The following is a 482,662-nucleotide window of genomic DNA, read 5'->3' on the forward strand; positions in this document are numbered from 1 at the left end:
TCTAAACCAATCTAAGCCAAAGAAAAATTATTGTGAAACTTAAATGCCAACTCAGACATGAAATTCATTTGTGTGTATATTGGTAAAAGAAAGGTTTCCTGAAATTTTTAAAATTAGTATTTGTGTGATTTCTTGTGAGCATGATTTACTTTGTAGGCTTATATGAATGTGTACCTCTGCCCTCTACTGTACAGAATCAGATGTGCTCAGTTTGGGAATGGCTTGCCCTCTAGTGGCTGGCTTGGAATGGGAATAAAAATCCTATTGGAAAGTAAAACTGTGTGAACTGTAACTAATTAACTAACTAGATCTGAATTGCTTGACTTTTCAAATTAATTTGCTTTGGTCATGTTTATGCCTCTTTTGTATTTGCTTTCCACAAATATTCAAGCAAGCTTTACCAGCAAAAATGTTTAGCCACGCATGTCTTCCCATATTTGCAGAAAGTGAATTTCAAAAGGTGGAAAGTGAGTATTCATGCCAGAAGTGCTTAGGTTCATCACACTGAAGAGAGAGAAAAAAAAAAATAACCTACCTAAGTAACATAGCTTGAATTCAGAATATTGAGGATTGAATATATGCAGCAAATTATTAAAGGTTCCAAAGGAGAAGGAGGAGAGAAGTATCACAAAAGTCGTCTAAATTCACCCGCAAATAAATTTAAGGAAATTGTGAAATTGCCATGGATATTCCATGAAAAGAAAGGATACATTCATCCAATAAATTGTTCATTACAAATCATTTGCTCAACTCTGACAACTAACAGAGATTTTGTTAGTTTATTTAGTAGAGGTTTATGATTTTTAAATCAAAGATTGTGAATTGTTTTCTCAGGATGCATGAATTGTATTTCCATCCCATATGTTTATCTGGGAAGAATGTCATCTGTATGCACGTGACTGTATAGTCAGATGGCATCCCAGTTACTGGGCTGAACTCCTTTAAATCCAAAAGCTCAGCCTTAATTTCCGGATGAGGACAGAGAACATCTAAAGCTAGCCTGTTGTAGGTGTATTATGGCACTTTGGTCTTCAACTATGAAAGAAAGAGTAGTCTTCAACCCATGTACAATGTATACTGTAATAATAATCTGATCTATGAGTGATGAAAGCAAGATCAAGGAATGGTCACCCACTCTAAACCTCTGGGTCACCTCAGAGAGAACAGAATGGAGCCAATCAAGAGAAATTCCTGCCCAAGTCTGCAGATGTTCACATCTCTCCATCTGACATCTCTCTCGAAAGCAGTTGACACTTGTTTGGGCAGGTTTTATTTTTAATGGTTTTATAACAGAGAATGTTCCCTCCACTCCATTAATAAATAGGGATGGAAGGGCCTAGGATTCTGATTTGCAAGAGTAAAAAAAAATACTGATATAAGATGCCACATTGACTTGGCATCAGTGGCCAGTATGACATTTCAAAGCAATTAATGTTAACAGACCCTCAATTTTGTTGGGTAGAGAAGCACGGCATTCACTTTTCTGCCCATAAATACCAATTTCCTGGGCAGATGGCCCCGCTTATTTGCCAACATGGATAAGGATTTTTATTGTCATATTGCAGGTTTTCCTGTTGATGAGTTTTATCTTTTTCTTGTCTCATAGCACTAAGGAAAACCAATAATTGTTCTTTCTTCAGTGTGATCCAAGCCCTTTTCAGATGTTCTTGGCCTGTTGTTCAAGTGCTCAGCAGGCAGCAACTCCCCTTCTTTCAATGGGAGAGTGAACCTTCATGGTTTTCACTGGGAGCTGCTGGTGCTAAGAACTTGATAATTGGATCCCTATTTAGTTACTGTAACAGGGTGGCTTTTCCTTCCGGGCTGAAGAGCCTAGAGCTAGCCAACACTGATTATACGAAAGCCACACCAAGGTAGGATCCGGTGGTTCCACTCTAAGAAGAGGAAGCTGCAGCGAACAGGGCTGGGCTGTGTTGGGTTGGGTCGGGTCAGGTGAAGTGAAGTGTGGTGCTGAAACCGCCAGAGGCAGGAGGCCTTGTAGTAGGCTGTGGAAGAGTTACCTTGAGGACAGAGCTCAGGACCACCATAGTAATTGCTCTGTTTTCACTTTTGGCTTGCTGTACTGGGAAAATGAAAAAGAAGAGCCTGTGAGACTGTTAGTTTGGTGTGCATGCAGTAAGGGAGCCCTGAAGAGGGAACGAATTGTCAGCAGGGCACTGAAGAGGCAACCCTTGCCATGAGGGGGTGCAGATGATCCCACTGGGGGTACTTACACTTTTTGAAAAAAATGATTCATTGGCTATTGAGGGTTTATTTATTGGGCAGACCTAGCTCAATATTTTCTGAAGTCACTTTGAGATTAGATACCTGTTTAGCTAGTAGAGCACTCACATGAGGGCCAGTTTCAGAGACCCAACAAGTCTACAACTAATCCATGTACAGATTTTAAATTCAAAACCTTTAAGATTTTATATTTTTTTTTAAATCTTCATGTAATAATGGAATGTTAGACGTACGATGTTCCATTAAACTCTTATATTTTAACAAAAAAAGTTGAGTCATTAGATTGGTTGGACGTTCGTAATTTTTTTTTATATCATCTGCTATATATTAAGTAGAGTAGATCAAGTAACATGACAGGTTCCCTATCCCTGAATCTTTTATTTGCCACTGGGTTGCACTGACTCAGTGGCAATTTGGCTGGTATTCGTGACATACTTGTTACTACAGAGTTAATGCATGTGGTCAGAATAGTGTTTAGCTTAGAGAAATGCTGCTTCTCATTGCTAAGGCTAATATAATGCCAAGATTTTAAAGCAGCCTAATATTACATCTATTATCAAATAGCAAAGTCCTGAGTCAGACATATAGTCACATTAAGCATTTTTATACTGGATAATTTTAGAATTGGCACATTTCTATTGAAATAGATATTCCAATTCCTTTTTGCTATCTATGTTAGAATGAGACTTCATGTTAGCTTGGCACTGAGCTTCAAAATGTTGTGTGCAGTGTTGTTTTAGCCACGTTGGTCCATGGATATTAGTGAGACAGGGTGGATGAGGTAATGTCTTCTATTGAGCCAACTTCTGCTGGGGAAAGAGACAAGCTTTCAACTACATACAAGATGCAACAGATTGTTTAGCATAAATAGTTAACACATATTCTAAGTGGCCAATTAGTACCTCTGTAGTCCTCGGACAAAAAAGGGGGCTAATGGGTTATAGATTGTTGTAATAAGCCATAAATCTAGTGTCTCTATTCAGTCCATGATTTTTAGAGTCTGGCAAAGTTATGAATTTAAGCCCCAGGCTTGTCTTTTGAACTCATTGTGCAGGCTTCCTTTCAGAATGAGGACTGATAATTTTGTAAAAATGGTTCACCCAGGGGTGATATAGTGTTTATGTCCTATTTTTGTGTGTGAATTCATCTGAGAGTGTACTGATTGTCTGGTTTCCCTCACATAGTTGTTACTGGGGCATTTAGTGCACTGGATGAGGAATGACACATATTGGGATGTGTACGACCCGTGGATCTTGAAAGGTGTGTTGGGCTGGGGGGGGGGGGGGGGGGGAGAGAAGAATGATTATCATAGCAGTGGAGATATGTCTGCAGTTTTTGCATCTGCTGTTGTGGCAGGGTCTGGTGCTGCTTCAAGTTGGTGTCCTGGTCTGTGAGGAGCTTGCTGCTGATAAGCTTGGTGAGATTGCGGTGTTTTTGACAGGCAGAAGAGAGGGTTTGGGAAAGATTTCTTTCAGGATGTGGTCCCCATCAAATATGGGTTGTAATTTCTTAGTTATACCCCATATGGGTTCTAGTATGGGGTGGTAGGTGACAAATAGGTGGGTGCGGTCAGAAGGGTGTGGTATTGAAACAGGTTCCCTCAGGGTATTTGGGTGGCCCTTTTCATGTGATCTACTTCTGTGCTGGAGTGTCTTTAAGTATGTTAAGGTGTGTATCCCTGACACTCTCCTCAGAGCATATTCTATGGTATTTGAGGGCCTGGTTGTAGTTAGTGTGCTTGGAGTGATTACTGGATCTTGGAGGGTAACTGTGGTGATCGGGGGTTCTTGTTTATAGTTGACTATGGGTTTTCATTGTTGAAGCTGATCATGATGTCCCAGGAAGTTGATGCTGGTTTGGGAGTGTTCTAGAGAAAGTTTAATGGATGGGTAGTGGTTGTTGAAGTTTTGGTGGAGATCTGAGGGAGTTTAGGTAGTCTGTCCAAAGGATGAAAATATCATTGATGTATCTCAGGTATATCATCGGGGGTTCTGAAGTGCATTTGTCCAGAAATTCTTCCTCAAGGTGGCCCATCAAGAGGCTTGCATATTGGGGAGCCATCCTGAGGGATGCTGGTGTATAGGGAGGAGACATCCATTGTGGCACACATGGTGTTCTGAGGGAGGCTGTTAATGCTGTGGAGTTTCTGGAGGAAGTCGACTTTGTCCTGGAAGAAGCTGGCCCCTTGTGCTGTGAGTGGTTTTAGGATGATTTCTGTGTCCAGATATTCCTTCAGTAAGAATGCCATGGCCAGATATATGTCTGACTGGTTTCCCTTGTTCGTGTATCTTGGGAAGCATACAAAAGTGTCCCTGGGGTGGGTTCATGGGAGATAAGGTTGTACAGTTTCTCTTGGAATTGTTTGGGGAAGGATTTGATATTCTTAAATTCCTGAGTGTATTGTGGTGTGGGGTCATCTTTGAGTTCTTTATAAAAGGTGGTGTCAGAGAGTAGTCAATTGGTCTCATTGACATAGTCGTCATGGTTGAGAACAATGATGGCACTCCCTTTGTATGCTGGTTTGATCACTATCTGGTGGTTGGATTACAGCGACTATATAGCTGTCCTCTCGCAGTGGAGAGATTGTGATGTTTGTTTTGCTTTTTTTTCGAAAAGCAATCAATGTAATGATCAAGTGTGTGGTTTCGTCCACTGTGCGGTGGCCATTCAGATAATTCTTTTTTCTTATGACTGTCGATAGTGAGATGATAATTGTGGGTGGTTCAATGACAGAATTCTCCTAGTTCTCCACATTAATATATCAGGTTCTGTAATGAGGCAGAAGTTCAGGCCCCTGGAGGCACATGGAGCCTACACATGAATATCCCAACATGTGGTGTACATCATCTAGTGCAATAAATGCCCCAATAACAAATACGTAGGTGAAACCAGACAATCGCTACACTCTCATATAAACTTATACAGAAGAATAAGACAAAAACACCATATTATCCCTGGGTGAACACTTTTCACAAAACAATCACTCCATATACGATCCCTGAGACCTCGTCCTCAAAGGAAACCTTCACAACACATTCAAAAAATGAACCTGGGAGCTTTGCTAAAAATCATGGTCTAAATAAAGCCACCGTTGTAAATCTAATCTGTAACTCACTAACCACCCTTTGTAACTTGCCACTTCACTTTGAATGGTTTGTTCCTCTCTGCAACAAAAGTAAACAGGACTTAGTTATTTAAATAAGATTAAGGCATAAACTTGTGAAAAACTAAACATTCATAAATTTGTATATAATGTTTGAACCAACTATTAGAGTTAGCACTATGTTTATCTCAATATAATCTGGATAGTTCATGAATAGGCTTTACAGTATTGGAAACAAGGTCTGTGGTTAGTCACTTACCTTTTGTAAATCCCTCACCCCGGCATGCAGACAACTTGCAAACTAGTCACACAATATTAATATTTCATGAAATCTTAGACAAACTCAATATAGTCATGGACCTCTGCCATGCCACATCACCTTACTAAATCCAATACAAGGAATTAGTCCTACGAGGGAACTGCCTAACTCCATCTCTGTAAAATGCTCTGCAGCTACTGTACTTAACCTGATAGATGGGGGAAATGTTACATAATACTTAAGTTATAGAACACTTGAGACTTCTCATAAGCATCTTAAAAAAATACACACTTGTCCCCTTCAATTCTTACTCTTACTGACACTTGATGTGCATCTACTTCAGTTATTCATATCTGACAACTGAAGAAAAGGGATCAAAGTGGAGAACTTTTAGGTATTTGTGCTGGTTGTTAAATTCAACTTTTTTCGTGAAAAGAATACCAGATTAATATTGCAAATATGCCCTGGATTTGAGTAAATACGTACAAACTGAAGAAACATTTTAACAGATAAAGTCAAAAAGCCATAGTTAGCTGCTGTAAAACCAGATATTCCATATCTGGAACATTATCATGAGGTGACAGGTTTAATAGCTTTGATGTCAGTTGAAACAAGACTTTTACCAAAGGACTGTAATATGGAAATTTCATGTGTATTTTACATTGTAACTATAAAAACTATAACAGTCAATATCCTACCACTGAACAATGAGCTCTTCTGTACGAACAATTTTCTAGAAAATACATACGTCAGAAAATTAAATTTCAGCTTTGCACTTCTATTGTATCTTCCAACTGAGGATATCAAATCCACACTTTCTCAATGCACAGTTGATTACTACAGTACATTCTCAAGCCCTTTATTCATTTAAATGTAATATTATTCAAATAATGGGGCTTCTACTTTAACTAGGAGATTATTCCACAATCTAATAGAACTTACTGGTGAAAATTTCCATCATATCAAACCAATTTTTCCTTTTCTTAATTTCATTCCAATACTCTCTTGCTGCACCTCTTGGACAGAATTAAAAGCTATCTAGGTATTTCAAACACATCCAAATCAGATAGCTGAATGCCAGTTCCTCTCTCTATTTGGTGATCAAACTCTACAAATACTTGTAAATTGTTCAGTAATTATTTGGTCAAGTTAAAGATTCCATCTATTTTCAAGAGCAAGTTTCTTTTCAAAATTAATTACTTTGTATTTCACACCAGATTCCTTTAAGACAGTGGATCAAATATTTATTTTTGTTCCTTTTTGTGAAGTTCAAGAGGTCATTTTGCAGAAGCAGTACAGAGTCTTGACATTTGAAGAAAAATATGACTGAGAACAAGAGCACAGAACACATCACATAAAATAGCATATTTTAATATTTTTCCATGCAGAAACCATGCCCTAAACTTGATATCTGCCTCAGAGCTTTAACAAGAATGAGTAATTAGTGCACAAAAATCTGACCAAAATTTTTCTGCTCAGTCTCAATAAGTTACAAAATTCATAGTTCCAATGCCTTATTAAAAATGAGATTGTTAGAGACTCTACAACAGATACAAAATATAGGTATTATATTTTAAAAAATACAGGCACTTTTTAAGAACAACCCCAATATTTGTTTTTAATCTAGGAAAGCACAGGTGCAACATTCCTGTTACTGAAGATGCGATTTCAGTGCAGTTGTTCAGCTGGGTTGACTGAAGACACAAGGGGGAATTCATAGGAGCACTGAAGCCACTTTACAACAACATAACAAAGCTAAAAAGCAGCTGTAAGTCCCATCCTCAGCATGGCAGACTTTCTTGAAGAGGTACAAAGGCAGCGCTGCAACCCATCAAAAGATCCCTGTTGCGGGAGACAGGAGGGCCAATCCTATGCCCAGGTTATTTTGCAGTGCTAACAGCAGAGGTGCAACTTAGGGAAGTCCTGATGGGTTGCCCTAACCCTGCACCCGGGGCCAACTCAGTTCCCTGAAGACTCAGGCAAGAAGGCACAACCCACTCAGTTGCCAAACCAGAGTCTGCACTGGTGCAGCAATGGAATCTAACTCAAGGAGATTAAATAATTTGGCCCAACATGACACTGTCCGTTTCTTGGGAGACTAGTGTTTAGGACAGTGGTATGTCATTTTTGGCCGCAGCAAAGGCTTTAATGGCATCTTGCCAGAAACTCAATAACTGCAATTAATTTGCACACAAATTTGTTTAGGTCTTTATAGATAAATACACATTTATGTAGTGTTTCTCTTGGAAAGTGCTCTGTACTTACTTATATAACTGCACACAGCACTGTAGACAAACATGTTCTGTGTCTCAGTGTTAATGGAAAGACTGGCATTAATTCTCTAAAATCAACTATCTGATGGCTAGCTGAATTTTCAAGATGACCACATGGATAACAGAATGCAGATTTGAGGCTGTTAGGCACATTGCAATATTTTGATTTTTCCAAATCACTTTAAGCGGATCTTTACCAATATGACATACTTCCAGGGAGGTCATACAAAGAGTAGCCCTCTTACACAACCCTTGATATCTGTCCCACAGCAGGTCTTAATAGAAATTCAATATTTTTCCTCACAAAATTTGGATCACGGCACTAAGGGGCTTGCCTTCACCGCAGTGTTAGCTTCAGGTACTCCTGTCAACATACAAATCTCTAGCTTAAGTTCAGTGGTGCTTTAAACTTCAACTAGCTGGCCCATCAGGGAGTGCAGGTTGAAGCTCAAACACTGCTGATGCTCAAGCTAGTAATAAAGTGGGGATGCAGCTATAGGCTATAGTTCACCATGTTAGCACAACTCATCAGTTGCTAAGCCAATCAATCTGTGTAGCTCAAGTGTTTCACAGTGTGGCTGCTCTCACTCAAGCTAGGCTAGCTGGAGTGGGGTATTTGAGCTAACTGTTGCTGTGAAGACAAGCCCTAAAATAATCAATTCTAGTTGAACTGTACCCTCAGCTTCTTTTAGTTTAGCTGGAAGTATGTCTGCAAACAATTTGAAATTTTTTCTCTTGAAAGTCACCAAGGCATTGATCAAATGAATCTTGAAACTTGTTCTCTTCAGCAAAGGGACAACTGTCACCCTAATCTAAGCATTTGTTGGAAGAGTCACTCTACTAAAGCAGTCACATTAAAACTGAAGCTTCAACCAAGGGAGGAATGGTGCAGGGTTGAAGCACAAGCGTTGCAATAATGAAGCCCCAAATTCTAATCCCTACACTGATTCCCTTGGTGGCCTTGGGCAAGTCACAATAGTGACCTACAAATAACTTTTATAAAAATGGCACTATGCTTTTCGCTTCTTTCTGATCATGCACGAGTCTGCTTGTTTTACCTCATAAATATCAAGAATGTTAAGTCTGGGGGGTGGGGGAGGGTAATAAACATGGGGAAATAGTTTTACTTTGTGTAATGACCCATCCACTCCCAGTCTCTATTCAAGCCTAAGTTAATTGTATCCAGTTTGCAAATTAATTCCAATTCAGCAGTCTCTCGTTGGAGTCTGTTTTTGATGTTTTTTTGTTGAAGAATTGCCACTTTTAGGTCTGTAATCGAGTGACCAAAGAGATTCAAGTGTTCTCCAACTGGTTTTTGAATGTTATCATTCTTGAGATCTGATTTGTGTCCATTTATTTTTTTACGTAGAGACTGTCCAGTTTGACCAATGCACCTTTCAAGATCCCCAATCCAGGGACTGCCAAGGGCCAAGCTGCCAGATATAATTTAGAATAGGCTAAGACTGCTCTAAGTAACCTCAACTGTAGCGGCCCCAAAGGAATCGCTCACCGGAGAAAGGTAGCAAGGATGGCTGAACTATCCAAGTCTACCCATTCTCACCACACCAGACGGCATATAGCTGGCTTTACACCAGCCAATGATACCTCTGCCCTGGGGGAAATCAGCTGCCCCTTCAGGTGTCTTTGTGCCCTTTTGTGCCAGTAGAGCAGGTTGAGGATTTATCTCCTGTTTCTTTGTTTACTTTTGTCGATCTGTACAGTCTGAAACAACCCAATCACTTAAATCATTGCACTGTTTTAGAAGTGTTTTAGGGATAAAATTCCACGATTAGGGTTTTTTTTTTAAAAAAACAAACACACAATTTGGAATAAATATGTAACCCTTGATTTCACCAATGAGGTATGCTGATTCTAAATTTCAGTGTGAACAGTCACAACGTCCTTGCCGTTTTCAGTATTCTTGAGCTATGCATTTTGCAATTGTATTCAGCTGGATATTTGAAGTTCCTTCATATATTGTACCTGAAACAAACCAAAGGAAATAAAACTAAACTAAGCATATTAACAGTAATTTAAATCCTTGTTCTAAAGATCCAATTAAAGCTCTAAGACAATAAAGCAAAGATTCATATTAACAACCAGAAGCAGAGCTGATATTCACATAAAATATTACAGTATTTTACTGTTGACTATAGTGAAGCAAACTTTCTTGTTGGTATATAATATCAATAGTTGACTTATTTTGGGGGGTAAGAAATTTCCATGAACAGCAATTCCCACATTTCAAGTCAAATTTTAAAGTATTTACAGCTGACATCAGCCATTAAAGCCAGAAGTCAGACTAAAACTGTCAAAACTATCAAAGTGACTTAGTACAGGACTTAGAAGCGTAAATAGCCAAGTAACTTTTGAAAGTGAGACTTGTACTCCTAAGTCACTTTGACACTTTTTAACCCAAACTCTCTCCTCCCTCTTGTGGTTTCAATTTAATTTTTAAGTACCTTTGATAGTAATTTGAACTGAAATTTGGATTGAACAGTAACATTCACACTAAAGCAATACACACACACACACACTATTTTTTTAACTCTGAATTAAATATGATAGACAGACTGACTCATATATCTAGATATTTATGACCCTTATCAGTGTCATATCTCAGCGTTTATTTGTTGAAAGGAAAATACCTCTGACAAATTGGTATCCAGGTAATTGAAACACAAGGGAGGATACGATAGAGGTATATAAAATCAGGAGTGGTGTGGAGAAAGTAAATAAGGAAAAGTTATTTACTTGTTCCCATAATATAAGAACTAGGGGCCACCAAATGAAATTAATGGGTAGCAGGTTTAAAACAAATAAAAGGAAGTTCATCTTCACTCAGCGCACAGTCACCCTGTGGAACTCCTTGCCTGAGGAGGTTGTGAAGGCTACGACTATAACAGGGTTTAAAAGAGAACTGATAAATTCATGGAGGTTAAGTCTATTAATGGCTATTAGCCAGGATCGGTAAGGAATGGTGTCCCGAGAACTCTGTTTGTCAGAGGGTGGAGATGGATGGCAGGAGAGAGATCACTTGATCATTACCTGTTAGGTTCACTCCCTCTGGGGCACCTGGCATTGGCCACTGTCAGTAGACAGGATACTGGGCTGGATGGACCTTTGGTCTGACCAAGTAAGGCCGTTCTTATGTTAACCTTGAAACAATACCAAACCCACGTCTATATTATATATTCGTAAGTAATTGCTGCTTACCAATTTTGCAGTCTCGATAGTATTTTTCAATTGGATAATCTTTTGTGAATCCAACTCCACCCATCCATTCAATACATTTACTAGTCGTCAGTGTTGCAACCTAAGGAAAATTAGATTCACAATTACCATCCCAGGACACATCTTTGCCAAGAAGTCAGTCAATGTCATTTGTTCCATCTAATTTCAGAAAAGCAAAGCAATAATTAAAGCAGCAATTGGAGGGAAAGGGAAAGAATGGAGATTTGAGTCACCTATTCTATGCAAACTTTATAAGAATGTTGTTTGTGCACCAATTTAAGGTTCATTCCCACTTCACCCACCTGATGACATGAAGAAGTCAGAATAGTTATTTGCAATAGTCCCTTCCCTACCAAGAAAGAAACTTTAATTGCTGTTTTGGCTACCATTGCAAGTGAAAAGGATTCTATGCCCATAGACATTTCTGGATTTTATATCCAGAATTATCATCATGACTGGGAGAGGCGTTCTTGACCACAGATTAATTCCCCCCTATCTTACCATAGCAGTGAATTCTGAGGTGATGGAATCTTTCAGAGCATCTCCTTGAGGGTGAATGCTAGTATTTGAGGTTTTATTGAGTGCATAAATAATACTACACTTCCTTTCTTTAATTCTGCTGTTTGAGGGTTTTTTGTCCTCTATTTACGAGGGTTATTCTGTTTATCCCTCAGTTGTCCTACTTTCATCCTGTCTGAAAACTGTATGTTGGAAATAAGAGAAAACTATGCTTAATTTACAAAGAAAACAAGAAACATATTTAGCAAAAATAAGGCTTTAAAACAAAAAGCAAGTGAACTAAGAGTACCAAATAAGGCAAATATTGGTTACCTCGGCAGCATAATACTTGGCCATGCTTGCTTCTTTTCTGAATGGCCTTCCTGCTTCTACGAGTCTGGCTGCATTATAGGTCAGCAACCGTGCAGCTTCCAGCTGGGTGGCCACTTGAGCTATCTGATGTTGCATTCCCTGTAATAAGCAGGCCTGATGTTAGACAGAACTTACAACACATCTAATATTCTTTAAAGTATTATCCAGCTGCCTAACTTCAATATGCAGCAAAATGTGTATTGCTTTTCAAAGATTTAAACCTGCATTCTGAAATAAAATATGATCGTGGATTAATAAAATGTTTTCCCCCGCTCCTTTCTGCACTTTCAGAGGTGGTAAGACTTCATCTGGGCCAGCAGGAGAAAGAAAATCTGAGCCACCTGAAAAATTGCACCTGTCTTTTTTCTTCCCTTCCTCCTGGATACTCAGCTTCATGTAATTGAGGAGGGAGAGCTCCTTGGCTGATTGGTTAGACAGAAGGTTGCACTATAAGGCTGTTGGCTTCTGAGTATTCAAGACTGGGCTGATAAGCTTTTTTCCTCATTCTGCATCCTGATCAAAACTTCCCTCCCCTCACAATTGGAGCAGAACTGGATTTTGGGGCCCTGCTGTGGGTATCACACTAACAGACTTCTGGGAGCAAGGAATGAATATTTCCCTCGCTGCCTGATTGATCTGAACATTCGCTTCCTCCCCTCTCCACCCCCAGCCAATCTTCCGCACAGCAACACAGGGACCCAATGGGCACATTAGGTTGTAAAATTTGTTACAACTTGGTAAGTTGAAGTCTAAATATTAAGATGAATGAATTTGAGTGCGTAGTATTAAATGAGGATTTGATACAATAAGCATCACAGAAACTTGGTGTACCAACGATAATCATTGTGACACAGTAATATCAGGATACAAACTAAAGAGGAATAAGAGTAGGTTACGCTGGCGGGAAAGTGGCACTATATATACAAGAAAGCATAAAGTCAAATATAATCAAACTGTACTACAGAATCTGTATGGATAAAAATTCCATGCTTGAATAGTAAGAGTATAGCAGTAAGAATATACTACTGACCATCTGATCCAGATAGTGATGGTGATTGTGAAATGCTCAGGGAGATTAGAGGGGTTACAAAAATAGAAAACCCAACAACAATAGGAGATTTCAACTATTGCCCTATTGACTGGGTACTTATCGCCTCAGGACAGGATGCAAACATAAAATTTCTAGGTACCATTAATGACTGCTTGTTGGAGCAGCTAGTCCTGGAACCCACAAGGGGAGGCAATTCTTGATTTACTCCTACGTAGAGCAAAGGATCTGGTCCAGGAGGTGAATATGGCTGAACCATTCAGTAATAGTGACTCCAACTCCATTCCCCACCTTAAGAAGATGACGTCTTCTAATGTACTTCCAATTCGGAAATAACAGTGAATCATGCCCCCGCCGAATGAGTACTTGAACTATGCACTTAAGAACATAAGAATGACTACACTGGGTCAGACCAATGGTTCATCTAGTCCAGTGTCCTGTCAGGTTTTAATTATTGTATGAAATAGATGCACAAACAGATGCACAAACACCATTAGATCTGCAGATCATATATGCCAAATTCAGGTTTATCTGAATTTCTTTTCAATTTGCCATTTACAGACATTGAGAAGGGGAGATATTAAATAACACAACAGCACTATAGTTATTCAATCAAATGACTCATTCCTGACATTTTCTATTATGTTTACGACTCTTTTAAGTAGACAGCTTTTAATATATACACTGATGAATACCTGAAAATCAAATATGCTTTTCCCAAACTGGACTCTCTCCTTTACATATGGAATTGTGTGGTCAAAACATCCCTGTGCCAATCCCAACATCTGTGAATGAACAGAGAAACAAAGATTACACTGAGTAAACAATTTGTACATTTAATGTACCCAACGGAGGTAATAATTACAGTAATTCTTTTTCTGGGCAGATGGTGTGCCTTTTTAATTTTTCAGCATTCAAGGAGATGAGCTTAGTTTTTCTCTGTAAAAAGAAATATGCTGTGTGTAGTATCAGGAATAATGAAACCAAAGATGATGTAAATACAAAATATAATAAAACAATTCTAACCAGAACCTTAGCTGAGGTTTTACTACTGTTAGAATTCTTGTCCAGGTGAGTCATGATAAAGAGTCTGCATGAAGAACAAGCCTATTCCATAACCATCTGGATACACAGTGAAGCCCTGTAAATCAAGGCAAGACATTAGCGAAGATGATGTGGTGAACTTTTCTGTAAAATTCAGAGGAATCAAAAGATGGCCCAAGCAGTCTTTTCTAATCTCAGTGTACGATCCTGTGAAAAGCCCTAATTGGTATACAGTGATTTTCCTGTCTAAAGCAAACAGTGAATAAATATAAATATATATAGTACCTATAGAAACTCAATTATAATCAAATTATTTTGCTGTTATGAAGGTGCCAGATTGACAGCATAAAAAATTAGAGTAATTTATCTACAGAACTGGTACAAAGGAGGTGGTAGTAGCACAGTTCCCCCATAATGTTCTGGAGAGACCACCTTTAGAGGACAGTTTTAAGAGACTGATGCCTATTCAACCTTTAGCAGCTCTACCGAAGCTACCAAAAGGGCAGCTAGTTGTGATCTGGACACCTGCTTATTAACAACTGGAGTAATAGTAACAATTAACTTCATATAGGCCGCCAAAGAGACATCAGACAGCAAAACTTTGAATCATCACCAATCTAGCTGAGATGGATGAAAATAAGTGATCTAGAAATTGAAAGTATTGCAATACAAATCCCCTGAGCCTTTGACTCCCTGAACATGCTGTCTCAGATATCCAACATGTTAGATGAACCCATTTAAACTCTTACTCCTACCTAATGACTCAAAACTGACGTCATAGGAAACAAGTACAAGTTTTTCTTTAACACCAGCTCGGACCACAAATTGAATATAAGCTAGCAATGTGACAAAGCTGCAAAAAAGGAGAAGGAAAAAAAAGCTAATATTCTGGGGTGTGTTAACAGGAGTGTTTTACATAAGATGTGGAAAGTAATTTTTCTGCTCTACTCAGCACTGGTGAGGCTTTAGCTGGAGTATTGTGTCCAGTTTTGGGCACCACATTTCAAGAAGGATGTGGATAAAGTCCAAAGGAGAGACATAAAAATGATAAAAGATTTAGAAAACCTGACCTATGAGGAAAGGTTAAAAAACGGCCTTTAGTCTTGAGAAAAAAAGACAACTGGGGGGGGAGGGGGGTGACCTGAGAAGTCTTCAAATATGTCAATGGCTTTTATAAACATGATGGTGATCAGTTGTTCTCCATGTCCACTGAAAGCCGGACAAGTAGTAATCAGCTTAATCTACAGCAAGGGAGATTTATGTTAGACATTAGGAAAAAAGATAGTTAAGTATTGGAATAGGTTACCAAGAGAGGTTGTGGAATCAGTCATTGGACGTTTTTAAGAACTGGTTAGACAAACACATATCAAGGATGGTCTAGGTATACCTTTGTCACGCCACAGCATGGAGGGAATTGATCTCTTGAGGTTCCTTCCAGCCCTACATTTCTGTCATTCCACAGCCTTCTATTAATGCTAACGGGAGTTAAACAAGCATCAGAAATAGAATATACTTGTAATTGGCGAATGTGACGTATTGAGCTCTGGGGCCAGTTGTGTCTGACATACCACAAGGCTGCCACATATCATGACCCCTATTTACTATTGGGGGGGGGGGGGGGAATTAAAATCTCCTATAAAAAAACCACACTTTTAAAAACAGCATTTATGCCACCTTCTGACAGACTGGTCTGAGCAAAGATGATCAAGCAAAGATTTTCAGATCTGGATAGAAGATTAATACTCATGAAGAATACTTTATTGCAAAGAAAATCATGAAGAAAAGATCCCACAAGCTCTCATAACTCTTCTTACAAGAGAGGGACTATTAGAGAATCCATTAATAATAGTGAGACAATATGGGTGAAATAATATCTTTCACTGGACCAACTTCTGTTGGTGGGAGAAACAAGCTTTTGAGCTACACAGAGCTCTTCTTCTGCTATGTGAAAGGTACTCAGAGCATCACAGTTAAATACAAGGTCAAACAGTTAGTTTAGCATAAGTAGTTAGCACATATTCTAAGGGGACATTCAAGGTGAAGTGGCCCATTAACATCACTGTAGTCATAGGACAAAAATGGAAGTTAGTGAGGTATAGATTGTTGTAAAAGCCATAAATTCAGTGTCTTTATTAGGGCCATGATTTTTAATGTCTAGCAAAGTTATGAATTTACTAGTAAGAGTCAGATGCTCAATTAAACCAATTAGGATCCTAGCTGGTTTCATTCTGTATTCAGCTACACATATAGAAGTTTCCTAACAGGAGCAAAGAAAAAGACAGAAAATGAAACAAACAAGAGGCACGTACAACAAAAAATAGAGATGGAAAGGGAGACAGACAAGGGACATGAACAGCTGGTAAGAAAGCAGAATTAACAGTGATGATCCTGAAACTGGAATCTCACAAAAATAAAACAACCCCCCCAAAAAACCAACCAAACAAAAAACAATACCTTTTCCACTGAGAATGATCTGGGCCACTAGAGTATAAAGATGGGCTACTAACATTTGGTAACCAACTATTTGATCAGTTGAACTACGTTACTTTATTTTTATATGGTGCCCCAACATGTGTTATTTTACAGATCCTTAGGAAGACAGGTCTTTGACTGAAAGCCAAGTGTCCCAATCAGAGAAGACAAGCGCCTTTCCAGTAATTAAAGTGGGGGGGAGGCGCAGAGTTTTTATTTTTCAAACATGAATTCAAGGGGGCGGGGAAAGATTGTACACATAGGCCAGAGCTACATAGGAGAAATTACAAGGGTTATGTTATCCTAGATTCCATAGATGCTTCCTCCAGAGCCACTGGAACTCAAACAGTATTTATCCTCTACTCGCTCTTAAAATTCTGGAGGAACACAGTACAAAATAAAATAAAAATAGATAAAGGGAAGAAGAAAATATAGTTGTAGTACATTCTTAATTAGCTATACTATATGCTACCCTTTTCCACTGCACTGAAGACAAACAAATGACCACATGTAACATCACAAATAACTCTTTTACATTAAAATTATTTGAAACTGTTTTCATAGAAACAATCACATTTATAAGAAATTCATTTCCTTCTAAACTATTACTGCTGCAAAACTAAACTCAATTCTACAGGGTTTTTAGAATTGCTGTTCTTCATTCAGGCACATTTCTCTTCATTTGAAGGTGCCAAAAACAAGTATTAGCTAAGATATAACAAATACCTACCTTAACTTTTAATTAGGTTACAAGGGTAACTCGCAGTAATTAGATTAAGACCTTGACAGTGTACTTTACTGCCATAAGAGCTATGTTATTTATATCTCTGAGAACAATCGGAGCCAGTGATCTAGATTTTTTTTAAGGCCATACCTGACAAAGTCTAATCACAGATAATCTTCAGAAATGATGGAAAAGCCAACCCTATTTAGTGTCATGCTACATTACCATGTGGAAAGCATGCATTTAAGCACGACCTATTACTCCTGGTCTGTCTGCCAGCAGCTGGAAAAGGAATAAGGAAGAATAACAGCCTTCAAAATGATAGGGACAGACACACCACCTCTACTGCATAACAAAAATAATATTTTTTGCATTAATTATATTTCCCTTTAAAAGCAAAGGTTGAATGATAAAAACAGCCACAAAACCAAATCAACTTTTATAGGGCTGGACTCTGTTCCCAGTTAAAACAATTAGAATTTATGGATCTGAATCTGACTCATAACTAAATAGCACATATTTTAAATAATCCAGAAACTTAATTGACATTTTGGTCTAAGGTGCCCTAATGTACATTTTTTAAAGTACAACACCACAAACTTAGCAGACTTCCATTATAACATATCAATTTTGTTCTGGGACCTTTTCATGATTAAGATAAAAAGCTAATATCAAATGTCATTTGCTAAGTATGCAACCAATTTTGTAAGCACTAAATATTATACTTTATTCTTACACCATTAATATCATCTGCAGTATCTGTCAAATAGTTGAATTTGTTTTTTGAAAAATTAACACACATGATGGAAGATATGCACTGTTGTTGTAGCCATGTCGGTCCCAGGATATTAGAAAAACAAGGCAGGTAAGGTAATATCTTTTATTGGACCAACTTCTGTTGGTGAGAGAGAGGCCTGGTCTACACTAAGAGTTAGGTCAACGCCAGGCAGCTTATGTCAACCTAACTATGTAAGTACTTACACTAAAAGGCCTAATCAACGCGGAGTGCAGCAAAAGAATTACCTCTTGTGTCTTGCTTACAACACTCCTGCTAATATACCCCAGAATGATGTTTGCTTTTTTTGCAACAGTGTTACATTGTTGACTCATATTTAGCTTGTGGTCCACAATGACCCCCAGATCCCTTTCGGCAGTACTCCTTCCTTCACAGTCATTTCACATTTTGTGTGTGTGCAACTGCTTGTTCCTTCCTAAATGGAATACTCTGCATTTTTCCTTATTGAATTTCATCCTATTTACTTCAGACCATTTCTCCAGTTTGTCCAGATCATTTTGAATTTAAATCCTATCCTCCAAAGCACTTGCAACCCCTCCCTGCTTGATATCGTCCTCAAACTTTACAAGTGTACTCTCTATGCCATTACCTAAACCAGACCCAGAACTGATCCCTGCAGTACCCCATTCATTATGCCCTTCCAGCATGACTGTGAACCACTGAAACTGCTCTCTGGGAAGGTTTTCAAACCAGTTTTGCACCCAGCTTATAGTAGCTCCATCTAGCTTGCATTTCTTTTTTTATGAGAAGGTCATGCGAGACAGTATCAAAAGCTTTACTAAAGTCAAGATATACCAGGTCTACAGCTTCTCCTCTATCCACAAGGCTTGTTACCCTGTCAAAGAAAGCTATCAGGTTGGTTTGACACAATTTGTTCTTTAAAAATCCATGCTGTTACTTATCACCTTATTATCTTCTAGATGTTTGAAACTGATTGCTTAATTATTTGCTCCATTATCTTTCCGGGTACAGAAGTTAAGCTGACTGGTCTGTAATTCCCCAGGTTGTCCTTATTTCCCTTGTTATAGATGGGCAAATATAGTGCCATTTTCCAGTCTTCTGGAATCTCTCCCGTCTTCCATGACTTTTCAAAGATAATTGCTAATGGCTCAGATATCTCTTCAGTCAGCTCCTGGAGTATTCTAGGATGCACTTCATCAGGCCCTGATGACTTGAAGACATCTAATTTGTCTAAGTAATTTTTAACTTGTTCTTTTCCTATTTTAGCCTCTGATCCTACCTTATTTTCACTGACATTCACTGTGTTAGATGTCCAATCACCACCAACCTTCTTAATGAAAATGAAACAAAGAAGTCATTAAGCACCTCTGCCATTTCTGTTATTATTTTCCCCCCTCATTGAGTAACGGGCCTACCCTGTCCTTGGCCTTCCGCTTGCTTCTAATGTATTTGTAGAATGTTTTCTTTTTACCCTTTATGTCTCTAGCTAGTTTGATCTCGTTTTGTGCCTTGGCCTTTCAAATTTTGTACCTACCTACTTATTTGTTTATATTCATCCTTTGCAATTTGACCTAATTTCCACTTTTTCTAGGACTCTTTTTTGATTTTTAGATCATTGAAGATCTCCTGGTTAAGCCAGGGTGGTCTCTTGTCATACTTCCTATCTTTCCTACGCAGTGGGGTAGTTTGCTCTTGTGCCCCTTAATAATGTCTCTTTGAAAAACGGCCAACCGTCTTCAGTTGTTTTTCACCTTAGATTTGCTTCCCATGGGATCTTACCTACCAACTCCCTAAGTTTGCTAAATTCTGTCTTCTTGAAATCTATTGTCTTTATTTTGCTGTTCTCCCTCCTACCATTCCTTAGAATCATGAACTCTACCATTTCATGATCACTTTCACCCAAGCTACCTTCCACTTTCAAATTCTCAACCAGTTCCTCCCTATTTGTGAAAATCAAATCTAGAGCAGCCTTTCCCTTAGTAGCTGTCTCCACCTTCTGAAATAAAAGATTGTCTCCAATACATTCCAAGAAATTGTTGGATAATCTGTGTCCTGCTGTACTATTTTCCCCAACAGATGTCTGAGTAGTTGAAGTCCCCGATCACCACCAAGTCCTGTGCTTTGGATGATTTTGTTAGTTGTTTAAAAAAAAAAAAGCCTTATCCACCTCTTCTTCCCAGTTAGGTGGTCTGTAGTAGACCCCCTACCATGACATCACCCTTGTTTTTTACCCCTTTTATCTTTATCCACAGACTTTCAACAAGTCAGTCTCCTATTTCCATCTCAACCTCAGTTCAAGTGCATACATTTTTAATATACAAGGCAACACCACCTTGATTTTTTTTCCCTGCCTGTGTTTCCTAAACAAGCTGTACCCTTCTATACAAATATTCCAGTCATGCGTATTATCCCACCAAGTCTCTGTGATGCCAACTATGTCATAGTTGTGTTTATTTACTAGCATTTTGAGTTCTTCCTGCTTATTCCCCATACTTCTCGTATTAGTATACAGACATCTAAGATACTGATTTGATTTCCCCCCTGGTTCTGTCTTCTCTCTCCTTTATTCCTGCTATAACAGACCATACTCTCCCCAAATTCTGACCCTTCTCCCAGGTGTCCATGTTTTTGACTTACCTGTGGGTTCCCCCTTCGAACTAGCTTAAAGCCCTCCTCACTAGATTAGCCAGTCTGTATCCAAATATGCTTTTCCCCTTCCTCGATAGGTGGGCCCCATCTCTGTTTAGCAGTCCTTCTTCCTGGAACAGCATCCCGTGGTCAAGGAAGCTGAGGCCCTCCTGGCGACACCATCTTCGCAGCCAGGTGTGCACCTCCAGGATGCATCTGTCTCTGCCTGGGCCCCTACCCTTGACCAGAAGGATCTAAGAGACTACCACATGTGCTCCCAACTCCTTCACCCTTACTCCCAGGGCCCCGTAGTCACTTCTGATCTGCTGAGGGTCACACCTCACAGTATCATTAGTGCCCACATGGATGAGTAGCATAGGGTAGCAGTCAGAGGGCCGGATGATCCTCGACAATCCCTCCATAACATCTCAGATATTGTCCCCTGGCACATAGCATACCTCCCAGGATGCCATGTCAGGGCGACAGATGGGTGCCTCCATCCCCTTCAGAAGAGAGTCATCAACCACCACTACCTTACGTTTCCTCCTGGGAGTGGTGACTGCAAACCTCCCAGCCTTGGGGGTACATGGTTTCTCCTCCTCCCCCTTTGGGGGTGATTCCTCATCAGTTATTGCCCATCGGTTTTCCATCACCGTGGTGGATGGGTTCAGAGCAGGGTTGAAGCACTGCCTGCTGCCAGAAGCAACCAGCAGCCAGTGTCCTCCCTGTGACAGAACCATATCCTCCTCCCCTGGCGTGACAGCAGTCCTCTCTAGCTGGATAGCTTCCTCGGTCTTGCATGTCTCCATATGAATACTTTCAAGGAATTCCTCATGGGCATGGATGCGCCTCAGCCTAGCCACCTCCTCCTGTAGCTCTCCCACCTGCTTCCCGAGAGTTTCCACCAGCAGGCATCTTTCACACTGGATGTGCTAACTACTTACGCTAAACTATCTGTTTGATCTTGTATTTAGCTGTGACACTCTGAGTACCTTTCCCAGACCTGAAGAAGAGCTCTGTGTAGCTTGAAAGCTTGTCTCACTCAGCAACAGAACTTGGTCCTATAAAAGATATTATCTCACCCACCTTGTCTCTCTAATGATGATGACATTTTAGATATATTTGAAAATTAATAAATTAAGCATTGGAGACTAACTGCTGTTTGTTCTCAACATAGACTATTACAATGGAAACAGAATTTTGCATTATTAAAAGCAATACTATGTACAATAATCAGTGTAATGTATAGTCCTATACCAAACATTATTTCATCTTACAAAAAAGAAGAGTGACATCTAGTGGCAACACGGATTCTTTTCATAAGGTATTTTCTTAATTTTCCCTTACCAACCTCTTTCTTATAATATTTTAAATGTTTCAATCCAAATTCAAACTACAGAATTATCACATTAAATATTAAACAATGTTACTCACCTGTGCAGCAATACCTATTCTGCCCACATTTAGCATTCCAATTGCATACTTATAGCCTTGTCCAAGCTGTCCCAGGATATTGGTCTTAGGAACCTAAAGAATAAAACCACTCAATTATTTTTTCTTTTCTGTTCTGTAACTGCTAGTACCGCTCACAGCTGAATCAGCGTGAATGTTTTATTTAACATGTCTCATAACTGAAGGCAGCAATATAAAATGGGCACCCGATTCCCATAATACTTTTGTTAACCCTCCCCAACACACACAGGATTATAAGAAGGATGACAGAGAAAATTACTCAGAATTGGACCACTAATGAAAACCTGTATCACTGAGGTGCCAAGTGAGTAATCTAAGTCCCTTAAGTCCTGATTTTCAGGGATGCCGGGCAGCCACAGCTACCCCCAAAAATTTAGCATCTGTGAAAATCAAGTGCTTACCAAATCTTCTTTCCTAATCCTGTATCATACTCAAGATGTATGCAAGTTACACTTAACAAGGTTACTAAATTTCCGCCTAAACCTCCAGAACACTTACTGTACCTTAACATTTTCAAACGTTACGGGGCACGTAGAAGTTGCTCTGATTCCCAGTTTATCTTCCTTTTTCTCTACATGTAGGCCCTCTGTGCCACGATCTACTATGAAGCATGTAATTCCCTTGTATCCCTAAGCAATGAATAAAAAACAAAGAACTGACTTTTAAGATAAAACCAAATGGGCTTTGAATATTTGATTTCTATATTGCAGTATAAACCTATTAAATACTATATTAATGTACAAAATGTGGAACCATCATCTATTTTATTTTCCCCAGCTATATCTTTTGCAATTGCAAAAATTTAACAAAGGCTAAGTCATCTCTTTCTGTAGAAAAAATAATAGAGAAAAAAGCACATTTAGAACAGTCTGAGTGGCTCTCTTGGCCATATCAACCATATGGTGAGGAGAAAGAGCTTCAAATAAAGGGGGAAGGATAGGGTCTGTAATACCTATATAGAATGCAAAGCAGTTGGAAATTCTGGCCCAATCCTGCAGGCCTCATGCAACTGAAGTTCCTGCTCTGCGCTCCTTTGAGCTCACTTTACCCGACAGCAAATCCCATTTTTGCGCTGTGCTCCCATTGGCTCTCCTACTAAAACCGCCTACTTCTACTCAGAGGTGGAAGAATTAGCATTGCTCTCTGAAGCATCACACCATCTTACCAGAGAAATCCTGAGGCCTTTCCCATGAAATCAGGATTTTCAGAGTGGCTGTGTCCTGCGCTTCACCCCATTTCCAGCAACCAGAACCCAATTTCAGCAGAGCCCCAAAGGCCTGATCCTTTGAAGTACCATCAATTTCCATTGATATTAGAGGGACCAGGGGAGTTTAGCACCTTCACAAGCCTTAATAGGAGGCATTCATGTGGTGAGGCTGCAGACAGCTATTATGTATATGACAGTTGGGGATGTACATGGTGTTAGGCACCATTCTTTTGCCCATTTTCACGTACAATTTTCTCCTTCTATGCTGTAAAATAGAGTCTTACTCCTGGGAGAATTCTGTGTCACTGCGCACATGAAGAATTCATGTCCAGCGCAGAAATTTTTTTTCCTGCCCAAGAAGTGCTGCAGTTCTGCTTTTTGCCCACCAGAGACTGCTGTGATGCCAGAACATACAGCAGCGGCTGGCCAGCAGTAACACCCTGCAGCCTGCTGCGTTAGAATCATACAGAATCATAGAATACCAGGGTTGGAAGGGACCTCAGGAGGTCATCTAGTCCAACCCCCTGCTCAAAGCAGGACCAACCCCCAATTTTCGCCCCAGATCCCAAATGGCCCCCTCAAGGATTGAACTCACAACCCTGGGTTTAGCAGGCCAATGCTCAAACCACTGAGCTATCCCTCCCCCCGTTCATCACAGCATCCGGCCTGTAGAGCCAGGTTAGGAGGCATGGGATCTGGGCAGAGGACAGACAGAGTGGGGCACACAGGGAACTTGCTGGGGGGTCATGGACTGGGGTTCAGAAGGGCTAGTTGGGGGGGGGGGGCAGACTAGGGCAGGACTCAGGAACTAGTGGGGTGACAGCATTGAGCCAGGTGCTGAATGGGAAGGGGTGCAGGGCCACACGGGCATGGGAGCAAATGTGCCTGACTGAATGGGAGAGGCTAGGGGTCAGTCAGGGCCTGCATGGTGGAGGCTCCCCAACTCCCTATCCCTCCCCCCAAACACTGTTCCATACTTCTGCCACTCACATGCAACAATCCTCCAGGTTCACTCCCAGGCTCCTTCCCTCTCCCTCAGCTTCTCCGTTAGCCAGGACTCCCCCAAGCCTTTGCATTGCTTCTGAGGGATGCGGGAAATACGTTTCTGTATTGTAGTTTAAATGAATTACTCAAAGTTCTGTATTAATTTGCCTAGTAAGGAATCAATTTGTCAAAAAAAAAAAAATTCTGAATTTTTGTCGTCTATATTATTACAGACATACTTGCTGACAGGTATTTTGAAATAAATTACCAAACTAATTGAAACTGATGTGATTATACTGTGTTATTTTGACATAAAATATGCAGAATTTTAAAATATCATGCATAGAATTTTTAATTTTTTTGTGCAGAATTCCCCTAAGACTAAATAGAGGGGAGCATCTAGTTGAATATTAACATGAAGTCTAAGTTAATAACTATATCCTTCCATAATGGTTTAATTTTTACTTCTCTATGTTAATTTTAAAATGTAAATAATTTAAAGGTTTCTTTCACAGAAACAGGATTAAAAAATAGATGTCTATTGTCACATAATGCTTATTTAATATTAATCACAATGATCAAAAATTAATATTAATCAAGACTGTAAAAGAGAAAAAAAATATGTAACTAGGTTCTTGAGTTTTTTCAGTGTTCATTTGTAAATAGCGTTCCTGCAACATCATTGAAAGATATTTCCCAATTTCTGTAATGTTATTTTCTATTTCATATTATGTAACATTGTTTAATTTATGTCATTCTCCAATCCCCGGGTCCACTGATTTGTTTACATCTTCTTCATACTGATAAAATCCACTACAAAAAGTCTGAAGTATTGAATTTGATAATTTATCAATTTATTATTACTGATAGCTCTTACTAGTATGTCTGGTATTTTATGCCATTTCTAAATCTGGTTAAACATGTATTTCCTAACACAGAAGTTACCTTAAATACTTGAACCCAACATATTCAGAGTTTTCTAGAAAACAAAAAAAAGTTAGTATGCCTTTTTTAGTATTACATCTAAAGCATCTAGGTGAGTCATGAGACTTATTATATGTGGAGATGGTAGTGGTGCTAATAATTAAGGTTTTCGGACACATCCCTTTAGAAGACCCTCTTTTCAACTGTTTATAACAGCTTTGCCAAACTTTAACTGTTCAGGCTAAAATTTTCCATGCTGGCTGTTAACCTCATGGGGGTAGAGGGAAGCAGTGGAATTTCAGCAAACATGTTTCAGCCATTTTCAAGATTAGAGAAAATACATTTCCCCCCGGTAAAATACTTCTTAGCACCACTTCATTGAGACTCCCTAAGCCTCCAGGCTTTGGTGCAGGGATTTCAAATTTAGCATGGCAGTAGCTTTTCTTGTTCCCATGAAAAACTGCCCAAATTATAAGCCTTTGAAAGATCTCAGTTCACACATGTTCAGTACAGATTTGTTAGTTTGGCACCTAAATTCTCTAAAGATTCCACCCCCACTGAGGATGCTTCATTCCCAGATTGCACTTGCTCCTCCCATCTGCCAGGTGCTGCTGTGACAGTGGACACAGGGAAGGAGAGCAGGAAAAACATCTCTTTTGTGCTCTCAGTGCTTGTCCTGCTGCAGCCCAGGCAGTGTGGAGATGGAGGAATCAGCCTGGCTGGAATGCAGTAGAATGAGGAATCAGGCCTGAAGGGCGGGGCGGAAGCGACAGAGAGGAAGACTGGGACTGAAAAATAATGGGACTGTCTAGCAAAGAGAGTGGGATCGGTGGGATACAGACTGAGATTGCATTAAGAGCCTGGGGAGACTGGAGCAGAGAGGCATTGTGGGGACTGAGATGGTAAGGAGCCTGGGAGAGAGTGTGACGGGAGAGATTGGATGGTGGAGGGAAGACTTGGCCTTAGACAAGGAGACCAGAGGGAAAGATTTAGATTTCTTTTCTCTTTATCCGCCACACATCCTCAGGTGCATAGGGCATCCACCCAGTTTCCACCATTTATTTAGGTCTTGTGCTCTGTGCAGGCTTCTGAGTCCTGTTGACGGATTTAGCTTCTTTCTTTATTGCTCTGCATTATGTTTCCTTAGGTCACCCTTTTTTTTCCTCTTCCCAGCTGGTGTCCATGTTATCTCTTGACGTGGAAGTCATGTTGGTGGCATCATTAATAGCGTGCCCTAAATATGTCCATCATTGTCTTCTTATCATGTTTGATGCTTTAGGTTGGTTTGCTCTACATAGAATTTCTGATGTTGCAAGAAACTTTTTTCCAATGGACTTTGAAGACATTCCACAGGCATTTACTTTGGAATGAGTTGATCTTCTTACAATTTCTGTTGTAGATTTCCATGACTCTGCTCCATAAAGGAGGACAGACATGATGCTGGTGTTAAAAATCCATATTTTCATATGAGCGGCAATCATACTACTATTTCAAATCTTTTCAAGCTTATGAAAGCTGTTTGCTGTTTTTTATATTTATTGCTTGACATGTAGCATGGTGTCACCATCACTGCACGTCTGACTCCTTAAACAGGTAAAATTATTTCTTCCTAGTGTTTCTGAGTCTACGCTAATGGTTGCTTTTGGGACACCAATAGCCATATATTGTCCTCCCCTTGTTTATCAACAAACCAATGTGTTTTGCTGTGTCTGCCAAAAGCTGGATTTTTTTTCTATTAAATAATGTGTCAAACTAAGCAGGAAAATGCCATCAGCAAAAACAAGGTCACCCAATTGTGCTTTATCCACTTAGACTGGCTAGGCAAAAAGACTGGAATTGGATTAGAAGCCTGGGTAAGGGAGTGGAGACTGTGATTGATTAGGCAAGGAAACAGACTGGGACAAGGAGCCAGAGAAAAGGCAGAGACTGGTATATAGAGTTGGAAGTGGCGAGAAGCAGGACTATCATAGAGACAGTCTGTCTGAGGGGACAAAGGCAGAATGGGTCAGGTCTTGTGGATGCAGAAAGAGGGACAGAAGAGTATGACCACTTAGAGCACACCCCAGGAGAACCTAGAAACGAACCTAAGATTCCTCTGCTGTCAGCGACTATTTGTGAAACCCAATGACAAAGTGTTTCTCTCATCCACCTCTAATGGCTAGTCCCCGTAAAGGATGACAAGCTACGACTGTTATCAGTTACCAAGTTAGCTCAAGCAGGTCTATGAAGAGGATCTAAAGGTTTCAACACTGTGGATGATGCACACAGAGGTCAGTATAATTCCATATGAGGGAATTCCTATTTTTCAGTTTGCAACCTTGACATTTATAATTTCCTAGTTTTTTTTAAAGAAAGCAATCAAAAGTTAGGATAAACTCAAATTAGGATTGCCCGTTAATACTATTTTTTCAACAGCACACACCTAACTTTTTCAGTATGCAGAATGGACTTGGCATGGGATAAATCAGGACTGTGCAGTGAAAGAGAGTGGTCTGTAGGATACCTGCTTCGTTTGTTGCAGAAGCTGAAAGGTGTGTACTGAATGCAGGGGGTTGGAAGAAGAGAAAGTGTGGTCTCATGGTTAAGGCAGCTGAGCACTATCCTGGAGAATTGGTTTCTGACCCTACCTCTATCACAGAGTTTCTATGTGATGCAAGGCAAATCACAAACTAAACTTTGCACAGACGTCCACTAAATTGTGTATTCCTCATTTTATGAATGTCAAAATAAGACCCCCGGAGCTGAGCACTCACATCTGCAACTGAAGTTACTAGAAACTGTGTTTTGAACATTTAAAGGGCTATATAAAATACCAAGTATTCTGAAAAAATCAGGTCCTAGGTGACTCAAATTGGGGCACCCAAAATTAGTGGACACTTTTGACCTTAGTCACTCTGTGCTTCAGTTCCCCATCTATAAAATGGGGGTAATACTACTACCTCACAGCACAGTGGAATTGGGAAAATAAATTAGTTAACATTAGTGAAGCACTCAATTGCTACAGTATCATAGAAAAGTCCAAGAGGAAATTAATTTTGTATTCAGATCACAGTTTTAATAGTGTGCAGTAAATAAGGCATGGGACAATATACATGGATTGCATAAGCAACCTTAATTCTGGAATTTGCTAATTTTTGGCTACTTCACTTTGCAACCTTAATATTCTCTTAGCATAATTACTGGCTGCAATATTTATAAGCTTTGTGTAAAATACAGGCTATATGATTTTTCAGTATATAATCCTATATTGATCTATTCTCACATAGCACATATGTAATTCCCATTTACACTAATGGCAGCTGCACACAAATGGCATTTAACTGAAATTATATTTTGTGTTCATGTGAGAGTTATCCCATTCATTAACTACTGCACTTCAATTTATAGTTTGAAATTGTCTGTTTGTTGACAAAGAAACACATTGCTTCCTTGAATTAATAACTTGCCTCTAAATTTCAGTGTTCATGGAGGAGATTAAAAATAGACTTAGTTGAACTTCAGTGTATCTAATATTGTGGAACTTTTTCTTAATTTAGGTTGTCTACCTATTTACGAATGAAGAAATAAAATAAATAAATAAACAGAATCAATCAATAAATACAGACCTGGATTGGAAATGACATGATTTTCAACTAAAAAGTCAGCTCTTCACTGATGGAACTAAAAGACCCTTTTGATCAGTTGAAACATAAACTTCAATAACTACGTTTTATAAATATTTTCAAGTTAGGTTTTTTTTTTTTTAAATGGGTCACTCCAAAACAATGCTAATAAATAAACAAAACACCTTTTCTTATAATTTAGTTTTGCAGCTCCTCAGTTTTCACCTTTCAATTGCACCATCTTTTTCAGTTAACTAGTGGAAATGTTTTTACATTTTAAACTATGCAGTTTAGGATTTTTTATCTTTACCTTACTTATACCTAAACTGATAAATGAAAAAACATGGCATGTCTCTTTTCAAACGTGCTTTGTCACATGGGCATGTTTTAATATTGTACTAACTTTTCCTTTCCACTGCATATAGGCCTAGTTCTATTGCACTTTTAATCACAGTATCCTGCCAATACCAAACCATTAAAAGATAAGACAACAGAAGTGCCATTAAGATTCAGAATGTCTATTCTTTGATGACACATGATATGTCAATATTTGCTGGTCCCTCATTTGAGCAGTTACTGTTTTGACATTTTTATTTTCCCAGGTGTGTGAAGAAATTTTTTAAAATACTCACCAGGTTCTCCATTTTTCTCATATAGATGATTCAGGGAAAATATGACTAATTTTTAAAAATCAGTTTTTAGTGGGAGCAAGATGCAAAGAATTTACACCACATTACATCAGTATCATATTATCAACAGCCACAGGAAATAGCCACAACTGTTCCTTAGCAACTTACCAAAGAAGTATTTGCATTTGCCAACACGAAAAACACTCCTGCCTGTTCTGCAAAGCTTATCCACATCTTTGAGCCATTGATAATATAGTAGTCTCCCTTCTTATCAGCATGAGTCTTCAAAGAAAATGCATCACTGCCAGATCCAACCTCAGAAAGGCAGAAACTGCCTGTCTATCAATTGAAGGGAAAACTACATTATAGGTTTTATTTAAAATATATGCATAGCATGCAACATTAATATAAGACTTGAAAGGAAAAAAAGTATAAAGTTGTTAAATATTTCAACCATCTTAACCTACATATTGCGGGTAGTATCAGTTAGGTTTATAGGTGTGAAGACATGGTTGTCTAGAGGTTAGAGCTAGGGAGAACGAAGTCATGACTTTTGCAACATCTTCCCTGCTCTCCCAGACTTACTTACTACCTTATAAGGTTTTGTGAGGATTAAGGTATAGTACTGATCCTTGGATAAAAGCATGTCCTCTGGAATGGTGGCTGAAGCATGAAGGGGCATATGAATGTCTAGCATATCTGGCACGTAAATACCTTGCAACGCTGGCGACAAAAGTGCCATGCGAATTCCCATTCTCACTTTCAGGTGACACTGTAAATAAGAAGCAGTCAGCAGTATCTCCCATAAATGTAAACAAACTTGTCTGTCTTAGCAATTGGCTGAACAAGGAATAGGACTGAGTAGACTTGTAGGCTCTAAAGTTTTAGACGGTTGTGTTTTTGAGTGCAGTTATATAACAAAAAAAAGGTTTACACTTTCACGATAAAGAGAGACTGCATTACAGCACTTGTATGAGGTGAATTGAAAAATACTATTTTTAAAATCATTCTTACAGTGCAAATATTTGTAATAAAAAATAATAATATAAAGTGAGCACTGTTTAATAAATTTCAATTGGTATTCTACTGTTTACCAAAGCTATTAATCACAATTAATTTTTTTTAATCGCAGTTAATTTTTTTGAGCTAATCGCGTGAGTTAACTGCAATTAATCAACAGCCCTAGTACTAACTAGCTAACTGTATTTCAGGGTTTGACCTACCAAGTAAGCTGTCTTAGTGGTTCTGCCGGAATGATGTGTTCTGCCAAAAAGAAAAAAAAACCCAGAGTATGGCAACTGTTCTGGGACCTCAGTTAAGGAGACAGGGCAGATTACAGACTGATACCAATTTCTGTAACTCATGCTGAGTAGTTCCTTACAATTTGTCCCACTGAAATCTATGGGTAACAGAGTAAGATACTAAATACAAGTACAGGTTATAGAATCTAGGTCCTAAGCACTAGAACATTTATGCAATACTGTAAATAACATGATTTACATACTTGAAAAAGTCTAATATTCTAAATACCTTTTTCTAACAAACAAGCGGAAAAATCTCACATTTCTGCCTGACGTCTTGATGTTAGAATACTGTCAAACTGACCTCGATGTGTTGTCACAACCCAATCTTACATGAGCTGCATTCAGATTTAATTTTGGTACTCCCGAGTTGCAAGAACAGCATGAGTATGCACCACAACTCACTACATTCACAGAGACATTTATCTGGGCTCCTACTATTCTACAGCACCACAGTATTGCTTTCTGCATATTACAGTGTATTTCTGAGTGATTACATGGATACATATCCCTCAAGTCCACTGCTTTTAAGTTCTTCTCCACAGCAAGTCAAGATTCTTATCAAACTCTATTTAGGATTCCTAATAAAAAATATATATATATTTAGGAGTATTCATAATGATTCCATATAGAACAACCTTTTTTGCTTTGCTGATGTTAATGTACACATAATAATCATTCCTTTCCCCCACCCAATTCACCAGTGATAAACACTGTGCCTCTTTTTTTTTTTAAAATAAAAACCTTGTTTATTGTTAAATTCACATCAAGGAACAGTACAAATTGCTGTAAGAAAGACAGAATAGGGTAAAAATCTCCTGGAAAAGTTTGGTTCAGGAGAAACTACTAAAAATGCAATCCTCTATTTTTTACATATATGTAACTCCAATTGAAGCCCATGGGAGTTGTGTGCAAAAGGACTGCAGAATCAGCCCCAAATTTCTGAAAAACGTGCAACAGACTTTTCGATTTTCCCCTTCACCCTCCAGATGAAGGGGATATATCTGTGTACATGGAATGACAGATTTCAGGTCTCAAATAGAATTCCAATGTTTGCATATGACGATATTGCCTTAAAATGTAATGCATCATTTAATTCTCTAAATGGACACTAACATTATGAAATCATATAAAATTTTATGTTATTTCATAAAGGACATACTTAACTCACCAAATCTTTAGCCAATCTGGGCAAATAAGTTCTCTTTTGTTCTTCTGTTCCATATGTAATAAACAATTTATTCGTAACTGTGTTCTGGAGTTCACACAGAAGAGCTACAGCTGGGTCAACCTTGGCCAATTCCTCTACCACCAGTATGGTAGAAAAAAATGAAGATCCAGTTCCTCCATACTCTGGTCCAAGCTCAATACTCATTAGCTAAAAGGGAGAGAATGAAATACAACTGTTCTGGGGAGATCATCACAGACAGTAATTTAGGCTGACAAGATTTTCAAATATTTTCACTACTGGAAAAAAAATTACTTCAGAGGTAAGAAGCAATTAAAATACTTTTGTGCAAGTCAGAGAATGTAAAATCTCTTCAGATCCCTCTGCAATGCCTGCAATAAATTAACCAGCTAATAGTCACTGCAGTGGGGTCAAGATAGGGTTATTTACTCATACAAAAAACAAAATACAGAGCTATCAACACGTATGCGATTCATCACCATGACTACTCTGATATAGTTATGTCAGAATTTAAATGTCAGAATGAAACACAACATTTTAACTTTTCTAACTGTAATTTCTCACTAAACATCGATTTAGGGTTGAAAACAGAAAAGGTAACATTCATTCAAACGACTTAATCTAAAACAAAAAAAAAGTTGCACAACTGGCAGTAACATTTAATAACAATGTAACCCTTGAATTAAAATAATAAAATATGCAGACCCCTTGTTCAAATAGTCCTTGCAGTACAGATTCATCCATTTCTGCATTTGCATCCATTGCTTTTACCAAAGGTGCAATTTGGTCTTGAGCAAATTTTTTCACTATAATGAAGAAAAAGAAAGGATGTAAGTATTCTAGCCAATTCTTTAAATAATATCTGAGTCAGCAATTTAGTATTTGTAACAAGGCATATGTACCATTCAGTGCCTAATGCAGGGAGATCCCAAAGATATGCAACACCCTAACCCAGTGGTGTCCCAGGAAGGAAGATCAAGTGCTCCAGAGAGCAATATGGGTGTTCTGGGTTAAGAGGTTTAACAGTTTCAGCTAGATGCAAGTCCCTGTGCTGATATAAGTGGGCACTACCTATTTACAGCTCAGACCCTTTTTAAATTTCTGAGAGTTCTCATATGAGAGCACTTTGCTGACCAAAAGTCAGGTCAGAAACCCTGGAGACATAAGAGCTCTCCTGTTTAGTTTGTTTGATATTTATATTAGGGGTTTTTTAAGAGGTTACAGACTTAAAAATGCTTTCAGCGAATGTGGCCAGACACCTTGCTGGAGTGTATTATTTTGGTCGAACAAGAACCCTATAAATGATAAACTGGAAAAAGGTTTTTTGTTTAATCTAGTTCTTCTATTTACTCTCTCTAGCTGATCAGGCCATGGCCCAGTTACAACTATTTTGATCCAATTCCTAGTGGATAGGTCTCCATATCACAACTTGGGGGAGGCTTTCGCTCTGCCCTCAAGCCCCCATCAACCATTGCCCCCATTTCTGTCCCTCTTTGAAAACAAGCCCCAATGACTCCATAGTGATCCCTGCACTCTTCCTGCACGCTCTGCCTAGTCCTCAGTGTGTGGCGCCACTGCTTAGCCCTGCCGTTCCACAGGAAGGAGGGCTGTCAAGAGAGACTCAGGCTGTTTTGGATAGAGAGATGGGGGATGAGATGATCACGGACAGTTAAGGGACTAACATGCATCCAGTGGCTCCATGTTAAGAGTTTGAACAGCAAGTTACCCATTTCTTTCATCATCATCTCTTCTTCTGTAAGTGTGTCAAGGGGAGCACACACTACCCGCTCATTGGCTAGGTTTGCCATAGCTTCTGATTTGGATGATTTACAGACACTAGGAGGAGCCTTCCAAGAAGCCAAGTAGATTGACATGTTTCTTCTTAGCTGTTGACAAATAATAATAAAGAAAGTTATAAAAACTGATTTTGATGCACAGAAAACATTGTTCAAGTATTTATAAACAGGAATATAAATTTTCACCCAATGTTTTTATTCTCTATTCAGTAACTGAAAAAGAAATACAATTACACATAATTAATTATTTTCAATTATACTAATTTCAAGTTTTTGAGCACTTGCAACAAAGGGGCTCGACCAATTTAATTTCCTTTCAACCTGTGTCTATCAGTCCTACAAACTATTTTCTTCCTGTCAGTTTTCTATACCTTGGTAAACATATTGTTATTTTGACAAGGATTCAAAAATATTAATGTTTTTAAAATGTGAATAGTTTTGAGAATTGCAGCTACCAGCTAGAATCTGTTTTCAGTACTGCTAATATTAGAAGCTTTCTGGAATGTTCACGTTAATAGCTGTACATTTTAACAAATTTTATCTCCAATCAAAACATAATTGTATTAAATTCTAAAAGCTTCTTTACAATAATAGTCCTATTCACTGTTTTCAGTGGGTCTGCCTTGAGACCAATCAACTAGTAATGCTAGCAACTACATGGACTGTTGTACAAATACTCTATTTTTATTAAAGCTTGAATGCGTTTTTATTTTTGTTCTTGTTCCTAACTGTTATGCAGCCCCAGCATCCAAATCATTCAGCTACAATGCATATTATTAAACATGTGGCTAAAATAATTTTACAACTTACGGCACAACTGTGATAGCATAGAGGAACTTGTCAAAATAAACTGTAATCTAACATTTTATAACTTTAAGAGTGAGTACGCACTTCAGAAAAGATGCAATTATATAAAAACATGTTTCTACTTAATTACTTTAAATCCCAGAGTTAGTGTAATGAAAATGACGATAAGCAGCAGACTGCCAACTGGTAATAAGCCTTAACGGACTGATTATTTTTAAATGTCAAAAAGCGATACAGCACAAAGAGCTGAAATTAGGAAATTCACAGTAAAGGTTCTGCAAATATTCTTATCTCTGACTCCACACTCACTTGCCAACCACCTACACTGCACTCAAGTCACATCAGAGGCCAGTGGTGATCTAACTGAAGCAAAGAATGGGTTGTGCATACAGCCTATATCATGGTTGTGAGGTAGTTTGTAGGCTTACATTTACAGTATGGTAGTTAAAGGATTGTAGTCCATATAGAAAGTGTGCATAAGATATGGTATTTTGACAGCATCATAGATGGATGCAAAATTGTTGGCGGGTAAGTAGAGCATGGGAGATAATTACAGCATAAATTAGTTAAGGCTATTTGGAGAAATATGAATTCTTCAGCATTCAAAGATTTTTTTTTTTTTTAAATAGCTGCAACATTCTAACAACATTTCTTTTGGATAACAACAGATTTCAGTTTCAAATTTTGATGGATTTATTAAAATCTGAAGAATGTTTGAGGATGCCCATAACATATAAATATTTATTTACTTATTAATGTTGCTATGGAACACTAGATTAATGATAGCATACTATGTGTGTTTCAGGCTCACTTTATTAGCAGGACTGAAAGTTAAACGCTTTAACCATTAATAAAGCTGCATGAAAAAATGAAGCAAAAAAAATAATTTAAATGTCTTCTTCAAAATATTTGTTCCAAATTGAGAAACTTAAGTTCAACACATATCAAAAAGTCCAATAATTTTATTTTATAACATTAACTAGAGAAGGGGCAGACAATAGAAGGATGGAAAGAATGGGGTGACAAGATAAGAAAATGACCTTTGCAGTCACATTCTGAATGGATATGAGCGAGGCAAGACTGCAGTTGTCAAAGCCAGTGAGAAGATTATTGAAGTAATTGAGATACAAGATGATAATAGCTTGGCTGAGAGTTTTAGGTCTGTGGATGGGTAGAAAAAGCCAAATTATAGTAATGTTATGCAGAAAGAATCAGCAAGATTTAGATGCAGCCTGGAGGTGAGGACCTACAGAGGTCTGAGTGGAAGATATTTAGTTTAACAAGTTCACAGAACAATAGGTGCTCCAAAGGTTTGCTTTTGCCTTCGAAAATGGCCATTTTTGGAATCTTTATCTTTTGAAAATGGCCTGGGTCTGGAGGCAGACAGGCTCAGAACGTGTGTGTGTGTGTGTGGGGGGGGGGGGGGGGGGGGGAAGGGGGGCCGGGAGCAGACGCGTTTGGGCAGGGGGGCATGAGGGGCTCCAGGCTAGGGTGACCAGTTGTCTGATTTTCGACTGGAACACCCGGTGGAAAAGCGACCCTGGTGGCTCCGGTCAGCACCGCCAACCGGTCATTAAAAGTCTAGTCGGCAGTGCTGCGGAGAAAAGGCAGGCTAGTCCCTACCTGTCCTGGGGCATCACGCTGTGCCCCGGAAGTGGCCAGCAGGTCCGACTCCTAGGCGGAAAGGCCACAAGGCTCCATGCACTGCCCCCGCCCCAAGCACCGGCTCTGCACTCCTATTGGCCGGTTCTCGGCAAATGGGAGCGGGGGGGGCGGTGCCTGCGGGTGAGAACAGCGTGCCTCACAGAGCCTCCTGCCCCCACCTAGGAGCTGGACCTTCTGGCCACTTCTGGGGCACAGCATGGTGCCCCAAGATAGGCAGGCAACCTGCCTTAGCCCCACTGATTGGGAGCCTCCCAAAGTAAGTCCACGCCCCAACCCCTGCCTCAACTCTGAGGCCCCCGCAAAACCTGGAGGCCCCTCTTACAGCCCAATCACCTCACCCCCAGCCCCACCCCAGAGCCTGCACCTCCTCCTGCATCCCAACCTCCAACCCTGAGCACCTCCAAACCCAGACCCCCCTCCTGCACCGCCAGCCCAGAGTCCTCACCTCCTGCCCCAGCCCAGAGCCCCCTCCCGCACCCTGAAACCCTCATCCCCAGCCCCACCCCAGAGCCCTCGCCCCCTCCTGCACCCCAACCCCCTCTCGCACTCCGAATCCCTTGATCCCATCCCCCAGCCTGGAGCCCCCTCTGACATCCCAAACCCCTCATCCCTGACCCCACCCCAGAGCCCACACCTCACCCCAGAGACAATACCACCTCCCACACCCCAACCCCCTGCCTCAACCCGCAGGCCCCTTCCGCACTCCAAATTCCTCAGCCCCACCCCCCAGTTTATAGCCCCCTCCAGCACCCTTAACCCCTCACCCCCTCCCACACCTCAACCCCGTGCCTCAAGCCACAGCCCCCTCCCGCACTGCGAATCCCTCAGCCCCACCCCCCAGTTTGGAGTCCCCTCCAGTGCCCCAAACCCCTCATCCCCAGTCCCAGCCCAGAGCCCGCACCCCCAGCCGGAGCCCTCACTCCCCTCCCCCCGCGCCCCAACCCCCTGCCCTAGCCCGGAGTCCCCTCCCACCCCCCGAACCCCTCATTTCTGGCCCCACCCCAGAGCCCGCACCCCCACTTAGAGCCCTCAGCCTCTCCTGCACCCCAGCCCCCGAGCCAGTGAAAGTGAGAGGGGCCCCCCACAGGAAGGGGCGTGGTCTCAGGGAAGGGGCGGGGCCACAGCGTTCGGGTTTTGTGCCTGTAGAAAGTTGACAACCCCGCTCCGGGCGCGGCCAGGCTCGGGGCAGAGGGGCGGGGCCTCCGCTCTCCGGGCGGACCCGGCACCCCGCAGCGCCTCCTTGGAGAAGGGGGCTCCCGGCCCGCGAGTAGAGCGGGGCAGAGGCAGCCCGACCCCTTCAGGTTCACGAGTCACCTTCGCGCAGCTCCGCCACAGCGCCGCCGCCGCCATGTTCGCTGCTGCCGACTCCCCTTCGCCGGCGGCGAACCCAGCGAGCCCCTCCGCCGCTCGGGCTCGCAGCAGCGGCCGTCCAGCGCCACGGCCACCGCGCGCGGACTGCGCCTGCGCGGGGCTCGCCAGTCTCGCGAGGTGGGAGGAACGGGGAGGGCGGGGCGACTACTACGGGAGATACTCACAACAAACATGGCGGCTGCGGTGGGTGTTGGGAGCGGTGGGGTGCAGGGGAGGTGAGTGATGCTCTCGCCCCGTAGCTCAGGAGCCGGGCTATGGGGGCGGGTGAGAGCCGCCCAGTGCCCTCATCCCCCAGGGGCCGCCGCCGTCGCCGCCTGTGACTAGCCCCCTTGTCTTCTCCACCCGGGGCCGCGGCCCTGTCCTCGGGGAGCAGGAGGCTGCAGTGGGGCTGGGGCCGAGGGCGGAAGCAGTGACAGCTCCCCGCCCTGCAGAGGCGGACCCCTGGGGGGCAGTGGGTCTTCTCTTCTCCCTCCAGGTGAGTGGGGGGGGGCTTTCCTTGCTCTCTGTCTGGCTCCCAGGTGAGTGGGTGGGATGTGTGCGTGGCCCCCGGCGGGATAGGGTGCCCCTGCTCTTTGCCACTCGCTCCCGGAGTTAGGGGAGGATGCCCACGGGGGGTTTTCCCTTCTCCAGAAATGGGGTGGCCGTTTCTTTCTCTTGCACCGCTCCGCCGGGGAGACAGATGGCGAGGGCGGATGGCCGACAGATGCACCTGGCGCGGTTCCAAAGGTGGTCTAATTTTTAACAAAACTTAAACCGACACAAACGAGGGGTATTGAATGTGGGATGGGTGTGAGAGATCCGTCTTCGGGAAGTGTTTTCTCTGGCATGGAGTTCATAGCACCCCCTTGGGAATGGATATGAATCTGCTATAAACCCTCTTTTCTTTAAATCGAGTTTGCTTAACAGAATTCTGCAGTGGTAGTGTTGTTTTCCTCCCATGTTTGGCTCCTACCAGGCAACTGGTGTGGGAAGCAGTGCTCTGAATGGGGTGTGGAGAATCTGGTTCTTGGCCTTTGTATGAAGACTTATTTGTGTCACAGACTTTGAAGAGTGCCAGGTGGGAGCTCTTTGAAAAGTTGTTAGTAACTTTTTGTGAGGAATTAATTCTCAGGTCATGAAACTGTGTTTAAAACCTTGAGCATTATGTGGGACTGCTTTAGATCCTGATTTTCCCCTCCTCCTCCTGGTACTCCTTGGGAAGAAAGTAATAGAATAAGTCACATGACAGTTACTGGGGTTCACAGGTGTTTGATTCTTCGCTTTATGAAAGAATCCCTTCATTCTGAGATACTCAGCTTGTGGTTTCATAGCAGGCTGAGATGGTATCAGAGAGACTTCCTTGAAGGAAAATGTGACACTTCATATGTATGTTTGCTTGCTGTCAAAGGTTTTCAAACTGCTTGTTTGTGTCACAGCTATTTCAGAGCCATGGTATCTGAAGTGTAGGAGCAAACCAGAAGGCTCCACAGTGCATGTGTGTGAATTTTTACTTTAAGAGACCTGTAGAAGACTTCAGTAATATTTTACGTAAGGCTTTCATATTAAAGCATTCTGTAGCATTTTCTAGAATATATGCATACAGCACTGCTGAAATGCAGCTAGCTTTAGGGTGAATGGGGGTATCCAGGCAGACAACCAGTGCCCACCCAGTACTCTATACAACAGTGAAGTATAGGATGGAAAATGTTGCCCAAGAACAATTAATTAAACAAACCCCCTATTCTTAAAGAATGTGCTATAGAAAACTCTGTGACGCTTGTAGTAGGTAGAATCTTGGATTACTATATACGGCCTGTCAAAATTATCATGAAAACTTACCAGTTAAGGTACAAAATCTATTACCTTTCCATTTTCCACGATGCTTGGTGGTGCATTAAAAAAAATTATATTCTCCACATGAGTAGAATTTCATAAGAGTAGTTTGAGATGTCATCTAAAAATTACACACTAAAATATATAGCTTAATTTATTCTGTTCAGGTACCCATAGCCATGTCATGAGCAACTTTAGTATGTAATATGACTAGTATCTGTCAGCTGTGGTTTTTTTTTCTCTCTCTCCTCTCTCTTGGGGAAAAATTGTGTGCATTTTTTTTTAAAATGCATGATATGCTATTTGTTCATTTAAGCAAGGTCACAGAAGTGTTCCTTGCATGTGAAACAGAAAATGGTGAGGTTTGAGTTAGTTCTTAAATCCTGTTGGGAATTTACGAACATCAGAAGGATGAGGGGCGTCTGAGGTTCAGTGGAGTTGAATGGAGTTAATTTAAACATGATGGTCAGACCACTAAATCATATCTTTTGTCTTTCTCCAGTTGCACTTTTCAGTATTCATTCATCTGTTAGAGTTTTTCAGACTGAAATGTTACTGTGTAAATTACCACATGAATCAGTTTTCCCCTTGAAGCAAAGAGTATCACAATAGACTCTTTGGTGAAAATATAGTTCTTTTAAATGTTGATTCCTGTTGAGCCATCCCAAAACTCAATTTTCTAATCTTCATTGTTGAATGGTTTAGTCCAGTGGTGCGCAAACTTTTCCAGTCCCAGCCCCCCACCATTAATAGAATTTGTCATACCCCTTCTCCATTACTTGTGAGCTGAAACTATTTTTCATGCCAGAAGGTGAAGGGGGAAAAACAGAGATGACTGTTCATTCATTTAGTTTAGTGTTCTAGTGTCTAACTCACTTGAAAGGTCCCAGGCTCTCAACTATTATTTTATATGTTACCAGTTTGTCTTTTAATATAAATTATTAATCATTAAATGAGTTTTAAAATTAGAGAATCAAAATTAATTTTAAAGGCATAGTAGGCCTACAGTAGTTATGAAACTTAAATTGTTGAAAATAAGCCAGCCTGTGCTTTTATTAATATGTTGTTGGTTTTTTTTTTTTTAAAGGGTGAAAGGCTAAAGTTTCTTCACACCACCCGGCCCCCAACTCTTCCCCTCCCGAACCTCTGGCATCCCCCTGTTTGTGCACCACTGGTTTAATCCCTATATTTGACATGCCTTAAAGTTATAACTTGGTGAGACATGGCCTCTGGAATCTAAACTGCTTTCTCCCATCCCCTTCCCCCGCCCCCTTTTTAATGCATGAGCTGGTATCTTTGTTTTACTGCAGGAGTCACCAACAAATGGAACACAAGTTAACTTAAACCTAGAGGAAGCTGATATCTGAAAGAGGGTAGGCAAAATTGATGTGTAAAGGTGTGCCCAGAGTTAACTTACAGTGATCAGAAGAGAGAATAGTGGACCATATTCAGTCCTGCCATAAAAGGGCACGACTCTTTGGAAGCCAATAGAGTGGCATGCTTGTATTAATTTAGATGGAATAAATGAGCTAAAGGTGGTGACAAAACCCAGTCATTGTCTAATGTTAAACAGAGTTATACAAGGCCTGTAGCTTGGTATACAGAGATCTCAGCCTGCTTAGCATCATGGCAAACACACCATTAAAAATCTTTTTAACCTTGTATTAAAGGTACAGAAAAGAATGAAATTATTAAAACCTTTGAAATGCAAAGTATTAAATAAGGCTTTCATTGTAACAGTATTTTTTGTTCCCTTTCCCTTTAGGAGTGTGTTTTTAAAAGGAGAAACCCCCTGTTGTTAGTGTCTTAGATGGTATCAAAAGATGGTAATAACTGTCCTTTTGGGGAAAAGAGAAGAAGTTAGTTGAGATGGGCTGGAGATGCTGCTGCTGCTGTTGTTTTTCAATTCATCTTAGAAGGAAAAGCCCCCTTGTTTGACAGTCTCGTACATGGCATTAAAGATGGTAATAACTATCATCCTAGATGATGTTTGGGATTCAGCTGTAGATGGTAGGGGGGGCAATGTCATCTGGGCTTCTCTCTTTGGCCCGTTCTGGTTTGGACACCTCTCAGGATCAAGATGATGAAGACCTAGGGACCCAGGAAGCTGGGGGTTGGCAACGGTGATACTGACACTCACTCCAGTAGCCTCTCTCTGTTCTCTCCATATGTCCTCACAAAATCTTTCTTTTAAGGACCCCAAAAAGGGAGTGAGGGTGGAATAGCCTATCCCCTCATTATTTTGTCCACCAGTTGGACCTAATATTTGACATACCAATCTTAGCTTATTAACTTCTGGCTCCACATATCCTGTTTTTAGCAAGTGTAATTTTAACAGTCCCTGAGTCATATCAACTAGGCCTTTTTATTTAGACTAATTCAGTTATTCTGTCTTCCATTTGGACTTCTATCCATCAACCTTTGTTGTTACAGAGTACTGTAACATTTTATGAATTTATACATACTTATTACCATTGAGCTCACATTTTGGGTAAATTTGTAGGCCCAATTGTCACAACAGCACCCACTTACTCCAGGGCTGAATTTCAGCCGCTGTATCAGATTCCAAAAATAGCAGATAAAGCCTATCTTAGGAAACCTCCACTGGTTAACCCCATTCCAATAATTTTTTAGACACAATTGATACCAGTAATCAATGTTGATAAACAAGGACATAAATAACCCATTGGAATGTTGGCTAGTGTTGAGCAAGAAAGAAAGGAAAATGGAAAAATCATGTTTAACAAATGAAAAAAGTTGTCAAGTAGGGAAACCCCTTTGACTTATTTTCAAACCAAGGGTACCTGGGGATCTTTCTCACCTATCAATTTAGTTTTGTTGTGGTTTTACCTTCAGGTGGTTTTAGTGTGACAGTTGTTAGAAAGGTTTCAGAGTAACAGCCGTGTTAGTCTGTATTCGCAAAAAGAAGAGGAGTACTTGTGGCACCTTAGAGACTAACCAATTTATTTGAGCATGAGCTTTCGTGAGCTACAGCTCACTTCATCAGATGCATACTGTGGAAACTGCAGAAGACATTATATACACACAGAGACCATGAAACAATACCTCCTCCCACCCCATTTAGGTAATAGCTTATCTAAAGTGATCATCAAGTTGGGCCATTTCCAGCACAAATCCAGGTTTTCTCACTCTCCGCCCCCCCACACACAAACTCACTCTCCTGCTGGTAATAGCCCATCCAAAGTGACCACTCTCTTCACAATGTGTATGATGATCAAGGTGGGCCATTTCCTGCACAAATCCAGGTTCTCTCACCCCCCTCCAAAAACCACACACACAAACTCACTCTCCTGCTGGTAATAGCTTATCCAAAGTGACCACTCTCCCTACAATGTGCATGGTAATCAAGGTGGGCCATTTCCAGCACAAATCCAGGCTTTTTCTCTCTCTCACACACACACACCGGAAACACACACACACACACAGAAACTCACTCTCCTGCTGGCAATAGCTCATCCAAACTGACCATTCTCCAAGTTTAAATCCAAGTTTAACCAGAACGTCTTGGGGGGGGGGGGGGGGGGGAGTTTAGGAAAAAACAAGGGGAAATAGGCTACCTTGCATAATGACTTAGCCACTCCCAGTCTCTATTTAAGCCTAAATTAATAGTATCCAATTTGCAAATGAATTCCAATTCAGCAGTTTCTCGCTGGAGTCTGGATTTTGAAGTTTTTTTGTTGTAAGATAGCGACCTTCATGTCTGTGATTGCGTGACCAGAGAGATTGAAGTGTTCTCCAACTGGTTTATGAATGTTATAATTCTTGACATCTGATTTGTGTCCATTTATTCTTTTACGTAGAGACTGTCCAGTTTGACCAATGTACATGGCAGAGGGGCATTGCTGGCACATGATGGCATATATCACATTGGTGGATGTGCAGGTGAATGAGCCTCTGATAGTGTGGCTGATGTTATTAGGCCCTGTGATGGTGTCCCCTGAATAGATATGTGGGCACAGTTGGCAACGGGCTTTGTTGCAAGGATAGGTTCCTGGGTTAGTGGTTCTGTTGTGTGGTATGTGGTTGCTGGTGAGTATTTGCTTCAGGTTGCGGGGCTGTCTGTAGGCAAGGACTGGCCTGTCTCCCAAGATTTGTGAGAGTGTTGGGTCATCCTTCAGGATAGGTTGTAGATCCTTAATAATGCGTTGGAGGGGTTTTAGTTGGGGGCTGAAGGTGACGGCTAGTGGCGTTCTGTTATTTTCTTTGTTAGGCCTGTCCTGTAGTAGGTGACTTCTGGGAACTCTTCTGGCTCTATCAATCTGTTTCTTCACTTCCGCCGGTGGGTATTGTAGTTGTAAGAAAGCTTGACAGAGATCTTGTAGGTGTTTGTCTCTGTCTGAGGGGTTGGAGCAAATGCGGTTGTATCGCAGAGCTTGGCTGTAGACGATGGATCATGTGGTGTGGTCAGGGTGAAAGCTGGAGGCATGTAGGTAGGAATAGCGATCAGTAGGTTTCCGGTATAGGGTGGTGTTTATGTGACCATTGTTTATTAGCACTGTAGTGTCCAGGAAGTGGATCTCTTGTGTGGACTGGACCAGGCTGAGGTTGATGGGGGGGATGGAAATTGTTGAAATCATGGTGGAATTCCTCAAGGGCTTCTTTTCCATGGGTCCAGATGATGATGATGTCATCAATATAGCGCAAGTAGAGTAGGGGCGTTAGGGGACGAGAGCTGAGGAAGCGTTGTTCTAAATCAGCCATAAAAATGTTGGCATACTGTGGGGCCATGCGGGTACCCATAGCAGTGCCGCTGATCTGAAGGTATACATTGTCCCCAAATGTAAAATAGTTATGGATAAGGACAAAGTCACAAAGTTCAGCCACCAGGTTAGCCGTGACATTATCGGGGATAGTGTTCTTGACGGCTTGTAGTCCATCTTTGTGTGGAATGTTGGTGTAGAGGGCTTCTATATCCATAGTGGCCAGGATGATGTTATCAGGAAGATCACCGATGGATTGAAGTTTCCTCAGGAAGTCAGTGGTGTCTCGAAGGTAGCTGGGAGTGCTGGTAGCGTAGGGCCTGAGGAGGGAGTCTACATAGCCAGACAATCCTGCTGTCAGGGTGCCAATGCCTGAGATGATGGGGCGCCCAGGATTTCCAGGTTTATGGATCTTGGGTAGTAGCTAGAATATCCCAGGTCGGGGTTCCAGGGGTGTGTCTGTGTGGATTTGATCTTGTGCTTTTTCAAGAAGTTTCTTGAGCAAATGCTGTAGTTGCTTTTGGTAACTCTCAGTGGGATCATAGGGTAATGGCTTGTAGAAAGTGGTGTTGGAGAGCTGCCGAGCAGCCTCTTGTTCATATTCCGACCTATTCATGATGACAACAGCACCTCCTTTGTCAGCCTTTTTGATTATGATGTCAGAGTTGTTTCTGAGGCTGTGGATGGCATTGTGTTCCGCACGGCTGAGGTTATGGGGCAAGTGATGCTGCTTTTCCACAATTTCAGCCCGTGCACGTCGGCGGAAGCACTCTATGTAGAAGTCCAGTCTGCTGTTTCGACCTTCAGGAGGAGTCCACCTAGAATCCCTCTTTCTGTAGTGTTGGTAGGGAGACCTCTGTGGATTACTATGTTGTTCAGAGGTATTTTGGAAATATTCCTTGAGTCGGAGACGTCGAAAATAGGATTCTAGGTCACCACAGAACTGTATCATGTTCGTAGGGGTGGAGGGGCAGAAGGAGAGGCCCCGAGATAGGACAGCTGCTTCTGCTGGGCTGAGAGTATAGTTGGATAGGTTAACAATATTGCTGGGTGGGTTGAAGGAACCATTGCTGTGGCCCCTTGTAGCATGTAGTAGTTTAGAAAGTTTAGTGTCCTTTTTCTTTTGTAGAGAAGCAAAGTGTGCATTGTAAATGGCTTGTCTAGTTTTAGTAAAATCCAGCCACGAGGAAGTTTGTGTGGAAGGTTGGTTTTTTATGAGAGTATCCATTTTTGAGAGCTCATTCTTAATCTTTCCCTGTTTGCTGTAGAGGATGTTGATCAGGTGATTCCGCAGTTTCTTTGAGAGCGTGTGGCACAAGCTGTCAGCATAGTCTGTGTGGTATGTAGATTGTAATGGATTTTTTTACCTTCAGTCCTTTTGGTACGATGTCCATCTGTTTGCATTTGGAAAGGAAGATGATGTCTGTCTGTATCTGTACAAGTTTTTTCATGCAGTTGATAGATTTCCACTCCATACGGCTAAATGCAGTGCCTTGCATAATGACAGGTTTCAGAGTAACAGCCGTGTTAGTCTGTATTCGCAAAAAGAAAAGGAGTACTTGTGGCACCTTAGAGACTAACCAATTTATTTGAGCATGAGCTTTCGTGAGCTACAGCTCACTTCATCGGATGCATACTGTGGAAACTGCAGAAGACATTATATACACACAGAGACCATGAAACAATACTTCCTCCCACCCCACTGTCCTGCTGGTAATAGCTTATCTAAAGTGATCATCAAGTTGGGCCATTTCCAGCACAAATCCAGGTTTTCTCACCCTCCGCTCCCCCCACACACAAACTCACTTTCCTGCTGCTAATAGCTTATCCAAAGTGACCACTCTCCCTACAATGTGCATGATAATCAAGGTGGGCCATTTCCTGCACAAATACAGGCTTTCTCACCCCTACCCCCCCCCCCCCCGGAAACACACACACACACACAGAAACTCACTCTCCTGCTGGCAATAGCTCATCCAAACTGACCACTCTCCAAGTTTAAATCCAAGTTTAACCAGAACGTCTTGGGGGGGGGGGGGTTAGGAAAAACACGGGGAAACAGGCTACCTTGCATAATGACTTAGCCACTCCCAGTCTCTATTTAAGCCTAAATTAATAGTATCCAATTTGCAAATGAATTCCAATTCAGCAGTTTCTCGCTGGAGTCTGGATTTGAAGTTTTTTTTGTGGTAAGATAGCGACCTTCATGTCTGTGATTGCGTGACCAGAGAGATTGAAATGTTCTCCGACTGGTTTATGAATGTTATAATTCTTGACATCTGATTTGTGTCCATTTATTCTTTTATGTAGAGACTGTCCAGTTTGACCAATGTAAATGGCAGAGGGGCATTGCTGGCACATGATGGCATATATCACATTGGTGGATGTGCAGATGAATGAGCCTCTGATAGTGTGGCTGATGTTATTAGGCTCTGTGATGGTGTCCCCTGAATAGATATGTGGGCACAGTTGGCAACGGGCTTTGTTGCAAGAATAGGTTCCTGGGTTAGTGGTTCTGTTGTGTGGTATGTGGTTGTTGGTGAGTTGTTAGAAAGTATAATTGTTATACAGTTTTGAGTACTAGGAATGTCTTGATTTTGTTTCTCACTGTAGACTTGTGGGACTTTACATATTTTATTAAAGTTATCTCTGTATGTATGGGATATATACTTCCAGAGTGGTTTTCTGCCTCTGTATTTCATCAATATTGGAGTGAAAAGGACAAAGTGGAACTGATTTGAATTGATAAGGTAGCACTCCTATTTCACTCCTTTGATGTTTCCAAGGTCCTCTCCTTTATTCTCTCAAACCACCAAAAGTACATCTTGTTGACTATCCTTCCAAATAAGAACTGAATACTGCTTCTGAAGCTCATTAGTGCTGTTTCTGAATCAGGCAATTGGAACAGCAGTGGTATCCAACACTTTCAGCCTGAACATGTTATTTCAAAAAAGTCAAGACACCACGCTCACTTTTTTGAGACAGATTTTCTCAGGAGGGCACCATCCACATATACCTAGCTAGCTTTTATGCTTCCATCCTGATGCGCCCTGCTGGGGTCAAGTTGTGTAGGGGAAGCCACTGAAGCATGTTGCATTCTGGCAATCCTCAGCTGGTTTATGGTTTAGTGGTCCCTTAGGGACCACTTACAACTGGTGCAAGGTAGAACAACCCCAAGGCTCTAAACTGACCTCTGGCAGAGAATCAGGGAGCCATAACTGGTGGTTCGTTTTCAGCTTCTCTTTTTTCTCCTCTGCCTGACTGCCCTGTGTGAGGGTGAGGAGACATCCTTCACTAGGCATTTCTATAGGTTAAGGCAGAGCTGATTGAGCTCCCATCCTGCTCTCCCAGAGACTCCGGCAACTTGGCAGGTAAGCAGAGAATAGTGTAACCTGATCTGCTTCTCTTATGTCATTCCTGACATGCAGCAGATGAGTAGTGGGGAAGCTGCGAACAGCTGCAGCAGGAAAAGGACAGCAACTTCTCAGTGCTCTCACCTCACATCAGAAGTTTCAGGAGAAGCAGTTGGGGGTTGAGCCTAATACTGTATTCCTGAAGTGGTGGGTTTTGTTCAAATACTTATGTTCTCTAGGAAACACTTCCAGAACAGATTTTCAATTTGTATTTTAATAGAAATTTTCTTAGTACAGTTGCCCTCAAGGACTACAGGTTGCATACCACTGTAGTAAATTGGTATAGGAGACACTCCCTATTCTGGGGGCTTAGCATGTTGACATTGAAAAGTTTCCAGCTATTACTAGACAAGTAGCAAGTGACTTAACTGGTGTATCAAACTGGGATCAACAGTACAGTAGAATGTTGCACTAATACTATATTGTTTAATACAAAGCATTATTGTGAAAGAAAGGTTCATATAGACATCTCTCTAAAGAGTCTGCAGAAAACCAGTATTCTAGTGGTATGTGCTGAATTAGGCCTCATAAGTGACTTTTACAAGTTATTTAATTCGGTGTTAGTGAAGAACTTTGAAAATGCAAAGCACTGTGTGACTAGTAGTGATCTGGAGTTTGGTACTGGACATTTGCAGATCATCTAATGAAACTCTGGTCATTACTGTAAAATGAAAGGATTTGCCAATTGAAATGTAGATAATGATTTCTGTGATAATTTGCAGCAATTGAAACATCTGATTGAAACTGTCCCTTTTCAGACTGAAACTTATCTTCCATCTTAAACTCACTGCAAAGTCCTATGAAAGTCTGGTCATTTACAATGGTGATATTGAAAAAGAGTGACAAATGGTGAATTTTTTTATTATTGAAAGATAATGCAGTCTAACGAAACCCCACGTCCTATACAAAATATTAAACTCAAATTCTTTGGCTGGGAACACAGAATTATGCAGCACTGCCACTGTAAGCCCTCTTCCCATCACTAAAATCAACACTATTACAGATTGTGTTTTCCAGTTGCCTGTCCTACAGAAAAGTGGTTCCCCCAAAATTTGTTTTGTGGATCACTACTAGTTGTCTGCAGAGTGAAGTATTTGAGAGCTCCATACAGCTTGGTGGTTTCAAGATGGCAGGCAGTTTAGAGGCAGAGGTGATAGGCACGACTGGCAAGATGGTAATAGATCTGATCAGTGGCCAGGAAGAAGCTGGGGTAACAGCTACCAACAGCACAGACAAGGACAGTCTTACTACCCCCAGTAGGAATATGGCTACAACTCCTACAATCCAAGGCCTCATTACAGCCGCTATTAATATGGTTTTTGCTGTTAAGTATCCACTAAAACCAATTAACTTGAATGCCAGATTTTGGGTTTTGTTTTGCTCAGTTTTCTCGTATTTTCTATGTATGAGGAGTGGCTGGGGTCAATGAAAGGATCTCCTTCTGGAAATGTAGTTCATGTAATGAAATAATTGAACTACTGCTATGAATTTTATTTGTTGCAGGGGAGCCTCTCTTTTGAAAGTTAAGCAAGAAGCTAAAAAAGATTTGATTAAGAAATCAGAAAACCTAAGTTTGACAGACTAATTTTTTTATTTATTTTTTGTTCTAGGGAAAGTGGGGCAGCTGTGCTCCCTTGCTTTCTGTCTGACCTACTGGGAGTACAGGTTGGAGTATGTTTGCTACCTAGGAGGAAACTGAAATTCAGGTACAATTCATGTAGACCTTTAAAAAACAAACACAGGGAAAAACTAAAGAACTTAGCTAAAAATAGCTGGAGAAATCTCCTGCTGTGTTCTTGTCTCTGGCTGCAGCTCTGATTTTCCTGTCATGATATGCGTCATTCAGCTCTGTTTCCTACTGGAATAATCAATAAAATGGTAGCCTCAGGCATTGCTGAGCTGCTCAGTTCATGTCAGTGAAGATTTTTCAAGTCTCCAAGTATTTTTACGTATAGACTTTTAATTTCTTTAATATACATTAAATGAAATTTTTTAGTCATCTAATGCAGTGAAATAATCAGTTCTCTTTAGTCTCACAAAACCACTAATGTAGGTAGGGTTTTTATGTCCAATTTACAGATGAGTAGAGTGCTAGACTCACTACTTCAATTCATATTGTTGGTAAGAGGCGTAAGCTTTACTATTGGATGTGAAATGGGTTTCTTTACCAAAAAAAGTAAAATGTATCCAAGTTACTTGAAACTTTGAGAAAGTGATGGTACTGTAATAATATCAGTACTACTTTGAAATCTCAGAGACTTTAAGATTAAACGTTGTTTTGTAATTTAGCTCTTCTTAATGAATGAGTTCCCTCTAATGTATACGATTTTTATAACACTAACAGAAAATATGCGTTGAACACCAAATTTGACGCTTGAAAACTTGGAATTTCTCATCCTCTGAAATCTGTTCCCCTCAGTTGCTGATTTGAAACTTGAATAAATCAAAATATAATTTTCCTTGCCAGATGATGATGAACATTCTTGACAGTCTTGAATGTACTGTGATGCATAGTTATGGTTCATTATTTCATGAACCATAACTGTGCATGTGCCTAACTTTAAGTCCGTGAGAAATATTATTTCTGAACATAAAATTTAAGTTATAGAACAATTACAGTATAAAATTGTCAATGCAAGAAGTCTCTTCTTTACAATAAATTTCCTTCCGTGCTAAGATGTCAAATCTCGGCATTTAAGAAAAAAATCATCTGGAATGTCAAAAAATGTTCTCTTTGAATCTAAACCTTTGTAAAGATTATTTAATATTTCTGAACTGAATGGTAAGGTTAGATTGAAATTTGTTCTCGTGTCCACATAGTCAACTAAACTTTGACTTTTATTACATCATTTTATTAAATTTAAAGTATTTATAATACTGTTGCTGAGAACCATCTTCCCAACTGTGACTATCTGAGATCTTTAAATAGCATTGAGCTGCTGTAAAGATTTCAACAATACTCTTATGATTGTCTGTTCATGTGTATTTTACTTTTGACCATATGCATTTTATTTAACAAGACTATAGAGATGTCATCCTTGATTTACAGTGGTTTCGGTAAATGTGAATTCTTTTGTTTCAAATTCAGTAAAATGTTCTCTGATTCTGATTGATTTTTTTCTAGGCACAAGTTATTGTAAACTCAAAGTGTGAATATGGGTGAAAAGAAACCGGAGCCTCTGGACTTTGTAAAAGATTTTCAGGAATATCTTACTCAACAGACACACCATGTAAATATGATTTCTGGATCTGTTAGTGGGGACAATGAAGCAGATGCCCTTCAGGGAGGTAGGCTCTCTTCAGTGCTGTCAAGTATTCTAGTTTTTTGGGGGGGTGATTGTGCTGATGTTTGCATTTGAACATGCTTATTATGAAGGCTACTATACTAGTCTGTAAAGCTGTAGAATCTTTGGGGGAAGTCTTTTGTAAAAAAACATTTTTCATCAAAACTTATTTCTCATTAGTTTATTTTTGTGTGGGGGTTAGGGGAATAAGGAGCTAAGAAGTTTGGACTAGTGTCACTGTAACAAAAAGCAACAACCCAGTGATTCTCAGTCAGAATCTCTACTGCATTTACTGTTTATAGCTGGAGCAGATGGTGATCAGAATGGACTAGATCATCCTTCTGTTGAAGTTTCACTGGATGAAAACTCAGGAATGTTAGTGGATGGGTTTGAAAGGACATTTGATGGAAAACTGAAGTGTCGATATTGCAACTATGCCAGCAAAGGAACAGCACGGCTTATAGAGCATATCAGAATTCACACAGGTATGAAGGATTCTACAGTACTTTGCTGTGGGGCAGTGTTTCAGTGCCTCTGTATTCTATGCTCGGTGTATATGGAACTAGCTCACTCATAGGCTTTGCAGATGTGCATATGTATCTTCAAACAGTGTCCTAGTGATGACCACTTTCCTCAATTGTAAGCAAAGTCTGTGGGATTTCTTAAAGATTTTTCCCTTTTTAAAAGATTAGGTGCTGTATTTTCATAATGCTTGTTTAGGCCCCAATCCTATAAGCATTTATGTGTGTGGTTAGCTTTACTCTCATAAATTGTTGCATTGATTTCAATGGGACTAGTCCTTCTGGTAAAGTTTTTAGCACATGCGTAAATGTTGGCAGGGTTTTGGGTCTTAGAGAATAGCTCTTGTTGTTGTGATGGTCTCAATCAAACACTAAGTATAAACCAAGAAACTGAGTAAATATTTTGCTTACACTAGTACATGAAATTATATTTTATTACTAGAAGATAATGTTGAAATATCTGCCTGTAGGCCAATTTTACAAGAAAAGCACAGTGTCTAAAATTAATGAAGGCATTTTTGAGTACTAAAGATCAGTTAGTAAACTGAAAATTTCCATTCTCCAAAAAGTATAAATTACAATAGAGCCCTACTCCCTTCCACCATGCTTCCATTTCATAGTGGAACCTCCCATAACTCTTATTTTAAAGCTGTTAAATTATCTTTCAGGGGTGGCATTCCAGTGCTCAGTGTCCCCTCCTGTCTTTATGTGATTGTTTGCTTAATCTTGGTATAAATTGTATGCTTATTACAGATATCCAGTCCCAGTTGGTGAACACGTGCCAACCTCTGAAAAGATAGTACAAAAGTACCTTACACCAAGGGCTGCCACTGCTTTTTCTTGCGCTTCTCTTCTGAAGCTGGTGGTAAAGCAGGTCTGGCTAGAAGAAAGAATCACAGTTGAGTGTCCCAAGCTGTGATACTAAGCAATAAGATGCCTGTCACTGGAAAGTTTCCCAATTTTTCTATATCGGGATTACCAGTCCTGCTTGAGAAAATACTGGTTTGAATTCTGGCAGAAAACCAACTAAATATCCCCTGGGAGAAATATGAACATAAAAATTCTCATCTGGGAGCAGCAGATGCACGCATCCTACAATCTTGTATGAATGCGAGATCAACGGTAGATGCCTGCAGACACATAACTCCTTTTTGGAAGTCAGTTTGTGGAAACTTCTTTAGAGAGAAAGTTAAGGCTATTCTCCCTAGTGCCAAGGACAGAGGGGTCACACCTGTTATACCCTGGAGTCTGTTATACCCCTTTGTAGAAGAATTAATGGAACAGCACCTTCCTGGAAGCTGGTCTATAATTCTAGTTATGAAGTTAACGATATCAGTACCATCAGCAGGGCATTAAGCCTCTTTACTAGCATAAATCTGGAGTTTTAATTCCCAGAACACAAAGCACTAAAACCTTTGGGCTTTTGAAACATTCTGGATCAAATGAATAGGTTTCATCTAAACAACTCTGAAGGATCTCTCTATCTTAAAGAAAGATCATAGGCGCCGACTGTACTGTTACGAATGTGTTTCCTGTAATCATGTTTGAAAATGGTTTTTCAAACACTTTAAATGCATTAGTGAGGATAGAGCCTACATGATATCTGGTATTCTACCAGAGCTCAGCTGGCATCATTAAAAAGCCAAAATCTAGCTCCAGCCTCCTGAATACAGAACCTCCCCAGACAGTGTAACCAGTGCAGTTCTACTCCATGATGGTGGGGGCTGGATGTTAGGGGTGTCTCGAGAATTGCATCTCCGTGACACAGCACTTAACTCTACAGGGGCATAGTTTACTTTTTTTTTAATTTAACCACAGGGTCCTAAAAACTTGTCCTTATATTTTTCTTAAATTTGAAAGCCACGTGGGTGCTTGTAAAAAGGCAGACTGATAACACTGCAAACCTCAATTTGAAGCGTAGTTATTCATAAAACAAATAAAGCTATGGCAGGTAACTGAACAAGCTTTGCCATGCTGTCTTGCCTACATGCCTCAAACCCATTTTGGACAAAGCACTTCTAGAGGTGTGAGTATTATTCAGACTACATACCATTCATATTTTCGCACCATTCCGCAACAAGGGTCTCAATTAGTGTCAATTGTAGTAATAGTGGTGGCTTTTCTAAAGTTTAAACTTGCCTACTGAAAGCAGGAGGAGACCTCCAAACTCATTTCACTTATGACACCCTGCAACCTTCCATTAGCAGTGAGTTGGACTGGATTTGAACTGTTGATTAAAAAATGAAATGCTCTATTCAGTTAGTAGCCCCCACATACATTCACTCTCTTCCATGTTCTGTTAGGCTGCTTTGTACAAGTATACATAAATTGTTACACTGTAATTTTCTCTCTTTCAGGTGAAAAGCCACACAGATGCCATCTATGTCCATTTGCATCAGCCTATGAACGTCATCTGGAAGCGCACATGCGATCACATACTGGTGAAAAACCATATAAATGTGAATTGTGTTCCTTCCGCTGCAGTGACAGAAGTAACCTGTCTCATCATCGTAGACGCAAGCATAAAATGGTACCTATAAAAGGTACTAGGTCTTCCCTGAGCAGCAAGAAAATGTGGGGGGTTTTGCAGAAGAAGACCAGCAATCTGGGATACAGCAGAAGATCATTAATTAATTTGAGCCCACCTTCCATGGTGGTTCAGAAGCCAGACTACCTTAATGATTTCACCCATGAAATCCCAAATATTCAGACTGAAGCATATGAAAGCATGACAAAAACAACACAGACTGGTGGCCTGGCGAGAGATCCACAAGACCTTAAGATAGACAATCCATTAAATCAGCTATCAACATTAGCAGGACAGTTGTCTAGCTTGCCGCCTGAAAACCAAAACCCAGCGTCTCCTGATGTTGTACCATGCCAAGATGAAAAGCCTTTTATAATACAGCAACCTACTGCACCAGCAGTAGTTTCATCTGTGTCAACAAATATTCCTCAAAGTTCATCTCCTACTAGCCCAGATCCTCGGCCCCCACACAGTCAAAGAAACTACAGTCCAGTGGCAGGTCCAAGTAGTGATCGCAGCGTCCATACTAGTACTCCTAGCATAAGTAACAGTCAGCCAAGTACTCCAGCTCCAACCCTTCCAGTTCAGGATCCTCAGCTTCTGCATCACTGCCAGCACTGTGACATGTATTTTGCAGACAATATCCTTTATACTATTCACATGGGATGTCATGGGTTTGAAAATCCTTTTCAGTGCAACATATGTGGGTGCAAATGTAAAAATAAATATGACTTTGCTTGCCATTTTGCAAGAGGTCAACATAACCAACATTGACTGAAAACATGCTTTCATTTAGTTTTTTTTAACATATGTTTCATACTTGCTGAAGGAGACCTTGCTCATCCCCAACAAGAAATCTAATAAACAACTTGACAATGGAGGCAAAATTCTTTTCATGTTGTCATAAAATATGCCAGGGATATTTGAGTCATGGAGGTGGTAGTTTTATGTCATTGTTTAAAATAAAGTTATGAGGATTGGCATGCAGTAACATGTTTTATGTTTGTTACATTTAAGTTATGTGCACTTAAGATCCAGAAAAACATTCTACAAATGCCAATCCAGATTGCATCCTTAAACATAAATTGCAACCTATCAGACTAGATATTGAACAAGATAAGAAGTCTTGGTACCTAAAATATAGTAAAAGTTGTTAATACAGTGAAATGTATGGTTAATATGAAAACCATATTAATGCTTATAAACTAACTGTTTACCAAACTGGATAAAATCTTTAACTCACAGCAAAGAATACACTTTCATGGACACATACAATTTAAAATTTGTCAGTTTCATCTGAGTTTTAGTGAATTCTAAAGTTTTTTTTATGCTAGGCCTTTTCTTTTTTTCTTAAAAAAAAGAAAAAAAAAGAGCAGTTTTATAGATATGAAGAAAACTTGAAGGTACCTTTAAAATATACACACACTATGAATGAGGCTTTGGTAAAAGAGGTTAAATGAGAAATAGACAATAGACAGCTTTGCATGAGGACAGTTTTCATTTTAAAAACTGTCAAGACATTCCCACTTAAAGGTTATTAAATACATAAATAGAGGCCATATTTTAATTTTTTTAAAAAGAAAAACAATGTATTTTAACTGTCTTGCTAGGTTGCCTATATGTTTGAAAGTTACACACTCTAGTCTATATAAACTGCAGCTAACATGGAATTCTCTTTGTCTGTGGTCTACCAGAGCCCCTACCAGAGGTTTTTTAACCTTCTGGACCTGCTCAAATGGCCATCTTTTTTTCCTCCACTGTTTGTGGGGGAAGGTAGGCAGAGGAATATTGGTGGCTACAGTGTGGAGCTGTGATTAATACTGTGACTGGCAAATACTGTCTGAAGATGTACATGCCGTCCACTGTATGGAGTAACTATTTTTTATATTGTAAATCTTGATCATTGTAAAAGCACTAGGTATTACAACACCTGAATTTGTCATGTTTCAGAAAAGTGAATAACGTAACTTTCTCTGTATTTTGCAATTCACTTTGACTTTATTTCATTTTGTACTACTTGTTGCAAGACAAGTGTGGGTTTTTTTGCTTTGTTTTTTACTACACAGGTGAACATAGACATACAAGATAAGAGTGAATGTTTTGTGGTCAGTAGGTACAAGATTTACTTCCTTAACATTTTGGGGGATTTTTCCGCACGGGACATCTGAATGTCAGATGTAGGGGGTCTGTCCAAAAACTTCTGTTGTCCTGGAGCAAGATCCAAAATCTAATGAAGTCAACTGAAAGACTCTTGTTTACTTCAGTGGGCTTTGGATCAGACCCTTGGAGAAAGAAGAGTTGTGGTATTGGGAGCTTTTCTTTCACTTCATTATTTAATTATAAATTTGGGTCTTGAGTGCACGGCTCTACAGATTTGTCTAGCATGAGACTATTTTTATCCTTACAATAGCCAGTGAGTTGTGTAGGTATGTAACTTGTGGTGGCTGATTGAGTGTAGAAAATGTCTATTAGGCCATATAATTCACCCCATGCCACTAGTTAATATCAGAGATGAAACTTCCTGGCTATGGGCTTGATCCAAATCCATTGACTTCAGTGGGATTTTAATAAATGGAAGGCTCTTAATTAATTTCTGCATAAATAAACTCAAGAATATTTGGAGAATGCATTTGTTTAGCGACTATAAATTTTAATGTAATAAAAATTAACTAACCTTTTATTAGAATTGCTTTTTTTAAACTTACACTTCACAAACAGAACAATTCTACAGTTACACCATACTTGTGCATAAACTGAGACCTAGACATCTGAAATCATACACTTGAATATCTATTGTCATTTTGAGGGTGGCACTACAGTTCATTCAACATTTAATCTAGTTGACTGTTGCTCTTGTACAGGTTCTGTAAACTGAGCTTTTTATACAAACAATAGTGAGTGGGAAAAAATACATTCTGAAGAGATCATTTTATTGGTCAGCTATCTGCATACTTTATGGTTCGATCTAACATCAGCTGAAGCATGGGTATTGTATTTAAACCAAAATGCAATCGTTGCTGTTAAAGACGTTTAGAAAAGCTAGTAGTTTGACTAGCCACAAAGGAAAACATTTGATACTATGCTATACCAAATAACCTAAACTACTTGTTTTTCTTGAGGCTTTTGGAACTTTGGGGAAGCCATTAAATCTGTTTAGTTTTTAACCAGATACTCTCAGTTGGAATTGTAGTAGCACTTGTCATACATTAGTCTGAATATTGGGTAGTAGAAGTTGCACATCACAACCGCTTGCTGATTGAAAATATACAAACAATTGAGCCCACTCCCTTTGAAGACAGTGGCAAAACTATCACTCCAAATCCTACAGAATTTTTAGAGGCTTTTATCTTTCCCTTCATTATTCTTGTTCTGATGCTTAGGCCTAGAGGTTTGCATTGGTAGTCCCCGTAACCATTCAGTACTTGAATCAACACATATCTAGAAAACATGCCTTGGAACTCTAACAAAATGGTTCCCAACCTGGTCCATTGGCCACAATGAAGAGCCAGGACACCCACAGAAGTAGCGAGAAATAAGAGGAAGCCTGCCTAGCCCAATTCCAAAGGGGGCCTTCATTGGAAGATGGCCCACATGACAATAAATAGTGTGGGCTAACAAAAAGTAGTATGAAATTTTGAAAACTTGTGGACCCTGCATAGCATATTTTGATGCTATTGGATAATGGTAAATTGTCTACTCTTCAGCAAAGTACCCAAGGCAACTAAAAAAAGAGAATTCAAGCTTTAACTCTTAAAAATGTATAACAGTTATAGCCAGATACTGCTGGTCTCATGCAAGTAGCCCCATTGACTGCAATGGAAATACTCAGCAGGATTTGGCATTCAAGCCCTGCTCCTACAACAGGGTCTGTGGGGTGGACTTCATTAACTTCACTGGTGCTCCAGGCAGACTCAATTTCAGGATTGGGACCTTAGGTTGCTTAAAAATAAAAAGCATATTACTGTGTTTTCTGTTGTGCCAAACAGTGATTTGATTATACTTATTTCCTTCTGACTACTAAGTATGTTTGGAAGGTGCATTTTCAGTTTTATTATTAAAATTGTAGTTTTTCATAATTTTGTACTAAAATTGTATATATTCTAATATTTACTAGAATTTAAAATAAAGAGCACAATTAGTATTGCAAAGCTGTTTATGGTTGTGACTCTGCAAACCTTTATTCTCACAAGTAGGCCTTATTCTTACAAAGTCAATAGGAAATACTTGTCGGTAAGGATTTGTGGGATCAGGTCCTAGATTAGTAAAATTGTTTCATAGTGAGTTCTAAATGTGCTAATCTGCACTAACTTTAAAAACAAATCCTTATAACATTTTATAAGGAGCTGTTTAGCTTTTAACTTGTATGAACAAGGACAGTTCAGGATATGAGTTGAAATTTTTCCACAGTTTAAGTTCTATATTTGGAAAACATTAGCTTTGTCTTACTTTGTTTTTATTGTTATGGAATATTTTATAGATCTGTTGGACAATTTTTAACATGCACTATTTATCGTACTCTTAATACAGACATCTGATTCTGAGGTTTTTCTGTTCAACGATCAGTCAAATATTGGATTGAAGATGTTGGCAGGAGATTAATGATCTCAGTTAATATTTAAAATAAACTGTGAAGCAACTAACGGAATAATTTGATTTTTGCAATGCAGTGTTTTGCTTCAGATGACTTTTGCATAAAATTTTATTTGTATTTTAACATACAGCCCTCCGTTCTGGAAAAGACATGTTCTGACGTCGTTTCATAGCAGAATTTGAGCTACGTTGGACATGCTTTTGTTATGGATTTTTTTTCCTTGACAAAGGGAATGTCACTGGCAAGTTTCCCATCAGTTTAAGTTTCTGTGAAAATACATAGCCAACAGATGTTCTGTTGCAGAAAAAACAAGTCCCTGCTGAGGCATTTTTCACTGAGCAATCTTAGCGTATGTGCTTCTAGTTCCTGCTTTGTTAATAATGTGTATTTCAATGTAAAGAGCATATTTTGTATGCAAAAGATGAGACTTGAGTTAGTTGTAAAACAAGTTTTATTGTGTAGTGATGCTGGTTTTAGAAAACAAAGGTTAATTCTGAAATAACTTGACTATATCTAGTGTAGTTCATGTTGTGGAACTTTGTTTTGTAAGATATGAATAAAACACTTTCTAATGATGTTCAATTTATTAATCCTTTTTGAAAACTATGTAGGTCTTAACTGCTACTCATATGAGCAGTCTTTACTCATGCAAGCAATTCCATCAACTGCAGCCAGAGCTAGTTGCCTGAGTGTGCAGGATTAGGCCCTACAAAGCTCATTGAACTTAACAGAAAGACTCCAGTGGGCTTTGGATCCCATCCAAACTGGAAGCTTTGTGTTCACTATAGCTATTATCAAATAACTACTAAATTCATTAATGTAATACCAAAATCTGCCCTAAGAACATACATTAATACACCTAACTAAACATTGTTTTAGGAGTGGAAATGATTAATGAAGCTGAGTGATTCTTGCAACTGGAGTTGCAAGAGAGTGTAAGGCAGAGCAGGACTACCATAGCCAATCTCTGTTTCCAGCTGCAGTATTCAGCAGAACTAATTCAAGGCACCTCAACACCAGAAAAATGTTTGCAAACTAGTGTAAATCGAAGTAAAACACAAATGATTAAAGGGATGGAAGAAGTGACGGACTGACAAAAAATATAAAAGAACAGAGGTATAGCTTAGCTATATTACTAAATGGAACGAGGGGAGAAACATACCTATATACAAGTATCTGAAGAGGGCAAAGACATACTTTGGCGTAATAAGGAACAGTACTGGGTGAACACACATGGCGCAGCCCCAGCAAAGGAAGTGGAGGAGTCCTTGTTGCTTAGAGCATTAAAAAAAACTGCATAAAACAGGAAAATGTAATCTATCATCAGGGTCAAGGTAGTTCTTTCCATTTGTGTAACTCATTAACATTAGAGATGGATTCATTTCTTGAACAAAAACTATTATAGCATGACAAGAGTGAATTAGACCAGGATGGACAACAGGAAAGGAGGGAACCTTTCTTTCTGACTCCCATAATATTAAGTTCCAGAGGGAGTAGTGTTCAATCTCTAAGTCAGAAGTCCTGAGGTGGTCTGGGAGTAAAGAACAAAAAGAGGAAGCTTCAAGGTGGGGCACAATTTGATTTCCTAACCACCCATCCACTGTAAAAGTGCATTGCCTTTCTGACCTGCATGGTAAATGACTTTTCAAGGAGTTCACACACACTGAACTTGTTTCTGTTATTCTTTAAATCAAAAGATCACCTGCTTCAGTATCAGAGGGGTAGCCGTGTTAGTCTGGATCTGTAAAAGCGGCAAAGAATCCTGTGGCACCTTATAGACTAACAGATGTATTGGAGCGTAAGTATATGGCAACTGGGTGGGGAAAAATTAGTTTGATAGGATAGGCCAATGTTTGGATGACTTGCGTACAGTGAGATGATGCTATCCAATTTAAGGGTCCAAATATTTGAGTCCTGACCAGTTCACTTAAATTTTTAATTATAAAGCTTATTAAAAGCATAATAAATGCAATGTTAATGTCAATATAAACATGTCAGGAAATGCAAAAGTTAATGCCACTGAGAATCTTAACTCAGGCCAAGTCTACGCTATAAATTTACATTGATATAACTACATCACTCCGGGGTGTGAAAAATCCATATCCCTGAGAGATGCAGTTATACCGATCTAACCCCCGGTGTAGACAACACTATATAGGCCCCCACTGGCCAAGGTGGATTAACCACACCGTCAGGAGAAGCTTTTAGTAAAGCACTGCAGTGGTCCAGGTTTTTAAATGTAGACCTTCTCCTCAGAGAGAGGTCTCAACAGACTTGCTAGTTTTATGACTCATTCCAACAACTTGTAACCTATTAACCCTCCTTTGTCCTATGATGCAGAGATGTTAATTACCCCTTCATTTTAAGTGGTTTCTGTGCTTAATCTGTCCCATCTTGACACACTAGTTACCTTTTCCAGACCTGAAGAAGAGCTCTGAAAAGCGCAAATGCTTGTCTCTTCTACCAACAGAAGTTGGTCCAATAAAAGATACTAACTCACCCACCTTCTCTCTATCATATCCTGGGCCCAATACAGCTAAACCAACACTGCAAACAATCAACTCTCTCACACAACATATTCAGGTTAATGTTTAACAGTCTGACTAGTAAGCAAAAATGTTACTACACATTGCCTTAACATTTGCATTACATGGCTTCCTTAAAATTGTATGTCATAGTTTAATTTGTTTTGCATTTTGCTTTTTATTTTAGAGAACTTAGTTTTTGATAGATGTGGGCAATCGTTTGCCCAAATCTATTTTAAATGCAGTCACTCGCTAGTTTCACATTTATTTGGCAGTAATTGTGGCTCTGTAGAGTTGCGTAACTTTAATAGGAAATTTACGGTGTCTTCACTTAAACTGTTGCTGCAGCTATATCGCTGTAGTGCTTCAGTGTAGACATTACCTATGCTGACAGGAAGGGTTTCCCCATGAGCATAGGTAATCTACCTCCCCAAGAGATGGTAGCTAGTTTGGCGGAAGAATTCTTCCATTGACCTAGCACTGACTTCACCTGGGGTTAGGCTGGCATAGCTATGTCTTGTGGAGATGTGAATTTTTCATACCTCTGGGAGACATAGCTACGCCGATGTGAGTTCTCAGTGTAGACCAGCGATTATCTGTCCAAATCCCTTTTTTAATGGCTCATAAGTAGGGCTACAATTTTGTCATGGACATTTTTAATAGCCATTTTCCCTGTTGTGGAATCTTTGTCAGGGAAAGCGGAGGAGTGGGGGGTGGGGCATAGAATCATAGGACTGGAAGGGACCTTGAGAGGTCATCTAGTCCAGTCCCCTGCACTCAAGGCAGGACTAAGTATTATCTAAACCATCCCTGACAGGTGTTTGTCCAACCTGCTCTTAAAAATCTCCAGTGATGGAGATGGCACAATGTCCCTAGGCAATTTATTCCTGTGCTTAACCACCCTACAGTTAGGAAGTTTTTCTTAATGTCCAACCTAAACCTCCTTTGCTGCAATTTAAGCCCATTGCTTCTTGTCCTATCCTCAGAGGTTAAGAAGAACAATTTTTCTCCCTCCTCCTTGTAACAACCTTTTATGTACTTGAAAACTTATCATATCCCCTCTGTCTTCTCTTCTCCAGACTAAACAAACCCAATTTTTTTCAATCTTCCCTCATAGGTCATGTTTTCTACACTTTTAATCATTTTTGTTGCTCTTCTCTGGACTTTCTCCAATTTGTCCACATCTTTCCTGAAATGTGGCGCCCAGAACTGAACACAATACTCCAGTTGAGGCCTAATCAGCACGGAGTAGAGTAGAAGAATTACTTCTCATGTCTTGCTTATAACACTCCTGCTAATACATCCCAGAATGATGTTAGCTTTTTTTGCAACAGTGTTAGACTGTTGACTCATATTTAGCTTGTGGTCCCACTATGACCCTCAGATCCTTTTCTTCAGTACTCCTTCCTAGGCAATGATTTCCAATTTTGTATGTGTGCAACTGATTGTTCCTTCCTAAGTGGGGTACTTTGCATTTGTCCTTATTGAATTTCATTCTATTTACATCAGACCATTTCTCCAGTTTGTCCAGATCATTTTGAATTTTAATTCTATCCTCCAAAACACTTGCAACCCCTTCCAGCTTGGTATTGTCCGCAAACTTTATAAGTGTACTCTATGCCATTATCTACATCTTTGATGAAGATATTGAACAGAACCGGACCAAGAACTGATCCCTACGGGACCCCACTCATTATTCCCTTTCAGCATGACTGTGAACCACTGATAATCATAGGGATGTACAGTGTTAGAGAATGAGCTCACCCTGCAGTACTGGCTCCTGTCCCCTGGGGTTGGACCTGGCTCCCTACTCTGGGCATTATGATCCAGCACATGGGGTCACAGCACCACTCAGGTTGGCCTGTACGCTCCTCCGGTGATGGAAATGGAGGGGGCTGAGGACCAAATTGGATTTGCATTGCAACATAGCACACGGGGCTGCAACGCTGCACAAATTTGTCTCCTGCTCCTCTATCTCCATCTCCATCTCCGGAGGGGTGGACGTAGCAAACCTGAATGGTGGTATGGCATTAGGTCATAATGCTACTGGGTCTGTGGGTATTTTACTGTCTATTAAAATTCACAATTTTTGTGACCACCTTGATGTCTGTGACAAAATTGTAGCCTTACTCATATCTTCATATTTAAGAGATTTACTTGATTATTCCTATTATCTAGATTATTCCTAAAACCTAGCCATAGTTAATGATTTAGCATTTTGGGCATTGGACTAATGCATGTGCAAAAACCTCAATTTTTTAAAAAAGCATAAGTAGTATATAATTACTCACTTAGGTAACTAAAAAGCTGCTGAATGAATTTACTTCATCCTTTCTGAGGAGCTTTTGCACTCAAACAAAGCATAGAATGTTTCAACTCCAAAGCAAACTAAATGAGAACATTGCAGGCAGATGAAAGCAGGGCATTATAATGGAAGTCTGTATAAAGCCTTAATTATGGCATTTACAATGGTGCCTATCTTAGACAATACCTGCCTAGAACCCTGCCCTAGTTCTGTTTGAGTGATTTTTATATAGGAAAATGGTTGCCCGGAAATGAATCCTTTCAAAGCTTTTAAGCTCTTAATATTCAACCAATTTATATACTCTCGTTAGAATTGGCAATGTACTTTTACTGGGGAAAAAGCCACTTCTTTCGTATCACTTAACACCAGCAATGTTATATGTTCAAGTCTGTGATGGCAATCCAATTGATTGCTTCAGGACTTGCAGAATGGATGGCAGAGATATGACCAGGACATGATTACCTGGAACACTGTATGGTTGACAAGATGTTCCATAGTTTCAAATCTGTTTCCGCAGTCACAAATTGGATTGTGTCTCAGTACCCTTTAACAACAAGGAGTCCGGTGGCACCTTAAAGACTAACAGATATATGTGGGCATAATCTTTCATGGGTAAAAAACCCACTTCAGATGCAAACTGAAACCCCCCTGACACTCAGTACCCTTTATGGAGGGGGTATGTGCATCTACCCTGTGATGTGCAGCTGTGGTTCAAAGTGGACCATAGTTTCCATGGGAGGGAAAAGCCGCTAGGTTCTTTGGTTGGGTCCTTGAGGAGTTGTTTGTTCAGGATGTTGCCTCCCCTCCACCTTGTTCACCACTGAAAACCCCAAGTCTTCAAGCTCTTGCACTGCAAGCCAAAAAGGTTTAATAGGGTTGACTGGCAATTTAGGTCTTCATGTCTTGGGCGATCCTTGTTCCTTTGAATATGATGGGACTCTTGAAAAATTCTCATGCTGCAATGAATTTAGGGTGGCTGGATGTGCACCAGTATGGGAAGCCACAGTCACGTATTGATTTTACTGTGCCCATAACTAGCCACATAGAAGTGTTAAGTTGAGAATCAGTGAGTGATGTGTGGGAGAGGTGTGTCCAGGCAGGTGAGCAGTATTTTGTGGTAGAGTAAACAAGGGCCAGTGAAGAGGTACATAAAGTTTTTGCATCTGCTGTCCAGGTCATTCCTGCCAGGTTCTGGATGAGGTTTACACACATCTTTATTTTGTTGTGGATATTTTTCACGTGCCAGTGGTATGTGAGGCTTCAGTCTAATGTTACCCCAAGATATTTCAGGGTGGGATTGTGTCTTACAGAAGTCCACATACAGTTCCAGCCTAGCTTTTTGATTGTTTAAATTAAATGCTGACAACTGTCTTGGTGGGGTTTGGTTTTAGCTGCTAGTGTAAGAAATATGGTTTTAAAGTCCTTGTTAGGATTTGTTCTATGGTAAGTAAATCCTGTGCTAGGCAAATTTCCATTAAGATGGTCAAGGAGAGTCATTGGTATAGATATTAAACAGGATCAGTGTTAGGTCACTTTGTAATTATATGGAACTCATACTTAAATACTGGCACCGTGCTTTTATTGTGGGCTGAAAAGAATTTAGGATACAGGTGTTTTCCTCAGCACATGCCAGTAAGAATCAACATTGCATACTGTACATGCTAACCACTATTAAAGGATCCAGAAAAGCACTTGTAGCATGACCTTGAGAAAAAGCTGAGAGCTTCTGAGTAGAGTGCTGGCTGGAAAGTGGCTTGGCACTGTAAGCAAAAAAAATGTCTCTGGTTGTTTGATTCCTACTGTGTTCAGGGAAACAGGATTTTATGTATATTTGTAAATAAATGGGATTACATCAAACAAACAGCTGACCCCGTTGTCAATTTCTCCTCCTTACAGAAACAACCCACAAGACCCCAAATACTGGCTAACTACTCAGATCATTAGGGGTACACGGGTGTCCCGTGGGATATGTTTATCATGTACCAATGGAAGGTGATTCAGAAAGTAAGTAATAATATGGCAGAGTGTGTGTAAAACTAGTGGCAAACTATCTTGAGCAGGGTGAGAGTTAAATATTCAAAAGCACCTACATCTCCTAGGATCCTAAGTCCCATTGACTTTCATTGGGATTTAGGCTTCTAAATAATTTAGGTGCTTTTGAAATTTTTACCCAATATCAAAGCTAGTGCTTCCCACGCTCAAACACAAATCAATTGTTGCCTTCATTGAATGTTTCTAAGAAGAAAAGCTAATGAAGTATCTTCCTGAATAAGAAAATAGAATTATACACTATTAGGGACATCTAGTCACGGCTACTGAAAGATTGTAGAATATTCTACAAATAACAATGTTTTCTAATGTCTAGTTCAGTTCTGAATGTCTCAAGAGATGGTATTTCCAGCATTTCCATGATCAATCAATTTCACCGTTAGTGAATGTTCTCTGTTGTTCTACCAAAGTTTTTCTTTCTTTAATTTCATCCCCCTTCTCCTAAACATTGTTTTTCTTCCCTGATGTTTACACTTTTTCAATAGACTAGCTGTTGATGAGCAAGTCATACCTGCCCACTGGTTAGCCTTTCCTCTAGCTCCCTCTTCTGTACCTCTAGCTCTCTCTTTGTGCCTTCTTCCATGCTGCGCCTTCTGCATAGACCAGCCACCCGGCTACTGTGCAACAAACCAGACCTTTCCTTAAAGCTCACTACTTCCAAAGTTTATCAACACTCATCCTCCACCAAAAGATATTTCATTCATTTATAAAGATGTTTAGGGAAATTTAACACCAAAATAATCTTTTAGCTATTGCTTCCTATAGTGAAACTGCCCCAATCACTTTTTTTAAGGCTTTCTAACTCAATGAACCTTCAAGCATTCATTACAAGTCACTGAGAGCAGCTACATTGTTTTTTAACCCTACATGAAGACTTTTCTGACCTGTGCTTGAACCTGGGGTTCTGTCATCCACACAGCAGCACACAGACTCAAGTCAGACTAACCATATCCCAGAATCCTTAGCACCATGCCACCCGCCAAAATGTGGCCATTCTAGCCCTAGGACCATGGTGCACTGTGGAATACTTTACTGCCCACCTTGCATTTGACAGGACGTTTGAACAGCCCACCAAAGCAGCCTGCAGAGCAGTCATTTTGGTTTGTGCGCTCCCAGATACTGGGAAGAAGCATCTTTTGATGAACTACTCTTGCTTGTGCTTCCACTCCTGTGACAGGAAACTGGCAAAGCATCCACGAGGCGCTGGTGGACATTTTGGCAGCGATTTCTGTCCCACCAAAAGTACCTGCTGGATTTCCTAATGGAGCTGCAGGAGGAGGAGGAAGCAGAAGAGGAGGAGTACCCTGCTACTGCAGACTCACAATGGCAGATGCTGCTCAATAGAATTGGTAAAGCCACTGATGCCCCATACATAGACTGCCACTTCTGGCTCAGGGCCACAAGCAGACTGGTGGGACCACAGCGTCATGCAGACCTGGGATGTCCAGCAGTGGGTCCAGAACTTTTGCATAAAGCAAGCCACATTTCTGGAGCTCTGTGAGCAGCTTGCCCCACCCTCTAGCATAAAGCAACGCCCTTGCAGGTCCAGAAGAGGGTTGCTCAAACTGTCTGGAAGCTGGTTTCCCCCCAGGCTGCTACAGGACTGTTGCCAACTACTTTGGGGTTAGACAGTTGACTGTGCGTAAACTGGTGGTGGCAATCAGGCATGTGGTTAACCCCAAGGTGGCAGACATTAGAGATATTCCGGAGGTAAATGCTGGCTTTGAGAGAATCAGGTTTCCTAACTGTGCCGGGCCCACGGATGGGACTCATGTAGTTTGCCCTCCTCAAGAGCACGAGTACATAAACCACCAAGGGTACTACTTCACTGTTATGCAGGCGCTTGTGGACCACAATATGTATGTCTATGTGGGCTGTACAGGAAAAGTTCATGATACCTGAGTTTTTTGCTGCTCCAGAATCTACATTCAGCATAGATAAATGTGTTTTTTCTGGAAAACACAGCATGCCTTATTTGTAAACGTCGTAAAATAGTACAACACTCACACCCTGGTGCCCAGGCCAGCTGCCATTACAAAACAGTGAATACCAGACACAATCCCCTGACCACTACATATCCCCTGGCTCCACATTCTCTTTTCCCTTCTTTCCATGTTTCCCCCTCACTTGGGGGCAGAGGAGGTTTTACCAGAGAGGAGTTGAAGAAGGAAGGCTGAACGGGCTTTCGTTGCCCTGCCCAGCTGCTTATGAGTCCTGAATGCATGGGCAACCCTGACATGGAGTTGTCAAAACTACTGCTGGACTGAGGGTACATGGCAAGTGATCATGATATGGCGTTGGGGAGGTGGCAGGAGATGGTACTCCTGCAACCATTATGGACAGGAGTTGCTGAAACAGTTCTCTCTATTGAGCACTGTCCTCTTCCCTTAGCCATCATTCCTGTTCCAGGAACTGCTTTGCAAGTGCCTGCTCCCTCGCTGACACCTTGTCCTCTACCTGTCAGGAGGCCGTCGTTCCATTCTTTTGTCCCTCTTCTTTTGGTAAAGGACCTTCCGGTCTGCCCTCTCAAGAACATTGACCATAACTTCACCATGGAAACGCTTCATTTTGGAACAGTCCTTGAAGGTACGTTGGGCCAGGGATTCAGTTCCTGAAGAACAGCAGGCAGTACAGGTTGAGGAGGTTGAAATAGGAGGAGCAGTGGGGGTTATTGTCTAAACTAGCTCAGTGGAGGAGCACAGAATTAATTATTGTGGAATCTCAAGGACAAAAAAGTAACATTTCTAAAGTGAACCAATACATAGTGTGAAGGAAATGCTTCGGCCTCTGGACACAACCTTGTTAATCGCAGTTACAGAAGTGCATAGACAATGGTAAGTTTAAAATTATAACCCTTTTTCTGTTTCATAATAATCTCATAAGTAATTGCCATTCGGAGGGAGGTGGGGAACGGGTGTGTTTAGTGCCCTTGCTGCAAAAGGCTTTTTCTGTCATTTCAGGCCTTTCACATTTTGGAAGACATCACTGTTCTTGTGGTGCCCTATTGGCGGAGGAAGATTTTATTCCAGGCTGCTGGAGGGAAGTCTGCAGTGTATACATCTGAAGTATTCAAATGTATAGTAACCAAACAGCACATTTGTGAGTGGAATGGACTAGTCAGATACACAGACGGGCTTGGAAAATATGCCCTTCCCTGCAAGGTGACTATCTGGAGTTCCTGCTTCAGGAAAAGTTTGCAGCTGTCAGCTAGCAGGATTGGGTCAGAATCTGAGGGAATTAACATGATGCTGCATTGGCTTACCTTGCTGCATGCAAACACACTAACGTCTATGGCTTTCCTCCACCCCATAGTCAGTATAGTTGCGGGGAAAAACTGACACCCCACTCATATGTGGGAGACATAATTTTGTGACATGCAGACTGCATGGAGTACCTCTAACTGAAATGGACTAGATTTGGAGATAGAATACTGTTTCCCAAACACACACACACACACACTGCTCATTGTTTACAAGCAGCTCCATAGACCCAGGGGGAGTGATTACAGAGTGGCAAATTTCTTATTATTGAAAGGAAAACAAGAATGACCCAAGCAAACATCTGTGACTTTACAGTTAAAATAATCTTTACAGCTGTTTATGAATGTCTGAAATTCCAAATCACCATTTTGAACTCAGTGTTGTGGGGGACATGGGAAGGAGGAACACCAAGGCACTGTGATACAATCTGCCATTAGAGGTCACATGCTGGTAGCTGGGGCTCAGAATTTTTGCACTGCTACTCAGAGCAGAAATCCCTCGCATTACTTTAATAATAAACTCTAAATTTGAGTCAGACACATACTGGGCTTTGGGACAGCTTCTGCCTACACGGGGTTTGCTGAAGGTTCGGCAGCAGGCTGTTCCACGGGGCGGAGAAATCAAACAGCTCTTCTGAATAGGGACCAAGAATTTGCTAATGATTGTGATCCACAGCCTGATCTGACTGGTTTCAATAGAAGTCACTTAATGCTCTTCACTGGGATCCTGCTGCTGGTTCCCATCAGTCCCCATGTCAACAGGGCACCATGCCAGCTGACCAAGCGGTCATGAAGCACAATTGGCTCCGTGCTGGGCGCAGTGCCCAGAATCCAGTCAAAGTCGTCATAAAACGAGCATGCCATTGGGCCACTGGCGAGTTGCCCAAGGTGCCATTCTTATCGCTGGTCTTTTGGTACTTTCTCTTCAGCCTCTTAATATGTTCCCTGCACTGATCACCTGTCTGGAAAATCTGTAAAGCTGCCAGCTTTTTAGCTATTTGCCAGTATGGGGGGGGGGGGGAGGGGGTGTCATTCCTGGTGCTTTTGCTGAAGTCTAGTTTTACTGACCTCGCACCAGAGATTCACCCTGTCACAGGATAGGCGTGTAGAACACAGTCTGTCCTAATAATGTCCCAGAGCTAACAAACTGCTCAGAGCCCTTGCTCATGCCTAACCCCAGCAGGATTCTCAAAACTAGGCATTGCCCCACCCATCTCCCCAGAGCACGTCTACCAAGTTGGACAAAAAAACAGCTGAGGATGAGCACGCTTGTCTTCCCCAGCATACCTCTGAACAACGCACTGCCCGTTGATTAATGCACTAACATGGGATGTAAGAAACCTAGAGTCAACTCCCTGCTCTGCTACACTTGGAGCAGAGACTTGAATCCACGTTGCACCTCCCAGGAGAGTTCCTCTAACCACAAGATCATATTCTGGGGTGGGTCAATCTCCCCTGTTGAAGCTCTTCGACTTCGTATAAATAATAATTTGGGGAGCCAGGAAAAGACACTGAGTCTGTAGCCTGGTAGTTCGGGCATTCACCTGGGATGTGGGAAAGGCAGGTTCAAGTCCTTGCTCCAAATCAGCAGAGCATAAGGATTAGAACCAAAAGTCTCCCTGCTGCCAGCTGCGTGCACTAACTGCGGCATAAGTTTTTTTTCTATTACTGTTCTGATTCAAGGGGATAAGCAGCATAGTGCTAGAGAAAGCTATACTAGCATAAGCAGCAGGAAAACTTTTAGTTACAGGGCCTGAATCTTGCCTGGCTTAATATTAAACACTTTATTACCTCTACTATTAATTACCTAAAGTAGCCAGACACTGTCTGTTTTTCAGGGAGCGAGAGAATACCATTTTTCTCTCCACACAGTGCAAGTGTCAAGTCTAGAAGATGCATTGCTGCAGGTTTGATTTGATCTCTGTTGCCAAATATTGCAGAGTAGAGAGCATGCAAATGTGATACACATTGACCGTGTGTTACTTAGAAAGAAAGGCCCAGCAGGTGCAATCAGTTATCCACATTACTATAACAAACAACAGCCGTGGAAGACAAAAGTCAAAGTGTACAACAAAGATATCCTAATACAATCTCTTTATTAATATTACCTAGCATCATACAGACATTAACCAGTTAATGTAATACTGTGTGTACTGACTATTAAATAAAACAATTTATAATTTCCTATAATTTTTTACAGATGCTATGATTCACGCTATTATTATGCAGGATGATGACGGTCCCAATAGGAATGATGACTTTGATAATATAGGACGATGTTAATTACTGAGCGCAAACAACATTTGAGACCAGATCTTTTCTACTTATGTACATCATTGTTGCCTAGCTATAAATACTTTGGAAGAACAAAGGATTGGGAGGAAGATTTGAGCTTCTATTATTTGTTCTATGGAAAAAGGGTAAGTGACATTGAAAAAAAGAAAAACTGGGATAATATGAGATGAGAAAGGAACAGAGAGATGGATACATGGAAAATCTAGGAAATACAGAAGCAAGGACGAAGAACATTAAGGATGGAGGAGCCACGGAAGGAGTTCAAAGATTTGCACCAAAGATGTTTTAAGAGACACAGATTAGAATTCAGGGGACTACAGCTCCAAAATCTCTTTCATCTTCAAAACTCATTTCTTCCTATTGTTGGCCTGGTCTTAAAAATGAAACACCTGAGTTGTTAATGTTTTTTTGGTTTCATAACATTGTGACAGAAATGAATTTATAAATTAACATCAACCTTCACACATGGCAGCAGTGGCTTCCTCAGATAACTTATTCAGCAGACGGCAAACACTATCACGTTTCTGGCATTCCTTACACTGAAAACACAGTGTGCTCATTTAAAAAAAACCTTCATCGCTACATTGTCAGTCACTTGTTGGAATGAAGTAATGACATTTGTAACAAATTCACCGCTTGGCAGACAAAATTGATTTTTTTGATGATTCCCTTGTCGTAAATCTTCCAAAAACTCTGCTTTAAGCTTATTAAGTTCTTCTGCCAGAATCTTCATCTCACTTGGAAGTATATTTTTATCTAAAAGAAAAATAAAACTATAGTTTTATCTTCACATGCCTGCTAAGTTTCAAAGAACTAGGCCTGGGTCCTATGAACACTAACTTTAGTGGGACTTCTCATGAGAATAAAGTTTCACACGAGTTTTACTTGCAGGACCCTAGGGTCTAATCTTATACTATTTCAGTGTACGGGTATTTCACAGTTTCAGCCTTATGTTAGTTACCAGTTGAGCTATATACCCGTGGAGAATGACAGTTAGAATATGCCATGCATACCTTTCACATCCTTCATTGTTTGAGAGACAATTCGTCTGAAAGCCTGATCAGCTTGGTGGAGAATACTAGCTGCACAAATGGCTCTGTCTGTTTCCTATCCAAGATCAAGAGAAAGTTATATTTAAGAGTAGAAATGCATCCAAAAATGTTCAGTTTCTTTAGAATTTCACCCGCTTCCGTGTGTCCCTCTCCTACTGTATGTAAGTAAGTATTCATGATTCAGGGGCAGATTACAGCATTTAGCCACAGCTTTGTGTTGGGAGTAGCATGGAAAATGCACCATGGCATTACCTCATGACATGTCTCTGCTTTTCCCCGGAACAACTATCTGTACCACCCCTTTAAGGGGGACAGCATACGATTTCCCTCCCAATGCGGTCAGTCAGTTGTGGGAGGCATTATCTTAACTACTGTAGAACATATTCAAAGCTTGTTAAAATGCAGTCCAGATGACTTAATTCAGAATTTGTGGCACAGTCACTATTTTTCATAGCGAAAACTCATTCTGTACACAGTCTTTTTCCTCTGTGCTTTTTCAAGCAAGAACTGTGGAAGGAATTTCTCATTTTTAGACACCAAGGTGAACAGCATAACTAAAAATGCACAATTAAGTCTTTCAATATAATCTGCAGGAGGGTATTTGTTTAAAGACAATTAGTACTACCTTTTGCTCAGTATTTTCCTCAATTTGTTTCACTGGATTTTCCAAAGCAGTAACCAACAAATTAATCACCTGCAAACTAAAAAACAATGTTATTGACACCTTTTCTCTCATTTTGTAAAATCAACATATAATGGCACAAAAAAACCCAAACAGCTGATTCTCAGTTAAGGTTGCAAAGTAAATAATGTAAATCTTAGACAAGACAAGGGGGCAAGAAGAACATCACAACAACAAAAAATACACATTACAAATTATGGAAACTATCACAACTATCACTTAAAGTAAATTACATAAATATGTTATTACTATTACAGTTCCAAAATCAGTTAATGACAGTACTGACATTTGAAAACTCACCATACTTATTCCTAACAACAGTCTTAACTCTAGCCCAAAATACTGACTTACAAACTTTTTCAAAATGCACACAATGAATTGTATAATTTGCCAGGGTAAAGAGGTTTTGACATATTAAATTGTATAAATCAGGTTTTGATACTTAAAGTTGTACGTCAGTTTTTGACATTTTATTTTATAAAATTTTCTGGAATAAATAATTTATGATTAGTTGAGATAATATCTTTGTTCTTTATATCTATGTAAATGATCCTATCCAAGAGATATTGTTTAAATCTATATCTATCTAAAGTTTCAAGTGTTTAACTTTATTTGACTTCAGTGAAACTTCTCACATGGATACATTTATTCACATGCATAAGTGTTGGCAAGGTCAGTCACAAATCTGTACCATAATTAGGGCCCTACCAAATTCACGGCCATGAAAAACATGTCATGGACCATGAAATCTGGTCTCCCACCGTGAAATCTGGTCTTTTGTGTGCTTTTATCCTACACTCTACAGATTTCACAGGAGAGACCAGCGTTTCTCAAATTGGGGGTCCTGACCCAACAGGGGGTTGCAGGGAGGCCACAGGTCATTTTAGGAGAGTTGTGGAACTGTCACCCTTCTGTCTGCGCTGCCTTCAGAGCTGGGGAGCTGGAGAGCAGCGGCTGTTGGCCAGGTGCCCAGCTCCAAAGGCAGCGCCCCGCCAGCAGCAGCACAGAAGTAAGGGAGGCCATGGGCAGCAGATGACCCGGCCATTGGGGGAGGCTAGCCCTCGGCCCCTCGCCTTGTGCCTGAGCCCCCTCTTTTCTTCCTCCCTGTCTGCCCCCTCCCCCGTAGGAGCCCAGAGCACCTCCACCATGGACCCGGGCCGCAGGTGGTGCAGCCACAGTGCCCTCAGCCCTGGTGCCCCAGGTGGCCGCTCCCAGCCCCAGCTGGCCACCCCCAGCCCTGAGTGGCCTGGCAGTGCAGCCAAAGCACCCCCAGCCCTGGGCCAGGTAGGTAGCGTGGCCCCAGTGCCAGCTGCCCCGAGTCCCTGTGGGAAATAGGCCGGCCAGCCCCAGCCAGCCAGGGTCAGGGCAGAGTGTGGGGAGGGGATCTGGGGGCGGAGCGTGGGCTGTTGTGGGAGGCACAGACTCCCCCTGCGTACGATACCCGACGCCCACATGGGTGGCAATACCATACCATGCCACCCTTACTTCTGTGCTGGCAGTGGCTCTGCCTTCAGAGCTGGGCTGCTCTTCAGCTGCCCTTCTCTGAAGGCAGCACCTCCAGCAGCAGCAGAGCAGAAGTAAGGGTAGCAGTACCGCAATCCCCCCTACTTAACATTGCAACCTCATCAAAACTCCCTTTTGGGTCAGGATCCCTACAAGTACAACACCCTGAAATTTCAGATTTAAATAGCTGAAATCATGAAATTTACGATTTTTAAAATCCCATGACCATGAAATTGACCAAAATGGACTGTGAAGTTGGTAGGGCCCTAACCATAATAAGAAGTTATGTAATTTTGGTTATGATGATCATTGCTTTTCATCCCCAAAAAAGAGATTGAAACCCTGTTTCAACTGAAAATCTCAACATGACCTCAACTATGGCGCCATCAGTGTCTGTCCAGATCTTTGTGGAGAAAAAATATCTTAAAGGATTGTGATTTGGGAAAATTAATAAGAATCAATTAACATGAATAATTTTGTAAGGAAAAGGACACCATCTTATTCCTTTCACTTTTGTTTGTAACACTATCCCCACTGTAGAAATCTGCAGAGAATTACAATTGTTTTAAAAATATTAAAATCTAGCTGTGCTCTTAATAAAGGCGTTTTAGCATCTTCATTAGAAAGCTGTTTTCCCAAGAATATAAACAAAAACAAAGCTTAAGAAGACTGTGCAGAAGCATTTTTTGCATGCATGTGTAGAACCTTGTTAAAAATAGGCACAAGCATCCTTTTAAGCCTGCTGTAGAACCACTATTGGCTCAGGCTCTCAAGTTTTAAAATATTTTCTATGTGCAATATGCATTTATATCAATTCCCTGGCTTCCAGAAATAGCTCTACAGAGTGTGTACAACATACTGCACATACGTAGTGCATGAAAATTGCTATTTGCCTCTCTATGAAAGCAGAGTATATAAAGGAGAACTTTAATATCACAACATACTTATCTTCTGAAGTGCATTCGACATTTTTCAGAATTAGGCTATTTTGTTCCCACGTGTTTTTCTCAGGATTTGGTACTTCTATTTTTCTTGCCATTAGACATATGGTCTCATCAGGTAACGGCTGACTTCTCAGACAATTCCTCTGTAAACAGGACTCAAGTGGACAGTCTAAAAATAACTGGCAGAAGCCCAGTGAATCTAAAAGAATTTCACAAAATATTTGCTTTGAAGAAAATAGTAATTTTAAACTGCTAAACTAATGCTTTCTGAAAACTATGTGTGTGAGAAATAGAAAAATTTTACATAAACTAGAAGTTGCCTATAAGGCAGAGAAACTAGTCCGAGCTTGTGCTTTATTTTTAAATATTTTAGCCATTTAAAATTTATTTTACCATTAAATAACTTCCAAAATGGACTAAGTAGTTAAAATTCACTGAATCTGCAGAATAATTATTTTGCTATAAAACCTGGAATTAATGCATGTAAAGGACAAAAAAAATTACATTTGCGAGCTAGCTGGTACACTTCATATCTCATGCTTTGATAATAAAAGTTGTCATCCAAAACAAAATACAATGGTCTGGAAGTGGTCGTATTTATTACGTAATGACAAGATTTGGCATCATGTATTTCTGAAGATATTAATCCTTGTTCTTTGAAACAGGAAACAAAACTTTTCCATGTTGCTTCAGTTCTGTTTGTTGGAGCACATAAATGATCTCCATTAATAAGAGCATGTAAGAAGTGTTCAAGGTACTTTAACAGTTCATGTCGGTACAATTTCCAGCAAGACAGCTATGAAAAAAACAAAGTATTTCACATTTAATATTAACGTTTAATTTAACAAATACTAACTCCCGCCCCCTACGCTTCTCATGTTCCTTCCAGTTCTCCCTTATGACGGTTCTTGTGACTCCTTTCTTCTTCAGCCTTCCACTTTCTTTCATGCTGCCTACTACCCACACCATAGCCTTCCAATTCCATATAAGTCTATCACTTTTCCTCCCCGATGGCCACCTTTGTGGCAAAAGCCCTTATTTAGCACATGTTTAATATCAGGCATGTTCAACATGTTAAGCACATGTTTAACATCAGGCATATGCTAACATGCGTTTGCTTAATAATGATTTAAGCATGTGCTTAACTGCATTGCTGAATCAATGCCCAAAGGTTGATCGCCTCACACATTTTTATGTCTTTGTGCTTGAACGGTGTGCAGTTGTCAGGTGTTATATCTATTTCAGTTTGGATACAAGCTCTTCAGCCAGAGAACTTGGGACCATACCTACATGGCAACATTTTCATGTACTTCAAAGGAAGGAGGCCTCTTGTTGCTGTCTTTAATTCACTCATACTTAACATATGGCAGCAGATTTAACACTGGCTCATACCTCAATATTTAGACTCCAGAGTGAGGTTTGGGTAGAATTTTGACATTACCGCTGAATTTCTTTGCTCTTGTGTTTAGGAAATAAACACTTAGCTAAAATGAGAGCTGCTAGGCAGCGACAATTGTGGTCCCTCTGTGTCTAAAGTAATTGATTATCGTCCCCTCCCATAGCAGTTGGGGTCTGGGTGTACTCTGCAGGGAAAGGCAGAAAGAGAGGCAAAACAGAGTGGAAATGCAAGAAATGGTCAGAAGTGAAGAGCTGAACGAAGAGATGGTATTGGGCTGCAGGGCCTGTGCCAAGTGCTCACAATGTCCTTTGATTTCAATATAAATTGCATATGCTCAGCCTCTCTCAGGATTTGGCCTTGGCTGAGGGAAGGTAGGACCACTTTTAAAGCTCTGCCCTTGGGTCACCTTCCCCACTAGCTTTCCCCAGAAGAAACCCCCCCCAGTTGGGGCAGAAATTCCCAGGCTCAGCTGTGGGATGGGAACAGACACAATGGCCTCGTGCGTGTGTCGCCCACGTTGAGTTCAGAGGTATCAGGAAGAACAAGCGGCCTTCTGAGGAAGAAGAGGGGGAGTGCCCACAAAGTGGCACTTGTGGGTTGAAAATAACACTGCCTTAGACAGTACAGAAGCAGTGCCTGGGATACAGTCTGCATTTGGGGGAAGACGAGGAGGGACCATACAGGGAGGCAACCCTGCCCTCAGCACTGGGGAGGGGCAGTGCCCGGCCACGGGGCGGGGTCAGCTCCGCCCTCAGCACTGGGGAGGGGCAGTGCCCGGCCACGGGGCGGGGTCAGCTCCGCCCTCAGCACTGGGGAGGGGCAGTGCCCGGCCACGGGGCGGGGTCAGCTCCGCCCTCAGCACTGGGGAGGGGCGGGGTCAGCTCCGCCCTCAGCACTGGGGAGGGGCGGGTCAGCTCCGCCCTCAACACTGGGGAGGGGTGGGGTCAGCTCCGCCCTCACACTGGGGAGGGGCGGGGTCAGCTCCGCCCTCAGCACTGGGGAGGGGCGGGGTCAGCTCCGCCCTCAACACTGGGGAGGGGCGGGGTCAGCTCCGCCCTCAACACTGGGGAGGGGCGGGTCAGCTCCGCCCTCAACACTGGGGAGGGGCGGGTCAGCTCCGCCCTCAGCACTGGGGAGGGGCAGTGCCGGTCACGGGGCGGGGTCAGCTCCGCCCTCAGCACTGGGGAGGGGCGGGTCAGCTCCGCCCTCAGCACTGGGGAGGGGCAGTGCCGGTCACGGGGCGGGGTCAGCTCCGCCCTCAGCACTGGGGAGGGGCAGTGCCCGGGACACAGCCCGCCCTGAGTGGAGCAAGGCCAGCGCACGTGCCGCCACTCGCTCAAGCCCGAGGAGGGGCGTGGCAGACAACTGCCCGCGGCCAGCGCAGTTAGCACTGAAAAGGTTCCACAGCTGCGCAGAGCAGCGCTGGCCAATAAAGGGGAGGTCAATCTACGCTAACCAATAGGAAGGGCAAAATCTGTACTGACCAATGGGTGTTGTTCTACGAGCCCCACTTCTGTCTCTGGTTGGCTGAAGGCCTCCTGCGGAATGAGGTCATCGTAGGTCAGGAGGGCGCAGTCGCAGCCTGGGTCCCCGCGGCGTTGCAGGCTGTGTTTCAGCGCCCGCGCCAGAGTGGACTTGCCCGCTGCCGGCAGCCCGCACAAGATGCACACGCCCAGCCGCCGGGTCCCGGCAGCCTCCATCGGGGCGGGGCAACTGACAGCGAGCGGCTCCGTGTCGGGAGGCGAAGACTCGGAGTGGCGCGCGGCCCCTTGCGCGTGCCGTTGTCAGCGCCTGGCACGCCGCCCTTTCAAAAACACGCATGCGCGCTTGCAAGTGTGTTGCCTAGACGCGCACGCGCAGTGTCGCCAGTTTCCCATCCCATGGGCCGGGGCTGGACCCATCGTCATGCCCGTGCACACATTCGGGAGGCCGCTGCGCCTGTGCGGGGTTCTCGTCCCTCTGCTCCCCGTTCAAGGCCGTGGGGAAGAACGGGGGTGAAACGCCCCCGCCTGGGGGGAGTCTCGGGGCTGCAGGGGCCCAGTGGGGAAGCGGCTGCCCTGCCGGCAGGTGGCCCAGCCTCGCCTCGCGGGCTGCCCCATCTCCCAGACCCGGCCGCTGTTGGATTTTTCAGCTGTATGAAGGTCTCCTTTCCATCGATCGGTCTCCTTGGTTTGTGCAGCTGGAGGCGAAAATAGCCCTTGCCGTGCAATGGGAGCTTCCTGGCAAACCTTTCAGTGCTTCCCCAGCACTTTACGTCTCACACCGCTTCTCAGAACACCCTGGTGAAACCGCTATGGTAAGCCAAAGGGGGTGGAAACCAAGTACAGAGAGATCCACATTACGGATTGACCTTTGTAGTTTTCCTGAAGTGAATGAGGCTACTTATCAGACTGAGAGCAGGTTTTGCCTTACCTGACATGGATCCCGAACCCGCAAACTTAGCTGTGTTGATGGAGCCCTGCACAGACATGGTGCTCCACGCGTGTGGGTGAAACTGTGGGGATAGGGGACTGCGTTAGTCGGGTCAGCTTGCAGGATCTGGGCCCTTGGTTAAGATCCCAAAATGTCTGCAGAGCCAAAATTAGAACTGACCAGACCTAACTGCCCTCCTCTGCTTAGTCAGATTGACTCACTATGTGGCCTCTACAATGAATAGATACATCTAATGTTACTATGTCTACAAAATACCAAGTACGGTATTTTCACGGATGGTATTTTTATAAGTGGTGAAATTATTGTCCACATGTTTTTAAAACCTGAGATCTAGTCAGTCTCCAAAAAAATGAGTTAAATATTTTTAGGCGTATTCTAGTTTACATTAGAACTTGACTGAAGTTAACAAAAGAATGGCCATATTGGGTCATCCCAAAGGTCCATCTAGCCCAGTATCCTGTCTTCCGACAGTGGCCAGTGCCAGGTGCCCCAGGGGGAATGAACAGAACAGGTAATCATAAAGTGATCCATCCTCTGTTGCTGATTCCAAGCTTCTGACAAAGAGAGGGTAGGAGCCCCATCCCTGGCCATTCTGGGTAATAGCCATTGATGGACCTATCCTCCATGAATTTATCTAGTTCTTTTTTTAGCCCTGTTATAGTCTTGGCCTTCACAAGATCCTCTGACAAAGAGTTCCACAGGTTGACTGTGTGTTGTGTGAAAAAATACTTCCTTTTGTTTGTTTTAAACCTGCTGCCTATTAATTTCATTTGGTGATCTTTAGTTCTTGTGTTATGAGGAGGAGTAAACAACACTTCCTTATTTACTTTCTCAGCAGCAGTCATGATTTTATAGACCTCAATCATATCCCCCCTTAGTTGCCTCTTTTCCAAGCTGAAAAGTCCCAGTATTATTCAGCTTTCCTCACATGGAAGCCATTCCATACCCCTAATCATTTTTGACAGGTTTCAGAGTAGCAGCCGTGTTAGTCTGTATCCACAAAAAGAAAAGGAGGACTTGTGGCACCTTAGAGACTAGCAAATTTATTTGAGCATAAGCTTTCGTGAGCTACATCCGATGAAGTGAGCTGTAGCTCACGAAAGCTTATGCTCAGATAAATTTGTTAGTCTCTAAGGTGCCACAAGTTTTTTCCTTTTCTTTTTGCTAATAATTTTTGTTGCCCTTTTCTGAACCTTTTCCAATTCCAATATATCTTTTTCAAAATGGGGCTACCACATCTGCACGCAGTATTCAAGATGTGGGCATAGCATGGATTTATAGAAAATATATTGCTTCTATATCTTATTGCCTATCCCTTTCTTAACGATTCCCAACATTCTGTTTGCCTTTTTGACTGCTGCAGCATATTGAGTGGATGGTTTCAGAGAACTATCCAAAATGACTCCAAGATCTCTTTCTTGAGTGGTAACAGCTAATTTAGACACCATAATTTTATGTTTTCCAATGTGCATTACTTTGCATTTATCAGCACTGAATTTCATCTGCCATTTTGTTGCCCAGTCACCCAGTTTTGAGAGATCCTTTTGTAGCTCTTTGCAGTCTGCTTGGGATTTAACTATTTTGAGTAGTTTCCATCCTCTCCTTATTAGGACATAAAAAATCTCCTAAATTAAGTGGGTTAATACCAAAGTCATTTATTTCATTTGTGAATTACCACAGGTAGATGGCAGTAGTGGTCCCCCTACTGCACCTTTTTCTTAACCACTTCAGTAAAAAAAAAAAAAAAAAAATCTGTGAAACATTATTATATATCTTGGAAACATATTTTCAAACAAATGCTCTTAAATAAATTATCTTACCATTAATTCATTTTCCAGAAGTTGTTGCAATTAGAATATATTAAAAAAAAGTACCTACATATACTCAGAAAATTATAGATATGTAAATATTTTTACTTTTTAATGTTACATGTTTCACAAGTATTGATTTACAATACTCAAGCACTTAAAATAAGATGCTATAGAGAAAAATTCTTCTGTCAGTACCACAGAGTATCTTGAACAATACATTTGTAGTCTTTGGGTGAAGGATTTTGGTTGGAGCCCATATATAGTGATTTTATCCATGCAAAATGTGCATCCCTAGGTATTTTGACAGAAAAAACACACTTTCACAGAACTTTAATACTTTTAAAACAAAACCAAGAACAAACATTTCCTTCTGTGATTTTAAAAGTATACTTCTATTTTACTTCATACACTATTTTATTAATGTACATGGATAATAGGATACATTTTTATTTTTGTTTAATATGGAGGTTACTGAAATTCTAAGAGATACACTCTGACTCTATTGCTTGAGTCAATTCACTTAACAAGGTGGGAATAACAAAATGCTCCTTGAAACACTGGATAGTATTTCCATAATAAATTAGATGTGTGAATGCTATTACAACCAATATAGGTATAAACCATCAGTTTTTATCCAGACTTAGTTTGAAATAAATTACAATGCTAGTTTTCAGAAAACATTTTTTTCCGTATCAGAAGTACCAGTGCAAATGATTTACTGATTCCTGATGTATATACACTACTAGAGTACAAAATTGACAACTTTTATATTTCTTATATTCAAAAAATAAAGGTACTATTAAATATGCTAACATTAACAACTTGTACTAAGATACTGCCAGCATGTCATACTATTATTAAAACAATAAGCAATAGGTTAACAATGGGCACACATTTAATATAACTAAAAATAATGGTTGCCTTCCACAGACTGAGAAATTACAAATGGAAGAGACTTAGGTCATCTAATCCATCTCCTTGTCAGTGCTGAGTTTTGTTTTTCTACAGTATATTTTCTGTTTCATTGTCTGGTTCAATTGTAAAATGACAATAAAGGGGTTTCCACTGTTCCTTTGGGAGACAAATCCATAAGTTAATAGATTTTAGGATGTTAGTTTATGCCCCCAAGATTCACACATGAAGCTGGCCCAACAATCATAGATCTCACCATTCTATGTGAAACAGTGTCTTTGCTATAGTGCTCCCTTCCCTAGGGAGGGGTGAGTGAGCACAGAAAGCAGCTCAGGTAGCAGTGAGATCCATGTTGGGAGGGGAAAGGGATCAGAGAAATGTACATTGTTTCCCCACCAGCCTTATTGGAAATTCCTCTGAGAAGAACAGAACAAACTCAGTTCTTACGGAGCTTTCCTTCACCTTAGGTGTCTCACACAGACTTAGGAGGGAGGGATATGGCCCACAACTGGGAAATCTTCCTGATATTTAGCCTGAAGTGTCCTTTGGTTAATTTTATTTTATCACTTTGAATCACCTTTAATATTTTCTCTTTTTCCACTGTGTTTTCACCCTGGATATATGTAATAGATTCGCCATGCCCTCATTCCATTAGTTGTCCATTTTGCCAAACTCTGTGCAATTTTAGTTATTTTCTTTTAAATTAAAACTCCTTGCTGATAGTGTCACATTTAGAACTACAAGACTATAATGTGTTCATTTCAGAGCTGATGTATTCCTAGAAATCTCAGATTGTAATTACCAGTAAACATTTAATATGTAGTTAAGCAGCTAGTCTTTTTCCTGAAATGTATAGTAAATAAGGTAGTACACAAGGATATGTGTAATAAAGTAAAAATTATTGCTGAGGCTACATTCATTATTTATACCCATATTCTCTTCACCAGAATTCTTTTGTTTATTTGTAATAGTTGAGTTTAAATGTAATATTGCTAATAAGTATCACCACTCCTCCAGCCCCAGGACATTGTGTAAAAGGGCTGAAGTGGCATAAAAGAGCCCTAAAAGCCTTGGTTCTGAGGCACTCAGAAGACAGCCGTAATGCTGCCTCCCAAGGATCTCTTCACAGACCCTAGCATAAGAGAGTGGTGAGGTAGGGCTCCAGCACAGTGGTCCTGCAGAGATGCCAGGCAGTGCCGCTTCCCACCAGACAGCCCAATGAAGTTGTAACTTAGGCCTCCAGAGCTGCCTGAGTTACACAAGAGCCTCAGAGAGGCTTAGGATTAGGAAGGTGAGTTAAATCCATCTTAAACTCCCCCTCTCCCTGGCTGCTAGTTTTGTGCTGTGCCTCAAAGTCTAGGTTGTGGAAGAGATGATTATTTGTACATATTGTAGGTAAGAGTTGGGCTCTTATGCCTTCTGATAAAAAAGGCCTGGGAGGAGCTGGGCACCTGTAACTTCCACTGAAGTTGAATGGTAGGTGTTCATCTCCCCTCAGCATCATGCCTTTTCTGATGAAACAGTCTATTATGTTTCAAAGGTAGTTCTGACTCCTAGGACTGCAAGATTGAGACTTTCATATAACAAAGAAAAAAATAACAATTCTAAAATACGTCATTAATTTACCTTTGCCACATTTTCTTTCAGTTTACTCAAGGCATTTGTCTGACTTTGTGAGGAGTCCTAAAAATGGCTTTCAGACAACAGGTCTGGGCGGGACAGGTGGTCGCTGATGAGATCTTGAAGGAGCTGCAGGAAACTGATTTTGTATTGGCTGCCTAAAGAGTGAAAAATACTTTTAGTGCATGTTTGATACCATATTTCAGGAGCTGAGAAAGATCATTAGTATCAGGAAATCTACCTATCCATGTTATTTCTCAAGTGCCTGTTACAAAGGTGTTGAATCTCCCATTTTAAAATATTTTTAATGTTAGTAATTATTTACTATTAATATTATGGTAGCACTTAACAGGCTTTGTGAGATCGCAGCCCCATTGTGCTAGACACTGCATATACACATAATAAGAGACAGTCTCTTCCCTGAAAAGCTTACCATCTAAATAGAAAAGACAAACAAAAGATAAGAGTTGTAACATAGGCACAGAGAAATACTTCAGACCTAAGGTCTTTGATTGCATCTTGGTTTCTGAAGTACTAAGTACACTTTGCTATAAGTGATAATAATCCAAAAAGCTGGAGTATCTTGAGCTTAGATATGGAACCAATTCTTTTATTAACTTCAGTGGAAGCAGGCCCCACATGGTAGTTATTAACGTTTTCTTTTCTGGAATTGTGTGTTATTTCAGGACCAACTTTCTACTGGAAATTTCAGAAAATTTGATGGTACATTTTTCTCCACAATGATGCAGCCATGTACATTCTCATTCCGAAGAGGTTGTCAGTGGCAGCATTTGTGACTGATATAAGGCTGAAGATACAATATTTCATAATTCTCTACTGTAGAAACCAGTAAAAAGCATTTAGCACCAATGAAGATATTAATATACTGATATGTAAAGATGGAAGAGGAACTGTTTTGAGAGGTTTTTAAACAGTACTGCTTCAGCATTCCCGCCCCCTACAATATTACCTCAAATGCTTTTTAAAAACAGTTGCTCATTTTTTTTCTCAAGAACTCTGTTTATTTTTGCACTTCTTTTGAATGCTGAGGTGGCTGCATATGATTTCATCTTTCATAAGGCTAATATCAGACACCTACCACAATAATCAGTCTGCAGCCTCTAGTTTGGTTTGTAAGGCATTTAAACAAATTACAACTTGCAAGGGAATTTGTACATCCACATGCATTTAGTGTTGAGCAAACAATTCCCACAATTACAGAAAACTCTGGATGACAGTTCTTTGATGACGTATCCTCGAGGACGGCTATAACACAGTAAGGTATTAAGGAATAAGAGTCAGTAACAGAAGTGTTTTGTAGCTACCCAGACTGCGAAAGAATGCATTGATGTGATGAGTCAGTCATTTAAGACCACTCAGAGAATTAGGCTAATGGAAATACGAGTAGGATGGCCCAGGTAGCTGGGCTGGGCACATACCAGATGCACAGTGGGCAGGAATCCTTCCCACTTTCCCTCCAGGCCACAGAAAAGTTCAGCAGCCACTCCAATGGCTTGAGTAACCTCTGCAGCGTGTTCTCTTTCCCCTGTGAGGATCCTTGGGTCAGGTTATCTTTTGAACATTCCAGTCTCTATTTTGCTATGCAGAAAGTGTCATGTTCCTGTACTAGATATGGACTGAATACAGAGCTTGCTAATACATACCAGATACGTTCATCACAAGATCCTTTAATGCTCTGACAATGGTCCGAGGTTTATTTAAATAAGATATTTTACAAACAATGCCACTTAGCAGTGGAATAGTATAATACAGTTTAGTGTTCTATTACAGGAAGTTCACAGGGAGCTACACATGGCACAGTCCAGGAGATGCACATTCCCTACATGGACCCATGTCATCAGCTCCCCACCTTGCATAACAGAAACACTGGTGCTGTTATCTATGCATCCTTGATAGCAGGCTGGATTTGCTTCTTAATGAAGAAAAATGTCTCTCTAGTATAGGGCCATCTTGATAGCATTGTGTGACTTCAGAATGACGACAAGAAAAGATTTTTGAAAACTTCTCTGCAAATATATAAACACTAAATATTGCCTATTTTACAATGTACAAAACACTGTACAAAAGCCACTAGAGAAGAGAGCTAGGAGTGTGCCGGATTTACTACCTGCTTTACGCCCTTTGTTTGCGATGATAATGCAATGAACACATTTTTAAAAAATACAGTAAAAAAATTTAAAATTACAAACCTTGGAGCAGGAAAATGCGATATTGTAAAAATCCCAGAATTGGTTGTTGCAGGCTGGAAAAGAGAGCAACAAGTATGAAATAAAAAGAAGTTACAAAAAACCCATTAACACTAGACATATCTTTGAAAAAACACATGTGGCTAATTATTAATAAATAAAATTATAAATATACTATTGTAAATCTTTAACTGAGAACACGATATACATTTGTCAAAAATAGCAGAATACTTAATACCATTTTTTGACAAAATACCTCAAAAATTATGACAAATCCTTTTCAGTTTTAAGAGTTTAGCATTTAATAATACTTTGAATTTCTATAGAAGTATCTAAGGATCTCAAAGCACTTTGCAAATAATTTATCAAACCTCTCAAATTTCCTGTGAGGTAGGAAAGCATTATCATCGCTATTATACAGATGAGAAAACTGAGGCCCAGGGTCTCACACAAAGATTGTGGCACTGCTGGGAATAGGAGCCAGATCTACTGTGCTTCAGCTCCAGAACTTTCTTTCTCCTCTACAAACTATTACTTTATGACTGAGTGTGTAGCAATTGCCATTAGAAAGTGGCAGTCTGCCATTTTCATGCTGATCTACAGGGAAAATACGTATGTATGTCGGGGTCAGATTATCTGCTCATCCCCAAGGCACTTTGAAAAAATTATCAGAAGGGGCAGCAGAAGGATGTCTGGGAAATGAAAAGCATGGAATTGAAGAGATTAAAAGCCTTTGTGTGAGAAGTATGAGGAGTAGGGGCCTGTGGCGTGACCACAGGATTGGGAGCCAGGAAATCTGGGTTCTATTCTGACATCTACCCCAGATTTCCTGAGTGATGCTGGGCAACTTACTTAACCTTCTCCATGGCTCAGTTTCTCTATTTGTAAAATGGGATTACACTCACTTAAATACTGCACTGGAGTGTTATGAGAAGTAAAAAGTTAATATTTGCAAAGCTCTATAAACAATTTACTATTAAATAACGAGAGAATGGAACACAGAAAAAGGAAAGAGAAATTAGAATGAGAGAAAAGACAAAAAACAGGAATAAAGAAAAGAATAGAGAGGGATTTGGGGAAAACACTGAAGACAGCAGACACAAAACTTAAAGGCATTAGGGGCAAGTCCTCAACATCATGACTATAAAACAACACAAACATTTCAAAATGACACCAGCTTTTTTTTTTTTTTTAATGGATAGTGTGCCAGGGAGATGGGAAAGAGAAAACAAAACTGTGTGTTCCAAACATACTTTCCTATTAATTTAGTTTATTTTTAAAGAGGTTTCTTTAGCAAGGTCAGACTTCTAGTATTTTGCTTTATTCCCTAATTTTAAAATCCATGAAAGTTTCAGTGCTTTTTTTTTCATTTTCTCTGCAAATTCTTCATATTTGCTTAGCATTTCTTATTTATTTTTGCCAGAAATGGACCTATGGGCTGGCTTGGCAATTGCTCTATGTGGATCACAGTTTAGGTCCAGCATTATTTGGGCTAGACAAGAGCTCTGCAGACTGATGTTCAGTTCCTGTGAGAAGGAAGCACCTCTGGTCAGTACTAAGAGCACTACTGACTGTTGCCCAGCTTCCCTTTGCTGAATGGAGGATCATGAGGCCAGTGGGTGGTAGAATCTCTCATCCTAACCTAAACAATAATAAAATAGGCCTAAATCCTGAGTAAAATGGTGTAAATCCCTTCAAATGCCCTGTGATATTCGTATGGCTCTAATCTATTATATCACAAAGTCAGACCACACAGAAGTCCAAAAATGCACCATGATTTCTAAAGTACTGTAACTTAGTCATCAGTGAAATTTATTCAACAGGAGAGAGTACGATCACACATTGTCTTACCTGATTATTTATAGCGTTATTCTGGTTAGGTTCATTATTTTGCTTTGGTTGCTGTGTATTGTTATCCCTAGAATAAAATTCACATAATCAGAAAAATTAATATAAATCTAGATTAATTACATTTAAGGAACAGTATGGCCCAGTAGCTAGGGCACTGATCAGGGGTTTGGAGATCAGGGTTCTTTGTCTGGTTCTGTCACTGTATGACCTTGGACAAGTCATTTACTTCTCTGTGTCTCTATTTCCCTTACCACCCTTTATCTGAATTGTCTATTTTGTCTGTAAGATCTTCAGGGCAGGGACTATCTCCTACTGTATGTTTATATAAAGCTTAGTACCACGGGTGCCTCCAGGTGCTACTTAATACAAATATGACAATAAATGAATACAATATATATTAGAAAATAATACTTGAGAAGTGAGTAGAGGAGAGGAACTGAACAGTTTAATTAAAACAAAAAGGTTCCTAAATAGCCACAAACTTTGCTGCCTGAGAAAAACACAAATGCATCGGGAGGCCAAAAGTGTAGAACTACATGAACATAATTTAGGGCAACTTCTGGCCCAGTGTTTCTTTTCTTTTTAATCTTTATTTGGAGATACAGAATTTACAAGTGTGGATTTCATATATATATGTATTTCACAGTTTTAGGGTTTTCTGCATAATTTGTTTCTCACAGAAAAGGATTAATTAAAAAAAAAGAAAGTTCCAATACTGCACCTGATAATGCACACTGATTTAAATGGTGCCTGCACATGCACAGTCCACTCACACACTATCAATTACAGGATCAGAGCCTAAATTTCTAGCTTTTTCCATTGTACAGATCATCTTCCGAAACTAACATTGGCTTTCTGAACCACTGCACTGTAACCCAGCCTTACAGAAAACTGCCTCCAGCTAAACAGCAGTTTCAGAGGATGTAAATATGGCAAATCTGAAGCAATGCCTATGATCTAATCAATAACACAATGGAATACAGTATTAACTTTTAAGTTCCCCTAAAGACCAGAGGATGAAATGTCACCTTATTTACAATAACACTGAATCCACTCCCCCTTTTTCAAACTTTAACAGACCCTCAAATTAGACCTTCAAATGTTGATATAATCTCCCTTTACTTCTTCACTGCAACTAATTTAGTGCATCCTACCACCAGTCCTATACTTACTTTTTTCAAAATGTAGTAATTTTTCCAACCTATTCCAGAAAAGAAATGGACTGTATCTGTACTTTTTATCTGTCAAAACCCAGAATTAGTTTATTAATATTCTAAAGAAGTAAGAAGCAATGGGGGATAGAGTTTCCCCAGCTGGAAGATTTTATAACACAGACAGCTATAGTGAGGTACATTTGTGACTAGCTGCACTTAAAGAAAGACATGATACCATCCTTACATGACAAAACATAGAAGCTACAGATCTCTCTTTCTAATTTAATTTACAGAGATGACATTTCATTACCCTGTGAATCTTGCATCGTCCAATCATGAGCATCAAATCTAGAGAAAATCAATAAATACTTAGGCAGATTCTCCCTTTAGGCTGTGGTTAGACTGGGTATTTTGACAACTATTTCTTACTGTTGATAACACCAGGACAATTCTACTGGTGGTAGAAGTGGTGGGAGCCCAAGTACAGACAAAGTCATCACAGGGGTCTGGCTTTATAATACTTGGTGACATTAAGACCTGCTCTGAGTAGCATTAGAACATGATATATCAAGTGATAAAATACTCTATTGTGACAAGAATGACATTGGTTGTGATGAAAATAAATTTTTGACACCTGTATCGTCTTCTACTTTTCCGGCAAAACCTTCTCTTTATTGCATCTCTCTTGATAAATGCTATTACGACTGCAATCAACACTGGAAGCACAAGCAGGAAAAATACAAGCAAGCCATCTCTAAGTGATGTATCTAGAAAAAAGCAATGCAAACAGCATGAGCTAATCATTTTGTTTAACTTCATTATGCAAACATTTTGCTGCTATATGAACCTTCTTGTTGAGAATGCTAAAACCTTTAAGTAATCATAGATAAAATTCTGACCAGCATACACATACAAGTAGCTCCAATTAAGTCAATGTAACTAATAGTATAAATCAGACAAGCAGGATCTGGCCCCAGGATCTGCTTCCTTTTTTTTTTTTTTTTTAAAGAAATGAAAGTAATGTGCTAACTTTTCTATCTTTTTCCACAATGTTTATTTTTTCAAGATCCCTGAAACGGAAAAACACAATTTCACCTTTAAAAAAAAATTATTTGCCTGCACATCCCAATTTTCAGTATTTCCGTGATTCAACATATTTTCTTCAGCACACTGACAAATCAAAAGTAGGTTGTTTTTCTTTTCAAAATAAGAATTCAGTAACAGATAAAAGGTTTTTTATAAAGTTATGGATCAATTAGATTTTTATATAAAAAATAAAAAAGTGTGTAACATGCTCTATGGTATATATAAAAAGCAAGCAGGATTTGGCCCATTCTGCTTATCAGGATTTCCTAAATTTACTTAGATGGGTGGATCAAATCCTGAACACTTTATTCACATGCATGATCCTACCAATTCTTTAAGTGAATAAGGATCACAGGGTTTAGCCCACAGCTGTAATCAACTTGAACTTTTGTGATGTAAACAGACTTGTATCTGTTTTTGTAATAATATATTTATTTTTGTGTTTTTATAAAAATAATGATTTCTAAACAATTAGAATATTTTTTTAAGAAAAAAATATCAGATTTGTTTTGTAGTACAACCTTACACAATATAAATGTTGGGGCCAGACTGTGAGCAGGACTAAATCCCACCTTATCTCTCTAATATCCTGGCACTGGCACAGCTATAAGTACACTGCAGATAACTCCCTTTAAGTCAGTGGTGTTAAGCCAGCAGAGGATTTTGTCCATCCTCTGGGGTCCTGGTCCATGGCTGGGGCTCCTATGTGCTACCATAATATAAATAAAAAGGAGACGAAAGTAAGTAGTAGTTTATTTTATCAGACATTACAGTCAAACTGAAAGAGCTTCAGTATCCTACCTATATGAGTTGGACCACTGTCAATACTGCCACCATAACCTGATTTATCACAGAAAGGAGGAGCCCATCCAGGATTGCAGTGACAATTCCCATTGTTGTTACACACCTGTGACCACACAAGATACCACAATTAAATAAATGTTTCGTAGCACTGAAATGTCATTTTTGCATTTATATTATTTAATTCTCCATATTCCATTTGAGAGATGGGAAAAAAGAAGGGTTCCATTCAGGATTGTTAACCAAGAGCCTGACCCAAAGTGCACTGCAGTCAATAAAAGGACTCTCATTGACTTCAACTGGTTTTGGAACAGGGCCCAAATTCCATGCTTGAAGGGGCATTAGGTTCCAAGTCAAAATGAATTTCTTTACAATTGTCACTCATAACACCATAGATTATTTAGATGAAAGACTTATAAAATTGAATAACATCTTGTGTCTATGGTAGCTGTACTCTTTTCTAAAGACTCCTTTTTTATCAGCCATATGAAGTGTTTTATTTGGAAGCCACCTCAGGCTACAGCCTTCAGACCTTTCTGTGCTAGTGGTATGTAAGTAGTACTAGCATGTACCTAGAAAAGTTTGGAACATTACAACATTTATGGTCAACCCCAGAGTGAGGGTTGGTTGTAGTATAAGAAGCTGAACCTCCTCAGGGTTACTCCCCTGAGAGTACAATGACTCTCACAGATAATCCAATTGAAGTTAATGAGACTCCATGTGGTTGCAAAGGGCTGTGCTAATGGATCCCTTTGTAGAATTGCAGCCTAAACGTGTACATTCATTTAGAACAAATCAGAACTGCCAAATGAACAAATCATATTCAGAGTTGTACATGAAGAACTGTGTGTGAAAACAGAGAGTGGTGGATAGCTGAAGGAGGGATCTTGGCACAACCATTTTTTCTCCTCCATTGGCATTCCCATACATTGTGAGTGATATTGCTGGCTCCTGTGACAGCAAAGCCTCTACAGCAATTAGCCCCTTTTCTCATTTGTCTTGCATAGAACATTGTTTCAAAGGAGAGCTTCTGCGTTTTACTATATCTGGATCCTGTTCTGATTTTTCACACAGGAATATTACATAATTCATTATATTTTCTCTGCAGAGAATTACATTGCTTTCAAAATTGGACAGCTCATCTAGTAATGTAATTGGATCTACTTTGCCTATTTCACATTAAATGTACTATCCACATTAGTGATAAATGTTTTACAGTGCATTGGTAACAGGAACTATAGATACAAATAATGAATTTGACTTTTAGTACAGATTAGAAAAAACTAAGCATATGTTTCATTATTTATTTTATTTATTTAGATCTATTGCACCTATCAATAATCTCTAGAAGCCTAATGTAACAAAAACAATATACTTACAGCACGATTATTACACTTCTGCATTACATCGCAGTTGTAACCAAGCTCACTTGCATTAACACATTTAAAGTCTACACAGGCCTGAAAAATATTAAATATCTATTTTAAAAGAGCACTTCAACTACCCTAATATTTTTATACACATAAAATAATATACATAAAAACAGTAATACTGCAAAATGTAAGTGGTGAGAAACAAGGCTGTCTAAAAACACTTGATTCTTTAGAACTCTGGTTTAATTTATCACACATTTTCATGCACTAGGACATACTTTGATGGAAATGAAATCAGAATATGAATCACTATTTATTTTAAAGCTTTGTTAAACCAAACAGCAGGCTTTATGGTACAGAGCTAATAAATACTACTTCTCTGTGTGTATGTATATATAAATGAACATTAAGTATGATTTATTATACCAATATATAGACACACACATGCACACACATACATATAAAACACAAAAAATCTACGAAGAACATTACTTCAACTGCAAAGTTAAGCACTCAAAAATTAGGAAATGCCAGATTTACAGTTGCTCACACAGCCCTATTTCTGCTCCTTGTGTCCCTCCAGTGCACTGACTGAGGCCACGGTGCTGTGAAAAAATAGTATATGATCACATCATTAAAGCTTGTATCATAATGCATATATGCACAAAGGGACTGAATTAAGGTCGTGTGGAGAACCATAGATCTGGAGTCTCCTAACTTTTGAGTGTTTGACTTGGCAATCTTACCAATGTTCTTTTAATGCAGATTTTGTATATAATTTTGTATGTAATTTTCATTTTTTTTAGAACAAGATCAAATAAATTCTACATTGTTCAACGGTAAACTCCCATCAGCACAGTGAATCTTGAATGTTCAGCATTGCAGCAGAGTGCTACAACTTGTTCCAACAGCATATGCTGGCCATAGCAGACAGCTGTTTGACTGGGGAGCACATGGGTTGCTGCGTCTAGGGGTGATGGGGAAGTGAGCTGGCTCTCTAATAGGAAGTGGAAAAAGCTGCTCCAACTGTAACCCTGTGTTCCCAATGCAATGTGTGCTGCTGATGCTGCTGCTTCGGTGGTGGCCTGAGCCCTGCCTCTTTATTGATTTTGTCATGCTGCCAAAATTTTCCTGCGGAGTGCAAGGGAGAGAAGGGAAACAGCAATTTTTAACAATTCATATGTCAGTTAAATCTGAATGGAATTTCATGGGACAAATAAAAGGCAATTCCTGTAAGTCTGAGGGGATTCTCCCTGCTGAACATCAAAGGTTATAGTACACACAGACACTCTTTATGAGACAAGTATTTTGAGAGTCATGAGCCAATGTGGTTATGAGGAAAATTAAAATGGGGCTTAATGCTTTTGAAAGCTAAGGGTCTTATAGTAAGATGTATTAAAAAGAGAACTTTTCAGTAAGTGTCATGCATTCTGCAATAACTGCTGTGATCTACCTTACCTTTCCTTTTCCACAAGCAGTTCCCTTTTGAACTTGAGCAGGATCAGGGATATCTGACCCTAGGTCAAAGTCAGAAGTCACACATGAAACACCATCTTGATTGCTGACAACACTAGAAGCAGGAAGATTTTCAAGACTGACAGATGTACACTGAAGTTTGCCACATAGACTATGTCTGTAATAAATGAATAAAATACAAATAGAAGGTAACAGGGAGAAAACAGACTCAATACAAAAATATTATTTATTAATAAATTCACACAATTTACACTATGAGTCAATAATTTTCTCTTGCTGGAAATCTCATATTCTAAGGAAGTTTTCCCTTCTCTTTTTTTGTGTATGTGTGTGTGTGTATCATATTTTATATATATTGAAGACTGAGCCTTTGGCACAATGTAATTTTGTGTGCGTGTGTGTATACAAGGTATTTCCACATTTGAGGGAAAAGAGGAAACATTTCTCTTGCAGGTTATTTAAAAAGAAATGGCATCTGACAGAAGCTGCTCAAAAGCCTGGGATACGAGAAATAATCCCTATGGAGATGCATTAGTGGAGAGAGTCCTGTTGATAAAGAGGATTTATGGTGCCTGATAAATGTATTTTAGCATATGGCAATTTATCAGATGGATATCACCATAATATATGTGTTTGTCTATGGGTATATAAACACACATGCCCCTGCTATAGGCAAGGCCGGTAGCACGGCCTATTAAGGTTGTCCGACACTTCTCATCATAAGAACCTGTTTTAAGTGCTTATAACTTTGCCAGACTTTAACCATTTGGGCTGAAATTTTGCATGCTGGTTGTTGCCTCAGGTTGACATTTTTGGAAAAATTCTTACAAAAGGATTAAGCCATTTCCAAGAATGAGGCTAGGGGAAAATATATTGTTTTGTCCGCGTTAAAAAATTTCTGCAAGCTTTTATTTGAACAGTTTTAGCAGCTCCATGCTTTGTAGCAGGAACTTGAAATTTGGCAGGGGAGTGGCCTTTCTGACAGGGTTGTGCCTTTTGCCTTCCCTGTGAAAATCTGCCCAAATTTGGCCAAGTTATAAGCCTTGAAAAACAAATTACAATTCCATATGCTCAGTTCTATAGTGATGAGAACCACAGAAAAGCCCTTCGGGAGATTAATATGTTTGTCTTCAGAGCAGGGTCACACCCCAGGTTATAAAATTATATAATGCAGTGTAGTGCATACCTTTGGCCCTCCTATGTGTTTTTTTATTTTTTACAAGGAAAGGTCTGATGTAGGTCATCTATTTTAAAAATACATGTGATGATGGGCCAGACTCTCTCCTGTGCCAAGATCGGCTGTTTATGGCTACCTGATTCTGTGGCCTGATCTGCCCCCTCTTCCATCTAAGTTAGGGGACCATAGGCTGATCTAGGGACTATATGCCATCTGAGAATTAGTGAAGCACAGCCTGATACATCCCCTCCCTCCCACTGTGCTGTGCTGGGAGCGTGGTTGATGCAGGAACTAGGTGGGTCAGCTTTCTGCCATTGAGAGTTCCTATCCATCAAGGGACCTGTCAGATGGCCAAGTACTGACAGATTATATCTCCTTTCCATGGCCTAAGCAGCACAAAAGGGATGGTTCAGAGGAGAGAATCTGGTTCAGTTCCTTCAAAAGAACATTTAAGTAAAGTTGAGTTTTATACATATTGTTTAAATTGGTTTTAAGAAATTATTTTCATCAATTTAAAACAGACTAATAAAAAATGAAGATGAATGCAGGTAAATTTAATAACTCAGGTAGGCCAAAGTACTGGACCATGTATGCATTATCTGTATAAATATATACTCTACATTATGGTACTGTTTATATGAATTAATGACAGGAGGAAATATTAGATTCAATTTATACCTGCTAGTCACTTACTCAATGGGACATTTATTGTACGTTCCACTTGACATTCCACAGTTTCCAAATCTATCTCCCTTCAAGTTGGCTACTTCAAAACAAATATCAGGTGCTTTTCTTGCCCCTAAAAGAACAATATCAAATTTTTAACAACTAATATATTCAATAAAAACAAATAATCCACAATGGCTATTTAAATCCTAAGTCCAAGACAGAGCATCTGAGTGAATTTTTCCTATTAATATGAATTCTGTTACACAGACAAACAGTTTAAAAATACCTTGTCCGTAGATAGATTCACACTGTGAATCAAGATTCTGGCAAACCCCACTATAGCAATATTCTTTCATGTTGTTACATGGGTAGCCATTCATGATATATACATCATCTGGGCAGTATGGGTATGTCCCATTGCAGTATTCAGGTAGATCACAGAAATTCATTTTTGGTCTACATTCCACTCCTGCCACTTTAAACTATAAATGGAACAGAAAGTTACTCTGATTTATTTTGCAATAGGAGAAATTCTAACACACAGGTATACAATGATTATGTGGTAGGTTCGGAAAGAAAATATGCTTGTAAATTTGAGGAAGATGAACATAGTTCTTCATATCAATATACAGAGCACGTATGCCACTCCTGTGAGTTTTTTGTGGCATGTTGATACAGTTGATGAGCTTGATCCTGCACAGCACTGGTTCAGAGTGTGGCATTTATAAACACCAGATAAAAAGTGATGAGTAGACAGGGGATGCATGGAAACTTGATCCTGCAGTAACGAGAGCACTGCTACATGACATCTAATTACTTCTGCCTAATAGCAGAAGTCAGGCCAGAGACAACACTTCATTTGTAAGCTGAAGATCACACATAAAGCCATGAATCCTCAGACCAAGATTCTCTGTTCACCCACTGTCCCTACTTTTATCTATATTCCTGAATACGGTTTTGATAATGTATGTACAGGTGTCTAAAGACACTGTGATAGACCCATTTCTAAAAATTAAAAAAAAATATTCACTACTAATTAGTACCAATTGTTTAAGTTAAGAACATAAATTAACAAAAAAGGGTTCCTCCAGCCTACCTTGCAATTTTCACAGCACAACCCTTCAGCACACTGTGATCCAGACTTAAATTTGCAGGTTACAGCATCACAGCAAGGATTAGTACACTCCTATAGCAAAGGCATGAATTAGGCACACAGTGTTTTTACTTTTCTCTATAGTCAGGGGTTTCTGAAGTACACAGTCGGACTAAGTTCTGACCAGAAGCCAAATGTACTGAGTCTCTTTCAGTGTTTGAAGTTTAAAGTTCTCTGTCCTATTGGAAGGCAACATGCAGTTTGGCTATCTATCAGAAACTAGAGAGAAATTTTCTTTTTGATTGGCTATTTGCATAGGGATAAGAGCAACAACAGGTAAAGCAACAACTGCTTTTCTAAATAGAACAGGGTCCTAGCGAAGCAGAACTCCATAGGTTTCTATTAACAGTTTGTAGCACTCAATATATTTTATTTTCCAAGTTAAGAGTACAATATAGAAATTATTTGTTTTTAGGGGTTTTTTTTTGGTGCCAGAAAAAACCTTCAACTGAACATGGGTTTTTCCTCACCACTGGTATTTGCCAGCATATATTCTAAGTAGTACCAATCACAAGCGCCGGCCTCCTCATTTCCCTGGGGGTGCTTGACCCCTGCTCCGCCTTGGGCCCTGCCCCCACTCTACCCCTTCCCCCAAGGAATGTCTTTGTACAAAACAGGTTGAGATTGAAGCCTGGGTGCCCAAATGAACTGAAGTACTGTACCTGGGGTTTGCCACAATCGCATTCTTCATTCTTATCCACCATGTTATTGCCACAGAAAGGTTCTGTGAAAATATCACTTGGTTTTGGAGCATTTTTAAGACAGTTTCCTCCACCATTCAAAATGAGTTTCTCAAAATCATTGGCACTACAAGTGCTGAAATTCTTGGATGCACTAGAAAGCATAATATTGCATTTGTTTGGCATACACATTTTTTGAGTAAAGATCTATTTATTTCAAGCCATTTAATAACAAGGTTCTATACATTGCTTGTGTAGTAGTAGATCATTGGGATCACTCATTTTTTAGATCTACATATTGCAATTAAGGAAAGATATTTCTAGGAGTTAAAAGATACTGCCAGAATTCTAGTCTTTCATATATTCATGGATTTTAAGACCAGAAGGGACTATTAGATCATGTAATCTGACCTCCTGTATAACACAGGTCATTGAATTTCACCCAGTTACCCCTGTATTTAACCCAAAGTGTTTGACTACCGCAGGGGTGGGCAAACCTTTAGGCCCGAGGTATGGAAATGGTATGGTGGGGCATGAACGCTCATGAAATTGGGATTGGGGTGCAGGAGGGAGTGAGGGCTCTGGCTGGGGGTGCGGGCATTGAGATGGGGCCAGAAATGAGTTCAGGGTGTGGGTTGGGGGCTTTGGGTGGGGATGCAGGCTCTGGTCTGGGGCTGGGGATGAGGGATTTGGGGTGCAAGAAGGTGCTCCGGGCTGGGATTGAGGGGTTCAGAGGGCAGGAGGGGAATCAGTGCTGGGGCAGGGGGTTGGGGCATGGTAGGGGCTCAGGGGTGCAGGCTCTGGGCGGCACTTACCCCAGGCAGCTCCCGGAAGCAATGGCATGTCCCTCCTACGGCTCCTATGCAGAGGTGCGGCCAGGCGGCTGTGTGTGACACCCCATCCGCAAGCACCGCCCCTGCAGCTCTCATTGGCCAGAGTTCCTGGCCAAAGGGAGTAGGAGTGGGGCGGGGGCAGCGCGCGGAGCCCCCTGGCTACCCCTAAATGTAGGAGCCAGAGGGAGGACATGACACTGCTTCTGGGAGCTGCGCAGAGCAGCCCCGGACCCCACTCCTCAGCTGGAGCGTGGCAGTGGGGTAAACCCCAGACCCTGTTCCCCAGCGGAAGCTCAAGGGCCGGATCAAATTGGCTGATGGGCCAGATGTGGCCCGCAGGCTGTAGTTTGTTCACCCCTGGACTACAGCATGTCTTCCAGAAAGGCATACAGTCTTAATTTGAAGCCATCAAGGATGGAGAATCCACCACTTCCCTTTGTAGTTTGTTTCAGTGGTTAATCATCCTCACTGTTAATTTTCTTTGCCTTATTTCTAACCTGAATGTTTAAGCTTTAACTTTCAACTACTGGTTCCCATTATGCCTCTCTTTGCTAGATTAAGGATTGTGATCTTCTTTTTGATAAGCTAAACAAATGAGTTCTTTAAGTCTCTCACTTTAAGACATTTTTTCCAGCTCTTGAATAATTTTTGTGGATTTTGCACAACACCCCTTATGAGAGAAGGCAACTGTGCTACAGTAAAAATTATTACTTACCTAAAAAATTTAACCAAAGTCTTGAATTTACAAAGTATAGTGACATCTACTAGCCATACTATAGTTTGAAGTCTTATTTGTTTAAACCCGATATTTTTGAGGATGGATAACTGAAATTAGACTGTAAATAGGGCTGTCGATTAATCATAGTTAACTCACGAAAGTAAGTCAAAATAATTAATTGTGATTAATCGCACGGTTAAACAATAGAATACCAGTTGAAATTTATTAAATATTTTTGGAGGTTTTCTACATTTTCAAATATATCCATTTCAATTACAACATAGAATACGAAGTGTACATTGCTCACTTTATATTATTTTTGATTACAAATATTTTCACTGTAAAAATGGTAAAGAAAAGAAAGTATTTTTCAATTTACCTCATACAAGTACTGTACTGCAATCCCTTGACCATGAAAGTGCAAATTACAAATGTAGATTTTTTTTGTTACATAACTGCACTCAAAAACGAAAGAATGTAAAACTTCGGAGCCTACAAGTCCACTCAATCCTATTTCTTGTTCAGCCAATGGCTAAGAGAAACAAGTTTGTTTACATTTAAGGGACATAATGCTGCCCACTTCTTAATTACAATGTCACTTGAAAGTGAGAACAGGCATTCACATGGCACTGTTGCAGGTGGTGTCGCAAGATATTTACATGCCAGATGTGCCAAAGATTCATATGCCTCTTCATGCTTTGGCCATCGTTCCAGAGGACATGCTTCCATGCTGATGACACTCGTTTAAAAAAAATGTGTTAATTACATTTGTGACTGAACTCCTTGGGAGGAGAATTTTATGTCTCATGCTCTGTTTTACCTGCATTCTGCCATATATTCCATATTATAGCAGTCTTGGATGATGACCCAGCACATCGTTCATTTTAAGAACACTTTCACTGCAAATTTGACAAAATGCAAAGAAGGTACCAATGTGAGATATCTAAAGATAGCTACAGCACTCAACCCAAGATTCAAGAATCTGAAGTGCATTCCAAAATCTGAGAGGGATGAGGTGTGGAGCATGCTTTCAGAAGTCTTAAAAGAGCAAAACTCTGATATGGAAACTACAGAACCCAAACCACCATAAAAGAAAATCAACCTTCTGCTGGTGGCAGATGATGAATATGAACATGTGTTAGTCTGCAGTGCTTTAGATAGTTATCGAGCAGAACCCATCATCAGCATGGATGCCCGTCCTCTAGAATCGTGGTTGAAGCATCAAGGGACATATGAATGTTTAGTGCATCTGGCATGTAAATATCTTGCGACGTGGGCTACAACAGTGCCATGCAAACGCCTGTTCTCATTTTCAGGTGACATTATAAACAAGAAACAGGCAGCATTATCTTCTGCGAATGTAAACAAACTTGTTTGTCTGAGCGATTGGTTGAACAAGAAGTAGGACTGATAGGACTTGTATGCTCTAAAGTTTTACATTGTTTTATTTTTGAATGCAGGGTTTTTATGTACATAATTCTACATTTGTAAGTTCAACTTTCATGATAAAGAGATTGCACTACAGTACTTGTATTAGGTGAATTGAAAAATACTATTTATTTTGTTTTTTTACAGTGCAAATATTCGTAATAAAAATAAATATAAAGTGAGCACTGTATACTTTGTATTCTGTGTTGTAATTGAAATCAATATATTTCAAAATGTAGAAAACATCCAAAAATATTTAAATAAATGCTATTCTATTATTGTTTAACAGTGCGATTAATTGCATGATTTAATCGTGATTAATTTTTGTAACTGCGCAATTAATTGCAATTAATTTTTTTAATCGCATGACAGTCCTAAATATAAATGATGTTTAGTTTAGAGGAAGTTCTTTTCCATTTAAAGTCTATTATTTCCATCTTTAATTTCTAATTCTGGTGGGGGTTTCTGAGGGTTTATTGTTGGACCACAACATTTATTCCAGGCTGAAACTCTGCATTCAAAGTTTAACTGTGGAACTATATATAAATAATGTCTACTATAACAGTGATGGGTTCCTTGATCCTACATAGAGGTTTTCTGCAGAGATACTATGATGTCACAGATTGAACCCTCATAAACATGCATTTATTTTTGCTGAGTCACTCTGATGTCAGGTCAGGTGAGTCCTATTAGCCCCAAACCTAACCCTCAGAACTGCCAACTTGATAATACAATGTAGGTAGAGATGTACATTTTATTTAAATAACTGTAAATGTAAGCCTTAGGAAAGGGAAGTTTGGACCAGATCCAGTGTGTGAATACTATGTTAGGAGCTGGGTGGAAACAGCACACTAACCTCAATCAACTAAGTCCCATTAACTTTTTAACCCTCTAGACTTAAGTTCTCCATACAAAGTCCATTTACTAAGGTTCTCTGAGTTTAATAGGAATTTTACACAGCTGAATAAATCTAATACAAATATGTAATATTAAAAATAAGGTAATAATATTTGGAGCTCTTACTTATCCGTACTGTACATAATGTAGGATGTGGAGCACCTTCCATCATCATGTTTCATACCAAGATTATGCCCCAGCTCATGTGCAACTACTGTGGCATGACGTTGCACATTGTTACCTTTAAGCTAGTAAAGAGAAGCAATTGTTGAAATGAATATGAAAATAAAACATGAAAATAAAGAAATCATGAGAAAACAAGGCAATGATCCTACTGACTGATTTATTTAAGCTATGTCTCTCTAAATGTGTGATGCTATCATAAGGAGAGAGCACTAATAGCAAATCAGTGTAATTCTTTATCTATATATCGGTTTAGGATCAGATTTTGCCATTCTTCTTCATGCTTTTACTCCATCAGTAGTTCCACTGATTTCAGTGGGGTTCCTCACAGACTAAAGTACTATTAAATATAAGTACGGTAGGCAAAATTTGGCCCTTATACTGTGTCTGCTGCTGTGGTATCTAATATTATAAAGACAAACCTCCATACCCTAAGTAAGGTGATATTAGCCCTCCCATAGGATTAAGGGAAGGCACAGGCAGCTTAAAGCGAATTTTACCCCACTCTCCCCAAAGTGCACTGAGTGGAATTCTCGTGCACCTAAGAATCTATGGACTTTATGGACTTACAGGTATGGGGATGTGCTTTTCTAGCCAACTTTGAGCTAAATAAATTTAAAAATATGGCCAAAATATAGCCTGAGACTTATCTGAATGAGGTGGACTGGTGCATGAAGGAGAGGGATGTGGCAAAAGGAATTTTATCATCATCCTCAAAAACTAATAGAACAGCCCACACCAAACCAAACCTCTTAGCCTTTGATGACTTGGCGGAATAGGTCAGGGAGGTGTGCAGATTTTTTTATTGACTAGATCTGTACATTAATCACTGAGATGAAGTACTGTACTTACAGTGCTGATGGACCCTCCATGGACTTGAGAACAGACTGTACTTACAAAAGCCATTCCAACTGCCCCACTATAGGCACTTCTTCCTCTGCAACATAACGACAGAACATGTGCACTGTTTCGAGAATGGGGCTGAAAGTTCATTGCTTTCTAGTGAAAAAATATTGATGGGTCTGACCCAAATATTATGATGAGTCAAATCTTGGTCTCACTGATGTCAGTGGGAAATTTCCCACTTTCCCAAAGGATCAGGATATGGCTCTCTGATCAGTGTGCCTACACCAACTATATGACATAACTCTTGAAAAATATACATATGCTGTGTTATTGTTTTTGAGTGAAGAATCAGATTAAGAATAAAGATTTAATTACACAAGTAATTTCTTGGTGGGCTACAATTAAAGACAAAGCTTTAAATTAGCAGTAGTCCAGTTTCTATTATTTATTCTCATTTGCAAACATAAGCAATATTACAATTCTGATTTATAGTATGAGGCAAGTTTTTCTAATGAACCAAAACTTACATTATGAGGTGGCTAACATCATTTCTTGAACGCTTAAGAAGATTTTTTTCTCTCCAAGAAACAAATCTATTTAGTACATCTCCAGCTGAACCATCCATTACATTTATGTGATTTTTATCTGACCAGATTTCTAGCCCAATCAAAACAATCTGGATGTTCAATGCATCATACATCTGAAAATACACAATGGTGATTACTTTACATATATGTGAACCAAATTCAACTGAATTCTGAAAAAATCACATCATTATTACCAGTTCAATATTATGTTGACTGGAACAATGGAAGTGTAGGAAAGTTTAGTTCATTTAAATAATTAGTTCACAGTACAAACTGGGCCAGATGCTCCTGTTCTTTATTCAGTCGAAACCTACACTATCATTTATGGGGGGTGGGATGTTACTGAATAAAGATTACAAGACTGAAGGTCTCCTATGTCTATTAGGATTCCTAGCCATATCCTTCAGATGCAAGAGCCCTATGAGTAAGGAATCAGAGGGCCAACACTTGGGGGAAGGGAACTGTTTCATTCATTATCTTGGCTGGTTATCTTGAGGAGAGCCTAGGAACGATTTCATGTCTCTAGTGGATTGTCAGGGACTTATGGAAATTGCTTACGGCTGTGGAATGGGAAACTCCACAGGCAGCAAAGAGGCTAGATCTTCTGAGAGCAACTGGGGATTTTGAGGGTAAACTTTGGCCAGTAGAGGATGGACTATATGCAATGGAAAGATGCCCATTGACTTCAGTGGGAGCTGGATCAAGCCTTTAGTTAGATATTAAAACTTCTTGCCTACATTGATTATTCCTGTGTAGAACAGAGAAGCAGTATGTACCTCATGTAGCACTCCATGTACCATGTTGGAGGGGAGGATTAGCCCCCTAATGCTGATGAAATATTTGATTTTTTTTCTTACGAACACAAACAGGAATGTTCAATCTTTCAGAAATAGTGAAATATTTTGAGGTAAAGTTTAAAAAAACCCACTAGCAACAGTCTTCTGTGCTCTTATCCATGTTTTTAGCCTTGTTTTTCATCAGTTATTGCATGAGTCTAGTCACAATGATTCATACGTATTCAGAACACTATGTTATTTTGCTAAATTTTCAAAGGTACCTCAACTCGATGTCTGAAATTATATGTATACTTTTGCAAACACATTCTTGGGCTTATGCTTTTGTGCGTACAAAGCTTGGATGTGTAAAACTGCACATTAAAAACTCATGCAAAAATGCAGAGTACAATTTTAGAGGTAGATTTTGAAAATTTGCTGCATTATGGGTGTGATCCTCATCTCTGTTTTGTCCCCTTTATGCCAGGGGAAAGGTCCAGAGCAGCATAATGTGGCTATAAAAGCCTTATATCCAGCTGAGGAAAAATTTCCCTAAGGCTGCCGGCATACATCCTGGCACAGGAGGTTTGTGAGAGGTGGGGAGAGATCTGTCAGAGTTGCCAGAGATTCCAGGTATCCCTGCAGCCCATCGGGCGGCACTGGGAGGGCTGTCCAAGTTATGCCCCTGGAGCAGCCTAAGGTTGAGTGTGTGCAAAGGTGGCTAAAAACCACCTTATCCTCTCTCCCCTGGGCTGAGAGTTCTGTGGTGTACTTCTAACAGTCTTGTCTAGATATTAATTATATGTCTGTATATTAATTATATTTTTCAGTTAGAATACAAACACAGAATACACTAGTTGTACATTGCTATTTGTGTGAAATAAGATAAAGAAGAGACTACTGAATATCCATATGACTGAAATGACCTACCACATCAACATAATTAGTCAGCTCAATTGTTTCCTTTTGCACAGCTACAGGATCAGAATTCTTCTGCAAATACTGTAAAATTCAATATTAGGATGTCAGAGAAAAAATAAATAATTTGATGAAATGTGTTTAATACTAGAGAAACACATTACCCTGTTGTTATCCACAACCATAAATAGTTCCACGTAGTGTCTCTGTGGCAGCACAGCTCGTTTTTTCTGCAAGTTAGAAAATGCAATAAGTTAATATTTTAATTACCAATAAGTCAAGATTTGTATTACTATTTGTTACCATGTTATTGCATATATTTACAAGGCATGCTATCTTGGTTTGGCCTCAAGTTTGTTCGCTTTTTGAGCTTAATTGACAGCTTAAAGATCTACAGCTCAATACTTCAGTGGCAGACAGGCTCTCTGAGGTGGGGGCCTTATGGCATCTTTATATCCACTACGCCTCCAATCCTGTTGCTTTGCCCTCTCATACAGCTTAGAACAGCTTCCGGGCTGCTTTAAGTTGCACTTGACTGCAACAGTCTCCATGTTGCCATTCCGCTATGTGAGGATTTCTGAAGCCCAGCAGTGTTCCAGCCATGCTCAGGGCCCTGAAATGGGGTAAACAAAGAGCTAGCTAGATACACAACCTGGAATGCTCCTACACCAGGGTAAACCCCAGGAAGTCACTTAAGATAGTTTTATAGCCCCTTCAGGTCTCTGAAGCAGCCCCAAAAGAGTTGTATTGGATCCAAGGATCTAAACATTTCTCAAGAGAAAAACACAAATATATTTACCCTAAAAAGCTTTTCCCTGCTGAAAGAACTGTGTGAAACATTTGTATATCTGAGAGAATTCTTCACACTCTTCTCTTGGTGAAGGTTATCATTCAGCACACCACACAGAAAAGGATCTTGTTGAACATATTCTAATGGATAAAATAGGTGCTCAAATGTAGCTGATGTGTCAACTGGCTCCATACCATACTGTTTGTCACCAATGTGAAGGATTCCCCTACAATAATAAAGGTATGAGAAATTATCAAGTAGAATTTCCCGGCACTTGTAAAGGTACAACTTAGATGAATAAACTACAGCTGAATATTTCACTACTAAGAAATTTACACTGTTACCTTATTTTTTTAATATAAACAACTTTCATAACAGGCAAAGGGGAAGTTGCCCCTAAAATTAAGTGTCAGGAATGGCTGAGAATTATTCGATTAATAAAGCTGCAGGATGGCTATGGAGTTGCTCTAAAGAAACTATTCTGGATCTCTGCTAGAAAGTCCTTCATTCCTCTTCTACCCACCTTTGCCCTAATTCCTGAAAGTTGCCATGCTGCGGTCATGCACAGAGTAAGGGTTTTGTGCAGCACAATCTCAGCGCACAATGCATCATGCCCAACGTCTTCCCTCCCCACCCCTACGGAGCTGAACTACTCTAGCTCTGCTGTGATGTTGTGTGAGTTCCATCACTTATTTCCCACCACAAAAGAAGCCAAGCCCAAGAGCTTATAGGCATATTCAAGCCACACCAACAGGGAGCTAAGCTCAAGGAAGTTGTGGAACCCAGGGAACACTCATGACCATACTTTGAATATCTGCACACATACGGCAAGTGGTGTCTCATTTTGTCAATTCACCACCTTTTAGTCCCCAAGCTGACCTGTCTGTCTAACAAAAACATTATTGTAATTTAATGTAACAGAGTTACTGTGTGGGTTTTGGAAGCCTGCTTCTAAATGCAAACTTATCAACATCACTGCTATTATTTGTAGAATGATTATAGTGTGCTACACTCTTACGCTATACAGAAACATTAAATAGTGATGCAGAGCAGTTATTTAATTTATTGTTTACACTGTGGTAGCGCACAGGACTCCAACCAGGGCATCTCTGTGGTTGGCCCCATGCCCTATATAATGAAAAACAGTCCCCACCCCCCAAAAAATTTACAATCTAAGTAAACAATGCTTTTGTTTTGTGAAAATTTTATCTTTAGTAACAGATTAACTTCAGGTTACTCAAACTTTGCCCTGGTGAGGGCTGCACTAGGAATTTGTATATCTCTTGTTTGCATGCTGGAGCAGGTTGCAGTCAATAGGGAGATGCAGCCCTATGGGGGGTTACATGTTCCAACATCACATGCTGTGCTCCATCTACATCCACCAGGCTGCTTAACACAAGATGTAGTATTGCATATTGGGACATCTAGGTGGAATTTTCAAAAGCACTCAGTGTTAACCGAACTCTACTACCATTCACCACTGAATTCAACGGGAAGGAAATTATATTAATGCTCAGCATTTTGAAAATCCATACCCTTGTCCCTGAAAAGCAGCATTACAAAATTGTATAGGTTGAACTGTGGCCACTCCCGGATTCATTCGTTCTTATGTAATAAAAAATGGAGATTCTGAACAACAATATATTTTCTTGGTATATCAGTCAATGATACATTGAAAAGTGAAAAGCAAAAAGTAATACCTAAGACCATCACATGTACTAAGAGCAAGCATAGAATCAGCAACTCCTTCAACAACTCCACCATAGTAACAGTGTGTCTGAAACACAATGAAACCACATAATTAATTACATAACAGTATTTTTTTCATTCAAGTGAAAGACCCAGACTACTCATTTGCCCAATAGTTTATTTATTAGGGCCAGATTTTGCCAGCTTTACTCAGAACTCTACAAGTTGTCTCAATTTTCTTCCATTGGATTACTCTTGGAGTAAAACGCTACTCACTGTGAGTAAGCACAGCAGATTTTGGCCCTTCATTGGTAAAAATATTGGTAAAATAATTGGTAAAAAAAATTTCCCCTCCTTGACAAGGGAGGGAAAATGCCCAATTTAACCCATTCTCAATGTCTGACAAACCACATGGATCTATTTTGTCCATCCTGTTCTTTGGCAGGTAAATCCTGCTTTTAAAGCCTGAATTGTTCAGGATGCACGTTTAAGCACATACTTAAGTTCTACTGAAGTCTCATGATTAAAGTTGAGTACATATTTAGATGCCTTCCCGAACAGGAATAAACATTGGCATGTGCTTAAGCATTTTCCTGAATCAGGGCCTCAAAACTGGGCAACTTTGCATCTTGATCCAAAAATGTGTGTTACACAATGGCTATATAATCAACTAACCTAATTTCAGTCTTTATGTAAGCTTCCAGAGCATCCTTCTTATACATTCACATATTTCTGAAAACAGGAGTTATTGCAGACACCATGTCATCATAAATAGCAACAGGTTAAACATACTTAGAGTTAAGATTATAGCATGGCAGCCTTATATTTTATGCCCATTGGTAACAATGACATAAAAATACCACACGTTAAAGCAGGAGTGCTCAAGAAGGCCTAAAACTTGATCCAACGCAACCTTCTATTATTCTCTAGTTGATCTTTGAGTGCCTTATTCATTGTTGTGAACTCAAGCAATTGTCACTCCTATATCAGGGAAGATATAAACACAACCAGAATTAATGGTTGTGTATAAGTATTTTTGTTTAAAAATGTATTTAAATGTATATGCAACCTTGTGGACAGCCTTTGGTGTCACAAAGCTTAGTTCCCCTGTGCTAAAGACACAGTCTGACACAAAAATTGAACTTTAATAAGCACAGTACCTTCATATTTGAATGGGTAGCCTCCAATTTCCCATTTTTGCTGTATGTATATAGTACAAAATCTTCACTAACAAGATTTCTGAAAACAAAAATAAACTGCTGCTGTTTTAAGTGTCTATGACAAAATATACATCAAGTATCGTATTCAGCAATACATTTTGAGGGTAACACTTCCATGATAACTTTACTATTAAATACGGTAGAAGGACATAGAGTGTAAAATAGGATGGTTTTTTTAAAAAATCAGCTGCATCATTTTGAGAATAATTTACTTTTAAAATTTTTGTTACCAAAAAAATCCATAACTGTATTGTTTTTTTAACTTGATTCATTCTTTCAGTTATTGGAAAAGTGGCTGGCCTATAAACTTTTGGGGATTGATAACAACAAAATTAGACAAATTCCTCTACAATAATTAACAAAAATAGGTAGCAGAAATCTAATTTTGCACTGATTTATTTTTCAGTGAGAACTTTTTCTTCTGTAATAAATCTCTATTAATAGTATGCTTTTTGGCACATTGTTTCTTATATACAATGGAGCTAAGTGAAAATTTCATCAGAATTTTTAAAAAAATGTACTACAATAACATTTTCACATTTTATTTTATCTGTTTTCAAGCCAGCTCCTTTATACACTATTTATTACCACCTCACTTTCATAACATACTACCATTTTAGACTGCTTATTCCAAACAATCTTCAATACAAAAATAGTGGTCTCTATTAAGTAAAATCCAAAATTGAAATGCGTCTTAGAATACTGTATAACCTACGTATTTTTCTTTAGTTTTAGGATATATGTTCCATTTGCAGTTTGAATCGAATAAGAGCGATCATCTGAATGGTCCTGAAAACAAAACAAAAAATATCCCTTGGTTACGCAGTTCCCTACCTGATCATAAATTCATATTTTCTCTAACCAAAAAAGGCACTACTACTACTTCTGTTCAACATTTTAGGTATATAACAAATTTACAAAGAGAGATATTCTTAAAACCTCATGCTTTGTATATTCCACAGTGATGGAGGCATTCCCTGCAATATTTTTTATTATATGGAGAGGCGTTGTAGTCATGTCGGTTCCAAGATATTACAGAGAAAAGGTGGACGAAGTAATATCTTTTACTGGATCATCTTCTGTTGGTGAGAGAGATGAGCTTACAAAGAGCTGTTCTTCGGGTATGGGAAATGTAAAAGGACACTCTAAGTTGGTTCAATAAAAGATATTACACTCTTTATCTTTTTATTGACATTTTACATTCCATGCAGCTAGGAGAACGTCATGGAGAAGACACAAGAGAAAACAAACAACCAGTAGAAGGATTAAAATACTCTGCTAATAGAAACGAGGAGTACTTGTAGCATCTTAGAGACTAACAATTTATTTAGGCATAAGCTTTTGTGGGCTAAAACCCACTTCATCAGATGCATGGAGTGGAAAAAAACAGTAGGCAGGTATATATACACAGTATATGAAAAGATGGGAGTTGCCTTACTAAGTGGTGGATCAGTGCTAACGAGACAATTCAGTTAAAGTGGAAGTGGGTTATTTTCAACAGTAGAATACCAAGGGAGGAAAAATCACTTTTGTAGTGGTAATAAGGCCAACGTAAACAGGGTGCCCATTTCAAACAATTGACAAGAAGGTGTGAGTAACAGTAGGGGGAAATTAGTATGGGGAAACCTAGCCCTGTAACAAACCCCCGTTGCCAACTCTGTCCGCATATCTATTAAGGGACACCGTCATAGGACCTAACCACATCAGCCACACCATCAGGGGCTTGTTCACCTGTACATCTACCAGTGTGATATATGCCATCATGAGCCAGCAATGCCCCTCTGCCATGTACACTGGCCAAACTGCACAGCCTCTACGCAAAAGAATAAATGGACACAAATAAGACGTCAAGAATTATAACATTCAAAAACCAGTCGGAGAACACTTCAATCTCCCTAGACACTCAATTACAGACTTAAAAGTGGCAATTCTTCAACCAAAAACTTCAAAAACAGACTTCAATGAGAAACTGAAGAACTGGAATTATTTTGCAAATTGAACACCATTAATTAGGTCTGAACGAAGATTGGGAGTGGATGGGTCACTATAAAAACTAATTTCCCCCTACTGTTACTCACACCTTCTTGTCAATTGTTTGAAATAGGCCACCCTGATTACATTGGCCTCATTACCACTACAAAAGTGATTTTTCCTCCCTTGGTATTCTACTGTTAACAATAGCCCACTTCCACTTTAATTGAATTGTCTCATTAGCACTGACCCCACCCCCCCACTTGGTAACACAACTCCCATCTTTTCATGTACAGTGTATATATACCTGCCTACTGTTTTTTTCCACTCCATGCGTCTGATGAAGTGGGTTTTAGCCCACGAAAGCTTATGCCCAAATAAATTTGTTAGCCTCTAAGGTGCCACAAGGACTCCTCGTTGTTTTTGCTGAAACAGACTAACATGGCTACCATGCTGAAATCTGCTAATAGAGACTTTTATGGAAATGTGACAATATAAACGTATGTTAATAGGAGAGCAGAAAATAACCATGAGCAGTGGTAAATCCAGACTAGCAGTCTAGGGTTCTATACTCTCCAGAACAGATGCCCCTTACTAATTCATCAGGGTGAAATAATGGAAAAATTAAAGCTGGGCCAAAAACCAGCCAAATTCTGTTTTCTGAACAGTGAAGAGCCAGCATAACTGGTGTCTGCCACCTCCCGTGGGATGTACATTAGAGCAAGTATGGAGCTGCACTCCAGCTATTCTTGGGCAACCAAGCATATTTAGAGCTGCCAGAGGCAGTAAAATATACAGTATTTCCCTGGCAACCATACTCTAACCTGGAGGCAAAAATTATCTCAAACATCCATTAATATTTTTTCTCTCCTAGGGAATTTATCACTCCTTACTCACTCAATTAGCCCCACAGAATTAAATTGAACAATTTGTGCAATGCAAGTATGACTGGGCCCTTATTTATGGTGAAAGGTACTAGGATGACCGAAGTCCTCTGTTTAGCCAAAGAACAAGCACAGCATGGACAATGTCAGTTCAAATTTCCCTACACTTTCTAACTGGACCCAGAGGAAACACCTGACAGTTTTCCCATGTTCACTCAGATTTTTGTCTCTGCTAAGATTGCCAACAAATGTAGCAATCATTATGAACTGAACTAGAGGTTTGTGTGATGTGGACAGAGAAGACCATCTCTTGCCTGTTTTGAAGCCAATTCTGAGAGCTAAATAATTCACTCACAAACGTGCAACCCGCTGAAAGGTATAGAAGAGATTACTGACTATTCTACATAGTAGGGTGTATTCTTTTATATATATTGTAGTGCAATATTAACAGTAACAAATAATTCATAAAAAAAAGTTTGGATAGAGAAACAAACCTCATGTAAATATGTGTGGCGTCTCTCCCTGCCTGTTAAACTTCGCGGGGTAATTATTTCAAATGTTGAAAGTCTAGATGTCTGATGAGAGGATGCACCTAAAAATAAAATTTAAAATCTCTAAAGAAATAGAAAGAGTAAATAATTCACAAATTCTGTATGTTCACAATGCTCATCACTGAAAACCAGTTTAATCAGCGGCAACTAAGTGCAGGAAGAGAAAGGATGGTCTCATAGTTAAGGCAGTTGAATGCCATAGTAAACTGGATTCTATCCCTGTCTTGGCCAGAATTCCTATGTTATGCTGGGCAAGTCACGTAAATCAAAATTTTCACAGGTGGCCAATGTGTTCCTCATTTTCTGGGTATCCACCTTGAGACTCTTAGGGTCTGATTTGCAGAAGTGCTGAGTGCCCACAACTGCATCTGGAGTCAATAAGGATATGTCTACACTACAATTAAAAACACCCAGCTGGCCCATGTCAGCAGACTTGGGCTTGTGGGGCTCCGGCTAAGGGGCTGTTTAACTGTGGTTTAGACATTCAGGCTCAGGTCCCAGAGCCTAAGCTCCAGCCCAAGCCCGAACGTCTACATTGTAATTAAAAAGCCCCTTAACCAGACCCCTGCAAGCCTGAGTCAGCTGACACAGGCCACCCATGGTTTTTTAATGGCAGTGCAGACATACCATAAGAACTCTGCTCTGAACATAATAAAGTGCTATAACATGCTAAATACTCTGAAAAATTAAGTCCTCAAATTAGTCAAATTTGTTGACACTTTAGACAATTTTGGCTTTAATCTCTCTGCAACAGTTCCCCCATGTGTAAAATACCACCTCATTTCGTAGGGGTGATACAAAAATAAATTCATTAATGTTTGAAAAGATTTAAAATATTACAATGATAACACCACAGAAGAGCCCATGAGGAAATTCATAATTCTGTGCTCAGTACAGGGTTTGGATGGTGTGCAGTAAATAATATATGGTGCCACACATTAAATGACCAGGATTAAAAAAAAACCTAGATAACCACCCATTCACTGAATAAGGCTGGAATCTTGTGGAAAAAATAATATGTGATCATGTAATTAAAAACTGGATCATAACGCCTACAAAAAGGGAACAAATTAAGGTTGTACAGGTGACATTAATTTTGGCATTTTCTAACTTTTGAGTGCTTGATTTTGCAACCTTAATAATGTTCCTTTAATGTAGGGTGGTGTGATTTTTTTGTTTTCTCTTCTGTAACTTCCTATGTTTGCAGGAAACTTAAAAACTAAATAAAAATAGAAATTTCATCATGTAGAACTGCACTCACCCCAACAGGGACATCTGCCGGGTTGGTGTCTTTAGATCCACAGCAAAGTTATCTACAACTTAAGCTAACAGAGTAATCGGTAGAAGTAGAAGGCAGTTATCGTCTATGTGGACCAACCACTAGGGTGGCTGGAGACACACACTTTGCCAGTCTGTTTCACAGTGATTTGCTAGACAGCAAAGAAATGCTGAGACTCAGCAATAATGGATTCAATTTGAAGTTCTACAGGGAAGTGTGTTGGGTAGTTACAGATCCCTCTGCCCCATCTCCTCAGCTCACCATGGCTCCCTGCCCCTTTTTTCTCCTATCCCCAACTCCCCAGCTCCTGCCCTGTCCTCTCCCTTGCTGATATCCCCTTAGCTTGTGTCCATCCCTCGGGTCTGACTCCTGCCCGTCTCTATCCATAGTTCCTTCCCTTCCTCCCCCATACTTCCCCTCTTTCTATATCCCTTCCTGGTTTTTGGCTCCCCTTTGCTCCTGCTTCTATTCTCCCTCCCTACCCAAAGTCCTGCCACATTCCCACTAATATACATCTCTTCCCCCACCCTGTTCCTTACCTATCTGCATCACACACATGGCTCTTCCTTCACCTTGCTGCCTGGGCATGGCAATAAGGCGACATTGAGAGCACACAAGACAGTGCCCCTGCTCAGTTCCTGGGCATGGTGCCACAGCAGCCACTGTAGCCAGGAGGGACAATTTCAGGGTATGGTGCATGGGTAGTCCAATCAACACACATGAGCTGTGAAGGGATGGAACATGCTCAGAGCAGACTGAATCTTCACAGAATTTATCTGCCCAACTCTAGCATGTGAAATCAGATTTTTCAGAGACTTATAATTTGGCCAAATTTGGGAAGAGTTTCACAAGAATGGCAAGGGCACATCCCTGATACGAACAAAACCCTCTGCCAAATGTCAAGTCCCTGCTCCAATGCATGGAGGCTCTAGAGCTTCTCAGAGAAATGGAAGAATTTTTTAACCTTGGAAACACAATCCATTTCACCCTGGCCTCCTTCACGGAAATGGCATGGAAAATGTCAGTCCAAACGGTTTAAGTTTGGCAAAGTTATATGCAAGTGAAAACAGGGTCTTACAATAGAAACAAACAACTATAGAAATCACTACTTGTGCCACCTATAATAAATGACTTGCCTTTTTCTTTTCATTTGGTACAGTATCAAAACACAAGACAGTTTATGAAATAGCTCAGTCAGTGGTTCTCAAACTTTTGTATTGGTGATCCCTTCCTCAAAGCAAGCCCCCGAGTGTAACCACACTTAGAAATTAAAAACACTTTTTTATATATTTAACAATATTATAAATGCTGGAGGCAAAGCAGGATTTGGGGGTGGAGTCTGACAGCTCACAACTCGCATGTAATAACCTCATGACCCCCTGTTTGAGAATTCCAATAGCAGGACATGAATGCCAGATGTATCTTTACTTTTTGCAACTCTGTTGACTTTTTCCGGTTTCTAAGCTGAATTTGTGTATTGCTTTTTTAGCTATTAACAGGTCCCTGTGGTTACTCAATTGGCTAGCAACTCTGGTCATGCAGCCAATCCTTAATGACACTTCTTGGTTGAGTATGCTTTAACACTTACATTTGAGGTTTCAACATCTCAATCATATATCAGGTTGCACCATCTGAATATGAATGCTGGTGATATGCTTTTTCTTAACAGACTGACCATTTTATTAATCATTTTTCTTATTTCATCTAAAAGTACATTTGGTTATCACTCACGTAAAGCCTTTTTTTAAACTTTACTATTTCAAAGAGTATTTAAAATATACACAGCATTAAAGTGACCTCCTTTTTTCACTATCTGGTATCAGTGGCTAACGAGCTAGTGGTTTTTAACTTGAGAATCATTTTAGCGCATCTATCATGAACTCCTGCTTACATATAAACAAACAATCTGTGTTAACTCTACCAGAGATTATTTTATTTCTTAGATCTAGGCAGAAAATTATGCCTGGACATAGGCATACATAAAATTAAATCCATAGATAAAATCCATATTTTATAGTACTCTCCTTATGCCTCTGGGGTACAAATCATGCTACCACACATGGCTGCCACACTCCACCCAAGAAGTAGTAGCAATGCAGTGTTACTGAGTACATATAATTTCTAAAGTTGTTTGGTAAAATCTGGCAAGAATGGCACCACACAGGTGTAAAACATTACTACTGAAAATAATTTGATAGTGGAAAGATAGGAGAAAAATGTGGGAAAGTAGTAAACAATTATTTTTAAATAATCGTTCCCTCTGACCCCCACCATTTTAGTATCCGGAGTCTAATTGTAACATGGAAGTAGAATAGAAACTCACTCAACTCCAACTTGAAGAACCATTGTGAATTAACAAATTTGGAGAATTAGTAAACAAAACAAAGTAAAAGGTTAACATATCACAAAATATACATTGTTTATTTGACATGTGTAGTTCAGTTTTAATATTTTAGTATATTTCATAGAACCATGTGGAAATATACAGATGAAGAGCATTATATAAACGCTAAGAAGAATTATTATTTTATTATTTATTCTATAGTATATTTCATAAACATTATGATGATATGAGACTACAGCTCTTTGCTACTAAACCTTCACTAAGAAAATTTGGTTTGCAAATTATGGGTATGAATTAGCAAAGTGTAAATTAATAAGGTTGTCCTTTATTTCAGTGGCTTCCTAGCTATTAAACATCCATTGGGAAAAAAAGCAAAATAAGGAGCAACAGGTAGCTTTCAATTTAGGCCACAATCTGGAAAACTTCAGGTATTTTATTATGCATGTAAATTGCCTTGAATTTAAAGAGACTACTCACATGCATAAAGCTAAGCACATAAGCAAATCTTTGCAGGATTGGGGATTTATCTATTTTCACAGACAGTTAAATTTAAGAGGTCTCAGACCATCCAGAGAGCAAGAAGAATACAGTAACTGGAGAAGATAAGAACTTTGCATGTGCATCTTTTTATTTTTTCAAACACTCATTAACTGCAGACTTCAACATGCCATATGCTCAGAAAAGCCTATATCATAATCTCTTTAATATAATAAATATGTGGTGACAATTTTAGAAATAAAATGAAAAAAACTGTATCATCTCAGTGTTTTTATTTTGGACTTAAAAAACATCAATCTAAAATGACTGCAGCTAAAATTATCTTTCTACCCAACTAATCTAACCACATCAACCCCACTTTCCCTTTGAAATCTCTCCACAGGTTTCTCTTTCTGCACTGAATTAAATTTTGACTTCTTGTCTTTGTCTTCAAGGTCGTGCATAACTCTCCCTCTCACTACTTTTACAACTTTGTTTCCTCATGTTGTCCCCCACCCCCAACCCAGCTAATCCAGCAATGACAGCTTTCATGTCCCATTTTGTTTGTTTCTGTTAGTCATCACTACACCCTACTCCAATACACCTTCTGGCTTATTTCAGAATTAGAGTACTTCAGTGGTACAGCTGTTAACCAGGAAGCTGGAGATCAAAAGTCTGATTAGAATCTGATCTCAGCAATGCAGCTTTACATTGATGTAAACACCAGGTTCAAATGGTGAACTTTACCTGATGACCTTTCCTTCCCATTTGTTGTCTACTCACTGCGTTTGGTTTAATCCCTGCTGAAGTCAACAGAAAGTCTCCTGTTGACTTCAGTGGGGCTAATGGAGAGTAAATTATAAATTAATTTTAATAAAAGCAAACTGTTTTTCCGCACTTGAACTGTGCTCTCAGATAACAACCCAAAAGGATTTCATCTCAAATATAAGACAAAATCACTCATGGCACAGAAAATTCCATGGAAGCAATCCAAAGTGGCACAAAAAAATCCACAATGTTCTCTTCACAGAGTAGGAGGAAGGTTCTTCAGCACAATTTCTGTAGATGGTTTCTTCCCTACTAAAATCTCAAAGACTTTCTAAGGGTTGAGTGCAGTACAACATTATTAAGGAGGACTCTCCAATTAAAATAATACGGTTTCCTTCCACAAAGAAACATGTTTTGGGTTTGTAACACCGGTAGGATTTATAGTTTCAGTAGTTAGATTTTGTAACTCACTTATAAAAATAGCCTTCTAAAATATTAGTACTTAGCACTTACTGTGTATGTTGCTTTTCATCTTCAAAATACTGATAAATATTAACTAATCTGCACAATCCCCTTTTTTCCCCATGTGAGATAGGTATGTATTTTTATCCACTTTTAACAGATGAGAGAACTGAGGCACAGATGAACTAAGTATCTTTCCAGAACCCACAGAGGACATTGAGTCAGGGTCAGAATAGGGTTTAGAACTCCAGAGATCCAGGGTCATAACTTTATGCTAATACCACACCTGTAAAAATACTGAATACTGAAATGTCCAGTAACAAAGCTAATTTTCTACATATTGAATACAATCCTGCCCTCACCTAACTCACGAGCATCACCATTGTCAATAGAATTGAATTTTCTCACAGTCTGTTTTATGTGAAAGTATGGCATTGGAATGGAAGCATATCTCATTTATCCTATTATCTTCATAATGCTGTATGATCAGAGATATAATACATCACCAAATTAATTTTTAAAACAAGTTCTATTAATTTATATCTTGATACTAGAAGGGGAGGGAAGTACAAAAAAATTACTGTAATCGAGTCACAAAAATACAGCTGTACAAGTAATGGTCCACACACACTATTATTTTGTTGAATCCTAAATGAAAATTAATAAGAAATTAAAAAATGAGAAGTCCAACAAAAATACACAATTATTTTAAGGGAGAATTCCCTCACATCACAGAAGACCTGAAATGTTTTATCCATTGTTCATCACAGATGAGGGCTAGTTATTCTAACTGTCACAACCAATACTTTATACAGAGCCTAACACAATGGGGCCTGGCTTCTAAGCACTACCATAATACACTACCATACTACTACTAAGTGAAATCAAGGAACATAAACCTGTCTATTGGTATAAATGTGCATTATTAAACTGACTAGGATCATTACACTCAGAATTCCAGTCTGTTCAGGTGGTAAAATAAGCAAGACTGCTTGTCATACAAGCTGGCCAATGAAGCAGAAAAAGAACATACCATACTTACATACTTGTCACACAGAAAAAAAGATGTATCTACAGACCTCATCCTGCAGTCAATACATTTCTCTGGGACTCGTACAAGAATTTTGCTTGAATAAAGAGTTCTGGATCATGACTTATGTGCACGAGCATAATTTGCAGCAACTTTCTCACTGAATATTAAAACTGAAGCTCACCTGCTGTATGAATTGGCTTTCCAATAAATATTAGTCCAAAACCAAACAAAAGTAAGCTGCATTTTAACATGGTTATTTTTCTCTGCGCAAACACTTCATCTACTAAGCTGTTCAGAAACACTGTTTTACTGAGGATGGTGCTCTTACCAGCAGTTTCCCTAAATGAAAGAACTGGAAAAACTAGAATCTTTTGTTGTCAAGGCAAACAATAGATAGCACTGAAAGAGTATTTCAGGCATGTTAGCAAACACTCCCAAGGAAGAAGGAAATAAAATTTCTCACATTGTGCTTTTCAAAAACTGGTTAGACAACTTACAACAAACCCAATATAACATGATTGTAAATGCTGACTGGAGAAGCCAACTGACTGACCCCATTACAAGACAAAACTGATTTATTCTAAAACCCTTTGAAATCAAAGACCAGAATTCTGAGACCAGCAACAATATACTCTCAAATGCTAGACAGGAAAACAAAGCATCATATAAGCTAGGTTATTGAATTCATATGAACCAGCTCAACAAAAATGCATCTTAAAATGCACCAGAATTACTCAGGTTCAATTTGTAATTGTTCTCTGTTTTGCACTTTAGGAATTTTTAGTTCACAAAAATGTTTGAAAATATTGTCCCTATGAACACACAGAAATCACACATTAACCATATAATCCAGAAATCACCGGAAACAAATGCATAACTTTATAGATATTTTCCATCTTTAATTTCTGTGGTGTCTCATCAGCGTTCAACAAATTCATTCTGGACTACCATACACGCAATGTTTGCAGATTTGGGTTCTATGACTGTATGCCTTAACCCAACAGCATAGTTAAGCCTGTGTAATAGGTACAAAAAAAAGTCCTTGTTGTTATCACATGTTCAGTGGTCTTTTTCATCTCACTGAAACAGTTTTTACAATAACGTTGGTAGTGAAAAAAGAGCTGCTATTGGGCATTTTTTCAACTATTATATACTGGTTTAAATACATACATAGTGATAGAGTTGGTCAATGACTGATTATTAGTCTTCTCCATGATCAGGCGGAAGACTCAAGTTAGATGTCTAGATCTGGACTTTTGTTTTCCTGGTCAGCTGGAGGGATGGGAGATTGAGAGCTCTTTAACTTGCTGTGTAATAAAATTCCTGACAACAAAGGTAAAGACAGCACTGATTCTGAAAAGTGTATAATTTCTGTAAGCTTTGTTTGATGGGAAGAAAAAAGTTAGGTCCCAATCCAGTAAAGACTTACACATGTCGTTAACATTACACAGAACAGTCCCACTGATCTCAAAGCATGAGCCACAGTGGATAAAGTTAAGCATGTGCATCAGTCTTTGCAGGATCAGAGCCTCAGAAAGCAAAGATCTGATGCTACACTACTGCAGTAGAGGGAGGTTTTAATACTGACTTCAGCTGAAGCTGGATCAGACCCTACATGAGGAAGGATCCTCAGGATAAAGATAATAAAACGTAAGAACATAAGAAAGGCCATACTGGGTCGGACTAATGGTGCATCTAGGCCAGTATCCTCTCTTCCAACAGTGACAATTGCCAGATGCTTCAGAGGGAATGAACAGAACAGGGCAATTATTGAGTGATCTAGCCCATTGTTGACTCCCAGCTTCTGGCAGCTAGAGGCTTAGGACATCTAGAGCATGGGGTTGTGTCCCTGGCCATCTTGGCTAATAGCCATTAATGGACCTATCCTCCATGAACTTATTTAATTCTTTTTTAACCTATTTATAGTTTTGGCCTGTATCCTGTAGCAATGAGTTCCACAGGTTGACTGTGTGTTGTGTAAAGTAGTACTTTCTTTTGTTTTAAACCTGCTGCCTATTAATTTCACTAGGTAACCCCTGGTTCTTACACCCTCTAACAGCAATATCAAAATTTCACCAAATGCAGTGCCTTTCATGTCTTAGTGTTTAAACTGAAGACTGAAATCCTTGTTTTTACTATCAAGATTTGATAATCTTCTGGGTTTTTTTATACTTTCCTTTTTGTCCTTCACTCTCACACAAAAGTTCGCTTCAGACACAAGAATTTTCAGTTAGGTGAAACAGATCATAATCAATCACAATAAATATCCACTGAAATAATCTGTTCAGTAACAAATTCTAAAATAAATTTGAAGACTGTGTGCATGATGAAAGCCAGTCAGCAATCAACTCTTTCTTTTAGCAGAAAAAGTGTACTATTATCACATTATGTATTTAGGCTCTGATGCTGCTCCAAAGTTAAATCAACATCAAAATTCCCTTCCAACTTCAACAGTGCAGGATCAAGCCAATAGCTTTTCCACGTCTTTACTTATCTACCTCACATGGCTGTTATGAAAAAATAACCACTGATTTTTCTAGGAGGAGGGCAGGAAAAGGGAGGTTTCAGAGTAACAGCCGTGTTAGTCTGTCTTCGCAAAAAGAAAAGGAGTACTTGTGGCATCTTAGAGACTAACCAATTTATTTGAGCATGAGCTTTCGTGAGCTACAGCTCACTTCATCGGATGCATACCGTGGAAACTGCAGAAGACATTATATACACACAGAGACCATGAAACAATACCTTCTCCCACCCCACTGTCCTGCTGGTAATAGCTTATCTAAAGTGATCATCAAGTTGGGCCATTTCCAGCACAAATCCAGGTTTTCTCACCCCCCCCCCCCCCACAAACTCACTCTCCTGCTGGTAATAGCCCATCCAAAGTGACCACTCTCTTCACAATGTGTATGATAATCAAGGTGGGCCATTTCCTGCACAAATCCAGGTTCTCTCACCCCCCTCCAAAAACCTATTACCAGCAGGAGAGTGAGTTTGTGTGTGTATGGGGATGTGGGGGTGAGAAAACCTGGATTTGTGCTGGAAATGGCCCACCTTGATTATCACTTTAGATAAGCTATTACCAGCAGGAGAGTGAGTTTGTGTGTGTATGGGAGTGAGGGAGTGAGAGAACCTGGATTTGTGCAGGAAATGGCCCACCTTGATTATCATACACATTGTGAAGAGAGTGGTCACTTTGGATGGGCTATTACCAGCAGGAGAGTGAGTTTGTGTGTGTGTGGGGGGGGGGGGGGGGGAGGGTGAGAAAACCTGGATTTGTGCTGGAAATGGCCCAACTTGATGATCACTTTAGATAAGCTATTACCAGCAGGACAGTGGGGTGGGAGAAGGTATTGTTTCATGGTCTCTGTGTGTATATGTCTTCTGCAGTTTCCACGGTATGCATCCGATGAAGTGAGCTGTAGCTCACGAAAGCTCATGCTCAAATAAATTGGTTAGTCTCTAAGGTGCCACAAGTACTCCTTTTCTTTTTAGGAAAAGGGAGGAATGCCTTATTATAAACACCCATCCATTTGCTCTTGACCTCACAAGCTCATTGCAACCTAACCAATCTGTCACAGAGTTCACCACAAGCACAGATATCTCACACTCATTTATCTACATCTAGTCTGATTTCTCAGGATGATTCATATGCCCTAGGCCCTCATTCCCTCCCCCCACCACCTCTCACAGCATGTTACAGACAGGGCCCCCACAATCCAGCCACCAGTGGTGAAACCACAGAGAAAACCTTGCAGGGACTAGGAGAAAAGTATATAAGACTGGCCAAACTGGGTCAGGTCAAAGATCCATCTTGCCCACTATCCTATCTTCCAATAGCAGCAAATGGCAGGTGCTTCAATGGGAATGAACAGAACAGGTAATCATCAGTCCTGTCAGCCATTCCCAGGTTCTGTCAAAAAGGCTAGAGACACCATTCCTGCCCATCCTGGCTAATAGTCATTGATGGACCTATCCTCAATGACCATATCTAGTTCTTTCTTTAACCCTATCATCTTGGCTGTCACAACATCCTCTGGCAAAGAGTTCCACAGCTTGACTGTTCATTGTGTGGAATACTTCCTTCTGTTTTTAAAAACCTGCTGCCTATTAATTTTATTGGGTATCCCCTAGTTCTTGTGTTATATGAAGAGGTTAAGTAATGCTTCATCGCTTTTTCCACACCAGGCATGATTTACAGACCTCGATCACCCCCCCACCCCTTTGCAATCTCTTTCCCAATTTTTTTAATCTCTCCTCCTATGAAAGCTGTTCCATAACCCTAATTATTGGTTGCCCCTCTCTGTACCTTTTCCAATGCTAATATATCTTTTTCTGAGCTAAGGCGACCAGAACGGCACAAGGTATTCACGGTGTGTGCAGGAGGCCTTCAGGGTGCAAGGCAGGAGCACCACGCATGGTCACGTCCCCCCTGGGCCGGGCCTATTCCCCGGGAAGGAGCGCAGCCCCCTTGAAGGGGAAGGTGGGGCTGAGGCCGTCGCTGCTCGCACTAAGGGGCCTTCCACGGAATGGGGCTCGGGCTGTACAGTTTCCACCCAACAGCTCTTCTGACTGGTAACGGGCCCAGCGCAGGACGCAGCTGCAAGCCACGCGCTACCTGGGCCGGCAGCTACCTTCCCTCAGGCCGCGTCACACGCAACCACCGCCGCCCTGGCCCTAGCGCGCGCTTGCTCAGAAGCTAAGCACGGAAGCGGAAGCGAGCGCCACTGCCATTCTGCGCGCGCGCGCCACCCAGCAGCTGAGACGCCTGAGGCGCTCTGGGGATGGGGCAGAACGGGAAGGTTGCGAGCCAATCAGCAGCTGGGCCGGAATGCCCCGTGACCGTTGAAAGGCGGGCGTTCCAGCGGGAACGGTGTCCGGTGGGGAGCATGTTCTGGTTATTTCTGGCCGGCGCGGAAGGGGACTGTTGGCCTCGAGCGGGACGGTTGCGATGGCGAGCGGCAGCCTGGCGGGCGTTGCGGCAACCGAGGCTGGCCGCCGCAGCGCCAGTGGCCCCCTCCGGCACCCCCGCATCGCTGCCGGCTGCTCCTGGGACTGCGCTTCCCCCTCGTCTCCCGGGGGCCTGGCGGACACCCTGCGTCTCCTTCCCGAGGGAGCCAGTGACGGCGAGGCGCTGGCGCCGCCTGAGAACGGGTAGGGAACGCCCGGGAACACAGGCCCCTACACGCCTGCGGGGAAGTGGAGGCTTGATCCGGATCCCGGGCGGGGTGTGGATCTGAACCTCTTCTCTCGCATGGAAGTCCTGAGGACTCTTCCCCCTCCCCCCCCATACCCTCGCCTTGGGGTGTGTCAAGGTTCCTTCCCCACGCTGAACTCTAGGGTACAGATGTGGGGACCTGCATGAAAACCTCCTAAGCTAACTTTTATCAGCTTAGGTTAAAACTTCCCCAAGGTACAAACTATTTTACCTTTTGCCCCTGGACCTTATTGCTGCAACCATGAAGCGTCTAACAAATATAACCAGGAAAGAGCCCACTTGGAAATGTCTTTCCCCCCCTGAAGCCCTACACCCCCTTTCCTGAAGAAGGCTTGATAAATATCCTCACCACTTTGCACAGGTGAACACAGACCCAAACCCTTCGATTTTAAGAACAATGAAAAAGCAATCAGGTTCTTAAAAGAAGAATTTTAATTGAAGAAAAAGTAAAAGAATCACCTTTGTAAAATCAGGATGGTAAATACCTTACAGGGTAATCCGATTTAAAACAGAAAATCCCTTTAGGCTAAACCTTAAATTACAAAAAGACACAAAAACAGGAATATCCATTCCATTCAGCACAACTTATTTTATCAGCCATTTAAACAAAACCGAATCTAACACATATCTAACTAGATTGCTTACTAACTCTTTACAGGAGTTCTGACCTGCATTCCTGCTCTGGTCCTGGCAAAAGCAACACATAGACAGAGAGAACCCTTTGTTTCTTCCACCTCCCTCTAGCTTTGAAAGTATCTTGTCTCCTCATTGGTTATTTTGGTCAGGTGCCAGCGACGTTGTCTTAGCTTCTTAACCCTTTACAGGTGAAAGGGTTTTTCTTCTGACCAGGAGGGATTTAAAGGTGTTTACCCTTCCATTTATATTTATGACACGCCCCCCAAATCACAGATAGGGTGAAACACGGGCTGTGATTTCTTTCTGGAGCTCTAGGAGAAAACAGAGTGAATAAGACACATGCACCTTTAAATATACTACCAAGTATATAAAGACTAACAATATTTTTCACATCTCAAGGACAATTTTAAACAGTTGATTCTGGGAAATTTTCACGGGAGAGTGCATCAGCCACTTCGTTAGAAGCTCCTGAGATGTGTTGGATGTCGAAATTAAAATCTTGGAGAGCTGAACTCCACCGAATATGTTTTTTGTTATTTCCCATGGCGGTATGAAGCCACTGTAGCGTAGCATGGTCGGTTTGTAGGTGGAAATGCTGTCCCCAAACGTATGGGCGTAGCTTTTCCAGAACATAGACAATGGCATAACATTCTTTTTCACTGACTGACCAGTTGCTTTCCCTTTCAGACAGCTTCTTGCTGAGAAACATTACAGGGTGGAATTCTTGATCCGGTCCTTTCTGCATTAAAACTGCTCCCACACCATGCTCTGACGCATCTGTAGTTACTAGGAATGGTTTGTCAAAGTCTGGGGCCCTTAGCACAGGGTCAGACATGAGTTTCGCCTTAAGCTGGTTAAAGGCCTTCAGGCACTCTTCGGTCCACTGAACGGCATTTAGCGTTTCTTTTTGGTTAGGTCTGTCAGTGAGGCGGCGATTTGGCTGTATTGCGGTACAAATCACCTGTAATATCTGGCCAAGCCTAAGAAGGATTGCACCTGTTTTTTTGACTTTGGGACAGACCACTTTTGGATAGCATCCACTTTGGCCTGTAGGGGGTTGATAGTTCCTTGACCCGCCTGGTGTCCAAGGTAAGTCACTCTGTTTAGGTCTGTTTGACACTTCTTAGCCTTAAGAGTTAGTCCTGCCTCCCTTATGCGCTCAAAGACTTTTTGTGGATGTTCCAGGTGTTCTGCCCAGGAATCGGAAAATATGGCCACATCGTCAAGGTAGGTGACTGTATAGTCTCCTAATTCCTCTAGGAGACTATCTATAAGTCTTTGGAAGGTGGCGGGTGCATTCCACAGCCCGAAAGGGAGTACATTTAAATTCATACAGTCCGACATATGTGGTGAAGGCTGACTTTTCCTTGGCGGATTCATCTAGCGGTACCTGCCAGTACCCTTTGGTTAAGTCCAAGGTAGAGATGAACTAGGCCTGTCCCTGTTTCTCTAATAGTTCATCTGTGCGTGGCACTGGATAGTTGTCTGGGCGAGTTACAGCATTTAGCTTACAGTAGTCCACGCAAAAACGTATCTCCCCATCTGGTTTGGGAACTAGAACCACTGGAGATGGCCACGCACTGCCAGAGGGGCGGATTACACCCATCTGTAACATATCCTGGATCTCCCGTTCTATAGCAGTTTTAGCTTGAGGAGACACCTGGTAAGGTTGGACTTTAATTGGGTGAGCATTACCTGTGTCAGTGGAGTGGTATGCCCGTTCAGTCAGTCCAGGGGTGGCTGGGAATGTTGGCACGTAGCTAGTGCACAGCTCCTTGATCTGCTGTCGCTGCATACGCCTAAGGGTCATGGAGAGGTTTACCTCTTCCACGCCACCAGCACTTTTGCCTTCGTAGTAGACACCTTTAGGCCACTCAGCGTCATCTCCTCCCTGGGCTGTAAACTGACAAATCTAATCGATCCAAAAAATTAAAGAAGAGCAGAGAGGCGGTGATTGCTCCGTGTCACTGTCCAAGCTCTCTGGAGGCGTTCATCTGCTTCCTGTTCAGTCTGGAACTGTTTCCTTGATGCTGGAGACATCCGTTCCTCATTGGATTGTGGACCTAGGCTTGGTCCCTCTGGAAGCGATGTAGGGGATGGGGCTATTTCCATTGACTGTGAACCGCTCTTCGCTGGTGCACTATGTTGGGGTTCAGGCTCCGGCTGAGCCTCTTGTGTAGGGTTATCGGCTGCTGCCGGTTCAGGTTCGGTGGGGCCCTCTGGTGTTGGGGTTGCAAGTACTGGATTCAGTGCTGGCAGTGGGTCTGGTGGTGGTTGTTCCGCTGGTTCCGGTTCTGGGGCTGGCTCTGTCTGGGTCTCTGGGACTGGATCCACTACTGCTGTTGCAGACGTTGGCTTGGGGTCCGGGTCCATCACCTCTGACCGGGTCCTGGTAGAAGTTTTCCGGAACAGAGCTAGGCGTGACGGCTTGCTTAGCCTGGCTGCGGGTGACCATTCCCACCCCCTTGGCTAGCTTCACATGATTGGCCAAGTCTTCCCCCAACAGTATGGGGATGGGATAATCATCATATACTGTAAAAGTCTATGTTCCTGACCAGGCCTTATACTGGACAGGCAACTTGTCTGTAGGCAAATTGAAAGAGTTGGACTTGAAGAGTTGAAGTGTCACTTGAATCTCTGGGTCGATTAAATTGGGGTCCACTAAGAAAGCATGGATAGCCGACACTTGTGCTCTCGTGACCCTCCAAGCGGTGACCTTCTTCCCACCCACACTCACAGTTTCCCTCCACTTCGAGGGTATCTGGGAGGTATCTGGGCCTGAGGACCTCTGGAGAGATTCCGGTGCAATGAACTGTACTCGGTTGGGGTTCTTGGGGCAGTTGGCCTTTACATGCCCCAGCTTGTTACATTTAAAACATCGTCCAGCTGAAGGGTCACTGGGGCGAGGTGGGTTGCTGGAGAAAGGTGTGGCAGGACGATAAAGTCTCTGGAGTATTGTTGGGGCCTTGGGCTGCCCCCGGTAGTAAGGTGTGGTCTGAGGGTGTTCCTTCTGGTATCCGCTCCAACTGCGACCAGGGTTGTTCCTCTCTCCTCCCTTCACCCGTTTTGTTCCAGCTTGCCCCACCTCTCTGGCAGTCTGGGACTGCTCGTATTGATCAGCATAAGAAGCAAGACTTTCTGCTGAGTCCATTTCCTTATTGCATAAACACTGTTTATTTCTTCCTTGGACATATTCAGGAATTGCTCCTGAGCTATCAAATCACACATTCTGTCAAAGCTAGTGACACCCCTTCCTTGGACCCATTTATCTAACAGATCCTTCATCTGGTTTAGATAAGCCACATTACTTAGTCCAGGCCCTCTCTTAAGGGTTCAAAATTTTACTCTGTACGTTTCAGATGTAATTTGAAAATTTCTTTAAAACCAAATCCTTGAACTTAGTATAGTCAGAAGCCTCATCAATAGGCATCTTATTGAATATGTCCAGAGCTCTTCCAGTTAATTTTGTGACCAATATGGTCATCTTGTGAGCTTCAGGAATTTTATGGAGAGTGCACAGTCTCTCAAAGGTGAGAAAATATTCAGCAATATCTCTGGATTCATCATTGTGGACCTAGTCGCTCCCATTTGTGGATTGTTGGGGAAGGATCGTTAGGGTTATCCAGTAGATTCCGCTCAGCCTTTGCCTTCTCCATCTCATGCTTCCTCTCTTTTTCCTTTGCCTCCATAGCTCTCCTGTGGGCAGCCTCTTGGGCTTTTTCCTTGGTTTCTGTCATGTTTGCCTCTCTGTTTTTAACTAACTTTACACCCGAGAGTTAGAAATAAAACACACAAACAAAAAACTTGGCTTGTTAAAAAAAAAAAATAGGTTTTGTTGTAACCGGATACCTATGTTCTCTGATAGTGATTGTCAGCCTACAGAAAAATCCTTAAAAAACAAAAACAAAAACCTAACACCTTTGTCTCCAGGCAAATTAGACAGAAAAAGCCTCCAGTTGCTCTTAGCTAAAAAAACAAAAAACAAAAAAAAAACCCCACCTTTTCAGGTCTGTGAAGACTTGTGAATTTCCCTGCAGGAGGTTAACTACCCTGCCTTTAAGTAGAGAAAACTCCAGCTCACAAAAGACAATTCCCTTTTGTCTCTGCTCTGGGCCCCAAGGAGAGACAAAAAACTCTTAACTGCTTTCAGCTTAAAACCTGCTTTCCAGCAGCCCAAAGGAAAAAAAAAATCCTTTTAAAATCTGTGCTTCTGGTTCAAAAAATCTCAAAATGATTTCAAGTTAATCCCACTGCTCTGCCACCATGTCAATGTTCCTCGGGTTAAGAAGCTAAGACAGCGTCGCTGGCACCTGACGAAAATGACCAATGAGGAGACAAGATGCTTTCAAAGCTGGAGTTGGGGGGGAGAAACAAAGGGTTCTCTCTGTCTGTGTCTTGCTTTTGCCGGGACCAGAGCAGGAATGCAGGTAAGAACTCCTGTAAAAAGTCAGTAAGCAATCTAGTTAGATATGCATTAGATTCTGTTTTGTTTAAATGGCTGATAAAATAAGTTGTGCTGAATGGAATGGATATTCCTGTTTTTGTGTCTTTTTGTAACTTAAGGTTTAGCCTAGAGGGATTTAAAGGTGTTTACCCTTCACTTTATATTTATGACCGGGTGCGATGGGCTCAGGCTGGGGTCCTGAAGGCGGTTTCTGATGCCTGCCCCCTGGCTGTGGGGCCCTGGCTACAGGGCTGTTCTCCCTAGTGCAAGGCTCTGTACTGAGGCCGGAATAGATGCCTATGCTCACAGTGAGTCTTCACTCAGGTTCACCGTGTCCGGGCAGGTGTATTTGTCCTCCGCCACCACCCCTCCCCCACCACGGGGAGATTACAACTCTGCCCTCGGTGCAATAGGTACACTGCTCTGCTGCTGTCTCTTTTAATGGAAAGAGAAGTGACTAGACCTGATTAGTTTCAGAGTAGCAGCAGTGTTAGTCTGTATCCTCAAAAAGAACAGGAGTACTTGTGGCACCTTAGAGACTAACAGATCTATTTGAGCAGAAGCTTTTGTGGGCTACAGCCACTTCATCGGATGCATGCACTGGAAAATACAGTAGGCTGACTTTATATACACAGAGAACATGAAACAATGGGTGTTACCATACACGCTATAAGGAGAGTGATCAGTTAGGTGAGCTATTACCAGGAGAGGAGAGAAACCTTTTGTAGTGATAATCAAGATGGGCCATTTCCAGCAGTTGACAAGAATGTGTGAGGAACAGTAGCGGGGGAAAAATAAACATGGGGAAATAGTTTTACTTTGTGTAATGACACATCCACTCCCAGTCTTTATTCAAGCCTAATTTAATGGTTTCCAGTTTGCAAATTAATTCCAATTCAGCAGTCTCTCGTTGGAGTCTCGTTTGAAGTTTTTTTTGTTGTAATATTGCGACTTTTAGGTCTCTAATCGAGTGACCAGAGAGATTGAAGTGTTCTCCGACTGGTTTTTGAATGTTATAATTCTTGACATCTGATTTGTGTCCATGCTTATCAGAACATGGCCTGTGAGAACTAGCACGTCATTGGGACTGATTAGTGTATTTCAGGGTAGGGATCTCCCTGTGTGTGTAGCTAAAAATATTGATAGCACAAGTTCCCTGCCCCCTCCTCCCTCCCCCCAACATTTAAAACAGTATTTGGGAGCAAAACTTCCTTCAGATATGGCACAGCCATTAATTTTCATTGCAGACTGAATCCACAGCAAGTTTTGAAATTTGTAAAACATGTGATATAAATATACCCTCCCCCCCCCCCCACCACACACACACAACCTGTAATTGTAGTGTTTGTTCTTCCTAAAGGATACTGCTTTGAAAGTAATGTGGTAAATACTTCTGTTACAAAAGTATAGATTATGTAACCGTTCTCTTAAAAACTGAATCACTTTAAATGGGGAATTCTTGTTTGTTTTATAAACTATAGTGTTACCTGGAAAGCATAGGTTAAATAAAATGTAGTTAAGTTTCTTAAACAGAATGTTTCTTATATTTCTAGGGAGAACTCTTTGGTTTTGGAGAGACGTTTAAATGATGAAAAGGAAACTCCCTGCTTACTGTACCTGCAGTGTGATCCTCATGGATCTGAGCAAATAGTCTGTGTTGGAATTGTAAGTGAGGCAAGAAACATGGAAGTATATGTAGGAGAAGAGTATTGTGGAACTGGTAGGGGACAGAATGTCTGCACCATCCAGAATGATAGGTAAGTGTCTTCATTATGTAGGCTTTGTTTAATATTTGCTTATTAAATCCATTTGAAAAGGAAACTGGCTGTTTTGGGGGAGCTGGGGATGGATTATATTGCTTTTAGACTGTTGGCTTAAATGTAGCCCAGCTGTCTTAGTGAACAAAATATGTTGCTATCCATTGGGTGTTTCGTCTCAATTGAGGTTTTTTGTGGTAAGATATCCACATCACAAAAACCACCAACGCAATTTGTGCAGCCTTGACAGTCTCAGCAGAGACCAAGGAATGAATGGGCATAGAAACTGCACTTCTCACCCTTCAAGGTGGGCCCTCCATGTCATTGTTGAGGCACATTAGTGGTTTACATTGCCATTATGTTGTCTGTGCCAAACAGATGGTTAAGGCTGTCAGCTACTGTTTTCGGTGAGATAAAGTATTTAACTCAGTAGTAATCCCTAAAAGCCATTTAGGATCACTTTATTCTCTTTGGAGCCATATATAAAGAGAATTTAATGAAAATAAATAAGTCAATATTGATTCTTCTCGTATACTTGGCAAGATTTTTGCCTGTGGAGTGGGCGGGGGGGAATTAAAAGGAGGTAGATTTTAATTACAGTACATCAACGTTTGGCCAGATATGTTGTTTGACTGGCTGGTTCTTAAATTAGCAAATCAGTCAAGCCAAAACTAGGAAAAAAAATCGTATAGATACCATGCATGAAAAAACTAGGAACGTGTGTGTGTGTGCGTGCGCCAGCCATATGATTAAATCCAGACTGAATTTCAGTGTTCAAACCAAAATATTCTGTTAAAAGATGACCCACTCGGCTCTTTTCTCATTATCTGAATATAATAGCTGATATTTTTGTGCTCCTGTAGAATGCATTTATGTAGCATTTACCATATAGAGACTTCTCAGTTCTCATTTATTTTTTTTCTAACAGAAATGACAAGGTTACCTTATACAAAAAATATCTTAAATTGGAGTACTCCACAACCTCTTGTAGAATTAAGGTAGGAAGTTCCACAAAATGTTTTTAAATTCTTTTTTTTATTACTTATGTGATTTTTTTTTTTTTTTTTTGCATTATCTGATACTCAGATGATAATAGTTAGGTTTACATCAACCTAAGATGTGGTTTGAGTATTCTCTTTAAAAATGTAGGTGGATTTTTATACCAGGGTTCTCATGTCAAATCCACATAAAAAATGTCATTATTAAAGTGTGTGCGTGTGTGTGTGTGTGTGTGGGGGGGGGGGGGAGATGCTCTTAAAGAAACACCTAATTTTGTAAAATAGACATATTCTAGATGTTTGTGGGATCAATGCCTAAAATTCTCATTGTACACAAACATGCACATTTGTAACTTTACATATGTGATTAGTCTCATTGTACTGAATGGGACTATTCACATGCATGAAGTTTAAACGTGCTTAAGTGTTGGCAAGATAAGAGCCTAACAGATCTGCACTCATATTCTATTTCAATGTGAGTACTACTCAGAATAATAGCAGTCTGAAGTCTATTAAACAGGTCTCACTTTTCCACCTTTTAATTTCCAAAGTAGTACTTTGTTCTAAAATCTTATTTATTTTTCTTTGTTTTTCAATAGCTGCTTTCCATTGGTGAAAGACAAAGAGTACTCCTAACTAAAATTGTAGTACAAGTAAGATCAGTTTCTGCAAAATCTGCCTCAGATCTTTCTTCATTAGGATCAAACGTAGATCTAGACAGAATTCAAACTATGGTGGAATCCATTGGGTCAAAGTTATCTCCAGGTGCTCAGCAGCTCATGAATATGGTTCGACTTCAGCAGAAGGCAAGTTACCACACTTTTTTTTCATTTATTTAAATTTATAAAAACGCAGAATCCAGAACTTTGTGTTTTGTGTCCGTATTACACGCATATTCCAAACTCATTCAATCAAAAAGACCTCTCCAAACAAACTTCTTATTATTTCAAACCTCATTCAGCCACCACCTCTGTAACAAGACTGGGAACGTAGATGAGCCTTGCAACATGCTCTGAAGGCCACTCAAGCCAAGCTGACTGACTGAATTCTAGAGTTGAAGACTCCCCACTAAAAACATTATGCCACCAAACCTTCCTCCCCTCTCCATTTAAAACAGGGGGGCTGTTAGGTTGAGATCTGCAGCTACGGGCAGTTCCTTTTAAAACTGTAGTATTATAGTAACAGTCTGCCCATTTCAGGTTTTTTAGGACAAAACTTACACCATTCAACTAAAAATTAGGTACTAGTCAATGCAGATCACTGAGTATGTGAGGTGTTAATGTGTTTCCTGCAGGAAATCGCATTTAGTATCTGTGCAGCCCCATTCTGTGCCAACTGAAATATCAAGGATTTTTAAGGATCAGCCACTTGTAGCAGAAATCCAGCCTTAAACTAACCAAACATTGATAACTCCTGAGATTTGCATCCAAACGGAAAATGTCACAACTTTCTTGCTAAAATAAAATGATAAAAAGTGATCTTGGAACTTGAGATGGCAGACTATTATAATAAGTTTAATAGTTTGTTACAACTGAGCTGTCACTACTTTGTATTGAGAATTGTGTGGTGTGTGTATAGTGGGTTTTTTTGTTTTTAAAAAACCCTTGTATCTTCATTACAAGAAAATGTTTCCTCCAAATAAAAGTGGAAGTACTTATAGTAATAACTATTGGATATAGGCCTCAATCCTGCGAAGAGAAGCATATGTACGGACCCCTGCACTCACCCACACGGAGTAACCTTTGGTATTGGAGCCCTAATTTAGTCAACTCCTGCTTCAATAATTGAAGTTCAATCTAACAAAATTTGTAGCTACTCTAAACCTTCATCTTGCAAATGTTAGTCACGTTCACATGATTTCTTTATTCTGTAGAATTATCAGTACATAACTTTCATTCTAATAAAGCTTTCATATCACATTCATTCTGAGTAAACTTTACACTGGTGAGAATGGAATGCAATTCTATCGTTATCTAAAATGCTACAGAATGCTTACACATTTTGGGGGGAGGGGAAGAGGCACAGCTATTATTTCCGTAGATTTATATTAAAAATATAACACATTAAATATGTACACTTTCTTATTTCCATTAGAACAGTTTTCCTCTTAGAGACAAACTTCAATGTATCTTTGGAAAAAGAGAATCTGTCTTTGGAGACAAGCATACAGTTGATGGATTGCACAATGCAGCTGCTTTTAAAGGATTAGACCAATCATCCGATGAACCCTTTCCTTTTAAAAGTTGTTTGACAACTGAAACAGTTTTTGGAGATTTAAAAACACATACTGGCATGAACACATGGATACCTGGTAGAGAGAATATTCCTGATCTTGAAACACTTAAAACTATGCAACAAAGCACTCCTCTTCCTGGAAATGATTTTAAAGTTATGTTGTCATCGTTAATGCAAGAGCAAGCAAGTGCAAACCCAAATATGCCCAGTTCTGGGCTGCTGCTTCCTTTTCTTCAAAACTTATGTGGTCAAGTAAATCATCTTCGGCTAGACGATGGGAATAAGCATTTTGAGAAGAGTACAATGGATGAAGAGGAAGGCATTCAAACTATTGGGTAAGTTAAGTTGGGTACGTGTATCAAGCCTGTCCTAGCCTGTGGACCGTGCCTTGTTGGTAATAGTGGTTTTTAAAAAAAAAAAAAAAAATCTGCCATGATGACACTCACCACAAAGCCCCACCATTGCAATTTAAAGGAATATAACAGCTATGAATTCCTATTTAACTAACCATGTCAATCAGCATTTTGAAATGTATTGAATAGAATATTTTTCATTATTACCTTCATACTATTCCTGGTTTCTTTCCAGTGGCAGATCATGGTGTACCTTTTTCTGTGGTGTTCTAGGTGTCTTTCTTTTCTTCCCCTTTATCACATTCTTGCTTTACCTACATTATGTACTCTACCTCCTCCCCTATATCTTTCTCTTTCCATTTGTATTGCCAAAGTCTCTATAGTATACTTATCTTTAACTTTTTCTCTCCCGTGTTACCAGATGCATAATAGTCTAAAGCTATGAAAGATGGTGGAAAGGAAAAGGAATGCTTTATAGGTGGCAGCACTCTGGTGAGAATTCAGACCTCTCCAGCTGCCAGGAAAGGGGAAAGCGCTGGTATTCCTTACCTGGGCATTCTACTTGAACTGTGCTTGGTGGCTCCATTTCTGATTTATGAGCCTCTGCCTAGTAGATGTGATAAATGTGAAGCCTTTATTCCAAAACCTTCTATGGCTGCTAAGTGGCAAAAGGTGCATTCTCATTCTGTTTCTCCAAGAACTTGTATGAGTGGGGTGTCTCCATTTTTCGGGTCCTCCCACCTAGTGAAAAGCTCAAGTGTCTGCCTGTGCTAAAGCTCATATCTTTCCCAAGTATCAGCAGACTGAAGATGATCAGTTTATTGATACTGCTGCCCACTAGGTTCTGAATAGCAGTATTGAAAAATGACAGAACTCTAGCTAACTTTCCCTCTGTTGCAGCTTGACAAACACCACATTGCATTGGTTACAAGTGGGAAGTGATTTAGCAAGGTAGTGGGGTTCTTTTTTGTTTTTTTTTTCCCCCTCCCTCCAATCCCCTGGTTTGGGTATGGTGAATATCTTGGAAAGTTTTAGTACAAATTTGTTAATTTTTGAGACATTTAAAAGGGGGGGGGGGAGGATAGCTCTTGCATTTAAATACGTACACAAAGATTGTGTTTAAGGGCGGGGGGGGAACAAAAAAACCACAACCCCTAAATGGCAAAAAGTTGAAACTTGTGACTGGCTGGTCCAAATCGATAAATACTCTTGTCACTTTGCAAGTGGAAGCCAATTTTATTTATTTATTTTTTTTTGCAAACATTTTTTTCACTATTTCGTACTCCCATAAATACTATGATAAATAATGTAAGTCCGTCATATGGATATGATGTGTGGCTTTTGTGCTGCTATTCTTCTGAGAATTCCCTGACTTTGTTTCTCACTATGCAGGTATGGAAGCATAAAGTAAAATTTGTACAGATTAGTGTGCTAATCTTTTTTCTTAAACAAAAAATACAAAAAAATTACCATTTTAAATATTGGGGTAAGATTACATTAAACACAGATTAGCATAGTACCTTAACTCTTACAAACTTCAGAAAGTATTTTGTTTGGTTAGTTGTACAAGTAAATGTACAAATTCTAATGTAAAATAGGACAAATCTTGCACTTACATTAGTCAGATGTATATCATATATGTTGCACTGTGTGTGTGTGTTTGGACAAAATTAGGCCTTCTGTGTAGTAAAGGTGTAAGTATTTATTATTTAGACTTTAACATCAAGAGTACCTCCTCTGAGTAAGTATTCGAAGAATCCCAATAATACTTCAAAACTTCAGTGCCCTTCCTTGAGGCACTGGGATCTCTATTTATGCCAGTTAGCCAGCATGATCACTGACTCCATATTAAAAATAGGAATGACTAATTATTTATATTTACATTCTTGCAGAAGGGAACAGCAGCCTATTTGCTCCTACTTGGAAAAGGTCATATCCAAAAATATGGAACTGATGGAGAGAAAACTAATGGACTATATTGATCGAAGTATGCAGAAACTTCAGGAACATATAGATACTAAAGTTGTTCTGTTAATGGACATGGTTCAAAACTCCAAAACGAACAAAATGTCACAAGAACACTATGACTCTGGAGAAGGACTCTCAAATGGAGAGAGATAGACAATATTTGAAAGAGAGGACCCCAATATAAATACTTTCCAGGGGCAAGTATTTATTTTGATGTCTTTACAAAGCTTAATATTTATTAAACTAATTATAAACCCCCCAAGTTGTTTGTTACATTTGTTACTGTAATTCTGCCCAGTATTGTACACTAAATGTTAGTGTTATAAAACATCTGTAATAATATCATTTTTCACAAGTATAAAAATTTTGTATGTATTTTTGTGGCTTATTTAGTTAAATATTTCTAAAGAGCCACTTGGAATACATTTTGTGAACCTCCACTTGAACTATGACATACGTGCTATAAATAAAGTGAGTTGTAACTTTTCTATTTATTAGCTTAATTGTTTTGTTTTATTTGCAACCCATTACTAGAAGATTTAAAAAACAGAATTCAGTTTTTGTTTAGTTTTTAGTTTTTTAGTTCTTTGGCTAAAGGATAATAAGAGGGCACCTTTTACTTCTAACGCACCAGTTCAGAATCATTATCTGATGCATCTTAAGCTGAACTGAAGCACAGTACAGAAAGTGGATTGACTATTATCGATGGGCTAAATGACAGACCTTCTTTATTGATGCTCATTTCAAAACAAGCACACAACTGCTTGGATGGATTTAATGTAGAGTATTGGTCAGAACCTCAGTAGTAGCAGAAACTGCCCTAAAGAAGCATGTAAGGGGGTCCCCTTTTATATAGGGAGTCTGATGGGACAGGATCTGCTGCATTATGGCAATCCTGAACCAGAGGAATGACCCTACAGTATTATGGTTGCTCCAGGACCAGGAAGGTAGAAAGGTGGCTTAGAATCCTCCTTCACCCAGTGTTTACTGCATTGGCAGAGACTACAGATGTTCTACACGCATCTGGCTTCACAGAGATAAAGGCAATATCTTCCTTTTTGAGAAGCAGACAGTCCTCCTTTCTGTGAAGAAATAGAGATGTATTTTTTAATTATGAGCATTTTTACTTATAGAATAGAATTCGACTCATGAACTATGAGAAGCTATATTTCAAAAGGACAGAGATAGCTACACATCTCAAGTTTCTGCTTATACTTTATATTAAATTTTAGTCTAACTTGTTAATCTTCATTCCCATCCATCTGAGAGCATGTAGAACAGAATTGATTTCCAAATAGCTTAATTTAATGTATTCTATTCAAATATCTAAAATGTTTGAAACCAAAATGTACAAATTCTAAAATAAATACGAAAAAAATTAAGTGTCGGTGTGGGCAGTGGCTATTAAGTAGCTGCCCCCATTGACTGTTCTGTATCCACCCTATCCTACATTCTCTTCTCCCCACCACCTCTTTTTCCTCCTCCTCCCCCCCTGCTCCTTCATGCGAAGAAAAACTGATGAGCCTTGCAGTATGCCTTTAAGGTCATCACATCCAGGTACTGTAGAGATCAGTTCCAGAATTGAGGTTGCTTCACTGAGAAGACCCTGCCAGCAGCCCCTCTTCCTACTTAAACCAGGGAATCACTAGCTCAAGTGCCTGAGGATATTGCAGTTTCTAGAGCAGGGATCAGCAGCCTTTGGCCCATGGCCCATCAGGGAAATCCACTGGTGGGCCAGGACAGTTTGTTTACATGTAGCATCAGCAGGTTTGGCGGATGGCAGCTCCCACTGGCTGCGGTTCGCTGTTCCAGGCCAATGGGGGCTGCGGGAAGTGGCGACCAGCACAGCCCTGGGCCCATGCCGGCAAACCATAAACAAACCGTCCCAGTCCCTCAGCCGATTTCTCTGACTGGCTGCGTGCCACAGTTTGCCAATCCCTGTCCTAGAGTATCACAAGGACAGAGAAAGACTTTGCGGCAGAAAGGACCCAAATGATTTTAGGCTATGTAGGTCAGATCTAAGTACACCAGACCCTTGCTAGAACGCGGGATTTGGGATCCATGCATGGTACTGTGTTAAAATGAATTTTAATTAAAGTAATTAAATTTGGGATCCATGGCCGCAACCGTGTTATATGTGAATTTGGGCTATATAGATGCACGTTCTAGTGTACTTCACTATATGTAGAAGGCGGCAGATGCAAAGCACAGGTTTAATAATTTTTTTTGTGAAACCTCTTTAAGTGAGCAGCTGTATTCAATTAAATTTGAATTTCTAAGTGCTCTTAATAGACAGCCCCATGCACAATTTATTTAAATATTACGATTGAAATATTCTTTCAAGCCAACAGCATTGCATTGTTTCAGGACAGCAAGTTTTATTTACTTCCTTTAAAATAAGTAACAGATCTGAACAAATCTCTTACATTAGAGGCAGTCTTAGAACTATGTTCTCCATAAAGTGATATGCTATATAATGTCTCTCTCTCTTTAAGCAATTTTAATGTGTCCATCTCCATAATTTTCAAGCATCATAATGCATTTATTCTATCTTTAATAAGTATAAACACAGATGCTTCTATTTTCATCTTTTCAAGTATGAAGCTCAAGACAAAAAGTTGCAAGAAAAAGCTTTATTGCATCACATGGTATTGCACATAATTTGAAGGTGAGATCATTTTCGCATGTTAAACATGGTGACTAAATATAATCTATTCAGATTTAAATCAAATACAGAGTTGTAAATACCATTCTCATTCCAAATAAAATAATAACTAATTTGATGAATTAGAATATAGTTAAATTAGAAACTTGACCATTAAGAGGCTCTCCAAACTTATGTAAATCATCATAATTTTAGTCAGTCTCCCTTCTCGTATAACCATTTTACTATTTAGGCAGTTCTGCAATTGACTATCAAGATACTGTGTTTATACAAAATATTTCTCCTTTATAATCAGGCTTTTCCTGTCTGATGCACTAAGTCTTTCGAAAGAAGACAATTCTGTATGCTTAGCTTCAAAATCACCTCTATAGTACAGAATGGTGAGACTATAAATACTGGATTCTAACATCATGGAAGTTACTAGAGCAGAAAAAGGATAAAGCAGCTGGTTATAACAGAGAATTTATATTTAAAAATAGCTGTCTTTCTAATCAGCAGCAACAAGGGAAACTGACTACAGAAACCTATCATAATACATTTGTGGCATTATTTTCCTCCAACTTAAGTTATTTATTTATTTCAATTTAGATGCTTGAATCATATTGCACGTTGGTGCCATATATAGATGCCTTGTGGTCCTCTGCGTCTGATCACATTCGGTATGTATCTCTGCTCACTTTGGTTTTCAAAATAAGTCCAGCAGGGACCAAAATGATTACTATTGAGAGCAAAGTGATAATAAACTGGTCCTGTACCTCAACCCTTTCCCCAACTGCATTGTGAATGAGTGTGAGTTGAGATAAATATATAGTTATATAATTGTTCTTAAACTATAAACACTCATGCTATTCAGTGGTAGTATGATGTAAAAAAAGGGGGAGGGGGGGAATTTGAATAGCCACAAGAAGATTCTGTTGTCACTAAGTCTAGATCAGAAAATCAATCAATCTGGTTCACCTATATTTTTATAACCAAAATTATTTATTGAAGAGAATTATAGGCTTTTATTTGTCTAGGAAGTAAATGTAACAGATTTGAAATTAGGGAATGGTAAAGACAGATAAGGAACATATTCAGATGTATACCATCACTAAGCAAGGATGTTTGTTAGGAATTTGCTACACTGGTAAAAATGCTTCTAGAGCTCATCAGCAGGAAATCATGCAATGAATCAATCCTTTTGACGGTAAAAGCGATTGAAATTACATCATGTTAAATTGATAATACACCCATCTGAGTTACTGGGATTCTTTCACTTCAGCTTAAGTGGCCCAACAACGGTCACATTTTCCTGGCCAGAACTTGTCTCTCTCTTGTTCCTAGTTACACAGCCCTGATAGCATCGGGAAGAATAATCGTACACCTTGCACACCACCACTTTGCACTGGAGGTAAACTGTAGAGTATCCATTAAAAAACTGAAAGGCTTTAAATTGGAACTGAACAATTTTTTTGTTTGATGAAATGTAAGTAGTGTAGGTATCATCTTTTACACACCTGAGAAAAGGAAAAAAATACATAAAATTAGTCTGTTCTCACAGCATAATAATGGAGATTGTATTATGCTATGTGACTTTGTGCTACATAAAAATAAACACTTTTGTTGCATCATAAGTTGACTTGACTGGAACTTTCCTTCATGCATTTGAAACAACAAGGTTAATAAACATTTACAATATGAAATTCCTAATACACAGAGATGGAGTGTAAATAATGAAATAAATGCAAAAACATTTTGAAAACACGCAATGGAATTTTAAAAATACTCTTGGAAAGCATCTTTCAAAAATATGGATAAAGAGCCTTGCTATCTTTCTAATGTTATTTTTTATTTCCCATTTGGATTTTCTAAAAATAAAAAACAAAAGAAGAGAAACCCAAACCTTTGTTTCACAATTCCTGCAATTTATTTTACTGAGATGGGAAACTTCTATAGAGATTTTAAACTAGTTTCTCTTTCCAAATCCTTCCATATGCAGAATACATACATGGGATTATATGTAATCCACACTATGAAAAGTGTGATTCTTTGTTCCTTTTAATGGCTGGGTTATACAAAAAGCTACTGCAGCTAGCTAATATATACATTCCTTTACCTCAAAATGGTAGAGGCTTTTAGGTCGGTGAGGCCGAGGTTCAAACCCTGCTGTTGTCCCCTATGAGGTCAGTTACATTTAAAAAATCATTTTAAACTGTGAGTTCAATATTTTCCTTACCCTCTCTTGATTAAATCATATTTCACCGTTGTAAAGTCATAGGAATCAGGAGATGCTACACATGTGTCTATAAACAACATCAAATTTGGATCAGGGCTGTAGAGAGTGGCTTGAATGTATAAGTCCTGGTTTAGGCCAACAAAGTTTGGGAAATCATTCACGGGGCTTGAAAAAGATGGTGATTCATAAAAGGAAAGTTTCACATTGAATCATCCATACTGAGTTTCATCAGTTTCTAAAGAGTCAGACTCATTAACTATGTGCATGATGTCTGCTATCATGCTCTGGTCCATTCTGCAGGTGAAATGTAACTGAGGACTCTTTGCCCTGGTGATGAAATTACCAGAAGTGGATGCTCTGACTGTGTTGGAATAGTTGATAGTCCCATTACGTACCTGTTAAAACATTAAATAAAATACACAGTACAGTGCTTCAAAGGTCTTGTTGAAATATTACAACCTAGATAGCTGTAATGCACTACAAGTTATCCAAAAGTCAGATGAGCCAGCAGTGAATTGTTTGAGTACAGGTGAAAAAGTGGTTTCAGCTTGAATATTTTTAGATGACCTTTTATACTAGATCAGCAGTTCTCAAACTGTGGGTCGGGACCCCAAAGTGGGTCATAACCCCATTTTAATTGGGTATCCAGGGTTGGTGTTAGACTTGCTGGGTGGTAGGGCTCAGGTTACAGGCCCTGCTGCCTGGGAGTGAAGCCCTTGGGCTTTGGCCGCCCCCAGCCCAGGGCAGTGAGGCTTGGGCTCCCCCACAAGATGGTGGGGTTCAGATGAGCTCAGGCTTTGGTTCCCCCATGTTGGGGTCATGTAGTAATTTTTGTTGTCAGAAGGGGGTCACGGTGCAATGAAGTTTGAGAACTCCTGTGCTAGATCATTGGTCTTGCATGGAATTAACAGAGGGAAAATTTAGTCTGAATATCAAGAAAAAATGTCTTGATGGTAAAATGTATTAGGGTATGCCTCTTGAGGCTTGTGAAGGAAGACCCATTGTGTGGAATATTTAAACTAGACTGGGCAAAACACTGGAAAAAATACTGTAGGAGACAAGTGTGCCTAGGACGAGAGATGGACTGAATGATCTAATATGCATTTCTCATCTGTAACTTTTGTTGGTCTTGTTTCCTTTCTAGGTCAAAGAAGGGTGGGAGGTTTTAATCTGTTGGTATGTTTTGGCCATAATTTAGTTTCCATTTTCTTCAACATTGTGTGAAGCCACTATTGTGTTGATTGGACATAAAAATGGAGGTGGGATGCCTAATGCAACAGATCTTACACGTACAGGACTCCAAATGATCTCAGTGGGAATCTTGCATGATTAATGTCTGCAGGTTTGAACCTGGTGTCAGCATAGGGAGGTAGATAGGGAAGTAGCTATATGGGTCCTCAGTGGTGTAAGCTCACAGACAACCTAACAAAAGATAGGCCAGCCATGGTATCTATATGTATGTTGTAATGGGATCACAATTTTCTTGATGAACTGTGGCAGCCATTGTGCCTAGAATTCTTATATGCCCTACTGTACTCTTCCAGCAGTTGTATGGTGCTGCACATAAGATGATACTCTGTGTACTGGACCTTTGGGATCTTTGGTGAACCTCATGATTTTCTTTGCTAGGTACTGCAGTGGGAGAAATCTAGCACAAGGCTAGGCACCTCGTTCTCTTTTAACTCAAGAAAACAGGATTTCTAAAGTCTCCAGGCCCAAGTGCATTATTGAACATGACACATACTGCTTCCACAGAACAAAGGAAAAGACATTGTCAAAAATATGCAACGTAGTTATAGTCATGTTGGTCCCAGAATATTAGAGACACAAGGTGGGTGAAGTAATATCTTTTATTGGACCAAGTTCAGTGAAGAGCTCTGTGTGGCTCGAAAGCTTTTCTCTCTCACCAACAGAAGTTGGTCCGATAAAAGATATTATCTCACCCACCTTCTCTCTTTAATTGTCCAAAATAAGCAGCCAGCACCCTACCCAATCCTTAAACCATCCAGAACCCAACAAATCCTAAAGCAAAAATGTGGGGAAAGGAAGTCTGAGTGTGCTTCCCCTAAAGTCAGTAGTTTAGCCACAAATTTCATCTGGATCAGGACTGGACCCTTGAATGTTTCCTTTGAGTTATGTTTACAATAAACTTAATTCTGTGTAGGTGTGTTAGTGGTGCTTCTATGCCTAATTTATAGAGGATATGTCTATCACAAAGCTGGCTAAGGAACTTTGGCTCTTTAGCTCCAGTTGTAGCTGCTCGTTTTTTCAGCTCCAGAGGTCCCCAGATCAATCCCCCAAGTGTTGCATCTCACAAAACTACATGGTGATATAAATATTACAGTGTTTTCTTCCCATTGAGAATCTTTTAGGAATCTTAAAAGCACTCTCCTTACAGTGTGTATGATAACACCCATTTTTTCATGTTCTGTGTGTATATAAATCTCCTCACTGTATTTTCCACTGAATGCATCCGATGAAATGAGCTGTAGCTCACAAAAGCTTATGCTCAAATAAATTGGTTAGTCTCTAAGGTGCCACTAGTACTCCTTTTCTTTTTGCGACTACAGACTAACACGGCTGCTACTCTGAAACTTAAAAGCACAGAGTTATTCTGACAACTTTTCATTAATAAGTAATTTTAACAAGTTATTTTGATATACAGTATTTTCAGATGTAAACTCTTACCTCACTTTTTGTACCACAGCCATCATAAGGTATATGGAATATAACATGGGATTTTGTAACAATAGGTCTACAAGCTGGGTCATTCAAGTGAACATTCCATGAAAAATAGCCTTTTGACTTGATATAGGCTCTTCTAATTACTGCACGCATGTAATCTGGCAGACATGTAAGTGCCACTAGATGAGAAATGTTGAATATCAGTAAACAATATTGAAGCATGTATAAAAATCCAGTAGTTATTAAAATGCTAGTTTATATTATGTTCACATCACTGGCAAGCAATTAGCCTCACAGAATGTTAACTAGCCTGGAAATAACAGCTGAGTGGAGAGAAAATGAATTCGCCCTTTCTTTATTGCTAAGATTGACACAACTGAAAGTTCACTTCCCCAGCCTATCTCCCTTATGGAATTAATACTGAGGTTACATAAATTAGTTTGATTCCACAGTTATTTATGCTGCCTAACAGGGAGAGCTCAGAGTTAGGCCACAGCAATAACCCAGTGATCTGCATTTTGTGATTCTTGGCTCAGATACCTGCTCCAGCGAGGTGCAGTGAACAGGGGTTCAATTAACTGGCCTACTAATGCATATGAAGACCACTCTATAAATGCAGCCTTAGCTTAATGATAAAATATACAAGTGCAGACTGGCTCCTTCTCTCCATGCACGCTGCCAGAACACAGCTCTTCTACTAGAGCAACATGCTATTACCAAAATCTGTAGAGCTTGAGCCATTGCTTTAAACATGTTGTGACTCAGTTTAATGGGACAATCTGCATCCCTCTTTGGCTTCACCATTGTCTTCAGATGTCTAGCACATTTCCTTCTCTGATGGATCTCAAAACTTTTTACTCTTTTCTCCTACTTTCCTCCCTTTCTTGATTGGTTCCTGGAGGGTTTGTGACCCCTTTTCCACTCCTTGGCCATCCTCCATGACAACGCTTCTCTGAAGTTCCCTAACAATGAAGATTCTTTTCTGTTGGAGCTCAGCATATCTGCCACCTTACTGTTGGTCTCTGACACTGCAACATTTAAAGTCTGCATTGGCTGGGGCTGTGTACCACAGTGAGTACTGGGACCACAGAATATTTGGAATTTTAAAACGGTATTACTGGGTCGCACTGGAAAGTCACCCATCGCTCATGGGCTCCAACAGCCTCCAAGGCAGTGAGTAACCATCAGGAAAAGCCACGATGGTCCAAATATGCCTAACAGGTGCAATAGACACCAAATAAAATGGCCTAATCAGGCTTTCCCAACTAGTTTCTCTTATCCAAGCTTGCAGTACAGTAGTAAAAGAAGGATAAGAAAATATTACCAGGTGTCTTGGGTGCTTCAGTATTATCAGGAGGAGCTATGCAAGAAGATAACAAAAGGCTAAAATTAAGGATAGTTCATGAAGCTTCATGCATTATTTATTATTATGATTATAGCATAATCAATTAACATACGGAGTAAGCAATTAAATTAAAAAGGATTTTGAAAATATTAATAGAAAATGTTCTGATGAATAGAGCTGCCATTTACCATCAGTTTTCAAAGACTAATCTAATGAAAAAAAATCCCTGCTTGAAATTGAAAAGGGGAATTACTATTATTTTAAATGGGAAGAAGATTAAGCTCTTTGTGTATATCTGCATGGACAGGTAATTGCATGCTCAAATACTTATTTTGCATCTGGAGAAGAGTTTCCATGTTCCCTTAACTGTTTGCACACAAGTGCTCATATTTTGTAGTTACAACCAAGATGCCTTTTTAAAATGTGTGGCCCACTGGGCAAGAAGACCCCAGCACATTATCTAAGCATTTGGTGGGTTGTATAATCTGAATGGTGCACTGAACTTGGAAATACATATTAGTTCAAAAAATGAGCAAACACTGCAGTGATATACCTCTTAGGGAAACCTAACCCAGAGTCTGAGACAAAGCCCGCTGAAGTACCGGAACATATTACACTGGCATTTTCTTGATGGCCACAGTTATGTCTATGCACGACCAAAGATTCATCTCCCTTGCATTGCACATCATCCAGGAGGATACTTCCTGAGCCTTCACCATAATGGGCACTAACTGGGGCTGAAATAACCAGTCCACACCCAAGCTGCCTGCACACAATATCTGTGTCTTTTGTATCCCAGCCATCATCAGAGATTGTTCTCCAGCTTTCATTGTAAGGGACTTCAATGCAACCTGAACACCCGCCCTCTTTGCTCACCAGTGGCAGCGACGTGGTTTGGAAAAGCAGGGAAATTAATTTTCAAAACTAGAGGAAACCATCACTATGTTTCTGATTTAGGCTTCTATCTTGTCATTGATCCACGCATAGTACATCCACCGAGGTCTCTGGCTCTCTTGGGGGCAGATACAGGGTATATGAGACTTTTATTATGCAATACTAAAAGAAAACATGACCAGTACCATAGTATGGAATACATTGAAGTTTAAAGATTTACAGTGAAATCCTGGCCCCATGGATGTCTGTGGCAAATCTTCCATTGACATCAGCAGGGTCAGAAACCCCTTGTTTCTAATATGTATCGTGTGGCACAGAAAATGGACAAAAGTTTGGGGGTGGAGTTTTTATTTTATTCCATCTGGCTCTAGGATGACATATGGCTCCAAATATGTAATGGTTTATTTTCTTCTCAGGTTGTTGTGATTAATATAGTTTGGCCAAAACACATATCACCTTCTCCAAAACTGTACTCCAAGTTAAGCTTAGCAGATTTCTGGGAATGTCAGACAAAAGCCTTTTTCCTTTAATATCCATTTTTGTCAGCTGGGACATTCAAACAGTAAGTCAGTGGAGCCAGCTTTGAGAACACTAGTAGTATTTAAAAGGAAATACATTGGAGCAAACAAATAACTACAATAAAATGAATTAATAAATACCCGTTGCTCCTGATGCCATGTAATGGTCAGAGACTGACAAAGATGAGAGAAAATGAAGGCACAGTTTAGTAATAGTCAAGGAATCTGTAAACTAGATACACTTTTCTTAGCTGAAGCAAGGAAGCACAGTGGGCTACAGTGCTAATCCAAATAATGTCTTAGATTAATTAATTAATTACAATGGCTTAGGTGGTCTCATTATATTTATACAATATGATTGTGGTTCCCTAATAACATTTGGGGCCATAGCTATTCCCTGGTGATGGTAAACTGATCAGCAGTATGTGTGTCATGTTGCAAACTCCCCACAACACTGATCCACCAGGAGCCTGCTCAGGGGGACAGGACACCAACAGATCAACGGGGAGATGCACTAATTCTGAAGGTATCCACTCTCTGTGCCAATCACCCCTCCTCCCTCCACTCAAATGGGTATAAACCGAAAGGTCCATGTTGGTGACAGTGAATCTGGCACTCAGTAGGCATAGCAGTTCACTGATAAACTGAATTTCTGTACCTATTTTTTTTAATTTAAGATAAAATGATTAAATTTGATAGGGAAGGTACCATGGATACCATACACAGGGACATACACAGGTGTGTTCACACCATTATTTGTAGTGGGACTAGAAAATGAGCTGACCCCAGAGTAATTTTCTGCTGAACAAACAGAAAAGAAAGCCAGATTAAAATATTTTATTTGCTTCTGCAGATATCTGCTATATCCATTGAATACAGGTGTATATGTATTCAAGTGGAAATGAAAATTCAGCAAATCCACTGTGAATTTAAGGGCTACCCTTCAAATAGGCATGTAAACATGGATCACACATTGAAAAAAATGATCTTTAAGGCAAGAATGACAAAAGACTTACTAGTGGTACTCATCTGCTGTGTGGTAGGGAGTACAGCTGGCAATTCAAAAAGAAGATGACAACATGAAAGTAGCATGTTTATTAAAGAGACATTGAAATGAACTTTATGAGTTACTGGAGAAAGGAAAGACATAATCTAGAACATCATCCCTGAAAGAGAGAGAGACAGAGAAAATACATACTAAACTACAAATTTAACTGAGACTCAGTTAGTGCTAACACCAAGGCTGTCCTAAAATAAGCAAGACATTTGAAAGGCAAAGTCTGGATATATCTATGTGAGTAAGGCATTCCAGAGTCTTCAGTGGTACTTGAACTTTTGCAGCACATCCTGAGTAGGGATTTGTACCAGTGCTGCTAAATGAATAGCTAAAAAGAAATCTCTCCAGTATAGATTAGGGTTGAGAGGAATTTGAAAAGGAGACAACACCAGAATAATTTCCCACTGTCAGATTAGTAAGGAAACCAGAGTAGAGCACTATGGATTTACTATGGAGTGTAGGCAAGTTTACGTAAACCACTGGAGATAGGAATCAAGTAAACACACTTTGAAATTACAAGTCTGTCTTCAAATAGGCAAGGAAACAGAAATACTATTCTCTCACTTACTTGTGGTACTGGGCTCTTGTGTGATAGGTGGAGGAGTTAGTACTACAGAAAGAAAATGAAAGACAACATTAAATAGTTTATGCAACACACACACAAATGTTATCAGTTATCAGTTGCTGGACAAGATAAAGTACAATTATATGTGGGATGAGCTATTACAATGAAACAGCTCATTGCTGTTGTGGGGAAACCAATGGGATGGGGAGCTGGAGGGAGGAAATTACCACCTTCCTCTTATACAGTTCAATTCACATTTTTCCATTAGGAGCAGGATTTGCCCATTCCTCCGTGCAGAAAAATTGAAGGCTTAGTTCCAAACCTTGCAGTTTGCATCCAGTCTTATGGAAGCAGACATCACTGGAGCTCACAAATTTCTGTATGGATGTAGTGGGGCAGATCCCTGCCTCCCATCTGGAAAGAATTAAAGCTGTCTTCTGGGCACAATCACCCTCAATGCAACACACCTATAAGGCTTGTCAGGCCTCAAGATGGGTGGACCCTTAAAAAGGAGGATTCTTGCTCCGGCCAGCAGGACTGCAAGTCAGAGCTCCCTGTCCCCTGGAAGAAGGGACTCCTGACTGAAAAACTGCTTGAGAGCCTTGGCCTCCCAGGCCCCCTCAGAAAATAGAAGGACCTGGGAGTGAAACCGTTTGGTACAAAGCACAGCTTGCACTGGTGCAGCTCATCTAAACTAAGAATTTTCACTTGTAGTTGCTTACGGCAGTGACTTACCCCCTCCAGTATAGACAAGGGCTCAGAAGGATGGGAAAAGGAGCCAACTATGAAATAATTGTCTACTGTAAAAATAGTAAGGAAGTCAGAGAAGAGGAAAATGGCTTTACTTCTGCAGACAACTTCTCTTTCTGTGGGAATACAGGTAATTTCTGTAAAGCAGTGGAGACAGGAATCGAGGACAGCCTGTGCAATAATAGGCCACTCTTTAAATTGGAATACAAACTTACGTGTAGTAATGGGCACTTGTGTTGTAGGGGAAGAAGCTGGTAAATAAATAAAGAAAAGAAAAGCCAAAATTCAATACTTTACAAAAGAGATGTTTGAATAAACTTTGAGTTACTGGCGAAAGTAAAGTAAAATTACATCTGACGTGCTATTGCAGTAAGCTAGATCACTTGCTGCTGTGGGGAAAACAATGTGATGAGGATCTGGAAGGGGAAAAGTACCTCTTCATTTCTTGCCATTTAATTTCCCCTTGCAGAAGAACCAAAGGTTCAGCCGCAAACCCTGCAGAACAAATAGGATTTTATGGAAGCAGAGATTAGTGGAGCTCGCAGGCCTCTGTATGGACTATTTGGTAACATGGTACCCAGGGCACATTGGAGTCACGTTGCCATGAGTTTCCTTGCCTGTAGTTATCCCTGGGATCCCCTATAACAATGAGTTTCCCACTTGGAAAGTTTGAATTTAATGCTCCTAAAATACAATTCATGTTAAAAAAATAATAGAAATCGAGTACCTGAGCAGATGACACTGGCGTCCTCATGGTGGGCACATTTATGTGTGCCCCAACCCTGGTGTGAGCACTGCCACAGAGAGGATTCATTCCCTCTGCACTGCACGTCATCCAGGAGAACACTTCCGGAGCCTTCACCAAACCGGGCATTCATGGCCTGGCCACACCCAAGCTGTCTGCATACAACCTCTGCATCGTTTGTGTCCCAGGCATCATCACAGACTGTTCCCCAGCTTCCACTGTAATGGAATTCAACACGACTGGAACACCCGTCCTGTCCATTCACCAGTCTCAGTGATGTATCTTGAAAAAGCACAGGAAACAATATTTTTAATGTTAACATAATTACCTTGTTTTCAATTTCATGCATTCCAGGGGATCCTCCAGTGTCCAGATGGGACTGTGCGCCCTGCTACATTCCCTCATGGGTGGGTGCAGCATTTTCTCCTCTGTACGGCCAGCCCCCTCTGCTGTCCAATGTGTGTGGATGCGGAGCCATGGTCCTAACTTTCCCTGTGCCACCCCTTTGGGGTGTCATGTACCCACTAAGTGCATTAAGTCGGCAGAGTGCATACTCACTACCATGGCTAGCATCAACTTACAGAGCGGTGCACTGTGGATAGCTATCCCACAGTTCCCACAGTCTCTGCTGCCCATTGGAATTCTGGGTTAAGCTCCCAATGCCTGATTGGGCAAAAACATTGTCACGGGTGTGTTTTGGGTACATGTCATCAGTCACCCCTCCTTCTGTGAAAGCAATGGCAGACAATCATTTCACGCCTTTTTTCCTGGATTACCCATGCAGACGCCATACCACAGAAGCATGGAGCCTGCTCAGCTCACCATCACCGCTGCTGTTGTGGGCAAGTCTACTGTGGGGGCTGCTGTGATCCAAGTAGCCAATGCAATCATTGACGTTCTGTTATCAAGGGTAATGACTCTGGGAAATGTGTGGGCCTTTTTAGATTTTAGATGCATCATATTCCTGTCCTTTGTTGCTGGTGAAGAAGTCTTGCAGCCATACATTCCAGTCCGGTCGGTGCTGTAACACCCCATAGCACTTCTGTGGTTGACACATGTAGCAGCTCCAGGGCTCTTGCTCTTTTGCCTTGGCCGAGGTACCTTGCCCTACCAGGACCTCCAAGCGTTCGACACAGAAGCACCTGCAGCAGCTGGCATTGCTATACAGCAGCAGCTCCTTGCCTTCGCAGCAGACAGTGCACTAGGACTGGTACCTGTCCTCATCGTACATGTAGAAAAGCTCCAGGAATCAATCTCTGCAAGTCTGACAAAGGCCCCCCTCAAACAGTGGGTGGAATGTGGCTGGGGTTTTTCTCCCGCACAATAAACAACTGTCTTCAAGGCTCCTGTTGTTTGTGACTTTGGAAACCATTTGCTCTCTGCTTTGGTCCTCTTCCACTGGCTCCTTGCTGTTGTTGCAGAAGTTAGTTTTTAGCCGCTTGGCCAGGGGTTCTGGGAATGTCTTCCCTGCCCGGCTCTTAGCAACCTCCAGGGCATGGTGTATGGCTCGTCAATAGGAGACCAGCTTATTAAACGTGGAGTGGTTGAAATGCTGCCTAAAAGCCATCAGACCCACCAGCTTATCTGCTGAAACCTCGGAGAACTTCCCATCCCCAAACCATTGCACCCAGCTCATTCCGGAGATTGCCTGACATTTGGACGTGATGATTGCAGGCCACCAGGAGAAGCCCTTGATCTTCCCCCACATGAGCTTTCCCATCCTGGTATTCCACCACTTCCCCTGCAACTCTCCTTTCCTGCCCACCAGCGACGAGCTCGGGGGATCCGTTCTGGTCCTCCTGGGTGCTGCTGGAAGACATGGTACTGCTGCTCTGGGAGGACTCCTTGGAATCCTCCTCAGTGAGGTCGATCAGGGGCGCCTGGACAGACATGGCCATCCTCCTCTTAGCGCACCGAATGGGAGCCAGAGACTCCAGGTCATTCTCTTCTTTAAGTTTTGTCTCATGAAGATTCAGTCCCACCTGGAATATCATGAGAGCTAGAGGCTTCTGCCTTGGGCTGCTCTCCCAGCCAGCAGCACCATGCGGTCGCACCTACCCCAGCCTACCCCTTGCTCCCATGGCTCATGAAGCCTGGACAGTAGTAAGGAGCAGTTCAACTATAGGCTGAGCAAGTGCAGAATGGTTTCAGAGTAATAGCTGTGTTAGTCTGTATTCGCAAAAAGAAAAGGAGTACTTGTGGCACCTTAGAGACTAACCAATTTATTTGAGCATAAGCTTTTGTGAGCTACAGCTCACTTCATCAGATGCAATGGTAGAATGTGCCTTTGGATATTTAAATGCTCGCTGGTGCAGTTTGCTGACTAGGTCAGACCTCAGCGCAACCAACATTCCCATTGTTGTTGCTGCTTGCTGTGTGCTCCATAATATCTGTGAGAGTAAGGGGGAAGATGTTGATGGTAGGGTGGGAGGTTGAGGCAAATCTCCTGTCATCCAATTTTGACCAACCAGACACCAGGGCGATCAGAAGAGCACAGCAAGGCGCGCTGCGCATCAGAGAGGCTTTGAAAACCAGTTTCATGACTGGCCAGGCTTCAGTGTGACAGTTGTTCGTGTTTCTCCTTGATGCAAACCCACCCCCTTTGCTGATTTTAATTCCCTGTAAACCAACCACCCTCCCCCCTTAAAAATAAAGTAACTATTGTTTAGAAACCATGCATTATTTCTTTAGTAATTAAAAAAAAAGAGATAACGGACAAGGTAGCCTGGGTGGGGTGGGGGAGGAGGGAAGGACAAGGCCACATTGCTTATTGTAGCCACACTACAAATCAGACTGTTTGAATGACAGCCTTCTGTTGCTTGGGCCATCCTCTGGCGTGGAGTGCCTGGGTGCTTGGAGCCTCCCTCTGTCCCGCGTTCTTGGACATCTGGGTGAGGAGGCTATGGAGCATGGGGAGGAGGGTAGGCGGTTATACAGTGGATGCAGCTGGGGTCTGTGCTCTTATTGGCTTTCCTGCAGCTCCAACAGATGCTTCATAATGTCCGTTTGCTCCCCCAACAGACTCTTCATCATGTTCATTTGCTCCCCCATTAGCCTCAGCATCGCGTCCTGCCTCCACTCTTCGCTCTCACTTAATTCTTTCCTGGCCTCTGCCACTGGATGCCTCCATGCATTAAGCTGTGCCCTATCAGTGCGGGAGGACTGCATGAGCTCAGAAAACGTCATCGTGAGTGTGTTTTTTTCGCCTTCTAATCTGCGATAACCTCAGGGACTGAGATGATAGGGGGAGCGTAGAAACATTCTACGCTCTATGATTCTGTGGGGACTGCATGTTCACCTGTGCTGCTGAGTTTGCCACGCTGACCAAAGAGGAAATGAAATTCAAAAGTTCCCGGGGCTTTTCCTGTGTAGCTGGCTAGTGCATCAGAGTTCAAAGTGCTGTCCAGAGCGGTCACAATGGTGCACTCTGGGATAGCTCCCAGAGGCCAGTATCATCGATTTGTGTCTGCACTACCCCAAATTCAACCCAGTAAGGTCGATTTTAGCGCTGCTCCCCTCGTCGGGGAGGAGTACAGAAGTCAATTTTAAGAGCCCTTTAGGTCGACAGAACGGGGTTGGTTGTGTGGACGCAGTCATTTTTAAATCAACCTAATGCAGCTAACTTCGACCAAACCCCATAGTGTAGACCAGGGCTGAGACACAGTTAGTGCTAACACCAAGGCTATCCTAAGGTATGTCAGACATTTGAAAAGCAAAGTCTGGATATATCTATGTGAGTGTAAGCAGTGTCAGGATGAGCTCCACCCTGACATCTGGTGGTGAGGTGTGGAAAGTTGTGGAAAAGAACTTCAGGGGCCGATCTCATTTGCATAGACACACCCACCCCGCCTAGAATGAGGCCATAGCTGCACAAATGGTCATTTTGGCTGCTGTGGGATCCCCAGTGTCTCTGTTATTGGGGCAGGAAGAATAAATTATTATTACCCTGATTAAGGAACTGTGCTTGGAACTGTACTTGGCCTTTTGTTATGATGGAGGGACTCTCCATCACCTAAGTAGCACTCGCTAGGCAAGGGTCATGGGTTCCAAAACTGTGAATTGAGAGAGGTTGGGGATAAGTATTAATGCTTGATGGTATGGGTCCCTTGGTGAGGGTCTTACATGCTAACTGCACTTCCTTCTCTCTTCACTGTGGAATATCAGAACTAATTTTGATTCTATTAGGAGTCTAGTTACAGGCTGCTGAGCTCACTTTGGGCTAATGGTGTACCAGCACTGAGGCTCTCCTACTACAAGCTGAATTCACCTAAGAGCTGAAATCACTGAGCATTGTGTTAAGTAGTGGGGGAACCTGAAGATATATTGTGGAGCAGTTTGCGGGACGGCTGGAGCGCCTTGTGGACAGGCTGGTAGAGCAGTTCATAGGACAGTGGGAGCTGCTTGTGGGACGCGGAGTGGAGCAGTTTGTGGGACGGCGGGAGTTGCTTGTGGGCCACGGAGCCAAGCGAAGTAGTTCGTGGGGTGGCTGGCGGAGTGGAGCGAAGGCCTATGGAGCTGTGGGGTGGTCAGCTTCAGATCATGTAAGGTGCCCCTTACCTCTCTCTCTCTTCCCTCCCCCCACTCCACCCAGGTTGGGAGGTAAAGCTCTGCAGATAAACTTTCGAACTCTGGGGCTGCCCTGACCAGGGACAGAGACTTTTGGGTCATTGGACTTTTGGGACTTTGGGTGATTTGGGGTTGCTGGACTCAAGAACCAAAGGGAAAGTACATGCCTCAATTTGCCTGGGGTGGGTTTTTTGCTCATGGGTTGTGTTATGAATCCTGTTGGTGGTGTTTCCCCAACATAATGCCACATTGTTTCTCTCTGTTATTGAAAGGCTTTTTGCTACACTCAGACTATGTGCTTGCGAGAGGGGAAGTATTGCCTCTTGGAGGCGCCCAGCGGGGGTGGTATATATTTGTCCCAGGTCACTGGGTGGGGGCTCGAGCCGGTTTGCATTGTGTTATTGGAATGGATCCCCTAGATATTGAACCCGGCCCTTGTTGCTGCCAACTCTGACGGGCAGAAGGGTTACATGAGTAAGGCATTCCAGAGTCTTCAGTGGTTCTTGAACTTGTGCAGCACATCCAGAGTAGGGATTTGTACCAGTGCTGCTAAATGAATACCTACAAAACCTCTCCAGTGTAGATTAGGGTTTAGAGGAATTTGAAAAGAAGACAATACCAGAATAATTTCCCACTGTCAGATTAGTAAGGAAACCAGAGTAGAGCACTATGGGTTTTCTATGAAGTGTAGGCATGTTTATGTAAACCACTGGAGATAGGAATCAAGTAAACACACTGTTTTCACACCATTATTTGCAGTGGGACTAGAAAATGAGTTAGAAAAATCTGAAAGGGAGCTGACCCCAGAGTAATTTTCTACTGAAAAAACAGAAAAGAAACCTAGATTAAAATATTTTATTTGCTTCTGCAGATATCTGCTATATCCATTAAATACATTTGTGTATGTATACAAGCGGAAATGAAAATTCAGGAAATCCACTGTGAATTTAAGGGCTACCCTTCAAACAGGCATGTAAACAGGGATCACACATTGAAAAAAACATTCTGTAAGGCAAGAATGACAAAAGACTTACTAGTTGTACTGGTCTGCTGTGTGGTAGGGAGTACAGTTGGCAATACAAAAAGAAGATGACAAAATTAAAGTAGCATGTTTATTAAAGAGACATTGAAATGAACTTCATGAGTTACTGGAGAAAGGAAAGACATAATCTAGAACATCATCCCTGAAAGAGAGAGAGACAGAGAAAATACATACTAAACTACAAATTTAACTGAGACTCAGTTAGTGCTAATACCAAGGCTATCCTAAGATAAGCAAGACATTCAAAAGGCAAAGTCTGGATATATCTATGTGAGAAAGGCACCTCAAAGTCTTCAGTGGTACTTGAACTTTTGCAGCACATCCTGAGTAGGGATTTGTACCAATGCTGCTGAATGAATAGCTAAAAAAAAAAAATCTCTCCAGTGTAGATTAGGATTTAGAGGAATTTGAAAAGGAGACAACACCAGAATAATTTCCCACTGTCAGATTAGTAAGGAAACCAGAGTAGAGCACTATGGATTTAGTATGGAATGTAGGCATGTTTATGTAAACCACTGGAGACAGGAATCAAGTAAACACACTTTGAAATTACAAGTCTGTCTTCAAATAGGCAAGGAAACAGGAATACTATTCTCTCACTTACTTGTAGTACTGGGCTCTTGTGTGGTAGGTGGAGGAGTTGGTACTACAGAAAGAAAATGAAAGACAACATTAAATAGTTTATGCAACACACACACAAATGTTATGAGTTGCTGGAAAAAATAAAGTACAATTATATGTGGGATGAGCTATTACAATGAGACAGCTCATTGCTGCTGTGGGGAAACCAAAGGGATGGGGAGCTGGAGGCAGGAAATTACCACCTGTATCCCCGTCCTCTTATGCAATTCAATTCACATTTTTCCATTAGGAGCAGGATTTGCCCATTCCTCCGTGCAGAAAAAAATTGAAGGCTTAGTTCCAAACCTTGCAGTTTGCATCCGGTCTTTTGGAATCAGACATCACTGGAGGTCACAAACGTCTGTATGGATGTAGTGGGGCAGATCCCTACCTCCCATTGGGAAAGAATTAAAGAGCTCTTCTGGGCACAGTCACCCTCAGTGCAACACACCTGTAAGCCTTGTGAGGCCTCGAGATGGGTAGACCCTTAAAAAGGAGGATTCTTGCTCAGGCCAGCAGGACTGCAAGTCAGAGCTCCCTATCCCTTGGAAGAAGGGGTTCCTGACTGGAAAACTCCTTGAGAGCTTTGGCCACCCAGGCCCTCTCAGAAAAGAGAAGAACCTGTCTTCTTTGGCTTCCTAAGGGCCTAGGACTTTGTTTTTGTGGTCTTCAGAAGCCTATTGATTTTTTGTATGGATTACTTTAATGCCCCCTCAAAAGGGGGCCCTGATCCACAGAGATGGAGGGCTGCACCCCAGACTCTGAGACAGGAGCAGCACTCACCTTCTTCCGAGAGGGTCACTAGAGAGAAATAGCCTACTACAGTGGACTAATTGAAGCATTGGCTATGTGGCACCATGGATACATTGTATTTATGCTGCCATTCACTTCCTTGATTGTAGGTGGATATTGTGATATTATTAAGACTGCAAGGTTGATTATTTCTGATTTAATTATTAAATTATTTTCTACTAAAATATACTAACACAGTCCTTCAACTTTACTACTAACCCACACACAGCTATTGAAAGTGATGGGAATGTGCAACTGATTTGATAAACACAAGCAGTGTTATGCCAATTCATCAGTTATCAGCATTGGTACATGCTCACTCAAGACCCGCCTCTGAAACCCTTACTCATGTTGAGCAGCACTCACTTAGGTGATTAGACTTGAGTGGGATTCTCTCAGGATGGAGTATTTTTATGAGGAAGGCATCTACTTGTCTTCAGTGGCACCATGAAAGGATGAATCCTTTTCAGCATGGTTAAGGGCTAGAGAAGCAGCCCCTCACTGTCAGATGTGAGTGGAAAGATTCTGATAATTATACTGAACCCAACTAATAGATAGCTGTTGTTTTGGATGCGGTGTGCTCTTCAGGAACTGGCCGGTACATGAAAGAAAATAAAAGCCCCGCGTTAGTATTTGTCACAATATTGTGCAAACAGGATAAAGGTTTTCACATCTGAAGAAAGGCAGAACATGAGGTTGGAGTGCTAGCCAGTCAGAACTTTGAGTCCATTCAAATGATTACAATCCATTACATTATTATTAATTAATCAATCATAATAGCTTGGGAAATCTTATTATTTGACATTTTGTACAAGATGAATTATGCTCTTTTCACTCTCTGGGGTCGTGGTCAATCTGTCTGGGATGTGGGGAAAAAAATACAAACCTCTGTGTGCGAGGAACCCGGAGCAAGCTAATGTAGCCTCAAATTTAGGAAGTGGCAGCTGAAGTGACAGCCCAATGAGGACTGAACCAGGCTAACTGTGTTATGTGCGATTTACCCTCTGTGGCGGTCTCCCCTCCATGTGCCCAGAAAGGTGCATACAGATGCTACTGTGCCCATAGGAGTGTATCTGGTCCAGCAGTTCAGTCTAGCTCAGACTGATTTCAGTCTGGCAGGGAAGGAACAGGAAAGCTGTTTATTAACTCACAATTTGCTTGTTAGGAGTTAATAAAACACAACCCTAGCCTGTATCTGATGGGTTCCATGCAAGGTCTGTGCTTTGTGTCTCTGCCCTGTCCTCACTGGTGCTGCCTCAGCCATTACCTAACATGACAATTCCCGGCGACATGCACATGCGTGTTCACATTATGGTGGGAATAGGACACTTGAAAATGATTTAGGCCTACTTTCAAACCTGGCGTGAGACCGTTTGGTATACAGCACATGTTGCATTGGTGCAGCTCATCTAAACTAGGAATTTTCGCCAGTAGTTGCTTACGTAGTGGCACATCAGTGTAGACAAGGGCTTCGGAGGACTGAAAAAGGAGCCACCTATGGAATCATTCTCTACTGTCAAAATAGTATGGAAGCCAGAGAAGAAGAAAATGGCTTTACTTCTGCAGATATCTGCTCTTTCCATTGGAATGCAAGTATGTTTCTATAAAGCAGTGGAGACAGGAATCCAGTACGTGCCCTGTGAAATCACAGGCCACTCTTTAAATTGGAATACAAACTTAATGTAGTAATGAGCACCTGTGTGGTAGGCGAAGAAGCTGGTAAATAAATAAAGAAAACAAAAGCCAAAATTCAATACTTACAAAACAGATGTTTGAATAAACTTTCAGTTACTGGCGAAAATAAAGTGAAATTACATCCTACATGTGCTCTTGCAGTAAGCTAGATCACTTGCTGCTGTGGGGAAAACAATGTGATGAGAGCCTGGAAGGGGGAAAGTACCTCTTCATTTCTTGCCATTTAATTTCCCCTTGCAGAAGAACCAATGGTTCAACTCCAAACCCTTCAGAGCACACAGGATTTTAGGGAAGCGGAGATTACTGGAGCTCACAGGCCTCTGTGTGGACTATTGGGCAACATGGTACCCAGGGCACATTGCAGTCACGTTACCATGTGCTTCCTTCCCTGTAGTTGCCCCTGGAATCGCCTATAAGGATGAGTATCCCACCTGGAGGATTGAATGTAATTCCGCTAAAATACAATTCATATGAAAATAATAGAAATCTGAGTACCTGAGCAGATGACACTGGCATCCTCATGGTGGCTGCAGTTATGTGTGCCCCACCCTCAATGCAAGCACTGCCACAGAGAGGATTCATTCCCTCTGCACTGCATGTCATCCAGGAGAACACTTCCGGAGCCTCAACCAAACTGGGCATTCCTGGGGGCCTCAATGGCTTGCCCACATCCAAGCTGTCTGCACACAATCTCTGCATCATTTATGTCCCAGGCATCATCACAGACTGTTCCCAGCTTCCATTGTAACGGACTTCAACACGACCGGAACACCCGTCCTGTCCATTCACCAGTCTCAGTGATAAGGAAATACCCCGTGTGGCTGAGGTTGTGTAATCTGAAAAGGCTGACAAGAGACATAAGAGAAAATAAGGTTCTGTAGTAGCCACTAGAATCTGTTAGCTGGGTCAAGGTTTTATTTTTTATCATCAGAGAAAGGAAATTGATGGCCAGATTTTGTATTATGAACAGATTCTGCTGAGTGTAGTTGAAAGAAGAGTCACTAGTAAGTCAGTAATGGTTCCTGGATTCTTTCCCTGGCCCCAAAGCCATTGGGCTGGGCCTGCCCTGTCAATGATCCTCAAGGTACTAGCCCCTAGTTGGGGATTACTGGAGTGCAATGCACTCTGGCTACATTCCTTCCTCTTCCCACCAGACACACTATCAGCACTCGGTTCTCTGGGGAGAGTGGCAAATAGGTGTTGTCTCTAAGTACTTGATACCTGTTGGTGTCTTCCCTTGACCACAGAAATACCCAGACGGTTTGTGAGCAATCAGATACATTCTCCTGTACATATCTGGTGATCTGCATTTACTCTAAGACTTTGAATTATTAATCACAGCTGAAAATAATCAGTCTCTTTGATATTTATATAGTGCTATAGATGTGCACAGCACTTTATAAACAAGTTAAAAAAGATAAGTGAGGAATTTCCTCTGGACTCAAAAGAATTATTTAAAACACCATTTGACTGCTGTGAAACTAATGATACAAAACAAAAGATTGTATATTTGGTGGTGTGGGTGTCTTATAATAAATTAAGACTATTTGCTCTTTTCCTGTTTGTTCTGCATTTAACTAATATAACAACTCCAAGTGATTTAGATACTCCAGTACAGATCATCTATGGCGAAAGGATACCAGAAAATAAGATGGAAGAATTTGAAATGGAGGCAACTATAGGATAATATCCTACTGAAAATATCTAAAAGATGGCTGGACTGGGACAGAGTTTGTCCTAATGTCTGCAGGTTTCTGATCTTTTGGGTTATATGTATGTATAAAGAACTGGAGACAAGGGGAGACATTTTCAAAAGCACCTAAGTGACTGAGGAGCTTAAGTTCCGTTTGCAAAAGGGACTTAGGCACCTAGGAATCCATGAGTACATCTACAGGGCAAGCAGGATCCTGGGGCAGTGAGTTGGCCTTGTCTTCACTACAGGGGAAATTCGATCTAAGCTACACAATTTGAGTTACGTGAATAGCATAACTCAAATCGACATAGCTTAGATCTACTTACCACGGGTCCACACTACATGATGTCAACGGGAGACACTCTCCTGTCAACTGCCCCAACTCTTCTCGATCTGGTGGAATACAGGAGTTGACAGGAGAGCAATTTGCGGTCGATTTAGCGGGTCTTCACTAGACCCGCTAAATCGATCGCCCATGCATCAATCATCACTCATGGATCCCCCGGTAAGCGTAGACAAGCCCTCAGAGCCCAGTGTAGACTCAGGCTTGTGGGGCTTGTGCCAGAGCACTAAAAATACCTGTGCAGACATTCGGGCTCAAGCTGGAGCTTCAACTGTGAAGCCGAGGGTACTGAAAATTGGAATTATTCTTCCAAGTCACTTAGATACTTTTGAAACTTTTACCCAAGTCTATGAAGTTCATTATGAAATTATAGGCTACTCTTTAAACTAACATTTAAAATGGATCAAGTGTAAAAGTTTAGCAAGGCAAAGCTAAGGAAATACTTTCAAGTTGTAATGGGCTTCTCTGTGGTAAATGGAGGAGCTGATAACACAAAAAGAGAACAGAAAAAAATGAATAAGTGATGGAAGAAGGGCAGGAGCCAGGGGGAAGATAAGAGTGGGCAGGGAGCCAGGCACGATAGACGCAGGAAAAGGGACGTGGACAGTAGTCGAGGGGATAAATATTGAAGGAACAGGGAGAGACTGGGGCAGGGAAAGGGGCAGAAGGGTCTGAAAGCACTACAGCAAGTTCCCCTCTAGAATGTGGAATGGAACCCATTATTCCTGAGCATTCTCAGCATTCTTCTGTTGTCTAGCAAATAGCTGTGAAACATGCTGACAAAGTGTGTGTCCTCATTTCCTCTAGTGGCAGTTCCACATAGAAGATTAAAGACTAATAGTGCTACCACTTACTGCACTAGAGAAGTGATTAAAAGAAAAGTAAAAAGTATCCATCTACATGGAAAGAATCATTTCTAAAATTTTGCATTTTTGGTTATGGCTGAGCTACTTTAGGAAGCATGAATGAATGGCATGTGGTCCTCCCTTTTTATTTAACTGTATAACGTATTACAGCATTTTTTAACATTATGTTCATGCTCTGATTGTTCCCTACTTTCATTAGGTGTAGTCAGTGATTCTGGGGTAGATATTGCTCCAGTGTTCTCTGGCATGAAAGTGGATGAAAAGGAGTGATCTCTTTCCAGTGTTGTGTAATCCACAGCTACTGTTAGAAAGATGAGGAAAGAAATTAAGAGAAAGAACTAGTCATGGCTCTGAGAACTGGGGGTATTGGTTAAAAGATTTAAATTTAATGTTTTGTGGAAAAATGAGTTAACGCAGTAGCCTTCCGCTTGTGCAGATGTGGGTCAAAATTGTATTGTAAAGTTAATAATAAAGTCCTATAGAATTGAAATTAGGGAGCTTTTGTCATTGACATTGTTGGTTCAGGACTGGGTTCTTAAGGAGCAAAGGTGGAAGTGAGTTAAAAGAAATTAATTAAAGCAAGTAAAAATTCTGCATGGAAGGAAGCACGGACAATCATACCTCCACCAGCAGAGAAACCCATGTAGGCAATACACAGCATGGCTAGCCATGTCAATATTCAACTTTGCCTAAGCATTTGTGATAGTGAGAGCAACAATAGTCAATTTTCTGTAAGTTTCAGAGACAAGTGGTCTCTGGCTCAAAAGTGGATGAAGAGGAGCTATCTGTTTCTGGTGTCATATAATCTGCAGCGGCTGTCAGAAAGTTGAGGAAAAGAGACAAGATGCCCATTTCCACATCCAGCGGAAAACTTCCCTTTCTGAATTGTGATGTCATAATGCCAAATTATTTCCTTTCTTCTACATATTAAAGCGGTCATGCCTGAGATCTCTATGTGGCACCATATGTACTTACCAAATGCCTGAAACAATTCGATAATCTGGTTTGTAGGGATATATTAATAAACTCTTCGAAGTATAATTCTTGCATGTAATTTTTGTGGGCAGTAATGTCCTAATTCTATGTCTTTTATTTTTCATGCAAATATTATTACTAATATCATTTCTTAAATTTTATATTTTTGGTCATGGCTGAGCCTGTTTAGAAAGCATGACTGAATGGCATCTGGTCCTACTTATTTATTTAACTGTATAACTTATTCCAGCCTTTTTCTTACATTATGTTCACACTCTGATTGTCCCTTACCTTCATTAGCTGTAGTCAGTGATTCTGGGGTAGATATTGCCCCAGTGCTCTCTGGTGCAGAGGTGGATGAAAAGGAGTGATCTCTTTCCAGTGTTGTGTAACCCACAGCAGCTGTCAGAAAGACGAGGAAAGAAATTAATAGATAGAACTAGCATCTAGTAATAGCACCTAGAATTGGGGTGTTGTTTAAAAGATTTAGATTTCATGTTTTGTGGGGAAAAAAACCTTTTGCTTGTGGAGATGTGGGTCAAAGTTATATTTCAATGTTAATTACAAATTATTATTTGATTTGCAATTGGGGGACTTTTGTCATTGACAGCATTAGTTCAGGACTGGATTTTTAAGGGGCAAACCTAGAAGTTAATATTGTAAGTTTATGCTCATCTTCTTTACCACCTATCATTTCAAAACACTGCAAAACACTGCAAACATTTTATTCTCTTTTCAAAAGGGCCCTGTAACTTAAACAACAGGTAGTGATGTGGCTCCATTAGAAAATGTAAAAGCATAAACAATAACTATCTGCATTTTATTTGGCTGAGTCGCTTACTGCTAGAGATATCGGGAAAACTCCCATTTATGTTTAATATTTCTGTCCTGCTCATGCATTGTCCCCTTGGTGGATGATTGTCTCATGTTTAATTTACCAAAAAAAAAAAAAATGCACCTTATACCGAGGTTAGAATGTTGTTTCTCACATTATATCTATAATCTTTTGAAGATCAGTTGTGTATCTTCCTTTGTTTAGTCCTCTGGTAATATCACTTGATTTAGTGAGTTCAAAGAGGAACATTCAAAATTTAGGTAGGGAGTGATAGAAAAGAGATAGAATGAGAAGACACTTGGCTCCATTTCTGGAGGACTGGTGACACAGTAGTCATTTGGGAAGTGGCAGAAACCCAAAAGACTGCAGAAGTTAAGAAAGAAGGCTGCAAAAAAAAAAAAAAAAAAAATCTAGCAGAAAGACATTTCTAGATATTTTAAAGTACATACCAGAAATTATTTAAATGTTTTGCCAGATTGTCCTGGGGTTCTGTAGCCAGTATGTATTAATGCGGAACAATAAAAAAATAAAGAATTCTCAGTACTATAAACAGTCACTAATTAAAAAGCAATTAAAGAAAAGTAAAAATTATACTTGGAGAGAATAATTTCTAAAATTTTGCATTTTTGGTCACAGCTGAGCTACTTTAGAAAGCTTGACTGAATGGCATCTGGTCCTGCCTATTTATTTAACAGTATAACTTATTCTAGCATTTTTCTTAGATTATTTTCACACTTGAATTTCCCTTACCTTCATTAGCTGTAGTCAGTGGTTGTGGGGTAGATATTGCCCCAGTGGTCCCTGGCGTGAAAGTGGATGAAGAGGAGCTATCTGTTTCTGGTGTCGTGTAATCTGCAGCGGCTGTCAGAAAGTTGAGGAAAAGAATGAATAGAGTGGGGTGTTGGTTAAAAGATTTAGATTTCATGTTTCTATTCTGAGTAGAGTTTACTCTGTTTTTGTTTTTCCCCAAGGCTTCACTCTTCACTAAGTTATATTCATTCCACTACCAGTTCTCCACCTATAACTAAGAACCCCTTGTAACAGGGTGGTGCTCTTGCTCTGTGGACCGGCACACTTAACATGTGTTTGTCCTAAAATAGTAGGAGGTGCTGAGTGAGCCCTGCTATCTCACTGTTGCATGTGTAGCTGGTTAAACTCCATCTTGGATATGAGGGTGGGAGATCTAGAATGAGAGGGAGTGTCTCGTGTTCAAAATGAAATGTAATGAAATATTTCAGTGAATAACTTCTGAAAATAAATGTTGATCACTAGGTTTTTCAGAAATAGTTTTGTTGTGAGGATTCAAAATCCATTAGTTTTGATACATCGGACCCAAGGAATCTTTCTTCTTTCATTGATTTGAATTATAGTATTCTAGAGTATGTAGGTTTAGAGACTTCTTTTACTTCCTTGTTCTTCTCACTAAAGGAGGACAAACTAAGGTTGCATCTGAAAACATCTGAAGCCCGTAGCTCGATAAAAATATGGAACTACTTTATGTGCGGTCTAATTTGTGTACTCACTTCTGTACCAGGAAAAATGACCACACTTACACATCACATCCAGCCAGAAGTCCACAAGGAGGACAACTGTAATCAAAACAACACAGTATGCACATACAATTTTGGTAACAGGATGCCAAATTAGGTGCAAAATTACCTGCACACTTTTAAAAAAGGCCCTGGATGATTTGAAATACCAGGAAAATGTAGGCGAGTGACTCCTTTTTCCTGGAGAATTGATGCCTGAAGTGATTTGCAAGCTGGTATGAATAGACTCCTCAAAATATAACTGTTGCATGTAATTTGTGTGGGCAGTAATGTTCTATTTCAATAATCTTATAAATAATATTATTTCTTAAATTTTGCATTATTGGTCACGGTTGAGCCTCTTTAAAAGCATGACTTCATTGATTGTAGGTGGATATTGTGATATTATTAAGATTGCAAGGCTGATTTTTTTTATTTAATTGAATTATTTTCTACTAAACTATACTAACACAGAGCTTCAACATTACTACTAACCCACACACAGATATTGAAAGCAATGGGGATTTGCCACTGATTTGATAAACACAAGCAGTGTTATGCCAGTTTAACAGTTATCTGCCTCTGAAACCCTTACTCATGTTGAGCAGCACTCACTTAGGTGAGTAGACTAAAGTCATTTCTCTCAAGCAGGTGTATTTGTATGAGGAGGGGATTATCTTTAATGGGACCAATGAAGGACAAATCCTTTTCAGCTTGGTTAAGGGCTGAAGAAGCAGCCCCTCACTGTCAAATGAGAGTTGAAAGATTCTGATAATTATACTGAACCCAACTAAGAAATACCTGTTGATGCAGGAACTGGCCAGATACATGAAAGAAAATAAAAGCTCCACTTTAGTAGCTGTCACACTATTGTACAAACTGGGTAAAAGTTTTTCACATCTGAAGAAAGGCATCACATTAGGTTGGAGTGCTAATGTAAGACCAAGAGACCCTCGTTACCAGCAGGTGGGATCGAACCTGGGACCTCTAGAGCTAAGTGCATGAGCTAAAAGCCACATGACCCTTAGCTAAGGCTGTAGAACAGACTCATAAATCTCTAAGTGGTCTCAGTGCCACTAGAGGGGACAGAGAACCACACCCAGGTGGTGTGTGGGTTACATACTTTCCCTAGCTGAGGAAGTGCGTCCTGAGCTTCGGAGTCTTTCCAGTTGAAATCCCGGACGAGCCCCTACTTGCAACACCGACAGACCCCAGTCATCGGTGGGCGGGATTGAACCTGGACCTCTAGAGCATGAACCTCCACTGCATGAGCTAAAAGCCACACAGCCCTTAGCTAAGGTTGTAGAGCAAACTCAATCATCTCCAAGTGGTCTTCGTGCTACTAGAGAGAACAATCACCAAGGAGGTCTGTGGGTTACACTAGCTTATCAGAACTTTGCATCTGCATCCAAATCATGCCTTTATTTACATTATTATTAATTATTAAATCACAATAGTTTGGGAAATCCCATTATTTTACATTTTGTGCAACATGAATTATGCTCTTTTCACTCTCTGGAGTCATGGTCAATCTGTCTGGTGTGTGGGCAAAGTCATGCAAACCCCTCTCTGCGAGGAACCTGGAGCCAGCTGATGCAGCCTCAAAATTAGAAGTGACAGCCCAAGTGAGGGCTGAACCAAGCTAGACGTGTGATGCGCTGATTTACTCTCTGTGGCAGCCTCCCCTCCATGTGCCCAGAAAGGTGCATACAGATGCTACTATGGCCATAGGAGTGTATCTGGCCTTAGGTGCACATAACAGTCACAGATAAATAAAAAAGACAGGTACAGCATTTCAGTCTTGTCACCAATATACACACCCAAATGACTGATTTCAGTCTGGCAGGGAAGGAACAGGGAAGATCTTTTCCTAACCCACAATTTGCTTGTCAGGAGTTAATAAAACACAACCCTAGCCTGTGTCTGATGGGTTCCATGCAAGGTCTGTGCTCTGTTTCTCTGCCCTTTCCTCACTGGTTCTGCCTCAGCCATTACTTAACATGACAATTCCCAGCGACATGCATGTGCCTGTTGACAGGGGTGGATTTACCGCAAAACATACCATGCCCTGGCATTCTCCCAACCCCCCCAATGATGGCGGGGGGGAGCATGGCCAGGGAATGGGGCTGGCCGCAGGAGCCGGTGCAGCGCCCGCAGGCAGGGGGGCCGGCCGGGGAAGGTGAGCAGAGATGAGCGCGTGGAGGCAGTAGGGCGCTCAGGTGGCCGCCGATGGAACTGTGCCCACCCCCCACCCCCCCACACACACCTTCAGGTGGGTGTTCAGTGCACGCGGGTCTCTGCCTGCTTCTCCGGGCCAGCCAGCATGGGGCCACATCAAATTCTGAAAAACCATCTGCAAAAACTGAAGCAAAATCCTTTGCAGAAAAGTTTGAAAAGTACGATATTGCTGTTTTCACTCTTTTGTGGAACTGTTTACTTCAAAGAATTAATGACATCAGTAAATCGCTGCAAAAGGTTGATACAAATTTATTGAATGCTTCACAATTGTTAGCCTCAGTTACAAGTTTTGTCATAGAAGTTCGAAATGACTATAGCTCGATGGAAGCAGAGGCACTAACGTTAACAGAAAATATAGGTTCCTCTGATATATCTGAGGAGAAACGTAAAAAACCCAGGAAGTTATTTTTTGATGATCTTAGAGACAATGAAATCCATTTAAAAGGGAAAGAGAAGATAATCGTTGAGACAGTCAATGTTATTTGTGACACAATAATAGTGCAATTGCAGAGTAGAAGTGAATCTCTAAAGAAAACTGTTGACTTATTTTGCGTGTTTTTTAACAGAAGTATGGACAAAAATGCTAAAAGCCACTACAGTAAGAAATTAAGTGAATTCTACCGGGAGGACATAGACATAAATCTTCCTGAAGATGAACTGAAACATTTCGTTCATTTTATGATGAGGTCTATGCTTCAAGATCACCAGTTGATTTGTGCAGACTTGCACGTGATGGTTTGCAGGCAATCTTTCCAAATGTAGAATCCATTCTGAAAATATTTAAAACAATAACTATCACAAATGCTTCTGGTGAACGTTCTTTTTCTGTATTAAACTGAGTTCAAAATTATTTGCGAAATACGATGAGTCGGGAACATTTGACAAGTTCAGCAATATTGACAACTGAAAGTGCCTCTTTACAAAATATTACTTATGATGACTTAATTGATGATTTTGTAAAGAAAAAGTGTGGAAAAAAAGCTATCTGAATAAATATTTTTTTTCAAATTGAGTAAGTTTCTTCAGAGGAAGTTAACTTTTATTTTTCCATTCATGCATCTTCTATACTTTTTATATTTACACATTTTTCACGTTAGGATAATGCAAATTTCATCTAGACCAGAAGTTCTCAAACTATGGTCCGAGAACTCCATTCAGGTGGACTGAGGAAAGGTTATGATGTTTTTTTTTTATAAAGCGGTCTTCTCCAAAGCACTTTACAATAGTAAATAATGGTACAAACAATATTTGGAAAGATCATTAAGTGGTTCGCTGAGACCCTCAACACTTTTCAAGTGGTCTGTGAAAATAAAGTTAGGAAGAAAATGAAAATAAAGTAAGGTACCTTGATTGTTTTTGTTGTCTATTACTTATAATAGAGAAGGAGGAGGAAGAAAAAAAGAATGAAAAACAGAGGGGCAGAGGAGATAAGAGAGAATGTTCTTTTTCTTGGCTGGGTTGTGTTGCGGGGGCCCCAAAAATAAAGCTGAGCACAGGACCCCACTACCTCTAAATCCACCACTGCCTGTTCACATAATGCTGGGAAAACAACACTGGAATATGATTTAGGCCTAGTTTCAAACCTGGGGTGAGACCATTTGGTACAAAGCACATGTTGCATTGGTGCAGCTCATCTAAACTAGGAATTTTCGCCAGTAGTAATTTATGTAGTGGCACACTAGTGCAAAACACCCTATAGTTGTAGAAAAGGGCTAAGGAGGACAAAAAAAGGAGCCAACTATGGAATAATTCTCTACCGTCAAAATAGTATGAAAGCCAGAGAAGAAGAAAATGGCTTTACTTCTGCAGATATCTGCTCTTTCCATTGGAATGCAGGTATGTTTCTAAAGCAGTGGAGACAGGAATCCAGTACGTGCCCTCTGAAATAATAGGTAACTCTTTAAATTGGAATACAAACTTACATGTAGTAATGGACTCCTGTGTGGTAGGTGAAGAAGCTGGTAAACAAAGAAAGAAAACAAAAGGCAAAATTAAATATTTTACAAAAGAGACATTTCAATAAACATTGAGCTACTAGAAAAAATAAAGTAAAATTACATCTCAGATATTCTATTACAATGAGCTAAATCATTTGCTGCTGTGGGGAGAACAATGTGATGGGGGCCTAGAAGAAGAAAAGAACCAAAAGGTTCTTCTTTGTTTCTTGCAGTTTAATTCCCCCTTGCAGAAGAACCAACGGTTCAACTCCAAACCCTTCGGAGCACACAGGATTTTAGGGAAGCAGAGATTACTGGAGCTCACAGGCCTCTGTATGGACTATTGGGCAACATGGTACCCAGGGCACATTGCAGTCACGTTGCAATGTACTTCCTTCCCTGTAGTTGCCCCTGGAATCGCCTATAAGGATGAGTTTCCCACTTGGAGGTTTGGATGTTATTCCTCTAGAATACATTTCAGGTAAAAATAATACAAATGCGAGTACCTGAGCAGATGACACTGGCATCCTCATGGTGAGCACAGTTATGTGTGCCCCAACCCTGGTGCGAGCACTGCCACACAGAGGATTCGTTCCCTCTGCACTGCACGTCATCCAAGAGAACACTTCCAGAGCCTTCACCAAACCGGGCATTCCTGGGGGCCTCAATGGCCTGGCCACACCCAAGCTGTCTGCACACAACCTCTGCATCAGACATGTCCCAGTCATCATCACAGACTGTTCCCCATCTTCCATTGTAACGGACTTCAACGCGACCGGAACACCCGTTCTGTCCATTCACCAGTCTCACTAATGGTCCTTGGAAAAACAGAGGGAAATTAATTTTCACCCAGCTCTTGAAATTTGGGGTTCTTTTCTAGTTATGAAGTTGGCTCCTGTGGTTTTAGGAAAGTTACAAAGCGGATATTTTCCTTTTCCTAAAATTGTATATTATTTGCACATAAGTATTATAGTTTTGGCAACAACATTTACCTCTGCGGGTTTCTGCCATTTCACGGCAATTCGGGTGTGTATACTGGAGAGAGGAGCCCAGTAACTGCACTGAGAAATTATGGGCGCCTCTTTAACTCAGGAGGGAGAACATAAGAAGACGACCATTATTGAAAGCACGGCTGAGAAAAGACTCACCACTTGGAGGGGGCCCGTTTGTTGGAGGTGATGGAGCTGGCAATGCAAAAAGATAAGGACAGTCTTAAAAATGATTCAAGATGATTAAAAGCCATCTTTTTAGGTGGACATTTGAATACTTTTTATGACGTACAATTGCAAGAATGAAAGACAAGAGACATTCACAAACTAGAAGATAATCACTGAAGGAGCGTGAATGAAGGACAAAATATATTCAAAACTACAAACCCAAATGGAGAACGTGTTAGTGCTAATGTAGCAGACAGATTCATATCCTCAGTGGATTGGGCACAGAGGGAGACCTGTAACACACCCTCACCAGTGGGTTACATACTTCTTCTTGTCAAAGCAAGCTCATTCCAAGCATCTGAAGCCACAGCAATTCAAATGCTGGACAAGACTGCTCTTATGTGACAGCATCCTCCTGGCCAATATACCACGGATTGAAACACGACCTCCAGAGCTAAAAGCATGAGTTCTGCAGCTTGATTTTAAGACTCAGGACTCTCTTTTTGCAACAACATGGAAATCCCAAGTGACAGGCATATGCAATTAACTTCTTAATCACAAGTTATGTGGTATCAGTACTTCAGCATATGAGCATTCCTGGCCAGACTCTCCAACTGTATTCATGCTGAGGCGCACATAGTCATGAGTGTAACGTCATACTGATAAGCCTGGCCTAAATTGGTTGATCTCAGTGTGACTATGGTGTCCCAATGTCCTCTTTGGGCTATTCCTCCATGGAACTTCCACTCTGCATGGTTAATGGTTCTAGAATCAGCCCCCATTCTCAGATATGATTTGAAACATTTCAACCACTGCATTATTATAATAAATATGTGCGACTAAATCCCTATGTCTCCGGATGCTTTGGAATGTACAGGGGCTGAGAAAAGTCATGAGAGAAAATAAAGCATCAGTTGAGTAGCAGTACTAGATTGGCTATAACTTTAATATCTGAAGCAGTGTCAGGCACATGTCTCTTAACACCATCCACGATGCTAGGACACGAGAAAGTGAATTTAAAAAATGTGATGGGGACCACCACCAGCAGGCTAATTATCTACCAATGTCAGACAAAGAAGTGAAATCGCTTTAGAACAGTTTACATTTCCCTCTGCAGGTTTCTGCCATTTCACAGCAATTGGGGTGTGTGTACCGGAGAGAGGAGCCCAGTTACTGCACTGAGAAATTATGGGCGCCTCTTTAACTCAACAGGGAGAACATAAGAAGAAGACCATTATTGAAAGCACGGCTGAGAAAAGACTCACCACTTGGAGGGGGCCCGTTTGTTGGAGGTGGTGGAGCTGGCAATGCAAAAAGATAAGGACAGTCTTAAAAATGATTCAAGGTGATTAAAAGCCATCTTTATTAGGTGGACATTTGAATACTTTTTATGACGTACAATTGCAAGAATGAAAGACAAGAGACATTCACAAACTAGAAGATAATCACCGAAGGAGCGTGAATGAAGAACAAGATATATTCAAAACTACAAACCCAAATGGAGAACGTGTGAGTGCTCATGTAGCGGATAGATTCATACCCTCAGTGGATTGGGCACAAAGGGAGACCTGTAACACACTCTCAGCAGTGGGTTACCTACTTCTTCTGGTCAAAAAAGCTGATCCCAAGCATCGTCGGGCACAGCAATTGAAATTCAGGACAAGCCTGGTCTCACATGACAGCGTCCACCTCCTCAATACACCAGAGGTTGAAGCACAACCTCCAGAGCTAAAAGTACGAGGTGCTGAAGGTTGATTTTGAGACTCAAGAGGCTCTTGCAGGGGTTGTAACACACTCATATCCTCTGTGGATCGGCAGAGAGGAGGACACTTAACGAGACAGTGACCCAAGTGTTATGTTCATGCCAAAATTAAGTAAGTCTGGGCCAGGCAATTGGGGAAAGGAATTTGGATATATGTGAGATGAGCTTGTACCATGTGTCTTATTGCTCATTGCTCTGGGAAAACCCATTAGATCAGTTTCTGGCTTGGAGGAAACCTTTCCATGCTTCTCTTTACACCATAGAGTTCAAGTTCTTGATGGAGGACTAGGATTTCTGCAGTCCCACTTGAGGAAAGTAAAGGAGAAATCCCAAAGACTGTTGAAGTCATGCGATGTTAACGGAGTACACACCATCCTCCCAGGTCTTTGTATGGATCACTGGGCAACTGAGCTCCATCTGCCTACTTGGCAACATGACTTCAGTGAAGCCACACACACACACACACACACACACTCTTGCCCTCAGATGGCTCAGGACCAATTTCTGATGGTGAGTTTCCCACTTGGAGGTTTGGATGTTATTCCTCTAAAATACATTTCAGGTAAAAATAATACAAATGCGAGTACCTGAGCAGATGACACTGGCATCCTCATGGTGAGCACAGTTATGTGTGCCCCAACCCTGGTGCGAGCACTGCCACAGAGAGGATTCGTTCCCTCTGCACTGCACGTCATCCAAGAGAACACTTCCAGAGCCTTCACCAAACCGGGCATTCCTGGGGGCCTCAATGGCCTGGCCACACCCAAGCTGTCTGCACACAACCTCTGCATCAGACATGTCCCAGTCATCATCACAGACTGTTCCCCATCTTCCATTGTAACGGACTTCAACGCGACCGGAACACCCGTTCTGTCCATTCACCAGTCTCACTAATGGTCCTTGGAAAAACAGAGGGAAATTAATTTTCACCCAGCTCTTGAAATTTGGGGTTCTTTTCTAGTTATGAAGTTGGCTCCTGTGGTTTTAGGAAAGTTACAAAGCGGATATTTTCCTTTTCCTAAAATTGTATATTATTTGCACATAAGTATTATAGTTTTGGCAACAACATTTACCTCTGTGGGTTTCTGCCATTTCACGGCAATTCGGGTGTGTATGCTGGAGAGAGGAGCCCAGTAACTGCACTGAGAAATTATGGGCGCCTCTTTAACTCAGCAGGGAGAACATAAGAAGAAGACCATTATTGAAAGGACAGCTGAGAAAAGACTTACCACTTGGAGGGGGCCCGTTTGTTGGAGGTGGTGGAGCTGGCAATGCAAAAAGATAAGGACAGTCTTAAAAATGATTCAAGATGATTAAAAGCCATCTTTATTAGGTGGACATTTGAATACTTTTTATGACGTACAATTGCAAGAATGAAAGACAAGAGACATTCACAAACTAGAAGATAATCACCGAAGGAGCGTGAATGAAGAACAAGATATATTCAAAACTACAAACCCAAATGGAGAACGTGTGAGTGCTCATGTAGCGGATAGATTCATACCCTCAGTGGATTGGGCACAAAGGGAGACCTGTAACACACTCTCAGCAGTGGGTTACCTACTTCTTCTGGTCAAAAAAGCTGATCCCAAGCATCGTCGGGCACAGCAATTGAAATTCAGGACAAGCCTGGTCTCACATGACAGCGTCCACCTCCTCAATACACCAGAGGTTGAAGCACAACCTCCAGAGCTAAAAGTACGAGGTGCTGAAGGTTGATTTTGAGACTCAAGAGGCTCTTGCAGGGGTTGTAACACACTCATATCCTCTGTGGATCAGCAGAGAGGAGGACACTTAACGAGACAGTGACCCAAGTGTTATGTTCATGCCAAAATTAAGTAAGTCTGGGCCAGGCAATTGGGGAAAGGAATTTGGATATATGTGAGATGAGCTTGTACCATGTGTCTTATTGCTCATTGCTCTGGGAAAACCCATTAGATCAGTTTCCGGCTTGGAGGAAACCTTTCCATGCTTCTCTTTACACCATAGAGTTCAAGTTCTTGATGGGGGACTAGGATTTCTGCAGTCCCACTTGAGGAAAGTAAAGGAGAAATCCCAAAGACTGTTGAAGTCATGCAATGTTAACGGAGTACACACCATCCTCCCAGGTCTTTGTATGGATCACTGGGCGAACTGAGCTCCATCTGCCTACTTGGCAACATGACTTCAGTGAAGCCACACAACACACACACACACACACACTCCTGCCCTCAGATGGCTCAGGACCAATTTCTGATGGTGAGTTTCCCACTTGGAGATTTGGATGTTATTCCTCTAAAATACATTTCAGGTAAAAATATTACAAATGCGAGTACCTGAGCAGATGACACTGGCATCCTCATGGTGAGCACAGTTATGTGTGCCCCAACCCTGGTGCGAGCACTGCCACAGAGAGGATTCGTTCCCTCTGCACTGCACGTCATCCAAGAGAACACTTCCAGAGCCTTCACCAAACCGGGCATTCCTGGGGGCCTCAATGGCCTGGCCACACCCAAGCTGTCTGCACACAACCTCTGCATCAGACATGTCCCAGGCATCATCACAGACTGTTCCCCATCTTCCATTGTAACGGACTTCAACGCGACCGGAACACCCGTTCTGTCCATTCACCAGTCTCACTAATGGTCCTTGGAAAAACAGAGGGAAATTAATTTTCACCCAGCTCTTGAAATTTGGGGTTCTTTTCTAGTTATGAAGTTGGCTCCTGTGGTTTTAGGAAAGTTACAAAGCGGATATTTTCCTTTTCCTAAAATTGTATATTATTTGCACATAAGTATTATAGTTTTGGCAACAACATTTACCTCTGCGGGTTATGCCATTTCACGGCAATTCGGGTGTGTATGCTGGAGAGAGGAGCCCAGTAACTGCACTGAGAAATTATGGGCGCCTCTTTAACTCAGGAGGGAGAACATAAGAAGAAGACCATTATTGAAAGGACAGCTGAGAAAAGACTTACCACTTGGAGGGGGCCCGTTTGTTGGAGGTGGTGGAGCTGGCAATGCAAAAAGATAAGGACAGTCTTAAAAATGATTCAAGATGATTAAAAGCCATCTTTATTAGGTGGACATTTGAATACTTTTTATGACGTACAATTGCAAGAATGAAAGACAAGAGACATTCACAAACTAGAAGATAATCACCGAAGGAGCGTGAATGAAGAACAAGATATATTCAAAACTACAAACCCAAATGGAGAACGTGTGAGTGCTCATGTAGCGGATAGATTCATACCCCCAGTGGATTGGGCACAAAGGGAGACCTGTAACACACTCTCAGCAGTGGGTTACCTACTTCTTCTGGTCAAAAAAGCTGATCCCAAGCATCGTCGGGCACAGCAATTGAAATTCAGGACAAGCCTGGTCTCACATGACAGCGTCCACCTCCTCAATACACCAGAGGTTGAAGCACAACCTCCAGAGCTAAAAGTACGAGGTGCTGAAGGTTGATTTTGAGACTCAAGAGGCTCTTGCAGGGGTTGTAACACACTCATATCCTCTGTGGATCAGCAGAGAGGAGGACACTTAACGAGACAGTGACCCAAGTGTTATGTTCATGCCAAAATTAAGTAAGTCTGGGCCAGGCAATTGGGGAAAGGAATTTGGATATATGTGAGATGAGCTTGTACCATGTGTCTTATTGCTCATTGCTCTGGGAAAACCCATTAGATCAGTTTCCGGCTTGGAGGAAACCTTTCCATGCTTCTCTTTACACCATAGAGTTCAAGTTCTTGATGGGGGACTAGGATTTCTGCAGTCCCACTTGAGGAAAGTAAAGGAGAAATCCCAAAGACTGTTGAAGTCATGCAATGTTAACGGAGTACACACCATCCTCCCAGGTCTTTGTATGGATCACTGGGCGAACTGAGCTCCATCTGCCTACTTGGCAACATGACTTCAGTGAAGCCACACAACACACACACACACACACACTCCTGCCCTCAGATGGCTCAGGACCAATTTCTGATGGTGAGTTTCCCACTTGGAGATTTGGATGTTATTCCTCTAAAATACATTTCAGGTAAAAATATTACAAATGCGAGTACCTGAGCAGATGACACTGGCATCCTCATGGTGAGCACAGTTATGTGTGCCCCAACCCTGGTGCGAGCACTGCCACAGAGAGGATTCGTTCCCTCTGCACTGCACGTCATCCAAGAGAACACTTCCAGAGCCTTCACCAAACCGGGCATTCCTGGGGGCCTCAATGGCCTGGCCACACCCAAGCTGTCTGCACACAACCTCTGCATCAGACATGTCCCAGGCATCATCACAGACTGTTCCCCATCTTCCATTGTAACGGACTTCAACGCGACCGGAACACCCGTTCTGTCCATTCACCAGTCTCACTAATGGTCCTTGGAAAAACAGAGGGAAATTAATTTTCACCCAGCTCTTGAAATTTGGGGTTCTTTTCTAGTTATGAAGTTGGCTCCTGTGGTTTTAGGAAAGTTACAAAGCGGATATTTTCCTTTTCCTAAAATTGTATATTATTTGCACATAAGTATTATAGTTTTGGCAACAACATTTACCTCTGCGGGTTATGCCATTTCACGGCAATTCGGGTGTGTATGCTGGAGAGAGGAGCCCAGTAACTGCACTGAGAAATTATGGGCGCCTCTTTAACTCAGCAGGGAGAACATAAGAAGAAGACCATTATTGAAAGGACAGCTGAGAAAAGACTTACCACTTGGAGGGGGCCCGTTTGTTGGAGGTGGTGGAGCTGGCAATGCAAAAAGATAAGGACAGTCTTAAAAATGATTCAAGATGATTAAAAGCCATCTTTATTAGGTGGACATTTGAATACTTTTTATGACGTACAATTGCAAGAATGAAAGACAAGAGACATTCACAAACTAGAAGATAATCACCGAAGGAGCGTGAATGAAGAACAAGATATATTCAAAACTACAAACCCAAATGGAGAACGTGTGAGTGCTCATGTAGCGGATAGATTCATACCCCCAGTGGATTGGGCACAAAGGGAGACCTGTAACACACTCTCAGCAGTGGGTTACCTACTTCTTCTGGTCAAAAAAGCTGATCCCAAGCATCGTCGGGCACAGCAATTGAAATTCAGGACAAGCCTGGTCTCACATGACAGCGTCCACCTCCTCAATACACCAGAGGTTGAAGCACAACCTCCAGAGCTAAAAGTACGAGGTGCTGAAGGTTGATTTTGAGACTCAAGAGGCTCTTGCAGGGGTTGTAACACACTCATATCCTCTGTGGATCAGCAGAGAGGAGGACACTTAACGAGACAGTGACCCAAGTGTTATGTTCATGCCAAAATTAAGTAAGTCTGGGCCAGGCAATTGGGGAAAGGAATTTGGATATATGTGAGATGAGCTTGTACCATGTGTCTTATTGCTCATTGCTCTGGGAAAACCCATTAGATCAGTTTCCAGCTTGGAGGAAACCGTTCCATGCTTCTCTTTACACCATAGAGTTCAAGTTCTTGATGGGGGACTAGGATTTCTGCAGTCCCACTTGAGGAAAGTAAAGGAGAAATCCCAAAGACTGTTGAAGTCATGCAATGTTAACGGAGTACACACCATCCTCCCAGGTCTTTGTATGGATCACTGGGCGAACTGAGCTCCATCTGCCTACTTGGCAACATGACTTCAGTGAAGCCACACAACACACACACACACACACACTCCTGCCCTCAGATGGCTCAGGACCAATTTCTGATGGTGAGTTTCCCACTTGGAGATTTGGATGTTATTCCTCTAAAATACATTTCAGGTAAAAATATTACAAATGCGAGTACCTGAGCAGATGACACTGGCATCCTCATGGTGAGCACAGTTATGTGTGCCCCAACCCTGGTGCGAGCACTGCCACAGAGAGGATTCGTTCCCTCTGCACTGCACGTCATCCAAGAGAACACTTCCAGAGCCTTCACCAAACCGGGCATTCCTGGGGGCCTCAATGGCCTGGCCACACCCAAGCTGTCTGCACACAACCTCTGCATCATTTATGTCCCAGGCATCATCACAGACTGTTCCCCATCTTCCATTGTAACGGACTTCAACGCGACCGGAACACCCGTTCTGTCCATTCACCAGTCTCACTAATGGTCCTTGGAAAAACAGAGGGAAATTAATTTTCACCCAGCTCTTGAAATTTGGGGTTCTTTTCTAGTTATGAAGTTGGCTCCTGTGGTTTTAGGAAAGTTACAAAGCGGATATTTTCCTTTTCCTAAAATTGTATATTATTTGCACATAAGTATTATAGTTTTGGCAACAACATTTACCTCTGCGGGTTATGCCATTTCACGGCAATTCGGGTGTGTATGCTGGAGAGAGGAGCCCAGTAACTGCACTGAGAAATTATGGGCGCCTCTTTAACTCAGCAGGGAGAACATAAGAAGAAGACCATTATTGAAAGGACAGCTGAGAAAAGACTTACCACTTGGAGGGGGCCCGTTTGTTGGAGGTGGTGGAGCTGGCAATGCAAAAAGATAAGGACAGTCTTAAAAATGATTCAAGATGATTAAAAGCCATCTTTATTAGGTGGACATTTGAATACTTTTTATGACGTACAATTGCAAGAATGAAAGACAAGAGACATTCACAAACTAGAAGATAATCACCGAAGGAGCGTGAATGAAGAACAAGATATATTCAAAACTACAAACCCAAATGGAGAACGTGTGAGTGCTCATGTAGCGGATAGATTCATACCCTCAGTGGATTGGGCACAAAGGGAGACCTGTAACACACTCTCAGCAGTGGGTTACCTACTTCTTCTGGTCAAAAAAGCTGATCCCAAGCATCGTCGGGCACAGCAATTGAAATTCAGGACAAGCCTGGTCTCACATGACAGCGTCCACCTCCTCAATACACCAGAGGTTGAAGCACAACCTCCAGAGCTAAAAGTACGAGGTGCTGAAGGTTGATTTTGAGACTCAAGAGGCTCTTGCAGGGGTTGTAACACACTCATATCCTCTGTGGATCAGCAGAGAGGAGGACACTTAACGAGACAGTGACCCAAGTGTTATGTTCATGCCAAAATTAAGTAAGTCTGGGCCAGGCAATTGGGGAAAGGAATTTGGATATATGTGAGATGAGCTTGTACCATGTGTCTTATTGCTCATTGCTCTGGGAAAACCCATTAGATCAGTTTCCGGCTTGGAGGAAACCGTTCCATGCTTCTCTTTACACCATAGAGTTCAAGTTCTTGATGGGGGACTAGGATTTCTGCAGTCCCACTTGAGGAAAGTAAAGGAGAAATCCCAAAGACTGTTGAAGTCATGCGATGTTAACGGAGTACACACCATCCTCCCAGGTCTTTGTATGGATCACTGGGCGAACTGAGCTCCATCTGCCTACTTGGCAACATGACTTCAGTGAAGCCACACAACACACACACACACACACACTCCTGCCCTCAGATGGCTCAGGACCAATTTCTGATGGTGAGTTTCCCACTTGGAGATTTGGATGTTATTCCTCTAAAATACATTTCAGGTAAAAATATTACAAATGCGAGTACCTGAGCAGATGACACTGGCATCCTCATGGTGAGCACAGTTATGTGTGCCCCAACCCTGGTGCGAGCACTGCCACAGAGAGGATTCGTTCCCTCTGCACTGCACGTCATCCAAGAGAACACTTCCAGAGCCTTCACCAAACCGGGCATTCCTGGGGGCCTCAATGGCCTGGCCACACCCAAGCTGTCTGCACACAACCTCTGCATCAGACATGTCCCAGGCATCATCACAGACTGTTCCCCATCTTCCATTGTAACGGACTTCAACGCGACCGGAACACCCGTTCTGTCCATTCACCAGTCTCACTAATGGTCCTTGGAAAAACAGAGGGAAATTAATTTTCACCCAGCTCTTGAAATTTGGGGTTCTTTTCTAGTTATGAAGTTGGCTCCTGTGGTTTTAGGAAAGTTACAAAGCGGATATTTTCCTTTTCCTAAAATTGTATATTATTTGCACATAAGTATTATAGTTTTGGCAACAACATTTACCTCTGCGGGTTATGCCATTTCACGGCAATTCGGGTGTGTATGCTGGAGAGAGGAGCCCAGTAACTGCACTGAGAAATTATGGGCGCCTCTTTAACTCAGGAGGGAGAACATAAGAAGAAGACCATTATTGAAAGGACAGCTGAGAAAAGACTTACCACTTGGAGGGGGCCCGTTTGTTGGAGGTGGTGGAGCTGGCAATGCAAAAAGATAAGGACAGTCTTAAAAATGATTCAAGATGATTAAAAGCCATCTTTATTAGGTGGACATTTGAATACTTTTTATGACGTACAATTGCAAGAATGAAAGACAAGAGACATTCACAAACTAGAAGATAATCACCGAAGGAGCGTGAATGAAGAACAAGATATATTCAAAACTACAAACCCAAATGGAGAACGTGTGAGTGCTCATGTAGCGGATAGATTCATACCCTCAGTGGATTGGGCACAAAGGGAGACCTGTAACACACTCTCAGCAGTGGGTTACCTACTTCTTCTGGTCAAAAAAGCTGATCCCAAGCATCGTCGGGCACAGCAATTGAAATTCAGGACAAGCCTGGTCTCACATGACAGCGTCCACCTCCTCAATACACCAGAGGTTGAAGCACAACCTCCAGAGCTAAAAGTACGAGGTGCTGAAGGTTGATTTTGAGACTCAAGAGGCTCTTGCAGGGGTTGTAACACACTCATATCCTCTGTGGATCAGCAGAGAGGAGGACACTTAACGAGACAGTGACCCAAGTGTTATGTTCATGCCAAAATTAAGTAAGTCTGGGCCAGGCAATTGGGGAAAGGAATTTGGATATATGTGAGATGAGCTTGTACCATGTGTCTTATTGCTCATTGCTCTGGGAAAACCCATTAGATCAGTTTCCGGCTTGGAGGAAACCGTTCCATGCTTCTCTTTACACCATAGAGTTCAAGTTCTTGATGGGGGACTAGGATTTCTGCAGTCCCACTTGAGGAAAGTAAAGGAGAAATCCCAAAGACTGTTGAAGTCATGCGATGTTAACGGAGTACACACCATCCTCCCAGGTCTTTGTATGGATCACTGGGCAACTGAGCTCCATCTGCCTACTTGGCAACATGACTTCAGTGAAGCCACAAACACACACACACACACACACACTCTTGCCCTCAGATGGCTCAGGACCAATTTCTGATGGTGAGTTTCCCACTTGGAGGTTTGGATGTTATTCCTCTAAAATACATTTCAGGTAAAAATAATACAAATGCGATTACCTGAGCAGATGACACTGGCATCCTCATGGTGAGCACAGTTATGTGTGCCCCAACCCTGGTGCGAGCACTGCCACAGAGAGGATTCGTTCCCTCTGCACTGCACGTCATCCAAGAGAACACTTCCAGAGCCTTCACCAAACCGGGCATTCCTGGGGGCCTCAATGGCCTGGCCACACCCAAGCTGTCTGCACACAACCTCTGCATCAGACATGTCCCAGGCATCATCACAGACTGTTCCCCATCTTCCATTGTAACGGACTTCAACGCGACCGGAACACCCGTTCTGTCCATTCACCAGTCTCACTAATGGTCCTTGGAAAAACAGAGGGAAATTAATTTTCACCCAGCTCTTGAAATTTGGGGTTCTTTTCTAGTTATGAAGTTGGCTCCTGTGGTTTTAGGAAAGTTACAAAGCGGATATTTTCCTTTTCCTAAAATTGTATATTATTTGCACATAAGTATTATAGTTTTGGCAACAACATTTACCTCTGTGGGTTTCTGCCATTTCACGGCAATTCGGGTGTGTATGCTGGAGAGAGGAGCCCAGTAACTGCACTGAGAAATTATGGGCGCCTCTTTAACTCAGCAGGGAGAACATAAGAAGAAGACCATTATTGAAAGGACAGCTGAGAAAAGACTTACCACTTGGAGGGGGCCCGTTTGTTGGAGGTGGTGGAGCTGGCAATGCAAAAAGATAAGGACAGTCTTAAAAATGATTCAAGATGATTAAAAGCCATCTTTATTAGGTGGACATTTGAATACTTTTTATGACGTACAATTGCAAGAATGAAAGACAAGAGACATTCACAAACTAGAAGATAATCACCGAAGGAGCGTGAATGAAGAACAAGATATATTCAAAACTACAAACCCAAATGGAGAACGTGTGAGTGCTCATGTAGCGGATAGATTCATACCCTCAGTGGATTGGGCACAAAGGGAGACCTGTAACACACTCTCAGCAGTGGGTTACCTACTTCTTCTGGTCAAAAAAGCTGATCCCAAGCATCGTCGGGCACAGCAATTGAAATTCAGGACAAGCCTGGTCTCACATGACAGCGTCCACCTCCTCAATACACCAGAGGTTGAAGCACAACCTCCAGAGCTAAAAGTACGAGGTGCTGAAGGTTGATTTTGAGACTCAAGAGGCTCTTGCAGGGGTTGTAACACACTCATATCCTCTGTGGATCAGCAGAGAGGAGGACACTTAACGAGACAGTGACCCAAGTGTTATGTTCATGCCAAAATTAAGTAAGTCTGGGCCAGGCAATTGGGGAAAGGAATTTGGATATATGTGAGATGAGCTTGTACCATGTGTCTTATTGCTCATTGCTCTGGGAAAACCCATTAGATCAGTTTCCGGCTTGGAGGAAACCGTTCCATGCTTCTCTTTACACCATAGAGTTCAAGTTCTTGATGGGGGACTAGGATTTCTGCAGTCCCACTTGAGGAAAGTAAAGGAGAAATCCCAAAGACTGTTGAAGTCATGCGATGTTAACGGAGTACACACCATCCTCCCAGGTCTTTGTATGGATCACTGGGTGAACTGAGCTCCATCTGCCTACTTGGCAACATGACTTCAGTGAAGCCACACAACACACACACACACACACACTCCTGCCCTCAGATGGCTCAGGACCAATTTCTGATGGTGAGTTTCCCACTTGGAGGTTTGGATGTTATTCCTCTAAAATACATTTCAGGTAAAAATATTACAAATGCGAGTACCTGAGCAGATGACACTGGCATCCTCATGGTGAGCACAGTTATGTGTGCCCCAACCCTGGTGCGAGCACTGCCACAGAGAGGATTCGTTCCCTCTGCACTGCACGTCATCCAAGAGAACACTTCCAGAGCCTTCACCAAACCGGGCATTCCTGGGGGCCTCAATGGCCTGGCCACACCCAAGCTGTCTGCACACAACCTCTGCATCAGACATGTCCCAGGCATCATCACAGACTGTTCCCCATCTTCCATTGTAACGGACTTCAACGCGACCGGAACACCCGTTCTGTCCATTCACCAGTCTCACTAATGGTCCTTGGAAAAACAGAGGGAAATTAATTTTCACCCAGCTCTTGAAATTTGGGGTTCTTTTCTAGTTATGAAGTTGGCTCCTGTGGTTTTAGGAAAGTTACAAAGCGGATATTTTCCTTTTCCTAAAATTGTATATTATTTGCACATAAGTATTATAGTTTTGGCAACAACATTTACCTCTGCGGGTTATGCCATTTCACGGCAATTCGGGTGTGTATGCTGGAGAGAGGAGCCCAGTAACTGCACTGAGAAATTATGGGCGCCTCTTTAACTCAGCAGGGAGAACATAAGAAGAAGACCATTATTGAAAGGACAGCTGAGAAAAGACTTACCACTTGGAGGGGGCCCGTTTGTTGGAGGTGGTGGAGCTGGCAATGCAAAAAGATAAGGAAAGTCTTAAAAATGATTCAAGATGATTAAAAGCCATCTTTATTAGGTGGACATTTGAATACTTTTTATGACATACAATTGCAAGAATGAAAGACAAGAGACATTCACAAACTAGAAGATAATCACCGAAGGAGCGTGAATGAAGAACAAGATATATTCAAAACTACAAACCCAAATGGAGAACGTGTGAGTGCTCATGTAGCGGATAGATTCATACCCTCAGTGGATTGGGCACAAAGGGAGACCTGTAACACACTCTCAGCAGTGGGTTACCTACTTCTTCTGGTCAAAAAAGCTGATCCCAAGCATCGTCGGGCACAGCAATTGAAATTCAGGACAAGCCTGGTCTCACATGACAGCGTCCACCTCCTCAATACACCAGAGGTTGAAGCACAACCTCCAGAGCTAAAAGTACGAGGTGCTGAAGGTTGATTTTGAGACTCAAGAGGCTCTTGCAGGGGTTGTAACACACTCATATCCTCTGTGGATCAGCAGAGAGGAGGACACTTAACGAGACAGTGACCCAAGTGTTATGTTCATGCCAAAATTAAGTAAGTCTGGGCCAGGCAATTGGGGAAAGGAATTTGGATATATGTGAGATGAGCTTGTACCATGTGTCTTATTGCTCATTGCTCTGGGAAAACCCATTAGATCAGTTTCCGGCTTGGAGGAAACCGTTCCATGCTTCTCTTTAAACCATAGAGTTCAAGTTCTTGATGGGGGACTAGGATTTCTGCAGTCCCACTTGAGGAAAGTAAAGGAGAAATCCCAAAGACTGTTGAAGTCATGCGATGTTAACGGAGTACACACCATCCTCCCAGGTCTTTGTATGGATCACTGGGCGAACTGAGCTCCATCTGCCTACTTGGCAACATGACTTCAGTGAAGCCACACAACACACACACACACACACACTCCTGCCCTCAGATGGCTCAGGACCAATTTCTGATGGTGAGTTTCCCACTTGGAGATTTGGATGTTATTCCTCTAAAATACATTTCAGGTAAAAATATTACAAATGCGAGTACCTGAGCAGATGACACTGGCATCCTCATGGTGAGCACAGTTATGTGTGCCCCAACCCTGGTGCGAGCACTGCCACAGAGAGGATTCGTTCCCTCTGCACTGCACGTCATCCAAGAGAACACTTCCAGAGCCTTCACCAAACCGGGCATTCCTGGGGGCCTCAATGGCCTGGCCACACCCAAGCTGTCTGCACACAACCTCTGCATCAGACATGTCCCAGGCATCATCACAGACTGTTCCCCATCTTCCATTGTAACGGACTTCAACGCGACCGGAACACCCGTTCTGTCCATTCACCAGTCTCACTAATGGTCCTTGGAAAAACAGAGGGAAATTAATTTTCACCCAGCTCTTGAAATTTGGGGTTCTTTTCTAGTTATGAAGTTGGCTCCTGTGGTTTTAGGAAAGTTACAAAGCGGATATTTTCCTTTTCCTAAAATTGTATATTATTTGCACATAAGTATTATAGTTTTGGCAACAACATTTACCTCTGCGGGTTATGCCATTTCACGGCAATTCGGGTGTGTATGCTGGAGAGAGGAGCCCAGTAACTGCACTGAGAAATTATGGGCGCCTCTTTAACTCAGCAGGGAGAACATAAGAAGAAGACCATTATTGAAAGGACAGCTGAGAAAAGACTTACCACTTGGAGGGGGCCCGTTTGTTGGAGGTGGTGGAGCTGGCAATGCAAAAAGATAAGGAAAGTCTTAAAAATGATTCAAGATGATTAAAAGCCATCTTTATTAGGTGGACATTTGAATACTTTTTATGACGTACAATTGCAAGAATGAAAGACAAGAGACATTCACAAACTAGAAGATAATCACCGAAGGAGCGTGAATGAAGAACAAGATATATTCAAAACTACAAACCCAAATGGAGAACGTGTGAGTGCTCATGTAGCGGATAGATTCATACCCTCAGTGGATTGGGCACAAAGGGAGACCTGTAACACACTCTCAGCAGTGGGTTACCTACTTCTTCTGGTCAAAAAAGCTGATCCCAAGCATCGTCGGGCACAGCAATTGAAATTCAGGACAAGCCTGGTCTCACATGACAGCGTCCACCTCCTCAATACACCAGAGGTTGAAGCACAACCTCCAGAGCTAAAAGTACGAGGTGCTGAAGGTTGATTTTGAGACTCAAGAGGCTCTTGCAGGGGTTGTAACACACTCATATCCTCTGTGGATCAGCAGAGAGGAGGACACTTAACGAGACAGTGACCCAAGTGTTATGTTCATGCCAAAATTAAGTAAGTCTGGGCCAGGCAATTGGGGAAAGGAATTTGGATATATGTGAGATGAGCTTGTACCATGTGTCTTATTGCTCATTGCTCTGGGAAAACCCATTAGATCAGTTTCCGGCTTGGAGGAAACCGTTCCATGCTTCTCTTTACACCATAGAGTTCAAGTTCTTGATGGGGGACTAGGATTTCTGCAGTCCCACTTGAGGAAAGTAAAGGAGAAATCCCAAAGACTGTTGAAGTCATGCGATGTTAACGGAGTACACACCATCCTCCCAGGTCTTTGTATGGATCACTGGGCGAACTGAGCTCCATCTGCCTACTTGGCAACATGACTTCAGTGAAGCCACACAACACACACACACACACACACTCCTGCCCTCAGATGGCTCAGGACCAATTTCTGATGGTGAGTTTCCCACTTGGAGATTTGGATGTTATTCCTCTAAAATACATTTCAGGTAAAAATATTACAAATGCGAGTACCTGAGCAGATGACACTGGCATCCTCATGGTGAGCACAGTTATGTGTGCCCCAACCCTGGTGCGAGCACTGCCACAGAGAGGATTCGTTCCCTCTGCACTGCACGTCATCCAAGAGAACACTTCCAGAGCCTTCACCAAACCGGGCATTCCTGGGGGCCTCAATGGCCTGGCCACACCCAAGCTGTCTGCACACAACCTCTGCATCAGACATGTCCCAGGCATCATCACAGACTGTTCCCCATCTTCCATTGTAACGGACTTCAACGCGACCGGAACACCCGTTCTGTCCATTCACCAGTCTCACTAATGGTCCTTGGAAAAACAGAGGGAAATTAATTTTCACCCAGCTCTTGAAATTTGGGGTTCTTTTCTAGTTATGAAGTTGGCTCCTGTGGTTTTAGGAAAGTTACAAAGCGGATATTTTCCTTTTCCTAAAATTGTATATTATTTGCACATAAGTATTATAGTTTTGGCAACAACATTTACCTCTGCGGGTTATGCCATTTCACGGCAATTCGGGTGTGTATGCTGGAGAGAGGAGCCCAGTAACTGCACTGAGAAATTATGGGCGCCTCTTTAACTCAGCAGGGAGAACATAAGAAGAAGACCATTATTGAAAGGACAGCTGAGAAAAGACTTACCACTTGGAGGGGGCCCGTTTGTTGGAGGTGGTGGAGCTGGCAATGCAAAAAGATAAGGAAAGTCTTAAAAATGATTCAAGATGATTAAAAGCCATCTTTATTAGGTGGACATTTGAATACTTTTTATGACGTACAATTGCAAGAATGAAAGACAAGAGACATTCACAAACTAGAAGATAATCACCGAAGGAGCGTGAATGAAGAACAAGATATATTCAAAACTACAAACCCAAATGGAGAACGTGTGAGTGCTCATGTAGCGGATAGATTCATACCCTCAGTGGATTGGGCACAAAGGGAGACCTGTAACACACTCTCAGCAGTGGGTTACCTACTTCTTCTGGTCAAAAAAGCTGATCCCAAGCATCGTCGGGCACAGCAATTGAAATTCAGGACAAGCCTGGTCTCACATGACAGCGTCCACCTCCTCAATACACCAGAGGTTGAAGCACAACCTCCAGAGCTAAAAGTACGAGGTGCTGAAGGTTGATTTTGAGACTCAAGAGGCTCTTGCAGGGGTTGTAACACACTCATATCCTCTGTGGATCAGCAGAGAGGAGGACACTTAACGAGACAGTGACCCAAGTGTTATGTTCATGCCAAAATTAAGTAAGTCTGGGCCAGGCAATTGGGGAAAGGAATTTGGATATATGTGAGATGAGCTTGTACCATGTGTCTTATTGCTCATTGCTCTGGGAAAACCCATTAGATCAGTTTCCGGCTTGGAGGAAACCGTTCCATGCTTCTCTTTACACCATAGAGTTCAAGTTCTTGATGGGGGACTAGGATTTCTGCAGTCCCACTTGAGGAAAGTAAAGGAGAAATCCCAAAGACTGTTGAAGTCATGCGATGTTAACGGAGTACACACCATCCTCCCAGGTCTTTGTATGGATCACTGGGCGAACTGAGCTCCATCTGCCTACTTGGCAACATGACTTCAGTGAAGCCACACAACACACACACACACACACACTCCTGCCCTCAGATGGCTCAGGACCAATTTCTGATGGTGAGTTTCCCACTTGGAGATTTGGATGTTATTCCTCTAAAATACATTTCAGGTAAAAATATTACAAATGCGAGTACCTGAGCAGATGACACTGGCATCCTCATGGTGAGCACAGTTATGTGTGCCCCAACCCTGGTGCGAGCACTGCCACAGAGAGGATTCGTTCCCTCTGCACTGCACGTCATCCAAGAGAACACTTCCAGAGCCTTCACCAAACCGGGCATTCCTGGGGGCCTCAATGGCCTGGCCACACCCAAGCTGTCTGCACACAACCTCTGCATCAGACATGTCCCAGGCATCATCACAGACTGTTCCCCATCTTCCATTGTAACGGACTTCAACGCGACCGGAACACCCGTTCTGTCCATTCACCAGTCTCACTAATGGTCCTTGGAAAAACAGAGGGAAATTAATTTTCACCCAGCTCTTGAAATTTGGGGTTCTTTTCTAGTTATGAAGTTGGCTCCTGTGGTTTTAGGAAAGTTACAAAGCGGATATTTTCCTTTTCCTAAAATTGTATATTATTTGCACATAAGTATTATAGTTTTGGCAACAACATTTACCTCTGCGGGTTATGCCATTTCACGGCAATTCGGGTGTGTATGCTGGAGAGAGGAGCCCAGTAACTGCACTGAGAAATTATGGGCGCCTCTTTAACTCAGCAGGGAGAACATAAGAAGAAGACCATTATTGAAAGGACAGCTGAGAAAAGACTTACCACTTGGAGGGGGCCCGTTTGTTGGAGGTGGTGGAGCTGGCAATGCAAAAAGATAAGGAAAGTCTTAAAAATGATTCAAGATGATTAAAAGCCATCTTTATTAGGTGGACATTTGAATACTTTTTATGACGTACAATTGCAAGAATGAAAGACAAGAGACATTCACAAACTAGAAGATAATCACCGAAGGAGCGTGAATGAAGAACAAGATATATTCAAAACTACAAACCCAAATGGAGAACGTGTGAGTGCTCATGTAGCGGATAGATTCATACCCTCAGTGGATTGGGCACAAAGGGAGACCTGTAACACACTCTCAGCAGTGGGTTACCTACTTCTTCTGGTCAAAAAAGCTGATCCCAAGCATCGTCGGGCACAGCAATTGAAATTCAGGACAAGCCTGGTCTCACATGACAGCGTCCACCTCCTCAATACACCAGAGGTTGAAGCACAACCTCCAGAGCTAAAAGTACGAGGTGCTGAAGGTTGATTTTGAGACTCAAGAGGCTCTTGCAGGGGTTGTAACACACTCATATCCTCTGTGGATCAGCAGAGAGGAGGACACTTAACGAGACAGTGACCCAAGTGTTATGTTCATGCCAAAATTAAGTAAGTCTGGGCCAGGCAATTGGGGAAAGGAATTTGGATATATGTGAGATGAGCTTGTACCATGTGTCTTATTGCTCATTGCTCTGGGAAAACCCATTAGATCAGTTTCCGGCTTGGAGGAAACCGTTCCATGCTTCTCTTTACACCATAGAGTTCAAGTTCTTGATGGGGGACTAGGATTTCTGCAGTCCCACTTGAGGAAAGTAAAGGAGAAATCCCAAAGACTGTTGAAGTCATGCGATGTTAACGGAGTACACACCATCCTCCCAGGTCTTTGTATGGATCACTGGGCAACTGAGCTCCATCTGCCTACTTGGCAACATGACTTCAGTGAAGCCACAAACACACACACACACACACACACTCTTGCCCTCAGATGGCTCAGGACCAATTTCTGATGGTGAGTTTCCCACTTGGAGGTTTGGATGTTATTCCTCTAAAATACATTTCAGGTAAAAATAATACAAATGCGATTACCTGAGCAGATGACACTGGCATCCTCATGGTGAGCACAGTTATGTGTGCCCCAACCCTGGTGCGAGCACTGCCACAGAGAGGATTCGTTCCCTCTGCACTGCACGTCATCCAAGAGAACACTTCCAGAGCCTTCACCAAACCGGGCATTCCTGGGGGCCTCAATGGCCTGGCCACACCCAAGCTGTCTGCACACAACCTCTGCATCAGACATGTCCCAGTCATCATCACAGACTGTTCCCCATCTTCCATTGTAACGGACTTCAACGCGACCGGAACACCCGTTCTGTCCATTCACCAGTCTCACTAATGGTCCTTGGAAAAACAGAGGGAAATTAATTTTCACCCAGCTCTTGAAATTTGGGGTTCTTTTCTAGTTATGAAGTTGGCTCCTGTGGTTTTAGGAAAGTTACAAAGCGGATATTTTCCTTTTCCTAAAATTGTATATTATTTGCACATAAGTATTATAGTTTTGGCAACAACATTTACCTCTGTGGGTTTCTGCCATTTCACGGCAATTCGGGTGTGTATGCTGGAGAGAGGAGCCCAGTAACTGCACTGAGAAATTATGGGCGCCTCTTTAACTCAGGAGGGAGAACATAAGAAGAAGACCATTATTGAAAGGACAGCTGAGAAAAGACTTACCACTTGGAGGGGGCCCGTTTGTTGGAGGTGGTGGAGCTGGCAATGCAAAAAGATAAGGACAGTCTTAAAAATGATTCAAGATGATTAAAAGCCATCTTTATTAGGTGGACATTTGAATACTTTTTATGACGTACAATTGCAAGAATGAAAGACAAGAGACATTCACAAACTAGAAGATAATCACCGAAGGAGCGTGAATGAAGAACAAGATATATTCAAAACTACAAACCCAAATGGAGAACGTGTGAGTGCTCATGTAGCGGATAGATTCATACCCTCAGTGGATTGGGCACAAAGGGAGACCTGTAACACACTCTCAGCAGTGGGTTACCTACTTCTTCTGGTCAAAAAAGCTGATCCCAAGCATCGTCGGGCACAGCAATTGAAATTCAGGACAAGCCTGGTCTCACATGACAGCGTCCACCTCCTCAATACACCAGAGGTTGAAGCACAACCTCCAGAGCTAAAAGTACGAGGTGCTGAAGGTTGATTTTGAGACTCAAGAGGCTCTTGCAGGGGTTGTAACACACTCATATCCTCTGTGGATCAGCAGAGAGGAGGACACTTAACGAGACAGTGACCCAAGTGTTATGTTCATGCCAAAATTAAGTAAGTCTGGGCCAGGCAATTGGGGAAAGGAATTTGGATATATGTGAGATGAGCTTGTACCATGTGTCTTATTGCTCATTGCTCTGGGAAAACCCATTAGATCAGTTTCCGGCTTGGAGGAAACCGTTCCATGCTTCTCTTTACACCATAGAGTTCAAGTTCTTGATGGGGGACTAGGATTTCTGCAGTCCCACTTGAGGAAAGTAAAGGAGAAATCCCAAAGACTGTTGAAGTCATGCGATGTTAACGGAGTACACACCATCCTCCCAGGTCTTTGTATGGATCACTGGGCAACTGAGCTCCATCTGCCTACTTGGCAACATGACTTCAGTGAAGCCACAAACACACACACACACACACTCTTGCCCTCAGATGGCTCAGGACCAATTTCTGATGGTGAGTTTCCCACTTGGAGGTTTGGATGTTATTCCTCTAAAATACATTTCAGGTAAAAATATTACAAATGCGAGTACCTGAGCAGATGACACTGGCATCCTCATGGTGAGCACAGTTATGTGTGCCCCAACCCTGGTGCGAGCACTGCCACAGAGAGGATTCGTTCCCTCTGCACTGCACGTCATCCAAGAGAACACTTCCAGAGCCTTCACCAAACCGGGCATTCCTGGGGGCCTCAATGGCCTGGCCACACCCAAGCTGTCTGCACACAACCTCTGCATCAGACATGTCCCAGGCATCATCACAGACTGTTCCCCATCTTCCATTGTAACGGACTTCAACGCGACCGGAACACCCGTTCTGTCCATTCACCAGTCTCACTAATGGTCCTTGGAAAAACAGAGGGAAATTAATTTTCACCCAGCTCTTGAAATTTGGGGTTCTTTTCTAGTTATGAAGTTGGCTCCTGTGGTTTTAGGAAAGTTACAAAGCGGATATTTTCCTTTTCCTAAAATTGTATATTATTTGCACATAAGTATTATAGTTTTGGCAACAACATTTACCTCTGTGGGTTTCTGCCATTTCACGGCAATTCGGGTGTGTATGCTGGAGAGAGGAGCCCAGTAACTGCACTGAGAAATTATGGGCGCCTCTTTAACTCAGCAGGGAGAACATAAGAAGAAGACCATTATTGAAAGGACAGCTGAGAAAAGGCTTACCACTTGGAGGGGGCCCGTTTGTTGGAGGTGATGGAGCTGGCAATGCAAAAAGATAAGGAAAGTCTTAAAAATGATTCAAGATGATTAAAAGCCATCTTTATTCGGTGGACATTTGAATACTTTTTATGACGTACAATTGCAAGAATGAAAGACAAGAGACATTCACAAACTAGAAGATAATCACCGAAGGAGCGTGAATGAAGAACAAGATATATTCAAAACTACAAACCCAAATGGAGAACGTGTGAGTGCTCATGTAGCGGATAGATTCATACCCTCAGTGGATTGGGCACAAAGGGAGACCTGTAACACACTCTCAGCAGTGGGTTACCTACTTCTTCTGGTCAAAAAAGCTTTTCCCAAGCATCGTCGGGCACAGCAATTGAAATTCAGGACAAGCCTGGTCTCACATGACAGTGTCCACCTCCTCAATACACCAGAGGTTGAAGCACAACCTCCAGAGCTAAAAGTACGAGGTGCTGAAGGTTGATTTTGAGACTCAAGAGGCTCTTGCAGGGGTTGTAACACACTCATATCCTCTGTGGATCGGCAGAGAGGAGGACACTTAACGAGACAGTGACCCAAGTGTTATGTTCATGCCAAAATTAAGTAAGTCTGGGCCAGGCAATTGGGGAAAGGAATTTGGATATATGTGAGATGAGCTTGTACCATGTGTCTTATTGCTCATTGCTCTGGGAAAACCCATTAGATCAGTTTCCGGCTTGGAGGAAACCGTTCCATGCTTCTCTTTACACCATAGAGTTCAAGTTCTTGATGGGGGACTAGGATTTCTGCAGTCCCACTTGAGGAAAGTAAAGGAGAAATCCCAAAGACTGTTGAAGTCATGCGATGTTAACGGAGTACACACCATCCTCCCAGGTCTTTGTATGGATCACTGGGCAACTGAGCTCCATCTGCCTACTTGGCAACATGACTTCAGTGAAGCCACACACACACACACACACACACACACACACACTCTTGCCCTCAGATGGCTCAGGACCAATTTCTGATGGTGAGTTTCCCACTTGGAGGTTTGGATGTTATTCCTCTAAAATACATTTCAGGTAAAAATAATACAAATGCGAGTACCTGAGCAGATGACACTGGCATCCTCATGGTGAGCACAGTTATGTGTGCCCCAACCCTGGTGCGAGCACTGCCACAGAGAGGATTCGTTCCCTCTGCACTGCACGTCATCCAAGAGAACACTTCCAGAGCCTTCACCAAACCGGGCATTCCTGGGGGCCTCAATGGCCTGGCCACACCCAAGCTGTCTGCACACAACCTCTGCATCAGACATGTCCCAGGCATCATCACAGACTGTTCCCCATCTTCCATTGTAACGGACTTCAACGCGACCGGAACACCCGTTCTGTCCGTTCACCAGTCTCACTAATGGTCCTTGGAAAAACAGAGGGAAATTAATTTTCACCCAGCTCTTGAAATTTGGAGTTCTTTTCTAGTTAAGAAGTTGGCTCCTGTGGTTTTATGAAAGTTACAAAGCGGATATTTTCCTTTTCCTAAAATTGTATATTATTTGCACTTTAGTATTATAGTTTTGGCAACAACATTTACTACACGCAATAACTTCGAAATACCAAGTGACCGGCATATGCAATTAACTCATTGATCACAAGCTATGTGGTATCAATTCATCGGCATTTGATCATAGCTCTCCAACCTTACTCCTCTTGAGGAGGACTTACTCATGAGGGTAACGTCATAGTGATGAGCCGGGCCTAAGTTGGTTGCTCTCAATGGGGCTACTTGTGTGACTATGGTGTCCGCACTTCCTCACTGGGGCGCCCTGTATGGAAGCTTCACTCTGGATGGTTAATGGTTCTAAAATTATCCCCCATCCTCAGATATGATTTGAAACATTTCAACAACCACATTATTACAATGCATATGTGTGACTAAATCCCTGTTTCTCCTGATGCTTTGGCATGTACGGGGGCTGAGAAAAGTCATGAGAGAAAGTAAAAGCCACAGTTGAGTAAGTAGTCCTAGATTGGCTATAACTTTGATATCTGAAGCAGTGTCAGGCACATGTCTCTTAACACCATCCACAATGCTAGGACATGAGAAAGTGAATTTAAAAAATGTGATGGGGACCACCACCAGCAGGCTAATTATCTACCAATGTCAGACAAAGAAGTGAAATCGCTTTAGAACAGTTTACATTTCCCTCTGCAGGTTTCTGCCATTTCACAGCAATTGGGGTGTGTGTACCGGAGAGAGGAGCCCAGTTACTGCACTGAGAAATTATGGGCGCCTCTTTAACTCAACAGGGAGAACATAAGAAGAAGACCATTATTGAAAGCACGGCTGAGAAAAGACTCACCACTTGGAGGGGGCCCGTTTGTTGGAGGTGGTGGAGCTGGCAATGCAAAAAGATAAGGACAGTCTTAAAAATGATTCAAGGTGATTAAAAGCCATCTTTATTAGGTGGACATTTGAATACTTTTTATGACGTACAATTGCAAGAATGAAAGACAAGAGACATTCACAAACTAGAAGATAATCACTGAAGGAGCCTGAATGAAGGACAAAATATATTCAAAACTACAAACCCAAATGGAGAACATGTTAGTGGTAATGAAGCAGACAGATTCATACCCTCAGTGGATTGGGCACAAAGGGAGACCTGTAACACACTCTCAGCAGTGGGTTACATACTTCTTCTTGTCAAAGCAAGCTCATTCCAAGCATCTGAAGCCACAGCAATTCAAATGTTTGACAAGGCTGCTCTTGTATGACAGCATCCTCCTGGCCATTTTACCACGTATTGAAACACGACCTCCAGAGCTAAAAGCATGAGTTCTGCAGCTTGATTTTAGGACTCATGACTCTCTAGCAGGGGTTGCAACAGACTCAGATACTCTGTGGATCGGCAGAGAGGGGGACACTTAACGAGACACTGAACAAAGGGTTATGCTAATGCCAACGTTAGGTACGTCTGGGCCAGGCAATTGGGGAAAGGAATTTGGATATATGTGAGATGAGCTTGTACCATGTTTCTTGTTGCTGTTTGCTTGGGGAAAACCCATTGGATCAGACTCCGGGTAGGAGGAAACCTTTGCATGCTTCTCTTTATGTCATAGAGTTGAAGTTCTTGATGAGGGAGTGGTATTTCACCACTCCCACTTGCGGAAAGTAAAGGAGAAATCCCAAACACTCTTGATTTCATGGGATCTTATCGGAGTACACACCATCCTCCCAGGTCTTTGTATGGATCACTGGGCAACTGAGCTCCATCTGCCTACTTGGCAACATGACTTCAGTGAAGCCACAAACACACACACACACACACACACACTCTTGCCCTCAGATGGCTCAGGACCAATTTCTGATGGTGAGTTTCCCACTTGGAGGTTTGGATGTTATTCCTCTAAAATACATTTCAGGTAAAAATATTACAAATGCGAGTACCTGAGCAGATGACACTGGCATCCTCATGGTGAGCACAGTTATGTGTGCCCCAACCCTGGTGCGAGCACTGCCACAGAGAGGATTCGTTCCCTCTGCACTGCACGTCATCCAAGAGAACACTTCCAGAGCCTTCACCAAACCGGGCATTCCTGGGGGCCTCAATGGCCTGGCCACACCCAAGCTGTCTGCACACAACCTCTGCATCAGACATGTCCCAGGCATCATCACAGACTGTTCCCCAGCTTCCATTGTAATAGACTTCAACACGACCGGAACACCCATCCTGTCCATTCACCAGTCTCAGTGATGTGGAAATACCCAGTTGAGCTGAGGTCGTGTAAACCGAATAGGCTGACAAGAGACATAAGAGAAAATAAGGTCCTAGTTCCGTAATAGCTACTAGGATCTGTTAACTGGATGAAGGTTTTTTTGTGTGTTTATTTGTTTTTTAATCACAGAAATCCCATTGATGGCTAGATCTTTTATTATAAACAGATTCCGCTGAATGTAGTTGAGTGAAGAGTCATTAGTAAGTCAGTAATCGTTCCTGGATTCTTTGCCTGGCCCCAAACCCATTGGTCTGGGCCTGCCCTGTTAATGCTCTCCAAGGTACTAGCCACTAGCTGGGGATTACTGGAGTGCAATGCAATCTGGCTACGGTCCTTCCACTTTCCACCAGACACACCATGAGCACTCGGTTCTCTGGGGAGAGTGGCATATAGGAGTTGAGTCCAAGTACTTGATACCTGTTGGTGTCTCTCCTAGACCACAAAAATACCCAGACAGGGTTTGTGAGGAATCAAATACATCCACCTGTATGTATCTGGTGATCTGCATTGACTCTAAGACTTTGAATTATTAATCACAGCTGAAAATAATTAGTTTCTTTGTTTGATATTTATCTCATGCTCTATATGTGCATAGCACTTTATAAACAAGTTAAAAAAAAACAAATGAGTAATTTCCTCTGCACTCAAAAAATTATTTAAACCATCATTTGACTGCTGGCTATATAAATGCTAAGCAATTTTTAGAAACATATTGAAGTTTAAGGGGGAAATAGGGAGTGCAGATATAAATATCTGGTGGGAAAAAACTAGTAACTTAACAATATGCATATCTTTATGTGTGATCATAAAGAGAGTGTCTGTAAAATTTATCTTGATTCCTAAAATATAATCTTTGTCCTTATCTTTAAAATGATGATCATAACATAATGATAATTAATGTGATAATTTTTTCACCCATAGGCTAGTATGTCAGCTATAGTGAATTATATCTCGTAGTGGCATTTTGAAGTAATAAATGATGAAGAAACTGAAAAGATGGGGTAAAAGCTTCTGAAACAGTATAATGGATGAAGAAAGAAAGGATGCTACTGATAACTAAGATCAAAGACTGTCTGGTGCTCTACCGCCTCTTGAGGTCCTCATTGCAGAATTTGCCCAGGATCTTAACTGAGTGTTGCCTCTCTGATCCAAGTTTAATGGTTCTTTCAACTTGGGCTAGTATGCATGGCTGGAGGTATGCGCTAGAGACTGGTTCTGCTTTCAGTTGGGTTGGTAACCTGCTTCCTTGGCAGTGAGGACACAGGCTAAATCATTTGAGTGCTGATAATCCTCCAATGCCTTTTCCTGTGCCCAGAAGGGCAGACAAGTTCTCTTACAATTCACTGGGAAAGAACGATAGAGTGGCTCAGCTTACTGCGGCACAAAGGACTATGGGTCATGTCCCCAGAAATCCTAGTGACATACATGGTGGAGTGCAGAACCATACAGACTCACACGGCTGCTACTCTGAAAACAGTAACTCGGGTATGGCTTTACAGCCTGGCTGCTCACACTTGGGCTACGCTAACCCACGTGCTCAGACCCTGGTGCTGATCATCCCAGGCTAACTTCAATGAGGACATACCCTTCGGGTCCTATCACCTTTATCTCCTAAAGTACTGAGTTACAGCACTTGCATTGTACACTGCTACAACCTCCATGCCTGAGGGGGTTTTAACTCCGAGATTCTATTGTACTGTTTATAAAAGCTACATTGCTTATCAGAGACTCAGTCCTGCAAGCCTTTGCTCATTTGAGTAGTCTCAATGATATTGAAGTCTTGAGTTTGCAGGATTTTAGGTCCCACATGAATTTTTCACAATTTTCCCACTCCGAGATCACTTGAAATACGAATAGAGGCTTTAAAGACCTAATCTGATTAAATCACATCAGATCCTAGTGAAGTCAGGTCAAGTCACAATGGGAATCCATTGAATAAAAACAAAGATTATTAGATTTCTGCTGTGCTTGGATTTGACCACCTCCTTGTAGTCCATTTTAATCCTCTTTGATGATGAACACAGCTAAGGGCGGCTTCTCTCTTGTTTTAGACATAATTAAATGTAACCATCTTTTTCATCCTAAACTAAGTACATTCATCTATTTCTTCTTCTAATTGATAGACAAGCCCTTATCAGTAACATCCATGCTTGTTCTTTGAGATCAGAATCTCTTATTCAAGCTAACAAGATTACCTGAAGTTTTGGATGTAAAGTTTGAAGAAACAAAGGCTCAGTATTTTTAACCTATATGCTGCTGTTTTGTCTCCTCATCTCTGACACTCTGCTCCTTGTCATCTCTATATACATTTTAGAACCTCAAATCTACTGGGCGACCTAACTGATGTTCCTGAAATGCGGCACTCCCCCGCAATGGTTGTAATACAGAAAAAAAAATCACCAACATTACTGCTTTCCATTTCCAATTTAGAATATGCTCTCTGGGAAATTGACCTCAGTCATGGCACCAAGAGATAAACTGAAATAGAAGTTTCATTGTACTAAGCCATTTAGCAATTTTCAGTAATATTTTTACTTCTATTAGGTTCAGTTGCCATCAGTTCCCAAGTCACGTCTATCTACGCCTGTAATAAAATCCAGCCTTTAATATTTTTATACAAGAATGAGAAAAACATCTGATAAATTTTAGACATAATACCTGGGTCATGCAAGATAGTGGCACTTATTAGCAGCATCCAGGTGAAAATCATTTGAGGTCCCATTTTTCACAGAGTTTTCTGCTTACCTAAACAGATGTAGTCTCAGAATTTATATGAATTCTAGTCTATATAGGAGAGGGCGTGCCATGTAATTTGATCTTGCTTCTTGCACTTCCAAGTCAATGCCAAGGAAGTTTTCCCAGGAGGTTATTTTCATTTCACAATGTAACAATGTACATCTATAGATCTAGATATCCACAGATGGCTATCGCTCCAGAGAAGACATTGGACTGATTCCAAACAGCCACCAAATACCTTTGTGGTCACTCTGATGTGATTGTTCCAGGAAGTGGTGGCTTTCAGATGTAATGACACCAAGTAAGGATGGCATAACATCAACTAATAAGCTTTCCAAATGCCAAAGTGTCACACTGGAGGAAGCGAGTCTATTATTGCAGGAATTACATCAAAAGATTGTGGAAAGGTCTCCGTTAACAAATTCCCACCTTTTCTCAGAACACTCCAGTGAAACAAAATACTCCGCTGCTCATTGGTACCTGAATTTTCTCCAAGTGGCTTTGGCTCCTGTTTAGCCTGGAGCGAATATCTCTGTTTATTCATGAACATTGTCCTGCCTTTCAATTAATTGTTTTTGATCTGAGGCCTGGTGTAGTAATGCAACAGTTTCTCATAAATGATGATGGCCCACACAGGAGGAAGTGGCTGTTCCCTGATCCTGTGGCACTGGAGCTGTTTCTATGCCATGTCCAGGGTAGATCAGAGCAGTTTTGGGGCTCTTCCAATCTATGCTTATTTGTCATAATCTTCAACCTGCCATGTGTGTCATCATTTATTGCTGGAAAACAGCAGTGGAGATCCTGTTGCTTTCTGCTCCCTTTTAACCCTGGAACTATTAAAAGGAATTAAGAAAAGGAGTACTTGTGGCACCTTAGAGACTAACAGATTTATTTGAGCATAAGCTTTCGTGAGCTACAGCTCACTGCATCCGATGCATTCCACCTTTCCATTTTCCTATAGTTCTATTTCTACAGAGCAGAAATGGACCAGAATCTAGAGATCCCCTATTGGCAAGTACAAAAAGCCAAGCGCATACCAATGGATTACAAGGCTGGGGGGCATCATTTGTTATGGGGCCAAGGGGCTGTTGCCAACCCTGACTTTGGTTTGTGCCCCCTGTCTTTTCATAGGTCTATATGCTCCATTATGTCTTCCACTACCCTGCTAACTTTGGTTGTGGTCATTCGGAAAGCAACACCCATTCTACCCACCGTCCAAATTTTTCTGAAATGACCCCACTGGTCAGACCCTCAGCTGGTATAAGTCAATGTAACTCTACTGACTTCAATGAAGTGACACTGGTTTACAGTGGCTAAGACTCCAGCCCTCTGAGTCGAACTGCTATGGGATGATGCCTGCCGGTGGTGTCTTCTAGGAGATGGTTCCAGCGATGATGTTAAAGACCACCCTTTTATATTTCTTATTCAGCGTGTACATTTCTGGAAGTAGCATTTAGAGTCCTGCAATGGGTGGTGCCAGATGAGCTGCTGCAGCATCTTCAAGTCCCACTGATTTCAATGGGGGAACCTGAGGACTATCGGCACCTTGCAGGGGGCACTCAAGACTTCACACAGTCAGGCTCTTGGAGAGCAAGTACTTTCCATAACAGTTGTAAAGGAAAAGGATTAGGGAAAGATCAATCAATCTTTATTTTCTGGCAGATAATATTTTTAAGGAGCTAGTTTATTGCCAAAAATGTATCTACAGTTTAATGTAATAATAAGCTAAAAGTTTCGAAAGGTTAAGTTTCAGTTTAACAGATAAGTTTTGATTTCCTGCAGGGGAAAACCGCAGAGAAAGACATTTCTACTGATCTTCGCAGCATTGGCATGTAACAACTTCCTTGTCTCCTATAATAACTCAGACCTCTTAGACAAATATACCAAACACTTATGAAACAAAGAAAGCTTGTTTGAAGTTTGACATAGGGAGGGCACTGATCAAGTGCTTTGGTTAACACATACAACGATGCACACTAAAAAACTTTCCACTGCATGGTCCAAGTTTTTTATTCATTTAAAAAGAAAACAATTTTTTTTTGGCTATGATCTTGCAATTGGACAGATTGCTGAGCCTGATCATGTGGATCAGGTTACTAGATTAGGGCCTTAGAGCCCAGATCTATCATGCTTAATCATGTTGACTAGTACTTTACCATACAAGGAACTGCAAGCAGAGCAAATCTGTGTCCAAAAATGCACAGGAAATGTACAGTTTTTTATTTGTATTTCTTTCAGTTTTCCAAACAGCAAAATGTACACATTAGGCCAGACAGGAACTACAATTTGGTAATAAGCAATCAATATAGTATAGAAAAAAATCAGATATGTGACAGATCAATTCAGTAAACAGCATAGGAACCACTCAGAAAACCTAAAAAGCATTTAAGAATTGTGCTTAAACCATGTTAGAATGAGACATACATTCTGCATTTATTCAACTTGGAAAATCAAATGTTGCCCATTTATGCTGAAAAATGATGAATTAAAGGCTAAAATGAAAACAAATGAAGTAAAAAAATCTAAACCTGTACAAAAAAATGAGCATGATTTATTTAGTATTTTATCCTATGCAATGATTTCCAAACTGAAATTAATTTGCAATAGCCACAGTTCTACAATTAAGCCAAAAATTTCGAACATAGGTACCTGCAATGAGGAACATATATTCATAGTAGGCACTAGGCACGTAAGTGGAAATCAGTGGGAGCTTCCATATGCTCTGCACCTTTGAAAGTCAAGTCACTTATTTTGACATCAAGCCGTAAGGCAAACTGTGACCATCAGGAGGATGCCAGTGTTACCTGTTCTGGAATTTAATAAGTCAAAGTTATACAAGAACCACCCTCTGTGATAACAATCCACACAAAGGGTCTATCTCCTCTACACTGCAAATCATCCAGGAAAACTCAGCCTGAGCCCTGGCCAAAATGGGCACTTTGAGGTGCCAAAATGGCCTTTCCACAACTTAGCTGTCTGCACATCTCCTGTGCTTCTCTCCTGTCCCAGCCATCATCACATACTGTTCCCCAGCATCTGCTGTAATAAATTTCAACACAGCCTGCACACCTGTTCTCTCCATTCACCAGCCTCAAGAACGTATCTTCAACACACTGGAAAAAATGAATGCCAGTAAGCAGAGAGACATGTTTTCTATTAGCAGTTGCAGAATGGTTACATGCCATTGTGGGCAGTCTTGTCATACCATCCCCTCCATACACTTATCAATCTCAGTCTTGAAGCCAGTTAGGTTTTTTGCCCCCCACTACTACCTTGGAAGGCTGTTCCAGAACTTCACTCCTCTGACAGTTAGAAACCTTCATCTAATTTCAAGCCAAAAGTTGTTGATGACCAGTTTATAGCCATTTGTTCTTGCATCCACATTGGCACTTAACTCCTCTCCCTCCCTGGTATTTATCCCTCTGATGTATTTGTAGGGAGCAGTCATATCTCCCAGAGGCTCCACCCCAATTGCTCATTTTTCTGGACTGGGAGTAGGGCTGGGATCAGGCTGTTCACTCTTGTGCTGGCTGCTGCTTGGCTTGGCCTGGAAGGATGATCAGGTTGATTCCTGCCATCAGCTGGGTGAGCTGCTGGCCCCTTATTGGGTGGCTAGCTCTGCACACTCTTGCCATTTGCTCCATGACTGGGCAAGGGGCTTTGATCCTGGCTCTTGCTCTTGTTCCCTGGTTACTGCTGACAGGCCCTTGCAATCAGATGCATACAGCACTGCCCACTGTCACTTCAGATATGGGCAGGGGATTATGCTCCAGGCTACATCTCTTGTGGTTAGAGTAGTCTGGGCTGGGTCTACCATGTAGGTCATCCTTTACCATACAGATGCAGACTTCAGTGTTTCCTCAGCTCTTCCACTCAGGAGATATAAGCTCTTAAGCCCAAGTGGTTGAGAGAGCAGTTAGAACCAGGAGCTTCCTGGCTACAACAGATGACTGAGCAGGCCTGGAGCAAGGGATTGGATAGGAATGAATGCAAGAGAGACAGGCAGGGTCAGTTAAGGATGGACAATACCAGGACATGTTTGTAAAGAGAGGGAAGTGAGCCAGAGGAGTGGGAAAGGCTTGGTATGAGGGAGTGAAAGCGGTAGTGTGGAAGGAAAGGCAGTAGGCTGGAGGTTAAAGAATGGAAGTAACGTGCTGAGGGGTTAGAAACAGAGGATAGACTGGAGACAGGGAAGAGAAGGGAGGGTGATGGGAGAGGGAAATCCAGGAAGGTCACACTGGAGCTTGACACACTTCACTTTGCTGAGATTCCCCTACGCAGAGAGGGAATGCGGAAGAAGGGTTTGAGAGAGGAAGGCAGCAAACAGCTGGTGGGTTTTGTGAGCATTGAACTCAGGGAGGAAGGAGAAGAAGTTGTTTTATGAAGAATATGGCAGAGTTGAAAGATAAGGCTATGAATTTGCAACTGTAGAAACTTGCTGTCCCAGGATTTCCTATCCCCAGGCATTCAGCAGCGTGGGAGCAGCCGCTGAGGCAGTAAATGAGGAGTGAGCCAAGCCTGGGACTGGTGGGAAGCACAGTGTGGTAAAAGCATGGGACAAAAGTCCAGTGTGGAGTAGAGAATTAAACTGAGGGAGTTGACCATGGAGGCAGCCGTGATGAGAGAGCATAAGAGTGGATAAAAGTCATCAGGGAACTCAGATAAACTGGAGGTCCAACATGAGTAGCCTGCACAAGTCCAAACACAGGAATTAAGGATGCTATTAACAAAGATTCTGATGATTCAGAAATGCATCTCAATTTCCAGAGCTCAGAGAAGATTACTTAAACTAGCTTCTTGCAGCTAATATGTTTGCCCATAACATGTTAATGTATCACTCAACAATAATTGATTTGCAACAGTAAATACTTAACATGCATAAAAGAAATCAGAAGGTACCTGAACAGATGACACCAGCATCTTTGTGGTGATCACAGTTATGTCTGTACCACCCCCCATTGAGAGCACTCCCTTTGCACTGCACTTTATCCAGGAGACTACTTCTGGTATCTTGACCAAAATAAGCATTTCCTGGTGCTGAAATGGCCTGTTGACATCCTAGCTGTCTGCACACAACTTCAGCATTATTCATGTCATAGGAATTATGACAAACTGATCCCCAGGTATCTTTGGAATAAGCACGAACACGCAGCCCTTAATTTGTGACGAAAGAGGTGCTGGGGCTCAAGCAATTTTTTTACCTTCATCACTGACCCAGCCAGCCACGAGGTGCCGGGGCTATGAACTGCTAAGCCTAGAGGTGCTGGAGTCAGCTCTGGCAAGCCCCAGCACAAATTAAGCCCTGCTAACACGACATTCCCATCGGTTCATTCCTTTAATCAGTGACAGTTTCATATCTTTGAAAAAACGAAGGAAAAATATTATGGGTTGGCACTTTTGTTAATTTTTTAATGTTAACCTAGTTTATAACTAGCTGATGAAAAAATTCTTAGACCCAAGAATAAATGTAAAATGAGTACAGTAGCCTAGTGTAAACACTACCATACCTGAAAGCACTAGGCCATAACCACACATTGAATGAAGCCAGTGGGGTTGTATGTAATTACCTCCGCCTCTACTATATATAGTCAATCTCCAGAATACATTAGTGAAGCCCTTATACAAGACAGGAATTAAGCTATCAAAAATATAAATAAAAACTCTAAAAAATGAACAATGTCTCCGGGATGTTATAATTATTCCCTCTCACCAGAATCTAAAACTTAAAATTAATAGTTCCTGTAGCTTGACACAATATTGTCAATTCAGTCCATGTGAATGTTGATATTTAAACTCAAACCCATATGCAAGTTATTTCTACTGTTCACAACATACGAATAAACAGAAACAGAAGGAAAGATATCTAAAACTCAGAGAATCTATTTCTTGGATTGTAAACATAGCACCAGTATGACAAACTAGTTTCATTGTATGAAAGAGTTTAATAATTGAAGGGCTTGCTCTTGCTATCCTAACCAGCAAAACTTCCAATGACGTTAAGGACTGAAGGATCAGATCCGAAATTAGTACCAAGATCAGCTTGGTACTCAATTTGACTGGCTGTCTAGTCAACCTTAGTAAATGCTTTGCAGAGTTTACAGGTTTATAATTACTTAGGGGTGTGCTATGGAATTTGATCTTTCATTGCCTGCAAGAAATCAGTAAGGAGGAACTGTTTCAGTAGACCTATTATTATTTTTTACGGTGAGAAACCTTCTTGACAAAAGGTATGTTGTACAGTAACTTCATTTTTTTAGTTATCTTAACATGTGTATTGTACCATGTAATTTCCTGATCCGCCTACGCTTAGGGGGGCATTCTTTCTTCAGTGTGCACACATAGCTCAAATTAACATCCGCAGGAGATTGGCACATGTATCAGAAGTTAGATTTCTGAACTTGCTTCACTTGTGTCAAATCTAGAGTAGACTTTAACATGGATTTTAATCACAATGAGCAGATATCCTGAAGTGCTTTCTTTGCTATGTCACAGTTCTTTCTTTCTTAAATTGGAGAGGTTGCCTACCTTATACAGTAACTGGAATTCAAGATGTTTTGTCCCTAGGGGTGCTCATGCTGCCTACCCACTATATTCGGCCCATCTGAAAGTTCATACTGTGGGAAGTTGGAGAGTAGGATTTTTCATAATAAGCATCAATTAAGTCTTTATTTAAACTGTTGGGGCATATTCTGCATGAAAAACTGATCTGAAGAGCCTTCAAGTAAAGGCTGCAGGAATTAGTCATTTGTTATTGCGGATTGTGCTTTACAGGCATATAAGCTTACAAGGCCCCAGATCAGAGGACTCTACAATTTAGGCTCTTTTTGCAAATGTTTACATACAAGAGTAACCCTATAGAAATCAGGGCCTAAATTAGACACATGAGCAATAAAAATGTCAGACCATGGCTGGATGTCCTTGTGGGAGTGGTTTTCCTCTACTCAAAGCAGATCTATAACTTGAATGTTTTACCTTTTTTTTTTTTTTTTTTGACATTTATTAGATTCTAGATTATTGCACCTAGATGGGGATTAGTGGTAGAAAAGTAGCTATAAATTCACAGTAATAAAATGTACATACATGTCTACACATGTCTAAGCCAGAGCTTGAGCATCCATACTGCAACATAAACCTAGGTTTATAATTGATGGACTCAGGTCTCACAGCAGTGCCAATGCATCCATACTGGACTACGCAGACCTTTTGACATGAGTCCACTCTGCAAAATGACAGGGCTTGGACCAGAGTCAAAATGGGACTCAGGCCCTCTCCCATCCCCCTAGCAGGGTCCTAGGATCCAGGGCTTGATTGCTCACGGACCTGAGTCAGACTGATTTGTGTGTGGATGGCTTAGGTGTGGAGTGCAGATTTAGCCTAAAAAGAAATCAGATGCAATCATATCTAATGCCATGCTTTCCCTATCTAGGGTAAAAAATAAATATGCAGTTCATTGACAGAGTTTTAGCATTTTATTTGATGTCGGTTTTGCATCTTAATCAGAAACAAAATACACTCATATCAACTTTCATTTGTAATTACTTCCTAAGTACATTTATTATATTTTAAACTGTTTATACTGATTGATTATTTTGGTATAATAAATTTAATTAGGTATAATAAAAACTTAATATACTCCCTATGCTAAACAAGTGTTGGATTTCAAGATGCATCACTTTAATAATTAACTATTTACTAAATTAACAAGAGCAGGAATTTTCATGTTACTTCCAGAGAAATACACTTATTTGTGCTAGTTAAATGCAAAGGTGGCCCCAACCTGAATCCACAGAACTCAGTACCCCCAATGTCCAGATCGGAGTTTCACAGCTGTCTTTTGTCTCCAACCGACCTAGTCAAAACCTTCCCAAACATATCCCGACTGATGACTGTAGCCAAAATACAATGCAGTAAACGTGGTAGGAAATCACCAAATTCTACAAGAATCAAATAATCGTGTACCCATCTACTGCCTGCACAGTTACCCACTTTGAACATATCAATGTCCATTTGTGTGTACGAAGGCAAGATATTGCAGGTAAAATTGGTGCATGTTCACTTTTGTCTGCACACACAAAACTAAAGATTTATTTTCCTCAAGCCCTATTTGAGACTCTTCATTTAAAGTGCATCCAAATCAGGTTTAGTGGAACACATCTTTGCATATTAGAGTATGTTCTGTACATTTATTGTTGACCTTTGAAAGCCAAGTACTTTCCTTTTTTAATTTATTATGTTACCTATTAAATCATTGTGCAAATGTTCGATATTGAATACATTCATGAAAGAATGAGGCTGAGCCACTTCAAGTGATACTTTGTGGTATTCTCTCACAGTACCTGATACTCAGTTTTCCTTCTCAGTTTACGTCTCAAAAGGGCCCCAGTGAGAACCAAAACAACTCCTGCCAAGAGCAAAATGGCAACAACAGATGGGCTGTGTATGTCATCTTTTTCCAGAAACTCTCTCTTGTGTGGGTCTGTAAATAACAGAGAGAGTTTATCTGACTTAATCTTTTGCCAGTACATAAATACATAGGCGTTGCCAGAGCGATAGAGCATAAAGGACACCATTGAGATTTAAAGGTAAAGAGTTCATTGCCATTTAGAATCATAATAGTCTGACGAAAAGTGCCATACTGATAAATTTAATTTTGAAAGCAAGAGCAAATTGTTTAATGTCTGTTAAAGTAAAATAGCACAAGCAAATGCAGCCTATGTTAAAAATGACTAATAGAGAAGTCTGGAGTTTAACATCTTTTGCTCAGGTGCAACACAGAACAGCAGCAATGCCAATATCTCACACTGCTTTGTCAGTGTGTCTCAACCATGACCTGAAAGACCATCAACCAGCTGCAGGGGTAGGAGGATAGCTAAGTCTGTGCGCATTAGCATCATGAGGTCTCTGAGACTATCACAAAAGTTCCAATTGTTGATGGTGTTTGTAATGTAATTATCCAGACCTGTGGCCACCAATTTATTTTACACAGCCCGTTGACCAGCAATCAAATGGTAACAGCTTTCAGGAGCTAGAAGTTCAGAGTAAATTTGAACTAGCATCTGTGAAAGTGAAATGAAATGCCTTGTTACCAATTCTGAGACATTTGTTTCCCCGTAAGTCAATATTTTGATCAAGCATTCGCTCTTATCCTACAGTAAAAGACCAGTACACCATTATTTTCTGTAATCATGATTATGTCTGTAAACAAGTCCATTAACGTTTATAATGATGATAATATCCATTATTAGTTGCATTACAGCTCCATTTAGGACTGGGTTCTCATTATGCTATGCACTATGCAAACACTAGGAAGATAAGGCCTCTGACCCAAAAGCTAATAATCTAATGTGAAACAAAATGTAACGAGTAATAAACAGAAGAAAAGGAGAGAGTGAGAGACCAGGGTGAAAGCAATACAAACTGCAGTTAAGTAGGTGAGCTAAGATGATGTTTCTAAATAATTTGAATGTAAATTTATCAATAAATATTAGCAAGGCCAGCAAACACTAGTTGGCTGGGGTTTTTTAACCATCAAAGCAGAAGTGGGTCTTGAAGAGGGATTTGAAGAAGGGAAAAGTAAAGATTACAGATTTGTTTAGAGAAGGCGTTATAAAGGAAAGCAGGTTATCAGTGTGTAATCATTTTATGACATAAATTGACAATAGGGTGGAGATTTTTTTGTGGGAATAACTGATGCTTGACAAATTTCTGGATACTTTTATAATTAACTCCTTGTTGCCATTAAATTGCATTCACAAGGAAAAAAGGTTTGTCCCTTAGCACACTCCTGTTTAGAATTCATGATTTCATAGAATATCAGGGTTGGAAGGGACCTCAGGAGGTCATCTAGTCCAACCCCCTGCTCTAAGCAAATGCCCAATTTTTGCCCCCGATCCCTAAATGGCCCCCTCAGGGATTGAACTCACAATCCCTGGATTTAGCAGGCCAATGCTTAAACCACTGAGCTATCCCTCCCCCAAAAGCAGGCAACGAATATGACATACAATATCCTTTAAGTATCACATTTATGTAAAATTATACTTAGATACAGCAAGAGAAAAGGCCATAAAATAAATTACCAGATTTTCTGTCCTCATTAGTTTCTTTTTTACGCTGGACTGGACCCACAACAACATCTATTTTTTCCTGGTAAGGACTTGTATCCCTTTTGCGCCTTGCTAAACATCCCTGATAGCACCGAGAATAATAATCATATGAACTGCATACAACTATCTTGCACTGCAAGTAAATGGCAGCATGTCTGTTGAGAAACTTGAAGGCATTGAATTTGAAACGAACAATGTATCCCACTGGTGAATAGTATGAGCTGTAGGTGGAATCTCTTATACATCTGTAATGAAAAAACAAAAACAAAATAAATCAGAATTGCTCTACTAACAAACACTGAGGAATCAGAGTAAATGTGTCTGCTTTACTGCTGCAATGCAAGCAATAAAAGCAGAAAGAAAGATACATGTATAACTTTAGGTATAACTTCTTTATAACTAAAAGTCCTTACCCATTCCTGATTAAAACATAAGTCAGGTTTGTGAAGTCATCAGAATATGGAGATGCCATGCACGTGTCTGTAAACATCACCAGGTTTGAATCGGAACTGTAGAGAGTGGCTTGAAGGAATAAATCCTGGTTTAGGTCAACATAGTATGGGGAATTGTAAACTGGATTTGAGAAATTTGATGATTCATAAAATGAAATATTCACGTCATATCTGCCATGCTGGGTTTCACTTATGTCAATATCACCTTTGGCAACATACATTATTTCTACCATTGTGTCCTGGTTCATTTTGCAGGTAACGTGAAACTGAAAGTTGTTTTTCCTTGTGATAATATAATCAGAAGGAGATGTTCTGATTACATTGGAATACGTGATAGTGTTATTTTTCACCTGTGAAAATATGAGAGAATAAAATGTGGTTCACGAATGTATTTTATCAAAATATTGCAGTTGGAATAGTTGATTATGTAAAAAGACACTGTCAACTTGAGACTTTAAAAAACTAGCTAATTTTTAAAAAAATATCTAATTTTCCAAAGAACACTTTTTAAATAGTATGTTGGGGCAGCGGCGAGGGGGTTGGTTTTTGCGTTTGGTTCTAACTACTTAAAAATATTAGAAGAGTTTTTCTGCTTTTCTGTTGATGTTTATGGTCTTTTCAGAAAAGGTGAAACTGATCAACTATGTCACGGAACATTGATTATTCACAAAATTCTGCCCAATGCAGAAAGCAAACAAGCTGAAAAAATAGATGTATTCCCCCCCACCCCGTTTGCATGATCTCAGGTATCACTTGTAACGTATTAGGTATAAAATTTTCCAACAGGATTTTCAAATTGATGTTGCACCTTTAATTTAGTTCTGACATAAACAGCCCACTGCAAAAATTAGTCCCTAGTAAAATGCACACCTTAGTCCACTGATTGGAATCTCTTGTCAAAACAGCACTGCTTCTCTCTTGCCCAATTCCTCCTATATTCCAGGAGAATGGGGAGTTTGCACATTTTTGATTAATATGTATTTTGTGGTTTGGCATAAAGCTGTTGGTAATCACCCTAACCCTCACCAGCAGGGTTTAACAAGTGACTGCCTTTCAAGGCTATACAAGTGCTCTGGAACACATCTAGTTTGTCACTAAACTGAAGAGCAACAGCCATAAATTCACTTTTAAGACAAGATGTAGCAGGGCTCCTAGAGCTAGCATAAAACCTGTTCTCTGAAGGCACTTTTATAAATTCATTGGACTTTGTTTTTTTATCTATTTATTTTATTAGAGATCAGTTCATGCTGTGAAAGTCAGTTCTGGATCAGGATTTCAGACATCCCAAAGTCTATGGTAGCTCAGATATAGGGGTTTTGTTCAGTCCATTATAAAGACAGGGCCTATTGACAAAGTTTGGATTTATCTTCAGTACCCAAATTACAGGGATTTCGTTCAGGCCACTATCGGTTTTTATATAATAGTATTCTAGATACTCAGTGTACACTTCCGATGGTTAATTAATGTAGGTGTTTATCAAAATGACATAAGAAAAGAAACATTGTACTATTCGTTTTGCTCAATTTCTGTATTAGCACCTGCTGCTCAATTAATGCTCCTTCTGCAATAGTTTGTAAACTATGTACATGATGAATTACATTTGCACACCTTAGTGGTCCATGGCCAGGATGTACATATTTAATCAAAGTGTTCTTTACATTTTTTGATTTTAGAATGAATTTCTTGCTCGTGAAAGATACCAACTGAAAGTCCTTGAGTTTAAGCTACTCTGTTTATCCACAGAATGATAGCTGATTTCCCCCAATCTCTACAGTGAGTCTCAACCCTGGCACAGAAGGGCCGCTTTCAGGGATAAGAGGTAGATTTCTTCCCTTTTGGCTGCTCTTGACAGATTTTGGCCACATCTGAAACAGAACCAAAGAATCAGTCCCTTCTGGTTGTACATCTTCCCCAGGACTTGTAAAAGAAAGAGGTAGGGTTTAGGGATTCAAATATTACCCTCTCCCCTAAAATTCAAGGGGATTTTGTCCACCGTCTACCTGTGACAGAGTGCTAGGCTTTGTCTACACTGCACTTTCTTTGGTAAAACTTTTGTCATTCGGGGATATGAGAATCCACCCCCACCCTCCCGAATGACAAAAGTTTTACCGACAAAAAGGGTCAGTGTGGACAGTGCTTTGTCGGCAGGAGAGCTCTCCTGCCGACAATGTTACTGCCTCTTGTTGGGGGTGGATTTATTTTGTTGGCAGGAGAGCTCTCTTTCCTGCCGATAAAGAGCAGCTACACTGAGCACCTTTTAGTGACATGGCTGTAGCGGCACAGATGTGTCGCTAAAAGGTGCGTAGTATAGACATAGCCCTAGCTGTAGCATGATGGTCTTGTAGCGAATTGCCTAACAAAGAAGAATTATAGGCTTAATTGGAGGCAATTTACATATTATGGTGGAGATTGACACTTAGGCGCAATGATTGGGCTATTTGGGTAATTAGCTCAGTAAGGGATGATACATAATTGGCAGGAACAGGAAGTGGGGAGCTCAGAGAGTGAGCTGGTGAGGTAGAGAAAGTTGGATGGAAGACTTTTCCTGACACATGCTTATACTGTGTTCTGCAGTGGGGTGAATCTAAAGATACACATTGTATGTATAGCATGAATACGAGACCATGCAAAAGGACCGGGCAATGCACTGGGTAGCTGAGGGCACACCTCATGTGACCTACCACATGGAGTTTTTCCAGATACCACTGACCTGGGCAACATTCACAAATGTGACCAAGAGGTCAAAGGCTCTTCAGCCATTCGTACTACCAACACCTTGAGTCATCCTGTTAAATATGAAGTGACAGGGTTCTGTGTTTATTGTATTTTCCCCTCAGGATTTTCTTTTTTAAAGTCAGGGCTCCTAATTGTCAATAAGGTGGTTAGACAAACTCATGCACAACAAACAAACTAATCACTTCGAACATAGGATGGGCACTTTTAAACAAACATTTCTGTATCTTTTAAAGCAAATGGTTTGACTGATCATTTTTTCCCAAAAATAATTTAAATTGCTTTGTTCAACTAAAGGTGTGTTCACATGCAAAAGTGACACATGAATAAAAAGTAAATTTCTCACCTGTCTTATTGTACCACATCCAGTAAAAGGTATGTTGAATATAACATAGTTTTCCGTGATCTGTTGTGGCCCACAGGACGAGTCGTTCAGATAAACATCCCAAGCATTGTAGCCCAATGACTGCAGATAGGTTCTGTTAATGACTGCACGCATATACTGTCCAGAACATGACAGTGCTAAATGATGAGACAGAAGGAAGGGTTAATATTAATTTTATACATGTATCCAAACATTACTATAATTAAAAATTGACTGGTTCCTGACTTAAAACCTTTGGGTAAGCTGCAAACCTTGTCTTTCACCAGCAGAAATTGGTCCAATAAAAGATATTACTTTACCCACCTTGTCTCTCTAATATCCTGGAACCAACATAGCTACAACACTGCAAGATATCAAATTTAGCCTGATCTAATGTCCACTAAATGAATGGGAGTCTTTCCATTGACTTCCCTGGCTTGATTAGGCCCTTATTGTTACCTTACTAATGGGCACATTGCTACATTTAAGGCAAGCTTACCTGTATCATTGTTCTTTTCTGGAAACGAATCATAGTAAGCACTGAATCCACTTCTTGTATAACTAAAGTCACTTGAAAACAGAACAGTCATTGTATTTGAAGATGATGTAAATGTGTAATTTGAACCATCACAAATCCTCCCAAGTAGAGAAGATGTATTCAGAGGACCATCATAGACTTCAACAAAGTCATAAGCACAATTATATGAAACTTCTAGTCTGTGGAGATAAAGTTATGTGTTACTCTAAAGTAATATCAGAGTTAGAAAATAACAGTTTTCAAAACGAATGAAATGCGGTTGGAACAAACTGACTCCCATTGACTTCAGAGGGAACCTAGCACTAAACTAATATAATAGCGTGAACACTATTGGGCTAGCAAATGATTTGGTGAACTAATGCAAATCTATGGAAAAATTCTCCTCTCAGAACTGCCATTTAGATCTCTGTTGCATATTCCACACAGGTTCTGCACAGAGTGATATGCAATGGAGACAAACAGTGAGATCTGGAGAGGAACATTTGACATAAGTCAAAGGTGTGTGTATATATTCTTTTTCCTTTTAAAAATGCATTTTTAAATGCGATTGCATTGTTTGTGGAAGGTGTTGGACTGACAGCTACAGAGTCTGAAGACTCACTTACAGAACAGGGACTATAAATATCAAGCAGTAGACAATCAAGCTTATTCACAAACTATTGCCTTGTTTTATATGGCTGGCGTTTTCTGAACGAAAACTCTTTCTCTCACATAGATCAAGTTTGGATTCAACCACAAAACCATGTCACATCAATGCTACAGTAGCTAACATTTATTTATTCTTCCAAAAAATACCCGTACAACTTGTAGGACTGTACAATGAACACAGCATATGAGCTGAGTTAAAGATAGTAAAAACATTGAATCTGTGCTTGGCTAACATTAAAACAGATTTTTCTTGTTCTGTTTTTAAAGAAAAACAAAACTATGTTTCCCCCTGCCTTTTGAGCTATTCCAACCCTTTGATGACTCTAAAGATCTCCCCACTTGCTTTAGCCTGACTCCCTTCACCATAAAGTGTTCATGCCAAACAAAGGTTCTTCCAGTCAAGGAAAGTTGGCTAACAGTTCCAGTTCAGTGCTGCTCCAGAAATGAGACATATGGCTTGCCTACAGAGGCCCAGAACTGTCAAGGTACTTAAGCATGTGTTTAATTTTAAGCACCAGAGTAGTCCCATAGAATACGATGTGCTTAAATGCTTTGCTTGATAGGATCCAGAGAGAGGTAGGCTGCCTCAGGAGCATTTCCAGTGCCAGCTATCGAAGAAGCAAAAGGACCAAATGAGACTCTTGCGTGGTAGTAAATTGGTCAGCTACTAGCTTGCCAGATCAGACCTTCTACTGTATTTGGTTGATCGGAGACTTTAATAATGAAATAAAATAAAATTCATAAGAAACATAAGCAATGGAACATCTTTCAAAACTCAAAATCAAATAGTTTAAAGAGGTCAGTAAGATTATGAGGCTCTTCTATGCAAGAACAAAATCTTAAAAAAAAAAAAAGGCCAAACAAATATGGAAAGTGGAAGTCATCACTTTATATCAAATCCTCCGAAGGTTAAACTGCAGTTCAATACCTACTATTTTACTTACTCAAGATGCTTAAAGATGAGTTTGATATAATAATTGTTCTTGACTTCTATTCTCCAGACACATTGTACATTCACTGGATAGTTTCCAGGGAAGAATGGACTGGAGAATGATCCAGAAGCTGTGGAAAGGTAGCCACCACATGAGCCATTTATTGCTAAGAGGAACAAAAAACAGTATATTTTAGAATTCCTTTTGGTTTTATGTCTGGTGAAGATATTTAATCTGTTTATCCAGAAGATGCCTCAATGCAGCTGCCGGGGGAAGAGAAGAGGTAGCCATACATGCCTTGGCACACGTTGCAGAAGCCTAAGGGCCGCTTAAATTTCCACCGGCTTGTACTAACCCCTAGGAGCCATTATGTGGGTGAGGATTGCCAGAGCACAGTGCACTCTGGCCTTGCCTCTTCTAGTCTCTCCCATCACACCCTCTACACCAGAGCCATGAGTGAGTGGAGTAGAGCATTATGGTGGTTTTGTGCTAGCCAGGTGTTACTGGGCCAGGGAAATCCCTAACTGTCCCCTTCAGGGCAGTTTGCTTGCAGCTTGGCCCGGTGCAAGATGCACCACATCCCCCAAATGAGGGTTAAGGTTCTAGACCATACATTAATTCTGCACTCCTCAACATCAGTTTCTGCATGATCACAGGAATACATAAAATAAATCTGATTATGCACAGCACCTCCACATAAATGAAAATGCACTTTGTACAAGCAAGTTTGCCCATCAATAATTTAAATCTCTCAGAGCACATTTCAACTAAGGGTTGCATGCTTATACTGCAAAAAGGTATATACACAAGGTCAATAAGAGGTAAATGCACAAGAAGGTTCAGGAAAGTTTGGTTTAAGAGAATCTACCTAATCAGGCTGTGCTTCTCTTTACTAAGATGACACCAAATGTGTTCATGGCTCCTTCCTCACGGACCTCTAGCTCCCTCCTTAAACCTTCACATACAGAAATCCACTCTACACTGCTGTCATTTCCTCTACTGGTTTCCCTTACACCTTTATACACCTCTTGTAGAGTCCCTTTGTCTCTCAGCTGGGCCCCAGATGATTCCATTTTGCATTTAATGCGCTTGGGCTCACAGCTCAGTCTGAGGCACATCAGTCTCCAGAGCTTGTGATAATTAACACAGTGTAGGCAACCTGGAGCCTAATACAGAGGGATTGGAATGCCACAGTAGATGTAAACATGCAAGTAGAGTAATCATGTAAAGAAAAGGAAGAGCTCATCTAGGAGTCTCCCTAGCAGAGCTAAGTGTGTTGGAGTGATGCGGTATACAACCTGTGGCTGCTCAAAAGATTCTGAGACACAGTTAAAGTTTGGATGCTTAACACAGACTTCAGGAAAAAAACAGTAAAACCAGTATAACACCTGACTTACAATTTATAGTGGTTGGTGAAGTACTTGGAAAAGCTGCATCTACAAAACAAAAAGAAGCAAAATTAGCAACCATCTTTGTTAAATAAAATTGTAAACTACTCTCTTAGCATAGTTCATGAGTACGATCACCAAACCAAAGCTAATTGGAATCCAGATACAAAACACCCCCCACCCCTTCCTTTGCCTCTCTCTTTAGTTAATACACACTAATATTTTGGTGTAATATAGGCTCTTTCCTTGAGTCTGAGTGAAAATGTGAGAATTTCCATCTGTGATTTCAAAAATGAAACAAAATCTTACCAAAACAAATCATAAACAACCATGTTTTCGGAAGACAACCCTTGCGGGTCTTACTATGATTACAAACCAAATACAGATGTGGTTCCAAGCCAGATTCCAATCACGTATAAAGGAATCTCACTCTCAGAATGCGAGGTCCATGGAAGTACAATAACATAGCATTTCCTCTCCACCTCTTTCTCATCCAAAAATTTCATCTTTGTTCCCAAGACTGCTCCTGAGGCCAAGTGAAAGGGTGGGTGGACAATCATTTCCTCTATAGAGACAGTGCTTGATGATCCAAGAGAAATGGCAGGAAGTTCGAAACAATTAATTGATTTAAGATTCTCTCTTGCGCTCATAGGGGAAAGGAAATATGGTATGGATTTACAGGGCTATAGCCTCCTTTTTATGCACACAAATTCAAAGGGAAATAATGATAGGGAGGAGATAAATCCCTTGGGAAAAATTAAATGCTGCCCTAAATTTAAAAAAGAAAAAGAGTCTGAACAAAGATATAACCATGAAATCCCAGAAGTACCAACAGCATTACATAGTTACAATAATACATAGTTTTTACATTGTGAAAGGAAAAATGTTTCACCTGGTGTCATCAGTGCAGCTGTAGAAGACTCTTAAATGTAAAACGTAAACAGTAAAATTTGATACAAACTTCAGCATTAGCAATAATCTATACAGTCCTTAAGAACATTTTATGAAATTTCTGCACTACAGCATTATACAAACAAGTACGGCTTTGAAGTCAAGCCAGTGAGGAAAAAAATCAATCCTTTCTGAGAAAAATGGACAGCAGTCCTAACTTTATGGAAATCAAACTAACAAGATCACACTGGAGGAAGATAGGTTCTGACACAGCTAGAAAGTGGAGCTAGAATTGAATAGGAAAGTAATGGTGTCCCTGTTTAGTGGATTTACTCCTCAACTTTGGGCCTACATATAAGTCACCACAGCCTTTGATAGGCATGAACACCCCTTATTTATCTATAGAAATGTAACTGGGTCTTCAGAAATGATTCTGAAAACATACAGAATTTAGTAGAGAATGCAATTCTTCCTATAGGTTTTTCTCACCCTCTTATATTCCTGCTGTTGAATTCAATATTTTTCTATCAAATTCACCAGGATAGATTTGTTTAGCCTTTTTAAAAAAGGATGTGAGTATAAAATACAAACAATTAATATAAAATGCATATATTGCAATTTAATTCTATCCAAGGTTTTCTAAGTGTCCTTAATCTTAACAGACTTGCCTAGTAGCAAAGCGAAGTGATGCAATAGTGTCAGGATGGGGAGAGGATTCTTTCCCTGGCTCATTTTTCTATGGGTTGTTTCCAGCCAATCCTAGCTCCTGAGAAACACTTGGCGGATGACCAATAGCAGTTGTCTTAACAAGGATTTTTACCAAAATGTATCCTTTTCATTAGACAAATCCAAGGACTGTGGTCTCAAATTAACACAAAATGTTAACCACCAATAAAATGCAGATCAAAGATAATGGTTATTAAATAAAAATAATCAAGCTTTAATCACAGACATCCAAAAATATGTAAAAATCTGGACTTTGGGTATATTCAAATTAATAGATTAATAGTAAACATGTAAATCTTAGTCTTACCTGGGAACATAGAGTAATAATAAGCAGAAAACCCATATCCTGAGTTATAGGAGTCTCTGTGTAATAGAACTGTCAGTGTGTTTGAAGATGATACATAGCTCAGATTTGACCCATTACAGATTTTCCCAAGTAAGGGTGATGCATACATGGGTCCATCATAGATTTCAATAAATTCCTGAAAGCAGTTCAAACTGTGGATGTAAGTTAACAACATATGTTTTATAAACTGGGTAATATAGTCACATTATTTTATATCTCTGTGTCATTCATTAGTCCTTTCAATGATGCCAGGTGAGGGATTGGACAGATCCTTGTATTCCAAAAATCTAGGAATTCTGTCCCCAATCTCTCACATACCACCATACAAAGAGATTTATTTGATCTAGAAATTAATTCTTCCACCTCTATCCCACAAAAGGCAGCCTCATGAAAAGTGACTTATTTGCTAAAATGTAGGCACGGGAGCCTCTCTGCCCTTCAATGGATCTACCGCTCTTCCTGTCCTCTTTGAGGAGGAGGAGAAGCAGCCTATCTGCTCCAACTACTACACATTGCATTCGGACTCTAATTCTTCTTTGTTCTCCACTGAATCCAATGTTCAGTAACTGAGGACCTTTGGGAGCCTTTGAATGCATGAAGAGTCTCACTCACCGTTCGATATTTGACCACACAACTAGAGCTGGATGAATAACTAATGTTTAAGTTTGTGACAGTTCTGGCCAAACAGAAATATCGGGAAAAAATTGGTTCAACTCTAACTGAAACCATAAATTCTGAATAATTGCAGCAAATCAGAAAAGTCAACAAAAAGTTTGTTTCAGGGCAAACAAAATGTTTAGTTTCTGAGCATTTTAAACTTTCTTTTAAAATACAAGCAGAGGAAATGAAGGGATACATTCAGAAAAGAGGAACAGGTGATGCCCCCCGCCCCTTTTTTATTCAAAGGTTAGCTACATGGTTAGAAAACTCTTCTTGAAGGTGGAAGACCTAAGTTCAAATTCCTGCGGCACATCAGGCAGAGGAGGGAACTGAACCTGGGTCTCCCAGGTGAGTGCCCTAATTACTGGGGTAAAAGTTACCTTGGGGCCACCACCACCTCCAACTGTTTTGTGAAAGGCACCTAAATCCACTTGTGAACCTAGGCCCAAAAAGGTTTTTTTTCCCCTGAACATATTTCTTGAATGTGTGTCAAATTCACAAATAGTTTCAGGTAAAAATAAATTAAATTGCATTTCTCAGCCAATAAGCTAGTTTTCCAAAATAGCTCACCCAGCTCTACACACAGCCTGCCAACGGACTCCAGGCTCCTCAAGGATGACTATAGTAAGAGACCAAGTCCAAAGAAGGGGCAGAGGGCAGCACTCTAATGTTGCTATCCATCACTGCCCATGTCATTGTGAAAGGACTTTTTAGCATGGGATTAAGCTTTTCCAGCCCAAAAAACTTTCTGCCTCTAGGAGTGTGAGAATATTTCTCTCTTCACCACCTGCAGCACAGCACCCCACACAAGCCTACCAGCCCATACCATCTCCTCTGAGTGCAATAAAAATGGACTGAAGGCAGTTGCTGTCCTAGAAATTTCCAGCAATGCCAAGATCCTAGATACATGAATAAAATAAGTGTTCTCAGAAGGCTAGGATGCTGGTAATTCCTCATACTTACCTAACATAAGAGAAGACTAGTACTATGCGATTATATTCTATTTGTATTTCCCAGACACACTGTGTGATGAGACCGTTTCCAGGGTAATACGGGCTAGAAAGTGACCCAGATGGATTTGAGAGGAAGCCACCACACTGATCTCCTATTGGAGAACATAAAATGAGAGAATGTAAAACAAAGCTGATTTCAATTTTGTTTTAAAATTCTGAATCTATTTTCCATAGGTGAACCCAAAAGAAAATCACAGACCCGAACACCCTACCATCTGTTGAATTCAATGAGCCAATTTCATTTAACTATTTGCTCAGATTACAATTTGGATCTATGTATTTCTGAACATTGGGACAAAAAATCCAGTTTTTCCTGGTTTGTTTGGGGTGGAAATACTGCAAATAAATAACATCTTTCTCATTTGGTACTTTGGTATTTCATCTTTGACACTCACCCAAACCAAAAAAGTACAGAGACATAATCTATTTGTATTCCTGTTCTTACATTAACTGAACTTTTTTGTATCTCAGAGTTCCATTTGCAGTTTGAAAGACAAAAGAGAGTCAGTTCCCTTTTGTTTTGAAGTGGCTTGACCATTTTTCAAAGCATTGAAGAAAGATACTGCCGGCCAAATCCTGAGCATTTCCTGCTCCTTTTCAGTGTTTATGGTGGGTAGTAGCTGCCCGGGGTGCTCAAGATTTATCCCTCTATTAAAAAGCCAAGGATATGCAATTTACCATATGTAATACATTCTACCCGTGTTGTATTTTCTGGTAGAGCTGTTCATGTAAAAAGGTTAATATTAATAGTCAAGCAAAACTGTTCCCTTCTATAATAATTCCTGATTGATTTTAGCAAAATGGGGGCTTCAGCTGCAGTGTGACAGGCACAAAATTATTTCACTTATTAAAAAAGGAAGCAAGATAAAGTGGTTTGATCTATGATCTGTAGTGATCTGTGATCTGATTCTTTTCAGGATTTGCACAAATTCCACTGGAACAAAAGCGCAAAGATATCAGCAGTACCATGCCCATCTGTGAGGAAACATATACACAACCAGGCCTTTGGGGATCATCTTGGAGAGCAGTAAACACCACACATGGTTGTGCTCTATGTGGCACAGGAGTGACTGAAGTGCCTACAGAATGCTCTGGATTCAGCACATCACTTTGGCAATCTTGACAAATGGCACTTCAACAGAGGAGTTTTTGGAACTGTCCTCCACTGGGCAATGGTGGTACCACCCACAACCCTTCTATAAGGGTGAATGCTTCCTACAGTACAATGCTTCCTACAGACAGCCAGACTGGCACTGAAATTAGCCATCAGTACAACTAAATCTGACCCGAGATGTAATACCTGGAGAAACTATGTGAATAGGTAGAAAAAGGTAAATGTAGCAGGTTTTATTGAATAAAAATACCATTCGATTTTATTCATTTCTTTAAAAATTTCTGCTTTTGAAAACAGGAACTCATGAACCTTTATGAAGTTCTAGAATGCTGATTGGCCAAAGCCTTATATTTGCTGTCCTTCTAATTGAGAGGCGGGATTTCAGATCTGAATCCTGTTTCAGCCTCAAACTCAAACCCTAGTTTAAACCTAATGATTAGTTGTAGTGTTAGAATTACTGTAGCATACAGAATCCCCCAGATCAGGATGAGGGCCCTATAGGGCTAGCCACTATACATACACACAGTACAATGCCGCAACTTGCTGAGAGTCTAATTTAAGATAAGCAGCAACAAGCGGATGTAAAAAAAAGCAGAGATAATTAGAGGAGGGCAAGGGCGGTAATAAATAAGAATAACTATGTCCACAATTACCAAGTTTTGGGGACTTTTTTGGTGGGAATATATATTTTGTATAAGAACTTTATTAAACACACATCGTGGTACTTAAGGACCACAAGTAGCCGACATAAATGCTTAAAAAGCAAGAAAATGCCAATGTAAGGAATACCTTTTAGCCCTGCCTTAATCACACCTCTTACTCTAAGTGACCGTAGCTAATGTGATGCGTTGGACGTCTATGGCTACACTGTAATTCAACACCCACAGCTGGCCTTCATCAACTGAGTCAGACTGCAGAGATGTAAAATTGTGTTATAGCTCAGATTTGGGCTGGAGCCAGGGCTCCAGGATAGGGGTAAGGTGTCAGAGCTCAGGCTCTAACCTGAGCCCGAACATCTACACAGCAATTTTGGACTTTTTGTTGCTAACATTTTCGACATTTTGACTTTTCATCATGTCAGCCAGGATAGGAACTTTTTTTGATATCTCAAACATTTTTCCATGATGGGGAACCTGTTTCCCACACTGCTGCAGTCAGAACCACCCAGAATTAGTCCCTCTGTTATGAAGTAAAGTAGACGTGACTTACGACTTATAGTGTACTCCATAGTGGTTTCTCCAGAGGCTGATACATGCAAAAAGACAACAATAGTGGTGTTAAAATTAAATAGAATCCCCACTAAATCAAAACACTATTGAGCTTTGAGTCTGTATCCTCCACAGTCTGACATACACTCTGTAGAATTACATAAGTAGCATGAAGAACACACATAACAATAGCAAGTAAAGGAAGGATGTTAATACAAAAGATAAAAGCAAACTTAGAACTCCTTTGTTAAACAGAAGTGCAATTTGAGTGTGTTGATTCCTACGAAGTGTAGCATTACCAAAATCTGGGAGCAATGTAATTTCACAAGGGTTTATACTAGAAAGAGACCAAACCCAGCATCTCAAAATGAATTGGAGGTGGGAGGGAGTTGACTTCAAATCTCTTCACTTTGATTCTTTCCCACTGAGTTCACTGATGAGGACACAAAGAGACAAAATGAGAACAGACACATGCATGGAATTAAGCAGCAGACCACACCTTTTATAAACTTTGATGCAGAGCTGGAGTGCTACCCGCCCATCACCCTATTCCTCTACCAGGCATTTAATTGGTTCCAATGTGGAGATTACAGGACTCCTTACAATAGAATCCGTAACTAGCAGCAGGGCAATGGGGATCCTTACCATATAACCCATAACATGGGGTGGCTGTCTTCAGCCTACTCTGCAGGACTCAGGTCTCTGAGAGTCCTAGGACTCTCCCCATCATGAAGGGGAGAGAGGATGCAACAGGGTGATGACCTTAACCCACGAAGGCTACAAGGTCTGATCCTATTGCATGAGCCCAATGCCCACCACCAAAATCCCAGGTCTTTTACCTCTGGGAACTGTTCATTTTATTATCTATTGTCCCTTGGCCAGTGTCTCCCTCCCTTGCTACCGGGATTGTCCCCCTTTTACCCTGAACTCTAGGATACAGATGTGGGGATTTGTAAGAAAGACCTCCTAAGCTTATTCTTACCAGCTTAGGTTAAAAACTTCCTCAAGGTACAAACTTTGCCTTGTCCTTGAACCGTATGCTGCCAACACCAATCATGTTAAACAAAGAACAGGAAAAGAGCGTGCTTGGAAACATCTTCCCCTCAAAATATCCCCCCAAGCCCTACACCCCCTTTCCTGGGGAAGGCTTGATAATAATCCTCACCAGTTTGCATAGGTGAACACAGACCCAAATGCTTGGATCTTAAGAACAATGAAAAAACAATCAGGATCTTAAAAGAAAAATTTTAATTAAAGAAAAAGTAAAAGAATCACTTCTGTAAAATCAGGATGGTAAATACCTTACAGGGTAATCAGATTCAAAACATAGAGAATCCCTCTAGGCAAAACCTTAAGGTACAAAAAGACATAAAAACAGGAATATACATTCCATTCAGCCTATTTTGCCAGCCATTTAACAAAAGGAAATCTAACGCATTTCTAGCTAGATTACTTACTAATTTAACAGAAATTCTGAAGAGCATTCCTGACCTGGTCCTGGCAAAAGCATCACACAGACAGACAGACTCTTTGTTCCCCCCCACCCCACCCCAGTTTTGAAAGTATCTTGTCTCCTCATTTGTCATTTTGGTCAGGTGCTAGCGAGGTTATCTTAGCTTCTTAACCCTTTACAGGTGAAAGGGTTTTGCCTCTGGCCAGGAGGGATTTTATAGCACTGTTTTCAGAAAGGTGGTTACCCTTCCTTTATATTTATGACAGCCAGTGTCTCCCTCCCTTGCTACCGGGATTGTCCCCCTTTTACCATCAGCCCCATCCATTTCCCCCATCCATTGATGCCAGAGGGTGGCATATGGCAGTTACATGTATTTTGTGGTAGGAGAATTAGCTGCCCATACAGTGTTGCTTCCATGTCAGATCCAAAACTAGAAAGGACCTCACTCTTTTTGACAATTGCCATATTAAATAAAATTTATCAAAGATATTTTAAACAAATAAAAACTCTAAAATATAGAATAGATCCAGTTGCTTTGATAAACACAGAGAGAGACAGACAGAAGAGAGAATCAGAATATGCTGCACATAAAGAGGGCCATATTACAGCTGTTACATACATACATATAAACCTAAGTTTCAGTTCATACGCAGTCAACACACAAAAGACCATAAGTGTTGCTATGTCCTAGCTGCCTTAAGCCATTCTGGTGATTCAAAGCTTGCTGGTGAATCTGGCCCACAGTATTTTAAATAAAGTAACATTAAACTTTATTCATTAGAATAATATAGCATTATGGAAACATAAAGCCAAATAACATCTTACAAGTTTATTATAGATAGTGTGGGGAGAAAGTAGTAGAACAGTAATATAAAAATCTAAGGAGATTATGTGTACATAGACATAAATGATTAATACACTTGTTAAAGAAAAACGTTAGTGAGGTATGTACATTTACAGGAAAATTTAAGTACTGTTAAAAACATTACTCATTTTCTAAAAGTTTACAGCATATCTCCATGTGCCACAGCAAAATAAATACATTATCGTTCTGCAGGAAACCAAACAGAAGTAAAGTCAGTAGAGAAAATTAACATCTAATAAGAAAAAGTAAATGAAAAATCAAATAATGGGAACTTCTCATCGGGAAGGAGGTAGCTCGGTTTGGAAGGTATTAGATTAAAAGGTTGAATACCATTTTCTATGGAAGATAGAAGCAAAATGGAATTTTGTAAATCCTCATAGATATAAGGGATAGATGAATAGGTTAACTAGATTGGAAGGTTTCAGAGTAACAAAAGGGTATCTCAGATAGATTGAATACTGTAAATTAGATCAAACAAGAGACCAAATCTTAATGTTTTACTTGATTTTTACTCAGACCTTACTCTGGAATTGATGTCAAAACTTCCACTGAATATATAAATGAGTAAGGAAGGACATAATGATTTGGCCTAATCAGAATAAATAGATAAGCAAGTAAAAGTACAATTTCATGACGTGATAACTCTAATCACTTCTGAATAGGTGTGCGCAAAAAGCTTAAATCAATCAGCCTTTTGACTTGTATCAGTGTTACACCGCTCTCATTTGACTCCAAGATTTGGAGTATGGTTTCATTTAGCAATTCAAATGGACAATGTAGCCATTAGGGCCCTTAGCTGAAGCTGGGCAAATTTAAGCAACCCGTTATTTGATAAAGCCCTCAGTGTAGTAAGTGGGTTACACCCTTTCTTCCTCAAGCTGCCATTCACTTCAGAAAATTGGTTAGATCATTTTGTTGGGAAATTCACAGCACCTACAGTATATGTGTAGTGTATTCATGTAGCAACATGCAGCACATTAGATACTGTCAATCTGTGACCAAGGAAAGCAATACAGTATAAAATGGAAATTGATACAAGTTGTATGGTAGTCAGTGTCAAAAACAAGCAGTTGTGATGTTAAAGATCAGACACAGAAGACTATAAAATGCAGGACAGTAAGCAACATCTGTTGTTCATATTTAGTTTGTAGCATGATTTATGTCAAATTCTCTATCATATTTTGGAGGAGAGAGAGAGAGAGAGGTTCTAGGTTAAGGTAGACAGTAGTAAAGTAAGGTATCTTTCATTACCACTGCATAACTGCAATGGCCAGAAGGGGTGGAAACATCTCCTTTATTCTGCATTCACCTCTCCCTTTTCCCTGCCTGCTCTACCCTCAACTTTGACTAAGGGGATTTACACAACAGTTATACTAGCAATGAATACCACCATTGTACAAATTACACTTCCGTTTCACCAAAATCATTAACCACCCTTTACACAACAAATGAACTGGGTCCAAAACATTTACGTAACATCTGAGACACGAGGCGGGTGAGATAATATCTTTTATTGGACCAACTTCTGTTGGCAAGAGAGAAGTTTTCAAGTCACACAGAGCTCTTCTTAGGTTAGTCTAATAAAAGATATTACCTCACCCACCTTGTCTCTCTAATATCCTGGGGCTAACACAATTACCACTACACATAATGTAACATCTGTTCATAAAGCACATTGAAAAAGAAAAGCATTACACAAGCACTAAACAACAACCATGTCATTAGTTGCAAAGACCAAAACCACAAGACCTGATTCTCCTCACAAGGACACCAATGTTAATCAGAAATAATTGCTCTGAAGTTAACGTAGTGACAATGGTGTAAAGTTAGAATCAGGCCTATAGTTTTACTGAACTAAAGAGTTCCAGGAATTTAGGTAATAGTTTTTCTCAGCAGTATAGGATGCCAACTTTTCTACCTGAATAGCTCTCTGAAAACTTGTCTTCATCCTTTTATAGGTAAGGGGAAAAAATGGGAGAAATCAGAACATTTTAGACACAATACCTGAATATAAAAGCAACAGCCAAATGAAAGTCACAGAGTCATACATTTTGACTGGGTTTAGCGGTGCAAGAAAAGCAATGAACTTCAAGATACACATTGCTTGAAAATATATAGAGGCAGCCCCTGAAATCTGATCTTTCCTCTATCAAATTAGTTAAAAGGAAGTGTTACATGGGTCACCTTTAAAAAAAGCTTTTGCTGCCAAGCTGTTCCGGTAAACCATGATAACAATATAGGTGTCCTTAATGCTGCTTTGATTTCTTATCATTTATTTCAGTTACTTCCTCCAGAAAAAGCTAGCTTTAAGAAATTCCACATCATTTTTATGCTACTCTCTTTTTTAAAAAAATTTTAGGGGCAGGTAGATTCTGGAGAAGAAGTGTAAGTTGCAGGACTCAGTCACCAGCCTGAAGAAAAATAATCAGCTACTCTCAGATCAGTTCATAACCTTTGCCTCAGGGCTTTGCCTCAGGGCTTTGTCCAACACCCACCCACACAAAAGGAAACAAAGTAATAGTCCTATTCCCAACACAAATTGTGGTGGCTCTGCCCTAGCAGCTCAGCAGTCAGGGCCTCTTGCAGTCTTCTGCTGCTGTTATAGAAAAGTATTTTTGCAGTCCAGACTTGATGACCACAATGGTTCCTTCTGGTCGTGGAATCTATATCTCCCAAGCTAGTAATATCACGCCATCACCGGACACTGCTCAGCTGGGTTGGATGATTCCCAGCACATGCCTGTGAGGCTTCTCTTCCGAACATGATTGGCTGCTCCCCAGCCCCTTAAAGAGGCAGACCACCCTGTCACAAGAACCCCCCTTTCACAGAGTCCAGACAGTACCTGCATACCAACACGTTTCATGAACCACCAAGCTGCACTGGCTGTTCAGAGTACCTGTTAGTATGCAGATACTGCAGCATGCTCAATTGAAGCTGTGTTTTGAAAATATAAAATTGATACATACTCTGGAAAGAACAAGCTCTAGGTACATCAAGTAGAGCACTAGAAATTAGAGGAAACTTGACAATTTTGGACTTAATCTCTCTGTGCCACAGTTGCCCAGCTATAACGTGGGATTAATTATGCCATTTAATCATACAACTTCATTTTTATTTCTGAAATACTCACCTGCTAGAGAGCACACAATAGAAACACCCAAGTAAATGAATAGCTTTGTATGGCATGTATTAAAAAGGACCTGAGGCCACATGTTGAATGAGAATGATACAAAAAATATTGAATAACTGTTCATTAACGGAATGAGGGGAAATAGCATATGGTCATCTAATTAAAGACTGCATCATAATGTACATGCACAAAAAAAGCTGAATTTGTGTTCCCCAGGCAACCTCACTTATGGTATTTCCTAATTTTTGAGTGCTTGACTTGACAACCTTAATAAGGTTCTTTTAATGCAAGCTTATTTAATTTTAAAATATCAGATTTTATCTTTCTGTCTCCAAACTATTCCCACAACTTTATTTTGATTATTAAATATACATTTATAATATCCATCACTGTAGTGTCCTGACCATGTTTTAGTTCTTCTGCTCACCAATCCCAAGCACTTGATGTACACTTGAATATTCTACTTCTTAAAGGTTTAAGTAGCTACCATTTGCAGAACTCTGCTGATGAGTTTGTTTGTAATTAACAGTGCATTCTCTTAACTGAATCTGACACATACAGTCCTGTTATTCTGTAACATAACTGGGGAGGGAGAATTACATAAGTACTGTAGGTTTAGTTGCAAAATTAGACATACAGCAGAGATTGCTGAAAATTGCAAACAAAATGCTTGTGGAAAGAAATCCATGGTAAAACTGTTTTCACTAAAAGAAAAGGAGTACTTGTGGCACCTTAGAGACTAACCAATTTATTTGAGCATGAGCTTTCGTGAGCCACAGCTCATGCTCAAATAAATTGGTTAGTCTCTAAGGTGCCACAAGTACTCCTTTTCTTTTTGCGAATACAGACTAACACGGCTGTTCCTCTGAACACTGTTTTCACTGTGCCTCACATTACCAACAAAGGTTGCGCAAGGAATTTGGCTGTGGTAGGCAACACTTCAGTGTGATACCACCCCACCTCGCTCAAATTTGGCCTCGTCACCCTTCCATCATGACAGCGGCCAGGCCAAATCTGAGTATGTGTTGTTGCAACCTGACATGTGGGTTCACAATGCTGTTCGGGTTTGGTGCAGCCCCATCCTCCCCCCACCAAATTAAAATCCACTACTCTAGTTAGCTGCTTGGAAAGCTGTCACCAAGTCAGCTGCCTCGCTTGCCTATAGCTAAAGCAGCCTTGGATTTCCAAACTCTGTCCTGCTTTCCATACTCACCACTCCTATTGCCTCAAATGTGAGTTGCCCATGTGGATAACTGCCAGCCTAGACGTTTGCTAAATTATCCAGAGGGTGCTAGAGAGAGATGGATAAGTTTTTGTCCCCTGTGAACAAATTACTCCAGAGCATGACAAACAACCTTTAAAAATGACCTTCCCTACATTCTTTACTTCTTTCTGTTGCATAAGTGTTCATTACTGAATAATTTAGGTTTGGGGAAGATTAGAGTAAAACACTGAAATCCGTACAGGAGTGACGGACCATTCTTTGACCATTGTTTTGACTGTAATTATTGATTGAGAGCTCAGACTAAACATTTTGGGACAGGAAATGTCTTTTTTGTTCTGTTTCAGAGTAGCAGCCGTGTTACTCTGTATTCGCAAAAAGAAAAGGAGGACTTGTGGCACCTTAGAGACTAACCAATTTATTTGAGCATAAGCTTTCGTGAGCTACAGCTCACTTCATCGGATGCATTGTTCTGTGTTTCTACAGCATCTAGAACAATTAGGCCCTAGTCCAGGACTAGGGCTCCTAGGCACTATGGTAGTACAAATAATTTTTGGTTGTCATTCTCATGTTTTGATTGCATTGCTGGGCTGTTTTCTGATGTGGTTATCTTGACAATGCTTTGGCCTTTGTAAATAAACAGATGATTTTAGTCGGACCTAGTTTTCTGAACAACTCATCAGTGCAAGTGAAAGGCTCACAATCTGGCCCCACATGGTAGAGTGGAGGGGGATACATTCACCTTCCCCTGGTAGTATCTTCCCTCTTAGGCATGGAATCCATTTGACCAACCAACTTATCATAAATTTATTGGGCACTGTGCTCTATTGCTCTGCAAATGTATGTGTTTTGATATCTTTGAAATGGAACTTACTGTAATTGAACAAAATGTTAAACTACAAATCAAACAAACTGGAAATCAGTGGGCATGAAAACTTGCCTGTTAATTGCTGGGATAATATTTTGCTTATTTGTTATCAGCAGTGCCAAGTATATGTTTAGCTTAGGAAACAAAGAAGGTGTTTGTTTTCTCCCCCTTTTCCAGCTCTCAAATGGCAAATACTTCAGATCACCTCTTGGCTCTTGATGTACCCTCTGAATCACCTTGACGTGCATTTTAACAGTTTTAATGAGAAGAGTTATCATTATGAACCTGGCACAGATCTAACATGCACCCAGATTTGATTTGAAGAGGGGGAAGAAGTGATCTACACACACTGCTTGAATTCCATTCTCTGTGAACATTATGACAGAAACCCCTGACAGCACTGCCTATCACAATCCATTTCTTCATCAGTTCTCAGCAGGAATAGTTTGCTCCATTATACCAGCGTACAGCTGCATTTCCTCCTTCATCACTGAATTCTGAGTCAGATTCATAAATACTCATTGACCCCAATGTGCAGAGCTGGTGCTAGGCATAAGCAGACTAAGCAATTGCTCTGGGCCCTGAGCAGCTCAGGGGTCCACCCCATTTGCTTTTTATTATAAGAACTTGCCTACTTTAGTTTTGGGAGGCCAAACATCTTCCTGCTTAGGGTCCCCAATGGCTAGCACTGGCTCTGCCAATGTGCCAACTCAGCTGGTTCAGGGGGCCTCTGCACCACTTTCATAGGAGTCCTCTGTGACACTGCAAAGGGGTCACTGCACTGTGTCAGCAACTTTTGTCAGGCCTGGCATACTCACTCCGCCTCCACACTGGTGTGATGATATTTATTTAAAAGGTGACGTGCACTATATGGTTTGAAATCTAACAACGCACTTCTCATTAATATTACCGTGAAATGTTTGTAACAACACTGTAGGTGCAATTATAGATACTCTCTGATATTATGTCTTGGAGACTGAGAAAGGAGCCAAAACAGGGTTTTTCCATTGTGAAAGTCTATACTCTCATGTTCACCCTTTTACAAGACTATGATACATTTTGTACGAAGTGTGTCTTGTGAGGTATCATTTGAAAACCCAGTCTGCTGAACATTACTGTCCTGGTACAGAACCTCAGAATTATGAACACAGAGTTACGAACTGACCAGTCAACCACATACCTTATTTGGAACTAGAAGTATGCAAACAGGCAGTAGCAGAGACAAAAAAAAAAAAAAAAAAGACGCAAATACAGTATAGTAGTATGTTAAACTACTAAAAAAAGGGCAAGCAGCATCTTTCTTCTGCATAGTAAAGTTTCAAAGCTGTATTAAGTCAATGTTCAGTTGTAAACTTCTGCAAGACCAACAATATAGTTTTGTACAGAGTTACAAACATTTCAGAGTTATGAACAACCTCCATTCCTGAGGTGTTCATAACTCTGAGGTTCTAGTGTAAAATAAGTGTGATAACATTGTATGTAAAGTTATAAGATTCTACTGTATAGCATTACTAAGTTTAGAAAAGCAGGCACAGACCAGTGCGTCAGAAACAATAGGCAAATTGATGCCTCAGTCAGAACGTAATCAGATGAGCCATCATCTAGTTAAGTGTCCATTCTTTGGCAGGAAGAATTCTTTGGCAGGTGTGAGCAAGACATTTACATATTGGCAAAGACACAGAGAGGGTTTCCCATCCCACAAACCTGCAGTCACTTGAACCCCTGCTGAAAATAATTCTCAAGGAAGGGAGAAAGGTATAGGAATAGAAAACAACTACCACACATACCTCTCCTCTTCTTCTTCCTTCTGCTCAAGTCAACAAAAACATCTGTTCTTTCAGGTGGCCCACCTTGATTATCATACACATTGTAAGGAGAGTGATCATTTTATATAAGCTATTACCAGCAGGAGAGTGGGGTGGGGGGAGAGAAAACTTTTTGTAGTGATAAACACCCATTTTTTCATGATTTGTATGTATAAAAACATCTTTTGTATTTTCCACAGTATGCATCCGATGAAGTGAGCTGTAGCTCACGAAAGCTTATGCTCAGATAAATTGGTTAGTCTCTAAGGTGCCACAAGTACTCCTTTTCTTTTTGCGAATACAGACTAACATGGCTGTTACTCTGAAACCAATGGAAGTTAGGCACTTTTGGAAGTTCGGTGCTTTTGTAAATCCAAGTAGGCACCAATCTGCATCCTAAAGTACCCAATAACCTTTACAAATCTGAAATTAAGTTATTTTTGAAAATGAGATTTAGGCATTTTTGAAATTATTATCCTGAGGTGAAATAATTCTAAGTAAGAACTGTTCACAGCTCCTGCTCATTAGGTCACAGCAGCTACTGATTATACAAATCATTATAATCATCAGTGTAGCCTTATGTGTATCTCACTAGAAAAACATATTAGCAGACACCCAGCAGAGAGTGACCCACATCCTTGGAAGCACTCATGACCACAGCAGAACAAATAATGGGGGAAAGTATGTCTAATAATTCACGATTAAAATAACAAGAAATTTGTACAATGACAAATGTTCTCCAATCAGCTCAGTTCATGACAAAGGTTTCTATATGTCCCCTTCAATCAATAACGCAAACAAAATACGGATGTGGATGAACAATGCTGTGGAATAATTAATCCAAAAAAGGAAAGCAAGAGGCAAGCATTGCAGGAGCCAGGACCATAGGAGAACTAGAAAAGTTATAGAACACAGATAATCTTATCAAAGTGAAAGATAAGCCAAAGATAAGCATGAATGGAGAAAAGACAGACTGAGATAAAGAGGGTCCTTCTCAAGGAGACTGTGAGGCATGAGTAATTTAAAATGCAGGAGAAAGAAGTGAACCCAAACTGAAACAAATCTCAAAAGAAGAAGTATGAAATAATTACCAACATTTTCTGGAAAAGGAAATAGAAAAATTAAGAGCATGATTGTGCCAGCACAAGTGTTTGGTGCAGTTCAGTTGTTCCAATTCACTAATAAGGCTTCATCCTTAGATCTTCTCTGGGCGGGAATTGGCAGCAGATAGAGAAGCATCACTAGTAAGTATATGTGTATTTTAAATGTATCTAAGGTACAATAACCAAGTGCTGAGAGCCAACATCTGTCCCAGCACTCTGGACACTTAAGCTCTGATTAATTCCCCCCAGAGAAGACTCGATGGAGGAATACAGGACTTCATTCCCTAATGGGACTGGGGATGCTAAGGAGCTAATTGTCCTATCGGCTGGGAGGAGGAGTTAAATGGTACCGGGGGTAAGTGCTAGCAGATTCGAGGGAAAAGGGATTTCAGGAGGGTGAGATCTCCCTGGAGAAATGGCTGACATCTGAAAAATGCTGTAGACAGAGCTGCTGCACAGGATTGATACAACGGGTAATGTTAACAAATCACATTGAGGTGTAAACAGGCTAGAGGCATACAAGATTGCAAGAATCGCGGGGCAGGAGTAGAGCTTCCCAATTACAGGTATGTAGATGAATCCTATTACTGCAGTACCTGAGCACCTCACAGTCTTCCAAGTATTAATACTCAATCCTGTGAAGTACTATTATCTTCTTTCTTCAGTCCTGGGTTTCTCAAACCTTATCATCATGAAGACTATCTACAGGGCCACTTCCTTTCCCATTTGCTATGATGCAGACCAGATCACTGCCCCATCTATTAATACATAACTTCCCTGTGGCAACTAAAGCAATTGCTCATATGAAAAAGTAATATTAGGACAGTAATGTATTTTCAGAATAGTCAGCACCATATGGCTCGCCAGATCTACATGACTGCCAACAAAAGCTATATAGAGCAGTGTGAGACTCATTGACCATTCCTCAGTCTTATTCCTTCTATTCCTATTTATTTTACCTAGTCCACAAAGTTTAAGAGATCTTTTCTCCCACCAATAACACACGGTCCATTTCACACACATAGTTTTCTCAGAACAACTCCCTCCCCTCTTCCCCCGATCACTATGAAGTATCGTTCCTGATAAAGGAAGTTCAAACCAGTTAATTTAGGGGTAGGGGAGGGAATTTGAAAAACTGACATCAGCAGGAACCTTGGGTTTCATAGACAAAAGTCATCTGAAATGTTTGAAAATGTAACAATTGACCAGGAACAGATTCCATTCAGGTCCTTTTTACAATAATTTCTTTGCCCATATCAGAAAATCACTTAGAAAAATATACTAGCTGAAGGGCATAGTGGTTACATTCTGACATGTACTGCACTTTCTCTAATAAAATATACATATGACTCATTAGAGTCAATGAAAGTAAGGGAAAGAGAGTGTGCTTGGACCTACAGGAAAAAATTGCAAAAATGCAGGGGACATTTAAAGTGCATCTAGAATCCATCTGCATGGTATGTGTTCTCAGGCCAACTACTCTACACAGAAATAACTTTAATAAAATACTGGATCAGAAAATCTCTTCAGCTCTGGGCATGCCATGGAGCTGGAAAGCTGCTGGATCTCCCTAGCTGATGATTCTCTTGGTGTGGGTCTAGTCCCCAACTGCGTAGAGCTGGTACAGCCAGCTCCTATGCTAGTGTCCCTGTGACCCTTGCATTTGGTGACATAGAGGGGGTGGGGGTAGGCATGGCCAGAGCACCAATATGGTCCCGTAATCCTTGGCTGGTGGATGGCTCTTTGGGGGCCATAATCAGCTGGCATCATTAGGGCGAGCCCCAGGACCCAGGGAGTTGCAACTGGCTCCTTTGCAGTCTCCTCTGTTCCCCACTGCAATCTTGACATTTTCCAGGTTTAAAAAGAAACAGACTAAGATGATAGAAAAATTTCTGAGTCAAATATAAGTGACCGATCCCATTTAAATATCTGGCTTCTTAAAACCAGTTTCTCTATAATATTAAAACCAGTTCTGTTTAAAGGCAGAGACAAATCACATTTTCTTATAAAAAGCCTAAATAAATACACTTATTGATTTTGAAATGGAAAAAAACAACACAAATTGGTTCTTGCCAAAGTTTCTTTATCACAAACCACATTATTCATATTGCAAAGCAGTAATTTGGAGATGCAGAGACATTATATTTGCAAGTACACAAATAGAAATATTGCTTTGTAAACACTTTTCTGATTTTAAATTGCTGTGTTTACATATGAGATTTTTTTAGACTGGAAATCATCCCATCCTACAAATTTGCACAATCTATTACATTTGATTCCTCACCATAATTTCCATGTCAGACTATTTGAGATGTTAGAAACACTGGTCTTGACAGGAAGTGAGAGGAGGATTATGAGGGAGAAAACTTGCATTAGAATCTAAATATCTTGATCAGAAGTGACTGAAATGTGCTAGGCAGGTGTAAAAGGTAAACATAAAAATAATGTCAAACTGCCCTTTATTATGTATAAAGTTATCAAAACAAAGTACTCTCTTTCTATCTTAAGTACCTGTATGGCCCCGTTCCCTGTAGTATCTGCCCATCTCACAATTTTATATGTATTTCTCCACACAACAACCCTGTGAGGCAGGAAAGTGCTCTTATTTCCATTTTACAGATGGGTAACTGAAGCCCAGAGAGACTGTGTCTCACACCCATGATCACACACGATGTTTGTGGTGAAACAGGAATTGAACCCAGTTTTTGGTCTATCTAGACTAGAGATAGTCCTGAGCTGCAAAGTCTGGTTCTAGAGTGTAGGGAAGGGAGCTGGTGGGCCAGATATGGGGCTGGGATTCAAGTCCATGGAACTGGCAGCAAGTTAGAGAGTTGGGATCTGGATTCAAACTTCTCCTAGATTCTCATGTTATTTGGAGGTGGGGTTTTAACCTCAGGGCCATCTCTAGCCTGAATTTACCAGAACTCAGAGTGTAGCCTCATTACAATAACATTTTCATACTTTTTATTTAAAGCATGATTTGTCGTATAAAAGTTATTGAGTGCAAATGCTAGAAACCGAATCATTACATAAATGCTCTGATGCTGGTGTCTTTAGCGTCTTACATTATCTGGTACGGAATTGGTCTCCTCAGTTTACTTTTCAAAAGAAGCCCAACAAGAGTGAAAATAACAGCTGCAAGCACCACGCCCATAACAATAAATGGAGCATGGGAATGACCAGCAGTAGCAGTAAGTGAACCATGGGAATCCACGTCTTCCTGATGTTCAGAATAGTCCAGCTCTGTGAATTGAGAGAGAGAGAGTTTTGGTTTCAGTTTGTTCTCTGCTCTAGTTATTGCCAAAGATACCAGGACAAAGAGAACTTGAATTGTAAAATTACATTCTAGATCAGGTCAAGAAATAAATCAATTTCATTCTATTTTATAGAAGACATTCTAGACACAACAATCCATCTTTATATTAGTAAAGACTATTTCATGAACTGAACTGGGATGTTTTAGGTTCAATATTAAGAAAACATCATAACTAGCACAAGAGCTAGGGAATGGAATCTTTTTCAAGGAAGGTTGAGGTTTCACGTTACTGGAGATAGTCAAGGTGAGCCATGACAACCACAATGCTTGAAGAGTTTGGGGATAATTAAATCAATGAAGCTATAATAAGGAGATGGACTGCATCTCATCTTTCTTCCTGAAGAATTCATTCAATTAGAATTTCTGAGCTGGGCAGATTAAAATGATGGGTTTGAAATGTGTTAAGTAAGGAACAAATTTGTAGATGCTCTTAGTCAATAAACAAGTCCCTGATATTTATAAGGGAGTTTTTGCTAAACCAGTAAAAGCATGCTGCGCCGTTAGAAATCAGAAGTAAGATTTTGTAAAACGAAATGAAAAGTGATTTACGGAACCTTATTGTGACACTGAGCCAGAAAGAGTTAAGCAGCAAGCAGGCCGAGTGACCCAAAATCAACCTTTAAGGTCATATTAGAAAAGTATTGAAATGATAAACAGAACCATTCCTTGTAGATAGTTAACAAAGCCGTGTTAAATAGGCCAGACTTCTTAAAATGTAAACCTGTATTGTTAGAGAATTAGAAGCAGATACTAATTGTATTTGTCTGTGTTTACCTGTATCTTATTAGAAGTTTAACAATGTGATCTAATTAGCTTGTAAATGTTAAACTTCGGATCCTATCTGTAATGTTTCATTATATAATCAATTGATTCAGAGATCAAAAGGGGATATTAACATTTGAATGAAACTTGTGGTATAATAATATTGTCTTTATTTCTCTTTGATGTTTGTAGCAAACTACCTATGAACTGTTTGAATGGGCAATTGCCTTATGCTAATCAGTGCAACTAGTTTATCTGTGTATACATAAGAAATAAAAGTTTAGCTTCAAAGCAACAATATACACTGTCCATTCTTCATCTGGGATGGCCCTTGCTGTGATGTCTGCTGTCAAGATGCTGTCAACTTGCTAGAGAACATAAAAGAAGCTTTGGACCTGATCTTGTTTTATCTCAGATATGCTTAAACTTTGTCAGGGAAAGTTCAACTCACCAGACTGAGGTCTCCAGGTGTACCTTGGACTATCCCTGCAAATTCTCAGAAGAATTTGAACAAACTCTACACATGGACTGCCTATTGGACTAAAACCTATTGAACTGATTCTAGAAGTATTTTCACAAACCAGCAGCCTCACCATCTCTATTATGAAATTGATCTAAGAACTTTACTCATATCTGTATGTATAAACATCTTTAACCACAGTAACTTTCTTTTCTTTTTAAATTAATCTTAGTTTAGTTAATAAGAATTGGCTGTAAGCATTTATTTGGGTCAGATCTGAAATATTCCTTGACATGGTAGGTAACAGTGTCCGATCTCTTGGGATTGGTAGAATTTTGCAGTCGAACTTTATGGTGAATAAGGTTTAAAGTAACTCTCACTGTATAGACTTTGTTCTCAGGGTGGGAGCCAAATGCTGGATTGCTTAAAAGAAACTGTATTTTAGCTTCTTGGTACGTAGTACAGAAGCTGTTTTGTTACTGGCTTGGTGAATCTAATTATAGGAATAAACCACCAGTTTGGGGGATTGTTTGCCCTATTCTTTGCAGTTTGCCCAGACTGGTCATTGGAGGGGGCCACACTGAGAATGCTCAAAGTCACACTTAACCTTCTCTTGTGTTTAGTGTATTTAAATTTACCAGCATTCCTGTTCTTAGTGCCATCTTTCCGAAGCTGAATAGGCCCAACAACAACATCCACCTCTTCTTGGTAAGAGCTGGTATCTCTCTTGGACCTGGTTATGCAGCCCTGGTAGCATCGGGAAGAATAATCATATACCCTGCACACCACCATTTTAAACTGAAGGTAAACTGATGAATATTGGTTAATAAACTTGAAGGCATTAAATTTGAACCGTATTGTGGAGCTGTAGGATGAATAGTATGTCCTGTAGGTAGGGTCTCTAACACATCTAAAATAAATAAATAAAATACAATTAGTCTTCATGCATCCACACAAAAATAAATCACTGGCATCCAGCATGCCCTATGTGCACAGATAAAAATTAAAAAATTTAAAATTCATTGACAACAGAAAGGGAGAGAAAAATATACAGTTATAGTAAGAACAGAAAATGAAAGAGGTTAAAATAGTAGTAGTGACTTGTCTGAAAGCAAAATATAAATACTGATGTCTCTAAATCAACAAGGCATTTACGTACATGCCTAACTCTAAGAGTGTGAGTAGTTTTACTGAACTTGCATACTTAAAGTTAGACTTGTGCATAAGTCTTTGTAGGATCGGGGCCCAGGACGGACAAGTTGCAAAGAGGTCCCCTGGAGGTGAAATGAGCCCAAGGCTGCTTATTTAGATCTCCAAACTGCAATGTATATGACCCCTATAGAACAGCTGAAGCAAAGGGGGTTTATTTTTATTAAGGGGAAAATGAAACCAAGATTTAAGCTCTTAAGTGAGGCTGGCCAGAAAACAACCATTGTATTTCAGACACCATTTTGAAATTTGTTTTTGTTCCAATGCAGATGAAAAATGAGATTTCAATTTTTTTCATGAAAAAAACCATACATGAGAGAGTCTCAATGCAGAATAGCCAGGGCTGTTACACAGGAGATGGGAGACACAGGGTCAAGTCCCTGCTCTGCATGATTCAGAGCAGGGACTTGGCCCTGGGTCTCCCACAGCCCAGACAAACACCCTAATCACTTGGCCTAGGTCTCTCTTTGTCTCACCGGAGAAACCCTTCCCAGTGACAGTTCTATCAGAAGTGATACATTGCCATGAAACTCTTCAGCTCTGAACAGCTATATTTTGACAGGAACAATTTCAGTCCACATTTTTTCTACCAGCTCTACTCTGAAGGGTAGGCTCCATCTCTATACTAAATGGTTATACAGCACCTAGCACAGTGGGGCCCCGATGTCTGACTGGGTTCTCTAGGTGCTACTGGATATGAATAATAAGGATGATAAATTCCTTCTTCCATTCTGTGCCATCTTATCCAACTCACTCCTACTCTTCTGATTTCTGCTTTGGATGCAAGAAGCAAGAAAGTTGCCATTTCCAATGACTCTAATCTCTACTAAATCAGCTGCAGAGAAACAAGATTCAAGGAACAGAACAAGATTCTAGTATCTTTCACTTTTCTGTCAGCCTTGACTCACCTGAGTAAGTGCCAAAATTCCATGCCAGTGCATTCTGGTTCAATTTAATCACCACAAAAAAAAACAAAAAAAAAAACCTCAGCTGACCTGTTAACACACAGCTCTTATCTCAGAAGAAGCTACAGAGTTGTCATATCATCAATGTATTTTATACACATTTTAATAAACTCATTTGCATAAGAAAGATCACAAGGTATTAAACTTGTATAAACTGAGATTATTATAAGACTGCATATGTTACTATGTTCATTTATACTCATGCCAACACTTCTGTCACCTATAGATGGTTAAGATATGTTTGAATGTAAATATGGAAAATTTATTTCCTTTTGGGTTTTAATATAAATAAATATGAGGTTTAAAAGATTTGGCTGTCTCTTCATTGTATGATGTTATCAGCTCATTTTTTAAAAGGGCTGTTTTGAATATCTAATTTTCATCTCCTGCAATAGATAGGGGGTTTTAAACTATCATGCAGGTGGCTTCTTTAAAACTTAACTTCTGTATGTTCTGCAGCTCTAATGCTACTCTGGCTGAATTATTTTGAAATTTCACTCTTATTCCCCATTATTTATATATAATTAGGATTGTACCAATAAATAGTCATATTCATTGACAATGGGACCTGCTCATGAAAGAGTTGTGCTTTCATATGCAGAAAGGTGTCGAGTCTAATAATGGAGAAGTCTACTGAAATTCTGGCAGGTAGAGTTTAGAACCATAGGGATTGCTATTCTGGATGAGATCAGTGATTTTTATTTTCATACCAGAACTAAATCTAATTTGTTTTCTATAATTCTTTAATCTGACTTTTCCACAAGAAATGGTGTAAGCCAAGACAGATGAACAATTCTGGGTCATCCAAGTGACATTAAAATTCTTAAGTGTCACTTGCAAAACACCGAACACTCATGAAAAGAAACTGAAAAGATGTTAAAAAGCAGGGAAAACACAGAAAAGCAGGAAAAATCAAACATTAAACTTCAGTCATTTGAACCAAACATTGAATTACAGTAATTTGAAATAACATTTACAGTATGCTCCCAAAAAAACTAGGACTGCAAAAGAATGAATTTTTTTCTTTTAAAAAATGGAGCAGAATATTTTAAAAATATAGTTGAATTCTATAGACAAACTAATTGGGGCTGAACCTCAATATTGATGTGGGCAGGTGAAAATCCACTGACATCAGTGGAGGTTGAGATTACACCTGCTTACATAAGAACTGAATTTACCTCTTTAGTTACAACGTTACATTCTTGAATGGAATCACTGATGCAGAGTTCCATCATCTAAATGTCATTTCTATTGTTTCTATTGATTTCTCATTTTTTTCCAGGATTTGCCAAAAAAGTTTTTTTAAATACTTTGTTGGCAAGGAAAACTGAAATGACTTCACACTGTCCCCATTCAAATTATTGCATAAACAAAACAGATACAGTACTCCATGCACAGTTTCATTCTAAACTATTGCTGGGAAAGTCCTTACCCACTCTTCATAATGTCATAGGTTACTGTTGTAAAATCATTGGGATCAGGTGATGCAACACACGTGTCCAAAAACAACACCAGATTTGGGTCAGAGCTGTGAATTGAAGCTTGAAGGAATAAATTCTGGTTCAAGTCAACGTAGTATGGAGAATCATACACTGGCCATGAGAAGGATGGTGATTCATAAAATGAAATGTTCACGTCGTATCTGCCATACTGAGTTTCATTGACCTCAGTAACATCCTCAGCAACATATATTATTTCTATCCATCTATTTTGGAGCATTTTGCAGTTGATATGCAAATGAAGATCTTTTTGCCTTTTGATTATGTAACCAGAAGAGATTGCTTTGATCAAGTTGGAATAGATGATAGTGTTGTTGTTTCCCTGTTTGACACATTAAATACAAAATTATCTAATGTAGTCCACTTTTGCCTGACGTCACAATTACCATTATTCTTACTAAACTTTTGATGTGTCCATAGAATAACATGTATTTAAAGTGTTGTTTCAGTATTTTGAAAAGAAGTGTGACTTTGGTTATTTCTATTCACAACACATTTTAAAAAACTTTGTTGGCTGTATGATGCGGTGATTACATTGAGATGTGAAAAATATTTTCTTTGAACCCAAACACAGCTAAGTTAGTTTACATTCATGCAAAGCTTTGAACATGTAATGCACAAAGGTCTTGATTCAGCAAGGTACTTAGAGTTGTGTTTAATTTAAAGTACTATAGAAGTGAATGCTTTAAATTGGTACCTTGCTGAACTGTGGCTTATGTAAGTGCCAAGTATTATTAGTCTTCATGAACATCAGCTCATGCTAGAAAAAAGTCTATGAACATGGGTTGAGGTTGTTCACTTATCTTCCTTGTCCCCCGAGTATTCCCCATAAAGTCAATCTACAATAAGTGATGTGTTCCCTGCAGGCAGGGGAAGGACAGGTGGGAGCGTTCGATGAATCTGAACCTGCAGTGATTGGTTCACTTGTAACTCCTGAGAACCACAGCAGGTTTCTGTTCATGACCCTTTTCAAAATAAATTCTGCAGTTTGCACAGACCTACTTACTCAGGTTGCTAAATATTCAACTTCATACCTCTCGTCTTGTGCCACAGCCATTGTATGGTATGTTGAATATAACGTAGTTTGGTGTAACAACTGGTTTACAATAAGGGTCATTCAAGCTGACATCCCATGCAGCGTAGCCTTGTGAGTGGAGATAGGCTCTGTTAACAACTGCACGCATGTATTCTGGCAAGCACAGAAGAGCTAGTGGGTAGATAAAACATACATTATTAGTGCATACAGGCATACAATCATTAAATGTTGCAACCTATACAGATGCTGTTGTCTACTCTGTGTGTAGATTGGGAGAGGGGAAGGGGTTCATAAGCCAAACCACATGATTTTACTATGTTACGTCATAAATATTGAATGATGCACCAGTGGCCTGTGGGTTTCGGTTGTGGATTACTATTACTATGAAAATCTGAAAATTATAACTTTGCTTCCTGTGATCAGAGAACGTCTCATCAATGAATCTCAGTTACCATAGTAGAAAAAATTCTGGAGTGAAGTAAAAGTCCTATTGCTTGAGTAAAATTAAGAACAGTATTACCAGGGCCATTATTAAGCAAATAAAATGAAGCATTTCAGTAATTCTGGGAGAGAATGATCTAAAATGCAATGGGAGGTGAAGACAAAGGGAACAGTAAAGTAAAGAGAAATTGGTGTTTGTTGACAGCAATTTATGGACCAGATTTTGCTATCTTGAATTATACTCATGTCAGAGTTTGACTCAGACTCACAATTTATCAGACCACTCTGTTTTATTAGCAAAGCTGCTCTGCTAATACATTTAGAAGTGAGCCCCCCGAGTGGGGCTTGTGTCTTTTAATTTATACAGTTTTTTGGAGAACAAGTTACAGAGAAGTTACAGACAAAAGAAGAAAAAGATTTTAGTCACCACCCTTCGAGATCCCTGAGACCAGTCACGTATCTTCAATTACCTGCCACCATTAACAATCTCCTTTAACAGCTTCCAGTTAACTTAACTAATTGCCCTTCACACCTTCCATTCTGATGCCTGCTTCTTAGATGTGCTGGCTCTATCCTAATTGCTTCTCCATTCAAAAGCTAACTGTCCCTACATGTGCTCCCTCAGATACTTTGTAACATGTTTTGGCATGCCCCCTCATATACAATGTATCCAGCATGTCCCCTTATACAATGTTATACTTATACAATGTTATACTTCCACACTGATCAGCCAATGGAACTAACCAGTTATGTTCTATTCAATACAATCAAGGGTTGCCGAATCAAGGGTTTGCATGTATGGCCTTACATGAGCCATATGGGGTTTGGAGATACATGTGCAGAGGCTGAATAACATCAAAGTGATAGTCATTCATTGGGGACTGGAACCTGTGGTCTTTATTTGGGCAAAATGCACATTGAAAAGAATAGGAGTCTTGCCTGAATGAGCGCTTAAGTATCAGGCTTTGTAGGCTGTGGAAGGTGTTCTAGTTCACTTGTGGGCACCTCTGTAGCTGAAGACATGGACAAATTGCAGGGAATTCAAGGAAGAGCATCAAAAATGAAAAAGGAAGTGGAGGGAATGATTCTAAATATAAATAATTCTAATACTAAACATGTACCAGCAAGGTGCTAAACAGGCATTGAGCTCAAATAAATAATAACTAATGAGTTGTGGAGAGGACATGAAATTCACTCATGCTTGCAATGAGAGTTTTGCCTACATCAGGATTAGGATCAAACCCATAAAGAACGAGCACTTAGGTAGTACAAAGGACCACAAGTAAGAGTAATGAGATGATATAAAGAAAAAGTAAATTGAGGCTGAATATCAGAGAAAATGTCTAAAAATAATTAATTTTATAATAACAAACATTGATTTTGTTTAAATATAAAACTGAAAGTAATAGGTCAATAATCCCAAAGTATGAAAGATGACAGTGAGTGCTTGCTATACTGAAGTGGTTCAACAACATTAATAAATAGTTATTTAGCAAATAAAGTCAGTAAATAGGCTTGTCTGCTGAAAAGCGAAGTTCTGTATTAAACATGAACTTACTAGTATTCTGATCTGCTGGAATGGTGTAATAGTCAGCACGGAACCCTTTCTTTGTGACACTTGAGTCACTGTGAAATCGAACTGTCATCAAGTTTGAGGACGATGTATATGTGAGATAGGAACCAGAACAAATTTTCCCCAGTAAAGGAGAGGTATGGAGTGGCCCATCATATATCTCAATATAATCATACTGGCATCTACCACCTTCTGTCCTGGGGAATAAACATGAACATTTTGTAAACGATTTTGTGAACTCCTGTTTAACTAGTCACCACTAAATCTCACATTAAACCCTTCCGGCTGCAAGATGTTTGTGACAGATTGTCTTCATTTTGCTTCTTATATGGTACCAACCAGGACTGAACAAATAACCATAAATAATACTATATTCATACAATTTTCATTTTAGGTTTACTGGTCATTTACAAGTGAGAAATGTCCTTGAAATGGAGAGGGTACCAATTTCAAAATTCCATGATTTTGAACCTATGAATTGACTGGGCAATTAGTGCCTTACTTACACTATATCTCTAAATGAAAGTGTTACACGGTAATTGCTCACTGCTTCTATTTCCCACACACAGTCTGCGTTGTTTGGATAATTTTCAGGATAGAATGGGCTTTGAAATGTCCCAGATGAATACTGAAGGACACCACCACAAGTATATTTTGCTGCAGAATAAAATGTAAGAAAAGAAAATACATATGAGTCATTTATATATATTTTTGCATATATTTGTATATGATTTATCAGTTGAAGCCAAAACCTGCTAAAGTTAAAGGAAAGCCTCCTATAACTTCAATGAGGTGCTCTATGATCAGTATCTAATCCCGATAGCTGTGGATCCCACTTACAGTCTCATTTAATGCTCAGCATCTCTCAAGATTAAGCCCTAAATGTATATAATTGAAGACAGAAAATATGGACCAAAGAAAATGTTCAGGGAAGAAAGATTATGCTTTTTTTCTCTGATAATGTTAAGTTCTTAATTCAGGTTGGAAGTAACTTTCTGAAGAAGCACCTGGTGCACTGGGAACAAAAATTACAGTCTGAATGAAAATCGCGTCTACAGCCAACTTTGAAATGTAACAATTTTTACTTAATGCAGAGCTTTAATTGACAGAAGGCTTAAGAACATAAGAATGGCTATACTGGGTCAGACCAAAGGTCCATCTAGCCCAGTATCCTGTCTACCGACAGTGGCCAATGCCAGGTGCCCCCAGAGGGAATGAACGGAACAGGTAATCACCAAGTGATCCATTCCTTGTCGCCCATTCCCAGCTTCTGGAAAACAAAGGCTAGGGGCACCACCCCTGCCCTGCTTATACAAAAAGGGGGAAAACAACAAGGACAGTCATTATCTTCTTGAGCAACTCATAGAAAAAAATATTGGATTTTTATTTTTCCTCCTGTGAAGCACACAGAAACTGACTTTAAATGCATGTATTTGTTGACTGGTAACTCTGTTTTATTTGATCCAGCTATTGCCCCAATCCTGCAAACATTCATGTACATGCTTATTTCTACTGACATAAAGAGTTTCATTGAAGCCATTGGGACCAGTCACATTAGCCAAGTTAAGCACATACATATGTGTTTGCATTATTGGGGCCTAAGTGTTTCCTTTAAAGTAAAAATACCTAAATATAGTATCGTACTGTACTACTCTGTCCCTATTTAGAAATGCTAGCTGCCAAAAGAAAGAAAAAGTTGATATTCAAAAAATGTATTGCCTTCAGCCTGAAGACAGCTTGCAAAAAGTACTAAGATTTATCACCATGCCGTACTTACTTTCCTGTCCAAGGAATCTGGTGCCATTAATACGTGGATAACTTGTGTATTATAATAAGCGAGTAGAGAAGAGTACAACATACAAATAAAGAAGTAAAATAATTATGAAATTACCTGTTGAAGGCAGCCATGTTGGAGTAGTAGTAGGAACTATTAATACAAAAGAAGAACAATATTTAAATGGGCAACATCTTTAATAGAGACATATATAGTTTTTGAATAATGTGCCAATAAAATCAGAAAACTAAATTGATAGTATAATTGAATGCAGACAGAAGAGAGATAAAGAATGGATGAAAATTAGAAAGGGATAAGTAGGTAAGTAGATGGAGAGATGGGAAAAGAGATGGCAGGCGGGCTGGCTGGCAAATCATGATACTAAAGAATACAAAGCAGGCACACCCATTGTGCAAATAACACATAACTATATTTCTATCCAATTGTCTAATTCACAAAGCTGATAAACAGCTAGTTGTCTGCATATAATTACTGCAATGAAGAAGAGGAAGGAAACAACAGTTGGATATTAGGGAAAACTTTTTCACTAGAAGGGTGGTGAAGCACTGGAATGCATTACCTAAGGAGGTGGTGGAATTTCCTTCCTTTGAAGTTTTTAAGGTCAGGCTTGACAAAGCCCTGACTCGGATGATTTAGTTGGGGATTGGTCCTGCTTTGAGCAGGGGGTTGGACTAGATGACCTCCTGAGGTCCCTTCCAACCCTGATATTCTATGATTCTATGATTCTAATAGTGTTAAGAAATACAATGAAATACAAGAAATACAGTTTAGGACCCAATCATGTAAACATGCATGCATGTGAATCCCTACCATTGGAGGCTTTGAAGAATGGATTAGATGGATATCTCTCAGGAATGGTCTAGGTATACTTAATCTTGCCTTAGTGCAGAGGGTATAGACTAGAGGGCCTCTCGAAGTCCCTTCCAACCCTACATTTCCAAAAATAATTTTCCTATCCTCAATAGTCCCATTTAAAGCAATACGAGTACTCAAATGAATATTCATGTGGATTAATTATTATTGGGGTTTTTGTACTGCTGTAGCACCTAGGACCCCCAGTCGTAGACCAGGACTCCTTTCTGCTAGGCCCCGTTTCACATTTTAAATGACATCTCTCAGTACAATGAGAAGATGTTGGCTAAAATGTTTTATTTTATTTTGTGGGTCCGTTGGCTCCTGAAAGAAATTCATCCTAGGAATGTATTTTATTTTTGTTAAGAAGACGGATAGTTATAATTAGAGCTGGGCAAAAGACTTCTGGCAAATAGTATTTTATAATTTTTTTTTTTTGCTAGAATAATGATCAGCCTTCAAAAATCTGATACAAGAGTAGTGCAGGTTTGTAGAAACTGTGAGGGTACTTTAAAATCTTGTAATCTATTTTTAATCAGTTGGGGGTGGTCAAACTCCTCAACATATATAAAGCCCATCAATTCAGTCATTTCTCTCTTTCAGTTGTCCCTGACACTTTCGCTTTTATTGCTCACAGCCAGTAGGGTAGAATGCCTAGCGCAAGAGGCTCCATCGTCTCTCCATCATCTCTCATCATCACACCAACTGTGTGGTGCAACTAGTTCTGCCAGTGAATCCTGAACCTGGAGCTATAGGTGCTCGGCGTGTGGCCGCAGCCCCTGGCTTGAAGTGGTTTCCATCATAGACAGGGTTTACAGTTTTTTCAATGGCTCTCAGCACCCCCACTATACACATTGTTCCAGCACCACTCCCTGGTACCCCTGTTTGGGAGCAGTAATGCTGCTGTTTATTGGATTGGCAAACACTGGGAAAGAGAAAGGTATCTAAACAAAAAATGTTAAAAAAGAGACAATCAACATGTGTTGTTGCATCTGAAAGATAAAAGAGAAAGACAGAGGTTAGTTTTCAGAGTAGCAGCCGTGTTAGTCTGTCTTCGCAAAAAGAAAAGGAGGACTTGTGGCACCTTAGAGACTAACAAATTTATTTGAGCGTAAGCTTTCGTGAGCTACAGCTCACTTCATTAGTGATTTTGATTTTTTTTTTAACATGGCAATGTTTTACCAAAAATATATAGAAAACAGTGCTTAAATGTAAGTGAGGAAGTAATTCCACTGACTTGTAACCAACATGTGATTAAAATTAAGCATGTGCAGAGGTGCTTGGCTGGATTGGTGCCATCAATATATTCAATCTTGTGAGGAAATCCTTAATATTCAGAAATGTTCTAAGGATATTAACTGTCAGTTCCATTCTCCAATGAATTTCAAGTCAGGCCATCTAAACGATGCTGAGGTTATTCCCAAGGAGTAGAGTGGGCTGATCATTTTTAAACTATGCAAACCATAAAAATACATGTATATATATCTATCATATATCTATTATTTATCTGATGCCCACTGAAGTAAGGGACTCTTAAAAAGGGATTTGAGCAAAGTTCATTGTGGGCAGGCTCTCCCTGTACTGCAACTAAGTTCTGTTTAAAGAAACATTGCCATGACAGAATATTGTATGGTGCTTTTCTGTTGTGTACATAAAGGGGATTACACCGCAAAGCTCATTTTCACTTGCAATTTATGCTATATTCTAATGAATTAAGGACAAGCCACCATGGTCAAATTCACATAAATAAGGTAGCATTTTGACCAGTAAGTGATTCATAGAAAGATTTCACTGCAATTGATGCACCTTTTTATTGCAGACATTTGAAGGTACAGGTCAAGTTAAGTCTGTCATGAAAGTAATAATAAAGACATTACCACCAAGTGCTTATGTAGCACTTTTCATCATTAGACCTCAAAGCACTTTACAAAAAATGTAAGTATTCTTATCCCCATTTTACAGATGGAAGAGAGAGGTAAAGTACTTTTTTTAAAAAAAAATTCCGGTGAGCAAGTGAAAAGGCTGGATTGAGCTCAGTTAATAAGTTCACTGGCAGGAGCTTATGTCTCCTACAGTACAGCTCTGCTCTGAAAAGTGATTCCATCCAGTTCCGTAGCTAGGAAGAAAGAGACTCTACAGCTTAGTGGTTGGGGCACTCACCTGGTGTGGGAAACCCAGGTTCAAGTCTCTGCTCCAAGGCAGAGCAGGGACTTGAGCCTGGATCTCATAGGAACGGCCATATGGGGTCAGACCAATGGTCCATTTAGCCCAGTATCCTGTCTTCTAAGAGTGGCCATTGTCAGACGCTTCAGAGGAAATGAACAAAACAGGGCAATTTCGAATGATCCATCCCTGTCCTCCAGTCCCAGCTTCTGGCAGTTAAAGGTTTAGGGGCACCTGGAGCATGGGGTTGTTCCTTGACCAATGGCTAATAGCCATTAATGAACCTATCCTTCATTAATTTATCCAATTTTTTTAACCCAGTTATAGTTCTTGCCTTCACAACAGTCTCTGGCAATCAGTCCCATAGGTTGACCATGCATTGTATGAAGAAGTACTTCCTTCTGTTAGTTTTAAACCTGCTGCCTATTAATTTCATTGGGTGACCCCTGGTTCTTGTATTATGTGAAGGGGTAACTAACACTTCCCTATTCACTTCCTCCATATCGTTCATGACTGCATAGACACCGATCCTATCCTCCCTTGCTCGCCCCCTTTCTAAGCTGAACTGTCCCAGTCTTTTTAATCTCTCCTCATATGGAAGCTGACTGACATAGGTGCTGGAACGAGGGGGGCTGCCGCACTCCCTGGCTTGAAATGATTTCCGTGATATATGGGGTTTACAGTTTGGTTCAATGGATCTCAGACCCCCACTATAAAAATTGTGCACTCCTGCTGATCGATACCCCTGATCATTATTGTTGCCCTTCTCCGTAAGGTAGCATAGTTATCACTAAGGGCCACATTTCCGAAACGTAGGTTCTCCTTGTCCGTGTGTAAGCTGTCACTTCTGCCTGCACAAACAGTCCAGTGTGCCAAGAATGTAGCAAATGTGATAGGCAAGCATTTACCTGCGTGCATGCAAAAATGCTAGCAACTAGCATGTATGCAATGAGAGGTCAGGCTAGTGTAGACTGAAGGCCAACAATGTCCAAGGCACTTTCAACACAGTGTTTTGGCTGATAGCCAAAAGGATATATTACTAATACAGTCTAACTTTCCCTCTCCAGACTGGCAGAGCACAGTGGCTGCCTTTACGTTTTTATTAAAATCTATGTGCAACAGCCATCTGTATCTACTTTACTGGGAAGAATTTGTGCTGGTGGCTATCACACATTTATAACTTATTCAAACAGAATGACTGTTCTGTTTTCAAACAATGGCAATTACTATAATACAGGATGTCATGCTTCTTGTTACTCTTTTCAATGCGTTAAGAACAATTACTGGTAAATTTGTCTCAGATATTCTGGTTAACATAGAGAATATATATTTTATGAAGTTGGTGGGATGAACCAATTATTTAGGGTTGCCATTCTTTCTGTTATCCATTTTTATTTCTTCTTTGCCAGTAGACAGTATAAGGAATTTCAATTAAATGGGCAAGTTTTATAATAATGCATAAATGGTTAACGAATAATGAGGGTATTTGTATGTTCCAAATGTAAACAGAGTATGAAATTACCCATAAAAATATGGGGCCAGACCCTCAGATAATGGGGGGAGGGATAGCTCAGTGGTTGGAGCATTGACCTGCTAAACCCAGGGTTGTGAGTTCATTCCTTGAGAGGGCCATTTAGGGATCTGAGGCAAAAATTGGGGATTGGTCCTGCTTTGAGCAGGGGGTTGGACTAGATGACCTCCTGAGGTCCCTTCCAACCCTGATATTCTATGATTCTATGATAATATGAATGTCCACTCTCCTCAATCAATGGGGAAAATAACACTGAGTGACCAGAGGGGAAGGAGGCAGCACCCAGGAGGTAGGGGTAGAGGGCTGGCTTGAGACAGCCGGGAAAGGGGTCTACCCCCTGAGGTCTGCCACCATCCCTATTGGAGGGAGGTGAGGGAACGGGCTAGCTGGTTGGCTCTCATGTTCCCTCCCCCCCATTACCTATTAAGCTTACTCAGTCTTTTCCAAAAGCCTCTTGCTCCAGCCTAGCCTCCCCTTAGTATATGTTGTGTTATTTATGATGCTGTGGGTCTGATTGATCACCCATTATGGGATCAGGAAAGAATTTTTGTTTGTTGGACCAATCTGGCAAAAGGTCCAGCGGGATTTTTTTGCCTCCCTTGCAGCATCATGGAGGCACAGTCACCTTATTGCGTTAAGACTTAAAAATGCTTACTATTAGGAAAAGCAATATTGTTTTAGCACAGCAGGTGGAACTATGCTGATTTAGCACAGAGCATCAGGTCTATGATGTATTAAGTAATTCTTACCTGACAGATCTTTATTTGTTAAACATGTATGAAACGAAAAGGAGTACTTGTGGCACCTTAGAGACTAACCAATTTATTTGAGCATGAGCTTTCGTGAGCCACAGCTCACTTCATCAGATGAAGTGAGCTGTGGCTCACGAAAGCTCATGCTCAAATAAATTGGTTAGTCTCTAAGGTGCCACAAGTACTCCTTTTCTTTTTGCGAATACAGACTAACACGGCTGTTCCTCTGAAACATGTATGAAACGGTGCATCTAAAAAGGACTAGACTGCCTGTTAAATATTGTTTTTGTTAATTAGTTGTTACCTTTTCTAAGTTATTGAACTCACTTAGAACCACGTTCAAGTCAACTACGTTTAGGGATGAGGAAACTTCATGTGTCTAATATTGTCTCGTATCAAATCCATGACTCGTGCATGCAAAAAGCCCTAAGTGCAGTGGAACCACAGCACAAGTGAGATACCACGGAAAGACCATGCAGGGGAACTCTAAGATCTCTCCTTTCTACAGAGCAATGCTGTGGAAGGGTGCAGAGGCCTAAGCATATCCCTTGCTCACAATGAGCTGACCTGATGTTCAACATGACCCTTTCCTGATCAGTGGGTTGCCAGGCGTCCGGTTTTCCACCAGAACACCCAGTCAAAAAGGACCCTGGCGGCTCAATAAAAGTCTGGTTGGAGTGGGCTGGCAGGCTCCCTACCCAGCTCCTTGAGGCTCCTGAGAAGTGGCCAGCATGTCCGTCCAGCTCCTAGGCATAGGGGAAACCATGGGGGCTCCGTGTGCTGCCTCCACCCCAAGTGCTGGTTCTGCAGCTCCCATTGGCCGGGAACGTGGCCAATGGGAGCTGTGGGGGCAGCAGCTGCAGGGGGTGGCAGCATGCAGAACCCCTGTGGCCTTCCCTATGCCTAGGAACTGTAGGAAAATGCCGACTGCTTCTCGGGAGCTGCCTGAGGTAAGTGCTACCCCAAACCCACTCCCATGCCCCAACCCCCTGCCCCAGCCTGGACCCCCTCTCTACACTCCAAACCCCTCACCCCCAGCCCCACCTCAGAGTCTGCACCACCAGTGGGAGCCCTCACCCCCCTGCACCCCAACCCCCTGTGCCAGCCCGAAGTCCCCTTCCACACCCTGAATCCCTCATTTCTGGCCCCACCCCAGAGCCCACAATCCCAGCCCAGAGCCTGTACTCCCTCCCACACACCAACCCCCGGGCCAGCCAGGAGCCCCCTCACACACTCCAAACCCCTCAGCCATACCCCCCAGCCTGGAGCCCCCTTTTGCACCCAAACCCCTCATCCCCGGCCCCACCCCAGAGCCTGCACCCCCAGCCAGAGCCCTCACCCCCTGCACCCCAACCGTCTCCCACATTCTGAATCTCTCAGCACAACCCCCCAGCCCAGAGCCCCCTCCCACACCCTGAACCCCTCATTTCTGGCTCCATCCCAGAGCCTGCAACCCCAGCCAGAGCCCTCACCCCTTCCCACACCCCAACCCTCTGTTCCAGCCCGGTGAAAATGAGCGAGTGAGGGTGGGATAGAGCAAGCAATGGAGGGAGGGGGGATGGAGTGAGCCAGGGCGGGGCCTCTGAGAAGGTGCGGAACCTCATGGAAGGGGTGGGACAGGGGGCAGATCAAGGGTGTTCAATTTTGTGTGATTAGAAAGATGGCAACCCTACTGATCACACTGACTGCAAAGCTGTGGTCAACTTCATATTACTTCACATGACTCTTCAAGGATATTTCTGTCAGATTGAGGTTCGCTTTCATGAGCCTAACTGTGCAGTCTTCATTAGCTGGCAGGATGATAGAAAATTTTTAAAAAATTGGAATTTTAGGAAACTGGCAAAAATGGAAAGGAGCTCGGACCCTGATGCATAAGAATCCCCAAGGAGGAATGGAAAATAAAAATAATATTTTTATTCAGTGAATCTGCAAAATATAAAATTAACTCAGATTTATAACAATAATACTTTCCTTTTATATAGTACTGTTCATGTATGGATCTCAAACTAGTTTACATCAAAGGAAAGTATCTTTATGCTCATTTTTACAGATGGGGAAACCAAGGCGTAGTGTGACTTGGGATGGGACAGCAAGAAAGTCAAAAAGCTGCAAACAAAAATCAGATATTTTAACTCCCTGTGCCATGCCACTTTGGGGCTCATTGAAAGTTTCAAATATTTTGGCTTTTGGTCTGACCCTACATGATTTTTTCCCAACTTTCTGAAATTGCTAATGAATCAAAATATCTGTCATTTGCCTGGATGTACTTGTAAAATTTCAAGTGCAAATGACATCAGAAGCTGCATGACTTTCCTGGAAGATGTTACGTTTCAAAACAAGCAGAGCAAAACTTTGAAAACACCATGTTTGTAAAATCTTAAGGGTCCTCATAAAATATAGTAAAATGTGCTTGACCCTCACTGATGTCAATGAAGAAATTCCAAATGAATTTACCTTTCATAATGACAAAAAGATTAGTACTTAAACTTAAATACGTCTTTTCATCTCTGGGTCTCTAAGTGCTTCATGAAGTTAAGTCTCATTATCCCTACTTTACTTGTTAGATGACTGAGGCATTGAAAAGCTAAGTGGTATGGAAGAATCAGGAATAAACTCTACATCTCCTACCCCCCATTTCCATGCCCTATCCCAACGGAACAATTCTACACTCAAAGGAAGTGAAGTTAACAAAACTGAAAATTAACCCGTGAAGATAGCAAGTGCCCTTTGGAACTTCAGAGAGATAACTTAACTGTTTGACCATCTTTCATTTGTTTGATTTTGTTTTTGTTTTTTGTTTGTTTGTTTCATGTTTTTAAATCTCTTTATTCTATGCTATCACAATCGCATTCACCAGGGAACTAACTGGCTGGCTGAAGCATGGAACTAATGTTTAAGGAAGTAGGAAAGTGGCCCTTTTAGTATTGGATCCAGTTCCAAAAACTGTGTTTCATTTTGAAACCTCTGCAATGTGACACTCACAAACATCTTAGACATGGTCAAAAGCATGTTCTGTGCCAGTTATTTCCCTGTAAGACACCTGTAAACTCTTGGTATTTACCTGAACAGATGACACCGGCATCTTCATGATGACCACAGTTGTGAGACAACAATCCTGAATGAGGACAGTCCCATAGACGGTATTCCCATCCTCTGCAACCCACGTTATCCAGGACAATATTTCCTGAGCCTTGACCATAAAAGGCACTTGTCTTTGCTGCAACACCATGTCCACATCCAAGCTGCCTGCACACAACATCTGCATCACTGAGATCCCAGAAATCATCACAGACTGTTCCCCATGATCCTTGGTAATAAATTTCAACACGACCTTCACATCTGCTAGATGAATTCACCAGTCTCAATGCCAACCCTAAAACAGATTCAATGAAATTATTATTAGCACGTTAGTCAGTTCTATTTGCTGGTATCTCTCACAGCCACTCCCCTCTGGCCAGCAGGGTAGAATGTATAGTGCAATAGGCTCCACCATTTCTCTTTACACCAACTGTGCAGTAAAACTGAGTTTTTGCCAGTGACTCCTGAACCCGGTGCTATAGGTGCTGGAACTGGGCACTATAGGCTGTTTATTGGATTGGCAAACATTGGGAAAAAAAGAAATCTAAACAAAAAATGCTAAAAAGAGACAATTACTAGGCATCATTGAGCCTGAAGGATAACAGAGAAGGACAGGGTTAGTGATTTTTTTGTTTTGTTTTTGGCATTGTAACATTTTACCAAAAATACATGGAAACCAGTGTAATTGTAGTTAACTTGGTGCCAAAGAGTAACGAACGAGTAGGGTAGCACAGAAACAGTGGGTTCCTGAAAGCAGCACAGCCCCCTCAAATCACTAGCTTCTGGGTAAAGGAGAGGGGTGGAACCTTTGACCTCACTCCTAACCATGCACATTTTGGCCAATATGATTCATAGAAAGTTTTCACTGCAATTGATGCATCTTTTAATCACAAGCATTTGAAGATGCAGATCAAGTTACTTCTGTCATGAAAATTATAATAATGATAACACTGCCAAGCTGTTAAATATCCTTTTTCATCAATAGATCTCAAAGCAAGGTACCAAAAAGGTAAGTATTACTTTCCTCAGTGTATAGATCAGGAAAATGAGAAACAGAGAGGGAATGTAGTAATCTAAAAAAAAAAAAATTAGTGAGCAAGAGAAAAGGCTGGATGGAGTTCAGTTAGTAAGCTCACTGGACCCAGCTTATTTCTCTTATAGTACAGCAGTATTGCAGTACTACTGTATCCCTATTTAGAAGTGCTAGCTGCCAAAAGAAAGAAAAAGTTGATATTCAAAAAATGTATAGCCGCTAGCCTGAAGACAGCCTGCAAAACATACAGAGGCTTATCACCGTGCCGTACTTATTTTCCTATCCAAGGAATTTGGCGCCATTTATATGGGAATTATTTGTGTATTATAATGAGATAATTGAGAAGAATACAACATAAAATAAAGAAGTAAAATAATTATGAATTACCTGAAGGCAGCCATGTTGGAGTAGTAGAAGGAGCTATTAATACAAAAGGAGAACAATACATAAATCGGCAACATCTTTAATAGTGAGAGAGAGACTTTTAGAGTAATGTGCCAAATTCTAGATAACGCCAAGAAAATCATAACCAAATTAACAGCATAACTGAATGGGGGGGGGGGGAAGATAGATGGAGAGAGAGAGAGAAAGGATGAAAATTAGAATGTGGTAGGTAGATGGGTGTATGGAAAGAGATGGCTGGCTGGATAATCATGACACTAGAGAATACAAAAGCAGGCACCCATCTTGCAAAAAACACAACTATATTTCTCACCAATTGTATAATTCACAAAGCTGATAAAAAGTTAGCTGTCTGCATTTCCTCTGATTACTTTACTGTAATGAAGACACTTACTTAAATGAAGAGGAAGGCGAAAACAGAGTTAAGAAATATCAATGTTAACCCTTTGGGATCCAGTCCTGTAAACATGCATGCATATGAATCCCCACCACTGGAAGTTTTTATGAACAAATTACACGAACATCTATCAGGGATGTTCTTGATATAATTCTGGCCATAGCATTGAGGTGAAAAATGAGATGGAATCTCGAGGTTCCTTTCAGCTCTACATTTCCAAGAATAATTCTCCTCTGCGAGCTAGTCCTATAAAAGTCAATATCACTATTCAAATGAATATTCATGTGGATTAATTATTATTGTTCTTATTTGTATTGCTGTAGCACCTAGGAGCCCCAGTTATAGACCAGACTCCTTTGTGCTAGGGGCTGTTTTACATTTTCAATGGCATCTCACAGTATCATGAGAAGACATTTACTTACATGTTTTATTTTCATTCATGTGTCATGTGGCTCCTGAAAGAAATTCATCCTAGGAATGTATTTTTTTTTTTGTTAGGAAGAGGGATATTTATAATTAGAGCTGGGCAAAAGATTTTCGGCAAATAGATTATTATCCTTATGAATGACTCTCTGAATTGCCACTATGAATGACAATGAATAGTCACTGGGAGCGGGGCAAAGTGTAAGAATGACTCTATAGGCTGGAGTTTCAGACATTCACTACGGGCACTGGCGACCCAAATTCAAAGTCCCTGTTCCAATGACTATTTAATTATTTATACAAAGTAGAAGAGCTGGAACAGGAGAGATTGAGAAAACTCTGTATCAGGGCATCCTGTAGCTCGGTGGCCCGGGCATGCTCCTGAAACATGGAAGACTCAGGTTCAAATCCCTTTTCCATATCAGGCAGAAGGAAAATTGAACTTGGGCCGAGCTCTATTTATAATAGTCAAAAACCTACACCAAGGAAAATGTTTTCCAGGGGTAAAATGCTTCTTTGTCTGTGTGTTTAAAGTACTCAGCACAGTGAGGCCCAGGGCTCTGAGCGCTGCAGTAATATAAACAATCACAATCATTTTACCCTACAGTCTGAAGGATCGGAGACGCTTACAGCTGCAAGAACAGAGTAGTCTCATATGTTTCTTATGGAGCTTTCTGTTGGTGAGACCTCATCTGGAGTACACATTGGTGAGGCCTCATCTGGAGTACTGTGTCCAGTTTTGGGCCCCACACTTCAAGAAGGATGTGGATAAATTGGAGAGAGTCCAGCGAAGGGCAACAAAAATGATTAGGGGTCTGGAACACATGACTTATGAGGAGAGGCTGAGGGAGCTGGGATTGTTTAGCCTGCAGAAGAGAAGAATGAGGGGGGATTTGATAGCTGCTTTCAACTACCTGAAAGGGGGTTCCAAAGAGGATGGCTCTAGACTGTTCTCAATGGTAGCAGATGACAGAACGAGGAGTAATGGTCTCAAGTTGCAGTGGGGGAGGTTTAGATTGGATATTAGGAAAAACTTTTTCACTAAGAGGGTGGTGAAACACTGGAATGCGTTACCTAGGGAGGTGGTAGAATCTCCTTCCTTAGAGGTTTTTCAGGTCAGGCTTGACAAAGCCCAGGCTGGGATGATTTAACTGGGAATTGGTCCTGCTTCGAGCAGGGGGTTGGACTAGATGACCTTCTGGGGTCCCTTCCAACCCTTATATTCTATGATTCTGTGCCATTTTACTTTGCTAAAGTAACAGTCACCCTTCAGAAACCTGAACCACAACTAGTGCAGGTTTGCAGAAATTATCAGTGTAGTTCAAAATTTTGTAATCTATTTTTAACCATTGGGGGCCCTCGATCTCTTCAGCATAGATAATGCCCATCGATTCAGTCATTTCTTTCTTACTATTGTCCATGGCTCTTTTGCTGATATCTATGAGAGCCACTCTCCTGTGGCCCTCAGGGAGAATGTAGAGCGCAACAGGCTCTGCCTACTCTTTGCACCAGCTTATATCTGTCAATAACTCCTGCATCTGGTATCCCTGTTTGGGAGCAGTAATGCTGTTGTTTATTGGATTGGGGCGCATTGGGAAAGAGAAATAAAGTGAAACAAAAATGTTAAAAAGTGATAATTACCAGGTGTCGTCAAGTCTGAAAGATAAAAGAGAAGGACAGAGGTTAGTGATTTGGATTTTTGTTTTGTTTTGTTGGCATGGCAATGTTTTACCAAAAATAAATAGAAAACGTTATAGCTGTAATTAACTTAGTGCCAAAGAGCAGCAAATTGGGCAGCAAAGACACTGGGGTCCCTGAAAGCTGTTCATCACCAGGAAGTCACTAAAATCTAGGTATTTGAGAGGGAGGAATGCAGTCTTAGGCCTCAATCCTTTCAACACATACGTGTAAACGCAAGTTAGGAAACAATTCCATTGACTTGAAACCAATGGATTAAATGTGATTAAAGTTAAACATGTGCTTAGGTGCTTGACTGCCTTGGTGCCTATGGAATGGTTCATCTTGTGAGAGATCCTTAATATTCAGAAATGTCTAAGGATATTAACTATCAGTTCAATAACTTCCATGAATTTCACGTCAGGGAATCTGAATAATACTCAGGTTATTCTCAAATATTAAGTAGCGCTGAGCATTTTTATAGAAGATACAAACAAAACAAAAAATACATGCGGATTTATTCAGATTCAGAGCAAAGTTTAGTGTGAGCAGGCACTGTGATTATTTCCCTACTCTGCAGCTATCCCAGTCCTGAATTCTGTTGAACTAAGAGTACCGTTAAAGAAAATTGCACAGTTCTTTAATGATGTTGACACCACCAAGCACATTTTGACTTGCAACTGATGCTATATTCTAATGAGTTAAGGACAAGCCACTAAGATCAAATTAACATAAATAAGGTAGTAATTTTAACCAATAAGTGATTCATAGAAAGATTTCATTGCAATAGAAGTACCTTTTCATAGCAGGCATTTGAAGGTACAGGTCAAGTTAATGCTGTCATGAAAATTATAATAATGATAATAACACCACCTAGCTCTTCTGTAGCACGTTTAATAAATAGATCTCAAAAGCACATTACAAAAAAGATAAGTATTATTATCCCCATTGTAAGGATGGGGCAAATGTGGGACAGAGAGGGAAAGTAGTAATTTTTTTAAATTTTTGGTGAGCAAGAGAAAAGTTGGATGCAGTTTAATTAGTAAACTCACTGGCCCCAGCTTATTTCTCTTGTAGTACAGCTCTGCTCTGAAAAGTTGAGAAGTAAACCAGTGCTGGTTTTTATTTTTTTCCTGATTGCCAGTCATGCATGTCCATCCTGGGTTCTGAGTTCTAAACCCTTTTCTTTCTCTCTCTCCCCAGTTTTATCACTATCAGTAATAAAGATTCTACAGAGCAAATTACACCCTCCGTACCAGCTGTGCAATCTCATTGGCTTCACTGGTTTTGCAAAAATATATCTGTAAGGAATTTAGTAAACAAACCTCTTGATGATGAAGGGTCAACAGGACTAAAATGCAGTAAACATTTATTTTTGTCACTAACATCAGCATATCTGACTGAACAAACAGGCAATAGATGGTTTGAGTTAGGAGTACCGTTACACAGTCATTTTTCAAAACACAACTACACGAAGGTGATTTCATGTAGGTGATTTCCTTATACTATTTAACCTTTGCATAAAAATGAAAATCTTAAATCAGCTCCAGCAGAAGTCTCTACTGCAAAGAATACAGTATTATATTAATGTATTTGTGACCAAATACACCCCGGTATTCACACCCTACACACCACTGTAATAATCTTTGTACAATATATGCCTTGTGAGATATCATTTGAAAACGAATAACTTCCTGATCAATAATATCATGGTGAAATGTGTGTACCAAATTATATGTAAAGTTATCTGAAATGTGTTGACCAGATAAGTCTGGGAAGGGGGTAAACTAGTTCCCCTAAGACAAAGGCCAAGCTGATGCCCCTAGTTATGTGTCATCAAAGTTAACTGGAAATCACCTGTCAAGTGACCATTCTGCAGCAGCTAAGGTGGGCAGAAACTGATGGATTTGGATTTTAACAAACAACAACATGGAACTACTTTCACCATGAGACTCCATGCCTCCATCCTCACAGCCGGAAGGAACTTTATGTAAGTTGAACCCTCAGGAAAATGCATTCCCAGGGTGACTGGATTAGAAAAGTGAGGGGCAAAAACACCATCTCTATCTCTCTCACTTGCTCTTTCACCTAAGAGGACAAAGGAACCATCCCTTTGGACTTTGAGAGCAGATCCTGACTTGAGAAATTGGTCAGCTATTTTGCTGAGAACAAGTGGTAAGACATTTACTTGAACCAAATCTAGTTTGTTAAGTTTTAGTTACAAGAAAGCGTTTTATCTTTATTTCTCTTATATCCATTTCTGTCTTTAAAGCTTTATACTTGTACTCACTTAAAGCCTTTCTCTTTGTAGTTAAATGAACTTGTTTTATTCTTTAATCAAAACTAATCCAGTGACGTATTTAAACTGAATTGTTTGACAACTCCAATTAAGGTAGCAAACTCTTGTACATTGACTCCTTTCTGGGGCAACGGACCTCTAATATCTGAACTGTCCAGGAGAGGACTGGGCACAGGGGTGAAAGTAACTTAAATTTCTTACCGGTACGGTCGTATCGCAACACCCCCCCCCCCCCCTTCCCACCTCCACTCCTACACACTTAACTTCATGGATCCCTTTTCATGGCTTGGATACAGTCGCTGTATACTTGTTTTATTCTAGAGTACTGGTGTGAAAAAACATCCTCCCACCCCCGAGTGATGCAAGTTTCAGCACTGTAAAGTGCCAGTGTAGACAGTGCTACAGTGCTGGGAGCTATTCCCCTCGCGGAGGTGGTTTTATTACAGTGCTGGGAGCTATTCCCCACGCGGAGGTGGTTTTATTACAGTGCTGGGAGCTATTCCCCTCACGGAGGTGGTTTTATTACAGTGCTGGGAGCTATTCCCCTCGCGGAGGTGGTTTTATTACAGTGCTAGGAGCTATTCCCCTCGCGGAGATGGTTTTATTACAGTGCTGGGAGCTATTCCCCTCGTGGAGGTGGTTTTATTACAGTGCTGGGAGCTATTCCCCTCGCGGAGGTGGTTTTATTACAGTGCTGGGAGCTATTCCCCTCGCGGAGGTGGTTTTATTACAGTGCTGGGAGCTATTCCCCTCGCGGAGGTGGTTTTATTACAGTGCTGGGAGCTATTCCCCTCACGGAGGTGGTTTTATTACAGTGCTGGGAGCTATTCCCCTCGTGGAGGTGGTTTTATTACAGTGCTGGGAGAGCTCTCTCCTAGCACTGGAGTCGCGACTACACAGCCACGTTAAAGCGCTGCCGGCTGGGTAGACATACGCTTTTGTGGAAGACTTTCAGCTTCTTCATTTGTTGTTGTTCTTTCTGACCAACAATCCCCCATTTCCTCACTTTTACGTTTAAACATACCCTTTCGGGTCTGTTGAACGTGCATCTCCTTAGACAGCATTTTTTTTCACTTAGTTTCTACTGTAAATTGCACGCCTGACACGAGAGACTTGACCAATAAGAAGCAAGCAGTTACCCTGATGGCACTCAAAAGCTAACGTTTGGAATCACGTGAATATCTTCCCAGTGACAAGAAGTTACAACTGAAAACTGAAGGGGAGCATTTTGTTTCTAGAGAATGTAAAATATATTTAATCCAAGTGATAAATCTGATTTTTTGTTATTACTACAGTTAAACCTAGCCTATATTACCCAGTTGTACTGAATGCTTCAGCCACTTTCTTACCAGTACACTGTACCAGTTTACTTTCACCTCTGACTGGACAATGCAGAAAACATGTTTTTGGGGGAAATCTGGGACTGGGAGTGCACTGGAGTCACCCTGGAAGTAGTTATTAAGGCTGCTGGAAGCCAGAGTGTGACTGCATTGTCACTGACAGGCTACTGGGGTCAGAGCAGCTGGACCAGGGCTGTGGCTATACACAAACACTCAGGGTGTGACCTGCATACTGTCTGGCTGACGTAGGTCAGGTTGGGAGCTACGTCAGCAAGGCATTGTGCGGCACTCCAGGTACTGACACAACCCCTCTCTGGTCTGGATTGCACCTCAGAGCATGATAGTATCTTCACATACTTTTTGTCATAAGCTATTTGTAGAAAATGAAGAAATTGCCGATGGCAAGAATTCCACATTTATAAAAGATCCTGCTCTCTGATTCTTAACTAAAATAGTTATAAGAGAAAAGACAGTACCTGAACAAATCACACTGGCATCTTCACTGTGGCCACAGTTATGTATGCCCCACCCTCTCTGTTGACATTGCCAGACAAAGTATTCATTTCCACTGCACTGCACATCATCCAGGAAAATATTTCCTCTGCCTTGACCAAATCGGGCACTTCCTGGTGCAGAAATGGCTGATCCACATCCAAGCTGCCTGCATACAACTTGAGCATCATTTATGTCCCATAAATCATCACAGACTGTCCCCCAAGTTCCATTGGCATAAATTTCAACACGGCCCTCACATCTGTTCTGGCCATTCACCAGTCTGAGATCAAAAACACCTTTGAAAGACAGAAAAACAACTCAATGAGCATTCACAAAGTTTCTCACGTTGGCAAGCTTTCATACATGTTACTGGAATCTGATTTTCCTACCACAGGGGATACCCTTAATTCCCATTGCAGTTACTGAAATATACTTGTGTTCTGCAGAGGAAGAACTAGGCTCCTTCTCTCCTGATAATTGAGAAAATATGACAGATTATATCTCTCTATCACAAACTTTATCATTGACAAAGTAATGTCTTGGAGAAATTAACTCTCCATTCTATGTCTCTCAAACAACAATGAGAACATTCCAATGGTACTGAGATTTGTTTTCATAAATATAAATTACCTTAAATTGGCCATTTTCATCTTCATCTTTTATGCATTTATTAATAATTCCCATGTTTCATCTTATAAAATACCCATTTCCCTGAATATTTAAAAATGTAAAAGGAAGAAAAATAAACTCAAAACCAAAAAAGGAGAAAGAAAGAAAGAAAGAAAGAAAGAAAGAAAGAAAGAAAGAAAGAAAGAAAGAAAGAATAAAAACAAGAGGAAAAGAAAACAAGGAAGTCTCTTGAATTGCATCTATGCATGCTTAATATCTTCAGCAATGTGTTTTGGGTAGTAATGTCCAAAACTGAAACAGCCTTGATTGTGGTGTATCGGTTGAGGCACCCTTAATTTAGCAGGCCTTCCCTCAGGCAGCTTTAACAGATCATACCAAACATTATGACCTTCTTCATTTATCAACACAATGAAAGGTTTAATAGGAAAGGCTCTAACATGCATGCAAGAACGTTTCAGTTTTAAATTAGAGATGGGCCCAAATCACAGTTTCAACTGGGATCCAAATGATCCCAGAGGCCAAATATATTTGGATACATGGTTTTGGTTCTGTTCCAGTTCTAATTTTAATACATTTTTAAAATTCTGGACAGATTTTCTTGAGAGAGCCAGAGTTATGGGAAAACACAAAATACAAAAAACCTACATGTACGAGTAACTTTATTCACACCACTAGTTCCATTGAAGTCAATGGGATATACATAAATTCAAATTATTTATGTGCAGAAGTATTTGTAGGATTATTTTTCCTTCTTCTGGGCCCAATTCTTAAACTCTTACTCATGTTGTGTAGGAACTTACCTCCTAAGAAGGTCCTCTAAAATCATTGGCTCTTTTTTTTCAGAGTATGGCAGTAAGGTTCTTCTCCATGTGAGTAAGGGTAGCAGAACTGGTCTTGACTAGGAAAATAGGTGTGTTCTTAATTTGAGTTCATTTGAGATGAAATTCAAATGAAGACAAGGCAGTTGGAAGTTTTCACATGAGTTAGCAGGTCAAGTTATAGACCATGGGGCAGCCTACGATTTAACTCAACCTGCTCACTCGTTTCCAAACATCAAACTAGGATTTTACGTTGGGTTGGCTAACACAGGTTAAGAACACTAGAAAAAAAGGTGTGAAGACACAAGAAATAAGACCTGCAAACCAAACCATGACTGAAATTTCCACCCCCAGCAAGATGTCAATAGGAATACAGAGAATTTTTAACCTCCCTTCCTCAGATAACTCAAAAATGGCTGCACATGTTTTACTCAAAACTTTCCACACAACACAATCACTTTGAGGCTTCAGACCAAGCATGGTCTGAAAAAAGAATTTGTTTGAGAAAATTATGAGCAATTGGAAAACAAGGGAGAGGAATGGGAGAGAAAAATCAATTTCCCCTTCAATATTTGCGTTAGCTCTAATTAAAACCTTACTAACAAATATGTCTGAAGAAATTTTCATTTTGTGAACAGGAAGCAAATTTAATATGTGTTAGTAACTATACTTCACACTTGCACCATGCTTTTCATTTTTAAATATCGGAGTGCTTTATGTAGAGATACAAAGAATTATATACTTATTTAAAAGAAGAGGAAGGAGAAAACAGTGTTAAGAAATATTATGGTTACTCCTTTAGTACCCAATCCTGTAAACATGCATGGAGGCTTTGAAGAACAGATTAGATGAACATGTCTCAGGGATGGTCTAGGTATACTTAATCTTGCCTTAGCACAGAGGGTATAGACTAGAGGGACTCTCAAGGTCCCCTCCAGCCCTACACTTCCAAGAATAACTCTCCTCTCCTGAATAGTTCCATTTAAATATGGCTATTTCAAATGAGTATTCATGTGGATTAATTATTATTGGGAGTTTTTTTTTATTGCTCTTGCACCTAGGACCCCCATTCATAGACCAGGACTCCTTTGTGCTAGGGGATGTTTAACATTTTAAATGACATCTCTCAGTACCATGAGAAGATGTTGGCTAAAATGTCTCCTTTTCTTTCGTGTGTCAGTTGGCTGCTGCAAGAAATTCATCCCAGGAATATATTTCTTTTGTTAAGAAGAGGCCTATTTCTAATTAGAGATGGGCAAAAGATTTCTGGAAAATAGTTTCTCAATTTACTTATTTTGCTAGAATAAAAATCAGCCTTCAAAAATCTGATCCAAGAGTAGTGCAGCTTTGTAGAAACTGTACTTTAGAAGCTTGTAATCTATTTTTTAATCAGGAGGGGGCAACTCCTAAAACTCCCCATCATACATCACCAACCCATCAGTTCACTCATTTTTTCCTTTCACTTGTCCCTGACCCTTTTGCTGGTATCTCTCACAGCCACTCCCCTCTGACCAGCGGGGTAGAATGCATTGTGCAGGAGGCTTTATCATCTCTCTTTACACCAACTGTGTGGTGCAACTTAGTTGTGCAGTGACTCCTGAACCTGGTACCCCAAGAGTAGTAATACTGTTATATATTTGATTGGCAAACATTGGAAAAGAGAAAGAGAAGGATGGGGCTAGTGATTTTTTTCTTTTTGGCATCATAATATTTTACCAAAAATATATAGAAAACAGTGTAATTGTAATTAACTTGGTGCCAAAGAGCAACGAGTAGGGTAGCAAAGACACAATGGGTTCCTGAAAGCAGTATAGCACACTTAAATCATTAACTTCTGGGTGAAGGAGAGGGGTGGAACCTTTGACCTCACTCCTATCCATGCACATTTTGACCAATATGATTCATAGAAAGTTTTCATTGCAATTGATGCATCTTTTGATCACAAGCATTTGAAGGTGCAGATCAAGTTACTTCTGTCATGAAAATTATAATAATAACACCACCAAGCTCTTCTATAGCCTTTTTCATCAATAGCGCTCAAAGCAAGTTACCTAAAAGGTAAGTAGTATTATCTGCAGTGTATAGATGGGGAAAATGAGAGACAGAGAGGGAAAGTAGTAATTTTTTTTAAAAAAAAATTGGTGAGCAAGAGAAAAGGCTGGATGGAGTTCAGTTAGTAAGCTCACTGGCCTCACAGCTTATTTTTTTTCTGGTACAGCTCCGCTCTGAAAAGTGATTCCACCCTGTTCTATGTTTATTGTCTCATCAATTCCCATATCAAATGTACTCCAGTACCACCAGGCTGTAGAGCCCCGTTTCTGCAAACATACACACATGCTTAATTCTGATGACAGGAATAGTTTCATTGAGGCCATTGGGATTAGTCACGTCAGCCAAGTTAAGCACATACATATGTGTTTGCAGGATTGGGGCCCAAGTGCTTTAAAGTATAAATACCTACAAAAAGTATTGTAGTACTACTGTATCCCTATTTAGAAGTGCTAGCTGCCAAAAAAAAGAAAACGTTGATATTCAAAAAAATGTATGGCCGTCAGCCTGAAGACAGCCTGCAAAACATACAGAGGCTTACCACTGTGCCGAACTTATTTTCCTATCCAAGGAATCTGGTGTGATTTATATGGGAATTATTTGTGTTTTATAATGAGATAATTGAGAAGAATACAACATAGAAATAAAGAAGTAAAAGAATTATGAATTACCTGAAGGCCACCATGTTGGAGTAGTAGGAGGAGCTATTAATACAAAAGGAGAACAATACATAAATCGGCAACATCTTTAATAGTGAGAGAGAGACTTTTAGAGTAATGTGCCAAATTCTAGATAACGCCAAGAAAATGATAACCAAATTAACAGCATAACTGAATGGAGGAGAAGGGGCGGGGGAGAGAGAGGGACAAAGGATGAAAATTAGAATGTGGTAAGTAGGTGGATGGAGAGAGATGGCTGGTTGGCAAATCATGACACTAGAGAATACAAAGCAGGCACCCATCTTGCAAATAACACATAACTATATTTCTAGCCAATTGTATAATTCACAAAGCTGATAAAAAGCTAGCTGTCTGTATTTCCTCTGATTACTGTAATGAAGACACTTACTTAAAAGAAGAGAAAGGAGAAAACAGAGTTAAGAAATATCAATGTTAACCCTTTGGGATCCAATCCTGTAAACATGCATGCATGTGAATCCCCACCACTCGAGGTTTTGAAGAAAGGATGTTCTTGGTATACTTAATCCTGGTCTTCGCACAGAAGGAAAAAACTAGATGGCTTCTCAAGGTCTCTTCCAGCCCTACATTTCCAAGAATAATTCTCCTCTACTAACTAGTCCTATATAAATCAATATGACTATTCAAATGAATATACATGTGGATTAATTATTATTGTTCTTATTTGTATTGCTGTAGAACCTAGAAGCCCCAGTCATAGACCAGATTCCATCTCTCAGTATCACGAGAAGACATTTGCTAAAATGTTTGATTTTCTTGCTTGTGTCATGTGGCTCTGGAAAGAAATTAATCGTAGGAATTTTGTTAGGAAGAGGAATATTTATAATTAGAGCTGGCCAAAAGGTTTTCGGCAAATAGATTATTATCATTATAAATTACTCTTTGAATTGCCACTATGAATGACAATGAATTCATTGGGAGAGGGGCAAAGTGTAAGAATGACTCTATAAGATGGCGGTTAGGACGTTCACTTAGGGCAGTGGCTCTCAACCTTTCCAGATGACTGTAGCCCTTTCCGGAGTCTGATTTGTCTTGCACATCGCCAAGTTACACCTCCCTTAAAAACTACTTTCCTACAAATAATGAGACATCAAAACAGAAAAGTGTCACAGAATGGTAGTACTGAAAAATTGCTTACTTTCTCATGTAATTATAAAATAAATCAATTGGAATATAAATATTGTACTTACATTTCAGTGTATAGTACTATAAAGCTGTATAAACAAGTCATTGTCTATATAAAAGTTTAGTTTGCACTAACTTTGCTAGTGCTTTTTATGTTGCTTGTTGTAACACTAGGCGAATATCTAGAGGAGTTGATGTACCCCCTGGAAGACCTCTGCATACCCCGAGGGGTACTTCTACTCCTGGTTTAGAACCACTGCCTTAGGGTACGGTAGACCCAAATTCAACATCCCTACTCCAATGACTATTTAATTATTTATTCAAAGTAGAAGAGCTGGAACAGGAGAGACTGAGAAAATTCTGTATCAGGACATCCCATAGCTCAGTGGCCCAGGAATATTCCTGAAATAGTGGAGACCCAACTTCCAAGTCCGTTGGAAAATGCTGATTCATCAAAAGTTTTCTTGGAAACATATCTGTTTCAACAAGCCTTTCACTGGGAAGTTGTCTCAGGTCCAGGAGGGAAATTGGTTTTTGGGAGGGCACTCACCTGATGTGAGAAACCCAGGTTTAAGTGTCTGCTCCCAAATAGATAGAACAGGCATTGAACTTGGCTTTTCTGCATCATAGTGAATGCTTTAACTACCATGCTGTTGGCTATTGTGGGGAGGGCTTGCATTAAAACTCTTGTGCTTTTTCATTAAAACCCAAACAGTCTCGTTTTTGTTCTGATGCAGAATGAAAACAAATTTTAAAACCTCAGAATGATTCCCCAAACTAGAATTTTCTTGTTTTCCAGCAATCCCTACTCTATACCCCCAGAGCCTGTTGATAGAAGAGCAAATAATGTACAGATAGCAAAATGTTATGTCACAAGGAAGGAACTGTGGACGAGTGGGTCTAGCATGGTGTTGGGAGTCAAGAAATCTGGTTTCTAGTCCCACATTTTCAACTGTCTTGTTGTGTGGCCCTTGGCAAGTCACTTAAACTCTATGTCTCAGTTTCCCCATCTGTAAAATGGGGATAAAGATCCTTTACTTCTAGGTAAGCTGTTTTGAGATCCATAAATTAACCTCTGTATATAAATGTAAAGTATGATTATTATACATTTGAGTTAATTTTATATTTTGCAATTTCTCTTCATAATAAATAATGTTTTTTTCTTTTCCACTTTTCCTGGGGATTCCTACACATCAGGGTAAGAGCTTCTTCCCATTTTTGACAATTTCCTAAAAGGCCAAGATTTTTTAATCTTCCTTCATCCTGCCAGCTAATGAAGACTGCATAGTCAGGCTTATGAAAGCGAACCTCGGTCTGCCAGAGAAGCGAAATAGAACAATAGCATTTGGTTCCAAACGTTTGAATGGTTATTTGAACAAAACCCATACTCTGACATTTTGAGGTTTATTATTAATTAAGATCGGTATTAATTGTTAAGCGTCAAATTCTCTGCTGAGAGAAACTGAATCTTCCCTGTAGGTTGTGGAGCCCCAGCAAAGCTACTCCCGCTGCACTCTTCACATGTGTCGGTGAGGGTTGGTGTATGGAAAAGGAACAGCCAGTACATTTGTATTTTCAGTACGCACTGAACAGGACTTGATCAGGGCTTAGCTCAGCTTTTATTTTTGCGAGGCTGATAAAATCTTCTGTCACCAACATCCTCATCTCCTCCCCGTCTTTGTACCCCTAAATCACTAACTCTTTTCCCATCCCTCAAAAAAAAAAAAAGTCCCTTGTGTACTCTGCTCACACCCCTCTCTGCATTAGTATAAATCGGCAATATAATCCCAGCACATGCCGACAGTTGGCTGATATTGTCACTCTTCCTCTCCTCCCCGAACCATGGGGTGAGCACTGGATTGTGGCAGGATATTGGGTCAGAGGATGGCAGAACAAAAGGGAACAAGGATAGACAGAGGAGATGTGAGAGAGGGAATGAATACAAAGACAAATATGAGAATCAAGGAGGAGAAGGGATTGTAAAGAAAAAGGAAAAAGTAAACACTAGGATAAGGGAAAAAAAGGAAGATAAATATCATAGAAAATATATCAGGGTGGCATAGGCAAGCCTTTTCCTATTTGGCAGCTTCCCAGCCACCAAACCCTCCTGTGCACCCGTGACTCCCATTAGCACCATTCCTTCCCTGGAACAAATGTCTTGGATTTTCAACTTGAAAATATACAAACTATTTTCAGCTTAAAACTCAAACAGTGTCTCAAACTGTTGACGTATTGTAAACATTTGCCACAACTCAAACTAAGGCAGCTCCAAGGATAAGAGTAATCTTTTTGACGTATCGCAATTCGTCTAGCAGATTGTGGCACTGAAAGCTTTTGGCAACTCAGGTTCTACGGCTGTCTTTGCTAAGTCGGAGGAGATGGGGACTAGTGTTCATTAGACCATTACATCAAGTTAGAAATAACCTTGACTCATGTGAACTAATATGATGTTGGCCATAGCTCTGCAGTCAGTGTAGACAGGAATGGGTCATATTGAACATCAGGTCAGATAGTTGTGAGCAAACCTCAGGCCTCTTTAAACTTTCACAGTGCTGATGTGCAGAAATTAGAGGTCTTAGAGTTTCCCTGCATGACCTTTCTGTGGCCGCTCACTTGTGCTGTGGTTCCAATGCAATTAGGCTTTTTTTTTTTTTTTTTTGCACCCATAAGACATGGATTTGGCTATAAGACAATATTAGACACCTGGAGTTTCCTCAACTCTAAATATAGTTGACTTGTATGTGGCTCTAAGTGAGTTCACTAACCTAGAAAAGGTAACAACTAATTAACAAAAACAACATTTACAAGGCAGTCTGGTCCTTTTTAGACCCACAATATTATACATAATTAATAAAGACCAACCTGTCAGATAAGTATTGCTTAATACATCTTGGGCCAGATGCTCAACTGTAAATCAACATAGCTCCATTTGCAGTGCTAAAACAGTATAACTTTTCCTAACGTTAACCTTTTGTATGTCTTAATGCTATAAGCTAACTGTGCCTCCATGATCCTGAGAAGAAGCTGACCTCCCTCCCCCCAGAATTCTTGCCCATTTGGTCCAACAGAAAACATTCTTTCCAGAGGCCCCATACCACATGATCAGTCAGAACCTCAGCATCATAAATAACACAGCCCGGATGCTATACTAAGGAGAGAGAAGGCTGGGTAACTGGCTGTAGCAAGACACTTTTTGAAAAGACTGGATAAGCTTAAATAGGCTAGGTGGGGGGAGCACAAGAGCCAGCCAGCTAGCTCATTCCCTCCGCTACAGCCAATGGGAAGGTGATGGACCATGAGGGATAGCCCCCCCCCCTTTCCCAGCCACACATGCTCTCTCATATCAGCCAACTCCCGCCCGCCATGTGGGCACTGAGTCCTTCCCCTGTGGCCACTCAATGTTCCTTTCCCTTTGATTGTAGAGGAGGGCCATTTTTGTGGAGAATGCATATTTTTCTGGAAAACTTCATACTCTCTTTACAGTTGGAACTTTCTCTGTTTACATTCTTAAACTTACATGCATTGTTGTAAAACTCTCCCCTTCCGCTGAAATTGCTAAAACTATCTACTGTCAAAGAAGAAATAAAAATGGATAATATAACAGAAAGAATGAGAATCCTAAATAATAAGTGCATTCGGCCAGGTTCACAAAAATATATGCTCCATGCTAAGCCGCATATTTAAGACAAAGTAATTGTTCTTACCTCTGAAGACAGAATAATAAGTAGCATGAAATCCTGTATTTTGGTAACTGCCATCGCTCGAAAACACAACGGTCATTCTGTTTGAAGAGGATGTAAATGCTTGATAGCCACCAGTACATATTCTTCCCAGCAAAGTCGATGTATATGGCTGTTGTGCATAGATTTCAATAAAATCATAAGCACAGTTACTGTGTGGCTGCAGTCTGTAGAGGGAAAGTTAGACAGTACTTGTAAAGTATCCTTTTGGCTGTCAGTGAAAACACTTTGTTAAAAGTGCCTCAGACACTGTCGGCCTGCAGTCAAGAGTAGCCTGACCTCTCATTACACATGTAACAATGTTTGCCTACCACAGATACTACATTTTTGGCACACTGGACTGTTCGTTCACCTAGAAGTGACAGGTCACACACACACAATTAGAGCCCATGTTTCAAAAATGTGGCCTTTATTGGAAATTATGGGTATGTCTTTGTAACCCACACACCTCCTGGGTGCGGTGTTCTGTCCCATTTAGTGGCACCGAGACCATTTAGAGAGACAGACAGAGAGATTAATGAGTCTGCTCTATAACCTTAGGTAACAGGCAATTGGCTTTTTGCTCATGCAGTAGAGACTCATGCACTAAGCTCCAGAGGCCCCACGTTTGATCCTGCCCGCTGATGACTGGTGTCTGTCAGTGCTACATCTACACAGCAATATAAGCCTGGGCTCAAGCCCAGACTCAACCTAATTCTCTTTGTGTCCACACACCAATTGTGTTAACCGAGGGCTCTAATATAGGGACCCATGATCCTGCAGGGTTGGGGGGTCCGAGCCAATGTTAAGCTGGAACCTAGGGTCTGGGCTCTGTTACTTTTCTGTCTGTCTTCAGCCCTTCCTTGACTCAGGTCCCAGAAATCTTCCAGATGTATCCCAGAGTTCCTTGGGGCAACTTCCTTAGTCCTTCAATGCGACAATTTGTGGTGTGGTGTATTGCACTCTAGTGCAAACAGAAGCCACACCTCCCTTTGCATACCGCAGCAGCTCAGATCAGCATTAACCGATTGTGTGCTGAACATGGGTCTGCAAGTAAACTATCAGTAGGGCCCTACCAAATTCACGGTCCATTTTGATCAATTTCACGGCCAGAGGGTTTTTTAATTAGTCAATCTGACGTTTTCAGATGTTTGCATCTGAAATTTCACAGTGTTGTAACCATGGGGATCCCAATCGAAGAGGTAAATGGAAGTGGGTCTGATCTCCCCCACTACCGCCAATGGCTGTGCAGGGGAAAGACAAGTCCTGTCCCTCCCCAGCCCAGTCGGGACTCATGGGAAAGAGCTTATTTTACAGTCGGTGACATGTTTTTCATGGCCGTGAAATTGGTAGGGCCCTAACTATGAGAGAGCCTGCAGGGTTTTCAATGGACACCAATCAGAAGAAGCTTTTTGCAAAGAGAGCTGCTTCCTGGTCACAAGAGCACAGCCAGATGTTGGTGCACAGTGTGTGGGTGCCCCTGCACACACAGCCCCACGGGGGCAGGGAGGGCAGAGAGCAGAGTGGGGACCAAGTGGCTACAGGGACGGGGAGTAGTATAACTCCTGGCTCAGCATGGCCAGGGAAGGGATGACCCCACAACACTCTGGCTGTTCCCCCTCCCTGCAGGACAGCCGCTTGGTCCTCACTGTGCTTTCTGACCCCTTCTGCCCTAGGGCTGTGCATGCAGGGGCACCCAGACAGCGTGCACTGTGCGGGTGGTGAGTGGGAGCCAGCCCCAAAACTTCCTCACAGCCTTCCAGGGATCCCCTATCCCTGCCTCTCGGTGTGCAGCAGGGGAAGGAATAATGGATTCCTGGGGGTGCTGGAACACACTGCACCCCCAGTTCTGGGGATGCGCTTCACTCTGCAGCTGGCAGCAGCTAGGCTGGGGTATGTGAGTGTTTCTCCTCTGAAACCAACTTATAATTAAACTTCAAAACAGACAGCCAAAGAAAAACACCTTCATTGAATGTCCCATTTTGAAACTTAAGAATTGCAGAGTGTCCTAGTTTGACAGTCCTGGAGACTGATGTCCTAATTATCCTCAGAACAGGTGCAAATGGGCATTTTCCTGCCAATGTGACTCAGCCTAGAGGGGGAGAGACCAATTCTCAGATTAGATGGTAGTTCAGTATAAAGCCTTCTCAAACCGCAATCATTCCCCTGAGACAGCTACCAAATGAGCTCATAATGTGGTGTATGTACTCATAGCTCCTTATGGGCACCTGAGTCCCATTAGTTGCACTGTCACAGGTAGGAAAGAGAATGGGCAGTAGGATTTTCTTACAGTGCAACAGATTTGTCAGGCCCGTGTGTCAATGCCAGGGTTGGGGGGAGGGGAAGCTAGGCATTCTGAGATAGGGGGACTTTGACTTGGGTGCGCACTGCAGTGTGGATTCCAGAGCCCTAGGTTGGAGCCTGGGTCAGAAAATCCTTTATCTAGGATTAAAATGCAGTGTCATAGAATCATAGAATCATAGAATATCAGGGTTGGAAGGGACCTCAGGAGGTCATCTAGTCCAACCCCCTGCTCAAAGCAGGACCAATCGCCAATTAAATCATCCCAGCCAGGGCTTTGTCAAGCCTGACCTGAAAAACATCTAAGGAAGGAGATTCTACCACCTCCCTAGGTAGCGCATTCCAGTGTTTCACCACCCTCCTAGTGAAAAAGTTTTTCCTAATATCCAACCTAAACCTCCCCCACTGCAACTTGAGACCATTACTCCTTGTCCTGTCCTCTTCTACCACTGAGAATAGTCTAGAACCATCCTCTCTGGAACCACCTCTCAGGTAGTTGAAAGCAGCTATCAAATCCCCCCTCATTCTTCTCTTCTGCAGACTAAACAATCCCAGCTCCCTCAGCCTCTCCTCATAACTCATGTGTTCCAGACCCCTAATCATTTTTGTTGCCCAATGTCAATGCTCAAGCCCACGGTTCCCTGACAAGGATCAGCTGCCTTGAGTCCCACTAACCCTAGGCTTACACTGCTGTGTAAACATGCCCTATGTTACTGTACAATGTGCTCACCCTGTATAAGCAAATGTCCAGGTGAAGATTTAACAAATTTTGAATATTTAAAATTAAAATATTAATCCTCTTTAAAGAAACCTATGAGAAAAAAAATGCTTCATACATACTTTTAACCAAATGAAGATATAATATCATGGTATAGATAGGACTGATGTTCTGAGAACATTTCCTTATGTCCTCAAGTCCCCATGTCTGTGATCTAATTTCAACATGTTATCTGTGCACTGCAATTTACTGACAAATCAACTTTAAATGAAGAGCACAGCCTAAACTCCTGAATTCCCCCAAGTTACTGTATTCATTGTACTTAACATGTTGTACATATGCTAGATCAAAGGTGGGCAAACTATGGCCCGCAGGCCACATCCGTAGGACGTGGGACCCTCCTACCCGGCCCCTGAGCTCTGTTAGCCCTCCCCTGCTGTTCCCCCTCCCCCGCAGTCTCAGCTCACCCTACCGCCGACGCAATGCTGTGGGCAGCGGGGCTGTGAGCTCTTGCTGGGCAGCACAGCTGCAGAGCCGCGGCCTGACCCAGTGCTCTGTGCTGCGCAGTGGTGTGGCTGGCTCCAGCCGGGTGGCGCGGCTGCCTGTTCTGGTGCTCTGGGAGGTGCAGCTATAGCACCGCCAGCCACCGGTGCTCCAGGCAGCGCAGCAAAGGGGCTGGAAGCAGGAAGTGTTGGCTAGAGGGCAGGGAAGTTTGGGGTGGTGGTCAGGGGACGGGGGTGTGGATAGGGGTAGGGCTATCAGAGGGTGGGTAAGAGGGGGGTTGAATGGGGGCAAGGGTCCAGGGTGGGCAGTCAGGAAGGAGAGAGGAGGTTGGATGGGGCAGCAGGGGGCAGTCAGGGGCCAGGGTTCCAGGGGCGGTCAGGGAGAAGGGGTGGTTGGATGGGGCAGGAGTCCTGGGGGGGTCAGTCAGGAATGAGAGGAGGGGTTGGATGGGGCGGCAGGGGGCAGTCAGGTGCAGGGGGCTGGGGGTGGTCGGGGACAGGGAATGGGGGGGTTGGATGGGGCAGGAGTCCCAGGAGAGCTATCAGGGGGAGAGAAGCAGTGGGGGTCAGATACGGGGAGGGGGCCGGGCCACGCCTGGCTGTTTGGGGAGGCACAGCCTCCCCTAACCAGCCCTCTGTACAATTTCGGAAACCCGATGTGGCCCTCAGGCCAAAAAGTTTGCCTGCCCCTGTGCTAGATGATGTGAAATTGCAATAATATATATCACATGCACACAGAAGACAGAATATTTTTGTAAAAACGGAACCTAATTGCAACAACCCTTTGGAGTTTTTGCAATATAACCAACCCATGTAATGCACCCAGTCTCGTGATTTTGGAAGTCTGGTGTGCACATAAGAAATGTAATTACTGCACAATTGAGTCAGGAAAATTCATTAAATGGGATGAATGTACACTCCATGGTGCTACTCATACATCCATAAGGCATTCATATGGTTAAAGGGCGTCCTAATAAAGATCAGTGAAAATAAATGACCAGCTGGATAGCACAATACTTAAAGATCACAAAAGGCTAAATTATAAAAGTCTAGTGCTTTACTTACGCAACATGGTCAAACTGGACATGCACGTAACCGTTATATTGCACTTGTATTTCCCAGATGCATTGTGCATTGTTTGGATAGTAATGAGGATAGTTTGGACTAGAGAACGTCCCAGAAGAACCTGAGAGGTGGCCGCCACAGTGGTAATAGCCTAAAAACATAGATAAAATAAAAGGTCTATATTTCTGTAAGAACTATTATAGTTACAGAAACATTAATTTGTGAGTCTGGGAGGTCATATTGAATTGTGACAGTGTAAAAAACAGGACAGTTCTGCTATGAAAAGTGATACCAACCTGTTCCATGGTTATTGTCTCATCAAATGTACTCAAGTACCACCAGGCTCGAGAGACCCATTTGTGAAAACATATGCACACATGCTTAATTCTGCTGACATGAATAGTTTCATTGAGGCCACTGAGAGTAGTCACATCAGCCAAGTTAAGCACATACATATATGTTTGCAAGATTGGGGCCTAAGTGCTTCCTTAATAGCATAAATACCTATTATAGTTGTAGAAACATTAATTTGTGAGTCTGGGAGGTCATATTGGATTGTGACAATCAATGTTAAAAAAGATACATATAGGAAGTGTGGTCCCCAACTATTGAGAAAAAACAACATGACTAAGAAATTTCCATTCTTCCAGCACAGAATAGCAAGGTTTTGTGTACTAATCTCCACAGAAGTGTTATTCCAGCCTATTCCACTGAAGTCAATGGAGTTATACTGATGTCAGTAAGGATAGAATTCAGCCCAAACACTTTTAAAACTGTGTGGAAATCGGTGTTCTCAGCATTTCATGTGAATGTTTCTTTGCTTTTGATATAGGAAAATTTGCCTCCTTCCACAAAGTTTCTCTTCAACTAACAAGCTCAAAGGATCCTAAAAAAATCATGCATGCAGGGAGGAGGAGCACTTGAAAATCAGGTCCTCAAAGAAAAACTGTAACAGTCTCAAATGTGCCTTACTATCTCCTGGGGAAGGACAGGGAACAAAAGTGAGAGAGAGTGGGATGGACTGAACAAAAAATGCTAAAAAGAGACAATTACCAGATGTCGATGAGTCTGAAAGATAAAAGAGAAAGACAGGGTTAGTGATTTTTTGTTTTGTTTTGGGCACTGTAATGTTTTACCGAAAATATATAGAAACCAGTGTAATTGCAATTAACTTGGTGCCAAAAAGCAACAAGTAGGGCAGCAGAGAGACAGTGGGTTCCTGAAAGCAACATAGCACCCTCAAATCCCTAACTTCTGGGTGAATGAGAGGGACGCAACCTATGACCTCACTCCGATCAATGAACATTTTGACCAATCAGTGATTCATAGAAAGTTTTCACTGCAATTGATTCATCTTTTGATCACAAGCATTTGAAGGTGTAGATCAAGTTACTTCTGTCATGAAAATTATAATAATAACACCACCAAGCTCTTCTATAGCCTTTTTCATCTATAGCTCTCAAAGCAAGTTACCAAAAAGGTAAGTAGTATTATTCTCATTGTATAGATGGGGAAAATGAGAGACAGAGAGGGAATGCAGTAATTTAAAAAAACGTTTGGTGAGCAAGAATAAAAGCACACTGGCCCCAGCTTATTTCTCTTATAGTACAGCTCTGCTCTGAAAAGTGATTCCACCCTGTTCCATGTTTACTGTCTCATCAATTCCCATATCAAATATACTCCAGTACCACCAGGCTGTAGAGCCCCGTTTCTGTAAACATATACACACACATGCTTAATTCTGCTGACAGGAATAGTTTCATTGAGGCCATTGAGATTAGTCACGTCAGCCAAGTTAAGCACATACATATGTGTTTGCAGGATTGGGGCCCAAGTGCTTCCTTTAAAGTATAAATGCCTAAATAAACTATTGCAGTACGACTGTATCCCTATTTAGAAGAGTTAGATGCCAAAAGAAAGAAAAAGTTGATATTCAAAAAAATGTATGGCCGTCAGCCTGAAGACAGCCTGCAAAACATACAAAGGTTTATCACTGTGCCGAACTTATTTTCCTGTCTAAGGAATCTGTGTTGGATCATATTAAAGAAGTTCTGTATTAAAATCACAAATGAGTTTGATTCCCCAGAGTTTAAATTCCAGGGTATTACTAATTAAGAGGTCTCTTGGTTTTTGGTACTGTTTCTCTCCCTCTATGTGTGAAACTTGCAAGCTGCTAATTGTGTTAGTACATTCTAAGACAGAGTCTATTCTCAAAGCAATTCACACAGAGAGAGACTCAAAGCAATACTCTAACAACAGAAACAGCACCCAGAGACTCCCCGCCCTTTTGTTGTATTGACAGTTGTGATTAAAATAGAGATAGAGGATGTATGTGAATGGATGCTTGGTGTAGATAATAACTGAATGATCAGGGAGGTGCCAGCCTAAGAATCCAGTGTCCATCGGCTGAAGAAGGCGTCAAGTGGAAATAACCAGAGGACCCCCCCCCGGAGGGCAGACTGGAATCCACCCAACAGCCTCAAGAATGGGAGAACCAAAGAACAAGATAACATCTTGGAGCCGTCAGGAATGTGCTGTCTGCTGATTGATTCAGCAACAGCATGATGAAGCAATTCCCATAGACTGGCATAGGAAGAAATTCCTATAAAAATAGACTCTAAAAAGTGAGAACTTTGGGGTCTGATTCTGCAAACCAACTTCCAGGAGCATCAGATGAGCATCTGACAAGGCCCTGCTCCCTCCTCATGTCCAGGCCACCTGGCCAGTGGCTTGGCATGAGCAACTCTAAGGCTGGTAACTATGATAACAACCTTGCAGAACCTGTGTGTGTGGGTGTGTATGTGTGTGTGTGTGTGTTTGTATGAATGAATGTGTGAATAAATATGAGATTGAATGGAATGTTACAGCTATAACTAACTGCTTACTATGATTCTTTCTGTATTCACAATAAATGTGGTATTTTGCCTTTTTCCCTTTAATAAGATCCTGCTGGTTTTTATTTTATTGGTATAACATTTTGGTGGAGAATTGCGAAAGGGGGAATATTGGTAAAAAACCTCAGTTATTGTAAATATTGGTGTGCACACCGCCAGCTCTAGTGAGCTAGGCATTTCTATTAGGTTAACCAGACCTGCTGGCCTCCGAGAAGGTAGCAGGGGACCTGCTGGCCTCCGAGAAGGTAACAGGAAAAACAGATTAAACCAGACCTGCTGGCCTCTGGGAAGGTAGCAGGGGACCTGCTGGCCTCTGAGAAGGTAGCAGGGAAAACAGATTAAACTAGACCTGCTGGCCTCCGGGAAGGTAGCAGGGGACCTGCTGGCCTCCGAGAAGGTAGCAGGGAAGAACAGGTTAACTGGACCTGCTGGCCTCCGAGAAGGTAGCAGGGAGAAATAGGTTAACCAGACCTGCAGGCCTCCGAGAAGGTAGCAGGGAGAAATAGGTTAACTGGACCTGCTGGCCTCTGGGAAGGTAGCAGGGGACCTGCTGGCCTCCGGGAAGGTAGCAGGGGAAAAACGCATAGATTAAGCTATGATTTCAGAACCTAGGCTGTGTCACTTGCTAAGTAATACCAGCAGTGACAAAGAGATTGAAATATCCATGTTAAGATGTTTAAAAGAAAACAGGGTAAGCCAGTACTAGAGGGAGGAATGGAGTCAGAAGGAACTCCAACCTCACCTTTTGTTAAAGAAATTACACCTTTTAAACAAATCCTTCAAAAATTTGGGCACAGTCTTTGGACTAAACAAGCCCTAGCTGATGTCTGCACTATTTCGGACCTAGAGGATAGATTGGCTCAGTATATCCTCATATACAAACCTTCTAGTGCTGCCAAAAGAGATGCAGCAGCAATTTGGTTGTTGTGGGAGGCATGTAAGGATTCTTCCCTCCGCTTGTCTTCATGTAAAGAGGAAAAGGCACAAACGGAAAAGGGAGCCGACAATTGGAAGTTGCTGGCTACAAATACCCAAAGCCAGCTGAAAATAGTGAAAGAGGCACTCCAGGAATACAAAAAGAGTGAAAAAGTTAACTCTGCAGAGGCTGGAGGGAGGCAGGTAAAGGGGGAGAAGGTCCTATGTACGGCACCCCCAGGCATAATTACAAAGAGAAAAGAGAGTAAAAAAAAAAAAAAAAGTTAACTCTGCAGAGGCTGGAGGGAATTAAGCAGTTAAACTTTGTATTTCACCCAAACAACTTTTAACCGAAAATGTTAAAAAGGAAAAGTGTTAGAGAAAGAGCATTCTTGGTTTCTTTGCAGCCATTCTGAAAGAAAAATGGGCCCTTTTCCAAAGGAATGTCTGTAAATTAGCCAGGCAAAAATAAACTATCTGATTAAAATCATTTGACTGGACAATTTAGTCAAATTTGCTAAAAGAACATAAGAGGGTTCTATTGGAACTTAACTGCCTCAAATGTATAAAGGGAATGTAAGATGTAAAAAACAGAGCAGTGTGGAAGGGATGTTAAGGAAAAGAAAATGTGTATGTATCTGTCTGTGTGTGTGTAAATATGTAAAGTTCTAAGGACCAGTTAGTTTTGTTTTTGTTTTAAATAATGCCACTAAAAATCCATTTGACTCTTTAATTCAAAGTTGCAAAACTGACAGACCTTTTTGCTAGACACAGGTAATTAGTGTTGTTTGGCTTTGGGATTTGGCATTTAACCCTTAAAAGGTAACTCAATGCTTTACAAAATTTAAAATGTTTTTAAGTTGTGGCTGCAGCAGGGCAGTCAAAATCAGGAGAATATAAAAAAAAAATTTGGATTCTTTTTGTTTGTTTGTTTTTTGTTTGTTTGTTTTTGTAACAAAATAGCAGATGAGAGTTGTAGTAAAAAAAGAAAATTAAAAAAAGACAGTGCCTCTCTGAAGCAACAGCAGGGGTGAGGTGCACAAAACAAAAAGAAGCAATGTTAGAAACAGTGAGTCTTAAAATGGCTCTGAGTAATCAGACTGTCACTTTGATAAAGGTACATGAAAACTCTGTAAGCAACAAAAGAAATAGTGACACCTTATGTAAAAATGGATCTGGATAATGTTATAGAAGTTAAACTATGGAAGGAATGTGCATTTGCCCCAGAACATGTGCAGGGTATATTGTAGAAGGGGCAAAAGAAATGCAAACATACCATGCTACTTAATTAAAATGCTATTAGGGCTCCAAAGGGAGCCACAATAGGTTGGGTTTTCTTTTTCAGATTGCTGTGTGTTTTGGAAGCAGAAGTTAAAAGTAATCAAAACTCTGGTGAAAGTTGATTGTGTCCCTTTTAAGATAGACTCTCTGAGCTGCTGATGGCTTTAAATCCAAAAGCAGGAAGTTTCTGTGAAAATGCAAATTACCTAAATGATGAAGGAAAGAACTAGCAGCACAAAGGAGCTGCAGATAAAGGACATACCTGGTCAGCAAACAAATTGTCTAAATAAAAGGCATGGGATAACAAGATAATTTTAATAAATTTAATGATAATAAGTATCCCTGTAACAACGTATAGTGTGTATGATTTTTGGAAAAATCCTTTAAGGTCATATGGTAATGATGCTTCTCAGTTATTACCTGCAAATAAAACTTAAAGCTTAACACAGCAGGAAAAACATTATAAACTTGGTCTGCTGTATAAGAAGGAAAACTCAGGGATTTAATGACTAAACAGTGGGATAATTTCCCCATAACCCTTAAAAGATAAAAGCCATTGAAACCTGGCCTGCCTATAGAACAAAAACAGGAAAATATGGGGGCAATTTCTCTGTTTTGCCTGCAATCAGCAAGGGTATTTGTAAAAGAAATATTTTAAGCAATAATCTGCCACCCCAAAAGGGGTAGAAACATGTTCTTTTTGTCTTTCAGAAAATCAGGAAAAGCTGCCAGCTGAAAAGCAACCCAATACCATGAATCTACTGTCACAATAGAAATTGTGTTCTGTGTTCTGTGTTCTATGTTTTGTCTTGTGTTTTGTCTTGTTGCTAGCACTGTTGTGTGTTTAAAAAAAAAATACTGAAGACCTGCAGGAACTTAAAAATAAATTAAGCTTTCTGTCCCAGCTACAGGACAGCCTGATACAAAAACAAGTACATGCCAATGTAGACTTGGTCCAAATTGGTCTGGGTAACCTAAAAGGCGGATGGAATCTTTAGTAATGGCTTAATACTACCACATGGCTTATCCATAAGAAAAAAAAATATTAGAAATAGGAAACTACACAGCCATAGCTATGGGATGCACTGAAATGCAGATACTTGCACTAGCTACTTTGGAACACAAAATGTTCTGGGTCATATTGGGAAATATTAAGGGTTTGATGCATTTGTTAAAAAAGAAAGAGATCATTGTTTGACACTTATCAATGTGAATGGATGCAATATGTTTCCAGTATTGTAAACCAGACTTGTTAATGGGAGAAATTGTTGTCAAAATTGCACACCAACAGTCCCTGGAGGCAAAGGTATTGAAGGTTAACCCACTCCCCATATTACACATGGGATCCTTTTGGCTACCCTGGACCTTGAGCCAGTGGGCTGGGGAGGGAGGGAAGCTATTGGACACCAGAGGTTGTACTGAATGGACTCCTCAAAAGTGGGTGTGCCTCATCTTGCCTGTTGCCCCAGAAACTTGTAGTAAAGATACATCACTAGGATCATGTATGTGGCATGAATTGGAATCACAAACTCAAATTGCCTCACAGTACTTTCTCTTGAATAGGCTACATAGAAAGTGACACTGACGATTATAAATCTTAGTGTCAAAAGGGGGATTATGTTGGATCATATTAAAGAAGTTCTGTATTAAAATCACAAATGAGTTTGATTCCCCAGAGTTTAAATTCCAGGGTATTACTAATTAAGAGGTCTCTTGGTTTTTGGTACTGTTTCTCTCCCTCTATGTGTGAAACTTGCAAGCTGCTAATTGTGTTAGTACATTCTAAGACAGAGTCTATTCTCAAAGCAATTCACACAGAGAGAGACTCAAAGCAATACTCTAACAACAGAAACAGCACCCAGAGACTCCCCGCCCTTTTGTTGTATTAACAGTTGTGATTAAAATAGAGATAGAGGATGTATGTGAATGGATGCTTGGTGTAGATAATAACTGAATGATCAGGGAGGTGCCAGCCTAAGAATCCAGTGTCCATCGGCTGAAGAAGGCGTCAAGTGGAAATAACCAGAGGACCCCCCCCGGAGGGCAGACTGGAATCCATCCAACAGCCTCAAGAATGGGAGAACCAAAGAACAAGATAACATCTTGGAGCCGTCAGGAATGTGCTATCTGCTGATTGATTCAGCAACAGCATGATGAAGCAATTCCCATAGACTGGCATAGGAAGAAATTCCTATAAAAATAGACTCTAAAAAGTGAGAACTTTGGGGTCTGATTCTGCAAACCAACTTCCAGGAGCATCAGATGAGCATCTGACAAGGCCCTGCTCCCTCCTCATGTCCAGGCCACCTGGCCAGTGGCTTGGCATGAGCAACTCTAAGGCTGGTAACTATGATAACAACCTTGCAGAACCTGTGTGTGTGGGTGTGTATGTGTGTGTGTGTGTGTTTGTATGAATGAATGTGTGAATAAATATGAGATTGAATGGAATGTTATAGCTATAACTAACTGCTTACTATGATTCTTTCTGTATTCACAATAAATGTGGTATTTTGCCTTTTTCCCTTTAATAAGATCCTGCTGGTTTTTATTTTATTGGTATAACATCTGGTGCCATTTATATGGGAATTATTCGTGTGTTATAATGAGATAAAATTGAGAAGACTACAACATACAAATAAAGAAGTAAAAGAATTATGAATTACCTGTTGAAGGCAGCCATGTTGGAGGAGGAGTAGTATCTATTAATACAAAAGGAGAACAACGTATAAATTGGCCACATCTTTTAATAGTGAGAGAGAGACTTTTAGAGTAATGTGCCAAATTCAAGATAACGCCAATAAAATCATAACCAAATTAACAGCATAACTGAAAGGAGGAGAAGGGGCAGGGGAGAGAGAGAGACAAAGGATGAAAATTAGAATGTGGTAGGTAGGTGGATGGAGGGAGATGGCTGGTTGGCAAATCATGACACTAGAGAATACAAAACAGGCACCTATCTTGCAAATAACACATAACTATATTTCTAGCCAATTGTATAACTCACAAAGCTGATAAAAAGCTAGCTGTCTGCATTTCTTCTGATTACTGTAATGAAGACACTTACTTAAAAGAAGAGGAAGGAGAAAACAGAGTTGAGAAATACAAATGTTAACCCTTTGGGATCCAATCCTGTAAACATGCATGCATGTGAATCCCCACCACTCGAGGTTTTGAAGAAAGGATGTTCTTGGTATACGTAATCCTGGTCTTAGCACAGAGGGAAAAAACTAGATGGCTTCTCAAGGTCCCTTCCAGCCGCCCTACATTTCCAAGAATAATTCTCCTCTGCTAACTAGTCCTATATAAGTCAATATAACTATATAACTTCTACTCCTGGTTTAGAACCACTGCCTTAGGGTATGGTAGACCCAAATTCAAAGTCCCTGTTCCAATGACTATTTAATTATTTAGACAAAGTAAAACAGATGGAACAGGAGAGACTGAGAAAACTCTGTATCAGGATATCCCATAGCTCGGTGGCCCAGGAATACTACTGAAATATTGGATACCCAAGTTCAAATCCCTTTTCCATACCAGTCAGAAGGGAAATTGAATCTGGGCCCAGTTCTATTTGTAATAGTCAAAAACCTACACCAAGGAAAATGTTTTCAGGGGGTAAAATGCTTCTTTGTGTGTGTTTGTACAGTACCCAGCACAATGTGGCCCAGTGCTATAAACGCTGCCATAATATAGCTACTAAATAATCATAGGTTTCAGAGGAACAGCCGTGTTAGTCTGTATTCGCAAAAAGAAAAGGAGTACTTGTGGCACCTTAGAGACTAACCAATTTATTTGAGCATGAGCTTTCGTGAGCCACAGCTCACATCTAATGAAGTGAGCTGTGGCTCACGAAAGCTCATGCTCAAATAAATTGGTTAGTCTCTAAGGTGCCACAAGTACTCCTTTTCTTTTTAAATAATCATAGTCATTGAAATTCTGGACAGATTTTATTCAGCGAGCCAGAGTCATGGAAAAACATATAATACAAAAAACCTACATTTATGAGTAACTTTATTCGTACCACTAGTTCCACTGAAGCCAATGGGACCTTGGATGATTCAAATTATTTATGTGCAGAAGTATTTGTAGGATTATTTTTCCTTCTTCTGGGCCCAATTCTTAAACCCTTACTCATGTTGTGTAGGAACTTACCCCTAAGAAGGTCCTCTAAAATCATCGGCTCTTTTTTTCAGAGTATGGCAGTAAGGTACTTCTCCATGGGAGAAAGGGTAGGAGAACTGGTCTTTATTAGAAAATCGGAAAATGCCTGTAAAGATGGAACCAGCATCTTCACTGGGACCACAGTTACATGAGTCCCATCTTAGACCAAGGCAGTCCTAAGGATAGGAATCATCACCTCCACAATACAGATAATCAAAGAGAAAATTTTTTGAGTCTTGACCAAAATAGACATTTCTTGTTGCTGAAATGGCCCATCCACATTCAGGCTGCCTTCAAATAACCTCTGCTTTCTGTGTTCCAGTAATCATCACAAACCCTTGCCCAATTTCCTTTGCAATAAAGTTCAACATGACCCTCACATCTGTTCCATCCATTCACCAGTCTTTGAAAGACATGGGAAATGATTTGTGGAATAATGGGCAGTAATCTTTTTCCAGTTGGTGTAATTTCCCCCACACCAGAAATCATGAAAAATACTAAGGAGTTTAAATCACACATCTGGTTATAGCCTATGCTTATATTAATGTGCTGCATGCTGTACTCGAGCTGGTTGGGAATTTTTTGACAAATGTTTTTTCCGTTGGAAAATGCTGATTCATCAAAAGTTTTCTTGGAAACATATCTGTTTCAACAAGCCTTTCACTGGGAAGTTGTCTCAGGTCCAGGAGGGAAATTGGTTTTTGGGAGGGCACTCACCTGATGTGAGAAACCCAGGTTTAAGTGTCTGCTCCCAAATAGATAGAACAGGCATTGAACTTGGCTTTTCTGCATCATAGTGAATGCTTTAACTACCATGCTACTGGCTATTGTGGGGAGGGCTTGCTCTAAAACTCTTGTGCTTTTTCATTAAAACCCAAACAGTCTCGTTTTTGTTCTGATGCAGAATGAAAACAAATTTTAAAACCTCAGAATGATTCCCCAAACTAGAATTTTCTTGTTTTCCAGCAATCCCTACTCTATACCCCCAGAGCCTGTTGAGAGAAGAGCAAATAACGTACAGATAGCAAAATGTTATGTCACAAGGAAGGAACTGTGGACGAGTGGGTCTAGCATGGTGTTGGGAGTCAATGAATCTGGTTTCTAGTCCCACATTTTCAACTGTCTTGTTGTGTGGGCTATGTCTCAGTTTCCCCATCTGTAAAATGGGGATAAAGATCCTTTACTTCTAGGTAAGTTGTTTTGAGATCCATAAATTAACCTCTGTATATAAATGTAAAGTATGATTATTATACATTTGAATTAATTTTATATTTTGCAATTTCTCTTCATAATAAATAATGTTTTTTTCTTTTCCACTTTTCCTGGGGATTCCTACACATCAGGGTAAGAGCTTCTTCCCATTTTTGACAATTTCCTAAAAGGCCAAGATTTTTTAATCTTCCTTCATCCTGCCAGCTAATGAAGACTGCATAGTCAGGCTTATGAAAGCGAACCTCGGTCTGCCAGAGAAGCGAAATAGAACAATAGCATTTGGTTCCAAATGTTTGAATGGTTATTTGAACAAAACCCATACTCTGACATTTTGAGGTTTATTATTAATTAAGATCGGTATTAATTGTTAAGCGTCAAATTCTCTGCTGAGAGAAACTGAATCTTCCCTGTAGGTTGTGGAGCCCCAGCAAAGCTACTCCCGCTGCACTCTTGACATGTGTCAGTGAGGATTGGTGGATGGAAAAGGAACAGCCAATTTGCATTTTCAGTGACCCACTGAACATGACTTGATCATGGCTTAGCTCAGCTTTATTTTTGCCAGGCCGATAAAATCTTCTGTCACCAACATCCTCAGCTCCTCACCCTCTGTGCACACCTTACTCACTAACTCATCATAAACAACACAGCACTCATGCTATGCTAAGGGGATGGAAGGCTGGGTAGGTGGCTGTAGCAAGACACTTTTTGAAAAGACTGGATAAGCTTAAATAGGCAAGGTGGAGGGAGCACAAGAGCCAACTGGCTAGCTCATTCCCTCCCCTACAGCCAAAGGGGAAGGTGGTGGACCCTAATGGATAGCCAGTCACACATGGTCTCTCACATCAGCCAACTCCCCCCCACCATGTGGGCACTGTGTGCTTCCCCTGTGGCCACTCAGTGTTCCTCCCCCTTTGATTGTGGAGGAGGGCCATTTTTGTGGAGAATGCATATTTTTCTGGAAAACTTCATATTCTCTTTACATTTGAAACTTTCTCTGTTTACATTCTTAAACTTACATGCATTGTTGTAAAACTCTCCCCTTCCGCTGAAATTGCTAAAACTATCTACTGTCAAAGAAGAAATAAAAATGGATAATATAACAGAAAGAATGAGAATCCTAAATAATTAGTGCATTCTGCCATGTTCACAAAATATATGTTCCATGCTAAGCAGCATATCTGAGACAAAGTAATTGCTCTTACCTACGAAGACAGTATAATAAGAAGCATGAAATCCTGTATTTTGGTAACTGCCGTCGCTTGAAAACACAACGGTCATTCTGTTTGAAGAGGATGTAAATGCTTGATAGCCACCAGAACATATTCTTCCCAGCAAAGTCGATGTATATGGCTGTCGTGCATAGATTTCAATAAAATCATAAGCGCAGTTACTGTGCGGCTCCAGTCTGTGGAGGGAAAGTTAGACTGTACTCGTAAAGTATCCTTTTGGCTGTCAGTGAAAACACTTTGTTAAAAGTGCCTCAGACACTGTTGGCCTGCAGTCTATAGTAGCCTGACCTCTCATTACACATGTGACAATTGCTGGCATTTTTGCAGGCATGCAGGTAAATGTTTGCCTACCACAGATACTACATTTTTGGCACACTGGACTGTTCGTTCATCTAGAAGTGACAGGTCACACACACACAATTAGAGCCTATGTTTTGAAAATGTGGCTGTTTGTGGAAATTATGGGTATGTCTACACAGCAATGTAAGCCCGGGCTTAAACCCAGACTCAACCTAACCCCTATTACGTACATACACCAATTGTGTTAACCTAGAACTCGAACCTAGGGTCACAGGATCCTGCAGGGCTGGGGGGTTCGAGTCAATGTTAAGCTGGGACCTCGGGTCTGGGCCCTATTTCTTTTCTTTCTGTCTGCAGCCCTAGCTTGACTCAGGTCCCAGAAGTCTTCCAGATGTATCCCAGAGTTCCTTGAGGCAACTTCCTTAGTCCTCTCAATGCCAACAATCTGTGGTGCGGTGTATTGCACTCTACTGCAAAAGGAAGCCACACCTCCCTTTGCATACTGCAGCAGTTCAGATCAGCCCTAACTCATTGTCTGCTGAACACCGGTCTACGAGTACACTCTCAGTAGGGCCCTACTAAATTCAAAGTCCATTTTGATCAATTTCACAGCCAGAGGGTTTTTTAATTGGTCAATTTCACATTTTCAGATGTTTATGTCTGAAATTTCAGGGTGTTGTAACCGTGGGGGTCCAAACCCAAAAGGTTACCGGAGGTGAGTCTGATCTTTCCTACCTCCCCACAGTGTCCGTGCTGGGAAAGGACAAGTCCTGTCCTTCCCCAGCCCAGTTGGTACTCGCAGCTAGAAGCCCCATTGCTGGGGCGCTCCCAGCAGCATGGGGGAGATCAGATTTCATGGGAAAGGGCTTATTTCACGGTCTGTGATATGTTTTTCACAGTCGTGAAATTCATAGGGCCCTAACTATCAGAGAGCCTGCAGGGTTTTCAATGGAGACCGATCAGAAGAAGCTTTTTGCAAAGAGAGCTGCTTCCTGGTCACAAGAGCACCGCTAGATGTTGGTGCACGGTGTCTGGGCGGCCCTGCACACACAGCCCCACAGGGGCAGGGAGAGCAGAAAGCAGAGTGGGGACCAAGCAGCTACAGGGAGGGGGAGTAGCATAGCTCCTGGCTCAGCATGGCCAGGGAAGGAATGACCACCCAATACGCTGGCTGTTCCTATCCCTGCAGGACAGCCGCTTGGTTCCCACTGTGCTTTCTGACCCCTTCTACCCTGGGGCTGTGCATGCAGGGGCACCCAGACAGCATGCACTGTGCGGGTGGTGAGTGGGAGCCAGCTCCAAAAGCCTGCCAGGGATCCCCTATCCCTGCCTCCCGGGTTGCGACGGGGGAAGGGATAATGAATTCCTGGAGGGTGCTGGAACACACTGCTCCCCAGCTCTGGGGATACACTTCGCTCTGCAGCTGGCAACAGTCAGGCTGGCGTGTGTGAGTGTTTCTCCTCTGAAACCAACTTATTATTAAACTTCAAAACAGACAGACAAAAATAAATAAAAAAACAGTGAAAAAAACCCACCTTCGTTGAAAATCCCATGTTCAAACTTAAGAATTGCAAAGAGACGGATGTCCTAATTATCCTTGGAATAGGTGCACATGGGCATTTTCCTGCCAATGTGACTCAGCCTAGAGGTGGCGAGACCAATTCTCAGATTAGATGGTAGTCCAGTATAAAGCCTTCTCAAACTGAAATCATTCTACTGAGACAGCCACCAAATGAGCTAATAATGCAGTGTTTGTACTCATGGCTCCTGATGGGCACTTGAGTCCCATTATTAGCACTGTCACAGGTAGGAAACAGAATGGGCAGTAGAATTGAGGTTACGGGGACAAACCATCCCGATGCGTCGAAAGAATAGTAAATATGGCAGGCGACCAGCTTGGCTTAACAGTGAAATCCTTGCTGATTTTAAACACAAAAAAGAAGCTTACAAGAAGTGGAAGATCGGACAAATGACCAGGGATGAGTATAAAAATATTGCCCGGGCATGCAGGAGTGAAATCAGGAGGGCCAAATCACATCTGGAGTTGCAGCTAGCAAGAGATCTTAAGAGTAACAAGAAGGGTTTCTTCAGGTATGTCGGCAACAAGAAGAAAGTCAAGGAAAGTGTGGGCCCCTTACTGAATGAGGGAGGCAACCTAGTGACAGAGGATGTGGAAAAAGCTAATGTACTCAATACTTTTTTTGCCTCTGTCTTCACGAACAAGGTCAGCTCCCAGACTACTGCACTGGGCAGCACAGCATGGGGAGGAGGTGACCAGCCCTCTGTGGAGAAAGAAGAGGTTCGGGATTATTTAGAAAATCTGGATGAGCACAAGTCCATGGGGCTGAATGCGTTGCATCCGAGAGTGCTAAAGGAGTTGGCGGATGTGATTGCAGAGCCATTGGCCATTATCTTTGAAAACTCATGGCGATCCGGGGAAGTTCCGGATGACTGGAAAAAGGCTAATGTAGTGCCCATCTTTAAAAAAGGGAAGAAGGAGGATCTTGGGTACTACAGGCCAGTCAGCCTCACCTCAGTCCCTGGAAAAATCATGGAGCAGGTCCTCCAGGTATCAATTCTGAAGCACTTAGAGGAAAGGAAAGTGATCAGGAACAGTCAGCATGGATTCACCAAGGGCAAGGCATGCCTGACTAATCTAATTGCCTTCTATGACGAGATAACTGGTTCTGTGGATGAAAGGAAAGCAGTGGACGTGTTGTTCCCTGACTTTAGCAAAGCTTTTGACACTGTCTCCCACAGTATTCTTGCCAGCAAGTTAAAGAAGTATGGGCTGGATGAATGCACTATAAGGTGGGTAGAAAGTTGGCTAGATTGTCGGGCTCAACGGGTAGTGATCAATGGCTCCATGTCTAGCTGGCAGCCAGTATCAAGTGGAGTGCCCCAAGGGTCGGTCCTGGGGACAGTTTTGTTCAATATCTTCATAAATGATCTGGAGGATGGTGTGGATTGCACCCTCAGCAAGTTTGCAGACAACACTAAACTGGGAGGAGAGGTAGGTACGCAGGAGGGTAGGGATAGGATACAGAGGGACCTAGACAAATTGGAGGATTGGGCCAAAAGAAATCTGATGAGGTTCAACAAGGACAAGTGCAGAGTCCTGCAATTAGGACGGAAGAATCCAATGCACCGCTACAGACTAGGGACCGACTGGCTAGGCAGAAAAGGACCTAGGGGTTACAGTGGACAAGAAGCTAGATATGAGTCAACAGTGTGCCCTTGTTGCCAAGAAGGCCAATGGCATTTTGGGATGTATAAGTAGGGGCATTACCAGCAGATCGAGGGACGTGATCGTTCCCCTCTATTCAACATTGGTGAGGCCTCATCTGGAGTACTGTGTCCAGTTTTGGGCCCCACACTACAAGAAGGATGTGGAAAAATTGGAGAGAGTCCAGTGGAGGGCAACAAAAATGATTAGGGGACTGGAACACATGAGTTATGAGGAGAGGCTGAGGGAACTGGAATTGTTGAGTCTACAGAAGAGAAGAATGAGGGGGGATTTGATAGCTGCTTTCAAGTACCTGAAAGGTGGTTCCAAAGAGGATGGATCTAGACTGTTCTCAGTGGTAGCGGATGACAGGACAAGGAGTAATGGTGTCAAGTTGCATTGGGGGAGATTTAGGTTGGATATCAGGAAAAACTTTTTCACTAGGAGGGTGGTGAAACACTGGAATGCGTTACCTAGGGAGGTGGTGGAATCTCTTTCCTTAGAAGTTTTTCAGGTCAGGCTTGACAAAGCCCTGGCTGGGATGATTTAATTGGGGATCAGTCCTGCTTTGAGCAGGGGGTTGGACTAGATGACCTCCTGAGGTCTCTTCCAACCCTGATATTCTATGATTCTATGAATTTTCCCACAGTACAACGTATTCGTTGGGCTTGAGTATCAATGTTAAGGGGGGTGGGGAAGCTAGGCATTCCACGATAGGGTTACTTTGACTTGGGTATGCGCACTGCAGTTTGAATGCCAGAGCCCTAGGTTAGACCCCGGGGTCAGAAAATCTTTTAGGATTGAAATGCAGTGTAAATGCTCAAGCCCACGGTTTCCTGACATGGGTCAGCTGACTTGAGTCCCACTAATGCTGGGTTTACACTACTGTGTAGACATGCCCTCTGTTACTGTACAATGTGTTCACCCTGTATAAGCGAATGTCCAGGTGAAGATTTAACATTTTTAATGCTCTTTAAAGAAACCTTTGAGAAAATAAAAATGCTTCATGCATACTTTTAACCAAATGAACTTCCAGTATCATGGGGTAGATAAGACTGATGTTCTGGGAACATTTCTTTATGTCCTCAAGTCACCAAGTGTGTGATCTAATTTCAACATGTTACGTTACATGTGCACTGCAACTTACTTACCAATCAACATTAGATGAAGAGCACAGCCTAATCTCCTGAACTCCCCCAAATTATTGTACAAGTATTCATTGTACTTAACATTTTGTACGTATGCTAGATGAAGTGAAATTGCAATTATATATATCACTTGCACATAGAAGACAGAATATTTTTTTGTAAAAATGAAGCCTAATTGCAACAACCCAGAGTTTTTGCAGTGTAACCAACCCATGTTATGCACCCAGTCTGCTGATTTTGAAGTCAGGTGTGCACATAGAAATGTAATTAGTACACACGTGAATCAGGAAAATTCATTTAATTGGATGAACATACACGCTTAATGGTGCTACTCATACATCCACAATGTATTCAAATGTTTAAAGGACCTTCAAATAAAGATCAGTGAAAATAAATGACCAACTGGATAGCACATCAATTAAAGATCACAAAAGGCTAAATTACTTATAAAAGTCTAGTGCTTTACTTACTCAACCTGGTCAAACTGGAGGTTTACATAATGATTATATTCCACTTGTATTTCCCAGATGCATCGTGCATTGTTTGGATAGTAATGAGGATAGTTTGGACTAGAGAATTCCCCAAAAGAACCTGAAAGGTGGCCACCACAGTGGTAATAGCCTAAAAACGTAGATAAAAGCAAAGGTCACTATTTCTATAAGAACAATTATAGTTGCAGAAAGATTTATTTGGGAGTCTGGGAGGTCATATTGGATTGTGACAATCCCCAGCTATTGGGAAATAAAGACTTGACTATGATATTTGCATTTGCATTCTTCAAGCACAGAATAGCAAGGTTTTGTGTACAAATCTCCATAGAACTGTCATTCCAGCCTGATCCACTGAAGTCAATGGAGTTATACTGATGTGAGTAAGGACAGAATTCATCCCAAACATTTTAAAAACTATTTAGAAATCAGTGGTTAACTTCTCAGAATTTCATGTGAATGTTTCTTTGTTTTTGCTATAGGAAGATTGGCCTCCTTCCACAAAGTTGCTCTTCAACTAACAAGCTCAAAGGATCCTAAAAGAATCATATATGCAGGGAGGAGGAACACTTTTGAAAATCTGGTCCTCAGAGGAAAATTGTAACAGTGACAAATGTGCTTTACTATCTCCTGGGGAAGGACAGGGAACAGAAGTGAGAGAATGTGGGATGGACTGAGGAGAACTATATTTATTCTCCACACCTCAATTGTCTGAGGGTAAAATATGTTAGACTATGGCTGTGACATGCACCTTTACAGTTCTATAAATGTAATGAGAAACCTTTATTGCCTGAACTAGGTTTGAACGTTGGCACTTTGTATTGCTGTTCAACCTGTCCTTCCTCTCATGTCAGTCACATGGCAACCGCACCCTGAAATCATACATTGCAGTTGCAAATAATTTCAAGCACAGAATCCCATAAAAGAGAAATCTCCCAGAGCAACCAGCATGAGTTAGCACTTACCATTTGTGTACCAGGGCCATGGTGGAGTGTATCCCAGTGTTCCTGCAGGAAGATAACAGGCAAAACTAGAGACCTATGCTGAATTTTCACCGGGTGGCCAAAAGTACCAGTATATCCCCTTTGCCAAATCCCATCTCCCTATACCCAATCATGGAGGCTCAAGAGCTCCTTAATGAAACAGTTTAAAGAATGTTTTTAACCTGGACAAAACAACATGTTTCCCCTAATCTTATTTTTGAAAACAGAAGAAATTTTGTAGCTGAAACTTCCCAAAATACATCAGTGTGTGGCAAACATTTATCGTGGATTTGAGCCTAAATGGTTGAAGTTTGGCAAAGTTATAAGCAACTGAAAATTGGACCTTATCGTGGACAGTGTTAGGCAACCTTAAGTAAAAGTGGCACTAGCAGCTCTGCCTGTAATAAATTTCAGTAGTGATCCTGTACATGTGCATTTCAGCATATTAAAATTTATGTCAAGATGGAAAATATGTAAGCAAAAAGTTACCTGTTTCTGAAGATGTTGTATATCCCGAAACTGTTAGGGTGAAACATCAGAAATTTTAGCATCAGTTAACAGTGTCTGATAACTAGAACTGGGCAAAATTTTTAGGCCAAAACTTTTTCCAGAAAAAAAAGCTAGATTCGGCAATACCAAAACATTTTGCAATTTGCATAGAATTGAAACTGTAAATTTGGAAGCAATGCACAATGCTATTGGTCAGTTACAGGTAACCTGTAATTATTTTTTCTTGCAGTCAGTCTATATCTGTTATCAGTAGCAGGACTGAATGCTGGGACTGGGTGAATAAAGGATTTTTCAGTTCTCTGGCAGTTTCAAAAAATTTTAAAAAAAATCCATTTGGTTTGATCTGAAACTGAAAGTCCCAAAAGAAAAAAAATCATCAGAATGACAAAAACATTATTTGAGGTCAAATGAAATTATTTTTGGAGCATTTTAAAATAGAAGCACAGGAAATAAAGGGTTAGATTCACAAAACAGAAGGAGGAAGCTTCCTTATACCCTTTAACTCAGTGGTTGGGGCACTTGCCTAGGATGTGGGAGACACAAATTCAAGTCCCTTCTCCATTGACAATTTATATAAAGGAGACCACCTTCAAAAGAAAAAAGCTTCAGAGAGCCCACACCAAATATCCCATAGTCCACTGGCTAGGGCTCTCTGCTGTGACAGGGGAAACCCAATTACAATTCTCTGCTCTGCATCAGGTAGAGAGAAAAATTGAACGTGTTTCAACCACATCCCAGCTGAGGGCCCCGCACTAAAGCTTATAAGGCAGCCACCATTGCCTACCTCTTTCTCATCTTTCTATTTGCCTAAGCTGTCCATGAGGGATGTAAGTCTACAGGTCTGCTCACTGCAACACCGGTGAAAGGTGCCAAAAATACAGAGGTGCCTGAAACAGCCAATGGCATAATGCATAGAGCGCACTGGAAATAATCTCTCCCACTGGGAAGCAGTGCTCAAGGGACTGGGCAGGAAAGGTGAGAGTTAGTAGAAAAATGTGGGAGAAGCTGGAGGAAGCAGGAGTCAGGGTCATCCTGAGGGAGGAAAGATGTGGAGAGTCTGAGGAGGAAATAGGGGACGGGGAGAAAGAAACAGACACACAAAGAGATTAGAGGAAGAAAGGGGACAAGGTCAGATAGTTAGGAGGCCAGCCATCTGTTCAGCAGGGAGCACACGGGTAACTCAGATCCCATGATTGGTAGGTTAGGAAGGATGTTTTAGAACAGGGAAGGAGTCAGATTTTTAAAAAAGAAAAGGAGTACTTGTGGCACCTTAGAGACTAACCAATTTATTTGAGCATAAGCTTTCATGAGCTACAGCTCACTTCATCGGATGCATACTATGGAAAGTGTGGAAGATCTTATTACATACACACAAAGCATGAAAAAATACCTCCTCCCACCCCACTCTGCTGCTGGTAATAGCTTATCTAAAGTGATCACTCTCTTTACAATGTGTATGATAATCAAGTTGGGCCATTTCCAACTCACAAAAGCTTATGCTCAAATAAATTGGTTAGTCTCTAAGGTGCCACAAGTACTCCTTTTCTTTTTGCGAATACAGACTAACACGGCTGTTACTCTGAAACCTGTCAGATTTTTAAGTTGTTTTGAAGAAGTTGCCCAGCTGTAAGGTTACAGGTAGGGTTCATACATGTATCCTTATACCCCTGTTATAATATAACCATTCATCAATACTCTGAAAGGATAGACATACTCTATAGCACATTTGCCCTTTAAAATTTTCATTTAATCAAGGGCCTGATGTGAATAAAAATAACTATAATGCTACTTAAATACTAGTTATGAAAATCACCCACAGTGTTTTCAGGTACAAAGTCTAAGCTATATAATATGAGCTTTACAGGATTGTTTAGAATAGCTTGTTTTAACATTTTGAACCGGTTACCCAAACTAACCTTATAAGATAGCAAGAAAAAAAATCACTGACAAAGGGAAGATGCCTGCATACTGGAGTGAGTGTAATATTCCATTTGCCCCAAGTACACTATGATAATTTTACAAGCATATCTGATTACGTCATTAAAATATATTTAATGAAATATAAACTGGGTGATTCATTGTGGACCTGGAAGAATTACATTTGAAGCACTTTAAAATAAATATGCTTTTTAGCAAGAGAAACCACATCCCTCCTTAAATCCCACCCTGAACACAAAGATTTGGACACATTAAATCAGTAACTTACAGTATATTGATTGACTCGGTTTTAATTGTGGTACAAGCCCCTAACACAAAATCCTAGGTAGTGGGAGCAAGGTTAATTTCATCATACTGAGCATTTTACTACATGGTTCAAATAATAGTAATAGTTAACTAGCTTTCTTGGATCACATTTTTCACGAGAACAAAGCTGTGCTAGCCAATGCGGCCCTACACTACCTTTAATTTTTGCACAAAACTCCCATTGCCATGATTGTAAGTTCTAAATGGGACCCAGTGAAAATGAGCAAAACTTCTCTTTACATTTTTGAAAGAATGACTTTGCAAGATATGTAGACATTTTACCTGTAGCAGTCTGCAGAGTTTCAGAAATTAACAGTAGCATCCAAGTGAAGAACATTGTGGTACCCATCTTGTCAGGGTGCCTGACAAAAGCAACATCAGAATTTATAGGCTCTGACTATGGAGGGGCGAGGCTCAATATTCTGTTCTGCGTCTACAGTAAATCAATACAAAGTGATTACATTTCAGTCTCAGATGAAGGTGTTCCTGGCTTTATTTTATAACTTCCTGGTCTCTGCTGGAACAGTAGAATCATAGAATCATAGAATATCAGGGTTGGAAGGGACCTCAGGAGGTCATCTAGTCCAACCCCCTGCTCAAAGCAGGACCGATCCCCAATTAAATCATCCCAGCCAGGGCTTTGTCAAGCCTGACCTGAAAAACTTCTAACGAAGGAGATTCCACCACCTCCCTAGGTAACGCATTCCAGTGTTTCACCACCCTCCTAGTGAAAAAGTTTTTCCTGATATCCAACCTAAATCTCCCCCACTGCAACTTGAGACCATTACTCCTTGTCCTGTCATCCGCTACCACTGAGAACAGTCTAGATCCCTCCTCTTTGGAACCCCCTTTCAGGTAGTTGAAAGCAGCTATCAAATCCCCCCTCATTCTTCTCTTCCGCAGACTAAACAATCCCAGTTCCCTCAGCCTTTCCTCATAACTCATGTGTTCCAGTCCCCTAATCATTTTTGTTGCCCTCCACTGGACTCTCTCCAATTTTTCCACATCCTTCTTGTAGTGTGGGGCCCAAAACTGGACACAGTACTCCAGATGAAGCCTCACCAATGTCGAATAGAGGGGAACGGTCACGTCCCTCGATCTGCTGGCAATGACCCTACTTATACATCCCAAAATGCCATTGGCCTTCTTGGCAACAAGGGCACACTGCTGACTCATATCTAGCTTCTCGTCCACTGTAACCCCTAGGTCCTTTTCTGCAGAACTGCTGCCGAGCCATTCAGTCCCTAGTCTGTAGCGGCACATGGGATTCTTCCGTCCTAATTGCAGGACTCTGCACTTGTCCTTGTTGAACCTCATCAGATTTCTTTTGGCCCAATCCTCTAATTTGTCTAGGGCTCTCTGTATCCTATCCCAACCCTCCAGCGTATCTACCTCTCCTCCCAGTTTAGAGTAATCTGCAAACTTGCTGAGGGTGCAATCCACACCATCCTCCAGATCATTTATGAAGACATTGAACAAAACCGGCCCCAGGACCGACCCTTGGGGCACTCCACTTGATACTGGCTGCCAACTAGACATGGAGGCATTGATCACTACCCGTTGAGCCCGACAATCTAGCCAACTTTCTACCCACCTTATAGTGCATTCATCCAGCCCATACTTCTTTAACTTGCTGGCAAGAATACTGTGGGAGACAGTGTCAAAAGCTTTGCTAAAGTCAAGGAACAACATGTCCACTGCTTTCCTTTCATCCACAGAACCAGTTATCTCGTCATAGAAGGCAATTAGATTAGTCAGGCATGCCTTGCCCTTGGTGAATCCATGCTGACTGTTTCTGATCACTTTCCTCTCCTCTAAGTGCTTCAGAGTTGATTCCTTGAGGACCTGCTCCATGATTTTTCCAGGGACTGAGGTGAGGCTGACTGGCCTGTAGTTCCCAGGATTCTCCTTCTTCCCTTTTTTAAAGATGGGCACTACATTAGCCTTTTTCCCGTCGTCCGGGACTTCCCCGGATCGCCATGAGTTTTCAAAGATAATGGCCAATGGCTCTGCAAACACATCCGCCAACTCCTTTAGCACTCTCGGATGCAGTGCATCAGGCCCCATGGACTTGTGCACGTCCAGATTTTCTAAATAGTCCCGAACCACTTCTTTCTCCACAGAGGGCTGGTCACCTCCTCCCCATGCTGTGCTGCCCAGTGCAGTAGTCTGGGAGCTGACCTTGTTCGTGAAGACAGAGGCAAAAAAAGCATGGAGTACATTAGCTTTTTCCACATTCTCTGTCACTAGGTTGCCTCCCTCATTCAGTAAGGGGTCCACACTTTCCTTGACTTCCTTCTTGTTGCTAACATACCTGAAGAAACCCTTCTTGTTACTCTTAACATCTCTTGCTAGCTGCAACTCCAGGTGTGATTTGGCCTTCCTGAATTCACTCCTGCATGCCTGAGCAATATTTTTATACTCTTCCCTGGTCATTTGTCCAATCTTCCACTTCTTGTAAGCTTCTTTTTTGTGTTTAAAATCAGCAAGGATTTCACTGTTAAGCCAAGCTGGTCACCTGCCATATTTACTATTCTTTCTACACATCGGGATGGTTTGTCCCTGTAACCTCAATAAGCATTCTTTAAAATACAGCCAGCTTTCCTGGACTCCTTTCCCCCTCATGTTATTCTCCCAGGGGATCCTGCCCATCAGTTCCCTAAGGGAGTCAAAGTCTGCTTTTCTGAAGTCCAGGGTCCGTATTCTGCTGCTCTCCTTTCTTCCCTGTGTCAGGATCCTGAACTCGACCATCTCATGGTCACTGCCTCCCAGATTCCCATCCACTTTAGCTTCCCCTAGTAATTCTTCCCGGTTTGTGAGCAGCAGGTCAAGAAGAGCTCTGCCTGTAGTTGGTTCCTCCAGCACTTGCACCAGGAAATTGTCCCCTACGCTTTCCAAAAACTTCCTGGATTGTGTGTGCACCGCTGTATTGCTCTCCCAGCAGATATCAGGGTGATTGAAGTCTCCCATGAGAACCAGGGCTTGTGATTTGTAACTTCTGTGAGTTGCTGGAAGAAAGGCTCGTCCACCTCATCCCCCTGATCCGGTGGTCTATAGCAGACTCCCACCACGACATCACCCTTGTTGCTCACACTTCTAAACTTAATCCAGAGACACTCAGGTTTTTCTGCAGTTTCATACTTGAGTTCTGATCAGTCATACTTTGCTCCCTAACATACACTGCAACTCCCCCACCTTTTCTGCCCTGCCTGTCCTTTCTGAACAGTTTATATCCCTCCATGACAGTACTCCAGTCATGTGAGTTATCCCACCAGGTCTCTGTTATTCCAATCACATCATAATTCCTTGACTGTGCCAGGACTTCCAGTTCTCCCTGCTTCTTGCATTTGTGTATAGGCACTTGAGATAACTCGCTGATCGTCTCTCTTTCTCAGTATGAGGCAGGAGCCCTGCCCTCTCATGAGCTCCTGCTCTTGCTTCCTCCCGGTATCCCACTTCCCCACTTACCTCAGGGCTTTGGTCTCCTTCCCCCGGTGAACCTAGTTTAAAGCTCTCCTCACTAGGTTAGCCAGCCTGCTTCTCATTTCCTGGAGAACATCTTTGGCATAAATTACCCCATGTGCCTTTTACCCATGTATGAATCAAAAGTTAACTTTCACATCTCTAGGGTGGATCCAGGGGCTTTATTCTTCCTGGCTACTGCTAATGGCATGAAAGGGTTGAGGCTGTAGATGGCAGTGAGGTGCTTCTACAGGGCCATCAGACTTACCTTCCTTCAAGAAGGAATGGTGTTTGAAAGGTCAGTCACTTGTCTGCAGTACATAATTAAGAAATGAGACTGAGTCACAGCATCACAAATAAATTACTGCCAAGTGTTTGTAGAATATTTTATTAATGTCTTTTTGATATTTTGGGGTTCACTCAGACCAGGAACGGATTCGGTCACCATCCACCTTGTAATGCTGGGTGTCTTGTGGCTGTGCTGTTTTGGTTTATAGCTCTGACCCTACAACCTGCCAGCAGCCCACAAGCTGGCTTTGCTCAACTTGGTTAGTCTTTGCAGGCTTCTCTTTGTAGCCTTCTAGTCCTGCATTTGCCCCCAAATCATACTACTTCAGGGGCCAGTCTCTCTCACTGAAGCCTCACAGAGAAAGTATTAAGTTCACTGTCCCTACACAGACAAAGCACTCCAACCTGTTACATTTCTAGAAGCACACACTTTACTGATCTTACACAGCACTGATGGTTTATAATAAAAACAAAACAAGCTTATTAACAGATGAACATGGTACCAAGTTAAAGGGATAAAATTGGAAATGGTTACAAGGAAATAAAAGTGAAAATATGTTTCTAAAAGACTAAAAATGAACCCAGCAAGATACAGTCTTTATTCAAGGTGGGTTCTCTCACTCACAGTCTCCTTTCCAGGGCTTTTTTCTGCCCAGCCTTACCAGGACCCATCACAGAGATCAAATCACTTGGTTTCTTTGTCTGCTAAGGTAAAGAATAAAGACAGAGTCTCCCTTTCTGTTCCTTATATCCCCAAAGGGATTGTCTGTGGTCATGTCGACACTACAGAGTTTTGCCAGTGCAAGTTACATCAGCGTACAGACGCCACAGCTGGTATATCACTTGGGCACGTGTATACTGGCTGCTGTGTCAGCAGTGCATGTACTCAGCAGGGGTGCTTGTACAGATGCTCAATGCAGTGCTCCATGGATAGGTATCCCACGCTGCAGCCTGCCATCATTCAGCACTGACTTTTGGGACGTTTTGGCAAATCATGGTGGGGTTCACGGTAACATTTTAAAGTGTTAATTCGCGCAGGAGTGCCAGGAAGCAAGGAGTCAACTAACTCCATCCCATAAGGTCATCTGTATCCCATAATTTTCACACCTTTTTTTCAAAATCAGACAAACCCGCACAACCCTCCTCACTGTCCACCAACTCTGACAGAAGCATGGATCCTACATAGCTCTGCACTATTGTCAGGTGTGTGGCAAGCACAGGGCTCAAGAGCCGAGTCTGCAGGGACTATGATTTCTTGGAGGACAGATTGCTGTGGGACATAGCGAGAACCAATTCAAGGTTGTTGGTGGCATTCATGAAGCAGCTGCAGATGGGCCTGAGAAACGACCACTCACTGGTGGTATTGCATTGTAATGCAGGCTGGGGATGCCAAGATGTGGCTTAAGGATGTTTAGCTGCTCAAGGCCACATTCCTGGAACTGTGTGCCGAGCTTGTCCCAGCCCTCCAGTGCAGAGAAACCAAAATGAGAGCTGCACTGGTAATGGAAAAGCTAGTGGTGATTGCACTGTAGAAACTTACAATGTCAGGTTGCTACTGGTCAGTGGGAAATCAATTTGGCATTGGAAAATACACTGTGAGGCCATTGTCAGGCAAGTGTGCAGGGCCATTAATTGCATCCTGTTACGTAGGACTGTGACTCTCAGCAACGTGCAGGACATAGTAGAAGGATTTGCAGCAATGGGGTTCCTGAACTGTGGTGGAGCAACAGATGGCACATATATCCCTATTTTGGCACCAAACAACCTTTCCACAGAGTACATCAACAGAAAGGGCTACTTTTCTATCATTATGCAAGCAGTGGTGGATCACCAGGGATGCTTCACCAACATCAATGTGGGCTGGTCATGGAAGGCGCATGATGCTCACATCTTTAAGAACACAGGACTGTTCAGAAAGCTACAAGCAGGGACTGGCAGATTACCATTGCGAATGTTGAAATGCCAATAGCGATCCTGTGGGACCCAGACTATCCCTTGCACCCTGGACTGATGAAGCCATACATCAACCCCCTCTACAGCACCAAGGAAAGATTCAAATACTGCTCAGCAGGTACAGAAAGACAGTTGAATGTTCTTTTGGTAAATTGAAGGGATGCTGGCATTGTTTACTTACAAGATTGGATCTCAGTGAGAAAAATATTCCAATGGTTAGAGCTGCCTGCTGTGTCCTGTGTAATATCTGCAAAGCAAAGTTTCCACCAAGGTGGAGCACCTGTCTGCTGAGTTTGAACAGCCATATACAAGGACTATTAGAAGAGCTCAGTGTGGAGATTTGTGGCTGAGGGATATTTTGAAAGAGCACTGTAATAGTGAGCCACAGTAATTTGTTTCTATGTACTGTGCTCTACCTGGTTATCCTGTTTTGAGGCCTGTTAGGAATTGTGTGGTGGTTTGTTTACATGTATGAATTTAACACTGTCAGTGCACTGCAGTAACAGGTAATTGGTTGCCTTCAGAAGTGCTGAGCACTCAGCAGCATATGGGGTGAATTATGTTCTAAATAATAGAATAGAATTGTATTTCATAACAAAAAACTCAGAAAACTCATGCATTTAAAACTTAATAAATTAATAGAACAGAACTTATGAAGGTGAAAGAACATGAATATCCATTTCAGCTATACAAACACCAACCATAGCTTTTCACAGGTCAGTGTATGTGAAGCTATGGTTGTCTTTAATGTCTCCTGAGGTGGAATGGTAGGGGTAGTGAGGTGGTCCTTGATGCCATGTGAAATGTTGGCGAAGTATAGGGAGGTCTTGCAATGGAGTTCTCAATGAGCTGCAGAAGGAGGCAAGCTCGGGATTTTTGAACTTCTAGGTCCACCAGAGTCTGCCGCATCTGTGTTTGCTGCTGGAGAAGCCCTATTATGTCCTGGTGCATCTCTCTCTCCTTTTCCTGCTGGGACTTCTGGGCCTTTCTCCTCTCCACTCTTTCCTCCTCCATACTATGTGCAGTGTTGACCCTCCAGGCCCTGGGCTCATGGTCTGATGCAGCTTTGGCTTGCAGAATCTCATTGAACAAGACATTCTGATTCCTCTACTTTCTCTTCCTTAGCTGACTCAGTCATTCTGCTGAAGCAGAGGGAGTCCACCTCAAGGTCACAATGGCTGAAGCTGCCGACAAAACATACAAAGAGGTCCATTGCCAGGATATTAAGAATGGAAAGCGAAATTTAAGATTCAGAATTCCTGGCTTCCCCCTTGCTCCCTTAAAGAGTTAAACAAGACAAGCTTACTGACATTTCTGCTTTGGAGTTCTTGATCCCCAGTTCCACTCTCAGCTCGAGCAATGGTGAGTATGACCTGCTGGGGTGAGGGAAATGCAGAGGGAATTGCTCAGTTGCATGAAACTATGAATATAGGGCAATGGCACTGAATACTGACCATTTTTCACAGACGATGGTGATTTTAGTTGAAATCTCACTCCCAAGGGTAACAAAGGCAAAGAGCACAGCAGCTGCTGGTGTCCCTAAGCCACCCAGGCCCGTATGCTGCTAGCGTGTTTACTGCAATGGTGCCTGCCAAAGTTATCAGTAACTGGCATGGGAAAGTGGCCTACTGCGGAGGAAGAAATAAGGTTGCCATTCCTAGAAACCTTCAGGAGAGGATTGCAGAGTATCTCCATGGAAGAGGCGATGAATCACTTATGATTACCTGTTTTGTTAATTCCCTCTGGAGCACCTGGCATTGGCCAGGCTCTTGCTTGCGTATTTATACCTGCCTCAGGAAATTTCCACTACATGCATCCGACGAAGTGGGTATTCACCCATGAAAGCTTATGATCCAATACGTCTGTTAGTCTATAAGATGCCACAGGACTCTTTGTTGGACAACAGGTACTGGGCTAGATGGACCATTGGTCTGACCCAGTATGGCCATTCTTATATTCTTAAGTGTCATCAAGATCTCATAGGAGAATTTAAGGGGCATCCCTGTGTAGATAAACTACTCTGCATGCCCCTCTCCTTTCCTAACTCTACAGGGCAATGAAAAGCAGATAACAACACTACCTCTCTTTGTTGTACCTGAACCTCTTCTAGTACAAGTAAGTTAATGAAAAGTTGACAGCTGTGGCCTGTTAAGTTGGGGGTGCCATCACTCTAATGGGAAACACATTTACACACTTACTTAAGGATCCTTACCCAGCATCAGGCTCATCTGTGCTCAACTGCCAGGACTGACTAGATTGTGGTGGAGTCTGAAACAGGTCCTGGCTTGCAGCATAACTGGACCCCCCGGTTGCATGTCCCCCTTCTTCCTCCTCCACCTCCTCCTTGTCCTCGCTGTTCACTCCAGGGGCTTGTGACTCGGCTCCTGTGGAGGTATCAGTGGTGATGTACAGGGTGGTGATGGGGTCTCCACCAACTATGGCATACAGCTCATTGTAAAAGCGGCAGGTCTGCGGCTCAGCACTGGATTGAATGTTGGCCTCCCTTGCCTTCTGGTATGTCTATCGCAGATCATTCACTGTCATGTGGCACAGTTGATGGTCCCTGTCATACCCCTCCTCCTGCATCCTCCACGCAATCTGCTTGTAGAGGTCCACCTTTCTACAGCTGGTCTGTAGCTGTGCTTGCATAGCCTCTTCTCCCCACAGTCTGAGGAGATCCAGTATTTCCTGCCTACTTCAAGCTGCAGTGCGTCTGGAGCATGTAGCCAGCATGGTCATCTGGGCAGTTACACACAACAGTGGAGACTTGCTAGGTACTCTCACCAAACTGGGCAATCAGGAAAAGACCATTCAAAAATTCATGAGGCTTTAAAGTTGGGGGAGGCATCCAGTCCATGTGACCATTGGACAGTAGACCAGAGCAGTCAGTGTCAGGTATTGTGGGACAGCTGATGGAGGACTGCTAGGGTCAACATAAGAAACGCAGTGCTACAGTCATGCTGAGTTAACCTAAGTACATCGACCATGGTGCTAGGCCACTCGGGCAGGTGATGTTACTATGTCAGCATAACGGGGCACTTACATTGGTGGGAGACTAACGTAAGTGTAGACATGTGCACAGCTAGGTCAAAGTTAGTTGCCTTACATCAACATAACTTTGTAGTGTAGAGCAGGTCTGTGTCTTACAAGTCAGAAAGGCCTCCTGAGGATTCAGTCTCCTGTGTCTCTCTGGAGTGCAGGAGCCATGTTAATTCTCTGTCTCTTGAGTTCAGGATCAGGATAACCACTGCTAGTTTAGCTGCATGGCTTTTTATACTGCAAATATGTAAATTTAGGTAAACCCACATTCCTTTGCCTAGGACAGACCTGTTTAGCACCTTTACCTAGGCAATGATATTAATACCCAGCAAGCTATTAGCTTTTATATGATACCCTACATAATGCTTTTTGGATAAATATCATGACAACAGATTGTTGGGTGTAGTGAGTTGGATGGGTCTGACGAGAGACAGAGTACCCTATGCCAGTGAGCATCAAGGGCTCTTAGGAGCACATTACTGATAAGATTTTAGGGGGAAAACTAGTGCTGGGTTCCCCCTGCATTTCCACAACTGCTCCTGTGAACATTTTTGCCCCTGATCAATGTCACACACAAATTCAGTACAATGTAGACAACAAATTCAGTCTTCGCTATTCAACCTTGAAAAAACAATGGCTCATCACTAAGGCTACATTTTAGTCACAGGTATTTTAATAAAAGTCATGGACAGGTCACAGGCATTAAACAAAAATTCACAGTCCGTGACCTGTCCATGACTTGTACTATATATCCCTGACTAAATCTTGGGTGTTCTGGGAGTGGTGGCTCAGAGGCGCTGCTGGTGCTTGGGGGAGTGGCCCAGGAGCACCATGGGTGCTTGAAGGGAAAGCCCAGGGGCACCACAGATGCTCAGGAGAGCGGCCCGGGGGGCATCATGGGTGCTCAGGGGGCAGCCCAGGAAGGAACTTGTGGGGTGTTGGCGGGGCTTTCAGGCTCCCTACCTGGCTCCTCGCGACACCCTGGAAGCAGTGACATGTCCCTCCCTCAGATCCTAGGTGGAGGCACGGCCAGGAGCTGCTGCACACTGCCTCCACCCTGCGCACCGGCTCCATAGTTCCCATTGGCCAGGAACCGTGGCCAATGGGAGCTGCAGGGTTCGTGCCTGCGGGTGAAGGCAGCTCGTGGAGCCATCTGGCCATGCCTCCACCTAGCAGCTGAGAGAGGGACATGTCACAGCTTCCGGAGAGCTCCCTGAGGTAAGCACTGCCCAGAGCCCTCACCCCCAATCGTGCCCCAGCCCCAGCCCTGAGCCCCCTCCCACACCCAAACGCCTACTGCTGCTGGGGGAGGTGGATGCGGTGTCCCAAGACTGCCTCAGCAGTGGCAGGTGCGGCTGGCCCAGGGGCTGCCCGAGCTGCTCAGGTGGCCCCCAGGCCAGCTGCATCAGCTGCTGCAGAAGTCCCTGAAAGTCACAGAATCCGTGACTTCCATGACCTCCATGATAAACTCGCAGCTTTACTCATCACAGAGTATAATCTCCATTGGCACTGCCAGTGACAGTGAGATTGTGGAAATCACCACAGTTAGAGCTATGCAAAATGTTAGCAGTGAAACCTGTAGCCAACACAAATTCATCTCTCTTTGTTTTTCTATCACAAATGCAAGTCAAAAACTCAGACCATGTTTACTGAAAGATTTGTTAAACTACATGAACCTTTCCAGAGAACCAGGGCTGGCTGATTTCTTTGCATGAAGTCATGAACAAATCTGTAGATTTTACACAAAATCAAGTGAAACTCAGTGGTTTTTAGTTAATTTCACAATAAGACTCCATGTTCACTGGAACCTGAAATGCAGTGTGGAAAAGTAGAGGTTGAACTGAAATTAAAAAATATTTGTATATGAATTCCTCACTGAGTTTTGCATAGCTATAATCACAATTATATTTCCAGTTTAAACTTGAATTCTTCTTGTGCCATCAGACATTGCTTTGCCATGAACAACGTTACAACATCCTTGTATAGTAGAGATCCCCAAACTGTGGGGAGCTCACCCCTAGTGGGCTTGGAGGAATATCTGGAGGGGTGTGGCGAAGCCCAGGACAGCCCCAATGTGGGGTGGGAAGGGAGCACCACCCAGCCCTTCTCTACCCCCAAGCTCTGCTCTGGTCTCACCTCCAGCCACATCCTTGTCTCCTGGCCCAGAGCTGGCCCTGTCCCCATCCTTGGCGTGGCTCCACACCTGCCCCCAGTCTTGGCTCCTAGCCACAGTCCCACTTCTGGAGCCAAACCCATACCCTTAGTGTATCCCCAGCATTGGTTCCCTTACCCCCGTCTGCGCCACCCCCAACCCCGGAGCCGTGGCCCCACTCCTGGCCCCAGCTCTGGTGGCTGGGGGAGCATGGACAGAGGTAAGGGGACGGCGTGACCCTCAAAAGTTTGGGGACGACCGCTGTATATTATATCATTACGTAAACTGTCTCAAATACATTTTATGAGAAACAAGACCATTGTTTCAGATGTGGAGGCACAATGGCAGGCAGATTTGGTGGATATGCACCAGTTCTCCAAAACCAACAGTGGTTTTAAGTACAACTTAACAGCGATAGACATTCTATCTAAATATGCCTGGGCCTTAGGCCTAAAAGACAATAGAGATAGCGAAGTATCCAACACCTTTAAAGCTATTTTCAGCAAAGGTCACATGACTCAAAATTACAAACCAATCAGCCAAAAGAATTTTTAAACAAACCTTTAAGCAGATTGTTAAAGCAGTATGATGTTCACCATTTTGTTACTAATAATGAAGTCAAAGAGTGGGTTGTGGAGTGATTTAACAGAACTTTAAAATCTAGGATGTGGAGCTATTTTACATCTCACCATACCTTTTGCCACACTGATGTGTTACCTGAGTTTATAAAGAGTTACAACCAGAGCTTTCACAGAACTACATGTACCAGACCCACTGATGTTAACTCCTCAAATTCTCTGAAGGTATGGAAAATGGCTTACAGAGACAGTTTTAAAATAAAGCCAGTTGTTGCCCCTTTTAGTAAAGGCAACCATGTGAGACGATCTAAAATCAAAGGAGCTTTCAAAAAGGTTGTGAACAAACATTTAGCAATGAGTTATTTATAGTGGATGAAGCCTTAATCAATGTATACCAATTCAAAGATTATGGAAATGAGAGTTACTGGATCTTTTTACCCTGAAGAATTACAAAAAGTTAACCCCAAAGAGGACAGGATTTACAGGATTGAAAAAGTTCTAGCAGAGAAAGCAAAAGGGAGAAAAAAACAGCTTGTGGTGAAATGTTTGGATGGCTCAATATGTTTAACAGGTGGGTAGAAGCTTCTCAGCTCTGACATTTAGACATGAAAGAAAACAATTACTCCTGCAAAGAGGTGTGGGGAGAGGGGCGGAAATTAGTCATGGCAGCTTTTATATCTCTTTGCCTTTCAATGCCAGCTCTGGGATTTCCCCAAAATACCAACTTGAACTTTACAATACAGCTAATTAAATCCTTGGATCTCCTGGGGGCCTGAGAGGTGGGGTTAGCAGAAATAAAATACCCACACACCTGGAACAGTATCAATGAAGACATCCCTTTCAAAATCACTTTTGGAGCTAAGAGATGGAGTTTCACCCTACAATAAGGCTGTTACTTGTCCATATCCGAATTACCGGACTACATGAACAGTACTGTGGCTAGTCATCCAGGACCACTTACGGTGGTCATGAACTATGCCCCTGTGGGTAGAAAAGTTAGACTTAAATCCCCCAATGGTGCTTATACATTTTCTACCAGCACAGAGCTAGCTAATATTCTGGGTTTGGGCCCCAATCACAGTGTCCAAAAAATCCCCTTCTCAGCAGACATTACAGGAGGAGTTCAGCTCCTTGTATCTATACATGGACATTGTTGAGCACCAGCTTGTGGGGGACTTTTCCATTCCTCTGTTATGCTGCATCCACATCTGAGGAAGGAACAACAAATTTGTCACCATCATCAATGATAAACCACATTTCATCACTGCAGGAAACGTCAGATTGACACCATCACCACTGAAATAAAAGATAGAACAGAACAGAAACATCTCATTTTACTTTTCAAGGTGGTCATCAAGCTGCACCTGCATTCTCAGAGAGAGCAAAGTTTTTAAAAAGCAAAACATTATGGTGACCCTAAAAAATTACGGGGACTCCACTGTTTACAGAAACTACTTCAAGCCCAGACTGGATATGCCCTTCCTCAATATCATGGGGCCCCTGTGATGTTTAGGGTGGCATGGGTGGAATATTCCATAGCCTCTTTTGAAAAGCTATACAGGTTTGGAGGAAGTGGCTAGAGATTGTTAAATCCCATCTAAAAACAGCAACTCAAAACATAGCTAGAGAGGTGGTAGGCCACATCTCCTGAGCTGTTCTGGAGAAGGTGGGTACTCCATCTGCACAAGAGGGATCGGGACTGATGCACATTAAAAGGAGGAAAAGAAAGAGAAATGCGTCATACCCACGAAGCATTGGTCCCCCAAAACCCTTTAAAAGAAGGACTTTGACGCACAGGGCCAGCCACAAGTGAAAGTCCAGGAGGAAGCCTGGGAGAAAGAGGAGATGCTCTGCACCTGATAAAAGAAATATATTTTAATCAGCATGGCTTTTGTTCACGGAGGCTGCCCCCATCGACTTTTTTTATAGCAGGGAATGGCATACATTATATGGATTTAAACAACAGACTGCTGGACCACTGTTGCAAGATTGTAAAAGAAGATGGAAGTACCCTCACCAGAGTGGCCAAGGTGGGTCTGGTGAATTACCCCATGGCATCTCTATTCAGTCAGTTGGATGTCACATTGGGAGACCAACTCATAAACCAAAGCAACAACTGTTACACTTACCCTTACCCTTACAGGACCTTTACAGAATCAGTGCTCAATTACAGCGACAACACCCTTGACACACAATTTTCCATTGTCCTGTTTTACAAAGGCACTCCCAGAGAATGTGAAGCAACAGAGCTGGATGGTGAGAATCTAGGATTTGTGAGGTGGGCAAACCTGATGACCTAGAGCAGGACTGTTGGGTCGTCTACACAGCGACCTGTTTTTTCAAGAAAAGCTTTTGTTGAATGGTGTGGATGTGAAAATTAAACTGACACACAGTAAAGATACCTTCTGCATAATCGGCAATGCCACCAAAGGCTTTAAACTGTGGACATAAGTATGGGTGGCCCTGTGCATCCATCTGGGTAATGCGGAGGCCCTGCTTACCGCTAATGAATGACACTTACTGAATGGGGGAGGCAACATAGTGACAGATGATGTGGAAAAAGCTGAAGTACTCAATGATTTTTTTGCCTCGGTCTTCACAAACAAGGTCAGCTCCCAGACTGCTGCACTGGGCAACACAGCATGGGGAGTATGTGAGCATCCCTCAGTGGTGAAAGAACAGGTTAAGGACTATTTAGAAAAGCTGGACATGCACAAGTCCATGGGCCTAGATCTAATGCATCCAAGAGTGCTGAGGGAGTTGGCTGATGTGATTGCAGAGCCATTGGCCATTATCTTTGAAAATTTGTGGCAATCAGGGGAGGTCCTGGATGATTGGAAAAAGGCAGATATAGTGCCCATATTTTAAAAAGGGAAGAAAGAGAACCCGGGGAACTACAGACCAGTCAGCCTCACTTCAGTCCCCGGCAAAATCACGGAGCAGGTCCTCAAGGAATACATTTTGAAGCACTTGGAGGAGAGGAAGGTGATCAGAAACAATCAAAATGGATTCACCAAGGGCAAGCCATGCCTCACCAACCTGATTGCCTTCTATGATGAGATAACTGGCTCTGTGGATATGGGGAAAGCAGTGGATGTGATATATCTTGACTTTAGCAAAACTTTTGATATGGTCTCCCACAGTATTCTTGCCAGAAAGTTAAAAAAGTATGGATTGGATGAATGGATTATAAAGTGGATAGAAAGCTGGCTAGATTGTCAGGCTCAATGGGTAGTGATCAATGGCTCGATGTCTAGTTGGCAGCTGGTATCAAGTGGAGTGCCCCAGGGATCGGCCCTGGGGCCAGTTTTGTTCAACATCTTTATTAATGATCTGGATGATGGGATTAATTGCACCCTCAGCAAGTTTGCAGATGACACTAAGCTGGGGGGAAGAGGTAGGGTCCAGAGAGACCTAGACAAATTGGAGGATTGGGCCAAAAGAAGTCTGATGAGGTTCAACGAGGACAAGTGGAGAGTCCTGCACTTAGGAAGGAAGAATCCCATGCATTGCTACAGGCTGGGGACCGACAGGTTAAGCAGCAGTTCTGCAGTAAAGGACCTGGGGATTACAGTGGATGAGAAGCTGGATATGAGTCAGCAGTGTGTCCTTGTTGCCAGGAAGGCCAATGGTATTAGGCTGTATTAGTAGGAGCATTGCCAGCAGATCGAGGGAAGTGATTATTCCCCTCTATTCAGTTGAGGACACATCTGGAGTATTGCGTCCAGTTTTGGTCCCCCCACTACAGAAGGGGTGTGGACAAATTGGAGAGAGTCCAGCAGAGGGCAACAAAAATTATTAGGGACATGGGGCACATGACTTACGAGGAGAGGCTGAGGGAACTGGGGTTATTTAGTCTGCAGAAGAGAAGAGTGAGGGGGGATTTGATAGCAGCCTTCAATTACGTGAAGGGGGGGGGGTTCCAAAGAGGATGGAGCTAGGCTGTTCTCAGTGGTGGCAGATGACAGAACAAGGAGCAATGATCTCAAGTTGCAGTGGGGGAAGTCTAGGCTGGATATTAGGAAAAACTATTTCACTTGGAGGGTGGTGAAGCACTGGAATGGGTTACCTAGAGAGGTGGTGGAATCTCCATCCTTAGAGGTTTTTAAGGCCCGGCTTGACAAAGACTTGTCTGGGATGTTTTAGTTGGTGTTGGTCCTGCTTTGAGCAGGGGATTGGACTAGATGACCTCCTGAGGTCTCTTCCAACCCTAATATTCTATGAATGCTAAATACCCCCTTAATTGCTCCAACTGGTAGCTAGGCACCAGGTACAATTTTTCTGCATACTCGGTTATTGATTGGTCAAAAGCCACATTATCAGAGGTCCGATAAACCCCACTGGACTGCTTCACTAGACACTTTTTTCTTTCAAATGAGACCCATTTATTACAAAGTTTTTATAAATTTGCATCGCTTTTTCAGCACACACTCTTGATTCTGTGTCAGAGGTAAGTTGCCTTTTAAGGTATTGAGTGCTATTTCTGAGATTGCCACTACTAAATCGTCAGAGGCCAAATGCCTTTTAGCCTTCCTCTGCTGTGGGGACAATTTGCTAAGTAATTTTAAAAGAATCAGGTTTCTCTTCCCACAGTTAGACCTGTTTTCGCTCTGCAGCCTCAGCAGTTAAAAAAGACATGCTGATAATTCATCTCTTTTATGCTTGGCTGTTGTTCTTTTCAAAGTATAAACCACCAGCCAGTCTGGAGAGAAAAGGCTGGTTCTTAATCTATAAGCATCTGGTATAGAAGCATTTAAATCCACCACCAGGTAGCCATAAGGTTTTTTGATAGTGTGACTGGGGTCCCAGTGGGGGCCAGCAGAGGTCACTCAATTAGGGTGAACTGTAAAGAATGGAGCAGATAATCCCCAAAGCTGGTGGATAGTTTCAATACTTAAATTTACCAAACCAGCATAAAACAGCTTCTTTATTACCTCATTGGCTGCCCAGAAGCTAAAAACACAGTTCCCTTGAAGTAACCCAGCTTCAGGCCTCCATCCAGGTACCCAGGTCAAATATGATGAAAATTTCTGAAAATCTTATTTCATCATATAAAAGTAAAGGTTCTACCAATCCCAAAGGATCAGACATATTACCTCCCAGGTTAATGAATATTCCAGATCTTACCCAAATACATGCATACAGCCAATTCTTATTAACTAAACTAAAATTTATAAAAAAAACAAAAGAGAGTGAGGTTAAAAGATCAATATACATTCAGACAGGTGTTCAATTCTTGAGGTAGAGATACATAGCAGCTATGGTGCAAAGAGTTCCTTTAGAATTTAGTCCACAGGTTATAGTTCAATGTTCAATATCACCTTCAGGGAGTACCAGCATAATTGGGATCTCAATCTGGCGACTCAAACTTCCTCTGATGAAGTTTAAGCAGATCTGAGAGAAGAAGGATTGTGACCAAAGGATTTTTTTATTTCATGCCTTCTTTGACAAGTTGGAGTCCCTTGGGGAACAACAGGTAATTAGGGTGCCTTTGAAGTGGGTCCATCACCAGTACTTAGCTATACAAATTAACATAAGATAATTGCCTGTTTCTCCACCATTGACCAATGATTTGCTGTACATTTCGAAGAGAAATGAATATAGTGATATCCCGTGTTTACAATTCATTTAAATGCTAGGATGTCCTTTTGATCTCTGAATTATCAGAATACAGCATAGACAGGGACAGTTGATTACATTGTTGACCACTACCCATATATATGTAAATACACAAAAACACAAACATTATCTCCCCACATGTCTTTAAGGGTTAGATCTGAGTCATTTATTTTGCAGGATGTTTAACCCTTTCTGGCCATGCATCACAGGTAGCATCCTCAAAAGCCTCTAGAAAGAATTGTGCCTTGCTGGGGTACATGTGCCGAACAAGCATAGTGAATTGCAATTTATCCTGGGGTTTTTGAACAGAACCATGTACTTTACATTTAGGTTAATTTTGCAACATTTTTTTCTCTGACAAAATATGTTCTGAACTATACACCTAATGCTCAGGTTCCTATGATGCACACACTTGGTAAAGGCTCTCTCAATTTCATCTCTTTCACAAGCAGAGTCCCTCAAATCTTCTAATAATCATATTATTCATAATCATATTTACCGGTGATGGTTAAAAGCATCAGGCAACCCCCTCCACAAAATTGATAAAAGGGTATTTACCAAGCAGTTCTTCGTACAGAGGTTGCCAGCAATTGTAACACCGCACAATATTCTCAGGCACAACAGACAACATTCGCTCAACTTTATCCAACACATTTTTAATAAAGTAGCTTTTCCTGTTGTTACTAGGCCCTGCAACAATTACAGAAAAGGGGGGTTTCCACCATGTATCCATTTTCAAAAACCATAGGGCAGGGTTTTAAACCCTTCTCTGATGACTATCTTGTTGTAAACAACTTTCTGTGGTTTCTTAAGGGTCTTTTTCTCTATTTGCCATTGATTTTTGATCCTTACAATAGAGGGCTGCTGCACCTCTAACTTTTTTGGGGTGTCCTCTCCTGGGTTTATGCTACAGCCCAGGAGAGGATCTTTCAGTCTGTCAGAGCTGATCGTTTCACAGATAGCTACATTCAGGGTAATCCCTTTGACTTTCATACCAGGCCTTTCTTCCCGACAGCTTGGTACTCATAAGTTTTTGGACCAGCTGACACAAACTCTGTGATGCGTTGATATGGTGCGGGGGATGGGGACAACCTGAGCCTGAGAAGGAGCCAGAATTTACCAATGTACACTGCCAAAGAGCCACAGTAATATGTAATTGTTATATATGTATTTGTAGTTGTATATATATGCACGCACATAATTCACATAACTCCTCACTTAAAGTCGTCCCGGTTAACATTGTTTTGTTGTTACGTTGCTGATCAATGAGGGAACATGCTCGTTTAAAGTTGCGCAATGCTCCCTTATAACGTCGTTTGGCAGCCACCTGCTTTGGCCACTGCTTGCAGGAAGAGCAGCCCATTGCAGGTACCTGGTGGGGGCTTGGAACCAGGGTGGACCGGCTGCCCCCCATCAACTCCCCGCTCCCCTAAGCTCCCTGGGCAGCAGCCGCCCAGCAGGCTATCAATTGCCAACAGTTCAGCTGTCCCTCCCCACACTGCCATGCCATGTGCTGCTCCTGCCCTTTGCCTTGGAGCTGCTCTCAGAGTCTTCTGCTTGCTGTGCGGTGGAGGGGGGGAAGCAGAGGGGAAGGCTAATGTCAGGATGTCCGCCTCCCCCCTGCTCCTGCACCTCGCTTATCCCATCTTCCATAGAGCATGGGGGGGACACACAACAGGGCTCAGGACGGAGGGAGCTTCCTGTCAGCAGCTGCCATCTCAGCTTGCTGATTAACTTAAAAAGGCAATGTACTTAAGAGTGGGGTCAGCATACTCAAAGGAGCAATGCACATCTCTCTCTCTCTCTCTTACACACACACACACAGGGTCTGTCTCTGTCTGCCATGCTGTCTCCCCTCCCTCCATTCGTGCTGCCTTGTAGAGCGTAAGGCTACATTAACAATGAGTTAACCCTTGAGGACTCAGCCAATGATGATGCTAGTTCATCATTTAGCAGTAAGGCATTTTGGGGAAATATCCCACCCTCTGACTCCACCACCTCAACCAAGCTTCACAATCATCATCACTGTGTACAGTAGTAAATTGTTTGTGTAAAACTTATACTCTGTGTGTGTGTGTGTGTGTATATATATAGTCTTTTGTCTGGTGAAAAAAATTTCCATGGAACCTAACCCTCCCTATTTACATTAATTCTTATGGGGAAATTGGATTCTCTTAACATTGTTTGGCTTAAAGTAGCATTTTTCAGGAACATAACTACAAAGTTAAGCAAGGATTTACTGTACATAATTTGATCATGTATATTTTATACATTTATGATGTATAGTAAACGATAATAAAAATTTACCCTTTTACTTTGTGGGACTTCTGGCAATCCTTGCTTTCAACAATTCCCTTGAAGTTTGGTTTGTGTTCAATTGTGCTCACACGCAGCAGTTCTCTTAAGTGGCTGTCTGTCAATACGGATCAGTGCTTGGATTTCACATGTTTGAGTGCCGAGAAAACAGATTCACAAAGATAGCTCGAGGCAAACATCGAGATTAATTTTAGGACTGTACCACTGATGTTGGGGTATTTACCCTTTGGTATATATTTCCAGAAAGTAAGGGTCCCCTCTGTCTTCTGAACAGATTTCAATTTGTCATCTTCCAAAAGTTCTGTTATTTCCATCTGGGATGTTGCTTCATCAGTGACTAAGTGGGCTTCAGACTAAAAGGGTCAATCAGAAATTTGATTTGAGATCTTTTCCGCTGCAAATCTTGGACTCTTTCCTCAAAACTGTCCTTAAGATCTTTAATCATGCTCACATGTCTAGTTGTGCTCCATTTTGGGGGTTCTGCTGCATCATCTTTTGATCTGGCTTGAAGTTGTGACATTGAGGGAAAGTGTGTCACCTCTCCCTCAAGCTTTTGTCTGTGAAACAACTGCAGTTTGTTCATGAATGCAAATACGCTTTGCACTAGATCAAACAGCAATCAGAATTTTCCTTGTAAGTCCACATTTAGTTTATCCAAATGCAGCAGCATGTCTGCAAGAAATGCCAAATCTAGAACCCATCCAGGATCTGTAAGCTCGGGGTGTATTCTGTGCGTCTCCTCCATAAACAATTTTACTGGTTCCAGGAGCTCAAAAAAAAGGGGGAAATAACTTTACCTCTCAAGAGGCATTGAACTGCGCAGTGAAATGACAAATTGGCAGGGGAGTAGTCTTCATCCAGTTCTTCAATTAGATTTTGAAATTGTCTGTGACTGAGTGCATTGGAGAGAATGAAATTCACAATGTGCAAGACAGGTTTCATGACGTGATCAAATCTGAGATTTTTAGATACCAGTTGTTCCCGATGAATAATACCGTGAAATGTCCAAAATTCAGGCAAGCTGTCATCAGACTTACAAAGCTCTACTAATCCATTCGCAGATCCCCACATGGACGGAGCCGCGTCTGTAGCAATGACATTGAGCTTCTGTAAAGGCAAGTTTTTTTCACAACTACCAACATAAACGCCTCTTTTAGATCTTGTCCACGAGTTATATCCTTTAGTGACAAGAGATCAAGGAGTTCTTCCCTAACAACACAGTAATCAGACACAGTGTGGACAAATACCGATAATTGAGGTTTATCCTGTGCAAGGCACGACTCATCCAAAGTGGTGTTCAAATACTCACACTACTGAAGTTGCAATTGCAGTTGTGATTCGATGTCACTGTTCAGGTCAGAGATTCTGTATTCTATTGTGTGGCATGAAAGCTGCAGGCCATAAATTTTCTTCTATAGATTCTCATTTTCTGGTGACAGTATTGAAATCACATCAGTGAGGCATGTTTTTATAAACTCACCTTCAGAGTAGGGCTTGTTCGCACGGGCTATGTGCCCGACCACATAATAGGAGACTAACGTTACAGTCTGTGATTGTTTGGCAAATCTGGTGAAGAACTGGGCTTCTACATCCGTTTGTTTTTTCAAAGTTTTCCGTTTTAAAGTGCGGAGTTCAGAACCTTGTGGGAATTTTTGACCCATCTGTGTATGGCTCGAAGTGAAATGACACTGCAAGTTTGACGATTTGAACTGAGATACACATGTCTGGCAAAGAAGACAGATGGCCTTACCATTACGTTCAACAAAAGAGCACTTATTCTCCCATTCCTGTTGGGAGCCTTGATTTTCATCTGTGTATTTTCTTTTCCATTTGCATTTGCCTTCCATTGTTAGACGGTGTAAAAAATTTTGATAAACATTTCCACAGCAGCACAAACAGTGTTTATACTTCCATTTCTGAGTCCAAACTGAGTAATGTGCTCGCCGCGAGCAGTCACATAATGTCACAAGGGTGACATGACATAACGGTTATGGAAGCTAGTCACCCTGTGCCAGTGAAAAGATTCAAGGAGACACATGCGCCAGTCACCCTTCATTTTCACAAATATCACCAAGTCTGTGTCATGCCACAGGCACCACTCTTGCAACCTATCTAACAAATTGTATAGTTCTAAGCATGTGTCAGCAGTGGTGGAACAAGCTATGAAGATGTTGGTATTGCCAGAGACTGTGTGCATACTTCCAAGACACACAAGCTGTTTCACCATCAATAAACTCTCAGGATAAAACTTCTTAACAGGAGGAAAATAGGTACTGAAAGAGTTCATCAGGGTCTCTCACAGTGCTGATATTGAGTGGCTTTGTTCTTTGCTTCTAAATACCCCACAGAGAATTTAAAAACAGTTTAGCAATTTGGCGCTTTGCAGGGTTAAACATGATCTCATGTTGGCATAAACAAATACCTTCTTTCTGGTAGAAATCATTAGCGTACTTATTTTGTTTTTCTTTATCTGTCCTCCAGCTGGGATACCCAGAAGCCTCTTGTTTCTGACGTAGGTGTAATTTTATATACTGTGAAAAGAGTTTGTCAGATTTTTCTTCAAAATGCAGGATTTCATAGGTTTTCGCCACCACACACCCTTTCACTATGGCCACGTTCAATTCCACCATGCACCAAGTCCCCAAGATCACCCTCTCCTTGTCAGTATGGGTGCATGTCTGCTGCTGCTCAGTTTCTGCACAGGTTTGGCATAGGTGACAATGGGGAAAATAGGCCTCATGAGGTGTACACTTAACTTTTGCAATTCCAAAATAAGTTGTGAAGGGTCCAGATTTGTCATGATGAGATCAGGGTGTCTGATTGGGTATTCTTTGGCTTTGTTTATGAAAGGGTACAGGCTGGTCAAATCATAATAGTGGATTTCTTCACTGGGGTTAGGTTTGTAATACAGGCAGATAGAGTTAGTCCTCCCCCTAAAAAAAGCATCTTGAGGTACCAAAGGCTAAGGTAACTGGACAATGGGGGCAGACAATGGGAGGCCATCACATTAGTCAATCTGCCTCATGAGAGCTCGTGTCATAACCATTCAGCCAAGAGTAGCCTAGAATTCCCCCTTACCTGTAAGGGGTTAAGAAGCTCAAATAACCCGGTTGGCACCTGACCAAAAGGACCAATGGGGAAAGAAGATACTTTCAAATCTGAGGGGGGGGCTTTGTTTGTGCTCTTTGTTTTGTGTGTTTTTCTCCGGACTGAGGGGAGTCAGTCAGAAATCCATCTCCTCCAAACAATCCTGAACAAGTCTCTAATATTACACAAATAGTAAATAAAAGCCAGGCATGGCATGGTAGATTATCTTTTGCTTTAGCTTGTGAATTTTCCCTTTGCTAGAGGGAGGTTTATTCCTGTTTTTGTAACTTTGAAACTAAGTCTAGAGGGGGTTCCTCTGTGTTTTTGAATCTTTTGTTAACCTGTAAAGTTATCTTCCATCCTGATTTTAAAGAAAGTGATTCTTTTACCTTTTCTTTAAATAAAATTATTTTTTTAAGAACCTGAGTGATTTTCAGTGTCCTAAGGACCCAGGGGTTTGGGGTCTGAGCTCACTTTGTAACCAATTGGTTAGGATATTATTCTCAAGCCTCCACAGGACATGGGGTGAAGGGGTTTGGGGGGGGGATATTTTGGGGGAATAGGAATTCCAAGTGGTCCTTTCCTTGAATCTTGTCTAAATCACTTGGTGGTGGTAGCATACCGTCCATCCAAGGACAAGAGATTTGTGCCTTGGGGAAGTTTTTAACCTAAGCTGGTAGAAATAAGCTTAGGGGGTCTTTCATGTGGGTCCCCACATCTGTACCCCAGAGTTCAGAGCGGGGAGGGAACCCTGACAGCTCAGGTCTCGGGTTCTAGTGTATCAACTGCTAGGCTAGGCCAAAGGGCTCCCCTCAGTCACTCCCTTCTCCTCTTCCTCCTCAGAACTGTTGCTGATATAGCACTTTCTCTGCAGGTGATTGAATGCCCTTGGAGCTAAAACAAATTCCAAAGTTCTCATGATGGTAGTGAAAGAGTCCAAGTTTCCTCTTAGCATTTCCACGATTTCTGAAACACAGGTTCTTGAAATGAGATGGTCTCTTTGATGCAGCATTGAAACTTCCGGGGTGGTGCTGCCAGTCAGCCAACTGCTGAGGTCCAGAGATCAGGCGTTCTGGATTAGACCCTTGTGCTATAACTATTCTGATTGGTACACATTTCCCTTCAGGGACAATCTAAATGGATGAAATCCTCGCCGATTGGTAGAGAGCAATGGGGAGAATTCTTCGAAGAATAACACAACCCTCTTCCAGGCATGTCATCCTGCCCCAGCACTTGCCCCGGTTGGTCAAATCTCTTTTTGGGGTATTCCATGGTAGATGGTGGAGGGAACAGTTCTTAGAGAGGTCACACGCCACCCCTTTTTTCCAGTCACATGTCATTCTCAACCCCATTCTCAAGTAATACGGTGACAGGTGGGAGGGACATTATGTAGCAAGGGGTGGCGTCAATGTTTGACAGACAGACATTCTACTCCTTTTACTACTACCTACAGTATGTGCTTGACTTCTTTTTTGTAATGCTATATTCTATATTAACTATGTGAAGGTGGCAAAAATTATTGGCGAACACTCATTTGAAATCATTGCTCTTGGATTCTGTCACATATTATTTGCTGCTCCTAAATGGATTTGTGTTTCAATAATGTTTAATAAATATATTACTTCTTAAGCACTCAGAAAAATACTAGTTGCCTCCTGAAACATGCTAAGATACTGTCTCTCCCCTCACTAGTACACAGTCTGAATGCAGCAAAGTACAGAAGCAAGAGTCATAAAAGGGGCAAAAGAAGAGAAGAGGGTACAAATGATACAGTGAAAAGACCATGTGCACACTTAGTCAGACACATACGCAGCTTGTGGGTTCTCTACACTTACACTGTTTTCTTCTTTACCACACTTCATGCAGGTCAGATGGCATAAGTCAATATTTTAGAGGGATTTAAATGTGGCAAGGGAGGTGTCTTGACAAACAAGCTTGGGCAGATGTTCCATAGCAGTGGAGCAGTAAAGAAGGTACAAAAATAACATCATTTAAAGGAACATAAAAAGCATACATGTTGCAATGGAATGGGGAAATGCAAAAAGAAAATGATCAGAGATACAGTTTGAAGCCTTGAAAACAAAACACAAGAAGCTTAACTGATAAACCTGTAATAGGGAACGGCTAAGGCTATGCTTAAAACATCAAGTAAATAGAATGCTGATTCTTCTGTGTTCAAATAACCATATTTGCATGTGAATAAAGAAATCCATGCATGAACAAAATCATTTGTCACTCACTACTCACAATTCCCCTGTTTCAGACATCTAGGCAGGAAAAAGAACCAATACTGAATGGTTCGGCTGACCAATTGAACACTGATTAGTGAAGCAAAAACAACTCAGAGGACAATATTTCTTCTCTTAAACTCTTCAAACTATTATGAATAGCAAATAAATTAATACAAAATCCATTCACAAATGGTTCAAGCAGAAAAAAAGGGCTAAATTGGTCAGGTAATTTATTCACAGTCCATAATTCTGCCAACTCTGTTCTTCAAAGTGTTTGCATTTGCTTTCTCATGGGTTAGTTTTAGGAAAATTACATTGTCAGACAAGACCTGCACAGTTAGCATGAATAAATAAAAAACTATATATTGGCAGATTAATTTGTACACTTATTGTACTAAACACACTTTCCCCCTTCCTAGCCATGGTGTCTCTTATCATAGATAGATTTTTATGGGCACTTTGTTCTCTTTGGCTTTTTCTAATCATCTTGAGGTGTTTTTCAATTCACTGTACTGCAAAACAAACTCCATTCTGCTGAAATCTCTGTACTGTCAGCATTCTCTGACATTAAGGTCAATTTATTGTTAGTAGCTTTTTTCTAGTCATGGTGTCTTCAGTGAAGTTCATCTGGAAACCATTTAAAGGGCACATAAGATTAACCAGATATTAACTTCTACAGCTTTAAGAATATCCCTGTCTGAAGAGGTAATTCACAACCTTGTCAATGAGGGAATGGCCCTCAACGCTTTTTGAGGCACAGCTTTATGAAATAGTAATGAGGCAGTGTGGTTCACCAGATATAGCATGGTCTTAGAAGTCAGCACTCTTGGGTTCTACTTCCTGGTTCTGCCCCTGAGTTTGCTGTGTGACCTTGAGCATGTCACTGAGGGTGCAATGTTGCTCCCAATCAAGTCAATGAAAAAATTTCCAGAGACTTCAATGGGGAAGGATCAAAGTTAGAATGTCATATTTATAGGAGCAGGCTGACTCTGAACCTCTGACCTACAGCAGTTACAAAGGCATAAATGGAATGGAATTTCCCCAGTTATTTCCTCATCTTTTTATATTATATATGTGTGTGAAATCGTGATTAGCACATCAGGAAGCTCAAGCCACCAGAAGAACAGAAACAGTCTATGTGAACAGACTGCAGACATATCAGAGACCACTGCTGATAGCATATCAAAACCCTGTGTTTTCAGACCCACTACCTGATTGCAAGTCACCAATGACAGCTCAGAAGAGGCCAGGGCTACATCTGCTTATGGACCATCCTAAACTCAGATTGTACACTATCTGCTGTCATAATACCAACATTTCCCAGCATTTGGAATTACAACCAGTTGCTCCAAGAAGCCTGGTGCCAGTTAATTCAGTCTGTCCTATACTGGATTTCAGTTGGTTAATATAGAACCATTGATTTATCTGTTGATCAAGCAAATTGATGTCTGATGTGTAGCACCAGTTATTTATTTATTATATTGTTCTATTACAATAGTCATGCAAGAAAAGATCTCAGGTCAAAAGTGCCCCAGGGCATTGATCGGACTTTTGTACTCAACTAATTTATTCAACAGACAACTCCATCTCATGAACCCATTCATAAACTCATCCAACAATTATCAAAGTAATCTATAAAATTTGTAAAAGTCACAGTGTGTTTGTGGACAATTCATGAACAAAAAGAAAAGGGCTAAATTCACTGTGTAATTCACTCACCAGCCTAGGACAAACAATTGACCACACCCACTTCAGTTTGTAGCCCTTTGTTCAAGGGTCTGGATATCCTTCATCTCAAAAAAAGGGGAAATGGAACAATAACAAAAAGCAACAGTCCTGTTCTGAGCTGAGATTGTGAGACCCTCTGGCCTCTGATAACTAATGGGCTGGACCATCCATCAGGCTATGGGTGACTGCAGGGCTTGCCTCTCTTCTCACAGCCTTCTTCTGCAGCCACAAGATAGTGGACTCTCAGCCCTCCCCAAGCGCCAGGCAGCCTCACAGAGCTGCAGTGTTCCTTTGTGTGTCCTGGCTCGGAATCCTCAGACCCAATCACGAAATGTGTCCAGTTGGGTCAAATGATTCCCAGCACCTGCTTGTTGTGCTCTTCTCAATAACAGGATCATCTACTTCCTGCTTCCCTGGGCTCTTAAAGGGGCAGACCACCCTCTTTCACACTATTTTTTTCTTTTTAGGGAGAATTGTTTACACTCTAGTCTTTACCTTTATCTTCTCTCTCTCTGCTTTGTCCATCCACCCATTCTCAAGCCTGGCCCAGACATCCACTTCCTCTGGTCCTTCCCTTAATCATTCAACACTCTTTGGAGGAAATCCACCATTACAAATTTCCCTCTTCATTTAACTCCCACACCTTCCTTGTTAAACAACTCTGCTTCCTCCCTTGCTAGCTCATGTGCCTACTGTCCCCATGAGCTGTTCTCTATGTCTGATACTCTCCCCCATGCTCCTTTCCTCCAAGGAAAAGGGCTGAGATTGAGGAAGACTTGGGGGTGGCAGTAGCAGGTTGCCCACAGAAGATAAAATGCCAGGTGCAATATTCTGAATTGTAAAAGATTGTATAGCCATTTTCAAAGGAGAGGGAAATGCAAAACGACGCCAAGTGCCTGCTCAGATGAGGGTGTGGAGAGGCTGCTGGATGTGCAGCAGCGGGGTTGTACCTGGGCAGCTGAGGAGGTTGGTGATGGGACAGGTGAGTATTAAGAGCAATGTAAAGAGCTGCACAGAGGAACAAGTGCAAGACAAGAAGTTGTATTGGTCCTATAAAACTCATGAACTACGCTACACATCCTTGAGTGCATCTATTAGCACCTTATCTAACTATTGACACATAGAGAGAGATGTAGAGAACTCCTGGAACAGGGGAGTGGTTGGAAGCTGGGGAAAGGGAGGGAAAGCTTAGGACAAGTGGCTGAGTCATGGGGTGAAGGGGCTGACGCTGTGGAAAGAGGAGTTGAGAGGTGGAAACCTTGACCCAGCATTGGATTCTTTATTTTGTTTCCCTATCAGGTATCCTGCCTTCCTGGCTTGTATCCTACAGGGAGAGCAGCAAGAGGGGATCTGATGCCATGCCAGCTCCTGGTGGGTAAGGAGAATCACTTTAGAGAAATAGTTGCTATGGGCCTGCAGCCCATATGCCTGCATGAGAACTCACCTGGTCTGCAGGCCAGAGTCACATGTGAGCTGCGTGGCTTTTGCTAGGTGTGGAAATCCAAGCTCATCTGTGTTTTACGTGGTTTACTACCAATAAATACACAAAGATAACAAAAATCAGGTACGTGAAGTTTATTTAAGCAAGGTGTAGCTTCGAAATTAGAAAGGCTTTGATGCAGTCCTGAGATGGTTCACTGCACCTCCCATTACACTGCAAATACTCCACCTGCTGTAAAACAATAAAATGAACTCCTGAGTTTCAACAGAATGAGAGATAAAAGATCATCAGGAATGGACAAGGCAGTAATTTCCTGCTTCCCATCAGCAGGACCAGACTGGCAGACCAAGCAGCTTGGACAATATCTTTTGAGAAATCCTCAAAGATGTTGTGTATGAGATACATACACACAGCATCTAATATGGGGTGCTATTGACAATTAAGATCCTTAGCCTTATTTTCAGTACACGTTTTTCCTTCATCAAACCAAATTCTCAAAAAGTTTCAAATACAACAACATTTAATCCAGCAGTAGAATTTTTACCATAAATCTGGGGGAAACCGGCAAGGGATTTTATAGATTTGATAGCATGAAAATTCCCTACCTACTCACTCTTTCAAAACATTCCTAACTTTTTGGCAACCAGTCTCTGAAAGAGAGATATTGTTTACAATGCTTTTTTTTTTAAACCTTATCCTGACATGCTTCACTCGTAGCAGTCTCCATTCATAATTTTAGGTGGTTTCTGCACAAATACTGATATTTCATATTATTTACACCTGTGAAGGAAATAATAGACCTACATATTATTAATGCACATATTGTCAATCCATATAACCTACATTCATTCTTGGAAATCTAAGTGTTTCTATGCTTGAACTTTTAAAGCAAACTATTTAAGCGCAGCTCTCCCCAGATCCACACCTACCCATTCACCCAACAAACCCTCCCTACTCACATTTTTCCCCATTGCATCAATATTTTGTCCATCTCACTCTCCCTTCTGCCTCCTACCAGATAGTTTTAAAATCTCTCTCCCTCTTACCTCCTCAAACATCTTCTCGTTGGCCACAAGTGTCACTCTCTCAGGAGGGTCAGGGTCTGCCTTGCCGAAAGAGGAGGAGTGGAAGCAGTCCTCCGTGTCTTTCTCCATGCTCATGCCCTTGTCCATGTCTTCAAGCCTCATGCCCTCTGCTGGTGGATGGATATGACTTCTGTTCTCATCTGACCAGCTGAGAAGTAGCCAATTGGAAGAAGGTGCCACTGCCAGGGGGGCTATATGAGGCACTGAAGTGCTGCACTCACAACATTACAATGCTTTGGGGATCCAGATGTTCTGGAGTTCTGTTGAAATTGAGAGAAACCCCCACTTTCAATAGGACTGTCGAAGATACTGAGACTGTCTTGCAAACCCAACTCAATCCCTTCAAAATAAAACATCTGATCATTGAATTCTCATAGACTTCTGTCACTTCTGGGGTGCTTCCACTTGTTACCTCCTGGGAACCACGTTTAGAGCAGTTAACGCTGGTGTTCCCCCTGCCTCCTTCAGAACCAGACAAATTATTTACAGACTCATCAGTCAGTCTGCCTGCAAGGTGCAGACCCGTGGGCTTCTGATCCTTTAGCCACATGCGGATATATGTCATAAAACTGTTCCAGCCCAAATATTTCATACAACTGGTCCATGGTAGTGGTTCCAGATCCTTTTCCCATTTGGGGAAGTAATCCCGCATCTGGTTAGCCACTTCTAGGTAAATGACACCCTTATACTTCAGCCCCCCTCAAAACCTTTTCCTGTTAACTTCAGGGGTCAGTTCAAATCACTAGCTTTCTCAAAGGCAGTGAAATAGGCATCTGTCAAGGTTCCTCCCCCACTCTGAACTCTAGGGTACAGATGTGGGGACCTGCATGAAAAACCTCCTAAGCTTATCTTTACCAGCTTAGGTCAAAACTTCCCCAAGGTACAAAATATTCCACCCGTTGTCCTTGGATTGGCCGCTACCACCACCAAACTAATACTGGTTACTGGGGAAGAGCTGTTTGGACGCGTCTTTCCCCCCAAAATACTTCCCAAAACCTTGCACCCCACTTCCTGGACAAGGTTTGGTAAAAAGCCTCACCAATTTGCCTAGGTGACTACAGACCCAGACCCTTGGATCTTAAGAACAATGAACAATCCTCCCAACACTTGCACCCCCCCTTTCCTGGGAAATGTTGGATAAAAAGCCTCACCAATTTGCATAGGTGACCACAGACCCAAACCCTTGGATCTGAGAACAATGAAAAAGCATTCAGTTTTCTTACAAGAAGACTTTTAATAAAAATAGAAGTAAATAGAAATAAAGAAATCCCCCCTGTAAAATCAGGATGGTAGATACCTTACAGGGTAATTAGATTCAAAACATAGAGAACCCCTCTAGGCAAAACCTTAAGTTACAAAAAAGATGCACAGACAGAAATAGTTATTCTATTCAGCACAGTTCTTTTCTCAGCCATTTAAAGAAATCATAATCTAACACGTACCTAGCTAGATTACTTACTAAAAGTTCTAAGACTCCATTCCTGGTCTATCCCCGGCAAAGACAGACTATAGACAGACACACAGACCCTTTGTTTCTCTCCCTCCTCCCAGCTTTTGAAAGTATCTTGTCTCCTCATTGGTCATTTTGGTCAGGTGCCAGCGAGGTTACCTTTAGCTTCTTAACCCTTTACAGGTGAGAGGAGCTTTCCCCTGGCCAGGAGGGATTTCAAAGGGGTTTACCCTTCCCTTTATATTTATGACAGCATCAATAGCTCCGCTCTCTTTGAACTGGGCTGATGACTCTTGTGGAACTGGCTTCTAGTGTTCTATCCCTGCTTATCAGATCAGTGTGTTCCTGGTTCCCTAGTCTCACAAGTTCCAGTTCATGTTGGCTCTGTTAGTCCCAATCAGCAAGCTGTTTTTCTTCCAGTGACACCAGCCAGTTCTCCTCAGGAGTAGTTTCCTCCACTCCAGGTCCCTCTGAGTCAGTAAACCTGGTCTGGATGGGACCTGGCTGCTGCTCTGACACTACACTAATCCCTTTTGGTCTAGCTGTATTATTCAGGCAGGATAATATCACACAAATACACTGGAGGAGGGCACATCATGTTTATAAAGACTAATATAAATATTTCCCAGTTTTCCACAGTTCCTGCTTTGTCATTTCCCATTTTGTGAAGGTCTCTTTCAATTTCTTCCACTCAGCAATTTGCCAAATAATTAAGACAGTTGGGTCACATAATTTATTTGACAGAAAACAAAGATCATTAGAAGCTATTTTCATTTTGAATATACTGTACTGACAGTTCCTACCATTAGGGTTCCTGCCACTGGGCCAAAAGTTTACTCTCTGCCGTGGGTACTAACACGGAGATTACTCGTCTCCGGGTTGGAAATGCCGAACCTTTGCTTGGCAGTTGTAGTGAGCTTGTTGGGCTTTTTGGGCCCTCTCCAGGTGCTCCTGTGCTAGGGGGGTGACTCGGGTTATACTGTCTCTCATTTGCAATACATGCTCAACTATATTCTTCCCTGTATTGGGCTCCTCTTCCCAAATCTCCCTAGCTATATCTAGTATGCCCTGGGGGTGGCGGCCATATAATAGCTCAAAGGGAGAGAATCCAGTGGAGGCTTGGGAAACTTCACTGATGGTGAACATAAGATAGGGCAACAGGGTATCCCAGTCTTTTCCATCCCTGCTTATCACCTTTTTTATCCTGGCTTTGAGGGTCTGGTTGAATCTCTCTACCAGGCAGTCGGTCTGCAGGTGGTAAACCGAGGTTCGCAGAGTCTGGACATGGAGCATAGAGCAGAGGTCCTTCATCAGCTTAGACATGAAAGGCATTCCTTGGTCTGTTAGAATCTCTTTTTGTAGCCCTACTCGGGTAAAAATTTCCACCAGCGCCTTTGCTATGGACTTGGAGGCTGTATTTCATAGGGGAACGGCCTCTGGATACATGGTTGCATAGTCCAAGATGACAAGCACATATTGGTGACCTCAAGTTGTCTTCTCTAGAGGCCCCACCAGGTCCATGGCTATTCGCTCAAAAGGGATCTCAATGATTGGTAGGGGTATCAAAGGGGCTCTTAGATGTGGGTGAGGGCTGTGCAATTGACACTCAGGGCAGGAGGCACAGTACTGCTGGACATCGTCATGTACCCCTGGCCAAAAGAATCTATGCAAGATCCGTGCCTGAGTCTTCTCTACCCCCAAGTGTCCCCCAAAGAGGTGACTATGGGCAAGACTTAATACTGCCCTCTGATGATTTTGGGGTACCAGGAGCTGGTTAATGACTTGTTCCTGCATTTGAACCACCCGGTACAGGAGGCCTTTTTAAATCATGAAATAGGGTGCTGGTCCTCGGGCCTTTCCCTCCACAGGTACCCCATCTATCTCGGCTACCTCTTTTCTGACATTAGCATACCTGGGGTCTTCTTCCTGGTCTTGCCTGAAAGTCTCTCTTTTGGGACCCATTGACCGGACTCCGAGGGACTAGCCTCCACCTCCTTAGTCAGTTCAGTGGCATTGAGGTTGTGACTAGCCTCTGCTTCCTCCTCCACTTCAGGGGGTCTCTCCCTCACTTTCACAGGCTCGCTGGCCTACCAGGGCCATGTTCTGGCCCTGAAGCAGAATCCGGGTGCCCAAAGCCTTTGCCTCCCTCCTTTCCCTCTTGGTTTTTCTGCCCTTTCTGGGGGCAGGGAACAACTCTTGTGATATTTCAGCAAAGAATGGGGGGTGCCTTTCTGTTAGGGATGACTCCTTAACTTCAGGGTCCTCTCCACTCTCCCGCCCCTCTGGCAGGACCAAATTTCCAAATCCCGGGAAATCCCTTCCAATGAGCACTGGGTATGGGAGATTAGGGACCACCCCCGCTTGTACCTCGGTGATATTGCCCTGGATTTTGATCCTCACAGGGATGACAGGATAATAGCTAATGGTCCCATGTACACGTTACTCCTGTACACTTAGCCTGTATTAACTGGCTGCGTTTCACTAGTTTCCCCAAAATCAGGGTGACAACACTACCAGAGTCCACAAGCGCCATGGTCTCTACCCCATTTAGTTTCACCGGTTTTGTATATTGATGTGGAGTGACTGCAACCCCCACAAGGTTGATTAGGGTGCATGGGTCTACCCAGTCCCCCAGGTTACACTGCATGGGCTCCTCAAGATTGGGACATTGCGCCGCTAGGTGTCCCAATTCCCCACATGGTAATACCTGTAAGGGGCTCTAGGCATTCCTTTGTCTCTTGGGTTAGGGGTCTTTGCCCCATGGTTCCCCCTGTTCAGGCTATTCCCCCCCTTCTCTGTGGCTACTACCCTCTTCCACCTGGAGCTCCCCAGGTGCTTGGTTATCTGGCCTGCTGGGGTCGGGGCTGGGTACTTGTTTTGGAAGGGGGCTTCTCTGGGTCTTCGGGACAGCTCTCAGGCTGCTATCCATCTCTTCACGAACGTGATTACACCATCATAAGTGGAGGGGCCTTTCTGGCCCACCCATGCACGAAGATCCGGCGGCAATCCCCTCATATAGCGGTCTATGACCAAAGTTTCCAACATTTCCTCCAGGTTGCATGCCTCGGGTCGTAACCACTTCTGTGCAAAGTGGATGAGGTCGAACAATTGGGACCTCGGAGGCTTGCCCTCCTGGTACCTCCACTCATGGTATCTCTGGGCCTGTACTGCAGTTGTTACCCCAATTGTGCCAGGATCTCTGCTTTCAGCTGAGGGTAGTCAATGGCAGCTTCAACAGGCATGTCATGATAAGCTTTCTGGGCTTCTCCACATAAGAAGGGAGTGAGGATGCTAGCCCACTGGTCCTGGGGCCATGCCTCTCGCAAGGCGGTCCTCTCAAAGGAGAGGAGATATGCCTCTGTCGTCATTGGCTGTCATCTTCCGTAGACAACCAGCAGCCCTCCATACTTGTGACCCTTCAGATCCTTGGTTTTTGGCGGTGAGGGCTTTCAGTTGGTCTACCAGCTCCAGTAAGAGGGCTTGATCCGGAGAGGCCTGTCTCTTGTTGTAGCTGCATGGATTACTGTTGCACCATCTCATGGGCTCCAGTCACCTCCTGCTGGGCTGCAGTGGCTTGCAACAGTGCTTTTATTACTTCTTCCATTGTGGTGAGAATGCCCCAAACCCAGTGCTTTTTTGGGGGTGGGGGTGTTTTTTAATTTTTTTATTTAAAACTCTCCCTTTCTTCCACCGTGCAGTGAATGATAAATCAATTATCCCACTTCTCACACCAGTTGTGACAAAGCTCCAAGCCTGTATTGGTGGGTCCCGCACTTCCAGGTGGATTCAGTGGCCTCAGAAGTTCGCTAAGGCCCTCAGTATGACCTCCCTTTCTCAGTATAGCAGCAAAGGTCACAGCTTATTGAGTTACTTTCATCACAGGCCAGTATGGGAGGTGGGAAGGTGGAATACCCACAGTCTCTGTTGCTCTTTAGAGCTCAGTAGGTGCAGTTTGGCCTCCTGCCTGGACCAAAGTCTGCTTCGCCTCTCAAGGAGATCTCTGTAAAGCATGGGGGGAGGGGGGAACCCGGGCCCACCCCATACTCTGGGTTCCAGCCCAAGGACCCTAATGGTAGCAGCTGTTCGTGGTTTTCCCTCCACCACTGACCCTGCTTTGATTCCCTGGGCCACTTCCCCATGGTCCCCTTTTCCTAGCTTCACCCTGACCTCAGGATTCAGCAATGCTTCCTCTCCTCCAGCTCCTTTCACCTGGACTTTCCCCAGGGGGGCTGGAAAGGAGAGCTTTTAAACAGTATGAGTGAGACCTTGATTGATTCTAGCTGTCTCTGTTAGCCTAAGGGCGTTAACTGGTTAATTGGCATCAAGTGTCTTGATTAGTCTGGAGTAGCCTTTGTTTGGCTATCCATGGAACAGGGACCTGCTCATTCTGAAGCTTCTACTACTCTCTTATCCTTCTGATCTGAGTCTGTCACATAATATATAGATAGATATAGATTTCCAAAGCAGGTAGACTCTCTCTCAAATGAACAGTTTCCTCACTGAGAGGAATGACAATGGGAGATTCGTAACCTGACATAATGGATGAACTTCTACAGTGTCAGTGAGAATTTGATTCTAATATAATAGATCAAATTCACACTGGCATAAGCAAGCTGAATTTGAAGTTAATTTACTTTTGACCTTCACACATCCTACCCTCACCCCATTGCTGGGAAAAACCATCTGGTTTTGCTAAGCAAGGACCTTAAAGACAGGTGGTTATATGGGACAAGAAATAATTAAATTACTATATTTTGATAAACCAATTTATTTGAGCATAAGCTTTCGTGAGCTCCAGCTCACTTCATCGGATGCATACTGTGGAAACTGCAGAAGACATTATATACACAGAGACCATGAAACAATACCTCCTCCCACCCCACTCTCCTGCTGGTAATAGCTTATCTAAAGTGATCACTCTCCTTACAATGTATATGATAATCAAGGTGGGCCATTTCCAGCACAAATCCAGGTTTTCTCACCCCTCCTCCCCCAAAACACACACACACAAACTCACTCCTGGAAATGGCCCACGTTGATTTTCATACACATTGTAAGGAGAGTGGTCACTTTGGATAAGCTATTACCAGCAGGAGAGTGAGTTTGTGTGTGTGGTTTTTGGAAGGGGGGGGAGGGTGAGAAAACCTGGATTTGTGCTGGAAATGGCCCACCTTGATTATCATACACATTGTAAAGAGAGTGGTCACTTTGGATGGGCTATTACCAGCAGGAGAGTGAGTTTCTGTGCGGGGGAGGGGGGACGGAGGGTGAGAAAACCTGGATTTGTGCTGGAAATGGCCCAGCTTGATTATCATGCACATTGTAAGGAGAGTGATCACTTTAGATAAGCTATTACCAGCAGGAGAGTGGGGTGGGAGGAGGTATTGTTTCATGGTCTCTGTGTATATGTCTTCTGCAGTTTCCACAGTATGCATCCGATGAAGTGAGCTGTAGCTCACAAAAGCTTATGCTCAAATAAATTGGTTAGTCTCTAAAGTGCCACAAGTACTCCTTTTCTTTTTGCGAATACAGACTAACACGGCTGTTACTCTGAAACCTATATTTTGATAAAGTTATTTATTTCCATATTTTCAACAAACTGGCAGAATTACTTGGCCAATTTAGTATAATTAGTAGGAGAGGGAAGAAAAGGAAACAGATTTGTTTCATTAGCTGAGAAATGTGGGGACTCATTCCAGTGCTTGCCCAATCAACTACGCTATTCCGCAGAGCACATCACTAGCAGTAATGAGATGCAATTAAGGAAGGGAAAAATTAGATGCATTTAGCCCAGTTACCCAAGTTTTTCAGAACCCAAAGCAGTAGTAACTTAACTGTTTTACTGCAGGCAATGTCAGGAATAAATCAAAGGGAACACAGTGCTTCCAGCTGATGAAAGATTGATACAAGTAAGTGTGCTCTTGTATAAAACTACTATTTACTAGATTTAAGCACACACAGACATAAGCAATATGTTTAGACCATCCCAAATAATTACCTAAAATCTGAGATGGTATCGAGTAATTAGCAGCAGGTCAGTGATGATCGATTGCTTCCCTGCCAGGGAGCATGGTGTCAGGAAAAGGTCTCTCAGGATAGCTTCAGAGAACTTCTCCAAAGTACTCACACTCTATTATCTAGTCATTTTATAACTATTTTTTTACAAAACACATAGCTCATAGTGACCCTTACTGGGTCATCACTTCTTCTAACTTCAATTAACTACTTATCAAAAAAGATTCCTAACAACCTTAACCATAATAAGCTTCTATATCAAAGGTGCCAAACTCAATGTCTCCAACTACTTATTTTCTTTCAGTCTCATAATTTCTTGACTCATTTCTCCCCTCCTCCCATTCTGATTAGCAGAAACTGCAAGTCTGCAGCTAGTATTTGATCTTGCCTCCAAAAGCCTTGCTTGTCCAATTAACTCTTAACTATGTGATGTTCTATTTTATTAATTCATGGTGGCTGAATGCACACAATATGGCTGCAGTTAGCATGATCAAACTATGGGGGAACATTCCCCGCAATTCCAGGGTAATAGCCTCAGTATAGTTTCCGAAGGGAAGGAGTGAAAGTCTCATCACTTGAGACATTTTACGCTACTTTGGACAAAAGATGGGGGAAAGTACTATACAGAAAAATCCTGAACTATCAAGGGGAAGTGGTTGAATAGATGTCTTCTATCACTAATATTTAGGATTCTCTGTTTTATTTGGCACATGTATCAGGGTTTCTGGGATCTTCATCCTGTTTGAGAGACGAAATTTTTCTCGGTACTGAAATAGAAGCTCGTCCACCATGACAGTGCCATTCTCTCCCTATTCCACAAATGCTAGGCCAGGATCTCAAAGTGCTTTGCAAATAGGAAACTTTATAATCCTCTTGGGAGATAATATGATAAGTTCACATGCTGCAGACATACCAACCTCAAGGATGGAGACTCTAGGACTTTCAGCCAACGTTAGCAGAAGCCTCTCACCAAAGGAACTGAAATGATGAAGCGAGTTCTAACCTGCACAATACACTTCCTAAATGACAAAGGGTGTTTATGGCTCTGTTGAATAGTACTCTGGAAAAACAGTTGCTGATATTAAGAATGCAGTGGATATAAAGAAGTAAGGGAGACATCATGCTGTATCTTATTCACATCCGTCACAAGACTGAGGTATAGAGATTTTAAGAGAGATTTGAGAATGATTGCAGTTTGCTTTTTAAAACCAGGAGACTGGGTCCAGTTCCATTCCTATTGAAGATGCTGTGACTCTGGGCTATGAACATTGCAGGGGATTGTGCCTAGTGCTCTGGAGTTTGCCCAGGGCCTAATTTTTTCTCTCTTTGCATATGTACCTGAAAGTCACATTAGGTACGTTTTATACTATAGCCTCCTTGTCTACTGAGTAGGATTTGGGACTGTCTGAGGGTTAAGAGATCTGGGCTGAGCTTTTCAAAGTTAACTAGCAGATTTAGCTACACAACTCCCATAAATTTCAGTGTGGCTAAATTTCTTAGGCAGCTCTGAAAATAGCAACCTGGGGTTCTGTTCCTGGCTCTGCAGTTAGCCTACTGTGAAAGAACTTAGGACAGTCACTGCTCTGTGGATCAGATTCCCCTTCTGTAAAATGGGGAGCATCAAACTCTCCTTTGTATAGAGCTTGGAGATCCATGCATAAAGAGTGCTGTATAAAAGCTAAGTAATATTATAGTTATAATCTTTCAGCATCATATATTAGACACTCAGTGGTATTGCCTGGACCAACTAAACCAAATTTGCAATCTGTGGATATTAATTCTGAAATCCAAGAGGCTACAGCCTGACCTGTTGAGTTTAATGTGCAGGTGCTGGGGGCCATGTGATATACAGCAGGTCAGACTAGATCTGGTGGTCCCTTCTGGCCTTAAACTCTATTATCTTTCTGAACCCTTCAGGAGTGTTACTGAAACCATCCTAGTGTAAGACACTAGCTACTAAAACATGATATTGTGAAATAAAATGTAAAATAAACTAGTGTGTAGTGTTACTAAATAATAAATGCACTAGTATTTACTACATCACAATAAAACATTACTTTAAAAGGAACATTAAGATTGCACAGTCAAGCATTCAGAAGTTAGGATATGCCAGAATTAAGGTGTGCCCCGACCTATCTAGATAGATAACTGGGTGTTCAGAGATGGAAGAGCAAAACAACAATTTAAGGATATGAATCATAATTCTGGAAGAGGCCAAGCATCTCCTAGCTGTGTGCCTTTGATTCCCACCAATTTCAGTGATTCAGCACCTCATGGGAGGCCCTAGATCCCCTCCGAAATACATTTATACATTCTAAGATCTGGTCTACATATATAAGTTTTATTGATGCAATTATTTCACTGGCAGGGGTGATTTTTACCAGAATAGTTATACTGGTAAGAGCCCTGGTGTGGACACAGTTACACCTATAAAGTGACTTAATACAGGGATAGTTATTACCCTTCCCATATGGGAATAACTGTATTGATAAAAAGCACCTTTATGGGTATATAACTGCATTTACACAATGGGGGTTTGTATGGCTTTAACTATGCCTGTACAGCTTTGTAGAATAGGCAAGCCCTAAAATGACATCCTGAGATTTAGAAAATAGGGTTAGGATTTTACTGACAGTAGATTTAAGTAAACTCTCATCCCTGCGGTATCATCCGTAGGAAAATATTTACATAGAGAAGTAACACACATTTTCAACAGTGTGGGAGAGGTACGAGATATTGTGTATTTAAGAACTACCTGACCTACCAGTTTTTATGGGAATTTCCTGCCAGCATCACTCTATTTATAATGTGTTGCTCAACTTTAATATTGATCTTTGCTCTTGTACTGGCACATTTTCTCACCGTTTCACTGGCAAAATCCTTCACTCCAGAAGAATAGCTATAACCAACCATATTTTTGTCTTGATAGTCCAAAATATTCCAGATTTCCTTCAGAACAATACAGCCCACTTCTTAACATGTCAGTATCCAGCTGTCATTGGCCTCTCCCAGTGGCAGCATATTCCTCAAGCCTTGATCCTTATTTTGGAAGATTCCTTCAAGACGCTGTCCCTGGGGTATCTCGTTCTTTTGGCTCTTTACACTCACAGGTGGCTGTTACCAGCATTTGTCAGAGATCAGTTCCTCTCTATCCAAGTAGCCCTTCAGCGGTCAGCTGAAATTAACCAGCTAGAAGATATAGTTGCAGTTCTCTTAAAAGCAGATTTTATTGCAAAAGTATGGAAATGGAGAAAAAGCATGAAATGAGTTGATTAAATACTTTGAACTCATGATCATCCCAGGATACTGTGGAACTACACCTCATCACTTCAGAGGATGCCTGCAGCCTTATTAAATGTTCAGTTAGCTCCTGTGCAAAATTATTTTTTAATTTGAGTATTATATATTATATAGTATATAATTTTAATTTAAGTATAGTCTGAAGCATTACAAACCTGACCTAATATTTTGTAGCACTACATTTATCTATGAGGCTCTGGTGGGCACTCTAAAGCATATCACAGACTATATGTCCAGTTTCCTTTAGTGGGCGTTGCATAAGACCCTGTGTTAGAATCTCTGTAAACTTTACTTAATCCTGATATGGGCATATAGACTCCATGTAAAAAGGTTAGCTCGTGTCCCACATGCAGTGTCAGGGTGGGTGCCTTTATTTATAGAGATAATGAACAAAAATGCAGTTCTCCTTAAGGGAAAAAGGTGGTGGAGTGGAGGTAGTACTGGTAGAATCAATGCCATGGGAGACTCAGATCACAAATTAGGAGAGGGAGGGAACCATCAGTTCTCAAGCTTGAGAAAAAGACCCAGTTTTTTTTAAACAGAATACACAACCTAGACATCCTAGTGAGATGTGGCAAATGAGGGAGAAGGAAGGACAGGGGTTTCCTCACCTTTAAGAGACTTCTGAGGAAGTAAAGTAAAGGAGTAAAATAAAACAGCCGAGTCTTAATGAAGGGCCTGTAGAACATCCTGCAGCAGGGACACTTCACAGGAGGGAGGGACTCAGTCTTGTGTAGTTCTGGCCAGTAAGGGACATCTGAAGGAAATCGCCTGCTAAAAAACTCAGTGACAAAGGACGACTGTTGTGGCTATACAGCGACCATGCACAAGTGGTAAAAGAAATTTTATACAGAGACGTTTTTAATATATGCTGGTGGGGCCAAATTCATTCTTGGTGTCACTCAATAAAACTATACCTATAATGACTAAACTATAATGACACCTCCTAAACTTACTGTTCAGAAAGATTCCTCACGCCCCTTTAAACTCTCAAAATTAAAAACACCTCTTCAGTTTTGTTCTGATACTGCCAATCTCTTCACTACCTGTGACCTTCACGCTTGGGCAAAGCCCTTACAATAGCAATCCAATGGCAACTGCAGGACCTATATATGTACAGCATGTACAATGGACCTCCCATATTGCAATGAGAGTCACATTACTAAATAAACATAAGCTTCTTTAATCAATCTTTCATAGATGACTTGACGTAAGAAACTGAATATGAAAACTATGAGCTTGTTATTCTCACGCTAGCACTGTAGAAGTTGTCCTTACATAATACATCTCTGAAACTGGGTTAACAACTTACTAACTTCAAAATCAGGTTAGACATTATTTGTAACACACAGCAAACAAACCAGCATGTACTTTATGGATTTTTTTTATTGCACGTTAACCTACTAATTTCTACTAGTCCTGTGCTCTATAACAACAATGCAGTCAATTTGTCATTTAATATACACAGCGATGTCATTTAAAGGGTCCATTTATTACATTAAATTATTATTCCCATATGCCAACAATGAAAAATTCAACTTGCCCAATCTAGTGGAACATAAGCCAACCTCCAACAATTAAGGGCAAGGAGGAAACTTCATAGGGACAGGAAGTTTCCAAAATCCTATACATCCATAACTCCCATGTGCAGGGTTTCTTGTACCTTCCTCTGAAGCATCTGGTACTGGGCATTGCTGGAAACAGGATGGTGAACCATAGATGGACCATAGATCTGAATACAGTAAGGCAATTCCTAGAGAGAGGATCCAGATGCAAAGTTCAGTTCTAGATTTCAACCGCCTCATAGTTTGGAAGAGATTGGATCCAGAGTTTAGGTTTGAGCCCATCTTTACCTTATGTATCAAAATTATTTTGTGAGGGTTCTACTAATATATTAGTCAATGACAATGTTTACAGTAAACAGCATTATCCAGCCAGAAGAGTGCACAGAAAGGTTTCCAGCACATAGCTTCACTAGCTAGATGTGAGGAACTCTTTGGCTGAGATTGCCTTCCCTTAATTAATTATACATTCTGAATTATACCTGCCTGGCAACTGACTGCCCACAACCAGATTAGTAAGAGGTAACTGGGGATCACATCAAGCCATGATTTCCCAGCTTGACAAACTTAGGAGGGAAATAATTAACACTCATCATGTGTCTTATACAGCACCAAGCATGCTGTCGGCATTTAAGTAATTAATAAATCAAGACTCCTGAATCATCCTTAAAATAATATAATTATATTAAAATTATGGAACTGAAACCATGCAACTCAAAACCATTAAAATATAGTAGGAAACATTGTCTTTCTGTCCATGAACTGTTATGGGTGATGGTGGTGCGTTGGAGCGGTTTGGGTATCGGTTCTTGATGTAGGACTTTAAAAGTGAGATGTGAAAGACAGGGTGGATCTTGAAGCACTCAAGGAGATGTATTGAAGGCCACTGGATTAACCCAATCTTGAAGGGGCTCAGATATTGGTTGGCTGGTTTGGTGGATGGGCAGCTCATTTTAAGGTTCTGGGCAGAAAGCCACATCTTGCCCCCTACAGCCAGATTGGGGGCAACCTGATGGTCTTGTCTGCTTGGAGTTTATAGGCTTCTTTGGAGGACTTCAAGTGTTCCTTGTTCTGGCGTTCACCCAGTGTAGGTGGGAGGCTAAATCCATAGTGGACACTACTGGGGAACTCTTGGGCAAGTGTGAGTGGAAGCAGGAGTGGAAGCCACAGTTTGCAAAGAATGGGCTATGTTGCATTGCATTATTATATGTGAATTTAGCACATATAATAATGTGTAGCACAGCAGAGGGAGACATTTGTCCTGGGGGTAACTCCGAAAGCAGCAAACATACTGCTCCAAGATTTGACAGGCAAACAGTGCGAGTCAATTAGTCTGCAGGTGGTAGGTGGACAAGGTGAGAGACTCAATGCGAAGGAGTCTGAGAAATTCCCACCAGAACTGGGAGATGAACCAGGGAGCCCATTCCAATAAAATGCCCATTAGTAACTCATGATAATGGAAGACATTTTCTTGGATCAGCTGAGTATCCCCTGTGCAGTAGGAATGGCAAGGGACAAAGTTTGCCATCTTTGTTAGGAGGTCTAGAGCAACTAGTGTCCCTGGGAACATAGCAGATCTACAATGATATAGTAGATCAAGACTGCAGAGCCTTGGGCAGAGGTCAGACTTAAGGATCTTGATTGTGGATTCTTGGTTTGGGGGCAGAGGTCACAGGAACTTATATAATCCTTGTTGTAAGATCATAGGCCTGTCCACCAGAAGATTCTCAAGACCAAATTCCAGGTCTTGAATAGGCCAAAAAGGCCCAAGAGCAACAATTTGTGACATAGTTTCAATACCTAGGTTGTCCCTTAGCTAACCCCTGCATATGTTTGTGGGTACAGCCCAGTCAGATATTGCTGCCACCTTATGCGAGTCCATGATGAGCCCCTCAGGTAAGATGATACATCCCAAGAATTCCACTGTGTCCGTATTGAACTCACATTTCTCAAGCTTCACATAGAGATGGGTTTGACAGAGGCCCTCCAAGACAGTGCACACATGATGACTGTGGATTCCTTACTTTCAAAGAAAATGGGGATATTGCCCATGTAAAATGATGAAAAATTGGTCCAGAATGTCACTAAAGATGTCATTTATTAAATGCTGGAAAGTTGCCAGGGCATTGGACAATCCAAATGGCATGATTAAATACTTGAAATGGCCTTACCTGGTACAAAAGACAGTCCTCATTTGTCTCCTTCCTGTTGTGAAAACCTTGGTAAAGTGGAATCTTTCGAACCATTCATTAGTAAATGGTATGGGGTACAAGTTTAGGATTAAGAACAGGCATTCTTGTGGCACCTTCGAGACTAACAAATTTATTAGAGCATAAGCTTTTGTCAGCTACAGCTCACTTCATCGGATGCATAGAATGGAACATATAGTAAGATATATATATATACACACACACAGGTAAGCTGGAAGTTACCATACAAACTGTGAGAGGCTAATAAGTTAAGATGAGCTATTATTGGCAGGAGAAAAAAACTTTTGTAGTGATAATCAAGATGTCCCATTTAGAGAGTTGACAAGAAGGTGTGAGGACACTTAACTTAAGGAAATAGACTCAATATGTGTAATGACCCGGCCACTCCCAGTCTCTATTCAAACCCAAGTTAAGGGTATCTAGTTTGCATATTAATTCAAGCTCAGCAGTTTCTTGTTGGAGTCTGTTTTCAAAGCTTTTCTGTTGCAAAATTGCCACCTTTAAGTTTGTTACTGAGTGGCCAGAGAGGTTGAATAGTTCTCCTACTGGTTTTTGAATCTTATGATTCCTGATGTCAGATTTGTGTCCATTTATTCTTTTTCATAGAGACTGTCCAGTTTGGACAATGTAGATGGCAGAGGAGCATTGCTGGCACATGATGGCATATATCACATTGGTAGATGTGCAGGTGAACGAGCCCCTAATGGCGTGGCTAATATGATTAGGTCCTATGGTGGAGTCACTTGAATAAATATGTGGACAGAGTTGGCATAGGGCTTTGTTGCAAGGATAGGTTCCTGGGTTAGTGTTTTTGTGTGTGGTGTGTGGTTGCTGGTGAGTATTTGCTTCAGGTTGGGGGGCTGTCTGTAAGCGAGGACTGGTCTGTCTCCCTAGATCTGTGAGAGTGAGGGATCATTTTTCAGGATAAGCTGTAAATCTGATGATACATTGGAGAGGTTTTAGCTGGAGGCTGAAGGTGACAGCTAGTGGCTTTCTGTTATTTTCTTCGTTAGGCCTGTCCTGTAGTAGGTGACTTCTGGGTACTCTTCTGGGTAATCTGTCAATCTGTTTCTTCACGTCAGCAGGTGGGTATTGTAGTTTTAAGAATGCTTGATAGAGATCCTGTAGGTGTTTGTCTCTGTCTGAGGGGTTGGAGCAAATGCGGTTGTATCTTAGAGCTTGGCTGTAGACAATGGATCGTGTGGTGTGTCCTGGATGGAAGCTGGAGGCATGTAGGTAAGTATAGTGGTCAGTCGGTTTCTGGTATAGGGTGGTGTTTATGGGACCATCGCTTATTAGCACAGTAGTGTCCAGGAAATGGACCGCTTGTGTGGATTGGTCTTGGCTGAGGTTGATGGTGGGATGGAAATTGTTGAAATCATGATGGAATTCCTTAAGGGCTTCTTTTCCATGGGTCCAGATGATGAAGATGTCATCAATGTAGCACAAGTAGAGTAGGGGCATTAGGGGACGAGAGCTAAGGAAGCGTTGTTCTAAGTCAGCCATAAAAATGTTGGCATACTGTGGGGCTATGCGGGTACCCATAGCAGTGCCGCTGACTTGAAGGTATATATTGTCCCCAAATGTGAAATAGTTGTGGGTGAGGACAAACTCACAAAGTTCAGCCACCAGGATTGCCGTGACATTATCGGGGATACTGTTTCTGATAGCTTGTAGTCAATCTTTGTGTGGAATAGTGGTGTAGAGGGCTTCTACATCCATAGCGGCCAGGAGGGTGTTTTCTGGAAGATCACCGATGGATTGTAGTTTCCTCAGGAAGTCAGTGGTGTCTCGAAGAGAGCTGGGAGTGCTGGGAGTGTAGGGCCTGAAGGAGAGAGTCCACATAGACAGACAATCCTACTGTCAGGGTGCCAATGTCTTTTGGATTCTAACCTTGTTCAGAGCTTGATAGTCCACACAAGGCTAGAGGGAGCTGTCTTTAAGAAAAGAGGACCCCATTGGAAACATGGAGGGGAGAGAGAACCACTTCTGCATATTTTCCTTGAGCTAGCTCCAGAGTGCCCGTAGTTTAGTTTTGTAGAGGGAGTAAATGCATCAAAAGGGAACTTCTGCTTCTGGAAAGTTGATGGAGCAGTTGTAGCTTTGATTAAGAGTATCAGGTTTCTTTTTGCCAAACATGTTGACATAGTGTTGATATTTAAGACAACTTTAGTGCTTGATTAAAGATGCTGCACTGAAGCTGATGCTCAGGAAATCCTGACATCTGATTGAATGAAGCAAAGGGGCCTAAAAGCAAACAGGGAAAGGTCATCTTGATTTTAGAACTACAAACAGGAAATGTTTTGCCAGTTGCCTTTCTCCTATCTCTTGGCACTTCCTTGATAACAACACCTTGATAACAAACATCTTGAATTACACAGCCCACATCAGATCAGTGCCTTGTGCTCAGTTACAGGCAGAAGAAAGAGTCAGAGACGGCACCTGCTTTTCCATTCTGTTGCTTATTCTGTTTGGCATGTGGGATCACAATTCTCCCCATGAGACGTGCTTTGTTTATCTGAGCAGAAATGTCTCTTATATCCTCTTGAACAATCTCAATAAAACTTTCCTGGACAGACTCCACAGACCTCTCCCGAACATTTCTAGGGATGGCAGCCTTGTTTCTTTCCCCACAATAGAAGACATTCCCATGCCACTTTGCGAGGAGTTCTGCAGCACCATTGCAGTAAATAGACTTATAGCATGTGGTCCCGGGCAGCTCTGGGGTGGCAGTAGCAGCTGGGTTCTCTGTGCTTTTGTTACCCTCAGGAGTGAGATATCAGCCAAAAGCACCACTGCCTGGGAAATTATTAGCACTACTCACCACAATTTCCCTGTACTCATGTCAAGGTACACCCAACATCTATAGCTTCCAGGCTACAGACCATCCCACATACTCACCATAGCTTGAGGTGCAGAATGGTGCTGTAAGGAGGTGCTCTAAAGCTAAAGTGACCATTAGCATTTCTTATTAAAGAAATGTATGGGAATAATATAAGGGAGTTTTGAAACCTATCTTTTCCTTTCCATTGTGACTGTAAATATAATGCTATATCCATCTGTTTTAATCAACAGCCTCTGGAGGGCTGGCTTTGAGAGGTGCCCCCTCCATTCCTGTTGAACATCTGACCCTGATCAGGCAAAGAAAGAAGCAGACCAGGGAGGATACATCCTACAAGATCCTCCAGAGCCGTTTACAGCTGCTGATCTTGAACACAGAGATTGGAGGGGCCAAATGTCTGAGACCAAGAAGAAGGACCAAGAATGGAGAGAGCGGTTTCCTCAGGAGAGGCAGAGGGACCGAGAGATACATTGAGAACTGCACCAGTATCTCATGGATTTGCTCAGGCAACAAACTTAGATATTGCAGAGATTATTGAGCTACAGGCCCAAAGATCTTGGACACAGCAGCCTCTCCAATCCATGGTTGCTGCTCCCTATACCTGCCCCAACAAAACAGATGGCAGCACAGTATGAACCCTTACCATTACCACCCCATGTCAGGGGAAAACAAGGAATACCATAATGACACCAACAGAATCAGCACAATGCACTACCTGTTTGTAGCAAGAATGAAACACTGTAATGTGTATGTTTTTAACACATATCATAAATGTTTTTAAAAGTATGTTACCCTCTTACACTGCTGCTTCGATGTATCTACCCTTTGTTTTTGCACTTTTAATTTGTTTCCTTTTTCTTTGCAAACACTGAAGTTCTGTTTTTGGAAACTCAGAGTATTAGTTTACGCCAAGCATAGTTGCAGAGATACAAAATTCACAATGGGCGGGGGGGCAATAACCCACCCATATTTAAGCTCCATACACTAAGGCACACTAGCAGTCCATAAAAGCATCACACAATACTACTCTGGCTGACTGTTAACATGCTTTTAAGGTCTCCCTCAGCTGTACAGCTCCACAGTTGGCTATTCTAATCGCCCTTAAGTCTGGCTGTTCAAAAGTTCAGCAGATATTTGGTTCACCTCACCCCCTCACCCTGCCTTTCCCCCTTCACCTCACAAATATAACAATGGGGATGTTTGCCTTCCTGAGATCCAAACTGGTTAGTAAACATCACTAGTGACCATTTCATCTACCAAAATTACATTCAACTGTCATCCTGCTCCTGCTGAGCTGGTAGTTCAATTTTTCTTTGATGCTGTCGAAGTAGCCAGTGTACGGCTTTATGAGCCAGGAAAGCAGGGGGTAGGCTGGGTTCCCCAGAATCACTATAGGCATTTCAACATCACCGAAGGGAATGCACCAGTCAGGAAAGAATGTTCCTGCTTGCAGCTTTTAGAAAAGTCCTGTGTTCTTAAAGATGCGAGCATCATGCACCTTTCCTGGGCAGTCCACCCTGATATCAGTGATGCATCCCCAGTGAGCCACCATCTCTTATATGACCTTGAAAAAGTATTCCTTTCTTTTTATGTACTCACTGGCTAGGTGAGTTGATGTCAGAATAGAGATGTGTGTCCCATCTATCACCTCACCCCAATGGCCGAGAGTTACAGTCCTGTGCAGGAGGATACATTTAATGGCATTTCACATTTGGATGATGATGGCCCTCACTGTGGAATTTCCAACTCCAAATAGATTGGCCAGTGACAGAAAGCAATCTGGCACATCAGCACAACCACTTGTGGGGAGTACATACAGCGGCGATGCAAACAGCCAAGTGTACACGTGCCTGAGCAATACACAAAAGTTGGTAACTGTATGCCAACGTAACTTACCTTGACCAAACTTTGTACTGTACATATGGCCTTAGAAAAGATTAGAAATATCTTAGTTAGAAGGCAGATAATACTGACTTGAAGGGTGAATGTGCTTTAATGCTAGATTAATTTATCAAGTTATCATTGAACTTCTAGTCGAATAATAAAAATTAAGAAATGCACCACTGTTAAGCTTAACCGAAGCAAAGTTTCAAGTAATGCATATTGGAAGGCATATGGCAGTGCTGCAAAATACAACTCGTGGGAAGAGTAATTTTCAGTGTTTGTTTGGTGAGCAAGTGAAATATATTTTCATCATAATTGTAATGGGTGGGCAAGTTGATTTCATGCCTGGGCTGGTACATTCCCATGACAATTGGTGTAACATAAACAATATATTGCAGCCCAAACTCTGATAGTCCAGTGACCAGGGCACTAGACTGTGACTCAGGAGCCCTGCGTTCAGTTCTGTACATTTCCATTCCAAATGCCATCTGGGTTCTTTCACTGATTTGATTCTATTCTAGATAGATTCCTGTACTGGTCTCATCACTGCAGTAGCTGAGCACCTCTCAGTGCCTTAAGTGACATGACTAACATCTGCTGTCTGTGGTTCATTCTCCCCTCAGGGAGGAATGGCTGTGCAGTGGAGAGTTTTGTTAGGATTAAAAACAAACCTATGTAACCATGGGTGGTATAGGGGTTTGTGGGCCCCTGGGCCAGAGTAAGTGCGGGCCTCTCCCCACCCCTTCTGCCTGCAGTCTGTCCCCCCCACTCCTGCCCCCAGAGCTCCTGCCAGGGAAATGGGGTCGGGACAGGGGGGCTTGCCCCTCCCCAGCCAGCCCCCCAGCCCAGCACTCCTGCCGGGGAGCTGGGCCAGAGGGCAGGGGCCTCCCCTGCCTGCCCAGCACTCCTGCCAGGGAGCGGGGTTGGGGCGCATAGGCTTGCCCTATTCTGCTCCCCCCACGCTTCTGCTGGAGATTGGGGTTGGAGCCCAGGGGCATCCCCGCTTCCCTGCAGGAGCGCTGGGCAGGTGAAGAGGGTCGGGGCACAGGAGTGCCCATTTTTCTAAGGGTCCCCCAATTGGCCGGGGCCCCTGGGGACCGGCCCGGTTGGCCCAGGGGCTAATTCGCCACTGTATGTACATTTTGCTCTGTGTTTGCATTCAAGAAGGCAGGTCGAAGCAGCACACCTTGCACTTAGAGCAGAAGGTGGTGAGGTTTGGAGGGATCTTTAGTTTCGGGGGGAGTTCTTTCCCTGGTCTAGGACTGATGGCTGAGAAAGCTCTGTTTCCTGCCCAGACTTATATTGTGCCTGAGGAACTGAGCTGGTGACCACGGCCTCCAACCTGGAGCTTTGGGGAATCTTTTAGATAGCTAGGGCCCAGGCCACTGAGCACCTGATGTCAAATGAAGTCCCCTTCCTGAAACACCTGGTGGAAGCCTGGGTAAATGAGCCAGAGTCCATGCTGGAGGGGAAGTAGCAGAATGATCCCTGTGATTCAATTATACCCCAACTGCAGCTTTGTTTCCCCTTTTTGCAAAGTATTTTAAAACCAAGAAAAAATGCTCCTACTCCTTTTCTTATTAGCAAAACCAACGCTCATAAAAAGAACCCAAACAAAACAATTCTTTACCCATAAAGGTGGCAGTAATACTGGCATAGGCCCAGGTCAGTCATTCGTTAACCATCCCACTATATAATTGTACGTAACAGACAGTTATACAGTGTGTATATTTACAGGGTTGTAGCAATGTTTTGGACATTTTTATTGACACATGTGATATATTTTCTTTTACAGCCTGTGTATCATTCTTTCACAGGTCGCTGCCTGGGCAAGAGATCCCTGCGCTTTCAGATAGTGAGGATGCAGATTTTCTGCAGCTAATTTTCAAGATGCTAGTTCTCAGTACAAATACCATAAGAAAGACCCTGAAACCACAGATTACAGCAGATTCCTTTGCTTGCTTTCCCTAGCCACATCTCATCAGTATGAAGATAGGCTCTGTGATCCACTCATGAGGCCTCTTGTCTTCTTTGTCAATTCAAATGGCAGCTGAGACCAGGAGGTGGTTCTTTTCCCCCATATTTCTCAGCAGGTAGCTTACCCTTTGATCCCTGTTTCTCTCTCAATATATATGAATATATTTGTTTCAGATGAAGGGAACTGACCCACTTTCATCCCTTTATTATAGGTGTGTTTTGCAAAGGGGCACCACAGAGCTGGGACTTTTTATAATGTCACACAGCACTTCTGGCTGATTTCTCAAGAGCACAGCTCTGCAGATTTTAAAAACTGTCACACAGCCCGACTGTGTCCAGGCTCATGCCAGTTTAACCAACAACTGTCCTTCACTGCAAGTCACATCCCCTCAACTAAAACCCAGGCCAATCTGTGCTCAACAAACATCTTTCACCATTGCTTAGTGCTGCTTGGATCGTGCATGAATCTTTGTTTGGATTTTTTTTAAAAAGTCCTTGTTCTCCTCTTGTGTTTGCTTTCCTTGAATATTTGAGTGAGCAAGTTTCACTGGTACAAACATTCATGAAAAGTGAATTCCAAAGATGCCCTGACAACTTTTCAGGGGTCAGATTTTTTAATTCTCACCTCGGAATATTCTGATGAGCAGGCTTGCACCGTCATTCACTCAAGGAACAGATACACTAACACATGAGTTAGCTGAATAATCACAGCTATGCAACAAGTATAGAGTACACACAATGCCATATCAAGCATTGTACATTCACAACAAACTGTTGAGGAAGCAGCAAAATAAATCCTGGGCTTTAACTGCTTTTCCGCATAGCCTCCAGACAGAATAAACCTGTGTAACAATACAGTTGCAGGAAATAGCATAAATACTGGAAAACAAGTAGACATGATTTTATTCCTGACCAGCTGTTTGCCAGTGGTTTTCCCTCATACTAGGATGGTGGTGAGTGTGGATCTCTGAATCTCATACTCACTTGCCCACCCTACAGGAGCCACACACTGTTCTGTCCATGATAGATGCTGGCTCAGAAAGCCAAGGCTCAACTACGTTTCCGTGCCATTAGAAACAATATGGACACTTTGCCACTCAACAACCCCTGCCTTTACTATATTAATTTTCAAGTTTCCCCTCACAGTTGCCTTTTAGTTCTTTTGTCAATAATCCATATGTCCCTATACCAACACTACTGTACAATACAGCTGTTAGACTGTCTGGACGAATAAATATCATTCCTCTCTTCTACATATTGGGAGTGAATATTTTAGGCTATGGCATTGGATGATCTCAGTTCACCCGCTAGTGACCAGTAGGAGTTCATTATAAATAGCTATGCTCGATAGAGTACTGCAGACAAATGGCCAATGCAGGGGGCTGTTGAGCTCACCCAACTTCCACTGGACTTTGGAAACAGAGGAGACACAGCCACTGGCAGGATGGGCCCCACAGCGAGTACTTAGATGGAGAATAAATCACAGTACTACCCAAAAGATGATGTAATTAGATCTGTAAACTATTGCTTCTTGTATTATAACACCTAGCTCTTATATAGCACTTTTCTTCCATAGATCTCAAAACTCTTTAAAAGGAGGTAAACATCATTAACTCCATTTTACAGATGGGGAAACTGAGGCACAGGGAGGTGAAGTGACTTGCCCAAGTCACCCAGTGGCAGATTGGAAACAGAATTCCCAAGTCTCAGTCTAGTATCCTATGCACTAGGCCATGCTACCTTCTATTAAAGGTAACTATAACCTGCAAATATGTTCTTTGAAATACAAAAGTTTTAGTCTGATGGGCTAAGTGCTCCAGAGTCAGGATAAGAAAGGGGCATGTAGCATATTGTTAAACTTCTTCTCCTTTATTAGCACTGGGTTGTGCAGACTCCAGTTCAGTCTGACACAAAAGCTCATGCTGTGTGACTAGTCCACACCCAGTTTACTTGAGGACGGGAAGTTTCTTGGGGATACAAAAGAAGAAAAAAATGAATTTGGATCAGAACGTCTCAAAACCTCCAATTTTTTTTGTGATTGGCACCTAAATCCACTTGTGAATCCTGTTCCCCAAAAGTTTATTTTTTCCTGAAACTATTTCATGATTTTGACACAAATTCATGAATAGTTTTGTATCAACCAAAGCTGCATTTTTCAGCAAATAAGCTATTTGTCCCAAATATTTCACCCAGCCAGTTGAATCCAAGCTCCTGGGGAAAAATACAGTAAGAGATCAAGTCCAAAAAAAGGACCGAGGGCCACACTCCAATGCTGGTATCCATGACTGCCCATCCAACTGTGAGAAGACTTTTTAGCTAAGACTTCCAGACCCCAAAACTCTCTTCCTTTAGGTCTAAAAGAATATTCCTCTCTGCACCACTCCCTGGCATAGCACCCCACTCAAACCTACCAGCTCCCATCATCTCCTCTGAGTGCTACAAAGATGCACTCAAGGCAGTTGCTGTCTTGGAAGTTTCTAGCAACTCCAAGACCCCTGGATACATGATGTGGAGAAAGTAAATAAGGAAGTGTTATTTACTCCTCTCATAACACAATAACTAGGGGACACCAAATGAAATTAATAGGCAGCAGGGTTTATAACAAACAAAAGGAAGGATTTTTTCATACAACGCACAGTCCACCTGTGGAACTCCTTGCCAGAGGATGTTGTGAAGGCCAAGTCTATAACAGGGTTCAAAACAGAACTAGATAAGTTCATGGAGGATAGGTCCATCAATGGCTATTAGCCAGGATGGGCAGGGATGGTGTCCCTAGCCTCTGTTTGCCAGAAGTTGGGAATGGGCGACAGGGGATGGATCATTTGATGATTATCTGTTCTGTTCATTCCCTCTGGGGCACCTGGCATTGGCCTCTGTCGGAAGACAAGATACTGGGCTAGATGAACCTTTGGTCTGACCCAGTATGGCTGGTCTTATGTTCTTAGTGTATGATGAGACTGTTTCCAGGGTAATACGGACTAAAAACCCAGATGGATTTGAGAGGGAAACACAACACTAATTATTTCCTAGAGATCATACAACAACAGGTTGCAAAACCAAGCTGATTTCAATTTTGTTTTTAAATTCTTAATGCATTTTCCACAGGTGGGCCCAAAATAAAATTCTAGATCTGAACACTCTACCATCTGTTGAATTCAGTCAATTTTATTTAACAGTTTGCCCAGATTATAATTTGGATCTATGTACCTCTAAAAATTGAAACAGAAATCTTATAAGTCACATGCTCTTGTGCAGGGGTCGGCAATCTTTCAGAAGTGGTGTGCAGAGTCTTCATTTATTCACTTTAATTTAAGGTTTCAGGTGCCAATAATACATTTTAATGTTTTTTAGAAGGTCTCTCGCTATAAGTCCATATATTATATAACTAAACTATTGTCGTATGTAAACAAGGTTTTCAAAATGTTTAAGAAGCTTCATTTAAAATTAAATTAAAATGCTGATCTTACGCCGCTGGCCCGCTCAGCTTATTACCGGCCTGGGGTTCTATTCACCTGGGCTGGCAGCGGGCTGAGCAGGGCCTGCGGCCAGGACCCCGGCTGGCAAGGGGCCGGCAGCCAGAACCCCAGACCGGCAGCAGGCTGAGTGGGGCCGGTGGCCAGGACCCAGACTGGCAGTGGGCTGAGCAGCTCAGCCCGCTGCCGTTCAGCCCACTGTTGGTCTGGGGTTCCGTCCGCTGGCTCCTGTCAGCCAGGGTCCCAGCTGCCGGCCCGGCTCTGTCCACATAGAGTAGATACCTACCTTCTCCCTGGTTCTAGCCATTCTCTTCCTCTCTCTGCACTGAGCTGAGGGTGGGAGTGCACTGAGCACAGGGCTGGGGATGAAGGAGCAGGCTGGGGGTTGGGGTGTAAGGTCTGGCCAGGAGCTAGAATGAAGGAGAGGGCTCAGGGTTGGGGCAGGAGGTTTGGATGTGGAGCACTTACCTGAGCAGCTCCCATTTGGTGTGAGGGGTGCAGGTGGGAATGAGCGGGGGTGTGTGTGTGCTGGAGCTCCTGTTTGGTGCTCAGGGTGGGAGTGGGGATGTGGGGGGTGCAAGAGTCAGGGCAGGGGGCTAGGGGGAGGGGCTGGGTATGTGTGGGGGTGCCAGAGTCAGGGCTGCGGTTGTGGTGGGGAGGTGCAGGGGTCAGGGCAGAGGGTGTGTGAGGGGATGCAGGGGTCAGGGAAGAGGGCTGGAGGGTGTGAAGGGTTCAGGGGTCAGAGCGGAGGGGAGTGCAGGGGTCAAGGCAGAGGGCTGGGGGTATGGGCTGGGGTCATGGGGGTGCCCCATATCTGCCTCATCTATTAATACATAACTTCCTTGGGCAACTAAAGCAATTGCTCACATGAAAAAGTAATATCAGGACCGTCATCTATTTTTAGCTTCTTTTAATGCAGGTTATTAGCTAGAAACAAGGAAAATAGCCAACACCATATGACTAGCCAGATCTACATGGACTGCCAACAAAAGCTGTGTAGAACAATGTGAGAATCACTCACTGTTCCTGTCTTATTCCATTTTATTTCTATTAATCTTACCTATTCCACACAGATTAAGTGGTTTCTTCTCCCACCAGTACCAATAAGACACAGTCCATCTCATACACCAAATTTTCTCAGAACACTTTCCACATCACTATGAAGTGCTGTTCATGATAAGGGAAGTTCAAACCAGTTAATTCAGGGTGGGGTAAGAAATTTAAAAAACTGCATCAGAAAATCTTTGGATTTCATGGAATCATCAGAAATGTTTTAAAATATAATAATTGGCCAGATATTCAGGAACAGATTCCAGTAGGGCCTTTTTTACACTAAAAATATACTAGTTGTAGGGTATAGTGGTTACATACTGAATGTGCTGGACTTTCTCCAATAAAATATACATATGGCTCATCAGAGTCAACAGAAGTAAAGGCAGGAGCATGTGCTTGGACCCACATCAAGAATTGTAAATGCATGGGACATCTAGAATCCATCTACACAGCGTATGTTTTCAGGCCAACTACTCTACAGAAAAGTAACTTTAAAAAGAATGGGTCAGAATCTCTCCACAGCTCTGGACACACCGCAGAGCTGGAAAACTGCTGCATCTCCCCAGTTGATGATTCTTTTGGTGTGGGTCTAGGCCCCAGCTGGTGAATAGAGCTAGTATAACCAGCTGCTATGCTACTGTCCCTGCAACCCCTGCCTTTGGTGACATAGAGGGGGTGGGGGTAAGCACCACCAGAGCACCAATATGCTCCAGTGAATCTTGACCTGTGGATGATTCTTTAGGGGCCATAGTCCTCTGGCATAGGGTGAGCCTCAGGATCAGGGAGCTGCAAATGGCTGATTTGCAGTCCCCGCTGTTCCCCATTGCAATCTTGACATTTAGTTTTTGTTTTAGAAAAATTTGGAGAGAGAAAATTTCTGAATCAAACATCAGTGACCTATCCCATTCAAATAGCTGACTTCTTAAACCCTGATTCTCCATATTTTTTTTATACTGGATAAAGACAGAAATATCTCATTTCCTTATAAAAGCCTGTTTAAATGTACTTACTGATTTTACCACCCCTGTTTTGGAAATGGAAAAAACAAAAGCACAAATTGATATTCTGCAAAGTTTCTTTATGACAGATCATATTCTTCATACTGCAAAGCATTAGTTCAGAACTCAGAGGCATAGACATTTTATTTGCAAGTACACGGATAGAAATATTGCTTTGTAAACACTTCCAACTTCTGATTGTAAATTGCTATGTTTACATATGAAATTAATTTAGACTGGAAATCATCCCATTTTACAAAGTAGCACAATATATTGCATTTGTCTCAAAGAGAAATTAAACCTTAAAGAGCAATGTCCAAGATAATCTGAAACAGGGTGTTTTAGCAATTCCATATGTAACTGGATGTATGTTTTCTGTATTTCTTTTCCAGGCATAGCTGATTAGTAAATAAAAATACTTTCTTCTATATAACCACCTTGGATCATTTGGTGTTGCCACATGTAGATTTTATCCCCATCTCTGCACCACAATTTCTATGTCAGAATATTTCAGGTGTTAGATACACTGGTTTTGAAAGGAAGCGAGAGGAGGATTATGAGGGAGAAAACTTGCATTAGAATCTAAATATCTTGATGATCAGAAGTGATTGAAATGTGCCAGGTATGAATAAGATATACTAGGTATGTATAAAACATAAAAACCAGTATCAGATTGCCCTTTTTATGTATAAAGTTGTCAAATCAAAGTACTATCTATTGATCTTAGATACTTCTATATCTCCCTTCATAGTAATATCTGAGCACTTCATAATCTTAATTGTATCTATCCTTACAACACCCCTATGTGATAGGGAAGTGCTGTTATCCCCATTTTAGAGATGGGGAACTAAGGCCCAGAGAGATTAAGTGACTGGCCCAGGGTCACACAAGTTGTTTATGGTGAAACAGTGACTCACCCCACAGGTTAGTGCTCTAACCTCTGGACCCTTCTTCCTGCTTATACATTCATTATACTACAAGAGTTGCTCTGTTGAATCTCACTGCAGAATACCATGAAAACTATAGATAGTATTTTTCGTCTATCTAGATTGGAGATAGTCCTGAGCTGCAAAGTCTGGCTTTAGGTTGAGAGGAGGGAGCTAGTAGGTCAAATACTGGGCTTGGGTTCAGTACATTTTTGGAAATGGCAGCTGGTTACAGAATTGGAATCTGGATTCAAACTTTTCCATGGAGGTGGGGTTTTAACCTCAGGCCAATCTCTAGCCTGAATTTACCAGAACTCAGAGTGTAGCCTCATACAGTAAGTTTGTCATACTTTTTCTTTGAAGTGCAAATTGTCATATATAAAAGTTATTGAGTGCAAAGGCTAGAAACGGAATCATTATGTAAATACCCTGAGATATCATTGTCTGCCAGATGCTGGTGTCTTTACCGTCTCACATTATCTGGTACGGAATCGGTCTCCTCAGTTTACTTTTCAAAAGAAACCCAACAAGAGTGAAAATAACAGCTGCAAGTACCACACCCGTAACAATAAATGGAGCATGGGAATGACCAGCAGTAGCAGTAAGTGAACCACGGGAATCCACGTCTTCCTGATGTTCAGAATAGTCCAGCTCTGTGAGTTGAGAAAGAGAGTTTGTTACATTTTTTTCTCTGTTCTACTTATTGCCAAAGATACCAGAACAAAGAGAACTTCAATTTAAAAAGTTACATTCTAGATCAGGTCAAGAAATAAATCAATTTCACTCTATTTTATAGAGCACATTCTAGACACAACAATCCATCTTTATATTAGTAAAGACTATTTCATGAACTGACCCCCCAACAGGGATGTTTTAGGTTTAATATTAAGAAAACATCATAACTAGCTAGGGAATGGAATCACTTTTCAAGGAAGGTTGAGGTTTCTCTTTATTGGAGATATTCAAGGTGAGACATAACCACAATGTTTAAACAGTTTGGGGATAATTAAATCAATGAAGCTATAATAAGGAGATGGACTGCATCTCATCTTTCTTCCTGAATAATTGATTCAATTAGCATTTTTGGGATGTGCAGATTAAAATGATGGATTTGAAATGTGCTAAATAAGGAACTAATGCAGATGCTATTAGTCAGTAAACAAGTGTCTGGTGTTTATAATGGAGCTGATGATAACCCAGTAAAAGCATGCTGCAGTGCTAGAAATCAGAAGTAAACTGACATACAAAGATTTTGTGAAATGAAATGAAAAGTGATTTACAGAACATTATACTAAATACTAGAGAACGTTATTTGCATTTACCAGCATTCCTGTTTTCAGTGCCATCTTTCCAAAGCTCAATTGGCCCAACAACAACATCCATTTTTTCTTGGTAAGAGCTTGTATCTCTTTTGGACCTGGGTATGCAACCCTGGTAGCATCGGGAAGAATAATCATATACCCTGCACACCACCATTTTAAACTGCAGGTAAACTGATGAATATTGGTTAATAAACTTGAAGGCATTAAATTTGAACCGTATGGTGGAGCTGTAGGGTGAATAGTATGTACCGTAGGTTGGATCTCTGACACATCTAAAATAAACAAACAAATAAATAAAATTAATCTTCATGTGTACGCACAAAAATAAATCACTGACATTAAGCATTTCTTATGTGCAAAGATTTAAAAAAATTAACACTGTATTAACAACAGAAAGGGAAAAAAATATGTATTTGTAGTAAGAATAGAAAATGAAAGAGGTTAAAATAGTGGCGTTGACTTTTCTGAAAGCAAAACATACAATATTGCTTTCCCTAATTCAGCAAGGTATTTATGTGCATGCCTAAGAATGTGAGTAGTTTTACTGAACTCGCATGCTTAAAGTTAAGCTTCTGTATAAGTCTTTATAGGATCAGGGCCCAGGAGAGCCAAGTTGCAAAGGAGTCACCTAGAGGTGTCCTGGCAACTAATCTATGGAAAGAGCTCAGATCTGCTTATTTATATCTCCAGGCTGCAGTGCATATGACCCCCGTAGAGCAGCTGATGCAAAGGGTGTTAATTGTTACTGTTAAGGGGAAAATGTAACCACGATTTAAGCTCTTAAGTGAGGCTGGCCAGAAAACAACAATTTCATTTCACACACAATTTTGAAATTTGTTTTTGTTCCAATGCAGACGAAAAATGAGATCTTTCCCACTTTTTCCATGAAAAAAAGCCATATGTGAGAGAGAGCCAACCCAGAATAGCCAAGGCAATTACACAGGAGATGGGAGACCAGTGACACAGGAGATGGGTCAAGTCCCAGCTCTGCAGAGTTCCCCCAGCATAGCAGGGACTTGATCCTCGGTCTCCTACAGCCCAGGCAAGCAGCCTAACCACTTGGCCTAGGTCTCTCTCTTTGTCTCACCTGAGAAACCCTTCCCAATTACAGTTCTGTCAGAACGGATACATCTCCGAGAAACTTTTCAGCTTTGATGAACAGTAGTTGTTGTTTTTTACAGGAAAAATTTTATTCACAATTTTTTCTACCAGCTCCACTCTGAGAGGCAGGCTCTGTCTCTTTACTAAATGGTTATACAGCTCCTTGCATAATGAGGCCCTGATGCCTTATTGGGTTCTTTAGGTGCTACTAGATATGAACAATAATGATGATAAATTCCTTCTTCCATTCTGTGCCATTTTATCCAACTCACTCCCACTCCTCTGATTTGTGCTTTGGATGAAGCAGAAGCAAGAAAGTCAACATTTCCAATGAACCCAATCTCTAGTAAGTCAGCTGCACAGGTGCTTCACAGAACAAAATTCTAGTAAGCTTCACTTTCCTGTCAGCATTGACTAATGCCAAAATTCCATGCCAGTGCATTCTGATTCAATTTAACCACCATGAAAAGGAACTCAATTTATCTGTTAATACACTGATAACTCAAAATAAGGTGAAAAGTTGTCATATGGTCAACACATTGCATACAAATACTAACAATCTCACTCTCATAATGAAGATCTCAAGGTATTGAATTATTTTTATAAAAATCTCAGTTTATACCATACAATATGTGTTTCTATGTTATATTCATGCCAATATTTGTGTCACCTACAGATACCGTAGTTAAGAGATGGTTGAATTTAGATATGATCAATTTATTTCCTTTTGGGTTTTAATTTAAATAAATATTATTACCGGTAGGTTTAAAATATTTGACTTTCTCTGCATTGGATGATTTTATCATATCGTTTCTTAAAAGGGCTGGTCTGAATATTTAATTTTTATCTTATACAATAGATAGGAGTTTTTAAACTATCATGCAGGTGGCTTCCTTAAAACTTAACTTCTACTACCTGGCTGAATTATTTTGAAATTTCGTTATTTATTCCACATTATTTATATACAATTAGAATTTCACCAGTAAGTGAATGAATCAGACATTTATTGACAATGGGACCTGCTCCTGAAAGATTTACCCTTTCATACCCAGAAAGACGTAGAATCTAGTGATAATGGAGAAGCCTACTGAAATTCTGGCAGGTAAAGCATAGAAGCATAGGAAATGCCATAATGGATGAGATCAGTGACTTTTTTTCTTACCAGATCTAAGAATCTAATTTGCTTTCTATAATTCATTAATCTAACTTTTCCACAAGAAATGGTTTAAGCCAAGCCACGTGAACAATTCTGGGCCATCTGAGAGACACATAGGAAAGCAGGAATATCAAACATTAAACTTCTATCATTGGAATCAAGCACTGAATTAGTCATTTGAAATAACATTTCCAGTATGGTACAAAATACAAGAACAGAACAAGAATGAATAATAATTAAAAAAAAAGAGAATCAGAATATTCTGAAAATGCATAGTTGAATTCTATAGACAAACTATTTGGGGCTGAATTCAATCATGATGTAGGCAGGTGAAAATTCATTGACCTCAATGGAGTTTGGGACAAAATCTGCTTACATCACAACTGAATTCACCTCTCTAGTTACTATGTAACATGCTTGAGTGGAATCTTGCCTGACTGCATGGTCTAAACATCATTTCTATTGTTATTTCTCATGTCTTGCCAGGATTGGCCAAAAAAGTTTTTTAAACAGTTTATTGGCATAGGGAACTGAAATCAATTCACATTGTCCCTATTCAAATTATTCCATAAACAAAATAGATAGAGAACTGCATGTACAGATCCATTGTTAATCATTGCTCAGAAAGTCCTTACCCATTCCTGATAATATCATAAGTGGTGGATGTAACACTACTGGAATCAGGTGATGCAACACAGGTGTCCAAAAACAACACCAGATTTGGGTCAGTGCTGTTAATTGAAGCTTGAAGAAATACATTCTGGTTCAATCTAACATAGTATGGAGAGTCATGCACTGGCCGTGAGAAGGATGGTGATTCGTAAAATGAAATGTTCACGTCATATCTGCTGTACTGAGTTTCATTGACCTCCTTAATATCCTCAGGAACATCCTCAGCAATGTACATGATTTCTTTCCATGTGTTTTGGAGCATTTTGCAGTTGATATGCAAGTGAAGATCTTTTTCCCTTTTGATTATGTAACCGGAAGAGGTTGCTTTGATCAAGTTGGAATACATGATAGTGTTGCTGTTTCCCTGTTTGACACAGTAAGCACAGAATTATCTTAATGTAGTAATTTTTGCCACAATTACCATTATGCTTTTGATGCACCCAAAGAACACCACACATTTTAAAAGCATTGTTTCCATCGAAAGTATTTTGAAAAGAAATGTACTTTGGTCATTTCAATTCACAACACATTTTAAACAAAATTGTTGGCTGTATAATACAGTGATTACATTGAGATGTGAAAAAATATTTTCATTGAACCCAAATACAGCCAACTGAGTTAACATTAGTACAAAGGTTGAACATGAAATGAACAAAGGTCCTGATTCAGTAAGTTACTTAAACATGTGTTTAACTTAAAGCACATGAGTAGTCCTATTGAAGTGAATGCTTTAAAATAGATATGTGTAAGTACCTTGCTGAACAGAGGCCTATGTAAATGCCAAGTATTTTGACTATCCGTGAACATCAGCTCATGCTCAAAACAAGTCTGTGAACATAGGTTGAGGTTGTTCACATATCCTCCCTGTCCCATAATATTGTAGCTTGACCTTCTGAGGAATAAGTAAGGAGTTTCTTCCGGCAGAGAAAGAATTAGGTGGGAGTGTTTAGTGAATCTGAATCTGCAGTCATTGGTTCACTTGTAACTCCTGTGAACCACAGCAGGTTTCAATAAATAAATTTTGCAGTTTGCACAGACCTACTTACACAGGTTGCTAAATATTCAACTTCATACCTCTCGTCTTGTGCCACAGCCATTGTATGGTATGTTGAATATAACATAGTTTGGTGTAATCTTTGGTTTACAATAAGGGTCATTCAATCTGATATTCTCTGCAATGTAGCCTTGTGAGTGGAGATAGGCTCTGCTAACAACTGCATGCATGTATTCTGGCAAGCACAGAAGAGCTGGTGGGTGGATAAAACACATATTAGTGCATTCAGGCATACAGTAATAATTAAATGTTCAACCAATATATTTGCTGCTATCTATTCTGTGTGTATGTTGGGAGAGGGGAGGGTGTTCATAAGACAAACCACGATTTCACCTTTCATATGTCATAATTATCAAATTATGCACCAGGGACCTGTGGTTTAGGCTGTGGATAACTGTCACGAAGAAAATCTGCAAATTATAATTTCTCTCCTTGTGATCAGAGAGAGTCTCTCATCAGTGTTAAGGATCATATGAATCACAGTTACCATAGTAGAACAAATTCTGGAGTCAAGAGAAAGTCCACTTGAAGTTGCTTGGAATTTTCCTTGAGTAAAATTAAGGACAATATTACCAGGCCTTTGTTAATGAAATGAACTAAATACTTTCAGTATTTGTGGGAGAGAATGATCTAAACACAAGGGGAGGTGAAGACAAACAGTAAAGTAAAATGAAATTGGTGTGTTGGTCGACAGCTATTTTGCAATCATGAATTATCCTGATCAGCCAATGGAACTGACCAGTTACGTGCTATTCAATATGAGTAAGGGTTGCAGAATCAGGGGTTTGTATCTATGATCTTACATAAGCCTTATGGGGTTTGGAGATACATGTGCAGAGGCTGACTCACATCTATGAGAATCAAAGTGATAGTCCTTCATTGGGGACGGGATCCTGTATAGTCTTTTCTTGAACAAAAGACACACTGAAAAGAATAGGAGTTTTCCCTGAATGAGGACTTAAGGATCAGGTTTTGACTGGCTGTGAAAGTTGTTCAAATTCACTTGTGGGTACCTCTGTTGCTGAAGATGCGAAAAAATTGCAGGGGACTCATGGAAGATCATCAAAAACTGGGAAAGGAAGTGCAGGGAATGATTCTAAATATAAATAATTCTAATACTAAACATGCACCAGCAAGGTGCTAAACAGGCATTGAGGTCAAATAAATAATAACTAATGAGTTGTAGAGAGGACATGAAATTGACTCACACTGTATGAATTGTGGTGATTGCAATGAGAGTTTTGCCTGCATCAGGACTAGGATCAGATGCAAAGAGAATGAGAGGTTAGGTAGTACAAGGGGCCATAAGTAACAGTAATGAAATGAGATGGTGAAAAAGTAAATTTAGGCTGAATATAAGAGAAAATGTCCAAAAGTAATTTGATAACAAACAGTTTCATATTTAAAGAAAATCAAACTATTGTCTGAAAGTAATAGGTCAGTAATCACACAATGTGAAAGATGACAGTGAGTGGTACTATACTGAGGTGGTTGAACATTAATCAATGGTTATTTATCAAATAAAATCAATAAATAGGCTTGTCTGCTGAAAAGCAAAGTTCTGTATTAAACATGAACTTACAAGTATTCTGATCTGCTGGAACGGTGTAATAGGTAGCACGAAACCCTCTGTTTGTGATAATCGAGTTACTGTGAAATCGAACTGTCATCAAGTTTGAGGACGACGTATATGTGAGATAGGAACCAGAACAAATTTTCCCCAGTAAAGGAGAAGTGTAGAGTGGCCCATCATATATCTCTATATAATCATACTGGCATCTACCACCTTCTGTCCTGGGGAATAAACATGAACATTTTGTAAACTATTTTGTAAACTTCTATTTAAGCATTCATCACAAAGCAGCACATAAATCTCAGATTAAACCCTTCAGACTGCAAAGTGTTCGTGGCAGAGATTGTCTTCATTTTGTATCTTGTATGGTACCCTTCACTTTGTTAGGACTCAACAAGTAACAACAAATACTCCATTCATGCAATTTTCATTTTAGTTTTACTGGTCACTTAGAATTGTTAAACCCTGTTGAGAAATGTCCTTCAAATGGAGAGGGTACCAGTTAGAAAAGTCCATGACTTTGAACCCATGAATTGCCCAGAAAATTAGTGCTTTACTTACGAGATATCTCTAAATGAAAGTGTTATACGGTAATTGCTCACTGCTTCTATTTCCCACACACAATCTGCATTGTTTGGATAATTTCCAGGGTAGAATGGGCTTTGAAATGTCCCAGATGAATACTGAAGGACACCACCACAAGTATATTTTGCTGCAGAACAAAATGTAAGAAAAAAACATATGAGTCATTTATACTTTACTTTTGCATATATTTGTATATGATTTATCACTCAGAGTCAAAACCTACTGAAGTTAAAGGAAAGCCTCCCATAACTTCAATGGTCTGTATAAAAGGTGCTCTATGACGAGCATCTGATCCCAAGAGCTGTTGATCCGCTGTTGATCCCACTCACAGTCTCATTTAATGCTCAGCACCTCTCAAGATTAGGCACTAAATGTATATAGCTGAAGACAGAAAATATGGGCCAAAGAAAATGTTCAGGAAAGAAGGATAACATTATCAGAAGGAAAAAAGCGTAATGTTATTAATTCAGGTTGGAAGTAAATTTTTGAAGAAACACCTGGTGCACTGGGGACAAAAATTACAGCCTGAATGAAAACTGCCTCTACAGTCAACTTTGGAACGTAACAAGTTTTACTTAATGCAGAGCTTTAAGTGACATAAGACTTGTACACTCCTCCTTCCAATGAGGAAAGAAGATACTTTCAGATCCGGGGGTGGAGATTTTGTTTGGGCTCTCTTTGGGTATCGATCCAGTGGGAATCAATTTATCGCGTCTAGTCTAGACGCGATAAATCGAACCCCGAGCGCTCTCCTGTCGACTCCTGTACTCCAATTCGGCGAGAGGTCCAGGCAGAGTCAACGGGGGAGTGGCAGCAGTCGACTCACTGCGGTGGAGACACCACGGTCAGTCGATCTAACTATGTCAACTTCAGTTATGTTATTCACGTAGCTGAAGTTGCGTAACTTAGATCGATTCCCCCCGCCCCCTCCCAGTGTAGACCATGCCTTTGTTTGTTCCCTCTCTGAACGGAGAGAGAGAGACCAAGCAGGTAAAACATCTCCTGAAAACATACCTGAAATGATACATCTAAAATTACAGAATTGTAAGTAAAGGCAAGGAAATTGTAAGTAAAGGCATTTATTACCTGTACCACGTTTGAAATTTGCCCTTCATATTGCTATTCAGCCTAGCCTCTCTCTCATTTCAGTTCATGTGGCAATTCTACTCTAAAACCATAGGCTACAGTTTCAAAACATTTCTAGCACAGAACCCTATCAGAGAGAAACATTTTAATGAAAGCAGAATGACTTAGCACTTGCCAGTTGTTGTGTACCAGGGCCATGATGTAGTGGATCCTGATGTTCCTGCAGGAAGATAATAGAAGCATAGACGTTGGATATCCAGCAGCGAGTAGGGAGAAACATAAGAAATTATATTAACAGTTTTTAGTATTTATTAGTGCCGTATCAGAGAGAAACATTTTAATGAAAGCAGAATGACTTAGCACTTGCCAGTTGTTGTGTACCAGGGCCATGATGGAGTGGATCCTGATGTTCCTGCAGGAAGATAATAGAAGCATAGACGTTGGATATCCAGCAGCGAGTAGGGAGAAACATAAGCAATTATATTAACTGTTTTTAGTATTTATTAGTGCCGTAGAATTGGGCAAAATTTTTAGGCCAAAACTTTTTTCAGCAAAATTGCAGATTCAGCAACACCAAAACATTGCACAATTCATGCTAGTTTCAATTCATTGTTCAATTATATTACAATATCAAACACCACACTAAGAATATTTGGTTTTGAAAATGTCAAAGAAATATTTCATTTCTTTACTTTGAAATGACTTTTAGTTTCAAAATCTCCTTTTTTTAAAAAACAACAACAAAAAACACCCCCAACCTGTGAAACGAGCTGAAATCAAACCAAAACGTTGTGATTGTATTCAAATAAAATGTTTTGAATTACCTGAAACATACTTTTCTCAACTTTTTGATTGACTGAAATTTTCAAATATTTGGTTTTTGATCCAGACCACAAATGATTTTTTGAAATTGCTAATGAATAGGGGGGGGGGAAAATCTGGCATTAGCTTAGATGTATTTATAACGTTATAAGGGGAAATGACATTCGAAGCTGCATGACTTTACTGGAGGATGTTATGTCTGAAAACAAGTAGAGCAAAACTTTGAAGACATCATGTTTGTAATATCTTGTGACGGGACACCATAAAATGTGCCTGACTCCCCACTGAGCTCAGTGAAAAAATTCCCAGAAAAATTTACCGCTCTTGAGGGCAAAAGATTACGGCTGAAACTTAAATAGGGCTTTCATCTTTGGATCTCTAAGTGCTTCATGAAGTTGACTATGTCTCATTATCCCTGTTTTACTTTTTAGGTGAATGAGGCCTAAAGAAGCTAAGTGGCATGGCAGAGTCATGAATAATATCTAGGTTTCCTACATCCCATTTCCATGGCCTATCACCACTACAGTATTCTACTTTCAAAGGAAGTGAGGTTACCAGAACAGAAAACTAACCCTGGTTGACAGATGCTGCCCTTTGGAACTTCAGACTAATATCAGCAGTACTTGGCTATCCTAGCGTGCTTCTCCCCACCCCACCCCACTCCTTTTTTTTTTCCTTGTATATCTTTATTCTATCACATTCACCATGGAACTAACTGGCTGGCTGATTGAAGCATGGAACTAATGTTTGAGGAAGTAGAAAAGTGGCCTTTTTAGTATGGGATCCAGTCCCAAAAACTGTATTTCATGTATTGAAAACCTTGTAATGTGACTTTCAAAAACATCTTTGACATGGTGAAAAGCGTGGTCATGCACCTGCAAGACACCTGCAAACTCTTGGTATTTACCTGAGCAGATGACACCGGCATCTTCAGAATGACCACAGTTATGAGAGAGCCATCCTGAATGAGGACAGTCCCATAGACTGTATTCCCATCCTTTGCATCTCACATCATCCAGAACAATATTTCCTGAGCCTTGACCGTAATAGGCATTGGTCTTTGCTGCAACACCATATCCACATCCAAGCTGCCTGCACACAACATTGGCGTCATTGAGATCCCAAGAATCATCACACACTGTCCCCCAGGATCCTGCGTAATAGACTTCAACACGACCCTCACATCTGCTAAATGAATTCACCAGTCGCAATGCCAGCTCTAAAATAGATGTAAGGGAATGATTTTTAGCACATTCGTTATAGTTTCATTCCTTTTCATAACTTTCTGGCAACTGGGGTGAATCTGATCCATGTATGGAAATCCAATTGACTGCTGTGGGGATTCCATGGCCAGATCACATTTCTGGATCAACATTAGAAAAACACATTTGAAAAAGTAATCCCAAGTGTACATACTAAAAGATGGCATCTTAACTAGCTGTTACCACTCAAAATAGGGATCTTGGAGTCATCACGGGTAGTTCTGTGAAAACATTTGCTCAATGTGCAGTGGCAGGCAAAAAAGCTAACAGAATGATGGGAATCATGATGAAAGGAATAGATGATAAGATAAAAAATATCATAATGCCACAATAAAATCCCTGGCACATCCACATATTGAATACTGCTTGCAGTTGTGGTCACCCCATTTCTTAAAAGATGTAGAAGAATTAGAAAAAGTACAGAGAAGGGCGACAAATTGATTTGAGTTGTAGAACAGCTTCCATACGAGGACAGATTAAAAAGACTGGGCCTCCTAAGCTTAGAAAAGAGACCACTACGGGGTAATATGATAGACATCTATAAAATCATGAATGTTATGAAGAACATGAGTAAGGAGATGTTATTTACCCCTTCACATAACACAAAAACTAGGGGGAGGGGGGGTTACCCGATGAAATTAATAGGCAGCAAGTTTAAAACAAACAAAAGGCTGTACTACTTAGTCCAATACACAGTTAACCTGTAAAACTCATTGCCACGGGATGTTGTGAAGGTCAAATGTATAACTGGGTTCATAAAAGAATGAGAAGTTCACGGAGGATAGGTCCATCAATGGCTATTAGCCAAAATTGTCAGGAACACAACCCCATGCCCTGGTGGTCGCTAAACCACCAACTGCCAGCAGCTGGGACAGGGAATTGATCACTCAAAATTTCCCTTGTCTGTTCATTCCCTCTGAAGCATCTGGCATTGGCCACTGTTAGAAGGCAGGATTCTGGGCTAGATGAACTGCTGGTCTGAACTAGTAGGGCTGTTCTTGTGATCAGGTCGATGGTGCCGAATCCCATAGTAAAAGAAGAAATTTTATTAAAACAAGGTGAGACAACACTTACTGTTTAGAGTGGTGCTCACTGGAGGGAAAGAGGTGCTCGCTGTAGTAAGACAAAGGCACAATTAGAGAAGACATTTATGACAATGACAATGGATCCTGTTATTGTGCTATCAAGGAGATGAACATTAATTTGCAATAGAAATAGCCAACGATATGCAAGAGCTGAGGAACAGCAAAACATGCTCTAAATCCCAGCCTCTGAATGCACATTGGCTCCTTAAGAAAATCTCCTGAACAATTTAAAGACAAATATTATAAATCAACATAACAACAATAATATTTAGAACTTTTATATAGGGCTGTTGATTAATCGCAGTTAATTCACGTGATTAACTCAAAAAAATTAATCGCGATTAAAAAAATTAATCTAGGACCCTGTATTGGCTCTCCACCACCCCCACTGCAGGGCTGTGCCATTATGGAACTATCAAACCCTTAATTAGCAAGATGAGTGCAAAGGAGAGCTCAGCTCAGACGAACACATCTGCCAGGGATGTGAATAATACAAGCACAACTCTGCATCTGGTAGTAAAGAACAGGGAAGACCGTGCAGCTGAACAGGAGATGGGGCAGGTTGAGATCCCCTGGAAAAGTCCTAGACAAATAGCAGGACTTTAGATAATGGAGCTCAACAAAAACAGGCAAACAAACAAAAATAAAAATCATGGAAATGTCTCTGTACCAATGGAAGGAGCTTCAGAGCAGAAAGAGGTAAACTAGGAGGGGTGTCAATGGAAAAGGGTTTGGACTTAACAGACATTACATCTATAGGAACTCAGTAGAGCTTGCTAGTTATTCTAAAAATTATAAAATTTAATAGTGATAATGCCCTTTCTATCGGTGTTTGAATCACCATATAGAATTTTATAGCAGGAATATCAATGCCTATGAAAAACTCTATAGAACAGTTAAAATGATAGGGTATAATTTTCTATTAAATTCTATGGCACTTCTCTGTAAGAGAGACAAAGTGAGTCAGATAATTTCTTTTACTGAAATAAGAACCGTTGGTGAGAGAGAACAACAACTTCTCCATAAGAGCAAATGTACAGTGCTCACTTTATACTTATTTTTATTACAAATATTTGCACTGTAAAAAAATGAAAGAAACAGTATTTTTCAATTTCCCCATTACAAAATACTGCAGTGAAATCTCTTTATATGAAAGTTGAACTTACAAGTGTAGAATTATGTACAAAAAAACTGCACTCAGAAATAAAACAATGTAAAATTTTAGAGCCTGCAAGTCCACTCCGTCCTACTTCTTGTTCAGCCAACAGCTCAGACAAACAAGTTTGTTTACATTTGCAGGAGATAATGCTGCCCGCTTCTTATTTACAATGTCACCTGAAAGTGAGAACAATCATTTGCATGGCACTGTTGTAGCTGGCGTCGCAAGATATTTACGTGCCAGATGCACTGAAGATTCACATGTCCCTTCATGCTTTAACCACCATTCCAGATGATATGCGCTCATGCTGAGGACGGGTTCTGTTTGATAATGATTCAAAACAGTGCAGACCAATGCATGTTCATTTTCATCATCTGAGTCAAATGCCACCAGCAGAGAAGATTGATTTTCTTTTTTGGTGGTTTGGGTTCTCTAGATTCTGCATCGGAGTGTTGCTCTTTTAAGACTTCTGAAAGCATACTCCACACCTCATCCCCCTCAGATTTTGGAACCACTTCTGATTCTTAAACCTTGGGTCGAGTGCTATATCTATCCTTAGAAATCTCACATTGGTACCTTCCTTGCATTTTGTGAAATCTGCAGTGATAGTGTTCTTGAAATGAACCACATACTGGGTCATCATCCGAGACTGCTATAACATGAAACATATGGCAGAATGGGGGTAAAACAGAGCAGGAGGCATACAATTCTCCCCCAAGGAGTTCAGTCGCAAATTTAATTAATGCATTATTTTTTTAACAAGCGCCATCAGCATGGAAGCATGTCCTCTGGAATGGTGGATGAAGCATGAAGGGGCATATATGAATGTTTAAAATATCTGGCATGTAAATACCTTCCAATGCCAGCTACAAAAGTGCCACGCAAACGCCTATTCTCACTTTCAGATGATGTTGTAAATCAGAAGCGGGCAACATTATCTCCCATAAATGTAAACAAACTTGTTTCTCTTGGTGATTGGCTGAACAAGAAGCAGGACTGAGTGGACTTCTAGGCTCTAAAGTTTTACACTGTTTTATCTTTGAGTGCAGTTATGTAACAGAAAAAAAAATCTACATTTGTAAGCTGCATTTTCACGTTAAAGAGATTGCACTACAGTACTTGGATGAGGTGGATTGAAAAATACTATTTCTTTTGTTGATCATTTTTACAGACCAAATATTTGTAATCAAAAATAATAATATAAAGTGAGCATTGCATATTTTGTATTCTGTGTTGTAACTGATGTCAATATATGTGAAAATGTAGAAAGACATCCAAAAATATTTAATAAATTTCAATTGGTATTCTATTGTTTAACAGTGCAATTAAGACTCTGATTAATCACCATTCATTTTTTTAATTATGATTAATTTTTTTGAGTGAATTGTGTGAGTTAACTGCAATTAATCGACAGCCCTAGTATATGGTGAAGGAATTTGTGGTTGTTTGTTTCTTATTCTTTGAACAATTATTATAGTTTAAAGGTGTCTTCTCAATTGTTCATCTCTTTATTACTGGGTAATTTGATGAATGTGCCAAATAGTCAAGGAATCTCGCAGAGCCAGATCCCCTGCTGGTGTACAACGGAGTAGATACATTGACTTGGATCAGCCACACCAATTCAAATGGGGTGAGGATCTGGACTAAACATTATTACAGGGCCAAATATAAAGTGGTGCCGCAGAATCTTCTGGAAGGAATCTATCCTTTCTTATTATTTAGTATCAACTAAACAAGGGCTTATCTAGATGTGTAGTTCTTGTGAATTCCATGCCCACAACTATAGTTTTGGGTACATCAGCTTTTTCCTGTACATTGGTGAGGCCTCATCTGGAGTACTGTGCCTTCAGTGCCTACAATGAAGACCAATACTTTCAAAACATTACATTGTTTCTTTTTCAGCAAGAAAAAAATGTAAGAGATTGCATCTAACAGCTCCTTTGTTTCATTTCTTAATAGCAGCAGCTCAGCCTCTTGTATAGCAGTATTATACACTTCTGGTTAGAGTTCCCGTCTATTATACCTGCATTGTAAGCGCCTTTAGACACTCAAGTACAGATTCCGGAGATGCGCAGTTCAACATATAGAACCTATTCAGCCAGGTACTGAGCAGTCTGGCTTTGGTCCAGCAAAATATTTAAACACGAGTGGTCTCACTGACTGCAATAGGACTATTTAAGGGCATACATTTAAGCCTGTGCTTAAATGCTTTGCTGAATTAGAGCCAGATTGCTCAGCATCTAACAAGATCAAGTCCATAATTTACAAGGCAAAGTATAAATCCTGAGTTACCTGTTTCTGGAGGCGCTGTTAGTCCAGAACCTGTTGATGTAGAAACATCAGACTTTTAGACCTGGGACATTCCTATTGGATGGGTCCTTCATTGAGGATGTCATGTTTCAAATCAACAAAGCAGAAGCATGAAACACCATGTTTACAAAAACTTAATTATATTAATCATTGGAATAACCCACGGATAATAAAATTCTGCTTCCTGTGACTCAAACCAAATCCCACTAAAGTTAATGGAGAAATATCCCTTGACCTTAAGGGATGTCGGATTGGGACCATACTAACCCAGCTGATAAAACTCCTGACCTACACACACTAGATGGTTCATGATATCACTCATCGGTATAATCTGCATCAACACCTAATGAACTTTCCTTTAAAGTATGGATTACATATTTGAAGTGTATTTTTGCTAAGAATATGATATATACTGAAAGAAAAAGTGTAAAGCAAAACTTTTAAAAGTACAATCCTTAGTCTATCTTACAACAAACACAAAGCTGATTCGCTGAGTATAAAAGCTACAGATATGCAATAAAAGAGAATACATACCTGCACATATGACACTAGCATCTCCATAAACGCCACATGAATAGTGTGGGTGTTCATAAGGGCAAGACCACAAAAAGTCTTCAGAGCCAATGCAGTTCACATTAGTCATCCAAGGACTTGCCCAGCCTTCTCCAAAATAGCTATTTCTCAGAGCAGCAACAGGCTCGCCACAGCCCAGTTGCCTGCACACAACTCGTGCATCGTTCATGTCCCACAAATCACCACAAACTTTTACCCAGCCTCCATAGTAAAGGATTTCAACACGACCTGCACAGTGGTTTGGCCCATTTGCAAGTCCTAGCACCAGCTCTGTGAAAGACACAAATCAATTGATTGCTAGACTATTTGTCCATTTTCACATGGCGATGTTTTAATGCTTTTTGGTTACCAATTAAAATTTGTCCCATACTGGCAATGCAATGCCACTTATTGAGAAGCTAGTGCCCCTCCTTTAGCTCCTCGTTGGCCAGAGCACTATCCTAGTTGGCATGATTATCTCAGCAGAGAGGCCAAGGACTCAGTGGTCAATGTGCCTCACACGAGAGGTCCCACCAAATGAGGAATGTTGGCCCGCGTAGCCATGGCTTGTGCTGTGCTTTTTCTGTGAATGAATAGGAGACTTTGTGATCCAGCACTCTGAACTATTTTTCCCAAGCATGAAACTCACTTCTCATTTAGAATCATAGAATATCAGGGTTGGAAGGGACCTCAGGAGGTCATCTAGTCCAACCCCCTGCTCAAAGCAGGACCAATCCCAATTAAATCATCCCAGCCAGGGCTTTGTCAAGCCTGACCTGAAAAACCTCTAAGGAAGGAGATTCTACCACCTCCCTAGGTAACGCATTCCAGTGTTTCACCACCCTCCTAGTGAAAATGTTTTTCCTAATATCCAACCTAAACCTCCCCCGCTGCAACTTGAGACCATTACTCCTTGTCCTGTCCTCTTCTACCACTGAGAATACTCTAGAACCATCCTCTCTGGAACCACCTCTCAGGTAGTTGAAAGCAGCTATCAAATCCCCCCTCATTCCTCTCTTCCGCAGACTAAACAATCCCAGTTCCCTCAGCCTCTCCTCATAAGTCATGTGTTCCAGACCCCTAATCATTTTTGTTGCCCTTCGCTGGACTCTCTCCAATTTATCCACATCCTTCTTGCAGTGTGGGGCCCAGAACTGGACACAGTACTCCAGATGAGGCCTCACCAATGTCGAATAGAGGGGAACGATCACGTCCCTCGATCTGCTCGCTATGCCCCTACTTATACATCCCAAAATGCCATTGGCCTTCTTAGCAACGAGGGCACACTGCTGACTCATATTTCCAAGGCTTCAATTTCAATTTCATGACAATCATAATTAAATTCACAGGGCATTGTCATTTTCCAAACCAGAACACAGAAAGTTGTTAGCTAAATGCATAACATTGTAAATTAAAATCAATATAAATGTAAACAATACTGTATGTAGACAGGCTCACCATCACTGATTGTTTCAACTGAAAAAAAGCACACAACACAAACTATATTAGTACAAAATACTTAGGCTTCTAGAAAGCTTTATCTTTTTTCCTGTATAAACGTAGTAACTTGTTCAGAAAGCATAATTTTCTCACATCCAATGTTGTTTGGCACTAGAAAGACCTTCGTAGGGGGTGCACCCTGTGTGTGCCACAAAACTCCGCTCGCGGTGCTCCCTATACCCCTGCAGAAAGGGAGGTTTATGGCAAGGTGTGAGAGGGGCTGGCTGTTCTGTGACTACATTCTCTCCCATGAGGAGCTGCTGCCTCCAGGCTTACGGTAGCATATCAGAGCAGTTCTGACTTCAGACACCCATAGATATTACCAGCCCCCTCTGAAACCCTCCTCTGGGATCAGTCCCTGCGAAAACTCTCTGCTCGCTACAACTCAAGTTGATACATTGCTGCACATCACAATGCTTCTTTAAGCATTCATCTTTCTATTTTAATCCATGTGACAATACTTAGGTTCAAGCCAATACTAACTAAAGTGTCCAAGGAATGTTTCTGATATAGTGACCAGATGTCTTACATCTGAGTCCAGATACGTTACAGCCACGGCCTTCTTCATTCACTCTGTTTCTCAAAAACAGTGATCATTTTTTTCTCCTATGATGCATTCTTCCAAAGCTCATGTTGCCCACAGTTATTATTCATATGCTTAGTCTTCTGAAGTCATAGAATCATAGAAAATTAGGGTTGGAAGAGACCTCAGGAGGTCATCTAGTCCAACCCCCTTCTCGAAGCAGTACCAACCCCAATTAAATCATCCCAGCCAGGGCTTTGTTAAGCCGGGCCTTAAAAACCTCTAAACATGCAGATTCCACCACCTCTCTAGGTAACCCATTCCAGTGCTTCACCACCCTCCCAGTGAAATAGTTTTTCCTAATATCCAGCCTAGATCTTCCACACTGCAACTTGAGACTATTACTTCTTGTTCTGTCACATCTGCCACCACTGAGAACAGCCTAGCTCCATCATCCAGTCCTCGTGCTAGTGATTTCATTTCAGTGAATATGGTCATTAAACTGTAAAATTCTAGTCTATATTTTCAGTAGGTGGGTACTATATAAAATAGATACAATATTAGCAAAGATAAAATAGGGCTTACAGATAAAATAAAGAAAGATAAAATAGGGCTTACAGGTGGTGGTTGGCTCTGGCGTCGTAGTTGTGGTGTCAGGAATGGTTGTATTAGTTTCATAAGTGGGTGTAGTGCTCTCTTTTGAGAGAACAAAGACAAAAATAGATAATTTTTTAATATGGACACAAGAATCAATTATTTTATTGCTTAATATACACAAATTTCTGTATTACAACTGTGATATTTTAAATTACTTTCTTAGAAACCTTTTCTTTTTATGAATATTGTGGCACAAAATTTTCTTCTTCTTTCCTTTAGCACAAAATGACATGGGAATATAGTTTGGGAATTTTGTATGTTTGCTTGTGTTTTATTCAGTATTTATTCAAGGTTGTAAGATGACTTATAAGCTGTTTATATACAACTGGCTAATTTCTGAATGCCCCAAAGAACCAAGGAAACACACAGGACCAGTGCTTTGCTGCTGTAAATTAGTGTAGATCCATTGGCTTGACTGGAGTTACACCAATTTATATCAACTGAGGACATGGCCTAAACATTATTTTAAATTGACATTTTAATAGATCCAAAACGAGATCCCATCATCCATCGTTCAAGAGACGTCCCTTCAGTCAGAGAGAGCATGGTGTCAATTGCAAGATTTTATATTTATATCAGTTTTGCTCAATATTATATTTATTATCCCTATTTTACTTGTTTGGTGAATGAGGCCGAAAGAAGCTAAGTGGCATGGCAGAGTCATGAATAAAATCTAGGTTTCCCACATCCCATTTCCATGGCCTATCACCACTACAGTATTCTACTTTCAAAGGAAGTGAGGTTACCAGAACAGAAAACTAACCCTGGTTGACAGACGCTGCCCTTTGGAACTTCAGACTAATGTCAGCTGTACTTGGCTATCCTAGGGTGATTCCCCTCCCCCTCACCTTTTTTTTTTCTTGTATATCTTTATTCTATGTTAGCAAAACCACATTCATCATGGAACTAACTGGCTGGCTGATTGAAGCATGGAACTAATGTTTGAGGAAGTAGAAAAGTGGCCTTTTTAGTATGGGATCCAGTCCCAAAAACTGTATTTCATGTATTGAAAACCTTGTAATGTGACTTTCAAAAACATCTTTGACATGGTGAAAAGCGTGGTCATGCACCTGCAAGACACCTGCAAACTCTTGGTATTTACCTGAGCAGATGACACCGGCATCTTCAGAATGACCACAGTTATGAGAGAGCCATCCTGAATGAGGACAGTCCCATAGACTGTATTCCCATCCTTTGCATCTCACATCATCCAGAACAATATTTCCTGAGCCTTGACCGTAATAGGCATTGGTCTTTGCTGCAACACCATATCCACATCCAAGCTGCCTGCACACAACATTGGCGTCATTGAGATCCCAAGAATCATCACACACTGTCCCCCAGGATCCTGCGTAATAGACTTCAACACGACCCTCACATCTGCTAAATGAATTCACCAGTCGCAATGCCAGCCCTAAAATAGATGTAAGGGAATGATTATTAACACATTAGTTAGTTCTTTCCCTCTTGGTAAAACCGTGACAACTGGGGTCAATCTGACACACATATGAAACCACATTTGACACTTCTGGGGATTACATGTCCAGATCAGGTCACACATATGGATCAGTATGATGTCAAATCCCACAGTAAAAAAATAAATTTTAGTAAATCAAGGGCGAGACAGCACTTACCACTTGGTGTGGTTCTCCCTGGAGGAAACGGAGTGCTTGCTGCAAGAAAAGACAAAGAAGGGACAATTAGAGAACCCACAAATCCTGAGTGTACTGAAGTTAAATCAGATTAAAACTTCTAAGGAATATTTCTAGAACAGTGTACCAGACATCTTACTGAAGTAAGATATATTACCTCTACCGCCTTCTTTCATGCATTGTGTTCATTTAAAAAGCAATCTTTTTTTTCTCCCAAGGTGTGTTCTTCATAAGCTCTTGTTGCTCACTGTTATTACGCCTATGTTTTCCCTTTCTCTTTCGTTATCATGCTAGATATTCTCCTTTCAAAACCAAGGAATGACCATATCTTAAGAGTCAGAAAAGTGCCTTAATGTCTCCTGGGGAATGACCTATTCAGGTTCTGGCCAGAGAGGCTAGCAGGGAAATCTAAACGTGAAGATCTTGTTCTCTTCTCGGGAGGGAGTGATGGAACAGAAATGACAGAGTTGGCTGGACTGAAAAAAACCTATATTTATTCTCCACATCTCAGTGTTCTGAGGGTACAGTATACAAGAGTAAGGGTGTGTAATGGACCTCTACAGTTCAACAAAACATTTATTGCCTGTACCACGTTTCAAATTTGCCCTTCGTATTGCTATTCAACCTGTCCTTTCTCTCATTTCAGTTCATTTGGAAATTCTACTCTAAAAGCATAGGCTACAGTTTCAAAACATTTCTAGCACAGAACCCTATCAGAGAGAAACATTTTAATGAAACCAGAATGACTTAGCACTTGCCAGTTGTGTACCAGAGCCATGATGGAGTGGATTCCGGTGTTTCTGCAGGAAGATAACAGAAGCATAAGTAGAGACCTAGGGTGAATTTTCAGATGAATGGCAAAATGCACATCCCTTCCGCTAAATTTCAAATACCCTCACCCAGTCCTGGAAGCACTAGAACCCTTCAGTGAAACAGTTGGAAGAATGATTTTAACCTGGGCAAAACAACGTGTTTTCCCTACTCTTATTTTTGTAACAGCTGAAATATTTGAGCTGAAATGTCCTGTCATAAATATAAAGGGAAGGGTGACAACTTTATGTATGCAGTAGCATAAAATCCCTCCTGGCCAGATGTACTGAAGGGGTTAAGAAGCTCCAATAACCTGGTTGGCACCTGACCAAAAGGACCAATGAGGAAAGAAGATACTTTCAGATCCGGGGGTGGGGGTTTTGTTTGGGCTCTCTTTGGGTATGTCTTCACCACCCGCCGGATCAGCAGGCAGCGATTGATCCAGCGGGGATCGATTTATCGCGTCTAGTCTAGACGCGATAAATCGAACCCCAAGCACTCTCCTGTCAACTCCTGTACTCCAGTTCGGCGAGAGGTGCAGGCAGAGTCGATGGGGGAGTGGCAGCAGTCGACTCACTGCAGTGGAGACACCACGGTCAGTCGATCTAAGTACGTCAACTTCAGTTATGTTATTCACGTAGCTGAAGTTGCGTAACTTAGATCGATTCCCCCCGCCCCCTCTCAGTGTAGACCATGCCTTTGTTTGTTCCCTCTCTGAATGGAGAGAGAGACCAAGCAGGTAAAACATCTCCTGAAAACATACCTGCAATAATACATCTAAAATTACACAAATTGTAAGTAAAGGCAAGGAAATGCGTTAGATTATCTTTTGTTTTAGCTTGTGACTTTTCCCTATGCTAAGAGGGAGTTTTAGTCCTGTTTTTTGTAACTTTGAAGCTGAGCCTAAAGGGGAATCCTCTGTGTTTAAATCTTTTTTTAGCCCGTAAAGTTACCTTCCATACTGATTTTACAGGTGCGATTCTTTTACTTTCTCTTTAAATAAAGTTCTTCCTTTAAGAACCTGTTTGATTTTCAGTGTCCTAGAGACAAAGGGTCTGGTCGGTACTCACATTATTCTTAAGCCTCCCCAGGAAAGGGGGTGAAGAGGCTTGGGGGAATATTTTGGGGGAACAGGGAGCCAAGTGACCCTTTTCCTGAACTTTTGTGTAAATCACTTGGTGGTGGCAGCAATACCGTCCAAGCACAAGGAAAGGAATTGTACCTTGGGGAAGTTTTAACCTAAGCTGTGTATGTAATATGTAATGTGTGACTTTTTCCACCCACCTATAAATTGGTCATGTCAAATGAAGACAAGTTTTACAGAAGCAATTTTTCCGCACTTTAACTTCTTAGGACAGCTCGTTTTAGAGCACACAGTATGCTGGGTTACTCTGAATTATGTCCTAAGGAAGAAATGGGAGCTGATTCAAAAAGAACCTTTAGCTGTCCTATTACCATGTAATAACGCAATATAAACAAGTTCAACATTCTCAGGAGAAGAAAGGGACCAAAAATGTGAAATGTAGAATTAAAATTTTGAAAGGGGTAATTAAAAAAAATTAAAATGGAGAAAGCTGGTCTAAAGTCCCTAAAATCAAAATTGAAGACATTAAAATGCTCTAAGTCAGTATGGAGGCTGTTAGCTTTAGCACATCAAACTGTAACCGAGTTACAGCAGGCATGAATACGCCTGAAACAAAAAGAATTCAGGAAGGCAAGAAAAAGATGATGAAAGTGAAATGATGGGGTTCAAGAGGTTGTTCAAGCCAACTACACACCACACAACAGAAACACTAACCCAGGAACCTATCCCTGCAACAAACCCCATTGCCAACTCTGTCCACATATCTATTCAAGGGACACCATCGTAGGACCTAACCACATCAGCCACACCATCAGGGGCTCATTCAACTGCACTTCTACCAATGTGATATATGCCATCATGTGCCAGCAATGCCCTGCTGCCATGTACATTGGCCAAACCGGACAGTCTCTATGCAAAAGAATAAATGGACACAAATCCGTCATCAAGAATTATAACGTTCAAAAACATGTTGGAGAACACTTCAATCTCCCTGGACACTCAATAACAGACTTAAGAGTGGCAATTCTTCAACAACAAAACTTCAAAAACATACTCCAAAGAGAAACTGCAGAACTGGAATTAATTTGCAAACTAGACACCATCAAATTAGGCCTGAATAAAGACTGGAAGTGGATGGGTCACTACAAAAACTAGAAACTAATTTCCCTATGCTAATTTCCCCCTGTTGTTACTCACACCTTGTTGTCAACTGTTTGAAATGGGCCACCCTGATTACATTGGCCTCATTACCACTACAAAAGTGATTTTTCTTCCTGTTGATAATAGCCCACTTCCACTTTAATTGAGTTGTCTCGTTAGCACTGACCCCCCCCCCACTTGGTAAGGCAACTCCCATCTTTTCATGTACTGTGTATATATATCTGCCTACTGTATTTTTTACTCCATGCATCTGACGAAGTGGGTTTTAGCCCAAGAAAGCTTATGCCCAAATAAATTTGTTAGTCTCTAAGGTGCCACAAGTACTCCTCGTTGTTTTTGCTGATACAGACCTAACACAGCTACCACGCTGAAATCAGTGAACCTTGTAGAACAAGGTTTCCTTTCTCCTGACATCACAATAGTAATGGTGGTGGCAACAGCTACAAAAAAGGCTGGCATTTCTAGCACTCTGTAAAAAAGCAAAGAACTTCTCAGCAGAAAGGAGGAAGATTGGGGAGAGAGATGGCTGGATAGATTAAAAGAGCTAGGCTGGTCATAAGGAGGGATCATCAATATCGTTCATATTTCATGATCATAGAATCATAGAATATCAGGGTTGGAAGGGACCTCAGGAGGTCATCTAGTCCAACCCCCTGCTCAAAGCAGGACCAATCCCCAATTAAATCATCCCAGCCAGGGCTTTGTCAAGCCTGACCTGAAAAACTTCTAAGGAAGGAGATTCTACCACCTCCCTAGGTAACGCATTCCAGTGTTTCACCACCCTCCTAGTGAAAAAGTTTTTCCTAATATCCAACCTAAACCTCCCCCACTGCAACTTGAGACCATTACTCCTTGTCCTGTCCTCTGCTATCACTGAGAATAGTCTAGAACCATCCTCTCTGGAACCACCTCTCAGGTAGTTGAAAGCAGCTATCAAATCCCCCCTCATTCTTCTCTTCTGCAGACTAAACAATCCCAGTTCCCTCAGCCTCTCTTCATAAGTCATGTGTTCCAGACCCCTAATCATTTTTGTTGCCCTTCGCTGGACTCTCTCCAATTTATCCACATCCTTCTTGAAGTGTGGGGCCCAAAACTGGACACAGTACTCCAGATGAGGCCTCACCAATGTCGAATAGAGGGAAACGGTCACGTCCCTCGATCTGCTGGCAATGCCCCTACTTATACATCCCAAAATGCCATTGGCCTTTTTGGCAACAAGGGCACACTGTTGACTCATATCTAGCTTCTCGTCCACTGTAACCCCTAGGTCCTTTTCCGCAGAACTGCTGCCTAGCCATTTGGTCCCTAGTCTGTAGCTGTGCATTTTTGGGTTCTTCCGTCCTAAGTGCAGGACCCTGCACTTATCCTTATTGAACCTCATCAGATTTCTTTTGGCCCAATCCTCCAATTTGTCTAGATCCCTCTGTATCCTATCCCTGCCCTCCAGCGTATCTACCACTCCTCCCAGTTTAGTATCATCCACAAATTTGCTGAGAGTGCAATCCACACCATCCTCCAGATCATTTATGAAGATATTGAACAAAACCGGCCCCAGGACCGACCCCTGGGGCACTCCACTTGACACCGGCTGCCAACTAGACATGGAGCCATTGATCACTACCCACTGAGCCCGACAATCTAGCCAACTTTCTATCCACCTTATAGCGCATTCATCTAGCCCATACTTCTTTAACTTGCTGACAAGAATACTGTGGGAAACCGTGTCAAAAGCTTTGCTAAAATCAAGAAACAATACATCCACTGCTTTCCCTTCATCCACAGAACCAGTAATCTCATCATAGAAGGCGATTAGATTAGTCAGGCATGACCTTCCCTTGGTGAATCCATGCTGACTGTTCCTGATCACTTTCCTCTCATGTAAGTGCTTCAGGATTGATTCTTTGAGGACCTGCTCCATGATTTTTCCGGGGACTGAGGTGACTGGCCTGTAGTTCCCAGGATCCTCCTTCTTCCCTTTTTTAAAGATTGGCACTACATTAGCCTTTTTCCAGTCATCTGGGACTTCCCCCGTTCGCCACGAGTTTTCAAAGATAATGGCCAATGGCTCTGCAATCACAGCCGCCAATTCCTTTAGCACTCTCGGATGCAACTCGTCCGGCCCCATGGACTTGTGCACGTCCAGCTTTTCTAAATAGTCCCTAACCACCTCTTTCTCCACAGAGGGCTGGCCATCTATTCCCCACATGATGATTTATAGCCTACAATCAAAAGTATTTGTAACCTAACTGTGCACATAGCTAGCCTATGAAGCCACTGAGCTTTCCCCTTCCTCCCCCATTGCTTGTTAAACCAACATGTTGCATCTTGTCTTAGCTCATTTTGTAAGCTCTTCAGGGAAGCTTATAATGTGTTTGAAGCCACTATTGTAATACAGATAAATAATAATTTTTAAAATATGTGTGTCCACAAGGTGGTGCTAAATCTTTTAGCTCCATAAAAGACATTCATTCAAAATAAACCATCCAACTAAAGATGATTTTCTTTTCACTGAGCATGAGTTTTTCTTGAAAAAATCAACTGACCAAGGGACAATACCACTATTAATTCAGCCATTTCTCTCTCAAACATATTTAGAAATAACTCAAACAACTATAATGTTAAATCTAGTATAGTTTTTCTTGATGTCAAATAGCTAGAAAAAAATAATTTCTAAAGACTTTGAACACGTTGGCCAAACATATTCTTGTTCCTTGGCCTCTTCTTGGTCCCAGCGTTAAACTACATAATCTGTCTCTGCGCAGGGCCTGATTCTAATCTCACAAAAGTGAGAAACAAGATATGCTCCATTTAAGTCAATTGGTTTTACTGGTCTAAAGTCAGTATGTGAGATCAGAATCAGGCCTATCTTGTTCATAAGGGGCCTGTCACCCTGACATACTTCAGCTGGATCCAGCTAAACTACTGGTGGTAGCTATGTCATTTTTAAAAAAGAAGCTATATTCAGTTAAAGTGGTGAATGTTGGATCATGCTATGGTGAATATTACAATAAACAACAATAGAATGTTGCTAGTACTATGAATTAGACATATAAAGTGGTTCCATACCCACTGCTTCATCAACAAGTATATTGCTTTATTAGCAAGTAGTGATTTTGCAGGGATCAAATATTCAATCTCCCCAGAAATGCATGTTAGTGGATGATCATTTTAACAGTAGTGGGAAAACCAATCAGAGCCCAGACTAGACAATTCCCATCTTTGACGGGGCTGGAATATTTGAACAAGGCAGTAACTCCATATATCTCACCCTTGAAGATCCAATTAGATTACTTTGTGCAATGGGTACCAAAACAGTCGATGTTACTATTAAGGTTTAGTTGTTTGTACAACTGTCTAATAGTTCAGTGTAATGCTTTAACAGGTAAGCAGCTTTCTTTTGATTTAGGTTTGATACTTCTTAAAACAGCTCAAAGCACATGCATTTATTTTCCATTTTATATACTAATTGCAGTGTTATAAAAACAGGAAACATCTCTCAACATTTTAGTCATTCAGAACACATTCGAATAAAAAATGGGCTCTAACCATTAAACCAATCTGAGAACCCACCAAACTTTGGGCAAGTTCAGATTCAGATCCAAAATCCATTATTTGAGCCCCTCTCTGTAGTGAATACACTATGGAAAAGTTTAATCTTGCACCCTGACTTTGCGTGACCGTGCCATTGAAGTGGGAAGTAGTGCTGTAACACAGTGTCATCTCCAGCTGTTCCTTTTGGAGTCTTTGATCAGAATCAGACACAGGGATTTGGGCAACACTAGCCTTGCCTGCCTGTTTGTTGCCTCTTCCCCACATTAAAAGCTGAACAAGCTGACTTGTAATGGGGGTCAGGGCTCTTGTTCACTCATTGTATTAGCAGGTATTAAAATGCTACGTAAGGCTGGTGAAGGTCTACTGACTGTGTGGTGTGGCCTTTAGTCTTGGGGATCATAGTCAGCTGACACGTTAAACCAGCTGCACTGGGCTTGGGATAGAGAATCGGAGAGCCATAACTGGTTGTTGGTTCTCATCATTTCTTCTTTTCTGCTCTGTTGAGTGGCTGATGGGGGTGAGGGGTAAAGGAGCAATCTACGTGATTTTGTGACTGGATGTCACAGTTTTATAGGGACAGTCCTGATATTCAGGACATTTTCTTATTTAGACACCTATTACCCCCCACCCCCGTTCTGATTTTTCATACTTGCTATCTGGTCACCCTAGTCTGCAGGAAAGCAGTGGGATGCAGTTGGAGACGCAATGCCCCTATCATAAGCTTATACTGATGGGGCTGATTCAAACACTGGCATTTAAAAATTGCAGGACACAGCGCAGGGTCCATTTCCCGAGCACATTTCCAATTTATAATCAAATACAATATTCATTACAGTTAGCTATCCAGTGCCACAGTTGGGACTGTCCTAGCGCAAATGACTGCAGATATTGGCCAAATGCATCTAATGGAAATGTTTGTTGTTCTCTCTCACCCAGAGAAGTTACTCCAATAAAAGATATTACCTCACCCACCTGGTCTCTCTTACAGAGAAGTGCTATAGAATTTAATAGAAAATTATACCCTATAATTTTAACTGTTCTACAGAGTTTAATAGGGATTGATATTCCTATTATAAAATTCTATACGATTCATAAACCTATAGAAAGGACATCACTACTATTATATTTTATTATTTTTAGAATAATCTCTAGCAACCCCGATTACATTCCTATAGAATTATGTAACCCTATAGAGTATTCCGTATGGGATATATAATTAATAATTACACTTACATCCAGGCAACTCTATTGAAGTGTATTCCTACTGGTAAGGAAAACATTCCATAATCAATATCTTTATTTCATGATCAATTTGTTCACACTTACCAAATCATTGTGCACTAAACCCATACCCAGCCAAGTTAGAAGGGTGGTGTATGTTTTTTGTTGTTGTTTTTAGTTAACTGAGCACAAAGAAAGAATGACTGAATCAATGTTGCAAAGCTGACAATCTTATTTAAGCTTGAAAAAAAAATCAAAAATGGCTCAAGTAAATTGTACCAAAATTTCCCACGAATAAAAATGTTGGCCTGAGACTAAACACAAAATAATGTATCCAATTTTCCACCTCCCAATTTCTGAAAAGGTATCACCTCCGGGGGTTTTTCTTCTGGTCATGGACCCATAATATCTGTACCTCTGAAGCTGCCAAATAAATGCTTCAAGTAAACATGTCCCTATTTGCAAGCAGCGTGTACAGTAAGGATAAATTTAGCTACAGATGCACAAAGAGCACCAGCAAAACTGCTCATTTATCTATAAACACATCAAATTTGGTTATACAAACTCCTGTTTTTGCAACTTTAAAGTCTCAAAATCCTCAGGGTCAAATTGTAAATTTGGAATCAAAGCACAATGCTATTGGTAAATTAAAGGTCACCGGAAGTTATTTTTTCAGTTCTCTGGCACTTTCCAAAAAATAATAATTAAAATCTATTTGAGTTGACCTGAAACTGAAAGTGCTAAAAAAAATTTATGAAAATGACCTATTTTGGAGGTTTGGAGGTTGTGGTTTGGAGCATTTTTAAACTAAAAGCAAAGGAAATAAAGGGCTAGATTAACAAACTAACAGGGGGGAGGATGGTGGCCGCTTCCTTATGTCCTTTAGTTCAATAGTAGGGCATGCCCTCAGAAAGTGAGACACCCACGTCCAAGTTCCTGCTCCAATGACTAATTATTTATACAAGTGGAACAGTGCAAAAGAAGAGCGTGCACGAGCCCCACACCAAATGTCCCATATCTCAGTTCCTGGGGTGCTCTCCTGCAATGGGGGAGACAAATTCAAATCCCTGCTCCAAGTCAGGCAGCAAGGAGAATTGAACCAAGAAATACCACAGCCCAGGTGAATGTCCTAACCACAGAGCTAAAGATTAAGTGAGACGCCACTGCCTGCTGTCTCGTGCAAAAAATACAGAGATGCCGGAAACAGCCAATGGCATAATGCATAGAGAGCACTGCTAAAAACCTCTCCTGGCCACTGGGAAGCAGTGGTGGAGGGATTGGGTAGTAGTGGGGAGAGCTGAGAGAAGAAGAAACTGGAAGAAGCTAGAAGAAGCAGGGACAGTCGGTGAGGGGAGGGAGATGTAGAGAAGCAGAGGAGGAAATAGAGGATGGGGGGAAAGAGAGAGAGAGAAACACAAAAAGAATGGAGAAAGAAAGGAGCTAAGTCAGGACCTTCAAATAGTTGGGAGGCCAGCCACCTGTTAAGCAGGGAGCACAGAGGTTGATCAGATCCCATGATTTGTAGGTTAGGAAGGATATTTTAGGTTAGTTAAGGAGCCAGACTTCAAAGTTGCTCTGCTTCATGGTTACAATTAGAGTTCAACATATATCCTTATTCCCCTGTTATAATCATTCAAAAATACACTGAACGGATAAACACACGCTATCGCACATTCACCCTTCACAAATCTCATTTAACCAAGGGCCTGATGTGAATAGAAATAACTATAATGCTGCTTAAATACTAGTTATGAAAATCACCCACAAGTCCAAATTCTATAACATGAGCGTGACAGGATTGTTTAGAATAGGGTGGTTTAACATTTTGAACCAGTTACCCAAACTAATGACAGGATGAGAAGAAAGAAAATCACTCACAAAGGGGAAGATGCCAGCATACTGGTGTGTAATAGCTCATTTACCCCAAGTACACTCTGATAATTTCACAATTGTGTCTTATTACATTTTGTTAAAATGTATTTAATAAAATATTAGCGGGGTGGTTCAATGTGTGCCTAGAAGTATTACTTTTGCAGCACTTGAAAATAAATATGCCTTTTAGCAAGAGAAATCACATTAGTCCTTAATTTGCACCCTGAACACCAAGATTTGGAGACATTAAATTGTTAACTTACAGGCTATTGATTGACTTGATTTTAATTGTGGCACAAGCCACTAACACAAAACACTAGGTGGTGGGAGCAAGGTTAATTTCACCATACTAAGCAGTTTATTTAAATAGTTCAAATAATAGTTACAATTAACTAGTTTATTTGACTCACATTTTTCAACAGAGCTGTGCTATCCAATGGAGCCCTACACTGACACTACCTTTAAACTTTGCACAAAGCTCCCATTGGCATGACTGGGAGTTCTAGATGTGGACCCAGTGAAAGTGAGCAAAAGATGTCTTTACATTTTTGTAAGAATGACCTTGCAAGAATAGTAGGCATTTTACCTGTGGTAGTCTGCAGAGTTCCAGAAATTGTCAGGAACATCCAAATGAAGATCATTGTGGCACCCATCCTGTGAGGGCTCCTGAGGAATGGAGCAGCAGAATTTATAGGCTCTGACTATGGAGGGGTGTGGCTCAGCAGTCTGCTCTACATCTACAGTAAATCAATACAAAGTGAATTCCAAAGGTGATTTAATTTCAGTCACAAAGGAAGGTGTGTTTAATTTGTTCCCCATTTCATTTTATTTTTATAACCTCATGGTCTCTGACGGAAGACAATATTTAAACAATAGCATTTCACGCTTCTTGAAGGAGAACTTTTGGCATAAATTATCCCACTTAAGTTTGAATCATGTATGAATCAAAAGTTGCCTTTGGTGTCTCTAGAGTAGATCCAGGTGCTTTATTCTTCCCAGCTACTGCTGTTGGCATGAAAGGGGGAGAATCTTTGAGACCGTAGGAAGTGGTGGGGTAGCCTTTCCCCAGGAAGGAATTTTTCATGGTGTTTGAAGGGTCAATCAGTTGTCTGCAGTACATAATTCAGGAACATAAAAATAAAATAAAAATCACAAAAATATTTGGCAGTAGTTTATTTAATATTTTATTAGTGTCTTATTGACTTGACATTTTGGGGTTCGCCCAGGCCAGTAACAGATTCGGTCACTGTTTGCCTTGTAATCATGGGTGTCTTCTGGCTGTGCAACTTTGATCCAGAGCTCTGACCCCAGCAACCTGCTCACAGCCCACTAGCCTCACACTGGCTTTGCCCAACTTGGCTAATCTTCGAAGGCTGAACTTAGTATCTTTGAGCCCCAAATTCACCCCCAAATCACCCTACTGCAGGATCAGTCCCTCTCTCCGGACCTTCACAGAGAAACTATTAAGTTTGCAGCCCCTACAGAGACAGTAAAACACTCATTAGTAAAAAGGCTCGTTTATCAACCTGAGATAGAATTTTGGGTTTGACCTTTTGATACTCTTATATCTTATACTAATGTGTATGAACAAAGACAGTGTGTGTGTTGCTTCTGCCTAGCCAGATGGGTTTGTTAGTAAAATGGGAACAGATCAGAACCAGTTAAAATTTTACAGGGTAGGGTGGGAGTGTGATCTATGAGCATATAGTGGAAGGCTGCCTGGCTCTTCTCTTAAGGCAAGGTCAAGCAACCAGTCGGGAGGAGCAAAGGGGGATTGGGGGGAAGGTATAAAACACTGAAAGACCAAAGAAATGCTTGTCCCTGACCGTAGCACAACCTCACTCCTTACCACTCCCGTGGGGTCAGGCCTGCCGACAGCAATTCCGGGCCCCAGGGCAAAACAGTCAAGGAGCACCTGCTGGTGCCCAGTGAGCTGCTGGCTGCACTGCTGGGTGCGCTCTTCTGGCACAGCCAGGGCTTCCACATGCCCTTCCGGCTGCCTTCGCCGATGACGATGCCACCCCGCGCACACCTAGAGCATATGTGCCGACTTCCAGATTTCCTGGAGAGTGCTCGACTCCCCGCTCATCCAGACCCCTTCCCCCAAATGCCCAGCCCCACCCCACTTCTTCCCACCCCTGTTCCACCCCCTCCCCTGAGGGCGCCCCATGTACAACTGGTGCCTCCCCATAGCGGGGGGAGGGCAAGATCTAAAGGGCAGGCCACGTGGCCCCACCCCAGGGCCACTGCACTCTCCCCGCCCCATGTTACCTGCCGGGGGGGCTCTTTGTCCTCCCGCTGTGCCTGCCCCCCCTCCCCCAGCACCTTTTGCCGCTCTCCCTGGCAGGCAGGAGCCCAGGTGGGAGGCAGGAGAGAGCCGCTTTTAATGTTGGCCCCTCCAGGCTGCTGTTCTGCAGCCCTGCCCGGCAGCTGCCTGAGAGAGCCTGGCTGGGAAGGAGGCAGCTTCCGCTCCCTGCCCGGCTTGGTTGCCAGGGAGCCGGCACCCGAGCCGGGAGCAGAAGTCACCTCCCCTGCCAGGCTCTCTCAGGCAGCCACCGAACAGGGCTGCAGAACAGCGTCTCAGTGGATGGAAGGGGCTGGTCCAGCCCCTTACACTCTCAGCATAGCCATGCATCACCCAGGCCCGCCCCCACCCCACCGCTTCCCACCCCTTGTTCCTCCCCCTCACCCCAGTGCCTCCAGCACCCTGCTAAACAGCCGACGGCAGCGGGCGGGATGCACTGGCGGGGACAGTGATGAGCTAATTGGTGGGGTCCACCGCTGGTGAGAGGTGCTGTGGCAGGAAGAAGGAGTCCGCCGGCCGTTAGCACCCACGCAGCGCCTATGCCTAGGAGCCCTGCGGCCGGCCTGGGCGATTTAAAAGGGCCCGGAGCTCCTGGCCACTGCTTTCACAGAAGCACCAGCGGCCAATTGCCAGGCCCCTGGGCAATTGCTCCCTTTGCCGCCCCCAGCCCCAGCAGCGGGCTTGCATGGGGTACAAAAGAGGTGGGATGAAGACCCCAGACCGAAAATGGAACATGACCATAAGATTCATAAGTTTCAGAGTAACAGCCGTGTTAGTCTGTATTCTCAAAAAGAAAAGGAGTATTTGTGGCACCTTAGAGACTAACCAATTTATTTGAGCATAAGCTTTCGTGAGCTACAACTCACTTCATCGGATGCATACTGTGGAAATTGTAGAAGATCTTTTTATATACACACAAAGCATGAAAAAATACCTCCTCCAACCCCACTCTCCTGCTGGTAATAGCTTATCTAAAGTGATCACTCTCCTTACAATGTGTATGATAATCAAGTTGGGCCATTTCCAGCACAAATCCAGGGTTTAACATGAACGTCTAAGGGGGGGAGGGTAGGAAAAAACAAAGGGAAATACGTTACCTTGCATAATGACTTAGCCACTCCCAGTCTCTATTCAAGCCTAAGTTAATTGTATCCAATTTGCAAATGAATTCCAATTCAGCAGTTTCTCGCTGGAGTCTGGATTTGAAGTTTTTTTGTTGTAAGACAGCGACCTTCATGTCTGTGATTGCGTGACCAGAGAGATTGAAGTGTTCTCCGACTGGTTTATGAATGTTATAATTCTTGACATCTGATTTGTGTCCATTTATTCTTTTACGTAAAGACTGTCCAGTTTGACCAATGTACATGGCAGAGGGGCATTGCTGGCACATGATGGCATATATCACATTGGTGGATGTGCAGGTGAATGAGCCTCTGATAGTGTGGCTGATGTTATTAGGCCCTGTGATGGTGTCCCCTGAATAGATATGTGGGCACAGTTGGCAACGGGCTTTGTTGCAAGGATAGGTTCCTGGGTTAGTGGTTCTGTTGTGTGGTATGTGGTTGCTGGTGAGTATTTGCTTCAGGTTGGGGGGCTGTCTGTAGGCAAGGACTGGCCTGTCTCCCAAGATTTGTGAGAGTGTTGGGTCATCCTTCAGGATAGGTTGTAGATCCCTAATAATGCGTTGGGGGGTTTTAGTTGGGGGCTGAAGGTGACGGCTAGTGGCGTTCTGTTATTTTCTTTGTTAGGCCTGTCCTGTAGTAGGGAACTCTTCTGGGAACTCTTCTGGCTCTATCAATCTGTTTCTTCACTTCCGCAGGTGGGTATTGTAGTTGTAAGAATGCTTGAGAGAGATCTTGTAGGTGTTTGTGTCTGTCTGAGGGGTTGGAGCAAATGCGGTTGTATTGCAGAGCTTGGCTGTAGACAATGGATCGTGTGGTGTGGTCAGGGTGAAAGCTGGAGGCATGTAGGTAGGAATAGCGGTCAGTAGGTTTCCGGTATAGAGTGGTGTTTATGTGACCATCGTTTATTAGCACTGTAGTGTCCAGGAAGTGGATCTCTTGTGTGGACTGGACCAGGCTGAGGTTGATGTTGGGATGGAAATTGTTGAAATCATGGTGGAATTCCTCAAGGGCTTCTTTTCCATGGGTCCAGATGATGAAGATGTCATCAATATAGCGCAAGTAGAGTAGGAGCGTTAGGGGACGAGAGCTGAGGAACCGTTGTTCTAAGTCAGCCATAAAAATGTTGGCATACTGTGGGGCCATGCGGGTACCCATAGCAGTGCCGCTGATCTGAAGGTATACATTGTCCCCAAATGTAAAATAGTTATGGGTAAGGACAAAGTCACAAAGTTCAGTCACCAGGTTAGCCGTGACATTATTGGGGATAGTGTTCTTGATGGCTTGTAGTCCATCTTTGTGTGGAATGTTGGTGTAGAGGGCTTCTACATCCATAGTGGCCAGGATGGCGTTATCAGGAAGATCACCGATGGATTGTAGTTTCCTCAGGAAGTCAGGTGTGTCTCGAAGGTAGCTGGGAGTGCTGGTAGCGTAGGGCCTGAGGAGGGAGTGTACATAGCCAGACAATCCTGCTGTCAGGGTGCCAATGCCTGAGATGATGGGGTGCCCAGGATTTCCAGGTTTATGGATCTTGGGTAGTAGATAGAATATCGCAGGTCGGGGTTCCAGGGGTGTGTCTGTGCGGATTTGATCTTGTGCTTTTTCAGGGAGTTTCTTGAGCAAATGCTGTAGTTTCTTTTGGTAACTCTCAGTGGGATCAGAGGGTAATGGCTTGTAGAAAGTGGTGTTGGAGAGCTGCCGAGCAGCCTCTTGTTCATATTCCGACCTATTCATGATGACAACAGCACCTCCTTTGTCAGCCTTTTTGATTATGATGTCAGAGTTGTTTCTGAGGCTGTGGATGGCATTGTGTTCCACACGGCTGAGGTTATGGGGCAAGTGATGCTGCTTTTCCACAATTTCAGCCCGTGCACGTCTGCAGAAGCACTCTATGTAGAAGTCCAGTCTGCTGTTTGGACCTTCAGGAGGAGTCCACCTAGAATCCTTCTTTTTGTAGTGTTGGTAGGGAGTTCTCTGTGGATTAGTATGTTGTTCAGAGGTATGTTGGATCTCTCTGGTCACTCGATCTCAGACCTAAAGGTCGCAATATTAAAACAAAAAAACTTCAAATCCAGACTCCAGCGAGAAACTGTTGAATTGGAATTCATTTGCAAATTGGATACAATTAACTTAGGCTTGAATAGAGACTGGGAGTGGCTAAGTCATTATGCAAGGTAACCTATTTCCCCTTGTTTTTTCCTACCTCCCCCTCAGACATTCGTGTTAAACCCTGGATTTGTGCTGGAAATGGCCCAACTTGATTATCATACACATTGTAAGGAGAGTGATCACTTTAGATAAGCTAATACCAGCAGGAGAGTGGGGTTGGAGGAGGTATTTTTTCATGCTTTGTGTGTATATAAAAAGATCTGCTACACTCTCCACAGTATTCATCTGATGAAGTGAGCTGTAGCTCACGAAAGCTTATGCTCAAATAAATTGGTTAGTCTCTAAGGTGCCACAAGTACTCCTTTTCTTTTTATAAGATTCATAGATATTTAGGTCAGAAGGGACCATTATGATCATCTAGTCTGACCTCCTGCACAACGCAGGCCACAGAATTTCACCCACCACTCCAACAAAAAAAAACCTCACACCTATATCTGTGCTATTGAAGTCCTCAAATCGTAGTTTAAGGGGTGGGACTGTGGGCGTGCATTGCAGGTATATTTGGGCCTGCTAAAAGGAGGAGGTGGGAATCGGGACACAGGGTAAATGCTCTGCGGCGTCAGAGCTAGGAAGGGGGACTAACCCCAATAAACATTGCATTGCCTGAACTTCAGATTTCTGGTCCTCTGCTTTCTGTCTGTGTGACAAGGACCAGGGGAGAGGGTGAAGGGAAAGTCCTCTAACACACTCCAACCTGTTAGCTGTCTATAAGCACACACTTTGCTCATCTTACATAGCACGGATGTTTTATAATGAAAGCAAAATAAGTTTATTATTGTACTGAAGAACAAGGACTAAGTTATACCAAGTAAAAGGGATAAAGGCAGAAACTGTTACAAGCAAATAAAAGTGAAAATATGCTTCTAAAAGACTCAACCTTAACCAGCAAGATACAGTCATGGTTCAAGATGATTTCTCTCACTCAGTCTCCTTTCCAGCTTTTTTCTGGCCAGGACCCATCACAGAGATCAAATCGCTTGGTTCCTTTGCTTCCTAAGGTAAAGAATAAAGGAAACCTCTCTCTCTCTCCCTCTGTTCCTCATATACCCAAAAGGATTGTGTGTGTCTGATAAGTCAGGAAGGCCTCCTGGGGATCCAGTCTCCTGTCTCTCTCTGGGGTGCAGGAACCATGTTAATTCTCTGTCTCTTGAATTCAGGATCAGGATAACCACTGCTGGCTTAGTGCCATGGCATTTTTTACTGCTAATATGTAAATTGAGGAAAACCCACATTCTTTTATTTAGGACAGACCTGTTTAGCACCTTTACCTAGATTAGGCTGTCTGGTCTTAAACATTGGTTAGTAACATCATACAGAGGGAATTCATAACTTCACATATAACATTAACACATGGATTTTACAATGACATTAATACTCAGCATGTTATTGGTTTTTATATGATAACCTACACAATACCTTTGGGATAAATATCATAAGAACAGTGTTGGGTGCAGTGAATTGAATGGCTCTAATGAGTGACAGCGTGCCCTATGGCTGTGGGTAACAAGGGCTCTTAGGATCACATAACTAATAAGATTTTATGGGGAAAACAGACTTTGGAAACTGTCTGCAGGGCTCCCCCACATTTTCACAACTATTGACATGGACACTTTTGCCCCAGTCAATGTCACACACAAATTCATCCTTCCAAAGACCATGGATCATCAGAGGGTATAAGCTTCAATGGCACTGCCAGTGACAGTGAGATTGGGAAAATCATCACAGTTAGAGGTATGCAAAATGTTTGCAGTAAAACCTATAGCCAACATAAACTCATCTCGTTTTGGTCTGAGCTTTGACTTGAGTCTATGATTTAAAAAAATGTTGAGAGAAAGATTTCCTAAATTGCATGAACCTTTCCAGAGAACCTGGATCAACTGACTTATTTGCATGAAAGTCATGGACAAATCTGTGGATTTTACACAAAAATCAAGTGAAACCCAGTGGTTTTCAATTAGACTCTATGTTCATTGAAACCTGAAATGAAGTGTAGAAAAATAGAGGTTGAAATGAAATTTAAACTTAATTTTGTATGAACTCCTCATTGAGTTTAGTATAGCTACAATCACATTGTCAGCTTAAATATGAATTTTTCTTATGCCATCAGACATTGCTTGGGCCATGAACAAGGATGCACCATACCCATCTATTATACTGTTTGCCAGAATGTCTATTTTGTGTTTCTATAGCTTTTTTTTTTTCTTTTTTTTTACAAAGACAAGTTGTTGGCCTCTCACTCAATGCCCAACATGAAGGGCCAGTAGACTGATTTTTTATCTGGTCCCATCTGACCTGTTGGCCTGGGGTGGCCCTATCAGGAATTAAAACGCCTGCTGGCATAGCTCTCAAGGTCATAGCCACACACACGCCTTAATATCATTAGCCAACCTCTTTATTTTGGGAGCACTTCCTAAGATACACAGTTTTACAGCCATCTTTTGCCATCCACCAACTCAGTCCCAAAAAGTTAAATAAATTGAGACTCAATTGTGCAGATCACCAGGAGGGTTCCGAGGCTCAGGGGTGGCCCATGGACCACATGCTGATAAGCCCTATTGTAGATCATGTGGGATTATGGTCGAGACCCTGAGATGGGTGTAAAATGAGTACAGTTGGACTGAAGTCAATGGAGATGCACTTACATCAGCTAGAGATCTAGCTCTGATTACACAGAATGTGCTTGATTTTTGTTGTTTTTGTAATGCTGTATTCTGCACTTCCTAGGTGAACATGGTAAAAAATGGTTGGTGGACATTCATTGGAAATCATGGCCTTTGGTTTCCGTCACATTTTACAGGCTGCTCCTGAATGGGTTTGGGTTACAATAATGTTTAGTAAATGTGTTATTTCTTGCGCGCTCCGAAAAGTAATAGGTGCCTCCTGAACCACATTCAGCTATGGTCTCTGCCCTCCACAGCACACAGTCCAAATTCAACAGGCACAGCAGTCGAGAGTCAAAAGGGACAAAAGGAGAGAGGAGGCTAAAAATATTATGGTGAAAAGACCACATGCACACTAGGCAGTGGCAGATTAATGATTTTGCCACCCCTAGGCCCTGAAATAATTGCCGCCCCCACCCGGCAGCTCCCCGAGCCCCCACCCCAGCTCACCTCCGCTCCGCCTCCTCCCCTGAACGCGCCGTCGGGTCCTGCTTCTCCCTGCTCCCTGCCAGCACTTGTGCATGAAACAGCTTCGCGTGGCTGGGAGGGAGGAGGGGGGAAACACAGCATGCTCAGGGGAGGAGGTGGGGCCGGGGCAGGGATTTGGGAAAGGGGACCAATAGGGGCAGGGAGGGGGTGGAGTTGGGGCAGAGACTTTGGGGAAGGGGTGGAGTTGGGGCGGGGAAGGGGTGGGACATGAGCTCCCACTGGTGCCGGGGAAACTTGGCGCCTCTGGCTGCTCTTACAAATTTGCCGCCCCTGAAAATTTGTCAGCCTGGGCATTAATACGCCACTGACACTAGGCCCTGGTCTACGACGAGTTTAGGTCGAATTTAGCAGCATTAGGTTGATTTAACCCTGTACCCATCCACATGACCAAGCCTGTTTTGTCGACTTAAAGGGCTCTTAAAATCGATTTCTGTACTCCTCCCTGGCAAGGGGTTTAGCACTAAAATCAACCTCGCTGGGTCAAATTTGGGGTAGTGTGGATGCAATTCAATGGTATTGGCCTTCGGGAGCTATCCCAAAGTGCTCCATTGTGACAGCTCTGGACAGCACTCTCAACTCAGATGCACTGGCCAGGTAGATAGGAAAAGCCCTGGGAACTTTTGAATTTCATTTCCTGTTTGGCCAGCGTGACGAGCTGATCAGCACAGGTGACCATGCAGAGCTTGTCAGCACAGGCGACCATGGAGTCCCAGAATCGCAAAAGAGCTCCAACATGGACCCAATGAGAGGTACTGGATCTGATCGCTGAATGGGGAGAAGAATCCGTGCAGGCAGAACTCTGTTCCAAAAGACGAAATGCCAATACATTTGCCAAAATCTCCAAGGTCATGATGGACAAAGGCTACAACAGGGACACACAGCAGTGCTGCGTGAAAGTTAAGGAGCTGAGGCAAGCCTACCAAAAAACAAAGGATGCAAACAGTCGCTCTGGGTCAGAGCCCCATACATTCTGCTTCTATGATGAGTTGCATGCAATTCTGAGAGGGGGGCCCTACCGCTGTCCCACCACTGTCTGTGGATGCCTGCAAGGGGGGAGTCTCATGCAACAGGGATGAGGATTTTGTGGGTGAGGAAGATGAGGAGGAGATAGCACACAGCAGGCAAGCAAAGAATCCCTTCTTCCTAGCAGCCAGGAACTGTTCATCACCCTGGAGCCAATACCCTCCCAACCCTCCCAAGGTGGGCTCCCAGACCATGAAGCCAGAGAAGGCACCTCTGGTGAGTGTACCTTTGTAAATATAATACAGGGTTTAAAAGAAAGCGTGTTTAATGATTAATTTGCCCTGAAGACTTGGGATGCATTTGCAGCCAGTATAGCTACTGAAAAAGTCTGTTAACGTGTCTGGGGATGGAGCGAAAATCCTCCAGGGACATCTCCATGAAGCTCTCCTGGAGGTACTCTAAAAGCCTTTGCCACGCAGTGAGGGGAGGCCCGTTCATGCTGAGCTGTTTGCGTTTAGCTGAGAGGGATCTTCCCTGACACTAGCCATGCGGTTGTGTCTGGTGGGGGTGGGGGTGAAGCAAATGTGCTATGTAATGTGAATAGCTTGATTCAGTGTGAAATAGTCTTCCCTTTGTTCTCTAAAATGTATCTTTTTAAAATATTCCTCTCCCGTTTTTTCCTCCCACAGCTGCAAATGTTTCTATGCTCCCCCTATCATCTCCGTCCCAAAGGCTAGCACAGATTAGAAGGTGAACAAAACTGCACTCGCGAGGACATGTTCTCAGAGCTCATGCAGTCCTCCTGCACTGAAAGAGCTCAGCAGAATGCATGGAGGCAAACAGTGGCAGAGACCAGGAAAGCATTAAATGAACACAATGAGAGGAGGGAGGAGCACGCTGAGAGGAGGCAGGATGCAATGCTGAGCCTAATGGGGGAGCAAACGGATATGCTCCAGTGTCTGGTGGAGCTGCAGGAAAGGCAGCAAGAGCACAGACCACCTCTGTAGCCCCTGTATAACTGCCTGCCCTCCTCCCCAAGTTCCATATCCTCCTCACCCAGATGCCCAAGAATGCGGCTACAGGGGAGGCTACAGGCACCAGCCACTCCACCCCAGAGGATTGCCCAAGCAACAGAAGGCTGGCATTCAATAAGTTTTGAACTGTAATGTGGCCTTCTCCTTCCCTCTTCCCTTCATCCACCCCCCCATCCAGTGATTCCCTCCTCCCCCACCCCTCCTGGGCTACCTTGCGAGTTTTCCCCCTATTTGTGTGATGAATTAATAAAGAATGCATGATTTTGAAACAATGATGACTTTAATGATTCTGAAAGCGGTGATCGAAGAGGGGAGGTCAGTTGGCTTACAGGGAAGTAGAGTCAACCAAGAAGGTGGGTTTTCATCAAGAAGAAACAAACAGAACTGTCACACTGTAGCCTGGCCAGTTATGAAACTGATTTTCAAAGTTTCTCTGATGCGTAGGGCGCCCAGCTGTGCTCCTCTAATTGCCCTGGTGTCTGGCTGCACGTAATCGGCCGCCAAGTGATTTGCCTAAACCTCGCACCCCGCCATAAATGTCTCCCCCTCACTCTCACAGATATTGTGAAGCACACAGCAAGCAGCAATAACAATGGGAATATTGGTTTCGCTGAGGTCTAACCTAGTCAGTAAACTGCGCCAGCGAGCTTTTAAACATCCAAATGCACATTTTACCACCATTCTGCACTTGCTCAGCCTATAGTTGAACTGCTCCTTACTACTGTCCAGGGTGCCTGTGTAGGCTTCATGAGCCAGGGCATTAAGGGATAGGCTAGGTCCCTGAGAATAACTATAGGCATTTCAACACTCCCAACAGTAATTTTCTGGTCTGGGAAGTAAGTTCCTTCCTGCAGCTGTTCAAACAGAGTTCCTGACGATGCGAGCGTCATGCACCTTTTCCGGCCATCCCACGTTGATGTCGGTGAAATGTCCCTTGTGATCCACCAGTGCTTGCAGCACCACTGAAAAGTACCCCTTGCGGTTTACGTACTGGCTGCCAAGGTGGTCCAGTCCCAAGATAGGGATATGCGTTCTATCTATCGCCCCACCACAGTTAGGGAACCCCATTGCAGCAGAGCCATCCACTATGACCTGCACATTTCCCAGAGTCACTACCCTTGATAGCAGCAGCTCAATGATTGCATTGGCTACTTGGATCACAGCAGCCCCCACATTATATTTACCCACTCCAAATTGATTCCCGACTGACTGGTAGCTGTCTGGCGTTGCAAGCTTCCAGAGGGCTATCTCCACTCGCTTCTCAACTGTGAGAGCTACTCTCATCTTGGTATTCTTCCGCTTCAGGGAAGGGGAAAGCAAGTCACAAAGTTCCATGAAAGTGCCCTTACACATGCAAAAGTTTCGCAGCCACTGGGAATCATCCCAGACCTGCAACACTATGCAGTCCCACCAGTCTGTGCTTGTTTCCTGGGCCCAGAATCAGCGTTCCATGGCATGAACCTGCCCCATTACTACCATGATGTCCAAATTGCCAGGGCCCGTGCTTTGAGAGAAGTCTGTGTCCATGTCCTCATCACTATCATGATCGCGCTGTCGTCACCTCCTCGCCTGCTTTTGCAGGTTCTGCACATACTGCAGGATAATGCGCGAGGTGTTTACAATGCTCACAATAGCAGCATTTAGCTGAGCGGGCTCCATGCTTCCCGTGGTATGGCGTCTGCAGGACAGCAGAGTTGCAGCGGAAGCAGTGGATGACGATGGATTCCACGAGAATAGAACGATGAGAGGACCTGCAAGGTGGATTCATGGTACCAGGAGAGCAGAGCTGCAGCGGAAGCAGTGGATGATGGTGATTAGCAGTATGGTGTCTGCACAGAAAAAAGGCACAAAATGATTGTCTGCCATTGCTTTCATGGAGGGAGGGGCGACTGGTGACATGTACCCAAAACCACCTGTGACAATGTTTTTGCCCCATCAGGCATTGGGAGCTCAACCCAGAAGTCCAATGGGCAGTGGAGACTGCAGGAACTGTGGGATAGCTACCCACAGTGCAATGCTCCGAAAGTCGACACTAGCCATGGTACTGTGGATGCACTCCACCACCTTAATGCACTTAGTGGGGACACACACAATAAACTGTATAAAATCGCTTCCTAAAAATTGACTTCTATAAATTCGACCTAATTTTGTAGTGTAGACATATCTGTAGTGAGTCGAACACAGCTGGTTGGTGTTGTACATTTAGGCTGTTTTCTTCCTTACCATACTTCATGCCGACCAGATGGCAGAAGTAAATATTTTAGAGGGATTTGAATGTGGCAAGGATGGTGGCTTGGAAAACAGGCTTGGGAAGATTTCCACACAAGGGGAGCAGTAAAGAAGGCACAAAAACAAAAGTTGATGAAAGCAAGCGGGGGGAAAGCATAAAGGCTGGCACTGTTGCAATGGAATTGGGAAATGCAAAAGGCAAACAAACAGTCAGAGATATAGTTTCAAGCCTTGAAAGCAAAGCACAAGGAGCTTAATCTATATGTAATAGGGGACAGCCAAGGCTATGCTTAAAACTGCAAATAAATAGGATGCTGGTTCTTCTGTGTTCAAATAACCATTTTTTCACGTGAATAAGGAAATTCATGCATGAAAAAGATCATTACTCAAAATTCCCCTGTTTCAGACTTCTTAGCAGGAAAAAGTACCAATACCGAGTGGTTTTGCTGACCAATCACACACTGATTAGCAAAACAAAAACAACCCAGAGGACAACATTTCTTCTCTCAAACTCTTAAAACTATTATGAATATAAATTAAATTAATAAAAATCCATTCACAAATGGTTCAAGCAGAAAAAAGGGCTAAATTGGTCAGGTAATTTATTCACAGTCCATAATTCTGCCAACTCTTTTCTTTAGCTCAGACCTTAAAGAGCTTGCAATTGCTTTCTCATGGTTTAGTTTTAGGAGAATTCCATTTTCAGACAAGCCCTTCATTGTCAGTGTGAATAAATAAATATATAATGAAAGATTAATGTTGGCACTTACTGTACTAAACGTGCTTTCTCCCTTCCAAGCCATGGTGTCTCCTGTAATATCTGGATAGATTTTCATGGGCACTTTCTTCTCTTTGGCTTTTTCTAATAACCATGAGGTCTTTTCCTTCACTGTACTGAAAAAGAAATTCCACAAAGTTTTGAGAAAATCCCTCTGCTGAAATCTCTGTTCTGTCAACATTCCCTGATGTTAAATGCAATTGATTATTACTACTAACTTTTTTCTAGTCACAGTGTTTTCAGTGGACTTTATGTGGGAACTATTCAAAGGATGCATAAGATTAACCAGATATTAACAGCTACAACTTTAAGAAAATCCCTGTTTGAAGACAAAATTCATGACCTTTGTAATGAGGAAATGGCCCCTTGACTGCTTATCAGAACACAGCTTTCTGATATAACACGGCTTTGGAAGTCAGCACTCTTGGGTTCTACTTTTTGGCTCTGCCCCTGACTTTGCTCTGCAACCCTGAGCATGTCACTGAGTGTGCAATGTTGCACCCAGTTCAATTCAATGGAAAAACTCCCTGTGATTTCAGTGAGGAAGGATCAAAACCAGAATTTCATGTACTTTTAGGAGTAGCCTGACTCGGAATTTCTGATGTTAAAAACATGTACACCGTTGGAATTCCCTCCTTTTAGTGTCTCTTTTTCTATATTGTATATGTTATGAAACCTTGATTAGCACATCAAGAAGTTTCCCTAAAGATAAGGTCATCAGGAGAATAGAAGCTCAGTCTATGTGAACAGATTTCGCTGCAAACATACCAGACCATTGCTGACAACACATCAGCACTTTGTTTTCAGACCCACTTGATTGCAAGAAAAGTGACAGCTCAGAAGAGGTCAGAGCCGCACCTGCCAACAGAACATCCTAAAGTACATTGTACAATATCTGCTCTCATAATGCAAATATTTACCAGCATTTGGAATTACAAAGAATTGTGCTAAGAATACTGGTGCCAGTTAATTAAATCTGTCCTGTGCTGGATTTCAGTTGATTAATAAAGAACCATTGATTTATTAAATATGATGATTAATGATTAATCTATTGATTGAGCAAACAAACGTCTGATTTATAGCACCACTTATTTATGGATTATATTGTTCTATTACAATAGCCATATAAGAAAAGATCTCAGGTCCAAAGTGTCCCAGGGCATTGATCTGACTTCTGTACTCAACACCTTTATTCAGCATAGACAACTCCATCACATAAACCCATAAACATATCCAACGATTATCAAAGTAATCTGTAAAATTTGTAAAAGTCACCATGTGTGTGTGGACAATTCATAGAAAAAAAAGAAAAGAAAAGAGCTAAATTCACTGCATAGGCTGGTGGACCCGATCTCCAGCCTGTGACAAACAATCAGTCATGCCCAGTTCAGTTTGTAGCCCTTTTCTCAGGGCTCTGTTTATCCTTCAACACTAAGAAGGGAAAATGGAACAACAACAAAAAAGCAACAGTCCTGTTCTCAGCAGAGATTGTGAGACCCTCTGGCCTCTGATAGCTAATGGACTGGAGCAGTTCTCAGCCTATGGGTGTCTGCAGGGCTTGCCTGTCTTCTCACAGCCTTCTGCTGCAGCCAAAAGAGAGTGCATTTTTAGCCCTCCTCCACTGGTCCCAGGTAGCCTCATGGAGCAGGGATGTTCCTTTAGATCTCCTGGCTCAGATCCAATCACTAAATGTTGTCCAGCTGGGTCAGACAATTCCCAGCACCTGGACTGCTGAGCTTTTCTCAATAACAAGGTCACCTGCTTCCTGGGCCCTTAAAGGAGCAGACTGCCCCCTTACACTTTTTAAAAAAAAAAAATTGTTTACACCACTCTTGTCCTTACCTTTATCTTCCCCTTCTCCCTCTGCTTTGTCCATCCACCCATTCTCAAGCCTTGCTCTAATAGTCACTTCCTCTGGTCCTGTTCTTAAATCACTCAACATACCCTTCCTCTTCATTTAATTCCCACATCGTCCTTGTTAAACAACTCTGCCTCCTCCTTTGCTAACTCATGTGCCTACTGTCCCCATGAGCTCTTCTCTAAGTCTGACACTCTTTGAAACTTCCTCCCCCATGCTCCTTTCCTCCAAGGAAAAGGGCTGAGATTGAGGGCAGTAGCAGGATTCCCACAGAAGATAAAATGCTAGGTGCAATATTCTGAATTGTAAAAGAATTTATAGCCATTTTCAAAGGAAAGGGAAATGCAGAATGATCCCAAGTGCCTGCTCAGATTAGGGCGTGGAGAGGCTGCTAGACCCGCAGCAGTGAGGTTCTGCCTGGGCAGCTAAGGAGGTTGGTAATGGGACAGGAGTACTATAAGGGGCAGACCATCAATCAAATGTTGCCCCGCCTCCTGACCTCTCAGGCCCCACCTACCTGTCATCCTAAGACATGCCCCCTGGGTATTACTTCCGGGGTCAAGACAGACACATGACCGGAAGGAGGAGGCTTGATATGGAACTAACTGAGCCAATGCCACGTCAGGAGCATATTTTTTTTATTTAAAAGACACAGCTCCTTGAAAATAAACCAAGTTGCTCCATCAAAACTTTTATCTTACTTAAGCGCCCCACAGACCTTCAAACAGAAAAACAGATAATCACAAAGCCCTTTTCAATATATATTTCTATTTACAGCTACCAAGTTTTATATCGCATGTTTGTCCCCTCACCATTCTGTAACTTGATCCTTTTAGATTTCTTACAAATAGTCTTTTTCTTAAGCAGGATTCTGTAACTTTTTGTGCGGACCAGATGGTCAATATATTGCTGTAAGCAGGCATCTTCTGGTTTGGTCATTTTCTTTAAAACACTGTCAGGGTCTCGACTCAATTGCACAGTACTTACCCTTGTGTTAAATTTTCTTGGGTTATGCACAGACATTACAAAGCATAACCTATGTCAATAACAGTGTTTAATAAGCTTTCCAAACACAGGTCATCGCACAGATCCCGGAGCTGCAGTTTATATCCTCCGAAGTCCAACTCACACAGCCATGGTACCATTGGGCTGGCACATCTATTTCACAGTCCTCACAATCTTCTAAAAGCTTTTCTCTAAGGCAGTGATTAAGGACAGCATAAACAGCAACACGTACCATAGAACGCATGACATTTTTACACTCATGACGTGGCACTGGCTCAGTTAGCTCCATGTCAAGCCTCCTCCTTAAATCTATATAGCCATCATCCTCGGCGTCTTCGTCAACGATTTGTACCAGCATCGAGCAAAAACAAGTTGGGCCCAGTTTGTCTTCGTTGCCTGATGCAACGCTGCCCCAGGCCTCCGGGTCTTCTAGAAAAGCATCGTTGAGCCGTTGAGAGATTTTCAGAAAAGAAACAACTGTGGCCCCACTGCTTGGTTTTAGATTTATGCAACCCCACGTCGGTTCCCAACCCCATTACACCCCATCCTCAACCGTTACTTCTTAATCGTTCATTTATCTGAGCAACATCTTTCCCATTCACCTTGTCCACCAGTGACTCCCAGGAGCCACGGTCGCTTTCCTCCTCTAGGGGAGTGGATGATGAGAGACCGTCATGCTCATTGGGCTGCCTCACGAGCGGTTGGGTTTTGGCGTCAGGTGCTGGCGTATCCATCAACTGCTGGGCCAAAGAGCTCCTCTTGGATGCTCCCTCCCCCTCCTCGGAGCTGTCGCTGATGTAGCCATTCCTCCGTGGGCGATTGAAGGCTCTCGGAGCTAAAACAAAGTCCAAAGTTCTCATGGGGGTGGTTTCCTCTCAGCATTTCCGCAATTTCTAAAACATGCATTCTTGCAATGAAATGACCTTTTCCACGTGGCACTGGGACTTCTGGGGGTGGTGCTGCACTTTGATTGGTAGACGGTGGTAGGAGGGCTCTTAAAGGGGTCACCCCACCCCAGAACTCCCCCCAGTTGGACAAATCCACTCTCAGGGAGCTCCTCTGTGGCTGAAACCCATCCTGATTGGTAGAGGGTGGTGGGAAGAGTTCTTAGATGGATCACACAACCCACTTCCAGACAGATCACCCCACCCCAGTACACCCCCCTGATTGGTCAAATCTCCTTTCAGGGCGACCCTATGGGGGGTGAAACCCATCCTGATTGGAAGAGGGTGGTGGGAAGAATTCTTAGAGGGTCACATTACACCCTTTGCTTCCGGTCATGTGTCCGTCTTGACCCCGGAAGTAATATCGCCAAGGGGCAGGTCTTAAGGTGACAGGTGTGTGGGGCCCAAGGGGTCAGGGAGCAGAGACTATGTTTGATTGATGTAGGCCCCTTATACTACTGACAGATGGGTGTTAAGAGCAATGTAAAGAACTGCACAGCGGAACAAGTGCAAGATAAGAAGTTTGATTGGTCCTATAAAACCCAGGAACTATGCTACACATCTTTGAGTGCTGCATATCTATTAGCACTTTATCTAACCACTAACATATATACATATATAGAGAACTCCTGTAACAGAGAAGTGGTTGAAAGCTGGGGAAAGGGAGGGAAAGCTTAGGACATCTGGCTGGGTTGTGAGGTAAAGGAGCTGAAGCTGTGGAAGAAGGAGTTGAGGGGGGGAACCCAGACCGAGCACTGGATTCTTTATTTCACGTCCCTATCAGCTACCCAGACTTCCTGGCTTAGATCCAATAGGGAGAGCAGCAAGAGATGATCTGATGCCACCAGCCCCTAGTGGCTAAGAGGAGTCACTGTAGAGAAACAATTGCTTCGTGTCTACAGCCTTTATGCCTACATGAGAACTTACCTGGTCTGCAGGCCAGAGTCACATGTGAGCTGCGTGGCTCTTGCTAGGTGTGGCAATCCAAGCTCATCTGGGTATTATGGAGTTTATACAATATAGAAAGATAACAAAATCAGACTCATATGAAGTTCATTGAAGCAAAGGAGTAGCTTCCAAAATAGAATGGGTTTGGTCTGGTCCTGAGACATTACACTGCATCCCCCAACACAAGTTATTCCTTCTTAGCATATGCTCAACGTGCCTCGGGTGGCACATCACCAGGATTCATCGTCAAATTTGGTCTGCTGGTTGGATCATTAGCTTCCCCGGCTTGCGCTGGGTACTAAAGGAGAGTGCAATGTGAATGCTGATCCCTACTCCCCATTTATTCCTTGCAAGCACTCTACATACTGAGTAACAATAAAATGAAACCCTGAGTTTCAACACAATGAGAGATAAAGGATCAGCAGGAATGGACAAGGAAGTGAAAAAATAATCTAGTGTCAGAAAGAGGCATACGTGAAACATTGTTTCAAATGTCGGAGCAGACAGAGAAGAGTTTAGGACAGACTGAACAATGGGCAAACCTCAAATGGTTCAGATAAACAACCGAAAGTCTGGGTATTTATATTAACTGTATTTGAAGCTCTTCTATCTGCATCATTAGTCAGAAATGTCAAAATAACAGATTTTTCTTGCAAGCTTTCCACTTATTTCCAGTTTCCCATTAGCAGGGCCAGACTGGCAGACCAAGCATCTTGGAGAATATCTTTTGAGAAGTCTTCAAAGATATTGTGCATGAGATACATACACACAGCATCTAATATGGGGTGCAATTGACCACTAAGGTCATGAGCCTCATTTTCAATACACCCTTTCACTTCATCAATCCAAATTCTTGTAAAGTTTCAAATACAACAACATCTAATCCAGCAGTAGAATTTTTACCATAAATCTAGGGGAAAACAGCAATAGAATTCTATAGATTTATTAGTTGGAAAATTCCCTAACCACTTACTATTTCAAAAGATTCTTAAGTTTCTTGGCAACCAATCTCTGAAATACAGATATTGTTTACAACGTTTAAACAAAAAACAAAACCTTATCCTTATCTGCTTCACTCCTAGAAGTTTTCTTTCACAGTTTTAAGTTGCATCTGCACAAATACTGATAATATTTTATCTTATTTACTCATGGGAAGGAAATAATATTATTAATGCACATATTTTCAATCCATATAACCTACATTCACCTTTGGAAAGCCAAGAGAGGTCCTGTGAAACTTTTCCGTGCTTGAACTTTTAAAGCAAACTAATTAAGAGCAGCTCTCTGCAGCGCCACACCTATCCCTTCATCCACCAAACCCTCCCTACACACATTTCCCCACACTATATCCATATTCTCTCCTTCCACCTCTCCTCCCAGACAGTTTTAAAATCTCTCTCTCACACACTACTTCAAACATCTGCTAGTTGGCCACAAGTGTCAGTCTGTCAGGAGGGTCATGATCTGCCTCGCCCAAAGAGGAGGAGTGGAAGCAGTCCTCCATGTCTTCTCCATGCTCATGCCCTTGTCCATGTCTTCAAGCCTCATCCCCTCTGCTGCTGGATTGATGGGACTTCTGTTCTCAATTGGAAGAAGGTGCCATTGGTAGAGGGGCTATACAGAGGCACTGAAGTGCTGTGCTCACAACATTACAATGCTTTGGGGATCCAGATGACCTGTAGTTCTGTTCAAATTGAGAGAAACCCCCACTTTCAATAGAACTTCTGAAATGCTGAGGCTGTCTTGCAAACCCAACTCAATCCCAGCAAAAAAAAAAACATGTGGTCATCCAATTCTCATAGAATCCCAGTTCCGCTCCTGGCCAGAATCGAGATGAGATGTGACATTTGGGGGCGGGGGGGGAGTGTATACATTTTAATTAACTGTTTTTTAAAAAAGCTTCCAAACAATTCCGTTAAGATAGTTCTGAGTTTTGGGAGTGGTTCTTGTCAGTTCATCTCAGTTGGATTTCCCACCTCTCTTTTTAAACCTGCTTTACATCTGACAGATGGGATTAGTGACTATAATAAACACCTCTGCACAAAGGATTTGTTTTTGTTTTTCACAGAAGTACCAGCAAAGAAAAATAGAGCTTCACTATTACAATAAATCAGTGAGTTGTATAAACTGTGGCTTAACTGTTCTTTTTCCTATCTCTCTATTACAGTACAGCTTCCAAGATACCGCATGGCAGTCAGCCCAGGGTTTCAAGATACTGAATACACACGCATGCACACAGTCATATACCCAGAATCGAAACTGAACCTAGTGCTGAAAGGCTAGAAAACACACATAAATACTGCTAGTCAATGCCATCCCCTGCTCGCAGAGTTGTGGTATTTAATAAGAATTGAAACCACACCACCAAATTCACTTGATGAACACCACCACCAGAAGGCATGTTTTCACTACTGTATCACCAAGCTACTCCTCCCGAACAGGATTCTAACATGGATATATCTCTCTCTGAGATGGGAGTAACCTAAGATCTGTTTTACCACAGATTAGTCAATTTTGGTCTTTATCATATTCTTTTCATGGCATCCCATTTAACTGCTATGGATGTCATTGTGTGTAATGTGTTCTGCTACAGATATAACCTTGGGAGCCATGTCTGGTGGAAATCTGCACAGCTGAATGGAGCTACAGCTGGAGGGTGTGATCCTGGAAGTTTTCAGGTGGTAGTGACAAACTTTTCCCAGATTTCTCTCCCCCCTGCCCCCATGATGCTCCTGTCACAGTTTCTGGATAGGTTCCCCCTTCGGAGACCCTTTTCTCCCCTTTCAAGTGGCAGGCCTGTGTCCCCACTTCTCTACATCTCTCCCCTTGAGAAAAGGACAGAACAAGAATACTCACCCTGTCTTCTAAGGAAGTCCATCCTCCCTAGATGGAGTACCTATTATCGCCTCCTCAGATTTCAAACATCAGACCTTCACACTGTAAGCCTTCCCCATAACCACACACCATACATTTGCCATAAATCAGTGCTGAGCATTACCAAATCAGTCATATGTAGCCACAGATATAGATCTTTCCCTCTGGATCAAACTAGCAGGTCACATATGGGGAGTTTTCAAGTGTCCCCAAAGGTCTCGTCACCCCAAAACCTTTGAGCTTATGCCTGGGATTGGGTCCTGCTCTTCCCATTTGTCTTTTGTGAGTGAGAAGAGGGGTGAACCCACATTCCTCAAGGTGCCTCAACTTCAGGCCGGGGCATCCTTCCTACGGAAGCAACCCCTGAACAGCTGGGGAAATCAGAACAGGGCTGACCCTTTGCAAAGCTGGACTTAATCAGGTGTAATTCTTGGGCTCTGCTTTCCTAGGCTCAGGCGAGGAAGGGAATAAGGGCCATCCCCAGCATTGGCATGACCTCGGTGGCATAGACACTGACTTTTCTTTTGGCTGGTGGGTGCTTTTGGAGTGGGGGCAGGAAGAAGCAGAGCCACAAGGGAGAAGCGGCAGAGTGGGGGCAGGAAGAAGTGGATCAAAAGCAGGGCCATGGTGGGGGGGGGGGCGGGAAGAGGCTGAGTGGGAGCAGGGCCTGGGGCAGAGCCTGGGCGGGGCACAGTCTAGGCACTGGTGGCTCCCCAACTTCTTGGGAGCTTCCAGTGACGGCGGCAGTGGTCCAAAGGCATCAGGCCAGTGCACCACCAAAGGGAACACCACATTGAGCACTTCTTGCCCTGTTTGGGAAGGCTTAGCCTCCTCTAGCCTCTTATACCTGCAGCCCATGCTGTGGCTTGCAGGTGCTGAAACCCCCCACCCCACCCCCTTTTTTTTTTCCAGTGTGTGCTTGAGCCCCAGACCACCCACAGCATTGGCACCTATGCCCTATGGGGTTTTGTGTTGATCCCAGGGCTGTTTATATGAGGGGAAACCACAGATGGCTTCCTGCCCCACAGAGCCTGGCTTCATGGAATCTATCCTTGGAGCCAGAATGACTCACACCTCATGGGTGGAGGCACTTCCCCTGCCCAACTCTGATTCATGTATCTGCTTACAGACACTGGGAAGGTGTCCTGAGTTTCACAGCTTTCCCCTTTTCCCTCTCAGCCATTTGTATCTTCACTGACACCAATAGCTGCATTCTTACAGCCAGCTGTCAGCGCCTGATCCAACTCCTCTTGCCTTTACAGGGAGAAGGACTGGATTTTATCTTAAACTTAGAGTAATTTCCAGAGACACCCTCCAGTATCCCACCCCGATCCCTCCTGTGTGTCCATAAGTTACACCCTTGCACTTCAGCACCCCCCAAACCCTTTTCTGTTAGCCTTGGGGGTCAGTTCAAATTTAAGGAGGAAAGCTTTTTTAAACTGTTCATAAATCAGAGTCCCTGCTTCTCCCGGTTGACTGTGTGTCTCAATGCACTTTTTAAGAGGTTAAGAAAATAGAACTGTTCTGCCATGCGTACCTCGTTCAGATCACTAGCTTACTCAAAGGCAATGAGAAAGGCATCAATATCTGCCCGCTCTTTGAACCAGAGTAATGCCCCTAATGGAATTGGCACTTATCAGAGTAGTGTGTTCCTCCACTCCAGGTCCTGCTGAGTCATTAAACCTGGTTTGGATGGGACCCAGCTGCTCCTCTGACACTACACTAGAATTCTCCTCCTCCAGTACTGCTAGACCATCCTGGCTTCCAACTCAAGCATCCACTGACATCTCCACCAGTGATTAGGGTGCTCCAGTCACGTCCTCTCACCCCTTGAATATAATTTCTCACCCCTTGAATATCATTTCTTGGAGTACAGCAGTTTAGCTAGCAGTGTCTTTGGGTACATCTACATAGCAACAAACAAACCAACCAACCAACCAGCAGCACCAAAGTCTTAGAGATTTAGAGTCTTAGAGTCTCGGGCTTGCGCTGTGGGTCTAAAACTATCAGTATGAACATTTAGGCTTGGACTGGAACCTAAGACTCTGGAACTCTCTGGAACCTGGGCTCTGAGACTCCTCCCCCCCTTACCGGGTTTAATAGCCTGGACTCCAACCCAAGTGTCTACACTACTATTTTTAGCCACACAACACAAGCCCCACAAGCCTAAGTCAGTTGACCTGGGCTCTGAGACACATTACTGCGGATTTTTTTTTTTTTTTTTTTTTGGCTAGGTAGACATCCTCTGTGTCTTTGTCAGTCCTTGGGGTTTAGCTGCCTCTCTTTCCATAACTGCACTTGCTGACTTTTATTGAGTACTCATAACTCATAATACTCATAACTCATTTTCTCATAATACTCATAACTCATTTTCCTTATCTGTTCTGTCTTTGTTCCTAAGAAGAACAGAAACCACTTTTCCTCTACCTTTGTCAATACGTTTTACTGATGTTGCCACTTATTGCAAGTTACCACTTGTCATGGTCCCCGGGTTGGAACCTCTGCTGTGACCCTTTTCCAGTCCCCCGAGTGCACCCCTTTCTAGTGGTAGGCCTGTGCCTCTACCCCTCTTTGGAGTGGGCCCTCAGTCAGTTGCTTCCCTCACTAGGTCTCCAGGTCATACCTGTAAAACCTAGTGGGCCCAAAGGACTTGGCACCTGCCAGAGTTTTCCTTCGGGTGCCTGTGGCCAGTAACAGGGATGCAGAAGCAGGTTCTTCCAAACAAAGTATGATTTATTTGGCCAAAATGTACCCAGCACTCAGACAAATGGACTTCAAAGAACAGATGTGCATACTGCCTTACCTATCCTTGACATTCCCCTCCAGCTCCTAGGTAAGGCATAACATAGCCCTTGGTGTCTCCCATTCTCTTGAGGAGCAAGTGACAGCCTTCTTGCTGCAGACTCCTAACTACCAGTCAGTGTCTCTGTGTCAGCCTGCATAATCAGAAATGAAATAATCGTCCAGAGTTCATATGGTGCTTTTTCAGCCATAGATCTTAAAGCACTTCACAGTCTTTAATGTATTGACCCTCACAACACCCTTGTGAGGTAGGGAAGCATTATTATGTCCACTTCACAGATGGAGAACACACACACAGAGGCCAAGTGACTTACTCAAGGTCACACACAAAGTCCATGGCAAAGCAGGGAACTGAACCTGGGATTCCCAGATTCTAGGCCAGTTCTGTAACTTTGCACTTCCCCTTGCAGCCCTTGACAACTTGCTCCCTCCCTCTCTGCAAGACAAATCTTTTAACAGATCTGTATTTTTTCATCTCCAGATTTTCAGCCTTGGCAACCAGCCCCGACGCCAGAGTTGAGGCTGAGGAGTCTCTCTTCACAGCTATAAACCTCGCCATTGGGTTTGAGGGGATGATCCATATCTAGGTCATTGTTTTACCTGTCCAGCTTAGTTTCTTTAACAACCCCTTTGTGGTCTACCTATATGGACAAAGGTACACTGGGGGGCATATGATATTTATAAAAAATAATATAAATATTTCCCAGTTCTCTACAGCTCCTGCTTTGTCGTTTCCCATTTTATGAGTCTCTCATTCAGTCTCTTCCCCATTTCTTCCACTCAGCAATTTGCCATAAAATCAAGACCATTGGGTCACATAATTTCTTTGAAAGAAAGCAGAGCTCCTTAGGAATTACTTTCATTTTGGATATACTGTATATTAATTTTCCAAAGCAGACAGACCATCTCTCACATGAACTGTTTCCTCATCTTGAGCTGAGGCTGGGAGATTCTGATCCTGATAAAATAAATCAAATACACACTGGCATAAGCAAGCTGAATTTGAAGTTGATTTACTTTTGTACTTCACACATCACACCCTTGCACCATTGTTTGTAAGAACGTTGGTTTGTCCTATGTGAACTGCCTAAAGACAGGTGGTTATACAGGAAAAGAAATAATTAAATTGGGTTTGAGTGTACTTAATAGGAGAGGAAAGACAAGGAAGCAGATTTGCTTCATTAGCTGAGACACATGGGGACAGATTCCAGCACCTGCCTTATGCCATAGACTATTCCACCAGGCACAGCTAGGAGTAATAAAATGGAATTAAGGAAAGGGAAAATTAGGTTGAACATCAGGAAAATCTTCCTGATGCTGAGATGGATTTGGCCCCAGAATATTTTCACGGGGGAAGTGGTGAAAGCCTCATCACTTGAGACATTTTGCACTAGTTTGGACAAAAGATGACAAAATGTATTGTACAGAACAATCCTGAATTAGCAAGGGGAAGTGATTGAATAGATCTCTTCTATCACTAATATTTGGGGTTCTCTGGTTTATTTGGCATATTATCAAGGCTACTAGAGGTTTCTGGGATCATCTTCCACTTTGTTTTAAAAGGGAATCTCCTCAGCATGACAGTACTATTCTCTCTCCCTATTCAACAGCTTCCATCCCAGAATCTCAAAGTGCTTTGCAAATAGGAAATCTTATATCCCTCTTAGGAGCTAGTATGAGTCCATGTGCTGCAGATAGACACACTTCAGCGATAGAGCCTCCAGGACCTTCCAGCCAATGTTAGCAGAGGCCTCACGATCAAAAAAAACCAAGTCAGTGGCCTCACCAGGAACTGAAATGAAAAATGAGTTCTAATCCGCACAGTACACTTCTAAATACCAAAGGGCGTTTCTGGCTCTGTTGAATAGTATTCTGGATAAGCAGCTGCTGCTATTACAAAAGTGAGACATCATGTTGTGTCTTATTCACAGCTGTCACAAGACTGAGGGGTAGAGATTTTGAGAGAGATTTGAAAATGACTGAAGAGTGCTTCTTAAAATCAGGACACTGGGTCCAATTCCATTCCTGCTGAAGATACTGTGACTTTGGTCTATGTTCATTGCTCTGGAGTTTGCTCAGGGCCTCTGTTTTTCTCTCTCTGTGTATGGACCTGAAAGTCACATTAGCTGTATTTTATAAATGGGAGGTTTGGAGGGAATACTTGAGCCACATTGTCAAATGAGTAGGATTTGGGACTGTTTGAGGGTCAAGAGATCTGGGCTGAGATTTTCAAGGCTAATTAGCATATTGAACCACACAACTCCCAAAAATTTCAACATGGCTGAATTTCTGAGTCAGCTTTGCCAGTAGCAACCTGAGGTTCTGTTCCTGGCTCTGCTGCTAGCCTGCTGTGAGAGAACTTGGGACAGTCACTGCTTTGTGGCTCAGATTCCCCTTCTGTAAAATGGGGAGAATGTTGGAGATCCATGGATAAAAGGTGTTGTACAAAAGCTAAGTATTATTATCATTATTTGAGGGTCAATATAGAAAAAAAGTTAGTACATGCTGACCACAGGAGTTGGGGAGGGGGGAGTCTGGCATTGTGGATGCATTAGTATCATATATCAGACACTCTCTGGTATTTCCTGGACCAACTAAACCACCTTTGCAATCACAGTGATATGAACTGTGAAATCCTAGAAGCTACAGCCTGATTTGTTGAGTTTAGTGGGCGGATGCTGGGGGCCATTGGGGCCTGTGATAAAACAGGAAGTCAGACTAGATGATCTGGTGGTCTCTTTTGGCTTTAAACTCTATGACCTTTCTGAACCCCTCAGGAGCGATACTGAAACCATCCTACTGTAAGACGGTCTCCTAAAAACATCATATTGTGAAATAAAATGTAATATAAACTATTGTGCAACTTCACTAATAATAAATGCACTACTATCTACAACATCACATTAAAAAGTTACCTTAAAGGAATGTTCAGGTTGCAAAGTCAAGCATTCCTATAATCTTGATCCTTATTTTGGCAGATTCCTTCAAGACACTGTCCCTGGAGTACCTACCACCCATCAGCTCTTTTGGCTCTTTGCACTCACACTGGCTGTTACCAGCATTTGTCAGAGATCAGTTCCCCTCTAGCCAAGGAGCCCTTCACTGGTCAGCTGAAATTAACCAGCTAGAAGATATAGTTGCAGTTCTCTTAAAAGCAGATTTTATTGGAGAAGTACAGAAATGGAGAGAAAAGCATGAAATAAGTGGATTAAAAAAAACTGTACTCACTTGTAACATCACTGCAGGAAACAGGTCTAAAGCCTAGTTTAGATACAGCATTTATGAAAATCAGAAAGTGAATAGGGTAACAATTCCCTTTTGTGACTCATAGCTGCAATACTGAGCACCTATCTCAATTCCCAAAATCTGTATGTTTCAAGCAAGTTGCTGTGTTGGGGAAGAGTCTGTGTATATAGGATGGGATTTCAAAAGCACCTAGATTTAGTTCATTTAGGAAGATGTCATTAGCATCTATGTCATTTAGGAACAGACGTCCTATTGTCTAGAAAGCTAATGGGACTTGCACTGCCAAGTTACATAGGCGCTTCTGAAAATCCCACTCAATCTTCTTTTCGTTCAGAATATTTGGCTGCCACCACGTGCATCATTAAACAACCTGATTCTATAAGCAGTTTGGAGGAATTAGCTTTCATGTTCAGATATATACATGTTTTTCCCTAATGTTGCCTTATTCTAAAACTTTCTCTTTTCCCACTGGAATGGTTCATCACAAAGTCTCTTCAGCTCCCAATTATCTTCCATACTTTTGGAGAGAGTTTCATAACCCTGTAAACTGGGAATAACTCAGTTGCACGCAGCCTAACCCAAAAATGCAAGTGACTGAGCATATCCAAATATTACAATCACTGGTAGTCTGCAGCAGCACAGATTACAGACACAAAGGTAAGACTCAACACAAATACAACATCAAAAGCTTCTGGGGAAAGAGGATTCTCACCAACACAGAGTCCTTCCTGACCCTCTGTCTCTAGGAGGAGAAACTGGGCTGTCCCTTTGAGTACTCTGAGCTCATGATCAGCCCAGGGTAGTATGGAACTACACCTCATCTGTTCAGATGATGTCTGCAGCTTTATTAAATGTTTTGTAAACTCCTGTGCAATAGGCCTGAAATTATTTTTTAAATGGTTCAGTCTCGAGCATTACAAAGCTGCCCTAATATTTTGTACCACTGCATATATCTATGAGGCCGTAGTAGCCTCTCAAAAGCATATCTCAGACTATATCTCCAGTTTCCTTTAGTGGATGTTGCATAAGACTCTAGAATCTCTAGATTCTAGAATCTCTGTAAGCTTTACTTACTCCTGGTGAGGGCATATAGACTCCATGTAATTATTTCCTCATGGCCCACATACAGTGTCAGGGTGGGTGCCTTTATTTATAGATGAACAAAGATACAGTTTTCCTTGACTGAAAAAGTTGGTGATGGAGTGGAGCTAGTACTGCTAGCCAATGTTCCCTCTAATTTTTGACAGGCCATGTGCACAAAAAATTTCTTCTGTGCAAATTTTTGACAGGCCGTGTGCGCAAAAAATTTCTTCTGTGCAAACTGTTGTGCTTCTGTGTAAATTTTTGTGCGTGCGGTGTTTCGCCGTGTGCGTGGGGTTTAGGATCTGTGTGTGCGCGCACACGCGCACAGCTGAGAGGGAACAGTGCTGGGAGCATCAATGCCAAAGAAACTGAGGTCACAAATTAGGAGAGGAAAGGAACCATCAGTTCTCAAGTCTGAGAAAAAGACTCAGTTTCTTTTAAAAAGGAAAACAACCTATATGTCCTACTCAGTATTCTTGCCCTTGGGATCCTGGCAAATGAGGGAGAAGAAAGGACTGGGGTCTCACCTTTAAGAGGCATCTGAAGGAAGAGTGGGCCAAGGAGCAAAATAAAGCGGCCAAGTCACAATGAAGGGCCTGCAAAATGTGCAGCGGCAGGAACACTTCACAGGAGGGAGAGAGTCAGTCTTGGGTATAAGGGACATCTGAAGGAAATCACCTGCTAAAAAACTCAGTGGGAAAGGGCAACTGTTGGTGGCTATAGAGCGACCATGTGCAAATGGTAAAAGAAATTTGACACAGAGATGGTTTTAATATATGCTCGTGGGCCAAAATTCATTCCTGGTGTAACTCAATGGAACTATACCAGCAATTAATTTGGCCCAAAGGGTTCTAATGACACATCCTAAACTTACTGTTCAGAAAGATTATTTTCCCCCAATTTAAACCCTCTAAAATAAATACATCTCTTTAGTTTTGTTCTGATACTGCCAATCTCTTCACTCCCTGTCACCTTCATCCTTGGGCAAAGCACTTACAATAGCAATTCAATGGCAACTGCCGGATCTACGTACCTACAGCATGTACAATGGACCTCCCATGTGGCAATGAGGTTCATATTACTCAATAAACATGAGATTATTTAGTTAATCTTTCACAGCTGACTTGACACAAACTGAATATGAGAACTATGAGTTTGTTATTCTCACGCTAGCACTGTAGAAGCTGCCATTATACAGTACATCTGTTTGAAATTGGGTTAATAATTTACTGCTTTCAAAATTAGGTGAGACATTATCTGTAACACGTAACAAACAATCTAATCAGGTACTTTAGTAGATTAACGGGCAATAAATCTTAAATTTCTACGATTCCCTTGCTCTAGAAGAATGATGCAGGCAATCATTTAATACACAAGTGTTGAAAGAGCTCATTTAAAAGGTCCATTTATTACACTGAATTATTATTCCAAAATGCAAACAATGCAAAATTCAACTTGCCTGATCTAGAGGAACATAAGCCAATTTTCAACAATTACGGCAAGGAGTAAACCTCATAGGGGCCGAAAGTTCCCAAACCCCCATACTTCTGTAACTCCCAACTGCAGGGTTTCTTGTATCTTCCTCTGAAGCATCTGTTACTGGCCATTGCTGGACCACAGATGCACCATAGATCTGATCCAGTATGTCAATTCCTAGAGAGAGGGTCCAGATGCAAAGTTCAGTTCTAAATTTCAACTACCTCAAAGTTTGAGTCTAGAGTTAAGGTTTGAACCCATATTTACCTTATGTATCAAAATTATTTTGGGCAGGTTCTACACATAAATGAATCAATCACAATGTTTACAGTAAACAGCTTTATTCCAGAGAGAAGAATGCACAGAAGGTTTCCAGCATATAGCTACACAAGCTTGATGTGGGGAATTCCTTGACTCAGATTGCCTTCCCTTAATTAATTCTACATCCTGAATTGTAACCTGCCTGGCAACTGATTTCCCCCAAGCAGATTAATAAAAGGTAATTAGGGACACTGCAAGCCATGACAACTTGACACATTTAAGAGCACAATAATTAACACTCCCCGTGTCTTGTACAGCACCACACATGCTGTCAGCACTTAAGTAATTAATAAACCAAGAATCCTGAACTATTCTTAAAACAATATTGTGACAGGTTGCCCCCAGGGTGCCAACTGGAACTGGGGTACCATTGACCCCTTGACCCACCAATCTGGGCTCCCTCTCACACTGTACTGCTGTGACAAGCTACAAAGTCCTCCAGCCTGCACTTTCATCAGCCTTCATGCAGGTAGGGCCACACCCAGCTGCAGTTACATGCAAGCTCTCTGACCAGCCCCTGCATAGGAAAGCTACAGCCAAGGCAACACCAAGCTCCCCATTCACGCACCCCCCCTGGAGTATAAACCCAAAATTATATGATCTTGTGCTGCGCAGGGAACTGTACAGTGTAAGCTCATAAAGTTTGCCCCCTCCCTCAATGTGGAGAGGAATATGCAACAGCCTTTGTCCCTGAGCTATGATTCCCACACACTTCACTCCAACTCACTGGTTTAGATAAAGCAAAACAAGTTTATTAACTACAAGATAAATTTTAAGTGATTATAAACGATAGCAAACAGATCAAAGCAGATTACCTATAAACAAATAAACCAAATAAACAAAACAAATATATACCAAATAAACAAAAAACGCAAACTAAGCTTAATATACTAAATAGATTGGATATGAATAGCAGATGCTCACCCTAAGAGATGATACAAGCAGGCTGCAGATTCTTAAGGGGCAAGCTGCCCTTGCTTTACAGCTTGGAATCCCCAGGTGTTTCATTCACAGGCTAGAAATCCTGTTAGCCTGGGTCCAGCACTCCCCGCAGTCCAGTCCTTGTTTCCAGGAGTCTTCTTGTGTGGGGAGTGAAGAACACCAGATGATGTCACTCTCTCCCTTATATAGCTTTTGCATATGGCAGGAACCCTTTGTTTCCAAAGCTTGGCTCCCAGAGCAGTCTGTGGAAAAATATTGACATCCCAAAATGGAGTCCAGCATCATGTGGTCTGATCACATGTCTTTGTAGAGTCCTAGCAGCATTACTCACAGGCTGTTCGGAGTGTTTTCAGGAAGGCTCATCACCAGGTGAAGGATAAGCTTCTCCTAAGGCCTATTGTTTTTTCCTACTGGCCCATTGCCCTGAATAGGCCCTTCCCCACCCACTATCTAGACTAAAAGCAACTTGTCTAGTTGGCGTTACCCAGGTGTAACTACATTTGATATACAGATACATAGTGTGACGGGGCAAGGCCAGATGGCTATAGAAAAGTAGTGGGAGATAGATATATTAGCTCCAGACTAAACAAATCCCTGGTACCAGGATAAGTGAAATGGCAGCTGCTCCAGGTCAATTAAGACACCTGGGTCCAATTAAGAACTTTCCAGAAGGCAGGGAGAATGCTAGGTTGATTGGGACACCTGAAGCCAATCAGGGGCTGGCTGAAACTAGTTAAAAGCCTCCCAGCCAGTCAGGTGGGTGTGCATGTCAGGAGCTGTGGGAGGAAGTTGTGCTGTTGGAGAGACTGAGCAGTACACACTATATCAGGCACAAGGAAGGAGGCCTGAGGTAAGGGTAAAGTGGAGCTTGAGGAAGTGAGGGCTGCTGTGGGGGAAGTAGCCCAGGGAATTGTACATGTCATGTTTCTAAAAGGTCAACTACCATAGTTGATCCTATTAGTGTCCCTGGGCTGGAGCCTGGAGTAGAGGGTGGGCCTGGGCTTCTACCCCCCACCCCCCACCTTTGCCCCTGATTAATCACTGAGACTGGGAGACAACAGAGACTGCAAGGAAGGATAACTTCTCCTCCCCTCCCTTGCTGGCTTATGATGAAAATGGCTCAGTAGACTGTGACCCTTCTCCCTAGAGAGAGAAGGGTTACGTGGAGGGTCAGGATTTCCATGTAGGGTGGCAGCAATATTCAACTGGGCTTCACCCATGGACATACGGGGGGAAGGGGGGGGGCAGCAATTACTGAGTTTTGCGATTTCTACAGGTGATTTATTAAAGGATTCGCTAGCCTTGTTGCACTCATAACGGCAGCCCTGCAAAAGGGGCCCAGTTCACCTGGTCCAAGGAGGTTCATTTGGCCTTTGATTAACTGAGGAGGGAGTTCACCTCAGCACCCATATTGATTCACCCAGATTCCACTAAACAAGTTAAAATCAAGGCCAACACCTGGAATTTTCCCAAAAGTGCAGTATTATTTTATGTGGGCAACTGCAACTAACTCCACCCTTCTGCCTTTATTCTCTGGAAGCTTACACTGGCATAAAAAAGTTATACTATTGGGGACAAAGAACTGGCTATCAATGCAGCTTCAAGTGTGGCCCCACCCTCTGCTCCACCTCAAGGCTCTGATCCCACTTGGCCTCTTCCCCCGAAGCCATGTGCCCACTGCTTCCTGCCCCTGCTTCCCCATGGTCCTCCCCACCCACCACTTGCAGTAAGAGAAGGCCCTGAAACAAACCCTTGTATCAGAGGCCTGGTATGAGACTTAAGGCCTGAGCTAAAATAATGGTTAAGACTTTTCTAACATAAAGCAAAACTAAGCTGTGAGCCAAAGGCAGGCCCTACTCACAGAAGCTGGCAAGAAGGCGGCAGATGTTGCACATATACACATACCTAAAAGGTATTGAGCACTAGTAAGATAAACATGTGCCGGGATGGTACCAGAACATTCCGGTACTAACCCATTCCACATAGAACATGCAGACCCATCCTAAAGACAGGGTCAAAAGGATAATATGATGGATAGAGTTGTTTTGATGGAACCAACATGTACAAGGTGAGAGGTGGCACCTTACTACATAGAGGGGTTGTACCTCAGTACGTCAAGAGTGATATGTAACTTGTTTGTATCTGTGTATAAGAATGCCCCCTGAGGAGTTGTCTTTGTCTGGCCTAGGGGGCAGTGGAGAGTCCCGTCACTGACTGAGCTGGTTCATCTTCCAGGGGCATATATTCGTAGTATGTCCTGTAGGGTCTGCAGGAAACTATTACTGTGTTTCATTTGACAACAAACCTATCCAGGAGCCTTCACACCTTATTGGAGTCTGGTTATTGGGGGTTCTCTCGGGGTCTGCTGTGCCAGCAATCTGTGGAGAGGCGGGGCAGCACGCAGAGGGAACACACGCACACAGCCAACTGTTCTCATTGAACTGAGCAGAGCACCAAACCGGTGACGCCTGTCGACACAACTCAATCCTCTCCACCCGCTCCCCCGAGACTCCCTCCCCACTTTTTTCTTGTCTTAAGTATGAGTGATAGGCACAAATGGTGGGCTGTGGGGGGCAGGAAGGGTGGAGCGAGAGCAGGGCTACGGGGCAATACGCTGAGCGGGGGTGGAACTTTGAGAAGTGCAGGCAGGGCTACGGTCTGTGAGCCAGTGGCCCCCCCCCCCACTTCTTGGGAGCTTCTAGTGGTGCCACGCCAAAGGTGGTAGGCCAACACAACTCCAAGGGAGGTGTGTCACATCCAGCATTTCTTGCTCCATTTGAAGAGGCTTAGCCTCCCCCCAAGCCTCTTATACCCACCGACCCTGTAGGTCGACTAAGGTATCCAGGCTGGATGGGGAGTCTACCCAGGCAAATTTGTCATTGAGGCTGAGCTGGAAACAATGACACTGGGTGGCCTCATTCCACTCGGCATCCACTACCAAGCATCAGAACTCTGCTGCATATTTAGCAGCCGGCTGGTGTCCCTGTAAAACTGACTGCTGACAGCTCCTGCATTTCCCATCAGAGGTGGCTGCTTTTCAGTAGTAGGTGAACTTTATATTTAGTTTGAAGTAGGCATTTATAAAGAATTTAGAGAATACTTCTGGATGAAAGGCACTATATCAACGTAAGGTCAGCATCAATAACTCCTCCCAATCCAATTTTATTTTTCTTTCACCTGAACATTTGAGTGAGCAGGTTTCACTGGTACAAGGAAAGCAAACATGAGGAGGGCAAGGAGAACAAGAAAAATCCAAAGATTCACGCAGTATCCGAGCCACTCTTAGCAATAGTCAAAGATATTTGTTGTGCAGAGATTGGTCTGGATTTCAGTTGAGGGGCTGCGACTTGCAGTGATGGACAGTTGATGGCTAATCTGTCATGAGAATGGACACAGCAGGGCTGTGTGACAGTTTTTAAATCCTGTAGAACTGTGCTCTGAGAAAAGACCATTGTAAATCAACCATTAGTGATGTGTGACACTGTAGAATTTCAAAGTTGCTTGACTAACTATTCAGAGCTCAGCCTTGGAATTTTAATTCTCACCTCAGTGCAAGCCCTCTCATGGGAATATTGCATCATTCACTCAGGGAACAGATACCCTAACACATGAGTTAGCTGACCAATCAGAACTAAGCAACAAGTATAAAGTACACTCAATTCCAATATTAAGCATTAAATATTGACAAAAAAACTGTTCACAAATAATTCCTGAGCTTTAACTGCTACTTTGCAAAGCCTGCAGACGGAATAAATGTGTAACAATACAGTTGCAGTAACTAGCACACATACTGGAGAACAAGTAGACATGATTTTATTCCTGACCAGCTTTTGCCAGTGGTTGTCACTCATACTAAGATGGTGGCGAGTGTGGATCTCTGGATCCCAGTCTCTCTTGTCCACCTTACAGGAGCCACGTACTGTCTTTTCCATGATAGATGCTGGCTCAGAGAGATGAGGCCCAAGTACATTTCCATGCCATTAGGAACAATATGGACACTTTATCACACAACAGCCCCTGCTTTTACTATATTACTTTTCCAGTTTCCTCTCACACTTGCCTTTTAGCTCATTTCTCAATAGTCCCTATACCAACGCTATTGACAGCTGTTAGACTGTCTAGATGAATAAATATCATACCTCCCTTCTACACACTGGGAGTGAATCTAATTGCATTGGATGATCTCAGCTCACCCCCTAGTGGCCAGTAGGAGTTCATTATAAATAGCTATGCTCAATACAGTACTGCAGACATATGGCCCTGTTGAGCTCACCCAACTGCCATTGGACTTTGGAAACAGAGGACACACTGCCATTGGCATGATGGGCCCTACAGCTAGTACTTAAATGGAGAATAAATCACACTACTACCCAAAAGCTGATGTAATTAGATCTGTAAACTGTTGCTTCTTATTATAGCAATAATACCTAACTCCTATATAGCACTTTTCTTCCAGAGATTGAAAAGTACTTTACAAAGGAGGTAAGCATCATTAACTCCATTTTAAGGATGGGGAAACGGAGGCACAGGGAGATGAAGTGACTTGCACAAAGTCTCCCACTGGCAGACTGGGAACAGAATTCCCAAGTCCCAGTCCAGTGCTCTATCCATTTAGCCATCCTACCCTTCCTTAAAAGTAACCATAATCTGCAAATACATTTTTTTAAAATACAGCCGCTTTAGACTGATGGGTTAAGTGCTCCAGAGTCAGGATAAGAAAGGGGCATGTAGCATATTGTTAAACTTATTTTCCTTAATGAGCACTGTGTTGTGCAGACTCCAATTCAGTCTGATACAAAAGCTCATGCTGTGTGACTAGTCCACACCCAGTTTATTTGAGGATGGGAAGTTTCTTGGGGATACAAAATAAGAAGAGAATGAATTTGGAACTGGATTTGGATCAGAACGTCTCCAAACTTTTCAGGGCTCTGATTTTAGAAAATCCAAGCAATAATGTTTGTTTAAAAAAAAAAAAAGAGAGAAAGGACTTAATACACCAGAAAAAAATAGAAGCCCAGGCTCACTACTACACTAGTCCTATGTTATGTTTGATTACAGTCGAATTACACTAGCATAAAACTAAAGTAACACAGTGTTGAATCTGAATCACAGCATTTAAAGAGTGGGATGAGGGTGGGGAACATTGTGTGCATTCCAGAGAAAAACAGGGAGTTTTGAATAAACACCAATGGCGAGATATGGATCTAGCTTATATTACCAATAGTAAGTTTTCTAGTAAATTCAGAACAATCAGCTGGTTGCATCTGGTCTGATAAGCCATAGATATTGTTTCTAATACCAATTTGGACAAGCAGGCAAACTCTTCCAGTGCAAGTACATGTATGCTTCTATGCAACAATTCAGTTATGTGAATACTCACAGGATTGAAATTTTCTGAGAACAATTGTGCTACTAAAACTCAGTTGCATAAATGTCTCAGGGAAGCAAACTAGAGAGTTGTGAACTGATTTAAACATCTGAGCAATTATTCTCTGAAATTTTTTGAAACTCAACTCCTCACCAAATTCAATCATTTTAGCATCTCACTCTTCAGTGCCATCCCTAACCCCTTCATATGAATTGCCCATCTCCTCAGAGTCTTTGTACTGTATTCCACCCTGTCTTTGAACAGGCCTAGCACAATTGAGCCCACATCCATAAGAGTCTCCTATGTGATACCACTATTCAAATAATCAACAGAAAAGTTATGAAACTGGCAAAAACTTTGACAATCCAAATGATTTCCTTTAAAAAAAAAATCAGATTTGTCTGACATGATATACCCTTTCACAAATCCCAGCTGTCTGACACTTATTGAACTGTACCTCTCCAAAGGTATTCTGAAGCTATCCATAAACGTCACCTCAAATACTTTTTCTAATATGTCTCTTCGCAATTACAGGCTTATGAGCTTCTTTCCTAACATTTCTCTTTGCAATTACTGGAATGATATATTTCCTGATTTTAAACAGCCACTGGATGTCAAAAGGGGAGCTAAGAGAATGAGAAATGATTGCTTATTTGTACCACAGTAACATACAAACATAGGCAGAAACTGAACTGTAGCTATTCTGACTCTAACTTCATGGCATCTTTAACAAGAACACCGAATTTATTTTCAGGGACATATGTTTCTATAATGGAAAAGGATAAAGGCAAGAAAAGGACCAACAAACCCAGTTGGAAGAATGCAGAGCACAAACCTGACAATACATTAGCATCTATGGACAGAGGAGGTTTCTCCAGGCATTGAAAATCAACACATTTTGAAATTTCTGCTAAAAAATTGAGTACTTGTGGCACCTTAGAGACTAACCAATTTATTTGAGCATAAGCTTTCATGATCTAGCTGTAGCTCACGAAAGCTTATGCTCAAATAAATTTGCTAGTCTCTAAGGTGCCACAAGTCCTCCTTTTCTTTTTGCGAATACAGACTAACACGGCTGCTACTCTGAAACCTGCTAAAAATTATATTTTTCAGAGCTGTGTATACTTGCAGATGGTGTACAATTCTCAAAACACTACTGTGTCCTATATAGGCTTGAACAAACATGGCCCTGCACGCTTACATGCCAATGGCTCCCACAGTAGACTTTCAAACTCCAAAATGATTTCTCACTGACTGGTAGCAATCTGGAATTTCAAGTTTCCACAGTGCAATAGGCTTGAAATCAAAGACAGTCAGACACCAAAATGAGAGCTGCACTGACAGTGAAGAAGCAAGTGGTGATTGCAGCGTGGAAACTTACAATGCCAGATTGCTACCAGCTAGTGAGAAATCATTTTGGAGTTTGAAAGTCTACTGTGGGAGCCATTGGCATGTAAGCATGCAGGGCCGTTAATCATCTCCTGCTATGCAGGACTGTGACTCTCAGCAACGCGCAGCATATAGTGGATGGATTTGCAGCAATGGGGTTCCCAAACTGTGGTGGAGCACTAAATGCCACACATATACCTATTTTGGCACCAGACCACCCTGACGTACAGTACATCAACAGAAAGGGCTACTTTTCTATGGTTATGCACGTGTTGGTGGATCGCCAGGGATACTTCACTGACATCAGTGTTGGCTGGTCAGGGAAGATTCATAATACTCACATCTTTAAGAACACAGGACTGTTTAGAAAGCTACAATCAGGGTGTCTCTCTCCCAGTGTCGGGATTACCATTGGCAATGTTGAAATGCCAGTAGCGATCCTGGGGGACCCAGCCTACCACTTTTGCTCCCTTGGCTCATGAAGCCATACACTTGCCAATTCAACAGCACCAAGGAAGGATTCAACTACCAGATCAGCAGATGCAGAATGACAGCTGAATGTGCTTTTGGTAGACTGATGGAACACTGGCATTTTTTATTCACAAGATTGGATCTCAGTGAAAAAAATATTGCAATGTTTATAGCTGCCTGCTGTGTCCTGCACAATATCTGTGAAGCAAAGGGGGAAAAGTTGCTGCCAGGGCAATGGTGGAGTGGCTCTCTGCTGAGTTTGAACAGCCAGGTCAGGGAGGCTTTGAAAGAGCACTTTAGCAGTGAGTCACAGTAATGCATTGTGGGGGACCGTGCTCCATGGGGCCCTGCTGTTTTCGGGCCTGTTAGGAATTGTGTGGTGCTTGCTGTACATTTATGATTATTACGCTGTTTGTCACTGAGTCTATAAGTTGTGTCACACTGAACAGTAACAAGTAAGTGCGTGCTTTCAGAACTGCCAGGCACACTACAGCATACATTTTGAACGAGTAAAGACCAAATTACTTTCAAAGTAATAGAATGCTATTCAGTAACAAAAGCAGAGCAAAGAAATATTGGTGCAATTTACTAGCACGTACCTGAAAAACTTAATGGAACAGAACTTAACAAGGAGAAAGAATGTTCATGTCCATTTTACCTTCATATACACTGACCTATGAAAGCCACAGTTGCTGTATGTGAAATGGTGGCTCTCCTTAATGTCCCCCAGGCTGGAGTGGTAGGGGTAGGGATACAACCCATGATGCCACATGGAATGTTGAGAGGGGATGTAAGGAGGTGATGTAACGGAGATTTCCACAGACTGCAAAGAGAGGCGAGCCTTGACCGTTGAAATTGAAAGTCCACAAGAGTTTGCTGCCAGAGAAGCTCCATTATGTCCTTCTGCATCTCCCTCTTTTTTTTTCTGCTGGGACTTTCTCCTGTCCACTCTTTCCTTCTCCAATCTGTCAGCAACGTTCACCCTCCAGGCCCTTTGCACATGGTCTGATGCAGCACTGGCTTGCAGGATCTCATTGAACATGTCATCCTGAGTCCCTTTCTTCGCCTTATCTGACTCATGTTCTTTAGCTGTGGAGGGGGATCCCCTCAAGGGCACAATGGCTGCAGCTGCAGATGAAACACACAGAGGTGCCACTGTCAATATAGTCACAACGGTAAGCGAAAGTGAAGATTCAGAACTCCCTTCCCTTGCTTCCCTGAAGTTGTAAACACAACATGCTTGTTGACACTTCTGCTTCACAGAACTTGTGCACAGTGCCACTCTCTGCACCAGCCACAGTGGGTATGGCCTGCCAGGGGTGAGGGAAACAAGAAGGGAATTGCTCAGTTGGATGAAACTATGAGTATAGGTAGGGCCCTACCAAATACATGGCCATGAAAAATGCATCATGGACCATGAAATCTGAACTCCCCCAGGAAATCTGGTCTTTTGTGTGCTTTTAGCCTATACTATATAGATTTCACAGGGAGACCAGCATTTCTCAAATTGGGGGTCCTGACCCAAAAGGGAGTTGCGGAGGTGTGTGTGTCACAAGGTTATTTTAGGGGATTTGCGGTATTGCCACCCTTACTTATGCGCTGCCTTCAGAGCTGGGCGGCCAGAGAGCTCTGAAGTCCGCGCACCCAGCTCTGAAGGCCGCGCCCCGTCAGCAGCAGCGCAGAAGTAAGGATGGTAATACCATACCATGACACCCTTCCTTCTGCACTGCTGCCTTCAGAGCTGGGTGGCTGGAGAGTGGCAGCTGCTAACTGAGGGCCCAGCTCTGCAGGCAGCAGCACAGAAGGAAGGGTGGCAATGCCATACTATGCCATCCTTACTTCTATGCTGGTATTGCTTTCAGAGCTGGGCTCCTGGCCAGCAGCCGCCACTCTCCAGCTGCCCAGCTCTGAAGGGTGGCAGTACCGCAAACCCTCCTCCCTCCCGACAACTCCTTTTTGGGTCAGGACCCCTACAAGTACAACACTGTGAAATTTCAGATTTAAATAGTTGAAATTATGAAATTTATGATTTTTTTAAATCCTATGACCCTGACATTGACCAAAATGGACTGTGAATTTAATAGGGCCCAAGCAAAGGGCAATGGCACTGAATACTGGTCACCTTTTCCCCAGGCCGTGGTGATTTTAGTGGATATATCACTCCTGAGGGCTACAAAGGCAGACAGCACAGCTGCTGCTGGCCTCCCGAAGCTGCCTGAGCCCCTGTGCTGCTGGCCTGATTATTGCAATGGTGGCTGCTGAAGTTGTCACCTACTGGTGTGGGAAAGTGTCTTACCGTGGAAGAAGAAATAAGGCTGCTCTCCCTAGAAACCTTCGGGAGAGGATGGCAGAGTAGCTCACTGGAAGTTTCACTGAGATCTCTCAGAAGGATTCAAGGGACATCCCTGTGTAAACAAACTGCTCCATATGCACCTGCCCGCCCTTCCCCCTACCCGTGCCTAATTCTTCAGGGGAAAGCAGATAACTCCGACTCTCTTTGTTGTACTGCCACCTCTTCTAGTACAATTAAATGAATCAAAAGTCGATAGCTGTGTCCTGTGAAGTTGGGGGCACCATCAGTACACCACTGTAATGGGAAACATAATTATGCACTTACCTGAGGTCCCTTCCCCTACATCCAGCTTGCCCAAGCTCATCTACCATGACTGACTGGACTGTGGTGAAGTTTCAAACAGGTCCTAGATCATGGCATAGCTGGATTCCCCCAGTCACCTGTCTCCCATCCTCCTCCTCTTCCTTCTCCACCTCCTTGCTGTTCACGTCAGGGACCTGTGACTCAAGCTTCTCTGGGGTATCCATGGTGATCTGCAGCATGGTAGTGGGGGTCTCTGACAAGCATGGCATTTAGCTTTTTGTAAAAGCAGCAGGTCTGCAGCTCAGCACAAGATAGAAGGGCAGGGAGCCCAATGGTTAGATATACCTGAGGCAGTTCATCCATTTCCACCTGGCATTGCTGCTAATCCCCGTCGTACCCCTTCTCCTGCATCCCTGTGCAATCTAGTTGTAGGTGCCACGTTTTTATGGCTGGTCCATAGCTACGTCTGTACAGCTTCTTCTCCCCACCCCCCTGGAGATCCGATATCTCTTGTCTACTCCAAGCTGGAGTGTGTCCGGAGCATGTAGCTGGCATGGTCAGATGGGCAGTGAGACACAACAATGGAATGCTAGGTTTGCTCGCCAAGCTGGACTTTTAGGAATTTTTGGAATCAGACATTTAAAAAATTTGATGGGCTTTTAAAGGGAGCCTGAGCACCTTCCAGTCTCCATGACCCCTGGGCAGTAGACTTCACAATGATCACTAAAGCTGTCAGCGCTGAACATTGGCAGCTGCTGCACGACTGTTCAATTCAACATAAGTGACAGTGTCTACACACGCACTGCGTCACCCTCACTACATTGACCATGGCTCAACGCTGCTCGGGGAGATAGTGTTACGGAGTCACTGAAACAGGGAATTTACATCAGTGGGAGGCAAATTTAAGTGTAAACAGCTGCATAGCTAGCCTGCGGCAAGGCAGCTTACATCGACCTAACTTTGTAGCATAGGCCAGGCCTCGGTTACTTTAAGTACACTCAGCAGCATGTCTAGCTGATTTGTTATTTAAACAATTACATAAAATGTAGCAAGCTATCATCACCCCACAAATAAACCACAAACATTAATTTATGGAGGACCCCCCCCCCAAGAACTATGCAAACATATCTTTAATCCGAACATTTTATAAGATATCCATAATGGAGTCAAAAAGCTTTTGATTGCAATACCACTTTCTCCTTTTAGACTTCTTAAAGAACCATTCATCTATCACAATTATGAACAGGATTAAATGAATAAAATGTGTTTTTGCAAATATGATGGAACAGGATTCCTAGATGATAGACCAACCAACTTGCCACTAGGTGGAACTTATAGGATGCAGCTGCATTTTATACAGTATAGCGATCTCGTCACAGTCCATTAATTTCAATGGTGTGGGATGAAGGCCTTTGAAATGAGGTGCATTCCCCTCCTAGGATCCATATGCAAAGGGGACCTCCTTCCCCTGCACAGATACGCCTCATCTCATAGCAGTAACTGAAAATGGGAGACAAAGATGTGTTGTACGCTTCTTACAATTGCAAGAACATCAGGAGGGAGAATTATCTAGCAAGAAACCAAAACAGACCATGTCAAGTGATCTGCATATTAAAAGAGTGACATGGGTAAATTGCCACCAGTAATAGAATGGGGTTAACTTTGAATTTTTGAAAAATCCCTACCAGCTCTGTAAATTATTCAGTGATGTGTATGGTATCAATTGTTACATATGGAGCTCCCTGACTTTGAGACCTAGAGTTGCCAACTCTTTTGGCATTATTCAGTTTCACCAGTTTAGGGTTTTTAAAAAAATAAATTTACTAATGCTGTAACAGTAACCCCCTCTGTTCCCCAGAAATGATTACCATCTCACTATTTTTTTCTTCAGTGAGACTGAAGCCACAGGCTTCCCTCACAGTCAAGATGACTATATTTACAGATGGAAGTGAGGTTGTCTCTAGTAAAAATGGCCACCATCTCCCATTGTTCTTAGTAGGATAGAAACAAGTCTGTCCTCACTTAAGATACTTACCTCTTCACCGTATGTGGCTCCAGTCAAGAGGGTGTGGAGATCCAGAAAAGGAGTCGGAAGAGGAGAAGCATAATAGGCATACTTGGAGGCCTAGGGAGGAATACTGCAGGGACAGGGGCTCTACATATTTTGGGGGATTGTGAGAGGTAGAAGATTGGGGGATAAAAGAACATCTAGACACTATATGGGAAGGAGAGAGGGCAGAATACTACAGGGCAGGGCTGAAAGAGGGGAAGGGAGGCAGGAAAGTGATCTGATAGGAGATGGGAATGGATTTAAGCTTCCCCACCCTAAATGCTAGGAGATGGTAAGTGGAGTGCTCCTCTGAGAAACCAGAGGTTGGGGGGGAGCCTGCATTCTTGATCGTAACTTTTCAGCCTGAAATGATCACACAAACTGATCATTGCTTCTCCTTCAAAGGAAAAAATAAATATCAGGAGCCAGAGCAAAACCCATTATTTGTAATCTCCTGATTTGTAACACAATCTCATGATTTTGTGGGTCTGAATCATGATTTCTGAATTTGTATTAGGGTTGGCAATACAAAGTTCACTAAAGCCCATGTATACACAAGAGAGGAAGTGACAGTGGTTGGGGCAATTACACTCCACAAACTACAATGCTTAGTAGTTTCGTGGTACACATATAAATCTCAGCTATTGTGTGGATGATTCAAGGTTTACTTTGGAGAAAAAGGCATGGTTGGAGTTGGGGAGGAAGACAGGATATGCTAAATAGCTTTAATCATTGCTGGTCCCATATGATCTCACTCCACTTTTCATAGGACATGTACTACCTGCAAATCTCTCATCTATTACTTCAACGGGAATCCAGCGCATGGATGAATGTCAATGTAATTATCCAGTATCAGTGGAAATAGAGTAAAATGCAAACCAGCAGGAGTTACTGCCATCTGAAATTCTTTCCACCATTGAGCTCCAGGGTGCTGCAAAGCTACGGCACATGCTTGGCATAGTTAATGATTAAGACAGATGCCTACCAAATGAGTAATTTCTGATCCACCCCAGTGACTGACAAGTCGGAGAGAGACATAATTGGGTGTTGGGTCATGTTAAGGAGCAGGCTTTTGACAGAGACACAAAAATGAGCTCTGCACCTGTGTTATCATTCTATCATGTAAGAAGATCCAATGTAATAAGTGCTGATGCAGTTTTGGGATATAAGGATTCATCCAGCAACAGGATATTCCTTACAGTTGTTTTGTCATATGCTGGCTGAAACGGAAAAGAAATACATCCACTCAGAGAAGGAACATATGTCAGAGTTGTTGGTTTCGGAGTTTCTCGTTATAGTTTCAAAGGCTGGCATTTTTCCATTTGTTTGAAAATCATAAAATTGCCAGATAAATAACTTTTTGAACATCATTGCCTCTCAATAGAGCTCTTTGAGTTCACTAAGGCAGAATATGTTTAGGGACACTGATCATTGGATAACTATATGGTTAGACCATGAATTTAATGTTCTTCATACATAACTTGACCACGAAAATCACAATCCACTGTTTGAATCCATTGTTTGCCTCTGAATAGCACATGGTCATCTGTGGTTGGACCAAGTAACACCTTGATGGTCAACCAATTCCTAACCAATGTCCAAACTTGAACTGTAAGTGTACACATATGTAATTATTTGCAGTGTGGTAGAGCCCAGATGCCCCAGAACTAGGGCCCCATTTGTGCTAGGCATTGTACACATACAATGAAAAGATGGTTGGTGCCTACCATAAAGAGCTTATAAACCATTTATATGATGAGAGACAAGAGGTGGATACAGGAACAGATGAAGGGAGCACCAGATTAGAAGTAATGATATTAACTATTATTTAACAGTCTAAGTATCTACACGGGGACCAAGTATTTGATAATGGGCTCTTCAATCTAGCAGAGACAGGCATAACTGAATCCAATGCTTGGAAGTTGAAGCTAGATAAATTCAGACTGGAAATAAGTAAATTTTTGACAGCAAGAGTAATTAACCACGGAACAACTTTTCAAGAGTTGTGGTGAATTCTCCATCACTGACAATTTTTAAAACCAAGACTGGATGTTTTTCTAAAAGATATTACTTCTGGGGGAATTCTGTGCCACTGTGCATGCACAGAATTTATGTCCCCGGCAGATTTCTTTGCTTTCCTGCAGAAAAATTATTTTCTGATGGGGAAGTCAAGGGAAGCCATAACAGCAGTCATGTGACCCTCCCCAGCAGTATGTTTTGGGTACCCAGGGCAGCTGGCAGAGAGGTAAATCACTGTGTGGTAGGGAGCAGGACTCGGGAAGAGCCAGCTGGTGGCTCTTACCCTGCACCAGGATCAGCTGCTAGTCCCGGATGGGCTGGAGAGGACGGCACTTCCTCTTCCCCACTGCAGCATCCGGGGAAGTGTCAGACCTACACCCAGATTTCTCCCCTGACTGTAGGAAGCTCTGCAAACACCCACCTCCCCGCGCTTCCTGCGCCTATCGCTCCTCAGCTGCAGGGGGAGGCATCACTGTACAGGGAGCTGCTCCCGAAACTGCCCAACCCCTGTGCATCTAGACCCTCTCATACCCAGACCCTCATGCCAAGCCTCACCTCCCCCCCCACCCAAAACCCCCTCCCCATGGCAAGTCCCACTCGCCCTGCAGCTGTACCTCCCTGACGAGCCACCCACTCCCAGATCCTCACCCTACCAAGCCCCAACCAGCTACACCTGGAATCCCACCCCACTCCCTAGCATCTGGATCCCCCACACTCAGATCCCCCACCGAGCTCTATCCTCCCCCACACCCAGACCCCCCTGCGGAGTCCATTACTGTTGCACCCAGAATACTCCAACAAGCCCCTGTGCATCCAGATCCCTCCCGCACCCAAATCCCCCACTGAGCTGCCCGCAGGCAGACTGCCCCACACAGAACCCTCTCAACCCATACCTGGATCCCCCCCACACTAAGCCCCTCCACAGGTGGATCCTGCCTGCTCACACCTGGTGCTCCTGGCATCGGGGGGCAGGGCCCTTGGGTGTTTCTGAGGCAGGCCTGGTCCTTGTGCTGTGTCAGGCTTGGGGGCAGCCACACTGCTGAGTCTGTGTCCCAGGGGTAGGGGGGAGCTGCACAATGATCTCTCACCTCTGTGCAGCCAGTTGCCTGTGCTCCCCAGTGCCACGCTGGAGCCTTCACATTTATTTAACAAATAACATTTGCAGAATTTTAAAATATTGTGCACAGAATTTTTATTTTTTGGTGCAGAATGCCCTCAGGAGTAAGATATTGTGTAGGGGTTATTTTAGGGAAATCTATGGCCTGTGTCCAAACATGGAACATTATGATCAACAAGGGTGGATGATTCAAGGTCAAAACCTATTGCCTAAATAGGGGTGAACCCAGTTTAAATAATATTTTGCACCTAGTCATATGTCAGGGGTTACAGAGAAACTTTTTAAAGTGAGGAAGAAAAGTGAGAAAACTTTTTAAAGTGAGAAACTACTGCAGGGGCAGAATGATCCCTTTATTGACCGTCAAAGAGAGAACAGTGTTCTATACAGCTCTTGTAGGCCAGTGGTTCATTTTCCTAGCTTTCTCAAGATCCATCCACAGACTGTAATGAACTCCCCCAAGTACTATGGATCATCGCAAACCTCGCCACCTTTCACTCCAAATGCAAGGTATATTTCTTTGATCTTTCCTTCTCTAACATACATACAGTAACATGTGTATGTATTAAAAAAATTCCAAAACAATCCACTGCACACACTGGGGAGAGAAGAGAGCAAAAAGGTGACAGATATAATAACCTATACAGAATACACCACATCTTAACAGTGTCCCATAAACCACCTCTTATTCACAACCACAAGCAGCAGAAATTGCATACTTGAAAAAGCAGTATTACGAAAATATTCCATGCATTATAGCAGTCTTTTATTCAAATTCAGCATCTGGAACAAGAAGAGATAGCAAAATGAGACCACATAGCTATACCTGGACCATCACTGGTCCATGACTCACAGATTAGGAACCTCTGCTGAAGGAGAAGTGTTTCAGACACTGTTTGCAGTATAATTTAATTTAAAAAGAGGAGAAAATGTGGTAAAAAATATAATTATACATGGAAGCCTGCCCTCCTAGGATAGCTGAGATACTATAGCTAAAGACTAAGCTAAGAAACCAGAGTGCAAACGCTAGGCTTTGTTTCCTTCAAATGTTTACCTTAGACTTTGGTGATAGTACATTGAAAAGTAAAAGGGATTTGGCTCAATGACAGAGGAGATAAGTACATTGAGAAATAGTTTAAGGTAGGTATTTGGTACATTTCAAAAGTAAAACATCCAACAACTTCCATGAGGCAAAATGAATGACACCAGAAAAAAAAATACTGTAGAATTATTTTAATAACACTAGGAAAAGACTGAAGTAGTAAAAATTTGGCATGGATTCTGAAAAGGTTATTTTGTGTTTTTGTTTACAAGCCAACATTTTTCCAACTGTGTTTTTATCCCACAATTCTATTACAATGGCATTTTCCAGTTAAAGGAACAGCTATCCTATTTATACCTGAATACCACAACACACATTGTGTGCATGAGTTTTGTTTTGTTGAAGTCTTAGCTGAAAGAGTGACACAGAGAAAAAAAAATGTTGACTGTTTAAGCAGTAACAGTTGTGTTAGCCAGAAAAGAATATATTGCATACATAAAATACAGAAGGAAAATATTATCATCTGGAATATCTGTGACATTACATTGGTGTTGTTGGCCAATACTATTCTTTTGAACAAGCAGAATGTTGGTCAAAAGTCTAATGTTTCCTGTACCAGCACAGACATAATGTAAGCAGTCCACTGTTGCTAAAAGAAAACATGAAATCCAGCTCATGTTTCTGATTAAGGGTCAATTTCTTCAGGAACCACTGTTATCATAATATCTTCATTGCCCCTGCGTACAACCATGTTCAGAGTATTGTCCTTTTTAATAATGTCACTGACATCACTGGCTGAGATTATTCCCTGTCCATTGATGCTTATAATCACATCGTTTTCTTTCAGACCACCACTAAAATACAAAAAAGGGATACGTTATCGCAACTGCCATTTTATCCTCCTCATAATGCGACTGAAGAAGAGAACTGAATGCTCACAATTCACCAATACCAACATTCAAAGGACTGGATTCTAATCTGAGATGCATAGAAGCAACAACAGGTTTTATGAGTTATGTGGTGACATGTATCAGATAGTTAAGACGAGGGAGTTTTATTTCAGCACGGAAACCTTAAAACCTTTCACTCAATTATACAATGTAAGAGCAATTCCATCGGAGCAACACTGTGTACAGTGGCAGGCACACATGGCATACATTTCAACCCACATCTCAGCCCACTCCAGTAGGGGACCTGTACCATTTAATAGAACTGTATATTTAGCATCCCACACTGTTCTCTACACGTAGCTGTCATAAATATAAAGAGAAGGGTAAACACCTTTAAATCCCTCCTAGCCAGAGGAAAAACCCTTTTAACCTCGCTGGCATCTGACCAAAATGACCAATGAGGAGACAAGATACTTTCAAAGCTGGAGAGGGGGGAGAAACAAAGGTTCTCTCAGTCTGTGAAGACTTGTGAACTACCTGCCTTTAGGTAGAGAAAACTCCAGTTCACAAAAGACAATTCCCTTTTGTCTCTGCCCTGGCTCCCAAGCAGAGACAAAAAAACCCTCTAACTGCTTTCAGCTTAAAATCTGCTTTCCAGCCACCCAAAGGGAAAAAAAAATGTCCTTTTAAAATCTGTGCTTCTGGTTCAAAAAATCTCAAATTGATCTCAAAATGATTTCCAGTTAATCCCACCGCTCTGCCACCATGTCAAGGTTCCTTCCCCACTCTGAACTCTAGGGTACAGATGTGGGGACTTGCATGAAAGACCCCTTAAGCTTATTTTTACCAACTTAGGTTAAAACTTCTCCAAGGTACAAAATATTTTACCTTTTGCCCCTGGACTTTATTGCTGCCACCACCAAGCGTCTAACAAATATATAACAGGGAAAGAGTCTGTTTGGAAACATCTTTCCCTCCAAAATCCTCCCAAACCCTACACCCCCTTTTTTCCTGGGGAAGGCTTGATAAAAATCCTCACCAATTTGCATAGGAGAACACAGACCCAAACCCTTGGATCTTAAGAACAATGAAAAAACAATCAGGTTCTTAAAAGAAGAATTTTAATTGAAGTAAAAGAATCACCTCTGTAAAATCAGGATGGTAAATACCTTACAGGGTAATCAGATTCAAAACATAGAGAATCCCTCTAGGCAAAACCTTAAGTTACAAAAAGACACAAAAACAGGAATATACATTCCATTCAGCACAGTTTATTTTATCAGCCATTTAAACAAAACAGAATCTAACACATATCTAACTAGATTGCTTATTAGCCCTTTACGGGAGTTCTGACCTGCATTCCTGCTCTGGTCCCAGCAAAAGCAACACACAGAGAGAGAGAACCTTTGTTTCTCCCCCCCTCCAGCTTTGAAAGTATCTTGTCTCCTCATTGGTCATTTTGGTCAGGTGCCAGCGAGGTTATCCTAGCTTCTTAACCCTTTACAGGTGAAAGGGTTTTTCCTCTGGCTAGGAGAGATTTAAAGGTGTTTACCCTTCCCTTTATATTTATGATAATAGCTTAGTTGGCTCAATTACATTTCAAATGCAGCTCCATTATGACTCAAAAGTAAAGTGGAAAATAATGTAGATCTATTACACATGGACTCTATAGGATGCAGTTTTATTCCACCCATTGTTATTATTTTATTTATAATTTGGAGCACCAATTATGGACCAGGACCTCTGCATCCCAGGTACTGTAAAAACACAAAACAAAAAAAGTGATCCTTGCCCCAAGAGCTTACAATGTAAAGAGACAACAGGTAGATACAGATAGGTGGGGACTAGATAAGTCAGACTGAGGCTCTTTCTACTTCAGATCCTCCACATTCTGTGCCGAGTCTCTTTCATATTTTATACACAAGAGCTGGCACTGAGGAACAGGAGTGGAAAGGGAAATATTGTACATACCAGATTGGCTTGCCCAGTCATGCACAAAACTCTGGCACCAAGTCATGGAAATACTAACACAAGTAACCAGATCAGACATGATTCAACCTCTGAGCATACTCTTTACACAACCACACAGTAATCATACGCCTCTTCCAGTTACAGAGAAATGTCTTGCCCAAGTGCTTCTCTCAACTACATGCCTTGGCTAAGATTTCTGGTGCCCTACTCAGGACACCTTAAATGGGCTTTATTTTCAGAGGCCAGGTGGCTCAGCACTTTCTGAAAACAGACTCCTTTACGGTGTCTCAAGTTGGGCAACCAAAAAATCACAAATCAGACTGGAATATCTTGGTCCTTGTGGGTAGGTGCAACAGGACCCTGCTCTCAGTTAAAAAGTCTGATAGAATTTTGTGGCAGCAAGAGCTGTTTTGAGATATCATACACAATACAAAATGTTGGTGAAAAACCCAGCCCTAATCAAAGTTTGTACAAATTTCATCAATAAAGTTGTCTGTGGGAGGGTGTGAGTGGGTAACAATGATCAACATGTTAATATCAATGTGACTCTGAACTCCTGAAGCATTCAGATTCTGAGTGGCCTCACTTCTTAAGTGCTAAATTACATTACTTGTCTTCTACCTCTCTTCTGTCCTTTCTGTCTCTTTGATAACTGTGTCACTCCCACACTACAGAACATCTTTTTTTGCATGGTCTCAAGATGCAGGCTCACTTTCTCATCCCAAATACAACCAAGTGTTATCCACTCAGGTCAAGAAGACAAGTACAAACCCCACACTACAGTACAAGGAACTAGATTATTCCTGCAATCATTTAAGGGGAGGCTCAGGTTGCAGGCACCTATCAGTGCTTTGAATGAGCGTTACCTTTCAAAAATGTTAGCTACAGAACAAAAAGTACCTGCAACTGCTTTCACTCCGCTCCACAGAGATGCCAGCCAGCCCTCTTCCCCTCTTTGAACAAAGATTATTAAAAGTGTGTGCCATGAAATGGTAATTTTCCAATGTGTTTTACACATACATGCCTCTTACCCTAAGTGTGCTGCACAGTAACCTTTGCTCTTTTCCTAGAAGATTTCTAATTTCATGTTTTGGATAAACTCTCTCCTCACTCACCTGAATTAAGTAGTTTATTTATGTATGTATTTTAAATTAACCAAGTGAATCATGGGAATTAATTGCCCATGTAAGGTGCTCGATGGACACATCCTCTGACCATGAAACACATAATCGCACAGGAAGCAGAAACACAAATTTCCCCAACCTGCCCTACCAATGTGTCCCCCAATCGTGACCAGGAGAGATCATCTCTAGAAGTGAAAGGATGATTTAGCCAGCATGTCCACTCCATGCTTAACCTCTCTGCTGAGATCTGTGACAAGGGCTCCACTGTGATCATCTTTTTTGTGATACAGAGGGCTGCCCACAAGGGACTTGACTCAACCCACCAACTCCTTTCATGTAAACAGCCAAACAGTTGTCAGATGGCAATAGTTTGGTTGATTTTAGAATAGTCAAACTTGTCGTAAGGGTGAAAGCATCTCATTTCCAATTCGTTATGCTGATGGTTGCTGTTAGAAAAAAAAATAAACGAAAAAAAGTCCTTTCACTTACGCTTCAGCTGGTGTATCTGGAATTACTTCAATAATGTAGGCCCCAGAAACAACATCAGGAAAGTCTTTATGGTGTTCCTTCAGCTCTTTAGCTTTGCTGAAAGAATTGACACCAATTTAAAATTATTTAGACAGAAGGTCATTTCAGTTATAAGGAAGTTAAACTGCAAGGATTGAAAAACCTCAGTCACTTAACCTTTATTTGCTATGGTATGTTATACATACTGAGGTCACATATGGTACAATTCAGTTCAGATTCCTAAAGACTTGACAAGATTTTAACACTTCACACTTATTTTACAGCATACGGATTTCTTAATACTGATAAGTATCTTCCACTGGCAATAAATAGATGAAAACAAAAATAGTGAAAAAAATCAGGCCATTATTTTTAGATCTTCAGGTGCTCCTTGAGAAGCATATTACAATAACCCATTTCAAGGTGACAGAAGCAAAATTTGTGGGAATGGCCACACCTAAATAAAATTACAGGCGGAGGAAAGAATTTATCTTTACTCACCTAGGAGTGAGTGAGAGCATTCGAATGCCAATGTATTTCTTTTTAGTTATTGCTTTTCCTGTTAGAAAGAGAAAAGAAAATCTTGACTTATTGCTCTTACCAGAAGTCCTGGTGGACTTAAACACAGAGATAACCAAATATTTTGATGTTGGTTCCCTACTTTGTGACGTGCCCATTTTTTAAATAGTGCAGTACAATACCTTTAGCTTGCCGGTCATGTGATTCAGTTAAGAACTTTTTAATTTTATCAGATGGAATTGCAAACGAGATTCCAGCTGTAACTTTTAAAGTGTTAATTCCAATCACTTCACCATCCTGGAGAAATAAAAAAAGTATGTTAGTAAAGATGAAACACCATGACGAAGAAACAATGCAAGGGAAGATTTTTCTGCAGGAAGTCACAAAGAAAGTTAATAAGGTGTATGCAAAGTGTTTTTAAGCTAATTTATTAGCCACTAAACTTGGCTTAAACTCCTTTTTTCAAGGTTTTTTAACTTTATATTTTTAAGTTTAAACAAAGATTTTGCCATAATTAGAAAAGTCTGGGATATAAATTCTGATATAAATTTCACTGCTGTAAATTTAGAGTAACTACATTAAAATCCAATATAACTACTCCAGATTTACACCCGTATAGCCAAGATCAGAATCTGGGAATGCTTCTACTTGCAATAAACAGCACCTATTGCACAATTGGTCCCATATTTTCAATTTGCTTATTTCAGTGGCACCCTAAATTCACCATGAGTAACTTTATTGGATTCTGGGCCCTTAAATTGAAATACTAAAATATCAGACAGTCATTGCTGAACTTGTACAGTGTGGTAGGCCAAAAGTAACTTTAATATTCTATCAGTCTTGTTGCATCTTTTTCAAGGCAAAATTGTCCTTTCTGATGCAGACTAAGTAGTTTCTCCATAGTGAGGACCTCCAAGCATACATTGTCTGGTGTGACAGACTCAGACTAGAAGAATATAAGAGTAGTTTTTTTGTTTTATTAGAAAAAATACTCAGGCAAGGTCTACAATCATCTGTCAATTATAGATGACTTACAAGAAACTCATGAAGCAATAAAATTAAAAAAATACAAATTCAAACAATATCTGAAACACTTAGAAGGCAGGTATATCAGCTTCAGAATGAGCAGGTCGCTGTTCCCTGGATAGCCAAACAAACGCTACTCCAGGCTAATCAAGGTTTCAGAGGAACAGCCGTGTTAGTCTGTATTCGCAAAAAGAAAAGGAGTACTTGTGGCACCTTAGAGACTAACCAATTTATTTGAGCATGAGCTTTCGTGAGCTACAGCTCACTTCATAGACACCTGACGCCAATTAACCAGTTAAGGTAGTTAGGCTAATGCCAGCACCTGACCTGAATTAACTGGTAAAGGGTCAGTTAAGGCCGTTAGGCTAATGGAGACAGTTGGAACCAATCAAGGTCTCACTCATACTCCTTAAAAGCTCTCCTTCCCAGCCCCCTTGGGGGAGGCCCCAGGTGAAAGGAGATGGAGGAGAGGAAGCACTGCCGAATCCTGAGGTAAAGGTGAAGCTAGGAAAAGGGGACCACGGGGAAGTGGCCCAGGGAATCAAAGAGCATCAGTGGTGATGGGAAAACCGCCAACAGCTGCTACCATTAGGGTCCCTGGGCTAGAACCTGGAGTAGAGGACGCCCAGGTTCCCTCCTTCCTCCCATGCTCTACAGAGATCCCCTTGAGAGGGAAGCAGGCCTTGGTCCAGACAGGAGGCCAAACTGCACCTACAGAGCTCTAAGGAGCAACAGAGACTGTGGGTATTCCACCTTCTCACCTCCCATACTGGCCTATGATGAAAGTAGCTCAATAAGCTGTGACCTTTGCTGCTATACGGGGAAAGGAAGGTCACACTGAGGGCTTTAGCGAGCTTCTGAAGCCACTGAATCTGCCTGGAAGTGCGGGACCCACCAATACAGGCTTGGAGCTTTGTCACACTGGCTATGCTGGAAGGACGACAGAACTAGGCCACAACTTTATTCTTAAATATCTGGAAATGCCCACAAGACAAAATTGTACTTGAATTTGCTGGCAGTTGTTGGGCTGGGTCAGTTCAACATCTGACTGTAGAACAGACCATTGACCCATTCCTGCCCTGATCCAGAGTGGCGATTTTCTGCCCTGTCACAGTGACGAACGCACCATGAAGGAGAATACATATGGATACCACTGAACTTAACTTCAATTTGCAAAGAGCTTACATACTTTGACAAGTGCAATTATTTCTTAAACGTAAAATGTATGTTTAATATTACCTTTTGCATGGCATGAGCAAACATACTAGTCATTACACTCATTTTAAACTATGAAAATGGCAAACACTTGGAATACTGAACTCCTAAAGTATATCAGGTGACTGGCCAACATAAACACTGATGAGCAATTAGTAAGCACCCTGCCATGTTTGTACAGTCAGCCAGTTATCAGAACTGAATCACTTTCTTTGGCAAAGTTCTTTCCGAACAATGAATTTTGTTGTATATATTCTTTTTCCAACTTGTGCACATATGTATATGTTTTATTTCATTATGTGTTTATGTTCTATATAAAAACAATAACAAGAAAGTTTAAAAATTTCTTTCAAAAAATGGTCAGGTTTAATATTAAACACAAACTTAAAGAATTTTGTTTAAAAAGAAACCCTTACCAGGTTTACTAAAGGTCCTCCAGAGTTTCCATACTGAAAATAAATTTAGACAGATTATATTTTAATATCTGTTTCCATGAAGTTACGACAAGCACAAATTTAAGTATTTTAAAAGAAATGTTGAAATATTTCTAACATTATTTTCCACCCCCTATAAACGAGTCGCAAGATAGCACCCCTCTGGAATCGGAAAATAATTCCCTGCTAACCATACCCCCTTACAGTTCAACTTTTTCAAAACTGAGTTTTTAATTCTTTTGCCAATAAAGCTTAAGAAAATACACATAGCAACACAGAGGACTTTAACAGTTTACGTAGTATTGTTAACTATCAAACCCAACTCCCAGGACCATGACAACAGCTCTTGAGGCCAAGGGTAAGAACACAGACGTCAGCATATTGCTTTGCCATGGTCCCACATAAATACAAGCTTGGATATTTGTAAAAAAATTTCTTGGTGACAGCGTGATGAATTTTTAAATGCTATTTAGCATCCAGGGAATACTCTTTACAAGTTCAAACAATTCCAAGTTAGGTCAGATATTTTATGATTAATTACTTGATATTGTCCCTTTAGGGACTTTTCAAAAATACTGTAGCCATGGCAGTTGTCCATGTTCATACCGATAAAAATCCTTTTAAACAATAAAATCCAGCAATACCCACTTTTCTTTGGGAAAACGGTTGACAAACTTCTAGCTCCAGCTAGAGTCAGAAGTCTAAATTGAATGGAACAAGGGCTATTCAGCTGTGTAGAAGTGACCTACGTTGATAATTGCATCCGTCTGAATGTAGTCCATATCAGAGTTTCGAAGCCCCAATTCCTTTCCTCCACGCTGGGTAGTACTAACAATCCCTGTAGTCACTGTGTTTTGGAGTGAAAATGGACTTCCAATGGCAACCACAAATTCTCCAGGCCTCAAGTCTGCAGATCGACCAAGCAGCAGGACTGGCAATTTACCCTATGCATAAATTATGGTCAGAATCATCATAAGATATTCCTTTGCAAATAAAATCTATACCGCTGAAACACACACAAATTGATTTCACAGAAAAAATGAAGAAACATGCTCAGCTATCACCAGGGATTTTGTGTGACTATGTAAATAATATCTCCATGAGCTTTTAAATCTAAGGGGTGTGTTCTTCAGATAACATTTCTTTTTTCCACATAGTATAGCCATTAAATCAAAAGCAATTACAAAATAAATTAATATTTGTGCTCTCCAAGGCAAATAACTGAACACACCAGGTTTGGACTTGTCTGACAGCTTCTTGAAATAAATTAGCAAAACAGCTGTAGATGTAAAATAAAATACGTGCATTGCTTAATAATACTGAAAAGTAAAATACAAAGTAGAGTTAAGGTACATAACCAGACGTGCAGGTGGATAAAAGTAATTTCTATTCTGATGAGGAGATTAAATCAGATACAGCTACTCCATCCTAGAGATTTTGGGAAATCTGGAACATAATTAACCCTATCTCCTCCCTGACATGCTGATCTCTTCTTCTGAGGGGACACTGTTAATAAAGGTTTTACAGTATTATTATTTGTATTATGGCAGCATCTAGAAGTCGCAGTCATGCACCAGCACCTCTTTGTGATAGAAGCTGTACAAACACAGAACAAAAATAAAGTCCCTGTCCAAAGATCCTACAATCTAAGATACCCCCAACATGCTTTCTAACTTCTAGGCTGGTAACCCTATGCCGGAAAACCTAATATCCCTAACCGAGATTGCACTGAGCCAAAGAACACCCATTCTAACATCCAAGAGATCCAGGCATTTCTGAGGATTCCACTTCTGAAGAATTCATTTCACTCTTCATTGCTTTCAGTGAACCAAATCCAGGCCCAAGCAGCTTACCACGGACGCTATCAGCAGCAAATTGGCATGGCTGGTAATACACCTGCCCTGGAGACAGCGCTTCTATCCACTCAACTGACACATACGGCAGTTGGGCTGTGGAGAATGAAGGCAGTGAAGGCACGTGCAGTGCTTTTCCAATGTACTGGATTGAGAGATAAGACTGGGTTCCTTCCAGGCTGACTAACATCTAGGGAAAGACTGAATTAGCTGGCTATCTTATGGAGAGAACACAGATGGGCCCTGTCAGGATGAAGATTCCCATATGGCAACTGGAGAAGATTGGCCCCTTAGCCACCCTCACATTTATTTATATAAAAGGAAATATATGGGTCCCTTCTTGTTTCCACCCCTTCTCTCCCTCCCACAGGAGCCATATTTGGGTGACTGTTACTGAAATTCTAAGGCAGCAGTAACTTGCGGATTACTTTAGGTTCTCAAGAGACCCCTGTATTAGAGTTCATTTTGAAATGGTCACTCAACTTCCATATTCTTTATTCAACAGCATCCGTCTACAAAGGTGGCATGGTGGGTGGGATTTTTATCACCCCCCCCCCCCGAGTTATACCTATTATAAAAATACTTTTAATCAAACCGATATTAAGAAAGGGCTAGGCTGAGTAACTATTTCCATCTCCATTTTGTTGCTCTCCATAATTTAACTAGCTCTTTGGTTCTTGGAAGATGTTTAATATTTTGTAAACATGGCCTTGATCCTTTGAACACTTATGCGTGTGCTTAATTTAATCATCCGACAGGTCCCATTGAGGTCAATGCATTACTCACTGTAGGGTTGTCACCTACCCTGGTTTTTCCAGGTTCATCTTCTCTCCCCACCCTCCTTTTAATTTATTTACTTTATTTATTTTATTATTTTAAAAGGGTAGCTGCAGGTCCTCCTGGGACATGAACCTTCCCAGGTTTTGTTAGCTGCACCCCTGCTGCCTCGCAGCCCTGAGTGGCTGTAGCAGGGGGACCCACAAGGTAGCGGAGCCTGCACAGAGGGAGCTCTGGCTCCAGTGTGTCTAGGAACAGCAGGGACAGGATGGCGTGGGAGTAGCAAGTGGACAGAGGGAGCTCGGGGCTGGCAGTACTAGTCATCACTGCACAGTACTGGCTATGGGGGTCATAGCCAGGCAGGAATGGGGTGGATCTGGCCAGTGCCACATCCAGCTTGGTGAGATTAACGCCCGGGGAAGCTCCAGGAGCAAGAGTCCATGAGGGCTGATGCCATCTCCTGGGGATGGGATGAGGAGACAGTGCCCAGGGTTGGGGGGCAGGCAGTACCCAGGGGTGTCACACATGTCGTGGACTTTTGCGCCTCAGAGATGGCAGCCCTAGGTGGAGTCCGGAGGGCAGGCAAACAGGTAGATATCCTGTTTTTTTGTACCTAAGAGGGCAGATGTTCCTTTTTTTGTACCTACGAGGCAGCAGCCCTAACTCAAGCACATAAAGCTGAGCACATACGTAAATGTTCATAGGCCAAGGGCCTAGATTTCTGAAATCTAGTTTAAACTACACTGATTTTGTTACAAGAGCATGATGCAGGAGTTATACTATTGATTGGTAGGATGAGGGAAAAAGGAAATCAGATAAATAAAGTAGAAGTCTCACATACACAGACCTGAAGAGAGGAGTAACCTGCTTGCTAGGCGTAACTTCCTCCTTCCTCAGTCCATTTTAAGATTCACTTTCTTGTTCTCAAGCAGCAGCCATGAAACACACCAGCCTAAATTTTCCAATCAGGCCAGTGATTCTGGATGTTTTATTTTGGGAAGCCCAGTTTGAGACACCTTAAAGGGCCTGATTTTCAGGGCTCAGCATTTCTTGAAAAACGGTCCCCTTCCAGGTATCTTTGCGTTGAGCACCCAAAACATGAGGCACCCAAAAATCACTAGTCGCTTTTGGAAATTTGGCTACAGCTAGTTTCTGGAGTCAGACCCTTAACAGTTTTCATTCATCAATCATTTCATCATAATTTCTTAGTTTGGGACTGAGAAAAAAATCCCTAGCGTAAAACAACAAAATATACAAATCTCTCAAGAATATTTTGCTTGGAATTTTTCAGTTAGGGTTTTATTTCATAAAGTATATTCCGGAAAATATTAAATATTTGTAACAAGAAAATAAAAATGGTTCCATTACTACAGTGATCAGATCCATATATGCTACAATGAAAACAGCAGTCCCAACTTTCACAGTTAAAGCTTGACTCACTATATCCTTTTATCTAACTGCATTTCAGTTCTACCAACAAAGTTTTACTGAGATGAGCATACTGTTTTAATAAAACTGAGTGCCAAACCCATAAAACAGGATAAGATACTTCATCTTCTGCAGCTTCAAGACAGCAAGAAAATAATTAACCAGCTGCTGACTAAAGAGATTCATCTGGGTAGGCAACGAAATAGGCAACACAGCAAGGGAGGAACAGTTTACTTTTGATTCATGCTTAGAAGAAACACTTTTAGTGAGTTAAAATATAGTATGATTAAACAAGCACTATCTATGGGCCAAATCAGGGCCATGAATACAGATAAATCTGGTATTCACAGAGAACCTCACCAATACAACATGCAGGGCGGCCATAATTTGACTGGCTGCACTGAGAAGTACAAAGTGTGTGTAACGTCAGCTGTGCTAGCAGCCCCAGAGGGGTACTGTCTCGATGGTGATAGGATCATAGTCCTACCTCCTCTTTCAGCTATTAGTGCTGGAAGTGCCAGTGCTGAGCACACTCCCCTAAATGGCTTATGACCTTTACAGCACAAGTTCAAGATGCTGTTGCTCTGGTAGCGTCACACCTCCCTCTCTGCCTAGTTCCTCTTTTGTAGAAGCATAAATTTGCCCTATGTTTGTATTTCAACCTACTTCAGATTTAACCAATTAGAGCACAAACTTTCAGTGGTATGTTGTAAAGTACTTTTAGAGCAGGGGGATATTTAAAAACAGATTAAAAAAGAAAGGTTTCAGAGGAACAGCCGTGTTAGTCTGTATCCACAAAAAGAAAAGGAGTACTTGTGGCACCTTAGAGACTAACCAATTTATTTGAGCATGAGCTTTCGTGAGCTACTGTAGCTCACTCATGAAAGCTTATGCTCAAATAAATTGGTTAGTCTCTAAGGTGCCACAAGTACTCCTTTTCTTTTTTTAAAAAAGAAACTGACCAAAAAAAAATCTGAATCGACAGTATTCTCTTCAGTTAATCTTTTTTTTTTTTTTTTTTTTACATTATTCTGTTGATACTTCAGAGATTTATAAAATATTCCTATATAAACATTTTTGTAGCCAAAGTGAAATCTGGCAGTAGAAAGAAAATACATTATAAGCAATCACTGACTAGTGCAATTATTTTTTAATGGTGCTGAGTTTTCAAGCCTGGGCCCATATTAGTTAAACTTCAGTTCAGAATCTAACACTGTATGGATTGGCTGTGGATCATCTGTGTGATTCAACGTGCCTTCTGGAAAGAGTTAGACTAACCTTTCATTGGCTTAGAACAAAAAAACAAACTCAGAAAATTGCTTCCCTCTGCACACATTATGAAACATGGTTTTGAAAAGCATGTGTTCCCTATGCAGGGTGTTTCTCGATGAGACTGTTGTGTACTTTAAGAGAAAGCATTTTGAGCTTATGGTCTGTAACTACAAATTTGATTCATTATTATTATTTGTCAAAATTATTGAAGTTGCATCAGCGTACATAGTTAATTTTTACCCTTAATGAAGCTCTGTGGATGTAGGGGATGATCCATGCAGAGCTTATTGCAAGCACCCTAGACTGCAAAGAATCCTAGGTAAAGTTTTCAAAAGCACCTAAGTGGCTTAGGAGCCCAAGACTTTCAGATCACTGAAAATCAATAACACTTTTCAGAATGTTAATCCTTATCTTTAATTTCTCAGTATAGTGTCACAGACACCTACAGCATTATGCAAATGTTAATTTATAAAAAAAAAAGAGAGAGATAGCAATTGCTAAGTGTCAGTACATGTAAATGCACTCATTATAGTCCATCAATTTTGTAAGCTACCTATGGTATGCCATCTTTACGTTCCACAGCCACAGTGACAACTAACAGTATTTCACTTCTTGAAAACAAACAAGAATTTAATCCAAGTGGTAAAAATTATCAACTGGAACTAGGGAAAAATGCGACTAAAATTAGTAGACCTCGTTAGAAATGAATAATAAGATGTGTACAACACACCTGGTCCACATAAAGGATCTTGTTCCAGCCTACAAGAGGAGTCTTATAAAATACAAGGCATCTTATAATTCAGTAGTTGAAACAAAACTATAAAAGGTGCCCTCCACAAGCTCCAGTTAACAATCCTTTCTCATGATGGCTGGAGTATGAAAACACCACTTAGTAATTCAAGCTTAAGCACTTGTGTCCACGGACCTCATGAAACAATTAATAAATTGATTCATTTTTCTTTTTATCTATCACCAGCAGGTCGTAGATCAGCTTACTGTCACAAAACAGTCTATCGGAGATAATCACTTCAAATTAACTACAGATATGCCATGATGATTAATTAAAATCCAGCATTAACGCATCTGCCTTGCAGCATAATGCAGTGAATAAAGCACATGGCTGAAAGCTAAACACTCCAGTTCTAATCCCACCTCTGCCAGTGACTCACTGTGTGACCTCGGGCAACTCTGGTAACACAACAGTATAAACATGCGAGTACACAGTCTGCAAACTAACATATGACTAACCATGTAAACCCATAATTCACGATTATACCTTCTCATAGGATAAACCATCAGTTAGAAATAATATCTTAGCACTTTTCATCCCACTACTTTGCACATTTTACAGGCTATGGGTTCAACCCTACAAACTCGTGGTACACAGAACTTCCACTGAGTATAATGTGAGTTCCACAGTAGATTTACAGGACTAAGTTTATATCCCACTACTTTCATTCACCACTGAAATGCAACTCTCTCTTCTGTGGATTTCAGCAGCTGTTCAACTATGCACAGTAACACTACCCAACGGTAACTTTATCACAAGGATGACAAACTCTGTACCCTGATAGCCAGATCCTCAGCTGGTGTAAACTGGCTATGGAGCCACACCAACTTAAGTCAATGGAATTTTGCCAAATTGTACCAGATAAGGATTGCACCCTGAAACTAAGGGCAGGGAATCTAGACAGGCAGACTGTAATAATCAGTCAGAATTTGCCTAGTACACTGGGGTTAAAAACATAAGAGATAACAGTCCAACCAGAAACATACAAGGATATTTCAGTTAGAACTTAAACCATAAGACACGTGAATGCATCTGGGTGGGGAAAAGCATGTTGACTTGGGGGAGGGATAGCTCAGTGGTTTGAGCACTGGCCTGCTAAACCCAGGGTTGTAAATTCAATCCTTGAGGGGGCCATTTAGGGATTTGGGGCAAAAATTGGGAATTGGTCCTGCTTTGAGCAGGGGGTTGGACTAGATGACCTCCTGAGGTCCCTTCCAACCCTGATATTCTATGATTCTATGACTTCTCTCTTTTTATTCTAGAATCTGCTAAATTCACAGAAGGAATGTGATGAATCTGCACTCAGTGGTTTTGGAGCTCCGTAAATCAGTGAAGACGGGACAACATTCTGATTTATGCTGAGATGTGACATATAGTCCCTTAATTTGTTTTTAAGTGGAAAAGAAACAGATGCTTGTATATTTGCATCTACAAATTCAGCTGTCACTTCAACTTTTGCAAAAAAAGATATAACTCTGAAAGTCTTGGGAACTGCCTTTCTATTATAAATATGGAATTCAATTAAACTTGCAGAATAAATTACACCAAAAAATACAAAGGCCTTACCATATTAAAACAAGAAATGTCCTTTACAATCGATGAATTCCTTGACAAAATGCGAAGAAAACAAAATACTTCCAATTTTGGATAGTTTCACAGCTTGTAGTATTTTCACATATTTTAAAAAATTTCCATCAGATAAAATCTGATGAGCTTGCACAAAGGACAAATAATATTTCATGATGTCATTGGGATTTAGGTCATCTAACAACATATAAACATTAACCCTAAAACATATAATAGAATCAATACTGAAATAGGAGCACAACTGCATCCAGTATACTCATCCTCTACGCTAGGATAACTGCAGGCTCAGCATCCGAACAAATGATTATGTTGATAAAAAAAACAAGAAAAAGGTGAAAAGGAAAGATCAAGTCTTAAGATCGGGAAGGAGAAAAAGGAAGTGAAAAAAGATGGAAAGTAGTAAGGCAAGGGGGAACTTGATAAGACGGAAATTAAATATTGGGGGAAAAGAGAGATGCTCGGATTTGAAGAAATTTGTACTTGTATTTCACTTGTTTCCTTTTAAAGAAAAGTGTTACAAGAACTGTGAAACATACAGTCCATTGGAATTTCTTATTCTTATGGGTCTCTCAGCAGAGACAGCTTAATATACTTTGTTCTTTTTGTGAACCTTTAATTGAAAGCATCTTGCTTTGTTGTTTTGGCAAACAGTGGGTCTTAGAAAGAAAGTAGCCCATGCTACATGGTTGTATTTTCATAGAAATCTTTCACATTGCGTTCAATATATTTAAAAAAACAAAACAAAAAACACCACACCCTAATTTCTACTGACAAAGGAACTGATAAAAGACATGTCCCCAGATCCATCCCCAGTGAACATACTCCTAGATTCTCATACAAATATTGCAGGAAACTCTTCTCTGTTTGATAAAGCCTAGCATGTGGTGGGTATTATTGCAATCTAAAAACAATAAATCACCAACGCTGCCACCTGAAAGAACTTCACGGATTGCCTTTGTTCCTCCCGCTGACCCCCGCCACCATCTTTCATTTGTGTGTGTCATTTAAGATCTCCTGGAACTACCATGAGGGTTTTCTAGTGGTAGACTCCTGCAAGGAAGCTTTATAGTATTCAGTTTTGTATTTCAAGTAAAATAAGCATTGATTCCACATGTTTTTAAAAGTCACTTACATCTGAAGCTCAATTAGTTTGTTTTCAAAGATGCTGGCTATTAAAATATTTATGCATAAATAGAAAAAAATTGCTTTTCTGCTTCCTCCAGTTTGTGCACACAGAGAAAGCCAAATCCCTTCTGCACACTGACAACCTGTGGTGCTCCAAGGAAAGTGAAATCTGATTGAAAGGCAGGCAAAAAGGAGAGAGAAATGAGGGCAAAAGTTCTGATTTACTTTAAAGCGCTGTAATGAGTAGGTTTGAAGGAAGTTAAAGGTCTTTCATCTGTATTTTCTTTCATAATGTAATCTACCCATTTCCTTCTGCCAATGCAGCATTGCTCCCTAGTTTATGGGCCAAATCTTGTCAATGAAGCAAAGCCCAAATGACTGGGGTGGTGCTGAGAAACGAGAACACTGAGCCCATGTAGCCATGTCATAGCTGCAATTACAGAGAATAGCGTAAGCAGACCAGTGTTGGGCTTCTCTGTGGTGGGGTTGGCTCCCAGAGTGTACACCCGCGGCCCACCCACATTGCTCCCTTGTGGAGTGAGCTGAGAAACCTGCCACCGAGTTCACTTCTAGGGCATACAGTCATCAGGGGCTCGCCTCAGTTTTGACACTGAGCAGCAATCATGCTTTTGCTTCCACTGTTTGACGGAGCACAGGATTAGTCCAACAATCCCAAGTGCTTTGCCCAGTTTGGTTTTGCTGAAGACAATCTAACCAACCCTGTCATTAGGAAACACAACTTGTTATGCAACCTTACTTTTCCTGTGCTATGCCTGTCCCAGTTACTACCCATTAGACCACCCCAAAAGCTTCTCCTTTCTTGGCATTTACAACTTCCAAATATTTGAAGGCAGCTATATGCAATCATTTAACCAAACCGTAAATATTTCTCTGAAAATACTCGACATAGTTCAGCCATCTAGCTCATAAATCATTTTGTTGCTGTTCTCAGAATGCCGTCCAATTTGGCAACAATTTTGAGACGTTGCATTCGAGCTGCAGTCTCACCAGTGCACTATTGCTCCTCCAGTCTGGAACAGAATTTCTGCCTGCGCAGGCTCAGAAGTGCAGCGCGGCTGCCTTTTTTTTTTTCTGGGGCCTTATTACATCACAAGATCATATTCGGTAAGCTGTCTGCTACCACTCTTTGGGCATGTCTACACTTACCTCCAGAGCGATCAATCCAGCTGGGGTTGATTTATTGTGTCTAGTGAAAACGCGATAAATCGACCGCCAAGCGCTCTCCCATCGACTCCGATACTCCAGCGGAGCGAGACGTGCAGGCGGAGTCGACCTACCGCAGTGAAGACACCAGAGGCGAGTAGATCTAAGTATGTCGACTTCAGCTACATTATTCACGTAGCTGAAGTTGTGTAACTTAGATTGCTCGCCCCCCCGCCCCTAGTGTAGACTAGACCTTAGACCTTTTTCAGCATTACTGCTTTCCAAATCTCTCTCTTCCATTGAGTATCATGAGTTTGGAATTATTTTCCCAAATATTATATATTGTTTGGGGGCTTTTCTGGGGTTGGCTCTGATTTAATTTCCTATCTTTAACGCTTTAGTAATTTAACTGTATTTGACCATAGACATTCTTATTAATGCAAGGTTTCTTTTTTTCTAGGCCATAACATAATTAATGGGCAGAAGAAGAAAACCCCCAAAGAGATTTGTTTCTCACTGATTTCAAGTAGATTTTCAATAGAGAAATAGGTCAGTCAGTGAAAACCAGTTCCATTCTACTGGTGCCTAATATCCTATCTAATTTCCTATTCCACTCAAAAAAGCCACATTACTTCAACCAGTCTGTCTTCAGTCAGAAGTGCATTGTTTAAAGGAAAATAGCATGCACATTGCTGCAAGAACTTAACTATTTTGGGAATACCAACTGGTAACCTGGACTCATACCTCAGGTCTATCTGTTTCTGCCACAGACACATTTTTGTGCCTTTCAGAGCCTGCCTTAACATGCTAGGGCAGAACACAGTTTATTCTTCATCTTTGATGTCGTCTTCAAATGATCTATCTAAAGGAAGGTAGGTTACCTCCGGCTTAGAAATTAAATTGTTGGATGGGTGTTTTCATGTCACATCAGGATTTGAAAGGATTATAGCAGAATCTTTAATCAAGAAATCAGTTAAAATCTGAATAAATTTGACTAAAATAAATTTGAGATTTTTAAACGGCTTTTACGGATCTAAAGGTTGCGTGACATTTAAATGCAAAAGGATACATAAACACTAGTTGTGCGCATAAATGAAAGTGTTTCATGAATATTCAGATTGAAAGTCAATTTTTTTAGTTGACTGCATTTGTGACCTTTTTATTTTCACATTCCATCATCATTCAAGCTTCTCAGCATGAACACTGATGACGAATGAATTTTTAGCTTGATGTTCACCAAATACAAATGTACTATTATTTGGACAACAAATGGAAGCACCTAGGGGCCTCAGTCAGGATTGGGTTCCCACTTCTACTGTGTGTTTGTACAACTCATAGTGCAGACAGTTCGTGCCCCAAACAGCCTATAAATTAGAATATATACATTAGATTGCAAATTGTCAGTGTTACTATCTGTGCTATACGGTGTTAGCTACACAAGTCATCTAACCACCAAACAGACAATACCATGTACCTTATGTAACTAACCAACACAGAACAATTTGGGTATATTATAATTAAATATAAAATTCAAAATGCACAATGTACTGATGAATTACATAAGTCACATGGTATTGTTTCTGTTCCCTGCTTGGACAGCGTAACATACCATGAATTTGGAATAGCAAATTGCAAGTTACCAGTTGATCAACAATTATTTGCTGGAGAAAGTTGCAAAAAATGAACTGGAATAAACTGTTTGTGGACATTGTACAAACTTTTTTTTTAAAAATGGCACTGATGAAATAATCTACTAGCTATGAATTGTAACTAAGGTGTAATAAAAATCATGGATAACCTCTGTCAGGATATCCAAACAAGTTAACTTCCTGCTGTATATAACTAGAATTATTGTGCTTTATGTTTTAGGAGCATACTGTACTCAAGCATCTCTTTTTTTCCTCTTTCTAAAAACCAATGTACAAACCCCAAAGAGACCCCGGCACTTAGCTAGCAGATATGCTCATCTGCCATTTCCTTATTTATCTACTCCAAGGGACCATAAACTCATGTTCTTATGTAGCGAGACTGCCTCCCACTCTTCTGGTTTCCAGCTGCTTCTACAGCCTCCAGGCTCTTCCTTCCTAGGCAGCCCACCACCCTAGAGAGTTGTAGAAGCAGCTGGAAATAAGAACAGCCAGCCAGCTAGTTCTCCATGGACCACCATCAAACTGTTCTGCAGAGCAAGTCCTTACAACGTTTAGCATGTGTGGCTCTGCAGAGCTGAGTATTTTTCTTTTCTAAAACTACTCTAATCTCACTCCCTGCAAGTGCTAATGAAATCCAGGAGTCATATCTATTGGGTGTGGGTGGCAGTGGCAGTGGAAAGAACCTGTCCTGAGAAAACTCAGTCCGCCCCACCTCACATCCTGCCACTCCTCTCCATTGTCTTCTCTTTCCTTTCTTCTCCTCTTCCACCTACCTCATCATCTTCGCCACGCCTTTTTCTCACCATCCTCTTTTCCGTCTCTTACTCCTGCCCTGCCACCTTTCCCACCATTTTATAGCCTATGTCCTGCCTTTCCATTACATTATCATTCTATTTGCTCACACTTCCTCTTTTCCTGCTATCTTCTCCTTCTCCCATCTCACTCGACTTGACAGTGTCTGTTCTCACCTATAGTATCCCCTTGCCTCCTTCCCATTGCCCTGTCACTATTTCCAAAGAACAGGTTTGCATTTGATTATCTTAACCCATAAATGTACAAAGAAGAATTTAAGACTTCTCAGATTAAGTTGGTAGATACGCAAATGAAGGTGAAGCCAAACTGTACCTGCAAGTATGGAGTGAAACAATGTCTGTATTTGTATGTCATAGTCATTTGATCCAGTGAAAGTCAGAAAGACACAGGAAAGAATGTTTGGGTACAGTAAAGATTTTGCAGGCAAGCTGCTGGTAAGAGCAAAAGGAACCTTTAAATGTTATAGGTAGGGAAAGCATGTTGTATCATTTCATAGGATGAATTAGACAAGAGTTCCGAGTTGACTGATGTCGGCTATTTTAATGAACTCTGGACTGAAATCCTCTGACCTTGATGTGGAATAGATTAGAACTAAAAACACTGGAGGAGCTACACATTTTTGAGTCATGTGTTTCAGATGATGCCTACTTGCCTGCTGTATTTATGTTAATATTCTTCCTAAATATGGTTTGCCTTCTTACACTGGATGTATGAAGTTCATTTAAATAGGAAGCCCAAACAAGTAAACAGTATGATAAGCATCTCAAGCAATCATCTGAATCCAGCAACATTTAAATTATACAATTAAGTTCAAACAAAATGTAGCATTTTTGCAGATAGGAGGAATAGTGTTGAAAATCATGCCTTTGCTTTATTCACAAGTCCACATTCAATGGAAGAGTGACTCAGTATTCTTCCCAAAGAATGCTTTTGATCTGGGTATTTTTTAAGCAAATTTTTATAAAACATGGTACCAAATATAAATATTGTCCATTTTAACATTTGGTGTTAATATAGCATGTTCCATCTGAGGATGTCAACATGTTTTATAAACTCTAATTGACAATTTCACAATATGTACATGAGATATGTACTGCTATAGCCCCGTACCAGCCAGAAGACAAACTTCCTCTCCTGGCTCTAATGATTACACTAGCCTGGGTTAACCATTTAGTAAACTATACTTTTCTTTTTGGGAGACCAAATACCCTTGCTTTTATAATGTACAGAGTTTTTGTACAGAAGAACGTAACTACCAAAATTCACTGTGACACAGCTTTTAAAAATCTATTCATCTTGTCAGATCACACAGATACATTATGGTCCATGCCATTAAGCTGTGTTTTCTGTAAACATTACAATTAACCATCACTTTTAGAAATAATATAGTGTAGCAAGAGAAACTGACAATGTCTTGACTCACCTGAGTGTCTATTTTAATTAGTGCAATATCTGCTTTTTCATCAACATCTTTAATTTTGGCTTCGTATGTTGCACCATTCTTCAGCTCCACTTTTACCCTATGTTTATTGGTAACTACATGGGCATTTGTCACTATTAGTCCATCTTCTGAGACAATAAAGCCTGAGCCACTAGCAACAGGAACCTCCCTCTTTGTAAAAGGAAGCCTAGAAAATATGGGAAATAAACATTTAAGTTTGAACAACCTGAATTTTCTTCAGAGATGACAAATCATTTGTGATTACTGTTTTCGTTCCTAGACTGCCAACAAGTATTTGGCACTTTTAAAAATATTTTAGAAAATTTAGTATAATTTATTAAGTATATCCGTTAACATTTAATTGGACATGCATTAGTCTACTATCTTCAAAATATGTGGCAAAAAATTAAAAAGTGAAACATACTATATTACTTAAATGTAACAAATATTTATTATCTTGAATAAAGATCTTGAAAACAGCGTCATTTTCTTTTATATCTATATATCAGTATATTAACCAATTCTGGCAAGTTTAATCCTTGAGAGTTACAGAAATATAAATCAAAACTGGATATCTTGTTTACTTGCGAAACAATTCAATATGAACCACAGCAGGGGCTATCTTCTCCACCACATCTGCAATAAAGTTGTATTTGTGCCGTAGGCTGTTCGGATCTTCCTGGCCTGAGAATAGACACAGAAAACACATGTTGTTCTTCAAATGGCAGGAGAAGAATTGTTGCAAAACACTTGTATTAAAAAACACTAGGCAGAGATGACTTTTTAAAAGGAACAAGAGTCTTGTAGTTCTGAGTCTGATTCCCGCCCTAAACCATTCCCCTAACTTTTGGGAAAAGTTTTACTGGCAACATAGCCAGTTCATAGGGCAAAGGGGTCTATGGAAAATTCTGAATAGATATGGAACCTCTTTCTATATCCAATGCACTTGCACCAGAGGGGGGGAGAGCCATTGGACAGAGTACTAGGCTGGAAGTCAGCAGACCTGGGTTCTAGTCCCAGTTCTGCCACTGACCTTCTGGGTCTCTGTAGGCAAGTCAGTTCATATTTATGTGCCTCCATTTCCCCTCTCACCCTTCTCTGTTCTATTCAGCACAACAGTGCCCCAATCTCAGTTGAGGCTGCTGTAATACAAGTAATAATATTAACTCATATTTGAGATTACCTAATTTGGCCTCTATCCTCCTGATGCCTTCATACAAGGCTTGGCTGTAACTTTATTGCCTGTAGAGCTGGGAGTATAACTGGGTTTTTGGTTCACTGACAGTGCCGATTTTTTTTTTAAATGGTTTGGGTTGAACTGAATCTGAAAACTGCAAAAGAAAACCCTCCAGTGAATCAAAAAATCCATACTGGGTTGAATGAAACATGTAGTTGATCTGAAACATTTTCTATTGGCAAAAAGAAAAGGAGGACTTGTGGCACCTTAGAGACTAACAAATTAGTCTCTAAGGTGCCACAAGTCCTCCTTTTCTTTTTGCGAATACAGACTAACACGGCTGCTACTTTGAAATCATTTTCTATTGGGCATTTTTAAAGTGTTAGATTCACAAAATGACCAAAGGAAGTGGCTGGGGGTGTTGTCCTACTGGTAACTTTTAGTACAGGGCACTCACCTGAGATCTTAGGTACCAATTCCCTGTCTGCCTGATGTGATTTGAACTTGGGTCTCCAACATTGCAGAAGGGCACCGCAGTCACTGAGGTATGGAAATCTCTTAATCACTCCTGCTGAAGTGGTTCTATTTTTAATAATTAGTCATTGGAGCCGGACATGAACTTGGGTCTCCCACATCCTAGGTAAGTGCCCTAACCACCAGGCTAGAGTCATTATCACTTACCCTCTGGCCCAGTGACTAAAGTATTTCATATAAAGTGGAATGGCTTCAACAGGAGAGACAGAGAGAATCTCACATCCCAGAATACCCTATCACCCAGTGTTTATAGCACAGTCCTTTTAGATGTGAGAGCTGGGTTCAAATCTCTGCTCTGAATCAGGCAGAGGACAGATTTGAACCCAGATCTTCCACCTCCCAGGAGAGTGCCGTAAGCACTGGGAATTTGGGGAGCAACGTGCAGCACCATCACATCTACTCCTGCTGGCTGTCCTTTGCGTGGGATAGGTATGTTCAAAGCACACTTATAAGATCAGGTACTAGAGGTGAGAGAGGCAGGGGGATCTCCTAATTTGTGAATCTTCCCATGGCTTGGTACAAGTTAGGTGCCGAGCTGCTGAGGGTATCAGGACTGTGTGCATTCCCCTAACAGAAATACAGGTGCCTGGAGGACAGTAGGCACCTACAGGGTTAGGCAAAAGCTGAGTCATGGTTTTATGAATGCCACTGGCATCTAAACGCTAGACTTTCGAGCCTAACCGCCACTTTGTGACTAAGTTCCCCTTGTGAACGTAGCCTCTAGCAAGATATTTAAAAGCACCTGGGGCCTAACTTCCATTGGTTCCAATGGGCGTTGGTACCAAGGCACTTTTGACAGTCCTAGTAGGTGCCTCTCTGCATCTTTAGTGGCCCTTTGTGCCCCATGTGGTAAGAGCTTAGCCACCACTGTTTTAACCTCAGTCTCTTAACCACAGCTTGCTACAGTTATAGGACAAAGCCTTGTTTCTTGGTACGGAAGTGTTGGGAACAACACGTGTGTTCTCTGCATGTGCCTAGAGGCAAATACAATTGCTTCGTTTTCATCAATGTGACTGTTTTGATCTCATACACTGATCTCACATTACAAAAGCACAAAAAAGAAATGGTAAAACAGAAAAAGTAAGGGACTCTTCTTATCCTATAATGTCGTATTTCCCCTTCCTCTCTATTTGTCCTTACTGTACGTGTTTAAAGTATTTTTACCATTTATGTTTTACGTAAGTCATTAATTTTTTTTTTCAGTGCAGAAATATTGTGTTCCCTGTAAATGCAGTGCAAGGTTCCATAAACAATTTTTTGGTTGTTCTGACCCATTTCCCCAAAACTGTTTAAATATCTCATGGTCTGAAGTAGTGAGTGTGGAGGGACTACTGAAATGTCTTAGGCTCTGCCTGTGTGACAGGGATCCCCTTCTTTTTACACAAACCACACAAAGCTTAATTATTTGGGTTTTGTCCATATGTGAGAGATTTTTGCCCTAATAGAATTAAGCACATTACTTTCAAACTTGTTTTTTCACGCACATAAATTTATAAAAATGTAAATTTCTAGCCAAATTTCCTTCATATTGTAATCCTTTGATCTGTCAAATAGATGAGAATAAAATGTGGTTTTATAATACTATAGGTATCTGTAAAAAGAAAAGGAGTACTCGTGGCACCTTAGAGATTAACAAATTTATTTGAGCATAAGCTTTCGTGAGCTACAGCTCACTTCATCGGATGCATGCAGTGGAAAATACAGTGAGGAGATTTATATACACAGAGAACATGAAACAATGGGTGGGTGTTACCATACAAACTGTAACGAGACTGATCACTTAAGGTGAGCTATTACCAGCAGGAAAGTGGGGGCGGGAGGGGGTACCTTTTGTACTGATAATCAAGGTGGGCCATTTCCAGCAGTTGACAAGAATGTCTGAGGAATGGGGGGGGGGGGAGGGGAGGGAAATAAACAAGGGGAAATATAGTTTTACTTTGTGTAATGACCCATCCACTCCCAGTCTCTATTCAAGCCTAAGTTAATTGTATCCAGTTTGCAAATTAATTCCAATTCAGCAGTCTCTCACTGGAGTTTGTTTTTGAAGTTTTTTTGTTAAAGAATTGCCACTTTTAGATCTGTAATCGAGTGACCAGAGAGACTGAAGTGTTCTCCGACTGGTTTTTGAATGTTATAATTCTTGACGTTTGATTTGTGTCCATTTATTCTTTTACGTAGACACTGTCCAGTTTGACCAATGTACATGGCAGAGGGGCATTGCTGGCACATGATGGCATATATCACATTGGTGGATGTGCAGGTGAACGAGCCTCTGATAGTGTGGCTGATGTGATTAGGCCCTATGATGGTGTCCCCTGAATAGATATGTGGACACAGCTGGCAACGGGCTTTGTTGCAAGAATAGATTCCTGGGTTAGTGGTTCTGTTGTGTGGTTGCTCGTGAGTATTTGCTTCAGGTTGGGGGATTGTCTGTAAACAAGGACTGGCCTGTCTCCCAAGATCTGTGAGAGTGATGGGTCGTCCTTCAGGATAGGTTGTAGATCCCTGATGATGCGTTGGAGGGGTTTTAGTTGGGGGCTGAAGGTGATGGCTAGTGGCGTTCTGTTATTTTCTTTGTTAGGCCTGTCCTGTAGTAGGTGACTTCTGGGAACTCTTCTGGCTCTGACTGCATCCGATGACGCGAGCTGTAGCTCACAAAAGCTTATGCTCAAATAAATTTGTTAGTCGCTAAGATGCCACAAGTCCTCCTTTTCTTTTTGCGAATACAGACTAACACAGCTGCTACTCTGAAACCTGTCATAGGTATCTGTGATAACTTATCAGACTCTAGGACCCTGGTGAGAGATGCAGGACTATTGTGATGACTCACCCCAGCATCATACATGGAGGAGTCTCATTAATTACAATTCAGAAGAACAAAAAGTAGATGATTTCTAAGGCAAGAGAGGGAAGCATTGCAGAGAAAATATAAAACCTAGAAGCAGTCAGTTCAAGGGGGATCTCAGGCTCAGGTTGTTCTTAAACGAAGAATAAAGGAAAGCCCCAGGAAGTCTGGTGAGTTTTAGGTTAACATCTTATATTGCAACCGGAGGTGTGATGGCAGCTCAGGTGGGAATACCCATGCTAGCTTTAATCTAAGTAGCATGGCTAAAATAGAAGTGAAGGTGCGGCAGCTTGGACTCTGGCACAGATTAGCAACGCAAATCGGCATCCAAGATTCCCAGCGGGCTTTTGCAGACAAGACACTATACCAACTAGTCTGCACTGCGTCCCTCATCCTTAATGTCTCATATGTTCCTCGCTCCTCCACATCACCATAATATTTGAAGCCCCCAAAGTGCTTTATATAGCAATTTGTTCACTGGACAATAGCAAGCAGTAGTAATTACGTACTGAACTACAGTGACAATTCTCAGTTTGGACATAAGAATCTGTATTACAAAGAGAATGTTGGCCAGGATACCAGAGTTATCACCACATTATCTCTTCCTCAAAGTGCAGCAGGCTCCTGATCTTCATTTTAGGCAGTCATCAGAACAGGGCATAAAGGATGGCTGATTAATATCTCATCTAAATGAGATTCGTATTGCTTATTGGATAAATTCATTGCCCACTGAACCACAGCACCATCATCTGTAAAGCTCTGCTGACCAGCTGTATTACCGAGCTATTTTGGAAACTGGGTGAATAAAAATTATACTGTGGAAGTATTCATTCAAACTAAACAGAAGCTTGACAGATTGTCAGCTTGGATAACTAGTTTGTTTGGCTAAAAAAAGCCATGGACACTGCCACTTAAATCAGTTTACTTTCTGTACATCACTTATAAAATGACTGGATATTAATAACAATGTTGTAGGCACTTAGGGCTATATATCTGGTTACTGAGACATAGCTAGAACTCGCACGGTTAGTGATGGGAACTTCACAGACAGACAGTACATAGCATTACTGAATTGTTTTCAATTTTTTTTTCATTATAACAAATGCATACATGGAAAGGATATTAAATGAGTTGTCTTCACTTTACATTTGAATCTACAATTGCAAGGAACTTTAGACCTAAGACTGTCACGGTCTAAAATTTAGGCTATTGTGCAGTCTCCAGTCAAACTGCATACACAACTGAAAGGCCAAAATTATTCATATTTTGTCTGAAAACATTAGGTAACAAAGACTGAGTCATGGCATGGTGACCTAAATAACTCAGACCCTCCTTTTCCCTTCTTACGTATTAGAGAGTCTTGTGTTGTATAATATGGTTTTGCAACAATGGTTTAAAAATGGAATGGAGGACACCTGCTGTTTTTTTTAAATACGTAAACAAAAATCAGAGTGCTATCCAGTGAAAGATTTCATTGATGAACACTGATCAATTCTTAACAATGGGACTTGTACAAAGTATGTCAAATAAGGGATCCATGGAAAGGTTATGATTTGCTGGATATGATTATGCTATTTGTATGCATGTATCATTTTTGTATTTGAAGTTATAAGCACTGGGTCTATACCTGTATTTCAAATATGTTTGCTCCTGTGGTAACGACCACAAGGTATTTAGCCTGCACATCTTGAATGGACTATTCAATTGAAAAGGTTCATCAAAGAACACTTAACTCACAATGGATCAGGGGAGATACCTATCTACACTTAATAGACTTTCCTGTGATGGCCTCTACTATGACTAAGCATGCACGGACATGTGACTCCAAACACCATCTTGTTTCCTGTAATTTTTCACGGTAAGAACAATGGGTTTCCCTTCAATTGGCAGAAGCCATAAAAAGCTGGAAACATCTCCATTTGGCCTCTTTCCTGCTCAAACCTCTGGACTATGAACTTATACTGATGGGAGCATTCTAACCAAGGGACTGAGGACCTTCCAATGATTTGGAAGCAACCAGAGACTTAACCAGCCAGCAGTTTATTCTATCACTGCTACAAGCCTGATCCAAGAACTTTGCAATTATTTACACCGGAGGGCATTCTGTGCACAATATTCTGCAAGTTTTGTCAATAAATAAATGCAGAGGCTCCAGCATGGCAGTGGGGAGCACAGAACACTGGCTGCATGAAGGCGGGAGATCACCTTACAGCCCCCCCCACCCCTGGGACGTGGACTGAACGGTGAGGCTCCACCCGATCCTGACCCAGCACAAGGCCCGAGACTGCCCCAGAAACAACCCTCTGCGCCAGGCACACTCGGTGTGGGGAAGGCAGGCTCCAAGTGTGAAGGGACTCAGGGTGGGGGGATCCAGGTGTGGGGTGAGAGGGTTCTGTGTAGGACAATCTGGGTACAGGCAGCTCAGTGGGAGATCTAGCTGTGGAGGAATCTGGATGCACACAGGCTCTTCGGGAGGGTCCCAGGTGCAGGGGCAATGGGTCTCTGCAGGGGCTTCCAGGTGATGGTGGTTGGGGCTCAGCGGAGGGGTCCGAGTGCTATGGGAATGGAGCTTAGTGGGGTAGGGGTCTGGGTGCAACTAGTTGGGGGGTCAGTGGCGTGGGTGTCTAGATGTGGAGGCTCAGGGTGGTGTGGGGGGACTCATCAGGGTGGGGGGTTGAGCGCAGGGAGCTCAGTGGGGGGTGGTCTGGGTGTGGGTCCGGAGGCAGGGGGTCTGGGTGCAGGAGGATCCAGATGCAGGGGTTGAGGTTCAGTGGAGTGGGGTTCAGGTATGGAGGGCTAGGGGGGTTCTGGATGTACTGGGTGAGGCTTGGCAGAGGTATCTGGGTATGGGAGGTCTGGATGCACGGGGTCGGAAAGATGGGGGAGCAGCTCCCCATACAGTGACCCCTCCCCTCTGCAGCTGAGGAGTGATGGGGGCAGGAAGCAGGGGAAGATGCTGAGCTTCCTGCAGCTGGGGGAAGTTTCTGGGGGTGGGTCTGACATAGCCACAGCCACTCCTTGCAGGGGAAGAGAGAGTCCCATCCTCTCCTGCTTCCAACCCAGCTGGGAATAGCAGCTGATCCTGGCTCAGATGTCCCCAGCACCGTGGTGATTTACCTTTCTGCAGGCTGCCTGAAACGATGTACCTGCACAGCTAGGGAGTGGTGCGTGATTGCTCTTGCAGCTTCTCTTTGCTTCCCTGAGAGAAAGTCATTTTTTTGCGGGGAAGCAAACAAATCTGTGGGGGACATGAATTCTGCACACATGCAGTGGCACAGAATTCCCCCACGAGTAGATTATTGTATGTATTTGATTCCTTTAACCAATTTTAATTCTTACCTTTCTTTCTTTTTTTTTTTTTTTATAAATAAACATTTAGATATTAGATACTAGAGAACTGGCAACAGTGTGATTACTGGGTAAGATCCGAGTTGTATATTGACTTGGGTATGTGGCTGGTCCTTTGGGATCAGAAGAACCCTTTTGTTTGATGAAATTGGTTTTAAATAACCACTCATCTTTAAGTCTAGTGTCTTGGTGTTGAATCCAGGACTGGAATGCCTAAGGAGATTGCTTTTCTGACTTCTTGTTAGCCAGTGTGGTAAAACAGAAGTTTACTTTTCTTGCAGGTTTGGTATCTCTTATGGAAGAATAACCACCAATTTTGCAGTGTGTCTACCACATTTCTTAGGGGTTTGTCCTGAATTTGGAGTTCTCAGTTGTGACCCACAGAGGCAGGGTGACACCTACCCCAAAAAGAAAAGGAGTACTTGTGGCACCTTAGAAACTAACCAATTTATTTGAGCATAAGCTTTCGTGAGCTACAGCTCACTTCATCGGACGCATACTGTGGAAAGTATAGAAGATCTTTTTATACATACAAAGCATGAAAAAATGGGTGTTTACCACTACAAAAGGTTTTCTCTCCCCCCATCTCACTCTCCTGCTGGTAATAGCTTATCTAAAGTGATCACTCTCCTTACAATGTGTATGATAATCAAGGTGGGCCTTTTCCAGCACAAATCTCCCCCCCCCCCCCCCCCCCCCCCGACGTTCTTGTTAAACCCTGGATTTGTGCTGGAAATGGCCCACCTTGATTATCATACACATTGTAAGGAGAGTGATCACTTTAGATAAGCTATTACCAGCAGGAGAGTGGGGTGGGGGGAGAGAAAATCTTTTGTAATGGTAAACACCCATTTTTTCATGCTTTGTGTGTATAAAAAGATCTTCTATACTTTCCACAGTATGCGTCCGATGAAGTGAGCTGTAGCTCATGAAAGCTTATGCTCAAATAAATTGGTTCGTCTCTAAGGTGCCACAAGTACTCCTTTTCTTTTTGCGAATACAGACTAACACAGCTGTTACTCTGAAACCTACCCCAAAGTTTGCTTTTCCTTAAAATGTTACTTGCACAGCTATTTGTTATGTATGTAAGTATATATTTACTATTTCCTATAACAGTGGCAGTGACCATTAAGTACATTTGTCATTGTATCTTTTATACCAAAAATAAACAGGCTAAACCAAGAGGAAAACAAATCACTAGAAGACATCCATATAGCAGTCTAAATTATCATGTAATCTCTACTCACACAACTGTATATGAACAATAGTTGCTCATAATTGAATCACAATGTAATTGCTGCAACAGCTAGAGCTGACTGGAAAACAGGGGTGAAAAATTCTCAACTTTGAGCAATTTCATTTGTTTCATTGTTGTCCAAATTTTCCAACCAGCTTTGGTGACAGCAAGGAATTCGAGAGAAAAGTGAGTGCAAAGAGTGATTTACAGGGTTTTACAAGTTCCTTTTGCAAACAAAGTATTTCCTGATTTCAAATAATGAAAGTTACTCTCTTTAACTGCAGCATTTTAAAACGTCGTATTTTACTATGCCATGACTACCAAAACAAAAAATACAAATAGACTGGGTTACTATTTTGACTAAAGATAATGTCTCTTCCTCCAAACTCAGAGATGTTATCTAATTACTCCCACCACTTTCCACCTACTAATATAGAAAGCATCATACAGAAGCCCTTAGAGGTGTAGGTTCTTACAAATTTTAACTCCTCCTTGTGTTTCATGCTGATATGCATAAGCAGACACCTTCACCCTGCTGTTTAGGGAGCCCACTATTAGATAAGGCTTGTAATTAGAGCCCACTTTATTTCCATTTCTGTGGATCTCTCCCCACTTGTAAAGTTTGAATTAAAATCTAGATTTCTAACCTACATTTGGTATGGACACTATTGGCTCCATATTTAAAACCTTTGTGCTTGTTTTCTTATTTCTTTGTCACACCCTTATTGTTTTTCCCTTTCCACTTGGTATTTTCTTGATGGTGTCTTAGGGCTTTGTCTACACTACACTGCTTTTAGCGACACGGTCATGTCGCTAAAAGTCGGGCAGCGTAAACGCCTTTTGTTGGCACTTTTGCTGACAAAATACCATTGTCAGTAGACAACGTACACAGCTTCTTCTTTTGGGGGAGGGGGGGATTAAGCACCTGTGAGCGACAAAAGTTCAATTGGCAGTGTAGAAAAAGCCTTATACTGAGAGAGGAGCCTGAACAAAACTCTGACTTTGAATACTTTTGAACTTGGGGAAGTTTGGTTCTTTGCAGATTGGACCCATCTCTATTTATAGCACACTGTTTATTGGGTTTTGTAATTCTTGTATTGAACTATTATACAATGCCTAGTGGTGATTAATTAATGAAGTTACAAGGATGATCATCAAGTTAGTGATGATTAATTGGTAGATGATGACTGACTAAAACACTAATAGGTTACAACATGAAAATTTCCTGAGGCAACTAATTTTCAAAGAATAATTGGAAAACATCATGGCTCTCTGCAACTGGACATAAAGAAAATCTCTATTAGCTGTCAGCATGGCGGCCATTTTCAGTGGACTAGCCATTAGAGGGCAATGCACTCACACATACTTTACATGAAGTATACCTGTAGCTCTCAATCGTTCCAGACTACTGCACCCCTTTCAGGAGTTTGATTTGTCTTGCGTACCCCTAAGTTTCACCTCATTTGCTTAGAAAAATCTCACATAAAAAATCAAAAAAGTGTCACAGCACACTATTACTGAAAAATTGCTTACTTTCTCATTTTTACCATATAATTATAAAATAAATCAACTGTAATATAAATATTGTACTTACATTTCAGCACACAGAGCAGTCTGAACAAGTCATTGTCTGTATGAAATTTTAGTTTGTACTGACTTCACTAGTGTTTTTTATGTAGCCTGTGGTAAAACTAGGCAAATATCTAGATGAATTGATGTACCCTATGGAAGATCTCCGCATATCCCCAGGGGTACGCATACCCCTGGTTGAGAACCATTGCTGTATACTACACTTGGGAAAGTCAAGTATTTGAAATCATTGTCCTGAGTAACTCTCCAATGACAACCTACCTTGATAAGAGATGAGCCAAAGAGCATATCTGGATCTAGATTTATGTTAGATTTAGTTTGAGACTGAATCAGGGTTCAAGGCTATAGTGTTTAGTAGAGCCAATATCTTGCAAACTGGTTTTGTTTTTTGTTTTTTAAAGATTTTGACCCAAACTGGAAGGCAACTTTGGAGGTCATTTACTCTTATGAGATTTCCATCTCGCGTGTTGGAAATCTTATGACGTGAGCTTCTCATCATCTTGGGCTGACACTCAGGAGGACTCCCTCACTATCCAGACTCCCTCCCCTCCCCATCCAGTTCTGAATCCAACCTGGTACCAGAACTGTAGGGGCTGGGTTCCATTCAATACCCTGTGGGCAGGTGGCAAATTGATGTCTGAGACCACTATTATTGATCAGCCTCCTGTATCTACGAGTTGCACACCACACAACTATTATATGCTAAAACATCCTATTACCACCCCATCTTCCCTCTCCACCTTTTACTTTGTTTATTTCACCCACATTACATAAAGTGTAAGCAGTTTGGAGCTGTGACTGTCATTTACAAGTGTGTTTATACAGTAACTCCACAAACCTTACCAGGAAAAGGTCTCTATGGATTACTGCAATATGAACAACAAACATTCATACCCTAACTTCAAAAACTTGAAGGATTTAGACTAAAGGTTTATCCCATCTCTGATCTTTGCATTTCCCAGCAGAGTAACAGAGTGCTGGAACAGCAAGTGACCAGTATGGATTCTAATCAAAGACTTCAGAAAAGAAACAGAGCAGTCAAACAACACTAGCAATAAAGGGAATGGGAACATTTGGGTGAACAATTTAATTTCATCCAAGTCTCTGGACACTTCAAGAAAGGGAAAGACAAAGAAAGATGATCATGCTCTATTGTCTGGTGGTTAGGGCACTGGGCTGGGATGTAGGAAATCCACAGTTCAAGGCCCTGCTCTGCCTGATTCAGGACATAGCTTTCATCCAGAACACTCTGAATCAGGTCAGTTAGTGTGTGGCAAAATGGGGTGTGACTCTACAGCACACTAACTGGCCATGTGGACAGTACATCATGTACTAAAAGTTCTGCAGTGTGCTTTGAAGTAATGCTGTTTCAAACAGGAGGGTAAACCAGAGACCCCTGTACCCAAAAAACCTTTCCAAACCAAAAAGCTTACGTTTCAGAAAACAGACATTTAGACACAATTCTATTTGTGTGAAAATCTTCAATGGGTTCTCTTTCATTATGGAACCTAAACAAACTTTGAAACCTCAAAAACTGCTGCAAAACAGAATTATTCTCTGTTTATTATTCTCTGACAGCTCGATTATCAGTACTCTTATTAAAACAAAAATAAAAGATAGTGTACATGCATATACAAGCTAATTGTTTGAAGCATCCTCTTTGAAATATGATGTCTAAGTAGGGTGACCAGATAGCAACTGTGAAAAAACAGGACGTGGGTGGGGGTAATAGGTGCCTATATAAGAAAAAGTCCCCAAAACCAGGACTGTCCCTAGAAAAACGGGGCATCTGGCTGGTCTAATTGTAGTTTTGTACTTGAAAAAGATTTCCTCTACCACCAACACCCTGGTGCTTTCAATGAAATAATGGGGTTTGGGTTTTTTGTTTTTCTTTATTTTGTTTAGGACTCTTTGTGAAGCAGTAGCATCCTCAATGAAAAGATTTGGTTTCAAGAGTTTTTTTCCTTCATTCATCAGAACCATTGTTAACAACACAGATCTGTGTGCTCAGCAGCAGATCCCGTGGTATGCTAAAACCAGGCTGGTGCCTGGTAGCCCTTCAGAGAGTAAGAATCATATCCAAGGATTAATCTCTTTTTCCTTGTTAATGCTACAGTTATCAAAACTCTTTCCAGAAGGTCCTTGCACCATATAAAGCAGAGGTCAGCAAACTACAGGCTGTGGGCCACATCCGGCCTACGGGCCCCTACTGCCCAGCCCCTGAGCTCCTGGCCCAGGAGGCTAGGCCCCCCCCTCGCCTCTCCCCTGCTGTTCCCCCTCCCCCGCAGCTTCACCTCGCCGCTCTAGGTTGTGGGGCTGTGAGCTCCTGGGGCAGCACAGCTGCAGAGCCCGGCCTGACCCGGTGCTCTGTGCTGCACGGTGTGTGGCTGGCTCCAGCCACCGGTGCCCAAGGCAGCGGGGTAAGGGGGCAGGGAGTGGTGGGGTTGGATCGAGGGCAGGGGAGTTTGGAGGGGTGGTCGGGGGTGGGGAGGTGGGGTGGTCAGAGGGTGGGGAACAGGAGGGTTGATAGGGAGCAGTCGTTCTGGGGGGGCAGTCAGGAATGAGAGGAGGGGTTGGATGGGGCGGTGGGGGGCAGTCAGGGGCGGAGGTTCGGGGGCAGTCAGGGGACAGGGAGAAGGGGTGGTTGGATGGGGCAGGGGTCCCAGGGGGGCCATCAGGAAGGAGAGGAGGGGTTGGATGGGGTGGTGGGGGCAGTCAGGGGTGGGGGTTCTGGGGCCTGTCAGGGAACAGGGGGGTTTGGATGGGGCAGGAGTTCCGGGGGGGGGGGGGTGTCATGGGGCAAGAAGCAGGGGGGGATGGAGGCCGGGCCACACCCCAACTGGCCCTCTATATAAATTTATACCCACAGTATCCTGCTCCGGTGTCTACTGATAAGCTACAAACGGTATCAATTTTGCACAAGCAAATCGACTTGCTGCCAATCGACTATTACTTCATTTACCTGCTACTTGTTTAACATTACATACATACTATGGTTATAGGCTCCAATTCAGCAAAGTAGTTAAACACATGCTTAACTTTAGACACATGCTTAAACCCAACTGAAGTCACAATTCTCCCAGCATAAAAGAAGTCAATAGGACCTGATTTCAGAGTAACAGCCGTGTTAGTCTGTCTTTGCAAAAAGAAAAGGAGTACTTGTGGCACCTTAGAGACTAACCAATTTATTTGAGCATGAGCTTTCGTGAGGACCTGAGGACCAATAGGACCTGAGCGCACGATTATGTGCTTTGTTTGAATAAGGATGGATTGCTGATTCGGGGCCACAGAACCTTAAAATGTTATCCATCCTGTAGGTAATTTCCAACTCTGTGGGGAAAATTCCACTGAACAATGAGTTGCAGCGTAAAATGTCTAGTCATCCAGAACAGCTGTATTTTAAAGCTCCTATAACTGTAGTTGTTTTTCTTTTCTTTTTTTTTTTTCTTTGAAGTGCAACGTATTTATTTAGCTCACAGGGAAAGGTACTTACTGCCCCATTGGAAAATAAAGAAAAATGATATTTAAAATTTTTCTCCCCATCTCTTCCATTTTATCTTTAAAATTACATCAAACTGTAAACTGTAATATTCCATGCACTATTGAAGGATAAATATAGTGTAATTCACTATAAAGGAAAAGGACGGTATTAATAAAACAAGGAGCAGCAATTTACATGTTGTAAAAACAACCCACTTATCTAACAGCATAAAAAAAGATCAAGAGTGGGATCCAACAACATAAACGAAGATCAAAGGAGCGGGTTTTGAGATGGTCTGTCAATACTGCCAGCATTATTATGCTAACAAACTAGAGAGGACAAACTAAAGAGATTTCACTGACAATTGCTTAGGAAATAGCTATACCCATCACTTAATATCCCTAACAAAGAATATACTTGCATGACAGAGAGTACCATGGAGACATTTCAAATGTCCTAGTCAAGTGAATAATAAATTGACCAAAATCTAGTATTCACTTCATCAAACGTTTCCTGAAGCTAGAAACTCTACAGGACTAAGAGGTTTCAGAGTAGCAGCCCTGTTAGTCTGTATTCGCAAAAAGAAAAGGAGTACTTGTGGCACCTTAGAGACTAACAAATTTATTTGAGCATAAGCTTTCGTGAGGATTTAAAGTAAAGCTTCTTGTTTGGTGTCAACAGTATGCACTGTATTCTCATCCTCATAATATTTACATGAGGATCAATTCTTTCTTGGCCAGCTGTCAGGATCTTCTTACAAGTAATGTGTCACATGGCCTGATCATGCTCCTATGAATGTCAGCCTCAAAACTCTTGCTTCCCTTGTGGATAAAAAGCACTGGTGTCTAACTGTAGTCTGTTTCATTGTTTCATGGTTAAACAAACATAGGAATCTATACCAAAGGCTAAAGAACTAAATAGCTCCCACAACTTCTGACTGGAAGCAGAATGGACTGAAGGGATGAGTTGAGGGTTGGCAGCCAGGAAGTTCTAACATGAATTATAGCACAGACTTGCTGTGGGGTGCTGGATAGCTCACTCTGCCACTCTGTACTTCTGTTCCTCCTCTCCCCCAAACTATAACATGGACAGTAAAGTTTACTCACTTCAAAGAGGTCTAAAAAGGAGCAGTGCTTTGGAGACAAATTATTAAGGAACAAGCACAGGTACTGGACATTTACTAATAATCATGTTATGTAAACAATGTAACATAGGCAATGCACTTGCATATTTATAAAATTGGAGACAAAACGTGCAAACATCTTTAGAAAATTTAATTATCCACCACAGAAACCTTCGAAGAATTTGTTATTTCAGATCCATAAATTACTCTAGGTTCTTAGTGAGGATGAAATAGACTTCTGTGGACACATACCGACTACTGACACCCAGCCCGTGCAAATATTGTATCTCCTTATCACTGAATAGAAGTGGTAAATGACCTCTCTTGGATAAAGTGCCTATGACTTTCTTATTGAGTATTATAGTGTATTCCTTATTTGGCTAGGATTTTAATGATGTATTTCAAGCAGATCTTCTCACCACTAATATGAAAGACACCACTAGTGGTGTATGAATCAGGGGAACATCCTTATGATTATGACTCTTGCTACAAAGTAATATCAGGATTGCTAGATAAACATCAACCGGAACATTTTTTGCTGAAGGAAGTGTGTCTCGTGGTTATGGCTGGGATTCAGGACTTCTCAGCTATGCTACTGACTCACTGTGCAATCATGGAAGTGCCATTTATCCTCTCTATATTACAAGTTTACCTTTAAAATGAAGTATATTCATGCTTAACTAATGCTTGGAGAACCTCAAATGAAGCTGCTACATAAATGCTCAAAGTCTCCAGAAATTCTTCTTTAAACTGTGCAGCATTAGTGTGCCATCAAAACAATCTAAAAGTTACATCAGTGGAAACATCCACATCAAACCAATTGATTTTCAAATCAATGTGGGAGACACGTTGGGATGATTAAATGGAAAGAAACTGCAGAGCACAGTGACAAACAGCTAAAATAAATCAGGAGTGAAAGACCCTCATTGTAAATGTAAGTGGTGATGGGGAGAGCTGGACTTCCATAGTGGAAAAAACAACAGAAATGGAGCTTAAACTTCCAACAGTTGTCCCACTCTCTAGCGTTTTATGTACCCCCAGAAAGTTATGCTCAACATCTGGACCAGAGCTAGGAAAAAGCTAAACAGGTAGAAGAAAGATATTCAGGACAAGAGTGAGGCATATTGAACTGGAAAACATCACTGAGGAAAACCTGCCTGAAATAGAAATATTAAGACATGTCCTTCTGATAGGTGTGGAAAAGGATCTGTAATAGATCCTGTAGGCAGAAGCAATGAGCATTTCAGACAACAGGATTCAAAGCAGACATGTTATTTTCTTTTCTGCAGAATTCTGAAAACACGATGGATGAGTCAGCAATCATTCCGCCTTCTCCTTTTTCCACCCAGCTCAGTTTACAGCTTTTAAAGTTTCCAATTCAGGTCATCATCCTGTTCTCCTCCCCAGTTCCATATGCCTCAGAGAGAGAATGAATAAAATGCCCATTTAAATGGTATTAGGTAACAATCACATTGCAAGTTTACCTATTCCAAATGTAAACAACAAAAGTGTATCCAGAACATTTTGTTTAAGTATTTAAAAAAAGATAAAGTCACATTCTGAAGGCATGAGACTTTTGCTTTTAATATTTAACACGTCCCTATTTTGGGGATACTGATTTTTTTTTTTTCATTTTCTAGGAATATTTGGCTATCAAGGGCAAGAAAGCAGGGGAAAAATACAAACCCAGCTTTTGCATAGCTTCCCCTAATGGCAGAAGTTAAAGACACATACAAATTACTATGCTAAAAAGCTTGATATCACAGAAGAAGACAGGACCGTAGTCTTATCTGGAGATTTTAAAGCTACTGTGTAACAGTCACAACATATTTTTATTAATAATACCTATTCTTATACAGCACTTCTCATCCATAGGTCTATGCTACTTTACTTCCTGCAGGGCCCACATTCATTCTTTCCCCATGTTATTTTCAAACCGAAATAGTCTCTTTGCCTACCTCTAATTACTAAACCCCAGGAAAACAGGAAGTGATAGGTGCATTTATTGCAATAAAAAGGTCAGGGATAGGCATCAAATTGAAAGAAGTCAGGTGTACAGAAAAGCATATACACCTAAACCTATTTTGCAGAAATTTCAAAAACTTACGTTCTACTCTGGAAAATTATTTACTCATTTCTTTAAAAACACAAATATCCAAGTAAGGCATGATGCATGGATGCCTTAAAAATTAAAGTGTATTTACTAATTCCAACTACTATGTAAACCCTTCCTAAATTTGGCATCATCCGTGTTTCTGGTAACATCTTACAAATAGCTCATTGTGGAGAAGTTATGCAAGTCGGTAGAACTGGATTTCAAACTCTGGTGATGAAAAGAATATATTTTCAGGGATCACACCTGAACTCTGAAAAGATGAAAATACAGCATAAAGGAAGACCAATTAAGTACATTATAAGCAGCCTGTTTAAAAAAAATCTATTCATGAGGAAAAATTAACAAAACAAAAAAAGTATACTAAACATGTGCTTAACCTTCCCACAAATGGGTATACATACTTTACTTAATGGGACTACTATACCCATTTGTGGGACTATTTGTGGGAAGGTTAAGCATAGGCAGGCATGTTTTAGAACAGTGGTCACCAAACAGTCGATTGCGATCAACTGATCGATCCTAGAGGATCTCCTAGTCGATTGCGATTTGTGGTGGCACAGTGTGGCTGCCACTAAGGCAGACTCCCTGCCTAATCTGGCCCCACACCACTCCTGGAAGTGGCCAGCGCAGCCCCGAGAATGCGGGAGAGGAGTCTCCCTCAGTGCGCTGCTCCTGCCTGCAAGCACCGCCCCCGCAGCTCCCATTGGCTGGGAAAGCTGTGGGGGAAGTGCTTGCAGAGAGGGGCAGCACGCAGAGCCACGTGTCCCTTGCCCTCCCACAGGGGCATGTTGGCCCCTTCCAGGAGCGGTGTGGGGCCAGGGTAGGGAAGGAGCCTCCCTTAACCTCACTGCGCCCACCGCTGACTGGGAGCTGCCTGAGGTAAGTGCTGCCCGACGGGAGGCTGCACCCCAAACCCCATCCCTGAGTCCCCTCCCAGAGCCATTACCCCACACCACCTTCTGCACCCCAAACCCCCTCCTGCACCATAAGCCCCAGCCCTGACCCCCCTCCCAGAGCCAGCACCCTGTACCCCCTCCTTCACTCCAACACTCTGCCCCAGCCTGGAGCCCGCTCCTGCACCCAAACTCCCACACTGCGAACCCCTCAGCCCCAGCCCAGAGCCTGCACCCCGTCCCGAACCCCAAGCCCCTGCCCGGTGAAAGTGAGTGAGGGTGGGGGAGAGCGAGTGAGAGAGAGGGGGGATGAAGTGAGCGGGTCGGGGCTTTGGGTAAGGGATGGGGCCTTCGGGAAGGGGCAGGGTAGATCCGGGGTTGCCCTTAGATTCAAAAAGCGATCCTGGGCGTAAAAAGGTTGGATTCCACTCTTAGAGGACTGAGGTGTACATTCAGAAGTCTGACTTTCCTATTTCATTTTATTTCTAGAGACAAGGTGGGTGAAGTAATAGGTTTTATTGGGCCAACTTCGTTGGTGAGAGAGACAAGCTTTCGAGCGTTCACATATAGCTCTTCTTCTCCAGAGCTCTGTTGCTACAACAACACTGCATATTTTTATTTATAGGTATTTATTCAACTAATTTTCATTTATAAATGACTTTCCCCAGAAATAGAACACTTCCTTGGCAGAGCATTCATAAGGTGTTACACAACCCAAGCAGTTTAAGAGTGTCAGCTGGCCTTCCGCCTTCTACCACCAGCCAAGGTATGCTAGAATAATCCAGAAATGCAAAGCGTAGCACGTTTGACTGCCTAATTCATCTTCACTATGAGATTATAGCTATCGGGCACAAAAATCTTCTCACTTCATGGATTCCAAACACTACAGCAGTAATGAACTGTGCTATTTATTACAATGTAGATTTTTTTTAATCATCTGCAGATTATATGTTAAACTTGTGTAAATCAAGGCAATACACTGTAGTGCTCCTCCAGTACAGGGAAGTCAGATTTTTTTAAAGAAGTTAAACTCCTTCTCCTAAATTAAGACACATGAGCAAAGTCAGGAAACACATGCACCTGCAACCCCATAAAGAACCCTCCTTTCCTTTGCCACATTCTGAAGCCAAATCACTACAATAGTACCATGCATTCACTTTCTGACTGGACCCAATTATATATACCCTGAAACTTGTACTACCACCCCGGCAGGCCAGGGATCCCAGAGGCCCAATCAGTTTGGGGAGAGGTGGGAGGAAAGAGTGGCCCAAACTTTATTTCAACAAAATTTCAGAGAGATTTTGCACGCCATTCACAGATTCTATTTCCAACATTACCCTCCAAGCACACACAAGCTCTTATTTGCAAAAAATATTTTCCAAGATCTCCAATTTCTTGGACAGCACAACACTTTCCATGAACTGTAAGACTATAACATGCCCCACCACATTCAAATTCCACTTTTTAAAGTTCTTGCCACTTACTCTTGGTTTTTAATATATTCCTGTAAGGTACTCTTAAATTTCAAATCCAGGGGGAGAAGAGGATTAAGTCCAACCCTCCAAAGCTTTATTTGCTGATAAGGATCTGAAGAAAAGCCTAGAGTAACTCCAAAACTGCTGCTGACTCCCACCAAGGAAGGATTAGAATGGAAGGGGGGGAAAGGTGAGCTACTTCAGACAATCCACTTCACACAGCTCCCTCTCCTCTTAATCTGAATATTTGGCTTCAGAGAAGTTTCAGTACCCACAGTTTGGGAATGCCTTCTGTTCTTCAGGAAATATTTTGTTGTTGTATTTCCACTACAAAAAACAACTCCCCACTGAGTAAGAAAGACCCAGACAAAAAGAGAGAGAGGGAAAAAATCAAATTCAGGCCACCTAGATAAGAGTAAGATGTAGCCACAATGGGGAGGAGAGGCGGAGAAGAAAGCTATGTCAATTATTCCATTTGCTCTAGAGCTCTACTTTGTGCACCCATTGTATTCAACCCCCCAGTCTAACACAGATCATTTTTGTGGATTTAGTGTGTAGTAAGTAACCTATGGAGTTCTCTTAAAATCTCTCCAGAATGCGAAACATGACATGTCTATTATTATCTTCAGGAAAACAGCTGAAAGCTCAGTTCACAACAAACTGTATCAGCTTTCCCCTTGATATATATCTGGCTAAGTTCTTGACCTTCCCAGATTTCTCAGCTGAGCTTCTCTTCCTGCCCCCACTATTCCACTGCTTTCCACTGCCAAAACCATTCAGCCACTTCAGCCCTATAAGCTAAAGAATCTAAGTCGTTCCATTTACTGTTCTTTCCCATCGTTTGCTGCATAGTTCTCATTTCTCTGTTGTTTTCAAAGTACTCAGAATTCATGACAAATGGTTGGTTATTGACCTTCCATTTAAATCATTCTGTCAGATAATTATAGTGTGTTATTTGGACAAGATGTATGGCTCTAGTGCATTTCAAAATATCAAGTCAGTCAGCTTTAGTGATGAATAAACTTCTTCCATCTCTGAAACTATGAAAGGAAGATGTGCTGACTGGAGGTTATAAAACTCAGTAAACCATAAAGCTGGGCTGTGTAGGACACAGAGCCTTCTCAGGGGTTGGTCTGAGACAGAGTCCCAGAAGAACTAAGGAACATCCCAAACCTCACTACCTTCTGCTCTCAGTGCAAGGCACGCCTCTTCAATCTGTCTTTTCTCATACACACATAGGGCAGAATATACATTTCAAAAAGCCACAAAATAAAACTCTACCAAAACATAACCTTGCACTGCACACACAATCTCCCCCTGGGGACAGAATGAGAGAATGGAGGAACCACTGTTAGGCCTGGTCTACACCGTGTGTGTGTGTGTGTGTGTGTGTGTGTGTGTGTGTGAGTGTGAGTGTGAGTGTGAGTGTGAGTGTGAGTGTGAGTGTGAGTGTGAGTGTGAGTGTGAGTGTGAGTGTGAGTGTGAGTGAGTGTGGAGGGGGGGGACAAGGACGGAAGAAATCGATCTAAGTTACGCAACTTGACATACTTAGATCTACTCACCGTGGTGTCTTCACTGCGGTAGGTCGACTGCTGACGTTCCCCCATCAACTCCGCCTATGCTTCATGCTCTGGTGGAGCACTGGAGTCAACAGGAGAGCGCTCAGCGGCCGATTTATCGCGTCTTCCCTAGATGCGATAAATTGACCCCTGCTAGATCGATCGCTCTCTCTGGAGGTAAGTGTAGACATGCCCATAGTCACACTGCTTAATGCACTATTGAAAGGTACCCACATACTACAGTGATGAGGGCAGTATAAGAACCTATATAGAATAGAAGGCAGAGTCCTAACGTTCCAGCACAAGAGCTGTTAGAAAAGGGTTAATATTTTACAACATTCACAAGAAAGTTTCTATCCTTCCTACGAGATGCAAATGTTAAAAAAAAAAATCCAAATTTGTCCGAACTTTATGCTGTAACCCCATAAGAACATCAAACAAGGATACAAAATTGTGTGGGATGCTGTCCTCGAATGCCTGTAAGTGTATAATGGGAGAGGTGACAGCAAAAAGAAAAATGATATTTAGGAAGTTATTTGCAAAGGTCTAGATTTTCTTCCCTTTGACCTACAGGACCAGGAGGAAGATAAAGCCACTGAAACACATCCTTGTGGAGGAAGAAGCAACAGAAAGTTTATTTCCTAGTAACTCAGGGTGATCTGCCTTAGCTATTTCTAATGCCCCCATTGCTGCAGTATCTAGATACCAAGTACTGATACTTTGTTTCACTTTCCTCATTATTTTTATAGTATAATGACATTTGCATTTATAGATAAGCTCCCCTTTACCAGGACTGAGGGACATTACCAATATCTTTGTATGCTCTTGTACGCTACCTAACACAATGGGGTCCCAAAGCCTGATTGAAACCTCTGAACACTGCCGAAGAAAAAAGGTCTGTCTTCATAATGACTCTCTACATAGGACAAAGATTAAAATATCTTTCTGAACCCTCTAGGCTGACATTTCTCATGCTTTTCCAAAGATGGAGAATTTCTTCTGTTTTGTTAAAGTAGTTTGCAATATACTGGCATGAAAATGGCATGCAATTCACAAATTAAAAGTTTGTGGATGCTTTTTTTAGGGGGGAGGGGGAAATGAGGGGGTGCTTGTATATGAAAAAAGTTCAAATAGCCTGTGTGTATGCGGAATGTGGCACCCTGTACATAAGTTTCCTCAATTGGTCCATCTCATCTCATTCAAACTTACCATTGTATGAAACCCAAGGAAGGGGGTAATTTCAACAACAAACAATTCAGCTTGGGCTCTCTCACCTCCACTTTGCTGGTTCTAGGACTTCTCCCTGCGGGTCCTGGCTCTTAGTTCCTTCTCTCTTCAAGAAGTTCTCAACTTTCACTCTCCCAAGCTCATCTGGCTTCCAGGACAAGTCGGCAGAATGACCCTGCATCCTTAGGCAGGGTCTTAGTACCTGCCAGAGACCCTGAAGTGAACTGCCTCTTCCCTAGAGTTCACAATATTTGTAACTGAAGGCCAGGGGAAGAGAGGGGATAAGGAAGCACAAGAAAACGTTCCAGACTTACTCTGCCTTCTACAACTTTTCACCTATGACTCAAATTCCCCCTTTTGCATTCTCTGTAGAGAACACAACACTCACACACATAGCCCTAGAATTAAATAAAATGTATTTGAATGTTTGATTTCTAGAGGAGAAAGATATCCCACAGCAGCAATCAGGCAGACAGCCAATGCAAATGTTCAGCATAGACTGGGATAGATTAAACAATGAGTAAAATGTGTGATGCCTAAGTTTAAATACTGAATAACTGATAGCTAAAGAATAAGATGTATTATCATAATGTTTGGATCCTTGCGGTCCTCTGTGTGCCATATTAAGAAAAGGACATCATGCCTGGACCTCTGTGTATGAAACAGAATATCAGAACCAAGAAAAAGGCTAGTACAGATGCAAGTTATGCAGCATTGTGATAAGACTCCTGGGACAAGTAAAGAATATTTACAACACCCAGGGAACCAAAAGATAGGCGGTACAAAGTTAAGTACATTTCACTTTTTCCTAATGCTGGTCCATGTACTGAGACCGAAAGGCAAGCAGGTTTTCTGATCTGAAGACCTTTTGTGAAGAACAAGGCAGAGGTAGTAATTCCATATCGTACAAAACTAAAGATGGGATAGAATTTCCTATATGCTTTCCTGGGAAATAACTGGAGGAGAAGTTGTTCTGTATGGTCAACAGCTGCATATCTTCAGACAACTTCAAGAAAAAAGGGATTTTGAACATAGTACTTGACTGTTTGCACTATGGATTGTTTTATATCAGTTGTTAAAATGACCCAATATTATATAAAATGCTTTGTATTTTCTGAATTTGAAGGAAACTGTTACACATCCACTGCCCTGTTTCCTTATGCAATTCATGATATACTCAGTACATTTATTCTACAAATAAAAGACTGTTATAGGATTTCTCCCTCCTCTCCTCAATTTTATAGTTAGGAAACCCAACTTCATTGGATATGAATAAAAAAACCTTCTTGTTAGAAATAGGATTGGAAAAAAAAAAAAAAGCCACAGCTAAAGTTTTACAAGTCATGCAGTAGGCAATGCTTGCTTTATCAGAAATTGCTAGAAGCCTCCCTCCCTTCTCGCCTGCCTACAGACTAGCCTCTGTGTCCTTGTTTTGGAACTTTTTATGTTTGAAACATTTTTGCTTACAACAACATTTGCTCTGTACCAGGGATGAGATGTCACACAACTGGTCTGCTTTTCCAGCACCTCCCTTTTGTTCTCATTGATACAGACATCAAACAAAGCACTAATCAGAGATGCTACAGGAACAGAATGATTGTCCAGACATGCTCTATTTCTGGATGTTTGATGTTTTTTTATTGAAAATTTACCCTAAAAACTAACTTTTAGGTTTTCTACTGAAAACGTAAGACTATGAACTGAATGAGTCAATTCAGACTTATGCTTTATCTGCATAACCAAGAGCAGAGTGGTATTTCCCTACCGCTCAAACACAGCCCAAATTCTGTGACCATTCTGCAAAAAGACCAAGAGACAATATTGTTTTCGTGAATTGAGATCTAAAATCAAAGGCTTATACTTTACTGAGGAAATGAAAGCTTTGAGTGTTTGCTGAAGTTAACTGGTTGAGATTGTTCTAACAGAATACAGTATAGCTTTTAAATTTTAAAAAATTTGTACCGAGAGGTACAAAACTCAGATCTCACTTTTCTGTTTGTGTACCAAATATGATGCTCCATTAAAGTGAGATTTGTATAACCACTACACTTATATCAATCACTTCTGAAACTCAAAACCTATTCCACAAAAGTTTTTCACTCAGAGCTGGAATATACATCCACTGAGCCACACAGATATTATTTTACTGAACATGAAAGAGTAAAACATTCAAACAGTTGCAGATGTTTCTGTGAAGAAAGATGATGAAAAGTTTCTGCATGCTTTTCATCAGAATGATTGACCTCAAGGGGAACAACATTTGAATCACTAAACATGACTAATATTTTAGAAACTGAGCCATATATTCTATCCTATTTTTTGTAAACAACTTCCAAAAGCGCTGGGTAGTTTGGAATGGATATAAATCATTATGATCCAGGGTTTAACAATCTCTAACTGTAAGTGATTAAGATGAAACCTTCCAGAGGAATGGGGGACAGATTATCCCACTCCTGCCTAAGGATGGGTTTGGAGGAGATGCTGCATATTCCTTTGAAGCATCTGGTATTGGCCACTGTTAAGAGACTTGAAACTGGATTACACGGACTATAGGTCTGATTCAGTATGGCAATTCCACGTACAAGAGTATAACAGAGCCATGTAACTTCATTATGTGTTTCTTACGGTTATCTACATGTAGGACCCTACCAAATTCACAGCCATGAAAAATGCGTCACGGACCATGAAATCTGGTTTCCCCAGTGAAATCTGGTCTTTTGTGTGCTTTTATCCTACACTCTACAGATTTCACAGGGGAGATCAGCGTTTCTCAAATTGGCGGTCCTGACCCAAAAGGGAGGAGTCAGGGGTCAGAAGGTTATTTTAGGGGGGTCATGGTATTGCCACCCTTACTTTTGCGCTGCCTTCAGAACTGGGCAGCTGGAGAATGGCGGCTGTTAGCCAGGCACCCAGCTCTGAAGGCAGCACCCTGGCAGCAGCAGTGCAGAAGTAAGGGTGGCAACATACCATGCCACCCTTACTTCTGCACTGCTATCTTCAGAGCTGGGCCCTCCGTCAGCAGTCACCGCTCTCTGGCTGCCCAGCTCTGAAGGCAGCAGTGCAGAAGTAAGGGTGGCAATACTATATCATGCCACCCTTACTTCTGCGCTACTGCCTTCAGATCTGGAGTCTCGGCCAGCAGCCTTCACTCTCCATCTGCCCAGCTCTGAAGGCAGCGCCGTGGCCAGCAGCAGCACAGAAGTATGGACAGCAGTACCGCAACCCCCCGCTACAATAATCTTGCGACCCCCGCCACCCGACAACTCCTTTTTGGGTGAGGACCCCTACAATTACAACACAGTGACATTTCAGATTTAAATAGCTGAAATCATGATTTTTTTTTTTTTTTTTAAATCCTATGACCGTGAAATTGACCAAAACGGACTTTGAATTTGGTAGGGCCTCATTTATATGAGAACAGAATGCTATTACCTTTTTTATCCTGATATAATATGTGAGGAGACTTCATTTCAATATACATGATCAATGAACTGCTCAAATTTACAGAACTCTACCTTGGAATACATTTAACTATACCTAACAAAACTAATTTAAAACCCATCATATTTTTTGTTATGGGGAAAAATAATCTCATTAAACTACAAATAAATATTCACTTCCCCTAATTTGTGAGATTCAATTAGCATAACCATAAATGCTTATAAACAATACCAAAGAGAAAACATTATGCCTCTTCATTATTATGTGCACGGTTACTTGTATTGTGCTGATCCTGTGTTCCTTTTGAAGAGAATTTAGAAAGTTGACCTATTGTGCTTTTAGGTTTATATCTTTCCCACTCCCACCTAAAGTATTATTACTAAACAGAACAAGATAAAACATCTGATGAGGTGGGTGGCAGCAGCTCACTGCTTGCTCTGTTGTCATGGACATACTGCATTCCTTTAGTAATACCTGGTTTTACAACAGAAGCTGCCAACTTAGTATTTTTATTTCATTTTCCATGACATCTCTTCATGAAAGAGTAGCCAGTTATAAACCCCCTCACCAGTATTTCTCAGAACCTACATCAGGCAATACAATAAATTTTATCTGAATTAAATTGTATCTAGTTTTAAAGGGGGGGGTATTTGTTTTATTTTAAGTGGAACATAAAAACAATTTTCCTTGTTACTTTGCATACTAAAAATATTGCATTCTTGCCCTAGTTTCTGACCAAACTTGAAAGCCAAATATCAGTCAAGGACAACCCTTTCCTCTGTGCATATATAATAAAATTAACTTATTTTTCCACCAAGGTGGCTGCATTTCAGTGGTACAATCTTCCTGTAGAAATTATATACCAATTTATAAAGCACTTAGGGAGCCTTATTACTCAATATTGACAGTTCCCTGCATGATGATGATAATGACAATTGATAAGACTGAGATTTTGCTAGTTTGTCTCAGAGATTTCCCAACTCCTCTATACTAATTTAGTGGGAGGCCACGTGGCTAAAACTTTTTCACTCCCACTCACCCAGGTATGTAAACTACAACTGGAAGGGGAAGCCACTTCAAGCAAGAGCAGAGAATCTCCTCTTCCCCTCACCCCAAAATGAAAAGGAGTACTTGTGGCACCTTAGAGACTAACCAATTTATTTGAGCATGAGCTTTCGTGAGCTACAGCTGATGAAGTGAGCTGTAGCTCACGAAAGCTCATGCTCAAAATGATCTGATGAAGTGAGCTGTAGCTCAGGAAAGCTCATGCTCAAATAAATTGGTTAGTCTCTAAGGTGCCACAAGTACTCCTTTTCTTTTTGCGAATACAGACTAACACGGCTGTTCCTCTGAAACCTGTCACCCCAAAATGTTATTTAAAATTGTTTTAAATTCTAAGAGGCTGAGAATTATAGTTTATTTGCTAATGTTCGTTTTGCTACAAAACCTACAGAAATGCATAAATGAAAAACAGTCTGCATGATCATTTTTAAAGGTGTTGATCAGCAACCTGTTATAAATTTAGGTTTGAAGTCTCTATTAGGACCAGAACACTGTATCAGGCTGAATGGCCACTGAATGGTTTGAACTACAGATTCCCAGAAACCACAGACTAAAATAAAAAAAAAAAAAATCACCCTGGATTAACACTCCATTCTTCTTTGCAATTGACTGTGTGCCTGTGGGGTGAGATCTTAAAAATCGAGCTCGACAAGGCCATTCACGAGCAAAGGGGCTTGCTCTGGAATCCTTGACCAAGTCTTGAGACTTGAACATTCGGAGTCTCGTTTATCTCCTTTACATGCGTCAGTTTACTGGGCACCTACCCAGTCATAACTGAGATCAATGGCGAGATCACAGGTAACACAGCTAGCCGTTGTTAATGGGGTACTATAAAACGGAGACGAGATTAGGAGCAGGCACCTGGGTTGCTGGCCGAGCCCTGGGCAGGCTTTCGGGGCCGCCCGGACAGAGGTGCCCAACACAACCCCCGATCCTTACAGGGCAACGAGGTTCTTTTGCGGTCAGCGGAGCCGATTTCAGGCCCGGGGCTCACTACAAAGCTCGGCAGCGGAGCGGACATCAGCCCAGGTAACACGGATCATTACGTGTGCGGCTGCCCATTGGATTAGCGCGGTTTAACGCCCCAGGGAACCGCAGACCCTCGCTCCCCCCTGCCCGCCCCGCACTCCCGCGGCGGCTGGGGAGGCGCCAGCCGGCTCTTACCCTGGCCGCAGGCGCCCCGCTGGATGGCGATGACCGGCGGCTGCTGCAGGCGCTCGGAGCGCCGGCTGGCCGCCCGCAGCTGGCACAGGTTGCCATAGGTCCTGGCGTCGCTGCCGCACACGGGCTCGCTGCTGGTGCAGACGCAGAGCCCGGCTTTGGCTCGCTTCCTCACCGTGGCCGTCGCCGCCACTCCCGCGCCGGGCGGGAGCCGGCACTGGAGCCCCTCTCCGCAGGGCGGCTCCCCGGCGGGCCCGCCGCAGGGCTCGCCCTCCTGGGCCGCGCACACCAGGCAGCAGCCGCACGCGTCCCGCGCCTCTCCGCCGGCGCAGTCGGCGGGCACGGCGGGGCAGCGCGCCCGCTCGCAGCGCTCGGGGCAGCCGGCGGCCCGCTCAGCCCCGCCGCCGCCGGGGAGCAGCAGCAGCAGCAGGCAGCAGCCGCCTGTCCAGCTCAGCCACAGCAGCATCCTGGCCCGGGGAACCGAGAGCCGGCCGGAGCGGAGACGGATGCAGCCCCCAAGATGCTCAGCGGCCAACGAAGACCAGCAGCGCCGGGCTGCCAAGCCGCTGAAACCCGAGCCCCGCTCTGCAGCGGGGAGAGCTGGGGAGCCGTGCAAAGGGCGCCCCCCCAGGCGAGCGCTGCACGGAGGAGACGAGGCAGAGCTCACCCCCCCAGCCGGAGCTGCACCAAGCACAAGGCAGGACGTCGCTGCTGGGCTGTGGGGAAGCGGCCAGGAGCGCGCGCCGGGCGGGGGCGTGCGGCGAGAGAGGGTCAGGGCAAGGGAGGGGCCCGGCTGGGGCTGCCTTATAAAGCGTCTCGCCTGCGTCGAAAGCGGCCCATTGGTTTGCACCGCTTGGGAGGGGATGGGGAGTGGGGAAGGACAGCAGTTTTCGTAAGCTGGCGGGTGACGGTGGAGAAAAGGGGCAGGCGGGCTAGAGGTGAGTGAGACATAGGGCAGAAGGTAGGGATGGGACAACACGACGAGGGGGCAAAGTACTTTGCAGATAGCAAGCCGGGAAAAGGAGGGTGGAGGGCAGAGCCTGGCCGCGTTCATTTATGACCCAGACATATTTCGGTGTAGTGCCAAGCATGCCAAAGTGTCAGAGACAAAAAGGAGTAAAAATAAATCCCCTCGCCCCCAGCACAAGGTTAACAAAAGGATGCCAAAAGGTTGCAGAGCAAGACCGTAGGATTGAAGAAGGTGACCAATAGCCAACAACATTTCTTAACAAAATTTAGATTAGATAAGAATAATCTCACATTTTTTACTTGGGACCCATACTACCAGCCAGGGACTACTGCGAAGGGCAGCCTGTACAAAGGACAGCCTGTACAAAGGACAGGAGGGCCTTGGGTTGATAATGTAAAAGCACTGTACCTCTTTTACACAGAAGTTACCAGCATACACAGCAGAGAAGATAGTTAATAATTGCACATTTATTTAGCATCTTATTACAACCAAGGATCCCAAACCACTGCACAAACCATTGGAGACACCATCACTGATATGCTGCGAATTTGAAATGCAGGGGTACAGTGAAAGGAAATCTGGAGAAGCACTCTGGGACAAATCCCCATTCTTATAAAACAGAGTTATGCTGCCCAGAACACCATTTACCAGTTTGAAAAGGATGAAGGATATTTTGGCTGCCAGAATCTGAACCTGTGGTAATGTAAATAATAGTGACTTAACTTAAGACCAAGCATCAGAGGGGTTGGTGTCCACAAACACAACAAGGAGTGTGGTGGCACCTCAAAGACTAACAGTTTTTGGGCATAAGCTTTCGTGGGTTAAAAACCCACTTCTTCAGATCCATGGAGTGAAAATTACAGATACAGGCAGTTGCTCCAATCCCTCAAACTGCTGAGCTACAATTCATTTGCAACCTTAACACCTTCAATTTGGGCTTCAATAGGGACTGGGAGTGGCTGGCTCACTACAAAAGCAATTTTCCCTCTCTTGGTATTGACACATCCTCATCAATTATTAGGAGCGGACAACATCCACCCTGACTCATTTGGCCTTCAACCTTGGTTCTCCACTTGTAAGGTGACTCCCTTTTCTTCATGTGCCAATATATATTTATGCCTGTATCTGTCATTTTCTCTCTATGCATCTGAAGAGACTTTTTTACCCACGAAAGTTTATGTCCAAATAAATCTAGTCTTTAAGGTGCCACCGGACTCCTCATTGTTTTTAACCAAAGACCACTAAGCCCTGGTCTACACTAGGACTTTAGGTCGAATTTAGCAGCGTTAAATCGATTTAAACCTGCACCCGTCCACACAATGAAGCCCTTTATTTCGACTTAAAGGGCTCTTAAAATCGATTTCCTTACTCCACCCCTGACAAGTGGATTAGCGTTTAAATCGACGTTGCCGGCTCGAATTTGGGGTACTGTGGACACAATTCGATGGTATTGGCCTCCGGGAGCTATCCCAGAGTGCTCCATTCTGACCGCTCTGGACAGCGCTCTCAACTCAGATGCACTGGCCAGGTAGACAGGAAAAGAACCGCGAACTTTTGAATCTCATTTCCTGTTTGGCCAGCGTGGCAAGCTGCAGGTGACCATGCAGAGCTCACCAGCACAGGTGACCATGATGGAGTCCCAGAATCGCAAAAGAGCTCCAGCATGGACCGAACGGGAGGTACGGGATCTGATCGCTGTTTGGGGAGAGGAATCCGTGCTATCAGAACTCCGTTCCAGTTTTCGAAATGCCAAAACCTTTCTGAAAATCTCCCAGGGCATGAAGGACAGAGGCCATAACAGGGACCCGAAGCAGTGCCGCGTGAAACTGAAGGAGCTGAGGCAAGCCTACCAGAAAACCAGAGAGGCGAACAGCCGCTCTGGGTCAGAGCCCCAAACATGCCGCTTCTATGATGAGCTGCATGCCATTTTAGGGGTTCAGCCACCACTACCCCAGCCGTGTTGTTTGACTCCTTCAATGGAGATGGAGGCAATACGGAAGTAGGTTTTGGGGACGAAGAAGATGATGATGATGATGAGGTTGTAGATAGCTCACAGCAAGCAAGTGGAGAAACCGGTTTTCCCGACAGCTAGGAACTGTTTCTCACCCTAGACCTGGAGCCAGTACCCCCCGAACCCACCCAAGGCTGCCTCCTGGACCCAGCAGGTGGAGAAGGGACCTCTGGTGAGTGTACCTTTTAAAATGCTATACATGGTTTAAAAGCAAGCATGTGAAAGGATTACTTTGCCCTGGCATTTGCGGTTCTCCTAGATGTAGTCCTAAAGCCTTTGCAAAAGGTTTCTGGGGAGGGCAGCCTTATTTCGTCCTTCATGGTAGGACACTTTACCACTCCAGGCCAGTAACACGTACTCGGGAATCACTGTAGAACAAAGCATTGCAGTGTATGTTTGCTGGTATTCAACCAAAATCCGTTCTTTATCTCTCTGTGTTATCCTCAGGAGAGTGAGATATAATTCATGGTCACCTGGTTGAAATAGAGTGCTTTTCTTCAGGGGACACTCAGAGGAGCCCATTCCTGCTGGGCTGTTTGCCTGTGGCTAAACAGAAATGTTCCCCGCTGTTAGCCACAGGGAGGGAAGAAGGTTGAGGGGGTAGTCACGCGGTGGGAGGAGGCAAAATGCGACCTTGTAACGAAAGCACATGTGCTATGTATGTAATGTTAACAGCAAGGTTTACCCTGAAAGAGTGTAGCGACTGTTTTATAAAATGTGTCTTTTTAAATACCGCTGTCCCTTTTTTTTTCTCCACCAGCTGCATGTGTTTCAATGATCACAGGATCGTCTCCTTCCCAGAGGCTAGTGAAGCTTAGAAAGAAAAAAAAAACACACTCGCGATGAAATGTTCTCCGAGCTCATGCTGTCCTCCCACACTGACAGAGCACAGACGAATGCGTGGAAGCAAATAATGTCAGAGTGCAGGAAAGCACAAAATGACCGGGAGGAGAGGTGGCGGGCTGAAGAGAGTAAGTGGCGGGCTGAAGACAGGGCTGAAGCTCAAATGTGGCGGCAGCGTGATGAGAGGAGGCAGGATTCAATGCTGAGGCTGCTGCAGGACCAAACCAGTATGCTCCAGTGTATGGTTGAGCTGCAGCAAAGGCAGCTGGAGCACAGACTGCCACTGCTGCCCCTCTGTAACCAATCGCCCTCCTCCCCAAGTTCCATAGTCTCCACACCCAGACGCCCAAGAACGCGGTGGGGGGGCCTCCGGCCAACCAGCCACTCCACCACAGAGGATTGCCCAAAAAAAAGAAGGCTGTCATTCAATAAATTTTAAAGTTGTAAACTTTTAAAGCGCTGTGCTTAAAGTGCTGTGTGGCATTTTCCTTCCCTCCTCCACCACCCCTCCTGGGATACCTTGGTAGTCATCCCCCTATTTGTGTGATGAATGAATAACGAATGCATGACTGTGAAGCAGCAATGACTTTATTGCCTCTGCAAGCAATGATTA

At 41.6% G+C, this 482,662-nt stretch overlaps 11 protein-coding genes and 3 long non-coding RNA genes across 20 annotated transcripts; 4 read left to right on the plus strand and 10 right to left on the minus strand.

The window, feature by feature from the left end:
• Nucleotides 1-6,825: 6,825 nt before the first annotated feature.
• ACADSB (acyl-CoA dehydrogenase short/branched chain) lies at nt 6,826-37,678 on the minus strand. 2 transcript variants are annotated; one of them, XM_048856212.2, is made up of 11 exons: nt 37,545-37,678; nt 33,689-33,848; nt 32,668-32,768; nt 31,945-32,151; nt 29,641-29,811; nt 22,630-22,755; nt 22,088-22,180; nt 13,724-13,813; nt 11,942-12,079; nt 11,093-11,192; nt 6,826-9,859 (listed from the first exon to the last, which is right to left on the minus strand). In XM_048856212.2, exons 1-11 carry the CDS (start codon nt 37,578-37,580, stop codon nt 9,789-9,791), a joined length of 1,293 nt encoding a protein of 430 aa, XP_048712169.2. In that variant the 5' UTR covers nt 37,581-37,678; the 3' UTR covers nt 6,826-9,788. The 2 variants fall into 2 exon arrangements, 1 of the variants encoding a protein (XP_048712169.2); XR_007357470.2 differs by lacking the exon at nt 6,826-9,859 and adding an exon at nt 11,612-11,811.
• On the plus strand, nt 37,617-59,052 carry IKZF5 (IKAROS family zinc finger 5). Of its 2 annotated transcripts, none has more exons than XM_048856210.2 (5): nt 37,617-37,718; nt 49,158-49,253; nt 50,672-50,835; nt 51,134-51,316; nt 53,710-59,052. In XM_048856210.2, the coding sequence occupies exons 3-5, from the start codon at nt 50,703-50,705 to the stop codon at nt 54,651-54,653; spliced, it is 1,260 nt and encodes a 419-aa protein (XP_048712167.1). In that variant the 5' UTR covers nt 37,617-37,718; nt 49,158-49,253; nt 50,672-50,702; the 3' UTR covers nt 54,654-59,052. The 2 variants fall into 2 exon arrangements, with proteins under 2 accessions (XP_048712167.1, XP_048712165.1); XM_048856208.2 differs by lacking the exon at nt 37,617-37,718 and adding an exon at nt 37,761-38,076.
• Nucleotides 59,053-70,685: 11,633 nt separating this feature from the next.
• Nucleotides 70,686-78,183, minus strand: PSTK (phosphoseryl-tRNA kinase). The gene is made up of 6 exons (XM_048858939.2): nt 77,968-78,183; nt 75,589-75,880; nt 75,085-75,283; nt 72,581-72,656; nt 71,917-72,010; nt 70,686-71,659 (listed from the first exon to the last, which is right to left on the minus strand). Exons 1-6 carry the CDS (start codon nt 78,181-78,183, stop codon nt 71,460-71,462), a joined length of 1,077 nt encoding a protein of 358 aa, XP_048714896.1. The 3' UTR covers nt 70,686-71,459.
• Nucleotides 78,184-78,385: 202 nt separating this feature from the next.
• LOC125640434 (uncharacterized) lies at nt 78,386-89,108 on the plus strand. The gene is made up of 2 exons (XR_007357776.2): nt 78,386-78,779; nt 83,946-89,108. It is a non-coding gene; the product is annotated as an uncharacterized LOC125640434 (long non-coding RNA).
• Nucleotides 80,820-123,485, minus strand: LOC125640433 (disintegrin and metalloproteinase domain-containing protein 9). Of its 4 annotated transcripts, none has more exons than XM_075131035.1 (22): nt 123,421-123,485; nt 111,118-111,215; nt 108,484-108,557; nt 107,709-107,787; nt 106,560-106,636; nt 104,869-105,085; nt 104,234-104,299; nt 104,082-104,153; nt 102,319-102,491; nt 101,798-101,882; nt 100,889-101,010; nt 96,869-97,040; nt 96,150-96,239; nt 95,340-95,535; nt 95,078-95,183; nt 93,190-93,364; nt 91,738-91,818; nt 90,359-90,464; nt 89,106-89,238; nt 87,318-87,384; nt 85,470-85,522; nt 80,820-83,417 (listed from the first exon to the last, which is right to left on the minus strand). In XM_075131035.1, exons 1-22 carry the CDS (start codon nt 123,455-123,457, stop codon nt 83,336-83,338), a joined length of 2,361 nt encoding a protein of 786 aa, XP_074987136.1. In that variant the 5' UTR covers nt 123,458-123,485; the 3' UTR covers nt 80,820-83,335. The 4 variants fall into 4 exon arrangements, with proteins under 4 accessions (XP_074987136.1, XP_048714898.1, XP_074987137.1 ...); XM_048858941.2 differs by lacking the exon at nt 123,421-123,485 and adding an exon at nt 117,719-117,957; XM_075131036.1 differs by lacking the exons at nt 80,820-83,417; nt 85,470-85,522; nt 87,318-87,384; nt 123,421-123,485 and adding exons at nt 90,130-90,266; nt 117,719-117,957 and having other exon boundaries at nt 89,159-89,238.
• Nucleotides 122,377-135,629, plus strand: C7H10orf88 (chromosome 7 C10orf88 homolog). 2 transcript variants are annotated; one of them, XM_048858944.2, is made up of 6 exons: nt 122,377-122,688; nt 129,386-129,589; nt 130,518-130,587; nt 131,187-131,393; nt 132,682-133,157; nt 135,068-135,629. In XM_048858944.2, the coding sequence occupies exons 1-6, from the start codon at nt 122,486-122,488 to the stop codon at nt 135,294-135,296; spliced, it is 1,389 nt and encodes a 462-aa protein (XP_048714901.1). In that variant the 5' UTR covers nt 122,377-122,485; the 3' UTR covers nt 135,297-135,629. The 2 variants fall into 2 exon arrangements, with proteins under 2 accessions (XP_048714901.1, XP_048714902.2); XM_048858945.2 differs by lacking the exon at nt 122,377-122,688 and adding an exon at nt 123,567-127,815.
• Nucleotides 135,630-138,867: 3,238 nt separating this feature from the next.
• DMBT1 (deleted in malignant brain tumors 1) lies at nt 138,868-362,651 on the minus strand. Its single transcript, XM_075131155.1, is given in 28 exon segments — nt 138,868-139,304; nt 140,024-140,418; nt 142,712-142,887; nt 147,091-147,132; nt 154,795-154,836; nt 160,391-160,501; nt 161,467-161,577; nt 162,761-162,871; nt 168,221-168,523; nt 171,209-171,523; nt 172,937-173,251; nt 174,664-174,978; nt 176,391-176,705; nt 178,118-178,432; nt 179,845-180,159; nt 181,573-181,887; nt 183,300-183,614; nt 185,027-185,341; nt 186,754-187,068; nt 188,481-188,795; nt 190,205-190,519; nt 191,939-192,253; nt 194,282-194,604; nt 252,332-252,634; nt 258,575-258,585; nt 260,395-260,714; nt 361,583-361,894; nt 362,639-362,651. Coding segments are annotated over 28 exon segments (6,912 nt in total). The 3' UTR covers nt 138,868-139,060.
• Nucleotides 203,511-219,528, plus strand: LOC142072830 (uncharacterized). Its single transcript, XR_012669419.1, has 2 exons — nt 203,511-203,585; nt 219,070-219,528. It is a non-coding gene; the product is annotated as an uncharacterized LOC142072830 (long non-coding RNA).
• Nucleotides 205,686-218,534, minus strand: LOC125640394 (scavenger receptor cysteine-rich domain-containing protein DMBT1-like). The gene is made up of 9 exons (XM_075130140.1): nt 218,522-218,534; nt 218,103-218,244; nt 216,441-216,631; nt 213,141-213,294; nt 211,510-211,727; nt 210,993-211,168; nt 207,875-208,263; nt 207,435-207,706; nt 205,686-205,834 (listed from the first exon to the last, which is right to left on the minus strand). The coding sequence occupies exons 1-9, from the start codon at nt 218,532-218,534 to the stop codon at nt 205,686-205,688; spliced, it is 1,704 nt and encodes a 567-aa protein (XP_074986241.1).
• Nucleotides 233,165-243,985, minus strand: LOC142072658 (scavenger receptor cysteine-rich domain-containing protein DMBT1-like). The gene is made up of 7 exons (XM_075130141.1): nt 243,955-243,985; nt 242,688-242,838; nt 242,167-242,378; nt 240,166-240,338; nt 239,065-239,453; nt 236,097-236,368; nt 233,165-234,163 (listed from the first exon to the last, which is right to left on the minus strand). Exons 1-7 carry the CDS (start codon nt 243,983-243,985, stop codon nt 233,982-233,984), a joined length of 1,410 nt encoding a protein of 469 aa, XP_074986242.1. The 3' UTR covers nt 233,165-233,981.
• LOC142072659 (scavenger receptor cysteine-rich domain-containing protein DMBT1-like) lies at nt 350,444-359,882 on the minus strand. The gene is made up of 6 exons (XM_075130142.1): nt 359,854-359,882; nt 358,192-358,403; nt 356,630-356,802; nt 355,519-355,919; nt 352,627-352,898; nt 350,444-351,957 (listed from the first exon to the last, which is right to left on the minus strand). The coding sequence occupies exons 1-6, from the start codon at nt 359,880-359,882 to the stop codon at nt 351,776-351,778; spliced, it is 1,269 nt and encodes a 422-aa protein (XP_074986243.1). The 3' UTR covers nt 350,444-351,775.
• Nucleotides 362,652-366,805: 4,154 nt separating the features above from the next.
• LOC125640395 (scavenger receptor cysteine-rich domain-containing protein DMBT1-like) lies at nt 366,806-381,716 on the minus strand. Its single transcript, XM_075131156.1, has 5 exons — nt 381,662-381,716; nt 371,358-371,396; nt 370,805-371,137; nt 367,026-367,322; nt 366,806-366,903 (listed from the first exon to the last, which is right to left on the minus strand). The coding sequence occupies exons 1-5, from the start codon at nt 381,714-381,716 to the stop codon at nt 366,806-366,808; spliced, it is 822 nt and encodes a 273-aa protein (XP_074987257.1).
• Nucleotides 381,717-392,110: 10,394 nt separating this feature from the next.
• On the minus strand, nt 392,111-398,505 carry LOC125640442 (uncharacterized). Its single transcript, XR_007357779.2, has 3 exons — nt 398,289-398,505; nt 394,816-394,939; nt 392,111-393,645 (listed from the first exon to the last, which is right to left on the minus strand). It is a non-coding gene; the product is annotated as an uncharacterized LOC125640442 (long non-coding RNA).
• Nucleotides 398,506-428,547: 30,042 nt separating this feature from the next.
• Nucleotides 428,548-478,908, minus strand: HTRA1 (HtrA serine peptidase 1). Its single transcript, XM_048858943.2, has 9 exons — nt 478,229-478,908; nt 450,541-450,640; nt 449,939-450,143; nt 436,807-437,001; nt 436,040-436,072; nt 433,565-433,679; nt 433,365-433,422; nt 432,846-432,941; nt 428,548-429,225 (listed from the first exon to the last, which is right to left on the minus strand). Exons 1-9 carry the CDS (start codon nt 478,689-478,691, stop codon nt 429,057-429,059), a joined length of 1,434 nt encoding a protein of 477 aa, XP_048714900.1. The 5' UTR covers nt 478,692-478,908; the 3' UTR covers nt 428,548-429,056.
• Between the last annotated feature and the right edge of the window lie 3,754 nt (nt 478,909-482,662).

The sequence above is a fragment of the Caretta caretta genome, chromosome 7 (assembly GCF_965140235.1).
Source record: "Caretta caretta isolate rCarCar2 chromosome 7, rCarCar1.hap1, whole genome shotgun sequence".
Lineage (NCBI taxonomy): Eukaryota > Metazoa > Chordata > Testudines > Cheloniidae > Caretta > Caretta caretta.

Excerpts from the sequence above, each read along its gene's own strand:
- LOC125640433 (XM_048858941.2), bottom strand. The coding sequence starts at position 117,788 with ATGTTAAAATGCAGCTTACTTTTGTTTGGTTTTGGACTAATATTTATT. Across the intron at positions 104,154-104,233 it reads TGGTTGTGGATAACAACAGG|TATTTGCAGAAGAATTCTGA; the intron begins GTAATGTGTTTC and ends TGAATTTTACAG. Across the intron at positions 95,184-95,339 it reads TGAATCTATCTACGGACAAG|GGGCAAGAAAAGCACCTGAT; the intron begins GTATTTTTAAAC and ends TTGTTCTTTTAG.
- LOC142072659 (XM_075130142.1), bottom strand. The coding sequence starts at position 359,882 with ATGAAGGGCAAATTTCAAACGTGGTACAG. Across the intron at positions 358,404-359,853 it reads AAATTTCAAACGTGGTACAG|GACAGAAGGTGGTAGATGCC; the intron begins GTAATAAATGCC and ends TTTATTCCCCAG. Across the intron at positions 352,899-355,518 it reads TATGATATTATCAGGAATGG|ATGTGTCAGAGATCCAACCT; the intron begins GTAAGGACTTTC and ends TGTTTATTTTAG.
- LOC142072658 (XM_075130141.1), bottom strand. The coding sequence starts at position 243,985 with ATGGCACCAGATTCCTTGGACAGGAAAGTAA. Across the intron at positions 242,839-243,954 it reads TTCCTTGGACAGGAAAGTAA|CAAAATATACTTGTGGTGGT; the intron begins GTACGGCATGGT and ends TTTATTCTGCAG. Across the intron at positions 236,369-239,064 it reads TATGACATTATGAAGAGTGG|ATGTGTTAGAGACCCTACCT; the intron begins GTAAGGACTTTC and ends TATTTATTTTAG.
- ACADSB (XM_048856212.2), bottom strand. The coding sequence starts at position 37,580 with ATGGCGGCGGCGGCGCTGTGGCGGAGCTGCGCGAAG. Across the intron at positions 22,756-29,640 it reads CAAATGCAAATACTTCTTTG|GGATACAAGGGAATTACATG; the intron begins GTAAGTTGCTAA and ends TTCATTGCTTAG. Across the intron at positions 22,181-22,629 it reads TAACGTTTGAAAATGTTAAG|GTTCCTAAGACCAATATCCT; the intron begins GTACAGTAAGTG and ends TTTATTCTTTAG.
- LOC125640394 (XM_075130140.1), bottom strand. Across the intron at positions 213,295-216,440 it reads TTATTACTCTATGTTCCCAG|CAATAAATGGCTCATGTGGT; the intron begins GTAAGACTAAGA and ends TGTTCCTCTTAG. Across the intron at positions 208,264-210,992 it reads GATGTGGTACAATAAGACAG|GTGAAAAATAACACTATCAC; the intron begins GTGAGAAATTTA and ends ATATTTTCACAG.
- PSTK (XM_048858939.2), bottom strand. The coding sequence starts at position 78,183 with ATGGAGGCTGCCGGGACCCGGCGGCTGGGCGTGTGCATCTTGTGCGGG. Across the intron at positions 75,881-77,967 it reads TCGTAGAACAACACCCATTG|CTGTCTTGCTGGAAATTGTA; the intron begins GTCAGTACAGAT and ends TTTTTTTCATAG. Across the intron at positions 72,657-75,084 it reads GAATGCACTTCAGAAGATAA|TTTGCAGGTGATTAATTTGT; the intron begins GTATGTTGTGAT and ends ATTGTTTTTTAG.
- C7H10orf88 (XM_048858944.2), top strand. The coding sequence starts at position 122,486 with ATGGCGAGCGGCAGCCTGGCGGGCGTTGCGGCAACCGAGGCTGGCCGC. Across the intron at positions 130,588-131,186 it reads CAACCTCTTGTAGAATTAAG|CTGCTTTCCATTGGTGAAAG; the intron begins GTAGGAAGTTCC and ends GTTTTTCAATAG. Across the intron at positions 133,158-135,067 it reads GAAGGCATTCAAACTATTGG|AAGGGAACAGCAGCCTATTT; the intron begins GTAAGTTAAGTT and ends ACATTCTTGCAG.
- LOC125640395 (XM_075131156.1), bottom strand. The coding sequence starts at position 381,716 with ATGATCTTCATTTGGATGTTCCTGACAATTTCTGGAACTCTGCAGACT. Across the intron at positions 367,323-370,804 it reads TAAATACCAAGAGTTTGCAG|GACTTGCAAATGGGCCAAAC; the intron begins GTGTCTTGCAGG and ends AGCTGGTGCTAG. Across the intron at positions 366,904-367,025 it reads TGCTAGTGTCATATGTGCAG|TATATATCATATTCTTAGCA; the intron begins GTATGTATTCTC and ends TTTTTCTTTCAG.
- IKZF5 (XM_048856210.2), top strand. The coding sequence starts at position 50,703 with ATGGGTGAAAAGAAACCGGAGCCTCTGGACTTTGTAAAAGATTTTCAG. Across the intron at positions 50,836-51,133 it reads AGCAGATGCCCTTCAGGGAG|CTGGAGCAGATGGTGATCAG; the intron begins GTAGGCTCTCTT and ends TACTGTTTATAG. Across the intron at positions 51,317-53,709 it reads GCATATCAGAATTCACACAG|GTGAAAAGCCACACAGATGC; the intron begins GTATGAAGGATT and ends TCTCTCTTTCAG.
- HTRA1 (XM_048858943.2), bottom strand. The coding sequence starts at position 478,691 with ATGCTGCTGTGGCTGAGCTGGACAGGCGGCTGCTGCCTGCTGCTGCTG. Across the intron at positions 432,942-433,364 it reads ATGCTCTCACTCACTCCTAG|CAAAGCTAAAGAGCTGAAGG; the intron begins GTGAGTAAAGAT and ends CAATTCTTTCAG. Across the intron at positions 429,226-432,845 it reads CCAGATACACCAGCTGAAGC|TGGTGGTCTGAAAGAAAACG; the intron begins GTAAGTGAAAGG and ends TTTGTATTTTAG.